This window comes from Phacochoerus africanus, chromosome 5, assembly GCF_016906955.1.
Source record: "Phacochoerus africanus isolate WHEZ1 chromosome 5, ROS_Pafr_v1, whole genome shotgun sequence".
Lineage (NCBI taxonomy): Eukaryota > Metazoa > Chordata > Mammalia > Artiodactyla > Suidae > Phacochoerus > Phacochoerus africanus.
The window spans coordinates 43,505,921-44,068,744 of NC_062548.1; the positions used below are offsets into that span (position 1 = coordinate 43,505,921).

Below are 562,824 nucleotides of genomic sequence, written 5' to 3' on the forward strand. Positions count from 1 at the left end.
GGAGATGGAGAAAGGGGCAGGGAAGCAAGGGGGCTGTGGGGGCCGTGCAGGGGGCACTCAGAGCTCACAGGAGTCCAGTAGCCAGAACTGGGGTCACCAGTGAGAGCAAGGCCTCCACAGGCCAGAGCACAGAGGACTCTCAGGCCCCCAGGGAGGCCGCTTCTCACTGTTCCCAACCTCTAGACACTTGAGTTCTGATCTCTGGTTTCCTGGGTGGGAAGTCTTAAGTGCCAGAAGCAGCAGGAAACATGAAGTCTGACCCGAGGCCTCTTCCCTCTGGAACAGCAGCTTCCGTCCCCTGATGCACACCTGCTGCTTCTCGCTGAACTTCAGACAAGCAGCGAGTCTGTCCACTCCGCAAGTGCTGGTTGATGGGTTTCTAAGCAGTGACACTCAGTCCCTGGAGGAGCCAATTGACAGGTGAGTCCTGAAGGAAGGTACGAGGGCTCAAAGCTGAAGCCCCACACCCTTCCCCTCCTATTTCTGTCTCCCCAAGCAACTCCCTGCCAGCCTCCATGAAGTCAACTGAAGTACATCTGCATCTAGTCATTCTTCCCTACTTCCATTTTCCTTCTCTGCACAGGGGCCGAAATCTGCTCATGACCCGCTCCAGACCAGCTTGGATCCCTGGGCACTTTAAAAAGTCACAGTTCCTGGCTACCAGAGGACACACCATCACACACTTCTGTGGCTGAGGATATATCTCTGAAGGACACAGGCCAAGACAGGACAAAAGGCCCTGGTGGGTGTGGCTGGAACCTAACAGGTTTGCCCCCTGCAGAGCCTGGGCTTCACTTGCCTTGGTGGAGCCTGTCCCTGCTTAACTGAAGCCACCGTCTGTCCCTCTCCTCCCGTTGCCAAATACCACCTCCCCGTCCTGAAATCAAAGGGCTCCCCAAGCTAGATCTATTGCCCTGTAAACCAATATATCATGTCCTACAAATGAGGTGATTTCCTGAGTGAAGCGGTCAACCAACGAAATGTGAGGCTGAGACCCCTCAACTCAGTGACATCCTAGGAACACTCTGCCTGGCACTAGCTCAGCGAGTCTGGAGTGAGGGAGGAAGAAAAGTGGGGGTCAGGTTATGCAGGGCTTGGAGGTTAGGCAAAGCAGAAGGGGTTTGGAAGTGACTATGCAGGGAAACCACTGGAGGACCCTGATTGAGGAGCGTATGTATGATCAGCTGCTGTGTGGAGCATGTGGGGGCCAGACAGGAGGCTGCTGGGGTCTTCCAGGTGAGAGAACTCCTGCCCTTCCATTCCCATCTTCCCACTTCGTGTATGTTCCCCTTCTCAGTTGCTTGAGCCTATAACTTGGGGATCAGCCTTGACAACTTCCACCTGGAAGTGTTCCCTGATACCCCCTCCCCGCGGCCCCAGATACATCCAGGCCCCACCGGGGAACACTCTCCAGGCCTCTGTTCTTTGCAGACCTTGTCAAAAATCTCAACCCGTTTTTCTGCAATTATTTGATCGTGGCAGCGAGTCTTCAATCTCATAATCATCTGGGGAGCCGCCTGAGCCCTACTTAGGGCGGTGCCGGAGAATATGCATTTTACGTGGTCTGCAACTCTATGAGAAAGGAAGCTGATGGTTGGAGTCCCCAACCAAAGTCTTACCTCCAGGAAGGCGAGAGAATTGTAATGAATGAATAAGCCCAGTTTTGCTGGCGGGAGTTGGCGCCAGAGTTTTGGGAGGGACAAGTCAAGCCTGAAACTCTCCCTTTTACTCTTTGTAGCTATTTGGCCTGCCTTGGTTTGGTTGGAAGAGACTGACTTCCAGCAGTCCGGACGGTGGCCCGTGACTTATAAAGACCCCAGGGATGTGAGCTGCTTCTGCCCCATCGCCGTCTTTTCAAACCCTCTACGGTGGAGGCGAACGTCTGCCCCATTTCTGGGATGGACAATCTGAGACTTAAGGGCAGACGAGGGCCGCCCGGCGGCCCCGTGCGCACAGTCGTCGCCCTTGATAACGCGACACAAGGTCACGGAGGTCCCGCCCCCAGGCCCGATGGTCCCGGCGGCGCAGGCAGACCGCGCCCGCTCCAAGGCGAGCCCCGCCCACCCGCCGGCGCAGGCCGCAGACCGGGCAGCCGGGCGCGCGCCGTGACGTCAGGGCGCCGCGCCGGAGCAGGCCCTGCCCTGACCCCGCCCCCGTCGCGCGTGGCTGCGCTGGGCTCTGTGGAAGACCGACATGGCGCGCGAGCTGCGGACGCTGTTGCTGTGGGGCCACCGCCTGCGGGCGCCGGCGCTGGCTGCCGCCCGGGGAGGTGAGAGCGGCTGTGCAGGGCTGGTGGAGAGCGAGCGGGGACGGGGACGCGCAGAGCTCCCAGCGTCCCGAGCCCCTTTTCTCCGTGGGAGGCGCGGTGACGGCACCTCCTCGCGCAGCGGCGGATATTCTGCGGTGTACGCGCTCTAGCGTGGTGAGCGGCTAACGCTGAGCGCCCTGGGATCACCTGGTTGGGTCCAGCGCCGGGCTGCAGGGGTTCCCCGGAGGTCACGAGGTTGAACCCGGGCCCGCGTGACTGCAGCAGCGGGTTCTTCCCAATGGGCTCCTCGGGCCGGGTTGAGGCGGAGGGACCGCGGTCTCCTCGCTTGCGGAGCCGAAGGCGCTTTCAGGGGATTGTGTGCGTTGGGAACGGGCTTCCCCAGGGTGATCACTTAAGTGTCTTAGTTGCGCTCTTATTCCTCCCCTCCACCCAAGTTGATTTATGCACGAGTAACGCATAAGCCCCCTTGGTCAGTCCTTCATTCGACACATCGGAATGCCCAGTGGGCCCAGCGCGGCACGCGGCCGCGAACCCCACAGAACCGGCACCTTGGCACCGTGGACTTGGGGTTGTTGACCGCCGTATCCCCAGGGCCTGGAATTGGTAGGTGCTCAAGTAAATGTTGAAAAGAAAGAACGACCGCTGTCTGTCCTCACTCCCCGCTCGGAAGTAACCACCGGTGAGAACGTCTTGGCGTTCCTTCCAGGCTTTCCACATGCAGTTGCTGATGTACGGAAATAGATATGTCGAACAGTTTTTGCGTAAAAAGGCCTAAACCATATATACACTGTGCTGCGGGTTTGTTTTGTTTTTTTTTTGTTTGTTTTTTTTTTGTCTTTTTGCTATTTCTTGGGCCGCTCCCGCGGCATATGGAGGTTCCCAGGCTAGGGGTCGAATCGGAGCTGTAGCCACAGGCCTACGCCAGAGCCACAGCAACGCGGGATCCGAGCCGCGTCTGCAACCTACACCACAGCTCACGGCAACGCCGGATCGTTAACCCACTGAGCAAGGGCAGGGACCGAACCCGCAACCTCATGGTTCCTAGTCGGATTCGTTAACCACTGCGCCGCGACGGGAACTCCTATTTTGTTTTTTAAAGCTCCAGATTGGCTTAGACATCTTTTCGTGTCAGCACGCACTGGTCTATGCCTTTACAGTGATATTACAGAATTTGAATTTTAGAATTGATGGTGTGGAGCCAGTGTGTGCTTGAAATGGTTGATTTTGCTAAACTGCTGTTCAAGAAGTCAGGCTTTATCAATTCATAGTCTCATTGGCAGGGAATGAGACTACCTATGTCAAGGCATCTTTTCCAACACTGGATGTTAAATCTTTTCCAAACTGATGGTTTGTAAACTACCTTGTTTAACTTACATTTGCATGGATACTAGTAAGAATGTTTTCATTTGTTTAATGGCTGATATTATTCTTTGAATTTCTTCTTCATATCTTTCACACTTTTCTCTGTTGTCTGAGTTTTAAATTTTGGCGTGGTCTTTTTAAACAATGATTCTTTAAAAATAACATGCAGAGTTCCAGCTGCGGCTCAGTGGGTTGAGGATCCGGTGTTGCTGCAGCTGTGGCGTAGATCATAGCTCCGGCTGGGATTCCATCCCTGGCCTGGGAACTTCCATGTGCCGCGGGGGGGGGGGGGGGGGGGGGGGAGCCAAAAAAAATGAATTTTTTTTTTAAGTAAAATAAAAGGACATGCATTAACAAATGTTTGTAGATTATTGTTACTTGTATCCAACATCTTCCTTCCTTTTTGGATTTGTTTTCTGTTTTTACCAGAGTACGCTCTTGTGTTAATTCTGCAGAAGTCAGTGTGTTGAAAATTTTCTAAGCCCCATATATCTAAAAATTTTTTTGTTTTGCCCTCATACTTGTAAAGTAGTTGGGCGGGTTCTGGTATTCCAGGTCAAAGTCATTTTCCTTTACTACAAATAGTGCTGTTGTCTTCTACCATCCTCTGTACAGGTGAGCAGTCATATCAACTTGATTCTTGTGTTTTTGTAGCTGACTTGTTTCCCCCCCCCCCCCAGAGGTTCAGATTCTTCTCTCTCTCTCTCTCTCTCTCTTTTTTTTTTTTTTGGCAGCTCTGGGGCATATGGAGTTCCTGGGCCAGGAATCAGATCCCAGCCGCAGTTGGTACCTACGCCTCTACAACACCAGATGCTTTAACTCACTGTGCAGGGCCAGGGGTCAAACCTGCGTCTAGTGCTGTAGACATGCCGTCAATCTCATTTCGCCACAGCGAGTACTCCAAGATTCTTTTTTTTTTTTTTTTAAGGGTCACAGGTGTGGCATATGGAAATTCCCAGGTTAGAGGTTGAATTGGAGCTACAGCTGCCAGCCTACACCATAGTAATGCCAGGTCCAAAGCCACATCTGTAACCTACACCATAGCTCATGGCAATGCTCATAACCCACTGAGCAAGGCCAGGGATCGAGCCCACATTCTCATGGATACTAGTCGGATTCATTTCCGCTTTGCCCCTGACCATGTATGTTTGTAATTCAATCTTTGTTCCATATAAAGATACCTCAGTTTTCAGCTCAGCCAATTTTTGTTGTTTCTTTATCTCTTTCCCTTAATAATCTGTGTGCTCTACTTCTGCAGCTTCTCTCACAGAGATTCAAGCATTCTTTTGCTTGCACCTGAGATACAGAACCTGTTCTTGAAAACTTTCTAACTGCAGATGGCCTTGTCGTTGCCACTTGTGTGGATAAGTGTAAAATTACAGTTGTTTGGATGGATGGAGTGATGCGTGCATCTAGCCAAGGAACTGTCTCATACAGTGCGGGGAAGAGACTGTGATTATAGGAGAACTCACCTATATAAAAATTCAGAATTCTCCTGTATTTTTTTCCTCGTTTCCTGGGAAGATACTGTCCAGTTTTAGCGTGTGCCTGGCTTCACATTGAGGATTCCGACCTCCTGTTACCACCATTCTAGTACCTCTTGCACTTAGGATGTCTCTGTGAGGTGTGGGATAGAGTGTCTGATTGTGGACTTGTTATTTTGTACTTTTGCTTATTTCTTGCTTTATTCAACCAAGATAATGCCCTCTGGGACTTCAAAGATGATGTGGCCCTGCTGTCGGGGTCATAGGTTAGTGGGAGCTCCTGGCTGCCAGCTGGCCTCCTGGGCCACACTGGAGGCATGTGCGGTGTATCAGAGAAAGCAGAAGTGCGGGGTTGACTGTTGCTGAGGTTTCACAGAAGACAGGATACATGTGCAGGTCTTCAAAATATTAGGTGCAGGGGGAGAAGATGCCTCGAGTGATTTGGTTTGACAGGAAACTAGGAGTAATAGGGGAGTGAGGGTGGATGAGGCTAAAAATTATGTCTTTTCTCTTGTGTTAGATGTGAACTTGTGGGTAGAGCCACCGTGTCTTTCTGTAGTCAGAATGGTCACAGTGCCGGCCCTGGGCCAGGGTTGGGAGAAGCCAGCATCGGTCACTGGAAGGACCACTTGCACCTGACTTTACATGCCCTCGGGACCTGTTGGCACATTACAGATCATACCTCTTTGTGAATCTTTTTTTGTCTTTTTAGGGCCGCAGGTGTGGCATGTGAAAGTTCCCAGGCTAGAGGTTGACTCAGAGCCACATCTGCAACCCACATCACAGCTCACGGCAACAAGGCCTTAACCCACTGAGTAAGGCCAGGGATTGAACCTGCGTCCTTATGGATACTAGTTGGGTTTGTTACAGCTGAGCCATGACAGGAACTCCACACTCAGTTTTGATACAGAACACCTGCCTTTTACTAGGAAGCTCCTGTATGCTTAGTGCACACGTAGACTTCCCCAAAGTTCTGTGGTGTTTGGTAAGGGTGGATTTCAAGATGTGTTTGGTGTGGCTGTTTATTTCTGCTGAGGCCACTAAGAATTAGTGAAAGTTGGAGTTTGAAAAACCAGTGTCTGCTTCCGGGCATTATTTCCACCTGCTTTTTGGTGTCCAAAGATCAGGTGATTTAAATACAGGTGTAGCTCAGTCATGGGTGTTACTAATTTTGAAAGAATGGGCCCGTTATTTAGCAACCATATAATCAAGAACTATGATTAGCTTTGGGCCAGCAATGAGGAAACCTCTCAGGAACTTTGTTGATTCTCAGAGTGCTCAGCAGGTTGAGAACCTGACTAGTATCCGTGAGGATGCTGGTTAATCCCTGGCCTCGTTTAGTGAGTTAAGGATCCAGCATTGCTGCAAGCTGCAGCATAGGTTGCAGATGCCCCTCAGATTTGGCGTTGCTATAGCTGTATGCTGTGGGTTCGGCCCTGACAACAACAACAACAATGACAACAAAAAAGAATTATGATTAGACGAGTTCCTGCTGTGGCATAAGGGGTAAGGTGTGGGCACTGGCTGCAGCTGCGGCTCAGATTGGATCTCTGGCTTGGAAACTTCCATATGCTACTGGTATGGCTGAAAAAGGGGGGGGAATGTGATTAGAATATTAAAAATTGGGGTTCCTGCTGTGGTGCAAAGGATCGGTGGTGTCTTTGCAGTGCCTGGATGCATGTTCAGTCCTCAGCCTGGCACAGTGGGTTAAAGAATCTGCAGCTCAGATCTGATCCCTGGCCCAGGAACTCCATATGGTACAGGTAGCCAGAAAGAGAAAAAAAAGAATATTAAAACTTAATTTTGCATGGAGTTCCCTTCGTGGCTCAGCAGAAACGAATCTGACTAGCATCCATAAGGACGCAGTTTTGATCCCTGGCCTCGCTCAGTGGGTTAAGGATCCTGAGTTGCTGTGAGGTGTGGTATAGGTTGCAGACGCAGCTCAGATCTGCTGTGGCTGTGGCTGTGGCTGTGGCATAGGCTAGCAGCTACAGCTCTGATTTGACCCCTAGCCTAGGAACCTCCATATGCCACAGGTGTGCCCTAAAAAGACCAAAAAAAAAGTAAATAAATAAATTTGTAATTCCCATCATGGCTCAGCAGTAATGAACCAGGCTAGTATCTATGAGGATGTTGTGGGTTTGATCCCTGGCCTTGCTCTGCTCAATGGGTTAGGATCTGGTGTTGCCATGAGCCATGGTGTAGGTGGCAGATTCAGCTCAGATCTCATGTTGCTGTGGTTGTGGTGTAGGCTGGCAGTTACAGCTCTGATTTGACCCCTAGCCTGGGAAATTCCATATGCTCTGGGCACAGCCCTAAAAAAAAAAATTAAATAATTTTGAGGTAGCCAAAATTAATACTATATTTTATTTTACTTTTCTGCCACCCCATGGCATAATGGCATTCCTGGGTCAGGGATCAAATCTGAGCCGTAGTTGTGACCTAAGCCGCTGTTGCAGCAACACTGCAACACTTAAGCCACTCGAACCTGTGTCCCAGTGCTCTTAAGATACTGCTGATCCTGTTGTGCCACAGTAGGAACTCTGAATGCTATATTTTAAAGGAACAGACTATATAGCAGTACTGTTAAGTACAAAATAAAACAGGCTTTCTATTCTGATCTGTTTCTGGTTTTTGCCAGTACCATACTGTTTTGATGATTGTAGCTTTGTAGTATTATCTGAGGTCAGGGAGCCTGATTCCTCCAGCTCCATTTTTCTTTCTCAGGATGGCTTTGGCTCTTCTGAGTCTTTTGTGCTTCCAGACAGACTTTAAAATATTTTCTTCTGGAGTTCCCATCGTGGCATAGCAGAAACAAATCTGACTAGGAACCATGAGGTTGCAGGTTTGATCCCTGGCCTTGCTTGATCTGGTGTTGCCATGAGCTGTGGTGTAGGTCGAAGACGTGGCTCGGCTCTGGCGTTGCTGTGGCTGTGGCATAGGCGGCAGTAACAGCTCCAGTTAGACCCCTAGCCTGGGAACCTCCATATGCGTGTTGGTGCAGCCCTAAAAAGGCAAAAAGACAAATAATAATAATAAAAAAAATATTTTCTTCTTTGGGAGTTCCCATTGTGGCACTGTGGAAACAAATCTGCCTAGGAACGATGAGGTTGCGGGTTCAATCTCTCACCTTGCTCAGTGGGTTAGGATCCAGCATTACCATGAGCTGTGGTATAGGTTGTAAACACAGCTCAGATCCCACGTTGCTGTGGCTGTGGTGTAGGCCGGCAGCTGTAACTCGGATTTGACCCCTAGCCTTGGAACCTCCATATGCCATGGGTGCAGCCCCCAAAAGATAAAAAGCAAAACATTTTTTTCTTCTAGTTCTGTGGAAGATGCCACTGGTAATGTGATGGGGATTGCATTGAATCTGTAGATTGCCTTGGGTAGTGTAGTCATTTTGACAGTATTGATTCTGCCCATCCAGGAACATGGTATTATCTTTCCATCTGTTTGTATCACCTTTGATTTCTTTCATCAGCATCTTATACTTTTCAGAGTACAGGCCTTTTTTCTTTTTAGGTAGGTTTATTCCTAGATATTTTATTCATTTCGATACAGTAGTAAATGGGATTGTTTCCCTAATTTCTCTTTCTGATCTTTCATTGTTAGTATACAGAGATGCAATTGATTTCTGTGTATTAATTTTGTATCCTGCGACTTTGCCAAATTCATTGATGAGCTATAACAGTTTTCTGGTAGAGACATAATTTTCTAGGTATAGTGTCATGACATCTGCAAACTGATAGTTTTACTTCTCCTTTTCCAAAAGGATTCCTTTTATTTTTTTTTTTCCCTGATTGCTTTGGCTAGGACTTCCAAAAGTATGTTCAGTAGTAGTGGTGAGAGTGGACATCCTTATCTTGTTCCCGATCTTAGTGGGAATTCTTTCAGCTTTTTACCATTAGAATGATGTTAGCTGTGGGTTTGTCATATATGGCCTTTATTATGATAGAGTAGGTTCCCTCTATGCCCGCTTTCTGGAGGTTTTTTTTTTTTTTTCAGTGCTGTACCCGGGGTATATGGTGATTCCCAGGCTAGGGGTTGAATCTGAGCTGTAGCTGCCGGCCTACACCACAGCCATGGCAACACGGATTCTGAGCTGCGTCTGTGACCTACGCCACAGCTCATGGCAACACTAGATCCTTAACCCACTGAGCCAGGCCCGGGATTGAACCTGCATCTTCATAGATACTAGTCACAGTTGTTTGGGAACTCCTGTTGGAATTTTTCTAATCACAGTTTCAATTTCAGGACTTGTGATTGATCTGTCCTCTTTTCTATTTCGTCTTAGTTTAGTGTTGGAAGATTGTACTTTTCTAAGAATTTGTCCATTTCTTCTAGTTGTCCATTTTGTTGGCATATAGTTGTTTGTAGTAGTCTCTTAGGTTCCTTTGTACTTCTGTGATGCCCATTGTAAATTCTCCTTTTTCATTTCTAATTTTATTGATTTGAGTCCTCTCTCTTTCTTGATGAGTCTGGTTAAGGGTTTATCAATTTTGTTGATCTTTTCAAAGAACCAGCTTTTAGTTTCATTGATCTTTTCTGTGGTTTCCTTCATTTCTATTTCATTTATTTCTGCTCTGATCTTTATGCTTTCTTTCCTCTGCTCACTTTGGGTTTGGGGTCTGTTCTCTCTCTAGTTGCTTTTGGTGTAAAATTATGTTGTTTATTTGAGATTTTTCGCTTCCTGAGGTAGGCTTGTATTGCTATAAACTTCCTTCTTAGAACTGCTTTTTCTGTGTCCCATAGGTTTTGGATTGAGCCACGACGGGAATTCCTGTTTGCAAGTTCTAAGTGATTTAGAGGGGTTCAGCTGGCCCTGAAAGCCTCCCTCCCTCGCTTCCTCCTCTTTTGGTGAAATACGTCCCTTCTAAAAAGGAGTCTGGGAGTTCCCGTCATGGCGCAGTGGAAACGAATCCGACTAGGAACTGTGAGGTTGCAGGTTCGATCCCTGGCCTGGCACAGTGGGTTAAGGATGTGGTGTTGCCATGAGCTGTGGTGTAGGTCACAGATGCGGCTCAGATCTAGCATGGCTGTGGCTGTGGTGTAGGCCAGCAGCTGTAGCTCTGATTGGACCCCTAGCCTGGGAACCTCCATATGCCATAGGTGCGGCCCTAAAACGACAAAAGGCAAAAAAGAAAAAAAAGTAGTCTGTATAATACATGTGTGCAGTTTCTAAAAGAAGCGTAAAATGAATATCCATTGCTCAGCTTAAGAAATAGAAATCACCTGTCTCTGAAGGCACCGTATGTCTCTTCTGTCTTTCCCAGAGGTAACTGCTAACTTGCATTTCCTGGTTTTTATTCCTGTTTTTATTTCTACATGTGTATAAACATGTATGTACACATGTGCAAATATGTATACACACAGTTTACTGAACTAATGCTCAGTATATTCTGTTGCGACTTTGCCTTCTTGGCTCAACATTATGTTTTCTTAGCTTTATCCTTGGTGATGCTCATTCATTTTCCGTGCTTATCCATTGTATTAAGATACTTTCATTTCTTTGTGCATAATTCCTGACATATCCCTAAGTATATGTATTGTGGGATCATTTGGAATGCTCCAGCTTATTAAGTAAGACAGACTTATTTCCCAGAAAGAGTTGTATTTCTGTGTAGCCCACCAGCAGGACAACGAAAGTCCCTTGCGTTCCATACACAAATCCAGGGCTTGGTGTTCTCAGGTTTTTTCCATCTTTGTGAGTCTGGTGAGTGTTAAATCGTATCTTGCATGTGTTTGAGCCTAAGATATACCTCAGACAGTTCCTAAACTGCATGGACCGTTCACCGAGGCCCTGTCGTCTGTGAGATTGATCGGTATCATTGTTCTGTCATGTTCCATCGTGAGAGTGCACTGCAGCTTATCTCCCCCATCCCAGGCGTGGACATCTGAGTTTATTTCTCTTGCGGGGTTTTGTAGAGGAGGCGCTGGGCACTTGCCTGTGCAGACATCCTGCCTCCCGTTTCTCTGAGATGCACAGCTGGAGTAGAGTTGCTGGGTTTAGGGTGTGTGTTTTTACTACGTAGTTGTGACATTTTTAGAGTGGGTCTGGATTTACATTCCACCAATTCCCAGAATCCCCACTCTGCTGCATCCTCAGCGACACTTGGAATTTTCAGATGTTTTAAATGCTTGTCAATTTGATCTTTCAAAATGGTGTTTCGTTTGTGATTTTAATTGCCTTTGGAATTCTCTTGTGGTGCAGTGCGTTAAGGATCCAGCATTGTCATTGCTGTGGCTCCCACGGGTGTGGGGGGCAGTTTTTTGTTTTGATGAACAGAAGTTCTTCATTTTAATTTCCAATCATATCCTTTATGAATTACCCCATGGTTCTGCCGACTAAGGCCCATGGGTCAAACCAGACTTACTCCCTTTTTTGTACATAAAGTTTTATCGGAACACAGATATGCCCATTCTTTTTTTTTTTTAATTTTATTGGAAATAGTTGATTTTAAAAGTTGGGTTAGTTCGCGTCGTGGCTCAGCAAAAACGAATCTGACTTGTATCCATGAGGATGCAGGTTCGATCCCTGGCTGCACTCAGTGGGTTAAGGATCCTGCCGCTATCGTGAGCTGTGGTGTAGGCTGCAGACATGGCTGGGACCTGGTGTTGCTGTGGCTGTGGTGTAGGCTGGTGGCTATAGCTCCAATTCGACCCCTAGCGTGGGAACTTCCATATGCCGCCGGAGCGGCCCTAGAAAGGGGCGGGGCGGGGGTGGGGGTAGTTCACTTGTGGCTCAGGTCACTGCTGTGGTAGGTTCAGTCCCTGGCCAGGGAACTTTCACATGCTGCAGGCTTGGCCATAGAAACAAACACAACACAAAAATCCTAAAATATTTACTGTTGGGCCCTTTACCTGGGGGTCATAAAGATCATTGACTTTCTATGAAAGTTGTTCCCTGACTTATTTCCACAAATGAGAGTGGGAGCCTCATCTTTGAAACTTTAATGTTTCTCTTTGTTGGTAAACTTTCTCCTGGGCTTCATTTTCCAGATTAGAAAAGAGTTGCAAACTAGCAATCACAGGCTACTTCTGGCTGTAAACAAATTTTCTTTAATCCAAATGTTTTTATTTTATTTTATTTTAAATTTATTTTATTATTTTTTTATTACTCAATGAGTTTATCACATCTGTAGCTGTATAATGATCATCACAATCCAGTTTCACAGGATTTCCATCCCACAACCCAAGCACATCCCTCCACCCCCCAAACTGTCTCCTCCGGAGACCATAAGTTTTTCAATGTCTGTGAGTCAGCATCTGTTCTGCAAAGAAGTTCAGTCTGTCCTTTTTCAGATTCCACATGTCAGTGAAAGTATTTGATGTTGGTGTCTCATTGTATGGCTGACTTCACTTAGCATGGTAATTTCTATGTCCATCCATGTTGCTAAAAATGCTGGTATTTCATTCTTTTTAATGGCTGAGTCATATTCCATTGTGTATATTTACCACATCTTCTTGATCCACTCCTCTGTCGATGGACATTTAGGTTGTTTCCATGTCTTGGCTGGTGCAAATAGTGCTGCAGTGAACATTGGAGTACATGGGTCTTTGTGAGTCGTGATTTTCTCTGGGTAGATGCCCAGGAGTGGGACTGCTGGGTCAAATGGTAGTTCTATCTTTAGTTTTCTGAGGAATCTCCATACTGCTTTCCACAGTGGTTGCACCAATTGACAATCCCACCAACATTGTACTAGGGTTCCTTTTTCTCCACACCCTCTCTAGCACTTACTGTTTGTAGACTTTTGGATGATGGCCATTCTGGCTGGTATAAAGTGGTACCTCATCGTGGTTTTGATTTGCATCTCTCTAATCATGAGTGACGTTGAACATCCTTTCATGTGTTTTTTGGCCATCCGTATGTCTTCTTTGGAGAACTGTCTGTTTAGATCTTCTGCCCATTTTTTGATGTTTGTTTGTTTGTTTTTTATATGGAGCTACAGAAGGTGTTTATAAATTTTGGAGATTAATCCCTTGTCAGTTGATTCATTTGCAAAGATTTTCCCCCATTCTGTGGGTTGTTTTTTCGTTTTGTTTAGGGTTTCCTTTGCTGTGCAGAAACTTTTGAGTTTGATTAGGTCCCATTTGTTTATTTTTGTTTTTACTGTCATTACTCTAGGAGGTAGATCTCAAATGAGAGTGGGAGCCTCATCTTTGAAACTTTAATGTTTCTCTTTGTTGGTAAACTTTCTCCTGGGCTTCATTTTCCAGATTAGAAAAGAGTTGCAAACTAGCAATCACAGGCTACTTCTGGCTATAAACAAATTTTCTTTAATCCAAACATTTTTAAAAAGTAATTGCTCCAAGGGGAAACGTGGGGAGAGGGATAAATTAGGGGTTGAGGTTGACATATACACACTGCTGTGTATCACATAGATAAGTAACGAGCAGCTGCTCTGTAGCATGGGGCAGTCTACTCAGTGGTGTGTAGTAACCTACATGGGAAAAGAATCTGAAAAAGAACAGAGGTATGAATATGTATAACTGACTGACTTTGCTGTACACCTGAAACTAATGCAACTTCACACTAATGCAACTTTTGCAAATCACCTACACTCCAATACAATTTTTTTTACAAAAAGTAATCGTAAACATTTAAAGTCTGATTTGGAGTTCCCTTATGGCACAGTGGGTTAAGCATTCACTGTTGTCGCTGCAGCGGTCTGGGTCGCTTCTGTGGTGAGGGTTCAGTCCCTGGCCCAGAAACTTCCATATGCCATGGGTGCTGCCCAAATAAGTAAAGTCAGATTGGACGTAAATATTTGAGTTTCTTATTTCTTTTAAAAAAGCAGAAGTTCTGAGTCTTGGCCTGCCTTCCGCAGTGGTGACAGCCTCTTAGGGTAAGGAGCGTCTGCCACCTCCTGCCCTTGGGCCGCCCTCCGCAGGTTGCTGTGGGGCTCGTGCTCTCGCTTGTTCCTTCGTTCCAGGGCCGTTAGGACCATTTCTTTGGCTGTTACTATTATTTTTGTATAGTAGAGGCAATTATATTGATTTACTGTTTACAGGCCTACCTCATTTTATAGTGCTTTGCTTTATTGCACTTTGCAGATAATGCATTTTTTACACATTGAAGCTTTGAGGCAAACCTGTGTTGAGCACACCTGTTGGCGCCGTTTTCCCAGCAGCATCTGCTCCTTTCCCATCTCTGTGTCTCCCTGTGTTTCAGACTTTCTCCTTGTTACTCTGTTGCGGTGATCTGTAATCAGTGACCTTTGATGTTGCTCTTGTAATTGTGTGGAGGCACCACAAAGGATGCCCATAAAAGATGGCAGATTTGATCAGTGTCATGTATTCCACCTACCGGCCATTCCCTCATCCCTCTTCCGGTCCTGGGGCTTCCCAGTCCTTGAGAAACAACGGTATTGAAGTTAGAGTGATTAATAACCCCATAGTGACTTTTAAATGTTCAGGTGAAAGGAAGAGTCACATGTCTCTCAATTTGTTTTTTATTGTTGTTTTTTGTCTTTTTAGCCACATCTGCAGCATATGGAGGTTCCCAGGCTGGGGGTCCATTTGGAGCTGTAGCCACTGGTCTATGCCACAGCAATATCAACACCAGATCCAAGCCAAGTCTGGAACCTACACCACAACTCATGGCAACGCTGGATCCTTAACCCACTGAGCGAGGCCAGGAATCGAACCCACAACTTCATGGTTTCTAGTCGGGATTCGTTTCCGCTGCGCCACAACGGGAACTCCCACACGTCTCTCACTTTAAATCAAAAGCTAGAAATGATTAAGCTTAGTGAGGAAGGCATGTCACAAGTCGAGACAGGCCAAAAACTAGGCCTCTTGTGCCAATTGGTCAGGTTGCAACTGCAGAGGAAAAGGTCTTGGAGGAGTTGAAAGTGTTCCTCGGGGGGCCGTCCAAACGAAAAGACAGCAAAACAGCGTTATTGCTGCTGTGGTCTGCATGGGGATCTAACCAGCCACAGCATTCCCATAAGCCAAAGCCTCGTCTGGAGCAAGGCCCTACCTCTCTTGAATTCTTTGAAGACTTCAAAGTGGGGAAGCTGCAGGGGTCAAGAGTGAAACCACAGAGTTGTTCATGAGGTTGGAGGAAGAAGCTGTCTCCATAACAGTGACGTGCCGGGGAAGCAGCACCTGCTCTGTGGAAACTGCAGCAAGTCGTCCGGAAGATCTAGCTGAGGTGGTTCCCTTGGCTACACTAAACACCAGCTTTTCTTTGCCTTTTTTTTTTTGCTTAGGGCCGCACCCGCAGCATATGGAGGTTCCCAGGCTAGGGGTCTAATCGGAGCTGTAGCCGCTGGCCTACACCACAGCCACAGCCACAGCCACACCAGATCCTTAATCCACTGAGCGAGGCCAGGGATCAAACCTTTGTCCTCATGGATACTGCTAGTCAGATTCGTTTCTTCTGAGCCATGGCAGGAACTCCCCAGCAGATTTCCAGTGTAGAGGAGGCAGCCTTCTATTAAAGAAGATGTGTCTGGGATCTTTGATAGCTGAGGAGGAGAAGCTAGTGCCTGGCTTCAGAACCTCAAAGGCCAGAATGATTCTCCTGTTAGTGCTGGTGGAGCTGGTTAAAGTGAAGCCGGTGCTCACTTACCATCTCCCAAATCCTTGGGCCCTGAAGAATTAGGCTAATAGGAGTTCCTGTTGTGGCTCAGTCGGTTGAGAACCCTATTCGTATCCATGAGGTGCGAGTTTGATCCCTGGCCTCACTCAGTGGGTTAAGGATCCAGTGTTGCCATGAGCTGTTGTGTAGGTCGCAGATGCAGCCCAGATCCCACGTGGCTGTAGCTGTGGCATAGACCAGCAGCTGTAGTTCCAGTTCCACCCCTAGCCTGGGAACTTCCAAATGCTGCACCTGTGGCCCCAAAAAGCAAAGTAAATAGATAGATAATTATTTTGAAAAAGGATAATGCTAAATCTACTCTACCTGTGTTCTGTAAACGGAACAACAAAGCCTGGATGACTGCACATCTGTTTAAAACATGGCTTACTGAGTATTTTAAGCCCACTGTCGAGGCCTGTTGGTGGGGGGAAGGATTAAAACTATCACTGTTCATGGATAGCGCACTAGTCGCCCTAGAGCTCTGACGGAGATGAACGTTGAAATTAATGTTTTTGACTTTTCAGGTCTTTTAAAAAGTAACATTCTGTAAGGCTATAGCTGCAAAATAGATAGTTGATTCCTCTGATGGATGTGGGCAAAGTAAATACAAAACCGTCCCACAAAGATTTGCCATTCTAGATGCTGTTAAGAACATTTGTGGTTCATGGGAAGAGATAAAAATAGCAACATTAATAGAAGTTTGGAAGAAGTCGAGTCCACCCCTTCTCAATGACTTTTTTTTAATTGAAGCACAGGTGAAGTAGTGTTCTGATCATTTCTGCTCTAAGCAAAGTGCTTCAGTTATACATAGATACACTTTTCTTTTTTAAGACTATTTTAGGAGTTCCCATCGTGGCTCAGTGGGTCAAGAACTTGACTAGTATCCATGAGGATGTGGGTTTGATCCCTGGCCTCATTCAGTGGGTTAAGGATCCGGCGTTGCTGTGAGCTGTGGCATAGGCTGGCAGCTGCAACTCCAGCCTCTAGCCAGGAACTTCCATGTGCTGCAGGTGTGGCCCGAAAAAAAGAAAAAAAAAAAGGACTGTTTATTTTATTTATTTTTTATTTTTATTTATTTATTTATTTTTGGCTTTTCTAGGGCTGCTCCCGAGGCATATGGTGGTTCCCAGGCTAGGGGTCGAATCGGAGCTGTAGCCACCGGCCTACGCCAGAGCCACAGCAACGAGGGATCCGAGCCGCATCTGCAACCTACACCATAGCTCACGGAAATGCTGGATCCTTAACCCACTGAGCAAGGCCAGGAGTCGAACCCGAACCTCATGGTTCCTAGTTGGATTCGTTAACCACTGCGCCATGATGGGAACTCCATGTTTATTTTTTATTTTTATTTACTTATTTATTTAGTCTTTTTAGGGCCATACCCACAGCATATGGAGATTCCCCGGCTAGGGGTCAAAACAGAGCTATAGCCACCAGCCTACACCACCACTCACAGCAATGCCGGATCCTTAACCCACTGAGCAAGGCCAGGGATCAAACCTGCATCCTCATGGAGTCTAGTAGGGTTCATTAACTGCTGAGCCGCAATGGGAACTCCAAAAAAAAAAGACTGTTTTGTTGGAGTTCCCGTCGTGGCGCAGTGGTTAACGAATCCGACTAGGAACCATGACGTTGCGGGTTCGGTCCCTGCCCTTGCTCAGTGGGTTAACGATCCGGCGTTGCCGTGAGCTGTGGTGTAGGTTGCAGACGTGGCTCGGATCCCGCGTTGCTGTGGCTCTGGCGTAGGCCGGTGGCTACAGCTCCGATTCAACCCCTAGCCTGGGAACCTCCATATGCCGCGGGAGCGGCCCAAGAAATAGCAACAACAACAACAACAAAAAAGACAAAAAGACTAAAAAAAAAAAAAAAAGACTATTTTAAAGTGGTCTTTCCATTATAGTTTCCGTAGGATATTAAGTATACTTCGCTGTGCTGCACAGCAGGACCTTGTTGTGTATTCACTCTGTATAATAGTTTACCTCTGCTGACCTCAGCCTCCCACTCATCTTTCCCCCAACCTCCTCGCCCTTGGCAACCATAAGTTTGTCCTCTACGTCCGTGAATCTCTTAATGTTTCATGAATAGGAACGTTTGTGTTGTATTTTATTTTTATTTATTCATTTATTTATTTTTGCTCTTTAGGGCTGCACCCTTGACATATGGAGGTTCCTCAGCTAGGGGTTGAACTGAAGCTACAGCTTCCGGCCTACAGCACAGCCACAACAATGCCAGATCCGAGCTGCATCTGTGACCTGCACCACAGCTCATTGGCAACGCTGGATCCTTAACCCACTGAGCGAGGCCAGGGATCCAACCCACAACCTCTTGGATACTAGTCAGATTTGTTTCCGCTGAGCCACGACGGGAACTCCTGTGTTGTATTTTAGATGCCACACATAAGTGATGTCATATGGTATTTGTCTTTCTCTTTCTGACTTAACTTCACTTGGTATGAGAATCTCTAGTTTTATCCATGTTGCTGCAAATGGCATTATTTTGTTTTTGTTTTGTTTTGTTTTTGGCCATGCCTATATGGGCATTCGGAAGTTCTTGGGCCAGGGATCAAACAGAGGCCACGGCAGCAACCTGAGCCACAGTAGTGACAACACCGGACCTGCTGTGTATTACAAGGGAACTCCTATTTTGATTTTTTTTATGGCTGAGTAGTGTTCCATTATGTGTATACCACATCTTTTTTTTTTTTTTTTGGTCTTTTTAGGGCCTCACCCGTGAATGTGGAAGTTTCCAGGCTAGGGGTTGACCTGAAGCTGCAACCGCCAGCCTGCGCCACAGCAACTTGGGATCTGAGCTGCGTCTTTGACCTACACCACAGTTCACAGCAACACTGGATCCTTACCTACCCAATGAGCGAGGCCAGTGATCGAACCTGCATCCTCATGGATTCTAGTTGAGTTTGCTACCACTGATCCACAGTGGAAACTCCATCACTGTCTTAAGAAATTGCCAACAGTCACCCCAACTTTCAGCAGCCACCACCCTGATCAGTCATTCAGCCATCAGTGCTGAGGCAGGACCCTCCACCAGCAAAGAGATTCTGACTGGCTAGAAGCTCAAATAATGGGTAGCATTTTTTAGCAGTAAAGTATTTTTGAATTAAGGTAGTACTTTGGTTTTTTTAGACATGATACTGTTGCACACTTAATAGACTACAGTATGGTGTAAACATAGCTTTTTTGTGCACTGGGAAACCAAAACATGGGGGTGACGTCGTTGCAGTACTCACTGTGGTGGGGGTCTGGAATTGAACCTGCACTGTCTCCGGAGGTCTGTCTGTAGTGCTGAACCAGCCTTGCATCGTTGAGATAAATCTACTTGGTCATGATGTAGTATCATTTTTATGTATTAATGGATTTTACTTGATAATACTCGATTGAGGCCCTCCATGTCTCTGTCCATGAGGGATATTGGTGTATTATTTCTCGTGTGTGTGTGTGTGTGTGTGTGTGTGTGATGTCTTTGTCAGGTTTTGCTGTTAGAGTTTTGCTTTCCTCATAAAACTTGAAGGGAAATAATTCCTTTTTCTATTTTCTGAACGTTTGTGTACGATTGGTATTATTTCTTACTCATGTGATTGATAGAATTCAATAGACATTCTGGGCTTGGAGTTCCATTTATAGAAATGTTTTTGCGAACAAATTCAATTTCTTGATTAGATATAAAGCAATTCAGAATTTACTTATTTATTTTTTATGGCTGCACCTGTGGCATGTGGACGTTCTTAGGCCAGGGTTCGAATCAGAGCTGCAGCACCGGATTCAAGCCACGTCTGCCACCTAAGCCACAGCTTGCGGCAGAGTTGGATCCTGGACCCGCTAGGTGAGTGTTTGAACCCACATCCTCACAGAGACAATGTCGGGTCCTTAACTTGCTGTGTACCACATGGGAACTGTGGAACTCCCCTTTTTTTAATTTTTATTTTTTCCTATTTCCCTTTTAATGTCTATAGAACTTGTGACAATAATCCCACCTTCACTCCTGATGTTGGTAATTGGTATTCTCTCTTGTTTTTCTTTTTCTTGTCTGTCTTTCTGTCTTTCTTTCTTTGTCTCTTTCTGTCTTTCTGTCTTTTCTGTCTTTCTTTTTCTTTCTGTCTTTCTTTTTCTTTCTTTCTTTCTTCCATCTGTATTTCTTTCTTTCTGTCTGTCTTTCTGTCTTTCTTTTTTGCTTTCTGTCTTTCTATCTTTCTGTCTGTCTGTCTTTCTGACTTTCCGTCTGTCTTTTTGTCTTTCTGACTTTCTGTCTTTCTTTCTCTTTCGTTCTGTCTTTCTTTCATCTTTCTTTCTGTCTTTATTTCTTTTCTTTCTGTCTGTCTGTCTTTCTGTCTTTCTTCCTTTCTCTTTCGTTCTTTCATCTTTCTTTGTTTCTTTCTGTCTTTCTGTCTGTCTTTAATTCTTTCTGTCTTTCTGTGTTTCCGTCTGTCTTTCTGACTTTCTTTCTCTTTCGTTCTGTCTTTCATCTTTCTGTCTTTCTTTTCTTCCTTTCTTTCTTTATGTCTGTCTTTCTGTCTGTCTTTCTGTCTGCCTTCCATTCTTTCTGTCTGTCTTTCTGTCTTTTCTTTCTGTCTTTCTCTTTCTGTCTTTCTTTCTGTCTTTCTCTTTCTCTCTTTCTTTCTTTCTCTCTCTCTCTTTCTTCTGTTCTGCAGTATTTGGAGTTCACAGGCTAGGGACCAGATTCAAGCCACTGGCAACCTAAACCACAGCTGCAGCAACACCAGATCCTTAACCTATTGTGCCTGGTCGGGAATCAAACCTGTGTCCCAGGGCTCCAAAGATCCCTCTGCATCATAGCAGGAACTCCTCTCTGTGTTCCTGTTGATCAGTCTAGCTAGGGGCTTACCTCACTAGCTTTCCATTGTTTGTCCATTTTCTATTTTATTGATTTCTGCCTTGTCATTTCTTCCCTTCTCCTGTGTTTGAGGTGGTTTTGTACTTCTTTTTTCACCTTCAGCCATTGCTTTAGACTTCTTTTCTTTCGTAAGCATTTAAAGCTGTAAGTTTCCTGCTGCATGCCATGCAGTGTATCTCAAAACTTTTAATACAGTTTTCTTTTTCTCTTTTTTTTCCCCTTTTGTCTTTTTGCACCCAGGGCATATGGAAGTTCCCAGGCTAGGGGTTGAATCTAGCTGTAGCTGCCACCCTACACCATAGCCACAGCAACACCTGATCCTTAACCCACAGAGCAAGGCCACAGATCGAACCCCTGTCCTCATGGATACTAGTTGTGTTCATTACCGCTGAGCCACAGTGGGAACTCGTGTGTACATTGCATTTTCATTATCATTAAGTATGAAGTGTTATCTAATTTCCCTTGTGATTTCTTCTTTGATCCATGGATCTTTAGAATGTGTTGTTAAATTTCCAGATACTTGGGGGTTCCTAGATACTTTGTTATTATTGATTCTGAGTTAATTGTATCTAAGTTGTATTCAGAGCGATTACTCTGTATGTTTTCATTCCTTCTAAATTTATTGAGACTTATGTCCCAGCTTATGGTCTTAGTGAATATACCATGTTTACTTGAAAAGAATAGAAACTGTATTTTGCAGTTGTAAAGTATAGTACTCTATAAGTAACCATTAAGAAAAAGTGTTTCAGGAGTTCCCGTCATGGCTCAGTGGTTAACGAACCCGACTAGGAACCATGAGGTTGCGGGTTCAATCCCTGGCCTTGCTCAGTGGGTTAAGGATCGGGTGTGGCCGTGAGCTATGGTGTAGGTCGCAGATGCGGCTCGGATCCTGCATTGCTGTGGCTCTGGCGTAGGCCGGTGGCTACAGCTCTGATTGGACCCCTAGCCTGGGAACCTCCATATGCCACGGGAGTGGCCCTAGAAATGGCAAAAAGACCAAAAAAAAAAAAAAAGAAAAAGTGTTTCAGGGAGTTCCTATTATGGCTCAGCAGGAACAAATCTGACTAGTATCCACGAGGATGCGGGTTCAATCCCTGGCCTCACTCAATGGGCTGGGGATCCGGCCTTGCTGTGAGTTGTGAGTGCAGGTCACAGACACAGCTCGGATCCAGTATTGCTTTGGCTGTGGTGTAGGCTAGCAGCTGTAGCTCTGATTCGACTCCTAGCCTGGGAACTTCCATATGCTGCACCTCTGGCCCTAAAAAGCAAAAACAAACAAAGAAAAAAAGTCTCCAGCTGTGATTGTGTATTTGTTTTTTCTTCCTTTTAATTCTTTCAGTTTTTTCCCCCAGATTTTTTTTATTACTCAATGAATTTTATCATATTTATAATTGTACAACAATCATCACAACCAAATTATAGCATTTCCATCCCAAACCTCCAGCACATCCCCCCACCCCGCAACCTGTCTTATTTGGAAACCATAAGTTTTTCGAAGTCTGTGAGTCAGCATTTTTCTGCAAAGAACTTCATTGTGTTTTTTTTTTTCAGTTTCCGTATGTCGGTGATAGTGTATGACGTTGGTGTCTCGCTGTCTGACTGACTTCACTTACGTGATAATTTCTAGGTCCATCCGTGTTGCTGCAAATGCCATTCTTTCTTTCCTTTTGATGGCTGAGTAATATTCCATTGTGTATATGTACCACCTCTTCTTGATCCACTCCTCTGTCGATGGGCATTTAGGTTGTTTCCATGTCTTGGCTATTGTAAATAGTGCTGCAATGAACATTGGAGTACATGTGTCTTTGCGAGTCATGGTTTTCTCTGGATAGATGCCCAGGAGTGAGATTGCTGGATCAAATGGTAGTCCTATTTTTAGTTTTCTGAGGAATCTTCATACTGTTTGCCACAGTGGTTGGCATCAATTTACATTCCCACTAACAGTATAATAGGATTCCCTTTTCTCCACACCCTCTCTAGCATTTATTATTTGTAGACTTTTTGATGACGGCCATTCTGGCTGGTATAAGATGGTACCTCATAGTGGTTCTGGTTTGCATTTCTCTAGTAATGAGTGATGTTGAACATCTTTTTCATGTGTTTTTTGGCCGTCTGTATGTCTTCTTTGGAGAAACGTCTGTTGAGATCTTCTACCCATTCTTTGATGGGTCTTTCAGTTTTAACTTCATTTATTTTGAAACCCTGTTATTAGGCAAACACATTTGTGATTAAATTTTCCTGACAAATTGTCTCTTTTATCATTATGGTATATTCTTCTTTTTCTCTAGTATTTTTATTTTGCAGTCTACTTTGATCTCATACGGCCGCACTAGCCTTTTTAGGCTTGCTTTTTGCATGGTGTATCTTTTTCCATTTATTTACTTTCAGTGTATCTATGTTTTTATTTTTTTTTATTTTTATTTTTTTGTCTTTTTGCCTTTTCTAGGGCCGCTTCCGAGGCATGTGGCGATTCCCAGGCTAGGGGTCTAATCGGAGCTGTAGCTGCCAGCCTACGCCAGAGCCACAGCAACGCAGGATCCGAGCCGTGTCTGCAACCTTCACCACAGCTCACGGCAACGCTGGGTCCTTAACGCACTGGGCAAGGTCAGGGACTGAACCCGCAACCTCATGGTTCCTAGTCGGATTCATTAACCACTGCATCACAATGGGATCTCCTGTCTTTATATTTAAAGTGATTGTTTTGTGGGCAGCATATAATTAGGTTTTGCTTTATCAGTTCTGACAATCTTTGCCTTATCATGGCCGTCTTAAATCCATTGACTTAAAATGTAATTATTGATATAATTAGATTTGTCTCTATATTATTTGTCCCGTCTAATTATTCCCCTCTGTTCTGCCTTTCTTCTGTTCTTCTGTTCTTTGGATCAAGTAAATATTTTTTAGAATTCCGTTTTAGTTTTTTTTGTCTTTTTTAGGGCCGTACCTGCAGCATATGGAGCTTCCCAGGCCGGGGGTCGAATTGGAGCTGTAGCTGCCGGCCTACACCACAGCAACACCAGATCCTAGCCTTATCTGCAACCTACACCATAGCTAATGGCAACACTGGATGGTTAACCCTCTGCCCACGGCCAGGGATTGAACCTGCACCCTCACAGATGCGGGTCACATTTGTTTCCACTGAACCATGCTGGGAATTCCCTATTTTAGTTTAAGTTGTGCTTTTTAAGCTATAACTCTTAGCATTATTTTTGAGTTGGTTACTCTGGAGAATGTAATGGTCATCCTTAACTTCCCTAGTCTGTTTGGAATTGGTATTGTGATGCACCACATTAACTGTAAAACCTTGCAACTGACTAGATGCATTTCTTCCATCCGCTGCATCCCTGCGCTGCATCTGTCGTATGCATTGCGTGGACATATGTTATGAACCCCATGAGACAATGTGTTAATTTTTGGCTTCCGCTGTTGTAGAGAAATAGTCTTATGTTTACCTAGAGTACTGTTTCTTTCTTTTCGGCTATCCCTGTAGAAGTTCCTGAGCCAGGGATCAAAGCTGTGCCATAGCAGCAACCCTAGCCGGCTAGCTGCTGCAGTGACGGCGCTGGATCCCTAACCCCTGCGCCACAAGGGAACTTAGGTTATCATTTCTGATGTTCTGCATTTCCTTTTTGAAGATCTAAGTTTCCGTGTGATATCGTTTAAATTCAGCTTGAAGAACTGTAGCATTTCTTTCTGTGCAGGTCTGCTGTTTAATAAGACTTAATAATAAGATGTTGTCCCGTTGTCTTTCAGCCTCCGTTGTTACTGACGAAAAGAGAGAAGTCATTCACGTTACTGTTCCCCCAAGTAACGTGTTGTTCTTCTCTGGTTGCTTCCGAGATTTTCTCTTTTTGTTTGGTTTTTTAGCTGTGTGATTATGATGCACCTCGGTGTTTTCCTTTCTTTTTTTTTCTTTCTTTCTATGGTTGCACTTGTGGCCTATGGACATTCCTAGGCCAGAAACTGAATCCAGGCCACAGCTGTGGCCATGCTGGATCCTTTAACCCACTGCCCTGGCTGCGCAGCAAATCCACGTCTCCACAGCGTCCAGAGCTACTGCAATTGGATTCTTAACTGGGTGGTTTTCTTTGATATTAACTTGCCATTGGATCACTGAACTTTCTGAATCTGTAAATTTATGTAAATATCTGTAAATTTTTGACCAACTTTGAAGGAATTTTTTATTTATTTATTTATTGATTGATTGATTTTTTTCCCTATTCTCTTTATCCTCTCCTTCTGGGACTCCAGTTACATATATGTTAAAATTCTTTTTCTTGTCCCACATATAATATCAGACCCAGTTCATTTGTGGGTTTTTTGTGGATTTGTTTTGTTTTTGTTGTTGCTTTTAATGGCTGCACCTGCAGACTATGTAAGTTCCAGGGCTAGGGATTGAATTGGAGCTGCAGCTGCAGGCCTTCGTTGAGGCCACAGCAACGCTGGATCCGAGGTGCAGCTGCAACCTATACTGCAGGTTATGGCAGCACTGGATCCTTAACCCACTGATCAAGGCTAGGGATCGAACCTCCATCGTCAAGGACACTATATCAGGTTCTTAACCTGCTGAGCCATAATGGGAACTCCCTGAGTAACTTTTTGTTGTATCCTAGACATTGTGGGTGTTGCTTTTTGGCATCTCTGGATTCTGTTCCCCTCTTCTGAATAGTGGTTATTTTAAAGATGGATATTAACCTGGTTGACCCCCTAGCTGCAAACCCTTTCTCTTAGGCAGCAGTTTGTTTTGTCCTTAACTGGGCTGCTTGCAGTTTACCCCATACATGATTCAGGAGGTCAGCCAGAGACTTAGAAGTGTTCCCCAAACTGGGGGCTCCCTTTCTCTGACTGTTTTTTGGGATTTTTCTCCCTTGGTTTTTCAGAATCAGTGGTTTTCCAAATCTCTCCTCTGGTTTTTTCAGGCCAGAAAAGAGCACATCTTGTGTGTTGTCTCTTGGAGCTTTAGGCTCCTTTCATTGAACCTGCCCTCATTCTGTGCTGCTCCCTTCTTCCAGACAGCAAATCTCCAGAATCTGCCTGCTTTTGTTGATTCTCCAGAACCTTCAGTAGTCTTTTTGTTGTTGTTCCTACGTTTTTTTGTTTTTTGGGTTGTTATCCACAGGTTTGGTTGGTAGCCATTGAGGAAGAGGCGCTCTGTGTAGTAATAAATACAAAAAGTGAAATCACTCTTTTCCGTATCACCCTTGAGAAGATGAGAGATGGTCCATTTGGGATATGTAATTTTCAGAGAAACAGTCAGGGTATTTCTTCTTAAAATAGCATGTCCGTCAAGGGCTTAATCTCCAAAATATGCAAACACCTTGTACAACTCAACGAAAAAACAAACAATCCAATTGGAAAATGGGCAGAAGACCTGAACAGACATTTCCCAAGAAAAATAACAAATGGCGAGGCGAGTAGGCACGTGAAAAAAATGCTAAGCATCACTAATTGTTAGAGAAATGCAAATCAAAACTACAATGAGGTGCCACCTCACACCAGTCAGAATGGCCATCATCAGTAAGCCTACAGATAACAAATACTAGAGAAGGTGTGGAGAAAAGGGAACCCTCCTGCACTCTTGGTGGGAATGTAAATTGGTACAACCACTACGGAGAACAGTACAGAGGTACCTCAGAAAACTATTCAACTACCATATGATCCAGCATTTGATCCTACTTGTGAGCGGATATCTGGACAAAACTATAATTCAAAAAGAAGGTGCACCCCTGTGTTCATTGCAGCACTATTCACAGTAGCTAAGACATGGAAACAACCTAAATGTCTGACAGATGAGTAGATGAAGATGTGATACATATACACAATAGAATACTACTCAGCCATGAAAAGAAAGAAAGAGTGCCATTTGCAGCAACGTGGATGCAGCTAGAGATTCTCATACTAAGTGGAGTGAGTCAGAAAGAGACAGATACCACCTGATACCACTTATATGTGGAATCTAAGATACGGCACAAGCGAACCTATCTGTAAAACAGAAGCAGACTCACAGACATGGAGAACAGACTTGTGGTTGCCATGGGGGGCAGTGGAAGGAGGCGGATGGACGGGGAGTTTGGGGTTAGTAGACGCAAACTATTACGTTTTGAGTGGATAAGCAGTCAGGTCCTCGTGTGCAGCACAGGGAACCATATCCAGTCCATTGGGATAGACCACGATGGAAGATGATAGAAGAAAGGGGATGTGTATGTGTGTATGACTAGGCCACTTTGCTGGACAGTAGAAATTGGCACAACGTTGAAAACCAACTATACTTTTTTTTTTGTCTTTTTGCCTTTTCTAGGGCCGCTCCTGTGGCATATGGAGGTTCCCAGGCCAGGGGTCGAATCGGAGCTGTGGCCACTGGCCTACGCCAGAGCCACAGCAATGCAGGATCCGAGCCACGTCTGCAACCTTCACCACAGCTCACAGCAACGACGGATCCTTAACCCAACTGAGCAAGGCCAGGGATTGAACCCGAAACCTCATGGTTCCTAGTCGGATTCGTTAACCACTGCGCCACGACAGGAACTCCAGAAAATCAACTATACTTTAGTGAAAAGATTACTTCAAAGGTTGAAGGAAATGACCAATGTAAAAAGTGTATCAGTGTCTGAAGCACATCATTTAGGTGCTGTTTCGAAGCAAAACCAGAGTAAGAACTGTTGTTACTGATATATGGGAAAGATAGATTTTTTTTTTTTTAAGAAAACAAAACAAAAAAAACCCCATACGCACTGTGTTTTGATTCATGTGCCTTCGTTAGTGGGCCCCTGTTGGCAGCCGCATTTTTAATTTATGCTTACTAGTCAAACTGACCTTGCAGGACCACTAACGCCATCTGTTGGCTGACTGAATGTGCTTCTGCTTGAGCATAATGATGTTTAAAACTGCTGATAAAGTTTCATGATTGTTTACGGGAAAAAAAGAGCTGCTTCTGCATCAGATGTTTTGGCATACGGAGAAATATGGATGTTCTTGCCTTCAGAGAGTTTGATACTAAGAAATGTAAACTTGACCCTACCCAAATTTGGTGAGATATTAATGTATTAAGAAAAAGCTAAGGGGTTCCTGCTGTGGCACAAAGAGTTAAGAATCCAACTGCAGGGAGTTCCTGTCACGGCTCAGCAGTAAGAAACCTGACTAATATCCATGATGACACGGGTTCGATCCCTGGCCTTGCTCAGTGGGTTAGGAATTAGACGTTGCTGTGACTGTGGTGCAGGCCGACAGCTACCGCTCCATTTGAGGCCTAGCCTGGGAACTTCCATATGCCATGGGTGCAGCCCTAAAAAGACAAAACAAGACAAAAACAAACAATCCAACTGCAGAGGCTTGGACCACTGGGGAGGTTCGAGTTTGGTTCCTGTCCAGGCTCAGTGGGTTAAAGGATCTGGCATTGCTGCGCCTGTGGTGTAGGTCACAGCTTCAGCTTGGGTTTGATCCCTGGCCCAGGAATTTCCCTGTGCCACAGGTGTGGCTGTAAAAAAAGAAAGAAAAGGTTAATTGTAAAAATGCCGCAACCTGGCTTATAACTGCTATTTTAAATTAGCAGCTTGGGAAGTAAGTGCTGTGCATTCATAGTAGGGAAAGTTGATTGTGTGCTGCGAGGGAGGAGGCCCAGTGGAGGAGAAGTTGCACGTGTGTGTTGTCAGATTCAAACTTTCATTGTTTCCTGTTTTGTGAGCCGAAACCACCAAACAGTTAATCTTAGTTAACACTAAGACATTGTAGTCTGAGGTTTGTGGTTTTTCCTTTAGGGTCTAGGGGAAACATGAAGACACACTGCGCAGATAGTGTGTTTGTATCTGGCTCAGGCAGATTTGTTGCACTATTGGTTTATTCTTAAAGTCACTTTAGAAAGTTCAGTTAACCTGAAATCAAATCTGCTCTTAATAGTGCTGTTGATTAATCTTGGAATTAAAATGGAAAATCTTAAAGTCCTGGTTAGAAATATAGATTGCTTATTTTTCCCTTTTCTCAGCTATTTCCGTCATAAACAACATATAAAATCCTTTCAAAAGTATTATTCCCCTATAAAGTAGGGGAAAAAAACACAGGAAAAATAAGACTTGGGAAATTGTGTTTAATTTTGGAGTAAGGAAGGCTTTTACAAACAACAGATTAATTTCCTTAACATGTAAAGAGTTGTTACAGATCAATAAGAGAAAATGTAGTAGAAAATGATCAGAGGATATCAACAGTCCATTAACAAAAATAGGAAATAGAAAAAAAACTTTTTTTTGGCCCTGCCTGCAGCATGTGGAAGTTTCTGGGCCAGGGATCAAACCTGTGCCACAGTAGTGACCCATGCCACTGCAGTGACAGCCCAGATCCTTAACCTGTGATGCCACAAGAGAATTCCTTTTTTTTTTTTTTTTTTTTTTTTAATATTTTAGAAGTTCCCGTTGTGGCTCAGCAGAAACAAATCTAACTAGACATCAATGAGGATGGAGGTATGATCCCTGGCCTTGCTCAGTGGGTTAAGGATCTGGCATTGCCATAAGCTGTGGTGTAGGTCGCAGACGCAGCTCGCTTCCAGCATGGCTGTGGCTGTGGCGTAGGCTGACGGCTACAGCTCTGATTCGACCCCCAGTCTGGGAACCTCCATATGCCATGGGTACGGCCCTAAAAAGACCAAAAAAAAAAAGCCAAGAAAGAAAATATTTTAAAATATAGATAGATGCTCCGTCTTGCTCATTGTAAGAGAAATGTAAGTGAAAACTATAGTAAAATTTTACCTGACTGCTAGGCCGAGAGCCAGAGGTTTCACAGCAGTACCACCTTGGCAGCAGTATGTGTATTATACATTCTCCTGATGTCGCTGGTGGGAATGTAATCGCATCGGTCTCTGGAGGGTGACTTGGCAGCCGTGACCACAGTTTAAACTGGGCATGACCTTGGCCCTGATGACTCCACTTCTCACGGTATACTCCAGTGGACACCTGTGCCAGGCTTGTGGCCTATGGCATAACCATGCGTCATTGTCACTGCTATGGCTCTGGTGCGGTCACGGGCCCTGGAGCTTCCATGTGCCGAGGATGCAGCCAACCAGTTAAAAAAAAAAAAGTGTACTTGTAGGTAAATGAAATGACATGTGTACAGGAATAGGTCTTTGTTACTTTGAAATACTTTGTGCTTTCAGAGATGTTACAGAAGGAGCACACAGCCTTCTCCCCCAGTTTCCCTACTCTTAACCTCTCACACGGCCAAGGGATTGAAAACTGAAATTACACTGACGCAGCACTCACTCTTGGGTAACACACCCGTCCTGGCTGACATTAGCCGGATTTCCCACCCATGTCCTTTGCCGGCCCAGGATCCTGCAGCGTGTGCTGGTGTCACCTTGGTCTCCTCAGTCTATGTTTGTCCGTTGGGAACTTGACAACTTTAGAAGAGCACTGGCCCGTTGTTTTAGAGGATTTCCCTATTTGGGGGTTTGTCTGATGTCTTCTTACAGTTAGATGGAGATGCGTTTTTGGCGAGAACACGGCAGGAGACAGGCTGGACTGTCCGCCCCCATAGGAGCTGCAGGATGAGGACACACCTCATTCCTCATGGTGACTCTGGTCACTTGCTTAAGGCTCTGTGCCACTTTCTCCACCGCGAAGTACTGGTTTTCTCTTTGGATCAGAAGGAGCTGGGCATACTTGGAGATTCTGCACATGTTCTATTTCTGGTGAACGTCTGTTCACAGTTTATACCTGTCAGACCTGTCACTGTGCTTGCCTGATGGCAGTTGTCTGTTTCCATCGTTCCTTATACATTTACGAATTGTAATTCTGTAAGAAAGAAGTCCTTTTGCCTCCATTTATTTATGTATTTATTTTTAGGGCCACACCTGCGGCATATGGATGTTCCCAGGCCAGGGGTCCCATTGGAGTGGCAGCGGAGGCCTACACCACAGGCACAGCCACCCAGATCCTTAACCCACTGAGCGAGGCCAGGAATCGGACTTGCATCCTCATGGATACTAGCCGTATTCTTAACCTGCTTAGCCACAGTGGAAACTCCCATCCGTTTATTTATTATTTCTGTAAGTGGAGGCTTATAGACATTTATTGACCAGCTGACAGTTCACGACTGTCGTTATTTTGTTCCTCAGTTTGTCGTAGATTTTTTTTAAAGTTTTTAAAATAATTTTTATTTTCCATTATAGCCGATTCACAGTGTTCTTTCAATTTTCTACTGCACAGCAAGGTTAACCAGTCACACATACATGTATACATTCATTTTTCTCCCATTATCATGCTCCATCACAAGTGACCAGACACAGTTCCCAGTGCTGCACAGTTCCCAGTGCTTATCCACTCCAAAGGCAATAGTTTGCATCTGTTAACCCCAAATTCCCAGTCTCTCTCTCTCCCTCCCCCTCCCTCTTGGCAACCACAAATCTGTTCTCCAAGTCCATGATTTTCTTTTCCGTGGGAAGGTTCATTTGTGCCATATATTAGATTCAAGATGTAAGTGAAATTATGCGGTACGTGCCTTTCTCTTTCTGACGTACTTCACTCAGTATGAAAGTCTCTAGTTCCATCCATGTTGCTGCAAATGGCATTATTTTGTTCTTTTTTATGGCTGGGTAGTATTCCATTGTGTATATATACCACATCTTTTTTTTTTTGTCTTTTTTGCTATTTCTTTGGGCCGCTCTCGTAGCATATGGAGGTTCCCAGGCTAGGAGTCGAATCGGAGCTGTGGCCACCGGCCTACGCCACAATCGCAGCAACGCAGGATCCGAGCCGTGTCTGCAACCTACACCACAGCTCACGGCAACGCCGGATCGTTAACCCACTGAGCAAGGGCAGGGATCAAACCCGCAACCTCATGGTTCCTAGTCGGATTCATTAACCACTGCGCCACGACGGGAACTCCTATACCACATCTTTCTAATCCACTCATCTGTCGATGGACATTTGGGTTGTTTCCATGTCTTGGCTATTGTGAATATGGCTGCAATGAACCTGCGGGTGCATGTGTCTTTTTCAAGGCAAGTTTTGTCTGGATATATGCCCAAGAGTGGGGTTTCTGGGTCATATGGTAGTTCTATGTATAGTTTTCTAAGGTACCACCATACTGTTCTCCATAGTGGCCGTACCAGTTTACATTACCCCCAACAGTGCAGGAGGGTGCCCTTTTCTCCACACCCCCTCCAGCATTTGTTGTTTGTGGGTTTGTCCTAGATTTTGCCACTGAGTGTGCCTTCCACTTGGAGCCTATGTCTCTTGGATGTCCCATCATCTCTGAGTCCTTCACCTTCTGGCACCACAGGTGTTGCAGGCTCATCGGGGTGCTCTCAGGTGGCCTTGATCCCTTTCCTTGGGAAATGCTAGTGACAAACCAAGATCTGTGTACAGGAAGGTGACCACCCACCCCACTTTGCCCAGGATGGAGGGATTTCCCAGCATGGGGGTTTTTGTCCAAGACGCTCACTCTTCCTGGGGCTAGGTGCTCCCTGCTGCTGGGGGTGTCATTGCCGCCAGGGAGTCCCCCACATATACACACCCTGCTCTTTATTTCTATGTCTGATCTGCAGCTAGAGGAAGAAGGACGAGTTCACACTGACGCCTCCATCTGCTGCCCAACAGGGGTCACCCTGGCCCCCTTCCCTCTGGTAACTCCTTTCTCCTGACTCAGGTGCTTGTGGTCTTCCTATACACACAGAGCAGTTCGAGAATTGCTGCCAGTTCTGCTCCAGTAATCGTATGCTGTTCCCTCTGAGCCCAGCTCTGCAGTATCCTGTTGACCCTTGAATAACACAGGTTTGAACTCTGAAGGTCTCCTGATTGGCATCTTTTTTCCCTAAGTGTACCACCCAGTACCACCCAGTCTGCAGTCGGCTGGAACCCACGCCTGTGGCTGTGGCTGTGGCTCCTGGAGGCCAGCTGTAAAGTGATGCTTTCCTTTCAGCTGCGTGGGGCTGGGAGGGAGGGTCTGTGCCCTGATCCCCGCGCTGTTCAGGGGTCACTTGTACAGTCCAAGGACCGCTTTCGGGAGTTACTTGGCTTGGTTCCTCAGGGGAGGTACGTTGTGCGTATTACAGTTTGCACATGCTTTGCTGTTTGTGTTTTATGTTCTCCGTACACCCTGGGTGCTCTTAACTATTTACTCTTTGGGTATATGAAACGCTACTGTCTTTCTGAGAGTCAGAACAAAAGCTGTACTCAGGGAGGTCTCCTGTGGTGCAGAGGGCTAAGGATCCAGTGTTGTCACTGCAGCAGCTCAGGTCACTACTGTGCCACAGGGTCCATCCCTGGCCAGAGAATTCAAGAAAAAAAAAAAAAAGAAAAAGGTATATTGAGAAATGTCACCTTCCCCTCACTCTGCTACCCCATTTCCAGTCTTCCGTCCTTTTCACTCTGTTCCCACACGTCTCCGTCCCCCAAGAGACATTCAAACTCTAGCCCCCAGCACCTGTGAATGTTTTTTGGGGTTTTTTTTGGATATCAGGTCTTTGCGGGCGATGGAGCCAAGATGAGGTCGTAGGGTGGGCCTGCGTCACTTCGAGGTTGCCATCTTCACCTCCTAGAGGGGCCCCTGAGGCTGCGGAAGCCTGGGGGACAGACAGAACACATTCTGCCTCACAGCCTCAGAAGGAACCAGCCCTGCTGACACGCTGGATTTTACACTTCTAGCCTCCAGCACTGGGAGATGGTTGGTTTCTGTTGTTTAAGCTGCCTGGCCTGTGGTGTTTTGCCACAGTGGCTCCAGGAAATGACACACAAGCAGTTTCTGTGGCTTAAATTGTGTGCCCTTGTTACCCCGTTCCTGTGAGGGTCTCTGTAGGTACAAGATAAGATGAGGTCATGTTGGATTTTAACGAGCCCCAAATCTAGTGTATCTGGTGACTTTTAAGAGGGGAGTTTAGGAGTTTCCGTCGTGGCTCAGTGGTTAACGAACCTGACTAGTGTCCATGAGGACATGGGTTCAATCCCTGGCTTTGTCCCGTGGGTTAAGGATCCGGTGTTTCTGTGAGCTGTGGTGTAGATCACAGATGTGGCTTGCATCCCGCGTTGCTGTGGCTGTAGCGTAGGCTGGCAGCTATAGCTCCGATTGGACCCCTAGCCTGGAAACATCCATATGCTGAGAGTGCGGCCCTAAAAAGACCAAAAAAAAAAAGTTTGGACACACTGGGCAAAGGAGGCCAGGTGACAATAGTGGCAGAGGTTGGAGTGAGGCGTCCACGAGCCAAGGGCTGCTGGCAACTCCCAGAGCCAGGAGAGACTGTGGACCGACTCCCTCTGACCCTCCAGACAGAATCGGCCCCGCCCAGAGATTGGGTCTGTCGTTGTCAGCCACCATCTGTGGTACTTTGTTAGAGCAGCCTTAGGAGATGAATGCTTAGATGTCAGTTTCTGGTCTGTCCTTCTGTGTTTCTTCTGCACAGAAAAATGCCAACATGGATATTTTCCTGTATCTTATTTCTTCCATGAAGGATAAGCATGCAGTAAATAACTCTTTTATCACCCTGGAACATAATTTTTAACAGCATAAGACTGGAAACAGTTTAAATATCCATCAGGTGAGCACTAAAGACTTAGCCATTGCAGTGGAATAGCATTTGTTCATTAAAAAGAATAAGCAGATTTTATTATTATTTTTTTGAATTATTTTTATTTTTTATAACTGGCTGTGGGGGAGGGGGCGACCTGTTCTTTTGGGACGGAATGGGCCATGAGCAGAAGGGCGGAAAGGGAGGTAGGGAGGGTTGTCAGGTCGGTGGACTGTGCAGATGAAGCAGGTCAGGAGTACTTTCCGGGGCTCGGCAGGCCTGCTGGGCTGGGGCGGCGTGGGGGGTTGGTTCTGCAGGTTTGGGATGCCACTGGGTGGAGGGCTGGGAATGCCAGCCCGGGGCATTTGCAGTTGGGGTTCAGGAATTAAGTTCTCTGAAACCAGAGTAACCAGATGGAATTAGTGTTGGAAGATTAGCGTGTTGAGATTTTAGGGCCAGATTGCAGGGGAGGTGCTGCTGGCAGGGAGGCCAGCCCGAAGGCCTTTGGACCCAGGTGTGGGGACAAGGCAGGGCGGAGCCGGAAGGCCCACGTGGCGGGTGGGCGGGGCCCAGCATGAGCATTCCTTGCGTCCCTGCTGCAGGAGGACTCCACCGAGCACCCTCTGTCCTTTGCTGAGCAAGAGGTAGGGAGTGGGTACTGGTGAAACGTTTAGGGGAGTGGTAGGTGTGAGAATTCCTGGACGCCCCAGTGTTGTCGGGCTCCTGTGGTTTGGTTTTGGTTTTGGTTTTTGGCTGTGCCTGCAGCATGTGAAAGTTCCTGGGCCAGGGATCAAACCCTGCCACCGTAGTGACACGACCCATAGCAGTGACAATCCCAGGTTCTTAACCCTTTAGACCACCAGGGAACTCCAAAAAGAGAGGTTTTTATACCTTGCAGGAATGTGGAAGTTAATGTTGATCCTTGAACCTTCACATTATTCCTGGACATTGTAAATCACTCCTTCTGACGGGTACACGTGTGCTGTAGGGAACGGGCTGCTGCACTTGCGCCTGGCTTGGAGGTCCACACAGAAGGGCTGCTGTGTCTGAGCCGTATCCTTGAAAACGCTGGGCACTAAGCATCTAGTGTCCAGCCCCCGGCCTGGCCGTCCTGGAGTCGGGCGAGTGTCGAGGGCGGGCTGGTTCCGTCCTGCCGGCCAGAGTGGAGGTGTCTGCACGTGTTCTGTAGCGTCTGCCAGTCGGGCCTGGCTGGGGCGGCGCTGTCCAGTGGCGGGGTTTCCCTTCTCTCCTTGCAGTGGTTCCTCGGTCCGCCGTGCTGAGTAGGAAGGTGCAGAGGAGCTACGCGAGGCATCAGTCCCCTTCCTGGTCATGAGGCAGAGGAGACCATGCGCTGGTGTGCCCCTTTTTTTTTTTTTTTTTGGTCTTTTTGCCATTTCTAGGGCTGCTTCCCACGGCATATGGAGGTTCCCAGGCCAGGGGAACCTACCAGCCTACGCCAGAGCCACAGCAACAGGGGATCTGAGCTGGGTCTGCAACCTACACCACAGCTCACAGCAACGCTGGAACCTTAACCCACTGAGCAAGGCCAGGGATTGAACCTGCAACCTCATGGTTCCTAGTCAGATTCGTTAACCACTGAGCCAGGACAGGAGCTCCTGGTTTGCCCTTTGAATACACCAATTTACAAAACTCTTGGACCTTTTCATACAGTAGAGGAGAAGAATCAATGAAGATTCTTTAGAAGATGAAACTGTTTCAGAACATCTACTTTAAAAAATTTGGATCCCTTTTGGGGTCCAATTTTCCCGGTAAGGGGAGCTGGCCTGTCATTTATTTCAGGCCTTGGGAGGGGCTGTGAGCACTGAGGCCCGTGCGAGTTTGGCGGATTCGTGCCGTCTCACTAGAGGCGCGTACATGGGCAGTGGGATCAGGAGGCTTCTGCCCGCTCCCTTGGCTCAGCCCCTCGTTCTGATCATTCTTGGTATTTGACACGTGTGAGGGTACGTTACCAAAACGACTGGCCAGAGTACCAGGAGCTGCACAGCATTTATCACTTCCGATTTCTCCAGGTGACACGTTAGCATCTGTCAGTCTGGATGTGAACCTATGAGGATATTCTGTTTCCAATGTCTTATTAACTCTCCTTCTTTCTGCATGTCTGTCTTTTCAGGAAACTCCGTTTTGTGTCCTCGGAGGCCCCCAGCCCAGTCCTGGCGTCCCAGGCAATGCCTGGCCTCCAGCTTCCACGCTGGACGGCCGTTCAGCTCGCAGGCTGCCGAGGACCGGAAGGAGGAGCCGTCACACTGCATCATCAGCAGCTCGGAGACCGTGCAGGGTATGGTGCAGCTGCGTGTCCTGGGAAGTCCTTGTTGGCTTGTGGCTGGCTCATCAGGGGACATTTTTGCAGCAGGAGCTATGGGAGAGCCACTGCTGGCTTGCGGAGAACGAGGGCCTGGGCTAGAAGGAGCGTCCCCGAGCAGCAGCGCACCCTGCGTGTCTTCCCACTTGCATGCGGCGAGTCTTGCCCCCTCTGGTGGTCACCTGCGAGTTCGCGGGCCGCCTCCTAAGTGGTGATTCAGGCACATCTGCTAGTAATCATAGAAGTGGGACGTGAGCTCAGGCCTGGCCCTGGCGGCGCAGGCCCACACTCTGGGCTGCCCTTCGTCCTGCGAGGGGTGGGGAGCTGTCTCAGAGCCAGTCCTGAAGTGGGTCCGTTTCTGGCTTTCACACGAGACCTCAACAGAGTCTCTGGTGTCCCGGTTTAGAGGGGGGAGGTTTTCTTGTTCCTTGGCTCTATGACGGGTTCATTCGGAGAGCGCTGTGTTCAGGAGGAGAAGCTGGGTCTGGTCGCGGGAGCCAGCTCCCCTCGAGACAGCCCCCGCGGAGGCGGCCCAGCCCCAGGCCCGCAGGCTCCGGCGAGGGGGTGCCAGGGCCCGCGCGTCCTCTGCCCTCTCCGGGGAGAGGGGACCACTTGGTTCATCTGTTCCTGAGACCTCCTGCCTGAGCCCCACACACTTGGTTTCTTTCTGTTTTGTTCATGGTTTCAAAAACTGTTTAAAGCTTGTTACCTTAAACATTTTCTGGAATGTTACGTAGTGTATTTCTCCATGAAGAAAGACGTTAAACTTCAGTGGTTGTGTCTGTGGTTCATTACTAGGTTCTGTTTCCAAACACGAGTTCCAGGCTGAGACAAAGAAGCTTCTGGACATCGTCGCCCGTTCCTTATACTCAGAAAAAGAGGTGCAGTACCTGTTACCTGCTCCACGCTGCTGGGTTTCCTTTGTTAAAAGTGTGTTTATGCCCTTGGGGGAAACAGCAGCTCGTATGTTGGCCGTGAGCTCGCGTTAAATTTGGGCAGGTCCTGATCTTGGCTACCAGTGAAGGTGTATTTACCAAAGTCGGTTGGGTTTTATGGACAAATACGAGTCTCTGGGCCACATCGAATCTGGGAATTAATGAAATTTTCCTGAAAGCCATCCGTCCGTCAGACGCTGGTGTGGAACCCTGCTGAGACTCACTTCTGTGATTGTTGGTGCCCTGAGGCCCTGGTGGGGCCACCCGCGCTCTGTGGGGGTATCGGAGCTGGAGGAGGAAGACCCCTGCCCTGTGTGGACCAGAGCAGAGAGGAGCTACTAGGGACCTTCTGGAGGAGCTGAAGCTCCTCGGGGTGACAGACGGCGCTGAGCCGGGGCCGTCTCGTCTCCCCAGGCTTGTCGTTAGAGCGCAGGGGGCGAGGCACAGCCACGCACGATGAAGAGGGTCTCCTGCTCTGAAGTTGTGTGGTCATGTGTGCCTGTGACCTCCAGCTTTTGTGCTCCTGGTCGGATCACCCCTGGGCCCCTGCCCTGTGCTCTGACTGTAAGCGGAAGGTCTGTCAGCGGGAAAGGGCTTTCCAGACACTGCCAGTGGCCCTTGGTTTCTCCCGACTGTGGGAGGTCTGGTTCGTGATGATCCGCTAGCTAAGGTGAAGCCAGGCTTGCTTCATGGGGTAGAGGAAGCAGTTTGGGGGTGTTTGATACCCTGGGCGGGAGTTGAGAAGGAGGCTGTCTGCTGGGTCCTGGATGTTGGGAGTGAGCAGACGGACACGCGACTCCAGGCCTGACCTTCAGGAGGCACAGTTGGGGCAGAGTCGTGCTGACCCGCCTGGGACGCTGCTGAGAAGAAAGCCGGCAGACTTTCTGGACAGACGTTCTGTGGTGTCGCTCCCCAGCCTCTGACAGTTGCCGCAGAGGCTGTTCCCAGTGGTCCTGCAGTGGTGGCATCTCATTTCCCTTCCTCCAGGTGTTTGTACGGGAGCTGATCTCCAATGCCAGCGACGCCTTGGAAAAGCTGCGTCACAAGCTGGTGTCTGAAGGCCAAACGCTGCCAGAAATGGAGATTCACTTGCAGACCAACTCCGAGAAGGGCACCATTACAATCCAGGTACCGTTCCCCTGCGACCCGCTCGGAGCTCCCCGTGCTGGCGACCACCAGGGCCTCCCCACACTGGGACGGGGAGACAGGCCTGCCTCTCTGTCCCGTCTCTAGGCTGCTGGTGACGAGCCAGCCATCTTTACTATTCGCTTACTATATGTAAAAACATTCATTCAACATATGAAATCTAGAAAACACAGATAAGCAGTAATAGTAAGATAATTTACTATTAATGTTTTAGTGTATATCTGTTGAGGTTTTTGATCTATGCATTTATCTACATCTCTAAAAAGAAATTTTTTTTTTGGCCACCCCTGAGGCACATGGAAGTTCCCAGGCCAGGGATAGAATCTGGGACCTGAGGTGCTGCAGAGACAATGTCAGACCCTTAACCCACTGCCAAAGCAGGAACTTGTCTAAACAATTTTTTTTTTTGTCTTTTAGGGTCACACCCTTGGTATGTGGAGATTCCCCGGCTAGAGGTAGAATCAGAGCTACAGCCACTGGCCTACACCGCAGCCACAGCCACACCAGATCCAAGCCGTGTCTGCGACCCACACCACACCTCATGGCAACTCCGGATCCTTAACCCACTGAGCGAGGCCAGAGGTCGAACCCGCAACCTCATGGTTCCTAGTCGATTCATTTCTGCTGCGCCACGACGGGAGCTCCCTTTCACTTTTTTTTTTTTTTTTGGTCTTTTTGCTATTTCTTGGGCTGCTCCCGCAGCATATGGAGGTTCCCAGGCTAGGGGTTGAATCGGAGCTGTAGCCTCCGGCCTACGGCAGAGCCACAGCAACGCGGGATCCGAGCCACGTCTGCAACCTACACCACAGCTCACGGCAACGCCGGATCGTTAACCCACTGAGCAAGGGCAGGGACCGAACCCGCAACCTCATGGTTCCTAGTCGGATTCGTTAACCGCTACGCCACAACAGGAACTCCCCTTTCACATTTTTAACTGTACTCTTCCTTTTGCAATGCCCGTTTCCCCAGGTTACTGACTGTCCCGTGGTGCTATTTTTTATTTGCAGCTGGCTGTTGAGACTAACAGTCCTCCTTTAGATGCAGCAGTATTTTTGGTGGCTCTTGCAACCTTTGAACAGTTAAGGTCAGAGGGTTAGAAAGGCAGAAGTGGGGTTCATCAGGCGGTGGGCCCGGGGCCGTCACACCCCCTGGGCGGGGCGGCTGCATCACTGTGGGGTGCTGAGTGGACGATGCCTCCTCCCTGTGAGCCTGGCGCCACTGGTCAGAGTTGCCATGGGCTCTGTCTTGTGCCCTCCCATTGACGCCCCGTGCTCTGCGTGTGTGCGCCTTGCTCGCTTGCTCTCGCTGGTCTGCGAAGCTTTGTGGAGGAGTGATTTCTACACGGGTCACGCGTCCCGAGAGTCCAAGCCGGCGTGTGGCTCTCCTGGACCACTCACACCCCGACGTTACGCCCTCGTTAGCCCTGCGCCGTCCAGCCCATCAGCCACTGACCTGCCTTCTGCCCCGGTGGTTTGTGTTTTCGGGAGTTTCACACAGACACAGCTACATGGGCGGCGGACGTCTTTCCCTCGCGACAGTGCTTCGGGGGGTCCTCCCAGCTGTCGTGTGTGTCCGTTGCCTCTGTGCTGTCGCTGAGAGGCCTTCTGGTGTATGGAGCCGGAGCAGTCTGTGTGTCTGCTCACCGACCAGTTGGTGAGCGCTTGGGGATGTCAGCAGTAAGGCCCCGGTGAACTTCTGGGTTTAAGTCTTTGTGAGGGCAGGTATTTTTGTTTCTCTTGGGTAAACATGTACTAGTGGGATTGTTGGGTCCTTTGAGGACGTGACTGTTAAACGTTTTTTTTTTCTTCCCCCAGGGCTGCACCTGTGGCATATGGAGGGTCCCAGGCTAGGGGTCCAATCGGAGCTACAGCCACAGCCACGCCAGATCTGAGCCATGTCTCTGACCTACCACAGCTCAGGGCAGTGCTGGATCCTTAACCCACTGAGTGAGGCCAGGGATCAAACCTGCAACCTCATGGTTCCTGGTCGGATTCGTTTCCACTGTGCCACGACGGGAACTCCTCTGGTAAACTTTATAGGGGACTGCCAGACCCTGCCGTGGTGGGGTTCCACCCGCATTCCCGCAGCAGCGTGGGTGTGCCAGTCGCTGCCCTTCCTTGCCAGCGTCATTCTTTTTTGGTTTTGTCTACGCCCATCGCATGTGGAAGTTCCCAGGCCAGGGATTGAATTCACAGCTGCAGCAATGCCGGATCCCTAACTCGCTGCAGCCACGAGAGGACTCCTGGTCTCTGTAAGTTTAGTCATTCTCGTGGGCGAGCTGTGTATCTCACTGTGGTCCCGATTTTCATCTCCCTAGTGATTAACGGTGTTGAGCATCTTTTCATGTGTTTGCCATTCATGTATCATCTTTGTGAAATGTCTTTTGAAGTTTTTGTTTTTAATCAGGTTGTCTTTTCATTGTTTGAGTTCTTTGTTATATTCTAGATACAAGTCCTGTGTCAGATAGACTTTTGCAAATACTTTCCCCTAGTCTGTGCCGTGACTTGTTCTTTTCTTTTTTTGCTTTTTAGGGCGCACCAGCAGCATATGGAGGTTCCCAGGCTAGGGGTCTAATCAGAGCTGCAGCCGCCAGCCTACACCACAGCCACAGCCATGCTGGATCCTTAACTCACTGAATAATGGCAGGAATCGAACCCTCAAGGTCACGGTTGCCAGTCAGATTCATTTCCATGGCGCCACGTTGGAAACTCCCAACTTTTTATTTTCTAAGTGATGACTTTTGAAAAGCAAAAGTTTTCATTTTGTTTTGTTTTTGGCCATAGCTATGGCATGTGAAAGTTCCCAAGCCAGGGATTGAACTCGCTTCACAGTTGTGGCCTGTGCCACACTGGTTCCTTAACCAGTTGTACCACAAGAGAACTTGCCAATGGAAGTTTTTATTAAAGGCCAGGGAGTTCCCATTGTGGCTCAGTGGTAACTAACCCAACTAGTGTCCATGAGGACTCAGGTTTGACACCTGACCTCGTTCAGTGGGTTGAGGATCTGGCATTTGCCATGAGCGGTGGTGTAGGTTGCAGCTGCAGCTTGGATCTGGCATTGCTGTGGCTGTGATGTAGGCTGGCAGCTGTAGCTCCTATTTGACCCCTAGCCTGGGAACCTCCATATGTCATAGGTGTGGCCCTAAAAAAGACAAAAAACAAAACAAAACATGAGTGACACTATACAGCTGTTTTTTGGGGGGCGTGGAGGGTGCCCGTGGCGTGCAGATGACAGATTCTTAGCCCACTGAGCCCCAGGGGGCTCCTCTGCAGCTCCTGCTGGACTCTGTTTTGTCTCGTTATTTGGTGTCTGTCCTCTAGAGGGTTTTTCTGCAGCAAGGCCTGGCTTGTGACTGGATTTGCCTTTTCTGACAACCAGGGTAACCGGTGTGCTCGTGCCTCCCGGCCGCTCTGGTACCCGCGCCTCATTGCTCAGCCCGCGTCTCTCCTCAGGACACGGGCGTCGGGATGACACGAGAGGAGCTGGTGTCCAACCTGGGGACCATCGCCAGGTCAGGGTCGAAGGTAAGCCTCCCACTGCCCTTTCCTGGGCTGCAGCCGCTGCGCCCCACTCAGGTTGGAGGGTCCCCTCGAAGGGCCGTTGCAACCAGAGACAGCGGGTCCCAGACCTGCTGGGCGCCTGCTGCAGAGGAACGTCCTTTATCAGAGGGTCTCTTCCTGCCCTTCTGGGGCCTCGGAGGTGGTTTGTGTTACTTGCTGGATGAACAGGCTGCAGTCAATACTGGGCCCTTAGCTAGAAACTGGCCGCCCCGGGGTTCGAAGCCACTGGTCCACATCTGCTGGTGCATCCTGCTTTCTGACACGTTTCTCCACGCCTGCCCTCAGCATTTCCTTGAGCTGCGCAGGCTGGAGGCCGGAGGGGTGCAGCTGACCAGAGGGCGGGGGCCACGCTGTGACAGATGAGCAGCTGTCGGGGTGGTCGGTTGCTGGTGCAGCTTGGAGCTGCTGAGGGGGCTGTTCAAGGTGCCGTTCCCTGGGGCAGCCCCAGGCACAGGCCAGTGCCCTTCGGCTGCCCTCATGCCCAACAAATGTGCTTTGTTTTTTTGTGGGCCCATGTGGTACCCAAGATGGCTCTTTGTGCCAAGGACTTGAAAACGGTCTAATGTTGGTCCATAGGAATTCACAGAAATTTCTACTTTAAAAAGTGGCTTTATCAGTGCTGCGTGCTCCATTACATTTTTAGTTTTAGTTCTAGCAAGGGAATGTGGCTTTTTGAATTTAAATTACTTAGAATTAAATACAGTACATTTTAAAACGTATTCATTCTTTGGTCGCTTCAGCCACACTTCGGGAGCTCGGTAGCCAAGACTGCACAGGGCGTTTCCAGCTGCACAGCGGCCCCCGGGCTGCGTTCATGGCAGCGAGTGTGTCCATTTTACTTAATTTTTAATCAGGAACTTGGATTACATGAGTTATAATTAAGTGCCTTGTGGTATCACACAAAAGGGTGGTTGGTGTGTACCGTTTCCCGCGAACCGCGGGGATGCGTTCAGGAGTCCCCTCCCCGGCACCTCAGGGGCCGCCCTGGCCCAGAGGCCACCACTGCCCCTTCTGCGGCGACGTCATGGGCGGAAAGCAGAATTGTCCCAAGGATTAAACACCGCCCGAGCCCACGGTGGAAGACCGAGCGCAGAGCCGCAGACTGCAGGTCTCGGGAAGGGCCGCCCTCTGACGCGCCTTCCCCCGCAGGCCTTTCTGGACGCGCTGCAGAACCAGGCGGAGGCCAGCAGCAAGATCATTGGCCAGTTCGGCGTGGGTTTCTACTCGGCCTTCATGGTGGCCGACAAGGTCGAGGTCTATTCCCGCTCGGCGGATGCGGGCAGCCCTGGGTTCCAGTGGCTTTCAGACGGGTGAGTCACCGAGAGGGTCTCATATCGCGTGTCGCGTGTCCCCAAGCCCCGGGGCCACTGAGGCAAGTGTCCCCTGCCACGCAGAGTAGGGTATAACTGGAGCTCGGGCTCCTCAGAAAAGCGCCGGGGGCCCTCCTGGGCTGTTGGCAGAGTCGCCTCAGCTCGGCTTCTGCCCGGGAGGTGCCTGACAGGGGGGGTCTCCCCAGGGGCTGCCCACTCAGGGCTGTGTTGGGTGAACATGAGGTCAAGCAGTTTTGCCTCTGAGTGGGGAGCCCTGCACCCTAACCCCAGCGACCACTGGCCCTGATGGAGGCCTGGGGCTCGGCGGGGCTCGGAGGCGGCGGTGGCCCCGGCCCCCTCTCCATACGGGGCCGTGCTGCACGCCACCTGTCAGCCCTGACCCAGGGCCTCGCCCCGCTTGCTCTGTCTCAGCTCTGGCGTCTTTGAAATCGCTGAAGCTGCGGGAGTCAGAACGGGAACCAAAATCATCGTCCACCTCAAGGCGGACAGCAGAGAGTTCGCCCACGAGGCCCGGGTTCGAGGTGAGCGGGAGCCCGGCCCCGGGGCCATGAGCCCGGCAGCGCCATGCCGCCTCCTGCCGTGTTCAAGGCCCTGCGGAGGGTGCGGGCGGTGTTGTCCTTACTGTGCTGGGTGGTGGCCCACGGTCCTGTCATGGAACCACTCGTGTTGGTCGCTGGCCCAGCCGGAGCCCAGGCTTCCCTGAGGACAGGCGCCTCTGTGTGGAGTTCTCTGTTCGTGTCTCATTTGATGCTCCTGAAGGTGCCTGGCGCTTTCCAGGGGGCACGTTAGCCTGTGAGACCATTTATGGTACCCAGATGGCGCCGTGGCTCGCGGTGGCCTGGGCCTCCAGCTGGTTCTGTGTGAGTTCTGTCCCCCCATGCGGGCAGGGCGGGCACAAGGCCTCCCAGCGTGCTGTGACACCCCCCCCCGGCACCTTCCTGAGTTCTCGGCTCCAGAAGCTTCCCGTGTTCCCTGTTTCTCTTTCTTGCAGATGTGGTGACAAAGTACAGCAACTTCATCAGCTTCCCTCTGTACCTGAATGGAAGGCGCCTCAACACCCTGCAGGTGAGGCCCGTGCTGCATGGTGGCGCCAGGGTCTGGGCGGCGCTGTTACAGGCCCAGGGCAGGGTGCTGCTGCTGGCTCCGTGTGTTGTGTCAGGCCAACCCCTGTGTGAGGGGAGCCTGCTCGGCTTGAACCCAGCATTCCTGCTTTACTTGTCTGGAGCCCATTTTTTCTTTTTTTTCTTTTTTGGCTGCCCTTCGGTATGTAGCGTTCCCAGGCCAGGGGTCAGATCTGAGCCACTGTCACCAGTCGGTTCCAGCGTAGTTCATCCCCCAGGAAGGAACCCCAGACCCACTAGCAGGCACTGCCCCTCCCCTGCCCAGCCCCCGGCACCCTCAGTCCCCTTCCTGACTGTTCCCACTGTATAATTCACAGAATCAGAGCCAAAAACACTATGTGTCCTTTTGTGTCCAGCTGATCATGTTTTCAGGTTCCCGCTGGTTGTTGCGGGTATTGGTTCTTTGTTCCTTTTCATGGCTGAGTGATTTTCCGTCACGTGGCCAGACCCTGTTCTTTAGCCACTCACCTGTTGGCTGCAGGCTTGTTGTGATGTCCTGCTGGCTTGTCCCTCCCTCCCAGTTGCCTTTCCTGACTCTGCAAGGACGGGGCACTTGTTCCCAGAGCCTTTTTGTGTGTCCGTCCATGCAGTGCTGGAGTGGGTGGGGCTGGAGGAACAGGGGGCAGGAGGCCCTGTCAGCACCTGCAACGCGAGCTCTGGCGGGTCAGCCAGAGCTCTTGGCTGGGTGGGTGTGCTTGAAACATGACGTCCCTGCTCATCCCCATTTCTAGGCTGTCTGGATGATGGACCCCAAGGACGTGAGCGAGGAGCAGCATGAGGAATTCTACCACTATGTCGCTCAGGCCCCCGACAAGCCCCGCTATACCCTGCACTACAAGACGGACGCGCCTCTCAACATCCGCAGCATCTTCTACGTGCCAGAAATGGTGAGCGGGCACGGGCTGCGGGTGGGCGGCCGGTGCTTTTCCGCTGTCCATCCCTGGTTTTGCGCAGCAGCGGCACTTCCTTCAGCAGTGACAGCTCAGCACAGACATCCCAGGAATTACCTGAGCAGCATCAGAATGAAAGAAAATTCTCTTATGTCCGGACAGGCAAACAGACTTGAAAGTGAAGGAGAGGCCTGGCAGGCCAGGGCTTCGTGACGCGGCACAGGCTCAGGGCGCCGCAGGGAGGGCTCTTGGACAGCCAGGGGTTTCCTGGCTGCAGGCAGCTGCTGTCCGTAGTTCTGCTGGCCCCTAAGACTTTCTGGCTCGTGGCAGCACCACGAATGCCCTGCCAGCTCCTGTGCGAGGGGAATCTGCTCGGGTTGAACCCAGCATGCCTGGCTTTACCTTCCTGGAGACCATTTTTCTTTTCTTTTTTGGCTGCCCCTTGGTATGTGGAGGTCCCAGGCCAGGGGTCATATCTGAGCCACAGTTGCAGCCTACACTCCAGCTGTGACAGTGTTGGATCCTTTAACCCCCTGTGCCGGGCCAGGGGTCAGACCTGCATCCTGGTGCTGCAGATACTCCACCGATCCCATTGCATCATAGCGGGAACTCCTGACTGGAGCCCTCTTAATGCCCTGTGCCTGTTCCTCATTTTGGACAGAGCTGTTGTACCCACAGACCAGCAGCACCAGTGTCCCCTGAGTCCCCCCCAGGATCCCCTCTGTCTCCATCTCAACAAGAGTCCAGCGTGTGTGCAGGCGGGCAGCTTGTGAGGCCCTGGGTTCAGAGTAGGGTCAGCAGATGTTTCTTAGAAGGGCGGTGATGGGAAGTTCCCATTGTGGCGCAGCCAAAACGAATCCAACTAGTATCCATGAAGTTGTGGGTTTAATCCCTGGCCTCACTCAGTGGGTTAAGGATCCAGCGTTGCTGTGAGCTGGGGGAGTAGGTCAAAGATGTGACTCGGATCCTGCGTTACCATGGTTGTGGCTGTGGCCGGCAGCTACAGCTCCAGTTCGACCCCTTGCCTGGAAAACTCCATATGCCATGGGTGGGGCCCTAGAAAAAAAAAAAAGAAGGGCGGTAATGGCCACACGTACCACCACAGACTCTGCAGCAGGGGTGTGGAAGCCACCAGACTACATGGAGACAGGACATGTAGCTGGGTTTCAGGAAACTAGACATGGGAATTTGCATTTCATGTGTTTTTCACATATCATGAAGTGCTCTTTTTTGCATTTTTTTCCAACCATTTAAAAATGGAAAAGCTAGAGTTCTCTTGTGCAGCAGGTTAAGGATCCAGCATTGTCATTGTAGTGGCTTCGGTCACTGCCGTGACACAGGTTCAGTCCCCGGCCCAAGAATTTCCACATGCTATGGGAGCCGCCAAAAAAAAAAAAAAAAAAAAAAAACCTCCCAGAGTGGGGAGCCATTCTAGGTCACACTAACAAGTGATCTGGCCTGTGGGCTCTGGTTTGCTGACCCCTGACCTTGAGCAGGTTTGGCTCCGTTCACTGGGATGTGGAAGTCATCCTTTTTTATGGGAAAGGCAGCAGCTGCCCAGAGAGGCCCATCCCTGCCCCGGGCCATGGTGTGGGGGCCCCCCTGAGCCTCTCTGGGCTTTTGAACAAACAGACCATTTGGTTCCTGGCCTCTCTCCCTGTGTGTCTCTGCGTGTCTGCCCCAAGTCTCCTGGTCCAGGCCGGCCTGCAAGAGGGGCTTCCTCTGCCTCCCCGTGGGGCCCCCCTGACACTGCCCTTTCCACGCCTCCAGAAGCCATCCGTGTTCGACGTGAGTCGGGAGCTGGGCTCCAGCGTCTCGCTGTACAGCCGCAAGGTCCTCATCCAGACCAAGGCCACCAACATCCTGCCCACGTGGCTGCGCTTTGTTCGAGGTTCGGAGCTAGAGCCTGTGCGCGGCCGCGTCATTCTAGGGGCTCATCTTTCCTGAGCATGGGGTCGGGGCCAGTAGCCACGGCTGCGGGCTGGGCGAGCCAGGCATCCTCACAGCGCAGAACCTCCAGGGAGTGCCCGCCTCCCAGCACTAGTCTTGGATGATTTATCCATGATTTTTTTTGAGTTTGAACAGAAAACCCAGGAGGTGTTTTCAGAGGGTCCAGCTGACGCTGAAATTATAGAAACTGTCCTGGCAGAGGCTCGCCAGCCTGGCCTGCTTTTCTTCTGATAGCTTGGTCGGGACCTGGGCCCTGCGTGAAATCTGGGATGTCAGCGGGACCACGAGGGGCTGGGAACATGTTGTCCCCTCTGACTCTTGCCTGGCCTGTGTCCCGCAGGTGTGGTGGACAGCGAGGACATCCCCCTGAACCTCAGCCGGGAGCTCCTGCAGGAGAGCGCGCTCATCCGGTGAGCTGCCGGGGGACCCAGGGGCGCCCGCTGAGCACGAAGCCACTTGCCAGGCTCACCTTTGTCACCGAAGGGCCAGGCAGCTCGAAGTTGCTAAGAGCAGAGGGTGGGGCTGCAAGTGCCCGTGGGAGCCGCATGTGTGAACGTGTGCAACTCACATGAGCCTTGCCCCGTGTTTGACTTCAGCTTTATGAGGCGGGTTTGGAGTTGGTGCCAGGAGCTGTCCTCGCCCCCAGTCCCAAGGCGGCCATGGCAGAACAGGTTCCAGGCAGGCTGGGCTGTCTCTGGGCGGACAAGGCAAAGGACAAGCTCCGAGCAGGACTCGAGGCTGCAGGCACGGGTCAGGGTGGGGCGCCCGGCCACTTGGTCACTGCTTGTGGTTTTCAAGGGCGAGTTCTCAGTCTGAGCACTCATCCTAACTGGCAGAATCAGCCTTAAATTTTTGAAAAAAAGGGAATCATAAACTTGCGGAAGAGGTAGCAACAGGATACAAAGTAACCCTCTCTCTGGAGCCCAGGGCGATTAGGTTGCCCACCCCGTGCCCATCGTCCCCAGGTTGCCCAGGGTGTGCCTCCTCCCAGCGCCAGTGCAATGTCAGGGATTGACGGGCAGCTGCCACGCTGCACACTCGTGCTTGGCACGACCCCTGGACCAAGAGGGTCCTGTCCAGAGTCCCAGGCAATTCTGGCTTCCTGGAGTCCAGGTTCCAGTCTCTCCCTGACTTTCAGGGCCTGAGGCTTCTGCCCACTTCAGGCCAGTCATGTTACATGGCGGCTCTGGGTGTGTGCCACGTGCTGCCCCCTAGAGCGAGGGGCAGCAGTGACACAGAGTGATGTGTGCTGTCAGGGGATGCACGACTTTGAGTTGGTCCCTTACTGGTGATGCTCGCTGACGCTTAACGAAGGGGGCGTTACCAGCCTTCTCACGTGGACTTAGTAGTTTTCCCTTTGTAATTAGTACATCATACGTGGGGTGGTATTTTTGCGGTGTTTTGACATGCTGCTTCATCAAACTTCCACTGGTTTTTTTTTTTTTTTTTGTCTTTCTTTTTACCTTTCCTTGAGCCGCTCCCGCGGCACATGGAGGCTGCCGGGCTAGGGGTTGAATCGGAGCTGTAGCCACTGGCCTACGCCAGAGCCACAGCAACACGGGATCTGAGCCACATCTGCAACCTACACCACAGCTCACGGCAATGCCAGATCCTCAACCCACTGAGCAAGGCTGGGGAATCGAACCCCAAACCTCATGGTTCCTAGTCGGATTCATCAACCACTGTGCCATGACGGGAACTCCCACTGTATTTTTTTTAGGATTTTAATTTTTATTGAAGTGTAGTTAATTTACAAAGTTGTGATAATTTTTACTGTACAACAAAGGCATCCAGTTATACACAGACACACATCTGTTCTTAGATTCTTTCCCCACATAGATTATCACGAACACTGGGCAGAGTTCTCTGTGCCCCACAGCAGGTCCTCGTTGGCCTGTTGATCCATGTAACACAGTGTGCATCTGGCAGTCCCAAACCCGGGATTCACCCCCACCCTCACCCCCACCCCCGTCCCCTTTGGTAGCCGTAAGTTTTTCAAAGTTTGTGGGTCTGTTTCTGTTCTACAAATAAGTTCATTTGTATCCTTTTTTTGTTTGTTTTTAGATTCCACGTATAGGTGACAGCATTTGATGTTTGTCTTTCACTGTCTTGACTAACCTCCCCTAGTATGATAGTTTCTAAGTCCGTCCACGTTGCAGCAAATGGCATTACTTCCTTTTTTACGGCTGAGTAGTATTCTGCTGCATGTATGTAGCAGATCTTCTTTATCCACTCCTCTGTTGATGGACAGCTAGCTTGCGTCCATGTCTTGGCTATTGTGAATAGCGCTGCAGTCAACACTGGGGTGCACATATCTTCCAAAACATGGCTCTCTCTGGATAGAAGCCCAGGAGTGGGATTGCTGGATCGTGTGGTAGTTTTATTCCTTTCTTATGACACGCATTAGCTCTTCTTAACGTCTTCTCAGCCTTATTTGTGTGATTTGATTTCCTGTTTTATTCAGCAGGTTATAATCTGTTAGTCCCTGTTTAGTTTGATGCCCCAGCTGTCCCCGGTTTAGCGGGAGCCTCTGCTCAGGCTGTCTCCTTTGCCCTGTCATGCTTGGAGCACTTCTGTATCTGTGGAGTTCCCCCAGTTCCAGCGGGCACTGCATGTCTTGCTTTCCACGTTCGCTTCCCTTGACAGAGAAATCCCCTTCTCGTCATCCTTAACGCGTTTACCTCTGACTAACAGTCCCCTCCACGTGACCCGTCTGCCATCACCGCTGCCCTCCCCCAGCTCAGGCGCCTCCTTTACTGCCTGGCCTTTGGCGCTCCACTGTAGGTTCCAACAGCGTCTCTGCCAACCCCAGTGTCCTCTTGTGGGGTTTTTGGTCTCTGACACTTCACACTAGGCCTCCGCAGTGGTTGCCCTGCATGGACACGCTCTTTGTCCCATCCTAGCTGCTGTAGCCACTGTGCCACAAGTGCTGTAGCCACTGCCCTGGCTGAAGGACTGAGTTACTTAGGGTGGGAGTGGAAGAGGAAAGCATAAATGAACGTTAAAGGTCCTTGTTCCTGTGCTCAGAGTTACCTAGAAAGTACATGGTAATTTCACCTTTTTAAGGGAAAGGCAGAATATTAAGGAAATAAAAATATTCCCTAGTCACACAAATGAAGTTGCTCATGATTTTATGCCCTTAGGTAATGCTAAGGCAAACACTCTGATTCACAAAATCCTAATTCTGAGAAACTGTAGTGCAATATAGTATAACCAGTGTAAACTGAAGTTAAAGTGGACACAGTTGGCACAGCATTGATCTTAAGTATGGAAAAAAAATATAGCAAGTAGTGTGTGTAGTCGTACTTACCTGTGTGCTACATGTACAGTTTATTTATATTGAGATTTCCCTGGTTTTTCTTTCAACACAGGCACTTTCTCAAGTTGTTAAGGATCATGTTATTAGAAGATGTGATTTTTTTTTTTTTTTTTGGTCTTTTTGCTATTTCTTGGGCCGCTCCCGCGGCATATGGAGATTCCCAGGCTAGGGGTCCAATCGGAGCTGTAGCCGCCGGCCTACACCAGAGCCACAGCAACGCGGGATCCAAGCCGCGTCTGCAACCTACACAGCTCACGGCAACGCCGGATCATTAACCCACTGAGCAAGGGCAGGGACCAAACCCGCAACCTCATGGTTCCTAGTCGGATTCGTGAACCACTGCGCCACGACGGGAACTCCAGAAGATGTGATTTTTTTTTTTTTTTCCCCCCACTGTACAGCAAGGGGGTCAGGTTATCCTTACATGTATACATTACAATTACATTTTTCCCCCAGCCTTTCTTCTGTTGCTGGAAGATGTGATTTTTAATGACTGTATAGTTTTCCATCATTGACCTCAACTTGTTCTGTCTTGTTGGACACTGAGTTGGTTCATAATCGTTTTCTATTTTATGTGCTACAGTGAAAATCCTAGTGCATAAATCTTGAAGAAGGTGTAATCTTAGAAGCCACCCCCAGTGGGCTGTTTGTCACAACCCCCCCAGGTGGCAGGGCGTGGGGGCGGGGGGGTCGGCCTGCATTCCTGCCTCCAGGGGGCGCGTGTCTCCTCACCTGGTGTTGGCCAAGGCTCACCCTTTCTTCCTGCTTCTTATTCTTTTTTTTTTTTGTCTTTTTGTTGTTGTTATTGTTGTTGTTGCTATTTCTTGGGCCACTCCCACGGCATATGGAGGTTCCCAGGCTAGGGGTTGAATCGGAGCTGTAGCCACCGGCCTACGGCAGAGCCACAGCAACGCGGGATCCGAGCCACGTCTGCAACCTACACCACAGCTCACAGCAACGCCGGATCGTTAACCCACTGAGCAAGGGCAGGGACCGAACCCACAACCTCATGGTTCCTAGTCGGATTCGTTAACCATTGCGCCACGATGGGAACTCCTTATTCTTTAGTTTGGTTTCTGGTTATTAGTGGGGCTCAATGTTCTTTCATATTCTTTTGGCTGTTTGTATTTTCTGAAAGTTGCCGGTTTGTAAGAAACGCCTTTCTGTTCTCTAGGAAACTCCAGGGTGTTCTACAGCAGAGGCTGATAAAATTTTTCAGTGACCAGAGTAAAAAAGACGTGGAGAAATACACCAGGTTTTTTGAAGATTACGGCTTGTTCATGAGGGAGGGCATCGTGACCACCGCTGAGCAGGAGGTCAAGGTAGGGTCTGGGCTTCTGGGCTGCCTCAGGCTGTGGAGGAAGTGGCTGGAGACGAGAAACCTGAGCTTCCAGGACGTGATGCTGACACAGCCTCTCCCAGGGGTCAGGAAGCACCGCCTTTGGCCTCTGGCCTCTGAAGGAGGGCCCAGCAGGCCTGGTGTGCACTCACACGCTCAGCTCCACCAGCGCCTTGGCCAGAGGGCAAGGCCTGCACTGTCCCTTCCCACAAGGGTCGGGGGGCCTGGGAGGTGACAGACGTCAGGCAGGCGGGGTGTCTGGTTCCTGGGGTTGGAGGGCAGGTAAGGTGTGTAGTCAGGGCGGTTTGTCATGTGATCTAGAAATCCTTAAATACGGAGCCACTGGAGCCAGAGATCAGTTCATTGTGCAGTTACCTAAACGATATGGGGGGAGTTCCCATCGTGGCTCAGTGGAAACAAATCCGACTAGAAACTATGAGGATGCAGGTTCGATCCCTGGCCTCTCTCAGTGGGTTAAGGATCTGGCATTGCCATGAGCTGTGGTGTAGGTCGAAGACGTGGCTCGGATCTGGTGTGGCTGTGCCTGTGGTGTAGGCCGGTGGCTGTAGCTCCGATTCAACCCATGGCTTGGAAACCTCCATATGCTGCGAGTGCGGCCCTAAAAAGGCAAAAAAAAAAAAAAAAGCAAGTTTTGGAAACACTTTTTGGCCTTTTTTTTTGTCTTTTGTCTTTTGAGGTGGTTCTAGGTCCTGGTTTTTGCTGGTCCACCTGACATGTCCCCACCACGTCACTCCTTTACCTGGACTTGGCCCTCTGGGCACTGTCCCCCAAGTCCCACCCGCCCGTCTGTGCTGGTTTGTCAGAGATGAGTTGGTGGCGAAGACAAGGCAGAGTTCACGTGTCAGGTCACATCCAGCCAATCACCTCTTCTCTGTCCTTAGACATGGCTTCCTCGTGGAGCCCAGATGCCACCAGTGGTCACATGTGTCCACCAACAGGAGGAGACGGACAAGCCCCTCCTCTCATCCAGTTCTCTGCATCTCTCACCCCACTTGTGCTTGTACCCTGGGGCTAGGCCTCCAGGATGAGTGGGACGGAGTGGGGACACTGGGTCCAGGAGCAGGTCTGGCCACTCCTGGTGGGACCATGCACACAGCTCACCCAGAAGGCCTCTCACGGCAGGGCCCTGGGCCACCCAGGGTGGAAGGTGCTCTCCAAGGTGCTCTAGACCAAGGTGGGGCCCAGTGGACAGCACCCAAGCCTCTCAGACACCCCCCCTCCCCGAGCCTGGGCCAGGCTGCCTCAGCTATGGGACACGGTGGGCCCACCGGGAGGGTGAGGCCAGCCAGAGCCTCTCCTCCTCTAGCTGGAGGCTCCCCAAGTCCGTGCCCTGCGGTTGGATGTTCAGAGCCAGGACCTAGAAGGAGCAGTGACCTGGCCTCCATCTGCAGGAGGACATCGCGAAGCTGCTGCGCTACGAATCGTCAGCACTGCCTGCTGGACAGCTGACCAGTCTCCCGGACTACGCCAGCCGCATGCAGGCTGGCACCCGCAGCATCTACTACCTGTGCGCCCCCAACCGGCACCTGGCAGAGCACTCGCCCTACTATGAGGCCATGAAGCGGAAAAACACTGAGGTGAGGAGCCAAGGGGCAGGGCCAGGTCAGAGGGCAAGGAGGTCTGAGCACCGAAGGAGGGTCCCTGTGCTTAGTGGGAAACAGCTAGATGTGCCCAGGCCCCGGCAGAGCTGAGCAGTCAGTGTCCAGGGGTAGAGGCCAGTCCCAGGCCTGCTTTCTAGTGTATGTCTCTTTAGGAGGAGACACGGAGATTTCTCCGTGAATAGTGTCACCGTTTCTACCGCGAAGGCGCAGCCAGAGAACCACTGTAAACCAGGGGGGCTCCATCCACGAGGCCCAGGAGCCCCAGCTCCCCTGGCGTGGCCCTCGGATGCCGGCCGCAGCTCCAGGCCTCGCTCCAGCTCCCTGCCCCGTCACGGGCAGAGGCTTCCCAGGCCTGATGGGAGTGATCTCGGGCCCTCGCAGGTTCTTTTCTGCTACGAGCAGTTTGATGAGCTGACCTTGCTCCATCTGCGTGAGTTTGACAGGAAGAAGCTGATCTCCGTGGAAACGGACATCGTCATTGACCACTACAAGGAGGAGAAGTTTGAGGACAGCTCCCCAGGTTGGCCTGTGTCCCTTATCTCCGGGCACAGGTGTGGGTGGGGGCCTGGGGCACAGGGGAGGCCCAGTGGCCCAGGGAGCTGGTGCTGTCGCCACAGGGCCTTCTCCATCCTGCAGCAGGGGGTTTACGTGGGGTTTGCGTTCCAGCTTGCCTCCCGAGATCAGGCGGGCTTCCTCAGAGAAGCAGAATGTTCACGCCCAAACAAAACGATATGGGCCTCACGCAACCAGTAGTCTTTTCTGGGGTCCAACTTTATCTGCTTTATTTTACTTTATTTTGGGGGGGCTGCACCCACAGCATATGGAGGTTCCCAGGCTGGGGGGTCTAACAGGAGCTACAGCTGCCAGCCTACACCATAGCCACGGCCACATCAGATCCGAGCCACACCTGTGACCTACACCACAGTTCATGACGACACCAGATCCTTAACTCGCTGAGTGAGGCCAGGGATCAAACCCGAAATCTCATGGTTCCTAGTCAGATTCGTTTCCGCCGTGCCACAGTGGGAACTCCGTGTCTGCTTTATTTTAGATGAAAAGCGTTTTGGTAGCTTCCACTTGTGTGCTGGTGGTCAGCGGAGTGGAGGGAGCCTACTGTGGGAGCCCCTGGGGAGGGCATTGTGGTGACGGCCTCTGAGCCCATGCCTCTCTGCTCTCCTATAGCTGGAGACTGCCTATCAGAGGAGGAGACGGAGGACCTGATGGCCTGGATGAGAAACGCACTGGGGTCCCGTGTCACCAATGTGAAGGTGAGGCCTCCCAGAGACTGGCTGCCATGGCCCCCAGCAACCACACACTGCCCAGCCTGCCAACTCTGGGTTGCTGGCCTGGGGGGCGCTCTCGCAGCAGTGGTCAGAGCTGTGATAGCAGGTGGAGACCTGGCCGGCCACTGCTGCTTCTACACGGGGTGTGGGCACGCCCGGGGCTGTTGCTGAGGCGAGATGGGCAAGCTCAGCTGCCTGTTCCCTCCACTAAGCAGAGCAAATGGGAAATAAGGTGGCAGGTGAGCAGCCGAGGCCCTGAATGGAGGCTCAAAGCAGAAAAGAGGGGTCCCTCATTGTCGCTCAGAGCCATCCTGGTCCAGGCCTGGAGGAGCTGCAGTGGCTGAGAACATAGCACTTGCAGTGAGCTAGGAACCCCCTGATCCAACTCAAGCTGCAGAAGCAAGACAGTTCCCAGAGAACAGATGTCACTGGCTGGGGGACATGTACAGAAGTGGCCCCCCAGGGGACAGGCAGGTGAGCAGGGTAGGGATGGCCAGGAGCGGAGGAAGGCAGATTCGGGGACACGGTGTCCCAGCAGGGAGCAAGGTCTGCAGAGGGATTTCTTAATGTAACACGTGTCGTGTCCACACTTGGCAACGGTGACGCCTCTCAGGTAGCCAGGGGGTGGGTAGAATTACTGTCTGTATCCTATGAAGGAAACGGAGCGCGTCCCCAGGTCAGGAAGTTGGGGGGCTGGATCCACGCCAGGCTGGTAAGGGCGGCTGTGGGCCCAGCAGGCCCAGTCGAGTCAGGAGGCCCGAAGGCCGTGGGGCTCGGTGGGAAGAGGTGCATATGATGAAATAAAGGCCAGAGGGAGCCACAGGGCTGGGCGGTGAGACCAGGGTCTGCAGGAGCTGGACAGGATTAAGAGAGGCTGGGTCTTGGGAAGTGGGGTGGCCGGTCCTGGCAGGTCTGGCGTGGTTGCTGTAGGATTTGGCAGTGGTCTCTGTGAGAAGTGCGGGTAACATCAGGCAGGATGGACCTTGGATGGTAACAGGTGTTAGCAGTTGGTGGCTCTGGGGCATAGAAGAGGAGGGGGTTCTCAAACAGGATGCAATTCAGGCCCCTCTTATTGGTGGTAACTGGGAGGGGGGAGGGACACCCCTACCTTCTCCTGCCTTGTCAGCAGGGAAAGTCACACCTGGTCAGGACTCTGCCAGAGCCCCTCACCCCTGGCCTTGCCTGCAGGTGACTCTTCGACTGGACACTCACCCTGCCATGATCACCGTGCTGGAGATGGGGGCCGCCCGGCACTTCCTGCGCATGCAGCAGCTCGCCAAGACCCAGGAGGAGCGCACCCAGCTGCTGCAGCCCACGCTGGAGATCAACCCCAGGTGAGCTGCCGGCCTGGGGCTCTCGATGACCGGGAAGCGGGTGTACTCGTTGCTGACCTCAGGTAATGTTGTAAAATTGTATGCGAGCAGCTGTCCTTTTACCGGTAAGACACAGAATGTGCCTAAACTACGACTGTACTTGGTCCATGTTCACAGCTGAACCACTTCAGGACATGGATCCACCTTAGCAGAATTATTCACTTCATTTAGCTGGACGGTTGTGGGTCGTTTCCATTTGGACGCTGTTGGGGGAACAGGTTGCTCTGAAAGGTCCTTTCCCCCATCTGAGGCTGAGTTTTGCCAGGGTATGTCTGGAGTCTGTATACTTCATCTGTTGCAGTTATCTTTTCTCTGTCTTTTCTCCTGTCTTTTGAGAAATTCTTCATTTTAATATGATCAACTGTATACATGTTTGTGAGATGCTTTTGGGGGAAAGGGGATTTTGTTTAAGAAATCTCTATTCCGGAGTTCCCGTCGTGGCGCAGTGGTTAACGAATCCGACTAGGAACCATGAGGTTGCGGGTTCGGTCCCTGCCCTTGCTCAGTGGGTTAACGATCCGGCGTTGCCGTGAGCTGTGGTGTAGGTTGCAGACGCGGCTCGGATCCCGCGTTGCTGTGGCTCTGGCGTAGGCGGGTGGCTACAGCTCCGATTCAACCCCTAGCCTGGGAACCTCCATATGCCGCGGGAGCGGCCAAGAAATAGCAACAACAACAACAAAAAAGACAAAAGCCAAAAAAAAAAAAGAAATCTCTATTCCACCCGAGTTTCTTCTCCTGTGTTTCCTTCTGTAAGATGTGTGGTTCTGACCTTTCATGTTGGTCTGGCCAGTCTGGGGTGGCAGGTCCAGGTTCATCTCACTCCACGTGAACACCCTGTCGCCTGTACTGCCAACTGCATAAATCTTTCCTCTCCTGCTGGTCTGTGCTGCCTTCTCTCATGTGTATCTCTTGATGACTTAAGTTTTCTTTAGAGTTCTTACACATTTTTTAGTGAGTTGTTCTTTTATGTGTCTTTTTTTTTTTTTTTTCTGTCTATCTTTTTAAGGCCATACCTGCGGCCATATGGAGGTTCCCAGGCTTGGGGTCCAATCAGAGCTGTAGCCGCCAGCCTAAGCCAGGGCCACAGCAACGTGTGATCCAAGCCGCATCTGTGAGCAACGCCAGATCCTTAACCCACTGAATGAGGCCAGGGTTTGAACCTGCGTCCTCACAGATGCCAGTCAGGTTCATTAACCACTGAGCCATGATGGGAACTCCTGATGTGTCTTATTTATTAAAATTTTTAGAATTGCATTTTCTGTTACATAGGGAGAGGTTTTTTTTTTGAAATTTACTTCATATACAGCAATGATTTTTTTAAAAATGAAATTACATAACCAAATTACCAAAACTGTTAGAAAATAGCAAAATGTAAAAGTCCATATGGAATTCCTGTTGTGGCACAGTGGGTTAAAAATCTGACTGCAGTGGCTGCTGCAAAAGCACAGATGCATCCCCAGCCCTGGAACATCCATATACTGCAGATGCAGCCGTTAAAAAAAATGTTTAACCAACCAGAAGTCCCGTCTCAACTCCACCATAGCCTATATAACATAGACCCTATTTGTTAAATTTTCTTTTTAGATTTTTGTCTTGTGTTATTGTGGGTTTTGTTTTGTTTTTTAAAATATTTTTTATTGAAGTATAGTTGACTTAGTTTTCTTTTTCTACCACCCCGCTCTGGCATACGGAATTCTCAGGCCAGGGATCAGAGCCAAGCCACAGTTGCAACCTATACTGCTACTGCAGCACTGCCAGATCCTTGACCCACTGTGCAAGGCCAGGGATCGAACCCACATCCTCATGGATACTAGTTGGATTCTTAACTGGCTGAGCCGCAATGGGAACTCCTCACCTTATTTTTTAGAGTGTGTGCTGCTGAGAACAGGGCTGAGTGGGAAGGAAGGGGTTACTGAGTCTCATAGAGAGTCCCGTTGTCCTCTGGGCCTTTCCCAGCATCTTCTGTTTCATCAAACTTAACAATTTTTGCCATTCGAGTAAGTGAAAAAGTACACCTTTTAATTCTGATGTTTCCTAAGGTATTTATTTTCTCCTACCAGAAGAAAGTTGAGTATTTATGTAGTCAGAGTTTTCACTCTTAGCTTTTCTGACTTCTGGATTTGTATGTTGTTTGAAAAAGCCTTCTACTTCTGAGGTTATCGAACTTTTCCTCTAGTATTATGCTTTCCTGCTTTTAATCTTTGATGCCTCTGGAATTTGTTTTGGTCCAAGGAATCACGTGAGAATCCACCTTAATTCTTGACTACCATCCAGTTACCCTGTCTTCATCAGAAGCTAAGGAAACCCTATATCGATTTGGCCATTTACATATTGTCCACTTCACTGCACTGAGCAGCAGCCTTTTCACTTTCCAGAACTAAACTGATTACTGGAGCTTTAGGATATGTTTGAACTGGGACTTCCTCCGTGTTTCTTTTTTTTCATTTCCATTTTTGCTTTTTAGTGCTGCACTGCGGCATATGGAAGTTTTCAGGCTAGGGGCTGAATCAGCTACAGCTGCTGGCCTACATCACAGCCACAGCCACACTGGATTTTTAACCCACTGAGTAAAGCCAGGGACCAAACCAGAGTCCTCATGAATACTAATCGGGTTTGTTTCCGTTGCACCACAACAGGAACTCCCAATTTTTTCTTTCTTTTTTAATGGCTGTACCTGCCGCATGTGTTATTAGTTTGTAGGCCAGGGTTTGAACGTGAGCAGCAGCTGCACCAATGGCAGATCCTTTGACCCACTGCACTAGGCCCGGGATTGAACCTGGCCTAGTGCAGAGACCTGAGTCGCTGCAGTCAGATTCTTACCCGTTGTGCCACTGCAGGAACTCCTTATGAATTTTATATTAGATTTTTTAGGTATAAAAGAAACCCTTTAAAGGAATCCTATTAAATGTATGGACTGACTTAAGGAAAGTTTCACCTTTATTTATGCTTCATTTATCAAAGAACTAACATAGGTCTTTTCATATATTAAACTCAGCTTTCCCTTAGTAGTAGTATTTAGTTAATTTTGGTACTTACTGCATTTTCAAGTATCAAAATTTTTACCTGATTCTTTTGGGTTTCTGGATATATAATCTAATCATTTAAATCTCCTTTTTCATTTATGTGTGTCCTGTTACACTTCAGTTTCAGAAAAGGCACAGTAACACGAAGTTAGAGGCCCTTGTGCTCAGTGTGTGCCCTCAGCTAACTTCTGGTGGCTTTTGTGTTGCAGGCACATGCTGATCAAGAAGCTCAATCAGCTGAGAGACAGCGAGCCCGACCTGGCCCAGCTGCTGGTGGACCAGGTGAGCCACCAAGAGAGGAGCTGAGGCACTGCTCAGTTTCCACTAAAACCCTCTTTTAAAAACAGCTCCCTTCCTCTCTTCTTTCTCCATTTGAGGCCCCTGGGTTAGAACTAGGACCAGGCCTCCTTCCCTTCCCACTAAGGAGGGACCACCCTGCTTTGCAGATCTACGAGAACGCCATGATCACAGCGGGGCTCAGTGACGACCCCCGCCCCATGGTCAGCCGCCTGAACCGCCTCCTCGTCAAGGCCCTGGAGCGGCAGTGAGTGCGAGGGGCCGGATGGAACCGTGGGACAAGGCAGCCTGGGACCAGCCAGGGGAGGGGGGCCCACCAACAACTGAATGCCATGGATGAGGACACCCCCTTTGGAGCTTTATTTAAATTAAAAGTTGTTTCTTAGTGTTAGACTTTTTGTCCAGACTCAGAAGGCGGGGTGCCCTGGTGACAACCCCCCCCCCCCAGGCTTAGGATGGAAACATGTACAGTGAGGAAGAGCCTCCTTCCCGTCCCCTTCCTCACATCCCAGCTGCTGTGGCTGCTGGGGGACAAGAGGGAGGGGTGGGAGCACTCAGGACTGGCCCTGGGTGCCTCTACTCAGTCCCCAGCACTTGAATGTGATGACACAATCAGCTGCTGTTCTCTGCTGGGTCCCTGGGAGCAGCCAGCCAGAGCCCAGACCACATCCACCTCAGGCTCTCTTCAGTGTCACCTCCACCGGGTAATGGTCACTGATGGCTAGGGCCTGCGGGGTGAGGTGCAGTGAGCAGAGACGCCCACATACTGAACACTCTGCGCACGTGGGCAGTCCCATCGGCCTGGGGAAAAGGGACCAAGAGCCCCCCCCCCCCCGTGGTCACAGACAAGTAGCTCTTTCTAAGTCAGTGAAGAACAGCACTGTGTCCAGATCTCACTAAACTCCTGCATCCCAGGCCCCCGGCAGAGCTACGAGCGTGTGGGACGGATACTTACAGTCTGCTCGCTCAGTCTGAACGCAGCTTGGAAGTCAAAGGGGGCAGCGGAGTCGGGAACCACGGCACATTGGAGCAGAGGCCCTGCGACCACGATCCTACAGCGCCAGACACAGGAGAAGCCCCTCCTGAGCCCACGGTCTGCTCTGTGCACTTAAATCTTACATCCCAACAGGTTCCCCAGCTCATCTCTTGGTCTGGGAAATGTCACAAGCCCATTGTGCCCCAGCTGCTCTAACACACTGAGCCAAGCAACCCTAGAGCACCAGGCCCCCAAACCATGTGCCACTTGACTGACCGACACACCTGCCAGCGTCACGTTTATCCCTAAATGTGTTTGGCCCCAAAACTAAGGAACGCTGCCCCTTTCATCCCACCTTCTGGGTGAACTGACAAGCTCTGTAGGCAAACGTCTCATGTCTCAGGAACCATTTCTGAATCTGCTCACAGAGGTGCCCCCCTGGGCCGAGCCCGCTCACCTGTCGTAGGCACAGTGTGTGGATGAAACCGTGGTGTCGGCGGTGTCAGGAATCAGCCACTGGAAGGGGGGGCTCTCACGCAGGCGGATGGATGACCAGTGGGAGGCGGTCACGTAGCTGCAGCCAGCGTTGAAATCGCCCATCAGCATGATGTCCTACCAGGAGACACTGCTGGTGGGCTTGGGGGGGGGGGGCCCAGAGCCCAGGGGCGGGGGGCTCACCTCCAAGTCCCACTTCTGCCGGACATCCAGGTAGACATCGTAGAGAGAGTCAATCTCAGCCACTGCGTCCGACGGGGCTGCATGCAGGGGAACGATGGCAAACTCCTTGACTTCTGCAGGGAAAGCAGTGGTGTGTCAGGCTGGGGTAGAGGGCACCTGAGTTGGTCCCCGAGGGTGGACACTTCCGCGGTGCGGGGTGAGGGAGGCAGGCAGGGCCTGCAGCAGCACTCACGGGTGAAGGGGGAGGAGAACTTGACCACAGATGGCTCCCGGTTGAAGGTATCGTTCCCGCAGGGCTCGCAGCCGTCGTCGTACAGGTAACTGTCCAGCACGGACACCTGGTCGGGTCTGCAGAAGACCAGGCCAGAGGGTGGTGAGCCTGGGGCTGGGGCGCCACCTCATCTTGCTGTGTCACCTGCTGCTGTGTCCAGGTGGGCAGGCGGCCTGGCCCATGCCTGGGCCCCACCACATCCTCCTGGCTCTGACGGGCTATGGGGCCTGGGGGGCAGGCCCAGCTCAGACCCCTGCTCTGTGGCCCCCGTTTTTGCCCCCAAACCTGGATGGGAGAGGCTCACGGGCCCTCTAGACCACAGCCCAGCCTTCTGCCGGCACCCTCTACAGAGGCGGCCTGCAACGTTACCTGAACACGAAGAGGTAACGCTCCTTGTAGGTGCTGCGTCCCAGCGGCTCACTGACAACATGGTTATAGTTGTTTGGGTCGTCCCTGGATGGGGGAGACCAACACCTGGGTCAGAAGGGGCCCTGGGAACCCTCCTGAAAGGATGGTCACCGCCCCCATGCTTCCTGGGACCATACGCTGTCACTCACCGGTTGAGTTCATTCAGCAGCTTCCCTACAGCCGTCAGGTGGCTGTCTCTGACCTCCTGGATGAGGGCGATGTCGTAGCTACTCAGGATCTGGGGGCAAGACCACAGCAGTGCTGAGCAGAGGCGGGCTGGGGAGAGACTGGGCGTCTGAACCTACCTGCTCGGGGTCACAGGGCCCGGCTGCTGCTCCCCAGATGTCTTCCCGTCGTGTCTTGGCTGTAACCAGAGGCTTTCACCTGGGACTTGACTGTCAGCCCCGGGCAGCACAGCAAACAGGGGCCCTGTGCCCCTGAATGACAGGCGGGCTGAGACCTGAGGCTCTTGATGTGTGTCTTCCTCCCACCTCACCACCCTGCTGACCACCCTCAGGACTGACCACTGGCCCAGAGCCCCCAAGGCCTGTTAGAGCTTCCCACCCTGAGCTCCTTGGGGACAGGCCAGCCTGGATTTACCCGCACAATGTAGTTGGAGAGAGTGGCATTGGACATCTTGGTCTCCCCGAAAGTTCGGATGTTGAAGGCTGCTATCCTCAGGGACAGGGCCAGCTGCAGCAGGCCAGCCAGGGTGAGCAGTGCACCCATCAGCCTGGCCGCCCTCATTCTGGAGCAGGTGGGACAGAGGGATGTGTGCACGTGGGCCTGGGGTAGCAGCCACCGCGCCCCAGCCTCCCCGAGTCTAGCTGGGCAGAGCTGGTGAAGCCCGGGACTGAGGGCGCTCTGTCTTTGTGGGCTGTGCCCAGCGGGCCAGGGTGCACCTGGGCACCCTCTCATCAGTGTCCGGAGAGCCAGACACCAAGTGCCAAGTAACAAGCCTCAGACCTTCTCACCTGCCCCCAGGTGAGCCCCTGTGCTGGTCACCAGCCCAGGAGGCCCCAGGAGCCGCTGGGGCACCAGCTCAGTGCCCTCCCCGCTCCAGAGACCCAGCCAGCCAAGACGCTCCGGGACTCTTCCCAGAGTGGCCGGTCACCAGGAGGGACCCCGCGGGGCTTCTGGGACTGCTGCCTACCTTCCCCGGGCCGTGCGTCACACTCACCTGAAACGTGACTTCCACAAATACAGGAATCCTGCCGAGAATCAAGAATTGATATTCTTCAGTATCAATTTTCTCTTTTTGCTGCTTGAAGAAAAAATCCACAAAGGGAAGCAACTGAGAGCTGCAGCAACTCCAAATCCCCACACAGAATGTTGGCCCCCACCTGGGGTTTTAAAGGTTTCGGCAGCTGTGACCTTCCCAGGGCATCACCTGGAGATCAGAGAACAGTAGCGCCGCCTGTGTGGCTTTCCCAGCAGGTGGGCAGCTGGCATGTGTGTATTCCAGCAGGCACAGGTCCTTGTGGCTCTCAAGAGCACCTGATAACATTTGCACTTGGTTTAAAAAGTCTAATAATACAACCAAAGGCTCTGTGTCCTTTACACGTGTGTCTTTCCCAGGGATGGCGACAGGTGTGCTGGGGGGTGCCGGCTGCTCCTGGCTGTAGGACTTGAGGTGACCTTGGAGCTGGCAGCCAAAGCTAGACATTCCATGTCACGAATGGAGCCTGTGGTGGCTGTTCTGTGTCCCAGGACCCATGTCACCAACTACAAGCCCTGGCCAGGAGCCGGGGCTCTCAACCAGGAGCACATGCTGTGCAGCACTGGGGGCTGTGGGGCTGCAGACGCCACCTTACTTGCCAGCAAGGCACCAGGGAGCCTTCTTTGGAAAGCATATGTTCCAGGAGCAGGTGATACTAGTGGTCGAGTCACAAGGACACGGTCCGGCAGCAAGGAGGGTCCAAGCTGGGCCTCGGGTCCAGTCATTTCTTTTTGGAATCCTTGATTTTCCCATTTGTACTCATTTCTCGTGGCTGCTGTAACAAGTCACCACAAACTTGGTGGCTGAAACTAGAGAGGTTTATCCTCTAACAATTTAGAGGCCAGAGCCCCAAAATCCATTTCATTGAGCTGCAATCTTGGAGTCAGGCCGCACACCCTCCGGGGGCTCCTGGTGGCCGCATCACTCCCCGCACTGCCTCTGTCGTCGTGCCTTCTCCTCGGGGCCCGCTCTCCCCTGCCCCCTTCACACATACAGGGGGATGACTTCAGGTCCTCCCAGATCATCCAGGACCTTTTCTCCATCCTGAGATCCTTTTTCGCCCTGAGAAGTTAATAGTTTCTGAGGATTAGGACGCAGAGATACGTGGGGGGCATTATTCAGCCATCACCCTTCCATGGGGGCTCCGCCCCATTTGAGAGAGGTTTTGCCCCCCGGGCAGCCCTGTGAGTGGGCAGACGGGGTTCCTCTCTGGGATGGCAAGGTCTCACAGTATGAAGAGGATACAGGGCTGCGGGGGACTGGCAGTCAGGGAGGAAGAGAGGCCAGAGAAGGGCAGTCAGCAGGGACCAAGGTCAAAATCAAAGTGCCACAGGTGTAGGCACAGTACATTACACAGCAGGGCACAGGGCATTAAAAACTCAGTAAACCAACCTCAGCAAGACCTGCACCCCTAAAGTAATGAGAACACGCTGATGGACAGCTCTGGCTGTTGGCGGGAATGCCAGTCAGCTCATGTGTCCCTGGGTTCACATGGCATCTGCAAGATTGGGTCTCATGGCCTGGCCCTCAAGCCGCTAGAAGCTCCACTGCAGCCCTGTGCAAAGGCATGACTGCAGATACTCAGCTTAAAATCCCCGAGGCTGGGGCAGCTTCAAGCATGTCAAATCCAGACCCCAACCACCCAGCAAGACCATCTCTGTGTTCACTGCAGGTGCCTGGACCCCTTCCTTCCATGGGTTTCTCTCGACACACCTGCCAGACCTTTTGAGGGGAGCATGGCAGCAAACCATACAGAGGGGACACCGATGACAAGTGGCACAGCTGTGGCTCACATGGAAGGTACACAGAGCCTCCACTTCTCTACATGTGGAACACAGGCACCTGTCTGAAAGCACCCCTGTCCTCAACCAAACACTGCCCCTTCTGTCTGAGGAGCTGCCCTCACTCCCTAACCAGCCAGAACAAAACTCTCACTTGTACCAAGCCCAGCTCTTGCCATGCTGGCTGCCCTGTGCAGGCCCACACTAGAGGCAAGCAGCACAGCCCAGCAAGAGCCTGGCCCAGGAGTCAGACTTAGGGCCCAGACCAGGCTCACCCAGTGCACCTCCAACCATTTTGAACCAGAATATCTTCACCCATGAAATGAGGATGAAAGCGTCACTGCTTTCCTCTTAGATTTGTCTTAAGGATCAACAGATACAATATTGGAGTTCCCATCATGACTCAGTGGTTAACGAATCCGGCTAGGAACCATGAGGTTGCAGGTTCAATTCCCGGCCTTGCTCAGTGGGTTAAGGATCCGGCATTGCCGTGAGCTGTAGTGTAGGTCACAAACATGGCTCAGATGCCACATCACTCTGGCTGTGGTGTAGGCTGGCAGCTACAGCTCCAATTAGACCCCTAGCCTGGGAACCTCCATATGCCGCGGGTGCAGCCCTAGAAAATACAAAAAAAAAAAAAAAAACCCAAAAACCAAAAAACAAAAAAAACCAAAAAACATAGATACAATATTATTCCACAGAGGAATCATTTTGGATCTCCTTAAAAATTCATGTTATCCCTAAGAGCAGTAACCCTCTCAGATGTCCTATTTCCATCACCTTATTTCCTTTCCCTCTTGGATTTACTGTCCATCTGTATCAGTCAGCTGTTGCTGTTTAACAAGCAACCCCAAAGTTCAGCATGTACAGCAATACACATTTTTTTCCCCATGCTCACAAGTTAGCTGGGAGAACTCTGCTCCCTGAGCCTCCCTCTGGGGCTGGGCGGGAGAAGCAGCAGCTCCCCAGGGTTTGCTCCTCTAAGACGGTGGCAGGTGGAAACTTCAGAGGGGTAAAGAGAGACACATGGTGCCTCCAGAGGTCTACGCTCAGAATTTGCACATTGCCACTTCTGCCACATTCTTTTGGTCTTAGCAAGTGACAGGCCAAGCCCAACACCAGTGGCAGAGAGTCAGGGGTACACTCCTCCCAGGCCAGGCTCCTCACTGCAGACAGAAAGGGTGCCAGGGAAGCCAAAGAAGCCCAGTGCTGCCGGCATCTGCCAAAGTCACATCACGCCAGCAGGGAGATGGGCACAGACAGCAGACCGATTCCTCTGATCAGGGTGAGCTATTCTTACATCAACCCTGAGAGTGTGCCACCCTTTTAAGTTAAACTAAACCTGCTCCAGATACAGGAGGGGAAAACAGCACATGACAACGAAGGGAGGAAGTCGGAGTCGGGTCTGAAATCAAAGGATAAAGAAAAAATCCTCTAAGCCCCGAAGCTCAGAGGGAAGAAGACGGCCTCAAAGCCGCAAATGTAGGCTGTCGGGCTGTGTGTGCCACCAAACCCGCTGAGCACAGCCACGGGCCCAGAGGGGAAAGGCAAGGGTGCAGAGCTGCGTCCCCGACGGTGCACGAGCCCCTCACCCGCCCAAGCCCACAGTGACCTCGCAGGCACAGCAGGACACCTTCTATTTTGAGGAAAACAGTGAGCACAGGAAAACACCTTTCAGCACCTAATGGTTTTAACATCGTATCTTGCTGCACCCCTTTCTGTGATTTCATGTCTGCAAAGGTAGGTTTCTGGCAGTTATTGGAAAAGCAATTACTATGTGAGAATCAACATGGAAAAGGCAACAAGGGTGCCAGTGTCCAGTCGGATTCCAAAAGTTAAGAAGAGCCCAACAGGCACGCATTCCACCCGTAAGAAACCAGTTTACTTAAAAATGCCATGAGGGGAGTTCCCGTCGTGGCGCAGTGGTTAACTAATCCGACTAGGAACCATGAGGTTGCGGGTTCGGTCCCTGCCCTTGCTCAGTGGGTTAATGATCCGGCGTTGCCGTGAGCTGTGGTGTAGGTTGCAGATGCGGCTCGGATCCCGCGTTGCTGTGGCTCTGCCGTAGGCCGGTGGCTACAGCTCTGATTCAACCCCTAGCCTGGGAACCTCCATATGCCGCGGAAGCGGCCCAAGAAATAACAAATAGACGACAAAAAAAAAAAAAAAATGCCATGAGGAGTTCCCGCTGTGGCACAGTGAGTTAAGAATCTAACTAACTGCAGTGGCTTGGTTTGCTGTGGAGGTGTGGGTTTGATGCACAGCCCAGTGCAGTGGGTTAGAAGATCTGGCATGCCACAGTCTGACGTGGCTCAGATTCAACCCCTGGCCCGGAAACTTCCACGTGCCACAGATGCAGCCATAAAAAAATTTTAATTAAAAAAATTTTTTAATCCAATGAAAAAATTTTAAGTTTCTATGTATTATTTTCAAAATATCTATTATAGTTGCTAGGATATAAGCACTTAAATTGTTTATTTGGATGTACCTGTTTAAGAAATGTAACTTTCAGGTATTTCTTCTGGCTTAGACTGAACCTTAACTAGTGGTGCTCTGAACTGAGTTTGGGAACCTCTGAATGTGACACACACAACACATGTGCCCCCTCCCGCTATGGCCCTGCCCCCACCCAGATGCACGGTTACCTGTGACTCACAAGGGTCCCTGATTTCCCTCAGCCCCACCCCAGGCACATCCTGAGTCTGGTCTCCCCTCTAGGTCTGCAGCTGCCAGACCCATCCTTCCAGGAACACAGGTAATCTTCCCGTCCCTGCGAGAAACCCCAGAAACTCTGCTCCAAGAAACTCATCCCACCATCCTACTCTCCACACAGCACGTCTTGTGAAGGTGTCATCAGATCACCTTATTCCCCAGCTTAAAGTCTGTCATCAGTTTCTCACTGTCCTTAAGAGGAAAGCCAGCAGCTACCAGGACCTGTGTGCTCCCAGCTCAGGGCCCTGCTCTGCACCCAGAGACAGCTGCCTTGTCATTCTGGGGCCACCTCTTCAGGGAGGTCACCCTCTCTCCACCCAGTCCCTGCCAAGGGCGTGGTCCCAGTGTGATCCCCTTTCTTCTTGACCCTTATGGCTTGTTTTCTTTGTTTTAGTGTGTCGGCTCTTGTCTGCTTACACTCACTGAAGACCAGCCTCTGGACTGGAATAAAAGCTGCACAGGAGCAAGGACCTCGTCTACCTCCTCCATGAAACTGCCCAGGCCTGACACCGCCCACAAGGCAGAAGGCACCGCGTTCCTTCTCCCTCCTCCCGCGTTCTTCCTCAGGGACACCCCCCGTCCAGAAGCACAGGGTAGACCACAGAGCATCCAAGAGGCCTTTAGGCACTCGGCCTGAACTGACCAGAAGCTCCGAGAGCCCATGACCACTGTGGGCCCACAGACACGGCCCCCCAGCCAGACCCGACCCAGCTTCCTGCTCTCCGTGCTTTCCGTGTTTGCTCGGCCCAAGACAGAGAGGTTTCACCCTTTACTCAAGATAAAGGGCTGCTGATGTCTTTGCTGTGACACCGTCTTTTGTTTCTGTTTTGGCTGTGCCTGCGGCATATTAAAGTTCCTGAGCCAGGGATGAAACCTGTGTCAGCAGTGACCAAGCCGCTACAGTGACAATGCTGGGTCCTCAACCACTGCACCACAAGACAACTCCGACGTCGCTTTAATCCACGCCAGTCAGCCCGCACAGGTCAGCACCATCTCTTAGCTCAGCCACTAAGAGGTGGCCTGTGACCCCACCTCAGCCCACCTTCCCTCATGAATTTATTTCTGTTCATTATAAGGAAACCATTAACCCAGGATGGAAAATCTCTCAGAACATGTGTATGAACTGCTACGGTCCACAACAGTTTCACAGGCACGCTCAGCACAGCCCCAGCCCTGCTCCCTGACTCCTGGCTGTGCCAGTGCCCATCACACTGGTGGAACTGGTGGCACCTGGATTCTGTGTCCGTGAGCCTGAGCAGCAGCGTGCACGAAACTTGCAAATCACAAACAAGTCTCTCTTGACTCCTCACTTCCCCAAAAGCATTGTCTAAGGCGTATGTTGGAGAGATTAGCTTACCTTTAGCCAGAGCCCATGAACACAAACAAGCTCACGTTCCTGATGACAGACCAGAGGCCCTTAAATATCTCACCAAAGAGCTCCACTGACTAGACTTCCAATGTTCTGGAATGTTCCCAACAAGACTGCAATGGAAAGTGTTCCCCAATTTCCCAAGCCCCCAAGCACAAAGGGGCGTCTCAGCAGGCCACCCTCCCTGCCCAAAGCTGAGGGTCTGCAGGACTCAGGACAAGGAAGCTCACTGGAGAGTGTGAGCTGGTTGTGGTGTTTGCAGAGATAGTTCCTTCTGCTCTATCTTTCAGCTCACTAATCGTCTCTTCAGCTGTCTCTCATCCACTATTTATTTATTTAGTCTTTTCTAGGGCCGCACCCACGGCATCTGGAGGTTCCCAGGCTAGGGGTCCACCTGGAGCTGCACCTGCCGGCCTACACCAGAGCCACAGCAATGCAGGATCCAAGCTGCAACTGCAACCTACACAACAGCTCACAGCAACACCTGATCTTTAACCCACCAAGCGAGGCCAGGGATTGAACCCACAACCTCATGGTTCCTAGTCAGATTCGTTACCCACTGAGCCACGATGGGAAGTCCTCATCCACTGTTAAAGCTACTGAATTTTAAATTTCAGCCATTGCACTTTTCTCTTTGAATTTTCATTTACTGTTTCTATGAATTCTCATCTCTGCAAAACTTTCCTTCTTACCAATTATTTTTTTATGCACCCACAGCACGTGGAAGGATCTAATCTGCACCACAGCAGTGACAAAGCCATATCCTTAACCCACTGTGCCACGAGGGCAGTCCCTTACCCATTTTAGTATGTTACTCAGTTGCTTTGAAGTCAGTGCCTGCTGACTCCAGTATCTTAATCTCCTGTGTGCCTGTCACCTTTTTTTCCCCTGGAGGATCAAGATGCTATCTCCCTCCTAGGTAGGTTGCCTCAGGCCAGTTGGGGGTTCAGCTATAATGGAGCTCATTCTGCAGTTCTTGCAAAGCCCAATCTCCCTGTGGTCCCCAAAGGTTTTAGGGCCATTCCTTCTTGGCAGGCTCTGAACTCCTCCCTAGCACCATGAAACTGCCAAAAATCCAGGTCTGCTGTTTAGCCACTCGCTGGCCCGCTTCCTCTCAGGGATCTGAGCCCTCAGGTCCTGCTGCCTCAGGAGGCCCAACCCCCCAGCTCAGTCTCCCCAGCCTTGCGAGAGCTCTTCTGGCTTCCCTGCCTCTCAGCAGCTACCCCGGCCTTGCTCCAAAGGGAGGAGCCAGTGCAGGAAGTAGGGCTCACCTCTTCAAGCTCCCCTCTGCGCTGCAGGTGCCAGGGATACTCCAGTGCTTCGAGCAGATGTCTTCTGAATTAACGGCCAGTTCCCTAGGCCTTCAGCAGGTGCCAGGCTGCCATGAGCTTCTCCAGCTAGAAGCAGTCTGTTTCGTTAACTGGAATGAGTCACAGAAGTAGGGCGCTGGAGAGGATGTGGGTTGATAACTAGGCAAGCTGGTCTGACAGGCTGTATGGACATCTTGGAGCTATAAATGTCCTGTGCAGAGGCGTGCCAGCCAATGAGAGAATGAGAGATGGCCAGAAGGGACACAGGCCATTTCCCTCCACCCGACCAAGACTCTCTGGGCCTAGAGATCTCTGTATCTTGTCTGGAATCTACAGTACTTATTCTGCAAAAGTAAAGATGGCACAATGCCAGGACACAGCAACCCTACATTCTATACGCTGGTTCTACAGCTCCTCAGAGAATGGGAACACCCACCTCAGCTCAGGTTTATTACCTTACTCCTGGAAGAGGCGGCTTGGGGCTGCAGACTGCCAGCTCCAGGCCTGTCTCCTTTCTGGGGACTCCCCCCTCAGCTCAACGGGCAATGCTGGTTTCTGACAAGAACTATAAGTGCCTGCCATGCTTCCTGCCCAAGAATGGCCATGGGGCTTACCTATACACACTAGCCTTTGCTTCCCATTGACAGTGTAAACAGGGCCTCTGCACTGTTCCTCTGCTGAGCACTCTGCCTCCAGGTGGCTATGTGGCTTGTCCCGCCCTTGTCTCAACCTCCGCCCAGGTGTCACCGTGCCACAGCATCCTACTTAAGTAGCACGTTTTGTCTCACTACTTTATCTCCTTTATCCTGCTTATTTTTTCTTGCCACCAATCACATCTAGCATATGTTATGGTCAGTCTCATCCCACGGGATGTAACTTCCACAAAAGCTGGGGCTTACAGAGAGGCACCTAAACAAGGCCTGACTCCTAGCAGATGCCCACCCAAGTACCTGCTGAATGAAAAGATGAATGTCAGGCAGGGCCCTTCCTGACAGAACAACGGTTTCAGATGCTCCAATCTCTTCAGCTGCTCTGGTTTCCCCATCACACAAAAGGAACCCGACTTGGTCGTCCCTGACAACCAAGTAAAGGAAAGGCTTCTACCACTGGCTCAGGCTCTTCAGCCTCCACATCCCAAATCCTGGCAGAACAGAGACATATCCAAGAGTGGTAAGGGGGCACCAAAGCTACAGCTCCTAACAGGAGGGAGCGGGGAGGCTTCCTGGGAGGTAAGTGGCCATCAGAGGGGTACTTGGGTGAAGCATAACCAAAGAGCAGAAAGCACAGAATAATTCTGCCCTGTCACCAAAGTCCTAGGCCAAGGCTGAGGACTGTTGGACAGCAGACCCCAGGGGGGAGCTGGTGTGGGCCCATCTCCATGGAGAGGAGAGGGCTGCCCATGTCCAAGCCCAGCAGGATGCTCAGGAAGGTCAATGTCCATGGGATGGTGCAGCCCCACTAAGCAGTGGCCACCACAGCTCTCACCACAGACCCTCAGACCTGAGTCCCAGGTGTGGTGTCATTCCTTCCGAGATGAGCAGCCAGGGAAGGCTGGTGCCACATCCCCACCTCCCCTGGTCACAGTGTCCACTGGTCCTCAGCCTCTGCTCAAATCCCATGTTCGGAGCATCTCTGAACCTCAGGATGTAGGACATAGAGCAACGTTCCCCCCTCCCCTGGGTGCCTCTCCTTGGCCCCCCACTACCACAGGAAGCTGTGCGGCTGTGATGTTCCTATGACTCAACTTCTCTCGGGGGTGGGGGCATGTGCAGTGAGAGCCCGTGGGAGAAAGGCTCCCACTGAACCATTCTGCCCCAGCACATGAGCCTCCCCTACCCAGCCTCCAGGACAGTCACCACAGCGGGCCTGCTGTGAGTCAAGGATGCCGCACTTGTCCTACCAAGGCCCCCAACAGCCATAAGGGCTCCCCAGAGGGCCTGCCTATGCTGCGCCCTCAAATGTGGGCACATATAGGGCCCTGTTCCCATTCTCCACCCAGATGTTCAGACACTTCCCCAGGGAGGAGGCCTGAGGCATGTAGATTCCCAGCTGCTGGAACAGACGGTGCCCCCCAGAGAAGAACAGCCGCAGAGACCTCTGTCTCCCCGGGAATCATGGGGGTCCAAGGAGTGGTACTGGCTCTCATCCCAATTCTACAGCTTAGAAAACTTGTGAAGCTGGCTTTCCAGACTCCTTCCCCAGGGCCTGCATAGAAGCACAGCCAGTGGTCAGCGTCAGTGCCTGTCCCCTGGAGGGAGCTGTAGCAGGACAGGCCTGGTTACAAACGAGCCACCAGCTGCGGCCGTGGACAGGGCCTTAGGCAGGAGCAGAGACTGTCCCAGGACGCCCAGTGCCTTCCTCCTGGCCCTCTGGCCAAGGACAAAGTAGCCTGAGGTGGGTGGCCTTGTGGGTCCGGCTCCCCGTCGTCCAAGCCTGCTGCCGTGGCGGCGGGGCAGAGAGGGAGGCTACGCAAATGCTCTTTGTGCATGTGGGCTTCCGCCAGAGGCGCGGCTCTTCGGCAGGCCCCTCAGTCCACCAATGACACCATGTACAACGCTGATAAATGCCAATTTGCTGGGAAGCCAACACCAGGCTGTGACCATGGCCCTCCCTTACAGCTCGTGCCACCTTCCAGTTCCCATTCACACACGACTGGTTTAAAAAGAAGAAAAAAGGGAGCGTTAACAACGCCAGCTTAGCTGGAGGGCATCACTTTCCTGAAGTTCCCTTTGCTTATTCACTCACTGAAAATGGAGTTAACGGGGGCTCCTAATCAATGAGAAAACTGGACGTGAAATGATGTGATGGTTTTCAGGGGCTAACAGTGCAGGACAGCAATTCCAGAGAGAACAGAAATCAAGACACTGGGTGACAGTGCAGAGAAGGGACGCGCAGAACAAGCTTTCTCCTGAGTCGAGGAGACACTCAGGAGGCCCAGGCGGCCAGGACACGAGGAGGGGGCGGCATGGGAAGCAGAGCTCAGTATCCTCGGTGGGGCCCCTCAGGTCTTCGGCTAAGGACAGCTCTGTACCTGTGGGAGAAACTACGCGAGGAGGCAGGGGCACGAATCCCGGGCAAGGGGCAGAGAGAAGGCTCCTCAGAGCTCACATGGAAACGGGAATAAACTGTTCCCACACGCCCGCATGGAAACACCTCCTCATGCCCAGGGTTCTGCAGAGAATCCTCAGAGGGGCATCCCCCTTAGCACTGGGGCTAAACTAGCTACAGACCAAAGCAGCTGTGAACCACCCAACAAAGATCAGGAGCAATCCTCAGAAGGGTCACTGATGCCAAGGACTGCAACTGCATGACAGACCACGATGAATACTATTTGCAGAAACATGAGCAACCCTGCAACCACTAACATGAATTCACAATGTCCAGTATCCGATAAGGAAACGGCCAGGTCCACTGCTGAATGTCCAGCCAAGGGGACAAAAACCATATGGTATTTTTTTTAATTTTTTTATTTTATTTAATTTTTTTTTTGTCTTTTTGCTATTTCTTGGGCCGCTCCCACGGCATATGGAGGTTCCCAGGCTAGGGGTCTAACCTACACCAGAGGCACAGCAACGCAAGGCACAGCAATGCGGGATCCGAGCCGCGTCTGCGACCTACACCACAGCTCACAGCAATGCTGGATCGTTAACCCACTGAGGAAGAGCAGGGACCGAACCCGCAACCTCATGGTTCCTAGTTGGATTCATTAACCACTGCGCCACGACGGGAACTCCCATATGGTATTTTAAACAAGGGAAGTTTAGTATAAAGAATTATTAACTATCCACAGGGAATGAACTAAAAGGAACCAAAAGAGAACTCTACAGAGCACCCTAGGGTGAAGGGATGGATTCAGACCTGGGAGAACACAGCTCATGGGATGACGAAGCTCACCGGGCTGTCCCAGGACACAGCTGGGGGCTGAGGGCCACCGAGAGGGTGCTAACAAAATTAGCTGGGAAGCTGTCTACAGAGGGAGCTGAGAAGCCACAGGGTGGAGACACTGATGAATTCACTAGCGAGCTGCCAGGAGGCCAGCTGGGGTACCCATGGGATTGTTTGGCAGTGCCTGCCCCTTCCAAGTATATAAAGAGCCTCATTGCTGGCAGCCATGCACATGCTGCTGAATCTGCAGCTAGGACACCACTTGAGAAGAAACTTACTGGGGATGAGCCCATGTCAGGGAACAGGAATAAGCAAAGCACAAACCAGGAAGAGGCCCTTTCTCCTAGAGCACCCTTCACTGATAAAGTCAGTATCAGGCTAGGTGCCAAGGGAGAAATGCCCCACCATCGCAAGCAGATGATGAAGGATGGACTGATAACTGCTCTACCTGGCATGTGAAAAAGGAGAAAATACGGGAATTCTCTTGTGGCATCATGGGCTAAAGATCCAGCATTGTCACTGCAGCAGCTTGAGTCACCATCGTGGTGCAGATTCAATCCCCAGCCTGGGAAGTTCCACATGCTCTGAGTATGGCCCCTCCCCCCAAAAAAAAAGAGAGAGAAAGAGAGAAAAATATGACTTATGACCATAGGAAAAAACAATCAATAGAAACTGACCTAGAAATGAAAGAGATAAAAGAATTATCAGAGGAGGACAATACAACACATATTATAGGAGTTCCCATTGTGGCTCAGCAGTAATGAACCCAACTAGTATTCAAGAGGACGCAGGTTCGATCCCTGACCTTGCTCAGTGGGTTAAAGGATCCGGCGTTGCTGTGAGCTGTGGTATAGGTCGCAGATGCAGCTTAGATCTGGCATTGCTGTGGCTGTGGTGTAGGCCAGCAGCTGCAGCTCCAATTAAACCCCTAGCCTGGGAACTTCCATATGCCATGGGTGTGGGCCTAAAAAGACAAAAACACACACATACACAAAAAAAACAGATATTATAAACATACTTCATATATTCAGGAAAGTAGATGGATACATGAGCATGAGGAGAGAAATGGACGATATAAAAAGACCCAAATGGAACTTCTAAAGATGGTAAAAACATCTGAAATGCAAAAACGCACAGTATGCAATGAACATCAGATCAACAGTGAAAAAGATCAGACAACCCAACAACTTACAACTGGAACTATTTAAATAAAAGCATAAAGAAATAAAGCATCTGGTAGTGCGAAGCTGTCCAATGCTCGTGAACTGAAATCCCACGAGAAGGGCAAAAAGGAGACAGAACCAAGCAGGATTTCCCTAATACAGTCACTCTGCAAATTCACAGACTGGAGAAGCTCAGTAACACCCAGAAAGAAGAAAATTCAGGAAAACACCATAGGGCACACCCTGATCAAGCTGTTGAAAACCAGTGTTAAAGAAAAACATCTTAAAAGCAGCCAGGCTAAAAACAACACACTCTTTATAGATCAATAAAGATAAGAAAGACAAGGAGTTTCCGTTGTGGCGCAGCTGAAATGAATCCAAGAACCATGACATTGCGGGTTCAATCTCTGGCCTTGCTCCGTGGGTTAAGGATCTGGCGCTGCTGTGAGCTGTGGTGAAGGTCACAGACACGGCCCAGATCCAGCGTTGCTGTGGCTCTGGCGCAGGCTGGGAGCTACAGCTCTGATTTGACCCCTAGCCTGGGAACCTCCATATGCTGCAGATGTGGCCCTAGAAGGCAAAAAAAAAAAAAAGGTAAGAATGACAAGAGACTTCTGTTGTATGCCAGAGAACAACGACATGACATTTTTAAAGTACTAATGGGAAAAAAAAACAGGTTTCAACTGGAATTATTTAAACGTACAAAAAAAATTTTTTTTCCAAAAATGAAGTCTGGGAGTTTCCAGCGTGGCTCAGTGGTTAACGAACCTGATTAGCATCCATGAGGACATAGGTTCAATCCCTGGCCTCGCTCATTGGGTTAAGGATCCGGTGTTGCTGTGAGCTGTGGTGTGGGTCACAGATGTGTTTTGGATCCCACGTTGCTGTGGCTGTGGTGTAGGCCGGGGGCTACAGCTCCAATCAGACCCCTAGCCTTGGAACCTCCATATGCCCCAGGTTCAGCCCCAGAAAGGTAAAAAATTAGTAATAAGACTGGCTTGTAAAGAGCTTGGAATCAATCGCTACCGTCCTTACATTAAGACAAAAACTAAACCGAAAAACAACTCTTTTTACATCCAACAGAGAACTGAGGTCACAGGGCAAAACAGTGACCAATTAGAGAAACAGCCAGGTGCCTTCAGAGAATCACAATTTACCAGAGCAGCTGCCTGGGGAAGAAACCGGGGCAGGAAAAATCTAAGTGCAACTGATGACTTGCTGGAGACGCAATGTGGACAAGTTTGAGAGACGATAAAACTTCCAGAGGGCATATTCTCAGGGGGACCTGGACACTTTTGTGAGTTTTATCTCCAGGAACCCACACAGGTTCTCACAGTGCAAGTCAGAGAAAGAACCACTTGTGCTCAGAGCAGGAGGTGGGGGGAGAGGGCCCACTCTGAGATATGCCCAGAGCATCTTGTTGTTAAAAAGAACTGTCCTCAAGAGAAACCGGTTTACCAGAGCCTAACTTAACTCAAGTTTTACTGGAATATAACTGACTTGGGAGAAAGGAAACACCCCACTCCAGCTCCCTCTAGCTACTCTTCCACCCATGGTGGGGACTCAAAACTGAAAAGTCCGTGTGAAGGTCAGAGGCCGGTGGCACAGGTTCACTCAAAGACTGAGACTGAATCTCAGAACTATAATCTTCCTGAGACAACTGTGATGAATATGCTAAGGGCTCTAATAGGAGAAGTGGACAACATACAAGATAAGGTGGGCAACGTAAGCGGAGAAATAGAAAATTTTTTTTTGTCTTTTTAGGGCTGCACCCACAGCACATGGAGGTTCCCAGGCTAGGGGTCAATCAGAGCTGTAGCCAACCAGCCTGCACTACAGCCACGGCAATGCCAGATCTGAGCCACGTCTGCCACCTACACCACAGCTCATGGCAACACCAGATCCTCAACCCACTGAGCAAGGTCAGGGATCGAACCTGCAACCTCATGGTTCCCAGTTGGATTCGTTCCCACTGTGCCATGATGGGAACTCCAGAGAAATGGAAACTTTAAAAAAGAGTCAAAAGGAAACTAGAGCAACCAAAAAACTAACAGAAATGAAGGACATTTTGACTCACCAGTACACTACACACAACTAAAGAAAGAATCAACGAGCTTCAAGAACTATCGATAGGAACTTCCGAAACTGGAATGCAAAAAGAAAAGGGAATGAAAAGATGGAACAGAATATCTAAGAACTGTGGGGCAATTACAAAAGGTTTGTAATACACGCATAATGATAAACATCAGAAAGAGAAGAGAGAGAGAAACAGATGACATTTTAAGCAACAATGACTGAGACTTTTCCAAAATTAATGGTATACACCAAACCACAGATCCAGGAAGCTCATAAAACACAAAGCAGGACGAATATTTTAAAAATCTACACCCTAGGCATATCACATTCAAACTATAGAAAATCAAAGACAAAAGAGAAAATTGGAGTTCCCGTCGTGGCTCAGTGGTTAACGAATCCGACTAGGAACCATAAGGCTTCGGGTTCGATCCCTGGCCTTGCTCAGTGGGTTGAGGATCTGGCGTTGCCGTGAGCTGTGGTGTGGGCTGCAGACGCGGCTCAGATCCTGAGTTGCTGTGGCTCTGGTGTAGGTCGGCGGCTACAGCTCCGATTCAACCGCTGGCCTGGGAACCTCCATATGCCGCGGGAGTGGCCCTAGAAAAGGCAAAAAGACCAAAAAAAAAAAAAAAAAGACAGAGAAAATCATGAAGGAAGCTGGCCATGTGTGTGTGATATTGCCTATAGAAGAGCAAGAATAAGAATTAGAGGAGTTTCCTAGTGGCTGGCCGGGTATGTGCATGAGAGAGAGAGAGAGATGTTGCCTGTAGAAGAGCAAGATTACAAATTACAGTAGAGAAGTTTCCTAGTGGCACAGTGGGTTGAGTATGATCCTGGGACTAAGAACTTCCGCATGCCTCAGGCGTGGCCAAAAAGTAAAAAATAAAAAAAAAAGAATTACATTAGAATTTTCATCAGAAACCCCTCAAATAAAAAGAGAATGGAAGAAATATTTAAAGTGGGGAAAGGGAAGTTCCTTGGTGGCTCAGTGGGTTAAGGATCCAGTATGGTTGCTGCTGTGGCGCAGGTTTGATCCCTGGCCCCAAGACTTCTGCAGGCCATTAGTGCAGCCAAAAAATAAATAAATAAATAAAGTGGGTAAAGTGTGGAAAGAAAAAAATACCAACCAAGAATTCTAAAGCGAAATAAAGGCTTTACCGAACAAAATTAAGGGAATTTGTCACTAGATTTGCTTTACAAAAAAATGTTAAAAGAAGTTCTTCACAAAGAAGGAAAATGACACAGATCAGAACCACAGATCTACATAATAAGAGTGTTGGAGAAGGAATAAATGAAGGTAAAGTATTTTTTCTTTTTTTTTTTTTTTCCTTTCTGGCTGTGCCTGTGAAGCTCCCAGGCCAGGGATCAAACATGAGTCACAGCAGTGACCATGCCAGATCTTTAACCACTAGGATACCAGCAAACTCCTATTTTTTTTCTTTTTTTCCCGCTGTATAGCATGGGGACCAAATTATCCTTACATGTATACATTTTTTTTCCTACCCTTTGTTCTGTTGCAATATAAGTATCTAGACATAGTTCTCGATGCTACTCAGCAGGATCTCCTTGCAAATCCATTCCAGGTTGTATCTGATAAGCCCAAGTTCCCGATCCCTCCCACTCCCTCCCTCTCCTGTTGGGCAGCCGCGAGTCTATTTTCCAAGTCCATGATTTTCTTTTCTGTGGAAATGTTCATTTGTGCTGTATATTAGATTCCAGTTATAACACCAGCAAACTCCTATTTTTTCTTATTCTCTTTTTTCTTTTTTGGTCACCTCCATAGCATACTGAATCCCAGCCGGAGCTGCGACCAATGCCCCAGATACAGCAACAGTGGATCCTTAACCCACCACACTGGGCCAGGCATCTCCACAAAAACAAGCCACATCATTATCCCAATGCGTGGAGAGCAGGAACTCCAAAATTTTTTCTTATTCTTAATTGATAATAGGCAACAATTTGTTTAAAGTAATAGAAAAAATGTATGTGGTGGTTGTAGATTTCGTATAAGTGAAATGAATGACAGTAATGTCATAAGAGACAGGAGAGAGGAATTGGAAACATCCTGTTATAAGGTACTTGTACCAGCCATGAAGTGGTATAGTGTCATCTGAAAATGGACTTGGAAGGTGACTTAAAGTAATTTTTTTTTTCTTTTTTTGCTGCATCACGGCATAGCCCAGGCCAGGGATCAGATCTGAGCTGCAGTTTCAACCCACGCCACAGCTGCGGCAACAATGGATCTTTGAACCCTCTGTGCTGTGCTGGGGATCAAATCTGTGTCCCAGAGCTCCGAGAGACACCACTGATCCCATTTCACAACAGCAGAGACTGCCAAATTTCTTTAAGTAAAACTGATACTGCTGAGAGAATGAGAAAATGCACTCATGTTGAATGTTCAATTAAAGTCAGAGAAAGCAAAAAAGAGTGGAGACAAAAAAAACCAAAAACAAAGAAAAAAGGCAACAGACAGAAAACAGTAATAAACATGGTAGCTATTAATCCAATAAACATTTTAAACATCAATAGTCTATATACACCATTTAAAAGGCAGATACTGGAGTTCCCATCGTGGGGCAGTGGAAACGAATCCGACTAGGAACCATGAGGTTGCGGGTTCCATCCCTGGCCTTGCTCAGTCGGTTAAGGATCCGGCGTTGCCGTGAGCTGTGGTGTAGGTTGCAGACGCGGCTCGGATCCTGTGTTGCTGTGGCTGTGGTGTAGGCCGGCAGCTACAGCTCTGATTCCACCCCTAGCCTGGGAACCTCCATATACTATGGGTGCAGCCCTAAAAAGACAAAAGACAAAAAATAAAATAAAAAATAAAAATAAAAAATAAATAAAAATCAATTAAAAAGGCAGATATTGTAGGGTGGATCAAAAAACAAGACTCAACTTTAAGTTATCTTCAAGAAACTGACTTTAAATACAGAGGCACAGAAAGATTAAAAGAAAAGGAATGGGAGTTCCCTTGCGGTACAGCAGGTTAAGGATCTGGTGTTGTTAATGCAGCAGCTTGGGTTGCTGCTGTGGTGTGGGTTCAATCCCTGGCCTGGGGACTTCTGCATACCACAGATAATGCCAAAAAAAAGAAAAAAAAAAAAAGAAAAAGGAAAGGAAGGGGATGGATAAATACATGTTATGTTAACACTAATCAAAAGAAAGTTGCAGCTACATTAATTTCATACAGACAGACTTCAGGGCAATGAAATTATCAGGGATAAAAGGATAAACTCTTCAAGAAGATATAATAATCCTTAATGTGTATGTATCTAACAAAAGAGCTTCAAAATACATGAGACAGGAGTTCCTGTCGTGGTGCAGTGGAAACGAATCTGACTAGTATCCATGAAGATGCAGGTTCAATCCCTGGCCTCCCTCAGTGGGTTAAGGATCCAGCATTGCCGTGAGCTGTGGTGTAGGTTGCAGACGTGGCTTGGATACCGAATTGCTATGGCTGTGGTGTAGGTCAGCAGCTACAACTCTGATTCAGCTTCTAGCCTGGGAACCTCCATATGCCACAGGTGCATCCCTAAAAAAATAAATAAATAAATAAAGACAAAAAACAAACAAAAACTATTAAAAAAAATACATGAGACAAAACTGACAGAACTGCAAAAAGAGACAGATCAGGAGTTCCCATTGTGGCTTAGCAGAAACAAACCCAGTATCCATGAGGTCTCGGGCTCAATCCCTGGCCTTGCTCAGTGGGTTAAGGATCTGGCGTTGCCATGAGCTGTGGTGTAGGTCACAGACACAGCTCCGATCTGGCATTGCTGTGGCTGTGGTGTAGGCTAGAAGCTGCAGCTCCAATTCAATCCCTAGCCAGGAAACTTCAATATGCTGCCCCTGTGGCCCTAAAAAAAAAAATTTTTTAAAAAGAGATGAATCCACTCTTACGACTTCAGATTTCAATACTCCTTTATTAAAAAAGGACAGATCCCAAAGGCAGTAAATCAGTAAGGACATAGCTGAACTCAACAAAACCATCAATCAACTGGATATGATAGACATCCATAGCCTATTTTCATGCAATGACAGCAGAATAGTCATTCTTCTCAAATTCACATGGAACATTCATCAGACAGACCACATTCTGGGCCATAAAACACACACTAACATATTTAAAAGAAGAGATATTGTATGACGTAGGCTCTCAGTCCATAATAGAATTAAATCAGAAATCAGTAACAGAAGCATTCCTGTTGTGGCTCAGCAGGTTAAGAATCTGGCCAGTATCCATGAGGATGCAGGTTCAACCCTCGGCCTTGCTCAGGGGGTTAAAGGATCTGCTGCTGCCCCAAGCTGTGGTATATAGGTCATAGATCATAGATGCAGCTCAGATCAGGCATGGCTGTGGCTATGTGGTGTAGGCTGGCAGCTGCAGCTCGATTCAACTCCTAGCCTGGGAACTTCCACAGGCTGCAGGTGAGACCCTGAAAAGACAAAAAGACAAAAAAAAAAAAAGGAAAGAAAGACATCAGTAACAGAAAAGTAGCTGGAAAAATTCCAAAACACCTGGGGATTAAATAACTCATTACCAAGTAACACATGGACCAAAGAAGAAATCTCAAGAGAAATTAGGAAGTATTTTAAACTAAATGAAATACAGTTTCTCAAAATATGCACGATGAAGTGAAAATAGTGCTTCGAAGGAAAATTTATAGCACTGAATGCATATATTAGAAAAGAAAAAAAATATCTGAACTCAATAATCTAAGCATCTGCTTCAGGAAAAAAGGAGAACAAATTAGTTCCAAAGTAAGCAGAAGAAAAGAAATAATAAAAATGGAGTTCCCTTGTGGCACATCAGGTTAAGGATCCGTGTTTTCACTGAAGCGGCTCAGGTTTGATCCCTAGCCTGGGAACTTCCATGTGCCATAGGCATGGCTGAAAAAAAGAAAAAGAAAGAAAGAAAGAATAAAAATTAGAGAAGTCAATGAAATTGAAAATAAGAGAAAATCCAAAAACTAAAAGCAGTTCTTTGAAAAGATCATAAATAAACCTCTTGCTGAGCTAAGAAAAAAAAGAGGACAGATATTACTGATATCCAAAATGAAAAAGGCAACCTGACTGCAGATCCCTTGGGCATTAAAAGGACAATAAAGGAATACTATGAAAAATTCTATGCCCACAGATGTAATAACTTAGAGGAAATGGAACAATTCTTGAAAGCCCAATCTGCCAAAACTCACACATACAGAAACAGATAAGCTGAGTAGGCCTAAATCTATTAAAGAAATGAATCAACAATAACCTGCCCAAACAAAGCATCAGGCCCAGACAGTTTCAATGGCAAATTCTACCAAATATTTAAGAAATCATACCAATTTTCTAGAGTCTCTTTCATTTTTTTTTTTCTTTTTGGCTATGCTCAGGGCATGTGGAAGTTCCTAGGCCAGGGATCAAATCCATGCCGCAGCAGTGACAACATCAGATTCTTAACCCACTGAGCCACCAGAGAACTCGCTACTGTCTCTTTCAGAAAACAGAAGCAGAAGGAATATTTCCTAACTCATTCTGTGATGTCAGCATTATCTTATATCAGAACACATTACAAGAAAGAAAAAATAAAGACTACCTTTCATGAACAGAGATTCAAAAATTCTCAACGTAATACAAACAGTTCAAATCCAAACAATGTGTAAGAAGAACTGCGCATCATGACCAAGTGGAGTTTATTCCAGGTATGAAAGGTTCAACACTCAATAACCAATTAAGATAAATCCTCACATCAACAGGCCAAAGAAGAAAAATCCTATGATATATTAATTGATACAGAAACAGTATTTGACAAAATTCAACACGCATTCAATATTTAAAGAAAAAAAACACACAAAAGGAGTTGCCATGTGGCTCAGAGGAAATGAACCTGACTAGTATCCATGAGGATGTGAGTTTGATCCCTGGCCTTGCTTAGTAGGTTAAGGATCTGGCATTGCTGTGAGCTGTGGTGGTATAGGTGTCACCGCAAAAAAATCAGTTAATACCAAAAGAAGGCAGAAATAGAGGAATTAAGGGACAAAAAAAAAAGCTGTAAGACACAGAAAAAAACAGCAACGAGATGCAAACCTAAGTCCTTCCTTATCGACAATTACTTTAAATGTAAATAGATTAATCTCCCCAATCAAAAGGCAAAGACAAACAAAAAGGATTTAAAAACTACGAACACATAGGAGTTCCCATTGTGGTGCAGTGGAAACGAACCCAACCAGTATCCATGAGGATGCAGGTTCAATACCTGGCCTTGCTGGGTCAAGGATCCAGCATTGTTGTGACGCAGGTCGAAGATGCAACTTGGATCTTGTGTTTCTGTGGCTGTGGTGTAGGCTGGCAGCTGCATTAGCTCTGATTCAACCCCTACCTGGAAACATCCATATGTCACAGGTGACCTCCCCCCCCCAAAAAAAAAGGAAAGGAAAAAAAAGCATACACATACATGCCAAGTAAATGCTGAAGATTAGAAACACACTTCAGGAGTTCCTGTTGTGGCATAGTGGAAACGAATCCGACTAGGAACCATGAGGGTGCAGGTTTGATCCCTCCCCTTGCTCAGTGGGTTAAGGATCCAACGTTGCCTTGAGCTGTGGTGTAGGTCGCAGACGCAGCTTGGATCCAGCATCACTGTGGCTTTGGTGTAGGCTGGCAGCAACAGCTCCAATTAGACCCCTAGCCTTGGAGCCTCCATATGCCGCAGGTGAGGCCCTATAAAGACAAAAAGACAAAAAAAAAAAAAAAAACTAAAGATCTAGTAAAGTGACACAAAAAAACATTTATCATGCCATGCAAATACTAACTAAAAGAGAGCAGCTAGGGTGGTTATAATATCCAACAGATGAGACTGTTTTTTGGCCATACCTGAGACTTGCGGAAGTTTCTGGTCAAGGGATCAAACCCAAGCCACAGCTGTGACCTAAGGCACTGCAGTGACAACACCAATCCTTAACCCACTGTGCCACAGGAGAACTCCAATCAGATTAGACTTTAAGTAAACAATTGTTACAAGGATATTATATGATTATAAAAGGGTCATTTCACCAAGAAGTTATAACAATTACAAATATACAGCACCAACCATCAGAGTTCCTAAATATATGAAGCTAACATTGAGAGAATTGAAGGGAAAAATAGCTCTCAAATAGCAGAAGGAGAATTCAACACCTCAGTTTTAATAATAGAAAAACCAGGCAGACGCTCAAAGAGCAGAGTGTTGTACCTTCATATACAGAACACACCGTCCAACAACAGGAGAATACATATTTTTCTCAAGTGAATGAAACATTCCCTAGAACAGATCATATGTCAGAATATGAGAAGTTTTAATAAATATGAAAAGACTGAAATATCTTGTCTTATCACAATGTAATGAAACTAGAAATCAAAGGCAAAAGAAAACTTGAAAATCCACAAATATGTGGAGGTTAAACAACATGCTCTCATACAACTAGTGGGTCAAAGAAGAAATCACAACAAAAATTAGAAAATACATTGAGTCCAATGAAAATACACATACTGGAACTTTGGGATGCAGCAAAGGCTGTGCTAAAAGGGAAATTTCTAACTATAAATGTTTACATCAAAAAAAAAAGAGAAGGATCTCAAAGCAACAGACTCACTTTACACCTTAGGGAAATAGAAGAAAAGCAAACTAAACCCAAATCTAGCATGAGGAAGGAAATACTAGAGTAAAGGGGCAATAAGTAGAGAGTAGAAAAACAACAGAGATTGCCTGCATTTCTATACATTAACAATGAACAATTCTAAAAGGAAATTAAGAAAACAATTCCAGGAGTTCCCATTGCGACTCAGTGGTAACGAACCCGACTAGGAACCATGAAGATGCGGGTTCAATGGCCTGGCTCAGTGGGTTAAGGGTCTGGCGTTGCCGTGAGCTGTGATGTAGGTCACAGATGTGTGTGGCTCGGATCCTGCATTGCTGGGGCTGTGGTGTAGGCCTGCAGCTGCAGCTCTGATTCAACCCCTAGCCTGGGAACCTCCATATGCTGCAGATGTAGCCCTAAAAAGCAAAAAAAAAAAAAAAAAAAAAAAAGAAAACAATTCCATTTTATAAAAGCATCAAAAAGAATAACATGCTTAGGACTAAACTTAACCAAAGAGGTGGAAGACCTATACACTGCAAAGTGAAAATTACTGCTGAGGAATTAAAGAAGATGTAAATACATGGAAAGATATCTCATCTTCATGGATTACAAGATTTAATATTGTTAGAGAGATGTTAGTACTACCCAAAGTGTTCTACCTTTTTATGCAGTACCAGTCAAAATTTCAATGGCCTTTTTTTTACAAAAATAGGAAAATATACCTTAAAATTCATATGGAATCTCCAAATGGGATCCCCAAATATCCAAAGCCACCTTGAAAAAGAAGGACAAAGTGAGAGGTCTCATACTTCCTGATTTCAAAACTTAGTACAAAGCTACAATCATCAAAACAGTGATACTAGCATAAAGACAGACATATAAGCTAACAGAATAAAGACCCCAGAAACAGACCCTTGTATATAAAGTCAAATGATTTTTTTTTCCTAGCCATGCCTACAACATGCAGAAGTTCCCAAGCCAGGGATCGAACATGTGCCACAGCAGTAAACAGAGCCACAGCAGCAACAATGCTGGATCCTAAACCCACTGAGCCACCAGGAAACTCCAAAGTTAAATGACTTCTGACAACAATGCCAAGACCATTCAATAGGGAAAAGGCAGTCTTTCCAACAAATGCTACTGGGAAAACTGGATGTTCACATCCAAAAGAATAAAGTTAGACCCATGCCTCATTCTGTAACAAAAAATAACTCAAAATGGATAAAGACCTAAATATAAGAGCTAAAACTATACAACTCTTAGAAGCAACCATAGGGTAAAAACTGTACAACACTGGATTTGGCAGTGACCTCTTGCATATTACACCAAAATCACGAACAAAAGAAAATATACGGAGTTCCTGTTGTGGCTCAGTGGGTTACGAACCTGACTAATATCCACGAGGATGTGGGTTCAATCCCTGGCCTCAATCAGTGGGTTAAGGAATCCGACGTTGCTGTGAGCCGTGGTGTAGATCGAAGCTAAGGCTCGAATCTGGTGTTGCTGTTGCTATGGCTGTGGTGTAGGCCAGCAGCTGTAGCTCTGATCTGACCCTTAGCCTGGGAATTTCCATATGCCCCAAGTGCGGCCCTAAAAAGCAAAAAAAAAAAAAAAAGAAAACACAGGTAGGAGTTCCCTTGTGACAAAGCAGGTTAAGGATCCTGCATTGTCACTGCTGTGGCTTGAGTCGTTGCTGTGGTACAAGTTTGATCCCTGGCCCAGGAACTACTGAATGCCACATGTGTGGCCAAAAAAAATAAAAAGAAAAGAAAGAAAATATAGGTAAACTGGACTTCATTAGAACTAAAAACCTGGAGTTCCCATTGTGGTGCAGGGGTAATGAACCCAACTAGTATCCATGAGGACATGGGTTTGATCCCTGGCGTTGCTCAGTGGGTTAAGGATCTGGCATTGCCATGAGCTGTGGTGTAGGCCAGCAGCTGCAGCTCTGACTTGACCCCTAGCCTGGGAACTTCCATATGCTGTGGGTACGGCCCTAAGAAGAAAAAAAAAAAAAAGAGAAAATTTAAAATTTCTGTGCATCAAAGAACACTATCAATAGAGTGAAAAGACAACCACAAAATGGGAGAAAATATCTAGCAATCATTTATCTCATTAGGGTCTGGTATTCAAAATATATAGAGAACGTCTACATTGCAACCTAAAACAACACAATTTAAAAATGGGCAAAGCAGAGTTCCCATCATGGCTCAGTAGTTAACGAATCCAACTAGGAACCATGAGGTTGCAGGTTCAATTCCTGGCCTCGCTCGGTGGGTTAAGGATCCAGCGTTGCTGTGAGCTGTAGTGTAGGTCACAGACTCGGCTCAGATCCACGTTGCTGTGGCTCTGACGTAGGCTGGTGGCTAAAGCTCCGATTAGATCCCTAGCCTGGGAACCTTCATATGCTGTGGGTTCAGCCCTAGAAAAGAAAAAAAGACAAAAAAAAAGTGGGCAAAGGACTTAAATAGAGTATAGATATTCAAATGGCCAATAAACACATGAAAAATGCTCATTATCACTAATTAGCAAGGAAATGCAAATAAAAACTATGATGAACTACCACCATCCACCCATTAGAATGGCTATTACTTAAAAAAACTACAAGTTTTAATAAGGATTTGGAGAAATTGGAGCCATTGTGCACTGCTGATAGGGATGCAAAATTGTGCAGCCAGGAGTTCCTGTTGTGGCACAGTGGTTAATGAATCCGACTAGGAACCATGAGGTTGCCAGTTTGGTCCCTGCCCTTGCTCAGTGGGTTAACGATCCAGCGTTGCCAAGAGAGCTGTGGTGTAGGTTGCAGACGAGGCTCAGATCCTGCGTTGCTGTGGCTCTGGCGTAGGCCGGAGACTACAGCTCCGATTCGACCCCTAGCCTGAGAATCTCCATATGCCGCGGGAGCGGCCCACGAAATAGCTAAAAAGACAAAAAAAAAAAAAATGTGCAGCCACAGTGGAAAACAATACTGAGATTCCTCAAAAACAATGAACATAGAATTACCATGAACTAGCAGCTCCAGTGCTAAGTATGTACCTAAAAGAGTTGAAAGCAGGCACTGAGAAAGGTATTTGTACATCGTGTTCACAGCAGCACTATTCATGGGAGCTAAAATGCAAAAGCAATTCTAATTTCTTTTTTTTTTTTTTAATGAGAGTTGCAATGTTTATTTCAGATTCTCTCTTGTTTTTTTTTTTGTATTTTTTTTTTCTTTTTTGCCACACAGGCAGTATGTGGGAATTCCTGGGCCAGGGATTGAACCTACGCTGCACAGCAGCAACCAGAGCCATAGTGGAGAGAATGCAGGAGCCTCAACCCACTAGGCCATCAGAGAACTCCCGCAATTCTAATTTCTATTGACGGACAAATGGATAAGCAAAATGTGGTAAATTATATATATATACACACACACAATGGAATATTATCTGGCCTTAAAAAGAAATGAAATTTTGACACATGCTACCACACAGATGAACCTTGAAGACATTATGCTAAGTGAAATAAGCCTGACACAAAAGGACAAACATTGTACGACTCCATTTATCTAGGTACTAGAACAGTCAAATTCACAGGGACAGAAAGTGGAACAGTGGTTGTCAGGGGTTGGGGGAGAGGAAAATGGGGCGTTATCGTGTCAAGGCTATGATGTTTCAGCTTGGAATGATGAAAAAGTGCCAGAGATGGATAGTGGTGATGGTTGTATAACAATGTATAGCATTGAAAACATTTAATGCTACTGAATTATAGACTTAAAAATGATCAAAATGGTACATTTTATAAATATTTTATCACAATGAAAAACCATACAGCTAACGCATACATCATGATGAGAAATTAGATGCTTTCTTAAGGGTTAAGAAAAAGGTAAGAATGTGGTTTTTTTTTTGTTTTTTTTTTTAACCACACCTGCATCATGTGGAAGTTCCTGGGCCAGGAATCAAACCTGCGCCACAGCAGTGACCCAATCCACTGCAGTGACAGTGCTAGACCCTTAACCTGTTGAGCCACCAGGGAACTTCAAGAACGTCTATTTTTACTACTCCCATGCATCATCATACTGGAAGTCCTAGGTAATATGACAAGAAAAGGAGATAAAACTTATACAAAATGAGAAGAAATAAAATAGTCTTTAGCATAGATGCCATGATTGTCTATGTAGAAAATCCCAAAGAAGCAACCAAAAAACTCCTCCAACTTATAAATGACTATGTTAAGGTTGGACAATACGAGACTAATATACACAAGTCAACTGCTTTCTTACCTACCAGCACAAGCACTCCTGGTTTCCACTTCTGCTATAAGGAGCTTAGAAGTCACCCCTCTCCCTTGACAAGTGGTAAAACCTGAACTTAGTGGAATATCAACAAGTCTTCTTGGATCCACAAAGGAGGAGAACACAGGGCAAACAACTGCCCCCAAGACCGAGAGAAAGACAGATGAATGTGAGAACCTTAAAAGCACATCACTAAGTGAAAGAAGCCAGTGTGAAAGGGCTACGGAACTTATGATTCACATCTGGGAAAAGGTAAAAAAAAACTATAGAGACGGCAAAAAGCGGCTGCCAGGAGTTCCCGTTGTGGCTCAGTGGTTAAGGAAACTGACTGGTACCCATGAGGATTCGGTTCAATCCCTGGCCTGGATCAGTGGGTTAAGGATCTGGCGTTGATGTAAGCTGCGGTGTAGGTCACAGAAGCGACTGGGACGCCAAGTTGTTGTGGCTGCGGCGAAGGCCGGCAGATGCAGCTCTGACTGGACCCCTAGTCTGGGAACCTCCATATGCCACAGGTGCAGCCCTAAAAAAGACAAAGGCAAAAAAAAAAAAAGTGGTTGCCGGAGGCTCAAGGGGGTAGGTGGGGAGGGAAAAGTAGGTGGAGCACAGAAGATCTTTTAGGGCTTTTTTTTTCTTTTTTTTAAGGCTACACCCTGGAAGTTTCCAGGCCAGGGGTTAAATATGAAGCACAGCTGTGACCTACAAGAGAGCTGCAGCAATGCCGGATCCTTTAACCACTGTGCCAGGCTGGGGATTGAACGTGTGCCTCTGCAGTGAGCCGTGCCTCTGCAATGAGCCGAGCCACTGCAGTTGGATTCTTTACCCACTGGGCCATGATGGGAATGCCTAGGGCTCTACTTTTTTGGGACATTAACTATTTTGTATGATACGGTAATGGTGGTCACATGTCATAATACGTTTGTCAAAACCTACAGAATGTATAACAAGAGTGAAGCTTAAAGTATGGGCTTTACTTAATACTAATGTATCAACATTGGTTCATCAACAAATGTAACACACTAACGCACAATTTTAAAAATAGGGAAAACTGTGTAGAAAGAATGAATAAGGTACATGGGGATTCTGTACATATACCTCAATTTCTCCATAAATGTAAATCTGCTCTAGAAAATAAAATCTATTAGTTTTTTTCAAAAATAAAATGAGGAGTTCCCGTCGTGGCGCAGTGGTTAACGAATCCGACTAGGAACCATGAGGTTGCGGGTTCGGTCCCTGCCCTTGCTCAGTGGGTTAACGATCTGGCGTTGCCTTGAGCTATGGTGTAGGTTGCAGACGCGGCTCGGATCCCGCATTGCTGTGGCTCTGGCGTAGGCCAGTGGCTACAGCTCCGATTCGACCCCTAGCCTGGGAATCTCCATATGCCGCGGGAGTGGCCCAAGAAATAGCAAAAAGACAAAAACAAACAAACAAACAAACAAAACCAAAAATAAAATGAAAGCAAGCACAACACTATGAAGGGCTAAGAAGACCTGCTCCCTAGGAAACTGGTGAAAATTATATAAAAGAAGATAATTTTTATATCTTCTTTTATAAGAAGATAAAAGGGTTATTTTTTTTAATAAATAAAAAATATTTATTTAAAGGGTAAACTATCTGGGAGTTCCCGTCATGGCACAGTGGTTAATCCAACTAGGAACCATGAGGTTGATGGTTCAATCCCTGCCCTTGCTCAGTGGGTTAAGGATCCAGCGTTGCCATGAGCTGTGGTGTAGGTTGCAGACGCAGCTTGGATCTGGAGCTGCTGTGGCTGTGGCCTAGGCCGGTGGCTACAGCTCCGATTGGACCCCTAGCCTGGAACCTCCATATGCCACGGGAGTGGCCCTAGAAAAGGCAAAAAAAAAGACAAAAAATAAAGGCTAAACTATCTGGAAATCATCCTAAGGGCAAACAGCTACTAAAGAACATGTATGAAAATTCAGAATTCAATAAGAAAGGCCTGAGTCTGTGGTATTTGAACCAAAACTGCTCCCTTCTCTCCTGACCCAGCTCACCAAGGAGAGACCCCACTCCTACTCCAGACTCATGCCCTCAGGAACAGAGTTCCCTCTGCTCCCAGGACGCAGGCAGAGGGCTTTCCTCCCCAGAGGACCAGGACTTCGGGCGTCTCACCCTGCCCCCGCTGCCTGCCCCTAAGGCTAGTCAGTCAAGGCAGGGCGGGACTCCATTATCCTGCTCAGCCCTAACTCACGGAAGGGAGGCTCTTTCTTGGGCTGAGTGTTCTGAGAGTGTTCTCAGAGGACTGGGGCCCTTATCATCCTCCTCGTGGCTCCTGATATGTTGGATCCATGCCAGGAGACGTGACCTGAGTGGACCCCAGGCTGCGGTTGCCCCTCGCCACAGGGTGCTCGGCTCTCACAGAGGATGTCACTCAGAGTCAGTTCACCACCATTCTACCCATGGCTCCAAGGCCCTGGCTTAGAAGTTTTTGCCTGGGATAGTAACAGGCTGGAAAACACTAGCTCCTAATTTCCTCCTAAGGAACTGACTTCATTTGCAACAGAGGGTGAAGAAGTCCAAGCCCAAGAAAGCAGAGGGTGGGAGTTCCTGTCGTGGCGCAGCGGAAACAACTCTGACTGCGGTGCAGGCTGCAGACACAGCTCAAATTTGGCGAGGCTGTGGTGCAGGCCGGCAGCTGTAGCTCCAATTCAACCCCTAGCCTGGGAACCTCCATATGCTGCGGTGTAGCCCCAAAAAGCAAAAGAAGAAAGAAAAAGAGAAATAAAAGTAGAGGGTGTGGTGAAAGGCAAGTGGAAGAAGGGTCAGATACAGGCTGCTCCACAGGCCTGCTAGTTTACAGAAGAAAATAGCAAACACTGACTTTAGAAATCACCCTTTCAAAGGAGCCAAAATGTGGCAGGATTAGTTTGGAGATCAACGTATGTGTCATAACTGTACTCACACCACTGTACACAAAGGCAACAACACGTCTGTTGGATAAAGAAGACCCACGAGACAGAAATGGGCCTCACGGGAAATATGTGCTAGTCTAAGCATCATGGGATGAGGTTAATTCACTTTTAATGAGGACTGGCATTCAGAGAAAAACAATTTGTTAACTAAAATAAGCTGATTAGAGGGAGTTCTCCTGCAGGAGGAAAGCAAAGGATGGGAGTCAGCTTGGAAAGACAGTGAGAAGGCAGCAAAGTGAGTCCGGTCGACCCAAGAAATAACTGAGGATATTACTAGGATCACCACTGGGAAAGCGCTCATGCCCCAACCCGACAGGGCCTCTTTAACACAGACAGGGGCTGAAGAGGCCATGGAGCAGTGGCCCTCCAAACCCATGGAAGTTCTCTGGGGGTCCCTGTAATTTCCGTCGATGCACTGTGACCATCCTTACCTCAGAAGAGATCAGAATAAGACAGATCCTGTCGCACAGGTAGCAGGGATGACAAGTGTTCTGAACACCACTCATGGCCTCCCCACTGAGGGAGGGTGGCCCTGCGATGTAACAACACGCTGCGGAGATGAGCCTCCACACAAACCCAGAAGCTGAGATGGGGTGACTAGCTTTGTTCCCAATTAACCTGGAAATGAAAAATAATCAAGTCGCAGCCAATGATAATGATGGCTGTCCATAATAATATCTGATCTACAGGCAAGGGGCAATTCTGTTGGGAAGGCAGAGTAAACGTGTCTATAACGCATACTGATTTGTTCTGTGACGAAACTTGGCTGTACCATGGTCGTACTACAATACGGTGTGATACTTTTGTTATCAGCAGGATTCAACCACCCCATGTGAGTAGGCCTTATGGTGAGGCTGATATTAATGGTCACATGTATTGGATGGTTGAGCGCAAGCCTCCTCAGGAGCTACGGAAAATGACTGGCCTGGGGAAGAACTGGTTCCAGCTAACCATTGCTGATTCTATCTTAAATAGTTCTGCACAAGCGTATCATAAAGCACAAATAGCAAAAATTCAACACGAAACCTGCCTTGTTCTTACTTCTCCCATCAGCCGTATTACTCAACCTTGTCACAAACACAGGGATTCAATGAATACAACGCTGATCTGAACAAACAGTGAAAACCACCTTCCTTTCCTTAAATTGTCTGCTACAAAAAATGTTCTCAATGAAAGAACTGAACACAGCCAGCAAATACCCTAAATATTTTGACTATTCAGCTATCTCTACCCTGAACTATGTGCCTAAGGGACAGTTGGAGATTCTCCAAACACAAACAAGAGCCTTGGCCAAACCAAAGCGACAGTTTTGTGAAAGAGCCTTCTTTGATCAAAGAGCACTTAATTAGCCTGGTGACGACTTCTCACCCGGCGTATTTAGTGAAAGGGCATGTTTCCTTATTGTCATTTAATAAAATAAAGGCTTCAAGTTTTCAGTGCCACATCAAGGCTGCTTTCTGGGGTCCAGCTACCACCAAAGGATAGCCAAAGCCATCACTGACTCGACTCCTCAATCACACCTCTCTCTAGGCTCCTTTGTTTCTCTTCTCATCTATTCTCTCCTTTCTTTCTTCTGTGTTAAACTAATGACCCTCCCTGCTTTGCCAAACTAGTGGCACAAAACTAGTTACTCCTACCTGCCGTACAATCTTACAGGAAGACACCTAGTCATACCCGCAATGGCAGATGACTGTATTGTGACCACAGCTATGGATGGCTCTGTGGGCAGAAATGAAGAATCTTGCAGAAGATACCTGTGGTGAAAATTCATTTCAACTCTCCAGGATAGTGGGAGATACTACAATTCTTCTCAGGGAGTCCAATTTCCCAGGGCATTGGGGGAAGGGTGGCAACCAGAGGAGATTCCTGATCTCTGTTACTGGGTATCAGACGGCGTGGAGAACTGACAACACCGGAATTTCTCCAAACTCAAATAAGCTGCATCAAGAGCCCCTGAATTAGCTGCAATTACAGTTGCAGAGATAAGCAGCCCCTCAGCAGAACAGTGCACACACCCACTCCTCCACTTTTGAGGACACATCCCTCACTACCAGGTCCCTTTAAAGAAGCAAAGCACCTCCTGCGTCTTCCAGCTCTGTTCTCTGAGCAAGTGGGCAAAAGCCCATCGAGTGGGTAACAATTCTGCTGTCTCACGTGAGCAAGGAAGCAGGTGTAAAGATGTTCACTGCAGTGGTGCAACAGCAGAAAACACACACACATCTAAGTGTCCCTACACAGACTGAGGGTGGAACTGTGGCCTGGAACTACCTTCAGCCCACACCCCAGCCAGCCCAGGCACACAGCCACTCATCACATTACCAGAGGGCTGGTAGCAGAAGGCTCTGCTTGATGACCTCTGAGTAGGAGGTTGCTGGGTAACAGTTCCCTCCCTCCTATCACTCCATATCATCACCCCAAGGTATTTATGAAACAGGGAACTGCAGATGACACGAGGCTCCACACAAAGCAAGTTCTACTTTCCCACAAGACATATAGTTAAGGAAATAAAAGCATTAAAAACTGAACAGTCATTTCTATAACATAAGGTCAAAGCTAAATTCATTTTGGGGAAAGGCAAAAGCAGGACTTAGCTGAGGTGAATGCAAGGGAAAGCAATGATGAGAATCCTGTGAGAAGCAGATTTCACTCTGGAGGCTGAAGGAACAGTATTAGAGGGTCTGATGTGGAGAGGGGGCCGCTTATTGGCTGTGGAGGTGAATGCTAAACACCTCAATAGGATTTAGAAAGGCTAAAGAGACCAACTGCTATATAGAAAAATGCAAAAAGGTAGTTGAAGATCTACCCTAAATGAGGGGCCAAACTGAGACGGTCTTAATGAGAAAATGCTATGAAACCTTCAAGGAACAGATTATTCTCACATTATCTAAATTGATCCAGAGAATAGAAATGATAGAAAACCACACAAACCATGCTACAAAGTTGTTAACTCTGAAATCAACACTATTAGTAAATAGCACATAATAAAAACCTATACGCCAAACTCAGTGACTACAGATGCAAGACATTCTTTTAAATATTACACGTGCAACTTGAACCAGCAGTGCAATAAAAGATCAGTACATGGGCTGTGAAGATGGCTGGAGGGGCAGCATCCATCCTGCATCTTCCCAAATTCCCACCTAACAGAGAACAACTAGGTTTCAAAAACAAATGCTTGTGAAGTAACATTTACAACAAAACTGGATGAAAAAATACCTGCAAGACCCCAAGAGACGCCCCCAATACAGGTAGATTTATTTTGTATACCTACACTACATGTGTCCAATGTAAACAGATGGACATCCATACCACTTGGGTGTTAGCGCCTACGGTAGAGAAAGCAGAGGCAAATAAAAGGGTCATGACAGATCTGTGATGATGAAAAACAAGTGCTCACCTGCAAGTGCAGTGAGCCATCCTGAAAAGAGATGCTGAAACTGGGAAGCCTGTCGCCTGCTCTGACAGCAGGATGTGCAAGGGGCCAGTGGAAAGGACAGAAGGAGTTTGGCTTCTATACACCCTCAAAACTGATCCGCCAAGGGCTTCTGTTCAAGAAGGGTCCCTGCGCTGAAAAGAAACTGCTGGCAATGGAATAAAAATTTGGCAGAAAGGAAACAATAAAGATGAAGAAAACAGGGGTTCAGATAAAAGTGGGAGAGGGAAAGAACCAAGAAATTTTGGAAAGCAAATCAAAGCAATTTTTTTGTTTTTTGGTTTTTTTGTTTTTGTTCTTTTAAACATTACTAGAACACAACAGAAGAGGAAGCTCTGAAAGGAAAGAAAAGCTATCTAAACCAAGCTTCCTTCTACGAGTTCAAGAAAACAAAATTCACCCAAAAATGAGGACTAGAAAAGTATCATGAGGTGAAATGCCATACGTTACTATAAGAAAAAAGAAAATGAGCAAAATAACATCCCCTGAAACAAAAAAGCGTGCCAGGAAGGCATACTCAAAAAAAAAAAAATAGATCAAATCAATAATGTCCTATTTCAAAATGAGTTTAAAAGCACTAAGAATATTACGCAAGACATCAAAGAACATACTCAGATTTTCAAAAATTCAGAAACGAGGAGACAATTTAAAAATGAGAAAAGAGGAGTTAACTTGCGGTACACCAGGTTAAAGGTCTGGCATTGTCTCTTCAGCAGCCTGGGTTCAATCCCTGGTTTGCCTCTGAACTTCCAAAAGACATGGATGTGGCAAAAAAAAAAAAGTAAAGATTTTGGTGGGGGAAAAAATGTATACATGTAAGAGGAACTTGGTCCCCATGCTGTACAGCAGAAAAAAATTAAAATAATAAAACAAGAAAAAAAATAAATAAAAAATAAAAATGAGAAAAGAGGGAGTGGAAACAAATCCTACTAGGAACCATGAGGTTGCGGGTTCGATCCTTGCCCTTGCTCAGTGGGTTAAGGATCCAGTATTGCCGTGAACTGTGGTGTAGGTCACAGATGCAGCTCAGATCTGGAGTTGCTGTGGCTCTGGCATAGGTCGGTGGCTACAGCTATGATTAGACCCCTAGCCTGGAACCTCCATATGCCACGGGTGCAGCCCTAAATAGACAAAAAAAACAAACAAAAAAAACAAACAAAAAAAAACAGTAAAGTAGAAAGAACATGAGAGCAAATAAACACAATAAATACTAATTCAAGAGAAAGAACTGGTGACAAAGGAAGACTTTAACAGAAAAAAAAATAAAGATAACAATTTGAGAGAAAGCAACAAATGCTGAAGATAGACAAAGAAAATAAAATATACAGATAAGAGAGTATCTGGAGAGGAAAACTAAAGCCAGAACCAGAATAAATGCTAAAAAGGAAAATGTGATTCTAAAAAGAAATTATCTACTTATATTTTAGGAGTTCCCGATTCTAAAAAGAAATTATCTACTTATATTTTAGGAGTTCCCGTCGTGGCGCAGTGGTTAACGAATCCGACTAGGAACCATGAGGTTGCGGGTTCGGTCCCTGCCCTTGCTCAGTGGGTTAATGATCCGGCGTTGCCGTGAGCTGTGGTGTAGGTTGCAGACGCGGCTCGGATCTGGAGCTGCTGTGGCTGTGGCCTAGGCCGGTGGCTACAGCTCTGATTCGACCCCTAGCCTGGGAACCTCCATATGCCGCGGGAGCGGCCCAAGAAATAGCAACAACAACAACAACAACAACAAAAGACAAAAAAAAAAACCAAAGAAATTATCTACTTATATTTTAAATAATTAATTTTCGCCAGAATTTTGGATAGCAATACTGTGTGCCAGAAGAAAATGGAATCATGGACCCCAAGGAAAAAAACTGTGATCCAAAGTTTATCCAGCAAAACTGGCCTTCAGGTATTTAGGGCACCAACTATTACCAATAGGCAAAAACGTATGGAATACTGTTCTCATGAGTCCTAAATAAAGACTGCACCGGAGAATGACCAGAACATATCCCTATAAGGAACTGACGATGAGTTACAGTTACTTGCAGAACTAAGACTAAATGAGGGTTAAAGAGATAATATTATACAATGGCTACAGGATCTGACAATGTAGATAAGAGCACTTTGTAAAAAGAAAAAAGTGAGAGGAGACAGCACATGGAGGTTCCTAGGCTAGGGGTCTAATCAGAGCTATAGCTGCCAAGCCTACGCCGGAGCCGCAGCAACGCGGGATCCGAGCCTCGTCTGCGACCTACACTACAGCTCACGGCAACGCCGGATCCTTAACCCACTGAGCAAAGCCAGGGATCGAACCCGCAACCTCGTGGTTCTTAGTCGGATTCGTTAACCACCGAGCCACGATGGGAACTCCTACGCGGAATTTTTTGAAATGTTTTAAGTAATCATAAGCAGTTGTGGTAGCATTCTATGTATAGAGGCTGTATGTGTATTGTGGGGTCAAACTAATGAGTAATTCTGAACTGTTTTATTTCTACCCTCCCTTGCATCCTTGAAAACAAGGATTCTTGACATGGGGATATATATACCATATAGAAGTTAACTAAAAACCCTGCAGTGCTAAACTTAAATAAAAACAGAATGAACTTATAAAATATTTAATCTTAAATATATATACTTCCTAGCTCAAGAGACTGAAAAGGCATGGAAACAACTGTCAAATGGTAGGTACAATGAGCATTCCTTGTACCAAAATTGTGGTTGTGAAATACTATTTCCCACTAAAAGAAACCAATTCTTAGAGAATTAGTGTATTTCAAGTCTGGGAGTAGAAAATGTACAAGATAAGCCCCAAATATCTCAACATGGCTGTGGGGGAGTTCAAAGCATGCCACTCCCCAAAAAGTCACTTCAGTATATCGGCTATTTTGAGTTAAAAAGACCTGAAAGGAGCAAATACAAGAAAAACACTCAGACTTTCCTTCTTTTCCTTAAAAGCAGGAGATGAATTTCCCGTAAGAGAGGTGTTCTCCCTGTACCAGAAAGACAGTTATACCCTTATCCTCAAAGACAAGATGAGAGAAGTCTATACAAACAGGCCTTGCTAAAAATAATTCCTTTTTTTTTTCTTTTTTCTTTTGTCTATTTTAGGGCCACACCCTTGAGATACGGAAGTTCCCAGGCTAGGGGTCAGGCTACACTGCAGCCACAGCCACATGGGATCCGGATCCCGAGCAGGTTCTGTGACCTATGCTGCTGCTCATGGCAACGTCAGATCCTTAACCCACGGAGCAGGGACTAGTATCCATACTAGTCTGGTTCGTTAACACTGAACCACGTTGGCAACTGCCTAAAAATAATTCTTATCTCCCTTTGGGCTCCCCATACAGTCTAGTCACCTTTCCAAACTGCCTCCTTTTGTTCAACCTAATATAAAAACAACTAAGTTTCATTATTTCTTTGGGTTTTTATTCCTTATGAAGGTGTCCATGTCACACAAAATTATTAGAGTATTAAATAAATGTGTATGCTTTTCTCCTGTTGATCTGTCTTGTGTCAATTTAATTCTCAGGCCCAGCCAAAAAGAAGCCTAAAAGGGTAAAGGTAAAAATTTGCCTCCCCTACAACAGATAACAAGGAAGCTAACAAGGACTACTATAACCGTCTGAAAGAGGCTCACACTAGCCAAAGAAGGAATAATTTCAGCTCAATAAGGACAGTAACTTCAATGAAGTGAATGAAATCCATCAAATAATTTAAATCCATAAATTGATAATAGTATTAAAAAAAATTGGTCGCTTTCTGAGAATGACAAAAGAAGCAATTCATTACTTTGAAAACTGAATAAAGAATCAAAGATTTATCCTGTCTTTCCTTTGTGAACTATACCACAGAAAACTCACATACTAGGAGATATGGGGAAGGCTTTCCTTATAAAATTATTCCAGATAATACATGAAAACAAAATTATAATTAGAATATTGCTATTATACAATCTCAAATGAAGCAAAAGATCTAGGCACCAAGCATCGATGGCTGCTATTATTTTTATTTACTTATTTTTTTGCCCACACCTGCGACGTGTGGAAGTTCCTGGTCCAGGGATCAGACACACACCACAGTAGTGGCCTGAGCCACAGCAGTGATGCCAGATCCTTAACTCACTAAACCACAAGGGAACTCCTGTTATTACCTTTTAAATTACCAAAACCCAAACATATGTCTCCTGATAAATGAATATAATACTATCTATAGTCTTTCCAAGGGATTAAATCCTAGTTTGATAAAGCCTCTGGATCCAGCTATAAAGTTGCAGGAATGATAGAGAACAAGGTACACGTCAAGTGTACTACAAATATATTAATAAGCAAAATCCAAAATGTGAAAATATCCTTCAGCAGATACATTATAAGAAAATTAAAGGGATTGAGGGGAATCATGTAGATTAAGGGACTGAGAAGACATACCAATTATTTTATTAATGAACAAGACTAAGCTCAGGGGGTAGAGGGAGGGTAGTAGTAAGACAGGCACGATGGTCCACAAGCTACACGAGGATGCGGGGAAGACAGAAGGGTCAATGGTCCAGAAGTTCCTATTAAGAACTTCCTATTAAAAAAAAAAAAAAAAAAAGGAGTTCCCGTCGTGGGGCAGTGGTTAACGAATCCAACTAGGAACCATGAGGTTGCGGGTTCGGTCCCTGCCCTTGCTCAGTGGGTTAACGATCCGGCGTTGCTGTGAGCTGTGGTGTAGGTCGCAGACGCGGCTCAGATCCCGCGTTGCTGTGGCTCTGGCGTAGGCCGGTGGCTACAGCTCCAATTCAACCCCTAGCCTGGGAACCTCCATATGCCACAGGAGTGGCCCAAGAAATAGCAAAAAGACAAAAAAAAAAAAAAAAGAAATTCCTATTAAGAGAAAAGATGTAATAGCCAACTCCCAAAATATAAATCCCAGATTCCCTGGGATTTGGGGAAGGAGGATAATTTGGTGAGGCCATCAATTTATATTTGGACAGATCTGAGCTGAGTCCTGGCTCTCCTTTCCTAGCTTTACGACCGTGGGTAAATGATTTACCGTGAGCCAATTTCCTCATTTATAAATGAGTGTAATAATATTTATCTCACAGGGCTTTTCAGAGGATTAAGAGAGATAATGGTTGGAAAGGCCAAGAAGGTGCCTAGGGCATTACATATAAATGTTTTTTTCTTCCTAGAGGTAAACCAATATTTACTGGGGGCCAGTTCATGTTCAAAATTAAAAGGGCCCTTTATTATTTGGAGTTCTGGTATAAATGTTTGTTACCCAGTCACATGAATGAGACCTAATGATGTGATAAATGATGTGACAAAATGAGTATGACATAATGTGATATTTTAAATATGATACGAATTTTCTGAAAGCAAAGTCATACTGATGAACTTTCCTCATATTTATAATCAATCTGCTGACCTGATGAAATACTTAATGGGGTAATAAATGGAAATTAGAATTTTAAAAGACTGAAGGAGTTCCCTTTATGACTCAGCGGTTAACGAACCAGACTAGAATTCATGAGTACACAGGTTCAATCCCTGGCCTCGCTCAGTGGGTAAGGATCCGGCATTGCCATAAGCTGTGGTGTGGGTCAGCAGCTGCAGCTGTTATTGAACCTGTAGCCTGGGAACATCCATATGCCACGGGTGTGGCCCTAAAAATACAAAAAAAAAAATTAAAAAAATTTTTTTCTTTTTAGAGCCACATCTGTGGCATATGCAAGTTCCCGGAGCTAGGGGTCAAATCGGAGCTGCAGGAGTTTCCATCGTGGCACAGTGGTTAACAAATCTGACTAGGAACCATGAGGTTGTGGGTTCGATCCCTGGCCTTGCTCAGTGGGTTGAGGATCCAGGCGTTGCTGTGAGCTGTGGTGTAGGTCGCAGACGTGGCTTGGATCTCATGTTGCTGTGGCTCTGGCATGGGCCAATGGCTACAGCTCCGATTGGACCCCTAGCCTGGGAACTCCATATGCCTCGGAAGCAGCCCTGGAAAAGGCAAAAAGACAAAAAAATAAAAAATAAAAAAAAATCGGGGCTGCAGCTGCAAGCCTACACCACAGCCCAGGCAATGAAGGATCTAAGCTGTATCTCTGATCTATGCTGCAGCTTGTGGCAATGTCAGATCCTTAACCCACTGGGTGAGGCCAGGGATCGAACCTGTGTACTCATGGATTACCTCTGTTTTATGGTATTGCTCTTTCATTTAGGTCTTTGATCCATTTTGAGTTAATTTTTGTACATGATATGAGGTAAGGAGCCAACTTCGCTCTTTTGCATTTAGCTATTCTGCTGTCCTAGCACCATTTGTTCAAGAGATTATTCTTTCCCCAATGGATGGTCTTGGCACTCTTGATAAAAATTACCTGCCCATGCATATATCCAGATAAAACTATAACTGAAAGGATATGTGCACCTCTATGTTCATAGCAGCACTATTTACAATAGCCAAGACATGGAAACAACCTAGATATCCAGAGACAGGTAAATGGATCAAAAAGATGTGCTGTGCATGTAAACACACACACACACACACACACACACACACACACACACACACACACACACACAATGGAATATTACTCGGCCATAAAAAAGAATGAAATAATGCCAGCAACATGGATGGACCAAGATTTTCATACTAAGTGAAGTAAGTCAGAAAGAGAAAGATAAATACCACATGATGTTACTTATATGTGGACACTAACATATGACACAAATGAACATATATATGAAACAAAAACAGACTCACAGACATAAACAGAGTTGTGGTTGCCAAGGGGAAGGGGAAGTGGGGGAGGGAAGGAACGCAAGTTTGGGATTAGCAGATGCAAACTATTACATATAGGATAGATAACAAGAAGACACTACTATACTACAATATAGCACAAGGAACTATATACAGTTTCTGTGATAAACCATAATGGAAAAGAATATGAAAAAGAATATATATACACACACATATATACGTATATATATAACAATGTCTTTGCTGTATAGCAGAAATCAACACAACACTGTAAATCAACTATACTTCAATAATATTCCATTCCACTGTTCTATGCCTATTCTTGTGCCAGGAGCATACAGTATTGATTACTGCAGCTTTGTAGTAAGGTGTTTTGTTGTTGTTGTTGTTTTTGTCTTTTTTTTTTTAAGCTGCACCTGCGGCATGTAAAAGTTCCCAGGCTAGGGGTCCAATCAGAGGTGCAGCCGCCAGCCTACACCACAGCAAGTTGGGGTCCAAGCCACACCTATGACCTACACTGCAGCTCACAGCAATGCTGGATCCTTAACCCACTGAGTGAGGCTAGGGATTGAACCCACATCCTCATGGATACTAGTCAGGTTTGTAACCACTATGCCACAATGGTAACTCCCTTTGTAGTTAGTTTTTATTTTTTCTGCTTTCTAGAGCTGTACATATGGCATGTGGAAGTTCCCAGGCTAGGGGTCAAATAGGAGCTACAACTGCCAGCCCACACCATAGCCACAGCCACATGATTGGAGCCAGCTGCGACCTACACCAGTACATCTACATGGAATTTCCCTTCAAACTCATCAAAAAAACATTAATAGAACACAAAGCGGCAGTGGTAGGCGGAAATGCAGCACAAAAGAATGACTTCTGTATCCTTTGACATATGAAGCAGTCATTTCCCCTCTGGATTTCAACAATTTTGGCAGTGTAGAAGATAGGATTATACGGCAGTAAATAAAAGCTTATACGACCAAAGAACTGAGAATACAAACTCTTCCCTTGTTCCATCTGTCCTCTCCCCAATCCCTGCCAAAATAAATGAGAGGGGGCTGGGCAGGTTTGGGTTTTGTGATTTATAACCAAACCACAGACCTGGGAAGAGGGCCTTTCATTTCTTCCACAGAACTGTTTAAAACATTAACTCAATGAAAGATGCCAAAAGTTTCCCAAAAGGAAATATTACAAGTGGGTAAGGAAGTGAGAATTATAATATTCAACTTTTGCCTGTTTCTCCTGGACCCCAAAATGATCTACTCCAATGGGCTTGGAAAACAGAGCCTCTGCTTGGAATCACTCCTTACATTGTGTCTAAATTTTTCCACACACTTCTGCACCTATTCTTTTTTCTGATAATCCTTGTAAAGTTTATCAAACATAAGGATAACCCCGACCTTTTACTATATTAAATGTTCCTTCATGTCCCTGGCTTTAGTGTTCTGGCAATGAAGTTCTGTCACAAATGCTGGCAGGCAACAAACATGCAGCATTTCCAATGAAATAACATGGACCCAACACCATTGTTTCTGGATATTGTCCCTCATCTTAGTTACAATGGGTGACTCCAGTTTAATTCCAGTGAAAGAGTGTAAACTTCAGAGTTTCTGCTGGAACTAAGTCACAACAGGGTCCAGGTCAAGGGGGTTACCATGGTTCATCTTAGGTCCAAAAGAAAGCTGCCCTACAACTCTGTTCCTTGAAGGGAGGAATCATGCCTAACTCTAAATTCCAATCATCCCTCCCTCACATGGTTTTTGGCATCTCTCTCTCTTTCTTTTTGTGTGTGTGTCTTTTTAGGGCCACACCCATGGCATATGGAGGTTCCCAGGCTAGGGGTCAAATTGGAGATACAGCTCCCAGCCTACACCACAGCCACAGCCACAAGGGATCCGAGCCTCATTTGCAACCTACACCACAGCTCACGGCAATCCCCAACCCACTGAGCAAAGCCAGGGGACCTTGAACTGAGCAGGCCATGAACCCAAATCCTCATGGACACTAGTCAGACTCGTTTCTGCTAGGCCACAATGGGAACTCCTTGGCATCTCTTTTATATTTAGTCTAAAGGATTTGCTCAGTAGGTATTGGTTAAATGAAATGATCACCAGTCTCTAACTTAGTGTGCATCAGAATCACCTGTGAAACTTTCAGAAGACCCAGGTGGGACCCCTCCCCAAGTTTTACTTAGTAGGCCTAAGGATGAAGTCCAAACATTCCAGTTTAAAATATTCCACAGGTAAACTGTGGAACAAACGTCAACAAAATAGACTGCAAACTATCAAAAAAGATATTCTACTCCAGAAGACAGAGAGGAGGCCACCGAAGAGACTGTAAGAGGGGTGATTACATGATATAAACAACCCCATCCCCGTCAGGTGAGCAGTCCACAAACTAGGAAGAAACTATATTGGAGAGGCTCACACAGGAATAAGAGTTCTGAGCCCCAATGTCAGTTACTACACTAGGGATCTGGCATTGGGAAAAGGAGCCCCCAGAGCATTTGGTGTTGAGGGTCAGCAGGGCTTGTGCGCAGGAGCTCCATGGGTCTAGAGGAACAGGAGACTGCACTACTAAAAGGCACATACAGGAGTCCCAGGGCAAAGCAGAGACTCCATTGGAATCTGGGTCAGACCTGTCTGCAGTGCTTGGAGGATCTCCTGGGAAAGCAGGAGGTAAGAGTGGCTTGTTGTGGGGGTGGGGGAGACACTGGAGGCTAAGGTCTTGGGAATAACCATCAGGGTGAACTCCCCTAGAGGTGGTCATTTTGGAAAAATCTGGCCTCACCCATCAGGGCTGAGAATCCCCAGGCCAAATGACAAACCAGGTGGGAACACACCCACACCCATCAGCAAAGAGGCTGCCTAAAGACCCCCCAAACACAGAGCCACCTCTAATCACAGCCAGAGACAAAGCCCCAACCATCAGAGGAATAAGAACCAGCTCCACCTACCAGTGGGCAGGCACCAGTCCCTCCCATCAAGAAGCCTGCAGCAAGCCTCTGTATCAACTTCAGCCACAAGGGGGCAGACACCAGAAATAAGAGAGGCTACAACCCTACTGCCTGCAAAAAGGAGACCACACCAAAAATCTACACAAAATGAAAGGCAGAGAATTTTGACTTGATAAGGGAACAAGAAAAAAACCCCAGATAAATAGCTAAGTGATCTGGAGAGCACCAACCTCCATCAAAAGGACTTTAGACTAATAATAGTAAAGATGATACATGATCTTGGAAATAAACTAGAGGCAAAGATTGAGAAATTACAAGAAACACTGAGCAAAAAAAAATAGAAGATTTAAGGATTAAGCAAGCAGAGATGCAACATACAATAACCAAAATAAAAAATTCACCAGATGCAACCAACAGCTGAATACAGGAGGCAGAACAATGCATAAGCGAGGTGAAAGACAGACTAGTGTAAATTATTGATGCTGAACAGAAAAAAGAAAAAAGATTGAAAAGAAATGAAGACACTCTAAGAGAACTCTGGGACAATGTAAAACGCACCAATATTCATATTATAGGATGCCAGGAGAAGACAGAGAGAAAGCGCCAGAGAAAATATTTGAAAAAATAATAGCCAAAAACTTCCCTAACATGGGAGAGGAATCACTCATTCAAATCCAGGAAGCACACCATATGAAATAAATCCAAGGAGGAACACCTGAGACACATATTAATCAAACTGACCAAAATTAAAAACAAAGAAAAAATACTGAAAGCAGCTAGGGCAAAGATATAAATATCATACACGGGCACCCTGATAAGGTTATCAGCAGATTTTTCAGAAGAAATGCTGTAGGTCAGAAGGGAGTGGCATGATATACTTAGAGTAATGAAAGGAAAAAAATCTCCAACCAAGATTACTCTTATCAGCAAGGCTCTCCTTCAGATTTGAAGGAGAAATCAAAATCCTTACAGACAAGCAAAAGCTAAGAGAATTCAGCACCACTGAACCATTTCTACAACAAATACTAAAGGAACTTCTCTTGGTGGAAAAGAAAAGGCCACAACTAGAAACAAAAATATTATAAATGACAAGGCTCACCAGTAAAAGCATATACATATAATAAAGGCGGGAAATCATCCACACGCAAATATGCCACCAAAACCAGAAATCATGAGAAGAGGAGGGTACAAATGCAGGATACTGGAGATGCACTTGCAATTAAGAGACCAACTACTTAAAGCAATCTTGTATACATATAGACTCATATGTTAAAACTTCATGGTAACTGCAAACCAAAAACCTACAATAGATATACACACAAATAAGAAAAAGCAATCCAAACACAACACTAAAGTTAGTCATCAAACCATAAGAGAAGAGAACCAGAGAAGGGAAGAAAAAAGACCAACAAAAACAAATGCAAAATGATTAATAAAATGGCAATAAGAACATACATATCAATAATTACCTTAAATGTAAATGGACGAAATGCCCCAACCAAAAGACATAGACTTGCTGAGTGGATACAAAAACAAGATCCAAATATATGTGCTGTCTTCAAGAGACACACTTCAGTTCTAGGGACACATACAAATTGAAAGTGAGAGGACAGAAGAAAATATTCCATGCAAATGGAAACTGAAAGAAAGCTGGAGTAGCGATACTTCTGTCAGACAAAATAGATCTTAAAATAAAGAATAAGACACAAAGAAGGACATGACATAATGATGAAAGGATCAATCCAAGAAGAAGATATAAAAAGTGTCAATATACATATGCACTCAACATATAAGGCAACTGCTAAAGATCTTAAGAGAAATTGAAATAACACAATTGATATTGGGGGACTTTAACAACCCACTTACAGCAATGGACAGATCATCCAGACAGAAATCAACAAGGAAACACAGGCCTTAAATGATGCATTAGACCAGATGGACTTAACATATATTTATAGAACATTCCACGCAAAAGCAGCAGAATATACATTCTTCTTAAGTGCACATGGAACATTCTCTAGGACAGATCACATTCTGGTCCACAAATCAAGCCTTGGTAAATTTAAGAAAACTGAAATCATTACCAACCATCTTTTCCTACCACAATGCTATATGACTGGAAATCAACAAGAAAAAAATGCAAAAAAACACAAACATGTGGAGACTAAACAAGATACTACTGAACAACCAATGGATCACTAAAGAAATCTAAGAAGAAATTAAAAAATACCTGGAAGCAAATGACAACAAAGACACAACAATTCAAAACCTATGGGATGCAGCAAAAGCAGTTCTAAGAGGGAAGTTTATAGTAATACAAGCCTACTTCAGGAAACAAGAAAAATTTCAAAGAAACAACCTAACTTTACACCTAAAGTGACTAGAGAGAGAAGAACAGACCCAAAACCCAAAGTCAGCAGAAGGAAAGAAATCATAAAAATCAGAGCAGAAAATAAATGAAATAGAAAGGAAGAAAACCATAGAAAAGATCAATGAAACTAAAAGCTCATTCTTTGAAAAGATCAAAATTGATAAACCTTTAGCCAGAATCTTCAAGAAAAGAGATGTCTCAAATCAATAAAATTAGAAATGAAAAAGGAAAAGTTACAATGGACATCACAGAAATACAGAAGACCATAAAAGACTACTACAAGCCACTACATGCCAATAAAATGGACAAATTCTTAGAAAAGTACAAATTTTCTAAGACTAAACCAAGATGAAATAGAAAAGATGAAAGAACCAATCACAAGTACTAAAATTGAAAGTGTGATTAAAAAAAAACTTCCAACAAACAAAACTCCAAGACCAGATGGCTCCACAGGCAAATTCTATCAAACATTTAGAGAAGAGTTAACACCTATCCTTCGGAAAGTATTTCAAAAAATTCATAGGAAGGAACACTCCCAAACTCATTCTATGAGGCCATCATCACCCTGATACCAAAACCAGACAAAGATACCACAATAAAAGAAAATTATAGGCAATACCACTGATGAACATAGATGTAAAAACCTTCAAAAAAAAATACTAGCAAACCAAATCCAGCAATACATTAAAAGGATTACACACCATAACAAAGTGGGATTTGTTCCAGGGGTGCAAGGATTTTTCAATATATGCCAATTAATCAGTGTGATACACGACATTAACAAATTGAAGAATAAAAACCATATGATCCTCTCAATAGATGCAGAAAAGCTTTTGACAAAATCTAATTTTTAATAAAAAACCCTCCAGAAAGTGGGCACAGAAGGAACCTACCTCAATATAATAAAGGTCATATATGAAAACCCACAGCTAACATCATTCTCAATGGTGAAAAGCTGAAAGAATTCCCACTTAGGTCAGGAACAACCAAGGATGTCCGCTCTCACCGCTACTATTCCACATGCTTTTGGAAGTCCTAGACACGGCAATCTGAGAAGAAAAAGAAATAAAAGGAATCCAAATTGGAAAGGAAGAAGTAAAACTATCACTATTTGCAGATGACATGATACTATATCTAGAAAATCCTAAAGACGCTACCAGAAAACTGTTATAGCTCATCAATGAATTTGGTAAAGTTGCAGGATACAAAATTAACACACAGAAATCGACTGCATTTCTATATACTAACAATGAAAGATCAGAAAGAGAAATTAGGGAAACAATCCCATTTACTATCATATCAAAAAAAATAAAATAAAATACCTAGGAATAAACCTACCTAAAGAGACAAAAGGCCTGTACTCTGAAAACTCTAAGATGCTGATGAAAGAAATCAAAGATGTCACAGATGGAAAGATATACCATGTTGTCAAAATGACCATACTATCCAAGGCAATCAAAAATTCAATGCAACCCCTATCAAATTACCAATGGCATTTTTCACAGAACTAGAAGAAAATATTTTAAAGTTTGTTTGGAAGCACAAAAGACCCAGCATCCAAAGTCATCCTGAGAAAGAAAAATGGAGCTAGAGGAACCAGACTCCCTGACTTCGGACGATACTACAAAGATATGGTCTTCAAACAGTATTGGTACTGGCACAAAAACAGAAATATAGATCAGTGGAACAGGATAGAAGGCCCCGAATTAAACCCATGCACCTACGATCAACTAATCAATGACAAAGGAGGCAAGAATACACGGTGGAGAAAAGACAGTCCCTTCAATAAGTGGTGCTGGAAAAACTGGACAGCTACATGTAAAAGAATGAAAGTAGAACACTTCCTAACACCATACACAAAAATAAATTCAAAATGGATTAAAGACCTAAATATAAAACTCTTAGAGGAAAGCATAGGCAGAACACTGACACAAAACAGCAATATCTTCTCAGATCCACCTCCTAGAGTAATGACAATAAAAACAAAATAAATAGGACCTAATTAAAATGGAAAGTTGTTGCACAACAAAGGAAACCGTAAACAAAACAAAAAGACAAACCACAGAATGGGAGAAAATATTTGCAAATGAAGCAAATGACAAGGGATTAATCTCCAAAATATACGAACACCTCCTGTGGCTCAGTACCAAAAAAAACATACAACCTCATCAAAAAAAGGGCAGAAGATCTAAACAGGCAATACAGATGGCCAAAAAACACATGAAAAGATGTTCAACATCACTAATCATTAGAGAAATGCAAATGAAAACTTTAATGAGGTACCACTTTACATTGGGCAGAATGGCTATCATCAAAAAGTCTACGAACAATACATGCTGGAGAGGGTATGGAGAAAAGGGAACCCTCTTACACTGTTGGTGGGAATGTAAATTGGTACAACCACTATGGAAAACAGTATGGAGATTCCTCAGAAAACTAAAAATAAAATTACCCTTTGATCCAGCAATCCCACTCCTGGGCACCTATCCAGAAAAAGCCCCATGACTCGAAAAGATAGATGTACCCAGGTGTTCACTGCAGCACTATGTACAATAGCCAAGACACGGAAGCAACCTAAATATTTCCCATCAACAGAGGAATGGATAAAGATGTGGTACATACACATGATAGAATATCACTCAGCCATAAAAAGGAATGAAATAATGGCATTTGCAGCAACATGGGTGGACCTGGAAATTATCATGGTAAGTGAAGTCAGAAAGTGAGACAAACATCATATGCTATCACTTATATGTGGAATCTAATGAAAGAATACAATGAACTTCTTTGCAGAACAGAAACTGACTCATAGACTGAAAAACTTTTATTTACCAAAGGAGACAGGTTTGATGGTGGGAGGGATGGGCTGGAATGGAAGTTTTGTAAACTTGGGTTGTGATGACTGTTGTACAACTCTAAATACAATAAAATTTAAAAATAAACTATAAATTTAAAAATAAAATATTTCACAGGTAATTTAGTTGAGAATACAAGGTGTACAGTACACTCCCTTCTATAAAGTACATTTGAATATCTTATTTTGTTTAAAAGAATAATATGGCCAGATTTGGGTGGGGGGAGGCAGGAGAAAGGGTTTTCTTTCCCAGTCTGCTAAGAGATTTAAATCCTAATCTTTAGAAAAACACCCACCACTTTTACAACTGTCTACATCATCCCAGTCATGTTCCCATGCATTAATTTTATTTCCCTGTATCATATGATGTTTTGCTATCTCAAAAATCTTGCCAGTTGGAAGATTTTTCTTCCCAGGACTAGCTAATTCCCAAAGATAGTGATCAATTTACTTGGGAGCAGCCTCTCACACTTAAACTCAACAACTCCTTTAACTCTCACAGACCTAGTCAATATTGCCCTGCCCTTAATCATCCCAGGCCAGACCACCCTTGGATGGGAAATACTGTTTGTTCCTGCCAGCATTTGTGGCAGAACTTTGCTGCCAAAATATTAAAGCCAAGGACATGAAGGAACATTTAATATAGAGACCATCCCTATGGCCTCAAGCCCCCCAGAATTATTCAGACTAGACAGTTCTAAATTGTTTACCCTGCTCTAATAAAGGCCAGGCTCCGACCTAGGCTCTCCCTTCATTCCTCCTTCTGCCTCCTGACAAAATCTTCCCTGTGGGGCATGGCGTGCCCTCTGCTCTCTGGAAGTGTAATCAATTTTTTGGGAGTGGGATGGACTAGGAATTTGGGGTTAACAGATGCAAACTATTGCCTTTGGAATGGATAAGCAATGAGATCCTGCTGTATAGCACTGGAACTGTATCTAGTCACTTATGATGGAGCATGATAATGTGAGAAAAAAGAATGTATATATATTATGTGTGACTGGGTCACATTGCTGCATAGTAGCAAATTAACAGAACACTGTAAACCAGCTGTAATAGAAAAAAAAATCATTAAAACAAAACAAACAAAAAATTTTTTTCTTTCAATAGCACTGGCTTCTCCATAAATTAAAATCCTGCTGGTATAAATGAGTCATTCCACTGCTACCACTCTTGTGCTGTCTACTTAACTGATCTACTTAACAAACCAACTTTGGTTTCCAAAACCACAAAGAAACACCTCCTGACCCCTTCATATGGAAAAAGCTCCATGAAGTCCTATTACCATTTGAAACTCAACATTGATTGTTTGTTTGTTTTTGTCTTTTTGCTATTTCTTGGGCCACTCCCACGGCATATGGAGGTTCCCAGGCTAGGGGTTGAATCGGAGCTGTAGCCACCGGCCTATGCCAGAGCCACAGCAACTCGGGATCCGAGCCGAGTCTGCAACCTACACCACAGCTCACGGCAATGCCAGATCATTAACCCACTGAGCAAGGGCAGGGACCGAACCCGCAACCTCATGGTTCCTAGTCGGATTCGTTCACCACTGCGCCACGACGGGAACTCCCTGAAACTCAACATTGAGAACTAAATACCATATGACCCAGCAATCGCACTCTTACTAGGTATATACCCAAGAGAACTAAAAACACGCTCATACACAGATGTTCACAGCACTTTTTTTTTCTTTTGGCAGCACCTGCTGCATATATAAGTTCACCATCCAGGGACTGAAGCTAAGCCGCAGCTGCAACCTATGTCACAGCTGCGGCAACAATCGATCTTTAACTTACTGTGCCTGCTGGGGATAGAACACGAGTCCCAGAGCTGCAGAGACAGCACAGATCCCATTGCGCCAAAGCAGGAATTCCTGTAAATCATATTTAAGCAAGAAAAAAAAAAAAGCCAAATGCATGGGCCTACTCTGTCTCCTGTGTTCACTACTATCAGAAAGCGGGACCACATTCTACTCAGATGCTCAGGCCAGAAACCCACAAATCCCCATCACTAACTAGGTCACGATAATTCAGTCGCCTTAACAGTTGTCCCTTCCCTCCACTCCAACTCCTAATTCAGGCCACCGCCATGTCTTGCCTACGATACAGGAGCCTTTTCACCGAGGTAGCCTCTCCAGACCAATTTTTACACTGCGACTAGCACATTCTTTAAAAACAAAGTCTTTAACGGCTCCCAGTGCCTCTTAAGGCCCTTAATACACTTCACAGTTTCTCTCAAACTTCAGTCCGAGCTAACCTCTCCGGCTTCGCACCCCTCAAGCCCTGACAGCCAGCCTCGGGGGTGGGCGTGAGGGGGGTGAGCATCGCCTCGGCCTCGGCCTCGGCTTACTCTCGGCCCGTGCTGGGCAACCCGCCCTCCGGGCCTCAACCTGCCCGCAACCATCAGAAGGACGCTCTCCCACTGCGTCTGGCCGCGTCGGGCGCCTCGGTTTACTCGTCAGGCCGGTGCCCTCCAATGAATGGGGCCGCCAATGAAGACCTCCAATTGATGGGGCCGCCAATGAAGCCGCATACGTTTTCTGTGTGAACCGTGGTGCACTCAAACTTCAGCTTAAAACCCAGGCAGGAGCCTAAACTCCCCCTGACTCTTCCTCAACACTTCAGAGAGTGCCTGGCGCCATCTAGGCCCGCGGCCACACGACCCTCGTGCACGGCACTCCGCTTCCTCCCGCCTTGCGCGGTCAGAAACGCTCCGCGGCGCGCCTAAGCCGCGAAGCAGGATGGGAAGCGAGCCCGGGTGTCGCCCTGCGCCTGCGCAAACGCAATTCTCCGCGCGATGCCCAGCGGCGCATGCGCAGGCGCGCGGGTCTCCGTTGAGAAGGTGCTGCGGCGGCGCCGGAGGTAGGAGGAGTCGGGCTTGGGGCCGGGAGTCTACACCCGGGAGAGCAGGTCCCACTGCTTTGGGCCTTTCCTTCTCTCCTGAAGGTGAAGAACCTTTCTCGCCCGCCGTTAAATGCGGTTAGAGGCAGGACCCGCGCTTGGGTGGAGGGGGCCAGGGCATCCTAAACGGAAGAGGGGAGGGGTACCGGATAACTATGGGGTCACGACCCGGGGGTCCGTCTGGCGATCGGGATTCGCTGTCTACCTTTATAGGCGCCAGAGTCCTTGGCAGCCCTTTTCCAGGGGACAGCCCGTGTGTCACTGGGTTGAGGGAAACGGGGGTCCGCCCGCACCTGCCCCATTCATTCTTTCCGCGTCTGTGGCACGCCTGCCGCTCTAGGTACAAAGCTGAGAAGGCACGAGTCCCCAGACGTCTGGAAACCTGCGCTCTCCTTCAGTAGATACTGATTGAGCACGTATAGAAGCACTGTTTTAGACTAGTATTTTCAGAGTCGGAGATTCAAAGCAGTGTGGAGGGCAGAATCTACTCTAGCGCCCACATCCAACCGTTTGCTTAGCCTGACGTTCCAGACGCTCGGACACGATTCTCTGCTTCTCCCTGCAGCCTTCTCTCCTGCCACTCTTTTTCGCTCCTGATTGTACCAAACTCAGCAGTTAGGTAATTCAACAGATAATTGTCTAGCACTTATTCCAAGCCCGGCACCTTGTCAGCCAAAGAGACTATGAAATAAAGATAAGCATGTGCTCCCTGAAGTTTTGAGCTTAGTAGGGGACAGATGACAAGTAAATGAACAAAAAAATATGAGGCGATGCCCTGGAACCACACTGCCTGGATTTGATCCCAGCCCTGCCACTTGAAAAGCTGTGAGAACCTGAGCCCGTTCTTTATTTTTGTGCCTGGTTCCTTGCTGTAAAGACAGGATGACAGGTGTTCCCTGGTGGCTCAGCTGCTTAAGGATCTGGCATTGTCACTGGTGTGGCTCCGGTCGCTGCTGTGGTTCGGGTTCAATCCCTGGCCCACAGACTTCCTCATGCTGCGGGTGGAACTGAAAGGAGGGATGACAATAGATTCTACCCAGCAGGGTTGTTGTATGTATTAGGCTAGACTTGTAAAACACTTGAGACTGCTGCCTGGCCATTCAGTAAGCTTTCAATAAGTCTATTACATATTATTATACCTGGTGATAAATGCCATTGAGAAAGCGATGTGCAATGATAAATAATGATATCCTCTCTGGGAGCAAAGAGGACACAGTTTATCTTTTTCCATTAGATAAAGAATGAGGGCAGGCTTCTCTAAGGAGATGGAAGATGCAAATGAGCTAGCCATGCTGAGTAGATTTTAGGCCTAGCTCTGGAAGACTAGGTGATTGATTAACTGGATTACTTGGACAGTGGAAATTGCATAGTGGCATTTGAAATGAACTTTCTGCCATTGGGTTATTCAGTGTTGATTTGTGAACTCCCCTAAACTGTGCCAGTATAAATAAGCATGCCCATAGGGACCAATCTTTGCATATGGGCAGCATACTAGTTCTGAGCCAGGACAGTTGCTGGGGTGACAGGATGGAGAAAAGCGACCTTTTTCTGATTTGGAAAAACTGGGGGCATCAGTGAAGGATGAGCCTTTTGTATCTTCCTGAGTGTTCAGGTGTCCATTCCCTCGCTCTCATTACATTGCTTGCTGATAGACCCTCTGAGTTGGAGGCCTTGGACCAGCATGGGCCTAAGAGATAGTTTTTTCTGGTTTGGGGGGTCATCTTGTTTGTGTGATGACTGTTCATAGGATTAATTTCCCAGGTTTCAGTAAAAACTATACTCTTCAAAGTTGCACACATTTTTCTGCCTGTGGAAGGAGAAGCTTTGACAGGTTTCTGGATCCCTGTCATGTTGGGGTCCCCTATAGGATGATTAGTCTGTGTTAACCAGGCTAGAGCTGAGTATTTGACAGGGGATTGTTAACCTGAAGACTTTCCCTGTACCCTACATGCTCTTGTACCTTCCTGGAAGAAATACCATAAAATGACAACATCTAATTACACCTTTTTTTTTTTTTTTTTTTCCGGCCTTAACCTGTGGAAGTTCCTGGGCCAGGGATCAAACCCAAGCCACAGCAATAACCACAGCAGTGACACTGCCAGATCCTTATCCCTTTGACCCACCAGGGAACTCCAAATTACACTTAGATGCTTTTGGTTTTCCACAGGTGAAAAATTAAACGAACACATGTGCTTTATCAATACAGAGATCTTGGCGAACCTCCTGAGCACCAAGGTCACATGTATTCTATCTCAGAGGCATCTCCTGGATGAGAGAACCTCTCAGATGTGAACTTTAATAGAGGTAAGCTTTAAACATGCTGTTTAACCCAGGTTCCACTTGAAGACATTTTATTATTTTTTAAAAATTTATTTATTTTTTTGTCTTTTTTTGCCATTTCTTGGGCCTCTCCCACGGCATATGGAGGTTCCCAGGCTAGGGATGGAATCGGAGCTGTAGCTGCCAGCCTACACTAGAGCCACAGCAACACGGGACCCGAGCCACATCTGCAGCCTACACCACAGCTCATGGCAACACCGGATCTGTTAACCCACTGAGCAAGGCCAGGGATTGAACCTGCAGCCTCATGGTTCCTAGGCGGATTCATTAACCACTGCGCCACGACGGGAACTCCTTGAAGACATTTTAAATCATCATGGAGGGTGGACACTACTTTTTGCTCAATTGTGCAAACTCTCCAGGTACCTCAGTGAGAAATATACAGAAACCATAATGAAGCTGCTGGTGTGAACGTGGCCTGGCTAAGCTCATACTCAGGGTCACTTTCTCTTCTGTGTATGCGCCCCCAGATTGACCCTTAGTCCTCTGAGGACCAGCGTGAAAGCCTTAAAACCCGTCAGAGGATGGATGATTCAGACGACGACTTTAAGGAACTCTGTGCCAGCTTCTACCAAAGGGTGAAAAAGAATGGCCCCAAGGAAGTGTCGGGGGAAAGGAGGACCCAAAAAGCCTCAAACAGCAGCCAGATAAGAAGCAAACTGAAAGGGACCAAACCAACTGCTTCCAGGAGCAAAACCCTGCAAGGCCCTGCCGAGAGGAAAACTCAGTCTGGCAGCCGGGTCCCCAGGACTCAAAAGCAAGGGGCACCCAAGCAGCCACAGAGTCAACCAGCTCCCCCTGAGAATGGGGAGGGAGGTGTGTGTGCCTCTGCTGTGCACCGAGACAGCGCGTGGAGCGCCCAGACAGGTAACCCGCCAGAACCACCGCCAGAACGTTTCCAGAGAGGAAACTGGAGGTGATGTGTCCTGTTTTAGACCAGGGGGCAGAAAATGTTCTGAAAAAAGGCCTGCTAGTAAGTTTTGTTTTGGCCTTGCAGACCGTACGGTCTCTCTCACAAACTGCTCAACGTGCTAGATGGTATGTAATGGAAGGGGTCGTGTTCCAGCAAAACTTCACGTACAAAAACAGGCAGTCAGCCCAAGGACCACAGTTTGCTGGCTCTTGTTTTAAACCATAGTCATAGAAAATATAACTCCGTGTGAATTTTCTACGTCATATGTTAGGAGCCCCCGGCTTTTTCAGTTTCCCATTGATGTTACCATCATGCATTTGACATGATTAGGCCAGCGTGAAAAGAATACTGTTTCTTTTTCTTGACTTCATCCCAAAGCGGGTAGGCTGCAGTAGGCTGGCCATTCCAGTTAGGCTGCTGAGGAGGTAGCACAGGGATGCCGTGTAGGTTTGAGTCCCAGGAGAACTTTCTGGTCTGTCTTTTCTCCTCCAAACACTTCTATTCTTTTTTTGGTTTGTCTGTTTAAAGCTGCTTTCTTCTGCTGTCCTCGGTGTATTCATCCATACGCTGAGCATACATTCTTCACGCAGAACTGAAACCTAGCCCTCCACCCACCGTACACACCAGACCTCCTGAGTTCTGTTTCTATATTTTTCTCACCTTCACTTCCTGATCTGAAATAATTTTTTTTCATGTTTTACAGTTTTATTGAAGTATAGTTGATTTACAATGTTGCAAAAATCTCTGCTGTGCCCCAGGGTGATTCATTGTCCCTGTACACACATCCGTTCTCTTTCAGGTTCCTTTCCCGATCACAGAATATCGGGTACAGTTCTCTGCGCTACACAGAAGGTCCCCATTTGCCAGTCATTCCACAGACCCCAGTGTGCATATGCCAATCCCAAACCCCCAGTCCATTCCCCCCACCCCCAAACCTGTCCGCTTTGGTAACCATAAGGTTTTCCAAAGTCTGCGTGTCTGTTTCTGTTCTGCAAATAAGTTCATTTGTATCCTTTTTTAGTTCCACATGTAGTGATTTTTTTTTTCATGTAGAAACATCTATTTGAACAAGCTGATTGGCAACTCTTGGCACATTGGTTTCAGTTTGATTTCTTGCCTGAAATAATATTTTTTACCTCTGGTCAGCATGACCCAGTGCAGTGGAGATAAAGACTCAGCTCGCAGAGAGGCTGCTGGAAGACTTTAGTCATGTTGCTGAAACCTTATAAGTCCTTCATGCCCCCTTTGAGATTCTAGCGAAAGCTAAATATGATGTCCCCCCGAAACCACCCCCAACATACCTGCAAAGCTGACATACAACTTGGGGGGCTTTGTGGATCCCCCCAGAGGTCTTCTGCAGACACCGAGTTAAAGGAGAACTTCTGACCTAGAAAGATAGGTGTTTACCATTAATATTTCTTTAATAAAAGCTTTATAGAGATGCAATTCACACTGTGTAAAACCCAACCTTTCAAGGGTGCGTTCAGTTCAGTGACTTTAGTGTATTCACAGAGTGGTGCAACCATCACCACCACCTAATTTTAGGACATTTTCACCACCTCAGAATTAAGCCCCGTGCTCATAAGCAGTCACTCCCCACTGCCCCTCCTGTCACAGATGTTTGTGACCGGTGTATTTATATCACCAGCCAGGGAGGTTGCCAACAGACAGCACTATTCATACTTGAGAGTGAAAGCTAAACTAGTCAGTAAAGGACCCCTTTGACACCTGAGGGCTAACCTTTGGCGAGGAGTCTTCGGGGTCTGGCTAGAACTGATGTGTGTGCTTGTTCTCCTTGCCAGAGGCTCCTGGCAGCAGCTCGCAGCCCCCTCCTCCCTGTCTGACTGCAATGGTGCCAAGTCCCTCCAAACCCCGGGCCGCAGAGCTGGTGCTACAGCGAATGCAGCAGTTCAAGAGAGCAGACCCCGAGCGTTTGAAACATGCCTCAGCAGGGTGCTCCCTCGAGGCCGCACCTGAGGAAGACGACCCAAAGGGCCCTCGTGAGGCGGTGACGGCGGGGAACGGTATGACCGAGTCTCCCGTCTCCCCAACCGGGACAGGCTCGCACTCTGGAGGAGGGGAGTCGGGAAGGATCCTGCGCACTGCGTGTCTCTGCCGGGGTCGGGCTCTCCGCCCGGCTCCGCCTCCACCGCTTTGCAAAGTCTGTAGAGAACAGAAGGTCCCTTGGGCCATTTCCCACTTACCTTCTTTGATGAGATACCTCTTCCTCTTTTGGGGGGATTTTAATTTTGACCTTTTTGTCTTTTCTAGGGCCTCACCCACAGCATATGGAGGTTCCCAGGCTAGGGGTCTATTTGGAGCTGTAGCCTTGGCCTACACCACAGCTATAGCAACGCAGGATCCTTAACCCACTGAGCAAGGTCAGGGATTGAACCCGCAACTTCATGGTTCCTCGTCGGATTCGTTAATCACTGAGCCATGAACAGGAACTCCTGCCACACTTTTTAAATGTCTCTATAAATAGGTGTTTCTTCTGTACCATTTGGAAGAAAGCTGTAGATATCATGACACGCTCCCCTCAATTCTCCCACATAATCACACCACCACAAACACAGCTGACTCCCTGGCACTGCCTGGTGGCCAGTCCACATGCAGTTTCCCCAGCTGTCCCCAGGAGAGCTTCCGTAGCTGCCTTCTTTCTCTTTCTGAACAAGGATTCATCACACACCGCATCCAGCTGTGGCTCGGGGTTTCTCTGGTCAGACTCCAGAACAATCCCCTTGTCTTGCTCGTTTGTTCACGACATCAACTTCTCAAAAAGTCCAGGATTGGCGTTCCCATTATGGCTCAGCAGAAACAAATCTGACTAGTATCCATGAGGGCAGGTTTGACTCCTGGCCTTGCCTAGTGGGTTAAGGATCCTGTGGTGCAGGTTGCAGATGCGGCTCGGACCCTGCGTTGCTGTGGCTGTGATGTAGGCTGGCAGCTGCAGCTCCGATTTCACCCCTATCCTGGGAACCTCCATATGCCACGGGTGCAGCCCTAAAAAGATGAAAAAGACCAGGATTGACAGAACATTGTAAATCAACTATAATGGAAAAAAAAAACTAAAAAAAAAAAAAAAAAGTCCAGGACAACTGTCCTTTAAAATTCCCACTTCCTGGGCTTACTTGTTTCCTCCTGGTGTCACGTAAGCCCTTCCTGCAGGGTAGTGCCCTGTCCTGCGTGTCCCACTGCCCAGGAGACTCACAGTGTCAGGTGGTGCTACTCTTTATCCCCTAAACAAGAGGAATCCTCCTCCCTGGTGAAAATAGAAGGAAAAGAAAGAGGAAGAAACCATATTGCCAGACCCACAGCTAGTAAATGCTCAGCCTCTTGCTGCTGTGCTTGCAGATTTTACCTCAGGATTACTGAGGATCCTCAGGTGACCCCCAAGGTTCACAGAGGCGACAGCAGTGTGACATCTGCCATGGGGTCAGTCCTCAAGCCACCAAGGGGTACAGAGGCGTCACCCAGCCAGTGCGTGAGCCCAGCACCAGGCTTCCATGCCACCCAGTTGTTCCCATAAACCTTCCCATCACACCCAGTAATACTCAGGAGAGAGAAACCACTTATTTGTGTGGTTTTTGGGGGTGAGGGGTTGTTTCTTTTTTTGATTTTTACGGCTGCACCCACAGCATATGGAGGTTCCCAGGCCAGGGGTCCAATCAGAGCTACAGCTGCTGGCCTACACCACAGCCACAGCCATGCAGGATCCAAGCCACGTCTGTGACCTGCACCACAGCTCATGGCAACGCCAGGACCTTAACCCACTGAGTGAGGCAAGGGATCGAACTCGAGACCTCATGATTCCAAGTCGGATTCATTTCCTCTGCGCCACAACAGCAACTCCCATTTATTTGTTTGTTTGTTTTTTTAATGTACATATATATATACATAGATAGGACCAAAATGCAGTATGCTGCTTTTACAAAGTTCTCAGGGCATATCCCTTGTGAGTGCCAAGGGTCTGCTCCAGCAATATCAGGTGCAACAGAGGGCCACCACAGTGGGCATGGCCACTTGGGAGCCACCTCACGATCAGAATCAGTCCATCCTCTGCTGATGCTGAGAAGAGGCCTCTGCTTTTTAATCAAGGGCGGCACCTCACTCTGAGCTGGTCGAGCTTTGAAGAGAAACCTTAATAGGCTGGTTGGGACTGGAGCCCTGCTGACCGGGAATGCCCGGGTTGCTGACTTGAGCAGAAACAGGAAGTGAAAGGCAAGTTCTTCAGGACCTCGATGCTCAGAGGCTGGTCCTGGACCAGCAGCAGCAGCTCTGCCTTGCAGGTGTCAGAATGCAGACTCTGAGGCTCCACCGAGACCCCCCAAGTGCCAGCCTGCGGACCTGCATTTTGCGAGCTTCCTGGGGGTCCTTATGCTGTTAAAGTCTGAGGACCACCTCCCTGCCCCCCCCACTGCCTAGTGTCAGGAATTCCAGACGGGGCCGCACCTGCGGCTGAGCGGTGCTGGGTCTGCCTTCCTCACGCTCCGCCTGGTGTCTGTGTTCCAAGAGGTCTGAGGAGGAGCGGTCCTCACAGGTCCCTGTGCTTCTCCACAGGGTCTGGGCCTGGGCTCCCTGCCACAGACAGCGACACTGCCGTGCCCCTGATCCTCCAGCAGGAGTTTGGGCAGGAACCGGCACCTACACGTGATGACAGCCTGGAGGACAAGGGGTTGTTCTTTTGCCAGATCTGTCAAAAGAATCTCTCGGCCATGAACGTGACACGGAGAGAGCAGCATGTGAACCGGTAGGAGCAGCCTGGCCATCACCCGTCTGTGGCCATCTCTCCCATGGTTGTGACCAGCCTCAGGCCCCTGGGCTGTGGTGGGAATCTTGAGACACCCTGGTGTGACGGCAGCACCTCAGTGTTGGTGTGAAGCTAAAATTGCTTCTTTGGAGTTCCCATCGTGGCACAGTGGAAATGAATCCGACTTGTAGCCATGAGGACGCGGGTTTGATCCCTGGCCTCACTCAGTGGGTTAAGGACCTGGCATTGCTGTGAGCCGTGGTGTGGGTCGCAGATGAGGCTCGGATATGGTTGCTGTGGCTGTGGTGCAGGCCAGCAGCTACAGCTCCCATTCAACCCCTCCATCAGGGAACTTCCATATGCTGTGAACAGTGCAGCTGTGTTACTTAGTGTATTCACAGAGTTGTGCAGCCATCACCCCCAAAATAGCAGGCCCATTAACAGGCACCCCCATTTCCCTCTTTTTCTCAGCCACTGGCAACCACTAACCTGCTGTCTGTCTCTGTGGATTTGCTTGTTCCGGACATAAGCGGACTCACAACATGTGGCCTTTTGTGTCTGGCTTCCTTCACTCAGCAGAGCGTTTTCAGGGTCCGCCCGTTCGTGCTTTCTTCCTTTGGGGGTCGGATGACACTCCACTGTCTGGAGGGGCTTCGTCTTGCTTATCCATTCACCCACTTGTGGACCTGTGGGTTGTCTCCTCCTGGATCTGCCTGAGGACCTCCTCAGCTGGTGGGGTGTCCACTCCGGAGCAGAGCTGCGGGTCACACGGTGCCTCTGATATACCCTTGCTTTCCTCAGATGCTGCTGCTAACAGAAGCCTAAGTTCAGTGTCTGAGGCGGAGGGCAGGCTGCCTGGAGGGAAGGCGCCTTGGCCCCATGCGGGTGCGATGTGGATCCAGAGCAGGATCCACCCCCGGGGGGGCGGGGCTTCTACCTTTACTGTCTTCCCCCAGGTGCCTGGACGAGGCTGAAAAGGCCCTGAGGCCGTCTGTACCTCAGGTGCCCGAGTGCCCGATCTGCGGCAAGCCGTTCCTCCGCCCGAAGAGCCGGCTCAGCCACCTGAAGCAGTGTGCCGCGAGGATGGAGGTTGGCCCGCAGCTCCTGCTCCAGGCCGTGCGGCTGCAGACAGCTCAGCCCGAGGGGGCCTCCAGCACACCAGCGCCGAGGTGAGTCAGGGGCAAAGAAGAAACGTACTCTGACTGGTTAAAAAAAGCCTGTGGAAGTGCTGGAGGCCAGCAGCTCTCTGCTTCTGAAAATGAAACATCTCAGGAGGAAACCGGGCCTAGGCTTCACAGGAACTGGGGAGGAGAGAGAGTTCCATCCTCGGAGGCTTTGAAAGGGACCCGTTGGATTGGACTGGTTTCCTCAATGTCCTTCCCCACAGGCTGAGCAGCTAGGAATTCGGCAGTTTTCCTCCCTGCGCCCACTGTGGGTGGGGGGCAGCATGGCTTCCAGCTCAGTGTAGTCCGATTTTCATACCATTAATTTAAGACTACTCAGCATAGGAGTTCCCGTCGTGGCTCAGTGGTTAACGAATCCCACTAGGAACCATAAGGTTGCGGGTTCGATCCCTGGCCTTGCTCAGTGGGTTAGGGATCCGGCGTTGCCGTGAGCTGTGGTGTAGGTCGCAGACATGGCTCAGATCCCGAGTTGCTGTGACTGTGGCCTAGGCCGGTGGCTACAGCTCCGACTGGACCCCTAGCCTGGGAACCTCCATATGCCACGGGAGCAACCCAAGAAATGGCAAAAAGACAAAAAAAAAAAAAAGATTACTCAGCACAGTTCAAGTTGGTGAGACAGAAGCTTAAGCCTTTTAAATTTGCATGAAATAAATGCTTAAGTGTTTAAATAGAAGGCCTTGCTGATAACCAGAAACAAGTGCTCTGTGTGCAAACCACGGGCACATGTGGCAGAGGGTGACTTCCCTCCACATTGCCCCTTGCACTGTGGACGCCAGAGTAGGCCCCAGTGGTACAGGGAGCAAAGTAGCACTGGCCCTGGCCTGCTGTAGGTTCGGGACTTCCTTCCTTCGTCAGCTCTCGAGGGCAAAGGTCAGGCCGAGGGCGGTGGCTGTTGGCTCCGGCCATTGCCCTGTAGGCAGGTGATTTGAATGGCGCCAGTGCTGACACTGGGGTGGGCAAGGGGCCGTTCTTAGCTGCGCACCTGTCCGTGTTTTAGCCCATCAGCATTAGCCTTGGAGAATCAGAGCATCAAGGGCTCAGATGTTACCTAAACCATTGCTGCCCTTTTGGCAGGACTAGACTGAAGCTACCTGCTCATAAAAAAAAAAAAATCTGTTTTTTAAATACCTCCAAGAAGTGAGACAAGATGTGTGTGGGTCCTTCCGGAAGGTTGTTGGAGTAGAAAACCGCAGCACGCCACCCTCACTGAGACTTTAAGCCTCGTCTAGCCGGCAGCCAGGCTGGGGTGTTTCAACTCTGGGGTGGTCAGAGCTCCCCCACCAGGGCCCATGTGCTGGTCAGAGCAGCCTGCTCACGCCTGCAGCCCTCAGCCCAGGCCCTGGCCGCCGGACCCTGAGGTGCAGCCTGCAGAGCTGCTAGCAGGGCCACCAGCAGGGCCTGATGGGGTTGGCTCCTTCCTGTCGCACAGGCTGTGGTGGTCATGCAGGGTCCCAGGAGTCTGGAGCTTAGACCCCTGAGGTGACCCCTGCGATTCTGGTGCCACCCCCAGGCCAGGGGAGCCATAGTGCTTCCCAGGAGGCCGGCCCCTCAGTGCAGGGAAGGTGGGCCTGGGTTTGTGCCCTCCCCCGTCTGCCCAGCCTCTTGGGATTCACCGTAGCCAGAAAACCCTTTAAGTAACCTCCTCCAACCCAGATGAGATGCCACACGTTGACCTCTGGGTCGGCTGACCCTGGTGGAGGCCTGGGCCCCTGCAGGACGGAGGGATCCTCGCGTGGCCGGGACTGCCTACGGGGCATCTGAGGTGTGGCTGGGCAGCCGTGGGTGGGATCCAGGGAGCTGACTGGGAGCCAGTGCTGACTCTATCAGAAGGCGGCGGCCACGTCTCGGGTGCGCCCCGGGTGTGCACCCAGGACCCAGCTGGGCAGTGTCACCTGGGAGGACCCAGACCTGCCATGTCTGGACTGCGTTGAACTTTCCGTCCAGGATCACGAGCCTATGTGAGGCGCAGAGAGAGCGCAGTGACTGAGCCCAGAGGCCGCTGATGCTTCTGTCTGCCCAGGCCACACTTATCCCCCCAGGAGAAGGGGTGCAGCTCCTTCTCATCACAGGAAGTGCTCAAACCTCTCGCCTCACTCACCTTTCCGTCTGGCTGTCTCTGAAGCCTCGGCAGTCCCCTCGGAGGTCTGAAGCGGAAGGGAGCCGCCACCAAGAAGGAGCCGCGGAAGAGGCGGAAGGTCGCTGAGCCCGAGGTGCCGTCTGAGGACCTGCTTGTGGCCATGGCTCTGTCTCGGTCCGAGATGGAGCGCGAGGCTGTGCCGGTGGCACTCAGACTGGGAAGCGCTTTTTCTGGGAAGATGAGATCGGGAGCAGGTAGGTACCCGTGTGGCCGAGAGCGGTGCCGGGGGAGCCTGGCCCCCCGGCAGCGGCTGGAGGTGCTGCTGGCGGGCTTGGTGGGGAGGACAGCTCCGTGTCGCCTGGTTATCTCTAGAGAAGAAGAGTCGCAAGAAGAAGGCGCCCGTCTCCCCACCGCAGTTGTTGCTCCAGGACGCAGAGATGGCGGGCAAGCAGCTGGAGGAGCGCGTGGCACGGCTCTTGGCGGAGGAGGAGGAGGCGGCGGCCGAGCGCGCCAGCACGCCGCCGCTTCCCGCCAGCCGGCTCTTACGGGGGCTGGAAGAGGGCAGCGGCCGTCTGCGACCGCCCGGAAGAAAGCAGAACTTTCTGTGGGAGGGCAGCGCCCTGACCGGGGCCTGGGCTCTGGAATCCTTCTACACCGAGAGCCTGGTCCCCTCCCTGGTGCCCCCAAGGCCCGCAGAGGTGCGCTTCCGCCTGGCACTCACTCGCTGGCCATCGGGGGTGGGCTCGCGGGGGAAGGGTGGCGGCTTGGGGATGGAAACCCCAGGTTTCACTGGCGGGGGAAGAAGCGTGGTTGTCGCCTAGTGTGTCGTCTGCAGCTAGACGGCTCCCCTGGTAAGAACAGGGAGGCCCGCTGGCTCCCCATGTATGTGCTCCTGGAGAGTCTGTTTAAAATGCAGAGGCCGGAGTTCCCGTTGTGGCGCAGTGGTTAACGAATCCGACTAGGAACCATGAGGTTGCAGGTTCGGTCCCTGCCCTTGCTCAGAGGGTTAACGATCCAGCGTTGCCGTGAGCTGTGGTGTAGGTCGCAGACGCGGCTCGGATCCCGCGTTGCTGTGGCTCTGGCGTAGGCCGGTGGCTACAGCTCCGATTCAACCCCTAGCCTGGGAACCTCCATATGCCGTGGGAGCGGCCCAAGAAATAGCAACAACAACAACAAAAAGAGACAAAAGACAAAAAATAAATAAATAAATAAAATAAAATGCAGAGGCCCAAGTCCTGCTCCCAGGGCTCGCACAGTCTACCTGCAACGGGGCCTGGGCACCGGGCCGGCCTGACATGGGTGGTCCAGGATCAGTACTCACCTGCTCGAAGCAATTTCGACCACACAGGAGGGACCCTTCTGCAGACGTGGAGGCCACAGACATGTCCTCTGTCATGACAGGGGAGCCTGCTGACGGGTGGTAATGGTAAAAAGCTTCCCCGGCCTGCTCTGGGCTGAGGCTGGCACCATTGGGCACACTCTCACGCTGGCTCTCTGACTTCTTTCAAAAGCTCGCACAGGAACCCACGCTGCCCCCAGTGCTGCCTGATCCACCAGAGCCGGGCCCGCGAACACCACCTGCTGTGCACAGTACCCACCCTGGGGGCCACAGCCCCAGGGACCCAGCACCCTCTGCCAGCCAGAGGGAGCACCAGGCCCTGCAGGACCTCCTGGACCTGGCAGGAGAGGGGCTGAGTGCCAGCCCGCAGCCCTGCAGTGGGGGCCCAGCTGGCACAGGAGGGGAAGCAGGTGAGACACTGGCCCTCTGGGCTCCCCTTCCTGGGATGGAGGCTGTGACAGGCCAGTCCTGGTGCCGTGACAGCCGCTCAGACCCGATGTCCCCGCTCATCCCCTGTGACGGGGAGGATGTAGGGTCTGTAGGTGCTTCCATTTTCCCTCCAAGGTGAAGGTGATTAGGTGAGTCTGCAGAGGTCCTTCAGCTTTGACCCAGGACCGGGCCTTCCACGGAGCGGGTGGGCTTGTGGTGTGTGGGCAGCTCGCCTGCGGTGCCTGTGGCCTTGGGTCAGTGGGCGATGTGATTTCCTGGTGGTTGATGTTGCCAGGAGGTGCTGTTCTTTTAAGCTGTGACTCCTTCTTTCAGGGATGGACTTGTCACCTGGCGGCCTTCCGCTGACTGGGTTTGTCCTGCCAGCCAAGGAGAAGCACGCAGAGAGGGGTGGCCAGGCTTCGGTAAGGGTGTCTGGTCCCCTGCCCCGCGGCCTTGGCTGCGGTGCTTCTCCCGTGTTCAGTGCGGCCAGCTCACTGCTAGCCTCCAGGCCCTCGCATGAGCCCACGGGTCCTCTTGATGGCCCTGGAGCTGAGCCAAGCGTGTGCCCACGGGAGCCTCCTATCCCCGGGGCTCTGCCATGAGGCCTTTGTCCCTTTTGTCATTGAACTCTGGGGGCACATTGGTACCCGGGCCCAGCAGCCTGCCCTGTCCTGGGGCCCAGGGGTACACCCCTGCCCCGAGAGGGCACCTCCTGCAGCCGGTGGCCCCGCACGCTCATCTCTGGATGCTCCGTTCCCTCGTTGAGGCCCCTTGAGGTACCCTCCCGAGGGCGAGTCCTGCACGCCTCTGGCCAACCGCCCTGTTCTGTGTCATGGCGGAGGGGCAGAAGCTAGGTTCTCCCTCGAGTGGATGTCGTCCTGTTAGGCCATCACCATCAGCCACTCTTCTCACCAAGGTCTCCCTGGAGATGTGGCACCTGTCACGGAGGGGACAGGGAGCTTGAGGCCGGCCCCACGGCCGCACGGGCTCAGGTGCCATGCGTTAGCATCAGGCTGGGCCGGTAGTCACCCTGCACACCGCCTGGCACACGAAGCACTCAGCGGCCGCTAGTGCTGTCACCCCGTTCTGGTGAGGTCGCCAGTGCCAGGCCTCTCCGCCAGCTGGGCCTCCCGTTTAGGCCAGGGAACTCGTCGTGATAGAGAATTTGAGAGGGAACAGGGTTGGCCGTTCTGAGGCTGAGCCTCTCAGAGGTGGAGCTGACGCCGGGCCTTGGGAGCAGCTTGAGGGCTTGCCGCCTGCACACCCTCAGTTGGGCACCTGCACAGCTAGGCGGGCGGCACATGGAAGTGGCTCTCCTCTCGTTTCAGCTCTCCCTCAGTTTGCTGGTGGCTGACTTTGGTGCCATGGTAAACAACCCACACCTGAGCGACGTCCAGTTTCAGACGGACAGCGGCGAGGTGCTTTATGCCCACAAGTTCGTGCTCTACGCCCGATGCCCACTTCTCATGCAGCACGTGAGTGCGTGGCCCGGCTGCCCCTCCCTCCCCTCCTCCCCTCTCCCCGCTCCCCCTCTCCCCCTGCCCCCTCTCCCCCTGCCCCTTCTCCACCTGGCCTCTCCCATCCTCCCGCCCCCTCAGCTCCCCTGATCTCATCCTCCCCCGCCCCCCACTGCTTCTTTCTCTGCTGCCATCCAGGCCATGCCTCCCTGGAGACGACACGCAGCTCTATGCGCAGATGGACCTCAGAATTGGGAGACGTCAGATTTCTTGTTCCGCTGAATAAAACTGTTTCCCCCCAGAGTTGTTTCCTTACAACGTTTGCATGATTGTAAAGTTTTTAAATCAGCCTCTCTAAGGCTGAGCTGCTGCGACATTTCTGTGCCATCTTTCATTTGACTTAAACATCACGTTGCAGGAATCCAGAAAACTGCTGTCAGTCTCATCAGAAAGTTCTCATGCCTTTGATGCATCTGTCAAGAGGGGACTCGCTGGGTTCTGGAGCATCTGTCACTGATTTGATTCTGGAGACAGGTTTTGAGGCCTAACCTGCAGAATCTGCATCCTGCAAAATGGAGCAGCACAGGCGAACGCCCGTCCTGGCTCCCAGGTCACGGCTGTCCAGTCGGGACAACTTCTGCGTGTGTTTCTCCCTCAGGTAAACAGTGACGGCTTCTTCGCCTCAGAAGACGGTGACGTGAGGGCCCAGCGTGTCCTGCTGAGTGACGTCAGCACTGAGGCCGCCTGCGTGTTCCTGCATTACCTCTACACCGCGGACGCCGCCCTGCCCCCGCGGCTGGCCCCTGACCTGAGCTCTCTGGCCCACAGGTCTGGACTGTTCTTTCCGTTTATGGCTCTGACATTAACTGACAGGGATCCTCTGGTTGATGGCCCGTGGGAGGGTCAGGGCTGGCTCCTTCCTGTCCCTTCTGACGCCAAGTGTGGGCTTGGTGGTGACCTTGAACAGGGTGTACTCACTGGAAGTCTGGCCAGAGCAGGAGAGGCGAGTCCTGGCTTCAGCTTCCTGGGCATGATGAGCGGGCAGTCCCAGCCTCAGCCTCCAAACGCTCTTGCTCCTGGGTGGTTTCGCCGCCAGAGCTGAATAGCTGCCCCTTCCCAAGTCCCAGAAAGCGGAAGTGAGGAAATGCTTGGTCTGAGTCCCATGAATTTACACCTGCTGGTTTGTCCACACCAGTATCTCAGGATGGGTGGCAGGTGGCTCAGCAGAGAAAAGGTGTTTCGACTCCTCTCGGGGCTTAAGGGCCTCTGGGGTGAAGCCGTGTTCATCCCTCAGGCACCTCCTTGGGCAGGAGGGACTCAGCCTCTGGGGCCTCAGACGTACGATCAGACCCCAGAGCTGTCGAGCGGGTGGCAGGCTGGCCGCCCCGTCTGCTCAGTCACAGTGCTTTGGGGGTCCCGTTCCGCCGCATCTCCTGCCTGTGATCCTCCCCCAGCCACGCGGGGCCTGTGCAGCAGTTAGTCACCCTCCTTAAAGGCTCACGAGTCTGTTCCTAGAACTGAGTGGCCTGGGGCGTTGCTGGGCCTGAACACAGGCACCGTCTCTGTCGGGGAGCGGGCACCAGGCCGGGTGAGTCACGGTTGCCCTCCCCGTGAGGACTCCGGCGCCATCTCTGCACAGGCGGGGTGACGTGTGCGTTTCCTGTTGCAGGTTTGGTGTGAGTGAGCTTGTCCACCTGTGCGAACAGGTGCCTGTGGGGCCGGACTCTGGGGGCGAACAGAGGAAGGAGCAGGAGGACGAGGATTGTGAGAGCAGAGGGGAGACTTTCCGGGAACTCCTGCGGTCCGTGTGGCGGGGCGAGGAGGGAGCAGAGGCTCTGTCGAAATCCGAGGGCCACGAAGAAGACGACAGAGAAGAGGTCAATGAGGAGGAGATGGAAGAAATCTATGAATTCGCAGCTACTCAGCGAATGCGGCTCCAAGCGGGGGGAGCTCCAGAGGTGGAGGAAGAAGCTGAGCAGCTGCAGGAGGATGCCCCTGATTCTGTGGGAATCCTTGGGAGCAATGAGGATAAAGAAGAGTCAGAAAACGCAGAACAAATGGCTTCATCTGGGCAAGGAAGAGATGATGCCCCAGCCCCGCGGAAGAACGTGAGAGAGGCCACACGCCTGCCTCTCGGGGACCTGGCTGCGGGCAGGGAGGAGAGAGTGGAGGCCCCAGAGGAAGGCTTGGGCCATTCCCGCTGCCCCGGCCCTGCCCAGGGCCAGGCGGACATGGGGGACAGCACCCCTCTGTGCTCAGTCGATGCTGCTGCTGCTGCTGAGCAGCCGTCTTCCTCCCCTCACGCCGACGGCCCTGACCCATCCTGGAGGACGAGCGATCGCCAGGAGGGAGACGGCTCCGTCTGGGAACGGGGGGTGGACAGTTCCCATCCCCCTGCCCACCAGCAGGCACCCCCCTTGTGCTCACACTTCGTCCCGTCACAGCCCCCTTGGGGCAGGAGTCCCCGTCGGCCACACCCTCCGCACACCAGTGCCCTGTGCCCACCAGCACCCCAGCTCCCGGGCACACCTCCCAGGGCGCCCTCCTCGAGCTCACCACCCAAGACGAGGGGGGTCAGAAGCCTCCCCCCGCCACCTGAGGACCCAGGCCGGGAAGACGAGGGATGTGAGTCCGCGTTGGAACACAGAGGTAAAGAGGTCCTGCTCTCCCCAGAAAAGTCTCCATGCCCGGACCCAACCCAGGCCAAACCTGGCTGTTCGAGTGCCAAGTCTCACGACTCTCTGTCCAGCATGGACAGGGAAGATGAGATCATCCTTTTACTGGATTCAGATGAAGAGCTGGAACTAGAGCAGACCAGAAGAATGTCAGTTTTGAAAGGACCCCCAGAAGGAAGGAAAGTTCTAGAAGTCAGCACCAAGTCCTCCGAGCTATTTCCCATCATTGATGTTGATGAGGATCAGGAACCTTCCCAAAGCCCCCCCGGGAGAGAGGCCACACTGCAGTGGGAGGTGGAGGGGCTGCTGGGGAACCGGGGCTCAGTGGGGGGCAGAAGGACCCCGCAGCTGTTCGGTGACCCCCAGAGCAGCAGCGACGAGGACAGCACCACGGACTCCTCGTGGCTGGTGCCTGCCACGCCGCTGGCCAGCAAGAGCCGAGACTGTTCCTCACAAACCCGGATCACGGGCCTCAGATCCAGGCCTTCAGCAGACCCAACAGCTCGGCCCAAGCCCAGCGCCCGCGCGGAGAACAGGCGTGACCTAGAAGCCACGCCGAAGTTTTCTGTCATCGTGCCCCAGACGTCGTCCTCACGCCTCGGCCCAGTCGCTCCCGGAAGCCCTGGCAGCAGAAGGCAGGTCTGCAGAAGCCTGTCCAGTCCCCACCCCCGACATCACCAGCCCTTTTCTCCTCTGGCTCCCTGTCCCCTCGCGGGAGGCCTCGCTGATGTCACCGGGCGGTTCCAGAGGAGCCTGCCACCTGTACCCAGCCCGGCGGGTCAGGCCTCAGCCAGTGAAGTGGTGGAGGTTGAGGACAGTGACGATGAGCAGGAGGTGGCCTCCCGGCAGGTGAACAGCAGCCCCCTGCTGGAGCACGACCCCCCAATGCCAGCGGATGACTGGTGTTGGCATGTCGAGCCCCTGTCCCCAATTCCGATTGACCACCTGAACCTCGAGCGGACCGGCCCGCTGAGCACCAGCAGCCCCAGCAGTTGGGCAGGGGGGGCCCCGGACAGCCGTGGCTGCCACTCTCCGGCGGCACCGATGGCCACCCCCCCGCTCCGCACTGGAAGCCACACTGGCCAAAGGAAGTCTCACGAGAAGTCCCCTGGGGCCGGCTCCCCTGGGGGCAGCAGGCTGAGCTTTCTGAATTCAGCTCTGTGGGACGACTGGGACGGAGAAGAACAGAAGTCCCCACAGGGCCTTCCTCTGACCCAGCCGCCGCCCAGCAAATTGTGGGAGTTGCAGACGCCAAGTGAGTAGCAGGAGGGCCTCTGTCTCTGGGAGGGTCGTAAGGGCCGACGATGCAGGAGGGCCTGCTGGCTGCGGCGAGCCCTCCCCCTGCCCACCTGGCCCCTCACCACGGCCGGGAGGTTGCCTGGGATCAGACAGACAGCTCTCGGTCAGTAAGTCAGGGCTCCCCAAGCCCGCCCGCACCCTGCGGCTCGCCCAGCACTGGCTCAGGCTCCCCGAGAACCGACCCAGCCCCGAGCGGCTGTGACAGGCCCCTCTGGTGCATGGGAAGAGCAGGCACACGCGGTTCCTCCAAAAGCCAAACGTGGAATGGCCGTGATTCCCAGGCGGTTCCACTCCTACCCACACACACACTCCAAGGGACTGAGAGCAGGACCCAGGCTGGTTCTGCGCCAGAATGTTCACAGCGCAGTCAGTCAAGAGGCGGAAACAACCCACACGTCCATCGGCTGGTAAGTGAAGCGCGGTCTGTGCACACGGTGGACTCGTTCCGCTTCAGGAGGAGGAAGCAGTGACACAGCTACAGCGTAGGTGAATCGAAAACATGACTCGCAGTGAACAAAGCCAGACGCAAAGGCCCCACACGGCGCCATTCCTTATGTGCAACGTCCAGGTAGACACGTCTATAGAGACACGAAGGAGAGAAGTGACTGCCAAGGGCAAGGCGGGAGGAGGACCGGGAGTGCCTTGGGTGTCACGGAGCTTCCCCTGGGTGTGGAGTTTCCTCTGGGGGATGAAACTACGGAGGTGCTGGGTGCAGAGCACTGAGTGAGCAGCGTTGTGAGTGCTACGGAACTGTTCACTTTCAGGTTGTTAATGTGAATTTCATCTCAATTAAAAAAAAGTTCCCCTTGTGGTTCAGCAGGTTCCTTAACCCAACTAGTATCCTTGAGGACGAGGGTTCAATCCCTGGCCTCGCTCAGTGGGTTAAGGATCCAGCGTTGCTGCAAGCTATGGCGTGGGTCATAGATGCAGCATGGATCCTGCCTGGCTGTGGCCTAGGCCAGCAGCTGCAGCTCCAATTCAACCCCTAGCCTGGGAACTTCCATATGCTGCAGGTGCAGCAGTAAAAGAAAGAAGAAAACAGATGTGGCCAGTGTGGGAGGTCTGCATGCAGCTCATCCTTCCTTACCCGCCCCCGTGGTAGAGAGAAACCGCTCCCGGGTCAGTTCAGCCACAGGGAGAATCAGGACCCCCGGGCCTGGTACCCGCCCCTTGAGATGCTGCTGCCTACGGCCAAGCAGAAGGGGAAGGGTGACACTGAGCAGTGGCTAGTGACAGGGAAGCATTTGCTTGTGATCACGGATCTGCCTATTACCTCTCCTTTCATTTTCTCCCAAAATCTTAGACCAACTGGGCATCACTGACCAGTGCATTCAAAATTAGAATCGCCTGGAGAGCTACTGCTTTTTTTTTTTTCGGTCTTTAGGGCTGCACCTGTGGCATATGGAGGTTCCCAGGCTAGGAGTTGAATCAGAGCCGCAGCTGCTGGTCTACACCACAGCCACAGCGACTAGGGATCCAAGCCGCATTTTCAACCTGCACCACAGTTCACAGCAATGCCAGATCCTTAACCCACTGAGCAAGGTCAGGGATCAAACCAGCGTCCTCATGGATGCTAGTCAGATTCGTTTCCACTGAGCCACGACGGGAACTCCCTGGAGAGCTTCTTAAAACACACATGGCTGGGCTCTACCCCGGTGTAACCAAGAATTTGCATTTCTAACGGATTCCCAGGTGGGGTGTGAGAACCACTGCAGGAGACCTAAGATCAGGGCCTCAGAGTCTGAGGGGAGACTCATGGGGATGACAAACTGAAATTATGGGAAGAATCTTGGGCATTTTTCAGGTGACAGAGCCTGCTGTCTTCATTATTGTCTCAAAGGACGCCAGATTCATAAAAAGGAAAAGAACCAAAGTCTGTATATACCTAACGTGTCGCATTTGTCTTCAAAACACTGATTTTTTAAAACAGTAACAGCACTGAGATGTTACTCACATACCATAACATTCAGCCTTTCAAATGTACAATTCAGCAGGTTCTTAGTACAGTATTCTGCAGCTGTCACCGCTAATTCTGGGATGGTTCCATCACCCCCAGAGAAACCCCATAGCCATCAGCAGTCGCCCCCACTGCCCCTTCACCCCCGCCCCTGGCAGCCGCTAGCCGGCTCTCGAGTGCATCACAGCAGTGTCAGCCTGCAGGAGCCCGAGGCCCTACTGTGTGCCGCGTGATGCGTTCCGACAGGAAGACACGGTTCCAGAGTCAGATGATGAGGGGTGGACATCACTGCCCTCCGGGAGCAAGTGCAGCGTGTGCCTGGTGACAATGTCAGGGTCACAAGAAGCCAAGTCAGGTCCCTTGTGCTGAAATCTGTGTTCCTTTTGTTCTACCCAGAAGGTGCTAATCAGAAGAACTTGCCCCCGAAAGTGCCCATAACCCCACTGCCAAGGTATTCCCTCATGGAGACCCCAGAGCTGAGGAAAGAACTGGATAGGTTGGTATTACCCTGGAAAGTCTGCTCGTAAGTGGACCCTCACCCTGCACACATGTGCCAGGCTTAGCAAGGCCGGCCCAGAAGGATCGCCCCAGGGTGCCACCCTGAGCTCTGGTGGCAGGAGCCAGGGCGCCGTGTGACTGCCAGCCCTCCATATCCTGTTCCCCAAATGACCCAGGACCCAGCCAAGAAAGGACACCCCCAGGTCACCCATCAGGTGACAGGTGTCCTCGTGCCAGGGGACAGGGATGGGACACTTGCCCTAACAGTCTAGTGTGGAGCCCTGATTCTGTAAATGAACATCAAAACTACCACATTCCCCGGACTGCTCTGTCCGCCTCGGGCACTGGGGAAGTCTGGCCACCGGCACCATCGGAAATGGAGAATGGCCCTTCTGGAATATTCCCGAGTCAGCTCAGAGGGCACGTGGGACACTGACCTCTGAAGGCTCCTAAGTCAGGCACTGAAGATCCATTTACACAAAGCCATTTAGTTTAATTGGTTGCTGTTTGCTCTTTGCTCAAGTTCGTCTGTCTTCCCGTTCAGATTTGGGGTCCGCCCTCTGCCCAAACGCCAGATGGTTCTGAAACTGAAGGAGATATTCCAGTACACTCACCAGACGCTGCCGTCAGACTCCGAGGACGAGGGCCAGTCCTCGCGGGTGCCCTTGGAAGCTCCCTGCAGCCAGACTCTCACCACTAGGACCTCCAAGGCTTCTGGGGTAGCTGGCAACACCCCACTGGAGGCCACTTCTGGCCCCATCCCCCAAAGATCCAAGGGACCAGCTAAGACCAAGGGCCTCCAACATCCAAAGCAGCAGCCCGGTGGCAGCGTGCCCGGCCTGAGCATGTCACCAGCCAAGGAGGGGCCTCTAGGCCCTGATAGTGATGCCCAGCTCCCAGCCTCTCAGGAATCCACAGCCAGCTCCGTGGACAGCAGTGACAGCTCCTGCCGCTCACAAAGGTACCCCCATGGAAGGACAGGGCCAGTGGCTTCGTAGGTCCTCCTGCCTGAAAGTTGGCCTAAGTGAGGCCTGAAGTTCCATGTTCAGCAATCCCAGTGGCCTTCTGGGTTTGGACAGGAACCCAGGTGGGGTTAAAGGGCAGCCCCCATGGGCCTCCCTCACCCTCGCCCACGGGGCGCTCTCTCACGTGGGGCCAGCCTGCCATGCTGCCCTCGGCAGGAGATTCCGGCTGAGGGCGCTGTCCTGCTCAGGCTGGTGGCTGGAGTGCGGGGCACACAGCTGCTGGGCTCACAGGGACACGCCCTTCCCCCCCGCAGAGGTGCCTGGTCTCAGGTAGGGGCTGGAGAGAAGGGGGTCACGAGATGTTTCCGTCTGGTTCTTTGCAGTTCTTCCTGTGAGTCTGGGGCAGCTCTGGAGTCTGCAGGAGACGAGGAGAATGAGGAGGGGGTCAGTGCTTCTCAGGCGGCTGACCAGGCAGCGGCCACGGAGGAGGCGGTGAGGCGATGCATCCGCTCCAGGCCGGCCCTCTACCGCAAGGTCCTGCTGTACCAGCCCTTCGAGCTGGCGGAGCTGCAGGCCGAGCTGAAGCAGCAGGGCATTCGCGTAGCCACGGGGAAGCTGCTGGACTTCCTGGACGCCCACTGCATCACTTTCACCACGGCCGCCGCCCGCAAAGAGAAGCTTGGGAGGAAGAGACGGCAGCCTCTGGGCAAGAAGAGGGGGCGCAGAGCCGGCCAGCCCGGGCCCCCCTCCACTCCCCCGGCCGTCAGCAGCCCGCAAGGGTCTGCACCCTCTCAGTGAGCCAGGCCCCTGCGGGGCTCTGGGCCCTAGGACCACACCCGCTGCCACTGGGGGACAGCATGGACCTGGGTGGGCTTCCTCTCAACTCCCTTTCCCAAAGTGGCCTGGGGAGCATGTTGCCCGCTGGATTCAGAGCCCCCGGCCCCTCCCTCCATCAGTGCCCACAGCTCGTCTGCTTTTAACCCGTGGGGCCCCGTGTGTTTCAGGAGGGTGCTGGGCCGCCAGCTGGCCAGGCGGGGCGGGATTCGGCCGCATCTCAGAACTCTGTCCACCAGTCACCTGTGTCTGTGTTCTGAGACGGACATCTGGTCCAGCCTGCCCACCCGTGTTCTTCCCGGCACTTGGGCTGCAAGCCCAGCCTCCACCAGCAGCCCAGGTGTCCATAGACCCCGCACTGCCAGGCCCCAGGTGCTCCGCTGGCCCAGCTGTTCTGCCCGGGTACCTGTCATCGTCACCAGCAGTCTGCAAACTGGACAGTACAGAATGCTCAGCACGGCTCTGAAGCCCCCAAAATAAGTAAGTTCTTCGTTAACTGGTGTGGGTTGCAGGTGCCTGTGCAGCACAGGTAAGGGCCAGAAAGGAAGAAATTTTGGGTCTCTGCGTCCTTGTGAATGTGTTGTGTTTTAAATACAGTGCAGTCCGTTTTATATGATGTGCAATAAAAACCAAAAGCCTTTATAAAAACCTTCTAGATGCTACCCTCTAGAATAACAATGAGGGAAACAAGCCACGGGGAGGGGACCCACAGCTCCCCTCGGCCCCCACAGCTCCCCTCGGCCCCCACACCAAGTCTGCAGAAGTCCTGCTGCTCCTCCTTCCTCTGGTTTGTAGAGGACAGATGTCCATTCATTCCTTCACCCACACGTCCGTCCACCCACACAGCCTCAGTGACGAGCCCTCGCCGGGCGCCGAGCCCCCTCTGCACTCTGGGAGAGGCCCAAGGCCGAGCAGCATTACCTGGGTGTGTTACCTGCAGGCCAGGCCACCCACCCCCACAGAGGCAGAATCTGCATTTTAACAGGACGAGTCTGGGAAGCCTGCGCTGGGCCCTGTGGAGAGAAAGTAGGGACAGGCCAGTGCTTCCTGTTGTCCAGCGGAGCAGACGGCCCAGCCTGGCCTGGCCTGTGCCAGCTGCGAGGGTCAGTGCTCAAGGGGGCCAGAGGGACAGCTTTCCTGGAAGAGCGGGTTTTTGGGGAGTTCCTGTTGTGGCTCAGCAGGTTACAAACCCAACTCGTGTCAGGATGTGGATGTGGATTTGATCCCTGGCCTCGCTCAGAGGGTTAAGGATCCAGCATTGGTGTTGCCGCGAGCTGTGGTGTAGGTCGAAGATGTGGCTTGGATCCCACATTGCTGTGGCTATGGTATAGACCAGCAGCTGCAGCTTCAATTCGACACCTAGCCTGGGAACTTGCATATGCGTGAGTGCAGCCCCACAAAGCGAAAAAGAAAAAAGAGGGGGTTTGTGAGGCCTCGAGTGTGCAGCACCCAGGGAGGTGAAATGGGGCTTCCTGAACTTGTGTGTCCCGGTTCCTGACCTGGAGGGAACCTGGCCCTCCCTGTGTGCTGCCCAGCGGGAGCCAGGACTCGGGTCACACTCTAAGACAGATGCCCCTTCGATCAGACTGAAGATGGTCTGATCTTCGGTCTGGCCTGTTCTAGAAGCTACCATGTGTTTCTTGTACGAAGGGCTTGATGCCCCCTCCCCCTGGTCTGGGCTGTTTCAGGGAAATGAGATGAAGTTAGAAAGGGAGGTCGGAGTTCCCGTCGTGGCTCAGTGGTTAACGAACCCAACTAGTATCCATGAGGACACAGGTTCAATCTCTGGCCTCGCTCACTAGGTTAAGAATCCTGTCTCGCCATGGGCTGTGGCACAAGCTGGCAGTTATAGCTCCAATTCCACCCCTCGCCTGGGAACCTCCATATGCCAAGGATGTGGCTGCTCACCTGGCTTCCCTGGCTTCCCTGGCTTGTGGTGGAGACGGTGCAGCCTTGGGTGCACTCCCTGGGGAGAAGCCTGGGAGCCCTTGCTCCCCTGAAGGCGTCCCAGACTCCCAGAACGGTGATGAGGTGTTGGGCGAGTGGTTAAAGTTGGTCAAAAGCCACCTGCCAGGTAAAGGCAGGGAGGCCAGCAGGGGTCAGCAGTGGGCCTGGCCAGGGCTCTGGCCGCGGCCTGAACCCATGCAAAGCAGGGAACGCGGTTAACCAAGCCACTGCAGGGAAGAAACCCCACGACCAGAGAACTGGCGGCACCTCCAGGCAGCTCAGCCTACCAGGGGAATTCGACTGACTCGGGAACTGAAGCACAAAGTCGAGCTGGCTGGTTGGAAAAGAGCCACTGAGAAAGAGCTGCCCTCCACCAGCACCCACAGGGAGCCCAGAGGAGCCGGTCGGTGAAGGCCCTGCAGTGGCCACCGGTAGGAAGAACGTGTGCTGAGCCCCTGGGGCAGTGGAACCTTCACCCATCAGCAAAAACCACGAGACACCCACACCTCACTGTGACGTGACCTCTCAGGCCTGTCCCACTTCCTGTGGCCTGGCCTCGGCCTGGACATGGTCACTCAAGGCAATCAAAGGACAACCAGAGCCCAGCTGGAGCAGGCCCCAGGCAAGAGGGGCCCAGGGCACTGCACCATCCAGAGAGGCCTGCCCTGCAGGCAGGAAGCCTCAGGCTGTCGCAGAGCTGGAAGACCCTGTCTGGCTGACCACAGAAAGCCCTAGGGTGAGAACAACCATGGGAGACCCCACCCCAAACATAGGAGTGCCCCCAGGAGAGTCAGGAGAAGGCCCCCCAGCTTCTCAGAGGAGCCAGCAAACGGAGCCTGTGGCCCAGCCTTGTCTGCTCCTGGGACATCCCATCCCCAGTGAGGCCAGCTGGGGGCGATGCCGACTCAGGGATGCTCCCGAGATGCCCAGAGAGGACGCTGTTTCCCCTTGTGCTCAGGACCCATGCACCCCGAGCAAGGGAGGGAGGAGCAGAGCAGCACCCCCCACCCCAGCCCCCCCGCCCCCGCCTCTTTCATGTGACAGATGCTCACCAGGCCCCTGTGGTTTCCAACATCCTGTGGGCGGCCTGCTCCCAGACGCCTCGGCTGCACCGCCGCCGGTGAGCAGCCTCCAGTCTGCACTCTGCTTCCTGGGGCCTCGGCAGGCTTCTCGAGGTGGCCACCATGTGTCCCCCAGAACCTGGCACGCACTGATGGGGGGCGTGGGAAGATGTCCTTGTGTGGAGCCCTTCAGAGGGGCTGCCACGGAGCCCTGCCCCCCCCCCCATCCCCCCTGCAGCCCTTGAGGACAGGTCAATCAAGCCACAGCCCTCTCACCTCCCCTCACACACAAATGGCCGCACGGAGCTGAACCTACTACTCTATGGCTCTGTGACCGTCACCGGCTCCCACCTGCTTTCTGAGGAAAACTGATGTCCCCATCACTTTGCTCCCGCCTTGTCACTCGCTTTTCTCAGCAGCCTCACGTTAAGTGGCCTGCTTCCTGTCGCCAGAGGGGATCCTGTATTTTTCCTCTATTGTAACTTTTTTCCTGTTGTCCACTCTGGGCTGTTCCTTCAGTGCAGCCTGTGTGCTGAGGTCCACCTCCAGGGCCCTGCGTGAACTGCCATAGTCTGCTGTTTCAGGTGATGCCGACCTACCTTGGGGGCCTGTGATGCAGGAAGAGACTGTGGGTTACCGCTGAGGCTAAGCTGCCTGCTGGGTGCAGGAGAGAAGGAAAGCGAATGGGTCAGGAAGGGTGAGGAGGGCATACCGGATGGCAGCGGGCTGACCTGGGCTTGGAGGACACTGTATCAGCCCTGGCGAGGCCAGCTCCCTGCTCGGTGGCCTTGGGCAAGTCACTGAACGTGCCAACTGCAGGCCTGGTTTCCCTACCAGCCCCTGAAATGCACAGGTGTGCTGATGGTGAGTCTGCTTTCCTTTGGGCCCTGGCTGGACCCCTTTCCCCTGAGCATCAGGCCTGCACGGGCACTCCATCCTCAAAGCAAGACCCGGACAGCACCCCAGCCTCTAACTTAGGGGGCGGTGTCAGAGCCAGGGAGCTGGCTAGAGCAGCTGCGGCTCATTGATTCGTCTGCGAGGCTGTTGGCTTTTGAAATCAGACAGGAAGGAGGGCTGAGGTGGCGCGCGGCACAGGAAGAGGTGAGGAGCCCCAGCTGCGTGACAGCCAGTGGGCTCGGGGGACTGCAGGAGCTGGCGGGCTGTGGCCCCGCTGCCCTGCCAGGCCAGCACCTCCCCAGCCCTTCAGACAGGGCTGCACTCCTGCCCGGACAGCACCTGGCAGCATGGGACCCAGCTGACCAGCCAGCCACAGAGACTCCCCGGACATCCTGGCACCATCCAGCTGCCTCTGACCACTGGAAGCCCCAGGCTGGAACGCCCCCAGCCCCCATCAGGGCATCCTTGGAGCGACGGGGTGCGGGAGGTAAGCTGAGGCCAGGCTGTCTCCGTGCAGGCGTGCCTCCGGACGGGAGAGGAAGAGGAGACAGCTGGCAGGAAGGATCATGACTTTAAGGCCTGAGACACTCTGGGGAGGGGTGGCTGAGGTGACTCCAGGAAGATGTCCCCAGGGGTGCTGGGCGCTGCTGGGCAGACCAGATCCTGGTGTGAAATAAGCAAACACATGCTCAAGGTCAGCCCACAACAGGCCGAGGGGACAGCGCCCAGATTCCCAGGAACCAAGGATGGGAAAGGAGGGGCAGGAAGTAGCTGGAAAGGCTGCAGGCAGAGGTGACGATGAGCAGCACGCCCCAGGGGTTAAACCTAGAATCAGCAGACCCGGTCCTGCATCCCCCTTCCTACCACATCTGCCCGGGGTCCTGAGGACCAAGCGAGGTGGTGCAGGTGGGGAGGGGGCCAGCCCCCACTGCCTGCGCCATAAATGTGGCCCTTGTGTTGGGTGCGCGGCCCCAGGGACCCCGCCAGCTGCCCCTGGGAGAGATGAGGCTCGCCATCCTGACAGGACCGGGAACCTCAGAGGCTTTCTCAGAAGAGGTGCCGCTGAGCTGGGCCACGGCTGGCTGTTGGTCATGGGGTCCACCCCTGTGGCCAGGCTCTGGGGCCCCAGGGCCCCCCCATCCCCTCAATGGAGGCACAGGCTTTCCCCACCCTGGGGGCTCACCCTTGGCCATTACAGGCCATCCTACCGCTGCGCCCAGGTCAGGGTGCAGGCTGGGCATCCCCTCCTCTGTCCTGGCTCCGAGATCCCCAGGGTTGAGCCTGACCCTGTCCCCACAAGGGCTCTGGGGCAATGCCATCAGGAGGGCCCTGTCTTGTGGTGAAGACACTGCTTCCTCCCTCCTCAGGTGGTCAGCGGTCACGATGCTGGGGCCGCCAAGTTGAGAGGGAGCCGAGAACCCAACTCTCAGGCCCTGAGAGACAGGGTGGGGCAGGAGTCAGGAGAGAGGAGCATCCAAGCAGCAGTGGCCCAAGATAGGGGCAGCCCTGGCGGAGGGGAGCATGGCAGGCCCCGCAGCCCCACAGTGCAGGGCAGAGGGGGCCGGCTGCCCCCCACACACACAGCCTAGAGGACGGGATGAGGCCCTGGGGGAACAAAGGACAGGTTGGACCTCACTGGCAGAGGCCAAGAGGAGGTCAGGACCTGGGTCTTCGCAGGGGTGGAGCAGAAGCCCAATGTGGAGCCTGAGGGCCGGGGTCTTAGCGACACCAGCACCAGGGAGCACAGTCCTTAGCTGTGTCCTGCCCACGAGTGAGGCTCTGGGGACACAGAGGCTGCCTGGCCTCCAAGTTGTGCGTCTGGCCTTGCCCTGTCCACTAGAGCACAGATCTCTAGAGCCTGACCAAACTCTGGCCGTCAGATCCCCGAGGCGATCCAAGGCCACCTGCCCTCCGTCTTCCAACTCAGGTCACAGGCCCCCTGCGGCCCACCAGAGGCTGTCTACACTGGGCAGGATCTACCTGACTTGTGGCGTGTGGCCACCAGATGGCCCGGTGCTCAGAGGCCTCTGATGTGCTCCAAGCTGGGGTGGCATCTGGGACTGCAGGCGTGGCTGTCCACACAGCTGGCCAGGTGGCCACGCCATCGAGGGAAACCCCTCCTCAGCCTCTGCTGTTGGTCCTGGGAGGTCGCGGGAATGTGGGGTTCCTAGTCCAGCTGCTGAGGTCTCTTCTGCTCCTGCTGGAACAAGGCGTCTAACGGGGAAGGCCCGGTTGGAGAGTGGGGGTCTTATCTGAGTAGGGCCTGAGGAGAGATGCCAAATAACAGAGAACATTTTGGTACTTTTGAATCTCAGATAAACAAGGAGGTTCTTTTAAAAGCATAAGTATGTCCCAAGTATGACGTAAGATATACTTACAGAATTTTTCATTGTTTATCTGAAATTCAAATGTCACTTGGTGTCCTATATCTTAATTTGCTAAGTTTGGCAACCCTACACCAGGTCAGAGGTGCCAGAAAAATGGGTGGTTCGATCAGGCGGGAGTGTTGGCCACAATGCTGAGGGGCTGATGGACCACAGAGGCCGGGGGAGCCTGCCCCCCTCTTCCCAGGCACCTGCGGGCCAGCCTCTTCCTCCCTCACTCTTGCCTGCTGTTGTCCCTTCCTTGTCACCTTCCTAGCCCCTCTCTGGCCCAGTGGTTCTCAACTCTGGCTGCCCATTAGAATCACTGGGTAGATTTAAAATGCATCCAGTAGGAGCTGTGCTCAGGCCAGTGAGATCTCCGGGCGCTTGGGCTGAGCAGTGGCTTTTTATAAATAGTGCTCCAGGAGTTCCCACTGTGGCTCCACAGAAACCAATCTGACTAGTATGCATGAGGACGCAGGTTTGATCCCTGGGCTCGCTCAGTGGGTTGGGGATCCAGCGTTGCCATGAGCTGTGGTGCAGGTCACAGATACGGTTTGGATCTGGCGTGGCTGTGGCTGTGGTGTAGGCCGGTGGTTATAGCTCCAATTAGACCCCTAGCCTGGGAACCTCCGTTTGCTGAGGGTACAGCCCTAAAAAGATTTAAAAAAAAAAAAAAATGAAAGACAAAAATAGTGCTCCAGAGAATGAGCACGTAATCCAGCAATTCCACTTCTGCGTATGTCCCCAGAAGGGTTGAAAGCAGGGCCTTCAACCAATGTTTGTTCTCCCACGTTCATAGCAGCATTATTCACAAGGGCCAAAACCTGGAAACCACCTAAGTAGCTACCGACAAATGGATGAATAAACTAAGTGTTGTCCATCCATAAAACAGATGTGATTTAGTCTTAAAAAGGCATGAAATTCTAATACACGTCACAACATGGATAAACCTGGAAAACATTATGCTCAGCGACAGAGGCCAGACACAAAAGGACACACACCGTGTGATCACACGTGTAAGAGGTCCCTAGAATCGTCAGACGCAAAGACAGAGAGTGGAAGGAGGCTGGCGATGGCTGCACAACCTTGTAAACGTATTGTAGTCCACTGAATTGAATGCTTAAAAAATGACTACAGGAGTTCCCGTCGTGGCGCAGTGGTTAACGAATCCGACTAGGAACCATGAGGTTGCGGGTTCGGTCCCTGCCCTTGCTCAGTGGGTTAATGATCCGGCGTTGCCGTGAGCTGTGGTGTAGGTTGCAGATGCGGCTCGGATCCCGCGTTGCTGTGGCTCTGGCGTAGGCCGGTGGCTGCAGCTCCAATTTGACCCCTAGCCTGGGAACCTCCATATGCTGCGGGAGCGGCCCAAGAAATAGCAACAACAACAACAACAACAAAATGACTACAATATTAAATTTGTGTTTGTATATTTTACTGCAATAAAAAATTAAAGAATATAATGCTCCAGACAATGTCCTGCCAGAGCTGAGAGGCAGCGCCTGGCCCTTCTTCCTCATGGTCCCTGCGTGCTCCTGCCACCACTCCATCCACTGAGGCACAGCCTGGAACCTGCTGGGTGCACCTGGACATCCAATGCAGGAGGCTGTGTCCAGTCCTGGGCCACATCCTGGCATCACCCTGTCTGAGAGCAGGACAGAGGGCCTAGCATCCCAGCCTCGTGTGCTAAGAGGCCATGGCAGGAGTTCCCGTCGTGGCTCAGTGGTTAACAAACCAGACTAGGAACCATGAGCGTGTGGGTTCGATCCCTGGCCTCGCTCAGTGGGTTAAGGATCCAGTGTTGCTGTGAGCTGTGGTGTAGGTCAAAGATGCAGCTCGGATCCTGCATGGCTATGGATATGGTGTAGGCTGGCAGCTGTAGCTCTGATTCAACCCCTAGCCTGGGAACCTCTACAGGCTGTGAGTGCAGCCCTGAGAAGAAAAAAAAAAAAAAAAAAAAGGCCATGGCAGTATTGCTTCATTTCGGTGCACGTATATTTGAACTTTTAGATAGCTGCTAGCCTAACTTTTTCTAAACTGAGGTATAACTTAGACAGTAATGTGAGCTCAGTGCATTTTTATGTATGTGTATGCCTGTGTGCACACAATCCAAATTATCAGATACAAGTTCCCAGCTCCCTCGAAGGCTCCCTCATGCCCCTCCAGTCAGAACCTTCTCCAGGGGTCACCAATGCCTTGACGTCTATCTTTCAGATCCATCTGGCCTGACTTTAAACTCCCTGTAATGGGACCACAGAGTGTGTGCCTTTTGAATCAGACTTGACACACAAAGCTTGTGAGAGGCAGACTTATTGCTGAGGGTATCGGTAGCTTGTTCTTTTTCTTTATTATGTAGGAGTTGATTGTATGAACATATACCAAAAAAATCTCATTCTTTTGTTGACGGACATTGGTTGATTCTGTTTTTGAACTTCACACATTCCGATCTGTGTTTTGATGAACCTAAATATTCATTATTGTTGGGTATATACACACAAGGGGAATTGCTGGGTCACAGAAATATGCATATTTAGCCTTATCACTACCAAATTCCCAGACTGAGCTTAACTGGCATTTTTCTGGTGACAAATGATATTCTGTTGTGATAGCCTTCAAATTTTTGGCTCACTTTTCCAGTGGGTGTCTGTTTCTTGCGGATTTTTAATGTGTTAGGGGTATGGTCTCCTGGCCCATGGTTTGCTTCTTCATCCTTTTAGTGCTGCCTTCTAACAAACAGACACTCCTAACTTTAAGGAGTCCTGGCACAGTGTTCTTCTCTTTCATGCTTAGTGCTTTTTATGTTCTGTTTCATCTTTACCTTAACCAACTTCATAAAGATTTCCCCCCTATTTTTTCTAAGGCTTGACTGACTGTGTTAGCATCCACATTTAAATCTATGATCTAGCCTGAGTTAATTTTCTGTGTATGGGGTGAGGGAGGGGTCCGAGTTCATCTTTCCCGTATGAATACCCCACTAGCCAACACGGGTTAATGCAAAGACCATCCTTTCCCCCACCGAATTGCAGTGGAGCCCTGTCATAAATCAGGGGACCACATACCTCTGGGTCTGTTTCTGGACCTTCTATTCTACTGCACTGGTCTATTGATCTGCTTTTGTACCAACAGCTACAGCTAAACTAAGTCTGGATCCTGTACAGTGTAAGTCCTCGGGCTTTCTTCTTCAAGATTATTCTGGCTGTTCCAGGGTCCTTTGCATTTATATTTATGTTTTACAATCAGCTTGCCAATTTCCACCCACTTCTCCAAAAGGCCTATTGGGATTTTGATTGGGATGTCAATCCATAAGATCAATTTGGGAAGAACTGACATCTTAACAATAGTTCAAGATGTTGTTCAATCCACGAACATGGTAAATCCCTGCTTTAGGGCGTCTTTAATTTTTTTAGTACTGTTTTATAGTTTTCAGCATAGAGATCATACAAATTCTTTGCTAGATTTATTCTTCTTAAAAAAAAATTTTATTATAGTTGATTTACAGGGCTGTGCCAATAGATTTATTCTTATATATTTGATTTTTAAATGGTATCTAAAATTTTTACTTTTATTTGACTTTTGCTAGTAAGTAGAAATATAACTGATCTTTTTGTGTACTGATCCTGTGTCTAGAAACCTTGCTAAGTTCATGTATTAGTTCTAATAGTTCTACTATAAATCTTGCTCTGTTTTCAACTGATACGATCACATCAACTGTGAATGGTGACAGTTTTCTTTCCAATTTTGATGTATTTTGTTTCTTTCATTTGCCTACTACTAGCACCTAATTTTCTGAAAGACAAACCATCAACCAGAAGAGATTATCCCTGGGGAGTGGAAGTGAGATATGCACTTCACTTACTTCTATATTATTTAAATGATTTTAATGTTTTGCTTTTATAATTCTGTAAGCTCTCTCTCTAAAGGAGGTGGGAAGCAATGCATATTTGTTAGCAAAATCTAAACAACTGAAATACACAAAATAAGAAACAATTCCTTAATCCCAGTGTCATATATTTAGAGCTATCCTCTAGTCAGACAAAAATGATATGCTATTTTTTAAAGGATGTCCTATCATAATTCTCCTGTGCACATTGACTTTTTCCCACATAAAAATACATGTTAAAATATCCAGGAAGCTCTCCATAAATAAATGGACATATGTATATGATCCACGAAAAAAATAAAATATCCAGGAAGCTCAACAAACTCAAAGTAAGATTAATTCAAAGATACCCACACCAAGACATATTATAATCAAACTTAAAAAAAAAAAGACAAAGAGAATCTTGAAATCAGTAAGTTAGAAGTAAATCCTCATGCACAAGGGATCCTCAATAAGATTATCAGCAGACTTCTTATCAGAAACTTTGGAGGCCAGCAGAGAGTAGGCTGACATATTCAAAGTGGTCAGAGAAAAAAAAACTATCAACACAGGAGTCCTATATCCAGCAAAACTTAACTTCCAAATTAAGGGAGAAATTAAGACATTCTCTGATAAACAAAAGCTGAGAGAGTTCATGACCACAACCTGCCCTGTAAGAAATGCTCAGGGGCATCCTATAAGATGAGATAAAAGGGCAGTAGACAGCAGTAATGCAAAGTCACACGGAGAAATATAGATCTCACAAAAGTAGATACGTGGGCAATTATAAACACTGGTGTTATTGTAAAAATGATTTATAACTGCTCTTTTTATTTTCTACATGATTTAAGATACATTTAAAGGAAAAAACAATTATTAGTGTACAAGCTAGTATCACTGTATCTTTGTTATAACTCCAAACTTATTTTCTACATAATATAAGAGACTAAAGAATTTAAAAGAATTATTAGTGTATGTTCTGGGGCACACAATCTATAAATATGTAATACTGTGTAAATAGGTAATACTGTGACATCAACACCCCAAAAGGAGTGGGAGCACAGTTGCAAAGGGGCAAAGCTTTTGCATGTTATTGAAATTAAGCTGCTATGGGAGTTCCCGTCATGGCTTAGTGGTTAACGAACCCAACTAGCATCCATGAGGACTCGGGTTCGATCCCTGGCCTTGCTCAGTGGGTTAAGGACCTGGCATTGCCATGAGCTGTGGTGTAGGTTGCAGACACGGCTTGGATCCCACGTCAATGTGGCTGTGGTATAGGCTGGGGGCTACAGCTCTGATTCGACCCCTAGCCTAGGAACCTCCATATACCGTGAGCGAAGCCCTAAAAAAAGGAAAAAAAAATGTATATGAAGCAAAACTGACAGAATTGAAGGGAGAAATAAACAGTTCCACAGTAATAGCTGGACACTTCAATACCCCACTCACAGTAATAGAACAGTCAGACAGAAGACAAGGAAACAAGTCTAAACACAGTAAACCAATCAGATCTAACAGACACAGACAGAATACTGTACCCAACAACAGAATATTCTCTTCAAATGTACATGGGACATTTAGCAGGATAACCATGTGCTAGGCCACAAATTAAATCTTAGTAGATTTTAAAAGATAGCTGTCATACAAAGTATCCTCTCTAACCACAATGGGATGAAGTTAGAAAAAACAGAAGGAAAACTGGAAAATTCATAAAACTGCAGAAATTAAACAACACATGTTTAAAGCACTAATGTATTGAAGAAGAACCCACAAGAGAAATTATAAAATACTGAGAGATGACAAAAATGAAAACATATCAAACTTACAGGACACAGTGAACATGGTACCAATGGGGAAACTGATAGCTATAAACACATTAACAGGAAAAATCTCAAATTAACAAAATAACTTTACAACTTAAGAAACTAGAAAAAAAAGCAAACTAAACCCAAACCTAGCCAAACACTGATACAAAATCTTCAAAATAAACCAAATGGAATTTATTCATGGAATGCAAGGATGGTTCAATATAAGAAAACTGACCAGGGGGAAAAATGTAATTGTAATGTATACATGTAAAGATAACCTGACCCCCTTGCTGTACAGTGGGAAAATAAAAAAATAAAAAAATAAAAAAAACCTGACCAATGTAATATGCCACGTGAACAAAATGAAAGAAAAAATCCACGATCACCTCAATTGACACGGAAAAAGCATTTTATAAAACTGAACATCCTTGCATGATAAAGCACTCAGTGACCTAGAAATAAAAGGAATCTCCTCCACATAATAAAGTCCATATATGAAAAACCCAACCAAACATCATCCTCAATGGTGAAAAACTGACAGTGTTTCCTCTAAGATGGGGAACAAGCTAAGGATGACTACTTTCAGCACTACTTTCAGCACTTCCAAGCAGCATAGTGCCAGAAGTTCGAGCCAGGGCAATTAAGTAAGAAAGAGAAATTAAAGTTTAAAAAAATTCTATTCAAAGAGGATTAGTAAAATTACTAAGGCAGGGAGTTCCCATCATGGTGCAGTGGTTAACGAATCTGACTAGGAACCATGAGGTTGCGGGTTCAGTCCCTGCCCTTGCTCAGTGGGTTAAGGATCCGGCGTTGCCATGAGCAGTGGTGTAGGTCGCAGATGCGGCTCAGATCCCGCGTTGCTGTGGCTCTGGCATAGGCTGGCAGCTACAGCTCCGATTAGACCCTGAGCCTGGGAACCTCCATATGCCGCGGGAGCGGCCCAAAGAAATAGCAAAAAAAAAGCCAAAAAAAAAAAATTACTAAGGCTCAGTGACACAGCTGAAAATTATCCACCCAAAAAAGGCATCTGAATTGAAAAGGAACAAGTAAAATCATGTTTGTGGATGATATAATCTTTTAAATAGAAAATCCAAATGATTTCACAAAACTGTTAGATCTAATAAATAATCTCATCAAAGTATCATGATACAAAGTCAATACACAAAATTCAGTTTCATTTCTATGCAAGAATAATGAACAATCTGAAAAGGAAATCATAAAAACTATTCCATTCACAACAGTATCAAAAAAAGAATAGAATGCTTAGAACTGACTTGACCAAAGAGAAAAGACCTGTACAATGAAAACTACAAAACACTGTTGAATTAAAGAGGACGTACATAAATGGAAGCACATCTCATTTTCATGACCTTGAAGGCTTCATATTGTTCAAACATCAATACTACTGAAAGCTGTCTACAGATTCAGGGCAATTCCTCTCAAAATCTCAATCACATTTTTTTTTTTGCAAAAATAGAAAAAAGCCACCTCAAAATTCACAGGGAATTTCAAGGCACCCCAAATAAAACAATCTTGGAAAAAGAACAATGCTAGAGAACCCACACGTCTTAATTTCAAAACTTACCACAGAGTGACAGTAATCCAAACAACGTGGTGTTAGCGTAAAGACAGACACGCAAACCAACGGGAGAGAACAGAGAGCCCAGCCAGAAACCCTCACATGTACATGGTCAAAATACATTTTTGACAAAGGGGCCATGCCCATCAATGAGGAAAGGACCATCTTTTCAACATGGTGCTCTGAAAACTGGACAGCTACACCAGAAGAACAAAGTTGGATCCTTGCCTAATACCATACACAAAAATTAACCCACAATGGACAAAAGACCTAAATGTAAGACCTACACCAACAAAACTCTTAAAAAAGACACGGCAAAACTTCACAACACTGGATCTGGCAATGATTTCCTGTATACGACACCAAAGGCACAGGTAGCAAAAAAGTTAGACAAATTGGACTTTTTGAAAATTAAACAATTCTGTGAGCCAAAAGATATTACTGGAGTTCCCGCCATGGTGCAGTGGGTTAAGAATCTGACTGCAGCAGCTCAGGTCGCTGCAGAGGTACGGGTTTGCTCCCCAGCCCAGCACAGCGGGTTAAAGGATCCAGTGTTGTCGCAGCTGTGGCACAGGTCATGGCTACGGCTTGGATTCAATCCCTGGCCCAGGAACTTCCATATGCCGCACATGTGGCCATAAAATTTTTAAAAATAAAAATAAGAAGATACTATACACAGAGTGTAAAAAGCAATGAACAGGATGGGAGAAAACATCTGTAAATAATGTATCTCATTTGTGGATTTAATATGCAGAATATGCAGAGAACTCCTAAAACTCAAAAACAACCAAAAAACCCCTGAACAACCTGACTCAAAAATGCGCAAAGGATTTGAAGAGATATTTCTCCAAAGAATATATATGAATGACCAATAAGCACATGAAATGATGCTCAACATTATTATTATTATTATTTGTCTTTTTGCCATTTCTAGGGCCACTCCCACAGCATATGGAGGTTCCCAGGCTAGGGGTGGAATCAGAGCTGTAGCCACCAGCCTTCACCACAGCCACAGCAACACAGGATCCGAGCCATGTCTGCGACCTACACCACAGCTCACGGCAATGCCAGATCCTTAACCCACTGAGCAAGGCCAGGGATTGAACCCGCAACCTCATGGTTCCTAGTCAGATTCATTAACCACTGCGCCACGACAGGAACTCAACATTATTTAATCACCAGAGAAACACATATCGAACTACAGTGAGACACCACCTCACAGCCATTAGCAGGGCTGTCAAAAACCCAAAAACAAATACTGGTAAGAATGTGCAGAAATTGGAACCCTTGTGTACTGTTGGTGGGACCATGAAATGCAAAAGCTGCTTTGGAAAACAGTGTGGCAACTCCTCAAAAAATTAAAGTTACTAGGGAGTTCCCTTGTGGCACAGCAAGTTAAGAACCCAGCACTGTCACTGCAGCAGCTAGGGTCCCTGCTGTACTGCAGATTTGATCCCTGGCCTGGGAACTGCCAAATGCCACAGACGCAGCAAAAAAAAAAAAAAAAAAAAAGAGAGAGAGAGGGAGAGTTACTACCCAGAAAATAAATTAGTGGATCACATGGTGACTCTCTTTTTAATTTTTTGAGGATTCTAGCAGTTCCAGTGCTGGGTGTATCCCTTAAAAAACTGCACGCAGGGTCTTGAAGAGTCACCCTGTTCATGGCAGCATTATTCACAAAGACCAACCAGAAAAGCAACCCAAGCCATCACAGACAGGTGAACGGATGAGCAAAATGTGGCACAAACATACACTGGACTGTTCTTCATCCAGAAAAGGGACCAAAATTCTGATACATGCTGCATTATGGATGATCACGGACATGCGGCTCAGTCAAAGAGGCCAGAGGCAAAAGGACAACTATGGTGCAATTCCACTTATATGAGGTCCCCACAGTTGTCAGAATCGTAAAGGCAGACAGCAGAAGGGGGGCGGCCAAGGACTTGGGGGAGGGGCACAGGGAGCCGTTGTCTGATGGGGACAGAGTTTGAGTTTTACAAGGTCGAAAGAGTTACAGGGATGAGGGTGGTGCTGGCTGCACAGCAAAGGGCATGTACTTAATACTGACCTGCACACGTAAAAAGAGTTAAGAGGAGTTCCCACTGTGGTGCAGCAGAAACAAATCCGACTAATATTCATGAGGACACACGTTCAATCCCTGGCCTCGCTCAGTGGGTTAAGGATCCGGCGTTGCTGTGAGCTGTGGTGTGGGTCGCAGACGGGGCTCAGATCCCGCATTGATGTGGTGTAGGCTGGCGGCTACAGCTCCGATTGGACCCCTAGCCCGGGAACCTCCGTATGTCGTGGGTGTGGCTCTAAAAAGAAAAAAATAAAAGGTTAAGATAGTAATTATGTGTATTTTACCCCAATTTTTAAAAAGTGAAAAGAATACATTTGTAGGTCCTATATGATTCAATTTATATGAAATTCTAGAAAAGGCAAAACTAATCTATAGTTAAAAAAAAAGCAGACGATGGCTTAGGGGCAGAAGGGTGCAGCTGGGCTAGGCTAGGCAGCAAAGGGGCATGAATGAGGGAACAACCTTTTTGAAGGAAGAAACGTGCCGTGTCTGACTGCGATCGCTGCTACACAGTTGTAGACATTTGTCAGAACGCTAGCCTTGAAGTGGGTGCATGGGACTGTATATAAATTATACCTCAGGAGTTCCCGTCGTGGCGCAGTGGTTAACGAATCCGACTAGGAACCATGAGGTTGCGGGTTCGGTCCCTGCCCTTGCTCAGTGGGTTAACGATCCGGCGTTGCCGTGAGCTGTGGTGTAGGTTGCAGACGCGGCTCGGATCCTGCGTTGCTGTGGCTCTGGCGTAAGCCGGTGACTACAGCTCTGATTCAACCCTTAGCCTGGGAACCTCCATATGCCGCGGGAGCGGCCCAAGAAATAGCAACAACAACAACAACGACAAAAAAAGACAAAAGACAAAAAAAAAAATTATACCTCAAAAAGGTAACTATAACCTCTATAACATTAAGAAACAAAAACTCACTGTGGGAGTTCCCATCGTGGCGCATCGGTTAACGAATCCGACTAGGAACCATGAGGTTGTGGGTTTGGTCCCTGCCCTTGCTTGGTGGGTTAAGGATCCAGTGTTGCCGTGAGCTGCGGTGTAGGTTGCAGATGCGGCTTGGATCCCGTGTTGCTGTGGCTCTGGCGTAGGCTGGCGGCTACAGCTCCGATTCGACCCCTAGCCTGGAAACCTCCATATGCCGTGGGAGCGGCCCAAGAAATAGCAAAAAGACAAAAAAAAAAAACTCACTGCGGACACATCCAGTATGACATTGTCATATTTTACGGCCACAGAGGTTTCCATGTATGGCTGGGCCATGATAATTTCACCAATCCTCTTTGCTTTTGCTTTTGCTGTTTGGCCAGGCCCGAGGCATGCGGAAGACTCCCGGGCGGAGTACTGAACCTGCACCCCAGCTACAACCAGAGCCACAGCAGTGACAACGCCAGATACTTAACCCACTGCACCACCAGGGAGCTCCTCTTATTGTGCTTTTACGGTTTTGTGTTTGATCCAAACTGAAGTTAAACTTGTGTTTCATGTGACACATAGGTAAAACAACTCTTTCTCCTGGGCTGGCCACTTGCCCCAACACCTTTTCCACAGACTTGAGAAGCTATTTCTGTCCTATCACCAAATGCCTTCGTGCATAAGTAATACAAGTACGTGTTTGCTCCCGGACTCTCCGGTTTGCTCCACGGACGGAGGCGTCTGTTTCCGTGCCATCCCCCTGTTACACACAGCTTCCTGCTCACGGAAGATGACATTCGGGAAGGCAAGTTCGGTTCGATGTTAGAAAATCGAACGTGCAGCTCCAAGATGAGAGGTGTGCAGCTCCAAGATGAGAGGCGAGATCCGACACATGTCAATCATGTCCCTCCCCCCACGCCTGGACACATCCGGGCCCTCAGCACAGTGAGCGGGTCTCCGGCCCCTCCAACCAGGCCCCCCTGCCCTCTGGTGAGCCCACTCGCTCACTCACGGCGCCCCCGCAGCCCCGGCCTTTTCCTGCTCCTGCAGCACGAGGAGCCACTTGCTGCTCCCCCAGCTCCCTGCACCTCGGATTACCTCTTGGTCGCCCTTCGGATCTCTGCTTCTGTGTCAGTTTCCCACAGAGGCCTCCCCTGGCCACTGAGACCAAAGCGCCCCTGTGCCCTAGCCCCTGACCCCTCTCCTTCACTCGCAGCACTGATGCCCGCAGAACCGCCACGCTCACCCCCTTGTTTCCTCTTGGTCGTCACCCTCCGCCACCCCCAACCCAGCCACAAGGTGAGGACTCTGATTGTCCATCTCCACATCCCAGTGCCTGGAACCCACAACAGGCCCTCGGTGACCCTCAGCCAGGTGGAGGAAGGACTGCACGTAAATCGGGTGATTATGTCAGTACTGCTAAAAAATCATTTGCTCATTTAACAGACATGCCTAAAAATGCTTTTAACTGTTGAAACATACCATCCGAGGCAGGTCGATTGTCCAGCGCCAGTGCTGCTGTCAGTGAAGCCTTGGTGTCTACCCCAACTCGACTGCTTCGCAGTTGCGTATCCTGGGGAAAGTCATTTAACCTCTCTGGGCCTGTGTCCTTGTCTATAAAAGGGGAAAAATAATGGTAATGTCTTGTTATGAGACGTAAATGAAATAAGTACAGTGTGTAACACGACTGTGTCTGGAACACAGTAAGCCCTCAACAAGCATCATACAACATTACTTGAATGTCAGTAAGAAATGAGGAGTTGAAGGTATCTTTTCTAAGAGGAGAAGAGAACTAATTAGAGACGAGTCTCAAACCTCAGGTCTAACAGTCGGGGTTGTAACCACTCCTAGGAGAGTCGGACTACGCCGAGGCGGCCCTCTTACAGATGCCATCCTTCAGCATTGCTGGGGGCAGAGGTGGGGCTGGGCCATGCAGAGCAATTGTTCAAACGAGAGTTCTGCTTGTAGAGAGGAGACGAAATTATTTGTGCTGCCGTAATCCAAAAGCCTGAAGAGAGCTAACTGAAAGGTGAGAACTAATGTGGATGCCAGCATGCAGATGGTATGCGAGAGAAAATACACATCGTCTTCTCAGACACCAACAAAATTCGTAACAAGAACTATTTTTTTTAGCTGAGCCTGAGGTATACAGAAATTCCCAGGCCAAATATCAAACCCAAGCCACAGCAGTAACCAGACCCACAGCAGTAATGCTGAGTCCTTAACCACTAGGCCACCAGGGAACTCCACAACAAGAATGTTTTTTTTTTATCTTTTGGGGGCTGCACCCATGGCATATGGAGGTTCCCAGGCTAGGGGCGGAATCAGAGCCATAGCTTCTGGCCGATACCACGGCCACAGCAACACGGGATCCGAGTCGCATCTGCGACCTACACTACAGCTCACAGCGATGCTGGATCATTAACCCACTGAGGGAGGCCAGGAATCAAACCTGCGTCCTCACGGATGTGAGTCAGACTCATTTCTGCTATTTAGATACAAAGAAGAATTTGGCAAGATCTGGACAAGGAAGAATAGTGTCAGTAAAGGATCAAAAGGAAAGCCTCAACACCCCTCCACCAATCTGTACATTAACACGACTGAGACCAACATCCCACCGCTTTTTCCTCCTTGGCTTTGACATTTGGAAAAATAAAAGAGAACAGCCAGGAGTTCCTGCCGTGGCGCAGTGGTTAACGAATCTGACTAGGAACCATGAAGTTGCAGGTTCGATCCCTGGCCTCGCCAAGTGGGTTAAGGATCCAGTGTTGCCATGAGCTGTGGTGTAGGTCGCAGACGTGGTTCGGATCCAGCGTTGCTGTGGCTGTGGTGTAGGCCGGCAGCTGTAGCTCTGATTCGACCCCTAGCCTGGGAACCTCCATATGCCATGGGTGCAGCCCTAGAAAAGACCAAAAAAAAAAAAAAGAGAGAGAGAGAGAGAAAACAGCCAGAAGGGCCCTGAAGAAGTATAAGGAGCATGGCCTCGCCCTGGCCCACTTCTGAAGTTCCCAGATTAGTTCAGCTCAACTGGACACCATCCGCCTCAAATTCGCTGCACCACCTCTTCACCATCGCCATGAACTGAGGGGTGGAAGATGCTATTGCACTTGCTGCCAAGCTTCTTCCAGCCTTTTCCAGGTAGAAAAGCTTGCCCAGAATTAAAATGCCCAGGAAGCCCAATTCAAAGCCAGGTCAGTGAGTGTGTCGGATCCTTGGGGCTTCAGCCAGTGGAACCTCTGACGCGAATCACGTTGGGACCAGCGAGTGGCCAGGCTGGAGGCCGTGGGCCCGCCTGTTTCGATGAGCTGCTACCACCTGAAGCGGCAGGTGTGCCCTGTGCCCAGCCCTGCATCCTCTTTTCTCTCCTAGACCCGTGGACAAAGGATGGCCGACCCCCACTGCCTGAGTTCCCAGGATCCTGCTGGAGGGGCAGCCGTGGGCTGGACATCTTGCCCGCTGCAGGTGAGGAGGGGGCTTCGGGGGACCAGGGGCCCCAAGTGCCCCCCTTAGCCGGGGGAGGGATACACGGGGGCAGCCAGCCTTGGCGGGGGTCTGCTCCGGGCCCCAGAGAAGGGAAGGAATGTGAGCAGATTCCTCTCAGGGCCTCTGCATCCCGCCCCAGCAGAAAACAGTGCTGCCTGCAGGGGGGAGCCTCTGCGCCTCCAGGCGGCCCCGGATCACAGGAAGAAGAGCCCCTGGGTCGTGCTGCTCTGAGAACCAGCGTTCACCTCCCTCAGGATCCTCCTTTCTCTCTTTACTACATCCCAAGTCCACAGACTGCCGCTTTTAGAGAGGTTTTAGTTTCTCAGAGCAATCAAGTGGGAAATAAATCGATTTGTTCTTCTACCCCCGAGCCCATCTACGAACACCCCCCACCCCCCACCAGAGGTGCGCATTCCATCAACAAGCCTAGGTTGGCACGTCACTATCACCGAGAGGCTGCCACACATTCCGTGGGTCCGGGCAAGTGTATGAGGACACGAATCCACCCCCGCAGCATCATAGAGAGTCGTCTCAGGGCCCTAAAAACGCCCCGTGCTCGGCCGCTTCCCCCGCCTCCCGACCCCAAACCCAGCAACCCCTGATCTTCTTACTGTCTCCACAGTTCTGCCTTTTCCAGAAAGTCACAGAGTCGGAATCATACTGCACACGGCCTTTCCAGACGGGCCTCTTTCATCCTTCCCTCCTCGTCAATGGACCCGTTCCTAATCTTGTCACTATTTCCAGGTTACAAATGAGGACACCACGGCACAGAGAGCTCAGGTGGCCTGGCCAGTGTCACAGAGCCAGTAAGTGGCATTGCTTAGATTCGAGCCTGGGGCCCCTGTCCTCCTCCACTGGCCCCCTGCACCTGGGCCATGCTCCTGGCATCAAGAACTATCATCAGCAACCAGCAAGAAACAGCCCTCCCAACCCCATCGTGGAGGCCAGGCTACCCGCAGTCTGGGGAAGGAGAAGGGGTGGGTCCCCATCCTGCCCATCCATTGAGGCTTGCTCACCTGTCCCCAGGCCCCTGGGCAGGGAGACAGCGGGCAGCAGGTCGGGCCGTCTGTCCGCAGCTGCTGGTGGCAATCCTGGACTCGATGAGGAAGCAGGAGGTCCGCAACGGCGGAGAGGCGGGCCAGGGCCACGGGGCCGGCTCCCCGGCCGAGCAGGTGAAAGCCCTCATGGACCTGCTGGCCGGGAAGGGCAGTCAGGGCTCCCAGGCCCCGCAGCCGCCTGACAGGACGCCAGAGTTCCCACTGAGGCCACACAGCAATGGTAGGCAGATGGAAGGGGCTTCCTGGGCCCTCCCCCTCCCCCCTTTCCTCTCCCTCCTCAGCCCTCCCCTCTGGCCTCTGTCCGGCAGACGTGAGGATAAAGAGGCACCGAGAGGCTCTGCTGAACCGGACGGGCGGCGGCGCGGAGCCAGGCAGCCCCTCACCCAGGCTGACCAGCCTCCTGCTGGTGGAGGGCCTGACGGACCTGCAGCTGAGGGAACATGACTTCACGCAGGTGGAGGCCACGCGGGGGCGCTGGTGCTCCACCCGGACCATCGCCCTGGACAGGCTCTTCCTGCCCCTGTCCCGGGTGTCCATCCCGCCCCGCGTCTCCATCACCATCGGGGTGGCCGGTGTGGGCAAGAGCACCCTGGTGAGGAAATTCGTCCACCTGTGGGCGCGGGGGCAGGCGGGCAAGGACTTCTCTCTGGTGCTGCCCTTGACCTTCCGGGATCTCAACACCCACGAGAAGCTGTCTGCGGACAGACTCGTCCGCTCCGTCTTCCCACGTGCTGGGGAGGCCGGCCTGGCGTCGGCAGCCCTGACCAGAGTCCTCCTGGTCCTGGACGGCCTGGACGAGTGTAAGACGCCGCTGGACTTCTCCAACACCGTGGCCTGCACGGACCCCAGGAAGGAGATGCAAGTGGACCACCTGATCACCAACGTCATCCGGGGCAACCTTCTCCCAGAGGCATCCGTCTGGGTCACCTCCCGCCCCGGCGCGGCCGGCCAGATCCCGGGCGGCCTGGTGGATCGGATGACGGAGATCCGGGGCTTGAACGAGGAGGAGATCAAGGAGTGTCTGGAGGAGATGTTCCCCGAGGACCAGATCCTCTCGGGCTGGGTCCTGAGCCAGGTGCAGGCCGACAGGGGCTTGTACCTCATGTGCACCGTCCCCGCCTTCTGCCGGCTCGCGGGGTCGGCGCTGGGCCACCTGCACCGCAACAGGCCAGGTCCCCAGGACGCAGAGCTGTGGCCTCCGAGGACCCTGTGTGAGCTCTACGCGTGGTACTTCAGGACGGCCCTTGGCGGCGAGGGCCTGGAGAAGGGCAAGGCCAGCCCGCGCATCGAGCAGCTGGCCCCAGGGGGCCGCAAGGTGGTGGGGACACTGGGCCGGCTGGCCTTCCACGGGCTGGTCAGGAAGAAGTACGTGTTCTACGAGCCTGACCTGAAGGTGTTCGGCGTGGACCTCGCCCTGCTGCAGACCGCCCTATGCAGCCGCTTCCTGCAGCGGGAGGAGACCCTGGCCGCCTCGGCGGCCTACTGCTTCACCCACCTGTCCCTGCAGGAGTTCGTGGCGGCCGCCTACTACCACAGCGCATCCAAGAGGGCCATCTTCGACCTCTTCACCGAGGGGGGCATGTCCTGGCCCCGTCTGGGCTTCATCACGCATTTCAGGAGCGCGGCGCAGCGGGCCATGCAGGCCGAGGACGGGCGGCTCGACGTCTTCCTGCGCTTCCTCTCGGGCTTCTTGTCCCCGCGGGTCAACGCGCTGCTGGCCAGCTCCCTGCTGACCCAGGGCGAGCACCAGGGCTACCGGGCCCAGGCGGCCGAGCTCCTGCAGGGCTGCCTGCGCCCCGACGTGGCCGTCTGTGCCCGGGCGGTCAACATCCTGCACTGCCTGCGTGAGCTGCAACACACGGAGCTGGCCCGCAACGTGGAGGAGGCCATGGAGAGCGGCGGCCTGGCCAGACTGACCAGCCCCCCGCACCGCGCCGCCCTGGCCTACCTCCTGCAGGTGTCTGACGTCTGTGCCCAGGAGGCCAACCTTCCCCTGTGCCTCAGCCCGGGCATCCTCCAGAGCCTGCTGCCCCAGCTGCTCTACTGCCAGAGCCTGAGGTGGGCACCGGGTGGGGCTGGGCCAGGTGTGTGGGCAGAGCAGAGAGCCGGGGGCCTGGAGGGCTCTTCCTCCACCACGCTCCTCTCTACCCACGTCTGGGGGCCGCAGTAACAAAGGGCCACTTCCTAGGTGGGTTAAAACAACAGAGGCTCATTCTCTCACAGTTCTGGAAGCCAGAGCCCAAAATCAAGGTGTCAGGAGTTCCCTTTGTGGTTCAGCAGGTGAAGAACCCAACACTGTATCCATGAGGATGCGGGTTCCATCCCTGGCCTTGCGCAGTGGGTTAAGGATCCAACGTTGCTGTGAGCTGTGGCATAGCTCACAGATGCAGCTCGGATCCGGTGTGGCTGTGGCCGTAGCGATTCAAGCTAAACACCCTGAAACCATCTGGACGCTGACCCAGGCCGCACTGCTCACCCCTCAGCCCACCATCCTCGGTCCTCAGCCTGGACCTCGGCAGGGAGGGCAGGAGAGGCTGTGGGACCAGGGCCATGCAGGACCTCAGAGCAGCTTCCACATCCTCAGAAGGCATCTGGAGTCCTGCAGATGCCCTCAGCGTGCACGCTGCTGGCAAAACGCCCCCCTGGTCGGAACCCCCCCGAGCCTCCCAGGTCATCCTCACAGAAAAAGTCTGAGCCTCTCAGTGGGATCTCGTTGGGATGGAGGAGGAGGGGGAAGGACCCCGGCCTGGGTGTCAGAGCCCAGCGCCCCCTCTGCTGCCCTGAGGTCAGCCCTTTGCCAGGAGCCTCTTCCCGTCTGTCCTTGGGCGGCGGCGGCAGGACCACTCACTCACGCTGTTCCTCGTCTCCACCAGGCTGGATGCCAACCAGTTCCAGGACCCGGTGATGGAGCTGCTGGGCAGCGTGCTGAGTGGGAACGACTGCCGCATTCAGAGGATCAGGTAACGCTGACCCCGCCCAGGGGCCCACCTATCTCTCGGGTCGGGGCTCCTCACATGGCCAGTGGTGCTTTCTGAGGCGTGTGGCTCTGGACACAGGCTGCTTTTCCCCGCCCATTCCAGAAAGTCAGGTAGCTCCTCTGTAAGGAGAGGGGAGGGACATGGTGAGGGGCAGACAGCCATTTCTCCAAGTGCCACAGGCACTGACACAAGGCAGGCCTGCCTTCCTCTAAACCTCTTGCAAAGCTTGTCCTCAAATGGATTGCACCCTTAAACAAAATCCAAATTTAAATTTTTTTTTTTGTCTTTTTAAGGCTGCACCCTTGGCATATGGAGGTTCCCAGGCTAGGGGTCTAATTGGAGCTACAGGTGCTCGGCCTACACGACAGCTCACGGCAATGCTGGATCCTTAACCCACTGAGTGAGGCCAGGGATCGAACCCACAACCTCATGGTTCCTAGTAGGATTCATTTCCTCTCCACCATGATGGGAACTCCCAAATTTAAAAAAAATTTTAATTGACATTAATTAAAACAACTTTAGGAGTTCCCGCCATGGCTCAGTGGAAACAAATCTGACTAGCATCCATAAGGACACAGGTTCAATCCCCAGCCTCACTCAGTGGGTTAAGGATCCAGCATTGCCGTGAGCTGTGGTGTAGGCCGGTGGCTACAGCTCCAATTCAACCACTAGCCTGGGAAATTCCACATGCCACGGGTGCAGCCCTAAAAAGACAAAAAAATTTTTTTTAATTTAAACACTATCTTTAATGCTGAAATGAGATGAAAGTTTATATGCTGATGGCAGAAGAGACCTACCTGCTTATGAAACTCTCTGCAGTAACATACCTGAGTCTGGGTAACACCCTGATTTGTAGCTGGATCGCTGCGCTGATCCGAGGTGGCTTTAGGAGAACTAGCGAGGCGGGTCTGGAGAAGAGGACCCAGGGAGTAATTTTTCATCCTCGCCCAAGCCTCTGACTGTTGAAATAATCTATCTGGAGAGACAAAAATACGGTGTGCGTCCAGAGCAAAAACAAGTCAACAAATCCAGAGAGCAATTAGAGTGGTTGATCCCTGCAACCCTACAGACACCCTGTGACCAAGGAGAGTAGGTGGCAGGAGTTCAAGGGCCCATCCCAGGTTCAGTGAACTCACAGAACTCAGAACAATTTCTGTTCACTACACTGAAAGGATACAGATTAAAATCTGCAAGTGGGGAGTTCCCTTGTGGTACAGGGAGTTAAAGATCCAGTGCTGTCACTGCAGAGGCTTGGGTCACTGCTGCAGTGCAGGTTCAATTCCTGACCCAGGAACTTCCACATGCCATGGGTGCAGGAAAAAAAAAAAAAAATCTGTAAATGCAAAGGCCCATGGGGCTGGGACCCAGAAGGCAGGCGGCTGGAGTGGTCCCCGCCCAGTGGAGTCGTACGGATAGCACTTCCCGCTCCCAGAGATGATGTGACCACCCACAGAAAACGGTCTAATTGGGGAAGCGCGCCCAAGTCCTGGGGCCCAGAGTTGTTACTGGGGTTGGTCATGACGACACACCTGACCACCGAGTGCCTGCCTTAGTCCCCAGCGCCTCTAGAGGTCCAGCCGACACTGCATGAGATAAACTACCCGTCAAGGCCCAAGGCACCCAGGTAAACAGGCATACTTACCAGGAAGGGCACGCCAAGTGCTTCGAGGTCACCTCTGAGGAGCAGGGGCCAAGGTCGATCCCTCATGGCACACTGTCTCCTAGTGCTGCCCTGAGGCTCCACCAATTAATTCAGAGGACGGATGTGCTCAAGACGGGCCAGGCGCAGAGGAAGCACAGTGTGAGTGCCACCTGTTACCAGCAGGATTCTCGGGTCTTGTTAGCCAGAAACTGTGATGCAGTCTCTTTGGAAACAATGACAACTCCTTATTAATGTATTTTCCTTCATGAGAACCTTCATCAAAATAGGCAACATTCAGAGTTTGGCTGAACGGAATCTGGATAGTGCTCAGAATTTTTTCCTGAACAAATCCAAAAATTTCTACCATGGCCGCATGCTCTAGTTCACCTTTCTACAGCTGGTCCTCAGTGCCATGTCCCTGTTTGGAGTGTCCGAGGCACCCTTCAGAAAACACAAGTGGCTCATGAATCTTTCCTTATAACATATTATAAAAGTCCTGGGCCTGGAGGCGGGGTGGGGACAGAGGCTTTCTAGAATTTAAGAATTTTTGTATAGGTGATCTGGATGAATGATCTTCAAACTTTAAGCAATGGAATGCTTTTTTTGGAGTTGCTGTTGCAGCTCAGTTAAGAACCCGACATACTGTCCATGAGGATGTGTGGTTCGATCACTGGCCTTGCTCAGTGGGTTAGGGAGCCGGAGTTGCCACGTGCTTCAGCGCAGGTCTCAGATGTAGCTTGGATCTGGTGTTGCCGGGCTGTGGTTGTGGCGTAGGCCTGCAGCTGCAGTTCTAACCTGACCCCTAGTCTGGGAAGTTCCATATGTCACAGGTGCAGCTGTAAAAAGAAAAAAAAAAAAAAAAAAGAACACTTTTTTTTTGCAGGGGCGCGGTGTTGCACCCACAGTATGCAGAAGTTCCCAGGTCAGGGATCCAACCCGAGCCACAGCAGTGACCTGAGCCAGAGCAGGGACAATGCAGGATCCTTAATCTGCTGAGCCACCAGGGGACTTCCAGCAATAGAATGCTTCTAAAAGTGACACATGAGGCAGTAAGACAGACAAAAAGGGGGCTGCCGGGATTGCAAGAAGCAGGGACAGGGCCCAGGCACTTGTTTCTGCCTCAGCCTCCTGGTGGCTCTTAAAGCTTTTCTGAGGAAACTTAGGGGCCCTTGAAACAGCTTGAAAAGCACTGGGAACTCTAATTGTACCCTGTATGGCTGCCCCACATTTTAAAATGCCCGAGGAGTTCCTGTCATGGCTCAGTGGAAACGAATCTGACTAGCATCCATGAGCACACAGGTTCAATCCCTGGCCTCGCTCAGTGGGTTAAGGATCCGGCGTTGCCGTGAGCTGTGGTGTAGGTCACATAAGCGGCTCAGATCCCATGTTGCTGTGGCTGTGGTGTAGACCGGCAGCTGCAGCTCCAATTCGACCCCTAGCCTGGGAACCTCCATACGCTGCAGGTGTGGCCCTAAAAAGACCAATAAATAAATAAATAAGTAAAATGCCCAAGAAATGGTAAAGAACCTCAACAGATACCACCTCTGGGAAGCTGGGAATATGAAGCAACATTAAGCTGATCTACGAGCATGTTCCTGGAACGCCCTTTCAAGGCAGACGGAGACGTACATTTTGTTACTTTCAAGTTTTATAATGACGCTGCCATTTTCCTTTCCTGGATTAGAGAAGAAAGTGCTGGGGCCAGGGGTGTGAGAGAACTGTGAGTTCAGCCACTGGTTCATGAGAGCTGATTGTTAAATATTCAAGAATTCTGACAGGCTGAGTGGGCTTAGAATCGGCCATGGTGGGAGCATTTACACTGTGGAAATGAGCCCACGTAATCAGGGCTTTTGTATTTTGTTTATCCTGAGAGCTGGGTTTCCAGCACACCAGTGGCTGGGATTCACGTGGGAGTCTTCGGTAACTGTCCCTCTGCTGTGCTGCTGTGCTGGACTCCAGGCAAACTCTTCCCCAGGACCCTCTGCTAGTGTGAGGGTCCTGTCTGCCCACTCTGGCCCTATAGGTTCTGGCTCAGAGGCTCTCCTCCTGGGACTGGCTCGCCAGATCTCCACCTGTGTCCAGGCCCTGACGATGCTACTGAGGGGTTTGGACCCCAGGCCTGGTGTGGCAGAAGAGGCGGCAAGATTTAACAGCCCACATTAACCACTCTTCTCCCTCCCTCTGGGCAGCTTGGCTGAGAACCAGATCAGTAACAAAGGGGCCAAAGCTCTGGCCAGATCCCTCCTCGTCAACCGAAGTCTGACCACTCTGGAGTAAGTAGGACCCTTCACCACTGGGACAGAGAGAGCCCGTAAGTCCCCAAACCACAGTGTCCCCTGGGTGGGTTGGAAGGACATAGGTGAGTGAGCAAAGTCCTGGCTCCTGCTCAGCTGTTGGGACTCAGCCAGGGAAGCCCCCACATTTCAGCCCTGAACCTGGTGTCATTGTTTCTTCACGGGCCCAGGTGCACTAGTCCGTTGACCCCGCTTTCCTCTCCCCACCACATGGGGTCATCTTGGCAAACTCCTCCCCTGTTCGCCTACGTAAGAATCCCTGCCCCAGTGCCACTGAACGTGAACCCCCAAACCCCGATGCATTCTTTCCGAGGGGCACAGATTTCAAAGGCCACATAACTTCTGCTCCTCCTTCCCTCCCTGGGAACTGGATAAGGGGGATGGTCTTTCTCTCTCTTCCTCCTGCAGCCTCCACGGTAACTCCATTGGACCTCAGGGGGCCAAGGCGCTGGCAGACGCTCTCAAGATTAACCGCACGCTGGCCTTTCTGAGGTACGTGTCACCCGCCTCCTGCCTCGCTGACCCCAGGCGACGGCCCAGAAAACCGTCCCATCAGATGCTAGCCGTGGAGTGGGAGGGCGCACAAAGCGGTGGCCATGAGATCCGGGCTCCTGCCCAGTGGAGACCAGGGGTTGTGTATCCTAAGCACATTTCCAAGGTCAGCTCCTCCCTGTGCCTGGGTTTACGGCCGGAGCAGGGGATGGAGAGGAGAAGTGAAGGTAGGAGGAAGGTGTGCAGAGGTCTGAAGAAGCAAAGCACTTGTCCTCCTCTGAGGGGGAGTCCCCGAGGCCCTGCCTCTCAGGGGTCCCTCGAGGTGCTTTCCAAGACACTGACGAACCATCCTCCACGTGGTTCCGACTGTTTGGGGTGGTGTGCTGTGCTCCTCTGAGGGCCGGTGGGCATATCCATCCTCCGTTGTACTTCCACTCGGTTGTGTTCATTCATTTACATCCACTGAGGTGAAATGCACAGAGAATTCACCACTTTAAAGGGGACCATCTGGTGGCATTTAGTCCATTCGTAGTTGTGCAACCAATACCTCTATCTAGTTTATCTAGAGGGAGACCCTACACCCACGAGCAACCACTGCCCACTCTCCCCCCTCAGCCCCAGGCAACCACCGACCTGCTTTCTGTCTGTATTACCTGTTCCGGAGACTGCATATAAACAGAGTCAAACAATAAGACATTCAGTTTCTGGAGTTCCCATCGTGGCTCAGCAGAAACAAATCTGACTGGCATCCATGAGGACACAGGTTCGATCCCTGGCCTCACTCAGTGGGTAAAGGATCTGGCACTGCCGTGAGCTGTGGTGCGGATCACAGACGCGGTTCAGATATTGCGCTGCTGTAGCTGTGGCGCAGGCCAGGAGCTGCAGCTCCAGGTTGACTCCTAGCCTGGGAACCTCCATATGCCGTGGGTGTGGCCCTAAAAAGCAAAAAACAAAACAGACTTTCAATCTTCTTTCACTTAGTAAAAGTCTTCCAAGTTCATTCACACTGTAGCACATGTCAGTATTTCATTCCATTTTATGGCCAAGTGATATTCCATGATACGGACAGACCACGATTTGTCCACTCATCATTTGAGAGACACTTGCGCTGTTTCCAGCTTTTGGCTCTTGTGTTGTATGCATCTGTGTACACGTATCTGAGCACCTTTTTTCAATCTTTTGTGTAGAGAAGTAGGAGTGGAATTTGCTGACTTACAGGGCAACCCTACGTTCCTTCTGAGCAATGGCCCAGACAGCCTTCCTCAGAGGCCGCACCGGTCGACTCTCCCGCCACAGCGGATGAGGGTCCCAGGTTCTGCACAGCCCTGCCATCTCCGGGTGCCGTGGCTTTTAGCTGTAATTAGGACGAGCAACGCCCCTGTCACTGTTAGCCAGATGCCATGGCCAGCTTGTCCCAGGCAGCAGACAAGTGCTTAGAGACGCAGAGGAAACCCCTCGGCCAGAGCAGCAGTGGGAAGAGTCTTGGGGGGCGGGGGCGGGGGTCTCCTGGGCGCCCCCGGCACCGGCAGTGACGCGCCTCTGCCTCCACAGCCTCCAGAGCAACGTGATCAGGGATTACGGAGCCCGGGCCCTGGCTGAGGCCTTGGCCACCAACCGGACCCTCTCCGTGCTGCAGTGAGTGGGCCGCCTTCTCTCCTCTCTTCTCCCCCAAGGGCCCCTCTGTTTTCTGCAAGGAACGGGGGGACGGACAAGGCCCCAAGGCTTTTGGGTCCATCGGGATGGCCCCGGCAAACCCGATGTCTAAGAACAGGTGCTGGGGCACGTAATTCAAAACAAAGCCTCCTGCCCACCCGGAAAATCCTCAGCACAAAGGCAGAAAGCACTGGCATGAGCATCCAGCTAGACTGCACTGAGCACCGCAGGCGCCCCACCAATGAGACGGCAAAGACAGAAAGGGGGTTCACCGTCTTCTACAGCCCAACAGATACGACGTGTTACGTGTGTTTTCAAGAAAAACCACAGCTTGTCCTCCAATCAGAGGACAGGGCAGCCCCTTTAGTCACAGTTTATCCTAAATTGGCCTGTTATCTGGGAGCAGCTGTCTGTGTTCACGAATTGCCTTTATTCGGAGGAAGAGGGAAACGTCTCACGGTTGAGGAGACGCAGGCACGTACACAGGGGGACGTGCTCTCCCACTTGATGTGCACGGGCCAGAGAGGCTCCAGGCCCTTGCGAAAGGCACTCCTAGGCTATGCACCTGCCAGCTGTTTGCTTAGAGCTTTTAAACAGACTTACCCAGGGACAGGGAAGGCTTTACAGGTCCAGGTTTTCTGGAAGAAGTGCTCTGGGGGGCGGGGGTCTTGTTGCCTTTTGGAACCGGGGAACATGCCGTTCTTGTTTAGATCACATTCACTCTCACACAGGAGGCCCTGCCCTACCTGTCCTGGGACGAGCCGGGGTCTCCTGTAGCCCTCCTGCCTCCAGACCAGTCTGAGAGCAAGGAGCTTTTGGAGAAGAGGCACCCACGCGGGGGGGTCTGCCCAGGGAGGTGTGCAGGGCTTGAAGGGGGCTGCCGGCTGGTCCAGAGGGAGGCACACTGCTGAGTGTGGAGAGGGTTGGTCCCATCAGGGGCTGGTGTGACTTGCACGTGGAGGGCCCCCAGGTGGAGGCTGCCGGATGTTGTTGGTACCCGCTGGTCACTGCTGTCTGGCCCTGAAAGGGGAGGCCCAGCTGCCCCTGCCCCTTTCTCTTCACACATAACATCAGTCCATTGGCAACAGTCTGGCAAAAAGCCACGAGCCTTTCCTGGAGACCCTTCTCCCCACTCGAGCAGTGCCTGACCTCTCCCCTTGAACCAGACTGTCCTTGGCCTGGGAATGGCTGCAGCCAGCTGTGCTGAAGGACGCCTCTCCTACAGCCTGCAGAGCAACGCCGTCGGGCCAGTGGGAACCCAGTGGATAGCAGATGCCCTGAAGCAGAACAGGAGTCTGAAGGAGCTCATGTGAGACATGCAGAAGGGCCGACGCGGTGTCCCTCATGCCCAGCACAATGCCCAGCCCCCCACAAATATTTGTGAGCATGGGGATGGACAGATGGATGAACGGATGGATGAGCCAGTAAAGAGGTGGATGGATGGATGGACAGGTGGATGGATAGATGGATGGGTGGATGGGTGGATGGGTGGGTGGATGGATGGGTGGGTGGACGGGTGGGTGGGTGGGTGGCTGGGTGGGTGGATGGATGGAAGGATGGGTGGGTGGGTGGGTCGAAGGATGGGTGGGTGGAAGGATGGAAGGATAGGTGGGTGGATGGAGAGATGGACAGATGGATGGGTAAGTGAGTGACTGGGCACACAGGTGAGTGGATGGATGAATGAATGTGTGAGCACAAGATAGCTGCTTTTGGACTCCAAAGCCCTGGACCAGGAGAATGGAGATCCAGATTCCTAGGACCGAGTGAGCTCCTGCCTTTGCAGGCTCACATTTCCTGCCTTCCCATCTGGCAGAAGAAACAGCACCCCAGCCACCTTCACATAAAGTATCACAAATACCTCTCACTAAAGGGTTGGCCCCAAGCCCCGGCCCTGCCCCCCGCCCCGTGAGGAAGTGCAAGAAAGACCTTGCTACCTCCATCTCTCACAGAGGCTACCTGACAGCCAGCCTCCGGCAGAAGAAACTGTGCATTGGGCACCCTTGAAACAACAGCAACAGCCATTCCCTGAAGGGCTTCCCAGACTCTGATCCTCCACCTCATCCTGCCAGGATGCTCCACCCATGTCCCATCTCTTGCAGGTTCTCCAGCAATAGCATTGGTGATGGAGGTGCCCAGGCCCTGGCAGAGGCGCTGAAGGTGAACCAGGGCCTGAAGAGCCTGGAGTAAGCCTGTCTAACCACCCTCTGGGGTGGCTGTGGGCAGAGGGGGACGCCCCACCTGGGTTCCTCATCCAACTGGTGGGCGGGTCCCAGAGGAGGGCCGTCAGTCGGGACCCCCCCCACCAGAACCCAGCCAACCACCGACCCTGGGCACACTGTGACCTCAGTGTCTCTCCCTCCAGCCACCCCACCAGCTTCCTTTTCCTGGACAGTCCCGCTGGTGGTGGTTCTGGAGTTTTCAGACTGACAAGCATCAAGGGCCCTTTATAGGCTAGCAGGTGGCTACAGAGGGGGTTGGCTCCAGGGGCCTTAGTGGTGAGGGGGGAGCTCAGCATGGCCCCCACAATGGGGACACTCAGCTGCATCACCTTCTCTGGGGGCTGCAGACACATGTCCCCCTAAAAAGCCGTGCAGAGCCGCCAACATCAAGGCAGAATCTAAGCTTTGCTGCTGGCTGTGCTGGTACCTTCCCTGACTGAGCAGAGGCTGGAATGTGGGGAACAGGAAAGGAATGACAACTGAGAAGGGTGGTAGGGGCACAGCCCCCCCCACCAAATCCCTGCAGTCCCAGGCCGGACTCCCTCCAGGTCCTGAGATGTGTGCCCTGTGCTCTGCCCACAGCCTGCAAAGCAACTCCATCAGTGACACAGGAGTGGCGGCGCTGATGGCAGCCCTCTGCACCAACCAGACCCTCCTCAGCCTCAAGTAAGCCCCTGCCTCCCTCTCCACCCGAGGGCCGCCCTCTGGCCAGGGAGTCTGAAGGGACTCGGGACTGGGAAGGAAAGGCTGCTGCCGAGAGGCCCACATCTCGTGCCCGACCTGTGCGGGGAAGACCTATGGGCGGGCAGCTTGGCTCTGCAGCCTGGCATCCTGCTCACGGGGGAGGCAGGGACGGCTGCAGCCTTCAGCCGGCTGGATCGGCTGCTCCCCTCATACAGCCCCTGCGCCCACGTCTCTGAGGTCCTGTCACCTTCTCCTCTTCCTCCCAGACTGTCTATTCTACTGCTAAAGTCCTGGGGGTGGTGAGGGGGAACCTTGGCTGTGAGCCGTCGGCGTTGAGCTTCCTGCCGCAGGCTCTCCCCACCCCTAAAGACTGGGTGCCCGGGCCTGCCTCTTCGAGGCCTCAGCTGTCAGCTCAGGGTCCTCTCTCCTCAGCCTGCGAGAAAACTCCATCAGCCCGGACGGGGCCCAGAATCTGGCTCGCGCTCTCTGCTCCAACAGCACCCTGAAGAGCCTGGAGTACGTAAGGCGGGCAGGTTGTGCTTCTAAGGTTCCTTTATGCCCCCCCGGGGCCCAGCCCACCCTGAGCTGGGAGCTGATGGACAGACCCTTGGCGCCCCCACCACTGCAGGAGGCTGGAGAAGGACCTGGTTGCGGGGGGCGGAGGGGGGGGTGGTGGCCAGGAGACCCTGTGTCTGATGCAACCTGGAAACAAGGCCCCCTCTCCCATGTCATCAGTGACGTGAAGATGAAGAGAGTAGCCACATCCCTCTAGGGTTCCCCCCATACAAGTGCTTGGGAAGGGCTCCCTCATGCGGGCAGCACAGCACAGGGACCAGAAGTGAGTCCCCGGGCAGCTCTGCCACCTCCTGGCAGGTGACCTGTCACGGAGGCTCACCCAGCAGAGCCTGGCCCCTGCCCCGCCCCCGCCATGGGGCTGTCAGACTCCCGCTCAATAGTGCAGGGGCGTGCAGGCCAGAGTGCCAGCACATTAAATAGCACGAGCCAGGCAACCCCAGGGGTCAGGATGCTGCCCCGGGGTGCAGGTGAGAGGCAGGAGAGTGGTCTGGAGTCCCCAGTGAGCAGGGCCAGGGGGCTGCACTGTCGGATCCCACTCACCACCCCGCCATCCCCTCTTCCCAGCCTGACAGCCAACCTGCTCCACGATCAGGGCGCCCAGGCCATCGCAGTGGCAGTGAGAGAAAACCGCGCCCTCACGTCCCTTCAGTGAGTTTGCAGCGCCCCTGCCCCGTCCCCTTGCAGAGCTGCAGGGTTACCCTCAAACAAGTGCAGGTGGGAGACCAGCTCCCGTGACGGGCCCTGCCCCCAATGCGGTCTCAGGACCTCAGTAGCACCCCTGCTCTGCTTCCTGGGGCCGATTCATGGAGGGGCCAAGGGTGGGAGGTGGGTGCCCACGCTGTGCCTCCATGTGCACGTGCTTCACACAGGGGCTGGTCGCTGTGCCCTCCTTGACCAGAGCGCACGCTGACCCCTTGAACGAGCCTGAGGGGGGCTGCAGGAGTTCTGCCATCTTGGCCAGGACCCCATCCTTAGGGACTCCATTCCCTGCCTCACGCTGCCGAAGAGGCTCCTGCTTTCTGGAGCCCCCAAGACAGGAGGTCTGTGCTCGGCCGTGTGGTCACGGGGCCGCGTGGTCATGTGTCTGTGTCTGCCCAGCCTGCAGTGGAACTTCATCCAGGCTGGTGCCGCCAAGGCCCTGGGACAAGCACTACAGCTCAACACGAGCCTGACGAGCCTCGAGTAAGTGCCCCCCATGTCCAGAGGGGCTGCAGGATGGCGGGGGTGGCGGTGGTGGGGTGCCCACCGCACACAGCCTCCTCCGCTGAGGCCAGCGGCACGTTCCCATCTCATGGGCCCTGGTGAGATAGAATCCAGCCACCTAAGGCATACAAGGCACTGGTTTCCAGTTATCCACAGAGCTGGGTGGACATCACCGCAATCAGTTCCAGAGCCTTTCAATCACGCCAAAAGAAACGCCACACCCACGGGTCCCTCCATAACCCCCGCCCTGTAAACACTCATCTACCACCTCCACGGATCAGCCTGGACATGTGACATAAGGGACGTCACAACATGTGGGCTTTTGCGACCCGTGTCTTTCATTCGGGATGTTTTCAAAGTTCATTCACACTGCAGCCTGTCAGCACTTCCTTCCTTTTCATGAGTAACTAACACCCCGCAGCAGTGGGCAGACACCCTGTCCGTTCACGCATCGCCGGTGGACACGTGGCTTTCTCCCACGTTGTGGTGATTATGAACGCGGCTATTGCTGCTGCTGCTGAGGCTGCTCATGTACAAGTTTCCACATGGATGCACGCTTTTAACTCTCGTGTGTGTACGCCCAGGAGTGGACCTGCTGGGTCAGACAGCAACTCTGCGTAACCTTTGCCCTCTTCTGCTCTGGTGCTGCTTCTCCCCCAGCGTCCAGGACACCCCTGTCTGGCTGAACATGGCATCCCCAGGGCTCTGTTCCTCCTCAGAGTTCCTGTTGTGGCTCAGCAGTTAACGAACCCAACTAGCATCCATGAGGACGTGGGTTCGATCCCTGGCCTTGCTCAGTGGGTTAAGGAAGTGGCATTGCCATGAGCTGTGGTATAGATCAGGATGCGGCTAAGATCTGGCATTGCTGTGGCTCTGGTGTAGGCCGGCAGCTACAGCTCCAATTTGACCCCTAGCCTGGGAACCTCCATATGCCATGGGTGCGGCCCTAAAAAGACAAAAAAGAAAAAAAGAAAAAGTTCCTCTTCATCCAGGGCTCCAACTCCCTTCGAAGTCCCAGTGGCCCCACACCTATGTCCCAGGCCCCTCTCCTGAGCTCCAGACCCACATGTCCACTGCCCACTCCACTCCCCACTGGGCGTGTTACAGCTACTTCAAACTGCCCACACTATCACCCCCACAAGCCTGCTTCCTGGATCCTCACCTCATGATTGGTCCAGCAACCAACTGTGCAAGCTGGAAACATCACCTTCACTCTCATGTCTCACCTGCAACTCACCTCCAAGTCCCAAGTCCTCCTTCTCCCAAGGTCCCACCCATCGCCCTCTGCCCCCATAGCCACTGTCCAGGCCACCAGCCTCACTCACCTGCGTCACTGAAGCAGCCTCCACGTCCAGCCCCCTCTCAGACTGCTGGCCAAAGATCTCTGCCAAATGCCTCTCTCTCCCCATCCTGGATAAGATGTCTCAATGGCTTGGCAATGCCTGCAGAGTTAAGTCCAACCCTTAGCGTGGCTTCCGAGGCCCCTGCAGACCTGCTTCCTTTGCACCTGCTCAGCCTCACCCCACATTCCAGCAACTCCAGTTCTCTGGGTTCCTCCCCCCATCTCTCACTTCTGGGTTTTGGTTTAGACCTCTTTCTGCTGGGCCACCTCTGTGCAAAGCCCCCCACTCCCTGTCGCTCAGTGAGGGCAACTCCACAGGGTCTTCCCCGCTACCTGTGGCTGGTGACTGCTCATCTGCCCCCTAATCTGAGTTCCAAGAGGACGGTACTGGGCTTGCTGGTAGCCAACACCTCAAATGCTTGTTAAAATTATGAATGCTGAGAGTTCCCGTGGCTCGGCGGTAACAAATCTGACTGGTATCCATGCACGAGTTCAACCCCTGGCCTCACTCAGTGGGTTAAGGATCCAGCGTTGCCGTGAGCTGTGGTGCAGGCCGGCAGCTACAGCTCCAACTTGACCACTAGCCTGGGAACTTCCATATGCTGCAAGTGCAGCCCTAAAAAAAAAAAAAAAAAAAAAAAAAAGCCAAAAGAAATTATGGATGTGAGCTGCACCTGTAAACATACCAGTGTCCACTTGAACCAAACTCTTATTAATCGTTTAATGCTTCAGGATCTGCCACTTCCCTCCAATGTGAAAGGAAGGGGAAAAAAAAAAAAAAGATGGCCAACAAGAATGGCCCAGAAATTGAGGGCTTTGATTTTCTGGTTAGCTTTGAAAAGCACGCTTTTTTCCCTCCAAGCTCTTGCTGACAGTGTTGCCACATGTCCCTTTTCTGGTTTGCCTCTGAGGGTCCAGACTCCTGCAGACCGCAGACCTCTCTGCACGGTGACGAGGCTGCCTCAGGCAACTGTGGCTGCACAGGAGGCACAGTCCCCCCCCACCCCCCGGGGTGGCCCTGGGAACGCGCTGACTACCGTGCGTGTGGTCTCAGGCCTAGAAGGCCCAAGCTCGGCACCTCACTCGAGGGCCTGGGCCCTGTGTTCAGTCTGCAGGAGAACGCCATCGGGGATGAAGGCGCCTCTGCCGTGGCCGGTGCCCTGAAGGCAAACACAACCCTCACTGCTCTCTAGTAAGTGCCGGGGGGGCCCGGCAGCCCAGGAAGCCGGCCCCCACCCATCCTTTCACACCACACACTGTAAAACAGACCAGGCAGGTGTGTTTGATGTTCCTAAGATTAGCCATTGGGACATCTAGGAAGTTAGAACCAGGGGTTCAGGGAGTGTCCCTTCAACTCCTGTATCCGCAACACCCACTTCTCTGCCTGGTGTCAGTATGGGCAGGAGATGCTGTGTCCTTCGGATGGACCACACCTGGCAGCCTTCAGCACTGTCTCCCCGCTGCCAGCCTCAAGTCAAGGGGTGGAGGAAGCGAAGGGTGGATGCGGGCAGAGCGTGACCGGGCAGGCATGAGGCTGGAGAGGCCGCCCGTCCGCTGACTGCTCTCTCCTTCCAGTCTCCAGGTGGCCTCCATCGGGGCCCCGGGCGCCCAGGCACTGGGTGAGGCCCTGGCTGTGAACAGAACCTTGGAGATCCTCGAGTAAGTATTTCCTCTCCGGCGACAGCCTCTGGCTCCCAAACCCAGCTGTTGATTCGAAATGAATGACTTTGGAAGGGAGACTCGCCCATCACTGAGGCGTCTGCGGAGACAGCAAGCTGGCCCTGCTGCCCCAGCCCCACCTCCCCCCTTTTCCTGGGAGCCTCGCTTGCTGGTCCGCTTCTCCTCGGCCTTGCCCAGGCTGAACATGTCCCCAAGCCCAGTTTAGGGCCCTGGGGTGGCCAGGATCCCGGCCTGCGAGACGATTCTGCTCCTGGACGGAGGGCTGCCTCTGAGCCTCAGCCCAGCTCTTTCTTTGGAACGAAAATGGAGGACGAGGCCTCCACAAACCACCCAGGTTGGGCCGGCCTCACCCTTGTCGTGTGTCCCGCTCCCAGCGCCCATTTCCGTTCTGTGCCCGGAAGTGAGGTGGGAACAACCCCACCCTCGAGGTTGCTGACTCCATGCTGCCTCCCCGCAGCAGCCCACACGCTCACCTGAAGAGGTACCACGTTCGTTCACCTCTCAGCTGTCACTGTGCCTTAGGGGTCCCGTCTTTCCCGACAGCTTAAGAGGAAACGCCATCGGGGTGGCCGGAGCCAAAGCCCTGGCAAATGCGCTGAAGGTCAACTCAAGCCTCCGAAGACTCAAGTGAGTGGTTACCCAGACCTACCTGCTCCTCAGAGCAGCAGGCTTCTCTTCTGGAACCTTCTGTGGCATAAGACGCTCTGGATCTCCTCTGGAGCGGCTCCCTTCCAAATACAAATAGCTCACACCATTCTGATCACCAGGGTCTGCGTGGTGGATGAGTTTGGTCATCTCTGCATGTTCGGTCTCACGTCCTCCATGGCACCTGGACGTGTCACCTGGCTACCTGGAGACACGGCTCTCGGGGTTAAGTGCCACCTCACTGCTGCTGTAGCACCTGTGAACACATCAGTCCCAGACCTGTCCCTGGGATAGCACAGGGCTGTCCCTCTGCCCTGAGTGGCTCAGTGTGGCATCTCGATCTTTTCTCTGCCTAGCCTTCAAGAGAACTCCTTGGGGATGGACGGGGCAATATGTGTTGCCACCGCGCTGTCTGGAAACCACGGGCTTCAGCACATCAGGTGAGTGGGGTTCAGTCGCACCTGCCGTTCCCGCTCACCCTGAGAACTGCCCCCAGGCTTTCCACCTCAATCTCAGAACCAGCTGACTCCAGGCCTTTGGCAGCTCTGTGAGGGAACTCGGTGTTAAGAGTGAGCCGTCTAGGAGTTCCCCTTGTGGCTCAGTGGTTAACGAACCCGACTAGGAACCATGAGGTTGTGGGTTTGATGCCTGGCCTTGCTCAGTGGGTTAACGATCCAGCGTTGCCGGGAGCTGTGGTGTAGGTCGTAGACGAGGCTCAGATCCCGCGTTGCTGTGGCTCTGATGTAGGCCGGCGGCTACAGCTCCGGTTTGACCCCTAGCTTGGGAACCTCCATATGCTGCGGGAGCGGCCCAAGAAATGGCAAAAAAAGACAAAAAAAAGTGAGCTGTCTAGAGTTCCCTGGAGGAGGCTCAGAGGGCTGAGGATCCCGTATCGTCACTAGCGTGGTATGGGTTCAGTCCCTGACCTGGGAACTTCCACATGCCACGGGCGCAGCCAGAAAGGAGGGAGCGGTTCTGAGCTTGTCTGGAAGAGGGACCCTGGAAGCACAGTTTCACCCGGGGTTCTGCATGGGATGCCGTGTCTGTCTGCTCTTCACTAAGGAGAGCCTTTGGGCCTTCGGGCCTCCAGCCAGTTTTCCAGCTCTGTCCTCATCCTTCTCTCCCAGTCTCCAGGGAAACCACATTGGGGAATCTGGCGCCAGGATGATCTCAGAAGCTATCAAGACAAATGCTCCCTCGTGCACTGTTGAAATGTGAGCAAAACAAGCTTCTGGTGGACCAGGCAGGACAACAGGCAGAACCACAGCTGGACGCTTTCACACAGAAGGACCGTTTCCCGGGGCACCTTCCTGGGGTCTGGGAACGATGCGGACCTGCGGGAGAGCAGGGCTCCTGCAGGGAAGCTGGAAAAGAGCTGCCGAAGGTGGACACGAGCAGGGCCAGTCCAGGCAGCGGAGGGACGGACGCTGCTCCAGCACTGACGGGTGTTCCGCCAAGGGGCGCGGGGGACGCAGGCCTCAAAGCTCAGCAAGTGAGCAGCCAGTCGGAGTGGACTTTACATCCTGAGGGCTTCATGTGCTCCTAATTTTTCTTATGACTGCCCTTTCCCTGACCTGGGTACACTCATGCCCCCCATTCTGAAATGATCTGCCATCTTCAAGCCCAGGAAGAGTATCGATTTGGCATCCGTGACACAGGGGACCTCCCTCTCCTTTCTCAAGAAGAAAAGAAGGTTTTGGGAGTATGAGCCTTAGAGTCATAGGGAAAAATCACGAAAAATTTTTGAAGAGAAATGAAGGCTTTGACGCTAGGATTAGGGAGACGAAAACGTTCACCAAGGTTTTTGCCATCTTTTTACCCAGGACAAGGCCTCTCAAAGACATGGATCACATCTGCCACGTGTTATGCGGCGTCTGTGGTTATCAGCGGCATGTTAAATGTGGATGCCTTCTAGTGTCATTCTCTCTTTGGTTTCCAAAAGCACAACTGTGGCTACGGCCCCCCACTGAAGACAAGAAAGCTGAGCTTCCACCTGGCCTAAGTTCCCTCGATGGCTGTGCTGAAAGGAGAAATACTCCAAATGGACATTGCAGCTCTCATCCGCTAAATAAACAAAGAAAATGCCTGAAAACTGTAAAGTAATTATTACTTCCAAATTCAAACAGGAACTATTGTTCCAAATGTTTCTTTAAAAATGAGTACTTGGGAAGTTCCCTGTGGAACAGCAGGTTAAAGATCCCATATTGTCACTGTGGCGGCTCAATGTGACACAGGTTCAATCCCTGGCCTGGGAGTTTCCACATGCTATGGGTACGGCCAAAAAAAAAAAAAAGAGTATTTGGATAAGAATCATCACTGGATGATAAAACGACACATGAAAGCCTATTAAGGAAGAGGAAATCTGCACATCTGCACAGTCATGAAGTACCACCTGACAGGTATTTACAAAGGTCCGTTAAAAATGGAGACATTATGCAAATGCTTCAGTGAAGTGATAAACTTAACAGCACCGATAAGGGTACAAACGGATGTCATATATTGCACAGTGACGCTCGGAGGACACATCACTGATGTATTATTCCCGACAAAAATGTTTACCTGAATTTGATCACGAAAGAAGAGTCAGACAAAGTCCAAATTGAGGGGCATTCTAGGGAAGAAGAAAAAAGCCTGACCTCTTAAAAAATGTTAATGCGATGAAAAATACAGAAGGCTGGGAACTATTTTTAAAAAAAGGATATTATTAGTCATAACAATTTCAGATCTTTGGATCCTAGACTAAAGGGGGAAAAAAAAATCAGCTAATCAAGAACATGATCGGGGAGTTCCCGTCGTGGCGCAGTGGTTAACGAATCCGACTAGGAACCATGAGGTGGCGGGTTCGGTCCCTGCCCTTGCTCAGCGGGTTAACGATCTGGCGTTGCCGTGAGCTGTGGTGTAGGTTGCAGACGCGGCTCGGATCCCACGTTGCTGTGGCTCTGGCGTAGGCCGGTGGCTACAGCTCCGATTCAACCCCTAGCCTGGGAACCTCCATATGCCGCGGGAGCGGCCCAAGAAATAGCAACAACAACAACAAAAAAAAAGACAAAAGACAAAAAAAAAAAAGAACATGATCGGGAAACTGGGGACAACTGAACACAGGTCTTGTATAGTCTTTCCTGGATTACTGGTTTTGAAAGGTATTTCTGCTGGGTACAAAATCTGAGTGTGACAGTTTTTTCTTTCAGTACTTTCAAGATGTTGCTAGACTGTCCTGTGGTTTACACTGGTTCTGACTGAGCTGAGAATGTGGCAGTCAAGAGCCGCAATGGCCAAATGCTGGGGAGAGCTGTGCCTTGCAGGAATGGAGCACCGGCGAAACCACAGGGGCCAGAGCACTAGAGAAAAAAGAGTGTTCTCCAGGGACCTCGGAAGCAAGCCACACTAGACTTGGAAGCAAAGCCCCTTCCTCCCTCCTTTCAAAGTCTCTCAAGCAACAGACTAACAAGGCTTAGGAATATCTTGCTGGTTCGCTCAGGAGAGATGTTTACAACGAATACCGCCACTGTCAGCAGGCGAAAAGGTCAATCTGGAGCAGACGCAATAAACTGATAATCAACACACTGGGATTTGGGGGGGGGGTCTTTTTTGTTTGTTTGTTTTTCCTTTTGGACAAATGTGACCTGTGTCTTTAGGGTCAGTAATGTTTTTTCCTGCAGTGTTTAATACGCTTTTAATCTCAGCTTGTGTAGTTTTCCCCTTGGTTTTTAAAGTCTCTGGAAGGGCTGCTGGGGACTTTCTCCATGTTGTCTCTCAACACGCTCGTGCTCTCCTCCACCCTCTGAACACATGGAAAACTGCATCCACGTCCTTTTCTACTAATTCTGTCAACTGTCATTTCTGGGTCATCCCTTGGTCTGTTTCTTGACTTTTTTTTTTTCTTTTTTGGTTGCACCCACAGCATGGGGAAGCTCCCGGGCCAGGGATCAAATCTGAGCCTCAGCTCAACCTATGCCACAACTTCGGCAATGTGGGATCCTTAACCCACAGTGCCAGGCCGGGGATCAAACCTGCGCCAACACAGAGACAACCCTGGATCCTTAACCTGCTGCACCGCATGAGAACTCTGTTTGCCTGCGGTAATTTTTTTCTCCTTTTAAGTTTCATTGAAGTAGAGTTGATTTACAATGTTGTAGTAACTCTGGTCATTCTTGATTTGATGCCAGAGAATTTTACCTTATTGGGTAATGACTGTTTTTGTATTGCTTAAAATATTCTTGAGCTTTATTCTAGAAAAGAAACAGCTGGATCCTTTCAAAACTTGCTTTTAATAAGCTTTGTCAGGATCGGCCATGCTTTAGCATGGGGCCCAACTTCTAAGGCAAGGCTTCCATATTCCGGGTCCTCTAGCTGATGCCCAAGTCAAGAAAACTGTTTCGGGCTGTAAATACAATAGATGCTATAGAAATTAGCCGTCTTAACCCCAACGAGTAGCATCAGCCCATCAGCTGGTGTGAATGTTTTCAACACAGACGCAATGTTTAAGCAGAATGGCTCCCACCGCAGACTCTGCTGCATCAATTGCATTCAGCCTCTCGCTGCGCCCCCTTCCCCTCACCCCTTCTCTCCCCCCTCACTCCGGCTCTGCCTCCTCTCCCCCCTTGCGACCATCTGCCTTTCTCAACAGTTATCCGTACTCACTTCAAATCGCCACCTCTCGGGATTCCCCCCGTGGTGCAGTGGGTGAAGGACTGGGTGTTATCACTGCAGAGGTGGGTTCAATCCCAGACCAGGGAACTTCCACATGCCCTGGGCACAGTGAGAAAACAAACAAACAACAACACAACAATAAAAGGTGCTTCCTTCTGTGACAAAAGCAAACAAACAAAAACAAACCCCTGCATCCCGATCTCTCTTCAGCCCCCACTCGCTAGCTCACTTCGTGCTGAGGTTACCAGAGATGTCCTCACTGCCCACTCCAGTGGTCAGTCACTCTCACTCAAGCACATTTACAACAAGGATCTCTCTCGTCCTGGGCAACCGTCCTGTCTCTGGCAACACCCCCTGCCCTGGACCCCTAAACGTTACCACCTTCCAACACCTCTGCCTTCTCATGACCACCTCCTCCTAATCACTAGAGGCAAACACACCCACTTGAGAACATCTGGGAGGCGCCGTCCCAGTCTCTTCTTCCCTCAGACACGGGCACTCCTCGGGCTTCCACCCTCGGCTCTCCTCGCCCATGCTCTTCCCAAGGAATCTCACAGACAAGGAACTCTCAAACCTGAATCTCCAGCCCACACCCCTTTCCTGCCTACGCAAGTGTCTTTCCACCAAAGCGACACACATGATAATACAGTTTACAGAACCAAAGAGCACTAGGCCTATAATGGAAGAGAACCACGTGTGTCTCCCCTCGCCAAGTACCGCAGAGCTAACCGTCCTGTCCTACACGCACTAGTTCATTTTCCACTGACCTTCTATGACGGGAAGTGGCACTTGTATGTGTGTCACCTTATAGCTCCACTTTTGGTTTCACCATCCTTCCAGCAGTGACAGCAGGATTTTTGGTTAAGTCATCAGTTGGTGGTCCTCTTAGGATTTTATTTGTTCTGATGATCACTGCTGACTTAGCTTCTTCCTGTTTAATGTATTGGTCTCCCTAGAAATGAACAGCTAAAGGTTTTTAACTTTCTTTTTTTTTTTTTTAAGGGCCGCACTTGCGGCATACCAAGGCTCCCAGGCTAGGGGCCAAATCAGAGCTGTAGCTGCCAGCCTGCAGCACAGCCACAGCAAGGCCAGATCCAAGTCTCCAACCTATACCACAGCTCATGGCAACGCTGGATCCTTAACCCACTGAGTGAGGCCAGGGATCGAACCTGTGTCCTCATGGATACTAGTCAGATTTGTTTCCACTGACCATGATGGGAACTCCAAAATTTAACTTTCTACATCACTGCTCGTTCTTGTCGGGCCATCCAACAGAGTATCAGATCTGCGTTTCTCACAGACACGCCGGTTACCCTGCAAAACTCTGAGTTCCCCGTTCCTCACAGCATCCCTCCCTGAGCCCTCTGTCGTCCTGCTCCGATCCCGCCTCACAGGAAGGACCTCTGCTCTGGAGAGGGAGGAGGACCCTCCACTTCCCTTCCAATTCCACCGGTCCTGGCTTCCAGCACCAAGAGTGTGACAGGTGTGATATTTCCATGGTATGCTGTGAACCCACCGGGACACGCGACAAAGACCTCACAGCTTAAAATGCTCACGAGTGCACGCACGTGTATTTCTTCTTCCTGCCCCACATCAGAGGGAAGTGTGTCCTCAGAATTCCCCGTGGATGTCCCCGATGGTTACTCCTACCCACAAAAACTGAGCACATAAAAATTCCTTGACGTCTCCTGCCCACGCCCATTTTCAAAACTGTTATGAAAGTACAGCTGATTCACAGTCGGGCTGACTTCGTAAAAGAGCTTCATTTAAGTGGCTTAAGGCAATTAAGCGTTTATATCAATACTCAGAAATAAAAAAAGGAACTGACCAGAGTGAATCATGGGGGTTCACACGATCTGGAAAATATTCAATATTAAGTTGATATATAGTATTGATGTTATCTTCAGCTTCTTGGTTTGATTAATAATAGATTTGTATTTAGAGACTTCCACATTAAGTATAATTCTTTTATTTGACCTAGGTCTATTGAAAATCAAATAAGACCCTGCTTTGGTGGCATAGTGGTGAGCATAGCTGCCTTCCAAATAAGACCTGATTATCCCCATTACAAAGTTTCTCAGCAAAAAAAAAAAAAAAAAAAAAAAGATGTGGAAGTTTTTTATTATAGTTGATTTACAATGTGTTCTGTCAATTTCTGTTATACAGCAAAGTGACCCAGTCATTTGTACGTATGTATGTATATATATACACTTTTTCTCATAGTGTCTTCCGTCTTGTTCTATCGCAAGAGACTGGCTTTAGTTCCCTGTGCTGTACAGCAGGACCTCGTTGCTTATCCATTCTAAACAGTCTGTAAGTGCCAACCTCAAACTCCCAGTCCATCCGCCTCCCTCTCCCTCGGCAACCACAGGTCTGTTCTCTGAGTCTGTCTGTTTTGTAGGCAGGTTCATCAGTGCCGTGTTTTAGATTCCCACATAAGTGATATCATATGGTCTTTGTCCTTCTTCACCTAGCATAATCATCTCTGGCTATATACATGCTGCTACACGCAGCATTATTTTCTTCTTTCTACAGCTGAGTGGTATTCCACTGTGTATGGGCCCCATCTTCTCAGTCCATCCCCCGCCAACGGACATGCAGATTGTTTCCATGTCGCAACTGTTGTGAACAGTGCTGCTATGAACATAGGGTGCATGCATCGTTTCGAACTGCAGGTGTGTCTGGATAGATGCCCAACAGTGGGACTGCCGGATCATAGGGGAGGTCTATATTTAGTTTCCTAAGGAGCTTCCATCCTGTTTTCCATAGTGGTTGTACCAATTTACATTCACACCGGTAGTGTAGGAGGCTTCCCTTTCCTCCACACCCTCTCTAGAATTCGTCATTTGTAGACTTATTAATGATGGCCATTCTGACCAGTGTAAGGAAGTACCTCATTGTAGGTTGATTTGCGTTTCTCTAATAAGTAGTGATGAGCATTTTTTCATGTGCCTGCTGGCCATCCCTATGTCTTCTCTGGAGAAATGTCTATTTAGGTCTTCTGCCACTTTTCAGCTGTTTTTTTTTTGTTGTTGCTGAGTTGTATGAATTGTTTGTATGTTCTGGACATTAAGCCCTGGTCAGTTGGATCATTTGCAATTATCTCCTCTGATTCTAGCGGTTTTCTTTTCTTTCTTTTTCTTTTTTTTTAAGTTTCCTTTTCTGTGCAGAAGCTTCTAAACTTGATTAGACCCCACTGGTTCACTTTTACCTCTATTGCCTTGGGAGACTCACCTAAGAAAGCATTCCTACAGTTGACGTCGGAGTGTTTTGCCCACGTTCTCCTCTGGGAGCTTTAAGGTGTCTTATGTTTAAATCTTTAAGCCACTTTGAGTTTATTTTTGTGCATGGTGTGAGGGTGTGTTCTAGTTTCATTGATTTACATGCAGCTGTTGTTTTCCCAGCACCACTTGCTGAAGAGGCTGTCTTTTCCTCCATTTTATATTCGTCTTCTTTTTTTTTTATTTATTTTTTTGGTCTTTTTTTGTCTTTTAGGGCTGCACCTGCAGCATATGGAGGTTCCCAGGCTAGGGGTCCAACTGGAGCTGTAGCCACCAGCCTACACCACAGCCACAGCAACACAGGATCTGAGCCGCATCTGTGACCTACACCACAGCTCACGGCAACGCTGGATCCTTAACCTACTGAGCGAGGCCAGGGAACAAACCCACATCCTCATGGATGCTAGTTGGTTTCATTAACCACTGCGCCACGATGGGAACTCCCCCAATTTATATTCTTACCTTCTTTGTTGAAGATCGACCGACCATAGGTGTCTGGGTTTATTTCTGGGTGCTCTTTTCTGGTCCATTGATCCATATGTCTGTTTTTCTACCAGTACTATCCTGTTTTGATTACTGTAGCTTTGTACTGTCTGAAGCCTGGGAGAATTAAATCTCCTGCTTGGTTTTTCCCCACTCAGGATTTCTTCGGCAATCCTGGGTCTTTTATAGTTCCACATAATTTTTGGATTATTTGTTCTGTGAAAAATCTCACGGGTAATTTGATAGGGATCACATTAAATCTGTAGATTGCTTTGGGCATTATGGCCATTTTTTCTTTTCTTTTTTCTTTTTTTTTTTTGGTCTTTTTGCCATTTCTAGGGCCACTCCCATGGCATATGGAGGTTCCGAGGCTAGGGGTCGAATCGGAGCTGTAGCCGACAGCCTATGCCAGAGCCACAGCAACGCGGGATCCAAGCCACATCTGCAACCTACACCACAGCTCACAGCAACGCTGGATCCTTAACCCACTGAGTGAGCCCAGGGATCGAACCTGAAACCTCATGGTTCTAGTCAGATTCGCTAACCACTGAGCCAGGATGGGAACTCCAGTATGGCCATTTTAATATTATTTCTTCCAAAAGAGGAGCATGGGCTATCTTTCCGTTTCTTTGATTCCTCTTTAATCCCTTGATTAATGTTCCATAGTTCTCAGCATATAAGTCTTTCATCTCCTTGGTCAGGTTTATTATTCCGAGGCACTTAATTCTGGGGAGGCCAATACACACATTATAAAGCATTTTAAGAGGCCCTTTAAATTACAGAGTAAAACAACCTGTCAGCAATGATCTAAATGCTCGTTTTCCACTGACCTAATTAGTCGTCTTTGGGGCCTCAGTCTGCTCTGCTGCTTGACCCAAACGGAATGACAGCGAGTTATAAGGCACCTGCACACATCCGACTCCGAGATCCGTTCCAGCGACAGAAATACATTAATAACTACAATCCATACCTGAAGCTCCTCCGTTGACAGACTCTGCTCAAGTGAAGACGCAGAAGCCCATGGGAGACTTGGCGCAAAGCCAGTTAAGCGAGGGATGAAGGACAAGGAGCAGGTGAAACAATGGCTGCCCACTCTTCCTGTGGACGTGTGACCTGTGGCTTGGGCTGGGCTCCCATGTCAACGCCCATCAGGAGAGAGCATCACACGAGGGAAACAGAAATACATTCCTTGTTTTTCAAAATCCAAGACAGGTCAGACTCAGGTAAAGCAAAGCTATAACATCCAAGAAGATGCAAGGACTCTTGTGGCTTAAAAGCCATGGCACCTGAGGGCTGATGTGGACCCAAACACCTACTTCCTTGACAAGTAAGGCTTCAAAGATGGCACATCTCAGATAACTGGTGCATCAACTGGATGCTAAGTGTTTTAAAAAGGGGGTCATCTCAGATGTAAGATTTAGGGAAAGACGGAGAAAAAAGCAAAGGTACCTCACTGTCACATAGTGCCCTAAAATTTACATGCACTCTAATAACCTGTAAACTTCTCCTGAATAAGTATTTATGTTACTGGGGCAAATAAATAAAACAATTAACTTTTAAATAAAAATGATATAAAAATACGGTATATTCAATACATTTATTAAGAGATAAAGAACTTCACAAGTCTTTTGACTTTGTAACTGAAAAATAAATGAAAACTCTGTGCTTTCCATATTAACAGAACAACAAAACCCAAGCCCACTCTCTGATGCGTCTCATTTTACAAAAGGGAAATTCTCCTGGTCCTATTCTATCGAATTCAATTCTGGTTCATTTTTTTGAGTCAGAAACACAAATCCATACATACACTTTTTCCTTAATTTGCTCTTTTCTAAGGCAGACTGTCAGCCTCCAAGAGGAAACAGAGTATGCATAACCTGGAGCATCTCTCTGCTGCCCACTTTTCAGGGGAAGTTGGTTTTCATCAAAGCCAGCCAACTTTCAGAAAGTGTTAGTAAAATACATTTAAAAGCTTGGTATTGTGAGCATGCAGAAGGAGAAAGCAAGAGCACGGTGTGAAATAAGGACTAGGAGTAAAAGCTGATATAACGGAAACGTTCTAAACTATGTTCGTGATTAAGAGTCAGACACTCCCTCCAATTCCCAAAACGAGTCCTGTGTCCAGTTCCAGCCACAGGTCGGGGCTCTGAGTCCCGCTGACTCAACAGAAATGAGTGACAGAAACAACAGCCAATACTTACCGAGTGTTGGCTGTTCTTTCTCACGTTTTTGTCCTGTGGATGTGAATCACTAAGAATGCATGCATTTCCCAAGTTTTAGGAGATAAATAAAGCAAAACAATCTTTGGGGTTTGCTCCGGTTCTAGCTTAAGCCCTGGGGAGAAACGCACAGGAGACTAGGGCAGAAGCAGGTTGTGCTTCCTCAACAGGGAGTCCAGCTGGCTTCTCCAACACCGTGCATGTTTCCTGCTGGCCCCTCCGACCGCCCTTTACCTACAAATCTGAGGGTTCTAGTCTGCCTGTGTCTCTTGGCCAGGAGGTCAGAAGTCATTGTCACTCTCATCCAGGGGCTCAGGTTTCTGGCCTCTGCGACTGGGCTTGGCAGGTGAGACAGCAATGCTCTCGTCCTCCAAATCGTCGTCGTCGTCCTCCTCATCCTCCAGGTCAATCTCACTGTCCTCTGAGTCTTCCTACGGGAAAAAGACACCAAGGCCAGCTGAGGGCCCGTCTCGCTACGGACATCATGTCAGCACGGACCCACCTGGCTTTTGCACCAGCCGCTCAATAACCAGCAACACCCACGGGAGGAGGAGATGGCGGAGCCGCGATCAGGCTGTGGGGGCAGGAGGGGACCAGGGTCTACGTACTGCCGGCTGGAATACACTACAAATACATCTCCTAAGCAGGCACCTTCGAACAGAGACGTGCACGCCGAGGCTGGTGCCACAGGGGCCACCCCACTGGCATCTCGGGAGCACCGCTGGGTCTGCACTGAGGCTCCCTGGAGGCCCAGAGACCCACCAGGGGACAGCAGGGAGGGCAGGGACTTAGAGACAGGGAAGCGGGGCTAAGTTTGGCTTCTGGATGGACAGCCGCTCCAGAAACGGGTGAAAGGAGCAAAAGGAACGAAACACGGTCTTTCATTGTCTAGATAAGGGTGACCAACTCTGCCTTTTCAGACAGCAAGTTCTGCCTCCCCAGTAAACCAGGAGGGCTGGTCTCTCTGCAGATCGCTCCCACCAGCACCCATACATGCTACAGCTTCCCTCCTCTTCTAAAAACATATTTGTTTTGGTCTTTTGTCTTTCTAGGGCCGCGCCTGTGGCATGTGGAGGTTTCCAGGCTAGGGGTCTAATCGGAGCTGTAGCCGCCGGCCTACGCCAGAGCCACAGCAACGTGGGATCCAAGCCGCACCTGCGACACTGGATCCTTAACCCACCGAGGTAGCCCAGAGATGGAACCTGTATTCTCATGGATACCAGTCAGATTCGTTTCTGCTGAGCCATGACAGGAACTCCTAAAAACCCAAAATAAAACCCCTCTGCTCCTCTTTGCCCTGCCCTCGCACATGCCCCTCAGACGAGTTCTGAACACCCTGGCGCCGTGGACGCCCTTTCACTGCCTTCGAGGCCCCTCCGGTCAGCTCTCACCTACCAAGGCCCCGACAGCAACACTCAATGGACTCAAGTCCTGCGGGGGCTTCTCCACCCTCCTGTTGGACCTGCAGCTGCTCCTTCTCCCCTGGAGCCCCCGCTTCTGCCCTCCAGGTCCCCTCCTCCTGGGCGCTCACCCCATCCCTCTAGCATCTTCTCAGTCTCCCCCGCCCGACCCTCTTCCTCCTGACCTCCGTCTGAACACGGGACGGCTGGGCCCCTCTCCTCCCTTCTCTTCTCTCCCTCCAAACCACCGCATGGGTCCTCACACTGGCCTTTAGACCCCTTCCATGTAGATGACGCCCAAATTCCACCTCCAGCTCAGATCTGACCCTTGAACTCTAGACTGAACTTCACGTGGCTTCTCAACACCAGCACGTGAACGTCCAGCAGGCAGCTGACACTTAAGAGTGTCCAAAGCCAGACTCCTGACCTGCCCTCCAGCCTCTTCCTCGGGTCCACCGTCTCGGGAAGTGAAGACGCTTTCAGCCATGAAACCACAGACTGTGCAAGCCCTGGTCACATCTTGCAAAGCTGTGCGTGGTCCCTGCTGCCGCCCTTGCTGCTCCAGCCCAGCGCACTGCACCCTAGTCACACAGCCCAGCCCTTTGGCTCTGGAATGCGGGAAGCACGTGCCCCAGCACCACCTCCCTCCTATCATTCAAGGCCTCTGCCCAACATCAGCTCATCAGAGCCCTGACCCGACCAATCCAAAGACGTCGATCTCCTCCCTCCTCCCTGTCACCCCATCCCCTGACCCTGCCTCATTTTTCCTCTCACCACCGTGGGCCCTGATGCGTCCACTCGACGACTGCTGGAAGGAAGCCTCACAAAGGCAGGGCCTTGGCTCTGTTCACTGCGGTACCCCATTCCCAGTCTGTACCTAACAGGCGCGCAACAAGGACCTGCCAAGGGAACGAGCTAACAGGTCAAGGACAAGCCCTTACATCCAGGGGGGTGCGTGGAACAGCCTCCTTGAAACGAATAAGTGACAACAGGCACAGAGGAGATGTTAAGCTGCAAATAAGGGATTCGCTCAGCCAAGGAGAAAGCCACACCGAGGACCGAGGAAATGATCAGGAAAGCCGCACTGTGCTCTCCCGGTGAGTTTCCTCGCCAGACGTGCTCTACTTTCGTCTCCAGGGTTAAGAGGCATTGGTAATAGGAGCTGTTTGGCCACCCACTCCCTACCTTGTTAGAGTATTTTGAGGCGGCCTCTATTTCTCTACAGACTGCCTTCTGTGAATTCAAGGCCGCATCGTCTCTGCGCATCCCGCCCAGACCCCTGAGTGCGTTTCTCCAACAGCACAGCACCGACCATCCTCCTAACCCACCTCTCGACAAGGACAGCGGCCCTGGCTGGGGGAGGCACCAGTGCCATGCAGAGACTCAGGACTCAGCCAGAAAGGCAGGCCCAGGGCGATGGACGTGCAGCCCAGCACCCAGACCCCATGAGGGAAGCTCATCCCCCATCTGCTGGCTTCCAGTCCGTCCTCCACTCAGCAGCACCAAGGAGCAGCAACCTGATGCCCAGCATCCCTGGGCCTGGTCTCAGGAGAGCAGCCTGTGCATGGCCCCTCCCAACGATGGAGCTGAGGCGAGGGCTGCCTCGACCCAGGCCCGCAGCAGCGTCCCTCAGTTCCTAGGTCACAGTTCCAGGGCCGGACGACCTTGCTTGTCTCCCGCTCAGCACTTCCCTAAGCGTTAGCACAGCGTCCTTTATCTGACTTTGCTGTTCGCTGTGGAACCCACGTGAGCGGTTTCTTGCCCAGGAGACAAGGCAGCATTCTTAGCAAAGACCCTCCGCAGGCCCTGAGCGGTGTTCCCTCCCTCCCTCTCGCTCTCACACACCCACACACTCACAAATGGATGAGGGGAAAAAGAAAACCAACCTGCTTCCTGGAGCTGGAAGTCTTGCATTTACCTAAGAGAGCTGGCGCTGCTTCCATCTTTGGAAAGCGAGAATGGAAAGAACAATGAGAAGGAAAAAAAGGTCGGGCAAGCGCGTCCATTTGAAAAGAAAAGAAATGAGCCACCAACAAGCAAAGAAGAGGGCCCAGCTCCTGGGAGGCCAAGCTCCACCATGAATCCGGCAGTGAGCCAGGCGGGAAGCAGCGCCTGGCACTAAGCTGGTCAGAGGCGCTTAGCTTCCCGGCCAACCTCGCCCATGAGGCCGGCCCAGGACCGCCGAGAGCGGAGCGCTCAGGGAGCTGGGGGAACTCACGTCGTCGTCCGAGTCTGCACCTTGCATGGTGCCCACGACGCGCTTACTGGCTCGTCCTGCGGAGAACCAACACGTGAGGTTATGAAAACCATGTGAAATAAGGCAGGAAATGGCATTCCAGATTTGTTTTCCTAGGGGTTCCGGTCATGGTGCAGCAGAAACGAAACCGATTAGCATCCATGAGGTTGCGGGATCAATCCCTGGCCTCGCTCAGTAGGTTAAGGATCCGGTGTTGCCGTGAGCAGTGGTGTAGGTCCCAGATGCGGCTTGGATCCCATGTGGCTGTGGCTGGCAGCTGTAGCTTCAATTAGACCCCTAGGCTGGGAACCTCCATATGCCGCAGGTGGGGCCCTAAAAAGAAAAAAAAAAAAAAACAGACAAAAAAAAATGAAAAGGAGGAAAAGGGCAATAAAGTATAAGCACAACTCATGAATCAGAAAAATAAGTATTTATCCTGTAAATGTTTTTGGGAAAAAAATCACTAAATCTCATTATTAGTACACAGGTAGTGGAACAGATGTGCTCTCTGCTGAAAAAAGAAATACACCCCCCTTTTATAGGCCAGTGTCACTTGTACTCAGATCTCTCTCTGAGCTTCAAAGAGTCAAATCATTTGGAGGTTCCACTGTGGTTCAGTGGCATAAGGAGCCAACGTTGACTCTGTGAGGATGCAGTTTTGGGTTTGATCCCTGTCTGGATCCAGCACTGCCTCTATCTGCAGCCTAGGTCACAGATGCGGCTCAGATCCAGTGTTGCTGTGGCTATGGTGCAGGCGGGCAGGTACAGCTCTGATTCGATCCCTGGCCTGGGAACTTCCCTGTGCCGCAGGTGTGACCCTAAAAAAATACATAAAAGTAAAAAGTAAAATAATTTAGGATCACATTAGTTCATCCTTCAAAACACCAAGGATTCTCTAACTTGTTCTCATAACACCCAGGATTCTCGCTCAGAAATACTAAGCAATTCTCCACATCCCGGGGAGTCAGTGCTGCCTAGAGTGGCCTCTGCAAAAGCTCTGGGGCTACCCTTCCTGGGGGAGGCAGAGAACTGCATGCACACCTGAAGGCTGAGAAAGGGCACCTGTGAAAGGGCCAGGCCTCGGGGCGAGCAGCTCGGGCAGCTCAGAGGAGCTTGCTCAGGCCAGGGAAGACGGCCACCAAGAGCTGCTTCTGGACACTTTCCCCGGGTCAGATAAAATGTAACTCTTGAGCTGTCTGAAGATCTAATTTAGTTTTTTGAAATAAACCCTGTGATTTTACTTCTGCAGGCTGAGTGGCCAGAGGGAGCAGTTAGGGGCACCAGCGCCCTTTGGAGGTCCTACTAAGCCACTCCCACACCTTTCCAGGGCCTAGGCTCCCAGCTGCAGAATGGGAGTCAAAACCTCTAATCTCTATTTATGCCATGAAGCTGCTAAAAGATTAAAAGGAACAAAAAGGAAATCAGAGGAGTTCCCGTTGGTGGCTCAGTGGTTAACGAACCCAACTAGTAACCACAACATTGTGGGTTCGATCCCTGGCCTCGCTCAGTGGGTTAGAGATCTGGTGTGATGTGGCTGTGGCGTAGGCCAGCAGCTGTAGCTCTGATTCGACCCCTTGTCTGGGAACCTCCATATGCTGCAAGTGCGGCCCTAAAAAGACAAGAGACCAAAAAAAAGGAAATCAGAGCATCTAATTAGTCTATGAAAAAATGAAATGTAATAAATAAAAAAGACAGGCTGAGAATGAGAGAAAGCAGTTAACAAGAGAAGTTACAATAAAATGAACCTCATGAATATTTTCTCAGGTCATTCTCCCAAGGCAACAGAAATAAGAGCAAAAATAAACCAATGGGACCTAATCAAACTGACAAGCTTTTGCACAGCAAAGGAAACCAAAAAGAAAACAAAAAGACAACTTACAGAAGGGGAGAAAATAGTTTCAAATGATGCAACGGACAAGAGCTTAATCTCTAGAATATACAAGCAACTTACACAACTCAACACCCAAAAAACCAACCACCCAAATGAAAAATGGGCAAAAGACATGAATAGACCATTCTCCAAGGAAGATATACAGATGGCCAACAAGCACATGAAAAAATGTTCAACATCCCTTATTATTAGAGAAATGCAAATCAAAACTACCATGAGATACCACCTCACACCAGTCAGAATGGCCATCATTAATAAGTTCACAAATAGCAAGTGCTGGAGGGGGTGTGGAGAAAAGGGAACCCCATACACTATTGATACAGCCACTATGGAGAACAGTATGGAGGTACCTTAGAAATCTATACATGGAACTACCATATGACCCAGCAGTCCCACTCTTGGGCATGTATCTGGACAAAACTTTCCTTAAAAAAGACATATGCACCCGCACATTCACTGCAGCACTATTCACAACAGCCAAGACATGGAAACAACCCAAATGTCCACTGACAGATGATTGGATTAGGAAGATGTGGTATATTTACACAATGGAATACTACTCAGCCATCAAAAAGAACAAAATAATGCCATTTGCAGCAACATGGATGGAACTAGAGGCTCTCATACTGAGTGAAATTAGTCAGAAAGAGAAAGACAAATACCAGATGATATCACTTATAATTGGAATCTAATATACAGCACAAATGAACGTTTCCACAGAAAAGAAAATCATAGACTTGGAGAACAGACTTGTGGCTGCCTGAGAGGGAGGGAGGGAGGGAGGGAGGGAGAGAGGGAGGGAGTGGGAGGGATCGGGAGCTTGGGGTTAACGGATGTAAACTATTGCTCTTGGGATATATTTACAATGAGATCCTGCTGTATAGCATTGAGAACTATATCTAGATACTTATATCACAACACCACAATGGGAGAAAAAGTATGTATACATGTATGTGTAACCTGGTCCCCATGCTGTACAGTGGAAAATAAATAAATAAATTTTAAAAATTAAAAAAATAAAATGAAGATGATTTACCACTTAAAAGTATTACGTACATAAAAATGCAACTGTGCTCCAAAATTTAACAGGTAGTAGATAAGAAATGTTTTAAAGGCAAATATAGGGCAATTTAGTAGTATCTATCAAAATAAAAATTTATATAACCTTTGACCCAAGATTTCTACTTTTAATGATGCAAACTCAAGAAACATTTGCAGATACGCAGAAAGATGTACATACCAGGAAAAGAGTAGAAATACTTAAATTGTCTATCAATATGGAATGTCCAGAGAAATTATGGGGAGAGATATGGAATACTATGCAGCTGTCAAAAAGAATGAAGCAGTTGTAGAGTTTACTGACATGGGAAGAGTTCCAAGATATACAATAATCATTTTAAAAAGCAAGTACAGAACCACACACACAGCCTGGTCCCATTTAGGTTAAAAAATATTTCAGGTGGTTTTTGTGTCTGAGTCTGAGTGTGCCTGTGTGTTTGTGTGAGCACATATATATGTGTGGAAAGGCAATTTCACTGGACGGGCCTCAAGCCACTGGCCACTGACCTTTCTACAGTAGGGAGTAGAACACGAGGAAGACTCTAAAGGAGCACCCACATTTATTTCTCATATTCTATTGCTTGACTCTTTTGTGGTGAGAAAATAGCAACTAGAAGAACGTTTTGGTTTTTTAGCTACACCACCCATGGCACATGGCACTTCCTGGGCCAGGGACCGAACCCTGAGCCACAGGGGCAGCAACCCCAGATCCTTAACCCACTGCACTGGACTGAGGATCGAACCCATGCTGCAACAGAGACAATGCCAGATCCTTAGCCACTGTGATACAGCCGGAACTCCTAGACGAACATTTTTAAAGGCAGAGATGCTCAGGGGTTCCCTCATGGCCGAGCGGTTAGGACTCAGCGCTTTCTCCACTGCACCCCAGGCTTCATCCCTAGTCTGGGAACTGAGACACCCCCCCCTTAAGCCGCTGTGCTATGCGGCCTAAGCAAAAACCAAAAAAAGGCAGATATGCTCACGTAATTCCCTCTTTGTGCATTAATTCTCTGACCACCAGGGATGTAACTGAACTGAGAGCAGTCTGGACCCCAAAAGGGCAGAATTCACCTCAGTGGCAGTGGCCTCTGTGACAAGTACCAAGCCATAAATGAGGCCAGCTGCTCAGAGCCCCCAGGTGAGAGGACTAGCAGCAAAGATGTCCACCGGGCAGTTTAAGAGCCAAATCCTGATCAATGCCAGGGCAGTGTGCTTATGGGCCTGGAAACCAAGCAGCCCGGACCCAATCCTGGCCGTCCTTGCCTGTGACAGGTACCTTGCATGAGCACCTCCACGGCCGTCCATGGCTTGGACAGCCGTCTCGCTTCCAGTTCACTGTCGGACTCGTCGTCCTCCTGGATGTCCATGTCCGAGTCGTCGTGACCTGGCAGGAACACAAGCAGGCAAACAAAAGGGCAGCTCCCACCTCACCTCTAAGATGGCTCCTGTCCAACAAGGCTCTCGTGAAGAGCCATCTGTGCGCCTTGGCCTTCCTCTCAAAAACAATTTGTCAGAGCGAGAAAGAAGCCGGTCAGCCATATCAGTCAGAAACACTCTTTCAGTACGGACGTTAAAAAGGGGACAAGCCAGCCCTCCAGGGAGCTGCACGTGCTTGGTGATTTGAGGGGAGCACCCTGCTCTGCACAGTCGGGCTGTGGTACCACAGCTCAAGCTCCTTGAGGATAACGAGGAAAAACTCGGCAGCTGCACCAGAACAAGCCTGGAGATGAGGGGGCGCCAGGCTAGTGAGGGCCTGGGTGGGCTGCCCAGGCGAGACGGCCACCCGACCGGGGCTCTGACCCTCCCCACCGGAGGAAGCCCACCCTAAAGATAAGGAAAGGCCATCCTCAACCAGCGGCCGCTTGCTTTAACGTCTTCAGGACGCCTCTGGAGTCTGCGGCAGGCTGAACACCACTCTCTAGTGGAAGCCCCCAGGCGAGTTCCCACGGCCTGGCCCAACCTCGCTGGGCCCAGAAGGGACAGAGGATTCAGAAGGAGCCTCTACAAGAATCTGCAGCCGCTGCGCTGACGTCTGGAAGGACTGTGACCGTCACCAATGAACACGCTCGGCTGCGCCCAATGAAACGGCAGCTGCATCCAGTGGGGCGCCCCGGGCAGGTCTTCTGGTTCCCCGGCCCGGAGGGGGGACAGCCTGCGCTACAGCCCGAAGGGGCCCACCTGGGAGCTGGAGAAGTGTCCGTGAGAGCGTCTTGCAAGGCCGCCAGGGCAACAGAGCTGACAGAAGCCGTGAGAAAATGTGATCAAACAGTAACACACGTTAATGACCATAAAATGAGATCACTATTCAGGAAAATGATGACATTAAATTCTCACCCCACGCAATAAAAAGCAAATGCTATCATTACTTTTTTGTTTTGTTTTCTGGTTGTTGTTGTTGTTTTCTTTTCTGGCGGCTCCCAGAGCATGCAGGGATGGAACCCGAGCTACAGCAGTGACCCGAGGCCAGGTCCTTAACCCACTAAGCCACATGGGAACTCCTATCATGAGTTAAGACATTACTACAGTAGGCAATTCAGGCTCAGTACCACTTCCTCTTAGAACTCATAGCAACAGGCTGAGGACCAAGCATGTAAACTAAAGCTAAGGGGTGCTGTCATCGAAATCACCGAGTTGTCAGTGATGTGTTATAAATGAGTAGGGCCAACAGGAGTGCCAGTATGATTCTACCGGGAAAGAACAGACTTTCCGAAAACGGTGCTGGGACAAATGGAGAGCCACATGACAAAGAACGCAGCTGCACCCCTACCTCTGCACCATACACGAGAATTAACTCAGAGTGGGTCAGAGGCCTAAATGCAAAGGTTAAAATGTCCAAACTCCTAGAGGAAAACTCCTCGGGGTAAAACTGTGACCCTGAATTCGGCAGTGCCTTAAATAGGGCACCGAAAGCACAAGCAACAACAGCAACAGTAAACACTGATAAGCCAGACTTGATGAATAGCTTGTGCATCAAAGGACAGAATCAACAAAGTGAAATGTCAGCCTGGAGAATGACAGAAAATTTCTGGAGATCACAAATCATATAAAGGTCTAGCACCTAGACTGTGTCACTCAGCAACAAAAAGGTAACTCAACGTAAAGATGTGCCAGGGCCTTGAGCAGAGCTCTCCAAAGAAGATACACAAACAGCTAACGAGCAGATGAAAAGATGCTCCATTTCATTCGCTAGCACAAGAATTCAAATTACACCCACAATGAAATACACTTCATTTCCACCTCAACTACAGGCAGTTTCTGTTTAAGGTTATCTTTTATTATTTATTTGTTTTTGGCTGCACCCATGGCATGAAAAAGTTCCCGAGGAGTTCCCGCCGTGGCTCAGTGATTAACAAATCCAATTAGGAACCATGACATTGCGGGTTCAATCCCTAGCTTCTCTCAGTAGGTCAAGGATCCAGCGTTGCCGTGAGCTGTGTGTAGGTCCCAGACACAGCTCAAATCTGGCGTCACTGCAGCATAGGCCAGTGGCTACAGCTCCAATTAGACCCCTAGCCTGGGAACCTCCATAAGCCATGGCAGCAACCCTAGAAAAGGCAAAAAGATAAAAAAAAAAAAAAGTTCCTGGGCCAGGGATCAAACCCAAGCCACAGGAGAGACAACGCTGAGTCCTTAACCACTAGGCCACCGGGGAACTCCAAGTTTATTTTATTCGTATGTTTTTTGTCTTTTTAGGGCTGCACCTGTGGAACATAGAAGTTCCCAGGCTAGGGGTCAAGTCAGAGCTGTAGCCACCAGCCGACACCACAGCCATAGCAATACCAGATCAGAGCCATGTCTGTGATCTACAGCACAGCTCACAGCAACGCCGGATCCTTAACCCATTGAGCCAAGCCAGGGATGGAACCTGCATCCTCAACGGATGCTAGTCAGATTCCTTTCTGCTGAGCCACAATGGGAACACCCAAGTTTCTCCTTTTAGATCAGCACTGTCTGATAGAAATATGCCAGCCCCAGATGCCATTTAAAATTTCCTAGTAACCACATTCAAGTGAAAGGGAAAAAGGAAATTACCTTCAATAATGTTTTATTTAACCCAACATATCTAAAATGTCACTTCAGAAAGAAAGCAGTACAAAAAAATTATTAATGAGTCGTTTTACTTTTCTCTTAAACGAAGTCTTTACAACCTGGTATATATCCTCCAGAAACAGTGCATATCCACTTGGACTAGCTAGCTTCCAAGAACACTTCAGAACACCAGCTCGGGGCCGGTGCTGACTGCAATTATCAGCCTGGAGCTTGCCGAGCACCTGTTCCATCGCTGCAGCTCTCACGGCTGCCCATCACCTGGCACGTAGAGGCAGGCAGCAAGTGTGTGAGAAACGCATGAACACCTGCTCTCCACTGAACATAACAACAGAATCACAGCAAGGTTGCTCAGCTGCTTTCTAGAAATTCCCAGGTCATCTTCTAAATTCAGAGGATTCTTTTAAGTCCCTAGTGCTACAGCGTTTGACTGCTGTAGAGGATACGGTTATAAATCTACCACCACCAACGAGGTTTAAAAGGATGACAGGAAAATGAAGAGCTGTCCCTGATTTTTACTCAGGGCATCTGCCCAGAGCACTCCGCCTTTCCAGTCACTGGAGTGCCTCGGGCACACTCCCACTTCTACTGACTCAAACTTCCTCTTCCTCAAACCCTTTACTCCAAACCCCAAAGACAAATGTGAAATGACTTCGCCTTCTTCTTTAAGAGAAGACGGTATCTGGCAGTTCTCTTGTGGTGCAGTGGGTTAAGGATCTGGGGCTGTCACTGCTGTGGCTCTGGTCACTGCTGTGGCACGGGTTCAAGCCCTGGCCCAGGAATTTCATATACCTTGGGTGCAGTCAAAAAAAAAAAGAGCGAGATGTTATCCGTCAGATATGAACCCTTGAAGCACATGGCCCACCTTCCAGCTCATCTAATCGGCCTGAACTCGAGCCCTGTGTTCACACACTGCCTCACTCAGGGAAACGCAGCCCCTCCCCTGGGCTCTGGCTCACAGCCTTTCTGGGACTTCCCTCATCTGGAACCTTCTTCTCCCCAAGGGAGAGATTTAGTCTCTGCAAGAGCAACTCCTCATGAGGTGTACCGTGACTCTGGTTTAAAACTAGGATTCTAGGCGTTCCCTGGTGGCCCAGCAGTTAAAAAATCTGGTGTTGTCACTCTTGTGGCTCAGGTCACTGCTGCGGTGTGGGTTCAATCCCTGGCCTGGGAACATATGCTATGGGCGCAGCCAAAAAAAATTTAAAAGTTTAAAAATTTAAAAAATAAAAAAAACTACATTCTATTACACCTTCCCCACGCCCCTGACCTGCTCCACACCCCCTCGCCGACCTCCACGGCCTTTCGCACTAGCCTCAGCAGCCTGCTTGTCGGCTGTCTCCTAGCAGGTTGCCAGCATGTCAAACTGTTAAGACAAGCGTCCCTGTCTGTCATCCCCATCTGTCCTCAGCGCCTGGGACAGACACTCGGTAAGGCTGCACTGGGCTCCATCGGCTGCGGGCACCGCAGCCTGAACGAGATGGCCTCCTCCAGCTCTGAGATCTGTTCATTCCCGCCCCACATCCCTGTGTCTGTACCGCCAGATTCTTCTGCCCAGAGGAGTCTTTCACAGACAGAGGAAAGACCACGGGGTCTTCCTTGACTTCTCTCCTCTTCCGTATCCCACACTCTGGGCACTGTTCCCACACAGGCAGACAAGCAAAAAAAGATGGGACAGCGGAAGCGCAGGATGACCAGACCTGAGAGTTGTTCTTCCTGAGTATTTCCCTAACTTCCCTGCTCATGGTGAACTGACGGAGCGCTATCCTTCATTAAGCTTGTTTAAACCGGAAATCATTTTTCCAAAAACACTAAAGCACACATACGCACGAGACTCTCTGTCCTTTGTGAGATCCCAAACCTACGGATCACAAAGCAGGCCTGAGTTCGGAAGAATAAAGCAAGACCGGTGAGAAAGGCCTTGACAGGCTGGGCTGGGGGCAGCGCGGGGTGCGGCCCACCGCCCGGGCCTCTCGGAAGGGGATAAACAGCAGGCAGGCTTATCCCTCAGGGTGGCGTCGGGCTCTCCTGGCAGACCTGGAACCACAGAGGTGAGCGGCTGCTCCGGCTAGAGAGGCCCTCGGCATTTTCTAAACTTGCCCCGGAGGGTCTCCCAGCAGTCCCTGCTCTCCTCCCAGACTCTCTGGAGACTCAGGGGAGAGGGGCACAGAACAACCGCGACAGGACCGAGACCCACATGGAAAAGTCAGCGAGGACATGCCTGCTGTCCCAGGTACGCTGCCCTCACGCCTGAGAGAGCAGGTCACAACGGACAAGAGAAATGAGCAAGAGAAGCGGCTCTGAGGCCAAGCCATCAGCCCGGCAGGGAGATGACCGCCGCCTCGGTGACGTTCACAGAAGAAGGGCGCTAACCAGCCGCGGGAACCGTCCTTCCCAGCGTCTAGCGCGTGCGTGTAGGAGCCCCCTTTCCCCACGGGTGACAGCCCGGATGAACGACTGTGGGTCACTGGGGCCACGGGGCGGGGGTGTGCACGGCGGGGACGCTGCCGACAAGCACACACACGTCCACTGCACCCCGAAGCCTGCTGCCCTCAGACGGCCGGCACGTGAGGCGCCCGCCAGGCCTCCAAGCGCACATCCGCTCTTGCGCATGATTCAAACCAACTGCATCATCCAAACAGGGGCGATGCGACTTCACTGGCACGAACACCAAAGGTGCTTAAAAATGCCACGTAATCTAAAACAGGCTCTTGAGCTCCTGAGAGAATGAAAACGACACCTGATGTAAGACGTGTGAGAAAACGGCCCTCTGAAAATAAAGATACGTGTGCGTCTGCCCAGGCCAAGACCCACGCGGCCCGGACGAGCAGGCCGTTTAGGAGGAGCAGGCTTACTTCCGCTCTTGAGCAGGCGCTTCTCTTCCTCCTTCAGCTTGTTCTGCATCAGACGCAGGGTGTTCTCAGCTTCCTGCGGGACAGGAAAAGCAAGAGCCAGAGGATGGGACCCTTGGTAGACTGTTTGATGATTCTTACCATTGGAGCGAGGACTGCGAAACGCGGGATACAGAAGCAGCAGAGACCAAACTCCAGGAAGGGGAAGAGCACGAACACCTCGTGCAGAGAGAGGCCCCAGAAGGGGCACCGCTGGCCCCAAATCCATGCTCCCCACCCCCGGCCCCCGACCCCTCCCTGCCTCTATAAACACTGACAACACGGAGACGCCCGCCGCGTGCGCCTGAGAGGCATGTGCACACAGGACAGAACGGGCCGCCCGCTGCGGAGTTAGGTTACAACATGTGCCCTGATGGCTATCAAGAAAGAGAATGAGGAGTTGCTGCCGTGGCGCAACAGAATTGGTGGCATCTCTGCAGTGTAAGGACACAGGTCAATCCCCGTCCCAGCACAATGGGTTAAGGGTCTGACGTTGCCACAGCCGAGGCAGAGTCAGTCCACAACTGCAGTTCAGATCTGACCCCTGGCCAGGGAACTCCATGTGCTGTGGGGCAGCCAAAAAAAAGAAAAAAGAGGAATTCTTGTTGTGGCTCAGCAGGTGAAGAATCCAACTAGTATCCATGAGGATGCAGGTTCAATCCCTAGCATGCTCACTGGGTTAAGGATCTGGCATTGCTGCAAGCTGCAATGTCGTGGATGCAGCTCAGAATGGGCATTGCTGTGGCTGTGGTGTAGACCAGCAGCTGCAGCTCTGACCTGACCCCTAGCCTGGGAACTTCCATATGCCGCTGGTGCTGCCATAAAGAGGAAAAAAAAAAAAGAGAGAGAGAGAGAATGGGAGAGGAAACTGGCTTTTTAAATTTTTTTGTCTTGTCTCTTTAGGGCCGCACCTTTGGCATATGGAGGTTCCCAGGCTATGCGTCAAATCGGAGCTGTAAGGACACAGGTCAATCCCCGGCCCAGCACAACGGGTTAAGGATCTGACGTTGCCAGAGCCAAGGCATAGTCCACAGGTGTAGGTGTGCCAGGTGTGGTGTAGGTGTGCCAGCCTACACCACAGCCACAGCAACGCAGGATCCAAGCCACATCTGTGACCTACAACCTACACAGCTCATGTCCACACTGGATCCCTGACCCACTGAGCAAGGCCAGGGATCCAATCCACATCCTCACAGATACTAGTCGGATTTGTATCTGCTGTACCCCAATGGGAACTCTGATTGTCATCATTTCTGATGTATTATTTTTATTTTTATTTATTTTTTTGGCCATGCCTGTGGCATGTGGACGTTTCCAGGCCAGGGAATGAGCCCAAGCCATAGCAGCAACCCAAGCTACGGCAGTGACAACACCCAGATCCTTAACCAACTGCTCCACAAGAGACCTTCCTGAAGCAAGTTTTTAGATCTGTCCTCAGCCATGTTACATAACTTGTGGGACTCAGTACAAAAAAAAAATGCGCTTAAATATTACTAAGAATTTCAAGGCGTTCCCGTCATGGCTCAGTGGTTAACAAACCCAGTTTATATCCATGAGGACGCAGGTTAGATCCCTGGCCTCGCTCAGTGGGTAAAGGATCCAGCAGTGCTGCTGTGAGCTATGGTGTAGGTCCCAGCTGCGGCCTGAATCCTGCGTGGCTGTGGTTGTGGGGTAGGCCGGCAGCTACAGCTCCGATTCGACCCCTAGCCTGGGAACCTCCATGTGTCATGGGTGCAGCCCTGAAAAGACAAAAAATGAAAAAAAGAATTTACAAACAGGTGAGAGGAACATCATGAAAGCAAGCCCAGACCCTTCTAAGCCTGGAGTTGTGTGTGACTGCACAGGTGACAGGCCAGCCTGTCACCTGTCTTACTGTCCTAACTGACCAAACTCGGATGACAACCTACTCTCAAAGATTTGACAACCATGGAGTCCAGGCCACACAACCAGAAAAGCAAGAGGAATCACATGAGCCATCTTTCGCCTGATCAGGGAGAACAAACAAGCACCTCCTGTCCTTTCCCAGCGACACTTCCACACCGAGGCGTCAGCACGTACAAAAGGACACCGCGGAAGGGGCCGTCTGCATGCAAGGCCGAGCGCTCACCTCAAATCTCTCTTGCTCCATCCTGTGATGATCCTCCAGTTGCTGCTCCAGACAAGCCAGATTGCGGAACTTCTCGAGATAAATGGCATACTGCTTTTGCAGTTCTTCCTCGATCTTTTCATATTCATCCATAAAGGCTGGCCTGGAACAAAACGAAATAAAATGGAAAGGTTAATCAAGAGATAAATAAACAGCAGCTTGAAACTGGTACTCAGGAGCTCCGCTGCAGTGCAGCAAAAACAAATCCGACTACGAACCATGAGGTTGAGGGTTCAATCCCTGGCCTTGCTCAGTGGGTTAAGGATCAGGTGTTGCTGTGAGCTGTGGTGTAGGTTGAAGACGTGGTTTGGATCTGGCGTGGCTGTGGCTGTAGCGTAGGCCAGCGGCTACAGTTCCGATTCGACCCCTAGCCTGGGAACCTCCATATGCCGCCAGCGCAGCCCTATAAAGACAAAGGACAAAAAAAAAAAAAAGGAGAAGAAAAAAAAAAGAAACTGGTATTCAGAGATTCAGATTTCATCCTGGTTTTCTTTGGAAAGCTTTTAATTAGAGAAGATTTTTCACTCTTTTAACTGTTTAAAGATAATTTGCTCTTTTCTCTTTCCTCCCTACAAAATGAAGATGCTTTTTTTTAATCAAATATTAAGGTATGCTCTTTGTAAAAACTAGAAGTAATCCTGAAAGTATGAAGAATAAAATAAAAATCACTCATAATCCTATCACTAGGTATTAGCATTTAATATCTGATATACATCCAGACTCTTCCATGCATAGATATATATACAGAAATGCATTTTTTAACAAAATTTTAAGTCTATTACCTTAAGTGAACTGCTGCAGTCTTTTCTCTCACTCAATATGGCAGATTTCAATAAGTAGTTAAAAAATAATAGTACATTATACACATGACTGAAAATAAAAAAATTAAATATATGCATTATCTTAGTTGGGTGCAATATTCTGTCTGGATTCCAAAAATTAATCATTCTTCTAAAACAGGAATCATATGTCACTACAAATTAAAGGTAAGTTTTTAAATATAAAAATTTTAAAAAATCATAACATAAAAACTTGTTTCAATTGGTTTGCGAATTACTTTTTTCTCTTATTATTGACCTTTTTTTTGTCTTTTTACGGCTGCACCCACAGCATATGGAGGTTCCCAGGACAGGGGTCCAACTGGAGCTGTAGCCACTGGCCTACGCCACAGCAACCCAGGATCTGAGCTGCATCTGTGACCTACACCAAAGCTCATGGCCAACGCCTGGCTTGAGCAAGGCCAGGGATCGAACCTGTGTCCTAGTGAATGCTTCAGATTGGTTTTCACTGAGCCGTGACAGGAAGTCCTCTCATTATTGATCTTAAAGGGAAACCTCTGTCCTTTTAAAAATATAAACAGAAGTTCCCTGGTGGCCTAGTAGGTTAAGGATCTGGCATTATCACTGCTGTGGCTCGGGTCTGCTCCCTGGCCCAGGAACTTCCGTATGTCATGAGGGTGGCAAAAAAAAAAAAATCTTTAAATAAAAACATAAACATATAGAGAATAATTTATAATCTTTTGGACTAGAGGAAAACAGAAGTTTTTCTACTAAAAAGATTTGACGGAATTTTCTGTTGGCCTACCAGGTTAAGGACCCAGTCTTGTCATTGCTGTTGCTCAGACTGCTGTTGTGGCGTGGGTTTGATCCTGGCCCAGAAGTTCCGCATGCCATGGATATAGCCAAAAAAAAAAAAAAGCATTCGAAAGGCAGAATTTTTCATGAGATAAATCTGATGGTTCTGATCCAGAGGCAGAAGGGGTATGGGCTTGCCACTGCTTTGGAAGAAGTCTCTTTATCTGGCTGGCCCATGGCATATGGAGTTCCAGGGCCAGGGATCAGATCTGAGCCACAGTTTTGACCTACGCCACAGCTGCAGCAATGCCAAATCCTTACCCCACTGTGCTGGGCTGCAGATGGAACCTGCATCCCAGCGCTCCAGACACCGCCTAACCTGTTACACCACAGCCGGGAATTCCAGGAAGGAGCCTTCAAGCTCCCTGGGTTATTATCTGTTGTCCCCAGGTGCTGCCTTCCAGCAGATTTCAGTGTGGGGCAGCCACAAGCATTTCAAAAATGCAAGACCCATTCAAAGTGAGTGCAGCAGCTGGACAAAGTAAGGAGCAAAGGGAGAGAAATAAAGGAAGAATGAAAAGGGAGGAAAAACAACAGAGCAAAGCAAGGAGGGCACAAAACCCGGTGGGGGGGCAGTTGGGATGGGGGAGGAGTGGCAGGAGGGGGAGGAGGGGGAGGTGGGGGAGGTGGGGGGAGAGAGCACATGTGAAAGGGAAACCCAGAAGAAAGATGAATTACTGGTGATGAACTTGAAGTCTAAAATCTCCTCAGACCAAGAAATGGGAGTATGTCTGTTTCCACCGCATACACAGCAGACACAGATCGCAGGAGCCAGGCCTTATATAACTCTCGCCATCTGGACTCACTTACTTTGCCTCTCGTTCCAAGGAGCTACAAAGACTTGAAGGGAGGTTCAAGAATTATAAGCAGTTTTCCAGACATGCTGAGAGCAGTAATGCCAACAAGGCAGCAGTGTGCTTGCTGGAACAAGAAACCCCCGCCCCCGCGGCCAACTCCAGAGGAGCCATTGCAGGCGAGGCTCTTCCCACCGCGCAGGTTCAGAGACTGACAGTATCTACCTGACACTCTGCAGGGTCTGGAGTCGCTTCCGATTTCTTTCCAGCTCTAATTTCCTCTTCTCAATTTTGGCTTCTAAGTTAGCTTCGTCAGAGGCCACGTTATTGAGCAGGTCTTTTGTCTTCTGGACCTGCGCCTACATTAAACAGGAAATGCATGAGTCACAGGTGCCCATAAGGACCTCAACCTTCCATATGCCACAGGTGCAGCCCTAAAAAGACGACAAAAAATAAAATAAAATACACAATTTATACGAAATAATTTTTTAAAAATATAGGAGTTCCCATCGTGGCTCAGCAGTAACGAACTTCACTAGCATCCATGAGGACGCAGGTTTAATCCCTGGCCTCACCCAGTAGGTTAAGGATCCAGTGTTGCCATGAGCTGTGCTATAGATTGGCAGCTGCAGCTCTGATTCGACCCCCTAGCCTGGGAACTTCCATATGCCACTGGTGCAGCCCTAAAGACAGACGGACGGACAGACGGAAGGAAGGAGAAAGGAAGAAAGAGAGAGAGAGAGAAAGAACGAACGAAAGAAAGAAAAAATAATAATAATAAAGATCTTGTACTTTCTCATCCCAGCTCTGGAATCAGCCCCTTCTTCCCAAGAGCCCTGGGTCCTCTGTGTTGAGAATGGCATTTAGAAGCCAAGATCTGGGTGCTAGGTATGCTCGGAGCTAAGAAATGCATGAATGACCACTTCATGCTGGTCAGAATGGCCATCATTAAGAAGTCTACAGATGACAGATGCTGGAGAGGGTGTGGAGAAGAGGGAACCCTCCTACACTGTTGGTGGGAATGCCAACTGGTACAACCACTATGGAAAATACTATGGAGGTTTCTCAGAAAACTAAATACAGAACATCCATATGATCCAGCAGTCCCACACCTGGGCACCTATCTGGACAAAACTACAATTCAAATAAATGGAGTTCCTGTCATGGCTCAGTGGTTAACGAATCCGACTAGGAACCATGAGGTTGTGGGTTTGATCCCTGGCCTTGCTCAGGGGGTTAACGATCCGGCGTTGCCGTGAGCTGTGGTGTAGGTAGCAGACACGACTCGGATCCCGCGTTGCTGTAGCTCTGGCGTAGGCCAGCGGCTACAGCTCTGATTAGACCCCTAGCCTGGGAACCTCCATATACCGCGGGAAGCTGCCCTAGAAAAGGAAAAAAGACCCCCCCCCCCAAAAAAAAAAAAACACAAAACAAACAAAATACATGCAAGTTCCCACTGTGGCACAATGAGATCAGGGGTGTCTCTTAAGTGCCAGGTTGCAGGTTGGATTCCTGGCCCAGCACATTGGGTAAAAGGATCCAGCCTTGCCACAACTGCGGCGTGGATCACAACTGTGGCTCAGATCTGATCCCTGGCCCGAGAACTCCATATACCTCTGAGGCAAAATTTAAAAAAAAAAAAAAAAATAGGGAGTTCCCGTCGTGGCGCAGTGGTTAACGAATCCGACTAGGAACCATGAGGTTGCGGGTTCAGTCCCTGCCCTTGCTCAGTGGGTTAACGATCCGGCGTTGCCGTGAGCTGTGGTGTAGGTTGCAGACGCGGCTCGGATCGCGCATTGCTGTGGCTCTGGCATAGGCCGGTGGCTACAGCTCCGATTCAACCCCTAGCCTGGGAACCTCCATATGCCGCGGGAGCGGCCCAAAGAAATAGCAAAAAAAAAAAAAAAAAAGACAAAAAAAAAATACATGCACCTACGTTCACTGCAGCCCTACTCACAACAGCCAAGATATGGAAACAACCTAAATATCCATCGACAGACGAATGGATTGAGATGACATGGCACAAACATGTGCACAATGAATACTACTCAGCCACAGAAAAAGAAGGAAATGACGCCATTTGTAGCAACATGAAAGCAACTGAAGATTATCATACTAAGTGAAGTTAGGAAGAGAAAGACAAATACCATATGATATCACTTATATGTGGAATCTAAAATATGGCACAAATGAACCTATTTACAAAAGAGAAACAAGCTCAGACATAGAAAAGAGACCCGTGGTTGCCAAGGAGGCGGGCGCAGGGAGTGGGAGGGACGGGGAGGTTGGGGTTAGTCGTTGCAAACTAGTACATTCAGAACGGAGAAGCATCACGGGTCCCGGGGTAGAGCACAGCGAACTCCATCCAGCCTCTCGGGATAGAACATGACGGAAAGTAACACAAGACAGGGACTACGCAAATATGTACGACTGGGTCACTTTCCTGTCCTGAAATCGGCACAACATTGTAAATCGTCTGCCATATAAATAAATAAATAAATAAATAAATAAAAATAAAGCCCCCTATCATGGGTCGGAAGAAAGAAAAAAACCTAATAAACTACATTTTGAAAATGTGGAAAAAAATGTAAGAAAGTGTGTATGGATGCGCATGTGTTTGTACACAAACACATCTTACATATGCTCCACACCCACAGACGTATTGCAAAATTTACTCCCACATCTGTCAAAAACCATGTATTTAACCAACACCTCCTGTTTCAGGGTTCTTTCTAATTTTTCCCTTTTCGCGTTTGTAATTCCCTTTTCCAACAGTGAAAACCACGGCTTCTGCGAACTTTAATGTACTTACAGTAAATCAACACTTTTTTTGGCTTGAGGGCCGCACCCGCGGCATATGGAGGTTCCCAGAGGTTGAATTGGAGCTGTAGCTGGTGGCCTATACCACAGCCACAGCAACGCCAGATCCTTAACCCACTGAGTGAGGCCAGGGATCAAACCTGCATCCTCATGGATACTAGATAGATTTGTTTCCACCGAGCATGAGGGGAACTCCAAATCAACTATACTTTAATAAAAAAAAGTCTTTCTTACTTACGCGACCAATTTGCCTCTATACACCCAATCTCCCATCTCGGCTGCCCTGCCTTTCTCACCCTGCTGTGGCTCTGACTCCCTGGGCTGGGCTGCCCAGGGAGTAAGTATGACCGTTGTATGACAAGAGTATCATCAACCTCAGGGTTTTGTTAAACTCACAGCAAATTATTTTATACCTACTCCTCATTTACACAAGGACCCCTGTTGTGTCTGCTGAATAAAATGAATCTCTACTAGTGACTTGATACCTACTAAGTGCCAGAGATGCTATATGACACACAGTCAGACTGAATGCTTACAAGGACCCTGGTGGACACGGCCACTGCCCCCATTTTACAGATGAGAAAGGTGAGGCACAGAGAGGTTAAGTAACTTGCCTCAGATGACACAGAGGGATTCAACCCAAGCAGTCTGAGTCCCTGCCCCAACAACTACGTGATTTGCAAATGAATGCTTTAGATGAGAGGAGCAGGTGATAACTGATCATGGGTGAGGAGTAGAGGCTGCTGATCATTCTATTTACTATAGCGCTGTCTGGAATTGAAAAAACATGGAAATCATTTCAGTGCCCAACAGTGAGAATCTGGTTAAATAAGATGAGAGAGGAGTTCCTGTCGTGGTGCAGTGGTTAACAAATCCGACTAGGAACCATGAGGTTGTGGGTTTGGTGCCTGCCCTTGCTCGGTGGGTTGACAATCCAGCGTTGCTGTGAGCTGTGGTGTAGGTTGCAGACACGACTCGGATCCCACGTCGCTATAGCTCTGGCGTAGGCCGGTGGCTACAGCTCCGATTGGACACCTAGCCTGGGAACCTCCATATGCCGTGGGAACGGCCCAAAGAAAGCAAAAAAAAAGGCAAAAAAAAAAAAGATGAGAGAGTCAGGGCTCCCACTGTGGCTCAGTGGGTTAAGAAGCCAATGTAATCTCTGTGAGGATACGGGTTTGATCCTTGGCCTTGCTCAGTGGGCTGAGGATCTGGTGTTGCCAAAAGCTGCTACGTAGGTCGGCAGCTGCAGCTCCAATTCATCCCCTAGCCTGAGAACTTCCATATTCCACAGGTGTAGCCATAAAAAAAGATGAAGAGTCCATAAAATAGGATCTTTATTAAAATTACTGAAGAATTTAAAAGATTATTAAATGAATAAAACTGATAAGTTTAAGTAACAGGAGAAAATGTTCTTATTTATATTGAATGGAAAAATAACAGCAAGTAACCTAGTTCTAGGTTAAATTCTAAATTTGTAAATTTAAAATTTAGGAGTTTCCGTCGTGGCAGAGCAGAAACGAATCTGACTAGGAACCATGAGGTTTTGGGTTCGATCCCTGGCCTCGCTCAGTGGGCTAAGGATCCCGCATTGCCGTGAGTTGTGGTGTAGGTCGAAGACGTGGCTCAGATCTGGCGTTGCTGTGGCTGTGGCCGGCAGCAATAGCTCCAATTAGACCCCTAGCCTGGGAACCTCCATATGCCGCGGGTACGGTCCTAAAAAGACAAAAAGAAAAAAAAAAATAAAAATTAAAAATAAATAAATTTAGAATTTAAAATTTTTCTCCTTCCCACTAACATATCTCTTATTTGTTACTAGGAGTAGGTTGTTCTGCCTTGTAGAGCCAGGAACAAATATTTTCAAGTCCTAAGCGCAAAACCATTAAATAAATGCAAAATAATCTTACCAAAATATCTTTTATTGCAATTCTCATCACTTTCTCAATCTCATTTATTTCCAGAGGTCTGGCAATTGCTTCTGTTCTCAGTTCCTATGGGAAACAATGAAAAGAGATTGTATATTTTTTCAGAAGAGGAATTCTCAAAACCAATTCCCAGATCTAGATATGGCTTAAGGACTGGTTCTCGAAAGTTCCACTACAGGAGTTCCCGTCATGGCACAGCAGAAATGACTCCGACTAGTAACCATGAGGTTACAGGTTCAATCCCTGGCCTCACTCAGTGGGTTAAGGATCTGGCATTGCCATGAACTGTGGTGTACATTGTAGACATTGCTCAGAGCCGGCATTGCTGTGGCTGAGGTGGAGGCCGGTGGCTACAGCTCCAATTTGACCCCTGGCCTGGGAACCTCCATATGCCTTGGATGCAGCCCTAAAAAGCAAAAAAAAAAAAAAAAAGTTCCATTACAATGTGGATCTCTGACACAAACACACTTCCTCCAAGTGTCTCCTGCAATCCTTCTGCCAACCTGGCCTCTCCAGAGCAGGAGGCCCTCCTTTCCAGCCAGAGGCCTCCTGTCCCCTGACACCATGGGAAACTGAACTTACCATCCAAAATCTAAAATCTTGTCTCCCAAATGTGCCTCTTTACCTGCATTCCATTCAGGGAACCCCCAAACCAAGTGCAGCACAAAACTGTAACCAATGAGAAGCATCACCTGGGCCCTGCCCGTAGCACTAAAAGGAACCACCAAGGGGGCACAGGGCCTACCCATCAGCACTGGGAACTTCTGAGAGAGAAGTTTTCTGCCCTAAAGAGACGGGAAAAAAAAGAAAAAGAAAACCCTCCCAAAGCCCAAGTCACATTTTGTTCTCGTAGTTTGTGAAGATCCCCTGATGATTCCACTGGGCAGCCAGATTTGGGTCCTGCAGGCGCAGAAAAGCATTTTGTTGGGAAGAAAGCTGAGGCTGAGTTCATAGGGGCAAGCAGCATGGGCACAAGGAGGCGGCAAGCACGGATGTGCCATTCCTGAACTAGATGGCAGAGTGTCAGAAACGGACTGCGGCCCGCCAGAAGCAGGACCAGCAGCGAACAGTGTGCGGATTACTTTTCCACATGGGATCTCATTTAGCCACGTACAGTTTAATAAAATCAGAAGCTCAGGGAAAGAGAATTGGAAGAGAAACCTCGGAAATCTGCTTCGCGAAGGAGGTGACCAAGTCCCTGGACACCACTCACCCTCAGCTCCACCTCCTTGCCCAGCAAGTCGTACAGAGATGCTCCTTTGGAAGTGATTTCAGAAGCAAGCTGCCTGGCGGCTTTCAAATCTGCAATCTGAAAGGAAAATGGCAGAGACAGAAACTTCAGAGACAGGTTTTAGGCCCCGAGAGAACCAGCGTGCTCACATCGCCACCACTTCCGACCGGACGCCCGACTCACTTGACTACTGAGCGTTTTCCACCAGATGCACGGCCTGCAGCAGAGAACCCCTGGAGGCTGGGGCGGGGGGGGCTCTGAAAACCCAAAGTCGGGTCAAGGGTCCTCTGCAACCAGGAGGTGGGGGCTGGCGTGCTTCCTGCTTGGACTGGGTCACAGCAGGGGACGCTGGCAGTGGTGCGGTGACCAGGGAGGGGTACAGTGCGACCGCAGACTCCAGACGCCTGTTTGCCGCCCCCATTCTCTGCCCGAGATGGCGCGTCACAGGGCTGCCGTGAGCTTCTGAGGGGCCCCTGCGAAGGGCGCACAGCAGGACCGGCTCCACAGCCAAGGCGATAGTGGTGGCAATTGAGCACCCACCCTCCGCACAGGCTTCTCTCTCAGGGTCTGCACGTCACACCCTCTCCCTCGAACACACGACTTTTCCAAAGAGCCCTGACAAACACACCGCATCCCCGCGCCCTCTCCGCTCTCCCCGAGACGAGTTCCCAGTCCCTTCATCTCCAAACCACCAGCGAGAGCTCCCTCTTCACTCCCGGCTGATGATCCCGCGCCCACAGCTCCGGTGGCCGCCACCTCCTCACCAGGAACAGGCCGCCTCCTGTGCCCCGAGCTCCCGGCTGGGAGCTGAGGCGCAGGCCTCCACTTGGACGGACGCCGCCAAGTGAACGCGTCCCAAACCCAGCACTTCCTCTTTCCTGCCCAGCCCGCTCCTTCCTGGCCCCTCGATCCCGGTCAACAGCCACTTCCCTGGGCCGGTTCCGCAGTCACCTCGCCCATTCTCGGGGTATAACCACTTAAATTCAACCTGAAAGGCAGTTCCTTGAGGGCGCTAGTGCCATGGGATGAGCAGCCACCTCAACGTGTGCCACAGGCGCCGAACTCGCCCCCACAGAAGGCGCCACGAGACCCGGCTGCTTAGGCCCTTCCCCGTGTGGTCTGCTTGCTTTCAAATCACGCGCAGTCCCGCAAGATGGACCTGCAAGACACGGCCCTGCCCTCTGGCCACTTCCTTCCACTGAGCAGCCTGGCTCCTGGGTGGGCTTCTGCGGCCTGACGAGCCAATCCCAGAGGCCTCCCCCGGCAGCCTCAGCAGGACGCTGCCCCCCAAGCCCAGTGCCCTGAGGGCTCTGAAGCCTCAGAGCTGCAGGCAAGGACCCAGGAGCGCCGCCGGTCATGCTCTGGTGGAGCCCCGCTTTCCCAGGTCCCCTCGGCGCCTCTGCTGAGGCCTCCTCATGGAAGGCGAAGAGGAAACTCGGGGACACTCTTCCCACTGCTTCACTGCCCACTACGTTGCACCCTGCAGCCCTCTCCCCCTTAGGGCACAGGTCTAGAAACTCCGGCTTTGCCCCTTGCTTACATCGGGCGCTTTTGGCCTGGGGCTTCATTTTTCTTTTTCCTCTTATGGCAGCACTGGCGGCACATGGAAGTTCCTCGGCCAGGGGTCAAGCCGCAGCTGCAGCTGCAGCCTACAGCACAGCAACACCGGAACCGAGCCACATCTGTGACCTATATGGCAGCCTGCAGTACTGCTGGATCCTTAACCCACTGAGCAAGGCCAGGGATCCAACCTGCATCCTCATGGAGACAACGCGGGTCCTTAAGCCACTGAGCCATAACAGGAACTCCTTAGCTTGCTGCTTTAATGGAGTCCTGGCAGCTCTCTCCTCCTCCAAGCTCAGGTGAGCACCTGACACCCACTCTGCTCAGAGGCACCGTCACCTGCTGTCTTGCAGGTCCCTCTGCTTCCACTTTCGCTGCCCCTTCAGTCTGATCTCAAACCAGCAGCCAGAGTGACCCTCCCAACATGAAAGTTCAAGTCACGTACCTGTTTGCTCAAAACTCAATGATTTTCCCTGTCAAACTGTTGACAGTGGCTTTCCAGGGACGACAGGGTCTGTCACTGTCCCCCCAGCTCTCCTCACACACACACCCGCCTCTCCGCCTGGCATTTCCATAAACACGCACGGCACCCCTTCCATGGAGGGGCTTGCTCCTTCCCTCCCTCAGACCTCTGCTCACAAGAGCGCCCAAGCCCTGAGGCCACCCTCGCTCCCTCTTCAGACGCCTCCCCGGCCCCTGCCTGCCCCTGGCTCCCGCACTCGCCTGACCCGCCACTCGCCCTGCTTTGGGGTTTACAGTCTGGCTCCCCCAACCGAGCCTCGGCAACAGAGGATCCCTGTCCTGATTGTTCAGGCCTGTGTCCCCAGTGGTGGAACAGGGCCTGGAAGACTTGGCTTTCAACAGACAATCGTATTTAATGTCCTTTCTGTTTTTATCCAAAAGCGACGAGCACAAAACGGACAAAGAGCCCTCAGTCAAGGAGTAAGGAAAGGAGGGGTGCCGGCTGGGACGTTCCATTTCGGAGTCTGGGAAATAAACACCCATCCCCCTCAACAAGCCTCACGAGGTCCTCACCTTGGAGCCTAGGTCAAACTTGAATTTGCTGACATCGCCCTGGCCCAGGCTGGAGCCCTCCAGGCCCTTGGTCGTCATGGCGCTGTACAGCACAGAGGCGATCTTCAGGAGCTCTTTCACCGCGTACCCGTCTGCTTGATAGAGCTTCTTAGTGTTGAGTTTTATATGTGCCTTGGTGGCCTATTTTCAGGTCGGGGACAAAATTTAAGACCCTTTTCAGGTAAAATCGAAACCAAATTCCATGCAGGTCATTAGAAAATACCTCTGCCAACAACTGCAACATAACCAAATCATGTGGAATCAAACTTTCAAGTTGGTCATACGTTGCAAGTGGGTATGTAAACCGATACAACCTTCAGAGAGGACAATTTGGTAAATGACAGCAAAATTTAAAATGCACACAGCTTTTGACCCAGCAGGGTTTTTTTTTTTTTTTTTTTTTTTTGCTTTTTAGGGCCACACCCACAGCATATGGAGGTTCCTGGGCTAGGGGTCCAATCGGAGCTACAGCAGTTGGCCCATGCCACAGCCATAGCAATGCAGGATCCGAGCCACATCTGCCACCTACACCAGAGCTCAGGGCAACACTGAATCCCTGACCCACTGAGCGAGGCCAGGGATCGAACCTTCATCCTCACAGATCCTAGTCGGATTCATTTCCGCTGCACCACAATGGGAACTCCTGACCCAGCAATTTCAATCCTAAGAACTTATGCTAGGGAGCTACAGATACTTACAAACAAAATGATATGTATAGCTTTGTTTAGTTTTTTTTTTTTTAACTTTAAAATTTTTTTTTCCTTTTTTTGCTTTTTAGGACTGCACCTGGGGCACATAGAAGTTCCCAGGCTAGGGGTCAAACTGGAGCTACAGACACCAGCCTAAGGCACAGCCACAGCAACTCGGGATCCAAGACTCGTTTGCAACCTACACAACAGCTCACGGCAACAGTGGATCCTTAACCCACTGAGCAAGGCCAGGGATCGAACCCACATCCTCACGGATCCTGGTCAGGATTGTTAAGCACTGGGCTACAAAGGAACTCCTTTGTTTTGTTGGGGGTTTTTTTTAATGATTTTTATTTTTTCCATCATAGTTGGTTTACAGTGTTCTGTCAATTTTCTACTGTACAGCAAGGTGATCCCGTGTGGATGAAGAAAACAGGGCCTTAAGCCTCACGCGTGAGAGCACGTAGCTGGAGTAAGGAAAGAGGGTGGAGTGTAGAGATCGTGGAAAACTAGGACCTCTTCTTGGAATGCCAACAAGGTTGTGCTAGGGAAGAACTGCAGACAGTTAAGGTCTATGAGCCCTGTGAGCGGAAGAGCAGGCCTGCTCTAAGGTTAACGCATGCCTTCCTGAGATAAGATCTGACGCCTGTTAGAACAGACCTTGCCTGGCTCCTGGGTTTAAATCATTGTTTCCTCTAGGCTGGCAAGCCTCATCATTAGCCGCTTCAAGAATTTTGCTCCCCATGCTTCTGCTCGTATCCCTCGTTTACATTCTCAATAAAAGGCAAACCCTGAGTCTGCTCGGGGCTCTTGGTTGCCACAGCACTGGCTGTCGCTGTGTCTTCGTCGAGGTGATCTCCAGGCATAGCCTAGATTCTGATTGTCGCACATGACGACAATCCAGTCACACATACATATGTACATTCTTTTGCTTGTTTTGTTTTTTAAATGGCCACATCCATGGCATCTGGGCCAAGGACCTACCACGTAGCTGTAGCTATGCTGGATCCTTTAACCTACTGTGTGGACTGGGGAATCGAACCCATGCCTCTGCAGCGACCTGAGCCACTGAGGTCAGATACTTAACCTAGTGTACCACAGCAGGAACTCCTATAGATTTTTATTTTTTTATTTTTTTTATTTTTTTGTCTTTTCTTGGGCCACTCCCACGACATATGGAGGTTCCCAGGCTAGGGGTCCAATCGGAGCCATAGCCACCAGCCTACACCAAAACCACAGCAACACAGGATCGGAGCCACGTCTGCAACTTACACCACAGCTCACGGCAAAGCCGGATCGTTAACCCACTGAGCAAGGGCAGGGATCAAACCCTCAACCTCATGGTTCCTAGTCGGATTCGTTAACCACTGCGCCACGACGGGAACTCCAGTTTTTTTATTTTTAATTCACTTTACTGAAATACAGTTGATTTACAATGTTGTATTAATTTCTGCGGTAATTCAGCAAAGGAATTCAGTTATACGTATATATTCTTTTTCATGTTCTTTTCCATTATTACAAGATACTGAATATAGTTCCCTGTGCTATGGAGTAGGACCCTGTCCATCCATCCTATACATACTAGCTGCACCAGCTAACCTGACTCCCAATCCTTCCCTTCCCCATCCTCCTCCCCCTTGGCAAACAAAAGTCTATATACAGGTTATTTGTTATAGGCTTGTTCCTAAGAACAAAAGCTACAGACAACCTAAATGCCTAAATGCCTACCACATACATCAGTTACGGTATAAACATGCGAGCAGTACTACTCAGGTGTAAGAATGAAGAACTTCCATCTGCATTTGAAAACATCTCCAAAATGTACTGTTTCACGAGGAGTCTAAACTCTGATGTACAGCATGCCACCACTTGTGTACGAGGAATGAAAAAGGTATACGCTCTATTTGCTTAAATATGCCTAAAGAACTCTGAAAGGTATTACAAATAGTGATGACTCAGAATGAAACCGGGACAATGGCAGATTTAGAAAGTGATTTATTCTCTATCATTTTAAGTACTCATGAGGATGTGGGTTCTGTCCCTGACCTTGCTCAGTGGCTGAAGGATCCTGTGCTGCTGGGGGTGCAGGCTGGCAGCAGCTTCAATTGGGCCCCTAGCCTGGGAACTTCCATATGCCACATATTAGTCCTGCCCCCTCCAACCCTGAAAAAAATTTTTTTGTTCAATCCCTGGCCTGAGAACTTCCACATGCCGTGGTTGTGGCCAGGAAAAAAAAAAAAAAAAGAAAAGAAAAAAAAATGAGCCATAAAATATATTACCTATTCAAAAATAATAATAATTTTTTTTTTTTGCTTTTTAGGGCCACACCTGTGGCATATGGAGATTCCCAGCCTAGGGGTCCAATCAGAGCTGTAACTGCCAGCCTATGCCACAGCCACTTCAGATTCGAGCCACGTCTGCAACCTACACCACAGCTCACGGCAACACCGGATCCTTAACCTACTGAGCGAGGCCAGGGATTGAACCTGTGTTCTCATGGATGCTAGTCAGATTCGTTCACCACTGAGTCACAAAGGGGAACTCCTAAAATTCTTTTTTTGTTTTGTTTTTGTCTTTGTGTCCTTTTTAGGGCCGCACCCGAGACAGATGGAGGTTCCCAGGCTAGGGGTCTAATTGGAACTGTTGCTGCCAGCCTATACCACAGCCACAGCAAAGCCAGATCCAAGCCACATCTGCGACCTACACCACAGCTCATGGCAATGCCGGATCCTTAACCCACTGAGCGAGGCCAGGGATCGAACCCGAAACCTCATGGTTCCTAGTCAGATTCGTTTCCGCTGTGCCACCACGGGAACTCCCTAAAATTCTTAAATAATGAATTAAAAAAACAAACAAATCAGAGTTTCCGTGTGTCTCAGCAGGCTAAGGATCCTACACTGTCACAGCAGTGGCCTGGTCCACTGCTGCGGTACAGGTTTAAGCCCTTGCCCAAACGCTTCCACATGCCATGCACACAGCCAAAAAAAACCCCCAGAAAACTCGTGGTGAAATGGCTTCACAGAAATCTGATAACAGAGTGTGTTTAGAAACTTGAAAGCAACCCTAACTGGGCCTCATCTCGTCCTAAGCTATTTGATTTTACAATTTCATCAATTAACTGTGAACGAACCATGAACTGGGCAACGGCCTTAATGAAGAAAACACGGTCTTGTTCAGTGTCAACATCAGAAGGGATGTCAGTCTGAGGTTCGTACCTGTTGTAGAGAAAGAGAGGAGATACCAATGAAGGAGAAAATCCACAAGAGAGAAAGCAAGGCAGCTCAGAGAGGGTGGATCTGCAACAGGAAGCTCTGAGGCCCCAGCTAAGGTAGTGAGAGTAAGCGAGCCTTCAAAAGCAACGAAAACACCGAACTTCCAGGCGAACAAATCCTCACCTAAAAAGAGAGGTGACAGATTTCAAAAGCCAAATTTGGAGCTCAGCTTACAAAATTAAATCTATCTCAGATTTCAAAGTTTAATTAAAACAATCAGAACTAAGAGTTCCTGCCGTGGCTCAGTGGAAACAATTCTGACTCGCATCCATGAGGACGCAGGTTCGATCCCTGGCCTCACTCAGTGGGCTAAGGATCTGGTGCTGCCATATGAGCTGTGGTGTAGGTCGCAGACATGGTTCAGATCCCAAGTTGCTGTGGCTGTGGCATAGGCCATCAGCTACAGCTCCGATTCAACCCCTAGCCTGGGAACCTCCATATGCTGCGGGTGGGGCCCTAAAAAGACAAAAAAAATTAGAACTATTAATCTGGCCAACAGCCCCTGTCCGGCAGAGCTGCGGAGTTTCTTGCCTTGAGTTATGGATGACACACCAGGGGTCAGGAGACAGCAGCCCTTGGCCTCTTTCTGTACAGCCTGCAAACTAAGAAGGGTTTTTTACATTTTTTAAGGTTTAAAAAAGTTAAAATGCAAGAAATAATACGACAAAGATCTAATGTAGCCTACGACACCTGAAATATTTACCATCTCCTTAACAAAAAAGCTTGCCAACCCTCAATCATATTAGATTTCTCACACAAGATGAAATCTGTATTATTTCTAACCCATGTATTCATCAAAATGCGCAAGGAGGTCCTGAAGGTGGGGGGATGAAAGGGAGCTCAGACTACCACCCTAGTGTCTGCTTCCTACTGAGGAACAGTCTCCTTTTACCGCTGGCTGGTATAAGCCCCTCTCCCAGAGCCTTCTTTAAACTCGACTGACTGGTAACAGGTTACAACTGTCTGTCCAACTATACAGAATTTTTCCTTTTGCTTCACAAAAGCACCGTTTCTAGGTGGCTAATGACTAACATTTAGTGTTCCTTCCTTTTTTTTTTTTAAATGGCCACACCTCAGCAATGTGGAATTTCCCCAGGCCAGAGACCAAACCAGAGCTGCAGCTGCAAACTACACAGCCGCTGCAGCAACAGCAGATCCTTTAACCCACTGCTCTGGGCCGGGATGGAACTAACGATGCCACGATATCGGCCAGATCATTAACCCCCTGCACCACAGTGCAAACTCTTCTTTAATTTATATATTTTTTGTCTTTTTAGAGTCACACCTGCGGCATATGGAGGTTCCCAGGCTAGGGGTCCAATCGGAGCTGCAGCTACCGGCCTACGCCACAGCCACAGCCACGCCAGATCCAAGCCACGTCTGTGACCTATACCACAGCTCTTGGCAACGCTGGATCCTTAACTCACTGAGCAAGGCCAGGGATTGAACCTGTATCATCATGAATGCTAGTCAGATTCGTTTCTGCTGAGCCATGATGGGAACCCGTCTTTTTTTTTTTTCTCCTTAATTTAATTCCATTGGAGTAGAGTTGACCTACAATGTTGTATTAGTTTCACATCTACAGTAAAATGAATCAGTTATACATATAAATATATTCATTCTTTTTTGCCATGTAGGTTATAAACTACTGAGTAGATTTTCCTGTGCTATACAGTAGGTTCTCTTTAATCACCTATTTCATAGTATTTATTTTTCAAGCTCAATAAAATGCAATTCTAACCTTTTCACAAGCCAGAGAAGCACTTCAGATACAAGTCCAAAATTTGGTGTGCGGAAATTTTCCATAGAAATATGTCGAGGGTATCCCAAGGCTCTCATCATCTCCGTAAAATCTGTCCAAGGTAAAATACAATTCAGTCAGTTTCTTGTCAAATGGCAACTACTTATTAAGACACCTTCTTTGCCTTCTCTTGTTATTCCCAACCTACTGCCGCTTTTATGGACTATTTATCAACTCTCTAAAAGGGAAAGAAAAAAGGAGATAAGAGTTAACACTGACCTAATCTGCTTCCTGAAAAATATTTACGTTCAGTGGGAGAAGTGGAAACTGTAAAGTGAGGTTAGGGATTGGCTATGACTTTAACTTCTCTCTTGGATACCTCACTTATATCTTGGATAGCTTTCTCTTTATCACTCAAAATGAGAAACACCTGGCCTTATAAAATGTAACAAAGAAAAATTAATTTTAAATGTTAACTATGGTTTTCTGGAGGGAGGTGATGGTGGTAGGGTGAAATTCATGTCTGTTATTTCTGAGTTGTCTTTTTTTTTTTTAGTGAACATACAGGACCTTAATAACTCAAAAATCTAAACATTAGTTACATTATATCCACAGAAATCTTAAAGAGAATGATTGAATTACAGAGCAGTATTTAGATGTACTATCCAACAGACTAAAAAACAATACTAATACTTGTTGATACCAGAGATTGCGGTCACTAAGCTTTAAGCAAGGCTTGGAAATAAAAATAAAACATTTTTTTAGTTCTTATGTTGTGCCAAGATCTGCATTCAGTGTGCTTCTCACTAAGTAATGCCCGTCTTCACTCTTCTTGAAGGGGATATTCAAAATGTCCCAATGACATTCACAAACTACCTGGGCACTGGAGGTTAGGGTGGATTTCAGCAGACAACAGAAGAGAAGACACCAGCAGAGCAAAGAGCAGCAGAGGGCCTCTGCCACTGTTTTGGGGAAAAGTTGAAAAAGTGATGGAGAATAAAGCGGCAGCCTTCTTATCACAGTCAGGCATTGCCTCCTTCCTGCTAGGTAGGAGTCAAGTTCTGTTAATTCTGCAGTATTTTTGTCAAAATGGAGACAATTTGAGTAAGATTCTTACCATGAACTGCTTAATTGTACACTGTTTAAGGTCAGAACGTTCAGAAATCTCCTTCTCGTACACTTTTCCAAACACAGCTCTGTTCAGGGTCCCCTAGCAGAATGCTGGCCACCCTCAACTATGAGGGAGGAGAACCGTCTCTACAATGGTCTACCACAGAGCGTCACCAAGAACCTCCCCATCCCCGAGGGCATAAATTCAAACAGTAGTGCTAGCAGGAGGCATCAATAAAACGTCCTGTCTCTTTCTGTATATTTACGTTACAGAAAAAGAACAATTCACAACTGAAAGGACTCATCTTTAATGGGAACATTTCAGGCACCAGCAATTTGGTTACACAATTGGCCTTAAGCCCCTCAGATCACACCAAATTGGCAGTCACCTGCTACAGCCATGCACGTGGAGCCATTTGACTGCTTCAGGGTGAGACAATGACAGCGCGTAAAAGCCAAGAGACTGTGAGTTGCACAATCCTACATCTGGACCCGTTGCTTTCACACAGTTCTAACTGTGTGGCCTAAAACAAGCGACTTTACAGCTCTGCCTCAAAGTATTTCATCCAGGAACTACAGGACCCGCCGCACTGTTAAAATGAGGACTAAAATAAGACACTGAATGTACAATACCTGGTGTGTAACAAGGGACCCCCCCCCCAAAGGAGCAGATGTGAGCCGCAATTAATAGTCACCAGCCCCTCCTGGGCTTCGTTGTTCGTTTCTCGGAGATCTGTGCTAACCCAACTCTAAAACGGCTTAGCGTTTTCCAATTCGACAAAGAACATTTATACTACCTGGCTGTATAAATCAGTTTAAAGTAAACCAAGAATGTATATGTGTATGTGTGACTGGGTCACCTTGCTGTATAGGAGGAAACTGACAGAACATTGTAAACCAGCTATAATGGGGAAAAAATCGTTTAGAATTTAAAAAAAAAATTAAGTAAACCAAATTAAAGTTTGGATTCCTCAGCCACACAAACCACGCGTGGCCAGCGGCAGATACACAACCTGCCCTCATCAGGGAAAGGGCCGCGAGACTGGGCTGGGGCGCCCAGGCCGGGGTTGCGGGAGGCGGGCCAGGGGCGTCCGTAGCCGCGGAGGCCCAAGAGGGGCTCTGGCGCTCGAGCCTCGGCGGGGCTCGGACGGGGGACCCGGCGGGCCGGAGCCCGAGCCTCAGAAGGTCGGCAGGTCAAGGGGGCAAGGCTGCCTTACTGCGGAGGTCGCGGAAAGACATGTCCCTCTGGTCCCGAGAAGCCCGGAGTCTACGCCGCTCGCCCCTCAGCGCTCACGGGTCTCTACAGCAACGCACGGAGGGAGCGTGGACGGCGAGCAGCCAGGGCCAATCCAGACGGGAGGCGACCTGGTCGGGCCATGTGCGCATGCTCCACGCTCGCCGGACACCGGGCGGCCGGCAGGGGGCGTCTCCTGACGCTGAGGGAGCCGGCGTGGGATCTTGGCCCGGATGGCGTCTGGGCCCCTTGACACGTTCTGAGCACCATCCAAGCGCCTGACACTTTGAGAGGCACTCTACATACTACTCGTTTCCTCCTTAACTGCTCTAGACAGAATGTAGGATAGTGTTAGGAGGCAGGTCTCCTGCCTGCGTCCTGTACCCAGCATGCATCTCACTAGCGAGGGTAAAATGAAGCACCTCCTGCATGAAGGGACTGACCGCTGGGCGGCGAGAGTGGGCCGGGCTGCTTCCTGCGCACGCGCAGCGGGCTCAAGCTTCACGACAGGCCGGAAGCCGGCCCGGCTCTTCGCGCGCCGGCGGTTGTCCTGGCAACCGTGTGCTCAGCGGGCTGGAGCCCACTGGTGAGCCAGTTTGAGGGGGCGGCTCCGGGTGAGGAGCATCGCCGACCCTTGGCGGGGTTAGCTGGGGGCTCGCTTGGGACTGCCCTCAGCTGGGCTGCCACGGTTGGAAACAGGTGACAGGAAGGGCTGGGGAAGGTGAAATCAGCTGATCCCAGAAGGGTGGACGCTGAGGAATGACTGCCAAACCCGCAATCGGTTTTGGTGAAGTTGCACACATAAATGCACGGAGTTCCAAAATAGATCCATACATGCTTGGTCATTGTGACGAAGACTTTCAGAGGGGGAAGAAAGAATGAGCTTTCAACAAATGGCTTGGGAACAATTCGGAATGCAAATAAATGAGCATCCATCCTTATTTAAGAGTAAAACCAAGAACTATAGCTTTTCTAGAAGAAAACTTAGAGGTAAAAGGTTCGTGACTGGGTTAAACAAAAACATCATCCTTAAATAAATAAACCTTATCCAGGGAGTTCCCATTGTGGTGCAGCAGAAACGAATCTGACTAGTATCCACAAGGATGCGGGTTCGATCCCTGGCCTTGCTCAGTGGGTTAAAGATCTGATGTTTCCATGAGCTGCGGTGCAGGTGGCAGACGCCCTTGGTATCCCACGTTAATGTGGCTGTGGTGTGTAGGCTGACAACTGCAGCTCCAATTCAACCCCTAGTCTGGGAACTTCCATATGCCATGGGCGCAGCTCTAAAAAGAAAAAAAAAAATGTGAATTTCATTTCATTACAAATAATAAGCAAAGGAAAAGATACTCAAGATTATTAGTCGTTAGAGAAATGTATATTAAACCACAAGATATCACTGGGTAGTTTGAGAACAGCTAAAATAACCAAGTACAATGAAAGCCCCGGCAGTTAACGGTCTGAAAGGATGTGGAGGGACTTGGCCCTTCCTACAGTGTTGGTGGGAACGTGAAACTGTACATCCACTTTGGAAAACAGTTGGTAGTGTAAGGCGAGTGCAGAGAAAGAGAACGAGCCGGGTGTTCAGGCGAAGAGAAGAAAACTTATTAGAGGGGAAAGGGAGAGGGTGACGGACCCTTGAGAAGAGCCAGCCCCCTGCCCTTCTTTTGGGGCCTTCTTATGCCCCTTGGATGGGAAACTGGATTCCCTGAGGCGAGGGGAGGTTAGTTTATCTTTCGCCTGCAGCTGGACTCTGTGGTCACATAGTCGTGACAAAGTTGGAGGTGTCTCACCGTAGGGGGGGTCTTGTAATCCTGAGAAAGCTGGAGGTGTGTGGTGTCCCACGGTAGGGGGGTCTCGTCATCTTGGGAAAGTCGGCACCAGCGGTGAAAACAGGATGTCACTGGAGCAAGACAGTCCGTTTCGTGGGTCAGCAGAAAGAGCCATTGTAACAATGAGCCCCCATGTCGCCCCCGACAGGTTGTTTCTTAATCAAGTTAAATATACATGTAACATACAGCTCCGCAATACCACTCTCAGGTATTTGCCCAAGAGAAATGAGAATTTATGTTCACACAAAAAATCTATACACAAATATTGAGAGCAGCTTTATTTATAATCGCCCCAAACCGGAAGCCACTCAAGTGTCCCTCAGTTTATGAATGGATAAACCCCTGTGGTACACCCACGCAATGGAGGACCACTCGGCAATTTAATAAACGAAGCAAACTGCTGTAACACATAAGGACAGTAATGGATGTCCAATGCCTTATATATACTAAGTCCAGGAAGTCAGACTCAAAAGCTTTCATACTGTAGATTCCATCTATATGACAATCTGAATAAAAGGAAAATAGAAAACAAATCGTGGTTTCCTGGTGGTGCAGCAGGTAAAGAAAATGGAGTTGTCACTGCTGTGGCTTGGGCTGCTGCTGTGGCATGGGTTCCATCCCTGGCCCAGGAACTTCCGCATGCTGTGGGCTTGGCCAAAAAGAGAAAAACAAAATGAACAACAACAACGAAACACGAGTGTCTTAGGCGGCCACCTCGGGGAGTTACTTCCCTGGGCATCTCCAAGATTTACATGAGGTGCACATGCTGATAAACTAAGTTTTTGTGGTTTTTTTTTTTGTTTTTGGCTTTTTAGGGCCCTACCTGCAGCATATGGAGGTTCCCAGGCTAGGAGTCAAATCAGAGCTATAGCTGCCAGCCTACACCACAGCCCCAGCAACACGGGATCCACGCTGTATCTGTGACCTACACCACAGCTCACAGCAACACCGAATCCTTAAGCCCCTGAGCGAGGCCAGGGATGGAACCCATGTCCTCATGGATCCTAGTCGGGTTCGTTACCACTGAGCCATGAGAGGAACTCCTCAACTTCCGTTCTTAAAAAAAAGAAAGAAAACACATCGGTGGTTGCCCCGAGGAGCTGAGCGCAAACCACTGGGGTCGGGGGGGGGGGGAACAGTTCTGTATCTTGACGGTGGTGGAATAACATGAGAGGGCTTTGTCAAAACTCATCGAATTCCTTAAAAAGGGCGAATTTTACCACATCTAAAATTGTCTCAATACGCATGACTTAAAACAGCTTTAAAAGAACAAACCTCCCGGAGTTCCCGTCGTGTAGTAGTCGTTAACGAATCTGACTAAGAACCACGAGGTTGTGGGTTCGATCCCTGTCCTTGCTCAGTGGGTTAAGGATCTGGCATTGCCGTGATCTGTGGTGTAGGTTGCAGACGCGGCTCGGATCCCGCGTTGCTGTGGCTCTGGCGTAGACTGGTGGCTACGGCTCCGATTCGACCCCTAGCCTGGGAACCTCCATATGCTGCGGGAGCGGCTCAAGAAAAGACAAAAAGACAAAAAAAGAAAACAGAAAAAAGAACAAACCTCTACAATGGATTCTCACTGCTGATCAAACAGCCCTCTGAGCTCCCTGGTCCCCAGGCTCCCTTCCCGCCCGGCTTCCCGCCCCTTCCCTCCCCTGCCTCCTGGAGAACACGCCCATCTTCTTCCGGTTTTTGCCCAAGGAGTTTCTTCTGCATGGAGTGTCCCACCCAACTTCTTCAGCTCTTTGGAAAGATGCCTCTCGGACCATCGACACCAAAGCAGACTCTCCCGTCGCATCACCTTGTTTGATTTTCTACATAGTAAGATCTGGAAACATCTCCCTTGCTTCTCTTCTGTGTCTCTGATCTGGACACATAAGCTCCATGGGAACAGACCCCTTCTCGGTCCTACTTGACCCTCACCCCAGATCTGCAATAGTCCTGGAGCTACGGATGCTCTCAGAACATACATGTTTAATACCCGAAGGCATGAATGAGTGAGTGAGAATACACTGCCTCCCTCGAGGGAAGTGAAGGTGTTTGAGAAAAGGTCAGGTCCCCTGCGCTCCCATCCTGCTCCATGCTGGCTGTGATGCCGGTTCCGGCCACTGGAAGTCCACCAGATCTGCTGTACATTAAAACCAACTGGCATGCACAGGCACCCAGCGCTGTCCCCAAAGCAAAGCCTTTGGAACAGGCTCTGTGACCTTTGGAAGTTAACCTCTTGGAGACTCAGATTCCTGTGTTAGAGTGAAGGTCATACTGCCTGCTAGGGTGTCCAATAGGAGCTACAGCTGGGGCCTACAGCAGAGCCATAGCAACATCAGATCCGAGCCACGTCTTCGACCTACACCACAGCTCACAGCAACGCCAGATTCTTAACCCACTGAGCAAGGCCAGGAATCAAACCCACATCCTCATGGATGCTAATCAGATTTGCTAACCGCTGAGCCACAAGGGGAACTCCTGGATTATTTTTCTTTTTGTAAGAGTTATTTATGTGTTCTAGATACTACACTCTAATCAAATATATGATTTTCAAGTATTTTCCCTTATTCTGTAGGCTATATTTTCACTTTTTATTTTTAGGGCCACACATGTGGCATATGTAAGTTCCCAGGCTAGGGGTCGAATCGGAGCTGCAGCTGCCGGCCTACACCACAGCTACAGAAACACAGTATCTGAGGCTGTGACCTATATCACAGCTCACAGCAATCCCAGATCTTACCCACTGAGGGATGCCAGGGATCAAACCCACATCCCCATGAATATTAGTTGGGTTTGTTACTTCTAAGCCACAACAGGAACTCCCATCTTTTCACTTCTTGACAGTGCCTTTCACAGCACAAAACTTTTCAGTTTTCATTAAGTCCATTTTACCTATATTTTCTTTTGTTCCTTGTGTTTTTCTAAGAATCCACTACCAAATCCATGGTGATAAAGATTTACCCCGTGTTTTCTTCCAAGAGTTTTATAGTTTCTGTGCAGTGCTTACATTTAGATCTTTGTTGCATTCTGAGTTAGTTTTTGTATATGGTGTGAGGTAGGGCTCCAACTTCATTCTTCATATCTTTTGAATATCAGGCTGTCCCAGGACCATTTGTTGAAGAGACTATTCTTTTCCCCCACTGAATAGTCTTGGCAATCTTGCTCAGAATCAATTGTTCATAGATCCACAGATTTATTTTGTGCTCTCTACTGTCTTCCATTGGTCTAGATGCTTAGCCATATGGTAATCCCACACTGTTTTGGTTACTGCAGCACTGTATGTAATGAGTTTTGAAATAAGGATATATGAGTCTTCAAGCTTTTAAGACTGTTTTTGGCTTTGGGGCACCCTCGTAATCCCACACGAATTTTAGGATGGAGTTTTCTGTTTCTGTCTACAAGGCCATTGGAATTTTGAAAAGAACTGCATTAAACCAGAGTTCCTGTGGTGGTGCAGTGGAAACGAATCCAACTAGGAAACATAAGGTTGCGGGTTCAACCCCTGGCCTCACTCAGTGGATCAGGGATCTGGCGTTGCTGTGGCTGTGGTGTAGGCCAGCAGCTGCAGCTCTGATTCGACCCCTAGCCTGGAAACCTCCATATGCCACAGGTGCAGCCCTAAAAAGCAAAAAAAAAAAAAAAAAAGAATTGCATTGAAAGTGGAGATCACAGTGTTCCTTGTTGGTAGATCACATGTAGGTCTTCAATCCATGAGTAGAGGTTTTGTTCCGTTGACCCAAGTCTTTTTTTTTTTCCTCCAGCAATGATTTGTAGTTTTCAGTGTTGTCATATCTACATGGTTATTTTTTTTTCTTGTTTTATTCTTGTTGTTCTTTGCTAGTGCACAGAAATAGTTAATTTTGTGCACAAGTTGACGTTGTATCCCAAGACTTTACTGAATTTTGTTATCTCTGTTTTATTAGCTCAAATAGTTTGTGAGTGTGGATTATTTTTTTTCTATATATATGGTCATGTCAGAGTTCCCTGGTGGCTCAGTGAATTAAAGATCTGATGTTGTCACTCCTGTGGCTCAAGTCGCTATTGTAGCATAGGTTCGATCCCTGGCCCGGGATGCGTGCCATGGGCAAAGCCAAAAAAAGAGAGATCATGTCATCTGTCAATAGAGAGAACTGAAAATTTAACTTTTAACTGTTTCCCAAACTGGGCTACCATTGTGCATCCCAGCAGTAGATGAGAGTTCCAGTTCCTCCACATCCTTCCCCAAACTTTTTTTTTTTTTTTGCTTTTTAGGGCCGTACCTGCAGCATTTGGAGGTTCCCAGGCCAGGGGTGGAATCGGAGCTACAGCTGCTGGCCTACAGCCACACCACAGCCACAGCAATGCAGGATCCAAGCAATGCAGGATTCAAGTCTGCAAACTACACCAGAGCTCACGGCAACGCCAGATCCCTGACCCACTGATCAAGGCCAGGGATTGAACCCGCAACCTCATGGATACAAATCGGAAGAATTCCCATCCTTCCCCCACAAGGGGCATGGTCCACACAGTACTCCATCGCCTACTTACAGGAAAATAGACGAAAAAATTACATGACCTGTCCAGTCACCCAGTACCATCTTGTCAGCATGCTGAAATCACTGACTTAGATCTCACCAAGTCTGCACCCCAAACCTTTGTTTCCCACCCACAGATGAGAGCGGTCACCCAAGGGAGTGACTCCCCAGCCTGCAAGAGTCAAGTCTGCTTTGCAAGCCCGTCTCAAGCCAGAGGGGCCAGAGACCTCCCCTAAGATTCCGCCCCCTTCCCTTCCCTACCTCCCACCTTGCCCCTGCTCTGGGCATCATCCCCTGGGAGTCTTCCCTGTGACATCATAGAGCTGGTTGCCAAGGGAGACCTGCAGAGCCACCCCCAGGCAGGGGAGAGGAGAGCCCTGCTACACAAAAGGCCCGGCCGCTCCTCCCCCACCACGCTGGCCCTCCATGGAAGCCTTGGTCTGTGCATTCTCTGAGCTGCGCATAAGAGAAGGTGCCGGGCTGCGGGGAGGAGTGGCAGGAGGAGAGAAGCCCTCCTGTCCTGACCTGGGTCCAAAGCCACCAGGGTGACCTCAGGGACACGCATGCTTGGGAGAGGGGAATGGCCCTGGTCCATGCCATGTGACCCTGGGCACCAGAAGGCTCTTTCTGGGGCAGGGGACAAAAGGAGTGTCGGAAAGAGCCTGAAGTCCTGAAAGAGACCTTGGTGCCAAGACTCAGGCTTCTCAGCCCTGTCTGTTGGTTGGGAGGAGGGTGGGAGGCAGGTGGCTGAGCCCACCTGACAGGTAAGCTGAGGCTCCACACACGAGCACGTGACTGTTTTCCCCTCATGGCCACTGTGTCCCACCAGCCACCACTCTCCTGCTCTTCCCTCCACAGATGCAGTGAGCTGGGCCCGAGGACGCCCGGGTCACCCTGATACACCACCCAACATCTACGAGGGGGGGCTGGGGGCCCAGCAGCAGCCGCAGTGCCCCCGTGCCCAAGGAAGCAAGCCCAAGAACTTCCGGCTGCGCCACCTCCGGGGCCTGGCTCTCTACCTGCCAGGCCATGTGCAGTTTGCTGGCCAGTGTGAGAGCCACTGGCTGGGCCGGCTCATGGCCTGGGGGTGCTTCTCACAGCCAGAGGGCATGGCCTGGCCCCTGGACCTACCACAGGGGAATCTGGGCCCAGGTATCAGCCACTGCTCAGTCCTTCTGGAAGCTCAACTGCCCAGGGGCAGCCTGGGAAATATAGGTGAGCACCTCTCTAGGTGACACAGGACGGGACAGGAGGGAAAGACTGGAGAAGGTGGGGCTGGGGACTCAGATGTACCCAGGGGGCCCCTCTCCTCTCCCAAGCCCCCCAGGTTCCCGGCCCAGCTCTACATCTGGTGAGGGACCCTGGACAGCTCTCCCGCACGGGCTGGGCCTGTTTCCCCATTTGTAAAATGAAGGGTTCAGCCTGGATGAGAGGCCTTCCAGTTAGAGGCAGGTCCCCCTTCCTGCTCCCCTCCTGGTTCTATTTAAGAACTGCCCCCTCCCCTCCTCTTCTAAAGGCTATCGGGTTGGGGGTGGGGGACATGGGAGGAGCTGGCAGCCTCCCATGGCCCTGGAGTGACTCCTCTCTCCCCACTTTCCTCAGCTTCCAGCTCCAGCATGGACTCAGCCAAGGGTGTCCCCTCCCAGCCCAGTCCCCCTGAAGGCTTGGGGCTCAGACCCAAGAGATCCTGGGGGGCCTCAGAGGAGTCCACATGTCCCTTGTGCAAGAGAACTCGCTCTGGGGCTCTTGAGAGGCCATAGGAACCCGAGTGCCAGGGCTGGTTCGCCCCAGCTCGGGACAGGAGAGCAAAGGGTGGCCCAGGAGGAGGGGGGCAGGTCCAGGGAGGAAGGGCTCAGCCTGCACCAGGAGCGCCTCCACACCGGGGTGCCTGGGAGCTGCCCAGCACCAGGGCCTGGGCCAGCCTTGGGAAAACTTAAGGGGGAGGAGGAGGTCCCGAGGGAGGGACAGAAAAATAGGAGCCCAGGGGTGCCCTTGCAGCCTGCTCCAACTCAAGTCAGCCACCTGTACCTGGGAGGCCGGGCGGAGCGGAGAGCTGGGCTCCCGAGGGGCCAGGGAGCCCACAAGTCTGATCGCAATAAAAGCCAAGGCCTGCACCTTCTGTTCCTGGTCGTCTGTCTTCAGACCAAGGCAGCTGGAGAAGCAGCCCCCTGGCACCTGGGGGTCTGAGAGCAAAGTTCCAAGTCAATCCTTGGGGGACTTGAGGAGTCCCTTTAGCTAAGGAGGGAGCTGTCCTCTGTGGGGGCAGGGCCTCAGCCGTGGCCTCCTGGATTTAGGGAGGAGAGGGAGTGCCCCACCTGGCAGAGCCATGCCCCCCTAGGGGCTGGGTTGAGCACAGGCTCCCCTGACCCTGCAGGCAGATCGGCCAGAGCCCTTCATGCAGCTGGGCCAGACCCCGGGCGGGGGCTCCTCTCTGCCTGGAGGTCTTAACCCCGGCCCTGCTGACCTCTGAGCCAGGCATCCTTTGCTGTGGGCCGTCCTGCATCCTTTGCTGTGGGCTGTCCTGCATTCTTTGCTGTGGGCCGTCCTGCATCCTTTGCTGTGGGCCGTCCTGCATCCTTGCTGTGGGCTGTCGCTGCAGGGTGTTCAGCAGCGTCTCTGGTCTCCACTCACTTGGTGCCAGGAGCGCCCTCCTCCCGGTGGGGCAGCCAAAAATGTCTCCAGATGGTCTAATGTCCCTGGGGGTGGGGGGAGGACACAGAACCTCTCTGCTAAGACCCCTGGTCCACCTCACTGGGCCACAGCCCTGTGGAGACACGGCAGGAGGACCCGGGTTGGCCTCTGCGAGTCTCCCCATCTGGCTGACTTCCGGTCCTGGCAGCTGGGTCAGACCAAGACGGACCCCCACCCACTCCCCCAAGGCTGTCAGACACGCGTGAGGGTGTCCAGGGCATCAGGGCAGCTGGGTTCCTTGCAGACGCAGGGGAGATGCAGGGGAACGACTAGTTCTTGGGTTCGCTTCAGGCTGTGATAAACGTGAGCGCGCCCCTGGGTGGCGGGAACTCCATCCAGGCTACCAGCCTCTCACCCACGACGCACACGGGCTTTGGAGGGCACAGACCTGGCTGGGTCTCGGGCCCACCACGCACAGCCACGTGGCTCTTGGGCAACCCCAGCCCCTGAACCAGTTTTCACTTGTCTAGGGGGGTGACAGACCGAACCCCTACCCCCCAGGGTGGCCAGAGGCTCCGAGGAGAGGGTGGGGCAAAGACCCAGTGGCCCTTGCCTCAGGCTTTGGGGTGAGACGCACTGGCCCAGGGTCCCGCCTGAACAGGCGCCAAGTCACCAGCTCTGGAACCTCTTCCCCGGGGCCTCAGGGTCGACTGCGACGACTGCAAAAGCCTGTCGCCCTTTGAGCTAGAAGCTGTGCTCCGGACGTGCCGGGGGACGAGCAGCTCCTGAGCCGCTCTCATCCTCGGGGCGGGTCCATGGGGACAGGGCCCAGAGTGCAGGAGCCTGAAAGACAGGATGTGACCAGTTCAAGTCTATTTATTCTGTGTGTAATGAGACAAAACACTACAACCCGTTCACCACGGGGCTGGACACTCCAGTGATGGCGGGGGCGGGGCAGAGCCTCTGAGCTCGATTATGAATGTCCAAGGCAGAACCTCTGGAAGACTCTTCCCTTACATGAAGGAGTGGAAATAAAAATCACATGATCATTGTTCACAGAGGTCACTGACACCCGGCTCCCTTGAGACGAGCTCAGCATGAAGCCACTGCCACACGGAGGTGGGGCCGCGCCCTTCCTGCCAGGAGCGCCTTCATCCTCAGAAGCCCTTTCCCACGGAGCCGCGGCTGGGAGCTCTGAGCAGGGAGGACGCAGTCACCTGGTCAAGGGCCCCCTGCCCGGGGCGTTCCTGTCCCCTGCACTCGGGCTCTGGGACACTGGGTGCAACGCCATGCCACCTCATCTGCTCCGGAGGGCAGGGCAGGCAGCAGGCTGCTCTAGGGGACAGGGCCTGGGGACGCCAGGAGCACGGGACGGCCACACAATTTCCCGGCATGGACACAGCCTCTCCGGTCGCTGCCCCAGAGGTGGAGGGACAAGGCACATGACTGGCCCCAGCCCCGAAGGCCAGGTCTCGCTTGACCAACGCTGTGTTCTGCTCAGTCCTGTCTGCGTCTGGCCAGGCCTCAGAGCCGCCGGGCACAGGGCCAGGGGACAGGACCCCGGGGGCCCCGGCCTGTCCTCAGCCCGGCTCCCCTGGCAGCTCAGCTGAATGGCGCTTCACAGTCCCACGTTCTTGGGGCAGAATGGAGTCTGCTCGCAGGAGGGGGCCTCAGAGGACTCGGCCTCCCAGCGGGGGGACCGGGGGTCACCATTCTGTTACCGAACAGCCTGGCAGTCAAGGCCCAGGGTCCTGCGTCGGGGGAAGCCTCCCCAGCTGTGCCCCCCAAGCGCCAGCCCCTTGGGCAGAGGCGGAGGCTGCTCCCCGCCCCCCAGGATTCTGCGGGCCAGTTCCGGACGAGGGTCTGGGGTTCCCCTTACTTCGCGCCCTCATTATCCTGAGGCTCCTGTGCCTTTAGGGCCCAGTCTGTGCAGAGCACTTGAGTGTCTCTCTTCCAGAAGTTTACTCCAGCTTTGGAGGAAGGAGCTGGAAGGAACGGGCAGCGGAGGGGAAGAGGCCATGAGAGGCACAGGGAAGGAAGCCCCTTCCTGCGCCCTTGCTCCAGGGCCGGCAGAGTAAACAGACCACAATGAGCTCGGCCACCCCAGGCCCCCGGGGCCGGTGCACGCACATGGGGGGACCAGGGCTCGGCGGAGGTGAAGATTTCCAGGGCAGGAAGGAGGGCTGGAAGAGCCTGCGGGAAAGACAAGAGGGGAGCAGCAGTCAGGCCTCCACGGAAATGCTCGGCCCCACCCTGTGAGTCTGGCCTAGGAGCCCACAGCGCGGCCCAGGCGTTTCTGACCCTTGAGCCCTCTTGCAGGGTCCACGGGCTTCTGCCGGTCCCAGCGCAAACCTCGGCCCCTATGGAGGTGCCAGCCCAGGAGACCGTGGAGCCCTGCTGTGTGGGCTTGGCCTGCATGTTCTGGGCTGTGTCTGGGCACAAGGGGTGGACCCAGAGTCCCCTGAGGTCTGAGGGATCAGCTCCCAACCATGGTCACCGGCCTCAGAAGGGACCACGTCCATGATGGGCCCTCATCCAGCAGGTGCCTGCCACAGGGCAAGGCTGCCTGCAGCTTCAGTGTGAGTGGCCGCTGCTGCTGGTACTAGCGCACACCCAGGACACAGCAGCACTAGATGGATGCTGAGGGTCTCAGGGGTGGGGGTAGAGGGGGCTTGATCTTTCAGCACCTTTTCAATTTTTAAACCACGTGAATGTGTTTTGTTTTTTCTTTTCTTTTTAGGGCCACATCCATGGCACACGGAAGTTCCCAGGCTAGGGGTCAACTTGGAGCCACGGCAGCACGGGATCCAGGCCACATCTGTGACCTACACCACAGCTCAAGGCCATGCCGGAGCCAGGGATTGAACCTGCATCTGAATGGATACAAGTTGGGTTTGTTACCACTGAGCCACAACAGGAACTCCAGGGATGCATTATTTTTTGAAAAATTGTTCAGCAAGTGAAAAGCTGGCCAGGGCTCAAGGACTCTGTCCTCCCTCCTGACTCAGAACCACCCCAGCCCTGCTTTCCAACATCCCTGCGCAGCAGGTGCCCCATTTTTTACTGCTGAAGGCAGCAGGCCCTCCACGTCTTGGTACCACCAACTCGGGTGGTTCTGCTCCCCTCTCCCCACCACCTGCTCTAGCGTACCTGTCGGAGAACCAGGTGCACCCTGCCCGCTCCGCTCCCGGAGCCCGCCTAGCACCGGGCCTGCAGCTGGGGCAGGCCGATGGGCCCGGCAGGTGGCCTCTAGCTCCTTCACAGGGGACAGCAGAAGTCAGAGGGCCAGAACAGCAGTTCCCACAGGGCACCGAGAGGTGGGGCCCGGTGGAGGCTGCCCAGCTGGTGTCACATGGTCCGGCTGTACTCGATGCCGCCCTTGGTGGAGATGCCTGACCATGGCAGGAAGCTGCAGAGCAGGCTGTGGGCCTGGCGGTAGATCCTATGCGGGATGGAGCAGGGGCTCAGGTTTGCTAGTGCAGAGCCCAGGTGCTGGATGTAGTCCGTGGGGCTCCGTTAAGGAAGACAGATGTGCCTGGCTGGCCCATGCCCCTTGCCCTGGGTGGTACAGTCAGCAGGGGCCTGCAAGTCGGTAATGCAAACAGCAGGCCATTCTCAGGGGGTGGGGGTGGCGAGAGTGCAAGGCCTCACTAGACAAAGGGGGCTTCTGCGGAGAGAAATAACACAGGGCAGAACCTGGTACAAGAGCACCTCTGGGTGAGGCCCAGGCACATGGACACCCAGGCTAAGACTGTACAGGCCTGGGGAGTTCTCGTCATGGCTCAGCGGAAATGAATCTGACTAGCATCTGTGAGGACACGGGTTCCATCCCTGGCCTCGCTCAGTGGGTTAAGGATCCGGTGTTGCTGTGAGCCGTGCTATAGGTTGCAGACAGGGCTCGGGTCCAGTGTTGCTGTGGCTCTGGTGTAGGCCGGCAGCTGCAGCCACCTATTGGACCCCTAGCCTGGGAACCTCCATATGCCACTGGTGCAGTCCTAAAAAGTCAAAAAAAAAAAAAAAAAAAAAAAAAGACTGCACAGGACTGGGTGCTGGGGGAGGAGTCCACAGAGCAGGCGTTCCTGGTTCTCCCACGCTCAGTCCTCAGCAGCAGGGGCCTGTCCCGACTCCCTGGACACGCACAGTGAGCAAGGCCTGCAGGTGTCTGGGCCACACCTTTCCCTTTTACCCTCCTGTGAACGGATGAGCCCCGACTCTGTCATTCAACTTCTGTCTCGTAGACAGAGCACCCGGGGGGCCACACCCTCTGAGTCTCCGGGAGTCTCCTGCCTGCACCTGTTGAGGGCCGCAGAGAGTTAAAGAGAAGGGGCAGGGCAGGGCCACACCTTTGGGTCACGCATCCGGTTAAGAGGTTTGAACCCACGTGCTCAAAAGCAGCAACGACCCCTTTCACCGCCCCTGCTCCTCCTCTCCCCTGCCAGCACCCGAGCGGAGGTCTTTGCCTGTCTGTTCACTGTCACTTCCCCCCTGCAGCTGGGACGGGGGCGCTCCGTCAGTCCTGGACAGACAGACGGGTAGACCCTGGGCCCGGAGGTGGACAACCCTGCCCTCAGACCAGGCTCAAGGGCCCGAGGGCGCAGCTTTCCCCACGTCTGCACACAGATGAGCCGGGGCCAGGTCCCCGCACCGCTCCTGCCCCGGCCGCCCCGACCCCGCAAGGAGGCCCCGGCGCCTTGCGCCAAGGAAGCAAGGATATAAGACAGTCCAGGGCGGGTGGCCACCATTGATGTAGAGGACGTAGGTGAAGCCGTCCTTGAGGACGCCGCGGATGGAGTAGTAGTAGGGGAGGTAGTGATGCTGCTTGAAGTCTCGGTTTTCATAGAAGTTTATGGCCGTGTTGTTGGTGGTGAGGACGTGCAGGTAGATGGCTTTGCAGTGGTCCTGGGCCGTGGTCGATATGTGATCCTTTAAACTCTCAAGTAATAGGGAACCTGCGGGGGGACAGAGAGGTGCAGGGCAGCGGAGGGGAGGAGGCGGGGGGCGGACGGGAGACGACAGGTCCCCACAGAGCCCTCGGCCACAGGATCCAAGACCAAGCTCCCCCGTGCGGACCTGCGCGCTCTCTCCCCGGGGCTGCGCCCGCAGCGGAGACTCCGTGACCTTTAGACAACCCGAAGCGTTAACCTGAACCTGGAAAACGTGACAGGACAGGCCCAGGCTGCCAGTGAAAACTGAGCCACCATGTGGCCGCTCTGGCCGTGTGGCCGAGCGGGATGGGCCCCTGCAGGAGGGCAAGCACGGGGGCTCTGCTGAAGGGCGGCTGGGGCCGTTTCTTCAAGGAGGTTTTCTACCCTTCGTCACACATGCCCCGGAGCCAGACAAAAGCTGTGTGTGGCGAGAGGCTTGCTAAGAGGTGCCCGGTCCCTGCTGGGGGCCTTACGGAGCTGGCATGAACGTGATCGGAGCGGGTGTGGGCACGAGGCCGAGGCCGAAAGGCCTGGCGGTGGGTGGGACGGCTGGGTTGAAGGCCGGGGTGGGGGGGAAGGGGCCGGGAGACGTGCTGGGCGGGGAGGAAGGAGGAAGGTCTGACCCTAGACAGAGGGATGCGGGTGGGGGAGGAGACCGAGGCCCGTCTGTCAGGACTCGGGAGGTGGCAGGATGCTGCGGGCGTGGCGTCTGAGCTCTGCCCCCTACCTATGCCGTGCTTTCTGAATTCCTTCACGACGCCCAGGCTTAGGATGTAAGCAACCTGTGTGTCAACAGAGAAGCTGGAGGCTAGAATATCTCCGTCCTAGAGAGGAAGGAAGAAGAGGCAGGTCAGCCGTGGAAACTGCGGTCCCGGAACAGAGCCCAGCTCACGCGCAGACCTCCTGGCCATGACACCTGGGGACACGGGGGTGGGAGGGAACAGAGCAGAGGACAACGGGGACTCATTCTCATGCCCGCCCAACTTTCCTGAAATCTGATGATGGCAAAACAGGTAGGCTGGAGCAGGCGGGTGTCTAAGAGGCACACACGTCCTTCTGGCACTTTTGAAGAAACAGCCTCAAGGCCAACAGGCAGCTTCCAGCTAACGGTGGGCTCCCCCTCCTTGGAGTAAACACCCACGTGGAGGTCGGTGGCTAAGATGACCCAAAGGACCAAGCAGAACCCTGACCCACGTGTGTCAACCACGTGGCACAACACGGCTGCGGCTGTGGCCTCACCTTTTACATTGAGAGCAGGATTTGCTAACCCAGGGCCCAAGGGCCCTCACGGGTTCTCAGGTAGGGCTTGGAGGGGCTATGAAGCTGGGTGAAAAGGAACTTGTATCTTCATTTTCACAGCCTCTAACTGAAGCCTGGCATTCCCCTCAAGGTGCCACAGAAGCATCAGCAGTTTCTATAATGCTGCCACCAGGACAAGGAACAGGTGTCTTCTCAGTCCTGACAACTTCTCTTTGGTTGGTTTTTCTCTTTTTTGGTTGCCCCGTGGCATATGGAGTTCCAAGCCGGGGATCAGATCTGAGCCACGGTTTTGACCTATGTCACAGCTGCAGCAATGCCAGACCCTTAACCCACTGTGCCAGGCTAAGATTGAACCTGCGTCCCAGTGCTCCTGAGACGCCACCGATCCCGCTGCGCCACAGCAAGAGCTGCAGTCCTGACAACGCTGCAGGTTTTCAGTGCGTCACTCAGCACCTCCCTATTTCAAAACTGCCCGTGGTTAAGTCAGTGCACATGTGACCGTCATCACGACACAGACAGAAACCAACTGGGTGAGTCACATGCCATCTGGGCTCCCAAACGAAAGTGCCACGGAGCAGGTGGTATGATCCCATCTTGAGACCCCGCAGGGCCATCTAGAGGTGGCGACTACCGCATCACTGCCACACGCGCCTACCTCCTTGTGTATCTTGGTCCTACTTTTTATCTCAGCTACAATCATCCCCACGATGGCGCCCCTGTAGGTTGCGGCGAGGGAAAAGAACTTCTTGTTGGAGGTGATGTCACGATACCATGAGTCTGGGTACCTGAGGAGGAGACAAATGCAGGTCAACCCGCCCCCGGTCACGTCCAACCCCTGCTATGCCTCACAGGGTGGACCCACGGGGGACCCTAGGCTGCTCTGGCCACCACGCCGCACTGATGTGCGGTCTGCCCATCACTCAAAAGTGCACGATTCACAGAGTGTCATCTTCTTCGAGCAGTTCTCTGTCCAAACGGGACTGGGGATGGTGGGGAAAATGATCTTGCGAGACACAGAGATGAGAGGGGAAGTGGTGGTGGGAGAGCCAAGTTCACTGCAGAGTGGCACCTGAGTGTCGGGGACAGGCCTTCAAGGGCAAGGTGGGTTCAGGGCCCCCAGGGATGCTCACCACGGGCCCTCTGGGGGAACAGAATGATGACACGTGGTGAAAAGGCAGGTGCAGCCACAGCCAAGGAGACTGTCGGGGGGGGGGGGGTGAGGGCCTGTTTCTGAACGGACACAACGGATCAGCCTGAGAGGCCTTTCTCAACACCAAGAGCCAGAGGAAGGGCTCGGACGCCGGCGGCCACAGAGCAGAGAGGCGCTCTGCTCTGTGTCACCACCCAGCCACGGGCAGGTGCCGCAGAACCTAAGCCGCACTCAGGCTCCTCTCCTGGTCCTCAGCACCCTCCCACCTCCTGACCCAGGAGCGATGGGCTGTGTGACAGCCAGGAGCAGGGCATCCACGACATGCCCAACGAACCGCGGTTCTCTCCACTGGCTTTTGGAGCCTCAGGCCTCAGGCGCAGGAGGCTGAAGGAGAGGCAGGCAGGCCAGGCGGGCCAGGCACCCGGGAGGCACAGAGAACCTGCCTGCCCCAGGTCACCCTCGGCAGCATGCAGTTCATAAAGATCTACTGGATCAGTCTGCAGCGGTGGAACTGCTCAGTCGACACTCTTTCTTTCTTTCTTCTCACAGCCACATCTGCGGCATATGGAGGTTCCCGGGCTGGGAGCTGAATCAGAGCTGCAGCTGCTGGCCTGCACCACAGCCACACTGGATCCTTAACCCACCGAGCAAGGCCAGGGACGGAACCTGCATCCTCCCGACACTATGTCAGGTTCTTAACCTGCTGAGCCACAGCGGGAACTCCCAACGTTTACTTTCTAAGCTATGAAAGCCACTGCTGGGTCGTATCCCCAGAGGCTTCGACAAATCACTCCCATCAGGGACATAAAGGGCACCCCTCCTCCCTCCCTTCCTGCGGGCAGTGGGTTAAACAAGTCTCGGCTACGCCTCATGGAAATGGGATGATCAGGAGGATCTGGTTTATTTTTAATTTTTAAAAGTTTATACTGTTTGGAGTTCCCTGGTGGCACAGTGGGTCAAGGATCCACTGTTGTCATGACTGCGGCGCGGGTTTAATTCCTGCCCTGGGAATTTCCATATGCGGCAGGCATGGCCAAAACAAAACAGGGAGCATGCACTGGCGCAGCAGAAACGAATCTGACAAGTACCCATGAAGACGTGGGTTTGATCCCTGGCCTCGCTCAGTAGGTCTGGGATCCGGCGTTGCCAGGAGCTGTGGTGTAGGTTGCAGATGCGCCTGGGACCCAGCATTGCTGTGGTTGTGGCGTAGGCCGGCGGCTGCAGCTTCAATTCAACCCCCAGCCTGGGAACCACCATGTGCCGAGGGTGCAGCCCTAAAAAGCAAAATTTTTCCACATTATAAAAGCTCTGTGTGTGTATTACAGAAAAATGTAGGACAAACAAAACAGATAAAGTTGTAGAAGCTAATCACGTACCTACGCAAACTACCGATAACACGCGGTGAGGATCCCTCTAAGCTTCTCCCTCGAGTCTTGAAACAAAGGCACAGGGCAGTGCATACTGTGCTCTAGTCCGTTTTCCTTGCTATCTCCAAAAAAACCCTCTCCCTATAGACAAACAGACCTCGAGAACAGACTTTTTTCCTGGCTGAATGTCGCAAGACATGTTTCCTTGAAAATTCCATCTTGTCCTTCTTTACTTTATCCCATCTTCTTGTCTTACTTTATCCCATCTTCCTGCTTTGAAAAACAGTCACAGTGCTGGTAAATGACTTAAGCTTAAGAACAAAGACCTAAAGGCATAAGTGACTTAGGCTTAAGAACTGTTATGTGCCTAGAGATCAGAGTAAGAGCTTAACCCTTTACCACCTAAGTGGCTTTTTAAATAGTAAAAGAACTTGTATAATAGTAAACAAACCCTGTATCCTCCACCCATAGCCACTCCTCACTTGATCTCATCTAAAGAGCACAATAAAAGCAGTGTGGTTTCTTGAGGCGGCGCTCTTGGTCCCTGAGACCTTGAGTCCTCTGCTCTTGGTCCCTGAGACCTTGAGTCCCCCGGCTCCCACCTCTACTTAAGATAAATGTCTCTGTGTCTTGTTTTATGTTAACTATTTTTCCTTAAGTTCCACAGCACCTGTTCTTCAGCCCCATCCTGCTGAGCTGGCCCCGGCAGCTGAATAACACAGTTATTTTGCACACACATGCCCCGAGGTGGGTAACCAACCCCTTCTGTTAGGACGTTTACATGGCCCCTCAATTTTCTGAACGTCATGAGCAGCACTGCGTGGAGCATCTCTGCAAATGAAGAGGCTCAGGGAGTTCCCTTGCAGCTCAGCAGGTTAAAGATCTGGTGTTGTTACTGCTATGGCTCAGGCTGCTGCTGCTAGGAGTTTGATCCCTGGCCTGGGAACGAGCACACGCCATGGGCACAGCCCACTCCCCCCCCCAAAAAAAACTTCTCAGCAAAGCCCTTTCAGGGACTCTTCTCTTGAGGCACACGGTGAGGTGCCGAGAGCCAGAGGGGGATCAGTGAGCGGGGCCTGGGGTCCCAACAGGCAAGGTCGCCCTGGGCCACCACCTCTGGGGCCCCCGCCTTCACACATGTCGTCCAGTTGGGCACCCACGGATCTGTGGGCACCCCGGGCCACCCCACCCCCCAATCCTCAGCTGCGGACAGCGGGGCCGCTGGACTCACTCGATGGGGAACCAGTCGCCGCACAGGTGCTTCACGGTGTCTATGTCATCGTGGCAGAGGAGGCGCAGGCTGACCTCGCTGAGGGCGCTCGACGGCACCACCTCTGTCATCCACACCTGCAGGGAGGCAGGGAGGCGTCAGCCCCCCCCCCCGCCCCCCGGCCCCCGGCCAGCCCAGCCGCCATCCCCGCCGCCTCCTAGCCTGTGAGGGCGCGGCAGGCAGGGGGAAGGCTAGCACCGCGCCCACGGACGGAGGTCCCCTCAGTGACCACGCAACAGCCCCTGCGCCAGGCCCCGCACTCGCCCTCCCCCCCGCCCCCGTGGCCTGGCAGGATGGGGACCCAAAGTCCCCTCGCCGCTCTCACCGGATGCCCCGGAGCCCCACAAACAGCAGCCCGCCCCGGGTTGGGTTTGCCCCCTCTGCCCCGAGCGCCCGCCCCAGCCGGCTCCTCCCGGGGGCCTCCCGTCTCCCTCACAGCCGCTGTTTGTCCACCGGGGAAGCAGCCCCGGGCCTCTCGCTGTTCAGGGCAACCTGGGCAGGGGGCCGGTGCACCTGCCAGATTTCCCCATTTCCAGGGGAAATGGCACTTGCTGGGTGGGCCAGTCCCCCTCCCCTGCCCAGCAGATGCAGACCCGTGCACAGAAAAAGAGGCCCTCAAAGTTCAAGTCAGGGTCACAAGTTGCCAGTACTCAGGGAACACCATTCAACCCAGGCTGCGAACAGAGCAACCCCTTCCTTCAGCCGAAGGCGGGCGGGAGACCACGTGCTGGGCTCTGACAAAGTTCCTGCCTCCCCCCCTGGAACTTAGCGGTCACCAAGGAAGAGCCTAACCCTTCAACCTCGAGATCCCACAGTCGCACGGCCCCTGGGGACGGAGGCCAGCCTCCCAGGGCATGCAAAACACACAAAGCCTCGGGATGTGGGCCTAAAATGCTGGGCCTGAAGCCATCGCACCTCCGCGCCCACCTTCACGACTCCAGGTAACACACGGCACATGGTCTAAGTTTCAAGGGCACCATGACATTGGACCAATACAGAATGGGTGGCATTCTGCAAGACAAGCGGCCTGGCCTCTTCGAAAAGTCAATGTCACTTAAAAAAAACAAAAACAAAAACAGACCATAAGAGACAAGGCGACCTACAACCAAATACAACGCGCAAACGCTGACGGGAAGAAATTAAAAGTCAAATACCGCTTTGGAGGAACGTGGAGATGGGCTGGACAATAATGAGGACGTGATTACGAGACGATTAGGAAACCGTGGTGGAGGATGCAGCGCTGATGCAGAGTCTTATGAGACACGCTGCTGAAAGACTTGGGAGTGAAGCATCGTGAGGCCCAAAAGTAAACAGCTCCAAAACTCTTTAACTACTTAGGAAGCCAATGTGACAAAATGCTGTCGGTGTTGGATCTAAGTGGCGGGTTGATATACAATAGGAGCTTAGCATCCACACATTCGATTTCTCCCCATAACGGAAATCTTCCGTCATCAGCATCGGGGTTGGGGGGCGCTGGACTGACCTCAACGGACTCTGGAAACCGCCGGGCTGTGCGTGGATACCGTGAGAGTCTAGGCAATGCCCAAAGGCCAAAGGGAGCCCACGTGCAGTGCCTCCTGCTGCCCTGACCTGCTTCCACCTGGTGCCTGTGAGACACGGCCACCTCCATGGGGGTCCCCAGGAAAGCCATGTGCCGGGGCTGAAATCCACCTCGAGGCTTGACCTCTGGGCCAGCAGAGCAGCTGCTCGGCCTCAGAGCCCTGGACACGACCCCCTCATGCTCTGCCCAGCAAGAAGGCCTCCTTCGAGGGCCAGCAGGTCCACCACTGTCCGGCTTCCCCTTCACGGCACCAGCTGGCCTGAGGAGACCTCGTTGGGGTGGGGACTTCAAAGGCCAGGTCCATGGGGCTGAAAACCTGTGACTCTGGTGACCCTGAAGCTGACGTGGGGTGGACCGGGAGTCAGAGGCGTGGGAGGAGGTTGTGCAGGAACCCTGTGGCTGTGGGGCCACATGGAGCGTCTTTCTGGCTCATGTCAGACCCTGAGGGGTGGGGACCACACCACCCTGATACATCCCTCTGCACAGCAGGGCCTGAGAGCCGAACCGAGGGGGGCCTGCTCCCTCTTCCTCCCCTGTGCTATGAGCCAGTGCCTGTGCACTGGGCACTGCCCGTGTGGTGTCTGCTGGGCAGGGCCCCTCCTGGGACAGGTGCCAGGTCAGGAAGCAGCAGAAGTGTCCACCCTGCATACTGAAAAGAGGGGCATCCTTGGCAGGAGCCCCGCTTGAGAAGACTTGTCGCTCAAAGGAACCTCTGAGCGCTGAGCAGGGCAGAGACGCCGTCCGCAACCCTGTTTTCAGAGGGCGGGACCAGGCACCAGGCCGCAGCTGCTGAGTTCTCAGCTTCAAACAAAAACTGAAGACAAACTACCAACCCAAACCACCAAAAATACTCCCAGGCTTGGCTGATGTGACCTCCCTGTGTTGCCTCTGAACCTTCCATAGCCAAGACGCCACCTGGCTCCACCTCTTTAAACCACAGGGCCACCCCCTCACTCCCCCACCGCCCCCACCCCCTGCCCCAATGGTGCCCAGGGCATTCTGCTGGGTGTGACCTCAGGGACCTCGTGCCGGCCACCTCTTGGGAAATGGACTGGTCGACCAGAAGTGCCAACTCCTGAGTTCTATGAGTCATCTCTGTCCAAAATACATCCCGGCAGCCACTGGCTAGGACGCGGCTGCCCAGTCACTCCAGGTAAAGACGCTGCTCCACAGAAGGTGACTGGGTGGTTCTAAGAGCAGGAGGAGGCGCAGCACGGCGCACCTGTCACTACGAAGACTCACCTTCCTGGCACGTCCCCACATAGGGGAGAGCCCAGGAGTTCCCATCGTGGCACAGCAGAAACGAACCCGACCAGTATCCATGACGATGCGGGTTCCACTCCTGGCCTTGCTCAGTGGGTTAAGGATCTGGCATTGCTGTCAGCTGCAGTGTAGGTTGCAGATGTGGTTCGGATCCTGCATTGCTGTGGCTGTGGTATAGGCAGGCAGCTGCAGCTCTGATTCAACCCCTAGCCTGGGAACCTCTATATGCCGTGGGTGCTGCCCTAAAAGACCAAAAAAAGAAAGAAAGAAAGAAACCTAACATCGAGGTCTACTCAATGTTCTGTAATAACCTAGGCGGGGGAAAAAGCATAGATACATGTGTATGTGTAACCAATTCAAAATGCTGTAAACCTAAAGCTAACACAACGCTATAGACCCACTACACCCCAGCACAGCAACCACAACAACAAAAGGAATGTTAGCCTTAAAAAAAAAAAAAAAGTGACCAAAGAAAGCCATCTCATCACCAAGTGCATCTGCATGGTCTACTGGTTTTCATGGAGGCACTCCCTTCGGCAATTTCGAGAAAGGACAGATCACCCTCAGATTCAACCCATCTGGGAAGTCGGCACAAACCACAAACCACCGGATAAAGCTCAAATCAGCTTTCCACTCCAATGCCTGACCTGTGCCAGGAAACTCTGCATCACCCTCTTTCCTGGAAAACAGGCTCCAGGGGGTTTGTCTGGGGTCTGACCGGCTCCAGCCAGCCTGAGAAACAGGGGGGACAGGACGGCCCACCCTCCACACCCTTGGAGAGTTCCAGGTGTCCCACAGGCTGTGCCTGCTGTCTTCTCAACCAACAGCAGGTGTGCTCTGGGTTGAAGGGTGCTCAGAGCTCCAAGCAGCGACAGGACGGACGGCTGGGGAAGCCTCAGCGACAGGATGGCTTTTTATTTTTATTTTTATTTATTTATTTTTTCGTCTTTTTGCTATGTCTTGGGCCGCTCCTGCAGCATATGGAGGTTCCCAGGCTAGGGGTCGAATCGGAGCTGTAGCCTCTGGCCTACACCAGAGCCACAGCAACGCAGGATCCGAGCCGCGTCTGCGACCTACACCACAGCTCACAGCAACGCCAGATCCTTAACCCACTGAGCAAGGGCAGGGACCGAACCCGCAACCTCATGGTTCCTAGTCGGATTCGTTAACCACTGCGCCACGACGGGAACTCCATTTTTTTGTTTTTTTGGTTTTTTTTTTTAGGATGGCTTTTTAATGAAGATATATTTGAATTACAATGCTGTGGCCATTTCTGCTGCACAGCAAAGTGACTCAGTTATACACACACACACACGCAGACTCTCTTTTTTATATTATCTTCTATCATGGTCTATCCCAGGAGACTAGATACAGTTCCCTGTGCTGCGCAGTAGTATCCGTTCTAAATATAATGGAATAGTTTGCTTCTACTAACCCCAAACTCCCAGTCCATCCCACTCCTGCCCCCTGTGGCTTTTTTTTTGGGGGGGGGGGCTTTTTTTAGGGCCGCACCTGCAGCAAATGGAGGTTCCCAGGCTGGGGTCTCATAGGAGCAATAGCCGCCGGTCTACACCACAGCTCACGGCAACGCCAGATCCTTTACCCACTGAGGGAGGCCAGGGATCAAACCCGCAACCTCACGGAAACTCCCCCATAGTTTTTTAAGCTAGCATTTCTTTTCCCTTTCTTTTTTTTTTTGCTGCGCCCTTGGCATGCAGAAGTTAGATGTTTCTGGGCCAGGGACCTGCACCACAGTAGCAACCAGAGCTACAGCAATGACGCCAGACCCTTAACCTGTTGAGCCACCAGGGAGTACCTATTGTGGGACCTTGGTCAAGCTGGGACGGGGCTGCGCAGAATGTTAACTTCCAGATCAGACGGAGGGACTGGGTCAACCAGTTGGGCGTGAAGATAAAACAAACAGGAGTTCCTGTTGCGGCTCAGTGGATTAAGGGCCTGGTGTCTGGGTGAGGAGGCATGTTCAATCCTTGGCCTTGCTCAGGGGGTTAAGGATCCGGCGTTGGTGTGGCTGTGGTGTAGGCTGACAGCTGCAGCTCCAATTCATCCCTAACCCTGGGAACGTCCCTGTGCCACAGGTGCAGCCGTAAAAAGGAAAAAATAAAAATAAATAAATAAAAGCAAAGAAAACAACAACAAAACCACCTGTAAAGACAAGCCCGGGGAGTGGTCGTGGTGGCTGTGTGTATTTTAACGTAGTAAAATATATGTTTTAAAGGCACATCCTTGACTGATACCCAGCGAGACGAGGATCTTCCGCAGAGAACGTGGAGGCTGCGAGTGCCGTTGGCGAGGCCTGGGGCCGCGGGGGGAAAAGGACAGGACGGGCTGGCTGCGTTTAAAGGGAAAGATACCGAGATGGGGAATCAAGTTTCAGAAACTGCCTCTCTGCTACGCCTTCGGCAAACCAGGCCTCCAGCTCCGCTTTTCCACCTCACTCTGCTAGGTTTTGTTGTGTTATGTTTTTTTAATCTCTGCTTCTCTGGGCTCACAATTAAAATCCTTCAGAATCAAATACATATTAAAAGTGAAAGTGGGTCAAATTGGGTATAAGTTAACGCTTGATCACGAGGCTAATTTTTTATAACAAAAATTATTTTTAAAACATGATTCAACCTCCTGTCAGCCTTTGCCTCTGGAATTAAAGCAGCTGTCTGTGTTCTACACCACTCACTTCTGGACCACTTGAGCTTTTTTAAATTTTATTTTTAAAATTCTTTCCTTTCTTTTTTTTTTTTTTTGCTGTGCTTACAGCATGTGAAAGTTCCCAAGCCAAGGATTAAACCCTCACCACAGGAGTGGAGTGACCCAAGTTGCTGCAGTGACAAAGCCAGATCCTTAACCCACTGTGAGTTCTTAAAACAAAACAAAACAAAACAAAAAACACCAACACAATTGGGCTGTTTTTATTATCAGAAGAAAAAAAAAAAAAAAACGACAGTGGTATGTGAAAATTAAACACTTTTTTTTTTTACATTAAAACATTAAAATAACCTCATTGGCTTGGAGTTCCTGGCACAGCGGAAATGAATCTGACTAGTATCCACGAGGATGTGGGTTCAATCCCTGGCCTCGCTCAGTGAGTTAGGGATCTGGTGTTGCCGTGAGCTATGCTGTAGGTTGCACACATGGCTTGGATCTCGAGTTGGGGTGGCTGTGGTGCAGGCTGGCAGCTGCAGGTCCGATTTGACCCCTGGCCTGGGAACCTCCATACGCCACCGGTTCAGCCCTAAAAGGCAAAACAAAAAACATGCAAAAAAGAATTATTTTCAGTAGCTAAGGGACAATTACTCAAAGATTATTTTATAAAATTAAATTGCTTTCTTCCCAGTTATTTTCAAGGTGGCTTCAGATTTCACGACTTTGCTACCCAGATATTTTGCTGTCCTAGTTCAGGAACGCAAGAAACAAAAAGGAGAAACACAATTTGCTTTTTTTAATAACAGTAACTATCCAACAAAAGACAGAACTGGAAGAATTTCTTGTTTTAATGCGGCCTTTTAAAGATAACAAAAGATGTTTCTCTGTTCTTCCTGCGGAAGCAAAAGGAACAAGCATTTGTTCTGTGTCCCCTTTTACAACCAGCTGCCCTTTGCTTCAGTACAGCTAGGAATGCGTGTTAGAACCCTGACTTCTGGCATCGGGGCCAAATGCGGTGCTCTTCCAGGGGTGTGGGGCTTAATGCTGGCACTAAGAGAGTCTATCCTGGGGCAAAATGTGCTACTATTCTACTTACGACCTGGAGAGACCGTAAAATCTTGTCGCCCGTACTGCCCGGCCTGGGCAGCTGAGGCACCGACGGGGGACGGGACGGGAAGGCAGTGGCCATCACGTGCAGCTACTCCCCCTCTACCTGACCATCCACACTCCGTGCCGCGGGACCTGGGGGGACGGTCCCGTGTCTGCCAGCCTCCGCCAGGGGGCCCTCGAGGGGGCACTGGTTCAACGGTCGAGGAGGACCCCGAACCACTTTCCTGCAGAAAGCCCTGGCTCCCTGTTCAGACTCCTCTCCAACCACAGCACAAGCACTAAGCAAACCCCTTACGGCTCGGAGGTTAACCTGCCACGTGCATGCTCACCGGGCTTGCAAACACGGAGGCCTCTGTCTGACCCGCTGTGTAAGATGTCTGGGCTGCTGATAACCCTGCCCTGGCCTGCCCGCCGGCTCCTGACGGGGCTCAGGCTAAAAACAATGATATTCAGGGAAGGAGGCCTGACCTCCGAGGTATCGAAGACACTTACAAATATCTGAGGAATGAAATTCAACACTTGAACTGAGCCAGAAAGGGACCCAGGAGTTCTGGTATCATTTTGCAAATCAGGGTTTTACTGGAAAGCACAGCACGTGGACAGAAGCAGGACCAGCTTCGGTGCAGGGTCTACACCCCAATATTGCTTTCTGCGAATAAGGAACTGAGATGGAAAAGCCGTGAGGATTCCTTCCAGAAAGAGGCATCAGGGAGAAGATGCTGGAAGATGGAGAGATGGAGGAGCCACCACCGTTTCAGAGAAGACACTGCCTTTCCAGGTGGGAGTTCGGTCACCAACCAACCAGGAGAGACCTCTGGGCTATTTCAGCAAAGATATGCACTGCTCTCAACTCAGAGCCCTGAGGATTCTTCTCTACACTGAATGCCCTGTGGCTGGGGCCAGGTAAGGATGCGGTGTCTGCCTGGTCTAAACACACCTCAGGCTGCCAGAAGACATTAACTGCCGCTAGCAGGTACACTGAGCCTGGGACGTGTGCGGGGCAGAGAACCTGATCAGCAATGACAGGCTCGCCCTTCTTAATCACAGTGTAAGCATCTTCTATTTCTCAAATCTAACATCCAGGAATTTTCTTCTATCCCAGCAGAGGCATGTTGTTGCCAAGCAACTTCAACAAGTCTTATCTGAAGTCTGAGAGTGGGTGTGGTTAAAATAAACCTGGTGACAAAGTCACTGTAAGTTACAACAGGGAGAGGCTAAAGATAGGATACGCACAGATCTTTTAAAGAAAAGCATCTGTGCTTTTTATTCTGGCCGGTTAACACCACACCATGCCTTCACTCTGTCGTCGTTTAACCACCTTCTTGGAAACTCGGCGTGTCTGCTGGCTCAGGGAGATGGAACACCAATAAGCTATGGCGCAACAGAGAAGGAACTCCTGCACACTGCTTTCTCTAAGAGCCAATGTGACAGGTGGAAAATCCTAGAAGCGGGGAGATAAAGACCTGTGTGCGCTGTCATGACCAACTTGGCCACGTGCTAAGGTGACTGGGACTTAAATTTCAGCCACTCTTGCGTTCCCTCCCGTCTTTAACCCCTTCTTCTCTGAGCTGAAAGCAATTCAGAGCTCTTTACTAGAGAGAGTGTTAGTTTTGCTCCAGCCTCTCTCAATTCAATTGTTCGAGACACCCCTTCTCCCCACCTCGCAAGTCAGTACTGCTGGCCAAAGAACTTCTAATACTTAACCTGTCTGTTACATCTAATGCTGATCTTCTAACACTTATCTGTCCATTACAATACTACACAGAACCATGGTATTTCTACAGACGACCCGGAGTCCAGTCACTTCCCGGATTCAGTCAGTTAAGCATTAACCAGAAGTTTTCTGTCTTCGGTGTTCGCATCTGCAAGCAGCAATGCTCTCTGATTAACAACCACTCTAGGTGCCACAGGCAACTATCCTGCGGGGCTGTTATCCTTTTCCTTCAGGACAAATGAGTAACAAAATGGTTTAGCAAGGATCTGGCAAGTAAAAACAGATTAACGAAGTAACCCATGTCCATGTTTACCCAGAATAACTCCTGCCTCAGCTCCAAGCCCTGGGCTCCCGCTGGGCACACAGATATTGGCTAGCAGGGGTTTAGGGAAGGCTCAAGGCCTCTCTGAAAATCTTCCCAGGGGAACAAACCACAGAAGCTACAGACTCTATTCCAGGGCCCGACTGGGCAGAGGAGGTCAGAGTCGGTGTAGGGGTCTGCACTGCCAGCCTGGAAACCACCAAAAACGTAAGGAACTGATTCGTCTTAACCAAAAGGGACAGCTGAAGGGGTAGGACGCGGAGACGACCAAGGAAGAGCCCCAGGCTTTCAGGACTTCGCAGGAGGATAAACAAGTCGGCAAATAACCACAATCCGTGCAACAAGTACAAAGCAGAGGAAGGGCCAAGCGAGGCGGCGGCAAATCGCTGAACCGTGACCAGGAGGGGCCCTGAACCTCCCACAAGACGCGGCGGGCATTAAGGGGCAGGCTGCCCTCCGGTTCCAAACTACCCCATTAATTAGTCCTGGGGCCTGTCATCGAGGGGCCCCAGGCAAAAGAGGAGGAACCGCGCTTTTCCGCCCCCCCGGGGCCACGGCCCCATCCTCACCCCAGGCAGCGCGAGCTCCGCGGCCGCCCTGAAACCTCGCGGATAGGTCGAGGCTCTGGCTGGCGTGGGCCGCGCCCCGGCCTCCCTCGAATGAACTGGCCGTCCTGCACCCCGTCGGGACCGCCTCGGGCCTCCTGCACCCCCGGCAGGCCCCCCAAACTGCGCTCCCGCTCTGGGCCAGAGCTGCTCCCCGGCCCGCCACGACCCCTGTCCCCAGCCGGGCCCGGCGCCCCACCGCAGGTCGAAGGCCAGGGGAACTCACTTCGGGCGGGAGCCGGCGGCAGCGGACGGCGTTGCGCGGTTCAGCGCATCCTCGGTTCACAGGGAGCCAGGAAGTGGGGCCGCACGGACCCCACAACGAGTTATGTAACCGGCAGGGGCCGCAGTCGGGACGGAGGCGGCGGCCCGAGGCACTTCCGCCTCCCGCGCCCGGCCGGCGGCGCAGGCCGGAACCCCATTGGCCACCGGTGCCCACGTGGGGGCGCGCCCCTCGCGACGACGCCGCCGCCATCTTAGGAGAGGGCAGGCCTCGCGGGAACCGGGACACCGGAAAGGCGGGGACCCAGGCATTGGGGCTGGGGACGCGACTTGAGGCTGGTGAGGCTCCGAGAGCCGGCGGAGGGGCAAAGACGGCGGGCCGCACCCTGAACCGCCCCGAGCATGGAGGGCGTGGACGCCGGGGCGCGGCTCGCTTGGTAGCCCGGCCGGCTCGGGTTCTTCTGGCTCAGCTGAGCGTCCCTCGCGCAGACCCAGAGGCTGACAGCCCTCCACTTCCCCAGCACGGCCCGCGTGTGGTTTGGGTCTTGAGCTTTTCCGTCCGCAGCGCCTGGTGGGGTGTCGAGCCGAGGAGCGTCGTCCCGCGGCCGATCCTGAAAGGGTGACCCCCCAGCCCAGCGCCAGACGTCGACCGGCAGCCGGAGTCCTGCCTCCGCAGAAAGGCAGTTTCGGGCAGTTGCTGAGTACAAGGGCGGGGGTCAGTTGCCCTCAAGTTGGCCGGGGCGCGGGGCGGGGGGGGTGGTTTCCACCTCACAAGACCTAACTCACATTTTGTTACTAAGGGATCCATGGTGAGCAAAATCTGATGTTAACTCTAAAGGAGACATTTATTCTTCGCCTTAAATAACTTACAGAGGTAACACAACCAAAGGATGGAATCGGAAGGTTAAAATGATGAACCCGAAAAAGATTTAAATCACATTCAAGAGAATAAACGTTAGCACAGATTAAAACGGCCTAAAATCACACTCTTATGTCAAATGCATGTTCTTTAATATTTCGACAAGGAAAAGGTACCCAAAGAGATGAGAAACGTTAGAGGTATTGATTTAAATAGATCAGGAGTCATATAACAAGAGGATATAAAAAACAAGGATATTCTTTTTTGTCCTTTCTTGGGCCGCTCTTGTGGCATATGGAGGTTCCCAGGCTAGGGGTCTAATTGGAGCTGTAGCTGCGGGCCTACACCAGGGCCACAGCAACGCGGGATCCGAGCCGCGTCTGCAACCTACACCACAGCTCACGGCAACACCGGATCCTTAACCCACTGAGCAAGGGCAGGGAGTGAACCTGCAACCTCATGGTTCCTAGTCAGATTCGTTAACCACTGCACCACGACGGGAACTCCAACAAGGATGTTCTATTGTCTACCTAATGTGATGTTAGTGGCTGGTGGAGTCTTGATTTGTGTAAAGCAATATATTTCCCTTTTGTGACAGTTTCTGTAAGCGCCTATTTTTTTTTTAAAGGCTGAAAAATTATGGGCAAAATGAAAATATAATACCACTTACAACCTGTTATTACAGTTTTAAGTATTACAAACAAGCTATTGAAAGCAAAGATGCTGTGGTAAACGTGTCTGGGTCCATTCAGAGCATTCCATGCACTCTATGCAATGATATTCCGTGTGTCACTGTTAAATTGCAAAAAATATATATAAGGGCTGGAACAATCAAGAGTGAGACAGGGAATTCCCATTGTGCTCAGTGGAAACAAACCCCACTAGTGTCTGTGAGGCTGAGGGTTCCATTCCTGGCCTCACTCAGTGGGTTAAGGATCCGGTGTTGCCATAAGCTGTGGTGTGTGTGGGTGGAAGACATGGTTTGGATCCCATGTGGCTGTGGTTATGGCATAGGGTGGCAGCTCCAGCTCCAACTCGACCCCTAGCCCAGAAATTTCCATAGGCTGACAATGTGGCCATAAAAAGACAAAAAAAAGAAAAGAAAAGAAAAAATAAAAATGGAAGTTCCCAGGCCAGGAATTGAATCCTAGCCACAGCTGTGACCTAAGGAGCCACAGCTCCTTTAACCTACTGCACTGGGCCAGAACCTCTGGCCCACACCTCTGTAGTGACCTGAGCCACTGCAGTCAGATTCTTAACCCACTGCACCATGGTAGGAACTCCAAAATAGGAGATTTTAAAAGAAGAAAAGTGCTTACTTTCCCCATCCTGTCTCTCACCGTCCATTATGTTCCCATACATGGAAGCCCCTTCGAGCCCCTTTGATCACACAGGAAGCCAAAGCCCTTCCCAGGTCCTTGCTACTCAGGGTGGTTTTGTTGTCCAGCAGCATCAGCATCACCTGGGAGCACGTTTAAAATAAAGAACTTCAAAAAATAAAATAAAATAAAGAACCTCACAGAACCCGACAGAGCGTTCATGAGGATGCACATTTGATCCCTGGCCTCCATTACTGGGCTAAGGATCCAGTGTTGCTGAAAGCTGCAGTGTAGGTTTCAGACAACGCTCAGATCTGGTGTTGCTGTGGCTGTGGTCTAGGCCAGCAGCTGCAGCTCCGAATCAACCCCTGGCCTGAGAACTTCCATTGGGCACAAGTGCAGCCCTAAAAAGAAAAAAAGAAAAAGAAAAATCTCAGGCCTAAAGAGAAGGAATTAGAATTTGCCAAGGAGTTCCCGTCGTGGCGCAGCGGTTAACGAACCCCACTAGGAACCATGAGGTTGTGGGTTCGATCCCTGCCTTTGCTCAGTGGGTTAAGAATCCGGCGTTGCCATGAGCTGTGGTGTAGGTCACAGATGCGGCTCAGATCCTGCGTTGCTGTGGCTCTGGAGTAGGCGGGCAGCTACAGCTCAGATTAGACCCCTAGCCTGGGAACCTCCATGTGCCATGAGAAGCGGCCCCAGAGAAGGCAAAAAGACAAAAAAAAAAAAAAAGAATTTGCTGAGGTGATTCTTCAGCACATTAAAGTTTGATGAAAGTGATGGCAGAGCAATGACACTCTGTTGTTTCCAGGGTTCTATGTAGAGCACTAATAAGATGCATTGTCAAAACTGAGGGCATCTATATCCATTCAAACTTTCTAGACACAAATGAGAAAATAACCATATCCCCAGGGCTTCTATGAGCCAGGCACTGTGTGAAGTGTCTTACACGGGATCTCATTTATCCTCAGGAATACAGGATAGGTACTATGGTCAGGTACCCTGTGTTACTACAAGGGATATTCAAGGGAGTTGTCCTTTTAAAAAAAATTCCACCCTATGCCACCATGTGGGTGGTACTGACCCACCCCCCGAATGGTCCCCACTCTGATCTAACCATTTAAGGCCAGCCAGCCCATCCTCTCTTGGCTCAAATAAGCAAGTGGGAAGGGACACCCTCTGACCCCAGGAATTGGCTCAGGAATGGTCTAAGCTGCACTGAGTCAACACTGACCGGCCCTCCGTGTTTGCCTGCCTGGTCTCTTTTTCTCTCTTTTTGGCGTGTTTTGACATAGTTCTTCCATCTGCTCTGCCAGACCACTGGCTTGACCAACGTCTCTACTGAACATGAACTGAAAAGCAGGAGTCCTCTTGTGGCTCAGCGGTTTAAGGATCCAGTTGACACTGTGCCAGGCTCAGGTGGCTGCTGTGGCTTGGGTTTGAGCCCTGGCCCAGGAACTTCCCCGTACAGTGGGTGCGGCCAAACATAAAATAACAGAACAAGCCTTTTGGGTCCAGAAAAGTTTGCTATAACAATCTCCAGCCATTGTATTTGGGTAGAACTCTCATCTGTCTCTTCCATAAGTTCTATTCCATCAACAGTTGCCTCTTTTGAGAGTTCTGCCTGCTCCTCCTCCCTCTATTATTATTAGAGCGTATTATTATTTGTCCCTTGCCTACTCATGACTGTCTTTACCCTCTGGCCATGGCTCAAGCAAAGAGATACCTGGAGGTGTGAACAGTGGGGAGCGCCAGCAGCTGTGTCCTCACCCACATTCCAGGCTGCCAAGAAGAAGCAGTTCTCTGTGGAGCCCTTGGAGGGAAACCCTCAACTCCTGCCTCCTGAGCTGCAGAGCCCTCAGAGGCCTCAGCGACAGGGTGAGAATCGGGCTCTTGGGCCAGGGAGAGCAGCAGGCTGCTATCTACGTGGGCAGGCTCTGCACCTCCAGAGCCCTGGCCTGGCGACTCTGCTCATTATGGAGGTGACACGCGTGCACCGTGACACATAAGAATTAACCTTCTCCGCAGCTCCACTGATTCCAAGGTGAAGATCTCTCCAGAAATTAAGGAGAGATGAAGCATATTAATTTCCACCTCTCTCTCTGGTCCCCGGGCTCTGGCCCTTAGAGAACAAAGTCAGGTACTGCCCTCTTCTGCCACCTAGGGTCCTACTCACTGCTCTGTCATAGATGACTGGGGTTGGGGCAGGGGGATAGCAGGGGCTGGGAGTCAGGTTTTCCCACCCATACCCAGACATTCAGGATGTAAGCAGTATTGTAACGGAAAACCTTATACAGAAACCCACACACGTTTCGGGTGATATTGTTAAGGAAGAATTCTGAGAATGTTGGTTAAGTTCTTTTCAATGGACTACATTTTCAGTTTGAGAACAAACGCCACATTGCCTGCCAGGAAGGTTTTACTAGTTTATTCTCACACCAAGAGTGAGAAGGCTCTTGTCCCAAACATTCTGACCAGCATGGGGTGTTACCGTCCTTTACCTCTCAGCAACCCAAGTGAAAAAAATCTCACTCTCTCAATGGGTATTTCTTCAGGAGTTTGATCACTTTTTTCTTTTTGTTTTTTTAGGGCTGCCCCTGCAGGATGTGGAAGTTTCCAGGCTAGGGGGGTGGAATCAGAGCCGCAGCTGCTGGCCTGCACCACAGCTTCTGGCAATACTGGACCCTTAACCCACTGAGCAAGGCCAGGGATTGAACCAGCACCCTCATGGATATGAGTCAGGTTTGGAACCCGCTGAGCCGCAATGGACTCCCTCAGACGATGATGATTCATGTGTTAATTAAAGGCTGAAATGGGAGTTCCCGTCCTGGCGCAGTGGTTAACAAATCCGACTAGGAACCATGAGGTTGCAGGTTCGGTCCCTGCCCTTGCTCGGTGGGTTAACGATCTGGCATTGCCGTGAGCTGTGGTGTAGGTCGCAGACGTGGCTCGGATCCTGCGTTGCTGTGGCTCTGGCTTAGGCCGGTGGCTGCAGCTCCGATTCGACCCCTAGCCTGGGAACCTCCATATGCCGAGGGAGCGGCCCAAAGAAATAACAAAAAGACAAAAAAAAAAAAAAGGCTGAAATGAAGAAACTTGTCAAGGAGTTCCCGTAGTGGCTCAATGGTTAACGAATCTGACTAGAAACCATGAGGTTGCAGGTTTGATCCCTGGCCTTGCTCAGTGGGTTAAGGATCCAGCATTGCCGTGAGCTGTGGTGTAGGTCGCAGATGCAGCTCGGATCCTGCATTTCATCCTGCATTTCTGTGGCTCTAGCTCCGATTCGACCCCTAGCCTGGGAACCTCCATATGCCACAGGAGCAGCCCAAGAAATGGCAAAAAGACAAAAAAAAAAAAAAAAGAAGAAAGAAAGAAAGGAAACGTCAAAAGGTTGTGGCAGAAGAATTTTTCAGTTTGGGTGATTAAAATCTGTCACTTTGGAGTTCCTATGTGGTACAGTATAAACAAATCCGACTAGGAATCATGAGGTTGTGGGTTCAATCCCTGGCTTCGTTCAGTGGGTTAAGGATCCAGTGCTGCCATGAGCTATGGTGTAGGTCACAGACATGGCTCGGATCTGGCATTGCTGTGGCTGTGGTTAAGCTGGCAGCTGTAGCTCTGGTTTGACCCCTAGCCTGGGAACCTCCATATGCCACGAGTGCAGACCTAAAAAAAAAAGCAAAAAAAAAAATCTGTCACTTGAACATCTAATGAATATACGGTCAACCATCTCTGGTTAAAAAAAAATCAAATTAGGCAGATAATTCAGTCTTAATCTTTCGATCTTGGTCTATCAGATTTTGTATCTCATCTCTTTCCTTTTAGCCAGATCAAGTGTTCAAGCTTCCTTCTTGATCTACTCATTTAGTTTTGGTATTCAGAGGTGTAGGGAAGATTTTGTTTTCTCTCCTGTTTCAGAGATAACTTCCTGGTTATCCATCGAGTTAATACCACAAGTGTAATTTCTGGTCATGGGAAACTGTGTTTATCTACCTGTAATAATGAGAACAGAATTCAAAGGAAGGGACAACAATCAAACTTAAATGAGACATCCCTGATATAAGACTAGCATAAAATTAAGTACAAAGGAAGCCGGGAAGGGTGACTACTTGAGCAGCAATGTGACTGCATGGTGACTTGTATCACGCTGTTAGCGCTTCTTCAACATTTAGCCTTGGTGTTGGTCTAGCCTTCAGGAAAGTTTGTCCTTCCACCTTTACTTTCAGCACCTTTTCGTTCCTTTTTTTTTTTTTTTTTTTGGCTTTTTAGAGCAACATTTGCAGCATATGCAAGTTCCTGAGTTAGGGGCAAATGGGAGCTGCAGCTGTGGGCCTACACCACAGCCACAGCAACACCAGAGCCAAGCCACATCTGCGACCTACGCCCACAATGTGTGGCAATGCTGGATCCTTAACTCACTGAGCAAGGCCAGGGATCAAACCTGCTTATTCATGGACACTAATAGGGTTTTGTTTGGTTTTGTTTTGGTCTTTTTGCCTTTTCTAGGACCGCTCCCTCAGCATATGGAGATTCCCAGGCTAGGGGTCTAATCGGAGCCGTAGACACTGGCCTACGCCACAGCCACAGCAACATGGGATCCAAGCCATGTCTGCAACCTACACCACAGCTCACAGCAACGCCGGATCCTTAATCCACTGAGCAAGGCCAGGGATTGAACCTGCAGCCTCATGGTTCCTAGTCGGATTCGTTAACCACTGCGCCACAATGGGAACTCCAACACTAATTGGGTTTTAACCCACAGAGCCACAAAGGGAACTCCCAGAGCATCTTTTTCTGTCCTTCTGGGACCTCTAGATATCTTTTTTTTTTTTTTTGGTCTTTTTGCCATTTCTTGGGCTGCTCCTGCGGCATATGGAGGTTCCCAGGCTAGGGGCCTAATCGGAGCTGTAGCCACCAGCCTACACCAGAGCCACAGCAATGCGGGATCCGAGCCGCGTCTGCAACCTACACCACAGATCACGGCAATGCCAGATCCTTAACCCACTGAGCAAGGCCAGGGATCGAACCTGCAACCTTATGGTTCCTAGTCAGATTCATTAACCACTGAGCCACAACGGGAACTCCCCAGATATCTCTTTTGTGATCCACTCCCACAAGGCCTAGCTCTAGCTGTCACAATGTCACTTGTGGCAGATACCGTTAATTACCTATCTATTCTACTTCCTTTTCTTTTCCAACAGAGCCCTGATTTTGTGCAGGTAAATAGTCAGGAGAGTGGGGCCCCTGGAGGGAAACCATGATGGACCCAAACCAATTACAGTAGGTAGTGTTTTTTCCTCTTGATAATGATTGCTCTAGGATTGGTACATGACACAATGCTTGTCTGCACGTATTATGGGGATTCCACTGCCGCCTTCCCCAACATGCTAAGGACGGCAGGGGAGAAATACGTAAGTATTGGGACCATGATGGTAACCAAATCATTGAATTAACCAACCTGTAACTGCCCTACCTTTGAACATTTTGTTGGGTTTTCTGTTACTTGCAGCTGAAACTATCCAATCTGATATTCCACCAAATCCCACTACTTATTTTGTCACCTCTGAGGATACTGTTTCAATAACCATTCAACCATTCCTGGAGTAACCTTTTAAGTACAGGAACATGCCTGGCACTAGAATAAGAAATATACTGAGACTTATTCAGAATTTTCTATTAAAGTAACTATCATTTTTGTTTTTTCAAACAAACACCTCTGTAAACTGACAACTTCATTAAAAGTACCCTCTGAAAAGAGGCATTCTGAGCTCTTTGCACCTGAGGAAAGCAAAGCTGTGTACTGGCCATTGACAGCAGGGCTGGGGAAGAAGCTCACTTTTCTTTTTTTATTTTTATTATTATTATTTTTTTTTTATTTTCACAACTCTTTATAATTTGGAAGAATTTTTGCCTAGACCAGCTCAGCAGGATGGTGCTGAAGAATGGGTGCTGTGAAACTTAAGGGAAAAAGTTAACATAAAACAAGACACAGAGACATTTGTCTTAAGTAAAGGTGGGAACCAGGGGACTCAAGGTCTCAGGGACCAAGAGCCAGAAGCTCACTTTTCTAATTCCAAATCCCTACACCAGGGCGGCCAGTGCAATGAAGTTGAAAATATTTGGTAACGGTGCAGGTCGAATGTGAGGTCATTAAGGAGATACACAACGTCCTGAGCTGCACTCCAGTGGCTCTACTACCGCTTGAGGTCCGCTGTGGCTCTGAGCCTCACCTGGCTCCGTTAGGCTGCAGTCGCCCAGCACAAAGCAGCCAAAATACACTGGGTCGGAGACTAACAAAGCGGCCTACGCCGACCTGAACTATTCCCAAGCAGAAGACACCTCTTTACATTCCACGGTCCCGCAGTCCGCCCAACACACAGCCGACCGCTCCAGCCAAGACTAGGTCCCGCGCCCCGGCCGGACCTAAGATTTGGACCCACAGGACACTGCCGGCCGGACCCACATTTCAGTACCCATGCTCGTTCGGGTTCCAGATTCTCCCCGTCCACTTTCTCTCCTTCTTTCCTGAAACATTACGTCCCTCCGGCGTCACCCTAACGCCGCACCTGGTCTGGTCAGCCAACACTGAGCTCATTGGGGAGACCCAGGCAGCGGAACCGGAAATACTTACTTGGAAAAGGTGAGGGAATACTACACCTCCCAGCTAGCTCAGTGAGCCGTGGGCCTTCCATTAAGGCGCTCGATTGGCCAACGCACGAGAAGGCCTGCCCCCTCCGAGGTCAAGCTGGCTAATCACAGGGCAAGGCTTCGTAAAAGGCTTTGGGGCGGGTGGCATCCGGCGGCTTTCCCGGCCGGTCTATCGTAGGGGAGCATGGGAGCGTGGGAGCCTAGCTGGGGTGAAGCTCACCGTCTACAGTCTCGGAGGGGCATAGTTTTCTGTTGCTTCTGCCTGGGTACCGGGACACTTTCTGAGATCGTTAATCTAGTGGGGCCCGGCCGGCCGGGAAGTCAGCCTTTCCGAGTCTCGGTGCAGGAGAGAGAAGCCATCGGCTCAGGCTTTAAAGGGAGTGGAGAAGAGAAGGGGTGCGTTGAGGAGCTTTGCAGCCGACTTGGCCCCTCCAAGGTCTCTTCTCTCCCCTCCCAGGTCTGTCCCGAAGTCCCTGTGGCGACTTGAAGAAGGCATTACTACCCCGCGAGATGGGAGACATCCTTATATCCGGGGCCCAGGTGAGACCAGGGCCCTTCTCTCGGTCCCACTAGCAGTCGCTCCTTTCTGGCCTCCTTCGGAAGAGAGTTAGGCGTGCAGGTCGTGATGTGAGGGCTCTTCATCCCCAGGTACCCCTCTCACCAAACTGACTGTGTTCCTACCCGCGCATAAGAGAAATGGCTTATCAGAGCCTCCGAAGTTATATCCGTTTTTACTCTCTCCTTCCTAAATTCCCTCTCTCGGAACTCATTCATACTTTCTCCCCAGCACTCAGGGACCTTTCCAGCCAAGCTCTTGTCTCCCTTACCTCAGAATTTCTAGCTCTTTTCGCCTTCCTAGACTGACTAAGGGAGTGGCTCTCTAGCTTCTTGACCTGAGATGGGCTCTTATGTTGTTTCAGGGACCAGCGCTGTTTGAGGACCTGGCTGTGTATTTTTCACAGGAGGAGTGTGTGAGTCTCCACCCTGCCTGGAGGTCCCTCAGCAGAGACATGACACAGGATTGTTTCCAGGATATGGTATTGATGGGTAAGACAGTTGTTTTTCCTGCATTTTGGAACTTTGGTCAGTTCTAGGACTAGGATTTCATATCTCATCCACATCTTGGTATGTAAGAGTGGGGCCTTATCCTATGTGGATATGATAAAAAACTTGCTTAGAGTGCAGTTTTCAAAGGATGAGATGATTCTTTTTTTTTTTTTTTTTTCCTTTTTAGGCCACACCTGTGGCATATGGCAGGCAGTTCCCTGGCCCTGGGGTTGAACTGGAGTTGCAGCCACAGCCACAGCCACATCAACACTGGATATGAGCCACATCTGCGACCTACACTGCAGTTTGCAATGCTGGATCCTTAACCCACTGAGCAAGCCAGGGATCAAATCCAAATCCTCACAGAGGCAACACTAGGTCCTTAACCTGGGAGCCACAACATAAACTCAGGAAAGACCTCTTTTGGATTGATTCATTGGCTTTATAAATTAAGTGTATTTGGGGAAATAGTAAAAAGGAGTGCTTTCTGGCAGACCTGAGTTTTGTCAGCCATCCCAGCAGTGTTTGGGCAGTAGGATCTAAAGTTTCCTGGTCCTCTGTGTAAACACCTGAGTTTGTTCTTTCCCCAGTACTGCTTGAATGTGTTTATGTTTTGCTTTGTTTTGCTTTTATCAACAGGAGGAGAAGGCAAGATTGAGATTAATCAGCAGCTAAGCCTAGAATCTGTGGAACTTGAAGAGCTTGCCCTAGAAAAATACTCCATTGCTGTGCCCCACGTCTGTTACCCAGAAAAATCCTCAGAGCACGGAGTTGGAAGCCTTGAAGAGAAAATAGGAGGTGGAACTTCTGCTTGCAAGAAAAGGCTCATAAGCCTTTTAGTTACCATTGAAAATCATACCCCATTGATAGAACTCTCTCAATTTCTAGGAACCAGAGCACTTTCTGAAATTCTTGAATTTCCCAGGGAAGAAGCCAAAAATGCATACGAGTGTCCTCAATGTGACCAAAGTTTCAGTGACAGTTCCTATCTTGTTTCGCATCAGAAAGCACATTCACAGGGAGGGAAAGTATACATGTGGTGACTGTGGGAAGACTTTCCATCACAGAGCCAACCTGAGAACGCACCGGAGAACCCACACGGGCGAGAAGCCTTATAAGTGTGCCGAGTGCAGCAGCAGCTTCCGCCAGCACTCCCACCTGTCTCGGCACATGAATGTTCACGCAAAGAAGCAGCCCTACACCTGCGGCATGTGTGGAAGAGGCTTTCTGTGGCTCCGAGGATTGGCACAGCATCGGAAAACCCACGCCACCCCAAAAAGCCTGTGGTAAATATTTTGGTCAGAAAACAAATCCTGTTTTGCCTGAGAAAAGGCAGGCATTGGCCGCCCAGCGCCCACGCACACAGTGCAGGAAATGCTCTGGGCAGCAGCCCTCACCCTCAGCCCCACCAAGAAGGGCCTCAGGGACCACTCTGAAGACTGCAGCCACGGTGAGGACAATTTGCTTTTGTTCTCAAAATTCACACCCTTAGGGGAGTTCCCGTCGTGGCGCAGTGGTTAACGAATCCGACTAGGAACCATGAGGTTGCGGGTTCGGTCCCTGACCTTGCTCAGTGGGTTAACGATCCGGCGTTGCCGTGAGCTGTGGTGTAGGTTGCAGACGCGGCTCGGATCCCGCGTTGCTGTGGTTCTGGTGTAGGCCGGCGGCTACAGCTCCGATTCGACCCCTAGCCTGGGAACCTCCATATGCCGCGGGTGCGGTCCAAAGAAATAGCAAAAAAAAAAAAGACAAAAAAAAATTCACACCCTTAAAGTGTCCTGCGTGTTCAATGACCTTTCTTTGTATTTCTGAGCTTATTTCCCATCAGAGCATTCACAGAGGGGAAAAGCCCCCACAAATGCAAGACATGTGCGGAAAGTTTTATTTGCAACTCAGAGCCTGCATGCCACCAGAAGAGCCACACAAGGCAGGAACCTTTTCAGTGCACCACATGGGAAAAGTTTCAGGTTGAAAATACATCTCAGTGTTCATCAGCGAAGCCATTCAGAAAATGCCACGTAAATATGGCAAGTTTTCATGAATGCTTGTGCTTTTCAATATCTGTACTGCAAACAGGCACAGTGATCCTTGATGTGCCTGCGAGGCACTGAGCTAAGCACTTTACACACATTTCACGTAATACACCATTTCACTTTCACCACAACCTCGATTTAGGCATCACGACTTCTGTCTTATAATTGAGGAAGCATAGTCAACGTCACAGCTAGTGAATGAAGCCAGAACTCTAACTCAGTAACTCTTGCTATTCACATTCCATTTGTATGAGCCGGGGAGCTGGAGAATGATACAGAACTTTTAAAAAGTTAAAATGAAGGTTATTACTAGAGTTATTTTGTTTACATGGTTTCTAAGTAAGTTTTGGAAGGAAATTTTATTTATTTGCTAGTTCTGCAGATCTGGGATCTACGAAAGTAAATACTTTTATATCTATTTTATACTTTTGTTTTGCTGTAACAGCCTGAATGTAATGTTTGTATGAGCTTATTGTTATTTTACACGTAAATTTCTACAGGGGTCTGGAAGCTTTTATCCCATCCCTCCTACCCCACCCCTCCCCCATGTGAAGCGTTCATTCCCCGATGGTTTGGACTAGTTAGTGTCGAGGTGGCTATTTGTATTTGAGGAGCTCCTGTTCTCAGATCTGATGCCACCGGCCTTGGTGATTTCAAGTGTTTGGCAGGAATTCTGGCAGTCCGGCTGTAGCCTTTTCTGGTGCTTGGATGTGAGCGAGGGAAAGGTACTTGCTTCTTTCTAAGAGGATTTACCTCCAAGTCTCTACCAAAGCACATTGTCTCTGAATTACAGGAACTCCTGTTTAGTGAGCATGCAGGATACTTTAAGTATATCATTTCATCTTTGGAATAACTCTGACCTATCCTCGTCTCATAAATGAGGAAAGTGAAGCCCACTGAGGGCAGAGTCAGTACCTCGCCCAGAACACAAAAGTAGCAGTGTGCTCAGGCTGGCATCTAACCTCAGCCCAGGGGGTGAGGAGGGTCATCACGGAGGCTCCCTTGAGTGCGCACCCTGGAGCCCTTCGCCCCCAGTACTTTATCCCAAGCCTGACTTTCGTGTGTGGGTATAAAGCAACAGAAAGACTCTCCAGGACCTCTGGTTCGTACTCTATCCCGATAGACATTGCAAACTCTACAGAGTATTGTCTTGAGGGTTATAGGTGAATTTGGGTTTAAATTTTTTTTCTTCCTCATTCCCAAAGAAAGACACATAGAGAAAACTGTTAAGAGTTTAAAAGTTTGAAAATAGTTGAAAATACAGACATCTTTAGGTACTGCTGTTACATATAACTGTGGAAGCAAAGTCTTGCTAAATGGAACGGTTACTGATGTTAAAGAACCAGGGGGTCTTACAGATAGACTTTCATAGGAATTGCTCTTTAAAGCAAAAGTGACTGAGGCCCTCAGCAGACCAGTATTTAAAGGGGTGTCAGGTGAGGATGGTCTTATTTAAATAGTAGGAAAGTGCAGCATTTACTAAAATGGGATTATCGCTGGGAAACCTCATCGTCACTGACAGGCCTCTTCAGGACCAGGTGGATGGGAAGTAGTGGTCTTTCTACGGAAGAGCAGATTGAGAACTGAATGTACAGGAAGATGCTGCTATTGCAGTGAGTTCCTAACACCGATTAGAGGCCAGAAGATACTGTTGGTGAGGAAAAGGCCCCAACCCAGCTCACACACTCCTTTCCCCCTTTTCCTTGTTCTTGTTTGCGGAGCCGCATTTGAGGCCCAGTGTTGTAAATGTCAGGGTCACGCTTAGGATACAGGGCGCCAGTCTGCTGGGGCCTAGGAGTCTTTGGCTTTTGTTTTTGTTTGTTTATCTGTTTTAGCATGTGGAAGTTCCCAGGCACCACAGCAGCGATCTGAGCTGCTGCACTGACAATGCTGGCTCCTCAACCCACCTTGCTACAAGAGAACTCAGGGGCCTTAAATCAAAAAGGTATTCTGTAGGTTTTTCTTCAGCAAGTCTCTCTGAGGTGCTTGGAATTGTGTAGAAAGATGGTCTCCAGTTAGGTTTCTTTCTGGCCAGCTCTGGGATGTGATGATCTTTGCTGAATATTAGAAAGTCCAGTCTCCCTGCTCTCCTGCTTCTGCCTTCAGTGGGAGCAGCTGGCATGGTGTCCCACTGGCACATATTAGGGGCTGTTTTATTTCCACTGACTGGAGTGCAGGGTGGGGAATGAAATTGAAAAGAGGCCCCTAGGGGCAGAGCTGCTGCAAAAAGAAGTAGGGAAGAGTGTTTTAGAGGGCCCTTGGACAGAATGGTGCTGACCTGAAAAAATGGAAGCTTTCTTTGCTTAGCTCCCAAGAAATTACAGGGAAGGTGAAAATTTATACCGTAACTGCCATTCTGCACTCATTATGGAGTCTCCTTTCCAGATGAGGCTTCCTTCACAATTAATGTCGGTATTTCCATTTTTCTTATTTTCTAGATTTTGGAAGATTATGCCAAACTTCCATAAGAGATGAGAAAAATATCTCTGATGAAAACAATATACAGATGAGTGTAATTAAAATGCCTTTTTTGGTGTAAGATTGTTAATGATTGCTATGCAGAAAAAAAAACAAAAAACAAACCCTGTCATTTTTTTGTAAAAGAGGCTTATTTTCAGTTGTGGCTTATTGTGCACTTGCACCTAAATGCACTTGCTGGATGTAATTCAGGCTGCTCTGAGCCAAGGACTTGGAGGAAGGGGTCCATGTCTATCAGCAAGACCCATGCTGTGTATATGATAGTGGCTTTTTCACTCTTCTGCTTACAGTGTTAGCTGAGAGACATAGATTCCACAGATGGTCTTTAACTTGAGATATCGTGAGCTTACCAGGGTAGTTTTTGTAAATATTTGGATGAAAGTTAATAGAGGGATGAAAACCTAATGCAGGACTTTGTTGCTGTGAACGGTTGGTTCGTCACATTTTGCAGCACGAATGTTAACATGTTATGCAGAGTGAAAGGTCTGTACTGAAGAAATCAACTCTTAAAGGAATTTCTTGGTTTTTGTTGTTAACGCGGTGATGAAGATGTGTATCAACAAGTCCTTAACGTGACTGCTGGTTCTGTAACCACCATCATCCTTGAAAACAGCATTATTCCAATAGCGTTCAGATGTTGACAATTTACATTTTGTGCTTTAAGAAACTGTGGAATTTAAGTGTTATTCTTGAAGGATTTGGACTCCAAGTACTTTGTTTACAGCTTTGTTGCAAGAGATAGGTAGGAGTCTGTTCACATCTCCCCATTTGACATAGAAAATGACTAACCCAAGTAATTCAGGAAGTTAAGTCTAACACAAGTGATATTTCATAGCAAATGCTATGAGATTCCATATAAGTAAGTAGTGTTGTTCTGATGACTGCAGCATGTCATACAATCTGATACTGCAGATTTTGCCGAAAGTAATCTCATTTACTGCATAGGTATACAAAGCCGGTTATAGTTCATCGGAATAGTCTATTTGAAACTGTTCTTTAAGTTTGTCATCTCTATAGGATTTCAGTTGGAAAGTGCTTCTGTTTAAAAAGTAACTAATGATCTTCATTAGAAGTGTGTATATGCATCTGTTTTAGTTTTGTGGATTGAGCTATGGATCTGACATCGAGATTATTACCCATCTTTTCACGGCACATTTTGTTTTTTGACACCCTTTGGTGTATTAACAATCTGGGGAGAATGGGGATACGATATAAATATACGTTTAAATAAACCTAAGAATATGCTGCAATCTCTAGTTCCTTTGGATACCTTAGAAGTATGTTTGTTGTAGGAACCTCCGCTGTTTAATGTTTTTATTTTACAGTTTTCGGTGGTAAAGAGCATCTTATCTCTTGAGTGCAAACTCTCACTAGACAGCGATTATGTCTATTTGATGTGCAATTTAGCATCTAATAAATGTGTTTTTATAATGATAATAAAGTGAATTTCTAATTTTTTAAAAATACTTAAGTAGTTGTAGATGACAGATGAATTTTGAAGACTGGCGGGATTGTGATTTGGAGAGGGTTAGGTAAAATCATTTGCTCCCCGAATCAGAAGAAAACTGCAGCACTACTCCAGGAGACGGCTTAGAGATCAACTTCCTTTCCAGTCTTTGGATCACGGCGGTACAGGTCCAAGTCCCTCCGGCCGCGCGGCCCAACGACACCCTGCGTGGCCCGCGGTTTAGAGGGGATTGAAAAGCTAGGGTGCCCGAAGGCACTGAGCGGCTTCGAGTTCCGTGTTCAGCTGCGCAAGACGGCGGAAATACCAACGAGACGAGACGCGCTAGGGCGGCCCATAAGGCTGAGAACCGGAAGTCGTGCGCTCACTTCCGGCGCCTTGTCCGGGCGGCGCGGATGCGCGCTCCTGGGGCGTCAGGGGTGTGGCGGCCGCCCCGCGGCTATGGGGCCCCAGCTCCTTGCCTTTACCAACCATCTGCCTAGAGGCGGCCTCTGCCGGAGTCCGGCGGGGGAGTGAGTGTCTGTGTAGGCGCTCCTCTCGTCTCTCCCTCCGCATCAGCGGGAGGATTAGTAGGATTAGGAGGATTATTAGGCCGCAGGACTAAGCATTGACCCCACTGCGGACGGGAAAAAGTGCCTCGTGGTACCTCGCCAGCCCAACCCCACTTTGGCAACACGCAGCTACGGGCTTGCCCTGCCCATATGTATCCGACTTAATCAAAAGAGATGATACGCCTATCACATGCCCAGGGTAGGGTATCTTCTGCAAACTAAAGAATATTGCTGGCCATCCATTTCTACAGGGCTTGAGTCTTAGCCACTGCAGTTGCTAACCTTCGGCATGCCCTGAAAAGAACTCAGGGTAGAGATCAGGAAGGGAGCACTCTGCTCCAGAAAAATTGGCAGAACAGTCTTCCAGATACGTATTTATTTTATTTTATTTGTTGTTGTTGCTATTTCTTGGGCCGCTCCCACGGCATATGGAGGTTCCCAGGCTAGGGGTCTAATCGGAGCTGCAGCCACCGGCCTACGCCAGAGCCACAGCAACGCGGAATCCAAGCCGCGTCGGCAACCTACACCACAGCTCACGGCAACGCCGGATCGTTAACCCACTGAGCAAGGGCAGGGATCGAACCTGCAACCTCATGGTTCCTAGTCGGATTCGTTAACCACTGCGCCACGACGGGAACTCCCCAGATACCTATTTTAAGGAGAAAATTTTATGAACCCCAACTTTTGCATCTTTCCATACCTGGAAAACCACCAAAACCATTAACTAAGGTATCTGTTGCTCATGGATATCAGTAACCTTCTACAGAGGTGTGCATGTACCCCTTTGTCAAAATCACAAATACACTGACGTCCTCCCTAATTTCAGAAGTTTCTCAGAGCTGAAGGCTGTCTGCCCAGCTAAGCATCTCAGTAAGACACTGAATAAACTTGACTCACGATTTTTTTCCCCCCACACATCCAGGGCATGGGGAAGTTCCCCAGGCTAGGGATCAAACCCATGCCTCATCTGTAACTGAAGCCACAGTAGTGACAATGCCAGGTTCTTAACCCATTGAGCCACCAGGGAACTCCCAACTTCCAAATAAGTTGTGCATTTTTTTAAAAAAAAGTTGACACTTTTCTCTAGAACCAGTGCCAGTCTCTTCGCTTGACTTCTATGCGCTCCATACCCAAATTCTAACATGCTTCTGGTTACTTAGAGTGTAACCAGATGAGCTCATTTGAGTACATGGTCCTTCACACTATTGGCAACCCCACAGCCAGCTTAGCTACTGCCATGATTACAAATACCTCACTTTAAGTCTAGCCCCAATTCTTCCTCTCTCCTGCACTCTAGATCCCTATACTCACATGCCAATGAGAGATCTTCCTTGCTTCTCTGAGGCAGCAAAACACATGCCCCAAACAGAGCGCATGCTTTTAGTCCTCCTGTTTGCCTCCAGCATGTGGTGTCACATCCACACAACTGCTCATGCTACCAACACACACTACTTCCTCTGCTCCTCAAACACCACAGCCACAGTAATGCAGGATCCAAGCTGCAACTGCAACCTACACCACAGCTCATGGCAATGCCAGATTCTTAGCCCACTGAGGCCAGGGATTGAACCAGTGTCCTCATGGGTACTAGTTGGGTTTGTTACTGCTGAGTCACAAGGGGAAATCCCTGCTCCTCAAACTTGCAATCATCAAATCCTGTGGATTCTACCTCAAAATAGCTCTCAAATGTGACTTTCTCCCTGTCTTCCCCCTTATCCAGTAGCACTTGCCTGGGTGGACAGGAAGGCAGGGGCAGGGTTTTCACATGACCTGCATTGTGGGGATGACTCTGTAGCCAGAGGCTACAAGCCTGGGGATGACAGACACTCGGGAGGCTGTTGCTAAAAGACAAGTGAGGAATTCCCGTCGTGGCGCAGTGGTTAACGAATCCGACTAGGAACCATGAGGTGGCGGGTTCGGTCCCTGCCCTTGCTCAGTGGGTTAACGATCCGGTGTTGCCGTGAGCTGTGGTGTAGGTTGCAGACGTGGCTTGGATCCCACGTTGCTGTGGCTCTGGAGTAGGCCGGTGGCTATAGCTCCGATGCGACCCCTGGCCTGGGAACCTCCCGCTCCGCGGGAGCGGCCCAAGAAATAGCAAAAAGACAAAAATAAATAAATAAATAAATAAAAAATAAAAGACAAGTGAGAGGTGAGGGCCTGTAGCAGGGGTCATGAGAAGGTGGGAGACAGGGTGGATTCGAGGCAGACTGAGGAAGAAAAATTAACGATTTGGTGGGGTAAGAGAACAGGGAGTCAGGTGACCTGGGCAGCTCTAGTTTGTGTGACTTGATGGTTGGTAGCTTTGTAGAGAGGTCACTTGCCTCTCATGGATTTAGAGTTTTTCTAAACTTTCTAGGCAGATGTGTTCATCATGAGTGAGTGTGACAGTACAGCTGTGTTTAGGGCGGTAGATGAGAGGTACATCACGCTCCTGGAGGCCAGCAGGGTCAGGGAGCCCGCTTCCTTCTGAGGAGTGCTGAGAGCTAAACAGGGACTTGGAGTTCATTGGTTGGAGGCTTCTGGAAGGGGCACAGGGTCCTAATAGAGAGCTCTGTTAACATCAGCTAACATGTCAGCTGACCCCACATATAGCAAGCTTGCCTTGCTCACCTGTACTGGCAGTTTCGGGGGCAAACAGAAACTGGAGAGCCCAGCTGCCCAAACATACTACAGAAGGACAGTATGACAATCCCAGGTACCCAGCTGGTATGAGGCTATCCCCTGAGCCACAAGATGGATGCAAACCTGGGTGCCCTGGAACTCCCCGTCCCCCAGAATTGGAAAGCCTCCTGCTAAAAGATGCCACCTGTGGGTGGAGTCCAACTGCAAGCCCATGATCCTGGTCCTCAAACACTGGTGTCCGTGCCCTAGAGCCCTCTGCCACAGGAAGATGGCTGGGCCACAGGGCTCTTAGCCACCTCTGGAGACTGAGCATCAGTGGCTAAGGCCAGAGTCGACCACTAAGGATAAGATCTTGGAGCTACTGAGAGATGCACCCTGGCTTCAGCATCAACACCAGAAGGTGACAAGAGGCGGGAACCCTGACGGAGGATCTGCAGAGAGAGCCCAGGAGAGCAGGACGGTGGGGAGAAGGTCCACAGCAGACCCCGAGAGTGAACAGAGATGGGTGATAAGTTCCTCTCCTAGGGAAAAAGGAGACAGGGGCACCCTGAGCATGTTACACCTGTGCCTCCTCTTCCCCAGGGATCCCATCTCCAAGGCCTCCAACAAGAGTCCACACCATTGAGTTCTGAGGGTCCCCTTTATTTTGGCCCAAGGAAGAAACAAACCTTCCAGGTGTGATGGGCAGCTCAGAGTAGAACTGAAAAGAAAACTAGAGAGCATTTTGTCTGTCCCCTCATTTTACTGATAAGGAAACTGAGGTGCAGGCCTGGTATTGCTTGGTAACTGGCCAGCTGCCACACTAGAAATGGAACCTGGCTCTTCAGATTGCGAGCCCAGTGCCTTCCCACTGTCCCAAGCTGTCTTCTCACCAAGTGCCTCTTCTTCTTCTTCTTTTTTTTTTTTTTTTGTCTTTTGTTGTTGTTGTTGTTGTTGCTATTTCTTGGGCCGCTCCCGAGGCATATGGAGGTTCCCAGGCTAGGGGTTGAATCGGAGCTATAGCCACCGGCCTATGCCAGAGCCACAGCAATGCGGGATCCGAGCCGCGTCTGCAACCTACACCACAGCTCACGGCAACGCCGGATCGTTAACCCACTGAGCAGGGCAGGGACCGAACCCGCAACCTCGTGGTTCCTAGTCGGATTCGTTAACCACTGCGCCACGACGGGAACTCCTTCTTCTTCTTTTTTTTAATAAGAGCCACACCCGTGGCATATGGAGGTTCCCAGGCTAGAGGTCCAATTGGAGCTGTAGCAGCCGGCCTACACCACAGCCATAGCTGTGCGGGATCTGAGCTGCATCTGCAACCTACACCACAGCTCACAGCAATGCTGGATCCTTACTTAACCCACTGAGCGAGGCCAGGGATTGAACCTGCAACCTCACAGTTCCTCGCTGGATTTGTTTCCATTCTGCCACAATGGGAACTCCTGGTAGAGTTCTCCTGTGGCAAAACGACTGCAGGCCAGCTGTGTGGTCAGCTCGCTCCTTGTGCAAAAGCAACTTTTGTCTCTCTCAGAAAAAAGTGTCTAGTTGTACAACTTTGCAACTATAATAAAAACCACTGAACTGCATATCCCCCCCCCCATTTGGCAGTGACCCCAGCATGTGGAAGAAGTTCCTGAGCCAGGGACTGAACGCATGTCATAGCAGTGACCTGAGCCCCAGCAAAGACAATGCCTGATCCTTAACCCACAAGGAATTCCTGAACTGAAAACTTTAAAAAGGTGCATTCTATAGTATATGAATTGTATCTCAATTAAAAAATAACTTTTGAAGTAAAAAAAGTTAAATACCTACTTTAGAGCTGCAGTAGAATACTTAAATGTAGTAAACAGGAGTTCCCTTGTGGCTCAGTGGCTAACAAATTGACTAGGAACCATGAGGTTGTGGGTTCGATCCCTGGCCTCGCTCAGTGGATTAAGGATCTGGTGTTGCTGTGGCTGTGGCGTAGGCCGGCGGCTACAGCTCTGATTGGACTCCTAGCCTGGGAACCTCCATGTGCCGCAGAAGCGGCCCAAGAAATGGCAAAAAGACAAAAATAATAATAATAATGCTCGAATATAGAAAACAAAATAAAGTATCGGAGACATGAAAATAATTTGTGTTACCAACATGCCTTATTTTTGTGCAGACCTGATAGGAAAGCTGCTTTTGCCTTTCTATGCAGAATATCTTGTAAGATGAGCTATTAGAACCATTAGCATTTGCAATGACTTATCTCTGTGTTAGAGTTTTCTCAATAACTATACAACCAGAATAAATATCGAATAAACTGGATGTTAATAAAAGAATGCAGTTCTTCAAAAAGATTTTTTTAGGGGGTCTTTTTAGGGCTGCACCTGCAGCACACAGAAGTTCCTAGGCTAGGGGTCGAATCAGAACAGTAGCCAGCCTATGCCACAGCCATAGCAAGGCAGGATGCGAGCCACATTTGTGACCCATGGCAACGCTGGATCCTTAACCCACTGAGCAAGGCCAGGGATTGAACCCGTGTCTGCGTGGATCCTAGTCAGGCTCCTTAACCACTGAGCCATGATAGGAACTCCTCCAAAAAGGTTTTTAGAAATTGAAAAGATGTGTGCTTTGGTTTAGGTACTGTTTCCTTCCACAGAACCCACCTGTTGCAAAAGGAAAAGAACATCCCAGGGTTTCCAAGAACTGAGCGTGGGAGAATTTTCACCAGGGAGTGGAGGACGCTCTGGAATGAATGGGAAAGCAAGATGAAAGGAGAGCAGATGCATGTCTCCGCTGGGAGACAGTGCTTCCTGCTCCACATCTCAGCCCACCCAGGGCAAACACTGCTTTGGGATCTAAGTTGGCGCCCCGACTGCCTCCGCCTACCCTTTACTGCTGAGAAGCAAACTCCTCCGTCAGTCCTTTCTCCTGGGCTCCCATCTTTCTGGCCTGAGAGCACATGTCTGACTGCTGGTGTGATCCTGGACCTGTGATTCTCAAAATCCTGGACCACAGAGGCCTCTTCCAATCCTCTTCCAGAACAGAGCCTGTTTCCCAGGAAACTGTCCTGCTCAGGGTGGTTATGTTTCAGAGCTGGACCTACAGGACATGCTCTCTGGGGGTGTCTGGGTCCCCGACATGCTTCACGGCACCTTTGCCCTGAAAAACACACACCTCGCTGGTGGGCTTCTTCCCAGCATTCAGAGGAGTTCCGGCGGACAGATGTTTACGAAGCCTTCGCGTGGGGCCTTCTAGAGGCTGTAACATGCTCCCCCTCATTCTGGGTCCTCTGCACTGGCTCACCCCCTCCTCCCGGTACCCACAGAAGCAACCAGGGCTCCGGGGCAAAAGCCCGCGAGGCTGGAAGTCTCTCTCCTTAGAACATAAAAGCACCAGGATGCCCCCCATGATCGCTGCACCCCGGGAAGTGGCGAGTTCCCTCCTCTGTGAACCTTTCTAACAAGAGCTTGGATGACAGTTCATTGGGGTGCGGAAGGAGGATCTGAGCCACAGGCAGTGTGGCCGAGCTTGGGTTTCCTCCAGCGCTGGGCTGCGATTTTGAGTAGGTGTGTGTGGAGGAGTGTCGGGTGCTTGATCACCTTCCCCTTTCGCTGGGGGTCGGCTCTGCCGGGGGCAGCCTTGCTCACCAGGAGGCACTTCCAGGGGTGGCTGGGCCAGACCCATGAGAGCCACCCCAAAGGAGGACAAGACCTCTTGATGGGCAAGGCATTCATGCCCCGAGGAGCCTTGGCCTGAGTGCTGGGCACTGGCCACGATGCGGGCTTGTAACTCAGATCCTCTCATTTCAACTTTATAGAGCTGAAGAAGCACGTTTGAAAGGGGAACAAGGAGTTCCCGTTGTGGTGCAGCGGAAACGAATCCGACTAGGAACCATTAGGTTGCAGGTTCAATCCCTGGCCTCACTCCGTGGGTTAAGGATCCAGCGTTGCCATGAGCTGTGGTGTAGGTTGCAGACGCAGCTTGGATCTGGCGTTGCTGTGGCTGTGGCGTAGGCCAGGGGCTACAGCTCCGATTCAACCTGTAGGCTGGGAACCTCCATGTGCTGCAGGTATGGCCCTAAAAAAACACAAAAGACAAAAAAAGAAAAGGAAAGAAAAGCAAGGGGTACTAGAGCCGGGATGGACTCTAGGTCTGTCCAAAGCCAAAGTCATGCACACATGGTGCTGGGGTCTGGATGACTGTGCCCAAATTCCTCTGCTGAATCCTCGCCCCCAGCGTGATGGTTGGGGTCAGAAGGGTGGTGTCTTGATGCCAGACCCTGCAGAGCTCCCCCTGCCTTTCCACCAGGTGAGGGCACAGCCCATCTCCGCACCAGAATTCGACCTGACCCCGCCGGTGCCTGACTTCAGACGTCCAGCCGCCAGAACCGTTGCTTGTGAGCCAGCAAGTCTGTGGGATTTTGTTGGAGCGGCCTGGACAGACTAAAACGCTTGGCTACACTGAACTGTGTCCCGACGCTCCTGAAGTTTTCCCAAAAGTCAAACAAATGCCTGGAAATTCTTCTTTGGGATCCTGTCTTCAGCCTGAACACCTGGTCCCACACGAACTATACATCCCTCTGCAGGGTCACATCCTGGGCTGCTGTCTCCTGTGCCAGGCTCAGATGCGACGCAGGCCTTCCCTCAACTGATGAAAACACACTGCTCCTGTCCCCCCGGTGCCGGTGGGGCCCCCCCGCCGCCGCCCCCAGTCTCACGCAGACACCCCCTGGCGGGACCCAGCTGAGCCCTAACTTGTAACCTTTATCTTTGGCCGTTCCACCCTCGAGGCTGCTCCTGCCTGGGACGCCCCCACCTGCCACCTGCGTCTCTCCTTGCCCCTGACCCTCTGCTCCAACTTCCAGGCAGGCCCTTCCCCGGACAGAGCCCCGGTCTCCCACAGGTGCTCTGGGAACAGCAATGATGGTGCCACTTTCCCAAGACCCTGGGGCCTGTGGCACATTTTTTCGTTGGAGTTTCTGAAAATTATGTATTTGCCAAAAGCGAGGAGCACATTGTCACCCGTGGCCCAAGGCAGAGACGACCCCAGGGCTCACTGACAGCTAAATGAATCACACGTGGTCTGTCCATACAGTTCAGCCACAGCAAGGAAGGGAATTTGGACACACGCTATGGCGTGGGCAACCGTGGGAACGCGGTGCCAAGAGAAACAAGCCATCACCAAATGACAAATACTGTGTGATCCCCTTCTGTGCGGTGCTCGGAGGAGGGGACATCACAGCGACAGGAAGCAGGACGGGTGGAGGATGGCGGGGGCTAGAGGAGGCGGGTGCGAGCTGGGGTTTAGGGGGACGGGGCTTCGGTGTGGGGAGGCTGGACAGTGGTGGTGGCTGCACGACGCTGTGCAGGTACGTAGGGCCACGGATGTGTACGCTTCACAACAGTTAAGACGGTAAAATGTTACTTTACCACAGGGAAGACGTTTGAAAGCCAGTTAAGTAAGGAGCGGAATGATGTGCCGGGGGAGAATGGGGGCTGGGGGCCTCAGCTCTGGGGCGCCCTCCCTCCAGGACATCAGCTTTACTCCCAGGCAGCCACGTGGAGAAATCCTTCTCCCTCTGCAGGATGTTCTTGCCGAGACCACAGTGTGAGCCAACGTCGAATCCAGGTAAGCACGACTTCTCCGCCCTCGAATCCCTGTGGCCGCTTTGCTCAATCCAGGCACAAGGATTTGTCTGTGTGTGTGTGTGTGTGTGTGTGTGTGTGTGTGTGTTTTAATGGCTGCACCCATGGCATACACAAGTTCCTGGGCCAGGGATTGAATCTGAGCTTCAGCTTTGTCCTATCCCACAGCTGCAGCAATGCCAGATCCCTTCACCCACTGCCCCAGGCTGGGGAACCAAACCCACGCATCCAGTGACTCGAGCCTCTGCAGCTGGATTCTTAACCCACGGCACCACAGTGGGAACTCCCAGATCTGAGGAGCTGACAGAAGGAGATCTCAAGATGCTGTATTACTTGACACATAATTCACTTTCTTTTTATATGACACTTTCCAGAAAAGAAAATACTTCCATGTATGCATGTTCACTTCACCAATTGTGTGAGGTCAGCAGAGCAGGTCTCCCCCTTCCCAGGGGAGGGGACAGGCTCAGAGAATTTAAATGGCACATCCAGGTCCCAGGGCTGGACAAGGACACGGCTGGGAGCAGTGCCCTCCCTGGGTCTTAGCCTGGCACCGAGTCCTCTCTGGTTTGTTTTTGGAGCTGCCTCAGACCCGACAATGCCCCAGTCACCCTCAGGACCATGGTAGGTTCCTGGCTTCCTCTAGTTGGCTCTGCCCTTATCTGGTCCCAGACGAGTTTCTGGAGCCAAGAATGACATTTTGCCTCCCACTTCTGTCTCACCGGTAATGCAGGGATTGGGACCTCATTAGTCAGTTTTGTATGCTGGAGGGTGACAGACCGTGTTTTAAAGAGATGGTCTGTGGAGTTCCCGTCGTGGCGCAGTAGTTAACGAATCTGACTAGGAACCATGAGGTTGCGGGTTCGGTCCCTGCCCTTGCTCAGTGGGTTAACGATCCGGCGTTGCCGTGAGCTGTGGTGTAGGTTGCAGACGCGGCTCGGATCCCGCATTGCTGTGGCTCTGGCGTAGGCCGGTGGCTGCAGCTCCGATTAGACCCCTAGCCTGGGAACCTCCATATGCCGCGGGAGCGGCCCAAGAAATAGCAACAACAACAACAACAACAAGACAAAAAAAAAAAAAAGGAGATAGTCTGTGACTGTGTGCACGTGCACTGCGACAGAACGGGAGAAACATGTGCACGTCATTTATCTGATAAGGACTTAATTCCAGAATATAGAAAGAACTCTTACAATGCCACCATAAAGAGACAAAAATCCTCATTTTAAAAGGGCAGAGGTTTTGCATGGCCATTTCTCCAAAGAAGATACCCAAATGGCCCAGTAAACACACGAAAGGATGCTCAACATCATTTGCCATCAGGAAAGTACGAATCAAAACCACTGACACCACTTCATTTCCGCTTGCATGGCTACAATCAGAAAGACAGCTAATAACAAGTGTTGACAGGATGTGGAGAAGCTGGGACCCTCCCACATGGCTGGTGGGAATGGAAAACAGTCTGGCGGCTCTGCAAATGGTTAAACGCAGTTACCACATGACCCGGCAATTCCACTCCTAAGTACACAACCAAGAGAAATGAGAACATAGTTCACAGCAAAACTTACAATACAAATGTTGACAGAAGCATTATTCATAATAGCCAACAAGTGGAAACAACCCAAATGTCCATTACTGATGAATGGATGGACAAAACACAGTCTATTATTATTCACGGTGAAATATTATTCAGCTGTTAAAAGCATAAAGTACTGGAGTGCCCTGGTGGCACAATGGGTTAAGGATCTGGCATTGTCACTGCAGCGGCTCAGGTTGCTGCTGCGGCATGGGTTGAGTCCCTGGCCCAGGAACTTCTCCATGCCACAGGCACAGCCAAAAGAAAAGCAAAAAGAAGCATAAAGTACTGACACGCGGTAGGTACCACATGGATGGACCTTGAAGACACTGTGCTGAGTGTCAGGAGGAGGGGGCCAGAGGGCTGCAGGGATGGAGAGTGATGGCTAATGAGGCAGGGTTTCTTTTTAGGCTGTCAAAAATGATCTACAATTAGATTATGGTGATGGTGGTACAACTCGGTGAATTTACTACAACTATTATACTGTATACTTTATTTATGTTATTGTTTTTTAGGACCGCACCCGTGCCATATGGAGGTCCCCAGGCTAGAGGTCCAATGGGAGCTGCACCTGCCAGCCTACACCACAGCTCACAGCAACGCCGGATCCTTAACCCACTGAACGAGGCCAGGGATCGAACCCACATCGTCATGGATACCAGTCGGGTTCGTAACCTGCTGAGTCTCAGTGGGAACTCCCACAGTGTATACTTTAAATAGATACATTTTATATGTGAAATATATCTTAATAAAGCTATAAAAATAGGATTTTTGTCTTAGAAACATCTGGGGGTAATCTCAGCTCTCTGTATTGGGTGGCATTGGGGAGGTGCGTATTTTGTGGGGAGGGATAATGGTTTTGGGGGATGGGTTCTGCAAGGGCTTATCTGCTGTATGGAAGGTGCCCTTCAGAGGAATCTGCACACTCCGGATCCCTGACATGGGCGCTGCATCTTCCCCTCTCCCCGCCTCCTGGGGGGGGACACGGGGGCCAAATAACCAGAGTAGGGATCATGCCCCCACCCATGGGTGAGTGCAGGGCCACCCCAGAATAGAAAGGGACACAGACTGCTCCATGCTAAGGGCTGCACACAGAAGCAGAAAGATGATTTTCCGCTGTGGGGTAGCTGAGTGCACGTCAGCAGGTCTGTGTTTTGTGCTCAGACTCTCTTGGTGGAACCACGCTGGGCGAGGGGGGACAGGGGACCCTGCATCTGAAGAAGGGAGTACAGCCCTGCAGATGTGGCTGAGGGCCTGGGGGCCTCGACCAGGGCTTCAGACCCTCACGGGCACCCCTCACCCGGAGCCGAGCCTGATCTGCCAGCGCAAAGCTGGGCTGGGAGAGGCGAGGCAGAGCACAGGCTGGAACACCCTTAGGGACTGAGTGATGTTCCGAGCGGGGGTTTTGTCACATGAGTTCAAGGTCCACAGGTGAACCCGTGCCTGAAGCCGTGAAGATTCGGCATTATTAATTTCATCAGCAGCAGAGAGAAGACACATGCATACAGGTTCTTCGAAATATACCAAGTCAACAAAGCTCTTCTTTAAGGGAGGGTTCCTGTCCCAATTCTAAGAAAAGTGGACCTCTCTGCTCCTTTGCTTTTAGGAGACACCTTCTTTGACTCACCAGATTGGTTCAACAGACGGGTGTGCTCAGCAAAACCCGAGGAGGCTCTCAGAGCTGGCAACTCTTGCGGGATGGGAGGACGAGGGGGCGGAGGGTGCGAAGACCCGGGGTGAGGCTGCCCCCGGGTGCCCTGTCCCTCCCCCCTCAGGAGGAGGAACCTGAGATTCCCGGACAGGGGCACAGACGGTCACAGCTAGAGCCAAGGTGGCCGGCAGTGGCCCGAGGACACTGAGGCTCTAGGGAGGACACTGCCTGCTCGTTTTCGGCCTGAGGGACGGCACCATCTACCCAGAGTCTTCTCCAAGCAGGGCCAGCAGCTGGCCTGCCTGGGCTGACAGGAACCGCATCCTGATCAGATCATAATTTCCATTTTGAGAGACTCGGGGGGAGGGGGTGTAGAGACCGGCTGATGGCTCAGGCCTAGTTCCAGGAGTTTAACATGTCAGGTAAATGAACTGTCATTTCTGTAAACGTCACTGAGGTGTAACTTATGTACCATCAGATTAATGACTGTTTCGACGATTTTTACTGCAGGTACGGAGAGAATTCACTTCTACAACATCTGCATCACCCTCATCATCAGTATTTTTAACATTTATTTTTATTGTTTTAATTTCAATTTTCGGCCACACCTGTGGCGTGTGGCTGTTCGGGGCCAGGGGTCAAACCCGGGCCGCCGCAACATCCCAAGCCGCTGCAGTGACACCACCAGGTCCTTAACCCACTGCACCACCAAGGAACTCCCATTTTGTTATTCTTAAAGCTATCGTGAGAAAGGAGAGCGGCGAGGATTCCCTGTGCCATCTCCTCGGCAGCCTTGCTTCTTGTAGCTTTTTCCTCTCACTATGGGTGGTGTGGCGGCAGCTGGGATTCTCTTTTCCCAAATCAAAGGTGCTTTGATCGGAAAAGATCCCTCAATGAGAGCGTGTGTGTTGATATATTTGGGTAAAAGCGCTCGTGCTTGGAGACCTCCACACGGAAAGGTGCCCAGACTCCCACTCATGCATCCTTTGCGATCAACAGCCAGGAACTCAAGGGAGAACAGTAGGGCATTTACGATCCAATGAACTTCTGCCTTGAAATTCTTGCGATCACTCGTCTTTATTAAAGGAGTGTATACGTGACAGAGACGGTCTGCTGGGACAGCAAGTGCATTACTCTGTGTGGAATTTACCCGTGAACACACGGAGAGGATAAATGAAGCAGCCAAGGCGGGCGAGACCTGCAGGATCGGCCCCGAGGCTCCCTCAGTCCTGCCTCCCTGGGGCCTCTGACCCAGAGCCCAGACTGCCAGCTCTTCCCCCACTGCTGAACAGGTCAGTGTCCCCGTCAGCCCGTCTCCGGGCTGCTCACCAGCCTGGCATGCCCCATGGCCCCTGGGGGCCTCTGGCTTTCCTTCTGGGTCGGGCTGGAAGTCTCTGTGATGTTCATGCAAGCGAGGGGAGGACAAACGCAAGGACCTTCCTTGTGAGCTGAGAGGGAAGCCCTGCTCTCAGTCGCCGTGGTGGAGCCTGTGATGCTGGTGGAGGTTCGAGCTCTGGCGGAAGCTTTTCCCACACTGGCCGCACTGGTAGGGCTTCTCCCCAGTGTGGATCCTCTGGTGCAGCTTCAGGGTGGACTGCCGCCCGAAGCAGTTGCCGCACTCCCCGCAGGTGTAGGGCCTCTCCCCTGTGTGCACTCGCTTGTGCCTTTTCAGCTCGGAGTTCCATGTGAAGCTTTTCCCACAGTCATCGCATTTGTAAGGTTTCTTGGCTGAGTGGGCCGGCTGGTGACCAAGGCGCTGCAAACGGCTGCTCAGGCTTCTTCGGCTCCCCTTGCTTTTCTTCAGCTCTCGCAGTGGGTGGCTTTTCAGGGGGCTGCTGATGAAGTCCAGCTCCCGACAATGTCTCTGGTAGTGAGCAAACGGCTTTGGAGCATTCGAGGGGCTGACCTGCCTCCGTGACAACCGGAGCTCACTCACAGTCGCCCCTCTGGGTTCAGGACTCTGCAGGCCATTCCCTTTGGGTCTGCCTGCTGACAGGGTGCATGGCTTTGCTCCTTTAGCCCCCTCCTGCTGTGGATTTTCCTTGTTGTCACTTTTCATTCTGGGGGCCTCTATAATTAGAAAGAATTATGTTTCATTTCTGGGCTTCGAAGAAAGAACCTCAGCAAAAGTGCTACGAAATACCCACAGAGTGTGGTTTTCCACTTGGCAGCTTGCATTAGACTCATGTGGGGCACAGGGCAATCGAGCAGGCTGCCTGCTCCCCGAGGGCTGCTGCGTCAGAATCTCTGCGGGGTGGGACCTGGAAGTCTGCAGTTAACAGGGGGAACCTGGGAGAATTCTGATTTATACTAACGTTAGGAACCAAGGTCTCCAACCCTCCGTCCTTCCTACTTTTAGGGAAAGGTTTAGGGGATGACAAATGGGAAAAAGCAAACCCATCAGAACCGAGTATTGTCCAAGGGAATGAAAAGAGGAAGAGAGGTAAAATTTCAGCATGGAAACACACCCTCACTTACATGCATGAGGAATGACCACCCGCGTCTCTTCCAATGATCTAAGTCCAGCACGAGTGGTGTTTTCTCTCATTATGAAGTTGACAGACAGCAGGTGCAACTGGAAACCGGGATATGGGCCAGATAGGTACTCTAGTTATAGCAACTTCAAAATTCTGACCAGCAGAATTAAGGATTAAGATACAAACCAGTGGGAGCGGCGTGTGGACAAGTTGGAGGATCTAGAGCAGCGTGACCCAACAGCACTCCTACCACATGGAAAATCTGCATGTGTGCACACACGTGTGCTATTCAATGTGGCAGCCACCAGCCACATGGGGCTACTAGTACTTGAAATGTGGCTAGTGTGACCAAGAAACTGAATTTTTAGTTTTCTTTGATTTTAATTAATTAATTTAAATTCAGATTTTTTTTTTTCTTTTTAGGGCTGTATCTGAGGCATATGGAAGTTCCTAGGCTAGGGCTCAAATCAGAGCTACAGCTGCTGGCCTACAACACAGCCACACAGGATTTAAGCCACATCTGTGACCTACACCACAGCTCATGGCTGAGTGGGGCCAGGGATTGAACCCATGTCCTCATGGATACTAGATGGGTTTGTAACCTGCTGAGCCACAATGGGAACTCCCTTCAATTCAGATTTTAAAAGAAGCCCCCACAAATATGGTCAATTGTTTTTCAGCAAGGTTGTCAAGATAATTCAATGGGAGGAAGAGTAGTCCTTTCAATAAGTGGTGCTGGGACAACTGGATTTCTACATATCAAAGAATGAAGTTGGGAGTTCTTTTGTGGTTAAGGGCCTGGCATTGTCACTGCAGCAGCTTGGGTTGCTGCAGTGGTACAGGTTCAGTCCCTGGGCTGGGAACTTTCACATTCCACAGGTACAGGTTGAAGTAAAAAAAAAGAATGAACTGAACCCCGCCCTCACATATATACTCAAAGTGGATTGAGGACCTGACTCTAAGAGCTAAACCTACCTCTCTTTGAACAGAATAAAGGTGTAAATCTTTGTGACTTTGGGTTAGGCAAGTGTATTTCTGATATGTCACCAAAAGCACAGGCAAAGAAAAGATAAATTGGACCTCTTCGAAATCCAAAAAACATCTGTGCCTCAAAGGATACTGTCAAGAAAGTGAAAAGACAACCCACAGAATGGGAGAAAATATTTGCAACTTACGTCTAAGGGTCTATTACCCAGATCACACAGAGAACTCACGACAATAAAAAGACTAACCCAATTTAAAAATGAGCAAAGGATCTGAATAGACACTTCTCCAAAGAAGATACACGATTGGCCAACAGGCTCATGAAGAGATGCTCAACACCCTTAGTCGCTAGGGACATAACTCAAAATCTCCACAAGATACCACTTCATGCCTAATAGGGTGGATGGAATCAAAAAGCCCAACAATCACAAGTATCAACAATGAGGCAGAAAAACTGCCGAGAGCGCGGGCTGTACATTGGCGCAGCCATGGCAGAAAAGTCTGACCTCAAAAGGTCCAATGTGGAGACACCCTAAGACCCAACCAGTCTGCTCCGGGGGACATGCCTGGGAGAAATGAACACGAGCAACCACAGGAAAGTCTGTACGCAAATGTCCAGGGCAGCGTATTCGCAACAGCCAGAGCGGGAAATAACCCAGGCGTCCATCCACCGATCGAGGTGTGGACGGTGGAGTACCACAGCCAAGACGGGAATGAGGCACCCACGCAGCTTCCACGTGGAAGGCCCTTGAAAACACGACGACCCGTGGAAGACGCCAGACACGAAAGAGCACCTGCTGTGTGATGCTGGACAATGAACTGTCCAAGAGGCAGATCCAGAGGCAGAAAGCAGACAGGGGTCGGCGGGGGCTGGAAAGTGACTGCTAACGGGTATGCGTTTCTTTCCGAGGTCGAGAACAGGTTCAGAAAGGAGACTGCGGTGATGGCTGCATGCGTGTGTGACTGTATTAAAACCACTGAACAGGACGTTTTAAAGGCGGGAATTGTGCAGCATGTGAAGTGTACCTCGACAAAGCGACTCTAAATCGCCATACGTGGCTAGTGGCAGCTGTAGCGGACGACGCAGCTCTGCGGACAGGCACTTTGAGGAATGAGAAGCACGAGACTCTACCCTCTGGCATCGAAGGGAAGGGGGTCAAGATGGCACACACACCAGCTACCTCTGCCGAGGGCCTGCATGTGGTCCACTTTCATCAGGATCACGAAGGCTGCAGTTTCTGGGGGAGGACCGCCACCAGGTCCAGCGTGATTTCCTGCGGGACGCCCAAGGTCTTCCCCACGCGTGAGTTTTGAGAACAATGAAATCAAAGTGTTTCACTGACGGTAGCAAATCTTAAGGAATCAGGGCTCTAGCCTCGTTGTAACCCTCTTCTCTAACCTGTTGACCACATCCTGTACTCAAATCACCAAGGATGGCCAAAGTGCCACGGTCTCTCAGAGATCACAGGACTGTGTGGAGCAGAGCCAGCAGTTCTACTGGCACTGGACCCGAGTCACTTAAGGAAATAAGCACAAGGGTTTAATTTCTTTCTTTTTTTCTTTTTGTCTTTTTAGGGCCGCACCTGCATAGCATATGGAGGTTCCCAGGCTAGGGGTTGAATCGGAGCTATAGCTGCCAGCCTATACCACAGCCACAGCCACGCCAGATCCCTAACCCACTGAGCGAGGCCAGGGATTGAACCTGTGTCCTCATGGATGGTAGTCAGATTCACTTCCGCTGAGCCACCATGGGAACTCCAACACAAGGGTTTAAGGTACACCATGTGACAGAACGTCAGAGGAGGAGGAGGGAGAAAATATTATGGAGGGGGGCTTTTTTCTAAAGAGCAGAACCTTGTTTAGGCCCCATCGAAACATAAACCCATGAGTGACGACACTCAGCCACAGGTTGAAAGGAGTTCATCAGTGGTCATGCCTGGATTTGTCTTCACTATAAGAAGCTCTGAGTGGAACAGAAAAGCAGGCACTAAGATAATCCTAGTGTGCACTGGATTGTCACAAAGTCAACAAGAGAAAATGATAAAAGCATACTTCTTCTTACAGTATTATCACCATTCCAATTAGTGAAATTTGTTCCAGAATAAAGATCTACTATGACACAAAATTTTTTTTTTTTAAAAAAGCCCAATACCTGGTCTATGGATTTTCAGAACCATGAGATGCTTTGATGGAGATAAAGGGCTGGGAGAGGAAGAGAAGAGGCATAGAGTGTTTACCTATCCCAGCCAGTTTGGGGGCTGGTTCTTGGAGGAGCGGGGATTTTTCCCGAGGATGGGGGCTCCGCTGATCCTGAGACCCTTCCTGGGAAGTCTCCTCCAGAGGGCTCTCCCTGGGATGTCTCCTAGGAGTCTGGGGTTGAAAGTCTGGCAGTTCCTGTTCTCCAAGCTGGGATCCAGTTTTCTCCAAGAGCACCTTCTGGCCCTCCATGCAAACAGCCACCTAGGAACAAGGCCCATGCATTAGCGCACAGCCTGAGGACTGACTGAGGGCAGTTTGACCTCTCGCTGCTCCTGTAGTGACTGCTTTACCCCAGGAATTTCTGACCGTGGCCCAGGGGTCAGCCTCGATAGAGCCTGCTGAAATCCTCGAAGGAAGCACAGGGAAGGACACAGAGAACAATGAAAAGGAGGCTGCTTCAAATGAGCCAATACTTTCTGAGTAGATGCTCCTAAAGCCTGGGCCTTTCTCAAGGCCTGGAGCCAAAGTCATGAGAGAGCAGGCACAAATAGCAAGGTCAGCCATGCCACCCAGCCATCAGAGTCCACGCTATGCCCACCCACCCTCCCGCTTCTGCTGGAAATAGGCCCTCTCGGATGAGGAGGCAGGATGGGGGTGATTAAAAACCACCCTTGTCTAATCCATTGTTCTGCCCACGCTCTCCTGGCAAGGAGATCTAAGCAGCAGTAGGGCTCTAAGGATTGCCCTACCCATTCCCTAACTGCTTCCATTCTCCCAAGCATGTGAGTGTCTGCTTCCTCCCTAAGCGCCTCTGACTTGGAGGTGGGGCTTGGAAAGAACCCTGTCCAATTGAGCTGTAGCTTCCTGATCCAAAGGCCATGTGCAAGACACTTCGCTGGGACAAGGTCTAATAAAGTTCCCCCCAAATCAAATTCCTACCCAACGGGGATGACCCTGTTTGCTAAGAATCTTGATTGTAGGAATCCTTCAAGAGGAAATGGGGGAGGGGGGAATCTGTCCGCAAAGATTTAAGAACCCTACTTGATCCTATACTTTCTCACTGGAGTGCCTGTGGCTGAGGTTTCTGAAAACCTACTGCATCTCCCCGGGAGGCGGTGGGAATGGGGAAGGTCCCAAATGAGACCAGAAGCAACATCTGAAATTCTGGACTCTGTCTAGGGAGGGATCCAAAGATTAAACACCATCCAGATGAAAAAGAAATCCTGGGGCCACTAGAGGCCCTCCTTACCCACTGCTTTGGTCCCTTGGCTGCTCTGTGAAAATCTTCCACCAGGGTCACAATCTCCTTGCTGCTCACTGGACATCGACGCCTGGCTCGAGCCTGGATCTCGGGGGGCAGGATGTTCAAAAACTGCTCCACCACCAGTAGCTCCAAAATCTGCTCCTTGGTGTGCACCTCGGGCTGCAACCACTGACGACAGAGCTGCCGGAGCCGCGAGAGTGCCTCTTGGGGTCCAGACGCCTCTTGATAACAAAACCGTCTAAAACTCTGGCGGGAGAGCTCGGGATCGGGCCAGTCTTTTTGCTGGGCGGGCTCTCGCTTCTCTTCGAGCTTTCCTATTATATGTCTCTCTTGCTTGGAGGAAGCCTGAATGTGGCACTGCGAGTTCAAAGTGATCTCCATCTTAGCCGCCATTGTGGGGCTCAGGAGACAGCTTCTCTCTCCTCGTAAACAGCTCAAGCCTTCGGGATCATGGCCCTGAATGCTAGAAGGATGCTAGAAACGAAGCTTCTCTGAGAATGTTAGGGAGGGAAGCAGGCAGCACCTTCTCATTCGCCAGCCTTGACCCCAGACTGCTGAAGACGACACAGTCCTTGGTAGAGGGAAGAGTTTGTTCTTCTGCCAGTTTCTTCACCTTCCTTACGAAGGAGAAAAGTCACAATATCCTAAAAGGAAACTGGGGAAAACATGCTTTTATTTCAGTGACAAGCACACGAGGTCTCAGAGGAAACGCGCAACCTGAAGTGACAGGCTGGCGGGAATCCCTCGGAAAAGTTCAAGTTGTCATCCAGGTACCCTGCACCAGCTCCCCCACATCCTCCATACGCCGACCTCGAGCATCTCGCCAGGCGCTACAGGGTGAGCCCAGGCTGGCCACGGCGCACACCGGGGGATGGAAGTTAGAGGAAGTCTTCTGCTGGCGAGCAGCGTACACCGAGGCGCGGCAGCTGCTCGTCCCTGAGGCTCCGAGGCCCCGCTGCTCCGGCCTTCGAGGGCGCCCTGCTCCGGCTCCGCGCCCCAGCTGGCCCCGGGCTTGGCGAATCTGCAGCACTTCTGCGCGCGGCTCAGCTACGCGGCCGGGTGCGAGCCTGGGGTGGCGCCTGTGACAGCAACGTCTGAAGAGGCCTCATACCGCACATCCACCTGCTACCGACTCACCTCTCCCGGGACGCGAGACCCCGAGCCAGAGCTGGGGGCGGGGCCGAAGCCGCTCGTCGCAGACTCTCCCACTGGCTGCCGAGGAATTACGCCACGGGAGGGCCCGCCCCCCCCGCAGAGGGATTGGCTCCTTGAGAGCGTTCTCTTTCGCCCACTGGCTGTTGGGTTTGTCGATGCAGGCGAGAACTGCGTCCAGCCGTCGCAGTGCGCTCCGGGAGTTGTAGTCCGCTGGCACCATTTGTGAGCAAGCGCAGTGGGCGGACTGAAGCAGGGGCTGGGTGTGCTGATTTCCGGCCAAGCGACGAGTTTGGGGAGTCGCTAGTGTGTGTGGTGACGGCTCTGCTTCCCGGAGGCTTAGGGTTCGCCGCTCGCTGTCGTCTCAGAGGCAGTTGGGCCAGGGCCAGGCGCCCCTCGCATGCTCGGTAGTCACTTTCTTACGCCTGGGCCCCTCAGACCCCCCCCCCCAGCGAGCCAGAGCTGAAACGACCCCTTTACCCGAGCCCGGACTCCCTCCGGCCTGAGACCCCCGGCTTGTTGCAGCGGGACCCTACGGACTCGCTTTCCTAGTCCACTTGAGCCACAGTACCTAACCTTAGCACCGAAGGCGCTAGGAAGACTCCTGGCCGACTTGCTGAGGGAAAAGTGAATCAGCCCGATTCCCCACCCCATCCTGCTTTCTGCTGAGTTTGGGTTGTCGCCAGAGAAGAGCATCTCTGAGAGAGGAGCATTCTGAAATTAGCTATGATTGGGATATTAGGAGTCTAGAAGCGTGCAGGCTCAGCCTTCTGTATGATTATAGCATTTGTAAAACTATTCTCTATCCAGAGGTGCGGCATGTATGCAAATGTATAAGGCAAGGAGTCCAGGTCCCAGTCCTGGCCTAGCTGCTGAGGAACTGCACTTAAGACTGCTTAACGGTACCACCTTTGCTTTCTCTAACTTTAGACCCTCCCCGCTGCATTGAAATGTTAAGGAGAATATAGGTGAGGGCAGGTTCAAGTTCCTTGGAAGAAAAGCAACCTGAATCCAAGTTTTTAAAAGTAATTTTTTTTTGGCTGTACCAGTGGCCAGGGATCCAACACCTCCCGGCACCACCCCATTCCCCACCCCACCCCGCTGTTGCGACCTGTGCCAAAGCTGCTGCACCACAAGGGAACTTCCTAAAAGTAATTCTTTTACTCCTCTAAACAGGCGCAGGCCTTTGTTGGAGGAGTGGAATGGAGAGTGGGACAAAACTGCTGAAAGCTGCGGTTGCACATTCTCCCAACTTAGCAATTTTTCAGGGAATTTGGGACTTTTCTCACCCTACCTGTATGTAACATCCCAAAGAATTTTGACAGGCCAGGCTAGGTCAGTAACCCCCTCCTGGAGTTAGGGGAAGGGCACTGTAATGAAGAGCCCCACCAGAGACAATGAAGATGCTACTGTCAGTAGTGGGTAAGAAATGCTGGAAAATAAAAAATAATAATAAAATAAAGCAAACCAAACGATCACTCACCATCCACACACTGTCTGTGGATGGTGAGGGCGGGTGTGATGGGGATGAGCAGGTTAATACTTTTCCTTCCTTAAGAAAAGGTGGCAATTGGGAGGGTGAGTCCAGGGTTCTGAGGGCAGGGAAGGCAAGGACAAGACCCAGGTCCATGCGGAACATGAGAAGGAAGAACTGGACTACCCTTTGAGGAGTGGTTTGGGGAATTTGTCCAGAGAAACTGGCTAGAGGGAAAACTATAGTTTTTTGATATTTTTAGTGAATGGAAAGGGTAGAAATAAACTGGAAGAACCAGGGTGAAGGATTGCGGGATGGCTTTACACTCATTCTTTCAGCCTCGCTGCACAGCTGGGCCTCTTTCCACCATGACTCTGTGCACCTGTAACATGCTCATGTATCTGCTTCCAGAAAGACACACTTTTCACTGGCATCTGGGAGAACTGCCTCCCAGTGATAAGAGATGGAATCTAACCTGTGGGATTGAAGTGGCAACCAGTGAACCAGTTCGCTGAGGCAAAGCATGACAGCAATAGGAGTCCCCAGGCACACCCACCCCCAAGCAAGGACTCCACGCAGGGACAGAATCAGCTGCGCACAGCAATGGCCTTGAGTGCAAAGCCTTCCACCAGCGCTTCCGGAATTTTTGCTACCAGGAGGCACCGGTTGCCATGGAGCTCTTAGCGAACTCTGGGAACTCTGGTGTTAGGGGCTGAGGCCAAAGACACACTCAAAAGAGTAAATCCTGGAGCTACTGTTTTTGGAGCAGCTTCTGACCATCTTGCCAGAAAAGATCCAGGGGTGTGCGAGGATGCCGTGGCTCTGGCTGAGGATGTACAGAGAGTACCTGAGCAACAGGCAAGAAAAGGAAGTCAGAACCTCATGGTCTCAGTCATGAAGGTGGTGTGAGGGACACAGGAATCCAGTCACTGGAGAGGCGCTTAGCTGAGAAATGCCAGAAGCCCTCTGCTGCCCAGAAAGCATTATCTATCTTGCTGCAGTCCTGTGCCTTTGGTCTTTAGGAAGACTTTCTTATTTGCTGACATAACCTAGACATTCATATATAGTCAGCGAATGTTTAGAGTCACTAATTAAAATGGTAAAAACTCAGAAATATTCTCCAGAACAAGGCCAGGGAAAGAATGACAGTCCTTCTCTGGGGGGGGGGGGTCAGGAAAATTAGAGATTTTGGTGAATTTAAACTCCTCCTAGAAGTTTCTTTGCAAGAGTGTGTCAGGTGTTGTACACTAAACAAAGTCCAATCAGAGCCATTCGCTGCCTGGATTAAGTGGTCAGTTTGGGAGAATGATGAGTTTCACAAGATACCAGCCTGCGGCAGTAGGGCCTGGGTCTGAGATCTGCCCAGGGCAGTCGTCTTGTCTGTAGTGGGAGACGCGAGGTGTGGAAGGCACAGGAGGAGGATGAGTAATGTGAAGGCTTCGGGTGTAGGAGATTTTGTGGGAAGGTGGCAGCTGGAATCCAGAGGCGTGGAGGGACCGAGCAGCCTGGGTCAGAGCAGTAAGCAGGCAGGCCTCTCTGCAGGGCTGGATTGGGATCCCCCTGTAAGAAGGTGGATGTGTATACCGGATAGGGAGGCAGAATGGGGTACGGGGAAGAAGGTGACACTTACATAGGACTGAGGTTTTGACACAATTTGGAGAGGGGGAGAGCAGCTAGATGGTGCTGCATTAGAAAGGCGGAAGGTAATTTAAAATGCATGGTTTGAGGACGACTCCTAATGACTAGGATGAATGGAGAAAAGCAGCAGGAGCAGGTAGTTTGGGGAGGTGAACTGGGCAGAGCAGGAGTCCCTCCCTGTGTGCTAACAGCCGTCCTGGTCCCTGGTCCCCTTGCCATTCCTCTGCGGACATCCCTCCCCCTCCTCTTCTGCCACCATTTCAAAGTCACGTTTTTGGGCCACGCCCACTTCATGTTCAGAAATTCTCCGACCAGAGATCAAACACTTGCCACAGCAGCGACCTGAGTCCTAACAGTAACAATGTCAGACCTTTAACCTACTGAGCCACCAGAACCACACTCAATGCGAATGATAAAAATACAGGAGTGCACGGGTTAAAACAGCTATGTGAAACCCATCAGGGAGGTGAAGCGAAGAGCAGGGTGCACAGGGAGAAGCAGTAACTGCCTCTCCTGTCGGGTTATACAGATGTGAGTTCCTACAATGTGCCAGGGATGGGGGACTTTACAGCCCCTGCACGCTGGAGCCCACGTTCCGCGGGGAGCAGACATTAAGCAACGGAAAAAAGATACTTTCAGGGACATGCGCTGACGGGAATGAGCCCGGTGACCCGGTAGAGAATGACCGTGGGGGGAGGGGGCAAGGCCTCTGCGAGGGGACAGGCCATGAAAGGATGAAAGCCTAACAGCCCAACCCCCTCAGAACTTAGGAAGCTGATGGGGGCTGGGCCTGGAATTCGAGGGCATTTAGAGCTTCTTATTAACTCCCTGGGTGCCCTCGAGTTCCGGACCCTGTTCCCTATAAGTAAAAGATCATACTTTTTGCTGTTTTAGGGCTTGCTTTCTGTTCTGTACAAAACTATGTGGAAAGGGAAAAACAGGCCCCTGAGTATGTGCCTCTATGCATGAAACTTCTTGAAACTGCTTGAGATAACAGGGAAAAGGGTTCCTAACCGCTTGTTTGGCTTCTGTAAGGCTGCTTGCATAAGATAAAAAGAGGAGAAGTTAATCGTCTAACCGACCCCAGTAAGCTCGGGTGTGCCACAAAATGTTGAAAATCCTGATAAATATATCTTGGTGACAATATGTCTCCCCCACCCAGGGACAGGCATAAACAGGTAACTCCAGGACAACTTAAAATTAATTGGTCCACAAAGCGCGGGCTCTCGAAGTTTTAAATTGACTGGTTTGTGATATTTTAAAGTGATTAGTTTGTAAAAGCGCGGGCTTTGTTGTGAACCCCATAAAAGCTGTCCCAACTCCACACTCAGGGCCGCAGTCCTCTACCCCTGCGTGGCGTACGACTGTGGGCCCCAGCACGCTCGGAATAAAAATCCTCTTGCTGTTTGCATCAAGACCGCTTCTCGTGAGTGATTTGGGGTGTCGCCTCTTCCGAGTCCAGACGAGGGGGATTTTCACTCGACTGGCCTTTCATTTGGTGCGTTGGCCGGGAAATCCGCGACCACCCCTCACACCCGAGAACCGACTTGGAGGTAAAGGGATCCCCTTTGCAACGTGTGTGCGTGTGTGTGTCGGCCGGCGTCTCTGTTCTGAGTATCTGTTTTCGGTGATGCGCGCTTTCGGTTTGCAGCTGTCCTCTCAGACCGTAAGGACTGGAGGACTGTGATCAGCAGACGTGCTAGGAGGATCACAGGCTGCCGCCCTGGGGGACGCCCCGGGAGGTAGGGAGAGCCAGGGACGCCTGGTGGTCTCCTTCTGTCGGTCAGAGGACCGAGTTCTGTTGTTGAAGCAAAAGCTTCCCCCTCCGCGGCCGTCCGACTCTTTTGCCTGCTTGTGGGAGACGCGGACGGGACGCATATGTCTGGATCTGTTGGTTTCTGCTTTGTGTGTTTTTGTCTTGTGCGTCCTTGTCTACAGTTTTAATATGGGACAGACGGTGACGACCCCTCTTAGTTTGACTCTCGACCATTGGACTGAAGTTAAATCCAGGGCTCATAATTTGTCAGTTCAGGTTAAGAAGGGACCTTGGCAGACTTTCTGTGCCTCTGAATGGCCGACATTCGATGTTGGATGGCCATCAGAGGGGACCTTTAATTCTGAGATTATCCTGGCTGTTAAAGCAATTATTTTTCAGACTGGACCCGGCTCTCATCCCGATCAGGAGCCCTATATCCTTACATGGCAAGATTTGGCAGAGGATCCTCCGCCATGGGTTAAACCATGGCTGAATAAACCAAGAAAGCCAGGTCCCCAAATTCTGGCTCTTGGAGAGAAAAATAAACACTTGGCTGAAAAAGTCAAGCCCTCTCCTCATATCTACCCCGAGATTGAGGAGCCGCCGGCTTGGCCGGAACCCCAATCTGTTCCCCCACCCCCTTATCTGGCACAGGGTGCTGTAAGGGGACCCTCTGCCCCTCCTGGAGCTCCAGCGATGGAGGGACCTGCTGCAGGGACTCGGAGCCGGAGGGGCGCCACTCCGGAGCAGACAGATGAAATCGCGACATTACCACTGCGCACGTACGGCCCTCCCATACCGGGGGGACAATTGCAGCCCCTCCAGTATTGGCCCTTTTCTTCTGCTGATCTCTATAATTGGAAAACTAACCATCCCCCCTTTCTCGGAGGATCCCCAACGCCTCACGGGGTTGATGGAATCCCTTATGTTCTCTCACCAGCCTACTTGGGATGATTGTCAACAGCTGCTGCAGACACTCTTCACAACCGAGGAGCGAGAGAGAATTCTATTAGAGGCTAGAAAAAATGTTCCTGGGGCCGACGGGCGACCCACGCAGTTGCAAAATGAGATTGACATGGGATTTCCCTTGACTCGCCCCGGTTGGGACTACAACACGGCTGAAGGTAGGGAGAGCTTAAAAATCTATCGCCAGGCTCTGGTGGCGGGTCTCCGGGGCGCCTCAAGACGGCCCACTAATTTGGCTAAGGTAAGAGAGGTGATGCAGGGACCAAATGAACCTCCCTCAGTATTTCTTGAGAGGCTCATGGAAGCCTTCAGGCGGTTCACCCCTTTTGATCCTACCTCGGAGGCCCAGAAAGCCTCAGTGGCCCTGGCCTTCATAGGGCAGTCGGCCCTGGACATCAGAAAAAAACTTCAGAGACTAGAAGGGTTACAGGAGGCTGAGTTACGTGATCTAGTGAAAGAGGCAGAGAAAGTGTATTACAAAAGGGAGACAGAGGAAGAAAGGGAACAAAGAAGAGAGAGAGAAAAAGAGGAAAGGGAGGAAAGACGTAATAAACAGCAAGAGAAGAATTTAACTAAGATCTTGGCCGCAATAGTTGAAGGGAAAAGCAATAGGGAAAGAGAGAGAGATTTTAGGAAAATTAGGTCAGGCCCTAGACAGTCAGGGAACCTGGGCAATAGGACCCCACTCGATAAGGACCAGTGTGCATATTGTAAAGAAAAAGGACACTGGGCAAGGGACTGCCCCAAGAAGGGAAACAAAGAACTGAAGGTCCTAGCTCTGGAAGAAGATAAAGATTAGGGGAGACGGGGTTCGGACCCCCTCCCCGAGCCCAGGGTAACTTTAAAGGTGGAGGGGCAACCAGTTGAGTTCCTGGTTGATACCAGAGCGGAGCATTCAGTACTGCTACAGCCATTAGGAAAACTAAAAGATAAAAAATCCTGGGTGATGGGTGCCACAGGGCAACAACAGTATCCATGGACTACCCGAAGAACAGTTGACTTGGGAGTGGGACGGGTAACCCACTCGTTTCTGGTCATCCCTGAGTGCCCAGCACCCCTCTTAGGTAGAGACTTACTGACCAAGATGGGAGCACAAATTTCTTTTGAACAAGGAAAACCAGAAGTGTCTGCAAATAACAAACCTATCACTGTGTTGACCCTCCAATTAGATGATGAATATCGACTATATTCTCCCCTAGTAAAGCCTGATCAAAATATACATTTCTGGTTGGAACAGTTTCCCCAAGCCTGGGCAGAAACCTCAGGGATGGGTTTGGCAAAGCAAGTTCCCCCGCAGATTATTCAACTGAAGGCCAGTGCCACACCAGTGTCAGTCAGACAGTACCCCTTGAGTAAAGAAGCTCGAGAAGGAATTCGGCCGCATGTTCAAAGATTAATCCAACAGGGCGTCCTAGTTCCTGTCCAATCTCCCTGGAATACTCCCCTGCTACCGGTTAGAAAGCCTGGGACCAATGACTATCGGCCAGTACAGGACTTGAGAGAGGTCAATAAACGGGTGCAAGATATACACCCAACAGTCCCGAACCCTTATAACCTCTTGTGTGCTCTCCCGCCCCAACGGAGCTGGTATACAGTATTGGACTTAAAGGATGCCTTCTTCTGCCTGAGACTACATCCCACTAGCCAACCACTTTTTGCCTTCGAATGGAGAGATCCAGGTACGGAAAGAACCGGGCAGCTCACCTGGACTCGACTGCCCCAAGGGTTCAAGAACTCCCCGACCATCTTTGACGAAGCCCTACACAGAGACCTGGCCAACTTCAGGATCCAACACCCTCAGGTGACCCTCCTCCAGTACGTGGATGACCTGCTTCTGGCGGGAGCCACCAAACAGGACTGCTTAGAAGGTACGAAGGCACTACTGCTGGAATTGTCTGGCCTAGGCTACAAAGCCTCTGCTAAGAAGGCCCAGATTTGCAGGAGAGAGGTAACATACTTGGGGTACAGTTTGCGGGGCGGGCAGCGATGGCTAACGGAGGCACGGAAGAAAACTGTAGTCCAGATACCGGCCCCAACCACAGCCAAACAAGTGAGAGAGTTTTTGGGGACAGCTGGATTTTGCAGACTGTGGATCCCGGGGTTTGCAACCTTAGCAGCACCACTCTACCCGCTAACCAAAGAAAAAGGGGAATTCTCCTGGGCTCCTGAGCACCAAAAGGCGTTTGATGCCATTAAAAAGGCCCTGCTGAGCGCACCTGCTCTGGCCCTCCCGGATGTAACTAAACCCTTTACCCTTTATGTGGATGAGCGTAAGGGAGTAGCCCGGGGAGTTTTAACCCAATCCCTAGGACCATGGAGGAGACCTGTTGCCTACCTGTCAAAGAAGCTCGATCCTGTAGCCAGTGGTTGGCCTGTATGCCTGAAGGCTATCGCAGCTGTGGCCATACTGGTCAAGGACGCTGACAAATTGACTTTGGGACAGAATATAACTATAATAGCCCCCCATGCGTTGGAGAACATCGTCCGGCAGCCCCCAGACCGATGGATGACCAACGCCCGCATGACCCACTATCAAAGCCTGCTTCTCACAGAAAGGATCACGTTTGCTCCACCAGCCGCTCTCAACCCTGCCACTCTTCTGCCTGAAGAGACTGATGAACCAGTGACTCATGATTGCCATCAACTATTGGTTGAGGAGACTGGGGTCCGCAAGGACCTTACAGACATACCCCTGACTGGAGAAGTGCTGACCTGGTTCACTGATGGGAGCAGCTATATGGTGGAAGGTAAGAGGATGGCTGGGGCGGCGGTGGTGGACGGGACCCGCACGATCTGGGCCAGCAGCCTGCCAGAAGGGACTTCAGCGCAAAAGGCTGAGCTCATGGCCCTCACGCAAGCTTTGCGGCTGGCCGAAGGGAAATCCATAAACATTTATACGGACAGCAGGTATGCCTTTGCGACTGCACACATACACGGGGCCATCTATAAGCAAAGGGGGTTGCTTACCTCAGCAGGGAGGGAAATAAAGAACAAAGAGGAAATTCTGAGCCTATTAGAAGCCTTACAATTGCCAAAAAGGCTAGCTATTATACACTGTCCTGGACATCAGAAAACCAAAGATCTCATATCCAGAGGGAACCAGATGGCTGACCGGGTTGCCAAGCAGGCAGCCCAGGGTGTTAACCTTCTGCCTATAATAGAAACGCCCAAAGCCCCAGAACCTGGACGACAGTACACCCTAGAAGACTGGCAAGAGATAAAAAAGATAGACCAGTTCTCTGAGACTCCGGAGGGGACCTGCTATACCTCAGATGGGAAGGAAATCCTGCCCCACAAAGAAGGGTTAGAATATGTCCAACAGATACATCGTCTAACCCACCTAGGAACTAAACACCTGCAGCAGTTGGTCAGAACATCCCCTTATCATGTTCTGAGGTTACCAGGAGTGGCTGACGCGGTGGTCAAACATTGTGTGCCCTGCCAGCTGGTTAATGCTAATCCTTCCAGAATACCTCCAGGAAAGAGACTAAGGGGAAGCCACCCAGGCGCTCACTGGGAAGTGGACTTCACTGAGGTAAAGCCGGCTAAATACGGAAACAAATATCTATTGGTTTTTGTAGACACCTTTTCAGGATGGGTAGAGGCTTATCCTACTAAGAAAGAGACTTCAACTGTGGTGGCTAAGAAAATACTGGAGATTTTTACGAGATTCGGAATACCTAAGGTAATAGGGTCAGACAATGGTCCAGCTTTCGTTGCCCAGGTAAGTCAGGGACTGGCCAAGATATTGGGGATTGATTGGAAACCGCATTGTGCATATAGACCCCAAAGCTCAGGACAGGTAGAGAGGATGAATAGAACCATTAAGGAGACCCTTACCAAATTGACCACAGAGACTGGCATTAATGATTGGATAGCTCTCCTGCCCTTTGTGCTTTTTAGGGTTAGGAACACCCCTGGACAGTTTGGGCTAACCCCCTATGAATTACTTTACGGGGGACCCCCCCCGTTGGCAGAAATTGCCTCTGCACACAGTGCTGATGTGCTGCTTTCCCAGCCTTTGTTCTCTAGGCTCAAGGCGCTTGAGTGGGTGAGGCAACAAGCGTGGAAACAGCTCCGGGAGGCCTACTCAGGAGGAGACTTGCAAGTTCCACATCGCTTCCAAGTTGGAGATTCAGTCTATGTTAGACGCCACCGTGCAGGAAACCTCGAGACTAGGTGGAAGGGCCCTTATCTCGTGCTTTTGACCACACCGACGGCTGTAAAAGTTGAAGGAATCTCCACCTGGATCCATGCATCCCACGTTAAGCCGGCGCCACCCCCCAACTCGGAATGGAAAGCCGAAAAGACTGAAAATCCCCTTAAGCTTCGCCTCCATCGCTTGGTTCCTTATTCTGTCAATAACTCCCCAAGTTAATGGTAAACGCCTTGTGGACAGCCCAAACTCCCAAAAACCCTTATCTCTCACCTGGTTACTTACTAGCTCCAGTACAGGTATTAGTATTAACAGCACTCAAGGGGAAGCTCCCTTAGGGACCTGGTGGCCTGAGTTATATGTCTGCCTTCGATCGGTAATCCCTGGTCTCAATGACCAGGCCACACCCCCTGATGTACTCCGTGCTTACGGGTTTTATGTTTGCCCAGGACCCCCAAATAATGAAGAATATTGTGGAAATCCTCAGGATTTCTTTTGCAAGCAATGGAGCTGCGTAACCTCTAATGATGGGAATTGGAAATGGCCAGTCTCTCAGCAAGACAGAGTAAGTCACTCTTTTGTTAACAATCTTACCAGTTATAATCAATTCAGTTATGGCCATGGGAGATGGAAAGATTGGCAACAGCGGGTACAAAAAGATGTACGAAACAAGCAAATAAGCTGTAATTCGTTAGACCTAGATTACTTAAAAATAAGTTTCACTGAAAAAGGTAAACAAGAAAATATTCAAAAGTGGATGAATGGTATGTCTTGGGGAATAATGTACTATGGAGGCTCTGGGAGAAGGAAAGGATCTGTTCTAACTATTCGCCTCAGAATAGAAACTCAGATGGAACCTCCGGTTGCTATAGGACCTCCAATCCAAGAACAGAGGCCATCTCCTAACCCCCCTAATTACAATACAACCTCTGGATCAGTCCCCACTGAGCCTAACATCACTATTAAAACAGGGGCGAAACTTTTTAGCCTCATCCAGGGAGCTTTTCAAGCTCTTAACTCCACGACTCCAGAGGCTACCTCTTCTTGTTGGCTTTGCTTAGCTTCGGGCCCACCTTACTACGAGGGAATGGCTAGAGGAGGGAAATTCAAAATGACAAAGGAACATAGAGACCAATGTACATGGGGATCCCAAAATAAACTTACCCTTACTGAGGTTTCTGGAAAAGGCACCTGCATAGGGAGGGTCCCCCCATCCCACCGACACCTTTGTAACCACACTGAAGCCTTTAATCGAACCTCTGAGAGTCAGTATCTGGTACCTGGTTATGACAGGTGGTGGGCATGTAATACTGGATTAACCCCTTGTGTTTCCACCCTGGTTTTCAACCAAACTAAAGACTTTTGCGTTATGGTCCAAATTGTCCCCCGGGTGTACTACTATCCCGAAACAGCAGTCCTTGATGAATATGAATATAGATATAATCGGCCAAAAAGAGAACCCATATCCCTGACACTAGCTGTAATGCTCGGAATGGGAGTAGCTGCAGGCGTGGGAACAGGAACAGCTGCCCTAATCTCAGGACCACAACAGCTGGAGAAAGGACTTAGTGACCTACATCGAATTGTAACGGAAGATCTCCAGGCCCTAGAAAAATCTGTCAGTAACCTAGAGGAATCCATAACCTCCTTATCTGAAGTGGTTCTACAGAACAGAAGGGGGTTAGATCTGTTATTTCTAAAAGAAGGTGGGTTATGTGTAGCCTTAAAAGAGGAATGCTGCTTTTATGTGGATCATTCAGGAGCTATCAGGGACTCCATGAGCAAGCTCAGGGAAAGATTAGAAAAACGTCATAAAGAAAGAGAGGCTAACCAAGGATGGTTTGAGGGATGGTTCAACAAGTCCCCATGGGCGACCACCCTGCTTTCTGCTCTAACAGGACCCCTAGTAATACTGCTCCTGTTGCTTACAGTTGGGCCTTGCTTAATTAATCGGGTTGTTGCCTTTGTTAGAGAACAAGTGAGTGCAGTTCGGATCATGGTACTTAGACAACAGTACCAGGGCCTCCCAAGCCAGGGAGAAACCAACTTTCAGTCTTCCTAGTTCTAAGATTAGAACTATTAACAAGAGAAGAAGTGGGAAATGAAAGGATGAAAGCCTAACAGCCCAACCCCCTCAGAACTTAGGAAGCTGATGGGGGCTGGGCCTGGAATTCGAGGGCATTTAGAGCTTCTTATTAACTCCCTGGGTGCCCTCGAGTTCCGGACCCTGTTCCCTATAAGTAAAAGATCATACTTTTTGCTGTTTTAGGGCTTGCTTTCTGTTCTGTACAAAACTATGTGGAAAGGGAAAAACAGGCCCCTGAGTATGTGCCTCTATGCATGAAACTTCTTGAAACTGCTTGAGATAACAGGGAAAAGGGTTCCTAACCGCTTGTTTGGCTTCTGTAAGGCTGCTTGCATAAGATAAAAAGAGGAGAAGTTAATCGTCTAACCGACCCCAGTAAGCTCGGGTGTGCCACAAAATGTTGAAAATCCTGATAAATATATCTTGGTGACAATATGTCTCCCCCACCCAGGGACAGGCATAAACAGGTAACTCCAGGACAACTTAAAATTAATTGGTCCACAAAGCGCGGGCTCTCGAAGTTTTAAATTGACTGGTTTGTGATATTTTAAAGTGATTAGTTTGTAAAAGCGCGGGCTTTGTTGTGAACCCCATAAAAGCTGTCCCAACTCCACACTCAGGGCCGCAGTCCTCTACCCCTGCGTGGCGTACGACTGTGGGCCCCAGCACGCTCGGAATAAAAATCCTCTTGCTGTTTGCATCAAGACCGCTTCTCGTGAGTGATTTGGGGTGTCGCCTCTTCCGAGTCCAGACGAGGGGGATTTTCACTCGACTGGCCTTTCAGCCAGGAAGCCGCTGGCTGTGCCAAGCGCTGGGAGGGGAGCGCTCTGACACAGAGCAGAGCTCACACCACGAGCCTGTGGCAGGAGAGGCCTTGGCACGTTTGAGAAAGAAGGGACGGCTTGTGGCTGGAGCTTCAGGATGAGAAGAGTGGCATGAGGGGCGAGAGGAGGGCAGGAGCCAGGCCACGCTGGGCCTTCTAGGCTGTGAAGAGGAGTTTGGCTTTTTTGACCTACACCATAGCCGCAGCAATGCGCCCACGCCTCTGCAGGGACCCAAACTGCTGCCGTTGGATTCTTAACCCATTGTGTCACAGTGAGAACTTCTCCTGGGGTATTTTTAAGAGCACCGTGATGGGAGTTCCCCGGTGGCTTAATGGGTTAAGGATCCGGCATTGTCACTAATATGGCACAGGTTTGATCCCTGGCCTAGGAACTTCACAAGCTGTAGGTGTGGGGAAACCAAACCAAACCAAACCACTATGGTGATCCTGGCTGGTTGGGCAATGAGACATTCCCCCCTCCTGCTCCCAGTATGCTATTAAAAATTATTTTTTAGGAGTTCCCGTTGTGGCGCAGTGGTTAACAAATCCGACTAGGAACCATGAGGTTGCGGGTTTGGTCCCTGACCTTGCTCAGTGGGTTAACGATCCGGCGTTGCCGTGAGCTGTGGTGTAGGTTGCAGACGCGGCTCGGATCCCGCGTTGCTGTGGCTCTGACATAGGCCGGCGGCTACAGCTCCGATTCGACCCCTGGCCTGGGAACCTCCATATGCCGCGGGTGCGGCCCAAGAAACAGCAACAACAACAACAACAACAACAACAACAAAAGGCAAAAATAAAATAAAATAAAAAAAAAATTTTAAAAAATTATTTTTTAATGTAACATGCACATATTTCATTAGAATGGAAAAAACTTAAAAAAACCCAAAACCCTATTATATCAGGGACGCTCTGTAAAAGGAACTTAACGCATAGGTGGACCAATGGCCATGGCAATGGTCCTGAAACTTGACTTTGCATCAGACTCATCTGAGGACGTGTCCAAACAGATTCCCAGGCCTCACCCCAGAGCCTTACAGGGCCCAGGATGTGCATCTCTGATGAGCTCCTCGGTGCTGCTGATGCTGCCGGCCAGGGCGCCCCACTCCCCACCTCTGCTGTTTTGGAGACTGCCCGCCAGCAGTGGCTTTTTACTCCCCTCGCCTGGCTTATTCCGCGGGCTCCCAAGAACCTCCCTCAGAAGACAGGTCTTGGAGTTTCCTTCATGGCACAGCGGTTAATGAACCTGACTAGGATACATGTTCGATCCCTGGCCTTGTTCAGTGGGTTAAGGATCCAGCATCGCCGTGAGCTGTGGTGTAGTCTGAAGACTCAGCTTGGATCTGATGCTGCTGTGGCTGTGGTGTAGGCCAACAGCTACAGCTCCGATTGGACCCCTAGCCCAGGAGCCTCCGTAAGGTGCAGGTGCGGCCCTAAAAAACAAAAAACAAGAGAGGTCTTAGACCAGGACACAAGTGCTGTGCCCTGCACAGCTGGGGCCCAGGTGAGTTGTGGTTGACACCTTTTGTCTCTAAGTTCAGATTTCACCTTCCACTCACTCTCAGCCTAAAACCCCTTCTTTTGGGAGTTCCCGTAGTGGCGGGTTTGATCCCTGGCCTTGCTCAGTGGGCTAACGATCTGGCATTGCCATGAGCTGTGGTGTAGGTTGCAGATGTGGCTCGGATCCTGCGTCGCTGTGGCTGTGGTGTAGGCTGGTGGCTACAGCTCCGATTCGACCCCTAGCCTGGGAACCTCCATATGCCACAAGAGCGGCCCAAGAAAATGGCAAAGAGACAAACAAACAAAAAACAAAACAAAACAAAACAAAAAACCTTTTCTGGAGACACTGGAAAAAATTTGATGTGGACTCTTTGAGTTTCTCTTGGGTTGTTTTCTTGTTCCATCTGCTGAATCCACCCTCCCACCCCCGCCCCCGGTCCTTCTCTTGGAGGCCTGACCTCCCTGGCTTTGTTTTGCCCCTGATCTCAGAACTGTGGTCCTGCCTCTGCCTCACCCCAAGCTAGAACAGTGCTATCTTATCGGTAGCAGGAGACCCCGCTGTGATTACAGGGACCAGCCACGTGTGAGGACAGATGCCCCTCGGCCCTGCACAGAGGGCCCTCTACGGCGACATCACCAGAGGATGACAGAAACACCTGGCCGGGTAAGGACCCACATTCCATTTGGGTCCAGAGGGGGTGTGTTCTCTTGTTTGGAAATAGGGAGATGGACAGAAGCTGAGAGGTAAGGAGACGGGCAGCAGGGAGCCTGTTCAGTAGAAGAAAGAAGGAAATAAACAGCCACATACTGAGAAGAGGCAAGAGACAGACAGAAAGCAAGTCCCGGAGGACCAGTCATGGAAGGAAGGGAAAACACAGGCCTGACAGGGACGGACAGCACGCACGACAGCGAGCAAGATCTGGAGGGGGCGGTGGCGACAAAGGGGGCTGAGGAAGAGGGAGAGCATGGCAGCAAGAGCAACACGGAACAGCAGACAGTCAGCAGCCAGCGAGGCACAGGCGAGAGATAATGAACTTGAGCTCACAGGCACCGCTGTGTGTGTCCCGGGGAGCAGAGGAAGCTGGAAGACAAAGCAGTCCGACTGACCGGGACCTTCTCCTTCTGGGCCCTGGGGGGACAGAGGGTGGGGCAGCCCTCCCAGAGAGGATGACACTCGGGCAAAGACTGGAAGGAGACGGGAAGAGCTGGGTGGCTCTCTGGGGACCTGCCAGGGCAAAGGCTCCAAGCTAGAGCCAGGCTGGGCAAGGAGGCAGTGTGCCCCATGCACTGAGAGGGTGAGGGCACTGAGCAGCTCAGAGAGCCAGGCCAGAGGGAGACGGGAAATGAAACTGACGACAAGCGGTGAGAAACGTTTATAGTAACTTGAGCCTGCTGTGCCGGGGAACTGCTTATTCACGCGTCCCGAAAGTCAAAAATCCTGGCTCTTGACAGGTACTCTGAGAAGCACTCATCTAGGGCCTCGAGCCCTACAGAAAGGACGTTGACTCTTTCTGAGTGAAACGGGGTAGCCTTGTAGGGTTCTGAGCAAAGGAGGAGTAGTTTTAAAAGGATCGCTTTGAGTGGTTCACTTTATTTAGCACTTAACTCCGTTTAAACACCGCCTGAGGAGCGCGGTCTCTGGGAAGGCAGGATCCATGTCACCTCTGCATTTCTCAGAAACCGCGTGCTGGGCCTCCCGACCTTAGCTGAACTGGATGGAAGAGGAGGGCCCCGCTGCCCCTGGGCTGGGACACTGCAGAAGGTCCACGGTAGAGTCAAGACGAGGGAGGTGGCGGCTGCAGTGACCCAGGCATGAGACGGTGGCCGTTCAGAGCAGAGGGGACTAGAGGGGCAATGAGAAGAGGCTGCATGTCCTCAGAGCACCAGGACCAGCTGACGAGCATGTCCCTGCTAAGACAACTTGAGACACACGAATCCTCGCCTGAGGCCCGGGCAGGTAGCCCCTAAGGGGTTGTGTTGAGTGCTGAGTAACCAGTCTGTCTAAACTGGCTTCTCAGACACTACGACTCAGTCTCACCTTTGGACACTACCTGCGGAAACTCAGTTTCCTGCCCACCCAGGGCTTACAAGAGATACACACAGATAGAGATGGGCTGGATCAGGAGGGACTCTGGCGTCAAAGGTGGGACCTAGCAGGAGTCTCCTGTCACCAGCTCTTCTCTCCTGTGAATCTCTGCTTCCCCCCAAGGCTCACCTGTGCAGCAGGTCCTCTTACACAGCCACTCACCCTTGGAGATGCCCACACCCTGGAGAGACAAGCACAACCCTTACTGTGAAGGAAGCACCGCTCGGGGAAATGAGTGGAATTCAGGTTGAAAAGACATGAAAGGGAAGCTCTGGTAAATGCTCTACAGCCTCTTCTTTGCTGGACAGAATGTCATCTACTGGACTGACAGTCCCGTGTGAGGAAGAAGCCCAGGTGGGATCTCCCCAGGAAGCCAGCAGCCCGGGTGTGGCACAGCTGGAGGCTAGGGTGTGACTCGGTGAGCTGCTGAAACCGCCCCCTGCGGTACCGCCCTGCTGCTTTGATCCCTGTGCTGACTCCTGGCAGCACATGTGCACAGAAGCTGTGAGGACACTGACATTCCTGGCCATTCTCAGTAGTTCTCAGTTTTAAGAAAAACGTCAAATCCGAAGGCAGAAGAGCCAGATCAACGGGCTAAGTGGAATGACTCCTGGAGCAGGACTCCGTGTGGACAGCAGAGCAGTGTCACACCAGGTTCAAATGCCACATGCCTAATCCTTGCATCTTTCACGAGGACATGGATGCCCTTCTGGACCCTGGGCCTCTGCACCTACTGTTCCTGACTAAGAGGGAAGAGATGTCAGGCTGGGGAGCTGAGTCAGCAGAACAGGGAGCCCACAGAGGCTGGAGAAGGTGCCAGGGCGGACGGTGCAGACAGGGAGGAAATGGGCTTCAGGGAAGGTACAGTGGTTGGCCTGCCAGACCTGTTCCCAAACAGATTCTTGGCTCTGGGGATGGGAGGGCCACCTTACCCGAGCTCCAAGGGGGAGCAGCCTGTACTCCTGGCCTTGTCATCATCTTGATGTAGGAAGAGGAGGCCAGGGAGTCTTGCTTTTCCTTTGAGGATTATTTCCCTCCCACTTTTTTATTTTTATTTTTGTCTATTTGCCATTTCTTGGGCCACTCCCGCGGCATATGGAGGTTCCCACGCTAGGGGGTCGAATTGGAGCTATAGCCGCCGGCCTACACCAGAGCTACAGCAACACAGGATCCGAGCTGCGTCTGCAACCTTCACCACAGCTCACAGCAACGCCGATCTTTAACCCACTGAGCAAGGCCAGGGATCGAACCTGCCACCTCATGGTTCCTAGGCGGATTCGTTTCCACTGCGCCACGACGGTAACTACTCTTTCCCTTGCACTTTTAGAGCCCGGCTGTGCTTTGCCACCTCTGTCAGAGTCCGCGTCATTTTCTCCCAGAGGCCAACTTACATCGCCTCCTTGGACCACCAGCCAGGCCTCCGGCCCAGACGCTCCTTCTCCAGCAATGACCTTCCTTTCAAATCTAAGCCTGGGCTTCCCAGCAATTTGCTTTCTTCATGTTCCAATTGGACAAACCAGGGTAGCCTTGGGTTCCTCCTCCAGTAGCCAGGCCATTCGAGAACTGAGCCAGATGACAGAAAGACTGAGTCCCTGCATCAGTTCTGTTACTGTGTCAAACACCCAAAAAAAGATATAAGGAGAAAAGTGGGGTGGGTGGGATCTCAGGTATATGTACTTGGGATCACACAAATTGAGGCTTAAAAATATCACAGTTGGAAAATAAAAGTAGGGTTTGAATTAGCAGAAGTCTGAATTATATGAGAATTCCAATTAGCATTTGTTTCCTTTTTTTTTTTTTTGTCTTTTTAGGACCGCATCAGCGGCATATGGAGGTTCCCAGGCTAGGGGTTGAACTGGAGCCTACACCACACCTCACAGCAACGCCAGATCCTTAACCCACTGATGGAGGCCAGAAATCGAACCTGCATCCTCACGGAAACTAGTCAGAGTTGTTTCTGCTGAGCCACAATGGGAACTCCGCATTTCTTCTTAAAGGTACTTTCATAGTAATTTTTTCCTCGTTCCATTTTTTTTCCTTCTCCAGAGCCAATGGAGTTCTATTCCTTTAGGCTTTGAGATCAAGTATGGGATTAAAAACCAGCATCTGAGATAGGATGATCCAGAGGAAGCAGAAAGGAACAAGCTTCTGGGGAGCAAGTCCAGCGAAGTCTTGGAAGCCCTGACCGAGGAAGAGGCTGGGCGGGTCAAGTTCTCCAGGGGAGCGAGGCCAGAGCCCCCGCCCCGGGAGGACGAGTCATGGAGGCTTCTTCCGGGGAGAAGGCCCGCACCCTGCGCCCTGCCCTGCCGTGGGGGAACCGCGCCCAGAGCTCTCCCGCTCACCACCAGCCAGGCCCCGACCCGGAAAAGCTTCCACATGTCGCGAACGCGCGGAGCCTTCAGCCGAGGTTCGCATCTGGTCTGAGGCCTGAGCGGTCACGCAGGAGAGACGCCTCGCAAGGGCTGTGAGTGTTGGAAAGGCTTCCGCGAGCGCGGCTGCCTCACGGCCCCCTCAGGACCCACGCAGGGCAGAGACCCCGCCAGGGTGGGAACGTGGGAGAAGCTTCCGCCCGCGCTCCAGCCTCGCCGTCCACCAGAGCAACCACTCGGGGGAGAAGCCTCATCAGTGCACCACGGTGGGAAGCAATCCCACGGCTCCCCGTGCAGGGCTTGCCGGCTGGCCCGGCCCCCTCGAGTGTGGGCAGCGTGGGAAAAGCTTCAACAACGCTCCACTCGAGTGCCCACCAGAACCACACACCCCCCGGGAGAGGCCTTGCCAGTGGTCTCAGTGTGGGAGAAGCTTCCTTAAGATCTCTGCCCCCATCTGCATCCACCGGTGCACAGACAGGTGCTCATCCCACAGGAAAGAGGGGACGTGCTCTGCGTGTGGAGGGCACCTGGCAGAGGGAGCCTTCAATCAATGTGTGTGTGGTGGGCGCTTCCTTCTGCTTGAGGAGGGTTCTCCTGGGCAATCCCCGCTGAGCCGCAGATTTCATCAAGGCTGGATCTTAAGAACCACGTCCAGGAATTGGAATTAGCATAAGAATGCCCAGCTCTTGTCAGCTCTGCCAGGGACGCCTGAGTCCTGTCTCAGTGGGGACTTCAATTCTGCTTTGAAGCAGACAAGGCTGTAGGATCCGTATATTCTGCAGGGAATCTGCGGGACCCTTGTTCCCAAGAGAATGGGGTGGAGCTGGTGGCCTGAGCAGTGTTTGGGCCATGTCCAAGAGGAAAGTCTCCCTGCTGTGGGAAGCATGTCTGGAAGCTAATGGCCTGGATCTCTTCTAACCCGCTAACTGACCTCTAGGGATCTAGGGTTGGGGACCACGGCTAACTTCAGAGCAGATCCCTACCCTGTAAATCAGCCGCCCCGGAGAAGGAACAGAGGAAAGGAAGGATAGGGCAAGCTGCTGGACAATACGCAATCTGCTTCCCTCAGCAACTTAGTCTCAGAGCAAGCATAACATCTAGTAATCTTTTTTTTTTTTCCTTTTTTTCCAGCCAAACCTGTGGCATATGTAAGTTCCCAGGCTAGGGACTGAATGTGAACCACACCTGCAACAACACCAGATCCCCACCCACTGCATCAGACCAGGGATCAAACCCACACCACCACGGACGTAACACCAGATCCTCAGCCTGCTGCTACAGTAGGAACTCCAAGATCCAGTTAATCTTTTGAGATTTCTCATCTCATCATCAACCCCACCCCAGTTCCTGGTTTCTTGTCTCAAATAGTAAACAGTTTCTAGAGGTTTACAAGCATTACTGTTTCAGGTGACAACAAAGATGTTTCTCTCTCCATTTTCTTGGCCTTTAGCTGTATGTTCTCCACCAACAACGTGCAGGAGACTTCAGGGTCCTTAAGAGGATCTAAGGGGGGAGTTCCCGTCATGACACAGCGGAAACGAATCCGACTAGGAAACATGAGGGTGCAGGTTCGATCCCTGGCCTTGCTCAGTGGGTTAAGGATCCGGTGCTGCCGTGAGCTGAGGTGTAGGTCGCAGATATGGCTCAGATCCCGCGTGGCTGTGGCTGTGTCGTAGGCCGGTGGCTACAGCTCTGATTAAACCCCTAGCCTGGGAACCTCCATAGGCCGCGAGTGCGGCCCTGGAAAAAGACAGAAAAAAAGACAAAAAAAAAAGCTTACCGATCCAGAACAAGGCACTGGTATTTACGCTTTGGGGAAACCTCTAGGACAAAGAGTAAAAGATCGGTAAGTTGTCCACATTCCTTGGCATGTGTGCACGTCACATGTCAGTAACTTGTACGAGGTTGTGAAACCAAGGAATCGCACATGAGCAAAGGAAAATGTATACCCTACGGCCAAAAAAATTCTTCTTTCTGTTTTTTGGGAGTGGGGGAAGCAAAGGCAGGACAGAAGAGTATCCTTCAGTGTTTCCTCAGCTTGAGCCTTGCCTGGGCCACCCCCACACTTCCCTGCACACACACGGTCCTTGAGCATGGCCCTCAGGACAGGCTATGCAGGCCAGTTCCCAGAGCCACACACTTGCTTCTGCTCTACACGCAGGGGAAAAATGCTATCCTGGAAAGGCCTGGGCAAAGGCAAAGAGGTGGGTTTAATGTGTCCTGCTTGGGACAGTGTGACTCTGTTGGAGGTTCGTGGTGGGCAAGAGGGAGAGCCCAGAGGTGGATCCACTACGGATGAGCTTTGTACACCGGCTCAACGAAGCTGGCTTTGACAAGTGGGGAGCGCCCGTGAACATCAGTGGAAGCGCTAAGGAAGTGGAGGCCTCGCCAGCAGGCTTCTCCCACTCCTGGGTCTGCTGCTGCCAGGGACACCGGGATGCAATGTACTCCTTGCATTCTTAGGTGGCCTCTACTCTCCCAGCTGCTTTATCCTCTGGTCTGCTGGGCAGGAAAGGGAACAGCGGGTCCTAGAGCTCCCTACCTTTGCCTATCAGCCTCTCAGGATGGCCTGGGGTAGCCAGGTAAGAAGTGGAACATACATCCAGTTATTCCTTCGTTTGGGAAATACTCGATTGCCTGTAAAGCACCAGGTATTAGCTAGGAGCCAAAACCAGAGCAATGCACGAAGCAGACACTGTATCTTCCAGAACCAGCCTCACTGGACCCCTCAAAAAATACAGCACCAGTCAGGCTGCACCACTCAGCCCCCAAGCTCCAAGAGCTGAGTCCCAGCTCTGCAGGGCCACTCTTTCAAGCTTCTGAGTTCGGATTAACCCAACCTTTCTCCTGTGGTCCCCCTACTCCCTGTGTGGTCGCTGCTTCCTACACTTACTCCTCTGTCACCTTAGTGTTTACCTCCCCGACAGATCAGCCTGATCACTGCACTGAGCACTTGCGAATACACGTGACGCAGGATGTGCAAAAGGGCACACACACAAGTCTATTGATTTCCTCTGAGGTGTAATTAGACCTCTGGTTTATTGCAGTCCTTCAGGCATCCATTAAAAGGCAGTCTTCCCCTGTACATTTAACCTTGGGGCTGTCCATGGGTGTATAAACCTCCCTTCATCACTGAAACATTATAGCTAATTGATACAATTTTTCAATGGACCTATTTTCCCCCCAAGGATTCCTAACCACCTCCATAGAATGGATCAAACACTTACATACACAACCCAGAGCAACTGGTCAAGGCCTAGAGACCGTCACCCTTTTCACACACCTGTTGTGGTTCCTCAGCCCGAGGTGGTGGATGGGTGGTCACAGCCAAAACCAGAGCTGGGCCCTGCAGGCCTCCTGCTGCACGTGCTTTCCTCTTTTACCTCATTTCTGCCCTTTCTCTCAGGGGCTGCCTTACCAGTCAGCTTAGGAACGGCCCAGCGCCTCTGGGGTCCTGGGCTAGACCCTGCTCAGCTCATCACCGACTTCATTTTGGACGAATCCCCGCTTTCACCACCATCTGCTCCATCCTTCTCACCGTCCTGCTGCTCATCTCGTCTTGGCTTCTGGGTGGAGACACAGAGAAGCCCTGAGCGGTCCCCACATGTGCAGATCACGACTCAGGCAAACCACCCAGCTACTCCCTGCAGCACGGCAGTTAGCCTGAAGGATTTTTTTGCTGGGGATGGGGGCTGGGGGGTGGGGTGGGAGATGCCTAGGATAACAAAGGCGATCAGTTTTATCACTTCTTTTTGGCCATGCCCAAGGTATATGGAAGTTCCCAGGCCAGAAAATGAACTGAACCCACAGCAGTGACCCAAGCTGCTGCAGTGACAACCCAGATCCTGAACCTGCTGTACCACAGAAGAACTCCCATGTTAGTCACAGCACCTTGACTAATGTCTGGTACTAAATAAATATTTGGCAAATGAATGCATCTCCCATCCGTCCACCTGTCTTCCTACAGTGCAGGTCTGTACTTCCTGACTTTCTACAAATCTATTCCAACTGTATCAACTACTCTGCTCAAAAGCCTTCAAGACTTCCTGATGCCACTGAAATAAGCCAAGATCTCCTGGCTTGCAAGGCTCTCCCTGGCATTCAAGGACCAACCTACACCTCTAGCCTCATTTCCACTCTCCTATTAAGATCCAGCACAGGTGAACTGCTCCCACCTCCTGAATAGGCCCTTTACAGCCTTAGTGCTGCTGCCCACAAAACTTCTAAAGACCCGATCCTTCCTTTCCATATAAAATGAATACCAGGGGCTGCCAGCCTCCATTCCTTCCAATCAGGAGAGGAAGGGCATCTGAGCCTAGTTACTAGAAATAAGGGGAAACTTTATATTCTCAAGAAGTGAAGCCCATCAAAGAAGCCAAGAAACCCACCGGATGAGAACTGGTAACACTACGATCGACACCTTCTGAAACTTACTAATGCTCTGAACCTCTCGGCACTGTCCCCAAGTCTCCGTCAGGGCGCCTTCTCTTACTCCATCTGAAAGGATGAAAATGCAACCTAACCCTCCCAGAACCCAGGAAGTTAATAAAAAGCCCTAAATGCCCTCGAATTCCAGACCCTGTTCCCTATAGGTAAAAGATCATACTTCTTGCTGTTTTAGGGCTTGCTCTCTGTTCTGTACAAAACTATGTGGGAGGGAAAAACAGGCCCCTGAGTACGTGCCTCTAGGCATGAAACTTCTTGAAACTACTTGAGATAACAAGGGTTCCTAACTGCTTGTTTGGCTTCTGTAAAGCTGCTTGCATAAGATAAAAGGAGGAGAAGTTAATCGCTGAACCGACCCCAGTAAGATCGGTTGCGCCATAAAATGTTGAAAATCCTGATAAATATATCTTGGCGACAATATGTCTCCCCCGCCCAGGAACAGGAACAAACATGTAACTCCAGAACAACTTAAAATTAATTGGTCCACGAAGCGCGGGCTCTCGATGTTTTAAAATGACTGGTTTGTGATATTTTGAAATGATTGGTTTGTGAAGCGCGGGCTTTGCTGTGAAGCCCATAAAAGCTGTCCCGACTCCGCACTCGGGGCCGCAGTCCTCTACCCCTGCGTGGCGTATGACTGTGGGCCCCAGCGCGCTTGGAATAAAAATCCTCTTGCTGTTTCCATCAAGACCGCTTCTCGTGAGTGATTTGGGGTGTCACCTCTTCCGAGTCCGGACGAGGGGGATTTTCTTTCTACTGGCCTTTCACATCTAGTACCAGAACTTGATTCTGCGGGTTCACCTAGTGCACCGTTTGAGGGCTCTCTGACGGCAAGACACGTGTCTGAATTGTCTTGTGTCTCAACTGGCGCCAAGGGCGCAGAAGGACGCGATACGGCCTGAGCGAACCAATGTTTTCTTCGCGGAAACCACAAGGGCCGGAGTCTCGGGCCCTTCCAAAGCCATCTTCACCGGAAAGTCCGTGGACCACAGCCCTGAAGGCGACAAGGCCAGCACACCGGGCTGCCTCGTCCCCGCGCCTCCCCACATAGAATGACGAAGTATCGGCTCACGACCACCGCGAGCGTTCCCCGACCCGGGACCGAGGAGCCTACCAGAGCCTCCCAGGAGAGGGCGGAGCCGTGAAGCGCGGGTCCGGCCCGGCGGGTAAACCCTGAGTCGACCGTGGGACGCACTGCTCAAACCATCTTTCCCAGCGCACCAGGCCTGAAACCGCCGCGGGGAGGGGGCGCTTCCGGAAGCTGGACGCATGCGCATTAGCTAAGCCGGAAGCAGTGCACTAAATAGACAGCGCCCCCACATGGCTCCGCCCTCCTATAATCCACAGCAGTTTTCCCCTGTAGAGAGACGGCATCCTCATCCCGTCACATCCTGGGATAGCTGTGCTTCCTTTAGGAAGTCCTTGTTTGTTAGAGACATACCAATGGATATTTGGGGGAGACAGCGTGTTGTTTTGTCTGCTTCCTCTCAGACGATCTAGCAGATCAAAGTCCTTTATATCACGCTTCCAGCTTTTCTGTAAGTCTGTGATTATTTCAAAAAGAAAAAAAAAATATTTTGGAACAAGTAAAAGCTTTAGAGTCAAGAGTATTTGGGCTTTGATTCCCAGCCCTCCCATCGTGTGCTGTGAGCAAGTTTCCTCTCCACCTCCAATATACTCAGCTTACAATGGGGAAGGCATGGGTCGTTGTGAGGATTAAATGAGTTGATGCATGTAAAGAGTTCAGGTCATTACGGAGGTCATGGTGAATACTCAATAAAGTTGATGTGGTCCAGTCACCAATATGGTAAAATCAACTAGATCTTTTCACTCAGTCATTAATGGAGCTTCTAAATTAGTTTGTAATTTAGTGCCCACATACTAGAGCATAACCTCATCAAGCCTAGGTAACTTCTGAAGTTCCCACCGTGGTGCAGCGGAAACGAATCCGACTGGGAACCATGAGGTTGTGGGTTCGATCCCTGGCCTCACTCAGTGGGTTAAGGATCTGGCATTGCCGTAAGTTGCGGTGTAGGTCGCAGACATGGCTCGGATCTGGTGTTGCTGTGGCTGTGGTGTAGGCGGGGAGCTGTAGCTCCGATTAGACCCCTAGCCTGGGAAACTCCATATGCCTCGGGTGTAGCCCTAAAAAGCAAAAACAAAACACCCTCCACACACACAAAAACAAGCCAAAGTAACTTTTCAATTCTTATTTCTCACCATCTCCTTTATTACAACATCTCACCAGTCATGGAATTGAGTCTGAAGTCTGTGAGAAAAGAAAAAGGATTGACTCCCTTCAGTGGCAGGTTCAAAACTGGGTCATTTGACTCAGGTATGCATGCACACCTTGCCAGGTTACAAGGCGGGGTAGGATCTATGAAGACTCTGAAAGGCTCTATGAGATAGGCTCTTAAACTCACTGAAATCCAGACTAGAATACTCAAATACTGAACATTTTGGTTTAACTAAGGTTGGTGAACCTTCTATATGTCTTGCTTTTTTTTTTTTTTTTTTTGAATTTCAAACTGAATAAGGCAAACAGATTTTTTCTTCTGGAACCCTAGAAATGGAACTTCAAAGTCCTTAATAACAAGGAGCTTCCCTCACATTTAATTGTTTTCCCAATTTTTGAATTTGCTTTAGGCATGCCATTGAGAATGGGATAAGAAAATGTGTACACTTTGTTAATGTTTTTATGTGATCCCCATGAAGCCTTCCATGTCCATACTTTTCATCCTCCAAGTCTGCATCTTACCACTCCCCTAAATGAAAATTAGTTGTAGAATGTTCTGTACTTTCCATCGGGAGAGGCTGCAGAATTCCAAAGGTTTTTGTTTGTTTGCTTTTGCTTTTTAGGGCAGCATCTGCAGCATATGGAGGGTCCCAGGCTAGGGGCTGAATCAGAGCTAGAGTTGCTCTCCTACACCACAGTCACAGACACTCGGGATCCGAGCCACACCCAAGACCTACACCACAGCTCACAGAGATGCCAGATCTTTAACCCACCGAGCGAGGCCAGGGATCGAACCCACAACCTCATGGTTCCTAGTCAGATTTGTTTCCGATGAGCCATAACGGGAACTCCCCAAAGTGTTATGAAGAATGCCTATTTCCTCCCAAGTTATTTTCCAATTTAATGAGTTAGCTAGAGGATATTTCCCTGGTAAATACATTAACTGGCATTCTGATTTGTACATCAGCTTTAGGAGCTTTGTCATTGTGCCTCTACCTTCTAAAAACCACCTAGGAGTTCCTGTTGTGGCATAGTGGAAATGAATCCAACTAGCATCCACGAGGAAGTGGGTTTGATCCCTGACCTTGCTCAGTGGGTTGGAGATCCGGCATCACGTTGAGCTGTAATGTAGGTCACAGATGCAGTTTGGATCCCACATTGCTGTGGCTGTGGCATAGCCTGACAGCTGAAGCTCTGATTCTACCCCTAGCCTGGGAACTTCATGTGCCAAGGGTGTGGCCCTAAAAAAAAAAAAAAAAAGAAAAGAAAAGAAAGAAAGAAAGAAAAGAAAAATTAAAACTTCGCCTAATTTGAGTGTGCTGATAAGTAAAAATTTTAAGGGCGTTCCTGCTGTGGCATAGCGGGTTAAGGATCCAGTGTTGTTCACAGTGGCATAGGTTTGATCCCCAGCCTAGTTCAGTGGGATCAGGATCCATCATTGCCACAGCTGTGGCTTGGATTCCCTGCCCTGGGGACTTACAATGCTATGGGTATGGTCACAAAAAACATAAGATAAATAAAATTTTTGAGACTGCAAGATTCTGGACTTTGAGGAATTCACCACGATAATGTTGGCAAGTCCTGAAGACATACTTTAGTATTACTGTGTAAAGAACTGAGAAAATAGGTCATGGCTCTGATCTGCAACTGGAAAAACAAATTCAGATTGGGACAATATAACTAGATGTATTTGGGGGGCATTACAGAAATGTGGAAAGGGGGGAAATTTGCCATGGTTTGTTCAGCATTGTTCAGGCTACCGGATGACTCCAAAGGGGCGAACGTGAAAATGGTTCATTTGAAGTATTTAGTTCCTAGTGTAAAAAAGGGGACTCATGAGGCTTGTTAATTAGGTCAACTCACTAAGCATTTATTGAGCATCTACTGTGTAAGAGGCATGTGTTTCGGTGCTCTGGGAGGCATAAGACTCTTTAGAAGGTAGCCCTAAAACCTACTGATGTCCTTTTCTCTGGTAATGTAGTTGCCAAGCAACTTCCTCAGATCAACCCAGCTTCTCTCCCTGGGGAAAGAGTATAAGAACCGTGGTGGCAGGTTTGGACGCTGGCAGCTGTGATAATGCATAGAATCACATCCTGGCATTTTAATTCCAATGCCCGAGTTCCTCAAGGGTAGGTATGGTGTGCTGGACTGATAGCTGAGTTCCAGAAACGTTAGGGGTAAAACACTAGCTCTTGAGGCAGAGGAGATGCTTTATGAGGGATAATCTTTCCTGGGCTCTTAAACTTGTTTAAGGAATCTCAGATCTTCCACAATATACTGACCATATTAGCCAAATGCTGTCAACAAACCTGATGGCTGGGACTTTAGTAGGGAAATGATTTAAAAAAAACTAACTGAAAGAAAATGGGCTTTTCCTACCACTTATCATTCAATATTGATTGAGGCAAAAGAGGAAATGGGATGTAGACCTTAAGGAGAGGGTAAACATGATGACAGAGGGATATATGGGTGGGAAGTTGGGTACACAGACTTGAAATATCACGGAAGAGGTGGACAAAGATGATGGTAAGTTACAAAGATGAATTTCTTGGGATTTCAATTGGAATGAGTAATACTTGGCTTGATTTTATGGAATGGTATAAGATACTGCAAATAGATATGTTTTCTTTGAAGAAGTATAGAATCCTCTAGAAATACAATGATATTTATTACATGTAATAAAATGTGGACAACAGTGACAGTGAGCTAAGTTTGTACTAAGTCAACAACATCTGAACCATCAGTGACATGAGTCGGCCCTGCTCCCTGTGGTCCACAGCAGGGTATTTGGTAAATAAATACAGAACACTGGAAATAACACTAACCATGTACCAACAGCTTCGTGCTGTCAAGAACAGATTGTGCTGGTGTTGGCACTCCTCATGCTCACCTGGCCAGAGAGAAAGTAAGAAAAAGCATGTAGAAAGGAAGAGGTGGTACATGATGGAGCTTTCCTGGCCTTTAGCTGACTTCTCTTCCCTTCCCCAGCAGCCTCCTCAGCGCCCCCTTCACCTCCTTGTTCCTCAGAGTGTAGATGAGAGGGTTCGCCATGGGTGTGACCACGGAGTAGAAGAGAGAAATGAATTTGCCCTGGTCCTGGCTGCTGGTCTTCGCTGGCAGCAGATACCCATAGATGGCCGAGCCGTAGAAGAGGAGCACCACCAGCAGATGGGAGAGGCACATGTTAAAGGCCTTTCTCCGTCCCTCCGCTGAGCGGATCTCCAGCACTGCCCGCGCGATGCAGCAGTAGGAGACCAGGATGATGCTTAGTGGGACAGCAGTGAAGAAGGTGCACACACCACTGAGCACAGCCTCATTGAGACTCGTGTCTCCACAGGCCATTTTGATCATGGCGGGCACTTCACACAGGAAGCTGTCCAGCCTCCGGTTCCCACACAGAGGAAGCTGCACAGTGAATGTGGACTGGACCCCAGAGTTGCCCAAGCCCCCCAACCAGGCAATGGCAGCCAGCAGCCAGCAGAGCCGAGGGTTCATGACGGCGGTGTAGTGCAGGGGCCGGCACACGGTGAAAGAGCGGTCAAACGCCATCACCACCAGCAGGATGCACTCAGTAGCGCCGAGCCACAGGAAGACATAGAGTTGGGTCACACAGCCACCATAGCTGATGGTCTTGTCTGACCCCCACAGGTTGACGAGCATTTGGGGGACGGAGCTAGTGGTAAAGGCAAGGTCCAGGGAGGAGAGGTTGCTGAGGAAGAAATACATGGGTGTGTGGAGCCGAGCATCCAGGCTGGAAAGGAGGATGATGGTTCCGTTCCCAACTAGGGTCAACGAGTATGAGAAGAGGATGACTACAAAAAAGACCCTCTCCAGCTGGGGATGGTCCGAGACGCCCATCAGAATGAAGCCCTCCAAGGAGGTGGCGTTGGCCCTTTCCATCCCTGCCGGCCTTCAGTCACCTGAGGGCTCTGTCCAGGGAAACCCAGGAGTAAAGCAGGTGAAGAGGAAATGAATGGAGAAGGCTGGTTAGCATCAGCACAGGTCGGACGAGCCCCAGGTGTCATAGTTAAGTACTATCTTCAATTTCATGCCTGCTAAACTTTCACTGCAATCCCCAAACGTGGTCAATCCCACAATGACTGGCAACGGTATCCCAGCTGAGTATCAAATGTGAGCTATTGCAGCAATGAAGGAAGTGCCTTATGAGGAAAAATAAAGTCTAATGCTCTTCAGTTCAACACAGTGATTGTTAACAGGCTAGAGCGAGCTGACCATTAGAATTGTATGAGGGGAGTTCCCGTCGTGGCGCAGTGGTTAACGAACCCGACTAGGAACCATGAGGTTGCGGGTTCGATCCCTGCCCTTGCTCAGTGGGTTAACGATCCGGTGTTGCCGTGAGCTGTGGTGTAGGTTGCAGATGCGGCTCGGATCCTGCATTGCTGTGGCTCTGGCGTAGGCCGGTGGCTGCAGCTCCCATTCAATCCCTAGCCTGGGAACCTCCATATGCCACTGGAGAGGCCCAAGAGATAGCAAAAAAAAAAAAGAATTGTATGAGGACATTCTCAAAACACACATCTCCCCAGCCAGGGTTTTGGTATACTCAGGAAAGGGGTGAGCAGAGCCACTGTGTTTGCAAAAGCCTCCCAGACATTTCTGATAAATTGCTTTCCTGCTCTTCTATATCCCTCCCCTCCCAAGAAAACTGGTCTAGAAAGATGAAATTTGAGAGAGAACATGATGAATCTACAAAGTCGTGAAATGAATGGAAAGCAAGAATATAGACTCATTCACCAAATAAAGATACAAGTTAAAAAGAGGCAAATGTTAAATAAACAAAACTCCACTTGAGGCCAAGTAAATATGTGGAACAGGCTAAAGATATAAAGAGAATTTACCCCAAAAGGCGTTAACTCAGGTATAAGGTACCGATGATTAGTAGAGGAAACAGAAGATTTCAGAGATCTCCAAAATTCTGAAGTCTATGACCACTATACCTGTGTCTAAACGACACAGTAACTCTCTTTTTTTTTTTTTTTTTTTGGCCACACCTGTGGCATATGGAAGCTCCCCGGCCAGGGATTGAATCCAATCTGTGGCTTTGACCTAAGCCATAGCTGCATCAATATGGGACACTTAACCCACTGCTCCAGGCTGGGGATCGAACCCATGCCTCCATAGAGACTATGCCAGATCCTTACCTGCTGTACCACAGCACAGTGGAAACTCCTAACATGGTGATGCTTCAGGAAGGTACATTTTTTGGTTTGTTTTTGTTTTTGTCTTTTTAGGGCCATGCCCAAGGCATATGGAAGTTCCCAGGCTAGGGATCAAATCAGAGCTGCAGCTGCCAGCCTACACCACAGCCACAATGACGCCAGATCTGAGCTGCATCTGTGACCTACACTGCAGCTCACGGCAATGCCAGATCCTTAACCCACTGAGTGAGGCCAGGGATCGAACCTGTGAACTCATGGATACCGCTGAGCCACGACGGGAACTGCAGGAAGGTATATGTTAATTCTCTGAATTCAGTCCCAATCACAAGCTGGCTCTGCCTCTTCCTCTGGACCATGACGTGTCCCGTGGGAACCCTGGCTGCTGCACACAAAGAGCAGGCTTGATGGGTACCGCTACTCAAGGGAGGTGTGCGGATGTGTGTATCCAGTTCTGGTGCTCCAGTCAGGGACCACTTGGCTACACCTCTTGGCTGAAGACCACCTGAGACCCCGAGACCCGACCTTTACACCAATAAGCAGCAAAAACACTGGAGATCCTGATGCTAGAAACCACTCCGAATCTGGCAGGAACTCTCTTCCACCTGTCCGTTTCTTTAGGTCAGCAATCCAGTCCTCCTGAGTCCGGGATGATTAGGACTTCAAAGCACTTTTCAATCCTCCTTCAAAATTCTCCCTAATAGCTAAGAAGAGGTGACTGCCCATTCCTTTCATTTAGGACTTAAGGGAGCTGAGGAACAGAGGTACTGATCTGACAGCCCATCTTTCTGCTCAGAAGGTCTTCCTGATACCCACCGCACGACCTCTCCTAGTGGAAGTGCTTGCCCTCTTGTATCCCTGCAGGGGAAAGAAACGCAGACATGGCCCATCTTTTTCCATGAGGTGTCCAGTCTCTGGGTGGCTGATGCTTTGCGGCTGCTCAGTGACACCAACATTTTTTCAGTCCCCACTCTGTGCATACCAGCAGTTTCAGCCCAGGAAGAAACCAGCCAACATGGAAAAAGGAAAGGGGATGCCTAGAGCGGGAAGGTGTTGCCCCCAGCTACTCAGAATATCCAGGAGGAAATACCACACCAGCTAGATTTTTGGCCTGATGTTGACAAACTCCCCAAGAGAAGATGATTCTAACCTCGGGTTTCAATTCAGTAACTGAACTGGTCCTCAGGGTGTTTTCCTCCTAGAGGACCTCTCCACGGGTTCCTAGTTCCCTTGTAATCTGGAATGTTAAATTGATCCGGCACTATCTGCATTTTTTTAATGCTTTTTTTTTTTTTTTTTTTTTAGGGACGCAGGGGCGGCATGTGCCGGTTCCCAGGCTAGGGGTCGAATTGGAGCTATAGCTGCTGGCCTCCACCACAGCCACAGCAACGTGGGATCCAAGCTGCATCTGCAACCTACACCATAGCTCACGGCAATGCAGGATCCTTAACCCACGGAGCGGGACCATGGATACTAGTCGGATTCGTTTTTGCTGTGCCACAACGGGAACTCCCACTATTTGCATTTTAAGAAGAGCCTGGATAGGACAATATTGAATTTAGAGGATGTGCCAGTTATGGTGCAATTTGGGAGCTGGAGTTTGTTTGGAAAGAGACAGATTTTTAGGAATCTCTCATAGTTCCCATCTTGGCTTCCCTATAAATTTTTGTTTTTAAGGCTGCACATGTGGTATATGGAAGTCCCCAGCCAGGGGTCAAACTGGACCTGCAGCTGCAGGCTACAGCCACAGCCACAGCCACAGCCATGCCAAATCCGAGTCACCACAGTGTGCAGCAACACCAGATCCTTAATCCACTGGGGAGGCCAGGGATGGAACCCACATCTTCACAGACCCTGTGTCAGGTTCTTAACCCACTGAGCCACAACAGGAACTACCCTGCTTGTAAATGTAGTTTGAACTTTCAGGATATTGAGAAAAGCAGCCAAGAGCTGCTTCTTAATGATGATCCCATAAGCTGCCACTGCCTGTGTCATCCCAGTTTTCTGCCCATTGCTCCCCTAAATTTTACCATTCTTAACTGGCCACTTGAGAATTAGCCAGAGCAAATTCGTAATTTGGAGTTGGCCTTCTCCCATCACAGAAATTGCTCCTGAGCTGTTGGCGCTCCCCACATGTGGCTGCAAGTTCAGAGTTCAAGCCCTGCCTTAATATTAACCTAAGAAATAAAAGGAACGGGAATCATATCCTAATTCCTGGTCCTGGCAGAGAAGTTTTTACATGTTTTATCTTTTGTCTTTTGTTGTTGTTGTTGTTGCTATTTCTTGGGCCGCTCCCGTGGCATATGGGGGTTCCCAGGCTAGGGGTTGAATCGGAGCTGTAGCCACCGGCCTACGCCAGAGCCACAGCAACTCGGGATCCGAGCCTCGTCTGCGACCTACACCACAGCTCACGGCAACGCCGGATCGTTAACCCACTGAGCAAGGGCAGGGACTGAACCCGCAACCTCATGGTTCCTAGTCGGATTCGTTAACCACTGCGCCACGACGAGAACCCCCTTGCTTGACATTTTAAAAGGGAGATGGAGGATGTACAGCTTTTCAGAGAACAGGAAGCAAGAGGAAACAGGTTCTATCTATGGAGAATGGCCAAGATGTTAGCTTGTTTAAGAAGTGATTAAAGAGAGGATTTTTTTTCCCTCTAGTCAATGTCTTTGCTGTATGACGGGATTTTAAAGATGCCTGTTTGCAGAGCAAGTGTTCTCTTTATCTCCGAAAAGCAAAAATGGCTTAAATTAAAAGCAAGGGAAATTGTGAGGGGACATTTTGAAGTTTCAGAATGATAAAACAGTGGTAAATTCTTTGGCAAGAGAAAAAGGGATTAAAGATTTGTGTTTAGAGATTTGCTTTGACCCTTTTCTGCTGGAGGATTCTATTTCTAGGACATGGAGGTGCACAGAAAAAGGTCTTTTTTTTTTTTTTTTTGGTCAAGTTAAGACTTTTCCAGCTTCTTTCCTGGACCATTCTAGAACTGCCTTCATTCAATCAAAATTCTTTCTTTCTTTTTTTGGTCTTTTTGTCTTTTGAGGGCCACACCCGCGGCATATGGAGGTTCCCAGGCTAGGGGTCCAATCAGAGCTGTAGCTGCCGGCCTACACCACAGCTGCAGCAACGCCAGATCCAAGCCGCGTGTGCAACCTACACCACAACTCATGGCAATACTGGATCCTTAACCCACTGAGTGAGGCCAGGGATTGAACCCGCAACCTCATGGTTCCTAGTCGGATTCACTTCTGCTGTGCCACAACGGGAACTCCATTTTTTTTCTTTTTTTTAGGGTTGCACCTGAGGCACATGGAAGTTCCAAGGCTAGGGGTTGAATCAGAGCTGCAGCTGCCGGCCTCCGCCATAGCCACAGCCACGTCAGATCTAAGCCGAGTTTGCGACCCACACCACAGCTCACAGAAACACCAGATCCTTAACCTACTGAGTGAGGCCAGGGATCGAACCCACATCCTCATGGATAGTAGTTGGGTTCTTAACCTGTTGAGCCACCATGGGAACTCATAAAAGTTCTAATTTGTAGTTTTACAATTCCCTTATACAGTTTAACTACTCTTCCTCCCTCTCTCTTCTCTTATTGAGAGAGGTCACAAATGTGTTTGGGACCCTAATACCATGTCAGGTCCAAACTTGCCCCAGCAGGAAGAATCCAACCCCCAGGCCCCGAAATGCCAGTTCACACTCTCCCCCTAGTCTCGCCAATCCCCTCGACTGCTCTTTGCTTGTCCAGCTTTTTTCCTCTTTCCTGGATCCTCTGGATTCTCCATTCATCAAAGAATACAGACTGTCCATGGAAATATACCTGTAGCTTCAAGATTCCACCTGAATCCGTCACTGTCACTGGTGTTTGATGGATCAAGTAGGTGAGAGCGTGGAATCAGGAAGGAGTCTGTGCTGTGCTGCTGCTGCCCGGCCCATGAGCTGGGAGCGCAGGTTTTTAACCCTGAGGCTGGCCCTGGCCCTCTGAGGAGGGGCGGCTCTGCCACCTGGAAGCCTGGCCCGCTGAGCCCGGGGGAGGCAGGGGAAGGATACCCTACAGGCAATTAGCACAAAGCACCCACATGGCCAGAACAAAGGAAACAAGGCTGTCCCTGAAGAGCTGGTTCTTTCACCTAAACGGCACCACCACAGATTAGTAACTGAAATAGCAATAGAATAACTACATTCCTTAAACAACTGCTAACCATATAAATTTATCCTTTCCAAGGTACTGTCACATGACCTAGCTTAGTCTTCAAATGTGTTTTCTGGCAGATGGAGGAGGTGATTTTTTTTTTTTTTTTTTTTTTTGCTTTTCAGGGCCACACCCACAGCATATGGAGGTTCCCAGGCTAGGGGTCCAATTAGAGCTACAGCTGCTGGCCACAGCCAGAGCCATAGCCACAGCCATGCCAGATCTGAGTCATGTCTGTGACCTACGCCACAGGTCATGGCAATGCCAGATCCTTAACCCACTGAGCGAGGCCAGGGATCGAACCCGCAACCTCATGGTTCCTAGTCAGATTCGTTTCTGGGGCACCACGAGGGGAACTGAGGAAGATCTTATTCCCGCTTGATAGATGAGCAAACCAAGTGTAAAGGAAGAAGAAAGTGACTTGTATATTATTAAACAGTGTTCAGTTTCTCACGTGGCATAAACAGACCATTATATTCCGGAGAATTTAGTTTTTTTGAGATACAGCTGATGTACATTATTATGTAAGTTTCAGGTGTACAACACAGTGATTCAGTATTTTTATAGATTATACTCCATTTGAAGTTATTATAAAATAATGGCTACATTTCCCGGTGCTGTGTAATAGATGCTTGCTGCTTATTTATATTACACGTTTTAGGATTATTTGTTCTAGCTTTGTGAACAATGTCATGGGTATTTTGACAGGGATGGCATCGAACATGCAGACTGCTTTGGGCATGGACGGCAATGCCATTTCTTCCCGTCCAAGAACACGGGAGGGCTTTCCATTTCAATGGCCCTCATCCGCATTTCAGTGTCAGAGTACAGGTCTCTCGCCTCCTTGCTTGAGTTTATTCCTAGGTCTTTGACTCCTTTTGATGAAGAAGTTAGTATTTTCGAAGTTGTTCTTGAGTCTTTTTGGTGGGGGACAGAGAAAAGGGGATTCCTACTGTCTGTGGCCTTCATACAAGACAATCGGAGGCTTGAATCTCAGACGTGCACACCCCTCTGTATGAAGAGGCATCACCCACAAACGATGCTGAAGAAACATGTAAAAGGTGACTGGCAACCTGACTAGGCCCTTAGATGTCAGGAAAGAGAAATCCCCCCCGAAACGGCTGACTTGGAAAGCACGTCATTCAAGGAATGGTCACTAGGGTAGACGGTCTGTCAGGTATTGTTGGGGTACAGGCGTGAGCAAAATGGATCTGGCCTCTGCCCAGGGGGGCTCCCTGCCCCGCGGCCCTGTCTCCAAGTCTCTTGTAACATAAGCACTGTGGGCTGGCTTGTGCCATGTCCCAGACGCTCTGCTTGGCAGGTTACATTACCACGACAACCACACCACTCTGTTAACAAGGGAGGAGCTAAGGCTCAGAGACAGTAGGTAACTGCGCTGGGCACACAGACTAGTTAGTAAATGGCAGAGCCCCTTAAACTATGTCTATCTGACCACTAGGTCCACAGTCCTGAAAAACTGGAGAATCTCAATGGCCATCAGCAGGGAATTCAGTAAATTATCCCCCTCTATGGAAAACTGTAGGAGTTCCCGTCGTGGCACAGTGGTTAACAAATCTGACTAGGAACCATGAGGTTGCGGGTTCGGTCCCTGCCCTTGCTCAGTGGGTTAACGATCCGGCGTTGCCGTGAGCTGTGGTGTAGGTCGCAGACGAGGCTCGGATCCCGCGTTGCTGTGGCTCTGGGGTAGGCCAGTGGCTACAGCTCCTACTTGACCCCTAGCCTGGGAACCTCCATATGCCGTGGGAACAGCCCAAAGAAATAGCAAAAAGACAAAAAAAAAAAAAAGAAAACTGTAAAAACGTGACTACAGCTCTCTGCAAGACTTCTCTTTTGGTAATTTCATTTCATTTTCCATGTTATTGCCAATCCCACTCTCATTCCACTCCACTCTTTCACAGGCACCTACTCTGTCTCATGTGTTTGACATGTATTCTGGTATATATTGATTCCTCATAAAATGTGATGTTTTGTGTGTAATCTTTGAAATTTGTTCAATGTCATTCTGCTTCTTACCTTTTAACTCCTTTTTCCCACATTATTACTTATGTTTTAAAAGATATATCCATGTTGTTATGTGCGCGTTTAGTTTAGTGTTTTAATGCTGAATATGCATGTATCATTTTTTATTTGTCCATTCCATTAGGCATGAAGATATAGCTTGCCTTAATTTCCCACAACCACGGACAATGCTACCATGAGCATTTGTGGACAGATCCCTTTCTGGACCTGCATGGGCCTCCATCACAGACAGACAGATAGACAGGCATCTCTGGACTGAGAGTGCTGGGGGATAGGTGTATAGATCCCACGAGCACTACCAGACTCTTCCAAAAGGCTGCCCAGTATACAACTCCCACCAGCTATAAATGAAGGGTCCAGATTCACCCAACCCCATCCTAGCCAACACTTACGACAATCATATTTCCTAATTTATTGATCTGATGAGCATAAAATGGTATCTCAGTTTGTGTTTCTCTGAATACTAGTGAGATTGAACTTTTTTTTTAATCGGCTTCACCCACAGCATATAGAAGTTCCCAGGCTAGAGGTCGAATCGGAGCTATAGCTGCTGGCCTACACACACCACAGCCACAGCCACGCCAGATCCGAGCCTCGTCTGCGACCCACACCACAGCTCACTGCAACACCAGATCCTTAACCCACTGAGCAAGGCTAGGGATCGAACCCTCAACCTCATGGTTCCTAGTCGGATTCGTTAACCACTGCGCCACGACGGGAACTCCTGTTATACTTTTTAAAAAACATTATAGTGATTCTAGCGGGTGAGATGCAGTATTTCACTGTGGTTTTGATTTATGTTTCCCCAGCGACTAACGGTGTTGAGCAACATTTCGTGTGCAATTGAACTGCTTTTTCACATTTCCTTTTTTTTTTTTTTTAGAGCCACAGTCTTGGCATATGGAAGTTCCCAGGCTAAGGGTCGAAACAGAGCTGCAGCTGCCGGCCTTCACCACAGCCACAGCTACGTGGGCTCTGAACCGCATCTGCGATCTACACCATGGCTCAAGGCAACGCTGGACCCTTAACCCACTGAGTGAGGCCAGGGATTGAATCCACATCCTCATGGTTCCTAGTCGGTTTGTTTCCGCTGCGCCACAGTGGGAACTCCTCTTTGTAGTAATATTTGGGAAATGTAAGTCCTCCAACTTTGTTCTTCTTTTTTTCAAGACTATTTGGGCTATTCCGGGTCCTTTGCAATTCCACATTAATTTTAGAATCAGCTTTTTCATTTCTGTAAAGGATCCATTTGGAATTACGGCAGGCATCCCACTGACTCTCCCTTTGGAGAGTACAGCCATCTTAACGATATCAAGTCTTCCAATCCATGCACGTGTGGTCTATTTATTCTGCTCTCCTTTGAATTCTATGAGCAATGCTCTATAGCTGTTTGTGTACAAATATTGCATCTTCCTGGCTAAATTCACTCTGAAATATTTCATTCTTTTTGGTAATATTGTAAATGAAATTGCTTTCTTAATTTCCTTTTCAGGTTATGCCTGGTTAACATAGCTGATTTTTGCATCATGGTCTTGCATCCTGAAACTTGACCAAATCTATCTACTTTAATACTTGAGTTTTTGTTGATTCTTTAGAATTTTCTATATATGAGCACCTCATCTGTGAATAGAGATATTTTTGCATCTTTCTTTCCACTTCATCTGTCTATTCCTATTTATTGCCTAACTGCTCTAGCTAGAATTTCCAGTAAAACGCTGACCTGAAGTGATCGAAGTAGGCATCCTCTCACCCTGTTCTTGATCTTAGGGGGAATGCTTTTAAAAATGCCCCTTATTGGAGTTCCCGTCGTGGCTCAGTGGTTAACGAATCCAACTAGGAACCATGAGGTTGTGGGTTCGATCCCTGGCCTCGCTCAGTGGGTTGAGGATCAAGTGTTGCCATGAGCTGTGGTGTAGGTTGCAGACGCGGCTTGGATCCCGCGTTGCTGTGGCTCTGGTGTTGGCCGGTGGCTACAGCTCCGATTAGACCCCTAGCCTAGGAACCTCTATATGACGTGGGAGTGGCCCTAGAAATGGCAAAAAAAAAAAAGAAAAAAAAGAAAAAATTAAAAAAATTAAAAAATAAAAATGCCCCTTATTATGTTGAGGAAGTTTCTTTCTACTCCAACTTGATGAATGATTTTAATGGAAAGGACGTCAGATTTTGTCAGAGGTTTTTCTGCATCAGTTGAGATGATCATACGGTTTGGGTCCTTCATTCTACTAATGTGCTATATATTACACCGATTTTCATATACTGAACCACTACCTTATTCCTGGGATAAAATCCGTGTGGTCATGAGGTATAATCATTAAAAAAAATTTTTTTTTTCTTTTTGGCCACATCCCCAGTATGTGGAAGTTCCCCGGCCAGGGACTGAACCCACAGAACAGGAGTGGCTGAAGCTGCTGCAGTGACAATGTGGATCCTTAACCCACTGAGCTACAGGAGAACTCTGTTTTAGTAAGGGGCTGAACTCAGTTCTCTGGTAATTTGTTGAGAATTTTTACATCTACATTCACAAGGGACACTGATCTAGAGTTGTCTTCTTTTGTCATGTCTTTGCTGGGCTTTGTTATCGGAGTAATCCTGACCTCATAGATTTTGAGTTCAGAAACATTTCTTCCTCTTCTATTTTTTTTTTTTTTTGTCTTTTAGCTATTTCTTGGGCCGCCCCCCGCTGCATATGGAGGTTCCCAGGCTAGGGGTCTAATCAGAACTGTAGCCACCGGCCTACCCCAGAGCCACAGCAACGCGGGATCTGAGCCACGTCTGCAACCTACACCACAGCTCACGGCAACGCCGGATTGTTGAACCCACTGAGCAAGGGCAGGGACCGAACCCGCAACCTCATGGTTCCTAGTCGGATTTGATAACCGCTGCGCCACGACGGGAACTCCCCTCTTCTATTTTTGGAAGAGTTTGAGAAGGTTTGGTATTATTTTTTCTTTAAATGTTTGGCAGAATTTACCAGTGAAGCCATTGGGTCCTGGTCTTTTGTTTCCTAGGAACTTTTTTATTGACCTTTTCACATATTTTAAGTCTATTCAGATATTTATTTCCGCTTGAGTAAGTTTTTGTAGTTTTGTGTTTCTAAGAGTTTTTCCATTTGATCTAGGTTACTAATTTGTTGGTGTACAGCTGTTCATGGTATTCTCTTATACATTCTCATTTCTATAAAATCACTAGGAATATCCTATCATTTCTTTTTTTCTTCTTAAAATTATTAACCTTTTTTTTCCTGCCCCACAGCATATGGAGTTCCCAGGCCAGGGATCAGAGCTGAGCTGCAGTTGTGACCTATGCTGCAGCTGTGGCAACACTGGATCCTTTAACCCACTGTCCTGAGCAGGAACTCGAGCCTGTGTTCTGGCGCTGCAGAGATGCTGCCCGGTCCTCGGTGCCACCACAGGAACTCCGTCACTTTCATGCCTTTCTTTTTTTTTTTTCTTTCATTTTTTAAAGTTTTATTGAAGTATAGGTGATTTACAAGGCTGTGATAATTTCTGCTACACAACAAAGTGATTCATTTATATATGTACACACATTCATTCTCTTTCAGATTATCCTCCCACGCAGGTGATCACACAATACTGGGAAGAGTTCCCTGTGTTATACAGCAAGTCCCTGCTAGACAATCATTCCATACACCTCCCTGTGCCCTCACTTTCATTTCTGATTTAAATCATTTGTGACTTCTCTAAATCCAGCCAAAATTTCTGAATTTTTTTGTGCATATTTTTTTTTTTTTAGGGCACATCTGGGGCTCATGGAGGTTCCCAGGCTAGGGGTCCAATCAGAACTGTTGCTGCCAGCCTACACCACAGCCACAACAACACCAGATCCAAGCTCTGCCTGCGACTTACACCACAGCTCACAGCAATGCTGGATCCCCAACCCACTGAGCAAGGCCAGGGATCGAACCTGCAACCCCATGGCTCCCAGTCAGATACGTTTCCGCTGCGACACGGACAGGAACTCCCTGAATGTTTTTTATCTTTTCAAAGAAGCAGCTTTGTTGTCAGTGGCTCTTTTTTCCCTATTATCTATTTCATTTAACTTCATTCTAACCTTAATTATTTCCATTTCTCAGCTGTCACTGGATTTAGTCTGCTCTTTCCTTAAAATGGAAAGTTAAGCTACCGCTTTGAGATTGTTCTTCTTTTAACATATAGGCATCTACAAGCTAAAATTTCCCTTTAAGTACTGCTTTGCTATATTCCTTAATTTTGTTTTTTTGGTTTTGTTTTTTTTAAAATAATGATTTTTATTTTTTCCATCATAGCTGGTTTACAGTGTTGTGTCAATTTTCTCCTGCACAGCAAGGTGACCCAGTCACACGTACACATATACATTCTTTTTCTCACATGATCAGGCTCCATCATAAGTGACTAGACATAGTTCCCAGTGCTACCCAGCAGGACATTCCTTAATTTTGGTGTGTTGTGTTTTTTCCTTCATCTCAAAGTATTTTGCAATTGCCCTTACAATGTCTTTGTCAACCTACTGCTCATTTAAAAGTGTGTTTGTGAATTTTCCAGTTTTCTTTTTGTTATTTATTTCTAGTTTCATTCCATGTGGTCAGAGAAGATACCTTGTATGACCTGAATCTTTTAAAATTTATGGATTTCCCGTTGTGGCACAGTGGAAACAAATCTGACTAGTAACCCTGAGGATGCACTTTCAATCCCTGGCCTCACTAAGTGGGTCGGGGATCTGGCTTTGCTGTTAGCTGCAGTGTAAGTCACAGATGGGGCTTGGATCCCACGTTACTGTTGTTATAGCTGCGGCAACACCAGGTCCTTAACCCAACTGTGCAAGGCCAGGGATCGAACCCGCTCTGTCACAGGGACAATGCCAGATTCTTAACACGCTGCAGCGCAGCAGGAACTCCCAATTTTTTTTTTTTTTTTTGCTTTTTAGGGCCACACCCGTGACATATGCAAGTTCCCAGGCTAGGGGTCGACTTAGAGCTACAGCCACGGCAACACGGGATCGGCGCCTCTTCTGGGATCTACAGCAATGCCCACTGAGTGAGGAAAGGGATGGAAGCTGCATCCTCATGAATCGTAGTTGGGTCCGTTAACTGCTGAGGACAAACAGAAGTCCTTTTCCTTATTTTTCAAAACTGTTAAGGCTCTTGTAGTCTTTTATCCTTCCAGGTTGAATTACATTGATCGATCAACTGGAGGAAAACCTCTGTCTTCACCATGTTGAGTCTTCCAATTTATGAACATGGTACGTCTTCCCATGTAGGACTTCTTTGACTTAAGTCATCTATAGTTTATTGCTCTTAGCATACATACCCTGTAAATGTTTTTTTAGATGTATAACTAAATATTTTTTGAAGATACTGTAAATTACATTGTTTCTATACAGTGTATAGAAATAGAATTTGTTTGTTGACTTTGTACCCTGTGATCTTATTAAATTTACTTATTCTGGAAATTTTGATAGGGTCTTAGGATTCTCTACATTGACAACCGGGTCATCTGTGAATAGTGACGGCTTTGCTTTTCCTTTCCAGTTGGAATGTTTCCTATTTCCTTTTCTTTCACTATTGCACTGGCTGAGCCCTCCAGTACAATGCTAAACATGGAGAGCAGGGATTGGTGTTCTTGCTTCATTCCTCATCTCAGAGGGAAGCTCAATTAACTATGATGTTACCTACAGGCATTTGGTTGGTTCGTTTTTGTTTTTAGGGCCATACCTGTGTCATGTGGACGATCTCAGGCCACAGCAAAACACAGGATCCAAGCTGAATCTGTGACCTGGGCCACAGCGTGCAGCAATGCTGGATACTTAACCCACTAAGCAAGGCCAGGCATTGAACCTCTGTCCTGGCAGACACTACACTGGAGTCTTAACCCAGAGCTACAAGGCAAACTCCTATCTATAGGTTTTAATAGATGCTCTTTTCTAGGTTGAAGAAGTTCCATTCTATCCCTAGTTTCCTGAGAGTTTCGGCTATAAATAAAGGATGTATTCTGTTTCCATCTGCACTATGCTGCTCACTTCCAGGTTTCTAGTTGTGCTGAGCCAAGAGAGAATATCAGAGAACATAAATTGTTTGACTCACCATTAGTCCCATGGTACTTTGAGTTCTGGTGCTCTCCTCCAGATCCCTGCTGTCATAGATCTACTCCATCCAGGTTTTAGAGTTGTTATCTACATGAGAGAAAAGGGGAAGCAGGCTTACTCCATCTTAACCAGAGCTGGAACGCCAATACTAAGTTTTTCTTGTACCTTTCTCATCTCTATACATTTTATTTCTTTTCCTCTATTACTGCTTCTCTACAATGATACCTAATCCCTGCCTCCACTGAAGTCTTCCTAAATTCCATTACCTCTTTCCAAAGACTTGACTTCATCTTTCTTCTACACCACACTCTTTTTCCCTGTCCCACCTGCTACTATTAGTTACCTGGAAGACTACTTGTCACTCTCTGCTTTTGCTGCTTCTTAGTTGATTTTTTTTTTTTTTGGTCTTTTTGCCTTTTCTAGAGCCACTCCCATGGCACATGTAGATTCCCAGGCTAGGGGCCTAATCGGAGCTGTAGCCACTAGCCTATGCCAGAGCCACAGCAACGCGGGATCCGAGCCGCGTCTGCAACCTACACCACAGCTCACAGCAACACCAGATCCTTAACCCACTGAGCAAGGCCAGGGATCGATCCCGCAACCTCATGGTTCCTAGTCGGATTTGTTAACCACTGCGCCACGATGGGAACTCCAAGCTGCATCTTAGTCGATTTTTAAACTGAGATATAAGATGCATATCATAAAATTCACCATTTTGAAGTGTTTAATTCAGTGGTTTTATTAGTATATTTACATTTCATCATCACCATTTCAGAACATTTTTCCTCTTCTGTGACTGTGGCATAAGTCAGCAGCTCTGACCCAACCCCTAGCCTGGGAACTTCCATATGCCACAGGCTATAAAGTAGGTCACAGATGGGGCTCAGATCCAACACTGCTGTGGCTGTGGTGTAAGGCCTCAGTTGCAGCTCCATTCAACCCTGAGCCTGGGAACTTCCATATGGCATAGGGGTGGCCATAAATAAAAAAGAGAGAGAGAGAGAGAGATAAATAAATATTGACACTCTTGTACTAATCTTTGAATGAATTCCAACTCAAGAAAGGCCTTCTCTCCCACGAGTCAAGGTTAATGGAAAGCGTGGGAGCTGCCTTTCCCTTCCCCGGAGGGCAGCCAGAACACGACAGTGGCTTCTCAAGGTGGCTCTGTAAGAGGACCCTCTTGGGCTTCTCCATGGCTGTTCATGTATGAGAACAACAGGCAACCCAAATGCCTCTTTAATCAGGGTGACCCAGCAGGGATATGAGATGCCTGTAGTGATCACCCGAGCAACTTATTAAAAAGTTGAAACTACACGATCGAGGGCTAACTTTTAACAAGCCCCAGAGTGATTCCCTCATTAAGAGTTCAGTGGTGACAGGTAATTGTTGGTTTCCTGGAAGCCACTAGACATTTTTCATTATCCCCTAAAGAAACCCTGAATTCATTAGCAGACTACCTCTACGCCCTGCAGCTTCCTGCCCTTGGAAAACACTCAGCACTTTCTACCTCTAGAGATTTTTCTATTCTGGATATTTCATACAGAATGTGTCTTAACTCCTCTCATGTAGCATGTTTTTAACATTCATCTATGTTATAGCATATATCAGATTTTTTTTTTCTTTTGTGGCTGCACCCATGGCATATGGAAGTTCCTAGGCCAGGGATGGAATCCGAGCCACAACCGTGACCTAAACAGCAGCAGCGGCAACGACAGATACTTAATACACTGCGCCAGGCTAGGGATCAAACCTGTGCCACCACAGAGACAATGCTGGACCATTAACCCACTTCAGCACAGTGAGAACTCCAGAATTTCATTTTTTAAAAACAAACTTTTAAAATGATAGTTAATTTATAACATTCTGTCGATTTCTGCTGTACAGCAAAGAGATCCAGTTATACATATTTATACACATTGTTTTTCTCTTATTATCTTCTACTGTGTTCTATCACCAATCATTGGGAGAATTTCATTTCATTTCATTGCAACTACTATTCTCTTTTTTTGGCTACACCTGTAGCATGCAGAAGTTCCTGGGCCAGGGACTGAACCTGCACAACAACAGTGACAATGCCAGATCCTTAACCAGCTGAGCCACCAGAGAACCCTACTAATCCTATTCCACTCTGTGGATATACCACTTCACTCATTTTCCAGCTGCTGGACATTTGGGTTATTGCTACTTTGAGGATATTACAAATAGTACTGCTGTATATAAGATTTTGTGGACACAAGTTTTCATTTCCCTTGAGTTTATATTTAGCAGTGGAACTGTTGGGTCAAACAGCTTTTTTTTTTTTTTTTTTTTTTTTTGCTTTTTAGGGCCACACTCATGGCATATGGAGATTCACAGGCTAGGGGTCCAGTCGGAGCTTCAGCTGCTGGCCTACACCACAGCTACAGCAACTCAGGATACGAGTGGTGTCTGTGACCTATACCACAACTCATGGCAACACCGGATCCTTAACCCACTGAGCGAGGCCAGGGATTGAACCTGCAACCTCATGGTTCCTAGTTGGATTTGGTTCCACTGCGCCACAACGGCAACTCCTCAAATAGCAATTCTATGTGTAAGTTTTGAAATTACTGACAAGGTGCCTCCTACAGTGGCTGAATAACTTAAATTGCCACCAACAGTGTATGAGGCTTCTAATTTCTCAACATCATCATCATTATTGTAATTCTGCTATTTTAGGGTCGTACCCTCGGCATATGGAGGTTCCCAGGTTCGACACAGGGGGTGAATCGGAGCTATACCTCCAGCCTACACCACAGGCACAGGAACAAGGGATCTGAGCCAGGTCTGTGACCTACAGCTCATGGCAGTGCCGGATCCTTAACCCACTGAGCGAGGCCAGGGATTGAACCTGTGTCCACATGGATCCTAGTCGGGTTAGTTAAGCACTTGGCCACAGAGGGAACCCCTCCTCTCCACATTCTTGATAACATGTCTTATTGTCTGTCTTTTCGATGACAGCCACACTAGGGGATATAAGTGAGATCTCAGTTGGTTTGGGTTTGCATTGCCCTGATGGCTGATGATGTTGCATGCCTTTTTATGTGCTGATTGGACATTTGTATATCTTATTGTGAGAAATGGCTCTTCAAATCCATTGCCCTTTTCAACATTAAATTCTCTACCTTTGAGTTTCATGCATGTAGTGTTAAGTAATGTTAGTTGCAATGAAGTTTTGGGAAACAGGCTAGGTGCAGTGCCTGCACCTAGACAAATATGTCTTCAAGCAATAAAATACAAAGCATCTATATAGAACTAAAAATAACTGTGGAAATGGACAATTTGGGCAAATTATGGACAGGAAGATACAATAAAACTAAAAAACCAACTGCCACACCTGAAGAGCCAAGAAAAAAAAATGGGGTCCTATGCATGCCCCCTGTACACAACACTACCAAGTTGAATCAAGGTTGTTAGGAAGGAGGAAAGGAAAGATGATGCTAAGAAGCAGTCAAGAAATGTCTGCTAATGGGCTCCTGGTGTGGCACAGTGGGTTAAGGACCTGGTATTGTCTCTGTGGCAGTACAGGTTTGACCCCTGGCCAGGCTCAGTAGCTTAAGGATCTGGAGTTGCCACAGCTGTGGCAAAGGTCACAGCTGTGGCTCAGATTTAATCCCTGGACCAAGAACTTCCATGTGCCAAGGTGGTGGCAGGAAAAAAAATGTCTGCTACACTCCCCACCTGTAAAACTCCCAAGAGAAGAGAAGAAAGGGCACTGAATGATATCTTCTAAAGCTGCAATATAGACGACTGTGAAGTTATGGTCTGGGATCAGGATAGTTTGCAGGGGTGACAGATTATCTTAATAAAAGGACAGGCAGTGTCTGGGGTGGACAGGAAGAGAGATGCGGAATTCTATGGGGCAACTATTACCCCAACACCAACAACCAAAACACGAGAAAACTACAGGCTACTACCTCTCATGAAATAGATTCAAAAATTCAAAAAATCAACAAAATATTCACAAATCAAATCCAACAAAATATAATAAGAATTATACAGTAGGATTTATTCCAAGAAAGCAAAGCTGGTCCAATATTTAGAAATAAATTAATGTAAACTATCACATCAATGGACTAAAAGAATAAAAATCACATGATCACATTAACAGATGCAAAAAATTATTTGACACAATTCAACAACCCTTCATGATAAAAACCTCAGAAAACCAGGAAGAGAGGATTTCCTTAAATTGAGTTTTTAAAAACCTATACAAATCTTACAACTAATATCATATTTGTTTTTTTTTTTTGTTTGTTTGTTTTAGGGCTGCACCCTTGGCATATGAAAGTTCCCAGACTAGGGGTCAAATCGAAGCTGCAGCTGCTGGCCTACGCCACAGCCACTTGTGACTGAAGCCTCATCTGTAACCTACACCACAGCTCACAGCAATACCAGATCCCTGACCCACTGAGCCAAGGACTGAACCCACATCCTCATGGATACTAGTCAGATTTGTTTCCACTGTGCCACAACAGGAACTTCCAATATCATATTTAATTGTGTTATTAATATGGGAGATTTCTCATTCAGATAAAGAATAAAATAATAATGTCCGTTCTCACTACTTATCTTCACTATCAAACTGGAAGCCCTAAGACAATGCAATAAGAAAAAAAAAAGGAAATAAAACATACAGATTGAGAAAAAAGAAATGAAAATGTATTTGTTTACAAATGATATGGCCATCTGTATATACAATCTCAAAGAACCAACAAGCAGCTCCTGAATGAAACTAAGAAGGCACATGTATCAAAGCTGAATGTTACAAAGTTACAATACAAGAGTCAATGAACAACTATGTATCAACAATGAACAACTATGTACCAACAATGAACAACTGGAATATGAAATTAAAAACATTATACCACTTAAATTAGGACCTCCAAAAATGAAACAACAAGCCTAAGTATAAACTTAACAATATATGTACAATATCTATAGAAAAACAACTCAAAAAAATCTAAAAGAAGTAAATATAAAAAAATAATATAGATATATTCCATGTTCATGAATAAAGTCTCAATACTATGTATCAAAATGGCAATTCTTCCCAGCTTGATCTGTACATTCAATAGAATCCCAGTAAAAATCCCAACAAGTTATTTTGTGGAAAATTTAAAATATACATGGACAGGCACAAGACCCAGAATAGCCAACACAACATTGAAGGAGAAGAAAAAAGCTGGCAGACTGACATTACCCAACAGTGACTTACTCTAAAGCTAAAATAATCAAGACGGTGCTATTGGGAAGGAATAGAAAAACAGATCAATGGGACAGAATAGAGAGCCCAGAAAGAGACCGACAGGAATATGGGCAAATGACTGTTGACGAAGGTACCGAAGCAATAAAATGGAAGAAAGATAGTCTTTTCAACAAACGGTGCAACAATTTGGACATTCACATGCAAAAAAAAAAAAAAAAAAAATCCAGAGGCAGATTTCACACCTTTCACAAAAATAACTCAAAATAGATTCTGGACCTAAATGTGAACCAAAATGATAACACTCCTAGATGATAAAACACAGGAGAAAACCTAGATGACCTTGGGTTTGGCGATGATACAACGCGAAAGGCACACGCTGCACAAAAGAAATGACTGATAAGCTGGACTTCGTTAATTTTGAAAACTTTTGTTCTGCAAGACCATGTCAGAAGGATGAGAAGACAAGCCACAGACCGGGAGAAAAAAACCTGCCAAACACATCATCTGACAAATATAGAACTTACTGCAAAGAACTCTTAAAATTCAGCAATAAGAAAGTGAACCCCAGGATTAAATAAGGGACAGAATATATGTGAACGAACCTTCCACCAAACAATGTACACAGATGGTAAAAATATATATGTGAAAAGATGCTCCACACATCACGTCAGCAGGGAATTGTGAATGAAAGCAATGAGATACCCTCTACAACCATCCGAATGGGGAAAAATCCACCAACACTGACAACAAACCCTGACAAGGACACGGAGCAATAGGAGCCCTCGCTCACTGCTGATGAAAATGCAAAAGGGCAGAGCACTCCCTCTTACTCTCCTGCAAACTCAGACTGCTTCCTGCCGGAGGATGATTAGAGGACAGACTGTTGCCAGGTCTCTGACCGCACAGGAAAGAAACGGTTTTGGAGGGCACTGCACCCCACTTCCCTATGAGGAAATGGGGTTCTCTCTGAGAACAAGACACCATCCCTAAGAAGGGAGTCCTGGCAACTGCAGAGACAGGGGAGGCTCATGGTTTAGTCGAGGGCGGTGGCCCTTCCAATGTCAGCGTCCCTTTTCCTCTTCTCAAACAGTGGGGGCTGTTAGGCGTGGTGGGGACAGTGGCGGCTGGAGCCCTGACAGCCCGTCTCAGAAAGCACAAGGGGAAGAATGGGAGGTGAGGAGTCACTTAGAAACCAACCCCTGAATCCCGCTCTGTAACTCGCAGGGACAAGAACTTCCTTTCTTCCTACAGCTCTTGCTGCATCTGAACTGGGACCCGGGAAACCTCCATCCTCTCCCTGCACCTTCCCCATCACATCTGAAGACAATTACTTCCTGTCATTCGCCTCACACACCTGCTTTCTTGGGTGGACTGGCGGTTCCTGTTCTTGACCCCGGGGTGCACGTGAGCTCTGAAGGTGGGCGATGTTTCCTGGGGTGTCAGCTTTGTACAAGTGAAGGGCCGTTTCCTCAACTCTCGGGCGAGGTAGTGTTCGCCGTGGCAGATGTTGGCAGCAAGTGAGAATGGTGTTGCCAAAACACTGGGATCTTCTCCTGGATACAGAAGATGCCAAACACAACTGCTTGTACTGCTGGAGAAACACATTCTTTGGCTTAGAGCTCGCAAGAGAGAGGTCGCCATGTCCTCTTCCTAGAAAGAGCATGCGGAGTACGGGTTCTCCTGTGATCACAGGGTCTAGGCATGGGGACTGAAGCTCCAACTTCCTCATGTTTAATGGCGATGCCTATCCCACCACCCAAGAGGCTGTGTGGTGTGGAGGAAATAGTAATTGTCTGTAAGGTGGTGTGGGATGTACTTTTGTTCCACTAATTCAGATGTTGTGTCAGGTTCCCATAATGGTGAAGGTGGAAATTAGACTCGTGTTTCCCAAAGCAGTGCTCCACAAAACTGTCCGAGAGATGCTGGGTGTGAAGGTCACACAAACCACCCCCAGCACCACGATCAAGCAAGGCTGGCAGCACTGAATGCTTATCCTCCTCTTTTACCTAGAGTTTTTACTGTACATTTAAACATAAACACTAAGAAATCCTTCTACAACAAAATGCTGATTTTAACCACTGTCTCTGCATTTACTTGGGTGCAGAATACTTTCTGCATATCTCACAGTGTTCTCTGCCTACCAGTTTGGGACCCACTGGCAAAACTGATTTCTAAGGCCTCTTCCAGATCCTTTTACAGGCCTCAGTGCTGAGACAGTCTGTGGGAAGAGATATGGGCATTCAGGCCTTTACTGCTGGCAAGGGATGGAGAGCAGACGTCGTGGCGGTGGGTGCTGGGAAGAGAGGCGACCTGAGTGGAGGTGCTTTTCCTGGGGTGCCCATGGGATCCAGTCTTCCCATTCCAGGGTGAAGCTCCCAGAGCTCCAGGCTAGAACATTCATGCAGACAGAACGATAGCCTTAGACACCCCAATGAATGTATCTGCGCTCCTTCAGGTGACAGGCATGCGCTCTCCTTCCACCTCTGCTAGTAAACGAAGAACAGCACCAGGCCTCAAGGCCATCATGCACCTGAGTAACCAAGGCCAGTGTCCAGATGGCTGTGGCAGGTTCTCCTGCTTAAGTTGACCTCGGAACAACAACACGGGTTTGAACTGTGTGGCTCAACACACACGTGAACTATTTTGCAATAGTTATTATGGTACCACATGATTTATGGTGGTTGAAGCTGTAGATGCAGCACCACAAACACAGAGGGCCAACTGTAAAGTCGTACGTGGATTTTTGACTGTGCAAAAGTTGGCGCCCATAACCTACCCTGTGCGTTGTTCCAGGGTCAACTGTATTTTCATCCTTGTATTCTTTATACATTATGTCAGTCTTGTGCTCAACACTGAAGATTCAAGGCTACAAAAGCCAGACATAGCCCCTGCCCTCCTGATGCTTATGTTCTAAAAGTTTAAGAAAAAAAAAACATGTAAACAAACCCACTAACTCTATCTTGTGAAACGTGCTATGAGGGAACAAAACAGTGTCCTAAGTCGTAAGAGCAGACATGACTCACTGGTTCATGAGCAAAGGTCAAGGGAGGACAGAGCCCTTGTGAAAGCTTGGATTTCAAAATGCGGGAACTTTGGAGAGATCCAAGAGGAGAGCAGTGTAGAAGCATCTCTCCACTCAAAGAGTAACACTGGGAGTATGCGCTGCTCCTTTAAGGAGGATAAACAGCTTTGATGCTGAGTAATGTTTACTCACCATAGTTTAAGTTGACCCCTGAACAACATGGCTTTGAAATGTTATAGTAGGAAGAAAACAATAAAAAAACCCTTTTTCCCTAATTCCTCTGTGTAAGAAACTATTGTTCCTTAAGCTGTTAACTTTTTTTTTTCCCTTTTGTCTTTTCTGGGGCCACACCCATGGCATACAGACGTTACCAGGCTAGGGATCCAATCAGAGCTGTAGCTGCCGGCCTACACCACAGCCACAGCAATGAGGGATCCGAGCTGCGTCTGTGACCCACACCACAGCTCAGAGCAACTCTGGATCCTTAACCCACTGAGTGAAGCCAGGGATTGAACCCACAACCTCATGGTTCCTGGTCGGATTCGTTACCTACTGAGCCACAACGGCAACTCCAAGCTATTAACATTTTTAAAAGACTCATCTAAAATTAAAATCACCTTACTCTTCTCTTTGTCAACATGAAAGATCCTTCACTTTTGTTTTTTCAAATGCTTTGAAACTGTTCAGTGTTTGCACAAGTCATGGACAACTGCTTGGTGTGAAAAGTATGATGGTGGAGGAATTCCCCTGGTGGCCCACAGGGTTAAGACTATGGCGTTATCATTGCTGTGGCTCAGGTCGCATCTGTGGTGCAGGTTCTCCCCCTGGGCCGAGAACTTCTGCAGGCCTTGGATAGGGGTGCGGGGGAGAGAGGGAGGAGAGGAGGGAAGAAGGAAGAACGGATTATGGAATCAACGATCATGATAGAAATTTGACATTCACTGGCCTAAAAAATTTAACAGAAAGGTTTCTTTCTTTTTCCTTGAAGGTGCAGTGAATTCAAATACCATAATCCTTAAATTTTTGTGTGAGTGCTTTGATCTGCGTGATGTGAGATTCATCATCCTACTGTGGTAGAAATGAGAAGCAGCTCGGAGAGTTTTCCTCAGTCTGAAACTGAGTGAAAGACAAGAGCTTGCTTGCATAATCCAAAGGAGAGCTGGATGGGAAATGCACTTTAAGTGAAGCACAGGCTTTATCAAATATCCACGAATCATACTGGAAGAAAGCTCCATAGACAGCTTGGCAGCAGAATGAACATCAGTGTAGCCTAGTATCCTTGCCCACCGGAGAGTTTACACACAATGGAAACCCTACTCATACATGAGTTTGGCAGATGCTTCAGGGCTCCGGCCTTGCTCCCCACTGAACCCACACAAGGAAGAAACTGTGAAAGCATAAGTATGGAAGAGATTCAGCAATGATATGCTTTTGTACTTGTTTAGAACAATCCCAAGAAACAGTGCGGGCGAAGCCTCGTCTCTTAACTGAGGGCACTTCAGAGACTGTACAGTAGGGAACCCACAGAAAGAGAGGGAAAACTTCAGCAAATAACCCACTCTGAGTACCAGACGGAAAGCTCCTGAGAGAAAAGTAAAAAGCAGGCTCGATCCATTACTCACGAGTGGGAACCAACCAGGAGATGCAGAAGGTGCTCGGTAAACACGTGTCAGGGCAGGGACAGCATAAATGTTCGGAAAATACTTCATGGCGTGCAAATCTTCAGAGTTCTCCCAACTGCCCAGATGGACAGAAAGGGCTGCTTTTCATTCTTCCTCTCAAGCTCTCCAGGAGAATTAAACACCTCTCAGTTTCGACAGCTGACGGAAACTCCAGCAGTTTTGTTTATCCAAGCTCTCCTCCTGTTCTTCCTCTCCAATTAAAAGCTACCCTTGCCTGCTCGCTTGCATGTCTCACAAGCGTCCTATCCTAACAAATCTATTTCTTGCCTATCAAAAAAAAAAAAAAAAAAAAAAGCTAGCTGAGGTTCTCAAGAACAGTCCCAGGGAACAGTCAGCTTAAGGATAGAGGATGGTTCTAATACTGTGGCAACTGGGACGAGGGCAAAGAAAGGGCCAAGGATTTAGGGACTAGATTAGGTCTGTGATCCAATTCTCAGAACCAGCCCTGGAGCCACTATAAAACTGTTAACTGAACACACAAGAACAAAGCACCCTCAGGTTTGTCCTAGAAGGCATCTGGTTATGGAGGTCACATTTGAGAACGTTACTGTTTGAGGGTGAACCTAGGACTGTGTCTCATTTTTATAATTTTTTCGATTGATTGATTGTCTTTTCAGGGCCACACCTTCAGCATATGGAAGGCCCCAGGCTACAGGTCGAATCAGAGCTGCAGTTGCAGCCTACACCACAGCCACAGCCGATCCGAGCCAAATCTGCAAACTATACCACAGCTCTCGGCAACAACAGATCCATTGATTGAGGCCACATCCGAGTCTTCATGGATACTAGTCAGATTCTTAACCCACTAAGCCACAATGGGAACTCCAGGTTTTAAACCAAACCTCAGACGATACTGGTTTTAGCTTGTTGTTTTACTAATCTGCTCTTATTCCTGTGATGAGCTATAGAAATGCCTTCTTGCAGCTTTGGACACATCCAGCCCAAATTCCAAATATAGGAGTGGGAAGTCAATGTGCTGCTGATGGGTGGCTGAGCTAGGACTTTCCCAGCAAAGGATTCTCACTCCCCAACTGGAGCATCCTGTTCCTGCTTTCCTGCCCAAGCCTCCTCCCAACTGTAACCTTTTACCCCAGGAAGAGAAGCCACCTTCCCTCTACACAAATCTGGGAAAATCTGACAACCTAACTCCTGAATTTTTTTTTTTTTTTTTTTTTGAGCAGAACTCACAGAAGGTACAACAGAGGTGTTTACCAAACCATTCCTTGAAGTCTACTGCAATCACATGGGGATGGAAAGAAACCCCTAACTTCCCCCAGCACTGTGACCAAAAGAAACGCTTCTGGTGCATGTGGGGCTGTGCAACAGGGGAACTCAGGGCGACAGACACAAGGAAGACGTGTAAGCCCAGAAAAAGGGAGAAAGAGATGGCTGCCTCATCCACTTCAGCCACTGACCGACCCAGGATCTGTCCCAGGTAAGCAATCAGTCTTTCCTTCCTATCACCAAGTTTTTTTGTTTGTTTGTTTGATTTGGCTTTGGCTGCAACATGGCATATGGAAATTCCCAAGCCAGGGATCAAATCCGAGTGGCAGCTACAACTTACGCAACAGGAATGACAATGCCAGTTCTTTAACCCATAGCCCCGGGTCAAGGACTGAACACGCACTGCTGCAGAAACTATGTCAGATCTTTAACCCAATGCACCACAGCCCAGCAACACCTCACCAACAGTTTTGTAAGCTCCGAAGTGTCCCCATCAGTGTTAGGCCAGGTGGAATGTCAAGCTCTAGAATAGCCAGTCCTATTAAAACAGGCCAGATTATGCTGCAGAAACACACGGCACCAACATCCCAGTGAGTAGACACAACAAAACTTTATTGATCTTTCCCAGAAAATCCATTAGGTCTGGGGGGAGCCCTCTCCAGAACAGAAGACCCACCCCAAATATGGGGGCTCAGCCAGCCCTGCAGCCTGTTCTGACCTGGTGACTCCTCTCTCCGTAAGTGCTTACGTGACTGCGGCAAGAAAAGACAGCACCAGAGAGTCTGCAACAACAGAGAAATGCCTGAGCCAAGACCAGAGATTTCTGCTCACAACCCACTGCTCGAAACTATCTCATGACCCTGTCAAACGGCGAGGACCAAAAAGCATGGCCGCTCCCTTCTTACTGGCCATTAGGACACAAGGTCCGTGAGGACATGGTTCTTTTTTTTTTTTTTTTTTGTCTTTTTTGTCATTTCTTAGGCTGCTCCCGCGGCATATGGAGATTCCCAGGCTCGGGGTCGAATCGGAGCTGTAGCCACCAGCCTACACCAGAGCCACAGCAACGCGGGATCCGAGCCACGTCTGCAACCTACACCACAGCTCACGGCAACGCCGGATCCTTAACCCACTGAGCAAGGCCAGGGATGGAACCGGGTTCATTAACCCCTGCGCCACGACGGGAACTCCGAGGACGTGGTTCTGACGCCTTGTCCACGACTACACCCTTCGTTTAGAAGGGGACCTGGGCACATAACAGACACTCATTCAATTCAATGAATGAAAGCAGTGCCAGCGAGAAACCCACACGTCCACCTTGGGAGGAGAGCGAGCCCCAGGGCTGTAAGGCTGAGGGTGCTGGGCAAGAGCTCTGCAGACCAGAGCCTCAGAGCTGGCTGTGCTTAAGAAAGGACACGTGCTCTGGGTCCTCTCAGGGAAGACGACGACATCCGGCTGGAACACCAGACCAACAGCCCAGCTGGCTTACACCATAAACCTCCGAAGCCAAGGACCAAATCAACCAAGGGAATCACCGCCACCACTGCCCGGCTCCTGGAAGGAGCTGCAACAGCCACAGGAGCATCTGCTTCTTCACGGCAGTCAGGCCCCCAGCGTATCCCGGGGACCCGGGGAAAGGGAAGGAAATGCACACAGACTGAGGCTCTGCTGTTGGCCCGGCTGGCAGGTGCTTTTTCCTTCATCAGTCCCTCTCCTCCCCACAAAGACCCTGAGTTGAGGGTTACCTCCAGGGCATAGAGAGAACGGAGACTTAAGAGTGGTTCAGGAACCAACCCAGAAACACGGATGCTTTACAAGCTAGAAAGAGATACAACACAACGTCATCTGGCCTGGCTGTGCAGAGATCACACACAGGTCAGGCCTGCCTGACAAGCTAAGTGACAGCCACAGCCCCGCTGGCAACGGGGTCTTCACAAGCCTCCGTTATCTCTTCAAGCCTCAATGTCCCTATCTGTAAAGGGAAGACAGCATTTGACCCCATTCCCGATTATACCTGAAGCTCTCACAGGGACACATCTGAGTCACTGTCGCAGAGAAGAGGGTGTTACAAGACAACCCACAGCCTCCAGGGGTTTTCGGCAGTCTATCGAATGGGTCAGCCAGGGCTGCTGGTACATGCTACGCTGGAGAACACACGGACAGGACGACCTTGCCTGCTTCATGGTGTAGAGTGTACGTCAACCAAGGCGGATGTGGCTTCGCCCGTCCTTGCCCGCTACTCAGCATCACTTCCCCAACCTCTCCTTTTGGGAACCTGGATTCCCACGGCACCACCCCCAGGGACCCACAGGATCCTGGTGCAGCAAACACTACAGGTCTCAGAACTCTGCCCATGGTCGTAATAACAAACAAAAGCCAAGTTAAAATGCAAACAGGAGTTCCCATCGTGGCACAGTGGTTAACGAATCCGACTAGGAACCATGGGGTTGTGGGTTTGATCCGTGGCCTTGCTCAGTGGGTTAAGGATCCGGCGTTGCCGTTAGCTGTGATGTAGGTCACAGACGCGGCTCGGATCCTGCGTTGCTGTGGCACTGGCATAGGCTAGTGCCTACAGGTCCGATTAGACCCCTAGTCTGGGAATATCCATATGCCGCAGGAGTGGCCCAAGAAATGGCAAAGAGACCAAAATAAATAAATAAATGAAGTAAAATAAAATGCAAACAGACAAAAACCTGTGAAGCTGATTTTGAATTCCCATTAATTTCCACTGAGGTCTCAGAAAAGTGCTCACTTTTATGGCTAAATTGTCATATTGGCATTTTGAAGTAAGTAGTCTAGTTTGTTTGACTGTAAAAATTCTTCTTCACATGTAATATATACCCCAAGTCTAAAAATTCTAACCCATGTGCACATTACAGGCCACTCCTTCTTTGAAACACCACCACTGAGGCATAAGATAGTGCATTGTAAGTGCACCTGGCAGTCTCCACCGTGAAGTAAACAGGATTTCATCACAGTAAAATTTGTGCTAATAGGATTCAAGAAGTAGTCACTAAAATATTCAAAAAGCTCAAATGACGTCAAATTTGGGACTACTGTCCAAGGACAAAACAGAATTAGAAATTGCAATTTGCTTTTGAAAAACTTTATATTATAGAATTCATTTCTGCCCCATGAGACCAGTAAAAGTGGTAAGCTGGCTACCTGGTATTAATTAAAGATACATTATTACTGCTTTTTTGCTGTGCAAGACCATGCTGCAAATGTTCCCATCACATGCAGTTAAGAGAGGCTGGGGAGATCAATGCAAATCAAGTGTTTACCTTTGTGACCAAGGAAGACATAAGGATTTATGACTGCATCCACCAAAAAAAAAAAAAAATAGTAGTTCCTGTTGTGGCTCAGTGGTTAGCGAATCTGACTAGGAACCATGAGGTTGCAGGTTTGATCCCTGGCCTTGCTCAGTGGGTTGAGGATCCGGCATTGCCGTGAGCTGTGGTGTAGGTCGCAGATGTGGTTTGGATCTGGCATTGCTGGGGCTGTGGCATCGGACGGCAGCTACAGCTCCGATTAGACCCTGGCCTGGGAACCTCCATATGCCACGGGTATGCCCTAGAAAAGCCAAAAAGCCAAAAAGCCAAAAAAAAAAAAAAAAAAAGACTGCATCCACCCAAAGCAGATTTTGCTACATTGCCAGGTATGATCTTCAAACAGCTTTTTCCCTACTCAGAATGTTCTTAGAATACTTTTTTTTTTTTTTTAACTAAAAGGAATTCCCTGAAAGCTTTAAGTAGAAACATGAAGTAGTATAACTACTAACCTTTCCCCTCCACAGTCAACCCTGATTCTTTTCTGTGAAACATGCTTCTATCACCAAATTTCCCAGTGGTGTAAATTCTTCATGCTTTGTAACTTTGTGTTTTTCATAACTTTAGTGTCAAGCTCTGTTTCATTATCTCTTCAGTCTCAGGCCACTGGTCATGCATCCTTCACTGCTGTCAAAGTTTCTGCCATCGAAAAAGTCCTGAGAACACAATGAAGCTCCTCCTGCAGGGCTACAGGTGGGTCCTCCGGTGTTTAATAAGGTGCGAATTCTGACTAAATTTCTTCCCACATTCGTGACATGTAAAGGGCTTCTCTCCAGTGTGAGTTCTCTGGTGTGTGTGGAGATGTGAATTTTGACTGAAGCTTTTCCCACACCACGAACATCTATATGGTTTTATTCCTTGGTGTGTTGTTAGGTGCTTATTAAGATCTGACCTCCACCTAAATCTCTTATCACACTGCTGACATTTATACGGTTTCTCTTCGGTGTGAATTCTCTGGTGTTTAATAAGGTCAGAGCTAACTCTGAAGCTTTTCCCACATTCCTGGCATTTAAAAGCCTTCTCCCCTGCACGTTCCTTCTTGTGAAGCTCCATAAGTTTCAGCAGCTCTTCTTCCCACCAGTTTGAGAGATTCTTTCCTTCCTTCACTGGAAAATCTTGGTGCCATTTCCCCAACCTATGTACATCACCATGAGTTTCTCTGCCCGTTGTTTTCTGGGGAACATCTGCTCTAGCTTTTTTTGATACTGCATTTCCTGGTGCTTGTATTTCTAAGTCAGAAAGATACATAGCTTGATGATCATCAGGGTCATTTTTCAGCATTATCTCTGTTGGGATAAACATAAGAAACAGCTAAATGTACGTCAAAGAAACAAAACCACACATGCAGGGGGAAAAAAAAGAGCAATATTCACTGATTTAAAAAACAATAGGGGAGCACTGCCTTGAGCTATGGTGTAGGTTGCAGACATGGCTCAGATCCCACATTGCTGTGGCGGTGGTGTAGGCCGGCAGCTATAGCTCCAATTTGACCCCTAGCCTGGGAACTGCCATATGCTCTACAAAGCAAAAAAAAAAAAAAAAAAAAAAACCAATAGGGGAGTTTCTGTCATGGCTCAGCGGAAACAAATCTGACCAGAAACCATGAGGTTGTGTGTTCGATCCCTGGCCTCACTCAGTGGGTTAAGGATCCAGGGTTGCCATGAGCTGTGGTGTAGGTCACAGATGTGGCTCAGATCTGGCCTTGCTGTGGCTGTGGCTGTGGCCAGCAGCAACAGCTCTGATTAGACCCTTAACCTGGGAACCTGGGAACCTCCATATGCCACGGGTGCAGCCCTATAAAGACAAAAGACTAAAAACAACAACAACAATAGGGAAAGAGAATCTTAAAATGTTAGCCTTTTGGAAAGTTTCGTACCAAGGAAAATTTCTCCTCTTTCGGCACTCCTCTTACAGTATACTTACCTGGAAGCACATCTCTACTATCGTCCTTGAACTGTGGGGATCCTTGAATCCACGGCACTTCCTCATGTTCTAAGCAGGAGATCACTTTAGGTTTGGGGAACACAAACAATGCTGTGAAATAAAAAACTGAGGTCAAGGATTGGAACTAAACAGAGTTAATTAACTCCAGACTACTTCAGGAAGAGCAAAGGACACTTTAACAGTTTGCTACTGTGAATGATTAAATGGACACTTTCATACCCACTATTAAGTTTCTATTACACTGCATTTGTGAGCAGACATGCAACGTGGAGACTGAGAAATACACCTAAGCTGGACAAATGAAAAGGATAGAGTATGGGAATCCAGTGCAACTTCCCCATCTCCTGCTACCAAGAATCCCCTCTATGCTACTAAGTGCAACCAAATCCCAGAGGCAGCAGAAAGTACACGCTGCTCCTACTAAGTCTCTAGGAGGACTCGTACTGGCCAAGACCAGATCTAGGGGGGCCAATGTGAAGGTGAGTGGGTTGGGCCTCACATGCGCAAGTGCATCCTGTTCTATTACAGCAATTTTGAGTTTGGCTTTCAGTGGAGCTCTCAGGCACCAGACACTGGACTAGGAGGGATTTCTACCACTCCCATAGCTCACTGGTTCACATTCGGGTGGAAGACACAGACCAGAATTGCTCTGTGGACTTTCTCTAAGTCATATTGCCAAGGATGGAAATAGTCACCACTCGGTCATTCAATAAATCTGTACTGAGAGGCTACTGGGTGCCCGGCTCTCTCGATGTGCTAGGGATACAGTGGTGAACAAGCCAAGTCCCCTGATCTCATGGAGCTTATCTTCTGGTGCAGAGTGAGAGAACCAAACATCAATCAACAACAAATAAAATGTCAGGAAGTGATCGATGGTTTGAAGACAACTAAAGCAGGGCCAGAGAGCATTTAAGATTCTCTTTGTGTGAGGCTATTTTAGATAAGGCTGTGTGAAAAGCCTCTTTGAGAAGTGATATTTGAGCGGGACCCTAATGTGAGGACTTGGCCATGTGGCAGAAATGTGTGAGGCATGGGGAGGGGGAAAGAAGACATGTGTGCATCGAGTTTATGAAACAGCAAGATGACCAGTGTGAATAAAGAGGACAGAGCAAGGGCACGAGGGGCAGGAGACACCTGCAGGGAGATGAGGGGCCAGATCTCTGAGGGTCCTGGGAGCCTTGGGAAGGAATTTGGTTTTTATGTTGAACGTGATGAGAAGTCATTGTAAGGTTTGGGGGTTTTTTTGTTTTTGTTTGTCTTTTTGTCTTTTTAGGGCAGCACCTGCGGCATATGGAGGTTCCCAGGCTAGGGGTCTAATCAAAACTGCACCTGCCTGCCTACGCCACGCCACAACAACTCGGGATCCAAGCTGCATCTTAGACCTACACTGCAGCTCATGGCAACGCCGGATCCTTAACCCACTGAGCGAGGCCACAGATCAAACCTGGGTCTTCATGGATGCTAGTCAGGTTTGCTAACAGCTGAGCCACAACGGGAACTCCTCATAAGATTTTGAAGCAGAAAAATGTCGTGATCTGATCAGGTTTTTGTTTTGGTGTTTTTTCTGCCCACACCCAAGGCATGTGGAAGTTCCTGGGCCAGGAACTGAACTCATGCCACAACAGTAAACTGCGTCACTTCAGTGACAACACAGGATCTTTAACCACTGCGCCAGAAGAGAACTCCTGATCGAGTTTTTAAAACAGTCTGGCTGCTGTGTGAAAAGCAGACTGCAGGAGGGCAGCAGTGTTAACAACGGTGCCAGGTAGAAAATACCAAGGTGGACCTTGATAGAGGCAGAGCTGCTTTGCAGCATGATGCTAAAGTACAGGAAGCTGAGATGTGGTAGGCCTCAGGCTACAGTGAAGGTGCAACCAAGAGGACTAGTGCTGGGTTAGAAGTGGGGAGTACAGGAGTTCCCGTCGTGGCGCAGTGGTTAACGAATCCGACTAGGAACCATGAAGTTGCGGGTTGGATCCCTGGCCTTGGTCAGTGGGTGAAGGATCCGGCATTGCCGTGAGCTGTGGTGTAGGTCGCAGATGAGGCTCAGATCCCATGTTGCTGTGGCTCTGGTGTAGGCCAGCGGCTACAGCTCCAATTCGACCCCTAGCTGGGAACCTCCATATGCTGCGGGAGTGGCCCTAGAAAAGGCAAAAAGACAAAAAAAAAAAAAAGAAGTGGGGAGTACAGTAAACGATGATCCAGATTTTCTGGCCTGAAACAGTATGTGAACAGTGGTGCTCTTTCAGAAAATTGGGAAGAGGAGAGCAAAGCAGATTAGAGGAAGGGAAAAAAAACCTTGAGATTAAGGAAGGAGCATGTACACTTCGTAAAAAGTCCCAGGTAAACTGGATACATCTTTTCCATGCTAAACCAACTATTTCAGAACTAATGAGCTACTGGAACAGACTCTCTCACACAGATAAGACTAAGCCAGGAACATGACACATCACTCGACTCCCATGCAAAGGGAAGGGGAGAATCTTTACCTAGAGAGATGACAGTCTCATAGTTTTCGTGCATTACATCATTGTAGAGGGCCTTCTGAGTGGGATCCAGTAGCTCCCATTCCTCCTGGGAAAAATATATGGCTACTTCTTCAAATGTCAACAAGCTCTAAAGAAGAGAACAGGCATTAGCTCAGTACTTGTCACTTCAAAGGCAGCCCGACCATCTGGCCCATAAATTATGTGTTAGACCAGTACTGAAGCATATTGTTTTTCGAAAGTGAGGAGGCAGATAAGAACAAGGCAATGGAACAGCAACAGCCTGGGAGGTGCCCCGTTTCCCAAGAAGATCATGTGGGTTTTAACATAGCTCTGGGCACCTACTGGGCAGTGTGGGTCACCGGCAGCATGGAAACACAGTCCTAAGCTGGAAGCGCAGCTCACCTGGGCCTCAGGCAAGATGAGCTCAGGTGTCACTGTCCAGTCTTTGGTGTTTGACTCTACAGGAAAGGCTAGATTCTGGTGAGCAGGCACAGCTGTGGGTGAGAGAGCCAGACACAATGTCTCACCTCTGCCTCTGAACTTACAAGACACTTTTTTTTTTTTTTTTTTGCTTCTTAGGCCCGCACCGGCAGCATAAAGAGGTTTCCAGGCTAGGGGTCTAATCAGAGCTACAGCTGCCGGCCACAGCCACAGCCACAGCCACGCTGTGGCTTAACCCACTGAGCACAGCCAGGATCGAACACGCAACCTCATGATCCCTAGTCAGATTCGCTTCCAGTGAGCCACAACAGGAAATCCGCTGAGACTCATTTCTAAAGTATAGAAGATCCTGGAATTCCCACTGTGGTACAGTGGAAACAAATCTGATTAGGAGCCATTAGGTTTCAGGTCCTATCCCTGGCCTCACTCAGTGGGTTAAGGATCTGGCGTTGCCGTGAACTGTGGTGTACATCACAGACATGTCTTGGATCCTGCGTTGCTATAGCTGCGGTGTAGGCCGGCAGCTGTAGCTCTGATTAGACCCCTGGGAACCTCCATATGCCTCAAGGATGGCCCTAAAAAGCAAAAAAATAAAAATATATAACAAATTAAAATAGAAGATCCCGATTCCTTCAATATCAGTGGGACACCTTTAGAGTCTGGTGCCTAACTAAGGCCCTCTCATTGTAAATAAAAATCAAGTACCCAACAGCCTCTAAAACGGGTCCCCTAGTTTTCATGAGCAAAACTGCTAAAAGGAAAAACACTTTATTTTCCTCTCATGATATAAACTGAAAATAAAATATTCATGGATTCCCGTATACAGTAAGAGAGGTAGTGTTTTGTTTTGTTTTTTTTAGCATTCTTAATTTTTTACCTGGTACACAGTTCTATTTCATTCTGCCACTGACAAGCCATTTCTGATTGCAATTCCTACTATGTTTTACTATGAGCATGAAGTAGGCATGACCCTCTCTAAATTCTATGAAAAACTGAGTTCCTGAGGTTATCTAGCGATGCAGCAGGTTAAGGATCCATCGCTGTCACCAGAATGGCTTGGGTCGCCGCTGTGGTGCATTCCCTGGCCTGGGAACTTCTGTAACCTATCAGCATGTCCCCCCAAAAAAAGAAAAAACCTGAGTTCTTGCTGTTCTCATGAGGTTTTTCGGCTTGGAGATTTTTGTACCTTCAGTCAACCCCCACACCTTGTCTATTCTACCACCACGTGGGAGGCATCCTAATGGCTACTGGGGCTACATTTGTAGATCCACATGGCAGGCCAAAAACTGCTCATGACATCCTGCTTTAACAAATTCCTGCCACAGACCCAGGAGAAGGAAAAGGACAGGACGCTGCTTACCGCTCTCACACACGGGCTCCGTCTCTGTGGGCCTGCTCCCGCTCAGCGGTTCCTGTAGGCCCTGCTGTACACCCCCAAATTCTTCCTCCGGGGACATTCCCACTGGCTGGGACTCTGCTGACTTCGGCCTGAAGCCCGAGGCCTCTGCTGTTTCTCCCAAGAGCACGGCCGCCTTTGCCAGCTCATGGACTGCAACCTAGAAATAAGCCCCACTCTCATCAGCCCCGGAACATACCCTGGGCGTGGGGGACGGGGGCGAGAGGGAGGAAAAAGCACACAGTCCAGACCGTGGGAAGCGGAAGACACTCAAGGGAGTAACAAAAAGACACAGAGATCCCGGGCCGCCCGTTTCCCACAAAGACCTACCCGCAGCATCCGGCAAACTGGGCTAAGAGGAACCAAGCTGGGCCCACGCCAGCGCCCCCAGGCAGCACCCCCACCCCCTGCACACAGCCCACCTCAGACCACAGGCTGCCTTCACACACTTTCTCTCTCAACTCAGATCCTGGCCTTGTTTCCTGTTTTCTCAAAGGATGACACACATGCATTTGCGCCTTGTCCTGTCAACCAGCTTCTCCACGTGGCCAGGGAAGGGGCTCCCACAAAGTGGGGAGGAAGCGGAGGACAAGGGGGGATCAAACCTCCCCCACATGATGCTGACACAAAACCCGTCCCCCGCCCCGCACGGACATTCGCATTTGCAGCAGGCCTGAGGCCAGTGGGCGTGCTGCCACCTGCCCAAGGGCATGCCCTGCAACCCTCAGAGCAGAGCCTGGGAGCCACCACGGACGCAGGGCACAGGGGACGCCATCCCTCGGGGCCTTTCTCCTCTCAGCTGCTCTGCTGGGCTCCAGATCTTCCCATTTCCGAGTCTGTCTGCATTCCGCTTTCTCGCTTCCTCACCGGCTGGGTCTGGCCCTGGCCCTGGTGGTCGGTTTCTCCTTCTCTTTACCGTCCTCACTCTCCTTTGGTCTCTAAGGGGCCCTGCTTTCTCGGCTCTGCCCTCTTCTCGCCCCTCCTTGGTGCCTTTTGTCTGTTTCTGAGAACCCGAGGCCCACCTCCTCCTTGACCAAGTCAGGCCAGGGGCGTTACCCTCCACACACCCTCGCTGCCAAGAGAACAAAAGGCCACTTCTTCCCTAAGGCCTGGGGAGTCTCTGCCAGGATCTCTGAAACCTGGGGACTGACGGTGGCTGCGGGGCTGTGCTTTCAGCTCCTGCTGTAGCTGCTTTACCTGAAGGAACAACACAAAGGCCACCTAGCTCATCTTCCTTCTCAATTAACGGCCCCAGGCCCCACATACCCTCCTTCACCCCATCTCATGGTACACATCAGGAACCTTTCTTCTCACCCCATTCTGCCTTTGACTAGAGTCCCCCTGCAAGCGTTCCACCAGGACCACAGCCTCCTCGATGCTCTGTAGATGGTGCTTCTTTATCCAGGTGCCTCAGCTACAGAGGGCATAATTCCTGAAGCTGGTCCAGTTGCTTCATCACAAAAGAAGCTCCCGAGGTGCTGGTAAGACTTCTCAGGACAGGGACTGGTTGTCTGTGGGGCCTATTTCTTATGCTAACTGGAGTTCGCTGTCACAGGTCCCCTGTTCTCCCACAGAGCCCTGATCTAAGATCCCAGTACTTACCCAGTTTCAGATCTACAGTCATCATTCTTTTCTAGGAATGACTGTGCTCCTGAGTTGGAGGCCGCAACAGCACAACTCTTGACAATGGAGAGCCAGTTGGGTCTGGAACAAAATTAATTAAAGGGTCTTCTTTCTAAAGTCATTAAGGTTAGAAAAAAGTACATGTCAATAGAAAAATCACATGAAGAGTTCCTGCTGTGGCTCACCAAGTTAAGAATCCAACACGGCCTCCATGAGGATGCAGGTTTGATGCCTGACCTTACTCAGTGGCTTAAGGAGCCAGTGTTACCACAGTCTAATGCATAGGTCACAGGTGCGGCTCAGGTCAGGTGTTGCTGGGGTGCAGTCTGGCAGCTGCAGTTCCAATTTCTTTTATTCTTTTTTTGTTTCTTCGTCTTTTCTAGGGTTGCACTTGCGGCATATGGAGGTTCCAAGGCTAGCGGTCTAATCGGAACTGTAGCAGCCAGCCTACACCTCAGCCACAGCAGCGCCGATCCCTAACCGAGTGAGGCCAGGGATCAAACCTGCAACCTCATGGTTCCTGGTCGGATTCATTAACCACTGCGCCACGATGGGAACTTCATGTAGCTCCAATTTCACCCCTAGCCTGGGAACTTCCATATGCCAGAGGTGCAGCCGTAAAAAATAAAAAGAGAAAAAAGAAAAAGTCTCATGAACTTTACTATTTATCATGAGAGAAAAGTGAACTTTAAAAATCAACTTCCAGGAGTTCCTGTCTTGGCTCAGCAGTAGTAACAAACCTGACTAGTATCCATGAGGACTTGGGTTTGATCCCTGGCCTTGCTCTGTGAGTTAAGGATCAGGGTGTTGTCGTGACAAAGGCTGCAGACAAGGCTGGGACCCTGCGTTCCTGTGGTGTAGGCCAGTAGCTGCAGCTTTGATTTGACCCCTAGCTTCAGAGCTTCCATATGCCACAGGAACAGCCCTTAAACAAAACAAAACAAAAAAAACAACAACTTCCAGTCCCTTGTTTCTCTCCTTTTCCTTCCATTATTCAACTAAATTCAGCATAACCAATAAATACTTCGCCTTTCAAAAAAATATTCAGAAAAGGTTTGTGGGTGAGAAAATTAGTACCCAGTGGCTCCAAGGAGTGTGGGGTATTATCCAAAGTTTTAACTGATGCACTTCCTATCTGATCCTCTCCAAGTCAAGGAAAGGTTAGGAAATTCATCTGAGTTTCTTATAAATTACAACATGTTGCCCTAGTCCTCTGCGTTTAACGGAGGCCCGGGGTACAATGTCCATGACCATTCACCCTCTTGAGAAGATGGAAGCCTTCATTTCCTGGAACATTTCAGGTGCTCCTGTCTATCATAGAGTGAAATCAGAGTAGAAGGACAGTAATTAGGACTCATTGGTCCTTTTTCTTCTCAAAAAGCATCTCCCAATTAAGTAACTAGATGGTCAACACTCATCTTGGCCCCTCCTTACAAAACACATTAAGAGCTGAGCAGAAAATTTATATTTGTATTCTAAATTTCTTTTTAATTGACCGAGAATAAATTACAGCTGATAACTCTTCACAAAATGTTTATCCAAATATCAAGTGGCAACAAGAGGAGCGAGTATGAATCGGTCGTGATTACATTCCTTCAAAGGGCATTGAGACCGCGGAGCGAGACGGATTCACAAACGTCTGGCTCCTCGCTGCCCACCCGGCTCGGGAGGCGCGGGGACAATTCCCACGCTCCCGCACCAGCAGAAGCCCATCTCTCCGAGGCTGGACTGCCCAGTCCTCCCGCGGTACCGTCAGGCAGCAGAACAAACGCCGGCAGAGGCGGCAACGTGGTCCCTACCGCCCGGGCCGGGACCGCCACGGCGCGCCCGGGAGCACGGCGCCCGCGGGCGTGTCTGTGCGGGGTCCCACCGCGCGCGGCCCTGGGCGCCAAACGCGCCAAGGGAGGAAAGAGCCGCCTCCGGAGCCTGACGGCGGACTTCGCCCGACACGGCCCGGCCGCCCGCAAGCGCCCCCGGCGTCTGTCGCGGCCCCGGCGCCGAAGGGGAAGCCGCTTCTCGGTTACCTCGGACGGCCCGGCTTCGCGGAGGCCGCTCTCTCTTCTTCGGGCTCCGCCGCAAAACGCCGCCCTTCCGGCCACTGTCGTAAGGACAGCTCTCCGCCCGGCGCCCCTCAGAGGCCGCCCAGCTTAGTCCAAGGGCTCGGGGGGGAGGCAGGCCCGGCACCACTAGGCAGCCTAGGCCGGACCCGCCAGCTCCAAGCTGCTCAGGGACCGCGGCGGCAGCCCTTTCGCCACACATCTGAACCGGAAGGAGAACTTACGCACTTCCGGGGAGGAGCACCGCACAGCCTTCCGCCTCCTAGAGGCCGCGAACAAGGCGCCCGAAAAGGTAAATGCTGCAGCGTCTCCAGACCTGCGGAGCCACCGGGCTGTGAGCTGGATCCACCCTCCGGGTCCTTGGTTCCCGCGTCTTTGCGGGTGGACGGTGCGTGGGAACCGGGAGCCGCGTCTGGTGAGCGGCCCCTCCCCCAACTGTCCTCGCGCGAGTTCTCCCAGCTTCCTTCCATACCGGGTGTTGACCTAAAACAGTAAAACAGCCAGTTATTTTATAGCAAAGTGAGTTTTTTCGGGAATAAAGCGTTGCAATTTGGAGTATGCAAACTTTAGCAACCATAAGCAAGCATGAAGAACAAAGAAGAAAAACGGACCTGGACAGTTGTAAGGGCCTATTAGAGGAAAACAATTTCAGAGTGTAGTTGCGTTTATTGTCTGAGTATTCAGTCTCTCATTGGCTGGGTTGTTACTAGGCCAGGAGAAATTATTCCACCTGTTGGACAGTAAAGGAGTAACTTTCTGCCCTGTAGGCACTGCCAAATTATCTTCCTATTGCTAATGCAATTTATGTCTACTGGTCGGTCTTGAGGTCACCCCCTTTGAGCCCCAGATACCATTTTATTTTACTTTTTACTTTTTTTTTTTTGAATTTTTGCCTTTTCTAGGGCCGCTTCCACGGCATATGGAGGTTCCCAGGCTAGGGGCTGGATCGGAGCTGTAGCCACCATGCTACACCAGGGCCACAGCAACGCGGGATCCGAGCCGCGTCTGCGACCTACACCACGGCTCACGGCAACGCCGGATCCTTAACCCGCTGAGCAAGGCCAGGGATCGAACCCGCAACCTCATGGTTCCTAGTCGGATTCATTAACCACTGCGCCACGATGGGAACTCCTACTTTTTAAATTTTTTAGGCCAGGCCTGTATCATGCTGAAGTCCTTGTGCCAAAGATTGAACCCTGACCACAGCAGCGACAAAAGCAGATCCTTAACTTGCTGTACCATGAGGGAACTCCTGGTTCCACTTTAATGGGATTACAGTTTATAATTTTCACAAAGGCTGTGCTGTCCTAGGCAAAATCAACAGGCCCTGAGGGGTTTGTACCTATTTCCTGGCCATGTATGCTCACAATGATTCTGTGGGGTTTTTTTGTTTTTGTTTTTAGGGCCCCACCCATGGCACATGGAGGGTCCCAAGCTAGGGGTGGAATTGGAGCTGTAGACACTAGCCTATGCCACAGCCACAGCAATGCCAGATCCTTAACCCACTGAGTGAGGCCAGGGATTGAACCTACGTCCTCATGGATACTAGTCAGATTTGTTTCTGCTGAGCTACTATGAGAACTCCTGTTTTTCCTTTTAATCAAGGTTTTAACCTGTGAAATAAGTCCCATTTACAATTCTCCTCCACAGAGTAATCGAGTCACATAATTCACTACTGGCAGGTCCTCCAGTGGAATTTTGGTCCCCTTTATCCTATCTTCTGCTGTTCCACCACAGCATGCTTCCTAGAAGATGGGATCTTTCTTTTCATCTTGTAAGGCCTACAACGTCTGGCTGAATCGCCTGGGTAAGACAGGCATTCCTTAAATATTTACTAAATCAGAGTTAGAAGAATCTGAGTGTTTGGGGTTGTTGGTGTTCTCCCAGTTGTCACTGTTTTAACAGTGTCAGCCTGAATTAGTCAAGGGATTAAGTCTACTATGTGTAGCCGGCACTGCATACTTCATAGGACAATAGCTTTGATTCAAGGAATCTGGCAAGGAGTTCCTATTGTGACTCAGCGGGTTAAGGATCTGACAAGTGGAGTTCCCATCGTGCCGAAGAGGAAACAAATCCGGCTAGGAACCATGAGGTTTCAGGTTTGATCCCTGGCCTCGCTCAGTGGGTTAAGGCTCCAGCGTTGCTGTGAGCAGTGATGTAGGTCGAACACTCGGCTTGGATCTGGTGTTGCTGTGGCTCTGGCGTAGGCCAGCATCTCTAGCTCCGATTAGACCCCTAGCCTGGGAACCTCCATATGCCGCAGCTGCAGCTCTGAAAAGACAAAAAAAAAAAAATCTGACGAGGATCCATGATGATGTGCGTTGGATCCCTGGCCTCACTTGGTGGGTTAAAGCATCCAGCGTTGCCCAAGCTGCAGCTCTAATTAGGCTTCTGGCCTGGGAAGTTCCATATGCCATGGGTGCAGCCAAAAAAACCCCAAAAAGGCGGGGGCCAGGGGTACTGGCAAAAGGATTAAGGCAATTTCACAGCATGACAAAGTAGAAAAGCGTGAGCCATAAGCTGAATGCCATGAGTATTCCAAGGAGATGAAGTTTGGAAAAAATTAAAACACCATGATGGGAGTTCCCATGGTGGCTCAGTGGCTGGCAAATCTGACTGGGAACCATAAGGTTTCGGGTTCGATCCCTGGCCTCACTCAGTGGGTAAGGTTTCTTCGTTGCCGTGAGCTGTGGTGTAGGTCGAAGATGTGACTTGGATCCCATGTTGCTGTGGCTGTAGCTTGGCCCAGCAGCTACAGCTCCGATTAGACCCCTAGCCTGGGAACCTCCACATGCCACGGGTGCGGCCCTAGAAAAGGCAAAAAGACGAAAAAAAAAAAAGAAAAGAAAGACAAAAAACACCATGATGGACTTGCCCATGAAATCCATACTATAGATTTTACTAAAAGTAATTGATATTATGTATTACCATCAGGTAGTTGATATTACTGATAATAAAGGAAATAAAATTATAAAGCAGCCAAAAAAACAAAAAACAAAAAAAACAAACCAGCATCTGAGATAGGATGATCCAGAGGAAGCAGAAAGGAACAAGCTTCTGGGGAGCAAGTCCAGCGAAGTCTTGGAAGCCCTGACCGAGGAAGAGGCTGGGCGGGTCAAGTTCTCCAGGGGAGCGAGGCCAGAGCCCCCGCCCCGGGAGGACGAGTCATGGAGGCTTCTTCCGGGGAGAAGGCCCGCACCCTGCGCCCTGCCCTGCCGTGGGGGAACCGCGCCCAGAGCTCTCCCGCTCACCACCAGCCAGGCCCCGACCCGGAAAAGCTTCCACATGTCGCGAACGCACGGAGCTTTCAGCCGAGGTTCGCATCTGGTCTGAGGCCTGAGCGGTCACGCAGGAGACGCCTCGCAAGGGCCGTGAGTGTTGGAAAGGCTTCCGCGAGCGCGGCTGCCTCACGGCCCCCTCAGGACCCACGCAGGGCAGAGACCCCGCCAGGGTGGGAACGTGGGAGAAGCTTCCGCCCGCGCTCCAGCCTCGCCGTCCACCAGAGCAACCACTCGGGGGAGAAGCCTCATCAGTGCACCACGGTGGGAAGCAATCCCACGGCTCCCCGTGCAGGGCTTGCCGGCTGGCCCGGCCCCCTCGAGTGTGGGCAGCGTGGGAAAAGCTTCAACAACGCTCCACTCGAGTGCCCACCAGAACCCCCCACCCCCTGGTAGAGACCTTGCCAGTGGTCTCAGTGTGGGAGAAGCTTCCTTAAGATCTCTGCCCTGGAGTTCCCGTCGTGGCCATGAGGTTTTGGTTCGATCCCTGCCCTTGCTCAGTGGGTTAAGGATCCGGCGTTGCCGTGAGCTGTGGTGTAGGTCGCAGATGCGGCTCGGATCCCGCGTTGCTGTGGCGGGACCAAGGCTCATGGCCATCATGCACCTGTTTAAGCACTGGCGTAGGCTGGCGGCTACAGCTCCGATTAGACCCCTAGCCTGGGAACCCCATGTGCCTCGGGAGTGGCCCAAGAAATGGCAGAGACAAAAAAAAAAAAAGGAGCACGGGGGAGTACGGGTTCTCCTCTGATCACGGTATCTAGGCATGGGAACTGAGGCTCCAACTTCCTCATCTTTAATGGGGATGCCTATCCCACCACCCAAGAGGCTGTATGGTATGAGGGAAAGGTACTTAACTTGTTCTACTAAGTCAGCTATTTTCTAAGGTTCCTGTAATTGTAAAATGTTTAAGTAGCGCAGTGTTTCACAAAACAGTATCCCACATAGACTAAGAGATGCTGGGCACGACCATGCCATGCACCATCCGAGTCCTCCATGATTAAGTAAAGCTGACAATCACTGAAGGCCTGGACAGCGAATCCCTGAACAATGCAGGGACTAGGGGTTCCCATCCTTCATGCCTTAGGAAATCCATGCATAATTGTAGAGCCACTTAACCTACAGTATAGTTCCTTCTCATCCAGTGGTTCCTCCGTATTCACAGTTCCACACCTACAGATTCAACCAACTATGGAGAGTGTAGTACTACAGGAGTCGCCACTGGAAAAAAAACACAGGTTTAAGTGGACCAGGATTCACTTTGTAATTTTAAATATAAACACTCTAAGACCCTCTTTACTTATTTACTTATTTTGCTTTTTAGGGCCACACCCACGGCATATGGAGAGTCACAGGCCAGGGGTCCAATGGGAGCCACAGCTGCCAGCCTACACCACAGCCACAGAAATGACAGATCCAAGCCGTGCCTGCAGCCTACACCATAGCTCACGGCAATGCCAATCCCCAACCCACTGAGCGAGGCCAGGGATCGAACCCGAAACCTCATGGTTCCTAGTCGGATTCGTTAACCACTGAGCCACGACGGGAACTCCCTCTAAGTCCCTCTTTAATAAGACACTGACTTACCTAAAACACTATCCTCAGTTTTTGGGTATAGAGTAACTTTTTCATGAAATAGATCTAGGTGTCTAAAACATTTAGAGGTAAGTGTCCTGTTAATACCAATTTGCTACCAATCATGGACCAGATTTTTAAGGTTCCTTCCACATCCTTTTACAGGCCTCAGTGTTGACAGAGTCCATGGGAAGAGAGGCATTCAGGCTCGCGCTGCTGGCAAGGGATTGAGAGCAGACGTGGTGGCAGTGAGTGCTGGGAAGAGAGGCGACCTGAGTGGAGCTGCTTTTCCTGGGGTACCCATGGGGTTCAGTCTTCCCATTCCAGGGTGAAGTTATGAGTTCCAGGCTAGAACATTCATGTAGATAAAACGATAGCCTTAGCCATTCCAACAGATGACATAAGCATTCTCTGTGCTTTCCTTCTGCTCTCCTAGTAAAGAACGAGACCAAGGCTCATGGCCATCATGCACCTGTTTAAGCACTCAACACCCGAAGAAGGGACAACGCTGGGCCTGGGGGCTCTGAGTGACCAAAGCTAGTGTCCAGGTGGCTATGGCAAGTTTTGCTGTTTAACATATTAATTCTTTTATTTATTTTGTAACATGTCAGACTTGCATTCAACACTGATTATTCAAGTCTGTAGAAGATGGACAGAGCCTTTGCCCCTAATGCCTACATTCTAATGAGGGAGAAAAAACTTGAGTAAATAAGCCAAATAACTCTATCTTGTGACATGTGCTGTGAAGGGAGTAAGTAGAGTGTTCAAAGTGGTAAGAGCAGACATGACTGACTGGTACATGAGGGAAGGTTAACAGAAGACAGCACGATTGTGCAAGCTTGGATTTCAAAATGTGGGAGCTCTGGAGACATCCAAGAGGAGAACATTTAGAAGCATCTCTTAACTCAAAGGATAACAATGGAAATACGGGCTGCTTCTGCTTCTTTTTTTTTTCCTGTCTTTTTGTCCTTTTTAGGGCTGCACATGCTGCATATGGAGGTTCCCAGGCTAGGGGTCCAATCAGAGCTGTAGCCACCAGCCTACAGTGGAGCTACAGCAATGCCAGATCCGAGCTGCATCTGCGACCTACACCACAGTCACAGCCACACTGGATCTTTAACCCACTGATTGAGGCCAGGGATGGAACCTGCAACCTCATGGTTCCTAGTCGGATTCGTTTCTGCTGTGCCACAATGGGAACTACTGAGCTGCTCCTTTAAGGAGGATAAATAGCTTTGATGCAGGGTAATGCTTGCCATGTTTATGAGATGAAGGAAATTTTTTTTTTTTAAACCACCTTTAGCTAAGGAACTATGTTACTATGTTAGCTAAGGAACGAAGCTACTACCTTCTAAAAAATATTTTTCTGAAGTATAAAATATTTGCCTTTTCTTGTAAATCAACTCTACTTGAACAGTGGAGTTCCCTCACATTTTATTTTCTTGCAAATGCTTTGCAATTTGTTTGTAGAGGTCAGCGACAAAAGTTGTACCAAATCATTACTTGAAGTCTACTGCAATCACATTAAGAATGGAAAACAAATCCTACCTTCTACCTAGCCCACTGAACAAGAGGCATGTGTTTTGTGCATGTGGGTGAGTGGATCAGAGGGTGAAAAAGATAAAGAAAATGGAATAAGGCCAGATAGAGCGAAAGATGGTTGCCTTGTTCACTGCAAGAACTGACCTCTCCAGGATTTTTCCTGAGTATACAATCACTCTTTATTTCTGATACCTACAGCCACGTAAGCTCCTAAGTGCTTCCATCACTGTTACATCAGCTCAGTGGAGCATCTATAAGAAGTAGATCTCTTCTAAGAACAAAGGCCTGGTGGAATTACAAAAAAAAAAAAAAAATTCTGAGCTCTAGAATAGCCAGCCCTATTAAGACAGGCCAGGGAGTTCCTGTCATACCTCAATGGAAATGAATCTGACTAGCATCCGTGAGGAGAGAGGATTGGTCCCTGGCCTCACACAGGGGCTTAAGAATCCGGTGTTGCTGTGAGCTGCGGTGTAGGCGGGCAGCTGCAGCTCCAATTCCACCCCTACCCTGGGAACCACCATATGCTGCAGGTGGTCCTAAGAGGAAAAAACAAAAAACAAAAAAAACAGGCCTCTCCAGAACAGAAGACCCACCCCAAATATGGGGGCTCAGCCAGCCCTGCAGCCTGTTCTGACCTGGTGACTCCTCTCTCCGTAAGTGCTTACGTGACTGCGGCAAGAAAAGACAGCACCAGAGAGTCTGCACCAACAGAGAAATGCCTGAGCCAAGACCAGAGATTTCTGCTCACAACCCACTGCTCGAAACTATCTCATGACCCTGTCAAACGGCGAGGACCAAAAAGCATGGCCGCTCCCTTCTTACTGGCCATTAGGACACAAGGTCCGTGAGGACATGGTTCTTTTTTTTTTTTTTTTGTCTTTTTTGTCATTTCTTAGGCTGCTCCCGCGGCATATGGAGATTCCCAGGCTCGGGGTCGAATCGGAGCTGTAGCCACCAGCCTACACCAGAGCCACAGCAACGCGGGATCCGAGCCACGTCTGCAACCTACACCACAGCTCACGGCAACGCCGGATCCTTAACCCACTGAGCAAGGCCAGGGATGGAACCGGGTTCATTAACCCCTGCGCCACGACGGGAACTCCGAGGACGTGGTTCTGACGCCTTGTCCACGACTACACCCTTCGTTTAGAAGGGGACCTGGGCACATAACAGACACTCATTCAATTCAATGAATGAAAGCAGTGCCAGCGAGAAACCCACACGTCCACCTTGGGAGGAGAGCGAGCCCCAGGGCTGTAAGGCTGAGGGTGCTGGGCAAGAGCTCTGCAGACCAGAGCCTCAGAGCTGGCTGTGCTTAAGAAAGGACACGTGCTCTGGGTCCTCTCAGGGAAGACGACGACATCCGGCTGGAACACCAGACCAACAGCCCAGCTGGCTTACACCATAAACCTCCGAAGCCAAGGACCAAATCAACCAAGGGAATCACCGCCACCACTGCCCGGCTCCTGGAAGGAGCTGCAACAGCCACAGGAGCATCTGCTTCTTCACGGCAGTCAGGCCCCCAGCGTATCCCGGGGACCCGGGGAAAGGGAAGGAAATGCACACAGACTGAGGCTCTGCTGTTGGCCCGGCTGGCAGGTGCTTTTTCCTTCATCAGTCCCTCTCCTCCCCACAAAGACCCTGAGTTGAGGGTTACCTCCAGGGCATAGAGAGAACGGAGACTTAAGAGTGGTTCAGGAACCAACCCAGAAACACGGATGCTTTACAAGCTAGAAAGAGATACAACACAACGTCATCTGGCCTGGCTGTGCAGAGATCACACACAGGTCAGGCCTGCCTGACAAGCTAAGTGACAGCCACAGCCCCGCTGGCAACGGGGTCTTCACAAGCCTCCGTTATCTCTTCAAGCCTCAATGTCCCTATCTGTAAAGGGAAGACAGCATTTGACCCCATTCCCGATTATACCTGAAGCTCTCACAGGGACACATCTGAGTCACTGTCGCAGAGAAGAGGGTGTTACAAGACAACCCACAGCCTCCAGGGGTTTTCGGCAGTCTATCGAATGGGTCAGCCAGGGCTGCTGGTACATGCTACGCTGGAGAACACACGGACAGGACGACCTTGCCTGCTTCATGGTGTAGAGTGTACGTCAACCAAGGCGGATGTGGCTTCGCCCGTCCTTGCCCGCTACTCAGCATCACTTCCCCAACCTCTCCTTTTGGGAACCTGGATTCCCACGGCACCACCCCCAGGGACCCACAGGATCCTGGTGCAGCAAACACTACAGGTCTCAGAACTCTGCCCATGGCCGTAATAACAAACAAAAGCCAAGTTAAAAATGCAAACAGACAAAAACCTGAGAAGCTGATTTTGAATTCCCATTAATTTCCATTGAGGTCTCAGAAAAGTGCTCACTTTTATCCTATTGACACTGATACATAAGCAGTCTAGTCTTTCACTGCAGAAAATTCTTCCTTTACGTGGCTAATGATTCCAACCTGCGTCCATAAGAATCTCCTTCTTAGAGGTGTTCTTTTTCCACCCACCACCAGAGGCAGAAAAGAGTGAATGTTTCAACTGGCAGACTCCCTGTAGAAGTAAATATGATTTCGTCACAGTAGAAAGTGTTAGCATTCAAGAGCTGAATTTGCTAAAAAGGTGAAGAACTCAAATCAGGTCCAAATTTGTGAACCGCGTCCAATGATGAAAGTAAGAAAACCCAACTTGGTTCTTTGAAAATTTTTCATTAGAATTCATTTCTGTGTCGTGAGATTAACGAAATTATTTAACTTGGAAGACAATACTATGCAATTACGCATGTACATTATTGCTTTTTGTTTGGGAAGACCACGATACAAATGCTTCTATCATACATGTTTGAGCGAGGCTGGGGAGACCAATACAAACCAACAATCTTTAACCTCTGTGACCAGAGAAGACCAATTCATGGCCACATCTACCTCTGGAAGCTGAATTTGTGACTCGGTCAAATATAATTCCTAAACAGCCTTTTCGTTTACTCAGAATGTTCTTAGAACACTTCCCTTGCTACAGAATTCCCTGGAAGTTTTCAGTAAAAACACCAAGTAGTGCAACTACTAACGCATCTCTTGCAGCGCCAACCTGGATCCCTTCTGTGAAACTTGTTTGTATCACCAAAGTTTCCTGATGAAAAACTACAATGTTGAAAAATTCTTCACACTTTATAATTTTGTATTTTTCATAACTTTAGGGTCAAGCTCCACTTGGTGAATTTCTTCAGACTGAGGATCCTGAAAAAGCTTTCCTTTACTGGTGGAGTTTCTGATGTCTAAGAAGGCTTGAGCGCCTGCTGAAGTTTCTCCTGCACGTGCTACAGCTATGAGGCTGCTCACCTGTGTGGGTTCTCCAGTGTTTAACAAGGTGCGAATTCTGATTGAATTTCTTCCCACATTCATGACATGTAAAGGGCTTCTCTCCAGTGTGAGTTCTCTGGTGTGTGTGGAGATGTGAATTTTGACTGAAGCATTTCCCACACCACGAACATCTATATGGTTTTATTCCTTGGTGTGTTCTTAGGTGCTTATTAAGATCTGACCTCCATCTAAACCTCTTATCACACTGCAGACATTTGTACGGTTTCTCTTCGGTGTGAATTCTCTGGTGTTTAATAAGGTCAGAGCTAACTCTGAAGCTTTTCCCACATTCCTGGCATTTAAAAGCCTTCTCCCCTGCACGTTCCTTTTTGTGACGATCCATAAGTTTCAGCAGCTCTTGTTTCCAGGTTGAAAGTTTCTTTTTCTTCTTCACTGGAAAATCTCGGTTCCATTTCCCCATCCTGTGCATATCACCATGATTTTCTTTGCTCACTGTTTTCTGGGGAACTTTCAACTTGGCCTTTCTGGATGCTATCTCTACTGATGCTTGTATTTCTAAGTCAGAAAGACATATAGGCTGATGATTTTCAGTGTCCTTTTTGAGCTTTAGCCCTGCTGGAATAAACATAAGACACAGCTAACTATATAGCAGAGCAAGAAAGCCATGATGATGAAGAAAAAACTGGTAGAACACAAATTTATAAGAAAACAGATAAACAGAATGATAAACTTTAAGCCCTTGGAAAGGTTCCTGTCAAGATGCGTTTCCCTTCTTCCCCTTGGTGTACTTACCAGCAGGTAGCTCTTCAGAACTGTCCTTGAACTCCAGGGATCTTTGAACCCATGGCTCTTCACCTTGCTCTAGACAGGAGATCACTTTAGGTTTGGGGAACACAAACAATGCTGTGAAATAAAAAACTGAGGTCAAGGACTGGTAATTTAACAATGATCCACTAATTCCAGACTATTTCAGGAAGAGCAAAGGACACTTTAACAGGCTGGAATGCAAAACGCTTAAATGGATAGACTCTTATCTGGTATCAGGCTTATACTACTATGTTTTTGTGGGGACATGCAAAGAGACTGAGAAATACACCTAAGCTGGACAAATGAAAAGGATAGAGTATGGGAATCCAGTGCAACTTCCCCATCTCCTGCTACCAAGAATCCCCTCTATGCTACTAAGTGCAACCAAATCCCAGAGGCAGCAGAAAGTACACGCTGCTCCTACTAAGTCTCTAGGAGGACTCGTACTGGCCAAGACCAGATCTAGGGGGGCCAATGTGAAGGTGAGTGGGTTGGGCCTCACATGCGCAAGTGCATCCTGTTCTATTACAGCAATTTTGAGTTTGGCTTTCAGTGGAGCTCTCAGGCACCAGACACTGGACTAGGAGGGATTTCTACCACTCCCATAGCTCACTGGTTCACATTCGGGTGGAAGACACAGACCAGAATTGCTCTGTGGACTTTCTCTAAGTCATATTGCCAAGGATGGAAATAGTCACCACTCGGTCATTCAATAAATCTGTACTGAGAGGCTACTGGGTGCCCGGCTCTCTCGATGTGCTAGGGATACAGTGGTGAACAAGCCAAGTCCCCTGATCTCATGGAGCTTATCTTCTGGTGCAGAGTGAGAGAACCAAACATCAATCAACAACAAATAAAATGTCAGGAAGTGATCGATGGTTTGAAGACAACTAAAGCAGGGCCAGAGAGCATTTAAGATTCTCTTTGTGTGAGGCTATTTTAGATAAGGCTGTGTGAAAAGCCTCTTTGAGAAGTGATATTTGAGCGGGACCCTAATGTGAGGACTTGGCCATGTGGCAGAAATGTGTGAGGCATGGGGAGGGGGAAAGAAGACATGTGTGCATCGAGTTTATGAAACAGCAAGATGACCAGTGTGAATAAAGAGGACAGAGCAAGGGCACGAGGGGCAGGAGACACCTGCAGGGAGATGAGGAGGGGCCAGATCTCTGAGGGTCCTGGGAGCCTTGGGAAGGAATTTGGATTTTTACCTTGAACGTGATGAGAAGTCATCACAAGGTTTTAAAACAGGAAAATGTGATCTGATCAGACCTTTAAAAGACTCTGGCTGCCTTACAGAAAAAACGCTGTGGGAGGGCAAGAGTCATGGCAGCAAGTGCCACTTAGACAGTACTAAGGTGAACCTCAACAGAAATAACACTGGCTGAGAACAGGATGCTCTAAGGCCAAGACGCTGAGACATGTTCCGATTCAGGCTACTCAGTGAAGGTGGAGCCAGGAGTAATGTGTTAAACATAGTGGGGCTTTATGGCAAGATCAAGGCAAAGACTGACTCTCTGTTTCTTGCTCTGGGCAACAGGGTGAATGGAGATGCCTTTTACAGAGATGAGAAAGACGTAAGGGCAAATCGGGGGGAAAGAAGAGATCACGAATTCTATATAGGCTAAAGAACGTGCACATGGAAAAAGCTCCCTGGTGACCTGGATACACTTTTTCCTTGCCCACACCATCTGGCTGAGAACCAATCAGCTACTAGAACAGAGCCTGTCTCGCAGGGGTGTGTTCCCAGCATGTCAACAACATGACACATCACTTGACTCCCATGCAGAGGGAAGGGGAGGATCTTTACCTACAGAGATGACAGTCTCATAGTTTTCATGCATTACATCATTGTAGAGGGCCTTCTGAGTGGGATCCAGTAGTTCCCACTCCTCCTGGGAAAAACACATGGCCACTTCTTCAAATGTCAACAAGCTCTAAAGAAGAGAACGGGCTTCAGCTCAATACTTGCCACTTCAAAAGCAGCCCAACCTTCTGAGCCATGAACTGCATGGTAAGCCAGTCACTAAAGAACTAATAGCATATGAGGTTTTTTTTTTTTAAAGTGAGAAGGCAGAAAGGAAGTAAGCAATGGTTCAGCAACTAGATGCCCAAAGTCCTGGACTTATGCCTCTGAGCGCCTGCTGGAACGTGTGGGTCATGGGGCAGCAGGGAAAGGCAGCCCCAAAGAGCTGCAAAGCACAGCTCACCTGGGCCTCGGGCAAGACGAGCTCAGGTGCCACTGTCCAGTCTCTGCTGTTTGTCTGTTCAGGAAAGGCTAGGATCTGGTGAGCAGGCACTGCTGTGGGTGTAAGAGCCAAAGGAAATATCTCTCCCTTCTGTCTGTGAACATACTAGGCTCACTGCCAAAACAGAGAAGATCCTGATTGTTTCAGTAGAGATGGAATACCTCTACAAGTTTTACACGGTACCTAGAAATGGCTTTATCATTTTAAACAAGAATCAACCATCTACCAGCTTGTGAGGTTCCTTAGTTGATTCTCTTCAGTTTGTTTGTTTTTTGCTTTTTAGGGCCATAGGTGCAGCCTATAAATTCCCAGGCTTGGGGCTGAATCAAAGCTGCCGGCCCACACCACCGCCACAGTAATGTGGGATCCGAGCTGCATCTGCAGCCTACACCACAGCTCACAGCAACAGTGGATCCTTAACCCACTGAACGAGGCTAGGTATCAAACCTGCATCCTCATGGATACTAGTCGGGTTTGTCACCTCTGAGCCACAATGGGAACTACGACTCTCTTCAGTTTTAATGAATAAAGTCAATAAAAGGAAATATTTTTCTTTTCCTTTCATGATGTGAATCCTTCTGAATAGGAAAAAAAACTAGAGGTGTTAAAAAATGCAGTACTCAGAGTGCAGCGTGCCAGGCAGAGGAAATGCAAAGTCTGAAATGAGTTTGGTGAGTTCAGAAAATAGCAAGAGGATAAGTGTGGCTAAAGAGGACTGTGACAGGCAGAGGTGGCAGGAGATGGAGGCAGGGAGGTGAGGAGGGGCCAGAACTTGGAGGGTACTGGGTGCCTCAGTAAGGAGCCTGGATTTCTTTTAAATGTGTGAAAAGACACAGAAAGGTTTTGATGCAAAGAAATGTCCTGCTATCATCAGGTTTTTAAGAAAGTGGCTCTTGTATATGAAACGCACTGTAGAAGGGCAGGAGTGGTGACAGGGGGTGTCAGGCAGAAAGTACTGAGGTGGACCTTGTTAGAGATGCCACTGACGTACCACAATGCTGGCACAGGAAGCTGAGACTCAGTTAGACTCGGGCTACATGGTGAGGGTGGAGCCAAGAGGACCAGGGATGCATTAGTACTAGTGGGGTATGACGAGAAGGGTGTAGAGGGTGACCACAAGCACTCTGCCTAAAAGACTGCATGACTGGTGGATTCCACTGCGGAGATGCGACAGAGAAGGGAAGAGTAATGTGGAGGCCAAGAGGGAAGGAAGGACTGCGATTCAGGATAAGGAATGAGCATGTGCACTTGGAAAAGCTCCCTGGTGACCTGGATACACCTGTCTTTTTTTCTCTTAGGGCTGAACCTGTGGCATATGGCGGAGCTACAGTTGCAGGCCTGCGCCACAGCCACAGCAACACGGGCTCGAAACAGAGTCCGCAACCTATACCACTGCTCACGGCAATGCCCGATCCTTAACCCACTGAGCGAGGCCAGGGATCAAATCCAAATCTTCATGGATACTGGTCAGGTTCGTTACCACTGAGCCACAAAGGGAACTTCCATGGATGCACTTTTTCCTGCCCACACCTTTGGGCTGAGAACCAATCAGCTACTAGAACAGAGTCTGTCTCGCAGGGGTGTGTTCTCAGCATGTCAACAACATGACACATCACTCGACTCCCATGCAAAGGGAAGGGGAGGATCTTTACCTACAGAGATGACAGTCTCATAGTTTTCATGCATTACATCATTGTAGAGGGCCTTCTGAGTGGGATCCAGTAGCTCCCATTCCTCCTGGGAAAAATATATGGCTACTTCTTCAAATGTCAACAAGCTCTAAAGAAGAGAATGGGCTTCAGCTCAATATTTGCCACTACAGAGATAGCCCACCCCTCTGACTCAGGAGCTGAATGGTAGGCCAGGTACTGAAGAACTAAAAGCAGTTTCTTTTTCTTTTTGTTTAAAGTGAGAGGGCAGAAAGGAAGGAGGCAGGAGATTAGCAAACAGGTGCCCCAAGTCCTGGGGAACATCTAGGCCTCCACCTCTAAGGACCTGCTGGACGTGTAGGTCGGGGCAGCAGGGAAAGGCAGCCCCAAAGAGCTGCAAAGCACAGCTCACCTGGGCCTCGGGCAAGACGAGCTCAGGTGCCACTGTCCAGTCTCTGCTGTTTGTCTGTTCAGGAAAGGCTAGGATCTGGTGAGCAGGCACTGCTGTAGGTGAAAAAAGCCACAGAAAGTTTCTCTCACTTGTTTCTGAACACCCTAGGCTCATTTCTAAACTGCCGAAGAGCCTCTGATTCTCTTCAGTATTGATGAGACACCTTTACTAGTGTATGGTGTCCACAAACGGCCTTTTTCTAGTTAAAATGAACGAAGTACCTACCACCTTCTAAAACAGATTCCCTCGTTTTCATGAAAGAAATTAACAAAAGGAAAAACCCTTTTTATATCTTCCTCTCCGGACACAAATTGCTCACAGATAGGCAAAGCAAAAACATACTTGAAAATGGAGTTCCCGCTGTGGCCAATAGGATTGGTGGTATCTTGGGAACACTGGGACATAGGTTTGATCCCCGGCTTGGGACAGTGGGTTAAGGATCTGGTGTTGTCAAAGCTGTGGTTTGTCTCGACTGCAGCAAAGGTCTGATTGCTGGCCTGGAACTCCATGTGCCTTGGGCTGGCCAAAAAAAAAAAAGAACAACAAAAACTTGACAATTAAGTGCTCATGGACACCAGGGTACAGTAAGAAATGCAGTTGGGTTTTTTTTTTTTTAATTATTTTTTATTATTTTCCTGGTACATAACTGTTTGCACATTCTGCCACTCACAAGCCATTTCTTTTTCTTTTTTTTTTTTTTTTTTTTGGCTATTTCTTTGGGCCGCTTCTGTGGCATATGGAGGTTCCCAGGCTATGGGTCCAATCGGAGCTGTAGCCGCCGGCCTACGCCAGAGCCACAGCAACGTGGGATCCGAGCCGCGTCTGCAACCTACACCACAGCTCACGGCAACGCCGGATCGTTAACCCACTGAGCAAGGGCAGGGACTGAACCCGCAACCTCATGGTTCCTAGTCGGATTCGTTAACCACTGCGCCACGACGGGAACTCCCACAAGCCTTTTCTGATCTCAATTCTTTCCGTATTTTATGAGGATGAGGTGGGCTCGACCCTCTATTTTTCTGAAAAACTGACTCCTGGTGTCACTACCAGGTACTGTGGTTTGGAGATTTCTGTGCCTTAGGCCAACCCGCAGCTTCACCCACACCTGGACTCGTCTACTGCCACCTGGGAGGCAACCTAATAGCTAATGGGGCTGCGTTTGATTCCATATTAGCAGATCCATAAGGTAGGCCAAAAAATGCTCACAACAGGAGTTCCCACCGTGGCACAGTGGGTTAAGAATCCAACAACAGTGGCTCAGGTTGCTGCAGAGGTGCGGGTTCAATTCCCAGCCCAGAACAGTGGGTTAAAGGATCTGGTATAGCCGCAGCTATGGCTCAGGTTGCAGGTGCAGCTCAGATTCAATCCCTGGCCTGAACATCCATGTGCCACTGTTGCGGCCATAAAAAGGCAAACAAAAACTGCTCATGACATCCTGCTTTAACAAATTCCTGCCACAGACCCAGGAGAAGGAAAAGGACAGGACGCTGCTTACCGCTCTCACACACGGGCTCCGTCTCTGTGGGCCTGCTCCCGCTCAGCGGTTCCTGTAGGCCCTGCTGTACACCCCCAAATTCTTCCTCCGGGGACATTCCCACTGGCTGGGACTCTGCTGACTTCGGCCTGAAGCCCGAGGCCTCTGCTGTTTCTCCCAAGAGCACGGCCGCCTTTGCCAGCTCATGGACTGCAACCTAGAAATAAGCCCCACTCTCATCAGCCCCGGGCGTGGGGGACGGGGGCGAGAGGGAGGAAAAAGCACACAGTCCAGACCGTGGGAAGCGGAAGACACTCAAGGGAGTAACAAAAAGACACAGAGATCCCGGGCCGCCCGTTTCCCACAAAGACCTACCCGCAGCATCCGGCAAACTGGGCTAAGAGGAACCAAGCTGGGCCCACGCCAGCGCCCCCAGGCAGCACCCCCACCCCCTGCACACAGCCCACCTCAGACCACAGGCTGCCTTCACACACTTTCTCTCTCAACTCAGATCCTGGCCTTGTTTCCTGTTTTCTCAAAGGATGACACACATGCATTTGCGCCTTGTCCTGTCAACCAGCTTCTCCACGTGGCCAGGGAAGGGGCTCCCACAAAGTGGGGAGGAAGCGGAGGACAAGGGGGGATCAAACCTCCCCCACATGATGCTGACACAAAACCCGTCCCCCGCCCCGCACGGACATTCGCATTCGCAGCAGGCCTGAGGCCAGTGGGCGTGCTGCCACCTGCCCAAGGGCATGCCCTGCAACCCTCAGAGCAGAGCCTGGGAGCCACCACGGACGCAGGGCACAGGGGACGCCATCCCTCGGGGCCTTTCTCCTCTCAGCTGCTCTGCTGGGCTCCAGATCTTCCCATTTCCGAGTCTGTCTGCATTCCGCTTTCTCGCTTCCTCACCGGCTGGGTCTGGCCCTGGCCCTGGTGGTCGGTTTCTCCTTCTCTTTACCGTCCTCACTCTCCTTTGGTCTCTAAGGGGCCCTGCTTTCTCGGCTCTGCCCCCTTCTCGCCCCTCCTTGGTGCCTTTTGTCTGTTTCTGAGAACCCGAGGCCCACCTCCTCCTTGACCAAGTCAGGCCAGGGGCGTTACCCTCCACACACCCTCGCTGCCAAGAGAACAAAAGGCCACTTCTTCCCTAAGGCCTGGGGAGTCTCTGCCAGGATCTCTGAAACCTGGGGACTGACGGTGGCTGCGGGGCTGTGCTTTCAGCTCCTGCTGTAGCTGCTTTACCTGAAGGAACAACACAAAGGCCACCTAGCTCATCTTCCTTCTCAATTAACGGCCCCAGGCCCCACATACCCTCCTTCACCCCATCTCATGGTACACATCAGGAACCTTTCTTCTCACCCCATTCTGCCTTTGACTAGAGTCCCCCTGCAAGCGTTCCACCAGGACCACAGCCTCCTCGATGCTCTGTAGATGGTGCTTCTTTATCTGGGTCTGGGTGTCCCTGGGCAGAATGGTCAGAAACTGCTCTAGCACCAGCAGCTCCAAGATCTGCTCTTTTGAATGAATCTCTGGCCTCAGCCATTGGCGGCATAATTCCTGAAGCTGGACAACAGCCTCACGGGGTCCAGCTGCCTCATGATAGAGGAAACTCCGGAAGTGCTGGTGAGACTTCTCAGGACTAAGACTGGCTGGCTGTGGGGCATAGTTCTTACGCTGACTGGCGCTCGCTGTCACAGGTTCCTTGCCCTCCCACAGAGGCCTGGTTTGAGGGCTCAAGTGCTCCGCCACCTTCAGGTCTACAGTCATCATGCTTTTCTAGGAATGACTGTGCTCCTGAGTTGGATGCCGCAACAGCAGCACTACTGACAACGGAGAGCCGGTCGAGTCTGGGACAAAATCAGTTAAAGGGTCTTCTTCCTAAGTTATTAAGGGGAGAAAAAAGCACAGGTCAATAGGAAAGTCACATGAACTTTACTACTTGCTACTTATCTGAGAGAAAATTGAACTTTACAAATCAACTGCCAGGCCCTTGTTGCTCACCTTTTCTTTCCATTATCAACTGAATACAGAGCAGCTAACTGAAGACAAATGACAATAAATGACTTTGCTTAAAAAAAAAAAAAAAAATCAGAAGTGGTGGGTGGGTGAGAAAATTAGAAGCTACTGGCTTCAAGGAGCTTGGGGAATTAGCCAAAGATTTAATTAATCCAATTCGTGTTTGATCCTCTCCAACTCAAGGAAAGATCAGGAGAATAATCTGAGTTTCTCATAAATTTCAACATGTTGCCCTAGCCTTTTTGTGTTTAATATGAGGGAACAGCATCTATGACTCCTCAACCTCTTGAAAAGATGGAAGCCTTCACTTCCTGGAACATTTGAGGCACTCCTTTCCATTGCATGAATACCGGCAGGAGAGCTGAAACACTGCGAGCAGAGTAGAAGGAAAGTAATTGGGACAAATGGAAACTTACTCTTCTCAAAAGACATCTTCCAATTTGTTTGTTTGTTTGTTTGTTTTTGCCATATGCTCCCGCAGCATATGGAGGGTCCCAGGCTAGGAGTCTAATCAGAGCTATAGCCGCCGGCCTGTGCCAGAGCCACAGCACAGCTCACAGAAACGCCGGATCCTTAACCCACTGGGCGGGGCCAGAGATTGAACCCGCGACCTCATGGTTCCTAGTCAGACTCGTTAACCACTGTGCCACGATGGGAACTCCAACACCTCCCAATTAGGTAACTAGTTGCTTAGCTCCTCTTGGCCTTTCCTTACAAAACACATCAAGAGCACGGAACAGAAGGAGTTCCCTTTGTGGCTCAGAAGAAACAAACCTGACTAGTATACATCAAGACGCAGGTTCAACACCTGGCCTCGCTGAGTGCGTTAAGGATCGCATTGCAGTGAGCTGTGCTGTAGGTCACAGAGGAGGCTCAGATCCAGCATTGCTATGACAAAGGCCGGCAGCTGCAGCTCCTATTCCACCGCTAGCCTGGGAACTTCCATAAGTCAAAAGCAAAAAGCACTGGGCATAAAATTTATTTGTGTTTTACTTTTTCCAGGTTTTGTGATTTTATTATTTTTTTTGGGGGGGGGGGGGCCACACGCACACGTGCAGAAGTTCCCAGGCCAGGGATCCACCCCAGTGCCACAGCAGCCAACTAAGTAGCTGCAGTGACGATGCCAGATTCTTCGTATTCTTTTTTGGTGGTGATGGGGGTGGCCCGCGCCCACTGCCTGTGGAGGTTCCCCGGCCAGGGGTGGAACCCAGTTGGGACCTGCGCCACAAAACACCTTCCAGAGTAGGACAGATTCTCAACCTGCTAGGTCACCAGGGAACTCCTAATACCTGTATTTTAAATTTCTCTTTAACTGACCGAGGAAAAACTACGGCTGACCTTTGTTCACAAAATGTTCATCCAAACGTCATGGGGCAACAAGAAGAGAGCATATGAGTTGGTCGTGATTACCTTCCTTCTAAAGGTCCCTGAGACCTCTAAGCGAGGCGGAGAAGCCTCGTGAGCCGCACTTTTCCCGAGCTGTTCCGGCACAAACTGCACCGAAATTCTGTGCAGGATGCACGGTATTCACAAACGTCTGGCTCCTCGCTGCCCACCCGGCTCGGGAGGCGCGGGGACAATTCCCACGCTCCCGCACCAGCAGAAGCCCATCTCTCCGAGGCTGGACTGCCCAGTCCTCCCGCGGTACCGTCAGGCAGCAGAACAAACGCCGGCAGAGGCGGCAACGTGGTCCCTACCGCCCGGGCCGGGACCGCCACGGCGCGCCCGGGAGCACGGCGCCCGCGGGCGTGTCTGTGCGGGGTCCCACCGCGCGCGGCCCTGGGCGCCAAACGCGCCAAGGGAGGAAAGAGCCGCCTCCGGAGCCTGACGGCGGACTTCGCCCGACACGGCCCGGCCGCCCGCAAGCGCCCCCGGCGTCTGTCGCGGCCCCGGCGCCGAAGGGGAAGCCGCTTCTCGGTTACCTCGGACGGCCCGGCTTCGCGGAGGCCGCTCTCTCTTCTTCGGGCTCCGCCGCAAAACGCCGCCCTTCCGGCCACTGTCGTAAGGACAGCTCTCCGCCCGGCGCCCCTCAGAGGCCGCCCAGCTTAGTCCGAGGGCTCGGGGGCGCAGGTCCGGACACCACTCCGGCTCACCCGGCCCCTCCAACCAACCTGAGGTTGCTTCCCGCGTCGCGGTCTAAGACCCGCGCTTCGACCGGAAGCAGAAGCAGCGCACTTCCGGGGAGGGGCCGCCGCAGCCCGGCCGGGTCGGGGAGCGCCGCGGCTCGGGGCCCCGCGGGACCGTCAGTCTCCCGCCCAGGCTCAGCCCAGGCGGCGTGGACCAGTTATTGCCACCGAGTCTGCGGACCCGCCCAGCCTGGAGGGCGCTGCGCGCGGCTCCGCGCGTGTGTGGCGCCGTCTCGCCTCCCAGCTCTGTCAGGCTCTTGCATCCCGGTCGTCCTAGTGTCGCATCCGGGCTGCGGGCGGAGCCTGGTAACCGGGACCTCGGCCTTGAGAGTCGCCATCCCCTTCTTTGCGCAGGGCCCTGTCCTTTCTGGGGCTCAACCGGCCGTGCCGGAGCGGTAGACCCGGCGCTCGTCGCAGCCTCCTGGATTAAGAGGCCGTTTTGTCCGGGCCAGCATCGACGGCCCCTGAGGGTTTGTACCCATGGCTGGGACATGCATGCTCACAACGATTTTTTTTTTTTTTTTAATTGAGGTTTTAACCTGTGGAATAAGTCCCATTTACAGTTCTCCTTCACAGAGAAATCGAGAGCTCAGAGTCATATAATTCACCACTGGTAGGTCTTCCAGTGGAATTTAGGTCCTATTTATCCTATCTTCTGCTTTTCCACCGCAGCATGCTTCCTAGAAGATGGGATCTTTCTTTTCATCCTGTTCCTGCAACGTCTGGCAGAGTCGCCTGGGTAAGACAGGCATTCCTGAAATATTTACTAAATCAGAGTTAGAAGAGTCTGAGTGTTTCAGGTTGTTTGTGTTCTTCCAGCTGTCACTCTTTTCATAGTGTCAGCCTGTACTAGTCAAGGAATTACTTACTAAATCTATGTGTAGCCATTGTTACAGGGTTCATACGACAAAAGACATCTGGCAACAGGATAGAGCCAATTTCACAGTGAGACAAGGTAGAAAAGGGTGAGCCCGAAGCTGAATGCTGTGGGAATTCCAAGGAAATGAACATTAGGGAAAATTATAAAGAACCTTGAGGGTTTTGCCTACAGCAGCGGGTGGGGGCACATCCAGGCAAAGGGAAAGGGAAGAGCACAGCCTTGAGAGCTGCAGAGATGTGGATGTGCGAAAATTCATAGTACTTTTTTACTAAATGTAACTGAGCTACATGTAGAGAGTTACAAGATAAGATCATCTGGTCATATTATGGAGTGCTTTGAATGGGGATGAAGAGATTGCATTTAATAAAGTAAATGAAATAAAAAGCATCGTTTGAAGGTTTGGGGGGGGAGCTTCTTTCCAAAGCAGTTTATCTGGAGCTAAGTTTAAGGCAGGAATAAAATAGGAGACCACTACCAGGTTATTATTCTATTTTAGCTTTTGGATAGACTCATGTTATACTCCTCTGAGGCAGAGATCTTGATCCTTTTTGAATGAAAGAAAAGGATCAAACAGAGGCGATAATAAGGCGTTCCCCCTGTGACTCGGCAGTTAAGAAACCCACATAGTAACCATGAGGATGAGGGTTCAATTCCTGGCCTCTCTCAGTGGGTTAAGGACCTGGCATTGCCATGAGCTGCGGTGTAGGTCACAGACGTGGCTTGGATCCCACATTGCTATGGCTGTGGTGTAGGCCGGCAGCTGCAGCTCCAATTCAGACCCTCGTCTGGGAACTTCCATATGCTGCAGGTATGGCCAAAAAAACAACACAAAACAAAACCAAAAAAACAGAGTCGATAATAATAAGCATCTGCCTGTGTCCCTTGAATATGTTTCAGAGTAGGTTCATTTCCTTAGCATCTCACTGTGGGGACTTAGTTTCTTCAAAAGTAACTATTGTTTCCAGTCTCTCAGGACCAGGGGACAGTCATGTTCTTAGCATTGAGATCTTCATCTGGCCTAAGTGGGAGCATATAGTTGGAACTTGTTAAAGCGAATAAATGAAGTTCTACCAGTTGTGTCCCAGGTGTCACTGGCAGGCCTGATTTATAATGTAGCCAAGGAGCTGCTTGGAAAAAAGGGGAGAAAAAAACTGGGAAAAGAGACTCCTTGAAACCAAGAAGAGGAGGCAAGGCACAAAATAGTGAACTGTGGAGTTCCCGTCGTGGCGCAGTGGTTAACGAATCCGACTAGGAACCATGAGGTTGCGGGTTCGGTCCCTGACCTTGCTCAGCGGGTTAACGATCTGGCGTTGCCATGAGCTGTGGTGTAGGTTGCAGACGCGGCTCGGATCCCGAGTTGCTGTGGCTCTGGCGTGGGCCGGTGGCTACAGCTCCGATTCAACCCCTAGCCTGGGAACCTCCATATGCCGCGGGAGCGGCCCAAGAAATAGCAACAACAACAACAACAAAGACAAAAAAAAAAAATAGTGAACTGTGAGTGAGAGCCACTGATGAGTGGCGTTGTTCAAAGTTTGCTGCCAGGAAGTGCCCATTGTGGCTCAGGGGTAAGGAACCTGACTAGGACCCATCAGAACACAGGTTCGATCCCTGGCCTTGCTCAATGGGTTAAGGATCCGGCATTGCCCTGAGCTGTGGGGTAGGTCACAGATTCGGCTCTGGCCTGGGGTTGCTCTGGCTGTGGTGTAGGCCGGCAGCTGTAGCTCTGATTTGACCCCTAGCCTGGAAACTTCCATTGCCCTGGGTTCGGCCTTAAAAAAGCCAAAAAAAAAAAAAAAAGAAAAAAAAGCTGCCAGAGTTGCTTACCTTTACTGTGGAGTCCACAAAAGTCCCTGGGGACTGGGGACTGGGACTGAATCCAAACTGCAGCTGCAGCAACGCTAGATCCTTTATCCCCCTGTGCTGTGCCAGGGATTAAAAGCCTTCCCTCCGCAGCAACCCAAACCACTGCAGTTGGATTCTCAACCCACTGCACCACAGCTGGAACTCTTGTAGTCTTTCATTTTGATTTCACTTTCCCCTGCTGGGGCAGTTTGAGAGATGGTGATTGTATAGCTGGGAAGCAGTGAAAGCAAACACATGCAAAAGGAGACCGGCGCGGGGGGCGGGGGGGGGGGGGGGGGGGGCAGGCGGGGAATGGGCTGAGGGTTTGGAATGGAAATGCTATAAAACTGGGTTGTGATGATCCCTGTACAACTATAAATGGAATAAAATTCATTAAGTTAAAAAAAAAAAGCAAAAACACGCAGTTTATTCTGAGACACCACGCAACTGAGTGGGCGGAATGATTTTGCTGGGTGATTGGCTCAATGTAATGGTGCTGCTGTTGCCTAACAAACTTCCTTTCCTCTTCCTTTTCCATTTACAATAGTAATTGCCTTGGTCAGAGCTGCCTCTTTTAGGAGGCTGCTTGACCTTACTCAGGCTGTCATTGGCTCCACACCCTAGTAACCATCATACTCCTTCAGGATCCTCTTAGTACTGTATAAACCAGCACACATGCCTCGCAACAAATGTCAGAGGAAAGCTGATGGTCTGGACTCTTCTGGGTTTCTGGAGGGGAGGCTTTTGAGAATTCTGAAATGAATGAAAGTCAGTCAGGCTCTGCCCTAAAAGAGGAAAAATAACTGAAATAACAATCATTTTTCTCATTTCTCTGACATACTTTTCTTTCTTCCTAGCACCTGGAATGGATAAAAGTGGCAGTTTTGTTACTTCCCATGAGGGTGTGTATCTGGAGTGAGAACCATGAAATTCATCTAGAGTAGAACATTTTTAAAGACACGGAATGGCACCGGGCAGCACCAGGAGGTCTACGAGAAGCATCTGAAGGTGCAGAGCTACAGAAGAGTGTGCGAACAGAAGGGTTTCTGGGAAACACACGATCGGAAACACCAGCAGAGAAACCCCTTCAGCTTCTTCAAGCAGTGGGAAAATTGTCTTCATCAAATTAAGTACAATCTATACTGAAGAGAAATCATATAAAGTCTCGAATATAAAAAGTACGTTACTGGAGTTCCAGTTGTGGCTCAGCGGCTTAGGAACCCGACCTAGTGTCTGTGAGGATGCAGGTTCCATCCCTGGCCTGGCTCAGTGGGTTAAGGATCCAGTGGTGCCACAAGTTGCAGTGTGGGCTGAAGATGCAGCTTGGATCTGGCGTGGTCATGGCTGTAGCATAGGCCGGAGGCTGCGGCTCTGATGAGACCCTTGGCCTGAAAACTTCCATATGCTGCAAATCTGCCCCCCACCCAAGAAAAAAGTACATTACTTAACAGTAAATGTAAATTTAGGAAAACAATCGCAAAGACAGATCTTTTTAATAATTTTTTAACTACTGTAACACTTTCATAAAACTTCTGGACTCATTTCTAAGAAGTGCCGTGATTCTGAAACAGTAATATCCTGAATATGAAAAAGTTTCAGTGAAAAACAACCTTTGAGAAAACGCCAGGAAGAAGATCTGAGAGTGAAAAGGGCCAGTAAGAAAGACATTATTTACTTATTTACAGGTTTACCTCGGTCAACATAAGAAACCCGATACAGCTTTGCCTTTGAGAACGCTGTATTAAGTGCAGTAAAAGCTGGATTTCATTCGTACGGACCCCAGAACCAGCTACCTTTCTTCTTCACCTAGAGAGACGACACACCCTGAGCTCCGGCTCTCCCGACCGTGACCACTCTGTGCAGAGCAACCTGAGCACCATTTTCTTTTCTGGCAGTGCGGTAAAGCCGGGTGGTTTTGCAAGAGGAAAAACCACACCGCATCTCTGTTACACAGTCCTATTCTGGCCTGGCCTTCGAGGCTTTCACACTCCCTTCTGAAGCACCAGTTGTTGTTATTGAGATTTATCTTACCTGAGTCTGTTCTTCTTGTGGACACATCTCACTTTTGTGTCTGTCTTCCTCTTGTGTCTTTCCTGTATTCAGTTACGGAGAGTGTGCAAGCGTGTCTGTTATTCCTGACTGGCGCTGCTGTATCTGCCAAGGGAGAGAAGACCTGTTCAGAAGGGGGTTCTGAAGACTGATCATCCACATCTTGCAGGAGAAGCTGCTGGACAGGACTTTGGCAGTGGCTACTTTCTGAGTTCCTAAGACATTTACCTCCGGACTAGCACTTCTGTCATGAGCCCTTATCCCTTTCAGCCCATTCCTCTAAAATGCCTGTGCCTTTTGGGGCTCTGTGCTAGTTTCAGGCGCAGGAGTTTGCTTTGCTCTTAACTTTTTTTTCCAATTCTGTAAGGCTTTTCCCTTTTTATCCGTGTTGATTGTTTGAGACCAAATTCAGTATGAACAAGAGAGGGAAATATACAACTTTGAACTTGGAGGAGAAAATGAAGGTTCTAAGTAGGATCGAAGCTGGGGGATCTCTTAAAAGTGTCATGGATGAATTTGGAATCAGTAAATCAACGTTTTATGACATTAAAAAGAACAAGAAGTTGATTTTGGACTTTGTGCTGAAGCAGGACATGCCATTAGTAGGGGCTGAGAAGAGAAAGAGGACCACCGGAGCCAAATACGGCGACGTGGATGATGCCGTCTACATGTGGTACCAACAGAAACGCTCGGCTGGTGTCCCTGTCAGAGGCGTGGAACTTCAGGCTGCTGCAGAGAGATTCGCGCAGTGTTTTGGGAGAACAGACTTCAAAGCCAGCACTGGTTGGCTTTTTAGATTTCGAAACAGGCATGCAATTGGGAACCGAAAAGCATGTGGGGAACAAGTCCTAAATTCAGCTTCAGAAAATGTTGAGCCATTTCGACAAAATCTGTCCATGCTTATCAAAGAGGAGAAACTGTGCCTTGCTCAGCTGTACAGTGGGGATGAGACTGACCTCTTTTGGAAGTCAGTGCCAGAAAATACTCAGGCAAGCAGAAAAGATATCTGCCTGCCCGGGAGGAAAATAAACAAAGAACGGTTGTCTGCGCTTTTATGTGCAAATGCAGATGGAACTCATAAGTTAAAGTCAGTTATTATTGGAAAATCAAAGCTGCCTAAAAGTGTAAAAGAGGACACATGTTCATTACCTGTGATATACAAACCTAGTAAAGATGTTTGGTTCACCAGAGAATTATTTTCAGAATGGTTTTTTCAAAACTTTGTTCCTGAGGTCAAGCACTTTCAACTTAATGTTCTAAGATTCCATGAGGAGGACGTCAGGGCGCTGTTACTTCTGGACAGTTCCCCAGTTCACCCTTCCGCTGAATCACTAACCAGTGAGGATGGTCGAATAAAATGCATGTTCTTTCCCAATAACACTTCAAGCTTGATTCAACCAATGAATCAGGGTGTGATCTTGAGCTGCAAACGACTCTACAGGTGGAAGCAACTTGAGGAGAGTCTTGTAATTTTTGAAGACAGTGATGATGAGCAAGAGAAGGGAGAAAAGGGAGTTTCCAAGATTAAAATCTACAACATCAAGAGTGCAGTTTTCAACTGGGGGAAGAGTTGGGATGAAGTAAAACAAATAACCATAGCAAGTGCATGGGAAAACCTTCTTTATAAAAAGGAACCTGAATATGAGCTTCAAGGATTAGAAGATGGAGATTATAGAGAGATTCTTGAGAAATGTGAGGAGTTGGAACCCAAGCTGCATGAGAACAGGGTGTGGTTAACTGGGGATGAAGAAGAAGAGGGTAGTGCCCCCAAAACAAAAGGAGGAAGTACAAAGGAAGTTGTTCAGAAAGGTGGCACTGAGGAGCAGACTGCGGAACTTAAGTTATCTGCTGTGAGAAAGAGTGTGGACGACCTTCTGGACTTTGTTGATGCCACACCTGAGTTTCAGAGGTTCCATTTTACACTGAAAGAGATGCAACAAGAAATAATCAAGAAACAGTTCCAGAGTAGAATCCATTCTAGAATTGGTTGCTTTTTGAAACCTAGACCTCATAATATTAAGGATTCCTTCAATATGCCTTCAACTTCTGGTTCTAGCACCTAGCTTTTGTGTTTAAAGGTCTCTGAAGTTATGTGATGATATATGAATTAGACCCTGTTGTGAATTGTCATTGTTTTTATCAGCTGACCTCACTTTGCATATCAATGCCAATTTATATTGTTTATAAAATATACAACTTGAAAGTAATAAATTTATGGTTTTTTAAATGTATAAATATATTCGTTATTCCATATTTTTTCTATTACAGACAAGGATTCGAATAATGAGGAACTATTGTCCCAGATTATGTAAGGCGGAATGGATATGGGAAAAGTATTAAAATCTAAATGAATTCACAGCATATAACAAAGAAGCCTGACTAATTATTAAGAAAATAAAGACAGGGAATTCCCGTCATGGCTTAGCAGTTAATGAACCCAAATAGCATCCATGAAGACGTGGGTTTGATCCCTGGGATCCCTCAATGGGTTAAAGATCTGGTGTTTCTGGGAGCTGTGGTTTAGGTGGCATACACGGCTTGGATCTCGCGTTGCTGTGGCTGTGGCATAGGCCAGTGGCTACAGCTCTGATTGGACCCCTAGCCTGGTAACATCCATGTACCACGGATGCAGCCCAAAAAAGAAAAGGACAAATTTGGTTTTCAATGGTTACCATCTGATTTGTTTGTTTTCCTCCTTGATATGGAAATAACATATACTGTTTATAACAGATTTATAAAAAAAGATTAAAAGCACCCCAAATCTATCAACCAATGATAATCTCTCTCAGTATATTTCATGTATTTTTTAAATAGGTAAATTGTAAATTCAATTTTATATCTTATTAACATTTTTGTTACTCATAAGTAAGCATTTGTTGAGACACCTGTCAAGCTTAGAGTAGGATGGACTGTGGAAGCAGTTGAGGGGTTGTCGGATAAGCACTCTGAACAGCCCCCTAGTTCACTGCTTTAAATGTCTGTTCTTCCCCCAGGGGTCGTTAAGTTCCCAGAATAAACGACCAGCGGTCACTTTTTTCAAAAGTATTCACTGATTCTGCACGTTTCAGGTTGCTAGGCATAGTGTGGTGCTGGGCATCTAGACCTGAATCACAAAGAACAGGAGGAATAGGAACGAACTACCAGGGGATGCGTAAGAGCTAAGCTGAGAGTGCTTGCTCGGATGGTAGGGGAAGTATCTGAGAGGGGGAAACGTGACTTCTGAGCTGAGGGGGGGGGGGTCTTACATTTGGTGAAGGAAGGAGAAAGGCAGTGGAGACGAAGGGGAGCCTGAAAGTGCATCTCCCTGGGAAGGTGCACAGCCCCTGGATGGCTGCTCTAAGGACAGCTGGCAGAGAAGAGGCGGGAAGACAAATCAGGGCCAGATTATCAACGCCCTTGGAGGTCGTCCAAGATGTTAGACTTTGGGCTGGACCCACGTAAAGTTCTGTCGGCTCTCCCTGGGGCACACCTCATCTCCAGGTCTCCTTCCCCACTGCTCTTTCCTGGACCAGGCTGCTGACACTCTCTGGACAACTGCGCCTGTCCCTCTAGCTTCCCTGCCCTCCCCTTCGGTCCTCTCCCCATCCATTCTCCAACCTGCAGCCAGAGAGCTAACCAAATCGAAACTGAGCAGGCGCCTTCCCCACTTCAGGCCTCTCGTGGGCTTCTAGGCCGGCCCTCTCCCACCCCCACGACGGCCTTGCCCCATGCCCACTCCCTCCCAGCTCTGCCTCGGCAGTCGGCCCCGCCTGCGCACCTGAGGGACCGGGAAGTTTCGGGGTGCCATAGCGCCGCCGGAGACCGCCCGGGAGGAAGCAGAGGGAAAGCAAGCGCGGGGCGGCCGGGAGCCTGGGGCTGGTCACTGAGCGCCCGCCTGCGGGCGGGAGGAGGATAGGGCGGGGCGGGGGGCGGGGCCTCGGAGAGGGCGGGGCCCCAGGGTGCGAAGAGCCCGCAGGGGAGACTCCAAGGTGCTCGCGCCGGGGCTGGCGGCCCGACACCCTGGGCGGACGTGGTAAGGTTTGTTGGGACGCTCCTCCCGGGTTGGCTAGAGAGCCGGCGTCGTCGTTGGGGCCAAGCGGGACGGGCGCTTGACACCGCATGCTGGAAGGCTACTGCAGACTCGGCCTGAGAGAGTACTGGTTTGGGGTTCTCATTCCTGAAGACTACTAGAGATTCCCAGACTTAAGCTGGGCCCTCTCCCAAGAGAGGGAGAAATCCTCTAGGGAGCAGTGTCACCCTCTGAGGTGCAGCTCCTCCTCTGGGGAATCACACCCAGTTTTCGGGTTTGGTTTTTGGTTGTTTTGTTTTGTTTTTGTTTTTTGTCTTTTTAGGGCCCCACAGGTGGCATATGGAAGTTCCCAGGCTAAGGGGTCAAATTGGAGCTGCAGCTCCTGGCACAGCAACGCTGGATCGGAGCCGCATTTTCGACCTGCATCACTGCGCAGGGCGACGACAGAGCCTTAACCCCCTGAGCCAGGCCAGGGGTCAAAACCACATCCTCGTTAACCGCTGAGCCTCGAAGGGAACTCCGAAAGTCAGGTTTTCATAAGTGCTAGCAAGCCAGATGGAAGGTGAAAACATTTCTAATAAATGCGCTCTTGCTTTAATTCATCTTGCTCTTCTTCAACTCCGACATCTAAAGTAGTGCTAATAAATTTGAAAGCTGGTTTCCTGTAACACACATTAAGAACTTTTTTCTAAGTTTTTAAAATGATAGTTGATTTACCGAGTTCCCGTTGTGGCTTAGCTGTTAGTAAACCCGTCTAGCAACCATGAGGACGCAGGTTCGATTCCTGGCCTTGCTCAGTGGGTAAAGGATCTGGTGTTGCCTTCAGCTGTGGTGTAGTTTGCAGACTCAGCTCAGATCCTGCGTTGATGTGGCTCTCGCAAAGGCCAGTAGCAAAGGTTCCAACTGGACCCCTAGCAGGGGAACCTCCATATGCCGCATGAGTGACCCTAAGACAAAAGACCCCCCCCCCAAAAGAAATTATAGTTGATTTACAATGTTTTGTCAATTTCTGCTGTAAGACGTTTTTACAGTTGTTTCAAACACGGGTGAAACACAAAAATTACATCTTAAAGCGGTGGTGGTGACTGCACTTCCCAAAACTGTATCAATTGGTGATGTAAATAACAAACAGTAAACTCTCCTTAAGATGGTTTGGATCTAAAACTTCAAATTTCCTATTATGTTAAAGCTCTGTAAGTCCTTTCATTACTACAGTAAAAATTCTATGGTTCAGTGATTTCTGATGGCTTTTTCTGGGAAAAAAAATGAACAGTTTAGTGCTGTTTTAACACTTCTTCTGGTCTCTGGTGGTATCGGGCTTTGTCCCCATGGATGGCGGGTCGGCTGCTTTTGGTCTGCCTCTGCCAGGCTTTCTCATATTGCTTGAAGGTGGTACTGATTCTCCACCCCGGAGCCTTTCTGCTGGTCTCATGTACTAACTCAGCTACAGGGGTGTGTGGCTATTGCTCAGGGTCAGTCCACATCTCCGAGGTCTCCTTTATACCTGTCTGGATTGAGGGGGCAGGGGTCTTTACTGCCCCCAGCATTAGTCTCCCTTTGACATAAAAGCCAGTTAGAATATGCTCTGGTTTCTTTCTTTCTTTCTTTTTTAAAGGGCTGCACCTGCAGCATATGGAAGCTCCCAGGTTAGGGATCAGGCTGTGGATGCCACAGCCACAGAGACATGGGATGGAGCTGAGTCTGCGACCTATACCACAGCTCATGGCAATGCCAGATACTGAACCCACTGACCGAGGCCGGGGATCAAACCCACATCCTCATGGATGCTAGTCAGGTTCGTTACTGCCGAGCCACAATGGGAACACCTGCACTGGTTTCTTCTTATTTTTTAACGGCCACACCTGGGCTGGCGATGGAATCTGAGCTGCAGCTGCAGCCTACGCCATTGCTGCAGCAATGCCAGATCCTTAACTCTCTGTGCCACAGTAGGAACTCCTGCTCTGGTCTCAAGAGTGTGAGGGTGGGGGGTGGATGTATTAATGTGAAAGTATATATACTTGGCCATCCTTGCAGTGACTTTATAAGAGTCTGCAGTAACAGCCCCTGATCTACTTTTTGAAACATGATTACAAGGAAGAAGTCATCCATCCTGCCTGCCAATCAACAGCAGACTGCTCCCCCAAGTTCCTGCCAGCATGGTCTTACATTGACCTCAGTAACAGGTGCTTAGAAGAAGGGCAATTTGCCAGTATTATCTACCCACAGATGGCACAAATAGAGAAGCACTTTCTATGTGCCAGGCTCTGTGCTAAGTGTTTGAAATGCCATCTTTTGTGACATCACCTCATTAAAAACAAGGCTGAGAACAGATCTGTGTGCTGAGTCTGCCAGAAGAGCAGCGAGACTGGGGACTGGGTGAAGTCTCCCATTGGAAAGCCTTTTTAGTGCCGAGAGTGTCTACCTTGGGGTCCTCATTGCTCTGGCCTCAAGCTGCAGTACTCCAAGTGGGAGCAATGCCAGTTTGCCCACATCATAAGATCTGTAAGAGGGGTCTTATGGGGGATGAGGGGTGAGAGGGGTGGATCAAAGGAGAGGGGTGCTTCCCATTCTCATGAGGTTTACAATCCATGTAAGCTGTCACCTTAACCAGAGTGCTTGCTCAAAGGTCCACTTTACACCCCACCCACTTCCTGGCATCCGCAGCCACACCAGCCTTGTCCTGCTCCTACTCCTGCCCATCCTACATTAATTTCTTGCAAATCCTCCCTCCCCTGATCCCCAACCCTCGCACTATCCCTGCTCTCTCTCTCTTTTTTTTTTTTTTGGTCTTTTTACCATTTCTTGGGCCGCTCTCGCAGCATATGGAGGTTCCCAGACTAGGGGTCAAATTGAAGTCATAGCCGCTGGCCTACGCCAGAGCCACAGCAACGTGGGATCCGAGCCGCATCTTCGACCTACACCACAACTCACGGCAATGCCAGATCCTTAACCCACTGAGCAAGGCCAAGGATCAAACCCGCAACCTCATGGTTCCTAGTCGGATTCGTTAACCACTGAGCCACGACGGGAACTCCTATCCCTGCTCTCTTATGGCTAAGAGAAAAGGATAAAAAATGTGAAACAGATTTTTAAAATTGGCTTAGAAAACAGGAAAAATTCATACTAAACTGAGGCAGGGTAGAGACAGGACTGATAAGCAAGGCTGAGGGGCAATGAACGGTTATTTCCTCACTTAAAATCACTACTCTTGGGGTTCTCACTAGGGTACAGTGGATTAAGAATCCGACTACATGGCTCGGATTGCTGCAGAGGCACGAGTTTGATCCCTGGGCTGGTGCAGTGGTGAAGGGATCTGGCGCTGCCACAGCTGTGGCATAGATCACAGCTGCAGCCAATTCAGTCTCTAGCCCAGGAACTTCCATATGCAGTGGATGCAGCCAGGGGGGAAAAATGCTATACTTGATAGCTTGTTGCCAACAGGATGCTTCATCTTTTTCTCCCCAAGAACAGCTAGTCAGCTGTCTTCCTGCAGACCCAAATCCTGAGGCCATCTTCCTGGCATCGGATGTCCTACTCCTAGAATCCGTCCTGGTGTTCTACCTCTTTCCCATACACAAATGCTCCTAGAATTCCTATTCCTGATTCTCCATTCTAAAATGGAATGCTTTCCTCTAATAATTCTGCCCTCTCCTGTACCTCTCTCCATTCACGGGCAATAACACAAGTTATCTCAGGACCATCTTTTCCTGGGAACCATCTGCAAGACCAAAATAACTTGTCTCTGAAGAGGGAGATCTTCTATTAGCTATTTTGCAAGAAAGTAAACATTCCGAACAAAGAATCAGACATGTTCACTGCTGGACACCACAGAAGGGGGAACACCTGTTACCACACAGCAGCCCTAGCCTGGCACCTGCCAGGGCCACATCCTCCCTCACCCTGTCTGTTGCCGTCTTTGTCAGAACCTTCCTCAGCAAACTAGGAAGACCACAACGAGAAAGGAGGTGCTCTGATAGAAGACGACGGAAGACAGATCAGCACTGGAGGCCAAGACGAAGACCCTCGATGAGGCGTCGCACCCGTTCATGTTTCCCAAACAGATTTATTACCATCCAGCTGTGTTTTCCACAGGGAACGGCACGATTCCCAACACCCCCAGGATCCCGGGGACCCCATCATTCACAGAACCCTCTGAAGACGCCATCTCTGCAAAGGGTAAACCAATCCAGACACGGGTTCCTCTGCCAGGTCCTGGGCTGACCTCCAAATTCCATCACGCTCTTTCCTTTAGGTCTCTGGTTCCTTTTTGTTTGAGAGTCCCCCTGTCAGGCCAGTGGGGACACTGTGGGGGGCCCCCGGACTTCCCACGGCTTCCCAGCCAGCCTTCAGGAGAGCTGCAACTCACTGGCCGTCTTCTGGTGCCCCTGGCTGGATTCCCAGGAGCCCTGGCCCCTCTCCTTTGGTCTCAGGGCCTCAAGAACCCAAATGCTCCTGCCGAATGTCCCAAGGGAGGACGCAGTAACAGTAAGTCTGCAGATCCCAAAGCTGTTGGGACAGACACTGGACAGGGTAAGGCACCCAAGTCACTGGCCGGCTAAACACGCTGAGGGAGCGGGTGAAGTCCGCCCTCCTCACTCGCTCAGACAGAAACCCTTCGCAGAGCCTCGCTCATCCTGTGCTGCCCGTGCCCCCCCCCTCACGACCACCCTCCCGGCTTCCTCTTCACAGCAGTGACCCTCGAGATGCCTGAAGATGCAGATGGGCGGGTTGGCGGGGTCCGTAAGACCAGCCCCTTCTCACGGGACCTTGGGAACATGCCACTTTATCTGGGCCCCAAAGAAACCCGTCCTTCTACCCCGTGTGAGTCCTCTGATGACTCAGGAGGCGAGAACTCCGCGAAAAGCTTTCTCCGCATTGAGAACATTTATAGGGTCTCTCTCCCGTGTGGGTTCTCAGGTGACGGATCCGGTTGGAGCTGTGAGAGAAACTGTCTCCGCACTCCTGACAGGTGTAGGGCTTCTCTCCCGTGTGGATTCTCTGGTGCCTGATTAAGTTGGATCTGTGGGAGAAGTTTTCCCCACAGAGGGTGCACTGGTATGGCTTCTCTCCGGTGTGCGTCCTCTGGTGCCGGGTGAGGTGCATGCCCTGCCGGAAGCTTTTCCCACACGTCAGACACTCAAAGAGCTTCTTCTCTGCCTTGTGGGTCCCGTGATTTGTAAGAAAGAGGCTGCTGTCGCTCACTGCCTGCCCGCCCTCAGAAAAGGGGCACAGCCGCTCCTTCTCATGCGTTCTCTCGTGTATTACGAGGTGTGAGCTTCGGGAGAAACTCTTCCCGCACTCAGCACACTTGTAAGGCCTCTCTCCGGTGTGGATTCTCTGGTGCCGAAGGAGGTTGGAACTGTGAGCGAAGATCTCCCCGCACTCGGGGCACTTGTAGGGCTTCTCCCCCGTGTGTGTCCTCTGGTGCCTGTGGAGGTTGGAGTTGCAAGAGAAGCTTTTTCCACACACGTTACACTGATAGGGCTTCTCACCCGTGTGGGTTCGCTGATGGCGAATCAGGTGTGTGTTCTGACTGAAGCTTTTCCCGCACTCCAGGCACTTGTGGGCCTCCTCTCCCAGATTTGCTCTGTGTAGGGATAAAAAGTGTGGATTCCCACCAAAGATTTGAGTGCACTCCACGCCCAAACACAGTCTTTCTGCTGCATGTATTCGCTGGTGCCTCATTAGGTTCGAGTTGTTAGAGAAATTTTTGCCACACAAGGGACATAAATGGAGCTTTTTCGGCTGCAGTTCCTTTGGTCGCCCCAGTTCTCTGCAACTTGCGGCCCCCACGAAGGACTGCTCCATCCGATCCTCCGGGGGAAGCCCTCGATGCTCTTCTGCCCTGTCCTGAGGCCTTCTCTGCTCCGGACTCCAGGGCACCTCCCCTCTGGCCTGGCCGGGCAGCAGTGCCTGAGTGTGGACGTTCTCAAGGGAAACGGACTGAGCACTTTCTTCCAGGTTCTCAAATTTCTCCTCTCCTGGAAGAGGGAGAGAAACCAAACTCCGATGTTATTTCCATACCAAAGAAAAGGAAATCCCACCTGTGCTACTACCTGCAGGTCAGAGGTGGAGGAAGCCTGGCTCCGCCTCGGCTTCTCATCTTCCCCATGGAGGTAAAGCCCTCCAGACAGGCGTCCATATAAGGGACGCCACTCAAGAATCAGAGCTCAAACCAGCCCTGAATTCCCAGGAAAGAGCCTCTACCTCCCTTTCCAACTGAGCCTCTGGCTTCTGCCCTGGGGAGTGGATGGAATGGAGCAGGACTGGGACGAGAGAGTGGGCAAGTGAGCCCAGGAATGAATGCCTCCTTATGTTTTGACCTTGGGTACCCTGCCTGCCATCAGTAGGATGGAAGTGGGCTGTGGGGACACAGGAAGCAATGTACCTCCCGGGCAGTGGTGACAGGTTAGCTGTACACCAAAACCTTCAAATGCCTCATTCCCAACAGAGGAAGCCTAGCTGGGCAGGCTGCTCAACTTCATAATTCCTTACCTGGAGCTGGGCTTCTGGGGCTCAGGCCCTCCTTGCAAATCTGGACATTGGGATCCCATGGTTTTCTTCCTTGTTCCACCTGGGTGCTCAGGGCCTCCTGACTGGGAACCTGAGACTCTGTTCACAATGAAAGGAAAGGATTTCTATGCCACCATGTTCCTCGACCAGGCACGGGAAACAGGCTTGTTCTGCGCCCTCAGGGGATGGACACAAAAGGTGCAATAAATCTGATAGCAATTACTTCGAACATAAACTATACTCTTCCCACTGGTTACCTCTACAGGAAGAAGTCAGAGGGAGACTATGGCTTTTTTTCTTTTTACGCTTTTGCAGCACCTGGAATTTTTTGTAACGTCAATGAAAAACTTTTGTAATTAAAACAACAAACGAACATGGTCGGGGGGTGGTCAGTTGAGGAATCACTTGAATACTGTACAAGAGCCCTGACTCTTAGGGGATACAAATAAAATAGAACTGGGATGGAATGGACAGAAGGGCAAAGTAGAATACGAAAGACCATCAGAAAAGGACCTGGGTCTCTGAAAGGACCCTGGGTTTAAAACCCCAAAGTGCCATTCCTGTGCTATGCTCACTCCAGCTCCAGCAAACATGCATGAACTTTAGAACTTCTCTTGCGATACATCGCTCAGTGAAAGAGCACTAAGCCATGGCACCACAACAGAGGACCCGGAGAAGGCCCCTGTGAAGGCAACCGAATCTAGCAGCGACCCCCTTGCAAAATTAGTGCAGACGACGTGATGGCCATGCTTCTCTTTACGAAAACCTCGAGTATGGAAACAAAGTGCAGCGTGACTCTTTTCTACCACAGGTGCATCAACACAGCTACGACGGTAACGTACAGTCCTGTTTTAGGCTGTTTTTAAAAACATCCCCGACATGCAGAAAACATGAAGCAATACACAATCCCCATACGCTCTCCACCTAGGTCAACTATCAGGTTTTTTGTCATATTTCACAAACCTCATTTTTAATCTCTGCCTAAGAGTTAAACACATAAATGCATCTTTTTTTTTTTTTTGGTCTTTTTAGGGCCACACCTGTGGCATATGGAGGGTCCCAGGCTAGGGGTCTAATCGGAGCTGTTGCTGCTGGCCTACACTACAGCCACAGCAACACGGGATCCGAGCCTCATCTGGGATCCAAGCCACAACTCATATCCTTCACCCACTGAGGGAGGCCAGGGATCGAACCCACAACCTCATGGTTCCTAGTCAGATTCGTTTCCACTGTACCACGACGGGAATTCCTAAATGCATCTTTACGTCTTAAAAAAAAATTATTTTTAATTTACTTAGACCCTGTTTTGGACATGTGCCATTTTCAAATTTCCACAAAGCACTCCTCCTTCCTGACTCTTTAAGGCTTGGGACAACCACTAAGCTGGAATGGTGATGTCAGTGCCCCTGAAATTTGTGTCTTTGGGGAAGAGCCCAGAAAACCAGCTGAGGGCAGAAGAATAAGCATTTTGAAACTGTAGGACATTAAGAACTTAGAGCCCCACAGCCTCCTGTGACACTGTGTGTGATGCGTGGGAAGGGGAAGGGGTGGGCATCACTGGATTTGAGTTGTTCTGCCCTGGGAAGTCCATTATGGCTCAGATTCCCTGACCTTGGCTCTGGCAGCTGCATCTCTTAAGTGCACCACTGTGGCCTTTGGCAAATATTTAACTAATCCTAGTCAAGGGGACTTTAGACAAAGGCATGTCTTCTGGCAAAACTCAGAACTTATATCCAGGAGGTGAGCGGCTCAACAACAGACAGGACCCTGGTCAGAAATGGCTGAGTCTTCATCCCTAGAAAAAAAGTCCTTACCCAGTGGGTCCACATTCTCATAACTCTCCTGCACCGTGTCCCTGGAGAGGGCCCTCTTACTAGGATCCTGATGCCCCCACTCCTCCTGGGAGATGTACATAGCCACGTCCTCTAAGCTCTCAGGCAACTGAAACAGCACAAGGTCTCCTTTAGGCCCTGAGGCACCAGGAACAATTCAAGCAGAGTCATGGATTAAAGGGACAAAACCCAGGGAAGCCAAGGACCCATGTCACGGGGAAGAAGGGTGTCGGGTCTACAAGCGAGGTGTGGAGGAAACAAATAAAGAAGGTGGGGGGGATGCATGTAGAGGGATAGAAAGGACTCTCTCCAAGTGGCCAGAGGACCCCACCCCCTCAAGAGCAACTGGGGGGGGACAATGGGAACTTCCACATCACCTGGGGCCCAGTCAGCTCCTTGTCTTCCATGTTTCCTCCGGGAGGAAAGAGAGAAAGCCAGGGAGCAGATAATGCTGAAGGCGACAGAAATTATGATGAGAACGGCATTCCTAATTCTCAGCAACCCACGGATTATTAAAACCCAGTATCCAATCCTCAACACCCAGTCTGTGCTCTGAGGATCCAACACTGAACGAAAGAGGGCAACCAAGGCGTAATAAGGCGATACCCAGGATGACAGAGTACCAGCAGCCTTCCCAGCTGGCCCAAGCATTAAAGCCCCCCCCCCCATCATTCATCAAGCTCTAAATGTTTTTCTGCACCCAAAAGGGCTTACTAAGCAATCCCCCACCCTTCTCCCACACCCAGTGGAACTCACACCACTTCTAGCTCTCACACGCCACACCTGAGACCCCTCCGGGCGGCAACCCCAAAGCCCCTTCTCCCTCCCACCTGCCCCGATAACTGTTCCTCACCCCTCTCCTTTACAGTCTGGGGGTCCCTTTGGGGGCTGGGGCCTAGCAGCTCCTGCAGCCTGGGGCCAGGGCTTCGCTCAGTCTCCATTGGCTCCAGCTTGAAGCTCGGTGACTCTGCTGCTGTTTCCAGAGGCAAAGGCTCCTCCAAAAGCACTTCTGTTCCCCGCCCATGGTTTGTGACCTGGGAACCAACCCACATCACTCATCATCACGACAGGACCCAAAAGGAAGGGAGATTAGCACAGAATTCTCAGGGCAAGTCTTCAGCAGAGAATTACTGGCAGTCTCTCTGGACCCAGGAAGAGAGAAGAATGGTTTACACCAAAGGCTTTTCTGATCCCACGCACACTTGAGAAAATGCGTGTGAGGGGTGGGGGTGCACTCCCAGCACACACCTGCCCCACACAGCTCTTCTGATACACCTCACCCCCTCCTGCTTTCCCCCTGCCTCTTCTATTCCTCACTAGTACATAAATTAAATTTGGGTGGCCCTGGGGGCAAGTGCCCGTAGAGCCTGAAGGTCCAACTGTTTTTCTTTTTCTTTTCTTTTAGGGCCACACCCACAGAATATAGAGGTTCCCAGACTAGGGGTCCAATTGGAGCTACAGCTGTCAGCTACATCACAGTCACAGCAACAACTTCATGGTTCCTAGTGGATTCGTTTCCACTGTGCCACAACGGGAACTTCCCAAACTGTTTTTCTAAGTCCACTCTTAATTGCCACCCAGTTTGGCAGAAATTTAGACTGCTGACACTAACATAACAAAAGCTAACAACTATTACGCACTAACGGTAAGCCAGGAGTGTGATCAAAACTACATGCTGGTCCCCCAAATCCTTATTTTCATTTTACCAGTGGCAAATCTGAGGCCCAAGAATGTTAGGTAACTTGCCCCAAATCCCAAACCTAGTAAGAAGCAGAGTGAGGATCTGAACCCAACGAGCTAACTCTTGGGCTTACACTATGCAAAGACACTGCCTCCACATGGAAACAGAGCACTCTTCACTGCTAATTCTGTCCACCCGGGGAAAATCTGGAGAATGAAGGTTCCTCGACACACTACAAAAAGGCCTCTTGCCCATGTAAGGCCTTCTCAGGGAAACCAAGTCAATTCGTATGGGGCAACCACCGCAAATAAAACAATCCTCGGGGCCAGACAAACCGCAAATAAAACAGCTTCTTTCTCTCACCTTTTTCCTCAGCCTCCCAAGCTCTTTCTGCATATCTTCCACAAGAGTCACCGCTTCCTCGCCGCTCTCTGGATGCAGCTCCTGCACCCTGCTCTGGATCTCCTGGGGCAGGATGGTCAGGAACTGCTCCAGCACCAGCAGCTCCAGGATCTGCTCCTTGGTACGCATTTCAGGCCGCAGCCACCCATGGCAAAGCTCCTGGAGCCGGCTGAGGGCTTCCCGGGGCCCAGAGGCCTCTTGGAAGCGAAATCTTCTGAAGCGCAGGTGGGAGGCCTCCGGACTGGGCCCTGGGTCTGGCGGGGGCAGCTCCTGGCTCCAGGCGCAGTCCTCCTCCAGTTTCACTATCAGGAGCCCTTCTCGGTCCTGGAAGGCCGGACCCGACGCCATCTTCAGGTCCCCGGACAGCCTTGGCCCCGAAATCAGCTGCGCCCGCCTAGGAAGGTGCCCCGGGCACGGATGGCCGGCGTCTGCAAGAACCAGGGGAGGAGAGGAGGCCCGAGGCTCCAAATCCGGGCTCCAGCCCGGCGCTTCGGGCTCCAGTGCCTAGTTCTCAGCTGCTCCCGGGAGCCGCCGCGCCAACCCCTGGCCCGCCCCCCCAACACCGCCCCAGGGCTGAACCTCAGCACTGCACTTTTCCCTTCACGGCAGACTCACACCGGACTGCGCGCTCTGCTCCCACGCCGGAAGTCTCAGCGCGCGTCAGGCGTCAACAGCCAATGGCGCCTGCTCAGGATCAACTTCCCGGTCACGTTCGAGAACTCTAGCGCCCATTGGGTCAGATCTCGCCACACATTCACCGTTGACCAATCAGAAGAAAGGATTCGCCTGCAGGGGCGGGACAAGAGGGGCCAATTGAAGAAGGGAGGCGGAGCCAGCAGAGGAGTCCACGAGATCCCCAGAAGCCCCTGGAGCGGGGTCGCTAGATCGGTTAGAGAAGATTAAGCCCAAGCCGAATGTGCCTGACGGGCTACCAGGGTCAAAATCACTCAAAGCTTACTGAAGTGCAGACCTCCGAGTCGCGCGAGATCGTGCGTGGCTCAGTAGGCGGGGCCCTAGAATCTATGTTATTCAGCTCCTCCAAGAAATTGTTCCGCCAAAGACAAGGTTGAGAATCACCGTCCCAACCAAAGCGGATTTCAAGGCCGTCCCCACCACACCAGTCAGAATTGCAGGAGAGGGCCCCACCGCCCAGGCAGCCTCGGAGACAGAGCCACTAGAGCCACGGTCTCCTGGGCAGCCTGCTCCGCGCCGGGAGAAGAGCGGACGGTCCATGTCCATGTCCAAGTCCGTGTCTCCGCAGGGCCTGCCGGAAGATGCAGTTGGTGGCGCGCTCGCGCCTGCGCCCTGGAGGTGCTGGCTGGGTGGGGAGGCGGGTCCCAGGGCCGCTCCGGACCCAGCCTGCACCACCGGCTTCCAATTTTAAACTTGCCCGAGGCGTGCCTTTTATTGTCCCGCCTTGCAAGGGCAAGACCGTTATTTGTTTAAGTTAGCCGAGAACCTTCTTTGGAGGAGCGAATGGAAGGAAGCCCTGTCTGGCACAGTAGAGGCTTTGTGCTGGTGAGGGCAGGGCTACCCAGCTGTGAGGCAGGTGACCCACGGTCCAGGTGGGCCCAGCTCCTGCATACCCTCCAACGACAGTCAGCCTCGTGGGCTCAGAAGGAAGAAGGGTCTTGGGATTGAATCGTGACAAACCGAAACCTCGCTACGCAAAAGTGTAGAAATTAGATGCTATTATCACTCCCTTGTTTTTTGTTTTTTGTCTTTTGAGGGCCACACGCGCGGCATATGGAGGTTCGCAGGCTAGGGGTTGAATTGGAGCTGTAGCTGCCAGCGTACACCACAGCCACAGCCACAGCCACGCCAGATTGGAGCCGCATCTGCAACCTCCACCGCAGCTCAGGGCAACTCCTTAACCCACTGAGCGAGGCCTAGGATCAAACCCACACCCTCATGGTTCTTCGTCGGATGCGTTTCTGCTGTGCTACAAGGGGAACTCCTATAACCCCCTTGTTACAGAGTGTCAGTTAAGTCACTGGCCCAGGATCACAGTTTAGTCTGTTGCAGAAGTTCAGGCTACTGTGATGACGAAAAGCGATGTTGGGACGAAGAAGGTGGAGTTTGAATGAGAGAGTGGAAGGAGCTTTGAGTATTTTGCTTTTTCTTGTTCCACTCCAGAGAAGAGGACCACAAGCTGTTGTGGCAAGTGCAGACCCAGAAGCTTCCTAGCACACAGGCTGGTATTGGTCCATTTCAGAAAACCTTGTTGAGACATGTGACCTCAGAGGCCTCTAAGACAATTTTTTCCATGTTCTAGACATATTTCAGGAGACAAGAGATTCTAATAACCGCTATTATTCTAATAACCATTATTATTAATAATTCTAATAACCCAATAACCACGTTTCTGGCATTTACTACGTCATCTCAGACAAATTATTTAATCTAAGTCCCAAACCTCAGTTCCCTCATCTATTTCGAGGGGATAATACTACATCCACCTTATAACCATGAGAGACAGCTAAATGGGCTAACATTTGTAGGATGCTTAAAATCATACCAGGTGCTTAATATGAATTCAGTATTAGCTGTTACTAATGCACAATAAGTTCCTGAAGGCTTAGCATTGAAAAAGCCACTTGGATTATTACGTAGGATGTGGGGTATGGGAATGTTTGCAAAACTGCACATACCTTGAGGTGGTAACAATGAAGGATGAACCATGTGTTGAGTTCCCTCTGATTCTAGGTTATTAACAGGTACTGAAAGCTAGGTAGACTTTCAGAGTTATCCAGAATTACTGATAGTATTCCTCCATTTCTTTGAGGCCTATTTGTATTCAGATAGAGCAAGTAGCTTTTATAGATGGTCTTTTATAGCTAAATACCAATTTGATTAGGGGTAGAGTTCATTTTGGGCAGGAGTTCTTAACCTAGAGTCCATGAAATTCTAGAGCAGCACTGTACAACAGAACTTACTGGGATGGTGGCTACTGAACACCTCAGATTCAGCAGTGTTGGGAGTTCCCTGGTAGTCTAGTGGTTAGGCTTTCACCACTGTGGCCCAGGTTCAAGCCCTGGTCTGGGAAATGAGAGTCCCAAAAAAATTTTTAAAAATTTTAGCTAGTGTTGTAAACTATCGTATATAGAATAAGCAACAAGCACAGGGAACTATATTCAATATCCTCTGATAAACCATAATGGAAAAGAATACGAAAAAGTTTATGCATGACCGAATCACTTTGCTATGTAACAGAAACCAACACATCATTGTGAATCAACTAGACTTAAATAAAAATTAAAAAATTCAGCTAGTGTTGCCAAGAGCATCAACACAGTTCTAGAGGATCACATGGATGGATTGGGAGAGTCTGTAAACCACATGTGTATATGTATTTTCCAGGAAGTGAATCCATGGCTTTCATCAATTTCTCTAAACCATGGCAAAGATTAAAAACCACTCATCTTACTGAAAAGTAACTTAAGGAAGTAAGTTTGCCCTCTTTAAACCACTGTTGATTTTACTTTTTTCTTTTCTGCTTTTTAGGGCTGCACCCTTGGCATATGGAGGTTCCCAGGCTAGGGGTCCAATGGGAGCTACAGCTGCCGGCCTACACAGCCACAGCAACACAGGACCCGAGGCACGTCTGCAACCTCCACCACAGCTCACGGCAAAGCCAGATCCTTGACCCACTGAGCAAAGCCAGGGATTGAACCCACAATCTCATGGTTCCTAGTCAGATTTGTTTCCACTGTGCCACGACGGGAACTCCTGATCTTACTTTCAAGTTGGTCATTCAACAATGCTGTGAGCATTTGGGGTGCAGAGGAAAATTCATGTATAACTTTACAGCTGGCCTTCCATACCTGTGGTTCTGCATCCATGGATTCAACCAACCAGAGGTTGTGTAGTACTGTAATATGTATTTACTGAAAAATTTCCATATAAAAGTGGACTAACACAGTTCGAATGTTCTGTTCAAGAGTCAACTGTGGGAGTTCCCTGGTGGCCTAGCAGTTAATGACTTTGTATCATCACTGCTGTGACTCAGGTTTGATCCTTGGCTTGGAACTTCCACATGCTGTGGGCACAGCAAAAAAAAAAAAAAAAAAAAAGCCAACCATATTTTCTTGTCCTCAGCTATTGATGGCTCCCTATTATGTGGAAGAAAAAAACCGATTTTGAATTTAAGATTTAAAAAAACCTACTACTCCTGCTCTTAGTTCTCATGTTACCAAATTGTCTCTAGAGCTCCTTTCAGTCCTGCCCTGGGTCTTACAGAGTCCCTTGCACTCAAGGGGGAAGTGTTTTCTATGCCTGTTTTTCAGACTGACATTTGATAAAATCTACAGTGTTAAGACTTTGATGGGTGTTCCTACTGTGGTGCAGCAGGTTAAGGATCCATTGTTGCTGCAGCTGCTGCTCAGATTTGATCCCTGGCCTTGGAATTCCATATGCTGCAGGTAGCCAAAAAAGAAAAGAAAAAAAAAAGAAATCTAATCATAAACAAAATAGTGACTTTGAATGGCATTTCATTTGAAATACATTTTATTTTTATTTATTATTATTATTTTTTTTTTTTGTCTTTTTGCTATTTCTTGGGCCGCTCCCTCGGCATATGGAGGTTCCCAGGTTAGGGGTCAAATCGGAGCTGTAGCCACCGGCCTATGCCAGAGCCACAGCAACGTGGGATCCGAGCCGCGTCTGCAGCCTACACCACAGCTCATGGCAACGCCGGATCGTTAACCCGCTGAGCAAGGGCAGGGACCGAACCCACAACCTCATGGTTCCTAGTCGGATTCGTTAACCACTGCGCCACGACGGGAACTCCCCATTTTAATTAATCTGAAATATGCTACCTGTTCTCCATGAAAATATAAAGTAAGGCATTTTGATAAAAAGTTCTGGAATTCAGGAGTTTCCTTTGTGTCTCAGGCAGAAACAAATCTGGCTAGTATCCATGAAGTTGCGGGTTTGATCCCCGGCCTCGCTCAGTGGGTCAGAGATCCAGCGTTGCCGTGAGCTGTGGTGTGGGTTGCAGACATGGCTCGGATCTGGCGTGGCTGTGGCTGTGGCTGTGGTGTAGGCCGGCAGCTGTGGCTCCAATTCGACCCCTAGCCAGGGAATTTCCATATGCCTCGGGTGCAGCCCTAAAAGGAAAAAAAAAAGTTGTGTAATTTAAATTTTCCTTTGGATTAACATTAACCAAGTTAAGTTACTAATACTGTGGTTATGTTAATAATTAAGCTTTTTCCTGTATTTGGATTTTTTTGTGTGTGTCTTTTTTTGAGCACAATGGGATCGGTGGTGACTCTGCAGGTTTGATCCCCAGCCCAGCACAATGGGTTGAAGGAACTGGCATTGCTGCAGCTGTGGCACAGGTTGCAATTGTGGCTCAAGAACTCCATACACCAAAAAAGAAAATAAATGTCAAATAAATGAAACAATCATTGGATACAGGCAAGAAAGAAAAATTCTGCCTTCACTGGAGTAAAAAGCTCTGGGATCTACTTAGGAGGGTCTGTCAAACCACTACTGGTTGGAAACAACTCTCCCCCCAGCACCTTCACCTCCTCTTTTTCCCTGGAACAGGACAACATGTTCAATTTCTTTTCTTTCTTTCTTTCCTTTTTTTTTTTTTTTTTTTGCCACAACTGAGTCAACATGTTCGATTTCTATTTCTTCTCAGATTTTGAGATCAGGAGAGAAAATGAAGAAGCTTCTTTAAAACAGACAAAACCCCAGGATACTGCATCCATTCATTGTTCCTTTAGAGGGGCCATTCTACATGGTTCTGTTTTATTAAAAAAATCTCAAACTAGGTGAAGTACGTCTGAAAGAGAAAGACAAATATCATATGCTATCACTTATATCTGGAATCTAATATGTGGCACAAATGAGCCTTTTCACAGAAAAGAAACTCATGAACATGGAGAACAGACTTATGGTCGCCAAGGGGGAGGAGGAGGGAGTGGGACGGACTGGGAATTTGGGATTAATAGATGCAAACTATTGCCTTTGGAATGGATAAGCAATGAGATCCTGCTGAGTAACACTGGGAACTATATCTAGTCACTTATGATGGAGCCTGATCATGTGAGAAAAAGAATGTATATATGTACATGTGACTGGGTCATCTTGCTGTACAGTAGAAAATTGACAGAACACTGTAAACCAGCTATAATGGAAAAAATAAAAATCATTAGAAAAAATAAAAATAGGAGTTCCCTTTGTGGCTCAGCAGAAACGAATCTGACTGGGAACCATGAGGTTGCGTATTTGACCCCTGGCCTCGCTCAGTGGGTTAAGGATCCCATGTTGCCGTGAGCTGTGGTGTAGGTCACAGACGTGGCTCAGATCCCACATTGCTATGGCTGTGGTGTAGGCTGGCATTGGTAAGTCCAATTGGACCCCTGGCCTGGGAATCTCCATATGCTGCAGGTGCGGCCCTAACAAGCAAAAAAATTAAAACATTGAAAATAAAATAAAAATCGTGTTTGTTAAAAAAATTAAAAAATGAAAAACTTAAAAAAAGACTAAAATTATTTAGAAAGTCAGTGTGGAAATCCAGACTTAGCAAAGTTTACAGATCCTCACAACTGCTCTAGAGAGAGAGAACCCTGAGAATTCCAACCTGGGAGGGTCCCTCTATGAGAGACTGACTGAGCCCCAGAGGGTAATTCAGGAGAAGAGCCTCACAAGTACCCTGGCTGTGAGAGAAGCTTCCTTTGTCCAGATCATTATACACCTGACATCATTACACAGGAGAGACCCCATGAGTGGACCAGACTTTCTGGAAAGCAATTTGGCAGTGTGTTTTAAGAAGCTTGAAACATTTCTCCTCTTTTTTGGTTTGTTTCTGTGCTGGGAGCCACAAAGTGGCTAAGAAGAATAATCCTGTGTGAGGCCTAACTGTAAGCAAAGCTACAGCAGAGGCTGAAGAAACTGAAGCTGCAAAGCAGTTTTGAAGAATCCCCCAGCTGATCCTGTTTAGTAAAAATTTCTGAAATATGATTTCCTCTTCTATTCTTGCGCTTCTTTTCTGTCTGACGCTTATGTGTGTTGTGAGTCATTCTTGGCTCATAATATGGGAACTTTCTCAAATTCCTGAGCTTCCACCCAAGTATGGGCCATTATTTACTTATAAACCTAAGCCCTTGTTAAATAGGTTGAAAACAATTGAACCATGCATAAAGAACTTTCCTAAGAATGGGAAGTTTCCCTTCAGAGGAGTAATAGTAAATATTACGCAGAACTGCCATGTAAGCCTGGAGATTTTTGTTGGACTTTGATCCGTCCCCATGGAGATAGATTAGGGGGTGGTTTGGGTGTTGCCCATGGCCCAACAATTGTGGATACTATACGACAAGATATATTTTTTTCTACAGTAAACGCTACCTGTTGGGACCCAGCAGGTGGAAATTATTATTCTAATTGGCAAGATTTTTTTGATATATAGATTTTATAATTAATAAAGATTTTTATAATAGATAAGGTTTATTTAAGACAGTTTATGTTCGCACAACCTGCTAATGGTCTGAGGTCAGCTTGACCTTGAAAGCAAGCCACATGTGAATACCCCACTCCCCATCAATGGCTGTTCCTGCCTGCTAGAGGAGCACAATAGGTAGCTTGAGGCAAGAATATCTATAACCTTATGCCAAATCATTGTTAAAGTAAAAATTAGATACCTATTATTCTGCTTGCTATTTACTTATTTTCTAAGAATAAAAGTACAGTTTGTACGTAATCTTTATTTAAAATCTAAAACTAAAAGAATAGTTTGGAATAATAAATTAATATATATTGTTGTTTGTATAATCACGCATAAGAGTAAAATGTATAAAAGCTGATGCTCTCCCTTCAATAAACGGGTCATCTGCAGCACTTGCTGAGGGAGTTGGCTCCAATTCTTTCTGTGCCTGTTTGTAGCCCCTCCTCCTGTTCGTCGTCTCCTGGCTGCTGGGGCTGGACCCCGGCATTTCTGGTCACACCCGTGGCATATGGAAGAAGTTCCCAGGCTGGGGATTGAACCCAAGAGACAACGCCAGGTCTTTAAACCACTGTGCCACAGTGGAAACTCCCACAATATTTCTCCTCTTAGCAGCAGTTCCACATCTGAGAACTATTCTGAGTGGGAAAAACAACATGGCAACAATAGAGTCTTTACACAAACATCCATCCAGAAACTCAGAACCTCCACGGGTTCCCCACGGCCCTGATAATAAAGTGGATTCCTCCACAAGGCTGTAAAGATTCTCGTGATGCAGGCAGGCCCTGAATTGCAGCAACAAGCACTGCACTGGACTCCCGCCCCTTCCCAAGTCAGAATTACTTTCTTGGGCTCCCTTGGTGCTTTGTTTAGGGATAATTTTTAGCACTTAACACAGGTCTCCTTAGCTGGGAGGGTTAACTGCAATTGTACTATGATGCGATTGTATATACTGGGAGGCAGGGGAGGGCGCAGGTCACGCACATGACTGGAGCTTTACAAGATAGGGAACAGCTATAATTCATCTCTTTATCCCACAAAGTGCCCTGTACAGACTAAACATTAATAAATGTTTGTAGCTTTAAATCAAGAGAGATGGCGTTCCCACTGTGGCTCAGCTGTAATGAACCCGACAAGTATCCATGAGGACAAAAGTTCGATCCCTGGCCTTGCTCTGTGGGTTAAGGATCCAGTGTTGCCGGGAGCTATGGTGTAGATCGCAGACAGGGCTCCAATCCTGGGTTGCTGTGGCTGTGGTGTAGGCCGGCAGCTACAGCTCCAATTGGACCCCCAGCCTGGGAACTTCCATATGCTGTGGGTATGGCCCTAAAAACACACACACACACACACAAAAAAAAAAAAAAAAAAAAAAGAGAGAGAGAGATGTAAAATAGCTCTTGGAAACTAAGCAGGCAGAACATTGCATGGATATGCCGTTATGCTTCTGAGCATTTTGAAAAGATAAGGGCAAAAAATAGTGCCCACCTCATAAATACTATAAAGATTAATGAAATATATTCAAATGAAGGCTCCATACAAAATAAACTTCCAATAAATATCAGTGTATTTGTGTATTTTATTTCTAGTCTTTATTGTTTAACAATAAAAGTATTTAAAACTACGAGTTTTCCTTTAAGTGCAGATTTGGTTATATCTCATAATTTTTACATAGTATCCTTATTTGATGATTTCAAAATAGTTTGTCATGGCAGTTGTTATTATTTCCTCTTTGAGCCAAGAGTTGCTCAACTGGTCAAGCTGGTCAAGAAAATTTTGCTCCTATAAAAAATTTTTTTTACTGCATTGCTTAGAAAATGAGAGTCATTCTGTTTCTGCTTTAAAAAGTTCATTTAAGTTTTCTTGTGGGCTTATACTTAATTATTCCCTCAGTCCTAGAAAACAAGGCTTCTGTCTGTAGGAAATGAATCTACAATAGTCTTGGACCTCTTGAATATTTTTATATCTTTGGAAGCATCCTTGGTGCTGTGTGAAAGGGACGTGAGATAGAGGAGTTTAAGTTGCTTCCCATTTCTGCCTCCTGGGTCTTTTTTTTTAAACTTCCTCTTCCCTTGCTGAGAGGTTTTAAAAACAACAAATAAAAAATTATTTTTATGATTGTAGAGCAACTACAATAAGAATATTAAAAAAATAAAATTTATCTTATGGATTTTATATAGCAATAATAGTTGCCTCGCTATTAAAGCTGGCAATGAAAGTAGGAGCCTAAAGAACCCAGGAGAGGCTCATCCTTTCCTCTAGTTGAGACAGTCCCCTCTAAGAGGCCGTCTTATTTTCTGACAGCAGAGAGACCCTGCAGGGGCCACTCTTAAGATTTTTTCAATTGTGACTTTACAGAATCTTCAGTAATTTTTTCAGCGTGTTGAGGATACTGTCTAGGCTTAAATCAGGGAACTCAAGGAATAGACTTGTGAAATCCACCTCCCAGGGGCTCACAATATGGTGGGGAGAGAGATACCGACCACTTTGCCCTGCTGCACCTGCAGTCACTCTCACATTGCCGAAACCATCCTAAGGGCCCTTCTGGAACTGTCACGACCTTTAATTCTTTTATCTTTGGCTTTTTAGGGCTGCCATGGCAGCATATGGAAGTTCCCAGGCTAGGGGTTGAATCGGAACTGCAGCTGCCAGCCTACACCCCAGCTCACGGCAACGCCGGATCTTTAACCCACTGAGAGAGGCCAGGGATTGAACCCAAATCCTCATGGATACTAGTCGGGTTCGATAGCACTGAGTCACGATAGGAACTCCAATGATCTTTAATTCTGAAATGAGTACCCATTCTGAAATTCTGTCATTTCTAGCCTAGTGATCTGGGCAGACTAATCTCAGAAACACCCAAAGCTCAGACTTGAGCCTCCAGGCCTGGTTTCCCTGCGTCTTCTCAAGCCCCCATAAAGATGTGGAAGGGGGCAGGAAGAACTCAGCTATTGGCCTCGCCTTAGCATTTATAATCCGTTTCTTCAGCCCCTAAATCTGGATGTTTTAATACCTGGAATTGCAGGGGGCGGGGGGGTTACAGTTAGCTTCCATCCTGTCTTTTCCAGTTTGCGTTGTCGGACAGGACAGCTGAGCGGTCTAGCAAGGCCTATCTCCACATGCCATTGGTAAGGGTCTTAGAAAATGAAAATATTATCAAACCTGTGGTATATTTTACCTATTTGCATTTGTCATCCTTAACACTCAACACAAGCACACAACGGAGGGAGCTCCCGTCGCGGCTCAGCAGAAACGAATCTGGCTGGCATCCATGATGATGAGGGCTGGATCCCTGGCCTCACTCAGTGGGTTAAGGATCTGGCATTGCTGTGAGCTGTGGTGTAGGTCGCAGGTGTGGCTTGGCTCCTACATGGCTGTGGCTGTGGCTGTGGCTGGCGGCTACAGCTCTGATTTGAACCTGAGTTTGGAAACCTCCATATGCCATGGGTATGGCCCTAAAAAGACCAAAAAAAAAAAAAAGTGACTGGGTGTTTTACTGACGATAACTTCAAAATCTAAAACCTAAGGCCTTTCACAAAGCTGAAATGATATCAAACGGCTCTAGGAGAGTCTATCCATCCTTACTTTGCTTTCTATAGTACCTCTTTAGTCATCTCCCCCAAACTGGGACCCTTCCTAAGGAGGAGCAAGAGTGGAGGCAGCAGCAAGGAACTAGTGGCTCCTCACCTTGGTCTGGGGTGGGGCGTACTTCAACTGCCTTAACTTCCTAGAAATACAGTTCACCCGGACCAGATGGAGCCTCTCCTCTAAGAGGTTCCTTTGAGGGTCTTCCCAGTGCTAGAGTCCCCAACAATGACCAAGGTGAGGTCATAAAAGGCCTTTTCCATCTTGTTGGCTAGGAGAACTTGCTCTCGAAGACCACATAAGACAGCTGGCCACCCTGAGAGTGACACAAGATAGTCCAGAGGTTCATCGTTTCTTATAAAAGATACATAACAAAATCAAGCAAACAGACACCATAACATTTATTAATGTTGAGTGTGGTCACCCAGGTATTTATGTTCTGCGTATTTGAACTAGTTCGTTACAAATAGATCCATCTCCAAGGAAAGCGGCAGAATGGCATAATTAGTAAGGGTATCCCAGGAAATCTCATGGTTGGTTTGAAGCAGCACTTGCACTACAGCCTGGGAAAAAAGTCTTCCAGAAAGAGGAAGAAAGCTGTAGGTTCTGCTATGGGGAAGGTGATGGGGAAACATGGGGGCGGGATCTTCGGCCTTGGCCCTGGCAGGGCTTCCTGTCAGTCCTGCTGCTCTGAGATGCTGGAAGTATCCCTCAAAATTGTGCCATTTTCCCCCCAAGAACTTGCTGGCAGAAAATGAACCACTAACATGTGTCTTCTTCCCAAAGGTTCCACTTCCCAAAGGCCCTCTTCCCAAGGCTTCTCCCAGAAACCAAGGGTGTGGCAAGACCCCTCAGGGTCTATCAGGCAACTCCAATGGGGTAGAGCTTCCCCTGGGAAGTAAACAGGCAGCTTTTAGGATTCATGTTATTCCCCCAAAGTGTTGTTTTCTGTCCCAAGAGCCAGTTTGCTCAACAAGGTCCATGAGCAAAGGACTTGCAGGGTAGAAATCAGACCAGCACAGACAGAGCTGCTCACGAGCTGTTTCATCCTGCAGCTGGCTGTAGCAGGAGGGTGAAAGATGCCACCCGCTTAATTGTGAAGTTCGAAAGGGGCTCCATGGGGAACAGGAGTCCTCCTGGGAAAGGACGGACCTAGCCTTTTACCATCAGTGATGGCTTCTTGCAAGTCCACGACCAGGTTCTCACACAGCCGATCCACTGCTTTGCCAACAATGATTAATGGCTGGCATGTGCTAAGGCCCTACACTACAGGTCCTGGAACAGCCACTCACAATCTAGACCAGTGGTTCCCAGCCACGTGGACACTGGAGTCACCTGAGGAACTTTGAAAAACTGAGACCTGGTGTCTTCGTCCAGCAGAACTTCCAAAATGAAACACCACAACCTGGGTAGCTTAGACTCAACAGAAATTTCTCACAGTTCTGGAGGCTGCAAGTCCAGGGTCAGGGTGCCAGCATGGTCAGGTGAGTCCTCTCTTGCAGGTTGCAGACTGCCCACTTCTGGGTCCTCACATGATGGAAGGGGAGCTCTGTGGGGGTCTCTTTTATAAGAGGATTTATCCCATTAATGCAGGCTCCACCCTCATGGCCTAAGCAACTCCCAAAGGCCCCACCTCCTAATACCATCACACCAGGCCTCAGGATTTCAACATATGGATTCCGAGGAGACACCAACATTCAGACTATAGCATTTGGGTACCACCCTCTAGCGATTCTGATGTATTTGGTCTGAGGATCAGGATTCTTTAAAGCTCTCCAGATGATTTCATGTGCAGCCAAAGCTGAGAGCCACTGATCTAGACATTAATTTGAAGAACTGGCATACCTAGTTCTCAGGGACGTTTTCCTCATCTCAAACTGAAACTCTAAGCATTAATAATTCCTCATTACACTCTGCTCCCAGCCTCTGGCAGTCACGGTTTTCTTTTCTGACTCTGTGAATCTGACTCTTCTAGATACCTCATATAGGTGAATACAGTATTTGCCCTTTTGTTGTTGGCTTATTTCATGTAGCACGTTTTCAAGATTGATCCATGTTGTAGGATATAACACAATGTCCTTCCTTTTCAAGGATGAATGAGTAGGTAGGTGTATTCTTCATCCAGTGTCACACAACCTGTTCATTTCAGGGTCAGCATTTTCACTCCAGAAGACTGACCCCAGGGACTGTGCTATGAAGGCGTATAAAGCACTCACACGATGCTTGGTACATAGAAAGTGCCCAATATATGTTGTCACCCATCACAGTTCCAAAGCCATGACTTTTAGAACTTTGATAGATACCTTCACCTGTCTCCACTAACGTTTCAGACTTGGAAAATATTTTCTGAGCTCTTTGATGTCCAGTTTTAGCTTTGACTCATATAGTCATTTTCTCCTACTTCGTGCAGTTTTAAGAACTGTTTCTGGAGTTCCCGTCGTGGCGCAGTGGTTAACGAATCCGACTAGGAACCATGAGGTTGCGGGTTCGGTCCCTGCCGTTGCTCAGTGGGTTAACGATCCGGCGTTGCCATGAGCTGTGGTGTAGGTTGCAGACGCAGCTCGGATCGCGCGTTGCTGTGGCTCTGGCCTGGGCCAGTGGCTACAGCTCCGATTCAACCCCTAGCCTGGGAACCTCCATATGCCGAGGGAGCGGCCCAAGAAATAGCAAAAAGACAAAAAAAAGAAAGAAAGAAAGAACTGTTTCCACATTGTAAATCAACTCTATTTGAATAAAAAATATGTATATCTGAAAAGAACTGTTTCCAGCTTCCTGTTTCTGTGGAGATGGGAGTGGGAGGGGTGGGGGGCTCGGGGGTGGGGTGGGGGGGTGTCCACTGTGCTTCCAGCGGCAGCTCCAGAGACCACGTGCTCCCTCTCCAGGACTTCAGATGAAAGGCCACCTACATTTTGGTACTGATCCGCTGCTGAAGAAGTGCTAAGGCGTTCCTGGACAAATGGCCTAAAATCATATTTTTAAAAATTTTAGCTTCTGCTCTATATCTTCAGGGGAGTTAAAGCATGAGACCTTATGCTCTCATTAGAGAATTTGTCTACATTAATGTGCAGTGTGTGTAGGTATGTGTGTGTTTACTTTGGAGTTAGGTCTGTACTGTTTCCTTCATTATTGGAAAACCTCAAATATGACTTGAAAACTTCACATATTTGTTTCTCTATGGGCACAGTCTGCTTTTTTAAAATGCTTTTCCTAATCTTTCGCATTCCAGTGAAAAAATATTCCAGGCAATGAGTTTTTTTTTTTTTTTTTTTTAATGGTCACACCCTCAGTCAATGGAAGTTCCCAGGCCAGGGGTCGAATAAGAGCTGCAGCTGCCGGCCTATGCCACAGCCACAGCAACACTAGATCCGAGCCGAACCTGCAATCTTCACTGCAGCTCATGGCAACATGAGCTTAATCCAGTGAGTGAGGCCAGGGATTGAACCCACATCCTCATGGATACCAATTGGGTTGTTACCATTGAGCCACAGGGGGAATTCCCAGTTAATGAGATTTTTTTACTGTAAAAAATAATGAGCAAAATATGACAGTCTTTCTCTAAGATTAAGCTTGCCATATTTTGTTTTGCCTTATTTTACACTGAAAATATATTCACAGACTATGTTCCATATGCCATAAAATGTTTAAATAGTCACTGAAAACCACAAGAATGTATGGAGGACACAGAGTAAAAGCATAACCTCCAACCCCAGTTCCACTCTCTAGAGGTTGCCGTGTTATATCTTTTTTTTTTTTTTTTGTCTTTTGTTGTTGTTGTTGTTGTTGTTGCTATTTCTTGGGCCACTCCCGCGGCATATGGAGGTTCCCAGGCTAGGGGTTGAATTGGAGCTGTAGCCACCGGCCTACTCCAGAGCCACAGCAACGCGCGATCCGAGCCGCGTCTGCAACCTACACCACAGCTCACGGCAACGCCAGATCGTTAACCCACTAAGCAAGGGCAGGGACCGAACCCGCAACCTCATGGTTCCTAGTCGGATTCGTTAACCACTGCGCCACGACGGGAACTCCCGTGTTATATCTTAAGTCTCTCTTCATATATTTAAATTTAAAAAATACAACTCCGATTCGACTCCTAGCCTGGGAACCTATGCCGAAGGCAATGCGGAACTTTTTCATCTTTTTAGGGCCGCACCCTTGGTATATGGAAGGTCCCGGGCCAGGGGTCCAATCGGAACTGCAGCTGCTGGCATTTGCCACAGCAACGCAGGATCCCAATAGCCTCGGCGACCTACACCACAGCTCAAGGCAATGCAGGCAGGATCCTTAACCCACTGAGCAAGGCCAGGGATCGAAACCCAAGCGAAACCTCATGGATGCTGGTCGGTTCCTTAACGGCTGAGCCACGACGGGAACGCCTTCCTGGGTATTTCTTTTCTTTGGATTCCTGCAGTACATTTGGATCAAAGGAAATCTTTCTTGAAGGTGAAACGTAAAGATGTAAACCAGTTAAAAATTAGGGGCTGCTCTAGAGACCAGGGGTGGGGGTGGGGGTGGGGTGGGGTCTAGGCGTAGAGCCCCATCCCCTCCCCGCTAGATTTCTCCAGGTGGACCTCAGAAAGCCCACAAACGGATTTCTTATCCAGGCGCAGTGGTTAACGAATCCGACTAGAAACCATGAGGTTGCAGGTTCGATTACTGGCCTTGCTCAGGGGGTTAAGGATCCCGCGTTGCCGTGAGCTGTGGTGTAGGTCGCAGACGGGGCTCGGATTCTGTGTTGCTGTGGCTCTGGCGGAGGCCGGCGGCTATAGCTCTGATTAGACCCCTAGCCTGGAACCTCCATGTGCCGCGGGAGCGGCCCTAGAAAAGGCAAAAAGACAAAAAAACAAAACAAAACAAACAACCCCCCCCCACAAACCCCCCCTCAAAATGATGTAGGAAAAAAGCATGCGCTTTTTTATGAAAACAAAAAAACCTACCACTACCCCTATGGCCCATAGCGTTTCACTAGATTTTTCAAAGAGAACCGTGATGCGGAGAAGTTTAAGAATCTATACTCTAGCGCTCCTGTTGACAGCATGAAAACCGAGAAGACCGCTGTGCGGTGCTGGTGTTTGGTTGAATGATCCATTTCCTTCACAGCTCTACACAGGCTGGAAGTTATCGTTTACCCACCGCTCTCCTTCCCAGGTGAGAAGCTCCCTGGGGCAATGACCAACCTCGCCCCGACCCATTAAGTGGTACATAGTGGACCCTCGGAACATACCTGGCCGTAAATACGAGTGAACGGCATCTGCAGGATCATGAAGGGCGAAAGGCTCTGGGGATCCAGCTCCCCAGTGCACTCCCAGCGCCTCAGCCCGCGAGCCCCGGGCCGCCGCCAGCCGCACTGACTCCACATCCCCGCGCGGGCCGTGTACACCAGCGGCCACCGCCGCTCTCCCAGCGCAGGGGGCCAGCAGCTGCCCCGGCGAGAAGCAGCTATAGGCCGCGGGGGCCGTCAATCCAGGCACCCTTCGGGAGACGTAGGCGCCAGAGTGCCCGCCCACCCCTCCTCAGATTGGCTCCGAGGACTCCCGCGGCCCTCTGGGAGATGTAGTTCAGCTAGACGTCCGCACAATTGCGGAGGCGGCAGGTGCAGACCCCGGTGGTGGGGCGGCGGCGAGTCCCGCGTCTCAGGGCTCGCTGGTCCTCCTGCAGGTTCGCGTAGTCCCGGAAAGATAGCGCGCGGGACCGGACTCGACCCCAGCGCCTGCTTCCCTGTGGGTGTCCTGAGCTGACCTTCCCCTTTACCCTCGGGCTGTCCTTCCCGCAGATACACCGTTCCTGCCCTAAGTGCGGGGCTTGGGCAGAAGGAGTCCTGGAGGTGATGGCCATGCTGGGGCAGGGATCTCCCGTCCACCTCCACGGTTCCCGCTCACGACGTGCCAGGCGGTGGAACACCAAAGAATGAAGCAGGCACTTCTGTAACGGTGCTGGAAAAGTTTGCAAACATTATCTCATTGAATTCCCTAAACGACCCCTTTGACAGACAGGAAAACAAGTTCAGATAAGTCGAGTGACTTCCCCAGGTCGCACAGGTCCTAGATTTTGGAATCCCATATGTCCCCACCACTCCGTGCAGTTTCCAAACTCAAAAACAGTTTCGGGGCGAGGCTGAATAGGAATACTGCAGGACCGGGCTCACCTCTGCCTGAGGTGAGAAGGAAGGGGCTCTGAGAGTTGGGGAAGGGTCAAGTAAATCGAACTTCAAAGGGCAAGGGGAAGGGAGAGCAGTTGCCTTTGGTGGTCAGGGACTGCATGCTCAAGGCCAGCCTCCTAGTAGGGTCCCCATAAATATCGCTAGAACAATTTTTCCCCCAATTTTTAAAATTAGAAAATGTTTAAATACATGCAAAATTAAACAGTAAAATGAAACCCACTTACCCTCCAACTAGATTTAACAATCAAGGTAAATAGTGTATATAGTACTTTGTAACATATAAAGTCTCTTGCTTAAGGTTACCATATTGCAAATGAAGCTCTCATTTGCTGAGCTGATTGGAGACCTATTCTGACCCCATCACTGTGCCACCTCTGACAGGTCAAAGCCACCCACCACCCCCAATTCTGGGAAGCTGGCTTCCTCTCCCTCCTTTCCTATCCTGCTCAGGAGGCTGTGTAGGTTGTCCCAGAACTTGGTTCGTCCTCAGAAAGCACAGTTACAGTATGTTTCTCAGTGGGAAGTTTATTGCCTGGAAATTCACCTTGAACTTGAATGGTTAAGCCTCTCGAAGTCTCAGATTTCTCCCTTAATATTCAATATACTGGTGGGTGAGGGAGAGTGTGGGTCGCAGTGGGATCTTTTATTTTCAATTGCAGATTAACGCAGGAATGCTTTCATGATCTTCCCACCAGGTCTTTCTGATTCTCTTAATAACAGATTATGTATTATATTCAAATATGACAAAGCTCCTTTATCATAATGGCTGGGAGGACAGGACTGATATTTGCTTAGAAGCTAGGCTAATTACAAAATGCTTTTTACAAAATATCTTCTCTTATTGTAAAAGTAATACATATTGGTTTTCTTTCTTTCTTTTTTAATAGGTTCCCAGGCCAGGGACTGAATTTGAGCCTCAGAACCCACTGTGCTGGAGATCAAACCTGCACCTCCGTGGCAACCCAAGCCACTAGTCTAATTCTTTTTTTTTTGTCTTTTGTCTTTTTTTGTTGTTGTTGTTGCTATTTCTTGGGCCGCTCCCGCGGCATATGGAGGTTTCCAGGCTAGGGGCTGAATTGGAGCTGTAGCCACCGGCCTATGCCAGAGCCACAGCAACTCGGGATCCGAGCCACGTCTGTGACCTACACCACAGCTCACGGCAACGCCGGATCGTTAACCCACTGAGCAAGGGCAGGTACCGAACCCGCAACCTCATGGTTCCTAGTCGGATTCGTTAACCACTGCGCCACGACGGGAACTCCAACTGGTCTAATTCTTAACCCACTGCACCATGGTGGGAACTCCAGATTTTGTTTATATATTGATTTTAAAACCCAAAAATGATGCAAAAATGCATCATTGATTTTAAAACCCCAAATGACGCAAAAATGATGTGGTATAAGGTGCAACCCTGATGATCAGGAATGGAATGAAGGTCGGTCTCTGAGCTATGCATCACTTAGGAAGGCAAAGGTTGGACCCTTTGCAGCAGTTGTACCGGGTTTAAGAGTTATCATGTCCCCAAATAAGGGCACACATGTAGTCACAGGGGTACAAGAAAGAAGAGTTCATCAACACCACAATTTCCTTGTTAAATCAAACATTTAAAATGCATTCCAGGAGATCCCATTGTGGCTCAGTGGTAACAAACCTGACTAGCATCCATGAGGACGCAGGTTCAATCCCTGGCCTCACTCAGTCAGTTAACGCTCCAGCACTGCCCTGAGCTGTAGTGTAGGTTGCAGATGCAGCTCGGATCCCGCATTGCTGTGGCTGTGGTGCAGTATGGCAGCTACAGCTCCGATTGGACCCCTAGCCTGGGAACTTCCATGTGTCGCGGGTGCAGCCCTAAAAAATAGACAGGTAGATATACAGAGACACAGACAGATAAATAAATAAAATGCATCCCAAGGATAATAATTCTATTTTCCCATTTATTTGTTTTTTATTTATCTATTTAATTATATTTTTTTGGGGGGGGGTCTTTTTTTTTTTGCCTTTTCTAGGGTCGCTCCCTCAGTATATGGAGATTCCCAGGCTAGAGGTCTAATCGGAGCTGTAGCCAACGGCCTACACCACAGCCACAGCAACACGGGATCCTTAACCCACCGAGCAAGGCCAGGGATCAAACCCGCAACCTCATGGTTCCTAGTCAGAGCTATGATGGGAACTCCGTCCCATTTCTTTGTTTTAAAAAATCACTGGAACCTCAAAAAAATGTAAGCTTTGGGAGCCTCTCTTGACCTAAGAAGGACCTCAGTGGCATTAAAACTGCCTTTCAAGAAGTCCGTGTCTCAGAATAGCCCCTGTTGCAAGAAGTGTCACTGAAATTGCCAAACATCCTGCTGTGAACTGGAAAGCCCCGCTTCCTGCCCGATTCTGTCAGAGGAGCCTTAGTCTTAGCTCAGAGGAGTTTCCTGGCCAGTCTGGACAGCGTCAGAGATCCCAGGAACACAAAGGCGTGTGCAAGGCATTGTGCAATTTCATCATTTCTGCCTCAGCAGAGGGAGGCTGACTTCCTGAATCCTGTACAGGTCCTGGTCCCAGAGAAACCCCAGGTAACACCCTTCTGGCCCAACCTGAGAAATTCCCACATCTGATGTTTCCACCGTAAAGGTGCATTTGGGTGCATCCATTTTTTAGGGAAGATGTCGGCTTTGGCTGTTATTTTCTTAGCAGAAAACTGGATGTTGTCAGCTGTTAAACGCCAAACACTGAATCCTCTGTAAAGCATGTGGATCAATCGGACATTAAACTAAATTCAACCAACCAGAAGTCATGGAAGGCTTGATCCTAGGTTGGCCATACACAGGGCTGTTTGTTCAGTCAGGTATCAGAATGTTGTAGCTGACCTGTGGAAGTGGTCAGCATGACCCATTTTGAGCCTTGTTGGTCATCTGAAAAGGTGACCTCCATGGTTAGTGATGAGTAAAATTCAGTTTCATCACGCAGGGAGGCAGTATTACAAGGTGGTTAATAGAGGGTATTTGAACCCTGGCCCCGGGCAAGTCTCTAAGCCACTAAGCCAGGGATGATGGATGCTGCACTGAAGGGGGGCTGCAGAGATTTCAGGGAATAATAGATAGAAAGCAAGCTGAGCTGTGCCTGGCACAGAGGAAGCACTTTTGAAGGCTGAGTGTACCACTGGCAAAACATCTGTCAGCCAAACATTTCCTGAAAAAGAAAGTTTAAACCAGGATGTGCACATGATGCCAACTAAATGACAGAAGTTCCACCATTTTGCAACCACCACTGTAGCAACTGATTTGGGAAGGGATCATCCAGGAATTCTAATAGCAGCGGGTGAAAGACCGTAGAGGCTGAGACATTTCCACATGGCCAGGTTAGTTATTAATTACAAAGACAAAAGGGACCTTTTACAATGGAGAGATCTTAAGGATGCAGGGATGTGCCCTCAGTCTAATAAGGAAGGAAGAACCACACAAATGTGCACTGAAGGACATTTAGCAGACTTTTCAAAACCATTAACGTCTTGAAAGAATTTTAAAAGAACGAAAAAATTTTTAAAAATTCAGGAGTTCCCATCATGGCTCACCAGAAATGAATCTGACTAGTATCCATGAGGACACAGGTTCGATTCCTGGCCTCGCTCAGTGGGTGAAGGATCAGATGTTGCCATGAGCTGTGGTGTAGGTGGCAGACATGGCTCAGATCCCACGTGGCTGTGGCTGTGGCTGCGGCATAGGCCAGTGGCTACAGCTCTGATGCGACCCCTAGTCTGGAAACCTCCATATGCCACAGGTGCGGCCCTAGGAAGACAAAAAAAAAATTTTTTAACTAAAAAAATTTTTAAAAATTCTTTAGGTGCGACCCTAAAAAATTAAGTAATTAATTTTAAAGGCCAGGGGGATGTGAAAGTGTTTTAGATAAAAGGAGACTTACAGAGACATGACAACTAAAAGCAATGTGTGCCATCTGATTGGATCCTGGTTTGGAAAAAAAAGCCATCAGAGACATTATCAGAACAATTGAGCAATTCGATTATGGACAGGTTGTAGTATTACAAAAACATTAAAGTTCCTCAGTGTATTAATAGTGTTGTGATTATTTAAAATAATATCTGGGAGTTCCCTGGTGCTTCAGCAGGTTAAGGATCCAGTGTCACTGCTGTGGCTCCGGTCGCTGCTGTGGCATGGTTATGATCCCTGGCTTGAGTACTTCTGTGCAGCACAGATGCAGCCCCCCAAAATAAAAGAAAATTTAAAAATTGATATCCAGGCATACTTATTCTTAGTATTTAGGGTATCTAGGGTATTTGGAGTGATATCTTTTTTTTTTTCCTTCTGCTCTTTAGGCATATGGAGGTTCCCAAGCTAGGGGTCCAATTGGAGCCATAGCTGCTGGCCTACAGCACAGCCACAGCAACGCCAGATCCAAGCCGCATCTGCAACCTACACCACAGCTCACAACAACATCGGGTCCTTAGCCCACTGAGCAAGGCCAGGGATTGAAACCACAACCTCATGGTTCCTAGTCGGACTCATTTCCACTGCGCCATAATGGGAACTCCTGGAGTGATATCTGATATGTTTTAAATTTATTACCAAATGCCTCAGAAAAAAAAGAGAAGTGAAAGCATGTGTGCGTGTGTGTGTGTGTGTGTGTGTGTGTGTGTGTGTGTGTGAGAGAGAGAGAGAGAGAGAGAGAGAGAGAGAATCACCAAACATTATAAAATGTAAACAGCTGGTGATCATAGGATAAAGGGTATATAAGGGTTCACTGTACTATGCTTTCAACTTTTCTGTGGATTTGAAATTTTTTTTTCTTGTCCTTTTAGGGCTGCACCCTTGGCCTATGGAGATTCCCAGGCTAGGGGTTGAATCGGAGCTGCAGCCGCCAGTCTATGCCACAGCCACAGCAACACAGAATCCGAGCCACATCCGCAACCTACACCACAGCTCATGGCAACACTGGATCCTTAACTCACTGAGTGAGGCCAGGGATCAAACCTTCATCCTCATGGATACTATTCGGGTTCATTTCTGCCGAGCCACAACTGGGAAATCCTGACATTTTTGGAAACAAAATGTCGGGGTAAAAATCAGTGCAGAAAGATGGAGCAGTCAACCAAGGAAGAAGTCAGCCCCCACCCCACACACAACACTTAGCTTCAGAGCCACCACTGGGGCCCCACACTGGGCTGCGAGCTCTGCAGGATGCCTGTGCGGTTTTTCAGCCCTGTTTCTCTGGCATCCTGGCCCAGGGTCCCAGACACATGCTCAGTAGATGTGCAGGGACAAGAGCGCCCCCTCCAAGGCCTGGGGCTAGGAAGCTGCGGCAGAGGTAGCGCTGGGACAAACAAATCAGGATGGTGGGCCCAGGCGTGTGGCATTTTGAGTCATTCGTGTTACTGGAAGAACCAGACAACCAGAACAACATTCAAGGGGGAGATAACAGGGCTGGTTTCCGGGGGGTGCCCTTCTGGCCTCACCTGCCTCCTTGGGTTGTACCTGCGGCTCCCCATTCCCCGCTCCACAAAGTCCCAAGAGTCTGCAGGGGAACAGCTGGCTGGAGGAGCTGACTTTCATCATGCTCCTCTCCAGCATGGGACCAGGGGCTCTGTTCCCCCCACTGTACCCCTGTATCCTGGGAGAAGCCAGGGAAGCATCACCATACTTCTCCCAAGATCAAGAACCTGGAATCCAGGAGTTCCTGTGGTGGCCCAGCTGGTTAAGAACCCAAAAGAGTGGCCCTGAGGATGTGGATTCGATCCCTGGCTTCACTCAGTGGGTTCAGGATCTGGCATTGCGGCAAGCTGCAGTGTAGGTCACAGATGTGGCCTGGAACCAGGGTTACTGCGACTGAGGTGCAGGCCCACAGCTGCAGCTCTGACTCAACCCTTAGCCCAGGAAATTCCATATGCCAAGGGTCTAGGCATAAAAAGAAAAGAAAAAACAAAAACAAAAACAAAAACCTGAACTCCAATTCCAGACCCTCCAAGACTTACCCACCACTCTGCAATCCATCTCAGCCAGTGAGAGCTCAGGTGCCGGCCACCTGTCTGATGGGGCGTGGAGCTCTCCCAGCTGGAAAAGCCTCTGCATCTGTAAGAGAACCCAAGCCAGCCATGACATGCTCATAGCCTTAGTCTCAGTTCCCACCAAAACGGAGAGCATTTCCTGTGCCTTTTCCGTTATTTCACAAGCTACCTCTTCTCACTCACCCTCGGGGCTCCAGGGCAGAGAGCTCAGAAGACAGACAGCTGCCTCCAGGCTCTCCTGGGCCACGCTATGGCCAAGACCCCCAGTGACCATCTGCTCTATTCCCTGGAAGAGTTGGTGCCCTATGACTTTGAGAAGTTCAAGTTCAAGCTACAGAACACCAGCCTGGAGAAGGAGCACTCCCGGATCCCCCGGGGCCAACTCCAAACAGCCCAGCCAGTGAAGCTGGCCGTGCTGCTGGTCACCCACTATGGGGAGGACTATGCTGTGCAACTGACCCTACAGGTCCTGAGGGCCATCAACCAGCATCTCCTGGCAGAGGAGCTCCACAGGGCAATCAGCCCAGGTAAGTGGCCCCATGCCCCCGCAACTTGCTGGCTGCTGGCAGGGTGGGGTGGAAGGCGCAAGAGGGAACTCATGTTTGGACCAGGGCGTCTTGAGTCCAAGGTCTGCCACAACCCTGGTGACTTGAGCCAAGGAAGTGCTTACCCCTCTCTGGTTTTTGGAGGAAAGGTAAGGCTCCCAATGGCTTAACAAACAAAATAAAACAAAACCAAACCCAGAAGGCTGAGGTTCTGACTCTGGAGTGGGACCAGGAGAGGCAAGAGTGGCTGCCCGTTGGTAGAGGCGCCTCGCTTCATTTGTGATTAGCACTCACCCGGAGAGGAACAGCTTTGTTTGGATGATCACAGGGTTGATGGATGAACAGCAGGGTTGATGGGTAATCTCAGTGGTACCCCCTGAATTTCTGCTCTCAGTTCTTCTTTAACGCATGTTACAAAGGTATTTTAAAATTCTCAAAAGGACTCTCTTCTTTCTTTTTCCTTACTTCCTTTCCTCTTTTGCCTCTTTCCTTCCCTCTCTCTTCCTTTCTTCCTTCATTTCCTGCATCTTTTCTTTCTTTCCTTTTTTCCATCCTTATCTTCCTTCTGCTACTGTTTTGCTGCAACTTTCTGATTTTATGACATTGTAATCAAAGAATGTGGCCAAGTGGTTCCTGTTTTTAAAGACTTTTTTTTTTGGAGATGGGGGCGCTAAGACGTGATTAGTTTAAAAAACTATTCTTTCATATTTGAATTTTTCTTACATTTCTAGACTTTTAAGAATACATCAGGAATACTTTATATGTGCTTCTATGAGGCAGAAGACTTTACATAACATAGAAATTCTCTGCTCTTTGAAAGAGTGATAAAACTAAAGCGTAACCTGAGTCTGGTGTAACCTGATGAGTAGAATTTTTAAGTTAATTTTTTGTATTTTAAAATCTGGTTATTAGCATTTTCATGGTTTCTTACCAGTTCTGGATCCCGTTTGGGTAACATGTTTTCCTAGAAACCCAACAGCAAAATGTTTAAGCAACTTTAAATTCTAAGTATTTTTCAAACCAAAAATTAAGGTGCTAATTACAGGTTATTTTCATTTCCTTATTAAAGTAGTTTGAAAACTGTATCCTGGGAAGATATTTCACAGGTTCTTTAGACTGTTACCAAATACTTAATTCAGATGTTGTTGTTTTAACTTATGAAACAAATTCATATTAAAATGTATATTAACCAAATTTTAAATACTGGAGGCCATCAGTGTGAAAGTTCGTGCTATACTTGAACTTTTTATGGAGACCCTGGAATTCAGCCTTTCTCGTTGTGTCTGTTTAATTAAACAGTATTCTGAAATTTCTATGCAAGCTGTAGTTAACAAAAATTACCATGACGCTTGTCCGAGTTAAGTTTTTCTTTGCCTCATGATACCAAAGGGGAAAAAAACCCAGAAACAAATTAGCTTCTGAAGTTTTACCTGTCCTTCATAACTCCTGATTTCAAATTTGTGTGCCAATCTTTACTGATGGATTTTATAAGTGGGTTTTGTATGTCGATAAACCACACACAAATGCATACCAATAAACAAATGTTTTCACTTACGCGTTAAGAATTCTCAGCAAGACCTAGGTTTCCTGCCTACAAAAGTTTGAAAAGGTAGTTCCCGTCGTGGCGCAGTGGTTAACGAATCCGACTAGGAATCATGAGGTTGTGGGTTCGATCCCTGCCCTTGCTCAGTGGGTTAAGGATCTGGCGTTGCTGTGAGCTGTGGTGTAGGTTGCAGACGCGGCTCAGATCCCGCATTGCTGTGGCTCTGGCTTAGGCCAGTGGCTACAGCTCCGATTGGACCCCTAGCCTGGGAACCTCCATATGCCGCGGGAGCGGCCCAAGAAATAGCAAAAAGACAGAAGAAAAAAAAAAGTTTGAAAAGCACTATTTCAGAAGACAGCAAATAATTAGTATGTTTTTATGTAATAGTAACTGACTGCCGATGTCTAGAATGTCCTGAACGTCCCTCGTTTCAGGGGGAATTGTCTCTTCTCTCCCCTTCCCCACACCTTGACCCCGAGACTCTTCATGCCTTTTTATCTGTCTTTTCAGAATATCAGATACAAGAAAATGACACAGACAGTTCAGCAACATCATATTCCTCTAGGGAGATTAAGCCCAAAAGCCTGAAGATACTGGATGGCCTGGAAGGTGACAAGCAGCGACAGAGCAGTGACGGGGCTGGCTGCCCACCATCCATGCAGCCTGAGGCTGGCAAGGGGCCCCAGAAGAAGCCACAGGTCAAACGGAGAGATCAGAAAGGCCCTGAGGGCCCGGATGCGCAGAGCAAGCCAGGGGCCCGGAACATGACCACGTCTTCCAAGAGAAGCCCACTCCCTAGCAAGCACCAGGGGGAGAGGGGGAGCAAGCCCGGTGTCAGCCTCCGCAGGAATGCCAGCTCTGCTGGAAGGCTCCAGGGCCTGGCCGGGGGCTCGCTGGCTGGGTCCCTGGGAAGGAGAGAATTTAAGATCTCTGAAGCCTATTTACCCACAGGAAAGAAGCGACCCAAAAGTCTTGAACTGACCATTTCTCCCGGAGAGATAGAATCCCTTCATCCAGAAACGCTTCTGCTTCAAGAGAAAATGGGAAGTGAGAATCCAGGCTCAGCAGCCACCCCCAGTGAGATGGCCACTCTGAATGTGTGTGCTCCTGTGGCTCCAGAGAAAGGCTCCAGGAATCTGGAACATTCCATGACCCTGCAGGGGGGCGCACTCAGGAATACACTGTCCAACGTATCGTTGGCTGCAAAGAAGAAGACGTGGGAGCACCCAGAATCCACGGCACCTCCAGAGAAGAAAGGAACTGAGGCTCCAGAGAGCTCCAGGACTGTGGAGGAGGTGGCAGGCGGTGTGCTCCATGTACCTTCAAATCCGAAAGGCCCTCTGTCTTCAGGTAAGAAAGGACCTCAGAATCCAGGAGACTCAGCATCCTTGGGCATAATGACCTGTGTGGGTTTCCCCTATAAACCTCTGTTTATCCCCATTGTGTTTATTCCACTGGACCCCTGGGTGCCCCTTGAGGTCCTCAGCCCTTTGAGAATTTGATGTAGGCTCTGAATCCTGAAAAAAAAAATGTGCACATGCACATCTTCAGGAGATGCTGCCTCCATTTCGGTTAGTTCTCTGTTTTGGGCTGTGCCTGCAGCAAGCAGATGTTCCTGGGCCAGGCATCAAACCCACACCACAGCAGGGACACCACCAGATCCTTTCCGTTAGTTAGTTCTTAGATACACTGACGTCCTTCTTAAGACTTCCCAAGGGCTTCGTGAACTCCAGGTTGAGCATCTGGAAAAGACTGGGTGGAAAGATCACCCTCTCACAATACCCCACGGCAGTATGTTGTGGGGCTGAGATCCTGCCATTGGCCTCTCCGGGCAAAGAGGGAGCTGTTGGCTAAACTCCTTGGGTCTCTTTTACTCAAGAGGCAGAAATTAGGGTTATGATGGGTTGACAGACGTGCCAAAATAATGTAAGTGAAACAAGTCTGAAGTTTGTCCCCCCTCCATGTAAATGACACATAGGTGGTCCAGGATAAATGTGGTACCCTGTGGCCAGGAACCCAAGCTCCTGCCCTTTTTCTGCTCCACAGAGTTTGCTCTCAAGCTCATGGTCTCCAAGAGCAGTGTCCGCATTCTGGGCAGCGGGATGGAGGCACAAGGGAGAAGACAATCACTCAGGGAAGGTTTTCTCCAGTTTGCAGACGCTGCTCATGGTGCTTCTACTTATTCATATCCTCTTGGCTAGAATGAACAGGCACACCTCGGAAATACCGTGGTTTGGCTCCAGGCCACTGCAATAAGGCAGATATTGCAATAAAGCAAGTCACATGGATTTTCTGGCTTCCCAGGGTATATTGTTTACACTATACTGTAGCCTATGTGAAGTGTCCAGTAGTCTTACATCTGAAAAACAATGTACATATCTTATTTTTTATTTATTTATTTTTTTGTCTTTTTGTCTTTTCTAGGGCCGCTCCTGAAGCATATGGAGGTTCCCAGGCTAGGGATCTAATCGGAGCTGTAGCCACCAGCCTACGCCAGAGCCACAGCAATGCCAGATCCTTAACCCACTGAGCAAGGCCAGGGATCGAACCTGCAACCTCATGGTTCCTAGTCGGATTTGTTAACCACTGAGCCACGACGGGAACTCCATTAATTTTAAAACACTTTGTTGCTCAACACTCCCCATCTTCTGAGACAGCCCACATTCTGTCTCTGAAGTATCTTTGTGTATAAATCTCTTTCGCTCTAAAAATAAATAAATAGGAGTTCCCTAGTAGCTCAGTGGGTTAAGGATCTGGCATTGTCACTGCAGCAGTTCAGGTCACTGATGTGGACCAGGTTTGATCCCTGGCCCAGGAACTTCCACATGTCCCAGGTGCGGCCAAAAAATATAAATAAATTGATAGATAAATAAAAATAATTACTACTAAAAAACATTCACCATCGTTGACTACACAGGGTTACCACAAATCTTCATTCTGTAAAAATGAAGCCTCTGTGAAGGGCAACGAGGTGAAATGCAATGAAGTGAGGTGGGCCTGTATTCAAGCGACCACACCTAACTGCAAGGGAGGCCGAGAAAAGGAGGGTTTTTTTTTCGAGGGGGGGTTTGTTGGGGAAGTAGCCACAGGGACAGCGATAAATTCTATTTAAAGAGAGGAGGGGAAATGGTAATTGGGGACCTCAAGAGGTCACTTAAAGATGTGATATGAGGAGTTCTTGCTGTGGTGCAATGAGATCAGTGCTGTCTCTGCAGGACCAGGGCACAGGTTCAATCCCCAGCCAGCACAGTGGGTTAAAGAATCCAGTGCTGGGAGGGGGAGGGAGGGGGAGGGAGTGGGAGGGCCTGGGAGTCTGGGGTTAATAGATGCAAACTATTGCATTTGGACAGATAAGCAATGAGATCCTGCTGTACAGCACAAGGAAATGTATCTAGTCGCTCGTGATGGAACATGGTGGAGGATGATGTGAGAAAAAGAATGCATACATGTGCGATTGGGCCACTGTGCTGTACAGTAGAAAACTGACATGACACCGTAAACCAACGGTGTTTGGGAGAAAAAAAAGAGAATCCAGTGTTGCCAAAGCTGCAGGGCGGGAACTCCATATGAGGCAGAGTGGCAAAAAAAAGGGGCCAGTCCATAGACCAGAGGTCAAGATGTGATATGAATTCCCGGGACCCTGCGAGAGGAGGAGGTGGGAGCAACTCATGGGTTGAGTGCGTTTCTATTTCCTCTCCTCCAATTTACGAAGCTGTGCTGTGGTCTTAGGCAGAGCTGGTCATAGCTGAATGTCACCATGGCTCTACCCTTGGTGGGCTCTACCCTTCAGCTTGCAAAGTTCCCTTCATTATTTTCACCCTGTGCTTCCTGAACCTGGCTGTGGGCAGTGGCCCATTTGCTCCTTCGTTCCGCACACGCTTCCCAAATGCTCACCTCGAGGCAGGGATTCTACGAGGGGTTAGGGGTCTGGCTGTGAACGTATCACCATCCCCTGGGTGCACTCAGTGTGAGCAGTCTGGGTGGTTGTAAGTGGCACAGCAAACAGCAGAGTGTCCTGCTGTCTTTATATCACCTGCTAGATCAGTGCACGTGCAGGAGGAAGACAAAGGATTTACAGCACAAGGCCTTTCGATAGGGTAAACGTCCAAGAAGTCCAGTCTCGGGACTGGCGTGAGATCCAGCCATGAGCCCTCAGTCCCATGGCTCCTCTGCCGCCTCGGTGGGGGGAAGCGGGGCGACAACTGAGGGAGAGGCCTCGGTCTGACGGAGTACGAGGCCCAGGCCCAGGCTCTCTAAGCTGCGTTTGCAGCACTCCTTGGTAACATCCCAGGTTTGTCACTCAGGAGATTCTTCCGCTGCTATGTCCTCAGGGAGGCTGCAGAACGAGGCTGTGTGTCCCCTTTGCTGCACCCAGCAAGCAGATCCAGTCGGTGGCAGCTGTGCACACAATTCCTGCAGCTTCTCCGTTGCTCCTGAGGCCTCCCGCGGCCGCTCACCCAGCTGCCTTGGGTACCAGGACATGTTCCCGGGGAAGAGCTGTGGCAGCCACGAGCAGCAGGTGGGCCTGCAGATGGGAAGCCTGAGCCCCAAGTCCCTGCCACAGTGTGAGCGTCACAAGCAGCAAGTCCAGCTGCTCTTCTGTGAGGACCATGGGGAACCCATCTGCCTCATGTGCGGGCTAAGTCAGGAGCACCGAGGCCACCGGGTGCGCCCCATTGAGGAGGCCGCCCTGGAATACAAGGTAGGGCTTCCTGCACTGGGGTCCTTTGCTGCTGGGCACTTGCGTAGACCAGGGCTTGCTTCATGTTCCCAACAACCCTGGGAGGTCGGTGCATTAGCCAGCCTTCTTGGGCTGTAAATGGCAAACAGTACAAACTAAAGACAGATTTACTGGTTCATGTAGCTCAGAGGTCTTCAGGTATGGCTGAATCCAGATGTGCCTAACAGGTCATTAGAAATCTTTCTCACCACTTCCTGGCTCTGCTTCCCTTGGTGTAACTGATTCATTCTTCCTCTCTCCTGGTGCTCTTAGCTGCAGCACTCTCCGCTTTATTCCCCTCTAGAGTTGGCACCAACCAAAGATGGCAGGAGCCAACTTTAAGCTTCAACAAGTGCTCTTTTTCTCCAGGAGGAAATTCAGAAGCAACTAGAGCATCTGAAGGAGTTGAGAAAATCTGGGGAGGAGGAGAGGTCTCAGGGGCATAAGAAGACAGCGAACTTCCTGGTAAGGCTAGGGGTGTTTTTGGCCAGTCCTCTCCTGGATTCACCCCTGAGGAAGGAGGGAGGGAACCAAGAATGAGCAGGGGTCCTTGAGGTTCTGTACTGGTTCACAGTGAGGCAGAGCTGAACCACCTGTTCTTGGGGGACAAGGGATAACAGGTGTTCAAGGATGAGCTTGACTCTCGAGAGGGAAGCCACTCTGAGCGGGAAAGGACCCTGTCGTGCTTTCTGATACTCACACAAAATGGTTTCGCGAAACTAATACTAGTAGTTGCTGATGAATGGGATTGAAGAAAGGAGAAGAGACATTTCAACCTTAAATCCTCCTCTGTATTGTTTTTACAACTGTTGCTGCTACCCACTGCATTTTTTAATTTAATTTTGTTTTGTTTTTTCCTTTTCTTATGGCTGCACCTGCAGCATATGGACATTCCCAGGCCAGGGCTCAAACTGGAGCTGCCAGCTGCTGACCTACACCACAGCCACAGCACACTGGATCCAAGCCACATCTGCCACCTATGCCACAGCTGAAGGCAATGCCAGATCCTTAACCCGCTGAGCAAGGCCAGGGATTGAACCCACATCCTCATAGACACTATGTTGGGTTCTTAACCTGCTGAGCCACAACAGGAACTCCCATTGTATTTTTTACAAAAACTATATTGATTTTTAAAATTCAAGTATTCAATGTAGACATTTTCTTTAAAATTGTGGTTTTGCACCACCATAGATTTCAGTAAGTACAATTGAGTGGTCTTCCTGTTAGGCTTTTGCTCAGACTCTTAGATGCACTGTGTTGCTTCTAGTTCCCAGCCTCAGAAGGATCCTACCCCACAGAGTCTTGATTTGTCTGTGCATTTTTTTTTTTTAGGACCACCCTCAGAACATATGAAAGTTCCCAGGCTAGGGGTCCAATCAGGGCTACAGCTGCCAGCCTACACCACAGCCACAGCAATGGCAGATCTGAGCCACATCTGTCACCTCCACTGCACACAGCTCACAGCTATGCCAGATCCTTAATGCACTGAATGGGGCCAGGGATGGAACCCACCTCCTCACGGGTACTAGCTGGGTTCATTAACTGCTGAGCCACAAGAGAAAATCCCCATCCAGTGCATTTCTGCTAGTTGGATCTTGTCTCCCTCTCTGAGTCTCAAACTTCTGTGGGGACCCAGCACAGCGCAACAGGAAACAGGCAAAGAAAACAAACAGCAGAATGGGACACAGGTGGCATTGGTCCGGGCATCTATTGGGAAACTCCTGAATTAGAGTAAAATGAAAACCCTTTCCTCTAATCCCAGGTGGCTTGGAACTTGAGGATGGAGCAGAGGTCAGGGCTGCCCCCAAGGAAGGTGAGGCAGGGGTCTAGGCTGCAGGGAAACCCACGGAGATAAGGAGGGCCAGCCTCCCCTTAAGATGAAGTAACATGGGCCCTCCTGGAAGCAAGACGCTCTCTTCAGGTCTTCCCCTTCTCCTGTTTTCAATAATCAAAAAAAAATTTAATCTTTGGCGAGGGGGAAGGAAGACCTCTTCTATACAGCAAATGCCAGCTAAAACAGGCAGAGAAGAATAATAGAAATAGGAGTTCCCATCGTGGCTCAGTGGAAACAAATCTGACTAGCATCCATGAGGACACAGGTTCGATCCCTGGCCTCCCTCCGTGGGTTAAGGATCCAGTGTTGCCATGAGCTGTGGTGTAGGTTCCAGTTGCAGCTGGGGTCCTGCGTGGCTGTGGCTGTGGTGTAGGTCAGCAGCTACAGCTCCAATTCGACCCCTAGCCTGGGAACCTCCATATGCGTGGATGTGGCCCTAAAAAAGACAAAAAAGAAAAAAGAATAATTTAAATAGAAAATTTCCACTATACAGCTAACACCAATAAGGCTCATCAACAGGTGGCTGAAATTTTTAGAGAAAATCTTGGAGAACAGGATATTTACATGCTCTCAAAGTACCAGTCCCCAAATTACTCAGTAACGATAAAGGAAATAATATATATTTACAGTAGTGATATCTGGTAGACTCCTCCTTCAGCAAATGACCCTAGTGTCACAATGATGGTGACAGCAAACTGGATGGGGTTTGCCTCCCGACGGGATATGCTAGAAAGACCATGGCATTAGGTCAATGCTGTTCTCACCCCAAATGTTTATCCTGAATTTAATCATGAACTAATTATCAAGCAATTTAACCTGTAGGCCACTGAACAAGACAACTGACTTGTCCTCTTAAAAGAAGTCAGTGTTACTGCCATCATAGACAAAGGATGAAGGGACATTTTTGGTGCAAAATAAAGACTTAGTGCTGTCCTTTGGAGCCCCAAATGAGAAGATTTCTAATGTCCAGTCTTAGCAGATCTCAAGGGCCGCTCCCTCCGTGGAGGGAGGAAAAGTGCCCTAAAACCACATCACGGGTCTGCAGAAGCTTCTTCGGGACACGAGAAGAGGGCGCTAGAAGAGGTCAGGGTTGGCCAGTGTGCAGGAGCAGAGGGTGTCAAGTTCACCTGCATCCAAACAATGGACTGACTGCCCCCGTTCAGGGCCCTCTTGAGACTCTGTGGGGCAAGGGAGAGAACTCTCCTCCCTGCAGACTTTGTGGTCATGACCTTGCCCATTTCTGACCCCAGATACATGCCATCCTCATGCTGGCTTTCAAGGAAGGAAGAAGGTGACACCACGTGTCTTAGGGGCTTCCCAAACAAAGTCCCATAAACCATAGAAATGCACCCCCCCCCCCAGTTCTGGAGGCAAGCTGGTTCCTTCTGGGGGCCAGGATGGAAGGCTCCCCCAAGGCCTCTGTCCTCAGCTGGTAGACGCCGGCTGCTCCCCTGGGCCTCGTCACACGCATTCTCCCTGTGTGTGTACCTGTGTCCAGATGTCTCCACTGGACTATGACCTCAGCTTAACTAGCTGCATCCATAACAACCCTATTTCCAAATAAGATCATACTCTCAGGTACCAGGGTTAGGACTTCAACATATAAATTCTGGAAGGGACACAATTCTACCCACAACACCAACTTTTAGGACATTTTCCAAGAGCCCACCTGTCCCAGAAGGTCCCAGCGCATTTTGCCTCCTGCTCTGGAATCCAGGCCTCCACCTGCAGGAGGCGGGCTTTAGGGGGGGCTTCCCTGGACACACACGTCCACTTCACTGCAGAGGCCCCTACACCTGCCTCCCTGACTTCTGTTCCCCAGAAACAAGCTGAAACCCAGAAGCAGAGAGTCCAATACCAGTTGGAGCAGTTGTGCCAGTTTTTAGAGCAGCAAGAGCAGCTCTTTGTGACCTGGCTGGACGAGGTGGGCCAGACCATTAACCACGTCAGGAAGACCTATGGCACCCAAGTGACCAGGGACGTCGCCGTTCTTGATGAGCTGATCGGGGAGCTGGAGGCCAAGCAGTGCCAGCCAGAATGGGAGCTTATGAAAGTGAGTGCGGCTGAGCCCGGCCTTCCCCTGTGTGCTGTGCCCAGTCAGATGACACGGGATCCCAACTGCCATTGCCGCCAGCTCTGCCCAAGCCAGTGGGGGAGGCCCTGAGGCCTGGGGGTGGGTCTTGGTCTTGGTGACACACAATGCCTCGTGTGCCCAGACCCTTCAAAGAGCTCTCAGGAGCCCAGGGTGGCCCAGTATCTAGGGGATCCCCTGGCCTTTTCCAGAAAAGATCGGCAGCGTCTGGGTCCTGTTCTGTTGCAGGCCCCAGCTGGGCTGACACTGTGGGAGACTGGAATTAGGAGTGGGGAGAGGTGCCCCATTTTTGCTGACATGCTGGGGCTGGGAGCCCCGGGGGAGAGGCCAGGAGTCATCACAGCCCTTAGGAGCCTAGTAATGGAGAACTCCCCTCTTTTCTCTTCTAGGACATCAGAGTCACCCTGCACAGGTACCAGGAGGTCCCTGGATGTTCCCCTGAGGTTCCTGCAGGAAGCACTTGGGGAGGCAGACCTGGGAGGGAGATGTTCCCAACCCTGGGTCTCTGATGCAGGGAGAAGGGGAGGGAGAGTGTGGGGCAGGAGACTGGCCCGCGTCACCACAGCCTGCGTGGGAGCTGGCTTCCTAAGATGCTTCCCTGGCAGACTGTGTCCTAGGCGATTCGCCTCATGGAAACTGTCCCTGCAGCAGCACTTGTGGCCACAGGGAGGAAAGCGCGTTCCAGGAGTGGAGCTGCGGAGCCCAGCAGGTCCGGGGAGGGGACAAGGAGCAAGGAGGCTGGAAATTACAATCACCCTGGGAGCTTTACAGATGCCTGACATCCAGTCCCAGGCAGACAAATCCAATCTAAATCTTTAGGAGTACAATCCAGGCATCAATTTTTTAAGGTTTATTTTTCCCCATGCCTGTGGCAGGGGAAAGTTCCCTGACAGGGTTCAACCCACACCACGGCAGTGACAATGCCAAATCCTTAACTGCTAGACCACCAGGGAACTCCCAATACTTCTGATTTTTGATTTTTTTTTAAATGGTAGCCATCCAAATGGCTGTACAGTGGTATATTGATGTGTTTTTGTGGGGTTTTTTTTTTTTGGTCTTTTTTTTTAGGGCCACACCTATGACATATGGAGGTTCCCGGGCTAGGGGTCAAATCAGAGCTACAGCTGCCAGCCTACACCAGAGCCACAGCAATGCCAGATCTGAGCTGCATCTGCAACCTACACAACAGCTCGTGGCAACACTGGATCTTTAACCCACTGAGCAAAGCCAGGGATCAAACCCGTAACCTTGTGGTGCCTAGCCAGATTTGTTTCCTCTGTGCCCTGATGGGAACTCCCTCGCTGTGGTTTTGAAAGCAGTAGATTCTAAAACTCCAAGTGATGCTAATCCACAGCCCGAGCTGAGGACCAGAGTTTAGAACGTGAAGCCCAGGGAGGACTTTCTTTGTGAGGCCGGTGATGGGGTGGGTGTGCCTGGGGAGGCTCCCTCTCCCTCGGAGTGCCTGGGCCGCCCCCATGCTCCAGCCCTCTTTGGCCAACAAATAGTCTTTCGTCTCTAGGGCCAAGATGGTGACCGACCCCGAGCTGTGGACTGCCCCCCTGGAGGTGAAAGAAAAGATCCACCTGCTGTACCAGAGATCAGAGTTTGTGGAGAGGAGCATGAAGCACTTCTTGGGTAGGTGGGCTCAAGGGAAGCGGGGGTGGGGGGGTGCCTGCTTACTTCCTCCCTGGGATCCCTGCAGCCCACAGCCCCCTGATGTCCCTGCTCCACCTCCCATGGCCTTTCTGGCTCTGCCATCAGACCCTCCCAGATCTGTCCCCACCCGGGGAACCTAACACAGACTCCCTTTTCCCTTTCAGAAACCCTGCGTTCAGGAATGGACACGTTCAATGGTGAGTGTCGAGGGGGTAGCATGGGCTGGCCAGAGGTTATTGCCACTATGCTGCTGATTTCCAGGCAGTATTTAGAAAGGAGAAAAATGCCTGTAACAAAGGCAAGAGAAAAGTCATGACGGGTCCTCACAGGCTCTGTGGCAGAGTCATTGGCCAAGTCAGCTCGCCAGACCACAGAGTATCTGAGGCAGGCTGGGGTGCCAGGAGGAATGGGGTTGCAGCCAAGCAGAGGAAGCAGGGTCCTGCCCAGGGAAGGGGGTCCTCGTTTTTCCTTGTGATGGGGACCAGGAGAGGCTCAGCCCCTCCGAATGGGGATGCTCAGGATGTTTTCCCATCTCCTTTTTCTCTGTAGTTCCGGAACTGATTGGTGGTCAGGCACCCTGAGGCAACTGGCCCGCTGGGTGCCTGTGCTGTCTCCAGTGCACTCCAGAAGAATGACCCTGACCATATTTCCTGAATGTGGGGAGAACCCTGTGGGGATGCGGTCCATGGACCTCCAGCTAGGAATTCTAATTCTCTCCACAGTTGATGTGATTCTGGAAGCAGGAACTGCCCATCCCAACCTCATCTTTCATCTGCTCTGACGATGTGAAGAGTGTGAGACGTGCAAAAAAGCAGGACAGGTGGCCTGCGAATCCAGAAAGAATCCAGAGATGAATCATGGCCCTGGGCTCTCTGAGCTTCCTCTCCAGGCACCATTACTGGGAAGTGAAGGTGGGAGACAAGACAGGGTGGGTCCTGGGTGTCTGCAGGGCATCCGGGAGCAGGAAGGAGAATATGACTCCATCACCAGAGAATGACTTTTGAGGAGAGAGGAGGAGGAGGATGCAAAATGAGTACCAGGTGTCCACTGTTCCCTGGACCCAGATGAGGGGCCCCAGGTGTGTGGGCATCTTCCTGGACTGCAAGATGAGGACATTTCCTTTGACGATGTGACAGCCTAATCTCACATCTACACATTCACTGGCTTTTTTTCCCTCTGGGCTCCTTCAACCTATCTTCAGCCTCAAGACACAATGGCGCGAAGAACATGGATCGTCTGAACATCTTTCCAGTGGGTGGCAAGGGCCTCACTGAATGCCCAGCACCTTGCCTCTCTCATCAGCCTCCTGGCCCTGTGTCTTGAATTCATACATGCAGCAGTCATAATTGAACACCTACGGGGTTCCAGCTGCTGGGGGGGGGGGGATAAAATGAATAAGAGACTATTCCTTGTGCCCAGGGACCTTATGGAATTAAAGGAGACGTAAGCTGGGTACACAAATATTGGTGAACTAAGGATAAAGGAAATGCATGTACTGAGAACATGCCATGAATTTCAGAGGAGGAGGTACAGGGCCATTACTTAATAAAATCCTTGTATGAATTAGCATCCTAACATTTTCCACAGGCAGAGATCCCACCCTTGTTTTCCCTCGGGACCCCAGGGCGAGGATGTGTTTCCTCATTCTATCCTCCCCTGTCTTGAGGACTTGGGAAGCCTAAGGAAAAAATCAGCAGACTGGATTGTTATAATTTTGGTGCCTGGACTAATGAACTGTGGCTGTTAAGGGTATCGGCTGGGTCTCCTAAATAAATCCATTAGAAAATGTAGTCATAACTGCGTTTGCTGCCACTCAATCAATTACTGCGAGATCCCACTTCCCTACAGAAGACCAGGAAGAGATGGGGCTGCGGTAGAGCAGAAACATTTGACACATATCCCAAATGTCAGATTATTCCGCCCTGACCTGTGTCTGCGAATGTGTGGGCCTGTGGAACCTCAGGCATTCATCCCTCCAGCACCCTTCATTTAAGGGGGTATAAAGAGAGGGATGTAAGGAAAAAAGAGACTCAAAATGAAGATTCAACTGCAGACACTTCCTACCCCAACTTCTCTGCCTGTCTTCACACTAGAGGCTAGTTTGGAGTTAGATTCTCCATGGTGGGGACCAGAGCACAAAGTACCTAACTTTGCTTTCTTCCTGGAGCTTTTGTTCTGCGTGCATAATCCATCCGCTGGCACAGTTCACGGACCCTGTTTGTTTAGCGGGTCGCTAGGGTTGGTCATTTGTTATTCCCAATTCTCCCTCGCTAGCTTTCCATGAACAGCTTGGCGTATATTTTTCTTCCACCTCCCTATATACCTATTTTTTTTCCTGTTATTCCAAATGCTTCCAGAATGTGAACTATTTGATAACACTTGCAGTATTTGGCCATACGATCCTTTGGGAAACTTGTTCAATGTTCCATACCCAAAGCAATGTTTGTCATTTAAAAATGGTGATTATATAAAAGCGAGGTAATGGGGCTTTACCTGTATTTTAATTTATTTCATAACCTGCTGAGGCTATGAATTTTTCCATGTGAATGTCTACGTTTTTGCTTCATCCTGTCAACACATATAACCAATAAGCAATCTATAATAGGAATAGAAAAGAGTTTTATTCAAGCCAAACTGAGCATCATAGACCAGGAGACACAGAATTAAGAAGCACCTGAACTGTGTTCCACCAGACTACAAAATGGGGGAGACCCATATAGGCAGAACCCACAAAGCTCCACAAGTAGTCTGTCAAGAATTATAACTGAAGCTGGCAAGAAGTAAGAGTCTTGCTAATAAGTAAGGGCTGGTTGGGGTCCAAAATGGCTGCCTAGATATAAGGGGAGACCTTGGACCATTAAGTTGCAGCTGTCAGCTACTAGCAGATATTGTTGAGAGAATATCTTGAAATTGATACAGTTCAGCAAATTCAGTCTCTCAATGATGCAGGCACATGTCTGAAACTACATCGCAATGGCCACCCGGCTCTATGTTGGATGCCTAGACTACAGTTTTATATCTTGTCAGAACAAAGAATATCAAACATGGCAGGAAGTATATCCTTCAAGGTTTCACAAGAGACAGATCAGCATGCACACAGCTAGCTGGCAGGACCCTGGTGGCTGGGAAGGGAATCTCATCGACAAAGGAGTGCCAGCATTGGTGCTGTAGGGGTGGTGTGGAGGACGGGAGGTGTCACGTGGATATTCTAACAATCTGGTAACTGTATTCTTCCTTTTTCAGTGGGTAAAGCAGATGTATGTTTGACAGGCTGTTCTCATTAGCATCAAGTTCAAGCCATTATGTATAAGCCAGAATGACTTTCCCTTACTTCAATAGGTGATTCCTTCTGTAAGTATATAAAAATGGTACAGCTCCTTTAACTACTTGCTATGTGGAATCTAGATACTGCTTAGTTGTTTGTAGCACTTCTTCAGAAATATTTTACATACTAAATATTTGTATCTGCTAGGTGAAATTTTCCCTGATGGTTTTTTAAATTGAGATATAATTCACGAACCATAAAAATTACCCTTTTAAATATACAAGTAAGTGGGTTTTAGTATATCTACAATGCGTACAAACAACACCATTAATTCCAGAATATTCTCATGACCCTCAAAACAAGCCCTGTGCCCATTAGCAGTCACTTGCCATTCCCCTGTGCCCTCAGCCCTGGAGACCACTAACTTACTTTACATCACTATGGATTTGCCTGGTCTGGACATTTCATATAAGAATCACACATTATGTGCTCCTGTGTAACTGGCTTCTTTAGCTTAGCACAATGTTTCGAAGTTCATCCATGTTGCAGCATCTATCAATGCTTCTTTCCTTTCTTATTGCTAAATAATAATCCACCATATGGATATACCACATCTCCTTAATCTGTTCATCATTTGATAGACATATGGCTTGTTTTTACTTTTCACCCATTATGAATAATGTTGCTATTCACGTATGAGTTTTCATTTCTCTTAGGTTTATACCTAGGAATGGAAGTGCTGGGTCACATACTAACTCTATGTTAACATTTTGAAAGACTGCCAAACTGTTTCCAAAGTAGCTTAGCATCTTTTCAGATATTTACAATCATTTAGTTTTCTTTCTCCTGAAATGACCTTGTGGCCTTTGCCTTCATCTTTGGTCAGTTAGCAGGAGCTCTCTGTATGATGAGAAAGTCTAATTTCTTCATCTGGCTTATCTTTTAAAATCACATGCCATTCTGTTACTTATCTTTGTTAATATTGTTTTTAAGTTTTTTTAGGGAAAAATAAAAAGTTTATATTATACTTTACAGCACCTCAGTTTCCTGTTCTGCCTCAACATTAAACTTAATGGTTCTCCTAACTGTTCTTTCATTGGTTATTAAACTCCTTTTTTTTTTTGTATGTAAAGACAGGAACCTTACTTCTTTCCTAGAAGAACAGACAATTTTTGCTAGGATCAAGCTGAAATGCTACCTTTTCTTACAAGGTCCACATATATTCAGATCAATTTACTCGTATTTCAAACTACACTGCTGTGGTTAAACGAGGGTTTTGCTTGTTTTGTTTTTTGGATTTTTTTTTTTTTTAGTAACTCTGGTATCTGGAAAGGGAGATATTCTTGACTTTTTAAAAAGTAAACTGTGTGGCAACAAAATTTTTGTGGCAAAACTGTGGGAAAATTTTTTGTTGCCACACAGTTTTGACACTAGTCTCTTTATAACATATTTTAAACCATGGTCCAGTGAGTCATCTATAGCTAGCCTTAAGAAATGGGATGCATTCATATTTTCACCTTCATCATCCTCCCTGAGGCAGGTGTTAACTGGAGGTACCTGAAATGAGGCAGGAATGAGGCAATCCCTGCCCTTGCATTGTCCCAATCCTGATCTATGCCTTACCAAGGAATGAACCGAGTATAACAATACAGAAAGAAAGGACGCTGTTAGGCGCCGGCTAGACACTGAAACTGAGGTCCGACACGGAGATGGACGACTAGGATTCCTTAGAAAACAACATGACCAGGAGTTCCCGTCGTGGCTTAGTGGTTAACGAATCCGACTAGGAGCCATGAGGTTGCGGGTTCGATTCCTGGCCTTGCTCAGTGGGTTAACGATCCAGTGTTGCCGTGAGCTGTGGTGTAGGTCGCAGACGCGGCTCGGATCCCGGGTTGCTGTGGCTCTGGCGTAGGCTGGCAGCTACAGCTCTGATGGACCCCTAGCCTGGGAACCTCCATATGCCGCGGGAGCGGCCCAAGAAATGGCAAAAAAAAAACAAAAAACATGACCAGTGCAAACCGCAGAGTAGAAGTTGGGAAACAGGTGAGGGGAACGTCGCTCAGCTTTGACCTACGGGCCACTCTTGCCCGAAGGGACGGCTGTAAAAACACCCCAGGCCCAGCAGAGGTCTTGACCCATTACACACTCCGCAGTATTTTGATACACCCGAGATGCTGCGGCTGAAACTGCAGCAGCCCCTCCCCCCGCCCCCGCAAACCTTCCGGTCCATGAGACAGTCCACTTCCGGTCGAGATCCGACCCTACTCCGCCCCAACCGCTGCGACTGGCAATCTCCCGTTGGCTGTTTGGAGTCGAACTACACTTCCCAGCAGCCCCTGGAGTTTACATCGTCCTACCTGGATTGGTGCCAGCCTGTCACGGAGACCTGGAGCCAGCTTTCTGTTTTCTGAAGCCCCCGTACAGTAGCAGATAGAGCGGCTGCTGCCAACCCGGCCTCCCTGCGGTCCTGAGAGCTCCGCCGCCGGCCTCGAGCCTCGCCTTCTCAGGCGCAGAACGCCCGCTCCAAGCGAGGAGACCAGGCTTCCACGCCGGAAACGAGGCACCGGGCGTGACGTCACGGCTGCCGAGGCGCCCGGCCTCCCAGAAGGCATCGCGTCCCCGCCGTCCTCCCCAACTGACGGCGGCGAGCACCAATAGTTGCCGGCCGGTTGGGAGGACACTCCGAAGGGCGAGGGGTGGGTTTGGCCTCTCGCGCCTAGTTTCCCAGTTTCTTGAGTCTGGGTCTCTGGGCTGTCCCGAGCGATCGCCCACGGGCGGCAGAACCTCAGAGGTGAGGGACTCCGGGAGAGCGGGAAGTAGGCGGAGGCGGCCGCTGAGGCGGCGGCTGAGGCGCGGAGCGTGGTCCATTGCAAGGGGGGGGAGTCTGACGGGAATAGGTAGCCGGGAGCGCACCCCAGGCAATGCCGCCAACTGGGCTTTGCGGTAAAGCTGTCCTGGGCCAGTGGAAGAGGCTGTAGAGTGGGTCCGGCCCAGTGGGCCCCGCTGGATTGTCCCTTGCCGCTCTTACAGGGCTTCGAGGGCGGAAGGGCGTTAACAGGCTACTTGTAGACACCTCACTCGGCCTTGCGTTTGCCCCTTGAGCCGTTAGCTACCCCCGAAAGGGCGTCTGAGGGACCTACGATCCCAGGGGCTCAGTGAGGCCAAATTTAATGGCCAAGCTGACTTCTAAGCAGATGCCCTCGGTTTTGAACCCCAGATTTCCTGTCTTCTAGTTCCTTGCTCTTTCTACAGCATGAATTAACCCGTTCTTCCCAGTGGAGTTTGCACTTCATATTCTCTGGAGGATGGCCCTTGGTCATCTGCCTGATGCCATTGCTCCCTTCTGTTTGAATCTTGAGGTTGAGACATCTTATGCTTTCATTCTCAGTATATTCGTTTGGGGCCTTGCTAAGAGTATCAGGTTGAGGGATCTTCCTTTCAGCTGTGAGTTCCCTACCCCAGCTTATCTTTCCTTTAGATCTCTCGTGGCCTCACTACCCAAGACACATACTGGGATGCAGGCACGCCCAGCCTGACCCGTGATTTTTCTCATCTCTCCTATGTGGCCATCTGATAGGTTACCTCCAATAAGAAGTGGCTTTCAAAGCTCTGCAGAAACAACTGTGGCATGTGATTTCAAGGCACGATGGCTGCAAAAGTGGTTCCTATGCACCCAAAGCCAAAGCGGTCCTTTGTTCTGAGAGTTCCTCCCAACTCCAAGCTGGGCCAAGACCTACTTCGAGATGCTACTAGTGGGTCCAAGACCATCCATCAGCTGGTTCTGGAGCACTTTCTCACCTTCTTGCCCAAGCCAAGCCTAGTTCAGCCCAGTCAGAAAGTCAAGGAGACCTTGGTTATTATGAAGGACGTGAGCTCCAACCTTCAGAACACAGGTAAGAAGCATATACTGTTTCACCAGAAGAGAAGAGCATGGTACTGGGGGCTAAGCTAGGCTTCCATGTTAGTAATGAATTCAAGTTAGGGTGATGGGTGTCAGAAAAAAGGAATTGATTTTAATAAATCAACATGCTAGAGTTTTCTCATGGAGCAGAGTGTTAAGGATCTGGCATTGTCACTGCAGTGTCTTGGGTCAAGAACTTCCAAAAGCCATGGGTGCAGCCAAAAAGAAAGTCAATGTACCAGGGAGAGGGAGTATTTTTATTTCAAGCTGGACTTGAGTGGTTTGCTGAGTGTGCGTAAAGCCATAGGATAAACAGTGTACATCTTTTCTGTAGGGGTAGTTTTACCCAGACATTCTGAGAGCAATGGGGAGTGTCTTTTGGGGATAAAGAAATGTAGATGAAGTATTGAATTGACTTCAGCTTATGTGGAATTTTGAAAACTTGTTTGCTGTGGGTGTCTTCAGACTTTGCCTTTCCCCAACTTTTAGTAGTAAATTTTAAAATGCACGTAGGGGAATCATCCTCTATCATCATATTGAGGAGACCCCATGTAGGTTCAAGACCCTGTGGCTTGCGGCTTGATCTCTGACTGGGCTATTGGGAGCAGAAAAAGCTACGCGTTACCTATCAAAGGAATGAGGACAGCCTGGTTTCAAGGTTGGTAGTCTCCTCATTAGAGTCACTATTCTATTAACTATTGTTTCCCTTTTCCCTAGTGCAACCTCGTCCTTTAGTGAAGCTTCTACCCAGAGAAGGAATCCAGCAGAAACAGGAGACAGGGTCTCCGTGTTTGAAAGCTCAGCCCGAGGTAGGTTGAGTTCTCTTGTTCACTGTTGGTATGTGTTGCTTTCTCTGCCCTTGCAGCCCTCCCATGTCTAAAAACACACTCTTGGGAGTCAGCAGGAAGATTAGGCTCATCCTTCACTGCCTCCTTGGACATTGGTCTTCGGGTTTTCCTCCGACTCCTTTCTGAGCCTTGCTTTCCTGTCTGCCTGGAATTTATAGATCCCTCTCATCAGCCCTTCCCTGATCTTTGGGTCTCAGCCTTTCTGAACAGCAGGGTTGTCAAGAAACCTGTGTTACTAACAGGAAGGGGGCTTGCTGCTTTTTCAGGAGCTGGTGGTCTTTGAGGATTTGAATGTATTTCACTCCCAAGAAGAATGCATCAGCCTGGATCCTGCTCAGCAGCGCACCTCAGAGATGGAAGAAGACAATATTGGGGAGATGATATTACTAGGTAAGAAATCAAGGTCCTTGTGTGTTCAGATTAAAGCCTGTGGGGAAAGCATGTTCTATTTCATCTCAGGCTTTTTTGAGGCTTCCCCCCCACACACATTTGATTTTTGTTTTATCCTATGTGGGAGAGCCTCCAGCTGTGAGTGGCCATTTTCCTTCTATCTTGGAGGCAGCAAGGGTAGAGGGGACTTCTCTTGGTGAGCGAGACCTGAGCCTGATGTATTACCATCAGACATTCAAAGAGCTAGGTAGAAAGTTCAGATATACTGTTTCTGAATCTATTTTCTGCATCCAGTGCTATCCTCCCGACAGATATATTTTACATTAGTGTTTTCATTAGACGCGTGAATTCTAATTCTTTTAAGTCTTTTTTTTTTTTTTTGATGTTCAATAGCTGTAAAGCCTGCTAGTATAAGGGAAAATATATCCCACTTAGCACTTACTAAGCACTTGTGTGCCAGTATGTACTAGATACTATTCTAAGTACTTGGCGTATGTTTATTATCTCATGTAATTCTCACAGTAGTCCTCTGGGCCATAGGAATTAGTACTTACAGATGAAGGAACTGAAGCAGAGAAAAGTTAAAAAATTGGCTAAAGGTCACATGGCAGTAGGTGATGGAGCAGGGATTTGGATTCAGGGACTCTAACATCAAAGCTTACAGTCTTGGCCTACAGCTGTCTGCCTCCTTGCTGCATTTCTTATAATTTTGTCAGTGAATTTCCTACATGGTTGGTGAGTGGGGCCTTTGAATTTACTCATTTCCCAGTAATGGTTACCAAGTGTCCTCAGTGCTGTGTACAGACTCATCTGGTAGCAGCTTCTCTGTGAGCTACTTAGAGATGTTTCAACTTTTCCCTAGAAATATACTGCTACCCTAGAGCCAGGAGCCCTCAGAAATAATTTTGCTGGGTGCCTAATACTTTTTACCTTGCCTTCAGGACTGTTTGGTTCTGAGGCTGAAATGGAGCAAAGAGTAAGTTTTATGAGTTGCTTGAGATGAAAGAAATCTATAATGATGATTGAACTCTTGTCATACACTGTGTGGTCAGGGTAGCGGGATATAATGGGTCTGGTTCACTTCCCATGATTATTCTAAGGAATATTTTCTTTGTTTTAAGAAAAAGTATGAACAGATCAGATTAATTATACCAAGTTTTTTTCTGGGTTTTAGGCAAAGCTAGCATTTATTTTGAGTGCCTGATTGGTGGGTATGTTGCCAACTGCAGGAACACTCTGGCCATGCGTGTTGAGCCCCGAGACCCAGGCGTCACCCTCTCCTTTCCTTTCCCTTGCCCACACCCTGAAGCTGATGACTTAAGATGAGTTTTTCACCAACATTTTAAAAATGCTCTTTGTTTTTCCTTTAGGCAGGGTTTGGTTTTGGAGTTGATATTCAGGAGGTTAAAAAATATATAATGTTCCATTCCCACTCTCTAAGAGCTTCTAAGTTGTAGCTATAAGGAACTGTGATAAGGTCAGGGCAGGATTTGGACCCAGGAGCAGAGTTTGGAAGAAAACAGGTTTGATTTTAGAGGAGATTCGGTCCATGGCAGGAAATAAAAAGAGGTTGTCCTCTGAGCGCTTGGACATTGAGGACTGGAATGGAGGTCCGATGTGAGGATGCAGAGGTTGGGGAATCACCAGCATATAGTTGATAACCTATATGGTTACCTTTGGTCAGTTTGCAAAGGCGAAAGTGTAAGGGAATGAACTTTGTGGGGACAGAAATCCAAAGGAGAGCCCTGGACAGGAGAAGACAGAATTTGTGTTTCTGTCCAAGTGAACCACATGCAAACAATCAAAAAGGCAGAACACTTAAATTCTCAATGAGGTAGGGAGTTCCTGTCGTGGCTCAGCAGTAAATGAACCTGACTGGCATCCATGAGGATGAAGGTTTGATCCCTGGCCTCGCTCAGTGGGTTAAGGACCTGGCGTTGCTGTGAGCTGTGGTGTAGTTTGCAGATGTGGTTTGGATCTGCTGTTGCCATGGCCATGGCATAGGCTGGAGGCTACAGCTCCGATTGGACCCCTACCCTGGGAACTTCCATATGCCATGGGTGCGGCCGTAAAAAGACAGAAAGACAAAAAAATAAAACTAAATAAAAAATTCTCAGTGAGGTAGTTCTTATGGTTATATCTGCCATCTACTTTGGCAAGAGAATATACCTTTTCAAGATTGACACAGGGAGTTCCTGTTGTGGCTCAGTGGTTAATGAACCCAACTAGTATCCTTGAGGACCTGGGTTCAATCTCTGGCCTTGGCCAGTGGGTTAAGGATCCGCTTTTGCTGTGAGCTGTGGTGTAGGTCACAGATGTGGCTCGGATCCTGTGTTGCTGTGGCTGTGGTGTAGGCCGGTGGCTACTTCTCTGATTCGACCCTAGCCTGGGAACCTCCATATGCCCCGGGTGCAGCCCTAAAAAGACAAAAGACAAAAAAAAATTTTTTTAAATGGATACAATTGATACAGATTGACTACATACTATGCAACAAAGAAAGGCTCAATAGAGTCCAAAAGTAGAAATAATATACAGGATCTATTACAATATAGTACAACTAGATACTAAAAATGAAATCAGAACAAAAAAGTTCCTTCTACCTGGAAAATTTTAAACTATTAAGTAACCTTGGGTCAAAGGATAAATACAAATAAAAAATGCATAATTTTTCTGGAAAAACGCTACCAGAATCTATGGTATTATCTAATGTGGTACTCAGAAGAATATTCAGGGCTGTAAAACATGTATATTGATTTACAGAAATTAAAATAATTAAGCCTCTGACTCATGGTTAGGAAAACAAGATAATTGAAGGGAAAATGGGAACAAAATATCAACAAATACATGGAAGTTCCCTTGTGGCACAGCGGATTAAGGATCTAGGGTTGCTGCTACATCTATGGCACAAGCCGCAACTATGGTGCAACCAAAAACATGTATATTAACAAATACAGACTTAGAAATCAATGAGTTAGAAAAAATAGAAGAACTAGTAAGTATAAAGATTTATACACAAACAGATTAAACCAGTTTCCATAAAGGAAATTTAAAATTGTCAGAAAAACTAGTCCCATACCCAAGAGAAAGGATTAACCTTAGTTTCACAGAAAATTCTTGTAAATCTTTAACAGTCAGACAATTCAAATGCTATGAGAACTTTCAGAGTATAGAAAAAGACGACGACCTCCAGATTCTTTTTATGAAGTTAGTGTAACAGAAATATCACAACCTGATCAAAATTGCCATGACCAAGATTCATTCCAGGAATGCAAAAAATGATTTAGTCACAGAAAGTCTATTTGTTACACATCTGTGCATCTTATAATGAAAAGGAGAAAAATCCTATGATCGTTTTCATAGTTACTGAGACAATATTTGACAAAACTCCTTCCTAAGAACACTTAACAAAATTGTAACTAATGGATACTTCCTTAATGGGCTACTTATCTTTTAAGCCAGCATCATTTTTAATGGGAAACACCAAGGAGCATTCTCATTAGAATTAGGAATACAACAATATTGCAGACGTGGCTCGGATCTGGCAAGGCTGTGGCTCTGGTGTAGGCTGGCAGCAACAGCTCCATTAGACCCCTAGCCTGGGAACCTCCATATGCTGCAGGTGCGGCCCTAAAACAAACAAATGAAAAAGGAATACAACAATAAGCCCACTGTCATTACTATTATTTAATATTGTGTTTCAGGCATTAGCCAGTATATTTTAATGAGAAAAAAATTAGATGTATAAGAATTTAAGAGAAAGATGAAAACTGCAACTATTTATATATTATTTCTTTTTTAAAAATTTTTTATTATTGTAGTTGATTTACAATGTTCTGTCAATTTCTGCTGTACAGCAAAGCGACCCAGTTATACATACATATATATATACATTCTTTTTCTAATATTATCCTCCATCATGTTCCATCATAAGTGATTAGATATAGTTCACAGTGCTATACAGCAAGACCTCACTGCTTATCCACTCCAAATGCAATAGTTTGCATCTACTAACCCCAAACTCGTCATCCATCCCACTCTCTCCCCCTCCCCCTTGGCAGCCACAGGTCTGTTCTCCATGTCCATGAGTTTCTCTTCTGCAGATAGCTTCATTTGTGCCATATATTAGATTCCACATAGAAATGATATCATATGGTGTTTGTTTCTCTCTGACTTACTTCACTTAGTAGGAGAGTCTCTAGTTCCATCCGTGTTGTTGTAAATGGCATTATTTTGTTGGATTTAAAAAAAAATTTTTTTTTGGCCTTTTAGGGCCACACCTGTAGCATATCAAAGTTCCCAGGCTAGGAGTCGAATGGGAGTTACAGCTGCTGGTGTACACCATAGTGCATAGCAATGCCAGATCCCCTATCCACTGAGCGAGGCCAGGGATTGAACTCACATCCTCATGGATTCTAGTCATGTTCAGTAACTCCTGAGCCATGAGTGGAACTCCTATTTTGTTCTTTTTTATGGCTAAGTAGTATTCCACTATGTATATGTACCTCATCTTCTTAATCCATTCATCTGTCCATGGGCAGTTAGGTTGTTTCCATGTCTTGGCAATTGTGAATAGTTCTGCTGTCAATATAGGGTGCATGTATCTTTTTCAATGGAAGTTTGGTCTGGATATATGCCTAGGAGTGGGATTGCTGAGTCATGTGGCAGTTCTATATTTAGTTTTCTGCGGTACCTCCAAACTGTTTTCTATGGTGGATGTACCAATTTACATTCCCACTAACAGTGCAGGAGGGTTCCCTTTTCTCCATGCTCTCTCCAGCATTTGTTATTTGTAGACTAATGATGGCAATTCTGACTTGTGTGAAGTGGTACCTCATTGTAGTTTTGATTTGCATTTCTCTAATAATTAGTGATGTTGAGCATTTTTTCATGTGCTTGTTGGCCATTGGTATTACAAACGATTTAAATGTGTAGCTGGGAAATCCTAGATAATGTCTGAAAACTTACTATAGATAATAAGAGCACTTAAGGCAATGGGGTGTTAAACTATTACACAGAAATCCTTAGCTTTCATATATGCAGTCATTTAGAAGATGTACAAAAGTCATAAAAAAGGTTAAACACCTAGGGAAAAAGTTAAGAAGTGTGCAGAAATTTGGAGGAAAACTTGAAAATACTTCCAAAGGACATAGAAGTAGATTTGAATGAATGGAAAGAAATACCCTGTTCTTGGTTTGGAAGCTTTAACATTAAAAAAAAAAAGGTCAGTTCTCCCCAAATTCATTTATGAATTCAATGTAATCGCTTTAACAAGACCCAATAGGCTTCTTCCCCCCAGAACTAGGCAATCTGATCTCGAATTCAAATGGAAAAATAGCTACAAGTAACTAGGAAAAGTGTAAAGAAGAGCACTGGGCTAGGAGGGGCCGAGCCCTATCAGGTGTCAAAGGAGCCACTGAAGCCTGTCATGAAAGCAGCATATGGTATTGGCCTGTGAGTGGATAGAACAGTACGACAGAATAAAACGTCCAGAAATTGGAGTTTGCTGGTGGCGCAGTGGGTTAAGGATCCAGAATTGTCACTGCTGTGGCATGGGTTCAATTCCCGACCCAGGGACTTGTGTATGCCCTGGGCACGGCCAAAAAAAAAAGTCCAGAAATAGCTTCCCATATATATGAGGGTTCACTTTGTGATAAAGTTGGCGTCTCCAATCTGCAAGGTAGAGTAGGAGTTGGTGTTTTTTTTGGTGGGTTTTGTTTTGTTGGTTGGTTGGTTTGTTTTTGGCTGCACCTATGGCATGTTGAAGTTCTCAGGCCAGGGATTTAACCCGCACCACAGCAGTGACAACACCAGGTCCTTAAATGCCTGAGCCACAGAGGAACTTCATGAGGGACGTTTTAATAAAAGGTGTTGGGACAACTTGGTGTATCACACCATACTTTGCACACCGAGAAAAACTAAATGTCAAAGATGTTAAATGTTTTCTTAAAAAAAAGACAAAATTAGGAGTTCCCATCGTGGCGCAGTTGTTAACGAATCTGACTAGGAACCATGAGGTTGAGGGTTCGATCCCTGCCCTTGCTCAGTGGGTTAACGATCCGGCGTTGCCGTGAACTGTGGTGTAGGTTGCAGACGCGGCTCGGATCCCGCGTTGCTGTGGCATAGGCCGGTGGCTACAGCTCCGATTTGACCCTAGCCTGGGAACCTCCATATGCCGTGGGAGCGGCCCCAAAGAAATAGCAAAAAAAAAAAAAAAAAAAAAAAAAGACAAAATTAGACCATGTGTGTGAATTTGTTTATAACTATGGGATAGGAAAGCTTTTCTAATTAAGACTCACAGATCCAGACGTCTTGAAAGAAAAGATCAAAAAAGTAAATACGTAAAAATATAAAAACTCCGGTATTACAAAATAAAAAACAAATATACGACGAAATAAAATGCAGTATAATGGAGGGAAATATTTGCAACTCAGATTAGACAAAAGCCTAATTTTCCTAGTTTATTAGGAATTTCTAGGAGTTCCTGGAGTGCCCATCGTGGTACAGGGGAAATGAATCCGACTAGGAAACATGAGGTTTTGGGTCCGATCCCTGGCCTCACTCAGTGGGTTAAGGATCTGGTGTTGCTGTGAGCTATGGTGTAGGTCGCAGACGCAGCTCAGATCGTGCATTGCTGTGACTGGGACATAGGTCAGCAGCTACAACCCTGATTAGACCTCTAGCCTAGGAACCTCCATATGCTGCAGGTATGGCCCTAAAAAGACTAAAAAGAAAAAAAAGAATTCCTAGGAGTTCCTGCTGTGGCACACTGGGTTAAGAATCTGACTACCGGAATTCCTGTTAGGGCTCAGCATGTTATGATCCTGACTAGTATCCATGAGGATTCGAGTTTGATCCCTGGCCTCGCTTACTAGGTTAAGGATCTGGTGTTGCCTTGAGCTGTGGTATAGGTCACAGATGCAGCTTGAATCCCACATTGCTGTGGGAACTCCCATATACTTACTGCGAATTTGGCTGTAAAAAGCAAAAAAAAAAAAAAAAAAGCTGGGGATTGAGTCGCTGTGGAGGCATGAGTTCTTTTCCCCACCAAGCAGAGTGGGTTAAAGGATGCATTGTTGTCACAGCTGTGGCATAATTTGGATTCAGTCCCTGGTCAGGAACTTCTGTATGCTGCAGGCATGGAAAAAAAAAATAAGAATTTCTAAGCATTCCCTGGTGGCCTATAAGTTAAGGACTGGGTGTTGTCCCTGCTATGGTTTGGGTTCAATTCCTGGCTGTCAACTTCCACACGCTCTTGGCATAGCCAAAAAAAAAAAAAAAAGAATTTCTAGAAATTGGAAAGAGAAAGACCAACAGATTCTCTTAAAAATACAAATTACGCTAAAATACATGAGAAGGAGTTCCCATCGTGGTTCAGTGGTTAACAAATCTGACTAGGAACCATGAGGTTGCAGGTTCGATCTCTGTCTCGCTCAGTGGGTTAAGGATCTGGCATTCCCATGAATTGTGGTGTGGTTCACAGACGTGGCTCGGATCCCATGTTGCTGTGGCTGTGGTGTAGGCTTGTGGCTACAGCTCTAATTCAACCCTTAGCCTGGGAACCTCCATATGCTGCGGGAGAGGCCCAAGAAATGGCAAAAGGACAAAAAAATAAAAATAAATAAAAATAAAACACATGAGAAGATGTGCAGCCCTATTTGTAATTAGAAATGCAAATTAAAAAAACCTTTATTGTGTTACTTTTTAACAAAAAATCTATCAGACTTGGAGTTCCCGTCATGGCTCAGTGGTTAACGAATCCATCTGGGAACCATGAGGTTGTGGGTTCCATCCCTGGCCTTGCTCAGTGGGTTAAGGATCTGGTGTTGCCGTGAGCTGTGCTGTAGGTTGCAGACTCAGCTTGGATCCTGCCTTGCTGTGGCTCTGGCTTAGGCCGGCAGCTATAGCTCCAATTCGACCCCTAGCCTGGGAACCTTCATATGCTGCAGGAGCGGCCTAAGAAATGGCAAAAAAAAAAAAAAAAAAAAAAAGACAAAAAAAAATCTATCAGACTTATAGAAATCAGAAACTTAACAGCACATTGGTGGTGAGGTTGTTGGGAGACAGGTATATTGCTGGGGGGCATAGAGAATGGTACAGTCTTTCTGTATGGAAATCTATAATTACCCATATTGCAGGTGCATTTACCTTTTTTTAACCTTTTATTATTTTTTTCCAACTGTACAGCATGGTGACCCAGTTACATACATGTATGCATTCTTTTTTCTCACATTACATGTTCCATCATAAGTGACTAGACAGTTCCCATTGCTACACAGTGGGATCCCATTGCTAATCCATCCCGAAGGCAAGTCTGCATCTATTAACCCCAAGCTCCCAATCCATCCCACTCCCTCCCCTTCCCCCTTGGTGACCACAAGTCTATTCTCCAAGTCCATGATTTTCTTTTCTGTGGAAAGATTCCTTTGTGCCATATATTATATTCCAGATATAAATGATATCATATGGTATTTGTCTTTTTCTTTTGACTTACTTCACTCAGTAGGAGAGTCTCTAGTTCCATTCGTGTTGCTACAAATGGCTTATTTTGTTCTTTTTTATGGCTGAGTAGTATTCCATTGCATTTACTTTTTTATCTAGAAGACTCATGTCAAAGAATCTGAGTTATAGGTAATAGCAACAGCACACATTCAAAATTATGTAGAGAAAAAAACCACAAAATAATGTAGAGATAAGGTTATCCATGTGGTATTGTTTGTTAAAAAAAAAAGGGGGGGTTGAAAACAGTCTAAGTGTTTCTGCAGGGGACTGGGTGAATATGGTGTTTTCACATATCATTCCATATATATACTGGACTATAGCAACTGCAATAAGGCAAGTAGTGGAAATATAGGGTACTAACTTTAATGTAAGAAAGTGAGAGAAAAAGAAAATGTATTGCCTAAAGAAAGAATGGAAGAACAAAAAGAAATGAATTCATCCAGGGGATGAATAGAATGGACAGGGACAGGAATTGGAGTAAGGCTTCTGAGTGCATACCTTTCCATGTTTTGATTTTTGAGCCATATAAATATATTCGCTACTAAATTCTTTTACTTTTGATATTAGTACATTAAAGGAATGTAAAATCCAATTGACCTTGAACAACACAGGGGTAAGGGGTGCTCACCATCCCAGTAGTCAAAAATTTAAATATAATTGAGCATCAGCTCTCCAAACCTGCTGTTCCTCTGTAGCCATGGTTCTACACCCACAGGTTTAACCAACCTTGATTGTGTAGTAATGTAGAACTTACTACTGAAAAAAATCTGGGGAGTTCCCTTTATGGCTCAATATTGTCCTGTCTAGGCTCTTCTTAAAAGGCAAATATTGGCACAGCAGAAACGAATCCAACTAGTAGCTATGAGGTTGTGGGTTCAATCCCTGGCCTCGGTCATTTGGTTAAGGATCTGGCATTGCCTTGAGCTGTGGTGTAGGTCACAGACACGGTTCGGATCTGGCATTACTGTGGCTGTGGCATAGGCTGGCAGCTGTAGCTCCAATTAGACCCCTAGCCTGGGAACTTCCATGTACCTGGGGGCCGCCCTAAAAAAGCAACAACAAAAGAGGCAAGAAATCTGAATATAAGTGGACCTGCACAGTTCAAACCTGTGTTGTTCAAGGGTCAAATATATCTTCATTGACCCTTTCAGAAAAATAAGAAAAATTGTGATTTCAGTTAATTCTTATCAAAACAGATATTTAGCCCTTTAATATAACCTGAAGTTTATAATCATTCATAAAACACTGATGGTAATTCTATAAAAGTGAAAATAAAACTTATCACTATAAACATCATTAATTTTCTAAATCAAGGAGATAAGAAAAAGGAGTTCAGAAGAATGAATCCTTAAGAGAGGGAATCAAATATGATTTATATTTAGAAAACCTAAAAGTTTCAATTAAAACACTATTATATTTAATAGTTTTGGGTTTTTTGTTTTGTTTTTTGTCTTTTGTCTTTTTAGGGCCACACCGTGGCATATATATGGAGGTTCCCAGGCTAGGGGTTGAATTGGAGCTGTAGCTGCTGGCCTACACCACAGCCACAGCCACAGCAACATCGGATCTGAGCTGCATCTGCGACCTACACCACAGTTCAGGGCAACGCCAGATCCTTAACCCACTAAGCGAGGCCAGGGATCGAACCCGTGTCCTCATGGATGCTAGTCAGGTTCGTTAACCACTAAGCCACGATGGGAACTTCCGCATTGAATAATTTTTAAATAGATCAGTAGGAACAAATATATTTAATAGTCAGTAGCATCCAGGAGATCTCGTCCTGGCTCGGCGCTAACAAATCTGACTAGTATCTATGAGGACATGGATTCAATCCCTAACCTTACTCAGTGCGTTAAGGATCTAGTGTTACCATGGGCTGTGGTGTAGGTCACAGACTCGGCTTGGATCTGGCATGACGGTGGCTGTGGTGTAGGCCAGCAGCTATAGCTCTAATTGCACCCCTAGCCTGGGAACTTCCATATGCCGCAGGTGCAGCCCTAAAAAGACAAAAAGAAGCAATCATTGGCAACCTTAAATAAACACAGTAATGAAAGCTCCTATTCAGAAAGACTATAAAATAGGAGTAAACTACAGATTTTTTTATTGGTTAATAGAACATTCTTTTTCTTACATAATTTTTTTTTTTTTTTGTCATTTTAGGGGCACACCTGCAGCATATGGAGGTTCCCAGGCTAGGAGTCAAATCAGAGCTGTAGCTGCCGGCCTGCACCACAGCCACAGCCACGCCAGATCCCAGCTGCGTCTGCGACCTACATCACAGACCTACATCACAGCTCACAGCAACGCCGGATCCTTAACCCACTGAGTGAGGCCGGGGATTGAACCTGCAACCTTTTGGTTCCTAGTCGGATTCATTTCTGCTGAGCCACGATGGGAACTCCAGAAACAAGTATTGGAAAGAAATGGCTTTAAATGGGAAGACCAAAATCATGTACAGATATCAGTGCCCTCCAAATTAATTTTTTTAGTTTTTATTAAAGTCGAGTTGAATTACAATATTGTAACAATTTCTGCTGTACAGCAGTGATTCAGTTATATATATATATATATATATATATATATATATATATATACACACACATTCTTTTTATATATGTATGTGTATGTGTATATATATATATACACATTCTTTTTATATATATGTGTGTGTGTGTATATATATATATACATTCTTTTTAATATTCTTTTCCACCAGGGAAAATTGGATGTCTACCCCAGAAGATTAGATGTAGTTTCCCTGTGCTATACAGTTGAACCTTGTTGTTTATCCTTTCTAAATACAATATTTTGCATCTATTAACCCCAAATTCCCAGCCCGTCCCTCTCCCTGCCCCTCCCCTTGGTAGTCACAAGTCTCTTCTCTAGGTCCGTGAGTCTGTTTCTGTTTTGTAGAGAGGTTCATTTGTGCTATATTTAATTAATTAATTAACTTATTTATTTTAGGGCCACACTTGCAGCATATGGAAGTTCCCAGGTTAGGGGTTGAATGGGAGCTAAATCCACCTGCCTACACTGCAGCCACAGCAACTCAGGATCAGAGCCAAGTCTGCAGCCTACAACCACAGCTCATGGCAACAATGGATCCTTAACCCACTGAGTAAGGCCAGGGATTGAACTTGAATCCTCATGGATACTAGTCAGGTTCATAACACACTGAGCCACAGTGGGAACTCCCTTGTGTCATACTTTAGATTCCACATGTAAGTGATAATCTTATGGTATTTGTCTTTCTCTTTCTTAACTTCTCTTAGTATGATAATCTTTAGTTGTATCCATGTTGCTGCAAATGGCATTTGGTTTTTTTATGGCTGAGTAGTATTCCATTGTATATATGTATCATATCATCTTAATCCATTCATTTGTCGATCAGCATTTAGATTGTTTCCTGGCCTATTGAAGCTTTGTCTGGATGTGACCAGTAGTGGGATTACTAGATCATATGGTAATTCGTTTTAGTTTTCTGAGGAATCTCCATACTGTTTTCAGATAATATGCACCAACTTACATTCCCACCAAAAGGGTAGGAGGGTTCCCTTTTCTCCACACCCTCTCCAGAATTTGTTATTTGTAGCTTTTTTAATGATGGCCATTCTGACTGATGTGAGGTGGTGCCTCATTGTAGCTTTGATTTGCATCTAATAATGATGTGAGCATCTTTTCACGTCCCTACTGCACATGTCTATGTCTTCTTTGGAGAAACATCTATTTAGGTCTTCTGCCCATTTTTCGATTGGGTTGTTTTTTGTGGTTGCATTATGTGAGTTGTTTGTATATTTTGGGGATTAAGCCCTTGTTGGTTGCACCGTTTGCATCTATTTGCTCCCATTCCATAGGTTATTTTCTTTCGTTTCTTTACAGTTTCCTTTATTTTGCAAAAGCTTTTAAGTTTGATTAGGTCGCATTGGTTTATTTTTGTTTTTATTTCTTTTGCCTTGGGAGACTGACCCAAGAAAACATTTGTACGGTTTATGTCAGAGAATGTTTTGCCTATATTCTCTTCTAGGAGTTTTATGGTGTCAGGAGTTTAAAGACTTAAGTTTAAGTCTTTAAGACATTTTGAGGCATTCCTGTTGTAGCTCAGTGGTTAACGAACCCAACTAGTAACGATGAGGTTGTGGGTTTGATTCCTGGTGTCACTCAGTGGGTTAAGGATCTGGTGTTGCTTTGAGCTGTGGTGTAGGTCGCAGACATGGCTTGGATCCTGTGTTGCTGTGGTTGTGGTGTAGGCCAGCAGCTGTAGCTCCAATTTGACGCCTAGCCTGGGAACCTCCATATGCCAAGGGTGAGGCCCTAAAAAGACAAAAGACCAAAAAAACCAAAAAAGACATTTTGAGTTTATTTTTGTGCATGGTTTAAAGGTATGTTATAATTTCATTGATTTACATGCAGCTGGCAACTTCATAGCATCACTTGTTGAAGAAACTTGTCTTTTTTTCCCATGTTATATTTTTGCCTCCTTTGTTGAAGACTGACTGTAGGTGTGTAGGTTTATTTTCTGGGCTCTTCTGTTCCACTGATCCATATATCTGTTTTTGTTCCATTGCCACATGTTTTGATTACTGTGGCTTTATAGTATTTTCTGAAATCTGGGAGAATTATGTCTCTTGTTCCGTCTTCCAAAATTATTTATACTGTCTATACACTAAGTCAAATTTATGAAAAGGTATAAGTGGATGTTCTGAATGGTTTTACCAATATTAGGTACGTTTCAAACAACAAACAGTAAGATACTGAGTTTCAAATGATTTAGAATTAATAAAATAAAAATAAGTCATACATGGGAGGAGTTCCTGTCATGGCTCAGTGGTTAATGAACCAGATCAGTATCCATGAAGATGCAGGTTCAATCCCTGGCCTCGCTTGGTGGGTTAAGGATCCAGTGTTGCTGTGAGTGGTGGTGTAGGTAGCAGACATGGCTCAGATCCCATGTTGTTTGTGACTGTGGCATAGGCAGCAGCTGTAGTTCCAAATCGACCCCTCGCCTGGGTACCTCCATATGCCACAGTTGCAGCCCTAAAAAGACAAAAAGACCAAAAAAAAAGTCATACATGTATGTCCAGGAAACAATACAAATTTATGAAAATTTGAAAGACTGATCTTTTTTTCTGGATTTCAGTTGTTGAGTTTTCATGGAGGAAGCCTTAAATTAAAAAAATATCTATCAGTAGTGGAGTTCCCTTGTGATGCAGCAGGTTAAGATAGGGTGTTGTCAGTGCAGTGGCTCGGGTCACTGCTGTGGCACAGGTTTGATCCCTGGCCCTGAACTTCCACATGCCATGGACACAGCCAAAGAAAGAAAGAAATCTGTTGGTGTGAAACTGCTGAATCCAACAGAAAGTCATATTCCAGCGTCCGGATCAGTAACATGTCTAAGTGGTTTATTTAATCTTGTAGTCTCAGTATGTTACCCAGAGTCAAACCCGTCTCTCATTATGCCATCTGTTCACAGCATACCTTTTCCCCCACTCTGTTGCCTAGGTTTTATATTTATAATCTTACTTCACACAGAATGTTTTTAGGAAATGTAAATACAGGAAGTCTACAAAGTGTACAGCTCAGATGTTCACAATATATACATATTGTCTAACCACACCCCAAACTGACTGTTCCTAACATCCCAGAAATCCTTCCTCTGTCCCCTGCCCAGTCACTACTTTCCTTCCTCCCTGCAAAAGACAGCTATTGACTTCTACCGTAGTTTTATCAGTTGCAGTAATCCTTTAATGTCCAAGTAATAATCCATTGTGTGAATATGCTATGCCTCCTTTATTTTTGGTCATTTGCGTTGTTTCCAGGTTTTCCCTCTATAGGATGGTATAATATTACCTAGTACTATAATCTCACAGTATTTAATGTAGTGAAAACCTGGAAATAACTCAACTTACATTCACTTACTGTCCTCCTAAAGATTACAAGTAGTACCCTGTAGTATTATTATGTCCTTCAACCCCTGGAGGATGAGATCAACATGAACTTGTTGTGTAATTGGTACCTTCCAGCAAACAAACATGAAATCTTTCAGTGAAGTCCCACTTATTTCATTTTTTAAAGAAAATTAAAAAGAGGCTGTGTGCTTGCATTACGGGGTGTGGAAAGATTATCAGTCGTGTAGCCCACCCTCAATAAGAGTTGACATGTTTTGGTGGCAGTTATCTCTCAGATTTCTGACCTTCAAGGTTACTGTTTCACAAGAAATCTTTTTTCCCACATGTCACATCCCTCAATCGTTACTAAATTCTCTCTGTTTCAGCAGTCAGTGACGGTAATGCCGAAGGTGAGGATCTTCAGAAGGAGCCTGTAGAGAATGAAGATCACAGAGCAAAGTCTTCAGATTGTGATGAAACTGATTGTTCCATGGTCTCTGAGCAACCTCCAGATTGCCAAAAAGAAGGAAGACTAAATATGCCCTCTCCAAAGGAAAGGAAACTGAAAAACCTTTTAGTTACCATTGAAAACGATTCTCCACTGGAGGAACTCTCAAAGTATGTGGACATCAACGTTATTGCACTTACCAGAAATCGGAGAACAAGAAGATGGTATACGTGTCCACTGTGTGGGAAACAGTTCAACGAGAGTTCCTACCTTATTTCCCATCAGAGGACTCACACTGGAGAAAAGCCCTATGACTGTAGTCACTGTGGGAAAAGCTTCAACCATAAAACAAACCTGAACAAACATGAGCGAATCCATACAGGAGAGAAACCTTATTCGTGTTCTCAGTGTGGGAAAAACTTCCGTCAGAATTCTCATCGCAGTCGCCATGAAGGAATCCATATAAGGGAGAAGATATTTAAGTGTCCAGAATGTGGGAAAACCTTCCCAGAAAACAAAGAATTTGTGATTCATCTGCAGAGTCATGAGGCTGAGAGGCCATATGGTTGTAAAAAATGTGGGAGAAGATTTGGTCGGCTGTCGAACTGTACCCGGCATGAAAAAACCCACTCAGCATGTAAGACCCAGAAACAGAAGTGGGATCGGGATGGCCCTGCCTCAACTTGAAATAAATATTCCATACGGAATTCTGAATTCCCAGGCTGTCTGAAAAGATACAGATGTGAAAAACCTCATTATAGCCAAAATGGGATAAATATCCATCTTGGCTGCAACCTCAAGTTTTTAGAAAACTCACAGGGAAAAAACATCCTCAAGGGCTATACCTCAGTTAGCATCCAGGCTTTTTGGACTAAGGAGCTTTCTTTTGTGAACTTAGACAACAGTGTACACGTCACAGATCCCTTTCCTAGAAAGTCTTTAAAATACTGGTCTGGGGGCTACTTACCTTCCAAGTGAAGAGTGACGAGTGACGAGTGTACTGAAAGTATATCCATTTGGGCCCCTCGTAGGAATTCACACTTGAGAAATAAGGCAGAGGTCCTTATCTGGAACTGTGTTCCCCTGAAAGAACCAAACTACTGATTTGTTAAGTCAGCAGCTTCTATTAGCAATTCATATAACCCTCTAAGGATACCCTTAAAGCTTGAAAGTTGAAAGGGATTGTTTACTTTGGAAAATAGGAAAAATATAGCAATTGAATGTCAAAGACTTCCTCTGTCATTTGTGATCTAAACTAATTAATGATCAATTTCAGTAACATTTGAAATTTGTGGTGAAAAGGGACTGTTTTACAGAAATTCTTTTCACAGCATAACATAAGTGTCTGCTGTTCTCGCTGTATTTTGTTCTGCTATTAATTGCGCTAACAGCTCTCTCATGCCTTTTCCTTGCCAGAAAGTTTGGGTCACTCAGGCCCAGCCACCCAGCCCCACTCCTGGAAAAGCTCTTCAGAGTATTGCCCCTCTGTCAGTCAAAAAGAAAACCTGCTTAGGAAGGAAACCCCAAGAGCCCGAGGAAGCGGAGGAAGAAATCGGCTTGGATCAGTGGCTGGTCAGTAGCCTTGCCATACGCTTAGTTCCCATCTATGTGCAGGCATCAGACCTTTGGCAATGGGTGGTCACTACCTCACATGCGCAAAGTGTTTTAGTTTTAGAAATTAGGGCTCCAGTGGCTAGCTCATATTCCATCTCAAGAGACAGGATTCCAGTGTCCTCATGGTAGTGGATATTTGTTCTCTTTGGCTGCCTGATTTCCAGACTTCCCTGACCTGTCTGCCAGAGGTAAGGCCAGTGGTGCCTTCACAGGACTGATCTTGTGGTATGTGATTTTAAGGATTCTTGATCAGTTTTGCTCTTCTTAGGTTTCCTAAGGGTTACATGGCTCTATTTTGATTGAAACAGGTTAAATCCTATAAACTGTTGGGGAAAAATTACCTTTACAAATTTTGTTTCTCATCCAGAAACATAGCTTTCCATTGATTAAAGTATTATATTCTTCAGTTTTTGTTACTGTAAATCATTTTTTTTATTGTATTTTTCTAGTTGGTTGTTGCTTTTACATATGGAAGTTATTTTTAATTATATATTTGCAGAACTAGCCTCTTCTCTGAATGTTAATTTTCAGTACTTTCTCAGTTCTGTTAAAATTTGTGGTTTAAAAATTATACTATCTACAAATAGTAGTTTTGTTTTTTCCTTTCTGCCTATTTCTCTCCTTTTTTGTTACTTTTAAAATATGTGATTCTAAGCTTTGTTTTGGTACAAAGCATACTAAAATAAGGACATTTTATGATACAATTCAATTCTCAGTCCTAATTAGAGAGAAAAAAATAAACCCCAACACTTACAGGCTACATTAAAATAGTCCTTTAGGAGTTCTTGTTGTGGCACAGTGGAAATTAATCTGACTAGCATCCATGAGGAAGTGGGTTTAATCCCTGGCCTTGCTCACTGGGTTAAGGATTCGGTGTTGCCGTGAGCTGTGGTGTAGGTCGCAGACACAGCTCAGATCTGGCATTGCTGTGGCCTTGGCAGCTGCACCTCCTATTTGACCCTGGGAACTTTGATGTGCCTTGGGTACAACCCAAAAAAGCAAAAAAAAAAAAAAAGTCTTTTAGAGTGCCCTTAGCAGGTTAAGGATCTAGCATTGTCACTGCTATGGTATGGGTTTAATCCCCAGCCCAGGACCTTCTACATGCCATGGGCATGGCCAAAAAAAAAAAAAAAAAAAAAAGTCCTTTATCAATGTTGTATTTCAGAGCTACTGTACCTTATTAAATAAGGGACACAACTGACTGCCAACGTTATTCTCTTATTCCTTTGGAAGTCTAGCTGAGAGGAATCCCATTTATCATGCAGAGGACGTGCCTGTGTACCTAGGAAACTTGAAAGGCTAAATGGCTGTTGGGCAGTGATAGGAGAGGGTGAGGTCCTGGTGGCAAGGTGGTGCCGATCCCTGCCCAGGGGTTAGGCCACCAGGTTCCCAAGGCATTTAGGTGGATGATACTGCGATGACCCAAACACCCTCCAAAGACTCAGCAAGTGCCTTCCATGCCCTGCCTGTGGCTGCAGGAGTGCACAGGGTCAAGGTCCCCCAGAGGGTGGGCCTACCTTCCCAGCACACATCTCATACTGAAAAGATACTAAGCAAAAGAGAAGTGCTTAATGAGGATCCTGACGACAGTTAACGAAAAAAAGTAGACACAACAGAGGGTTTTTCCAGTCGAGCAGCAAAGGCCAGTTGGAAAATTTCAAAGGCCAAATATCCAATTCCAGTGAGCAACTACAATCTAAAGCGAGCATCTCCAAAGACCAGGTCCAGGCCCCAGGTTATAAAGGAGAGTAAACACCTGTGGCGTTTCGTGGGGCATGGGGAAATTCAGTAAATTCCAGAGACATATATGCAGCTACACACTGAGAAGTGTGAGGAAGGCAAGGATTCTAGGAGTGATACCAGTGGGTTTTCTAGGGAGGGCTCTAGGGAAGTGGCATTGAAAAGACCAGAAGGACCAGATGGGGGAGAAAGGAAGCACTAGGGGAGGTTCCAATAAGAGGAAGACAGGAACAGATAATTTTTAAAGAAACAAAAATGGCCAAAAGAAATAGATGAAAGAATGTTCAGCTTCAATTGTAATCTAAGAACTATATATTGAAAGAACAAGATAGCGTTTTAGGTGTTTTAAATGAGCAGGTTGTGTGTAAATGTTCACCTTGGCAAAAGAGGGATGAAAGCAGCATCCGTCTACTGTGATGAGAATGTTAAAACTGTTAACCCCTGACTGAGCAATTTATCTTGTATGTGCAAGGGAAAAAATATCCTACAATTATAATGCTGGAAAATTAGAAATGTCTAACCTAAATTATTAAATAAATATGGCAGAATATTATAATGCTAATAAAATCAATGCTTTTCATTATTTTAGTTGGCAGGATGAGTCCCATCCTCTCCATTCTCTTGAACCCAGTCCAGTTTCACCTTCAGTTCTAACACTTCAGTAAACATTTATAGAATATTTTACCCAACAATAGTATAATACACATTTTTTTTTTGTCTTTTTGCCATTTCTTGGGTCGCTCCCGCGGCATATGGGAGGTTCCCAGGCTAGGGATCTAATCAGAGCTGTAGCCGCCAGCCTATGCCAGAGCCACAGCAACGAGGGATCCGAGCCGCGTCTGCAACCTACACCACAGCTCACAGCAACGCCGGATCGTTAACCCACTGAGCAAGGGCAGGGATCGAACCCACAACCTCATGGTTCCTAGTCGGATTCGTTAACCACTGCGCCACGACGGGAACTCCCCACATTTTTTAATACACATTCTTCTCAAACACACGTGAAATATGACCAAGATGACCACATGCGGACCATGAAACACACCTTAGCAAATTTAAAAGAATGAAAATCATACAAATATGCTCTCAGATCATGAGATTAAACTAAATTAGAAATGAATAACAAGGTTAGTTGAAGAATCCCAGTATCATTGGATACACAGAGAAGAAGGGAGATCTAAAAATCAGTCATTAAGTTTCCACCTTAGAACCTACAAAAAGAGAGTAAATTAATTCCAAACAGAAGAAAAGACATAAGGAGAATTAGAACTCAATGGAATTAAAACAGGAAATCAATAGAGAAAATCAAAAGCTGGTTTTTTGAAAAGCTCAATACAGTTGATAAACCCCTAGTCAGACTAACCAACAAAAGAAATGAAAATAAGGACCATCACTATGAATCCTGTGGACAATAAAATGATAACAAAGGAATAAGTCCACACCCAGAAATTCTTTTCACTTAAGGAAATATTTGAATAGGGCCACACTGAAGAAACTGTATGAATAATTAATAACCCAAAACAGCACTGGGCACAGGTGGTTTCACTGTGAACTCCACGAAATGCTTAAAGAAGAAATTATGCCAATATTCTACCAGAAAACACAAGCAGAAGTAACACTTACTAACTCACTCTATGAGGCCAGCATTACCCAAATACTGAAACCAGAAAAAGCCATTACAAGAAAGTAAAACTACAGACTAATATCCTTCATGGACATGAATGCTAAAATCCTCAACACGTATCAACTTGAATCCAAAAGTGTATAAAAAGAATTATACGGAGTTCCCGTCGTGGCACAGTGGTTAATGAATCCGACTAGGAACCATGAGGTTGCGGGTTCGATCCCTGGCCTTGCTCAGTGGGTTAAGGATCCAGCGTTGCCGTGAGCTGTGGTGTAGGTCGCAGATGCGGCTTGGATCCCGCGTTGCTGTGGCTCTGGTGTAGGCCGGCAGCTACAGCTCCTATTTGACCCCTAGCCTGGGAAACTCCATATGCCGACCCAAGAAATGGCAAAAGACAAAAAAAAAAGAAAAAGAAAAAGAATTATACCTCATCATCAAATGAAATTTATTCCAGGTATGCCAGGCTGGTTCAACACTGAAAATCAATGACTGTAATCCATGACATTACAGTTAAAGTTAAAGAAGATAAATCATATAATCACATCAGATGCAGAAAAAGCATTTGAAAAAATCCAACACCCCTTCATGATAAAATCTCAGCAAACTAAAAATAAAGGCAAACTTCAACCTGATTTTTTTTTTCTTTTTTGCTTTTTAGGGCTGCACCCTCAGCATATGGAGGTTCCCAGGCTAGGGGTTGAATCAGAGCTGTAGCCACTGGCCTACACCAGAGCCCCAGCAACTCTGGATCAGAGCTGAGTCTGCAACCTACACCACAGCTCTTGGCAACAATGGATCCTTGACCCACTGAGCCAGGCCAGGGATTGAACTTGCAACCTCATGGTTCCTAGTTGAATTCGTTTCTGCTGCACCACAATGGGAACTCCTCAACCTGATTTTTAAAAGTGTATAGAAACATAGCCATGAGTTCCCGGTGTGGTGCAACAGGATTGGTGGCGTCTTGGGAGCGCTGGGACACAGGTTTGATTCCCAAGCCTGGCATGGTGGGTTAAGGATCCAGTGTTGCCACAGCTGTGGCTTAAGTTGCAACTGCAGCTCGGATCTGATTCCTGGCCTGGGAAATCCATGTGCCACAGGGAGGCCAAAAGGGAAAACAAAACAAAACAAAAAAAAACAACAACAACAACAAGAAGCCTTACTGACAGCCAACATCCTAGTTAATGATCAGAAACTAGATGTTTTCCCCCTGAGATTATGAATAAGAAACAAAGAGCAGGAACAAGGCTGTCCCTTCTCACCACTCCTACTCAACACACAGCGGAAGTTCTAGGTAATGCAACAGGACAAGGAAGTGAAAGGTATACGAATTGGGGGAAGAAATAAAACTTGTTTGCAGATGATACGACTGTGTATGTAGAAACTTCAGAAAGAGGTGAGTGAAAACTGGAACTCACGAGCAGTTACTGCAAGGTGGCATGATACAGGCCTCATCTGCCAAAGTCACCTGCTTTCTTTTTTTCTTTTGTCTTTTTGTCATTTCTTGGGCTGCTCCCGCGGCATATGGAGGTTCCCAGGCTGGGGGTCCAATCGGAGCTGTAGCCACCAGCCTACGCCAGAGCCACAGCAATGCGGGATCTGAGCCGTGTCTGCAACCTACACCACAGCTCACGGCAACGCCGGATCCTTAACCCACTGAGCAAGGCCAGGGACCGAACCCGCAACCTCATGGTTCCTAGTCGGATTCGTTAACCGCTGTGCCACGACGGGAACTCCCTCAACTGCTTTCTTATATGCCAGCAATGAGAACTGGAGCTTGAAATGAAAAATACAATATTATTTCCATTAGTACCCCCAAAATAATTTTTAGGCATAAATCAAACAAAATATGTACACAGTCTATATGAGGGAAAAACACAACAGGAACTCTAAGAATTACTATTTTTTAAACGGCCATACTGAAGTTCCCACTATGGCACAGTAGGTTAAGAATCTGACTGCAGCAGCTTGGGCCACCGCAGAGGCCAGGTTCAATCCTCACCCTGACATAATGGGTTAAAGGATCTGACATTGCTGCAGCTGTGGTGTAGGTTGCAGATGCAGCTCAGATTCAATCCCTGGCCCAGAAACTTCCATATGCTGTGGGTGCAGCCATTAAAGAAAATTAAAAATAAAAAATGGCCACACTACGCAATCTACTTTTTAAAAAAATTTTTAGGGCAGCACCTGTGGCATATGGAGGTTCCCAGGCTAGGGGTCGAATCAGAGCTATGGTTGCCAGCCTACACCACAGCCACAGCAATGTGGGATCTGAGCTGTGTCTGCGACCTATACCATAGCTCACAGCAATGCCAGATCCTTAACCCACAGAGAAAGGCCAGGGATCAAACCTGCATCCTCATGGGTAGTAGTCAGATTCATTTCCACTGTGCCACAATGGGAACACCCCACAAAGCAATCTAAAGATTTGATGCAGCCCCTATCAGAATACCTGTGACATATTCCACAGAACTAGAATGATCCTGAAATTTACATGGAACCACAAAAAACTCAGAATTGGCAAAGCAATCCTAAGGAAAAAAAAAAAAAAACAAAGCTATAGGCATAAACCTCCCAGACTCGAGACAATACTACAAAGCCACAGTAATCAAAACAGTGTTGTATTGGCATAAAAACAAATGGATCAATGGAACAGAATGGAGAACCCAGATAAACTAACACACTTAGAGTGAATCTTTGACAAAACAGACAAGAATATACAATGGAGAAAATAATCTCTTTGGCTAGTGTTGTGGGGAATGCTGGAAAACTGCATGTAAATCCACGAAGTGGGAAAAACACCTTCATGCCATACACAAAAATAAGCTCAAAATGGCTTAAAGATTTAAACATAAGACATGAGGCCAGGCAGGCTTTTTTCAATCACCCCAAAATACTGGAATTTGTCTAGAAACCACTCAGCTGAGGCCATCTCTTTTCCCTGGCCCTGCCAGCAGTAAGAGTAACCCAATCATGGACACCCTGTCAAGCCTGAAAATGAAACCAGCATTGCAGAAGGACAAGCCAAGAGATGGGGGGAAAACCGTCTTGATGGCATTGCCTTAGCTCTTCGGCTAAGAGGTGGGCATCCCTGGCTCTACCACATCTGCTGCATAGCCCTCCAGGACGTTAAGCTGAAGAGCAACAGCAACAGCCAGCATTCACTGAGCGTGAACTCTATTCCAGGCTCTAGGCTAGCTTCTTACATCGTTTGATCATCCACAACCAGATGAGGGTGGCGGAGCGGCTGAAGATAACTCCCAGGTTTTACACCTTGGGTTTTTTAGCTACAGTAAGAGTGCCGCCCCCGACATTCTCCCTCCAAGTTCAAAACACTAAGAAGAGCTGTATGCAGTCCAGTCAGCCTCTGGACCAGTTGCCGACAGGATCTTGTAAGGAAATCTGACAGAGGGTTGGATCTTCTAAAAAGAACTTGTTCCAAGAGTTTAGTGCAGGTGTATTTGAAGAAATATACTGTGAAGGAAGCAAGGATTGCATGGTGGCAGGTATGCAGAAAAAAACCAAAATGATGTGCAGATGGGAAACATGCATTTTGCAGCATTTATAAGTAATCTCACACATCTTAACCTAGCTGGAATTTACTGGCTGACAATGGCAGAAAAAATCTTACAGCAGTTAGATATTCTGGATGAGCAAGCAAAGACACTGCTGGCCAAAAGAGCAAAGGCAAGGGCTGTAGCTGCTGACCTACACCACAGCCACAGGAACGCCAGATCCGAGCTGTGTCTGCGACCTACACCACTGCTCAGAGCAATGCCGTGATCAAACCTGTGTGCTCTAGGACACTAGTCAGATTCGTTTCTGCTGAGCCACGATGGGAACTCCTGAATCACTGGATTTTTTACCATACATGAGCAGTTTAATTTGGTTATACAAAGACTTATAAAAAATATAACAATGTGGATAAATGAGACATGTATCAGGAGCAATGGAGTTTGAGAAAACGAGGAAGATACCACGGAGGAGAACTTCAAAGTGACTGAACATATGTATGAACCTGAAAATGAAAATGCCGATGTTTGAATAATATCCTTTCATTCAGAATGTAGAGGCATATTGAAAAATGGAATACACTAATTCTGTTATAGCTATCAAAATTTTGAAAGAGCAAACCAAGGGTAACTTAACTAATGTAAAGCCATTAGACTTTGGCACCCCAAAGTTTATTGCTTTTTAATTTTTTGTTTAAAATGAATGGTACTTTTGAAAATATAATCAGCTATGAATTTATTAAATTTGTCATGAAATCCCCTTTTTTATAACATTTTGAATTATAACTAATAATAATGACTCTTAATTTTCCTAGGAACTTTCTTTGTGCAAAGCATTTCCATGTATTTTCTCATTTTGTGTTACTACACATAATCCATGTGTTATTGGTACAGCATTCTCTGGAGATTCTTTTAAAAGTATATGTAGCCATTTTAAAAACCTTTTCTTAAAAGTTATAAAATTAAAACATACTTTTGGGAACAAGTTAAGCAACATATAGAGATATATATAAAGAAAATTATACATAAGAAGAATTACAAAAAGAAGTATTAATAGTCTTTGTCCTCTTTCCTCTAATCCTTTCCTCCGAGGCAAATAAACTTTAGCATTTGAGGTTTATCCATCCACATCTTTTGTACTCTTACGAAGATATGCAACTGTCCATAATATAGATAATACATAAAAATATATATATATAAATACATAAATATAAATACATGTGTTACAGTAGAAAACTGACAGAACACTGTAAACCAGTTATAATGGAAAAAAATCATTATTAAAAAAGATAAATAAATATATGTGATTGCTTAAGAAAAAAAAAAAAGACATGAGGCCATAAAACTCCTAGAAAAGACATAGGCAAAGCATTCTATGCCCTAAACTGTAACAATATTTTTTTCCTTAGGACACTCCCCCAAGGCAATAAAGGCAAAAATATACAAATGGGACTTAATCAAAGTTATAAGCTTTTGCACAGCAAAGAAAACCATAAAAAAAAATGAAAAGGGGAGTTCCCATTGTGGCTCAGCAAGTTAAGAACACGACTAGTACCCATGAGGATGTGGGTTTAATCCCAGGCCTCTCTCAGTGGGTTAAGAGATCTGGCGTTTCCATGAGCTGTGGTGTACGTTGCAAACATGGCTCGGATCCCAAGTTGTTGTCTGCGGCATAGGCTGGCAGCTGCAGCTCCAAATTCGACCCCCAGCCTGGGAACTTCCATATGCCACAAGGTGCAGCCCAAAAACAAACAAAGTCCAGGACCAGATGGCTTCACAGACGAATTCTATCAAACATTTAGAGAAGTGTTAACACCCATACTTCCGAAACCATCCCCCAAAATTCCAAAGGAACACTCTCAAACTTATTCTCTGAGGCTACTATCACATTGATACCAAAACCAAAGATATCTCAAAAAACATTACAGTCCAATGAACATTAGAGTCCACTATCACAGATGAACATAGATTCAAAAATCCTCAACTAGCAAACTGATTCCAACAATACACTAAAAGGATTATACACCATGATCAAGTGGGATTTATCCCAGGAATGAAAGGATTTTTCAGTATCTATAAATCAGTGTGATACACCACATTCACTAACTGAAGAATAAAAACCAGATGATCATCTCAATAGATTTGGAAAAGCTTTTGAATAAATTCAAAACTTATGATAAAAGCCCTCCAGAAAGTGGGCCCAGAAGGAACCTACCTCAAAATAATAAAGGCCATATACGACAAACCCACAGGTAACATCATATTCAATGGTGAAAAGCTGAAAGCATTTCCTCTAAAATCAAGAATAAAATAAGGGTGTCCATGCTTGCCACTTTTATTCAAAATAGTTTTGGAAGTCCTAGCTACAATAATTAGAGAAGAAAAAGAAATAAAAGCAATCCCAATTAGGAAAGTAAAACTGTGACTGTTTGCAGATAAAACTAAAAATCCTAAAGATATAGGTTCCCGTCATGGCTCAGCAGAAACAAATCTGACTAGTATCCATGAGGATGCAGGCTTGATCACTGGCATTGCTCAGTGGGTTAAGGATCTGGCATTGCCAAGAGCTGTGGTATAGGGCAGTGGCTACAGCTCTGATTTGACCCCTAGCCTTGGAACCTCCGTATGCCACAGGCACGGCTCTAAATAGATAAGTAAATAAATAAATACATAAATATCCTAAAGATGCTATCAGAAAACTACTAGAGCTGGAGTTCCCGTCATGGTGCAGTGGAAACGAATCCAACTAGGTCCGTGGGGTTGTGGGTTCAGTCCCTAGCCTCGCTCAGTGGGTTGGGGATCCGGCGTTGCCGTGAGCTACTTGCAGACACGGCTCAGATCTGGCATTGCTGTGGCTCTGGCATAGGCCGGCAGCTACAGCTCTGATTCGACCCCTATCCTGGGAATCTCCATACGCTGTGGGTGTGGCCAAAAAAAAAAAAAGAATGAAAGAAAACTACTAGAGCTCATCAATGTGTTTGGCAAAGTTGCAAAATACAAAAGTAATTCAAAGAAAAAGTAATAGAAACAAATCTCTTGTACTTCTATACAAGAAAGACAAGAAAGAGAAATTAAGGAAATGATCCCATCACATCAGAAAGAATAAAATCCTGAGGAATAAACCTACCTAAAAAGGCAAAAGACTGGAGTTTCCGTCGTGGCGCAGTGGTTAACGAATCCGACTAGGAACCATGAGGTTGCAGGTTCCGTCCCTGCCCTTGCTCAGTGGGTTAAGGATCCGGCGTTGCCGTGAGCCGTGGTGTAGGTTGCAGACGCAGCTCAGATCCCGCGTTGCTGTGGCTCTGGCGTAGGCCGGTGGCTACAGCTCCCATTGGACCCCTAGCCTGGGAACCTCCATATGCTGCGGGAATGGCCCAAAGAAATAGCAAAAAGACAAAAAAAAAAAAAGCAAAAGACCTATACTCTGAAAACTTTAAGACACTCGTTATAGAAATTAAAGATGACACAGATCGAAATATATACCATGTTCTTGGATTGGAAGAACCAATATTATCAAAATGACCACACTACCTATGGCAAACTACAGATTTGATGCAATCCCTAGCAAATTACCAATGGCATTTTTTGTAGAATTAGAATAAAATGTTTTTAATTTGTATGGAAACACAAAAGGCCCCAAATAGCCAAAGCGCCCCTGAGAGGAAGAAGAGAGATGGAAGAATCAAGTTCAAACTATACTATACACAAAGCTACAGTAGTCAAACTATACTTCGAAGCTATAGTAATCAAAACAGTATGGTGATGGCACAAAAACAGACATAGAGATCAATGGAATAGGAGAGAAAGCCCAGAAATAAACCCACATACCTATGGGAAATTAATTTACAACAAAGGAGGCAAGGATATACAATGAAGAAAATATAGTCTCTTCAATAAGTGGTGCTGGAAAAACTGGACAGCTACATGTAAAAAAAATGAAGGATCAAGATGGCAGAGGAGTAAGACATGGCACTCACCTTCTCTCACAAACACATAAAAAAAATCTACATGTAAAATAATTTGCACAGAACAGCTACTAAACTCTGGAAGAAGACCTTAAACCTCCAAAAAGAGCAAGAAACCCTCCAGATGACTGGGTAGAACAAAAGGAAAAAGAGAGAAAGAGAGGAAGGAATCAGGGCAGGACCAGCATTCCTGAGGGAGCTGAGAAAGAGGAAAGGAACCCACACCCAGGGAAGCCACATGACTGACAGGGAGATCAGCTGATACAAAAAGGCCTCAAAGCCACAGAGAAAAGCACAGCAGCTGGATTGAGGAGGGCAAAGTACAGAGCTGCACAGATTATCAGTACCACCATCCTTGGACACCACAGTCTGAGACACATGGGCAGGGGCTGGGCACTGAGACTCAGGCTCTGGAGGACAGTTCCGGGTAGAGGACTAGTGTTGGCAGTGCAGAGACAGCCAGAGAGAGCTAAGGGGCAGTGCATGCAGGGCTGGGGAGTGAATGCCACAGCTGAGGGAACTCGAGAGGAGGTCTGGGTCTGCAGGAGAAGCAAGGTGCCATTGTTGGGGAGGGGAAGAGGTGAAGGGGTGGATTACCATAGGAATTTCTTTCTCTGAGCATGTGCAGACTCTTAGAGGGTAGAGCTACAGGTGGCAAGGCTCATCTTAGGCCTACAACTAACCCTCTTATAACATATCCAAGTGGTAGAACCTCCTGCAGGGGCTAAGTGGGAAGGGCTGCTTCTTGCATGGTCTACAGGTGGTGGGCAAACCACCACAGTTATTTCTGACTCCAGAAGTGGGCACAGCCCGCCACCACTAGAGTCCATGTGCAGGCACCACTTTCAGCCCCAATCACCTCAGAGGGCACCACAGAGGAGGGCACTGCAACCGAGTACAACCTGTTGTTGCTCTTAATCCCCTGGGAACGCACACTCCCTGCCACTGCCACTGCCACTGCCATTGCCAAATGCTCTGGACACTGCCTAAATCTGCCCGAGGCTCATTACTACTTCCCAAGGCCCTGCAGCTAGGAGGAGCCACTTTCCCATGGGTCCTTGCTACTGTCAAGAACCCAGCAACCAGGTACTGACTACTAGCCATGCCCATTGCCTCCTTCTCCAAGGAAACACACGCAACACCCTATCAAGGGAATAAGAGCCTGTTCACACAGAAGAAAGAGACGTCAAATATTGAAACTCCCACACCAAAAATAAGTAGTAAGCCCCCACAAAATACAAGGGGAGCTCTTGCATATAAATAGCCCTCTGGGACTACAGTAGTTGGCTTCCCTAAACTCACAAATAGGAAAAATATAAGCAAAATGAAGCAGCTCAGGAGTCATTCCTAGTTAAAAGAACAGGAGAATTCACCTAAAGCAGTAAACAATGAAAAAGACCTCTGCAGTCTAGTAGACTGAGTTCAAAAAGAGATACTGAAAATACTGAAGGAATTAAGGGTTAATATGAAGGAATTAAGAGTGGATATAAACAGCAATGCAGATTAATTTAGAAAGGAAATAGGAAATATAAGGAGGAGCCAAGAAAAAATAGAACTTTCATTTGCAGAGATGCAAGCTGAGTTAAAGCCACTGAAGAGAAAAATGAGAAATGTAGAGGAACAAATTAGTGACTTGGAAAATAGAATAATGGAAATCACCCAATCAGAACAGCAGATAGAACTAAGCAAAAAAACATGAAAGCAATATAAGAGCAATATAATATAAAGCGGGCCAATTTACACATAATAGGGATTCCAGAAGGAGAAGAAGAAAAGGGGATTGAAAATATATCGGAAGTGGACTGCCCATTGTGGCTCAGCAGAAATGAATTTGACTAGTATCCATGAGGACACATGTTCAACCCCTGGCTTTGCTCAGTGGGTTAAAGATCCAGCATTGCCATGGGCTGTAGCCCTGTAGGTTGCAGACATGGCTTGGATCCTGCATTGATGTGGCTGCTGCATAGGCTGGCAGCTGTAGCTTTGACTGGAACCCTAGCCTGGGAAACTCCATATGCCACAAGTGTGGCCCTAAAAAGCAAATAAAATAAAATAAAATAAAAAGTTATAAAAGGGAAAATTTTGCAGCCCAGAATACTCTACCCAGCAAGGATACTATTTAAAATAGAAGGAGAAATAGAGAATTTCTCCAACAAACAAAAACTGAAAGAGTACAGCAATACTAAACCCATTCTAAAAGAAATACTGAAAGGGCCCCTCTAAATAAAAAAGATGTAAGAAGAAATAGGATGGAGGAAAACACAATTGGAAAGCAATCACTTAAATAAGCCAGTATACAGAACTAAAAGGAAAAAAAAAAAACTTTTTGTAAAAGCAATGATAAACGCAAGGAACAACAAAAGGATAAACATGAAGATGTTTAAAAATGACATCAAAATAAAATGTGGGGAAGAAAAGTAAGAAAATCTAGACTCTTTTTTCCTAAGATGTGTTTGAGCCTATATGACTCAGGCTGAAGCAAGCAGATATAGGAAGGGGTTAACATACTTGAAAAACAGCAACCACAAATCAAAACCAAACAATACACTCACAAAAACTAAAAAGAAGAGGACATGAGCATAAAATAAAAGAAAACCATCCAACCAAAAAAAAAAAAAAAAAGGGGATAAAGGAGAAACATAGAATGAACTGGAAAACAAGGTTTAAAATGGAAATAAATATGTATTTATCAATAATTACCTTAAATGTCAATGGACTGAATGCTTCAATCAAAAGACATAGAGCGGCAGACTGAATTAAAAAAAAGAGCCTACAATATGTTGCCTACCGGAGACTCACCTTAGGGCAAAGGACACATATAAACTGAAAATGAGGGGACAGAAAAAGGTGTTTCATGTGAATGGAAAAGACAGGAAAGGAGGAGTTGTAATACTCATACCAGACAAAAGAGACTTTAAAACGAAGGCATAAAGAAAGACAAGGACAGTATTTAATGATAAAAGGATCCATTCAAGAAGAGGATATTATACTCATCAATATATATGCCCCTAATATAGAAGCGCCCAGATACATACAACAAATACTAAGAGATGTAAAAGGAGAAATTGATGAAAATACAATAATAGTAAGAGACTTCAACACCCCACTCACATCAATGGTCAGATCTTCAGACAGATAATCAATAAAGAAACAATAAAGATCCTAAATGACACAATAGAAAAGTTAGACTTAATTGACATTTTTGGGACATTACATCCCAAAAAGTCAGAATATACATTCTTTTCAAGAGTACACCAAAAGATTCTCAAGGATTGACCACATACTGGGGGGGCACAGAACAAACCTCAATAAATTTAAGAGTATAGAAATTATTTCAAGTATCTTTGACTACAATGGCACGAAACTAGAAATCAACCACAGGAAAAGAAATGAGAAAAAAATGACAACATGGAGACTAACCAACATGCTAGTAAGAAAACCAATGGGTCAGTGAGGAAATCAAAAAATACCTTGAGACATATGATAGTGAAAACACAACCATTCAAAATCTATGGGGTGCCACAAAAGCAGTGCTTAGAGGGAAGTTCAGAGCAATACAGGACATACTCAAAAAAGAAGAAAAATCTCAAATTGACAACTTAGCCCACCACCTAAAAGAATTAGAAAAAGAACAAACAAAATGTAAAGTCAGCAGAAGGAAGGAAATCATAAGGATCAGAGAGGAAATCAATAAAATAGAGATCCAAAAGAAAAAAGAAAAAAATCAATAAAATCAAGAGCTTGTTCTTTGAAAGGGTAAACAAAATTAACAAACCTCTGGCCAGACTCACCAAGAAGTGGAGAGACAGAACTCAAATAAACAAAATAAGAAATGAAAAAGGAGAAATCTCAAAATGGATACTGCAGAAATACAAAAATCCATAAGAGAATGCTATGAATAATTACATGCCAACAAATTTGACAACCTAGAAGAAATGGACAACTTTCTAGAGGCATACAATCCACCAAAACTGAATCAAGAAGAAATAGATCAATTGGAACAGACCAATCAGTAGAAATGAAATTGAATGTCATAAAAACACTCCCTACAAACAAAAGTCTAGGACCAGATGGCTTCACAGGCAAATTCTACCAAACATACAAAGAAGAACTTACACCCATCCTTCTTCAAGTTTTCCAAAAGGATGAAAAAGAAGGAACACTCCCAAAGACATTCTATGACGCCACCATCATCCTAATACCAAAATCAGACAGATACTACCAAAAAAGAAAATTATAGGCCAATATCTTTGATGAATATAGACACAAATATTGTCAACAAAATTTTAGCCAACCAAATCCAGCAACATATAAAAAAAATTATACACCATGCCCAAGTGGGATTCATCCCAAGTTCATAAGCATGGTTCAACATAACTCAAATTAATCAATGTCATGCACCACTTTAACAGAAGAAAAGTAAAAAAAACACATGATCATCTCAATATATGAAGAAAAAGCATTTGACAAAATCCAACATCGGAGTTCCTGTCATGGCTCAGCAGAAACAAACCTGACTAGTATCCATGAGGATTCGGATTCAATCCCTGGCCTAGCTCAGTGGGCCAGGGATCCAGCATTGCCCTGAGCTGTGGTGTAGGTCACAGACACAACTTAGATCTGGCCTTGCTGTGGCTGTAGTGCAGGCCCGCAGCTACAGCTCTGATTCAACCCCTAGCCTGGGAACCTCCATATGCCATGGGTGTGGCCCTAAAAAGCACCAAAAACAAAACAAAACAAAAAATCCAACATCAATTCATGATAAAAACTCTTGCCAAAGTGGGTATAATCAAAGCCATTTATGATAAACTCACAGCAAATATACTCAATCAGAGAACCTGAAAGCCTTCCCACTAAAATCTGGAACAAGACAAGGATGACCACTCAAACCACTTTTTTTTTTTTTTTTTTTAGGGCTGTACCCATGGCATATAGAAGTTCCCAGGCTAGGGGTCTAATCAGAGCTACATTTGCCAGCCTACACCACAGCTCACAGCAATGCCAGATCCTTAACCCACTGAGCAAGGCCAGGGATCAAACCTGCAACCTCATGGTTACTAGTTGGATTTGTTTCCACTGAGCCACAACAGGAACTCCACCACTTTTATTCAACATAGTATTGGAAGTCCTAGCCACAGCAATCAGACAAAAAAAATAATAGTAAAATAAAAGGTATCCAAATTGGAAAAGAGGCAAAATTGTCACTCTATGCAGATGACATGATACTATATATAGAAAACCCTAAGGATTGCACACAAAAACTTCTTGAATTGATCAATGGATTCAGCAAAGTAGCAGGATACAAGATTAACATCCAGAAATCAGTTGCATTTCTATATACTGACAATTAAATATTAGAAAGGGAATATAAAAATAAAATACTTTTAAAAATCACACCCCCCAAAATTAAACACCTAGGAATAAACCTAACCAAGGAGGTGAAAGACTTATATGCTGAGGACTATAAAACATTAATCAAGGAAATTAAAAGAGGATTCAAAGCAATGGAAATATATTCCATGCCCCTGGACTGGAAGAAATAATATTGTTAAAACAGCAACACTACCCAGAGTTCCTGTCTCAGTGGTTAATGAACCGAACTAGCATCCATGAGGACACAGGTTCAATCCATGGCTTTGCTCAGTGGGTTAAGGATCTGGTGTTGCCATGAGATGTGGTGTAGGTCGCAGACAGGGCTTGGATCCTGTGTTCCTGTGGCTCTGGCATAGGCCAGCAGCTATAGCTCCGGATGGACCTCTAGCCTGGGAACCTCCATATACTGTGGGTGCAGTCTTAAAGAGAAAAAGAGACCAAAAAATAAAATAAAATAACATGGCCATACTATCCAAAGGAATCTACAGATTCAATGCAATCCATATCAAATTAACCATGACATTTTTCACAGAACTAGAACAATCCAAAAATTTATATGGAACCATAAAAGACCCACAGCAATCCTGAGGAACAAAATCCAAGCAGGAGGCATAATTCTCCCAGACTTCGGACAGTATTACAAAGCTACAGTAATCAAAATGATGTGGTACTGGTACAAAAACAGACATACAGACCAATATAACAGAATAAGAGTTCCCATGGTGGCTCAGCAGTAATGAATCTGACTAGTATCCATGAAGACACAGGCTCAATCCCTGGCCTCACTCAGTAGATTGGGGATCCAGCATTGCCATGGGCTGTGGTGTAGGTCATAGATGCAGCTTGGATCCCACATTGCTATAGCTGTGGTGTAGGCTGGCAGCTGTAGCTCCAATTCGACCCTAGCCTGGGAACCTCCATGTGCCACAGATGGGGCCCTAAAAAGACAAAAAAAAATTTTTTTTAATGGAATAGAATAGAGAACCCAGAAATAAACACAGACACCTATGGTCCATTAACCTTCAACAAAGGAGGCAAGAATATAAAATGGGAAAAACAGTCTCTTCAGCAAGTGGTGTTGGGAAAACAGGACAGCTGCATATCAATCAATGAAACTAGAACACACCCTCACACCATGCACAAAAATAAACTCAAAATGGCTTAAAGACTTAAACATAAGACAAGACACCATCAAACTCCTAGAAAAGAACATAGACAAAACATTCTCTGACATCAACCATAAAACATTTTCTTAAGTCAGTCTCCCAAAGCAACAGAAATAAAAACAAACAAAAAAACCCAATGTGACCTAATCAAACTTACAAGCTTTTGCACAGCAATGGAAACCACAAAAAAAAGCAAAAAGACAACCTACAGAAAATAGGTGCAAATGATGCCACTTATGAGGGCTTAATCTCCAAAATATACAAACAACTCATACAACTCAACAGTAAAAAAACAAACAACTCAATTGAAAAATGGGCAGAAGACCTAAAGAGATATTTCTCCAAAGAAGATATACAGATGGTCAACAGGCAGATGAAAAAAAATGCTCAACATCACTAATTATTAGAGAAATGCAAATTGAAACTACAATGTGGTATCACCTCACACCAGTCAGAATGGCCATCATTAGTAAGTCTACAAATAACAAATGCTGCAGAAGGTGTAGAGAAAAGGGTACCCACCTATACTGTTGGTGGGAATGTAAATTGGTACAACCACTATGGAAAACAGTATGAAGGTATCTCAGAAAACTAAATATAGGATCACCATATGACTGAGCAATCCCACTCCTAGGCATATATCCAGACAAACCATTCATTAAATAAAAAGATACATGCACACCTACATTCATTGTGACACTATTCACAATAGCCAAGACATGGAAACAACCCAAATGTCCATCTACAGATGATTGGATTAGGAAGATGTGGCATATATACACAATGGAATACTATTCAGCCATAAAAAAGAACAAACAAACTAAATTGCAGCAACATGGATGGAACTAGAGACTCTCATACTGAGTGAAATAAGTCAGAAAGAGAAAGACAAATACCATATGATATCACTTATAACTGGAATCTAATATACAGCATAAATGAACCTCTCCACAGAAAAGAAAATCATGGACTTGGAGAACAGACTTATGGCTGCCAAGGGGGAAAGCGGAGGGAGAAGAATGGGCTGGGGTCTAGGGTCAGTAGATGCAAACTATTACATTTAGAATGGATAAACAGCAAGATCCTACTGTGTAGCACAAGGAACTACATCCAAACTCCTGGGTAGACCACAATGGAAAAGAATATTAAAAATAATGTATATATAGGTATAATTGGGTCATATGGCTGAACAGCAGAGATTGGCACAATGTTGTACATCGATTATACTTTGATTTTTTTAATTTTAAGAGACAAAGACAAATACCATATGATATCACTTTTATGTGGAACCTAAAAAAATGATACAAATGAACTTACAAGACAGAAACAGACTCACATAGAAAAGAAATGTATGGTTACCAAGGAGAAAGTGGGTGAAGGATAAATTAGGAGCTTGGATAAATAGATACTCAGTATAAAATATAGAATGGATAAACAATAAAGTCCTACTGTATAGCACAGGGAACAGTATACAATATCTTATAATAATCTACAATGGAAAAGAATCTGAAAAAAATATATATATATAACCATATATATTTTAAAAATCATCTATGTTCTGAATCACTTTCCTGTACACCAGAAACTAATATAACATTGTACATCAACTAGACTTCAATTTTTTTTAATAATTAGGTAAGTCTATATGCATTCACATGAAAAGGTGGAACTGATTAAGAGTTTTGGGGTAAGTTTATGCCAATATAATCCTTTATTTTACAATACACAAAAGTGATTATTCTATAAAACACAACTTGAATTATAGCTTGGGAATTCTTTTCACATCAGAACTTACAAATATGCTACTTTCTTTAGTGGCTGTAATGGATTCAATTATAAGGATGGAACATAATTTATGGCATTGCTCCCCTTTAGGTGGACACTTTCCAAGTATTAAGTCTATGCATGTTTACAATAATAAGCATTCTTATACGCATCTCAGCATAATTTTATAATTGCAAAATATTAAAAATGTCCTTTAAAAAGTCTCAAACTAAAATAGCAACATATCAGTACAATAATAAAAGCTTATATCATGTATCACAATAAACAATCTAAAATATATATATGTACATATACATATATATACCCATAGTTCTATGCATATATCTATACATGTTTGTATGAATTTACAGAGTTATTCAGAGGATGTCCTTGGTTACCTAGCTGGATATGTCAGAAACCCAGTCCCACCATGTCCTAACCAGGGGACCTTGAGACAATCACTTTCTCTAAAGCCAGGGATAGGATAACTTTGAGCAGGAATGATAATGATACTTATCTTGTGGCTGAGATATTAAAATAGATACAAAGAAAAAAGTCTTGGCCAACTGGTTAGCACATAATAAGTTCTCAATGCATATCAGACATAAATATCAGCATTTTACAAATGATAAAAAGTGGTAGCATTTTACAAATGATACAAACAGTAAAATAAGGAAGGGTTATTAAAAAGTAGTTGAAAGAGTTCCCTGGTGGCCTATTGATTAAGGATCTGACACTGTTGCTGCTATGGCTCAGGTCACTGCTGTGATGTGGGTTCAGTCCCTGGCCTAGGAACTTCCACATGCAGTGGGCAGAGCCAAAAAAAGGTAACTGGGGGCAATTTTATAAATATATGAAGAAATAAAATCAAAGCTATATACATAAAATATTGATTTAAACTATAAAAATTAAAGACAATTGGGAGAAAACGCAGCTGAAGATTTAAGTAATAAAGGAATGGGGAAGAAAATATAAAGCATAAGAGAAGTAAAAGAAAATACAAAATATATACCTACTAGTTATAAGAATATAAAATTTAAATATATGTTATGTTCCCCCCAAAAAGTAAGAAAACCGAGAGGTAAAGTATAAATTGAGGAAAGATAGTTGGAATATTTGTAAAACGGTGTCTCGCATGCTCAAAATATAATGTTTAACAATTTACTATGGAGTCAACATTTAAAGGTCTCTCACAAATAATAATAAAAAAATGTATGAGGAAAATGCCCAGGAAAGAAAATGTAAATCCAGAATCCTATACCCACCAAAGCTTTCAAAATGAAGCAGACTTACTTTACAAAAAAAATACTAAAGGAATTCGTTCAGGCCTAAAGTAAGTGACCCCAGAAAGCAATTAAAATCCACACAAAGAGCACTGACAACTGTAAGTCATTATCAAAGAAAAGTACTTTTCCTCTCTTTTCCTCTCTTAAGTGACTTTTAAAGCGAGAGGCTAAAATAATATGTATGTAATGTACCAGTGGGCCTACAGTACATAGAAATGTAGCATATTTCCAAATAAGAGCACAAAGGAGGTGGATGAGAGTAAAGCTGTAATGGACTAAGGAATGATCACAGACGGTAAAGTAATAATTATAAGAATGTACTGTGGCATTTGTAACATTGATATAATATGTAAACCAATAATACACAAATAAAACTCAAAAGGGAGAAAAAATAGAGCTATATAGGAGAAGCATTTATATCATGGGAATTATATAAATTTATATATATAAATTTATATATATATAAATGTATATATAAATGGGAATTAAGCCAGTATAAATGTGAAGCTGACCTTGCTAAAGTAAAATATATATGGTATGAGTTCCCGTATGGCTCAGAGGGTTAAGTACCAGCATTGTCACTGCAGTGGCTTGGGTTTGATCCCTGGCCTGGGAGCTTCTGCATGTCACAGGTGTGGCCAAAATAATGTATGTGGTAAAACATAGAGCAACCACTACAAAAATCCAAAAGATACGATGAAAAAAAAAGTATTACTGAGATTAAAATGCTACATTAGAAAATATATGCTTAATGCAAAAGAGAACAGTAAAGACAAAAAAAAAGACAAGATATACAGAAAACAGAAAATAAAACAGCAAACATAAATACTGAAAGTGAACATAATAAACATTCCAGCCAAAAAGTCAGAGATCATCACACTGGGTTAAAAAACAAACAAACAAAAAAAAAAACATGATCAAAGATATGTTGCCGAGATGGAATTAAGATGGCAGAACAGAAGGACTGGAACGCAACATCTCTCCTAAAAACAACAAAATTCACAACTAAAGGCTGAGCAATCTTCAACCAAATGGACCAGAAACCTTAAAAAAAGATATCTTACTCCAGAAGACAAAGAGGAGGCCACATCAAGAGGTAGGAGGGGTGATTATGTGATATAAACAAACCCATACCTCCCAGCTGAGGAGCCCCACAGACTGGAAACTAACCGGTTCACAGAGACTCACCTACAGGAGTGAGAGTTCTGAGCCCCACATCAAACTCCCATGTGTGGGGATCTGGCACTGGGAGAAAAATCCCCTGGAGCACATGACATTGTGGGGTTTGTGCACACTAGCTCCATGGGACTGGGGCAAACGGAGACCCCATTCTTAAAAGGTGCACACAGACTTTCACGAGCACTGGGTCCCAGGGCAAAGCAAAGTCTCCATGGGAATCTGGGTCAAACCTGACCAAAGTTCTTGGAGGACATCCTGGGAAAACAGGGGTGGGTGTGGCTTGTTGTGAGGGAAGGTCATTGGAAGCAAAGCTCTCGGGAGTATTCAGCAGCTAAGGGCCTTTCTCTGGAGGTGGACATTTTGGGAAAAGCTGGCCACAGAGTCTGGTGCTGGGAAGCCCCAGGGAAAACAACAATCCAGGTGGGATCACAGCCCTACCCCTCAGTAAACACGCTGCCTAAAGACCCCTCAGGCACACAGCTGCCTCTAATCCTGTCCACAGACTAAGCCCCACCCACCAGAGGGATTAGAATCAGCTCCACCCACCAGTGGGCACGCATCAGTCCCTCCCATCAGGAAGCCTACAGCAAGCCCCCCATACTAACGTCAGTCACAGGGGGGCAGACATCAGAAGTAAGAGAAGCTACAACTCTATTATCTGTAAAAAGGTCACAACAACAAAAACCTGTAAAAATGAAAAGACAGAACTACAGCTCAGACGAGGGAGAAAGAAGAAACTCCAGAAAATCAGCTAAGCGATGAGGAGATTCTCAGCCTCCAGGAAAAAGACTTTAGACTGTTGATGCTGAAGATGATGCAAGACATTGGAAATAAACTGGAGGCAAAGATGGATAACTTACAGGAAACACTGAGCAAAGAGATACAGGATATAAAACATAATCAAGAAGAGATGCAAAATACAATAACTGAAATAAAACATTCACTTGAAGCAGCTAACAGCAGAATACGAGAGGCAAAACAACAAATAAGCGAGGTGGAGGACAGATTAGTGCAAATTAAGCATGCGGAACAGAAAGGAGAAAAAAGACTGAAAACAAATGAAGAGAGTCTCAGAGAACTGTGGCACGACGTTAAAATGCAACAACATCCGTATTATAGGGGGGCCAGAAGGAGAAGAGAGAGGGAAGGAGACAGAAAAATATTCTAATAGCCGAAAACGTCCCGAACATTGGAAAGGAATCACTCACTCAAATCCAGGAAGCACAACGAGTACCATGTAAAGTAAACCCAAGGAGGAATACACCAAGACACATATTAATCAAACTGACCAAAATTAAAGACAGAGAGAAATTCTGGAAAGCAGCTAGGGAAAAGAAACTAATAACATACAAGGGAACCCCACTAAGGTTATCAGCAGATTCCTCAGCCAGAAACTCTGCAGGCCACAAGGGAGTGGCATGAAATACTTAATGTGATGAAAGGAAAAAACCTCCAACCAAGATTACTCTACCCAGCAAGGCTCTCATTCAGATTTGAAGGAGAAATCAAAACCTTCACAGATAAGCAAAAGCTGAGAGAATTCAGCAACACTAAACTGGCCTTACGACAAATACTAAAGGAACTTCTATAGGCAGGAAAGAACAAGAGAAGAAGGAAAGAAAAAAGAACAACAAAACCAAATCCAAAGCAATTAATAACATGGCAATAAGAGCATACATATCAATAATTACCTTAAATGTTAATGGACTAAACCCCCCAACCAAAAGACAGAGACTGGCTGAATGGATACAAAAACAAGACCCATACATATGCTGTCTTCAAGAGACCCATTTCACTTCTAGGGACACATACAAATTGAAAGCGAGAGCATGGAAGAAAATATTCCATGCAAATGGGGATCAAAAGAAAGCTGGAGTAGCAATACTCATATCGGACAAAATAGACTTTAAAGTGAAGAATATTTTAAGGGACAGAGAAGGACATTACCTAATGATCAAAGGATCAATCCAAGAAGAAGATATAACAATTTTAAATACCTATGCACCCAACATAGGTTCACCACAATATATAAGGCGACTGCTAACAACCTTAAAAGGACACATCAACAATAACACAATCATAGTCGGGGACTTTAACACCCCACTTACAGCAACGGAAAGATCAACCAGACAGAAAATCCATAAGGAAACACAGGCCCTGAATGAAGCATTAAACCAGATGGACTTAATAGATATTTATAGGACATTCCATCCAAAAGCAACAGAATACACATTCTTCTCAAGTGCACACGGAACATTCTCTAAGATTGATCACATCCTGGGCTACAAGTCCAACCTCGGTAACTTTAAGAACACTGAAATCATATCAAGCATCTTTCCCAACCACAATGCTATACGACCAGAAATCAACAACAAGAAAAAAACTGCAAAAAACACAAACACACGGAGGCTAAACAACATGCTACTAAACAACCAATGGATCGCTGAATAAATCAAAGAGGAAATTTAAAAATACCTAGAAGCAAATGACAACAAAGATACGACCCTCCAAAACCCATTCGATGCAGCAAAAGCCGTTCTAGGAGGAAAGTTATAGCAATACAAGTCCACCTCAGGAAACAAGGAAAAGCGCAAATAAACAAGCTAACTTTACATCTAAAGCAACCCGAGAGAGAACAGACAAGACCTAAAGTTAGCAGAAAGAAAGAAATCATAAAGATCAGAGCAGAAATCAATGAAATAGAAACAAAGAAAACCATAGAAAAGATCAATGAAACGAAAAACTGGTTCTTTGAAAAGATCAACAAAATTGATAAACCCCTAGCCAGACTTATGAAGAAGAAAAGACAGAGGACTCAAATCAATAAAATTAGAAATGAAAAGGGAGAAGTAACAACGGACATCACAGAAATACAAAGGATCACAAGAGACTACTATATGCAACTACACGCAAATAAAACGGAAAACCTAGAAGAAATGGACAAATGCTTAGAAAAGTACAATCTTCCACGACTAAACCGAGACGAAACAGAAAAGGTGAATGGACCAATCACAAGAACTGAAATTGAAACTGTGATTAAAAAACTTCCAACAAACAAAAGTCCAGGACCAGATGGCTTCACAGGCGAATTCAAACATTTAGAGAAGAGGTAACACCTCTCCTTCTGAAACTATTTCAAAAATTTGCAGAGGAAGGGATACTCTCAAACTCATTCTGAGGCCACCATCACCCTGATACCAAAACCAGACAAAGACACCACAAAAAAAAGAAAACTACAGGCCAATTTCACTGAACAACATCGATGCTAAAATCCTCAACAAAATACTAGCAAACCACATCCAACAATTCATTAAAAGGACTGTACATCATGATCAAGTGGGATTTATCCCAGGGATGCAAGGGTTCTTCAATATCCACAAATCCATCAGTGTGATACACCACATTAGCACACTGAAGAATAAAAACCATACGATCCTCTCAATAGATGCAGAAAATGCCTTTGACAAACTCCAACACCCACTTCTGATTAAAAAAAAAACCTTCAGAAAGTGGGCATAGAGGGAACCTACCTCAACATCATAAAGGCCATATATCACAAACCCATAGCGAACATCATTCTCAATGGTGAAAAGCTGAAAGAATTCCTGCTGAGATCAGCAAGAAGACAAGGATGTCCACTCTTGCCCCTACCATTCAACATACTTTTGGAAGTCCTAGCCACAGCACTCAGAAAAGTAAAAGCAATAAAAGGAATCCAAATTGGAAAGGAAGAAGTAAAACTATCACTGTTTGCAGATGACAGGATCCTCTACCTAGAGAACCCTGAAGACTCTACCAGAAAACTGTTAGAGCTCATCCACGAATTTGGCAAAGTCACAGGATACAAAATTAATACACAGACATCGACGGCATCTCTATACACTAACAATGGAAGATCAGAAAGAGAAATTAGGGAAGCAATTCCATTTACAATCGCATCCAAAAGAATAAAGTATCTAGGAGTAAACCTACCTAAAGAGACAAAAAACCCGTACTCTGAAAATTATAAGACACTGATGAAAGAAATCAAAGATGACACAAATAGATGGAAAGACATACCAAGCTCGTGGATTGGAAGAGTTAATATTATCAAAATAACTATACTACCTAAGGCAATCTACAGATTCAATGCAATCCCTATCAAAGCACCAGGGACATTTTTCACAGAACTCGAACAAAATATTTTAAACTTTGTTTCGAAGCACCAAAGACCCAGAACAGCCAAAGACATCCTGAAAAAGGAAAATGGAAGTGGAGGAATCAGGCTCCTGGACTTCAGACTATACTACAAAGCAACAATCATCAAAACCATATGGTAGCTGGCATCAAGACAGAAACATAGATCAGTGGAACAGGATAGAAAGCCCAGAATTCAACCCACACACCTACAGCCAACTAATTGATGACAAAGGAGGCAAGGATATACAATGGAGAAAAGACGTCTTGTTCAATAAGTGGTGCTGGGAAAACTGGACAGCCACATGGAAAGGAATGAAATTAGAACACTCCCTACACAAAAATAAACTCCAAATGGATTAAAGACCTAGATAGAAGACCAGACACTATAAAACTCTTAGAGGAAAACACAGGCCAAACACTCTCTGACATAAACGACAGCAACATCTTCTCAGATCCACCTCTTACAGTAATGACAGTAAAAACAAAAATAAACAAATGGGACCTAATCAAACTCAAAAGTTTCTCCACAGCAAAGGAAACCCTAAACAACACAAAAAGACAACCCACAGAATGGGAGAAAATCTGTGTAAGTGAATCAACTGACAAGGGATTCATCTCCAAAATTTATAAACACCTCTGCAGCTCCATACCAAAACAACAAACTGCCCCATCAAAAAATGGGCAGAAGATCTAAACACACAGTTCTCCAAAGAAGACATACAGATAGCCAAAAAACACATGAAAAGATGTTCAACATCACTCATTGTTAGAGAGATGCAAATCAAAACCACGAGGAGGTACCACCTTACACAAGCCAGAATGGCCATCACCAAAAAGTCTACAAACACTAAGTGCTGGAGAGGGTGTGGAGGAAAAGGAACCCTAGTACACTGTTGGTGGGATTGTCAATTGGTACAACCACTGTGGAAAGCAGTATGGAGATGCCTCAGAAAACTAAACATAGAACTACCATTTGATCCAGCAATCCCACTCCTGGGCATCTATCCAGAGAAAACCACAACTCCCAAAGACACATGTACTCTGATGTTCATTGCAGCACTATTTACCATAGCTAAAACATGAAAACAACCTAAGTGTCCATCGACAGAGGAGTGGATCCAGAAGATGTGGTCCATATACACAATGGAATATCACTCAGCCATTAAAATGAACGCAATACCGGCATTTTTGGCAACATGGATGGATGTAGAAATTATCATGCTAAGTGAAGTCAGCCATACAATGAGACATCAACATCAAATGCTTTCACTGACATGTGGAATCTGAAAAAATGATAAATGGAACTTCTTTGCAGAACAGAGGCTGACTCACAGACACTGAAAAACTTATGGTCTCTGGAGGAGACAGTTTGGGGGGGTGGGGGGATGCTTGGATTGTGGGATGGAAATCCTGTGACATTGGATTGTGATGATCATTATACAACTACAGATGTGATAAATTCATTGAGTAATAAATAAATAAAAAAAACTTCTAGAAATCACCTACCTAAATAAAATAAAATAGATAAACAACAAAGACCTACTGTATAGCACAGAGAACTGTACTCAATATTTTGTAATTATCTATATGGGAGAAGAATCTGAGAAAGAATGGATATATGTGTATGTATGTACATAGCTCAGATGGTCAGTGTTGAAAAATGAGACACATGAACACTGGGAGATCTCGACAAGGCTCTTTATTTCTGCAGAAGGGCATGGGTGCTTAAAAAGCACGTGCAAAGAAAAGCCCCTCCCTATTTATCCCCACCACAGGTGATGTACCTGTCGCCTTCCCCTGGGTCAGGTCAAGGTGCACATGCTTCTTGGTTGGCTAATTTGAAACAAATTGTTACTGGGAGCAGAGGGAAAGAGGAGGGGTGTCGCAGGAAGGTGAAACCAGAACAAAATGGAGTAACCAAGAATTCCTTTGATAGAAAAGACATTATGCTACTTTCCACATGTATAACTGAATCACTTGGCTGTACAACTGAACCTAACCCATCACTGTAAATCAACCTCACACCAATAAAATTTCTCAAAAAAAAAAAAGTATATGTTGCCTATAGGGTACACACTTGAGATTCAAGGACACGTGAGACTGAAAGTAAAAGGACAGAAAAATATGTGTCATATATTTTCCAAAAAGAAACCACAGGAGAGCTGGAGTGGATATACTAATATCAAACAAAAGAGACTTTAAAACAAAAAATGTACATAGATAAAGAGGGATATTTTATATGATAAAAGGATAAAACAAGATTATATGAAAATTATAAATATACAGGCATCTGTAACAGAGCACAAAATACATGAAACAAAGGCTAGAGATTTCTTTCAAACTTTCAAGGAACAGGTACTGTCATTCTTATTATAAAGAATTCTTGGATATATGGACTAAAATGGAAAATGCTACCATTCCTTCCATTAGGCAAATATATCGATACAAAATTATGATAAATATAAAAAAGAAACTCATTTGACAAACCCATAAATGGCCTTTGATCCTTAATTCTGTTTTCATAAAAGATATCATCTACCTCTCTCTCTCAAATTAAGGGAAATTGTACTGTTTACCTTTTTTTCCCTCAATGCCCAGAGCATCCTCCTTGGTGACTGATGTTTAACCAGTTTCATGTAATCGTCAATAATTTATTTTCATTTCCAAAATGAAATTTTAAAAAATTTTATTAGAGTATCATTGATTTATAATGTTGTGCCAATTTCTACTGTACAGCCAAGTGACCTAGTCATACATTTGAAAATAAAATTAAAAGTCATAATTTCAAATAGCAAAATTCCATTATGCTTCAATTCAGGAACAAGATTACTAGTGAGTACATTTTGCTAGAACAACTTGATGTAAAAACATAAGGGCAAGAAAATAGAACTGTAGCAACAATGCAGCAATTTAGAAAGGTATTATTATGAAATAAAAGAGGAAAATCACTATATAAATGAGAAGCTCTGTAAAAAATCACAGTGCAGTGACATAAATGGAACAGAAGATGAAGAAAAAGATGCAGTTGATTAATGTGACTGGACACTGAGGATTTGGGATGATATTGTTTCTTGTTTAACACACCCATGTTCCCATTATAACATTATACAATACCGTACATTCAGACAGGAAGATAAAAAATGAGTAGCTTGAACACGTGGCAGGATTCGGGCTCCCTAGAGCCCTAAAGGAACCCTCTCCATCCTGCCCCACAACAGTCTGACCCTCCCACCAGAGGTGCCTGCATCTCTCCGTCTCTGTTGTCAGAACAGGCAGTCAGCCCTGATGACCAGGACCCGTCTCGCCCTCACAGCGAGGACGAACACAGAGAGTTGCACAGAATGTTAACGTCACACGAGGCCACTCTGTGACTGTTCATGGAGCAGGACAAAACAAGACCACTCCGTAATCACGTGCACCTGAAACCTGAACGCTGTCCAAGCCACCAGAACGAGCAAACGCCCCCTAGGCTGGCTGATGTGAGGGACGGACACTTCTCTGCAATCATGGCTTTGACCTCCGTCTAGGCTTCCTCCCTCTTAGATAAAAGATATCACCATCTCCAGACACACTTATCCCCACTTTGCTACAGCTCTTCAGGCACAGCAAAGACTCAATCCCTTGCATCCCCTCCAAAACCGCCTGACGCAAGCCCAAGTCTTTCACTTGTTTCTTTACATCAAGAGAGCTTTATTAAGACATCTGAGGGGTCAGGCTGAGCTCAAGATGCTGCCAGCCTTTACTGTGAAGAGGTGCTAGGCTTACAAAGGATCGGTGGTGGGAATCTGTGGCTGGAGTTCTTGGCGGGAACTTGTGGCAGGAACAATGACGAAAGAGGAGGGAAGCTCAAGGGAAGCACTGGGGTTGAGTCCCATGACAGAGGGCAGTTAGTTCTTGAAGGCGGTTCATCTAAGGAGGCAGTTCTTTTCTGCAGGCCACCATTTCTTGCCGCCCAACTTGAGCATCCCCATTCCAGGAGAGGGTGTCCACTGCAGTTCTCCAAGGTCGACAGCCACATTTCGGGGGTGGGGTGGGGGTCGGTCTCTGTCCTCCTGAGAGCCTATCATTCCAGCCTTTACGTATATGGGACATGGAGGGTGGTCCCCTCTTCCGGAGATACTTCCTGCTGGCTAGGGGTGATGAGAACTGGGTGGCTGGTCACGGCATGATCTATGTTAGATGTTATCCCTCCCAAGGTAGTCTCCCAACCAGCTGTTAGTGCCCGAGAAATCATCGACAGGAGGTGTCCCCCACAGTGTCCATGACACATAGGAGTTGGTCTGGATGCAAGCTGGGAGTAAAGCGTCAGCGCCTGCAAAGGCCTGTGTCTGGACTCACTGAGGTTCAGGTTCTTCATGTCTCCACACAGAAGGAATTCAGTGACAGACAAAGTGCGAGGCAAGAAATAGGTTTATTAGGACAGGACGCCTGTGAGAAACACAAGCGGGCAGGAAAGAAAGCTCTGCTAGGCCCAAGTCTTTCAGTAAGTTCCTTCTAGCATGTTCCTACTAAGGTGTCTCACTTCTCCCCCATGCTAAGTGTTCTCCCTTGGGACAAGGAGTGATAAACTCAACTTACTGAACAAGATTTGGTCCCGAGTGGGGTTTAGCTGGAGGGCATTGCCAGGTGGAAGCGTCAACTTATTTGGTACAAGGATATCTCTTTCTGAAATCTTTAACCTGAAGAAGCTGACAAATCAAGGTTTCTTCTCCCAAGATAGACAACAGATGATTCTCTTACAAAAAGACAAATGCTAATTAACCTTTCACATAATCAGAAAAACAAACATGGTTTTCTTAGAAATCAATTCCCTCCGTGATTTGGTTGGCCCAACGGATTACAGAGGAGAGGAAAATGTCATAGCAACCACTTTTCGAAGAGCCCCTTTTATGTCCTGGTTCCTCAGGCTGTAGATGAAGGGGTTGAGCATGGGGGTCACCACTGTGAACATCACAGCAGCGGCTATGTCTGTCTCAGCTGAGTGGGAAGAAAAAGGGCTGAAATACACAGCAATGATGGTGCCACAGAAGAGGGAAACCACAGCCAGGTGGGAGCCACAGGTGGAGAAGACTTTCCATCTGCCCCTGGCCGAGGAGACGCTCAGCACAGCGCGGGTGATGAGGATGTACGACACCAGGATGCAGACAAAGGGGGTGATCGTGACCAGGGCCCCCTCCGTCTGAATCATCACCTCATTGAGGTATGTGTCCGAGCAGGACAGTTTCAGGAGGGGGCTCACATCACAGAAGAAGTGGCGGATGGCATTGTCCCCACAGAACGAGAGCCGAGCCATCAGCAGGGTATGCAACAAAACATTCGAGTTGGCAATGACCCATGACCCCGTGACCAGCAGGACACAGAGCGGGTGGGTCATCTTGGCGGAGTAGTGCAGGGGGCGACACACAGCCACAAAGCGGTCATAGGCCATCACAGCCAGGAGGAAAGTGTCCATGTCCACGAACGTGAAGAGAAAATACATCTGGGTGAGACACCCGGAGAAGGAGATGGTGTGACGTCCGAGGACGTGGTTGGCCAGCATCTTGGGGACCGTGGTGGAGGAGAAGCACATGTCCACGAAGGACAGGTTGCTGAGGAAGAAGTACATGGGGCGGTGCAGGCGGGCGTTCAGGCTGATGGCCAGGAGGATGAGCAGGTTTCCCAGGACCGTGGCCAGGTACATGCCCAGGAAGAGCAGGAAGAGGAGCTGCTGCTGCTGCCAGGGCTGCTGGGAGAGCCCCAGGAGGAGGAACTCGCACACACTCGACTGGTTTGCCCCTCTCATGGGCCTGGACTCAAGAGGCAGAAATGACAAGCGGAGATCAAAACCAAGGGCGTGGGGGCCAAGAGTCCATGCTCCAGCCACAGTCAGGTCAAAACAACCCACACAGGAGTTGCTCACTCAGGATCTGCCCCTACTCCCCACACCCTCAACTTCCAACGCCAATTCCTAGAGGATGCTGATCCTACTGGACTCACTCTGTAAACCATATCAACACATACCATGGAAACAGCACACGGGCACACACACAGCCCTTCTCTGCCCTTGGGTCTCTGCCATTCCCAGCCTTGCTCCCCCTTCTTAGCAGCTCGCGGACAGAAGAGAAACGGCTGATCGTTGCTGGGTTGGTCTCAAGCTCCAGCTCATGGATTCAGGACCCTCACCACTACTCCCTGGATCTGCAAGGTTTAACACGGGAGGGTCTGCAAAGAACTTCACCCACCAGCCAAGAAACACTGGCATCTCCACGGCTACCACCTTACCTGGGAGGAGCGGGTACTGTGGGCTCCACCTTTGAGGAAGGGGCCAGGATTCCTCTTTACTAGAAGACGTGGAAGGGATTGGAACTATACGCAGGGTCCTGAGCAAGTGAGGAGCAGAGGTTCATGGCCTTAGCCCTCTGCATAGGAAGGATGGTGGCGGGTATGAGAGAAAGGTGTTTACAGGCACCTCCATGGCCCCTGGGGCCAGATTCCCCAAGAGCCTTGTTAGAGACAAGCAGAAGTCATGGTCCCACCGCCTTCCTGGTCCCCAGGGATCCGACAATGATGACAACGTATATGATCTAACGCCTGGGTCCAAACGGGGAGATAAAGCAATCCAGATGGAGACAAGTCCCAGGGAAAATCCCCTGAGACCTCAAATTGCATACCTTGGTGATCGAGGCTTATGATTCTGTATGTGAAAATTCCCTTATTGAAAGGGTTTTCTTCTTATCTTCTTATCTCTGAACTGCCATCACGAAGTGTTATATGAGTGATCCCCTTTTTTCTCCAATATCAGGTCATTTAGTGTGTGGAGTCAGGGATGCGATTGCAGAGAGGGATACTGGGATGCTGATAAGGTCAGAGGAGGGGGGCATTAAAGGATCGTGCTTTAAAGCATTTGATGTACAGCAATACGTGGCAGCGGAGACATACCAGAGAGAGCATTGTATACCATGACTGAGAAACTCCAGGCTCCTGGAGTCCACTTCTTGGGGCGGGTCCTGCCAGCTCCAATAGGTCACCCTTTCCTCAGGATGGTCTCCAGTCCTCAGAGTCACAGTAGTGTGGGTAGTTCTAGCTGCCCAATGTATCATCCAGGATTCATGATTGGACTTGGGAACCTGGAACTGAGGCTGAGGACCCATGGTCATTCTCTCCAAGACTTGGTCTGGAGGCTTACAAATATTTCCTGACTGGCTCATACATGGAGAAGCAAAAGTCTATGCAGAAAGGCAAAACACAAAATACACACACACAGAGAGAAATGGGGATGAGCTGGAGAGAGTCCTAACAGCTTTCCAGTTCAGGGTTCAAGTCCTTTTCTGACACTTGGTTACACTGTGGGGTCACAGCTCTTGCTTGAAAAATAATAAACATGTGGTCTTATGGATTGAGCCCAAAAGGATTTCTGGAACATCATCATTTCATCTTTCAAAGACACTGAACAACTGCACAGGGAGACCCAGGAGGTTACACAGCACATGTAATGGCCCAAAGCATGCCACAGAACAGGAGTGATTAGCAAGCCAATATTGCTGCTACTTCTGGCCACAAAGTTTAAGAGTTCATGGCTCTAAAACAGCTCTCAGGGCACATGGCGTCCCACCGGGAGCACCAGGGAATCCGTCTTGCTGCCACGGCTGACACTGCTAGGAAAACATCCTTCTCATCTCCCTTCCTTTGTGTCAAAGACCGAGTCAGGATCGCTAATGGGTAGTCACATGCTGCACACATCTTAGCTGGGAGATACGTTACTCAGGGTTTCCTGTTATATAGGACAGAGTAGGATTTTCGCATCCAGAACTATGGGCTAAGCTAGTCTCTAAGATTTGGAAGGGGTTAAAAAACTTGGGAAGCACAAAAACAAGACAAATGCCCCCAAGAACCATCCCCCCGCCCCAGTGGCACAACACTGATGCACAGCCCTCTTACCAGCTTCCCTTCAGTGGAAGAGAAAGTACCTGGCTTAACAGAACCCTCCTTCTCACAACAGGGGACCAACTCAAAACCCCATCTGTTACTGTCTCGAGGTCCAACACCAGGACCATCCCTACTTCAACCATGATCTCATCATGACCTTTTATACCTTCCGAATCAAACATGAAAACTAAGCCATAACGACACATCCTACACATATGTCAAACAGAAGGAGAAAGACACAGAAAAGAAGAAAGCTAGGAGTTCCCATCATGGCTCAGCACAAAACGGTCTGACTAGCATCCATGAGAACGCAGGTTTGATCCCTAGCCTTGCTCAGTGGGTTAAGGGGTTGGTGTTGCCCTCAGCTGTGGTATAGGTCAAAGACTCAGCTCAGACCTGGCATTGCTTTTTCTGTAGTGTAGGCCAGTCGCTACAGCTCCAATTCGACCCCTAGCCTGGGAACCTCCATACACCATGGTGTGGCCTTAAAAAGACAAGAAAGAAAGAAGAAGAAGAAAGCTATTTGGCTAAAATACACAAATACACAAATATACACATATCAACGGAAGGAGGAAAACTGGAAAAACTGATGTAATCTTCATGTCCACAGGCAGCCATGAATGACTGTTAATTGATACTAACAGACTTCCTGATCCACAGTCTAATTCATGTTCCCCTTTATGTGTAGCCAGCATCTCAGCTGCTGAGATTTTTAAAAATCTGAATAGCCTAAAGTTTGAAGTCTGGGAGATTTGACGTCCTTATGATCTTTGCTCACATAAGACTGTCCTAATCTTTCACTGACTGCCCTCGCTGGACATGGTAATTCCAGAATTCTCTTAAGGAGCTACTTCCTCGCATAATCCTCTGTGCTACCACTATGTAGCACAAAAGCTATTTTCTATTGAGAGTCAAAAGTCACAACAATATCAGAATCTCCTTTTGGTCAGTTTATACGGTTGCAAATGGAGCCCAAATGGACCAGCAAGAAGTCTTTTGAGTTTTACTGGGATAAAAAGAAAAATTTTGCACGTAGATCACTGGGTATGACAAAGAGAGGTACCCACTTCTACCTCTTGTTTCCTTGCCCCATACATTCCTGGGTGGGAGAGAGTTCAGCACATATTGTTCACTGGTATGAAACTTAAAACGCATCCTGCAAAACAGCCCCCTATCCTTACAGAGTAACCACAACTGGTGCCAAAACAGAGCCTTCAGAAGACCATCTCTCTGCCGTAAGGTCAGCTGCTTCTGCTGACTGTGTAAAAGTACCAAAGCATCACACAGATACCAGCCTTGTCCCTTCTCCTTGGCAGCTAACACATTTTACCAAAGCTTAGCACCTTAAAACAGTAAACATTCATCTCACACAGTTCCTCCGGGCAAGGAATCTGGTAACAGTTTAGCTGAATGGTTCTGGATCAGGGCTTCTCATCAGGTTGCAGCTAAGTTGCCTGCAGGGACTCCATCACCCAAAAGCTTGACCGTGCCTGGAGGACGAGCATCCAAGATGGCTCATGCGCATTGATACTGGCAGGAAGCCTCAGTTCCTCACAAGGACTTCTCCATAGAGCTAACTTGATACCCTTGCAACAGGGTAGCTGGTTTCCCCTGGGCAAGCGATTCAAGAGCGCAAGATGGAAGCCACAACATCTTTTTTTTTTTTTTTTGTATTTTGTCTTTTTAGGGCTGCACTCATGGCATATGGAGGTTCCCATGCTAGGGGCCTAATCAGAGCTGCACCTGCTGGCCACAGCTACAGCCACAGCCACAGCCACACAGGATCCAAACCGAATCTGGGACCTACACCACAGCTCATGGCAATGCCAGATCCTTAACCCACTGAGCAAGGCCAGGGATCGAACCTTCTTCCTCATGGGTAATAGTCAGATTCATTTCCGCTGAGCCACCACGGGAACTCCTACATGAGTTTTCTTTCCTGACCGCTTCTGCACATGCCCAGATATCCATGTTCACCACGGGTTTTTCTATCGATATAGCTACCCCACATCATCACTTTAGTTATGTCATCTTTATTAAGCAGCGACACCTGGGACATCATAACGATCCCAAGTCTGAATCACAAGGCTCGAAGCTGAACAACTCCTTTAGGTCTGCAGTGTAGCCTGTCGTCTGCAGAACCAATGACATATATCAACATTGCCTTCCACACTATAAATCTCAGGAAGCTTAAAGCAGCAATGCTCTCTTTTTTTTTTCTTTTTACAGCTGCACCTGTGGCATATGGAAGTTCTCGGGCTAGGGGTCAAATCAGAGCTGCAGCTGCTGGCCTACGCCACAACCGCAGCAACGGGGGATCCCAAGCCGCATCTGCGACCTACTCTGCAGCTTTCTGCAATGACAACCCCCCCCCCCAACACACACCCCGCCATGAGGGAGACGAGGCCAGGGATCCAGCTGGCATTCGCAGGGAAACTATGTCAGGTTCTTAATCTGCTAAACCACCACAGGAACTCCAAAGCAGCAATGCTCAAAATGTCACCTGCACAAAAATCACCTGTGAAGATTCTGATTCAGGCTGAGATTAGGCGTTTCTAACAATCAACCAGGCAACAATGCCTGGTTCTCGGATCACAGTGAGTCGTAGCAAGGGCTCAGCACTGGAGTAAAAAGAGTCCTTGCTCTGAGAAGGCTCCAGGTCACCTACACCAGTCCTTGCACTGCTGGTTTCCCACAACCTCGCCTTTTGAAAGGATACCCAGATTGGAAGTCAGACCTTGACTTCCACCGGTCCCAGCCTGGGGAATCAAGAGACAGGAATTCTGAAACCAGGTGACCCATTCTAATCAGGAAGGGCAGAGACCTCAAGGACTGGGACCAGGTGAAGTTTGAAAAGCTCATGGTATCTGCTAGTTGCCAGGTTTGGGGGGCAGCGACCCCAGAGTGTCTCTGTATACCATTTCTGGGTAAAGAAGCAGACCCACCTACAGCAATGAAGAACAACCGCTCCAAAGTGGAACTCCCGGTCGGCCGTCCTTCGGGCAAGAGACGCGCGGTCGCACTTCCCCAGGAGACTGCGCAGGGCTGAGGCCCCACCCCCTCCCTTCTAATTGGACGGGAGCACGTGGGATGCTAGGAGGGGAGCTGGTCCGCTCTTATTGGATAATTAAAGAAAATCTGCAAGGGGCGGAGCAAGGAGAGACAAACAACGCAGCCTCTGATTGGTCTAGTCAAGGGCTTGCGCAGCGCTTCCTCGGAAGGAGGTTCGCCGAGTCTGTGCATCTCTTGCTGCACCTGCGCCCGATCGGCTCACGGAGGGAGCCTGGATCCCGAGAAGGGCGTTGGAAGTGCAGAAGTTACAGGAGGCCTCATAAGCTTAAAAATCAAAATAAGTCGGGTTTTTGTTTTGTTTTGTTTAGGGCCGCATGTGCGACATTTGGAAGTTTCCAGCCTAGGGGTTGAATCAGAGCCTATGCCACAGTCACAGCAACTCCAGACCCAATCCGCATCTGCGACCTACACAGCAGCTCACGGCAAGGCAGGATCCTTAACCCACTGAGAGGGGGCGGGGGTCCATTCCATGTCCTCCTCACGGATATTAGTCAGGTTCGTTTCCACTGCACCATGACAGGAATTCCCAAGATAAATCATAATTCAATGCAATGTTTTTCAAAAGCAAGATTAGTGCAAAAAATCTAATGAAATACCAAAATTTGAAGAACAAGTTTAGTAGACTAAGTTAATGGAATTTAAGGAGTTCCCGTTGTGGCTCCTCTGAAATGAACCTGACTAGTATCCATGAGGATATGGGCTGGATCCCTCCTCAGTGGGTTAGGAGTCCCGCGTTGCGGTGAGCTGTGGTGTAGGCTGGCAGCTGCAGCTCCATTGGGCACCTAGCCTGGGAACTTCCATATGCCATATGTGCCACCCTAAAAAAGAAAAAGAAAAAAAAGACCCTCTATTGAAATTGAAATAACTAAAGAAGTAGGTTTTAAAAATATTGATGTTTCATTCCACTACCACTAGTATCAAATGTACACACCAGTCACACATTAGTTAAAGCAATGAAACCAATTTTATTCAGTAAGTACAGTGATTCCCCCCCCACACCTTGGACCTTAGGGGATGCAGTCCAAGACCCCCAGTGGACACCTGAATCTACAGATCTACTGAACTCGATATGTTTTTCTCCTATACATACATACCTATGATAAAGTTTAATTTATAAATTGGGCCCAATAAGACATTAACAATAGGAGTTCCTGTTGTGGCACAGGGGAAAGGAAACTGACTAGTATCCATGAGGACTCAGATTTGATCCCTGGCTTTGCTCAGTGGGTTAAAGGATCTGGCATTGGTGAGCTGTGGTGTAGGTCAAAGGTGTGGCTTGGATCCCACGTTGCTGCGGATGTGGTGTAGGCTGGCAGCTGCAGCCTGGGAACTTCCATAAGCTGCAGGTGCAGCCCTAAAAGAAAAAAGAGAGATTAACAATAATAACAATAAAATAGAACAATTACAATGATATACTGTAACAGCAGTTCTGTGAAAGTTTCTGTCTTGAAAAAAAAAATTTTTTTGCTGCACCTGCAGCATGTAGAAATTCCGGGCCAGGGATCAAAGCCACACCATGGCAGCAACACTTGGTACCACTGGGAGCTGCTGCAGTGACAAGGCTAGATCCTTACCGTGCTTTGACACAGGGGAACTCCTCAAAATATCTCATCATACAAATGTAATGCCGTTCTGTCTTAACAGAGCACTCATTACACACTGTGGCTGTTACTTTTGCAGTATGGGGTACAACAGCAAAACTAGCACAAGCAACATGGATGGGCCTAGAAATTTTCATACTAAGCAAAGTAAGTCAGAGAAAGACATATATATATGAGGTCGCTTATATGTGGAATCTAATTTTTAAAATGACACAAAAGAACTTACAAAACAAAAATAGACTCAAATATATCAAAACCAAACTTATGGTCAAAAAGAGCAAGTTCTGGGGGTTCCCGTCGTGGCTCAGCACTTAACGAACCCAACTAGCATCCATGAGGACTCAGGTTCAATCCCTGCCCTTGCTCAGTGGGTTGAGGATCCAGCGTTGCCGTGAGCTGTGGTGTAGGTCGAAGACGCAGCTCGGATCCCACGTTCCTGAGGGTCTGGCGTAGGCCAGTGGCTACAGCTCTGATTGGACCCTCTACCCTGGGAACCTCCATATGCCTCAGGTGCAGCCCTAAAGAGACAAAACAAAACAAAACAAAAAAAGGAAGTTCCTTTGTGGCACAGTAGGTGAAGGATCCGGTGTTGTCACAGGTAGGGCGTTAGGCTGCAGCTCTGGCTTGGTGTTGATGTTCAGTCCCTGGCTCAGAAGCTTCCACATGCTGTGGGTGCAGCCAAAACAAGCAAACAAACAAACTTATGGTTACCAAAGGGGAGATGTGGGGAGACATGTGGTGGGGGAGAGATAAGTTAGGGGGTTGGGATTGTTATGTGGGGACTGCTATCCATAAAACAGGTCGGTAACAAGGACCTACTGTGTAGCACAGAGAAATCTCAATACTGTGTAATAAGCTATGCCGGAGAAGAAACTGAAGAGGAAGGATCTCTGTATAACTAATTTACCCGGCTGTGCACTTGAAACTAACTCAACTTTCTTAGGTCAACTGTAGTCCATTAAAATTTTTCAAAAACTAGCACAAATTTCTTTTTTCCTTTCCAATATCACATGACTCATTGTTGCCATAGATCTTCGCCACCTCTGCCAACAATTTTTTATTCTATCCTTATTAAGTTGAAAATGTTTCACCTTTTCTCTTAAAAGAAGCACTTCTTTAGAGAATCTGAATTGCCAGCATCCCACAGGTGTGATGCTGGCAAGTCATGTTCAGTGATGCTGAATTGCCAGCACTCTCTCCGCGTGGGGACCATTAGTAAGTAAAATAAGGGCTCCTTGAACACAAGTCCTCTGATGCCACAGCTGATCTGAAAACACAGGGAGATGCTAATGACTAATGATGGGGACACGCTGGACAAAGAGATGACTCACATCCTGGCCCAGACGGAGCAGGCTGGCATGAGATTTCATCACAGTACCCAGAATGGCTTACAGTTTGTTTTTTTCTTTTTAGGGCCACACCGCAGCATATAGAAGTTCCCAGGCTAGGGGTTGAATCAGAGTGACAGCACCCAGCCTCCACCACAGCCACAGCCACTCAGGATCCAAGCCACGTCTGCGACCTACACCACCCACCGCTCACGGCAACACAAGATCCCAAACCCACTGAGTGAGGCCAGGGATCGAACCTTCATCCTCACGGATACTAGTCAGATGCGTTTCCACAGCACCACAAAGGGAACTCCAAAATGGTGTGAAATTTAAAACTAGTGAGTTAGTGGTTTGTTACTGGAATTTCTCATTTACTATTTTCTGACCACCGTTGACCAGGGGCAACTATAACCGCAGAAAGTGAGACTGTGGGTAAGAGGACTACTACACTGACAGCAGGGAAAGGAGCTGAGCACCATTCCAATTCCCACAGAGGTGAATGGACGTTTTATTTTATTTATTTATTCATTTTTAGGGCCTCACCCGTGGCATATGGAGGTTCCCGGGCTAGGGGTCAAACTGGAGCTACAGTGCCGGCCCACACCACAGCCACAACAACGTGGGATCCGAGCCGCGTCTGAGACCTACACCACAGCTCAGAGCAATGCCAGATCCTTAACCCACTGATCGAGGCCAGGGATCAAACCACAGCCTCATGGTTCCTAGTCCGATTGGTTTCCGCAGTGACACAATGGGGACCCCTGATTGGGCGTTTTAAAGGGAGAATGAGGAGTTCCCTGGTGGTCTAGTGGTTAAGACGCAGAGCTTTCACTGCTATACCCTGGGTTCAATCCCTGGTCTAGGAACTGAGATTCCCATCAATCTGCTGCATGCCTTGGCCAAAAATAAAAACCAAACAAACAATAAAGGGAGAAGGAGAGAATTAGGAGGCAGAATGGCAGGGGCGTAGGCAGAGTCAGGGAAGTGAAAAATTACAAAAAGCAGCACAAGAGGCTTGGTCCCTGTGAAAATGTTTGAGAAAAAAATAACCATTAAAAAAAAACATGAGGGGGAGTTCCCGTTGTGGCGCAGTGGTTAACGAATCTGACCAGGCACCATGAGGTTGTGGCTCCAATCCCTGGCCTCGCTCAGTGGGTCAAGGATCCGGCGTTGCCATCAGCTGTGGTGTAGCCCGGCAGCTACAGCGCTGATTCGACCACTAGCCTGGGAACTTCCATGTGCTATGGGTGTAGCCTTAAAAAAAGACCAAAAAGGAGTTCCCGTCGTGGCGCAGTGGTTATCGAATCCGACTAAGAACCATGAGGTTGCGGGTTCGGTCCCTGACCTTGCTCAGTGGGTTAACGATCCGGCGTTGCCGTGAGCTGTGGTGTAGGCTGCAGACGCGGCTCGGATCCCGCGTTGCTATGGCTCTGGCGTAGGCCGGTGGCTACAGCTCCGATTCAACCCCTAGCCTGGGAACCTCCATATGCCTCGGGAGCAGCCCAAGAAATAGCAACAACAACAACAACAAAGACAAAAGACAAAAAAAAAAGACCAAAAAAAAAATACATGAAAACATATGCTTAGGCTTCAGTTTAGCTTAGCAGGTGGCAGAAAGCTCAGCAAACTCATCAACTCCTTCAAGAAACCTTCTCATCTTCGTCTCCAGTGACTTCCCCATATTGATTCAGTCATAGAACCATGTATTCAGGTAAATCATAATTATCGAAGAACTGCTATATCCAAAGCACCACTGAAAAAACTGGGTTCCTGGACTCATGGAAACAAGTTGGGGTAGGAGGTGTGAAGAGAAAAAAAAAAAAAAAACCCTCAGGGTGTGGATTTCTGTTACATATGCATTCTTTTTTTTTTTTTTTTGCTTTTGCTTTTTAGGGCCACACCCGTGGCATATGGAGGTTCCCAGGCTGGGGGTGAAATCGGAGCTACGCTACAGCCACAGCAATGCAGGATCCAAGCCAGGTCTGCGACCTACACCACAGCTCATGGCAGCGCCGCATGCCGGATCCCTAACCCACTGAGGGAGGCCAGGGATCGAACCTGCATTCTCCTGGATCCTAGTTGTGGTTGTTGACCATGGAGCCATGAAGGGAACTCCTATTTACTTCTTCTTGTCATGAAACATGGACTTCACGTGAACCAGACCCAGGGCCCAAGGCTGGGTGTACAGAGGAAATAATGACCCCCTCCTCATCGGGGCTTTACAGGCTCGGGGTGGAAGACCCCAAATAAATGCAAACAGTTGTGAGGGAAGGTTGTCCAGGAAAAGGAAGGGAATTCTATTGGGATGGCGTATGTTTCCTAGAGCAGCCGTAACAGAGGCCCATGAACTAGATGGCTTTAAACAGCAGAAATGTATTATCGCACAGATCTGAGAGTTAGAAATCCAGTGTCAAGGTGATGGCAGCGCTGATTCCTTCTGGAGCTTCTGAGGGAGAATCGATTCTACCCTCTGGGGCTGCCAGCAACCCTTGGGATCACTAGGGTAGCTGTGTGCCAGCAGCCCTTAGTGATGCGTGCAGACGCCCCTCTGCCATCTCGGCAGCGGACTGCCAACCCAGAAGGTGCAGGGACCCTGCAGGGAACCTTCAGGGGAAAAATACCAATGCCCAAGACCCACCACAGAGATTCTGATTTAATGGGTCAAGATTTAGTCCAGCATCAGTGTACATACTTTCAAAGCACCCCAGGTGATCATATCATGTATCCAAGACTGAAAATCACGGGTGTAGATTCTGAAAGCATTTCTCAGAGGGAAATGCAAACACATCTGTTACATGTAACTTTTCAAAGGGATCGCGTTGGAAAGAAAAACTTGATCTCTATGCAAAGTCTTTTAAAATACAGTAACTGGAAACGAACATAATTACCCTTTTCAAGGAGCAGGTTGGCCTTCAGTTAGACTTCATTGATAACTATCTATAGACAGAATGCCTTTATTCTTAGTTCTTTGCAGACACTGACGGATTTCTGCCTGACAGAGAGTTGGCAACGATTTATGTGCCTGTGAGCGGTAGATCCCCGGGCCTTTCATCAGTAAGAGCGTGGCTTCTGGCCAATCACTGTTTGCAAGGCCCTTTGCAAGTCCCTGTTCCTCAGGCTGTAGATGAAAGGGTTCAGCGCGGATGTCACCACTGTGTACAGCACAGTAGCTGCGGTGTCCTGCTCAGACGAGTGGGAGGAAAAAAGGGCTGAAATACACAGCAATGATGGTGCCACAGAAGAGGGAAACCACAGCCAGGTGGGAGCCACAGGTGGAGAAGGCTTTCCATCTGCCCTTGGCCGAGGGGACGCTCAGCACAGCGCGGGTGATGAGGATGTACGACACCAGGATGCAGACAAAGGGGGTGATCGTGACCAGGGCCCCCTCCGTCTGAATCATCACCTCATTGAGGTGTGTGTCCGAGCAGGACAGTTTCAGGAGGGGGCTCACATCACAGAAGAAGTGGCGGATGGCATTGTCCCCACAGAACGAGAGCCGAGCCATCAGCAGGGTATGCAACAAAACATTCGAGTTGGCAATGACCCATGACCCCGTGACCAGCAGGACACAGAGCGGGTGGGTCATCTTGGTGGAGTAGTGCAGGGGGCGACACACAGCCACAAAGCGGTCATAGGCCATCACAGCCAGGAGGAAAGTGTCCATGTCCACGAACGTGAAGAGAAAATACATCTGGGTGAGACACCCGGAGAAGGAGATGGTGTGACGTCCGAGGACGTGGTTGGCCAGCATCTTGGGGACCGTGGTGGAGGAGAAGCACATGTCCACGAAGGACAGGTTGCTGAGGAAGAAGTACATGGGGCGGTGCAGGCGGGCGTTCAGGCTGATGGCCAGGAGGATGAGCAGGTTTCCCAGGACCGTGGCCAGGTACATGCCCAGGAAGAGCAGGAAGAGGAGCTGCTGCTGCTGCCAGGGCTGCTGGGAGAGCCCCAGGAGGAGGAACTCGCACACACTCGACTGGTTTGCCCCTCTCATGGGGCTGGGATCCTGGCCCAGAGGCAGACAAAGAAGGAATAATTCAAAAGCCTGGAAAACGATGGTTAGGATGGAGAGTGAAGCAGACTGCAAGGAGAAAGGCCGGGTGACCCAGGCGAGGCACTCGAGCGTTGCTCCCCGTGGGCCAGCGATGGCCCTTTTGTGCCCCTTTCCTGTACCAGTAAAATGAGGGCACTCCGTTTATGCGTGTGCTGTACCTCCAGAAGGACACAGTGAGAGATGTGACAGCGGTTTCGTCCATAAATCCTTTGTATGCTTAAACTTTCTACCATAACCATGTTTTTTTAAAAAATTAGGCATCAGGGAGTTCTTGGTATCCCAGTGGGTTAAGGATCTGGCATTGTCCCGGCAGTGGCACAGGGTCGATCCCTGCCCTGGGAATTTCTACATGCCATGCAGGCATGGCCCCCCAAAAACCCAAACCACTACACACACAGGAGTATTGACAGAGACTTTAATATTTATAGCGAGTCCTAGAGAACGCGTGCGTCAACAGTTGTCATACAGATCGACATGCAGTAAGTGAGCCTGTACCTATAGGCTTGGTGTGATTAGTGAACATTTGTCAGTTCTCATCTCTAATCGGGATTCTGACACTTTCCTAACACATCTGCTCTGAGGATATCAGAGAGTCATCAAAAACTGCTCCCAGGGTGGTCAGGAACATCCTGCCGCTGCTGCTTCCTTGGCTCATGTTTTTGGAGTAAGCCAGCACCTCTGGGCTATGTCTGTGGAGCTCCCTAAGAGTACCCCATAAAAGTAAAATATAAACGACCCAGAGGTATGGACAGGTACTCGGTCAATTGGTTTTCCCTAAAGTTCAGGGTCTCATCAACAGATAACACATACAAGGAACTGCTGGTGATCTCAGAACTGTTACTCTGGCGCCACTGAAAAGGAAGATGGGAGTTCCCGTCGGGGCACAGCGGTTAACTGAACCCGACCATGAGGACGTGGGTTCCATCCCTGTGTGCGTGCGCGCAAGCGCACACACACACACACACACACACACACACACACACACACACCCCTCAGCGGGTTAAGGGTCCGGCATTGCCCTGACCTGTGGTGTAGGTTGCAGACGCACCTTGGATCCCGCATTCCTGCGCACTTAAGCCTGCGGCTACAGCTCCAATTCTTTTTTTTTTTTTTTTGTCTTTTTGCCAGTTCTTGGGTCGCTCCCGTGGCATATGGAGGTTTCCAGGCGAGGGGTCGAATTAGAGCTGTAGCCAGCAGCCTACCCCAGAGCCACAGCAACGCGGGACCCGAGCCGCCTCTGCAACTTACAACCACAGCTCATGGCAATGCTGGATCCTTAACCCACTGAGCAAGGGCAGGGACTGAACCCGCAACCTCATGGTTCCTAGTCGGATTCGCTAACCACTGAGCCATGACGGGAATTCCTACAGCTCCAATTCTTAAAAAAAAAAAAAAAAAAAAAAAAAAAAAAAAAAAGGAAGATGGAGTGAGAATGCCTCTTAAGCCTTTACACCCTAGCAAGCACTTAGGGATGCAGTCCCAATGATCCGACTCTTACCTGGGAAGAATGGCTGTCTTCACCTTCACCGGAACTCCCAGGCTTGCTCACATTTCCAAACCCGGCCAGAGAGGGAGAAGGAGCCGTCACTGGGGTTTTCAGGTTCTGTACCAACAAGGGGCTGGAGGCCTGGACTCAGCATTCAATACAGGAAAGATGGGGCCTCAGTGGCCACTAGGGCCATGTTCCCTGAGAGCCTCATTAGAGACAAGCAGAGAGTAATTGTCGCTTCTCCTCTGTGGCTTTTTTGGATCCAACACTGATAGCATAATAAAGACCTGTCAACAGAGCTATGTAATTGCTGTTGCGGGACTTGGCAAGGTTGGGAATGATGCAATTTCAGGGGCACTCATTAGCAGCAATGCCCTCTATAACTCACCCCGCATCGCTGGGAAGCACACAGGATGCTGGAGAGGGATTCAACTTTTGCTTTGTTTTTTGCTTTCTAGGGCTGCACCCTCAGCACATGGAATTTACCAGGCTAGGGGTCAAATCGGAGCCTCAGGCTGCAGGATCCTGAACACATCCGCAACCAACACCACAGTTCAGGGAAATGCCAGATCCTCAACCCGGGATCGAACCCACGTCCTCATGTATACTAGTCAGGTTCATTACTACTGTGCCACGGTGGGAACTCCTAAACTTTGGATTCACACAGATCATTACTGACTTCCCAGACCCACATCATCAGTCAGGCATCATAAGTAAGCTGCCAAGGTTCACAAAATTGCACAATTTCACCCTCTGTAGAGAAGAGAAATAAGAATCACCTCACAGCATTGTGCAGACGAAATGGGGTGAATTATGTTAATGACCTCGTGACCCCTAACTTCATCAGGGCCTGAGGGATCATGTCCACTCGGTGGAGGCTCAAGGTATCACATGAAATTTCCCTCCTTTTGCTCTCTCCTCAACCATCTGTGTTCTACATAAATGTTATTTAGAAATAGGGTCACGTGTTTATCTTCATATGTCATAAGACATTTTTAATCATTTTTTAAGGCCACACCCATGGCATATGGAGGTTCCCAGGCCAGGGGTCGAATTGGAGCGACAGCTGCCAGCCTACACCACAGCCACAGCAACGCCAGATCCAAGCTGTGTCTGCGACCTACACCACAGCTCACGGTGACACTGGATACTTAACCCAATGAGCGGGGCCAGGGATCAAACCCACGAATACTACTCAGGTTCATTACGGCTGAGCCACGATGGGGTGCTTCACAATTCATTTTTTTTTTTTAATTTATGGCCGCAGCATAAATTTACAGCATGTGGAAGTTCCCTGGCCAGAGACAGTATCCGAGCTGCAGCAGGAGCAATGCTGGATCCTTTAACCCACTGCACCAGGCTGGGGATCAAACCCTCACCTCTGAAGAGATCCAAGCCACTGCAGTCAGATTCTCAATCCACTGCACCACGGCAGGAGCTCCTCATCATATGTTCTAAATTGGGGGTAAATGAGGTAGAAATGGGAAACTTTGCTGAGTTCAGTTATAAATGGTAGGACGCGGATGCCAATGAGGAACAGAAAATTCCCATGTCAAGTATGCATCACACTCGTTGCTCTGAAGGCAAAATCTGGCTTTAAGGTGCCATAGAGGCTTTGATCTTTTGCACTGTGAAGTTTGATTTCCCGAGTTGATAATGTTAAAAAGTCACTCATAAAAGCCATACGCCTGGCTCAGAAATGGCCGTTGAATTCCTAAAAAAATCTCCTCTGGAAATCGAAGTGGTCTTCCCATTAATCTTCCATTTGGGGTTATTTACAAATAATATATTTCTTACGCTGCCCAGGGAATCTTAATAAATATCATTAACCTGCTCTCAATAACTCAAAATAAAAAGTCCAGGGCTGTAACGAGCCTGTGCGTCTCCATCAGACACGTGTTGTGACACCAAGCACTCTTCATTCCATTTCCAAAAATACGACAACCTCCCCAACCCCAGAAAATTAATTTTCGAAGATCTGGGGGAGGAGACGAAGAACAGCGACTGCCTCAGGAAAGCCATGGTTTGCAAGTGTCAGAAAACGAACTCACATCAGCCTAATCAGAGACAGAATCTATGGCTTGATAGAACCGAAAAGGCCAAAATGCCTCCTACCAAAGGCTGCGTGTTCCAGGGACCCAGACAATGACGTCAGAACCAGGATTCCTCTGTCTCTCGATTCCCTGTGTTTCTGCGGTACTTTACTCCACACGCCGTCTCTCTCCATCCGGCAGGCGAGGCGGCCAGCGGCAGCTCCATGCTCGCCTTGTCCCAGAAAGACGGTCACATGCCTCATGGAACTGCTCTCTCCCCAGGTTTCCTGGCACTGTTATAAGGCAAGACGGTGATGGCCTCTTCCTGGATGATGTGCCCGAATCAGAAGCAAACCACTCCCGACGGGAAAGTGGGAGAGTCTGCTCATCCAGCTGGGAAAGGGAGTTTGGGTTTAATAGAAGCAAACTCTGACATTTAGAATGGGTACGCAATGAAGCCCTACTGGGTAGCACAGGCAACCTCTCTAATCTCTTGGGATACACCGTGATGGAAGGTAATATAAGAAAAGGAATGTCTATTTATATATATATAAAGCTGGGTCACTTTACCGTACAGCAGAAGTTGGTACAGCACTGTAAATCAACTATACTTTAATTTTAAAAATGTAAAAAAAAAAAATACCCTAGAATCAAAAATCAGTGTATAAGAAAAATAAAGAGAAAAAGACTAATCATTTTGAAAAAAAGACAGTGAGGAAATGTTCAAAGTCCAATGTGGACAATACACAAACAGCAAATGACCTTCAAACGGATCCATAGACAGTGTTTAACATACTATTCCTGGAACTTTTCTTCAGGCTGGAAAATTTTCACAGTAAAGATTTGTGAATAAGCTTGATCCAGCCATCCCACTCCTGGGCATCTATCCAGAGAAAACCACGACTTGCAAAGACACATGTACTCCAGTGTTCATTGCAGCACAATTTACAATAGCCAAAACATGGAAACAACCTCAATGCCCATCGACGGAGGAGTGGATCCAAAAGATGTGGTCCATATACACAATGGAATATTACTCAGCCATTAAAATGAATGAAATGCCAGCATTTTTAGCAACATGGATGGACCTAGAAATTACCATGCTAAGTGAAGTCAGCCATACAATGAGACACCAACATCCAATGCTTTCACTGACATGTGGAATCTGAAAAAAGGACAGACAGAACTTTGCAGAACAGATGCTGACTCACAGACATTGAAAAACTGTTTGGAGGAGGAGACAGTTTGGGGGGTGGGGGGATGTGCTTGGGCTGTGGGATGGAAATCCTGTGAAATCAGATTGTTATGATCATTATACAACTACAGATGTGATAAATTCATTTGAGTAATTAAAAAAAAAGATTTATAAATAAACAGAGATCTTTTAAAAAGAGCAAAGAGGAGTTCCCCGATGGCCCAGTGGTTAAGGATCCAGCATTGTCACTGCTGTGGCTCTGGTTACAGCTGCAGCATGAGCATGGGTTCGATTCCTGGCCTGGGAGCTTTTACAAGCCACAAAAATCTGAAGTCTAACCCATGTTTGTGGGGAAAAGTTCTTTACAGAATAAGGCCAGTTATGGATACAGAAGGAGGAGCTCTTGACGTGGAGCAGCAGAAAAGAATGCAACTGTGAGGGTTAGGGTTCAATTCTCCGCCTCACCCAGTGGGTGGGGATCCGGCATTGCTGTGAGCTGTGGCGCAGGTTGCAGACGTGGCTGAGATCTGGTGTGGCTGTGACTGAGGTATAGGCCAACAGCCACAGCTAAGATTCGACTCCTAGCCTGGGAACCTCCATATTCCACAGGTGTGGCCCTTAAAAAAAAAATCAAAAGTTCTAAGGTTAAGAATATGATACCTCTCATTGATAATTTCATGGGACATTATAATAAACTGATTAAAATAAATACATTATTATACTGGAGTTTCCTTTGTGGCTCAGTGGTTAACAAACCCGCCTAGAAACCATGAGGTTGTGGGTTCAATCCCTGGCCTTGCTCCCTGGTTAAGGATCCAGCATTGCCGTGAGCTGTGGTGTAGGTTGCAGACGTGGATCCTGCATTGCTGTGGCTCTGGCGTAGGCCGGCAGCTATAGCTCCGATTCGACCCCTGGCCTGGGAACCTCCATGCCATGGGAGTGGCCCTAGAAAAGGCAAAAAAGATGAATATATATATATTTTTTAAATTAATTCCATTTTTAAAAATGTAATGGGGGAGTTCCCTCCCAGCTCAGAGGGTTAAGGATCCAGCGTTGTTGCTGCTGTGGCTCTGCTTACAGCTCTGGTGCGTGTTCTACCCCTGACCTGGGAAATTTTGAATGGCACAGGTGTACCCAAAAAATGTATTTATTTATTGTGCCCTTTTAGGGCCGCACCTGCAGCATACGGAGGTTCCCAGGATGGGGGTTGAATTGGAGCTTCAGCCACCGGCCTACACCACAGCCACAGCCACAAAGGATCCAAGCTGTGTTTGGGACCTACAGCACAGCTCACCACAAGGCCAGCTCCTTAAACCACTACGCCAGATCCTCAAGCCACTGAGCGGGGCCATGAATCGGAACCGGCATCCTCACGGCCACCAGTTGGGTTCGTTACTGCTGAGCCACGATGACAAATCCCCGACCCCACCCCCAAAATGTAACGGGGATACCAGAAAATGTTTAATTGTAAATGTGACATTTGTTGCCTCTAAGATCCCCTCAGGAGGCACATTATTTCTGGTTGTCCTTTGTCGTTGTTGCTTTTATTGTTGTTTTCTTGGTTGTCCATTGTTTTAAAAATATAGTACTATAGATACCATTTTTCTGAGTCTTGCTAAACTTAAAAACTTTCATTCAAAGACACTTACTAGGCATGTATTTGAAGGCAGTCCTGGCTTTTTCACCCTTCCCTGTAGCCGCTGGTGCAGAACAAAATGCATACACCCAACGTGGGGCTCGAACCCACGACCCTGAGATTAAGAGTCTCATGCTCTACCGACTGAGCTAGCTGGGCGCAGGACAACAGTAAATGTCATCAGCAGAGGACTGTGCACACAAATTACTTCGCTTGCCCACATGAGATCTGACCCAGGCTTCCTGATCAGCCAGGGACTGTGCCTCTTTCCCATAAGGTCTAGGCTCCACCGGCGCCCCAACATAGCCCTTCATTCACTCAAGTTGTCTGTTGAGCGCCTAACACATGCCAGGCACTGGGGATGCAGAAGTTGGCAAGGTGGATTCTTAAGACAGAGGAAGAAAGGGGGTCGGATTCTGGACCAGAGGATGTTGCTGGTTTTCATTTTTGTTTCCTTCCTCACCAGGCTCGACGTTTGCAGTTTAACCGAGCAGACGAACACTTAACACACACACCAACTGCGGTGCTGAGTCTTTTTAGGGGCAATTCTCTCCCCAGGTCAGATACTTGCCCGTCCTGCCCTCTTTAGTTTTGAAAAGGAGGGAGGGAGGGAGGGAGAGAAGGAAGGAGGCGGCTGGTCTGAGCTTTGGTCCCGAATCCCCGCTCACTGTTAAGAGCCCTACTTATCCCCCCCCCCACTTTCTTATCCTGAAGGAACTATAAGAAGTCACACAATTAACTATAGTGAAATAACAGAAATCCAGGCAGAAAATCACCCACAATTGTAACCCAGATCAAATCAGCGTCATCACTGGCTCTGCTTACTCTCTATTCTCCCAGAAGTGTTCATTCAATTCTCACACATTCAGAGATCGAAGGTGCAACTTGTCGGCTCTCAAAGTTTTGCCTGTAGCCTTTTGACCTGCAAATTTTTGTATGTTGCTAACGTCTCTTTTTTCTCTCCCCTTTCCTCCTGGCTCTGAGTGTTGAAAACCTTCCACGATAGAGTCTTTCTCAAGCAGTCATGCACGGACGGCTACGGTTTGGGAATAATTAGTGTTTGCTTTTTAAGAAGTGGATCATACACCACTTTCTAGGTGGACCGCTTTCCTAGAGGGATCTTCCATGTCAACCGGGATAGAATGAACGTTCTTTTCTGAGGTCGAACACTATTAACGCGGGCGAAAAAAAGGTACTCCATTTCTCTTCCCTCCACCTCGTGTTATTTACCAAAAACTGCTGCAGTAGAACCACTCCTGTGCATGCATCAGAGGACAGTGAGACTGTCCCACAGTCACAGAGGTGTTCTCGTGTTGGGATATAAGTAAGCATTTATTTATTCAAGTCGCACTGAGGATGGTGAAGAAGCACCTTTAACTTTGTTTTGTACAGTCTAAAATGTCACTCGTCAACTGAGAAGGGCGGGACTCAAAGCCACCATCCTTGTCTACCCCAGGTGGGACTCGAACCCACAATCCCTGGCTTAGGAGGCCAGTGCCTTATCCATTAGGCCACTGGGGCAGCTGTTTAAAGCGTTCCTGTGAATATGGGAAGAAGGGAGGAGTAACTCCTCACCCGCGGTTAGAAAGTGACCCAGTATTTACTCGAAACGTGGCTGTCGTGGGACTCACGGACTCGTACCCTGGCCCAGCCTCTATTCAAGTTTCCGGGAACAAAGTCGTGAGCAAAACAAACTGCCCCTCCCGAGAAGGCTGCAGTGCAGACCGCGCCCTCGCCGCCGACCGCGGTCTCGCCTCCCTGCGTCCCGGTGGCTCCTCCAGCGGAGCTCGGCCGCGTCTGGTTCGTTGGCTTCCTCCAGTGGGAGCCCCAAGCTCCGGGAGGCCCTGGATTCCCCTTTGGGTGACGGATTCCGCGAACCGTGAGGGACTCTGGCTGGATCAGGCGGCGGTGCGTCTGCCTCCCTCCCTCCCGGATCCCCGCTGTGTGTGTGTGTGTGTGTGTGTGATAATTGTTTGGTCCTTCCGGGACCCGGCTTGACCGAAGGCGGGGCAGGGCTGGGGCTGGAGGAAGGTGGTGCCTCCGCACTAACAGCGCGGAAGAGGGGAAAGCACCCCTCCGCATCCTCCGCGCCCCACCCCCAGGCACACGTCAGCGCCGGCTCCGCAGCCTCCTGCGTAGCGCCGGTAACTCGGGGGTTGGACAAGGTCAAGGAGACAGACAGAGGCGCCCAGAAAGTTCTACCCCGGACCTCGCTTCTCCAGGAGGAGCGCCAAACCAAACCCGTCCCCTTGGAGCTTCCCAAAGCCGAAGCCCTGGTATCTGGACACGGCCCCTGCAATTTTCCTCGCGCCCCACCCTTCTTTAGTCCCTGAGGCTTGTCATTTACGCAAAGGTAAAAATTCAGCAGATCCGGAGCCTCTCAAGACTCCCCATCCCCCGAGGAGACCCCCAGGAGCTCGGAGATTCCCCCTCGCCACCTCCCCACTCCCAATCTATTCTTCGTCCTTCCGGCAACAACATTATCTAACGCACAATCCGTATTCGAATTTCCTCCAATAACGTTCCGTATGGTTTAAAGAAAAAAAAAAAAAAACAATCCAGGGCAGCCTCGGATTCCGTGGCCCGATCTTCTAATCTCCTTTAGCCCGCTTGTCCTGGCAATCTGGCCACAGGCCCGGACGAAGCGGAGGGCGAGGGGCTGGGCTGCCCTCCCTGAGGCGGCAGAGGAACCGCCCCGGAGGAACGCGGCGTCACTGCGAGGAACTGGGACGCTCTAGACGCCGGCCCCTCGCTCCTAGGGTGGCTTTGGCCTTCGGGTGCGCGAGGTCTTGGCACATGCGCTCCCCATTCTTAAGTCGATTGCACTTTAGCGGAAGGCGGGAGAAAGAGGAGACCCCTCCAGGCAATACGCTTTCCAGAAGCAGCTGGCCGCCGGGCGAGATGGGTGTGTTTCTGCACACACTCAGATTTGGGGATCACGGATTCAAGGAGGAATCCAGGCGCAGGTTCCCAGAGCCGGAGACGGTAACGTTTGCCCGGATTGACAAGGCCCCTTGGTGCGACCGCAGCTTTGAAGAGCCGGCACCGCTATGGTTTTTCGCATCCATTTAAATTAGGCCCCGGGGGAGTTCCCGTCGTGGCGCAGTGGTTAACGAATCCGACTAGAAACCATGAGGTTGCGGGTTCGATCCCTGGCCTTGCTCAGTGGGTTAATGATCCGGCGTTGCCGTGAGCTCTGGTGTAGGTTGCAGACCCGGCTCGGATCCCGCGTTGCTGTGGCCCTGGTGCTGTGGCCCTGGTGTAGGCTGGTGGCTACAGCTCCGATTAGACCCCCTAGCCTGGGAACCTCCATATGCCATGGGAGCGGCCCAAGAAATAACAAAATAAATAAATAAATAAATAAAAATAAATTGGGCCCGGGATTTCTTTACACCCCTGAAAGCAAACTCTTCACTGCTTTGAAGTCTGTTTGTTTTAATCGCCAACATTTTCAGTTGTTTTTAGCAAAAGTTAGTCCCCCAAACCCCACTCATTCGTATTACTGCAAACCCCGAGTCTCTGCTGGGGTGTTTTCTTTGTAACTTCCTTAAAGAAGTTTCAAAAAAGAGTTTTTTTAAGGGACGCACCTGCGGGGTCAAATCGGAGCTGCAGCTGCCGGCCACAGACACAGCCAAATCCGAGCTGCGCCTGCGACCTACACCACAGCTCCAGGCAACGTCAGATCCTTAATCCCCTGGGGAAGGTCAGAGATCGAACTGGTAACCTCATGGATACTAGTTGGGTTCGTTACCGGCTGAGCCACAACAGGAACTCCAAAACAAAAACAAAAACAAACAAACAAAAAGGAAAACAAAAAAAAAAACCCTTTTTAATCAATAAATTAAAGTTAAAAAAAAAAAAAAAAACTTTAGGCGAGAGATCCCCCGCGGGAAGTTTAATTCGACAGTCAGGTTTCGGGTTCTGGGATGGACTCTGGAAGAAAGAGGAGATTCTGCCTGAGGAGCGACCCTGGTCCATGGTTGCCTGGAAATAGGCAAACCTTCACCCTTTAGGAAAGCAGCCCTCCAGGAATGGAACTCCTTAAGGTTCAAAGTCAAATCCACCAGCTGCCAAAAAATGAGCCCATCACAGCCTGGCGTTCAGAGCTGGGCACAGGACCCTGTCTGGACAGCGTGGACTCCAGGACTCCACGTTCCCCAGCCCAGGCTCCGGAAAACAATTTCCCGATCCGGGGCAGCGGGAGGCAGGCAGACCTGGGGGCGCCCAGGTGACGGGTGACAAGGAAATGGAAGGAAAAGAAGGAGGAAGAAAGGGGAATAAAGAAAAGGGGGCCTCGGGCACCATCTCTATGCGCCTCCCCCATCCTGGCTCCGTAGCCACAGCGGATACGATACTGGACACCTGGCAGGGAGTGTGCAGTCTCACTGCTGAGTCTCATTACTCACACCCCTAGACCCCCAAGTCTCCTACTAAAAATTTATGTCTTATTTTTTTAGGGCCGCATTCGGAGCATATGGAGGTTCTCAGGCTAGGGGTTAATTCGGAGCTGTAGCCTCTGGCCTACACCACAGCTACAGCAACGCCAGATCCGAGTTGCATCTGCGACCTACACCACAGCTCACCGCAACACCAGATACACAACGCACTGAGCGAGGTCAGGAGCCGAACCTGAAACCTCATGATTCCTAGTCAGAATCGTTTCCGCTGAGCCACAAGGGGAACTCCTACTAAAAATTAAAAAAAAAACAGGAACCAGCTTGAGCGTTTTAAATAGTTTCCCTAATCCCCACCGGCAGTGCAGCCGCGTCAGATTTCCACGCCCAAGGTCTGGGTCCCTGGGGACATTTCCAAATATTCCTTACCCCCAAAAGGGCTCGTCTCGGATTTGAACCCGGGACCTATCGCACCCGAAGCGAGAATCATACCCCTAGACCAACGAGCCATGCCAACTAGGTCCTTTGGCTCCCTTCTAAGACTTTGTGGCGACCCGGATGTGGGATGAGTGAGGTCAGGAGAAGCAGCAACTCCAGTTTGAGAACCGCTGGCAAGGGCTGAGCTCAAGGACCAGTGGGTGAGGGAAGGACCACGGAGCCCCCGGTGCCCACGAAGTAGGAGCAACCCTGCACCCGAATCCTCTCCCCCTCCATTTTGGTGGCCCCAGCGCTGAGACAAAAACAAGCCCACCATGAGGAAGGGCTGGTGATCCGTGTGTCCCTGCTGGGCTGGGAGGTCACTCTGCACACTCCTGGCAGCCCAGAGCGTGCTTGCGGACGTGCATGGAATAAAAGCCACAAAAGCGCTCTGAGACCGGTGGGGCAGCGTCGAATGCCTTTTGAGGGTAGACCCCTGGAACGCCTTGCCTAGAAAAGCCGCTCCCCCGAACGGGGGCTGGGGGTGGGTGCAGTGTATCACTGTAGCCACAAGATACTCACTGATGGCTGCCTGGAGGGTCTCTCGGGACCCTAGAAGTTCCAAATCCAAGAGACTCACTGATGGCTGCCTGGAGGGTCTCTCGGGACCCTAGAAGTTCCAAATCCAAAAGAAGCAACCTCGCCCAGCGTGGGGCTCGAACCCACGACCCTGAGATTAAGAGTCTCATGCTCTACCGACTGAGCTAGCCGGGCGACTGAACCGCGATTCTGTGGCTCACGTGTTGGAGGCGGAGGCGAAGGTGAGCCGACCTAAGTTAGGTGACAACACAGACCTGGGCCACAGGGGTAGGTCCGCAGCCAAAGCTTCCTGGGCTTCACGGGGACTCCCCCGCTGCAGGCTCCCTCTCCACAGACGCGCCCCAACAAGGGTGCTCCTAGCCAGGAACTTCCCTCCCCCCTCTAGCCGGGAAACTCCGCCCGACCCTGTGCCCGCCTGCCCCACTTGGACATCGGGCGTCCAGAGGAGCCGCCCCGGCAGCCGCAGCCGAGTAATGCGGGAAGGAGAGAGCAGAGAGGGATGTACCAGTTAGTTTAAGGAGTCACCGACCTCTTAAGGGACATCCGGATGATTTCCAGGTTTTAGACTGTTACAAATATAATAGCTATAAACATTCGTGTGCTGCTTTGTGGGTGAAGATGAGCCTTCATTTTTTCTGAGATAAATGTCCAAAGTTCCAATTGCTGGGTCATATGGTATTTACAGGTTTCGTTTTTAAAGAAAACGCCACAGAGTTTTCCAGAGTGACTGTACCACCGTACGTTGCCACCAGCGATGTGGGGGCGACCCACAGTCTCTGATGAAAATGTTCCGAAGAAATAATTCAATGGAAATAGTGTCGACCTTCTTGCATTTCTAACCTCGAAGGGAGCGTTTTCTTTCCTTTTTTGGGGGGCGGGAGGTGCCGCAACTTCGGCTCATGGAAGTTTCCAGCCTAGGGGTGGGAATTGGAGCCGCAAATGCTGGCCCCAGCCACAGCCACAGCATCTCGGAATCCAAGCCGGATCTGCGACCTACACCTCAGCTCGCCGCAACGCGTCTGGCGTTAAACCACTGACCTCTGAGCCTTAACCCACTGAGCGAGGCCAGGGATCAAATCCGCATTCTCAGGGATACCGGTCGGATTCAGTTCCGCTGCGCCACAAGGGGAACTCCCTCAAAGGGAACGTTTTCAAATTTTCACCATGAGGTACAAAATTCGCCGTAGTATTTTACAGATAATTTTGGCATTACTTTCTTTTGTTAGTTTACTAAGAATTTTAAAAATCATGCATGGAAGTTGGATTGTACTAGGCACTGGCCCCTAAATTCATTGACTACATCTGCCGACTTTCTTTTTGCTTTTTTTAGGGCCGCACCCACGGCATATGGAAGTTCCCAGACTAGGGTTTGAATCTGAATCTGAGCTGCAGCTGCTGGCCTTCGCCACAGGCACAGCAACGCAGAATGCCAGCGGTGTATGCGACCTACACCCCAGCTCACCGCAATGCTGGATCCTCAACCCACTGAGCAAGGCCAGGGGTCTATCCTGAAACCTCATGGATTCTAGTCGGGCTCATGACCCGCTGAGGCACAACGGGAACTCCCCATGTACCGATTTTTCTAAGGTCAAATCAATCTTGCATTCCCTAGTATAAACTCAACTTGGCCATGGCATATTATTCTTTTCATGTCATGCGATTTGGTTGGCTAATATTTCAAGATTTTTCCACCTATTTTCATGAGCAAGGTGGTTTTTAAATTTCTTTTTCATGCTGTCTGTGGTTAGTTTTGCTATCAGAGCTGTGCTAGCCTCAGAAAATGTGTTGGGAAGTTCCTTCTTCTACGCAAGATTTTGTGTAAGGTTAAAACTTTATTTCTTGAATGTTTGGTGGAGTGCTCCAATGATGCCATCTGGCTCAAGAATTGTCTGTGGAAGATAATATTTGATTATGGATCAACTTTATTAGTCTTAAGATTATTTACATTTTTATTCTGCTTCGATTCCATGAAGGCATGATTTACAGTTCAAAAATTTTTTTCTAAATTTTCACAAAGTTGTTTCCAATATGCTTTTAGCATCTTCTTAAGGTATGCGATAATTTTAAAGTCATTCCCTGCTGTGTGTTATGTCGGTCCTCTGTCATTATTTCTTAACCAATTTTTTGGGCAATAACATTAGCTTTTTCCAAGGCCTAGCTTCAGGATTTGTCATTAATCTCAACAGTATGCTTGTTTTCAACCTCATTGCTTTTTTTCGTCATTTTTCCCTTGTTCTAACTTACTTGGGTTGATTTTTGCTGTGCTTTTTCTAACTTCTTGCCATTAGTTTTCAACCCATCTTCTCTATTATACACATCTAAGACTATCAATTTCCCTCAAACTACTGTGTTGGCCACATCCTACAGGTTTTGGTATGTAGTATTTTCATCATCGTTTATTTCAAAGTATTTTCTAAATCTCATTGTAATTTCTTCCTTCCATGGAATTTTTAGAAGTGTGTTAATATGTAGTCAGATTGAAATGTTTTATTTTTTAATTTTTGTATTATTTTGACCTGTTTTTAGTTTACTATTTCTCTCTTCATCTTTTTTCTTCTACTTTGAGGCCATTGTTTGTTTGTTTTCTCCAGCTGGTCCTCAAGTGCCCACTGGATTATTCCCCATCCTTGGTTCATGGCACATAAACTCACCATCCAAACAAAAAAGAAGACCCTCCACCACCCATTTTTCTACTTCCTCCTCTCCAGTGTAACCATCCTGCAGATCCTGTGGGAGGCAGATGCTCTTGGCACCCTGTGATGCTCTTCTTTCCAGCACATGCTGAATACCTGGCAGACAAGCACTTGGGAACCCACATGGGGACTTCCCCTGGGCCCCTGTGCCAGAGAGTAGGAAGGGCTGGGGCAGTTAATCCCCCTCCCGTTTTCCTCTCACTCCAGGGAACTGGGTGGAAGGTCCCTTCCCACTGAGGGGCTGTTTGGTAGGACTTTGGCAATCAGAGCCATCCCCAGCTCAGGGTTCTGCCCTATAGATGTCCACCCTTGCAGAGTTCTTGAACACGGTTTGTTAGGCTTAGTCACGGGTCCAAGCTATTCTCTGATAGTCATAAGCTGTACGCTGGGGGGGGGGGCAAGGAATGGGTGTAACCACGTGGGACAATAGCCTCAGACCATGACACATTTATTACCGCTCTTCAAATAATTGGATTTTGAACTTTCTGGTGATAGCAGGCCTCTGTGCTCAGTGTCTGGGCTTCCAGTGTCCACTTCTCAGGCTTTGAGGGTGGCCCTCTAAGCCACAGAATAGGGCAGAGGAGGGGAACGTATCCTGGCCGGCGCTGGGGCCCAGGACCTCCGTCCTCGGCCCTCGGCTGGGTGGAGCTCCTGGGATTCCTGCCGACCTCAGGCAAGGAAGGAGGCAAGGGCCACAGACCACGCCAGATAGAGTGACTGGACCTGGGGCGGGGAGGGCAGGCGGCTCAGGACACCGGCTGCAAATCCCAGCAGCCCATCACCTCTCCCCAGGCGGAGGCTTGTCCTGGGGATGTGTGGCCCACGACAGAGGCATCCAAGCGGCAAGGACAGACTCTGAAGGCACAGAAGGAAAGCCTTCTCCCTTCTTAGGTGCCTCAAACTTGAACCGGCAAAGTAAATTGTTGTGAGATATCTAGAGACTCAGCGACTGGAACCCAATGAAAATTTTTAAATGACACCGGTGGCACTGAGATCATCATTTGGGGTGAAAAAGATGGGGCTCGCCCAGGATTTGAACCCAGGACCTCTCGCACCCTAAGCGAGAATCATACCCCTAGACCAACGAGCCACAGAGAAGGGGCCTTTCGCTCTCACTATGGCTTCGTGGCGTCCAGGAAGTTGGGACAGGCGAGGTCAATGAGGTGGCACAGGGAGGAGACTCCAATTTCAGACCCGCCAGGAAGTATCGAGTTCAGGGACCTGTGGACGCTGAGAAAAACCACGAGAACAAAGTAGACAGCAGCCCCTGCGTTCCCCCCAGTCCGGTGGCTACCGCCGAACCGGAAAAGACTGCAAGGAGCTCCCCGCCTCATGGGGTAGACGGACCTCTCAAGAGACGGCGGGGGCGCGCGGAAGGTTCTAGAGCCGCGATCTCTGGGACATTCGCTTTGCAAAACGTCGAACTCCCAAGCGGCGGCATCCAGCGGTTGCTCACCAAAGGCCTGCGGAGCGCACGGGGAAAACAGCCGCCACTGCCTCTGCCTCTCCTGGCTGCTCCCACTTCTCCCGGTTCCGCTTCCTTCTCCCGCCCCGGCGAGATCAAAACCAATAAATCGAGCTTCGGACATGGGACCTCCAACCTGAGAAGCCGACTTTGAGAGTCACTTTGTTCTACTGTCTGAACCAGCCGGCCAGCAATAGTCCTGGCCTTAGATGCCCGGGGATGGCCTGGTGTCGGGGGTAGGGGGTGGAGGGAGGTGTGTCAGCGTACAAACCAGACCCCGCAGCAGGGCAGGGCAACGACCCCCTCCCAGCCCACTGGGGGGAGGAGGCCGGTCCTCCGGTCCCCAGGTTGGGGAAGACGAAGACGCCGCTCTCAGAACAACGAGAGCTGCTTCTGCTTCCCGGAGGGGAGCGCGCGGGGGCGGGGGTGGCAGGTCGGGTTCCGGAGCAGTCTCTGCAGTCGGTCTGCCTTCCCAGACGTTCGACCATTCCCCAACCCCTCCGGATCCTCGGCGGGACTGATTTCTTTGCTCGCCCACCTGGAAAAGGCCAGGGGTCCGACCCGCAGGCATCATGCACGGAAGGGAAGAAACGTCCCTCTCCCCGCCACAAAACACAACTTTAAGTAAGAGTTCAGCTCACCTGGGGCTTGAGCAGTGATTATCTCGAACCGCAAGATTATCTGGCTCCCTGGGGCAACCAACTGTGCACTTTGACTGCGCCGTCTCCTTTGCCGCAGGATCCGCTCTCAGAGGAAGCTGCCCCAGGTCCCCAACTGAAGCCTTCGCCTAGTCGCAGAGAACGCGGACGGAAAAAAACGCACACGGGCTCGTCCGGGATTTGAACCCGGGAACCTCTCGCACCCAAAGCGAGAATCATACCCCTAGACCAACGAGCCACGCGGCTGTAGCACCTGCGACCTCTGCAGGTGACATAGACGAAAGCTCGTCCTGATAGCTCAGTTGTCAGCGTGTGTACCTGTGAATTCGTTTCTACGGGCTCACGGGTTCGTAGCCCCCGTCGGATTTCAGCCTGAGGCTCCAAGTAGGGCGGCGCAGCGCAACTAAACTCTCGCGAGGCCCCTTGAAACCACGCCTTCCCAAGTCCACGGCTTCCCACCCACCCTGGCTCTAGAGGAGGCGGGAGAAACGCGGCGGTATCCCGCGTGAACAGTTCGCCCGCGACTTGGGGGGGCGCCTAGGGAGGGAAGCAGAATAGGCACAGGAATTACTGAACAATCCAATTCCCAGAGGAGCCCAGATTCTTCCCACTGTCTTGTATATTTAATTACGGACAGTGGAAAGGGAGAAACCTTTGTTGGTCTTAAAGGTCTTTGGCTCCTGCCTTGTCCGAGACACAGGAAGGAGAGTCCAGAAGCCACCATTCGATACAAGGAGCAGACAACTCCAAGGGTCAGGCCCAGCATGTTTTCCCATGATGAGCAGGAACTTGTACCAATTCACTGTGCCCCACAATAGAGCGCTTTTTAGACGGGAGTGGAGAGCTAGGAACAGAAAACCAATCCATGTGGGACCAGAATCCGCAAGAACAGTAGGTGGTAAAAAGGACCCGCCCAACGTGGGGCTCAAACCCACGACGCTGAGATTAAGAGTCTCATGCTCTACCGACTGAGCTAGCCAGGCGACTACAGTTGTACTACAGTGACTGTCTTTCGGAACGTGACCGGCTGTGGTTAACCAGAAACAATTGGATGGGGCAAAGTACGTGGGGAAGCCTGTACTTAGGAAGGGAGGGCAGAAGGCCCCAAAACTTAGCCCCTTAAAAAAGAAAAGGAAAAAAGAAAAGAAAAAAGAAAGAAAAAAGAAATTGACCCATGATGCTAGGATCAGGTTTACTTTTAAACACGTCTCTTCCTGTTCCCTATACTAGCCTCTCTGTCGCCTGGGCTCCCAGGCTCCTCTGTCCATCCCTGCAGGGCCAGGGTGTTGCAAAGGGCTCTAAGGGGGGCTTAGCTCTCTCCTGTGGGTCCGAAGAGAACGTGTCTGGAAAAGGCCAGAAGGCCATACCCTGGAGTGTCCTCTAGGTTATTTTGTGAATTCCAGGTTAGTCTGAGCCCCACAGCAAGATGGTAAGAGTTGCTCACTTAGCCCAAAATGTCTGGGTGGAGGCCTCAGATAAACCCACAAGTCTCCAGCCAATAAAAGGCAGGTCTGCAGTGAAATGTCCCTGAGATAAAAGCCTCAGCTCGGCAACCTCCCCTGCATCCACATGGCAGCAGCCTTAGTAGGGAAAGGGGGAGTCTCAATAGCTAACAGAGCATGGCACCCTGGAAGCCGGTTGACCAAGGAGGGTCCTCAGCTCCCTCCACCTGATTCCCACGCTTTGGGGGCTTCTGGGGTCCAGGCTTCAGGCTCTGGCAGATAATCGCTTAGGGACCAAGGCAGTCGAGTGGAGCAGATGGGTGGAGCTACTTCTGCAGGGGCTCTGGAGTCAGAGGCTGCCCTGAGGCTCCTTGCTTGCAGAAAAGGAGGCAGAAGTGGAGGAGGCTGAGGGAGGTTTGAAAGCCAAGCCTGTTCCTCTGCTAGGAGCAGCCATGTGACCAGAGATCCTCAGCCAAAGGGCAGTGGGATGTTAGCACACTCCCCTGGGGTGGCTGTCCCCTTCTTGCCCAGCCCCCTCCTCTAGAAACATCCTCTCTCCTTCCCGATCCCCAGGTTTGGGCGTTTTCCACTCCAGCACCCCCATTTGGGCCTTCCCCTCGGTCTGACAACCCTGCCACCGGCCCATAGAGAGGGGTAGGCTTAGTGAAAGAGTGTTAGGGGGCCCTACCCAGCCTCCAAAGCCACCTCAAAGGTAGAGTGAGACGGAGACCCCACAGTAGGGGATAGGACCCAGTCCATGCCCATAGGGTCAGGACCCTCCAGGGCCTGCTCTACCTTTCCATGTTTAAGCCATGTCCCCCAAGCCCTCAGTGCTTCCTCCCAGAGAAAAATCACACCCCAAAAATGGGGTTCCCCCTTCTTCATGAGTGAGGAGCTGTGCAGTTTGTTTTCGTTTTCCCAGGAAGATCGCTCCAAACAGGATTGCTGAAAAGTCTTGGAAGGCGACAAGGGATCTCAAAAGAGGAAAGCCGCCCAACGTGGGGCTCGAACCCACGACCCTGAGATTAAGAGTCTCATGCTCTACCGACTGAGCTAGCCGGGCCACACGAGAGAGTAGACGGGGCCCACGGGACCAGCAGCTCATACCTCGCCTTTTCCTCCCTTTCTTTAAGCCCCGCGGCGGGTACACGCCCCGAAACCTGGAGATGAGTCTCCCATTCCGGCCCAAGCTCCAGTGCCGCAGAGAAATGTCCTGGCCCCAGTCCCTGACAGTGGCCCCCTCACCGGAGCCTCCACAGCAGACGAACCGCGCCCTTTGCCGCGTGCTCCGGCGGGCGGTTTGGGGGTCTCCGGCGTTGAGTCCACAGCCCGAACGCCCAGAATCCGAGGAGCTGCGACCTCCCTGCTCTTCCTTAGCCTGGGCCCGGGGCCCGGGGCGTGGGTCCAAGCCCTAAGGGCACTGTTGTGGGTCAGGGTGCCGAGCGGGTCCGAGGACGAGCGCAGAGGTTCCAGGTCCGCAGGTCCCGCTGTGCCCCCCACGCCTCCAGGAGGGACGAGCAGGAAAATTCCTCAGCGACCGCCTCCGCTATGCTGGGCACTAAAGAAGGGAGACACGCTGGAACTCCTCCTCCTGGAGGGGGCCTCTGACCCCCGGCTTGACCCCCTTGAAACCGACAGGGTCTGAAAGCCTGGGGATGCCCAAGACGCGGGCAAAGGACCTGCGGCCCCCAAAGTTAGCACCATACCCCTAAAGCAAAGAGCCAGAACGGAGATGATGGATCCTGGTCCTTGGTGACTGTCACTCCCCCATCTGGGGCAGAGGCGGGATTCCCCGCCCCGGAGGAGGGGACGTTTCGGTTTTGATACCCCGAAAAAGAGGTTGAGGATAGGCTCGGTGTTCTGGAGTTCGGGGTCCAGTCCCGAAGATGCACACGCAGGGCGGCTTCCACCAGCCGCCTGGCTCCCTCCTCGGTCCCCACCAGGCGCTGTGAGGACTTTGGCTGACTCGGAGCTGGGGCGGCCCCGGGACCCGACTGGGGTAGATATGGGGGTGCCTGTGTTCTACGCCTGCACTGGGCCCTAAGCAAAGGAACTAGCCCCCGCAAAACGCTGGAATAGACATCGCGCGCCGGAAGTGTGGAAGGGGGCGGGTCCTGCACGGGAAGCCGGAGCCCAGGTACCGCGCCCCGGTGGCCTAATGGAGAAGGCACTGGCCTCCTAAGCCAGGGATTGTGGGTTCGAGTCCCACCCGGGGTAATTAGCTTTTTGGCATCCATTAAAGTCAACTATATTCCAGTAAAATTCGGGGGAAAAAAAAAAAAGACTTTGTTGCCCACCTAAAACGAATAAAACATTGTTAAGTCCACCGTACTCCAATGCAAATCTTAAGAAGTGTTGGCGTTCCTATACTGGAATAGATTCTGTCGCCAAAGATTATTATCAGCCACGTTTGAGAGCTGCACCTCCTAGGACCCTCGAGGTGGGAGGATGAGTGTTTCTTTAACCCTGTAAAAGTGAAGAAAGAAGGGAATTGGGGCCACGTGGCGCTGAACCTACTGAGGCGAACAGACAATAAAGGACGTCTCACAGAGCAGCAGCATCTTTCAAGATCGGATAAATGGTTTCAAACTATCAATCTAGAGTGTTTACATTTTAAAATCCATGTAGATTTTATAGACTAAAAAGAGAGGGACCACATGATCATCTCAATACATACAGTAAGGCCTTTTTTTTTTTTTTGGTCTTTTTTAGGGCCATGCCCGCGGCATATGGAGGTTCCCAGGATAGGGGTCTAATCGGAGCTACAGCTGCCGGCCTACGCCAGAGCCACAGCAACACCAGATCCGAGCCGCGTCTGCAATCAAACCCGCAACCTCATGGTTCCTAGTCAGATTCGTTTCCACTGCGCCACGACCTCCGCACTTCTTCCTTTTTTTTTTTTTTTTCTTTTAATTCCTGGCCTAGGGATTGAATCTCAGCCGCAGCTGTGACCTACACCTCAGCTTTGGCAACACCGGATCCTCCAGGGATCAAACCTGGATGAACTGCTGCAGTCGGATTCTAAACCCACACGGCCACAGCGGGAATTCCAGTACCGGCGTTTTTTTAAAAATAAGTCCAATCTCGACTTCTGATAAAAACTTAGCAAACTGGTATTGAGGGCTAGGAGGGAGAGATAACAAAGAGCCAGGGGAAAACTTCTGAGGATGAGAACTATGTTCACTGTCTTGACTGTGGTGATGGTTTGGATGCAAGCACGTGTCAAAACCTATCACACTGTGCACTCAGTGTGCAATCTATTGTATATCGAAGTTTTTCAAAACTGAGGTGTAATCGACGTATGATACCATGTAGTAGGTGGTGAAATGAAGGCCTACAGGGCTACCTCTCTTGTGCAGAGCCCAGAGCTTGCGTTGGCAGGAGTGCGGACTCTGCTGTGAGCTCTAAGCTGGAAGGGGGGAGCTCCCTTGCGGAGCAGCGGGTTAAGGATCCGGTATTGTCACTGCCGCGGCTTGGATCACTGCTGTGGCCTGGGTGCAGCAAAACACACAGTACCAATAACAATAATAATAACTGGAAGGGAAAGTTTTTACAATTAAAGACTGAGTCAGCATTTGGACCCAGAACTGTCTCCCCCAGTGATAGTCATGGCTCCAGCCTAGGGCAGTCCGCTTTCACCAGCCACAAAAAAATGAGCCACATCAGCCATTTAAATGCATCTATTTTTAAAATAACTAAAAAGGGGGGGTGGGAGGGATGGACTTGGGGGGGTTGGGATTGACATATGCACACTGAGGTGTATGGAGTAATTGGTCAACGGGGACCTGCTGTGCAGCACAGAGAAACCACCCCATATTCTGTGATAATCTATGTGGGAAAAGAATCCGAGAGAATATGGATATGCATATATGTATGACTGGGTCATTTTGTTGTACAGCAGAAATTGTCACGATCTTGTAAATTAACTATACGTCAATAAAACTTCAAAATAAAAAATAAGTAAAAAGAAACAGGTAAAATTAAGTGTAAACTAAGTGCAATATGTTCTAATTAATGCAATATATAGAAAATATCATTTCAACACGTACCAATAGGCCTTGCTTTTTTGTGCCAAGTCCTCAAACCCCGACGTGTATTTATACCAGCACATCTCCCAACAGAAAAGGGCTACCGGGGTTGCAGAGCCAAGCGGAGGTGGACACTGCTGGGGTACCCAGGCCGGGTAACCCCAACGCAGACTGCTTCTCCTGTGCTACCTACCCCAGGGCGTGTCAGCGGCCGGTTTCTAAAACATCGGGAAACACGGAAAGCCTGGGCTCGTCCGGGATTTGAACCCGGGACCTCTCGCACCCGAAGCGAGAATCATACCCCTAGACCAACGAGCCTCTGTGACAAGAAGAGGTCTCAACTACTTACTTCACAACTGTTCCTATCCCCGTGCAACTCAGGTTTATTCCACAGCAGGCAGGGCACTGGAGTCACAGCCGGGAGACCCAAGGAACCCAGGCCAATAGGGACAGAAAAAGGGGTCCACTAAACACGGACCAGGGGGATGGATTCCTGCCCCAGAGGAGTGAAGAGCAGAAATGCGGGGAAGGAGAGAGGGAAGATGAGGGGCTCCGATGAGCCAGAGGGCACCTTACAGGAAGAGCACCTGTTCTCCAGGGGAACCTGAGTCTCAGGGTGTGACAGCCATGGGGCGTGGATAGTGAGTGCGGAGCAGGCAGGAGGGAGAGACATCAAGCAGGCCCTGGTCCCCTAAGGCGGGGCCTGTGCCCTGGATTCTCTAGAGGAGGAGAAGGGGGAGAAGGAGGTGACGGTTCCACTTTATGCACATGGCCCCAAGGTGGCCAGCCTGGGTGCCAGAGAAAGAAGCTCCAGTAGAGGAGTCCAGGGCTCCCTGTTGACTCCAAAAGCGCCGCAGGGAGGGCTGTGCCTGCAGTTCCAAGCAAGCTGTTTCCATGGAAGAGTAAGGCAGGATGGGTAAACAGCATAGGACTGGCCAGTTGGAATGATCCAGTGGGTGTTAGGGCCTAGGTGCTGTCCCTGTGATCTAGGATCTGGTCCTGGGTGGATTGGGGCAGGGAAAATAGTGGCCTGGTGTGTGCAAATTAGATAAGGAGACAGGTGAGGGTGTTGATTGGGAATTGGCTGGTTTGCAAATTGTTTACTCGCTCTAGGAATTAGCTGGCCCTTGGAATTGGCCGTCTCCCCCTGGAGCCAGCAGGGCCCTTCAAGAGGTAAAACCATCATTGAGAGTTCCCTGGTGGCTCATCAGGTTCAGGATCTGGCATTGTCACTGCTGTGGCTCTGGTTACAGCTGTGGCACGGCTTTGGGTTCCACCCCTGGTCTGGGAAGTTTTGCATGCCTTGGGCACCGCCCAAAAAAAAAATTATAAAATACAGAAAATAAAAACCATGACTAATACAGGTGTAAACTGCTTCAAGTGTTTTTCCAAACATTTGTGAAGATCATATGACTTTTCATTTTTATTCCACTAATAGGATGAATTACTTTTAAGAAAATAGAAACAGAAGTTTGGTTTGGTTTGGTTTGGTTTGGTCTTTTCTAGAGCCACTCCCATGGCATATGGAGGTTCTCAGGCTAGGGGTGGAATCGGAGCTGTAGTCTCCGGCCTACACCAGAGCCACAGCCACGTGGGATCCGAGCCACGTCTGTGACCTACACCACAGCTCACGGCAACTCTAGAAACAGAAATGATTTGAGAAAATAGATTTTCTTAAATGTAAAACCAACCTTGCATTCCTGGAATAAATCCAGCTCAGCCCTTATTTTGCACCTCCAATTTTTTTTTTTTTTTTTGGTCTTTTCTAAGGCCCGTGGCATATGGAGTTTCCCAGGCTGGGGTCTAATCGGAGCTACAGCTGCTGGCCTATGCCACAGCCACGCAGGATCCAAGCCATTCAACGCAGGATCACAGCAATGCCGGGTCCCCAACCCACTGAACAAGGCCAGGGATTGAACCCACAACCTCATGGTTCCTAGTCAGATTCACTAACCATGTGCCATGACGGGAACACCCTTTATTTTGCTTGTTTATTTTGTTTGTTTCTTTATTTTGTTTTTAGGGCCCCAGGTGTGGCATATGGAAGTTCCCAGACCAGGAGTGGAATTGGAGCTGCAGCTGCTGGCCTACACCACAGCCACAGCAACTCAGGATCCTTGACCCACTGAGCAAGGCCAGGGATCGAACCGGCATCCTCATGGGTGCTGGTCAGATTCATTTCTACTGTACCACAATGGGAAACGGGTCCCAGGCTGCGGAGAGCCCAGCTGTTTCCATGTCCATGAGTGCATTTATTTATTTATTTATTATTTATTTATTTATTTATTTATTTTTGGCTGCACCCACATGCAGCATGTGGAAGTTCCTGAGCCAGGGATCCAACCCGTGCCACAGCAACAACCTGAGCTGCTGCAGTGACAATGGGTCCTTAACCTGCTAAGCCACAAGGGAACTCCTCCAAAGACACTCACACAAAGGCCGTGATGGCCCTTTTTCTCTTTGAGAAATGGCCAGGCTGACTAATTAAAGACAGAAGACACCAGTCCCCAGCTCAGCTCTGGCTCTGAAACCCTCAGGAGGACAGGAACACAAATGACCCTCAGTTCCGTACTTCATGTACTCCTATGACACAAGGTCGTGATTGAAAGGAGCCACCATCGTCCAGGTGGAGGATACATCCTGACCAGAGCCTTTTCATGAGGACGTGGACCTGGTGCAGGACCTGTAGTCAACAGTTCCAGCCTCTGATCTCAGCACCAGCAGCTTTGCCAGTCCTGGAAGTGTACCCAAGCCACCCTAAAGCCCTGAGAGGTAGCTTTGAATCTTGCTCCAAGGACATACCTTGGCTGGTTATGGCTCCATCAGGCATCTTGGAGGGACAAGGGGTGCCATCTGGGTGGCTGCACTCATGGACATGGAAACAGCTGGGCTCTCCGCAGCCGGGGACCCGCGGCAAGGGCCAGACTCAGTCCATGAGGAGGTAATCTCTGAGCCCTGCTTTGGCTTTAGAGCCCCGATCTTTCTTTCAAGGGCAGAGCGTCAAGGACTTAGGGCTCTGTCCTCCGAATGAGCCGGTGACAGGGGGGCAGGTCGGAGCTCTTCTCTCCACATTGATGCACAGGCTCAGCTGAACTAGCCCTTCTCCCTTCTCTGAAGTTTCCCAGCCACCTTGAACACCTGTCACCCTGGGACTGGGTGTCCTGGGGCTGCGCATTAAGTTCTGCAACTTGTGCCAGAGGAAAGGGGTCAGGCTCCTTCTCTCAGTCCAGGGATGAGCAGATAGAGCCTCTTGGGTTCAAAAATTCCTGGTCCCTGTCCCCGTGGACGCCGAGCAGGAGGGCGCGTGAACCTGCCACGCCCTCTTAGCCTTTGCTCCTCCCCACCCCGCTACCACCTTCCTGCCACCTGGTGGCTTGGGAAAAACCAGAGACTTGTCCTGGGTCCCAGTGGGGAAGGACTGTGCTGAGAGGAAGGTCCTGCTGGCAGGCTCTCCTCAGTCTAAGACGGTCAATCAAGGTAATCGTCATGGGATCAAATTCCCTGCTCCTGTGAGGGGATTGGGGGAAGGGCGGCACGGAAGCCCTTGGGTCTCAAATGACCTCAGAAGCCCAAGATAAGGAGGCAGGGGAGGTCACTATTGCATTCACCTCTGCACGCCCCCGGTGAGGGCCCAAGGAATTGCATTCAAGGACCATTTTCACCCTGGGGGGCCCCAAACTGGGCAGCCCTCGTTTCCTCAAGAAGTTAAACACTCGTGATGGGAGTGGAGAGGGCATCTCAGGGCGCTGTGACATTACTCAGTGGCAGGATTCCCCAGAGCTCCACTCTTCCGGCCCGGGCCTCCTTGGACAGTAGGAAACTCCCAAAATCCCAAAATGCAAGTGGCAATTGAGGCCCAGGCCCAGGACTGCGTCTTTGCACCCTCACCCTCTTCAACGCGTCTGCGGAGCTCCCAGGGTGTCCCTAACCCTGGACCTGGGAGGGGTGGAATTTGGGCCCTGGGGCCGTGTCCTGTATTTGGTCTGATTTAACACTTTTGGGCAAAAAGCTCTGCTTCGCCCAACGTGGGGCTCGAACCCACGACCCTGGGATTAAGAGTCCCATGCTCTACCGACTGAGCTAGCCGGGCGATAATTGCGTAGCTCCTCTTTTTTGAGGGAACAACCTCTAAAACAGGAGGACCTTGGCGACCAACTCTGTTCACGGTAAAATTGTCCTGGAGCCTCAAGTTCGAAAGCTACGAGGGGGACGGGGCGGCCTTGCTCAAAGTTTCGGGACCTGGGCAGGTGGCGGGGCTGACGATGACTCAGACCAACAGAACCCCGGGAGCCCTACTCGGTCAGCGCCCGGGGGGGCGCCGAGTCCCCGAAGCCCACGCACGGCTCCCAGAATCTCGCACACCCTGCGGGAGGCGGCAGCGCCAAACCACCTTCTTGGCGCTCGGCTCTGGGATCAGACCCGAAGCTTCCCCAAAGCATCCCTCCCTCCGTGGACGGGAAGTTTGGGAGCCTCTTGCCAATGAGAGGACAAGGTCTCGGGGCTCAAAGTCACTAAAGAGAGGTGGCACAAGGCGTCCTTTTCTGCAGGCGTCCTTTTCTGAATGAGTCCCCAGGGCCTACGAGAGCTCCTGGATCCAAATCCTGGTTCCCTCTGCCGCCCGGCCCGCCTTAAACACTCTCTACTCCACCTTACTCCAGCCCACACCCTGCTTTAGGGCGGGCAGCGTGGCCCCGAATGGAGAAGACCCAGGGGACCCGCTGCACGGCTGGAGGGGGAAGCCGGTACCCAGCGGGTGTGATGCAGTGTAGAACCAGGGCCACCTCTTTCCTTCCCAGCCGGTTTCTGGAACAAGGAAGGGAACTGCCAGAGACCCAAAGCCACACAAGGGCTTTGGGAGCCGAGCCCAGGAGCCCCTGGGTCTGCCTCGGACCCCAGTCCCCCTTCCTGTAGGATGAGACTTGACTTTGACCCAAGCTCAGTGGCGGGGCTGGCTGGCTGGGAGCGCAGGAACGCCTTGGTTTCGGGTTTGAGACCCACAGGAAACCCCACCGCGGTTCAGGAGCTTCACCAGCCACCTTCGCCCGGGCCAGAGGGAGGTCCTGGCGGCAGAGGTGCTGCGGGGAAGCGACCCCGGGGACTCTGAGACCCACAATGTCGAACCCCATTCCTCTCTGGTGGGTGAGCCAAATCCTTTGGCCAGAAATCCCCCTTCCTTGGGGGCATCTGGGACACCACCCCAGCTGAGCATGGAAGAGGGGACAAAGTGGACAGACACCAGCAGTAGGTTGGCTCGTTGGTCTAAGGAAATGAGTCTCCGTCTTGGATGCTAGAGGTTCCAGGTTCAAGTCCCAGAAGAGCCTACTGCACAGGGATTGAATGGTCCTCTAACATGACCAGGAGCTGGCATTTCAGAAACCCGTCCGTGTTTTAGGCCTGTCTTCTCCCCGCAGGGAAGGGCGAGCAATCCTGAGCCACAATAGGGACAACACCAAGTTTCTAATCGCTAGGCCACCAGGAAACTCATGAGCTCTTTTTTCATTTACCCGAAGAAGAGCAGGAAAAATGACTAAGGGTGCCTCCAAGGGAGAAATGTGGACCAAGTACCAGCCACAGTCCTGAGACCCGGAGTTCCAAGGGTCCAGGGACGGCCACTCCAAAAGAAACCTCGGTTCCCACCAACAAGGCAGAAAATCTGGTCCTCCCCCTCCCCTAAATTGGGAGGGGGAGCACCTCGGGTCCGTTTCCCTTCTCCCCCACCCCCAAATAAGAGGCCATTGCCTTCTGGGGGAGGCAGAATTCTGACACGTCCTTGCTCGAGCACGAGCACGAGCACGGGAAGAAGCCCGGCCTCAGCGTCGCCGACCGGGACCAGTCTACCCTCACCTCAACACGCACGGTGGCGGCAGCGGGTGCAAATATCCGAACGGCTTCACTCCAAGCGGAGATCGAAGTCCCCAGAAACGGCTTGAGACGACAGCAGGCAGCATCTAAGACCTCTAAAAGTCTCTCGGATGGGTTGATTTTACCGTTCAAAACTGCACACCCAACGTGGAGGCTCGAACCCACAACCCTGAGATTAAGAGTTTCATGCTCTACCAACTGAGATAGCCAAGCAGATGTAGCCAACTCTCACAGTGATGTTTGATACCCTGCTGTTCAGAGCCTAAAAGGCAGGCACTGGGAAGGAAGGAAGGAAGGAGGAGGAAGGAAAGAAAGCAAGAAGAGGAAGAGGAGGAGGAAGAGGAAGAAGAAGGGCCAAGGTGTGGTCAACCTCTGGAGAGACAGAGCAGGCATGGCCGCCCCTGAGCCGGTCCTCTGGGCATCCAGGCCTCCAGGCTCGGTCCCTGCCCGGGACTCTGGGCCTCCAAAGCCAGCACCATCCCCCCCATTCTCAGTCAGCTGTCAGCAGACAGGAAATCTTTAATCTGGCTGTTAACGTTGAATTTTTGGTGTGGGGCTACTAACTACAGCCACGGGTCAGGGTTTCTCAGGGTGGTCCCTGGGGGCTGGGGATGGAGGCCAAACAGCCTCTCTCCAGGGTCCAAGTATGGCTCAGAAGAGTCTACCCTCCCTCTGCTTGTATAAACCCAAATCCTGACTTATTTCTGATCCCTGCCTGTTGATGGCTCCTTATTTAAAATGACCCAGAGAATCAGCCTGCTACCACTGCTGAAAAGCCAGAAGGGCTACACTGAATGGAAAGCCTGGGACAGGCCAGGGACACCCTGCCAGTCCCCCCACAATATCAAGGATGACAGCCCAAGCCTTAGCAAAGTAACCAGAACCCCCCACCCACGCCCCGGCCTTGGAACTCTGTAGGAGGACCTAAGACCTGCTGATGCCCAAAGCTGAAGTTCCATGTGCCCCAGCCCTGCCAATGGAAACTTCCAAGACCCAAAACACAATCCTTGCTCCAGGCCAGGGCCCATAATTCCTGACTTAAAAGGCCAGCGAGCCCTCATTAGGTCACCAGGCCTTCCCCACCAAGGCTGTGCGTTTCCCCTCCTTCCACAGGCGGCCCCTCTGGCCACCCCTCCACCTCTGTGAACACCAGTCCTCCCTCTCCCTCATCTCCTCATCTTTGCTCTGCCCCATGAAGGACCTGAACAACCCGCCCCACCAGTGAGCCCTGCCTTCCAGGTCTGTGCCTCTCCAGGGTCAGAGCCCACCACCTCTCCCGGTGAGGCTGGTCCCCACGGATCTGGCCCCTGAAGAGTTCTCAGCACAGGGCCTGGCTAAGTACCCAGGGCAGAGAGTTTGTGGGCTGAATGGGGAGTGGAGCCAGAGTCTACGGAGGTGAGGAAGGTCACCGAGGTAGCAGGGGCAAGAGAGACATGAGAGGGTGTTATCTCAGGCGTGAGAAGACCCAGTGGAATTTAGACAAGAATTCTTCGGAACACTTTAAGGGATGGGCTGAGATGTAAAGAGCTCCGGAGAGATCAGAGCCCTCCAGGCTGGAAGAGGTGGGGGCTGGGGACAAGGACACCAGCTCAGGTATAGAGGCTCCCGAGGGAGGGCCCCGGGAAGGGCCCAGGCCACATGAGTCGGCCCTCTGGGGTGATCGGGGCACCAGGACCCTAAGCCTCACGAGACCCACATTTCTCTGGATCCAGATTCGCTTCCAGGCGGAACAGAGTGACAGCTGCATCGCGTGTGGGCTCGTGGAGATGGAGGAATCCAGAAACCGCGGCCCCAGCTCTGCCCGAGCCTTGGGCAATAGAGACGGGAAAGGGCCCGCCGTGTTCTGGGTCGTGGAGACGCCAGTCGAGCCTAGGACTGCAGGAGGCAGAACGGGGTGCGAGGTCCGCAGAGCATCAGCTTCCGGAACCTGGTGCCCACCGGGGCGGCGACGCTGAGCTCTCCTCTTCTCCAGGGCTGAGAGCAGAACATACCCGAGCGCCTTGCTGGGCCGCCCAAAATGGGGAACCTTTGGCAGGACAGGGAAACGGTGTGAAGAGAACCAGCCATGGGTAGATCCAGAACTTGCACGGGGTTGGCTCGTTGGTCTAGGGGTATGATTCTCGCTTAGGGTGCGAGAGGTCCCGGGTTCAAATCCCGGACGAGCCCTGTCCACTTTATTTTGCTCCCGAGAGCCTAGTGTCAGGACACCTCGCCTTCCATCCACGCCTCTGCGGCTCTACTCTCCCAGGACAGTTTCCCCTCCCGGCCGCTAGGGGTCGTGCGGGAAGACACCCCCCCCCCCCACAACTGTGCTGTAGCGATGCTACTTCTTTCATTAACGACCAGCGCGGGATCTGGGAGCCTCCCAGGACCGCCCTTCCCACGGGGCAGACGGAGAGGTGGTAGGGCGGCTGGGTAGGACCGCCCTGAGCGTGCACTGCCCGAAAGGGACCTCGACTTCAGCCGCAGTGTCTCCTCAGCTTCCCCTTCCCTTCCTGAGATGTGAACAGCATGTCAGAACCTCCTCGGTGGGTGGCCCAGCACCTGGCAGCAGCCTCCCAACGCTCCGCGTTACTCCCTCCAGCCTCTAAGGATGGACATCGAGTTACCCCAGCCTTCTCTTTGTCCACGTGGGGGGCAGTAAGAGTCGCCTCTTCTCCCCCGAGCCAGGGGGTATCAGCGGAGCCTAGAGGAGAGCATGAACTCCCACTCCAGCCCAGCAGTGAGGGGGTCCCACCCTGTGTGAACTACCCACCAGAGAGCCACAGGGCGGCCCCCTCTTTCTCCACCAGAAGGGCGCCTTGTCAGAGAGGCTGCTAAATTATATTTCAATGAGATCCAGAGTCTCATCATACCAAACATGCCCAAGACGCGATGGAAAATCATTGGTTAAACTAAGAACCAGGAAAATTTCAACCTGAAGGAGAAATGGCAATGCCAACTCAGGTGTTGCAACTACCTGCCAAGGAGGGTAAATGCGGTGACGCAGCCGTTGTCAAAATGCTTCGAGGAGCAACCGATTGTAACGAATTTAAAAACTGAAAGTCTAAGGGGACTCTTCTTCCCCCTCTCAGCCTGTCCGGAAAGCTCTTTTTTTTCCTGTAATAAAGACTTTGCGGAGTTCCCGTCGTGCGTAGTGGTTAACGAATCCAACTAGGAACCATGAGGTTGCGGGTTCGGTCCCTGCCCTTGCTCAGTGGGTTAAGGATCCGGCGTTGCCGTGAGCTGTGGTGTGGGTTGCAGACGCGGCTCGGATCCCGCTTTGCTGTGGCTCTGGCTTAGGCCGGTGGCTACAGCTCCGATTCAACCCCTAGCCTGGGAACCTCCATATGCCGCAGGAGCGGCCCAAGAAATAGCAACAACAACAACGACAAAAAAAAGACAAAAAAAAAAAAGACTTTGCTTTCTTGCTGCGTTTGCGTTCTCGAAGTTCATTCTTGGGCTCATTGAAGAACCTGGGTTCTGGTAACATCTTTCTGGCATCATCTTTTGGGGGCTCGACCGGGATCCGATCCAATACACCAGCGCTCACAAGAGTGTGTCCGATTCCCTGCGAGACCTCTGGCAGCAGATTCGTAAGATTCCGATCCAGCTCCAGCTTTTGGCGCTGCCCTCGGGAGCTGGCTGCCCTCTTCTTCCTGGAGGAAATTTGCTCACCATAGTCAGCATGGTGATCTTGATTCCTTTATTGAGACCCTGTATAAGTAATTGTATTTCTCGCTTCATTGCACCCCCAGTAAAAAGCCAGCAACCTTCAGAAAAATTGGAAGTCTCAAACAAAGAGAAGATAGAATAGCCAAATGGAAAACTTAGAACCGAAAAATGCAATAACTGGAATAAAATTCTTAATTGATGGGCAACAGCAGAGTGAACAAGACAGAAGAAAGAATCATTGAGCTTGAAAATAAAACAAGTTACCCGATCTGAAAAACACAGAAAATAGACTAAAAACAAATAAAATAAAATAAAGCCTCAGGGATGTGTGGAACTTTAACAAAATATACAATATTGGACTCACTGAAGACCCAAGAGAGGAGAAAGATGGGGCTAAATAGTATTAGAAGAAATAGTCGCTGAAAATTTCTGGCGTATTTTTAAAAAAATAAACTTTAGGAGAGGGTGTACTTGCGCTTCTCCATTCTTTGATCAAAGAATAAAGGTTTTACCCCCCAAAACCCCTTGTTTTTAGCCTTTTTTATTAAAAAAAGAAAATTGAGCATAAATACATACCCCCCTGCCCCCACACACCATAGCCTTCTCCATCCCCGTGTATTTGGAAACCTAGCTCCCCACTACCTTTTTTTCTGATATATTTTAAAGCCTATATAGCATCACTTCACCCATAAAAGCTTTTCGCCTTTTTCTTTTTTGCAAACATCTCTACAAATAAAGTCCTTTGTTTTAAAACAACGCCATGCGCACACCCAACAACATTAAGGATGATTCCGTCTTCTTAAGCCCACTGTGTACAGGTTCCTGCTGCCTCCTAACCTCCCCTCTGCACTTGGTTGGCTGGATTTGGGATGAAGGACAGGTCTGCACGTCACAGTTGGTGGAGGCGGAAGTCTCAGCGGATCCTGAGCAGATTCTCCAAGGCTCCCTGTCTTCAGACTTTGGGGTCGGGAAGGAGTGGACAACCCCGAGGTGACCCCCTCCCAGTCAGTTGTGTATCTGGAGTCTCTTTCTGCTCTGGAGAGCTCGGCTGGAAGGACGTTGTGGCCGGGGCCTCAACCTGCTGGAGTCTCTCTCCTGGGTGCAAGATCAGCCTGCTCCTTCCAGGGATGTCTTTGATCTGGACCCTGAGTCCCAGGAGAATGGATCCCGAAGCAGAGGCATGAGGCAGGTGTTGAGGTGGGTGCCACGAGGTCTGTACCCTCCTCCAGCAATCGACTCCTAGGGCGCTGGTTCCAGCAGCTCAACATCATCCAAAGAAAGCTTGGAGTTAGTGGGTGTAAACTATGACATTTAGAATGGATAAGCAATAAAGCCCTGCTGTATAGCGCAGGGAACCATATCCAGTTAGCTCTGATAGAACACGATGGAAGATAATATGAGAAAAAGAATGTGTGTGTGTGTGTATATATATATATATATATAAATGTATATATATGAATACATATATGATATATATATATATATATGTAAACTGGGTCAATTTGCTATACAGCAGAAATTGACATTGTATACTTTAATTTTTTTAATTAAAAAAAGATAGATCGTCCAAGGGGCAGATCAAGAAGGGTTGGCCCAAATAAATTTGTATTTGTATTTGTATTATTTTGGCTGAACCCGTGGCATGTGGAAGTTCCTGACCAGGGGAAGAATCCAGCCACACTTGCAACCTGAGCCACGGTTGTGGCAACTCGGGATCCTTATCCTGCTGCGCCGCACGGGAACGTCCAAAAACAAATTTTTAAAGAAAAATACATCTATTTTTGATGATTCAAAGAAGGCACAGGTGCAGTTATGCACACAAGTGGAGACCAGTAAGTGTAACAATTATTTTAAGTTCATAGGTTTGTTTGCTCGCAGGCAGGGGTGGGCTTCTTGTCGTCACCCCATTTCGGGCTGTGTGTCTGCGCGTCGCGGGGTCAGCTGGGGGTTGGGTCTGCCCTGAGTTCTGTTAATGCCACCGCCTGGCTCCCTGTGGCCGCTGAGCCACACTTTGTCACTCTGTCCGTCAGTGTAGCGTCTCGCCTGTCTCCCCCCCACCCTCCCCCCGCACCCAGCCCGGTCCCGCAGTACCCCACGCAGCGCCTGGCCCGAGGAGTGGATGCTTTGAGGGGACTCCACAACCCTAATGCCCCAGGACCTGCCCATCCGGGTCATTTGCGATTATCCACAGCCGGTCAGGTTTCCAAACTTGACGACAAGAGACTATTCACTGTCACCCGGCTAGCTCAGTTGGTAGAGCATGAGACTCTTAATCGCAGGGTCGTGGGTTCGAGTCCCACACTGGGTGTCCTTTTAAACTTGGAAACCGCAAAGATCCCTGAGCATTTCCATGCCCTTGGTTTTGGTCCAATCCCTGAAAAGCATCAAAGGCCTTGTCCTACAGACGGGTCCAGCCACCGTCACTTCGCATGTGGACACTCTCCTGACAGGGGGTCGCGAGCTCATTCTTACTTCATCTTCTTTTAATGAAAGCAACCTTAGAAAGGGGTCCATCAGAGATTCGAACCTGGAAAAAGTACGCAGTTTTTCCTTTGGGTTATTAGTCTATGGAGCGAGCAGCTACTCATCTCCGCAGCCGCAAGACAGCATTCAGTAAAAATTCAACTTTCACAGTGGCAAGTCCCTTTGGGAGTGACGACCAGTCCCAAGCAGGGGTGGCCCCGCAGGTCAGAGGGGCCTAGACCACTGGAAGGGAAAGGGTGACAACCCGACTGGGCATGTGATGAATGCAACGGCTGTGTGTCCCCTGCCCTATCCCAGCCAGCCTCTCTTTAAAAGTTGGGCTCGTCCGGGATTTGAACCCGGGACCTCTCGCACCCTAAGCGAGAATCATACCCCTAGACCAACGAGCCACCTCCTGCTTGATGGCGGGAGGGGGGTGTCCTTTGCTGTCCAGTGGCGTTTAAGCTGGCTCTGTCCTCTTTGGACTGTCCCGGTTTTCTTGTCCATGAATTTTTGTTCGCTTTCCCCGTGAGCGTTGGGAACGGATTTGATTCCTCGGGCAGGAGCGGCACGGGAAAGGTTCCGCGTTTTCAGACGCCGAGAGTCCAAGTTGCCAAGTCCTGATCCGTCGCCCTGCTCTCTGCCGGGGGGGAAAACTGAGGCATCAGCTCAGCAGAGCGTCCTCGGGTCCCCTCGGGTCTGATGACTAAGGGCTGGGCTGCAGAGTGAAGCTGGGAGCAGGGTTTGGACTCCGACGGCGGCGACTAAGGCTCGCGGATGCCTCCTGGGACCACCAGGAGGAAAGACGCAAGGCGCGGTCCCGGGTCTCACACCCCGTCCAGCCCAGGAAGCAGCTTTCCTGAGTCCCAGGCTAGCGTCAAGCACAGACTGCAGCCGAGAAGGGGCCCTGGCGGCGGCGGGAGTTTAAGCAGGAAGCAAAAGGACGAGAGAGGACGTTGAGGAAACTCTCGGGGAGACTCCTCTCTTGCCACTGCCCAAGACCTGGGTCACAGGGGCCTCCCTGTCCACTGAGCACACCTAGACCCGATCCCATTTGTGTCCAGATCGGATCTGGGTCCACCTACCCCTGGGCCGGCCTCATGGCCCAGATGCCACACCAGCTCTGCCAAGGATGCCCACCCTGCCCGAAAAAGATCAAGAAAAGCAAATGGGGCTCCTCTGGGTTTTGAAGCCAAAATGAGGTTAAGACCTCCCTTCCTCTGCAGTTCCCACTTCACTGTCCTGACCACCCATTCACTGGGCAAATGAGAGCAGGGCCCTAGCTTGGTATAGAGGGGGCAGACCCCCAGTGCCAGAGTAGGGAGTGGGTTAAAGCAGGCCTGACGAAGGCATACCACCGACGCAGAAGAGGAGTTTGCAGAGGAACCAGCCTGCTGGTGGAGGCTCAGGAGTCTTAAAAGGTTCTGGCTGTAGAAGAAAGTGTTGGCCAGAGAGCCTGGTTCTGCTGGCTGACTTCTAGCAGGGCTTGAGGCTGGAGAGGCCTCCCTGGGTATCCCAGTGGGCTCCCGGGTTCTGGGCAGGGAATCTCCTTGATCTGGGACTTGAGATCAGAAGGCATGAAAGGGGCACCCAGCAGGCACCATCCTGGGCTTAACGGAAGAAACCTGGGCATTTAGGTCAGAGAAGAGGCCCACCAGCCCCATGTTCCCTCTGCATGTGCTGAAGCTCTGGCCCTGTGGCAGCTGGCCTGGCAGAACCTCTCTGCCACAAGCCCCTGCTCCAGTCACTCCTCTGCGATGGGGGGTCAGGCAGCTCTTTGCACATTGGGGCCCCCGGAATTTCAACCAAAGCCTGGGTCTCTGCCTCTATCAAGCATGCCTTTTATTTTCTGTATTCTGAAGCTTTGATGTCCAGAGCTTTAGTGATTCTGGAGGGAATGCCCCCTGGGCCCCCAGGGCTGGCCGGTTCTTAGAAATACTAAGCAATTCCTCTGCCAGCAGGCACTTCCAGTGCAAACCAACCAGTCCCCAGCCCCCATCCCAGAGCCCACAGCCACCTGTCTTTTCAGGCTCTCACACTCTGGGCCACAGTCCACCTGCCAGAATCACCCCAAGGCTAGGAAACCGACAACTGGGGGTAGCATCTATGCCTCAGAACCTGCTGAAATTATTCGAACTAGCCCATTTCAACCTGCTTCCCCCGCCTCACCTGTTTTACCTTCTGTGAAACCACAGCAAAGTCAGTTGCCCTGTGTTCTGCTCACTCTCCTGCCTTCAGCTTCCTGGGGCGTCCCCTCAGCCCTTTCGTCTTGGAAACTGAGTAACAAGCGATCTTTCAATGGCCACATCTGACGGCCTCCGAGAATAATAATAAAGCCTTTGAAAACCCTGTCCTCCCACCCGTGTGGGGAGCACAGGCCTCTGGATGCCTGTGGAAACCCCATGCCCTCTGCCCCAAGGCTCAGTCTCAGCTGCGGTTGGTTGTGGAAGCCCTTCAAAAGCAGGAAAAAAGATGTTGAAACCTGGGCTATTCGGGATTTGAATTTATGAGCAAAAACACAGGCGTCGCATTGTGGCTCCAGACCCAGGGACTGGTCCATAGACCTGTTCCGCCGCCGGGCTCACCCTCCTTCCGGGTTCCTTCCCCCTGAGTCAGGCCTCCCGACCGCCGCTCCAGCTCCCGACCCAGGGTGAGTGATCCTATTGCGCAATAGGAGCTCTGACGCCCTCAACCCGGAAATACGGGGGTGTCTGAAAAAGCTGGGCTCGTCCGCGATTTGAACCCGGGACCTCTCGCACCCAAAGCGAGAATCATACCCCGAGACCAACGGGAAAAAAAAGGTGCTGATGTTGGCCTTTGAAGGCCTTGAGACTGCAACTGGCCCTCCCGTCCCGGCAGAGTCCGAGCTGCCTGTCCCGCCGGGAGGTGCGCGGGGTGGCGGGGAAGGTGTCGGTTTCCACTGCAGAAGGAGACGCGCAGGTGCAGCGCCGCCGCCCCCTCCGGAAGAGGGGGCTCCGGCGCACCCGGTCCGCAGGGTCGTAGAGCCAGACTCCCCCAGACCAGTAGGGCCACCCAGCCCCAAGCAGCTAGAGAAAGGGACAGGTGACGAGGAGGAGGAGGGAGTCCATGTGGCCCAGGTGAGCGTGGAGGTCTCTTACGCTGGACCTCAAGCTAGAAATTTCACCCAACGTGAGACGCAAGTCCAGGACCTTGAGAATGAGGCCCCGCCTCGTCCCAACTGGCCCCCTAGGTGAGCCTCGAATATCTCGGGGTCCCTCTTGGCCTGAGCTCGGCCTCAGAAGATCCTCACACTTCTGGAACCCTGTTGCAGGGGTCCAGACTGGGGTTGGCGCTCACATCTTGCCAAATGGCAGCTGCTCCAAACTTTTCTTCTCTCTTGCGCTTGCAAAAGATCAGGCATCCACCTGGTGAGGACCGTCTCCCTGTCTTGTCTCCGCGGCCGGCCACGGAGTCTTCCTAATTTGCTTTAGACCATTCGCCCTCCGAAGGGCTGAGAGCGTATTGATAATGAGAAATGGCCTGTGATTGGACAACTCCCACTCCCGAAGCGAGGATCACACCGCGTTCCTCAATTACTCTCTAGTGACACCGCCGCTGTGCCCTGGCCCCCAACTTTCCAGCTCCCTCGAACTGGGGGGCCACACAGACCCACCGCCAGACAGGGGCCTGGAGCAACCCTCTTCCCAGTCAAAAGGACCCGTGGATTCAGCTCCAGTGCACGCGATGCAGTGCGCTCAGGATCCAGAGAGAACGCCTACTAGCTTAAGGACAGTCAAGTTCTGAAGACCTCCAACTAATTTGTACGGAAGTACACTTCCTAACCGCCCGGCTAGCTCAGTCGGTAGAGCATGAGACTCTTAATCTCAGGGTCGTGGGTTCGATCCCCACGTTGGGCGTTAACTTTTATCTAACAAAAGTTGTGGCTTCACGACTCTGCAGAAGTGATCCTCCAAAGACCGTGTTGGTTCGTATAAACTATTCCTGGTACTAGGAGAACAACATGCAGGCTCACCCTCATCAGAGCGACTCGCTTTTGTCTCATTACCATTTTGGAACTTAAAAGTGAGGAGTTGGCCGTTCCCGCTGCGGAGCAGTGGGTTAAGAACCCGAGTGCAGCGGCACTGGTCACTGCGGAGGCTCGGGTTCCTCCCCGTCCGGGTCAGGGAGCAAAGGATCCAGTATTGCCACAGCTGTGATGTAGGTCTCAGCTGTAGCTCGGATTCATGAGCTTGCGGCAAGTGTGGCCAAACTTGAAATTTACACGAAAGTTTCAAGTTCAGCACACAGAGCGGTTGTAAGCCCCACTGAGAGATTGCTTTTCAGGGACTTTGGCGAAATTTCTTGAATTTCCGGGGATCGGGGCGAGTGCTCATCAGGCCAAGTATTATCACCCAAAGTAGGACTCGAACCCACGTCTTAGGAGATTGCGTCTCAATTCCACAGGCTAAAGGAGAGCAACTGAAGACTTGGCAATGGATTTCCAGCTACTCTGGCCCTGGGGGAACCAATGCGGAGTGCCATCTGGAGTGGGGGCTCTCCCACCCAGAATCTTTGCCTCCTCCAACTTTGTGTCCCTTTATGCATCCTCTGTAGTCTTCCTCCGTCCTGGGTCAGAGACGCTTCAGGGAAGGGAGCCCCTCCTCTGGCCGTCCACTCCCATCCCAAACCCTCTCCCCCTTCTAAGGCAGAAAGAACGCTAGACATCGTGGGAGGGTCCAAGGAGAGCTCAGGTGTTCTGCAGTGAAGGGAATATGGGTTCCTTTGGGGGTGGCGGAGCAGAGCCACCAGAAGGGTTAGTGAGGCTGGCGCTGAGGCTCCATGTTGGGTCATCTGGGTATCCGAGTCTGGGGGGGAACGAGGGAGAAGCAGGACAGGGCTTGGGAGCCGGGAGGTGCCTGGATGGGGGCACATGGCTCATCCAAAATAGAGAGGGTATTCACCAGGGTCCTGCTATATTCTGTGTCTCCGGAGAACTCAGAGAGAGGGAGGGGAAAGTGAGGGAGAGATTTGGAGTGATTTTAGGAACCGGCTCACACAACTGTGGGGATCCCAGAGTGAAATATGCAGGGCAGGTCAGCAGGCTGGGAATTCCAGCAAGAACCCGAGTTTCATCATGGACGGGAGTCAGAAGGCAGTCAAAGGCAGAATTCTTTCTCTTGGGGGTAACCTTCATCTTTTCTCTTAAGACTTTCAACTGATTAGATGCAGCCCACCCGCCTTATTGCAAGATAATTTGCTTTACTCAACTCTGCTGACTTAAACATCACATCCAGAAAATAACTTCCCAGCAACACCTACTGGTTTTTTCCAAACATCTGGGCACCAGAGCCTGGCCAAACTGACTCATAAAATTTACCTTCACAGGGTCCTATCAAGTGCTGGGCTTCCTTCCAGACTTGCCAAGAGGAAGAGGAGGTGGGGGAGGGATGGATTGGGAGTTTGAGGTGTGCAGGTACAAACTATTACTTACAGATACATAAACAACAAGGTCTTACTGTAGAGCACAGGGAACTCTATTCAATATCCTGTGATAAACTACGATGGGAAATAATCTTTAAAAGGATGTATATATAGGAGTTTCCCCTGCGGCCCAGTGAGTTAAGAATCAGACTATAGCGGCTTGGGTCACTGCGGAGGCACAGGTGTGATCCCTGCTCCGGCACTGCTGCAGCTGTAGCTCAGATTCAGACCCTGGCCAGAGGGCTTCCATGTTCCACAGGTAGCCATACAAAGAAAAAAAAAAATGTATAACCGAATCACTTTGCTGTACAGCAGAAATTAACACAGCATTGTAAATCAACTACAGTTCAATTTTTTTTTAAAAAAAGTCCTTCCTTCTTTTTTTTTCTATTAGCCGCACCTGCAGCATGTTCCCATGTTCCCAGGCCACTTGGCCACCAGGGAACTCCCCTAGGCTACCTTTTTAACACGACGCAAAGTACAAGAGCTTACCTTCTCCTTTGGGTATGTCCCAGGATGCACCAGACCAGAAAACAGTCACTCCGAAGCTTCTCGAAGATGCTGCTGTGTCCCCTCAACTGTGCATGTCTTATTGCCTCAGTGAATGGCAATTTCCTCCAGGCGCCCCAAGATCCTCGGTCAGCTGGTGGGGGGGTTTTTGGGTTTTGTTAGGTTCATACCTGTGGCATCTGGAAGTTCCCAGATCAGGGATCGAACCTGTGTACTCATGGATACGAGTCGGGTTCGTTACCACTGAGCCACCACAGGAAGTACAGCTGGCTCTGTGAGATCATGGAGCCACACAGGCACGCCATTCTGTGCCCTTCTGATTCCTTCCTTCACAGCGTGCCATGGCATTTCATGCACCTCTGCTTCGTCTACTGTAGCCCATTGCTTTTTCCATCCTTCCATAGCTGTGCCAGCCATGTGTTATAACCAGATTGAGGGACCATGGCAGGGTGTGAGGTCCTGTGTCACGGAAGAGTGTCCCATACTGATAATCTCTCCCTTTTCCAGTTTTTTCCTCTCCTCATGCAGACGCAGGGCCATCAGGATCCACTCCAGGTGGACTCTGTGGACGAATGTTATCCAGACCCCACAGCTCCTTTGCTTAGGAATTCCTTTCTTCCCTGAAGCAGTCCGGGTACTTTCCTAGTTGAGCCCTGCTGAGATGTGACCCCAGTATTTGGTAGGGTGGCCCGAGGGGAAGCAGGAGCAGGTTCCGTGGGGACGAGACGTTGTCTTGTAAGGCAGCTCACCTGGGGTTCCTCTTCCTCTCCAGGCAGAGGGTGGAGGCCTGGGCCCCCTCGGCAGGCACAGAGGGTTCCAGGTGCTCAATGCATCGACCCAGATATCCCCATTCCAAGTTTCGGGGCCCCCCTTCTTCCCTATCAGCACCCTGACACTGGCATAGGAAATGTGCGGAGACTGAGAATTCACCTCAGCCTCAGGTCCTGCGACTTTCACCGGTTTCGCACGGAGCCCAGACTCCAGCTTCCCTGGCCCTTCAGCTATAGGAAACTCACCGCCCAGCAGCCTCTGATGTTGACACTGCTTTGAATTGGTGATTAGTCCTCCCGAGCCGGTCACTCTTTGGTTTCAATGCATTAAAGACATTGAAACACTTTTGTGTCCAAGCATCAACCGCAGCCATGTAATTTCACAACCCTTAGAACAATCACCACCCCTGTAGCTCAGAAATGCCAGGCACAACTCACTTCCCTCGTCCGGCCATCCCAGCTCAACGTGGGCAAAAATCTTATTAACTGCACGGCTCCCACATCCCCAGGTGTCTCAAAACTCTACCTCCCACCAGTGACGTAGTCCTCGGTGCCAGGCAGCCCTTGGAATCTTGTAACCAAGCAAGAGCTCAAGGGGCTTTTCCAGGGTCAAGTCCCCTCATGTCCTCCACCTGCCCTGCCTCTTCTCTGCAGAATAAATTTAATCAGAGAAAGGAGAAAATACAGAAAGAAAGGAAAATAGTCAAGCAAGACAAAATAGCTTAGCCATTAAACAAAGGCAAGGACCTTTGGTTCCTCCTCCAGGGCTGCAGAGAACATTTTGAGCCAGGACCTTGGGGTTGTTTTGCAGATACCTGAAGCCCCCCCCTCCAGGTGGAAGAAGTTAACTGTAGGCTTCCGGCAGCATGAAGCCCCCAGACGCCAGGAACCAGGTGGATGATATTGACTCCAGATTACTCATCACCAACAAATCAGAAGAATGTGCACAAGCAAAACAGCACCCCCAGCTACCCCAACCCCGTCTCTAAAAACCTTTCCCTGAAAGCCATCAGAGAGTTGGGGTCTTGCTTGGCACCTGCAATGAACACTGCACTTTCTTGCATACAACCCAGCGCCAGTAAACTGGTTTTACTGCAGGTGGTGGGGAGGGAGGGGGCAAGAAAACGGACCCAAGTTTTTTTTTTTGTTTTTATTTTTTTCTTTTTAGGGCCTCATATGGAGGTTCCCAGGCTGGCGGTGGAATCAGAGCTGTAGGTGCCTGTCACAGCCACAGCCACAGCCACCCAAGATCCAAGCTGCGTGTGCGACCTACACCACAGCTCACGGCAGTGCTGGATCCTTAACCCGTTGAGCCAGGTCAGGGATCGAACCCACCTCCTCATGGATGCTAGTGGGTTCATTCGTTAATCACCGAGCCACAACAAGAATTCCTGGATGCTTTTTTTTTTTTTGCCCTGCTGTGTGGGCCATGGATTGATAATGACTTTGAGCTTGAACGCGGTCCCGAGCTCCTTGCCAATCAGAAGTGGGATCCTGGTAATTCACAGCCCGCAGCAGCATCGTGATCAAGCCACTCACTGCCTGGTGATCACGATGAGGTGCTGACTGAAGCAAGTGTCCTGAGGACCACGTGGCTCTTGCACCTGACTGTCACGGCAGTAAAGGTGACGGCAAGGACGGCGGCGTGGGAAGATTTCTGCTTGGGTGCACCTGGTTAGTTAAAGAAAGAAAATGACAAAATCAAGATCACACCTTTAAACTTTCAGCCTATGTCATGCTCAGAGATCCAGGGACATTTTATGGCAGCCATAAAATCATCTTATAGCTGCAGGGCTGACATTGCTGAACACTCAAATGCATAACTGAATTATGCATCTTGCTGAGTGACCATGGAGGTTGCGTTCACAGCCTAGGCAAATCTTTCAGGTGGAAAGAGTGGCATTGACCAGGAAAGAATGGAGACAAAGCCTGGAGATGTCTCAGCTTGGAGGAAACTGAGAATCTTGAACCTGCTGCTGGCCACGTACGGTGGTGAGAGAGGCTGCAATGAGATTAGGTCCTTGATTTGAGAAGGGATGATGGAACCCCAGGTGCTTAGGAAATACAGGAAGTAAGGCCAGAGCTGGAGAAACACAAAAGTCCCATTTTATGGTCTTTAAAAGAAAAAGTGAACTATGTGTTTATATGTCTGTATGACAAAGCTGCAGCGTGTGGCGGAGAAGGCTTGTGATAGAACTCTCCACCGTGAGCATGAAGACGTGGATTGCATGGATTAAAAAACTGGAGTTCCTTGTGGGTCAGCAGGTTAAGGATACAGCACTGTCCCTGCTGTGGTTTTGGGGGGCTGCTGTGTTGCAGGTTCAGCCGGGCAATTTGCACAGGCCTCAGCAGGGCTGAGAGGGAGAGAGAGAAAAACCTTCATTATGGACTATGTAAAAACATGCACTAAAGCAGAGAAAATAGCATAATGTGTCCAACGAAGCCATTATTGGCTCGTGGGAAAGCTTGTTTTGTCTATACCGCCATCTGGCCCCTGAGCTTTTCCCCCAGCTTTATTGAGGTATAATTGCCAAATAAAAATGGTATATATTGAAGGTGCACGACATGATGATTTGATATGTATTTCCACTCTAAAATATTTGCCACAGTCCAGTGAATTGACACATCCATCAGCTCACTCAGGTACCTTTTGTGTGTGTGGCAAGAATGCTCTAAAGGCCTACTCTCTTAGCAAATTCCAAACACAATACGGTATTATCAACTGTCCTCATGACCCAGCCCGTTATTGTAAAGCACACCAGCTGTCATATAATTCAATCTCTAAATAATTGGGTGTGCTTATAAAAATGCCTTTAAAAATATAAGTTGCCATGTTACAATGGACACAAAAAATGTGCAATTTTTTATATCAAGTAGAACGGATGGTTATTAATAGAACGGATGGTTATTAAGAAAACAAAGGATGCGAGGACTCTTGAAAATTGAAAACGGACCTATCTTCCTCAGAAAACTATGCCACTTCGGTTTTACTTGCGGGCGGCAGCAGAACTGCTAAGGACCTTCAGAAGCCCTTTCAGTGGCGTCAAGTCGATGTTTGAATTCATCCCTACGGTTTTGCTCCCTCCACTCAAGTTGGTTTAATCGGGTTTAGTCCTCGCCCACGTTTCCCCCCTAGGTTTTAAAATGCAACTCTCTTCTACCCCGGGTGGGACTCGAACCCACAATCCCTGGCTTAGGAGGCCAATGCCTTATCCATTAGGCCACCGGGGCTGCCATAAACAACCTTGCAGCAGTCTTAGACCAATCTCTCTGTCACCTCCCCGCGGTTTCCACAGGCTACGCAAGCAGCTTCTATCCCCGGCCTGGCCTGTCTTTGGGCCCCTTGACGTCCGCATCCGGTCGGCGCTTCCGCTCGAATCTCGCCGCCTCCGCAGCATCCGCCCACCCGGGAGGGACGGCGCACGCGCGAATGGAGCTCAAAGACCTGGGCTCGCAATTATTAGCTTGGCTGTCTGGGGGGCGGGATATGATCTTTGCTTAGGGCGTAGAGGGTCTGGGGATCCGGACGAAAGCTTTCCCTTTTAGGAGAATTCGGGTCCTAGGATAATTAGCATCAACGAGGCGTTCGCTACGCAAAAAGTGGGGGCGGAGGGGAGAGAGGGAACAGGCGCTTGAGAAGAGTCCATTCCTATCCTCATCCTCCTCCCTACGCGGCCCCTTAGCAAGTGTCTCCTGGCTCCAAGCTCAAGTGATTTTTAAGCAGAGGCCAGTGGCCTCCGTTCTTTGTCCTAAGGGCCCTCGGCGATGGCTCCGTATCCGGTGGGCTAGCTCAGCTGGTAGAGCATGAAACCGTATAACAGAGAACCCAGCGTTGACTTGCCTCCAAGAAGATGGGTATTCTCTCCCATCTTTGAAAGATTTGTCTTATTGTGGCTACCAGAGGTGCGGGAGGGGAGGCGCGAGGGACTTAGACGAAGGAAGTCAAAAAGTACAAGCTTTCGGTTAAAAGTAAGTAACAGATGTAATGTACAACATGATACAGATAATTAACGCTGATGGACATTCTAAGAGTGAATCCTGCGAGTTAAGAGAGTAAATCCTAGGAATTCTCATCACCAGGATGATGCATGGTCACTAACCTGTCATGGCAATCACTTCATCGCGTGTGTACGTCGAATCCTTATGCGGTAAACTTTAAACCTATACAGTGCTGTATGTCGATTATATCTCAAGCAAAGTGGGGACAATAATAGAAATGTTTATCTTAATGACGTTTCTTTATATGTATGAGCCCTCAGTAAACCACTGAAACATCTCAAAAACGATAAAGGAGAAAATAACACTCCGTAGGACACCAAGGCCACCTGCGCCCACAGTAGGGGTACGCGCTCAGCGGCCATCCCCCCAGCCTTTACCCTGGTGCGAGGAGGTCCCATCACCTTGGTCATTCGGCTTAGCCAGAATCCCTCGCAGATAACTCGGTTCCGAAGGTAGAGTCATTCTTTTTTCGAGGTAAAACGGTAACTCAATCCTGGGCACATTCTTAGACTTTAAATTTTAGGCGCGGGTTCGATCCCTGCTCCGGGAACTTCCGCATGGCTCCGGAGCTGCTAAAAATAAAAAATTAAAATTAAAAAAAGAGAAAAATTTAAATATACATTCACACTAATCATTTAAGGGTATACTCTCATTGCCAAAATCAAAATAATCTGAAATAATCTGTTAGCTTTTTATCTTTTAGATTTTAAAAAACATTTTTATTTTGATAAAATATATATAACGTCGAATTTGCCATTTTAGCTATTTTTACGTGTGCAATTTAGTGACATCAGTTACATTTACAATTTTGTGCAATCATCACCACCTATCTGCAAAACTTTTTCATCACAATAATTTATTACATTTTAAAATGCACCTGTCCACTGACACTTTGGGGGCAACCCAACCCCGCAAAAGTCCAAAAAAGTCGTTTGTCACAGTTCCCGTCGGAAGTGTATTCATGCAGCCAGTCCCCTCTGGGCTCCGGGGACTCAGTCCGCAATCGGACCGGATATGCCCAACCTTGGTCCCCACAGTGACCTCGGGGTCTCCCCAGGGTCCCGAGCTCCGCGGCTGCAGCTGCAGGGCTGCGTCCTAGGGGCTGGAGGGTGGGTGGCTGACAGCCGGAGTGTCCTAGGCCCGCATAGGAGGGAGAAGTTTGGAGAGAGAGAAATCCATAAATGAAAAAAGGAGAAGGAAAAAAAAAAAACGAAGCGCAGCGACCACGAAGGGACTCGAACCCTCAATCTTCTGATCCGGAATCAGACGCCTTATCCATTAGGCCACGCGGCCCTGCGGCAAACAGCGTTACAGCCTTTCTCATAAAGCTTTTTCAGGCGCCTGCTCAGTGTACCCCAATGCGCATGCTCGGCGGCCAGGCGCCCCGCCCCTCAGGCTCCGTGTGGACGGGGCTCCAAGCTGGGCCACTGAACCCTGCGGAGTACCCGCACCCTGTAGAGCGCAGCCCACGTGGGCCTGTGGGTGAGAGTTCGAGCCTGCGTGAGGCTGCCCAAGCCCTTCCTGTTCCAAGAGATTCCTGATCTCTTCCCCACGCGTCCCCACAGCGCTGGGCCAGGAGTTGCCCACGGCTCCCCCTGCCCCCTTGCCTCCCCCATCACAGCACCGCTAATCCTGCCTTGCTCTGTTCCAGTCTTGTGGCCCCAGATTGGGCTCTGACTGCGGTGTGGGCCGAGGTCCTGTCCACGGCCCCAGCGTGCGCTGGGAGGACGCCGTGGACCGCAGGCTGCCCCTTCCCGGGACGTGGCTGCCCCCGCGCCTGCCCTCCACTGTCCGCCGGCGAGCCCAGGCTCTGAAGCGCCAGGCGCTCTGCATATGTTATCTCACTGATTGTCGCAGCTCCCTGAGAGCAGGCACTATTCACACGTACAGACATCCTCAGGTTTCTTTCATGCCCGCTGAGCCACCCGTGCTATGGCGCCTTTTATTGAGATGAGGAAACCAAGGAGTGGACGGGGTCAGTGGTGGCGCTGGGTTGGTGCCTGGCCGCCCAGGCAGCACTTCCGGGGGGGCCACGGACACAGTCAGGCCTGGAGGCAGAGCCGGCGCCTCAGGGAGCTGCGGATCTCCAGGCAGGCCTTGCGGCGCTCCTCGCAGTCTGGACCCAGCACGTCCAGCTCACACACCTGTCGGTTGACCTGTGAGGACCACACAGCCAGTGCCCAGGGCTGCCTGGTCTTCCCGTTCCCAGCCTGGCACCCGGTGTATTGTAAGACCGAAAATTTCAAGTGCTGCCCTGACATCTTGGGGTCTCACAGGCCCCTGTGGCTTCCAGGGGATATGCGACCACCCTGCAAGGGGGGACCCCCATCCCGCTAGTTCCCTCGCTGGCCATCCTCAGCCTGAGGGGCTTCAGTTCCCTGCCAGTCTGTGAGATTCCGCAAACAAGCCCATCACAGCCTCCTGAGGGAAGGAGGGGCACTCCAGCCCTTGTTACTACAAAGCCTGCATCTATAGCCCCTGCTGTTCCCGCTGGCCCCAGGGCAACCCCGCGTGGCCTGCCCAGCCTGAGGGGTCCTTCTCCCCCAGCCGTGACCATACGTGAGATCTCACCCGGCCAGTGCCGGGTGTGGTGTGTTCAACCAGGTCAGACTGTTGAGGGCGGGGCATCCCTCCCCCAGAAATGGGGTCCATAGGAGGTGATCAGAACCCCAGGGCTGGGAAGAAGGATGAATCCAGCTCCCCTCCCCAGGCCACCACCCCCAACCCCCAAGTCACCTCAGTCATCAGCTCCAGGAGGTCCCTCCCGGGGTCAGCTCGGAGAACCTCCACCAGTGTCTGGATAAAGTCGGAGCCTCTCTCGTCCCGATAGGCGACACAGCCTAGGCCAGAGGACCAGGGCCAGAGGGTCAGACTCGGGCCCTCCCAGCTGCCTTCCAATGCCCCGGGGGGGCCTACTGTTGGTGGAAGTGGGGGCACACACACAGGACCCCAGGAATCAGGCATTCTTGCTTCTAGAATGAAATGTTGCTCAATATTTGCGGAGTGAATATAGGATGGATTCAATATCAAAGAAACGCTGAATGTGAACCTACTACGTGCCAGATGCTGGACAGGGCCCTGAGGCAAACAGACCTGTCCTGCCCTCAGGAGCTCACAGCCTGGAGGAAAGGATGCGGGTACAGGGCTCAGCAGCGTGAGTCAGCCCCCAACATGTGCTGTATTATCATCAGCGACAGACACGGAGGGAAGACGGCTTCACCGCAACTAGGCTGGTGGCTTTGCGTACCAACAGTCAAGCTCCAGGTGCCCTTAAAGCCACTTCAGATCTGTGGCCGGGAGGCCAGGCCCTGTGTCGTGGGGCTTCTTGATGACCCGCCGCCTTACCTTCAGCAGCTGCATAGACGGTCAGGAGGTCTGCTGGGTTAGAGCGCCCTGAAGTGGGGTCCCTGGACAGGCTGCCTGCAAGAGGGGCAGACTCCACTTACCCAGCCTCCTGGGACCCCACGAGCCCCAAGGGTCTCCTCAAGTCTGGCTCAAGGGCACACAGGGCAGCAGAACCCGTACAGGGCAGGAAAGACAGGTCAAGTTTCACATCTCACCTGCTATGTGACCTCAGAAAAGCTATTTCACCTTCCTGTCTCCAGGGCTGTCCTGGGCTTGGGGAGGGGAAAAGACCCTCAATTTTCAATTTTCTTTTTTTTTTCTTTTGCTTTTTAGGGCTGCACCTGTGGCATATGGAGGTTCCCAGGCTAGGGGTCCAACTGGAGCTGCAGCTGCCGGCCTACACCACAGCCACAGCTACGCAGGATCCCAGCTGCGTCCTCGATCTACACCACAGCTCATGGCAACACTGGATCCTTAACCCACTGAGCAAGGCCAGGGATTGAACCTGCAACCTCATGGTTCGTAGTCAGGTTCGTTTCCACTGCGCCATGACGGGAACTCCAACGCCCTCAATTTTCAGAAGCTTTGCTATTTAAGATTTTCCTTCCCATCTTCTTGGCGAAGAGTGGAAGGAGGTGGCAGCAGAACTCCAGCTCAGAGCCCTGGAAATGCTCTCTAAACACCGCCCCGCTGACAGCCCTGTTCAAGTTCAGGCTCCAGGAGGGGGGCAGACCCACCTTGCACATCGGCATAGATCTGGAGGACATCGGCATGGGAGTGGATGGCCAGTGGTGCTTGCAGCCAGAGCCAGAACCAGGGGAGAGCTGTGGGCCCCACACCAGCATCCCTGCGCCCTGCGGAAGGAGGGGGCCGTCATCTTTTCACTCGGAGACATTCGGGGGTGTTTCCAAGGCTCTGGCCCCCAGCCCCTGGAGCTCCTGGGCAGGCCAGCCAGGCTGGAAACATTCAGAGCACAGAAGGGCAAGTGCTGAGGGTGACATGTTCATGGACTTGACCTCCAGGAGAGCCTGGGAGAGGGGGCGGGGAAAGAGCGGTGCTCGGGCTTCCTGGAGGAGGAGGTGAGCGAGTCCTAGGAGGCTGAGGGCTGGGTGAGGACAGCGAGGGCAGCAGGAGGCAGGCTGGAGCTCGGGATGCAACCAGGCCCCCAGGGTGGGCCCCAGACCCTGCTCACCCCCACGGCAAGCCTGAACCAGGAAGATCTTGGGGCGGCCCCCCAGGGCCCCACAGCAGCTCAGCTCCTGCACCAGTTTCTCTGGCCGCACCTCTTGCCCATCAGCCCCCAGCAGCTGCCCCTTAGGCCCCCCGTGGGCCATAAGGGCCACAAGGGCACAGCTCACTGGGCCTCTGCGGGTGTCCAGCTGCTCCCGGAACCTGGCCACCTCCTCCTGGAAAACCTAGGGTGGGGATGAAATCGATGACTGTGCCAGAGTCACTGCGTCGCAAGAACCAGGTGGCCCTCTGTCCGGGTAGTTTCTCTAGCCTCCTGCCACCTCCTGCCGGCCTCAGGCCCAGGAGCAAGTCCCTTTCGAAACCTCCCTGCATGGCCTTACTGAAGGCAAAGCGGGTCCAGCCTCCTGTAGCTGGTTCTCCAGCCCCAGGGGAGAAGCCGCACCAAAAAGCTAAGAGGTGGGAGGGGAGGGCAGTGAGCTGACAGGTGTCTCGGATGGAACCTGAGACCCTTCCAGGGAAAGCCAGAGGGTCCAGCTAGGACCTTGAGCAGCGAGCAGAGACATGGCCAGCGTGGGCCATGGAGCCTGAGCTTCCGGAGGCAGGGGAGTGGGTTCCCAATGCAGCTAGACGTGGGGTGCACTTCCTGCCCACGACTGGTAAGAGAGGCCCAGGCGAGAGTCCCCAGGGTTCTGGCAGGGGTGCCCTTCCTGCAGAGCACAGCTAGAGGTTCTGGGCTTCCTCTCACCTGGGCTGTGGGGTCCATCTTCAGGGTGGTCTCGAAGCCCAAGGCCTGGCACAGGTCCCCCAGGGCCTCCACATCACGCAGGGCCCCAGGCCGGTCCTGGATCACAGCCAGGAGAAGAGCAGCCCTGGCCCCAGACAGGTCATACTGTGCACGGGGGCTGGCTTCTGGCTACAGATGGGGGTGGTCACAGCGGTCTGAGGACCTCCCAACTGCTGGCCTCCCCGCCCCCTCCCCCGTCAGGTCTCTGAGCCTCCGTCCCACTGGAACCTGCTGCCACATGGGAGGCCCCCTGCCCTGTCGCCCCTCACCTCGGGCCCCCAGGGCTCCTCGTCCCCTAGGCACAGTGGCCCCCGCAAGGAGCTCCGAAGGACCGGGCAGTAGGTGGCCCCTGGGGACTCTTCAGCTGTCCTGCGGAAGACCTGGGGAAGGTGGGGCCGGAGGGCTCCTCAGGCTGCTGCTGGGGGGGGGGGGGCGGGGCGGGGCAGGGCTCCAGCCCCAGGGAACAGCTCGGCCAGGCTCAGGGCTATGCCACATTCTCTTTGGGGTCCCCTGCCAGGAGGGAGGGAGGGAGGAGGGATGAAGGAAACAGAGGCCTGAGGGGGGCCCTGGGATTCCCGGGACATGAATGGCCTCAAGCAAAAGGCGGTCGCGCCATGAGCCACACAGCTCCCTGGTCCAGGGGTCAGGGTGCGTGGAGGTGGGTCAGGGCCCGTCTGGGAATGGTCACCCCAGGGCGGGCACTGCCCAGGGAGGGGACCATGTCCCACCTCCGGTGTCACCCAGGGGCCACCCAACGGCCCAGAGAGAACTTTGGGCTTTGGGACAAGCATGAATCATCCCCAACCCTGGCCCCCAGGGACCCACAGTTGGACGGACTGTCCCTGCTGGGTGAGCATGACGGGGTGGACAGGAAGACAAGCCCCAACTCAGGGAGGCGAGGGAGGGCATGGCCGACCGCCCGGAAGGGAGGCCTAGCAGGGCAGCCTGGGCCAAGGCGGGAGTTACGATGGCACTGGAATATCTGGGGGCCCCTGGGGGGTTGTGGGCAGGGCACGGGTGGGGGTGGGAGGAGAGGCTTAGAAGCTGACACCGAGTGTAGACAACAAAGGTTTCTATTGTGTAATGAATGGGTGGGGACAATGGGTTCAGGGGAAGACAGCAGAGCGGGGGGAGCGACTGGCACAGCCTCCTCCCCGGGCCCCCCTCCCGGGCCCTCACCTCTGTCAGCAGCTGCAGCAGAGGCCGGCGAGGACAGCGGCCACAGAGCTCGCCCAGTTCAGTGAGGAAGGTACCAGGCTCAGGGGCAGCTGGGTGGAGAAGCAGCACGGAGACCTGGACCGGCTGGTCTCAGCCCTCTTGCTGGCGCCCACCGCCCACTTTGCAGGGGGCCCCCCCCCCAGGGGTCCCTGCCTGGCCCACTCACCCGCAGGAGCCCCCGAGAGCAGCAGGAAGACTTTGGGGTGGCCCCACAGCGCCTCACAGCGGCTCAGCTCCCAGACCAGCTGCTGTGCCTGTCTCAGCTGCTCCCTGGGGGCCACCAGGGCCACGAGAACACAGCCCACAGGGCCCCCGTGGGCATCCAGCTCCTCCCGGAACCTGGCCAGCTCCCCACGGAAGCCCTAGGGCCAGAGTTAATGCTGGGCCTGAGGCAGGGAGGCCCCGGTGGGGCTGGGGGCTCAGGGGGCAGGCAGGGGCTCACCTGGGCTGAGGCCTCCCTCCTCTGGCAGCTGGTGAAGCCCAGGGTCCGGAACACACCCTCCAGGGTGGCGACTGTAGAGGCTGACACCTCAGGGCTGCTGAGGGTCAGGGCCACCCTCGGACCCTGCACGCAGTACTTGCCCTGGGGAGGCAACATGAGAGTCGGGCTGGGCTGGGACTCAGCTGGGAGCCAGGGAGGGGCAGGTCAGGCGGGGCTCCGACCACCTTTCTGTCCAGGCTCTCCCGAGCATCTGCCATCTGCGAGGCCGCCCGCAGGGTCCCAGCAACAAGGAAGGCCATGGGGGTGAGGTGGGGGCTTCCTCCGAGCGCAGAGTTCACCCAGTGCCAATGCTCTGGGTCCCAACCCTTGCCCTCTCCCCAAGTCCTGCCCTATCAGCTCTGTTTATGAGCCAAGCTGGACTCTGCCCCCTGCCTCAGAACCCTGGGTCCTGGGTAGTCCCCCAGGCCCTGCTCTGTCTCCTGGCTGGTGTTGACACACCCCCACCCATGCCAGGAACCTGTGCCCAGTCCTATTCTTAGATCCTGGCCCACCTGCTATCTGACCTCATTACACCTGAGGGTCTCCTGGGCCAGCGACCAGCTCTAGAAAAGCCCACGTGCTGCTCCCGCCATCCCTGGCCCTCCTCACTCACTCAGGAGCTGTGAAGGGTGCCACCCCAGAGGGGAGAGCCCTGGCCGGACTCGGCTGGCCAGTGAGAGCCTGGCTGCTTCATCTGGGAAATGGGGCCCATCCAGAGAACTCAGGATAAAGCCAGCGTTAAATGGGAGGGGTGATCAGAGAAGCGGGCACACAGACTGAGGGACAAAAACGCCTCATCTCTGCCGGCCTCCCCCGCCTCTCAGGTGGTCCTCTGAGGCCACCAGCTGGTGAACTGACAGGGACTGGTGCCCACCAGTTCCACAGGGGCTCAGCAGGGGCCCAGTAGGGGCCCAGCAGGGGAGGGACAAGGGCTGGATGGGGACAGTGCTTGGCCCGTTTAGACACTCTCCCTAAGGGATGTGACATAGGGTCCTGCCTGGAGTTCTGACCCCCTAGACAGCAAGAACGTACCACTGCCCTGACCAGTCACTGTCCCCAAGCCTGTTTCCTCATGTCGCCAAAGAGGGGGGGAGGGAGTGAAGATGCCAAGTCCCAATCAGCTCCCCTACTGTCCTGCTGGTGCGGAGAGGGGTACCACCAGCTGTCCCCCGTGAGCTGTCCTCGGACCAGACAGCCACTGGCTGACAGGACAAAGGTCATGGCCACACTCAGGGCCCAGGCGACCTGAAGCCAAGAATGTGGCTCCACCTGACGGCCATCCAGCATCCAGTGCCACCAGGATCACAGGGCCAGGGGGCCCAGGGGTATGAACTCCAAGTGTCCCACCCCGTCCCCAGAGCAGCCACCTAAAGAACAAGAACAGCCTGGGGGAAGTTCTCATGTTTATTAAACCCTTTTTGCTGCCCTTTTGAGGCCAGCTGGGCCACCTCCTTTGGAGGGCCTGGGGTCTGTCCCTTTGAATGCCTATTGGCATGGAATGTGGCGTCTCAGGAATCGTGACACAGTGCTAGCGTTAAATACCATGACCCCCATGCCTCCTGCAGAGGGGGGAGCAGCGGGGTGGGGGGGCCCCCTGCGGCCTTGTTCTTGGTCTGCACCGTTGGCCTTCTATTCCTGGAGCGCCCCCCCAACCCTCCCCAGCCTGGCAGGGTGATGCTCAGGAACTCCCAGGGGACCAGCTGGCTGAGAGCGGAGGCAGATGGCACCCAGCGGCCAGCGCCTGGAAATGGGAAGCGGTGGGGACCCGGTGGCCCCTGTGGTGGGGCCCAGGACCCAGATCCTCGCAGAGCCCAGCAGCACCCTGAGGCTTAGCCTCCACCACCGAGGGAAGGCACAGCATGGCAGGATGGAAAGCCCGACCCCACAGGGTCCAGCAAGGCTGAGCTCTCGTGTGCCCCAGCCACCTACCGTCTGCTCTAAGAGCACCAGCCAAATGGACCAGGGCTCCAGGAAACCAGAGGGAGGCAAGAAAGACCTGGAGCAGGGGGCATGGCCAGGAGGTCACAGGGGATTCCATGCCTGGAGGCGTCGGCTGGGCCCCCGGGGAGGTGGGTTCCGGGCAGTGGGGGGCTCTGCAGTCCTGTCTGCGCGGCCAGGATGGAGGACTCTGCCCGGTGCGGCCCCAGCTCGGCCGCCCCTCCGGCCTCACCCCACCGGCTGGGCCATCTTGGCGTGCAGGCTCTGGTGGGCGATGAGGTGGGCGCGCTGCTTGAAGCTCTTGTCACACTCGCCGCAGCCGAAGGGCCGCTCGCCCGTGTGCACCCGCCGGTGGTCCAGCAGGTAGGAGCGCAGCGAGAAGCTCTTGCCGCAGTCACTGCAGCCGAAGGGCTTCTCGCCCGTGTGGATGCGCTGGTGGTCGGCCAGGTAGGCGCTGCGGCTGAAGCTCTTGCCGCACTCGGAGCAGGAGAAGGGCTTCTGGCCCGTGTGCACGCCCTGGTGGCGCACCAGGTCCGAGGAGCTGCGGAAGCTCTTGTCGCACTCCTGGCACTTGTGCGGCTTCTCGCCCGTGTGCGTGCGCTGGTGGCGCGCCAGGTCGGAGCCCCAGCGGAAGCGCTTGCCGCACTGGCCGCAGCTGTGCGGCTTCTCCGCCACCAGGTCCCGAAACTGCCGCCGGCGCGTGGGCGGCCGCCCCCGCCGCGCCCCCGCCGCCCGCCCCCGGGGCGCCCCTGGCCAGGCCTCCCGCTCCCAGGCTTCCGCCGCCTCCGGCCTCCAGGACACAGCCAGGTCGCGAACGGCCTGGCCCGGGATCGCGGTCACCACCTCCTCCAGCTGGGGTCTCTCGCTGGGGCTCTTGAACCCCAAACCTACAAACGGAGAGAAGGCAGCCTCCTGAGCCCCACTCGGTCCTGGGGCCAGAGCTCTGGGCAGGCGCCTGGGCACTCCGGTTCAGACGACCCTGGGCTCCAAGAGACTCCAGCCCCGGCCTCCTCCACCAGCAAATGGGGACATGACTGCAGGGACAGCGCTCAGAGCCAGCGGCCAGGGGTGTGCTTGCCGTCCACAGGCCTAACCAACCCACGCCTCTGCCAGGCCAGGCTCCAGGGTCCACTGCCAACCCTGGCTATTCCCTCTCCCAAAGGCAAGGGATTCAGGCAGTCTGTAAGCGACCCAAACGGCCACCATTCATGATCAGAAACAGGAGACACACGGGCTCCACCACCAGGCCTCCTCTCGCCACACAAGCCCTCCCTCGGCCTCAACTCAAAAACAGATGTGGCCGCGCCCGATCCTCGGCCGGCGCTGCGCTGTGGGGATTAAATGAGAGGATCCCCAAACCTGCTTAGGAAGGTCCTGGCCTGGACAAGGACCCAGGAGCGTGGCCTCTAGTGAGCAGGGCCCCAGCCCTGGCACACGGCAGGTAGGAGTCAGCGCCCCTTTGCCAGGCAGGCTCAAGGGGCCTCACAAGCACCTTTTGCACAAAGTCTCAGCTCTGTCCCTTTGGTGTCATTTGAGCTCTGTGAGTGCAGGCCCCTCATCTATACACGTGCACACCCTTGCACGCGCAGGGTGTGAGCATCACAGGAGAAGATGCTCCCTCTGTGCTCAGCACAGTGGCATGCGGCTCCCCCGCCTCCATGATAAGACAAGGTCACAGGCAGGGAGCAAGGGACACCAGCAGGAAGGGACTCTCCAGGGGCCACGGGGAAAGCTCTCTTGGGAGCCAGCCAAGGAAGGAGCAGGAAGGAAGACCCACACCAGCAGGAAGAGCAGGGCTGTGGCCTGCCCAGACCCACCCTCGGCTGCTGGGACTCCAAAGAGGCGACAGCCTCCAGCTCAGAGGAGCCGAGGTGCCCGAGGAGCCCAGCTGGGCCCGCTGCTTACCCGGGGCAACGTTCCGGGAGTTCTCCCTCTTTATGTCCCAGAAGAGATCCCTCTGAGAAGGGTCGAGGGACCCCCACTCCTCCCGGGAGAAATAGAAGGGAATGTCTCCAAAAGTCACCGGTCCCTGGAATGAGGTGAGAAAACCCGGCTCAGGGCTGCCGGGCGCAGGGCTCCCGGGCAGTCGGGGGCAGAGACCGGAAGCGGGCAGCAGTGGGAACGGGCTGGGTCGGGCAGGAAAAGGATGGGACTCACCCCAGAGGAAAAGTGGGTGTCCGTCGTCTCTCTGGGCCTCGCCTCTTTAAGAGCAGGTTGCTGGGCTGAAGGAGAAGAATGGAGCCTCAAAGAGGCCAGCCCAGTCCAGGAGTGAGATCTCACGCGCCCTCCTTCACGCACACACGCGCGCACACACACACGCATGCGCGCGCAGTCACACCTCGCCTTCACAGAGGTACCTGACCTGCTACCCTTAGGTCAACACGTGGGAAGGAGCCACGCCCCTACCCAGCAACTCTGCCACCTACAAGCTTACTCACCACCGCGGCCGTGCAGCTCCCAGGGCAAAGGTGGCCGGCTCTGTGCCCCTGCCTTCTGGGAAGGCGCCTTGGCCCGGGATCCCTGGACTGCAGCCTCGTGTTCTGCCTCCTCTGAGGGCACATCCTGCGCAGGAACCACAACATGCTCGTCAGCACGGAGCCCAGATGGGGCAGACAGAGTCTAGTCCCTGGGAAGGAGACACAGGACACGCCTCAGGATGCTGGGGTGTGGGGAGGAAGGTCAAGACGGGGCCCCAGGAAAGACCAGATGAGAATGTGAGAATGCAGCACCAGGCAGTGCTGTGTGCCCAGGGAGACCCTCCAACAAAGTGTGAGCCGAGAACCAGCCCGCGAGGGCCAGAATCAAAGAGCCGCTTAGCAAGAGGCAGTGTTGCGGGGGGGGGGGGGGGGGGGGCTTACTGTCAAAGGCAGAACCCCCGCCTTCCCACACATGCGCATCTCCCCAGATGCTAAAGGCCCCAAGACACCGCTCCCTTCTCACACTCCCTCTGGTGCTCCCACTATGTGCAGGGAGCCCGGCCTAGAGAAGAACACAAACAGACATTTGCAGAACCTGTGGGGAGCTGCTTTCCCGGAACACATCTGCTTTGGTTCTGTTGCTGCCCTCCAAGCCCACCCCCAGAGAAACCACAGTCACCAGGACGATGTCCTTCAGAAGGGCCACATGAGTTGTGCTATGCCGCTGTGGATGCTCCTCTGGCTCTGCCTATGCCCCCGCTCCCCAACCCCTGGAGGACTCAGCGCTCTGGAAACGGCCACTTCTCCTCAGTCCAGGTGCCATCCCGGTGCCCCGGATGCAGAAGGGGGGCCCCTCACCTGTGGCCAGGCTTTCACGGGCTGCTTCTGCAGGTCCTCCACCAAGGCAACGGCTTCCTCACCACTCCCCGGGTGCTGTTCGCATACCCAATCCTGGATGCCCACAGGCAGCACACTCAGGAACTGCTCCAGCACCAGCAGCTCCAGGATCTGCTCCTTAGTACGTAGCTCGGGCCGCAGCCAGCGGCAGCAGAGCTCCCAGAGCTGGCTGAAGGCCTCGTGGGGCCCACCGGCATCCCCATAGCAGAACTGCCGGAAGCGCTGGCGGCAGGCCTCCAAATCCCTGCTGTCCTCTTGCTGGCCAGAGTCCTGCTCCCAGGAGGAATCTTCCACCTTCACAATCAGAAGCCCTTCTCCCTCCCCAGGGGCCTGGTCTTGAGGCTCTGGGGGGGTTGCCATTCTACTGGCCGCCTCAACCTGGGGCGCCTGCCCTTCAGTCTCCCAGAGGGATCCCCAGAGGCAGCTGGGGTGGCATCTGGACACGCATTCCTGGGGAAAGAGCAAAACAGAAGACGGGGGGTGGTACCTGAGCAAACCTGAGCCTAGAGGACATCTAAGAACTCCAGGTCCATCCCTCCTGGCCCTGACCCCTTTTCCATGCTCTCTTGGAATGCCCTCTCTGCTCACGTGACTCTCTCTCCTACCAACATAGGGCCAGGGCGCCCTGTCCTCAGCTCCAAAATCCAAAATGCCCAGGTTTTCACCACCTGGCCTGCTGACAAGAGATGAGCATATAATATTCATTTGTCTCACTTAATGTAAATGTTTGTGTTTTACAGCAAGAATACTAATGTATTGGTTCAGTTAGAAACAATTCCTCATGTCGAACTTCCAATGTATATTTCTGTGGGCATTATTCTTCAATTAAAAAAAAATTAATGTGTTTGGTTATGGAGGGTTGTCCCAGATTCTGCTGGTGGCGTTATACAATATACACACTGTATTATCTTTCTCAGATCTCAAAACCTCTTAATTCCAAAAGATATCTGGCCCCTAAGGTGTTAGTAAAGGGCCCACAGACACTATCCGGAGTCATTTATCAGGTACACATGAACGTTACAGCTAAAAGGTATGTATTTTGGATTTTTTTTTCTTTAGTTTTGGTTGCACCGCGGCATGCAGAAGTTCCCAGGCCAGGGATCTAATCCGTGCCACAGCAGTGACCCAAGACATTGCAGTGACAACACCAGATCTTTAACCTGCTGCATCACAACAGAACTTTCCCTCGAGTTTTTCTAAACTTTTTTTGTTTCAAAAAAATCATTCTAATAAAAAAAGGGGAGTAGACTTAAACAATACAGACATACATTAAAAAAAACAAACAAAAAACCTCTCCCTTCCACACTGCAGCTGTATCCCCATTAACTTCCAACATCCCAAACTTTCCTCTGTGGATTTACTGGAAATGTATCCATAGAAACGGGGGCGTGGGGGGGGAGTGCTCTGTGCTTGTTTTTACATAAATGAGGTCTTACTGAAATACTATTTTGTAATTTGCTTTTCAATCTAACAATGCTTCTTCATGAGCCGCTCTGAGAGACTGCGCGGTACTTGTTTCTTAATACCCGAGTGAGGCATGCGGGTTGTTTCCAATTCTTTCCTACTACACTAAGCACTTCACTTTATTGTCCTTCTCTTCACAACACCTCTGAAAGGTACGCTCTTCATTCTCATCCTTCCGTGACCGAGGAGGAGACTCCGCTCGGAGAGAGCCAGGGACTCACCAGGGTCGCTCGGCCGGACGCAGCAAGCGGGAGCGCGGACCCGGCCGGACCCCCGCGCTCAGTCCAGGCAGCCCTGCCAGTGCGGAGATGAGAAGCGGCGGGGCAGGCAGCGAGCGCGGCGCCCCAGGTTCCGCCACCCCACTTCCCAATGGTGCACGCCCCCTTCGCCTCGGCCTCCGGACGCTGGCCCCAGCTACCCAGAGTCGCTGTAGACCTCGGCGCCCCGCGGCCCGCGTCTCGGGTCCCGCCCCCAGGACACACACCGCCCACACCCGCCCAGGCGTTCCCGGTTCCGCCGCTAGCTTTCGGCGCCGGAAGTTCGCGCGTGGCTCGCCGGGAAACGACAAGGCGCTTGCATTGAGGCAAGCAATACGAACTACAGTCTCCAGAAGGCTGTTCGCCAATTATACCGGCCTTCTGTCTGACAGGTGACCAATGAATGCGGAGAATCCCCGGGGTGACCAATCAGAAGGCAGCGACTCCGTGCGCAACGACCACGTTCCCAGGCTGGGGTTTGCATCTAGACTCGCTCTGTCTTCTGCCCTCTGGGCTTTTCGCGTTTCGGTGTTTCTTTTGCCCGTGAAGGGCGAAAAGGGGAAGCCGAGGCTGGCCTGGTGGGCAAAGACGTCCCATGGCCCAGCTACGATTGGAGCGCCCGCTCCGCCGGAAGGGATGCTTTGGCGCGGACTCTTCCTTCCGCCTCCGGCTCCTTCCTCTCCAGAGTGGGTCGAAGGCTGAGGCGGCCGTGCTCTTCCACAGTGGGAGACTTATTTATAGCCTTTGCAGTCCGCCACCCCCACCTCCCCGCCCCAGTCTTTGCTCAAGCCTAAAGGGGAGTGGGGCTCTCTGGGAAGTGCAGTCCCGTGAGGGGCGCGGTGTTCTCGGTCTCCGAGGTCGGCCAGGGTTTCAGAGCGGACGCAGCAGTCCAGGACGGTGACCTCGAGGAGCCCCAAGCTCTCCTACCAGCAGCTTTGACTGAAGGACGGCGCGGGCCTCCGGGCTGGGGAGAACCTAAAGCAGGAGGGGCCACGTCGGGGAAGCTCTGGGTTCTCCTTCAAATACATTTGGATCTACTACCAACGTTTTCTTACTCCTCTTGGAGGTTTGCGGCTCCAGATCTGTTTCTGAAATACAAAACCCTTTCTTGTGGTGGCGGTTTGATGATGCAAGTATTGCATTCTCAGTGGAGGGAAGAAAATTAAGAAAGCATGGAAGATTATAGTTAGCCATATCCATAAGGCTGACTCTGCTCACATGGCACTCAAAGTGGTTTTTCCTTAACCCTATGTAAACAGTGCACACACACACACACACACACACACCGGCGCGCGCCGCCATGCCTCTCCCCTACGTTATTTTTCTTCCTTTTATCACTACCCGACATATTTGTATAGTATTTGCCTCCCACTACTCAAGTATAATTTCCATGAGATCAGACTGTTTTCAAGTATAATTTCCATGAGATCAGACTGTTTTCAAGTATAATTTCCATGAGATCAGACTGTTTTCAAGTATAATTTCCATGAGATCAGACTGTTTTCACTGCCCTACTTCCAGTACCTAAAATTTTATGCCTCCCAAAACAAGACATATATATCAACAGAATAAGACAGAAGGCCCAGAAATAAACCCACGCCACCTATGGTCAATCTCTGAGGAAGGAGGAAAGGATACACAATGAAGAAAAGACAGTCTCTTCAACAAGGGGTGTTGGGAAAATTGGACAGCTATTTGTTAATGAAATTAGGACATTCTTTAACACCATGCACAAAAATAAACTCAAAAAAGAAGTTCCAACCCAAATGTCCATCGACAGATGATTGGATTCGGAAGATGTGGTATATATACACAATGGAATACTACTCAGCCATAAAAAAGAATGACATAATGCCCTTTGCAGCAACATGGATGGAACTAGAGACTCTCATACTGAGTGAAATGAGCCAGAAAGACAAAGACAAATACCATATGATATCACTTATAACTGGAATCTAATATCCAGCACAAATGAACATCTCCTTAGAAAAGAAAATCATGGACTTGGAGAAGAGACTTATGGCTGCCTGATGGGAGGGGGAGGGAGTGGGAGGGATCGGAGCTTGGGCTTATCAGATACAACTTAGAATAGATTTACAAGGAGATCCTGCTGAGTGGCATTGAGAACTTTGTCTAGATACTCATGTTGCAACAGAAGAAAGGCTGGGGGAAAATGTAATTGTAATGTATACATGTAAGGATAACCTGACCCCCTTGCTGTACAGTGGGAAAATAAAATTAATTAATTAATTAAAAAAAAAAAAAGGAGTTCCCTGGTGGCCTCGCATTGTCACTGCTGTGGGTTGGGTCACTGCTGTGGTACAGATTTGATCCCTGGCCTGGAAACCTCTGCAAAAATTTCTGCAAAAAACTTGCCTGGCTTGGAAACTTCTGCAAAAAGTGGCCAAATAAATAAATAAATAAACAAACCAACAACAACTCAAAATGGATTAAAGACCTAAATGTAAGGAGTTTCTTTGTGGCTCAGTGGGCTAAGGATCTGGCATTTTAACTGCAGTGGCTCAGGTTGCTGCTGTGGTGTGAATTTGATCCTTAACCCAGGAACTTCCACATGCCTTGGGCACCCCCCCCCCAAAAAAAAGACCGAAATGTAAGACCAGATACTATAAAACTTCTAGAGGAAAACATAGGCAGAACACTCTGACATAAATCACAGCAATGTCTTTCTGGATCTGTCTCTTAGCGTAATGGAAATAAAAATTAACAAATGGAACCTAGTTAAACATAAAAGCTTTTGTACAGAAAAAAAAAAAAAAAGCCCATTAAACAAAAAGACAATCTACAGAATGGGAGAAAATATTTGCAAAGGAATTAGTTTCCAAAATATACAAACAGGAGTTCCCATCATGGCGCAGTGGTTAATTAATGCGACTGGGAAACGAGGTTGCAGGTTCAATCCCTGGCCCTGCTCAGTGGGTTAAGGATCCGGCGTTGCTGTGAGCTGTGGCGTAAGTCGCAGACGCGGCTCGGATCCTGTGTTGCTGTGGCTCTGGCGTAGGCCTGGCTCCTAGCCTGGGAACCTCCATATGCCGTGGGAGCGGCCCTAGAAAAGGCAAAAAGACAAAAAAAAAAAGTTAAAAAGAAATATATGTATGAACAACTCATACAGCTCAATATAAAAAAAAAAAACCTGAGAAACCCAACCAAAAAACGGGCAGAATAACTAAATAGACATTTCTCCAAAGAAAACATACAGATGGCCAAAAGGCACATGAAAAAATGTGAATTATTTTCCATTGCTAATTATGAGAGAAATGCAAATCAAAACTACCAATGAAGTATCACCTTAGACCGGTCAGAACGGCCATCAGCAAAAAGTCTAGAAAAATAAATGCTCAAGAGGGTGTGAAGAAAAAGGAATCCTTCTACACTGTTGGTGGGAATGTAAATCGGCTAACCAGTAGGGAGGTTCCTTAAAAAATAAAAATAGAACTACCATGTGAACCTGCAATCCCACTCCTGGGAACATACCTGGAGAAAACCATAATTTGAAAAGATACATGCCACCCTATGTTCATTGAAGCACTTCTTACAACAGCCAAGATATTACTTAGTGGAATCTTAAAAAAATCCAAATGAATTTATTTACAACACAGACATAGACTCACAGACAAGAACACAAACTTATGGTTACCAAAGGGGAAAGGTGGGAGAGGGATAAATTAGGAGACTGGAATTAATATATACACACTACTCTATATAAAATAGATTACTAGAGAGTTCCAGTTGTGGCTCAGCAGAAACGAATCCAACTAGTATCCATGAGGATGGGGGTTTGATCCCTGGCCTTGCTCTGTGGGTTAAGGATCTGGCATTGCCGTGGGGTAGGTTGCAGACATGGCTTGGATTCTGAGTTGCTGTGGCTGTGGTGTAGGCTGGCGGCTACAGCTCCAGTTCGACCCCTAGCCTGGGAACTTCCACATGCCACGGGTGTGGCCCTAAAAAGCAAACAAGAAAAAATTAGATCATTAATAAGGACCTACTGTAAGAATAGGAATTGATACTCAATAATTTGTAATAACCTATAAGGGAAAAGGATCAGTTTTATATAATATAACTGAATTAACTGTGCTGTACACCTAAAAGTAACACAACATTGGAACTCAACTATACCTCAAAAAAAATGTGGGTTTTTTTTTTGTCCTTTTAGGGCCTCGCCAGCGGCATATGGAGGTTCCCAGGCTAGGGGTCGAACTGGAGCTGTAGCCGCCGGCCTATGCCAGAGACACAGCAACTCGGGATCCGAGCCGCATCTGTGGCCTACGCCACAACTCATGGCAACATCGGATCCTTAACCCACTGAGCGAGGCCAGGGATGGAACACAATCTCAAGGTTCCTAGTCGGATTTGTTAACCACTGAGCCACAACGGGAACTCCTAAAAATGTATTATTTTAAGTTGGTAAATATATGTATACACACATATATTGCCTGTCACAATATTCATTGAATAACCGAAAGGTTAAAATATCCCTTCTAAGTCCATTCCTTCAGAAATAAGCACTGTTAACATTTTTGTCTGTTCTTACAGTTCTACATATATGAATATTTCAAAGAGAAATCTGGAATCATTCTACATAAGCGATGTGTTGTTGGTTCAAAAGTCTATCGAATGTAGGTTTCCAAATCATCATTTATAAACGAAATCCATTGTTTTACACGCTTCATAGTAGTCCACAGCATAGACGTTTAAAGTCCCTTCCTCTTGAACATTTTTTTTTTCCTTGTCTTTTTGCTATTTCTTGGGCCGCTCCCACGGCATATGGAGGTTCCCAGGCTAGGGGTCGAATCGGAGCTGTAGCCACCGGCCTACACCAGAGCCACAGCAACGCGGGATCCGAGCCGCGTCTGCAACCTACACCACAGCTCACGGCAACGCCGGATCATTAACCCACTGAGCAAGGGCAGGGACCGAACCCGCAACCTCATGGTTCCTAGTCGGATTCCTTAACCACTGCGCCACGACGGGAACTCCCTCTTGGGCATTTAGATGTTTGCAGATCTGTTCTTTTTCGTCTTTCTTTCTTTTTTTCCTTCCTGCTGCATAGGGAAGTTCCTGGGCCAGGGGCTGAATCTAAGCCACAGCTGAGCTATTACGGGATCCTTAACCCACTGGGCCAGGCTGGAGATTGAACTCACACCTCCGCAGCGACCTGAATTACTACAGTCGGATTCTTACCCCTTGGCACCACAGGAGGAGCTCCCGTGTGCAAACCTTGAATATATACCTTCCTGCATTTGCTTGAACAACTTGCTGGAAGGGATGAGCTCAGACTGTTCTATCAAGACAGCGGAAGTAAATGCTTCTGGGCTCCCTCTCCTCCCCCTACTGGCTCCAGCAGAAAACTGCACAAGGAAGAAGGAACTTGAACCTTCTTATTTACCAGTGTAGCCTTCCAGCGCCCTCTACTGACAGAGACTAACATCTGCAAAGGAGAAAAGTCTGGGGTCCGGCTCCATCATCCCAAAGCAGAACCAAAAGGATGTACTGGGGGCTGAGAGAGAATAAATTATTAACTGGCACATCAACCATATATTGTATTGGGCATATATATTTCCCAACCTCTCCTGCATTTAAGTATGGCCAGGTAATTCAATTGAAGGCGAGATGGGAGCAGACATGCTGTACACATCTTACTGGAAGCGATGGGTCATGCCTTCCTATTCTGTTTTCCCCAACTGCCAGCAGCAATTTGGACATAGCGGCCTGGGCCATGCAGATGACAGAAACACCTGGCTGTCACGGACCCAGAGGTGTCAAAGCAACAAAATGGAAGGTGGCTGGATTCCTGATGATTGTGGAGCCACCAAACTAGTCCTCTTACGGTGACGTAAGAGAGCAATAGATACCCTGTTTAAGCTGCTGTTGGTTTGGGACTCTTTTTCAACCAGAATATATACTTTAACTAGCACCACTGCCTACTAAGTTTATTCATTAAAAATAAAAGTAGAGGAGTTCCCATCGTGGCGCAGTGGTTAACGAATCCGACTAGGAACCATGAGGTTGCGGGTTCGGTCCCTGCCCTTGCTCAGTGGGTTAATGATCCGGCGTTGCCGTGAGCTGTGGTGTAGGTTGCAGACGCGGCTCGGATCCTGCGTTGCTGTGGCTCTGGCGTAGGCCGGCAGCTACAGCTCCGATTAGACTCCTAGCCTGGGAACCTCCATATGCCGCGGGAGCGGCCCAAGAAATAGCAACAGCAACAACAACAACTACAACTACAACAACAAAAGACAAAAATAAATAAATAAATAAATAAATAAATAAAAGTAGAGAAAAGCTTTTGCACAGCAAAGGAAACCAAAAAGAAAACAAAAAGACAGCTTTCAGAAGGGGAGAAAATAGTTTCAAATGATGCAACCGACAAGGGCTTAATCTCTAGAATATATAAACAACTTATACAACCCAACAGCAAAAAAGCCAATCAATCAATGGAAAAATGGGCAAAAGACCTGAATAGACATTTCTCCAAAGAAGATATACAGATGGCCAGCAAACACATGAAAAAATGCTCAACATCATTGATTATAAGAGAAATGCAAATCAAAACTACCATGAGATACCACCTCACACCAGTCAGAATGGCCATCATTAATAAATCCACAAATAACAAGTGCTGGAGGGGCTGTGGAGAAAAGGGAAGCCTCATGCACTGTTGGTGGGAATGTAAACTGGTACAGCCACTATGGAGAACAGTTTGGAGATACCTTAGAAATCTATACATAGAACTTCCATATGACCCTGCAATCCCACTCTTGGGCCTATATCCGGACAAAACTCTCCTTGAACAAGACACATGCACTCGCATGTTCACTGCAGCACTATTCACAATAGACAGGACATGGAAACAACCCAAATGTCCATCGACAGATGATTGGATTCGGAAGATGTGGTATATATACACAATGGAATACTACTCAGCCATAAAAAAGAATGACATAATGCCCTTTGCAGCAACATGGATGGAACTAGAGACTCTCATACTGAGTGAAATGAGCCAGAAAGACAAAGACAAATACCATATGATATCACTTATAACTGGAATCTAATATCCAGCACAAATGAACATCTCCTTAGAAAAGAAAATCATGGACTTGGAGAAGAGACTTATGGCTGCCTGATGGGAGGGGGAGGGAGTGGGAGGGATCGGAGCTTGGGCTTATCAGATACAACTTAGAATAGATTTACAAGGAGATCCTGCTGAGTGGCATTGAGAACTTTGTCTAGATACTCATGTTGCAACAGAACAAAGGGTGGGGGGAAAAATGTAATTGTAATGTATACATGTAAGGATAACTTGATCCCCTTGCTGTACAGTGGGAAAATAAAAAAAGTAAAATAAAATAAATACTGAAAAAAATAAATAAATAAAATAAAAGTAGAGGAGGTTCCCATTGTGGTATAGCAGAAAGGAATCTGACTAGGAACCATGAGGTTGCAAGTTCGATCCCTGGCCTCGCTCAGTGGGTTAAGGATCTGGCATTGCCATGAGCTGTGGTGTAGGTTGCAGACGCCGTGGTGTCGGATCTGGCATTACCATGAGCTGTGGTGTAAGGATCTGGTGCTGCTGTGGCTCTGGCGTAGGCCGGCAGCTGTAGCTCTGATTGGACCCCTAGCCTGGGAACCTCCATATGATGCTGGTGCGGCTCTAAAAAGACAAAAGACAAAAAAAAGAGAAAAAAATACAAAATTATTTTTATAATTTTTCCTATGGGATATTGGACATTCAGAATTGCTATGTCTCCTTGACTAAATTTGGAAAGGTTTTATTTTTCTAGGAAATCATCCCTTTCATCAATAATTTCAGATTAACATAAATTTGTACATAATATCCCATTTGATGAAAATCTGAAAAATCAGCACAAAGGGGATTTCTCTTGTGGTGTAGCAGGTTAAGGGTCCAGCGTTGTCACTGCAGCAGCATGGGTTGCTGCTGTGGTGCAGGCTGCACCCCTGGCCTGGGAAATTCCATATGCTGAGGGCACAACCAAAACAAACAACCAACCACAACAAAATCAGCACAAATGGTTAAATCCTACTCTTTGTTTTGAGGTGGTGAGATGGCACTTTAATGGCAGTGGAACCACAGGCTAGGAGGCTGGTTTCCTGATGAATTTGTGGATTAGGACTGCCATACTAGTCCTGCCACAGGCTACCTCCAGCCCACCTCCAGATGTTATTTGGAGAAATACACTGCTGTCTTAAGATCTTGATATCTTGGGTCTCTGTTATTTGTAGCTGAACTGATTCCATTCATAGATTCATACCTCATAGGGTTGTTATAATGATTAAATAAATGAGAGAATGAAAGTAGATCACTTAGCCCAGTATCAACTCTTTTTTTTTTTTCCTTGCTTTTTAGGGCTGCACCTGAGGCATATGGAGGTTCCCAGGCTGCCGGCCTGCACCACAGCCACAGCATCAGATCCGAGC

General features: G+C 49.3%; 20 protein-coding genes, 3 long non-coding RNA genes, 15 other non-coding genes and 1 pseudogene across 94 annotated transcripts in view; 15 read left to right on the forward strand and 24 right to left on the reverse strand.

Moving 5' to 3' along the window:
• Window positions 1–2,147: 2,147 nt before the first annotated feature.
• Window positions 2,148–59,952, forward strand: TRAP1 (TNF receptor associated protein 1). Of its 2 annotated transcripts, none has more exons than XM_047780677.1 (18): window positions 2,148–2,269; window positions 36,184–36,348; window positions 37,171–37,253; window positions 38,295–38,435; window positions 41,906–41,977; window positions 43,163–43,323; window positions 43,756–43,865; window positions 44,336–44,409; window positions 45,197–45,352; window positions 47,126–47,246; window positions 47,646–47,715; window positions 51,799–51,946; window positions 53,376–53,561; window positions 53,967–54,105; window positions 54,768–54,853; window positions 56,057–56,202; window positions 59,474–59,546; window positions 59,711–59,952. In XM_047780677.1, exons 1-18 carry the CDS (start codon window positions 2,194–2,196, stop codon window positions 59,810–59,812), a joined length of 2,109 nt encoding a protein of 702 aa, XP_047636633.1. In that variant the 5' UTR covers window positions 2,148–2,193; the 3' UTR covers window positions 59,813–59,952. The 2 variants fall into 2 exon arrangements, with proteins under 2 accessions (XP_047636633.1, XP_047636634.1); XM_047780678.1 differs by lacking the exon at window positions 2,148–2,269 and adding an exon at window positions 35,307–35,406.
• On the reverse strand, window positions 56,197–113,255 carry DNASE1 (deoxyribonuclease 1). 7 transcript variants are annotated; one of them, XM_047780684.1, is made up of 11 exons: window positions 112,338–113,255; window positions 70,247–71,426; window positions 63,075–64,175; window positions 62,495–62,642; window positions 62,044–62,132; window positions 61,856–61,939; window positions 61,448–61,563; window positions 61,216–61,328; window positions 60,995–61,149; window positions 60,517–60,613; window positions 59,899–60,289 (listed from the first exon to the last, which is right to left on the reverse strand). In XM_047780684.1, exons 4-11 carry the CDS (start codon window positions 62,639–62,641, stop codon window positions 60,236–60,238), a joined length of 855 nt encoding a protein of 284 aa, XP_047636640.1. In that variant the 5' UTR covers window position 62,642; window positions 63,075–64,175; window positions 70,247–71,426; window positions 112,338–113,255; the 3' UTR covers window positions 59,899–60,235. The 7 variants fall into 7 exon arrangements, with proteins under 7 accessions (XP_047636637.1, XP_047636640.1, XP_047636642.1 ...); XM_047780686.1 differs by lacking the exon at window positions 112,338–113,255 and having other exon boundaries at window positions 70,247–70,395; window positions 71,236–73,719; XM_047780683.1 differs by lacking the exon at window positions 112,338–113,255 and having other exon boundaries at window positions 70,247–70,496; window positions 71,236–73,719.
• Window positions 113,256–113,339: 84 nt separating this feature from the next.
• Window positions 113,340–136,122, forward strand: SLX4 (SLX4 structure-specific endonuclease subunit). Of its 5 annotated transcripts, XM_047780687.1 has the most exons (16): window positions 113,363–113,402; window positions 115,648–115,745; window positions 116,252–116,648; window positions 118,497–118,718; window positions 121,255–121,444; window positions 122,401–122,613; window positions 124,751–124,959; window positions 125,078–125,403; window positions 126,217–126,454; window positions 126,807–126,895; window positions 127,802–127,948; window positions 128,589–128,758; window positions 129,600–131,860; window positions 134,258–134,357; window positions 134,904–135,320; window positions 135,708–136,122. In XM_047780687.1, exons 3-16 carry the CDS (start codon window positions 116,306–116,308, stop codon window positions 136,120–136,122), a joined length of 5,340 nt encoding a protein of 1,779 aa, XP_047636643.1. In that variant the 5' UTR covers window positions 113,363–113,402; window positions 115,648–115,745; window positions 116,252–116,305. The 5 variants fall into 5 exon arrangements, with proteins under 5 accessions (XP_047636644.1, XP_047636643.1, XP_047636647.1 ...); XM_047780688.1 differs by lacking the exon at window positions 115,648–115,745 and having other exon boundaries at window positions 113,340–113,402; XM_047780691.1 differs by lacking the exons at window positions 134,258–134,357; window positions 135,708–136,122 and having other exon boundaries at window positions 134,904–135,085.
• Window positions 135,121–157,286, reverse strand: LOC125127536 (uncharacterized). 4 transcript variants are annotated; one of them, XR_007134960.1, is made up of 6 exons: window positions 157,162–157,286; window positions 154,478–154,620; window positions 154,145–154,276; window positions 139,158–142,326; window positions 135,509–137,171; window positions 135,121–135,367 (listed from the first exon to the last, which is right to left on the reverse strand). It is a non-coding gene; the product is annotated as an uncharacterized LOC125127536 (long non-coding RNA). The 4 variants fall into 4 exon arrangements; XR_007134957.1 differs by lacking the exon at window positions 135,121–135,367 and having other exon boundaries at window positions 136,800–137,171; window positions 139,158–141,496; window positions 142,044–142,326; XR_007134959.1 differs by lacking the exon at window positions 135,121–135,367 and having other exon boundaries at window positions 136,800–137,171; window positions 139,158–140,726; window positions 141,272–142,326.
• NLRC3 (NLR family CARD domain containing 3) lies at window positions 140,420–178,293 on the forward strand. Of its 6 annotated transcripts, none has more exons than XR_007134956.1 (20): window positions 140,420–140,550; window positions 156,032–156,124; window positions 156,890–156,951; window positions 157,172–157,423; window positions 157,512–159,261; window positions 160,077–160,163; window positions 164,013–164,096; window positions 164,526–164,609; window positions 166,161–166,244; window positions 167,488–167,571; window positions 168,362–168,445; window positions 169,064–169,147; window positions 169,598–169,681; window positions 170,306–170,389; window positions 170,840–170,923; window positions 173,395–173,478; window positions 173,862–173,945; window positions 174,510–174,593; window positions 174,734–175,051; window positions 175,739–175,796. XR_007134956.1 is itself a non-coding variant. In XM_047780692.1 (20 exons), exons 3-20 carry the CDS (start codon window positions 156,897–156,899, stop codon window positions 175,827–175,829), a joined length of 3,327 nt encoding a protein of 1,108 aa, XP_047636648.1. In that variant the 5' UTR covers window positions 140,420–140,550; window positions 156,032–156,124; window positions 156,890–156,896; the 3' UTR covers window positions 175,830–176,703. The 6 variants fall into 6 exon arrangements, 5 of the variants coding, with proteins under 5 accessions (XP_047636648.1, XP_047636651.1, XP_047636653.1 ...); XM_047780692.1 differs by having other exon boundaries at window positions 174,968–175,051; window positions 175,739–176,703; XM_047780695.1 differs by having other exon boundaries at window positions 157,222–157,423; window positions 174,968–175,051; window positions 175,739–176,703.
• LOC125127537 (uncharacterized) lies at window positions 159,572–180,282 on the reverse strand. Its single transcript, XR_007134961.1, has 6 exons — window positions 179,253–180,282; window positions 174,616–174,867; window positions 172,270–172,386; window positions 161,824–162,046; window positions 161,009–161,157; window positions 159,572–160,300 (listed from the first exon to the last, which is right to left on the reverse strand). It is a non-coding gene; the product is annotated as an uncharacterized LOC125127537 (long non-coding RNA).
• Window positions 180,283–184,603: 4,321 nt separating this feature from the next.
• CLUAP1 (clusterin associated protein 1) lies at window positions 184,604–220,326 on the reverse strand. Of its 4 annotated transcripts, XM_047780698.1 has the most exons (13): window positions 219,985–220,311; window positions 217,658–217,769; window positions 215,775–215,859; window positions 211,917–212,096; window positions 209,301–209,396; window positions 208,070–208,153; window positions 203,568–203,701; window positions 200,876–201,017; window positions 198,733–198,805; window positions 193,107–193,214; window positions 188,863–188,918; window positions 188,531–188,587; window positions 184,604–185,675 (listed from the first exon to the last, which is right to left on the reverse strand). In XM_047780698.1, exons 1-13 carry the CDS (start codon window positions 220,004–220,006, stop codon window positions 185,526–185,528), a joined length of 1,299 nt encoding a protein of 432 aa, XP_047636654.1. In that variant the 5' UTR covers window positions 220,007–220,311; the 3' UTR covers window positions 184,604–185,525. The 4 variants fall into 4 exon arrangements, with proteins under 4 accessions (XP_047636654.1, XP_047636655.1, XP_047636657.1 ...); XM_047780699.1 differs by lacking the exon at window positions 188,531–188,587 and having other exon boundaries at window positions 219,985–220,259; XM_047780701.1 differs by lacking the exons at window positions 215,775–215,859; window positions 217,658–217,769 and having other exon boundaries at window positions 219,985–220,326.
• Window positions 220,327–220,430: 104 nt separating this feature from the next.
• Window positions 220,431–228,089, forward strand: C5H16orf90 (chromosome 5 C16orf90 homolog). The gene is made up of 3 exons (XM_047782772.1): window positions 220,431–220,587; window positions 227,188–227,544; window positions 227,932–228,089. Exons 1-3 carry the CDS (start codon window positions 220,431–220,433, stop codon window positions 228,087–228,089), a joined length of 672 nt encoding a protein of 223 aa, XP_047638728.1.
• Window positions 221,355–248,583, reverse strand: NAA60 (N-alpha-acetyltransferase 60, NatF catalytic subunit). 3 transcript variants are annotated; one of them, XM_047780703.1, is made up of 10 exons: window positions 248,392–248,583; window positions 238,894–239,009; window positions 235,801–235,930; window positions 234,613–234,709; window positions 233,675–233,909; window positions 232,111–232,465; window positions 230,840–231,153; window positions 228,794–229,803; window positions 228,358–228,512; window positions 221,355–221,901 (listed from the first exon to the last, which is right to left on the reverse strand). In XM_047780703.1, exons 2-6 carry the CDS (start codon window positions 239,001–239,003, stop codon window positions 232,309–232,311), a joined length of 729 nt encoding a protein of 242 aa, XP_047636659.1. In that variant the 5' UTR covers window positions 239,004–239,009; window positions 248,392–248,583; the 3' UTR covers window positions 221,355–221,901; window positions 228,358–228,512; window positions 228,794–229,803; window positions 230,840–231,153; window positions 232,111–232,308. The 3 variants fall into 3 exon arrangements, with proteins under 3 accessions (XP_047636659.1, XP_047636661.1, XP_047636658.1); XM_047780705.1 differs by lacking the exons at window positions 221,355–221,901; window positions 228,358–228,512; window positions 228,794–229,803 and adding an exon at window positions 239,860–239,985 and having other exon boundaries at window positions 229,819–231,153; window positions 248,392–248,436; XM_047780702.1 differs by lacking the exons at window positions 221,355–221,901; window positions 228,358–228,512; window positions 228,794–229,803 and having other exon boundaries at window positions 229,819–231,153.
• An 8,726-nt stretch (window positions 248,584–257,309) lies between these two features.
• Window positions 257,310–264,199, forward strand: ZNF597 (zinc finger protein 597). Its single transcript, XM_053743503.1, is given in 9 exon segments — window positions 257,310–257,753; window positions 258,134–258,260; window positions 258,900–259,276; window positions 259,278–259,540; window positions 259,542–259,665; window positions 259,668–259,752; window positions 260,033–260,109; window positions 260,111–260,211; window positions 260,213–264,199. Coding segments are annotated over 9 exon segments (1,254 nt in total). The 5' UTR covers window positions 257,310–257,723; the 3' UTR covers window positions 260,283–264,199.
• Window positions 264,200–277,288: 13,089 nt separating this feature from the next.
• ZNF174 (zinc finger protein 174) lies at window positions 277,289–284,371 on the reverse strand. Of its 2 annotated transcripts, XM_047780740.1 has the most exons (4): window positions 283,146–284,371; window positions 281,935–282,157; window positions 278,715–278,811; window positions 278,178–278,306 (listed from the first exon to the last, which is right to left on the reverse strand). In XM_047780740.1, exons 1-3 carry the CDS (start codon window positions 283,551–283,553, stop codon window positions 278,753–278,755), a joined length of 690 nt encoding a protein of 229 aa, XP_047636696.1. In that variant the 5' UTR covers window positions 283,554–284,371; the 3' UTR covers window positions 278,178–278,306; window positions 278,715–278,752. The 2 variants fall into 2 exon arrangements, with proteins under 2 accessions (XP_047636695.1, XP_047636696.1); XM_047780739.1 differs by lacking the exon at window positions 278,715–278,811 and having other exon boundaries at window positions 277,289–278,306; window positions 283,146–284,366.
• A 5,505-nt stretch (window positions 284,372–289,876) lies between these two features.
• Window positions 289,877–294,193, forward strand: LOC125128417 (uncharacterized). The gene is given in 3 exon segments (XM_047782773.1): window positions 289,877–289,962; window positions 289,997–293,870; window positions 294,179–294,193. Coding segments are annotated over 3 exon segments (3,975 nt in total).
• An 11,974-nt stretch (window positions 294,194–306,167) lies between these two features.
• ZNF75A (zinc finger protein 75a) lies at window positions 306,168–372,293 on the reverse strand. Of its 22 annotated transcripts, XR_007134965.1 has the most exons (14): window positions 372,041–372,293; window positions 369,462–369,980; window positions 368,124–368,319; window positions 366,590–366,681; window positions 366,181–366,307; window positions 364,490–364,581; window positions 346,250–346,376; window positions 343,740–343,850; window positions 342,269–343,102; window positions 333,917–334,115; window positions 327,334–327,422; window positions 309,051–309,153; window positions 307,598–307,660; window positions 306,168–306,729 (listed from the first exon to the last, which is right to left on the reverse strand). XR_007134965.1 is itself a non-coding variant. In XM_047780715.1 (9 exons), exons 2-9 carry the CDS (start codon window positions 369,870–369,872, stop codon window positions 342,504–342,506), a joined length of 1,755 nt encoding a protein of 584 aa, XP_047636671.1. In that variant the 5' UTR covers window positions 369,873–369,980; window positions 372,041–372,293; the 3' UTR covers window positions 342,213–342,503. The 22 variants fall into 22 exon arrangements, 5 of the variants coding, with proteins under 5 accessions (XP_047636671.1, XP_047636670.1, XP_047636672.1 ...); XR_007134962.1 differs by lacking the exon at window positions 307,598–307,660; XR_007134966.1 differs by lacking the exons at window positions 307,598–307,660; window positions 364,490–364,581; window positions 366,181–366,307; window positions 366,590–366,681; window positions 368,124–368,319 and adding exons at window positions 346,652–346,743; window positions 348,051–348,246; window positions 349,401–349,448 and having other exon boundaries at window positions 369,510–369,980.
• Window positions 312,539–314,102, reverse strand: LOC125127554 (olfactory receptor 2C1). Its single transcript, XM_047780747.1, has one exon. It carries the CDS (start codon window positions 313,743–313,745, stop codon window positions 312,807–312,809), a length of 939 nt encoding a protein of 312 aa, XP_047636703.1. The 5' UTR covers window positions 313,746–314,102; the 3' UTR covers window positions 312,539–312,806.
• A 16-nt stretch (window positions 372,294–372,309) lies between the features above and the next one.
• Window positions 372,310–376,226, forward strand: LOC125127556 (uncharacterized). The gene is made up of 3 exons (XR_007134980.1): window positions 372,310–372,714; window positions 372,917–372,983; window positions 375,824–376,226. It is a non-coding gene; the product is annotated as an uncharacterized LOC125127556 (long non-coding RNA).
• A 101-nt stretch (window positions 376,227–376,327) lies between these two features.
• TIGD7 (tigger transposable element derived 7) lies at window positions 376,328–379,203 on the forward strand. Its single transcript, XM_047780737.1, has one exon. The coding sequence runs from the start codon at window positions 377,429–377,431 to the stop codon at window positions 379,076–379,078; it is 1,650 nt and encodes a 549-aa protein (XP_047636693.1). The 5' UTR covers window positions 376,328–377,428; the 3' UTR covers window positions 379,079–379,203.
• Window positions 379,204–385,067: 5,864 nt separating this feature from the next.
• Window positions 385,068–432,853, reverse strand: ZNF263 (zinc finger protein 263). 6 transcript variants are annotated; one of them, XM_047780706.1, is made up of 8 exons: window positions 432,655–432,853; window positions 407,706–408,414; window positions 391,414–392,238; window positions 390,223–390,403; window positions 389,747–389,820; window positions 389,352–389,478; window positions 387,520–387,636; window positions 385,068–387,005 (listed from the first exon to the last, which is right to left on the reverse strand). In XM_047780706.1, the coding sequence occupies exons 3-8, from the start codon at window positions 391,798–391,800 to the stop codon at window positions 385,837–385,839; spliced, it is 2,055 nt and encodes a 684-aa protein (XP_047636662.1). In that variant the 5' UTR covers window positions 391,801–392,238; window positions 407,706–408,414; window positions 432,655–432,853; the 3' UTR covers window positions 385,068–385,836. The 6 variants fall into 6 exon arrangements, with proteins under 6 accessions (XP_047636662.1, XP_047636664.1, XP_047636665.1 ...); XM_047780708.1 differs by lacking the exon at window positions 432,655–432,853 and having other exon boundaries at window positions 391,414–391,880; window positions 392,070–392,238; window positions 407,706–408,789; XM_047780709.1 differs by lacking the exon at window positions 432,655–432,853 and having other exon boundaries at window positions 391,414–391,880; window positions 392,032–392,238; window positions 407,706–408,789.
• Window positions 414,795–428,822, forward strand: MEFV (MEFV innate immunity regulator, pyrin). The gene is made up of 9 exons (XM_047780712.1): window positions 414,795–415,169; window positions 417,241–418,080; window positions 421,062–421,432; window positions 421,820–421,915; window positions 425,107–425,337; window positions 425,766–425,788; window positions 426,896–427,011; window positions 427,197–427,229; window positions 427,582–428,822. Exons 1-9 carry the CDS (start codon window positions 414,893–414,895, stop codon window positions 427,611–427,613), a joined length of 2,019 nt encoding a protein of 672 aa, XP_047636668.1. The 5' UTR covers window positions 414,795–414,892; the 3' UTR covers window positions 427,614–428,822.
• On the forward strand, window positions 427,619–428,822 carry LOC125127555 (pyrin-like; annotated as a pseudogene).
• Window positions 432,854–432,955: 102 nt separating the features above from the next.
• ZNF200 (zinc finger protein 200) lies at window positions 432,956–452,707 on the forward strand. Of its 3 annotated transcripts, XM_047780744.1 has the most exons (6): window positions 432,956–433,088; window positions 433,875–434,190; window positions 434,916–435,007; window positions 435,313–435,436; window positions 450,207–450,905; window positions 451,685–452,707. In XM_047780744.1, coding segments are annotated over exons 2-6 (1,164 nt in total). In that variant the 5' UTR covers window positions 432,956–433,088; window positions 433,875–433,943; the 3' UTR covers window positions 451,687–452,707. The 3 variants fall into 3 exon arrangements, with proteins under 3 accessions (XP_047636700.1, XP_047636697.1, XP_047636699.1); XM_047780741.1 differs by lacking the exon at window positions 451,685–452,707 and having other exon boundaries at window positions 450,207–451,496; XM_047780743.1 differs by lacking the exon at window positions 451,685–452,707 and having other exon boundaries at window positions 450,210–451,496.
• A 27,934-nt stretch (window positions 452,708–480,641) lies between these two features.
• On the reverse strand, window positions 480,642–488,590 carry LOC125127553 (olfactory receptor 1361-like). Of its 2 annotated transcripts, none has more exons than XM_047780745.1 (2): window positions 488,522–488,590; window positions 480,642–483,453 (listed from the first exon to the last, which is right to left on the reverse strand). In XM_047780745.1, the coding sequence occupies exon 2, from the start codon at window positions 483,447–483,449 to the stop codon at window positions 482,505–482,507; it is 945 nt and encodes a 314-aa protein (XP_047636701.1). In that variant the 5' UTR covers window positions 483,450–483,453; window positions 488,522–488,590; the 3' UTR covers window positions 480,642–482,504. The 2 variants fall into 2 exon arrangements, with proteins under 2 accessions (XP_047636701.1, XP_047636702.1); XM_047780746.1 differs by having other exon boundaries at window positions 488,518–488,590.
• A 6,037-nt stretch (window positions 488,591–494,627) lies between these two features.
• LOC125128418 (olfactory receptor 1F1-like) lies at window positions 494,628–499,415 on the reverse strand. The gene is given in 3 exon segments (XM_047782774.1): window positions 494,628–494,786; window positions 494,788–495,743; window positions 499,235–499,415. Coding segments are annotated over 3 exon segments (1,296 nt in total).
• A 2,654-nt stretch (window positions 499,416–502,069) lies between these two features.
• TRNAK-CUU (transfer RNA lysine (anticodon CUU)) lies at window positions 502,070–502,142 on the reverse strand. The gene has a single exon. It is a non-coding gene; the product is annotated as a tRNA-Lys (tRNA).
• A 1,289-nt stretch (window positions 502,143–503,431) lies between these two features.
• Window positions 503,432–503,504, reverse strand: TRNAR-CCU (transfer RNA arginine (anticodon CCU)). The gene has a single exon. It is a non-coding gene; the product is annotated as a tRNA-Arg (tRNA).
• Window positions 503,505–507,495: 3,991 nt separating this feature from the next.
• On the reverse strand, window positions 507,496–507,568 carry TRNAK-CUU (transfer RNA lysine (anticodon CUU)). The gene has a single exon. It is a non-coding gene; the product is annotated as a tRNA-Lys (tRNA).
• Window positions 507,569–512,376: 4,808 nt separating this feature from the next.
• On the reverse strand, window positions 512,377–512,449 carry TRNAP-UGG (transfer RNA proline (anticodon UGG)). The gene has a single exon. It is a non-coding gene; the product is annotated as a tRNA-Pro (tRNA).
• A 672-nt stretch (window positions 512,450–513,121) lies between these two features.
• TRNAK-CUU (transfer RNA lysine (anticodon CUU)) lies at window positions 513,122–513,194 on the reverse strand. The gene has a single exon. It is a non-coding gene; the product is annotated as a tRNA-Lys (tRNA).
• Window positions 513,195–514,643: 1,449 nt separating this feature from the next.
• Window positions 514,644–514,716, reverse strand: TRNAK-CUU (transfer RNA lysine (anticodon CUU)). The gene has a single exon. It is a non-coding gene; the product is annotated as a tRNA-Lys (tRNA).
• Window positions 514,717–515,797: 1,081 nt separating this feature from the next.
• TRNAR-CCU (transfer RNA arginine (anticodon CCU)) lies at window positions 515,798–515,870 on the forward strand. Its single transcript has one exon. It is a non-coding gene; the product is annotated as a tRNA-Arg (tRNA).
• A 2,057-nt stretch (window positions 515,871–517,927) lies between these two features.
• On the reverse strand, window positions 517,928–517,999 carry TRNAP-CGG (transfer RNA proline (anticodon CGG)). The gene has a single exon. It is a non-coding gene; the product is annotated as a tRNA-Pro (tRNA).
• Window positions 518,000–521,698: 3,699 nt separating this feature from the next.
• TRNAK-CUU (transfer RNA lysine (anticodon CUU)) lies at window positions 521,699–521,771 on the reverse strand. Its single transcript has one exon. It is a non-coding gene; the product is annotated as a tRNA-Lys (tRNA).
• A 3,866-nt stretch (window positions 521,772–525,637) lies between these two features.
• Window positions 525,638–525,709, forward strand: TRNAP-AGG (transfer RNA proline (anticodon AGG)). Its single transcript has one exon. It is a non-coding gene; the product is annotated as a tRNA-Pro (tRNA).
• Window positions 525,710–529,432: 3,723 nt separating this feature from the next.
• TRNAK-CUU (transfer RNA lysine (anticodon CUU)) lies at window positions 529,433–529,505 on the forward strand. The gene has a single exon. It is a non-coding gene; the product is annotated as a tRNA-Lys (tRNA).
• A 493-nt stretch (window positions 529,506–529,998) lies between these two features.
• TRNAP-AGG (transfer RNA proline (anticodon AGG)) lies at window positions 529,999–530,070 on the reverse strand. The gene has a single exon. It is a non-coding gene; the product is annotated as a tRNA-Pro (tRNA).
• Window positions 530,071–533,465: 3,395 nt separating this feature from the next.
• TRNAK-CUU (transfer RNA lysine (anticodon CUU)) lies at window positions 533,466–533,538 on the forward strand. The gene has a single exon. It is a non-coding gene; the product is annotated as a tRNA-Lys (tRNA).
• Window positions 533,539–539,540: 6,002 nt separating this feature from the next.
• Window positions 539,541–539,613, reverse strand: TRNAR-CCU (transfer RNA arginine (anticodon CCU)). The gene has a single exon. It is a non-coding gene; the product is annotated as a tRNA-Arg (tRNA).
• Window positions 539,614–541,601: 1,988 nt separating this feature from the next.
• TRNAR-CCG (transfer RNA arginine (anticodon CCG)) lies at window positions 541,602–541,674 on the reverse strand. Its single transcript has one exon. It is a non-coding gene; the product is annotated as a tRNA-Arg (tRNA).
• Window positions 541,675–542,008: 334 nt separating this feature from the next.
• Window positions 542,009–548,725, reverse strand: LOC125127549 (caspase-14-like). The gene is made up of 10 exons (XM_047780738.1): window positions 547,362–548,725; window positions 547,086–547,281; window positions 546,881–546,969; window positions 545,971–546,081; window positions 545,663–545,830; window positions 544,919–545,141; window positions 544,464–544,580; window positions 543,727–543,801; window positions 543,118–543,221; window positions 542,009–542,537 (listed from the first exon to the last, which is right to left on the reverse strand). The coding sequence occupies exons 1-10, from the start codon at window positions 547,515–547,517 to the stop codon at window positions 542,424–542,426; spliced, it is 1,353 nt and encodes a 450-aa protein (XP_047636694.1). The 5' UTR covers window positions 547,518–548,725; the 3' UTR covers window positions 542,009–542,423.
• A 66-nt stretch (window positions 548,726–548,791) lies between these two features.
• Window positions 548,792–562,824, reverse strand: part of ZNF213 (zinc finger protein 213) — a 15,849-nt gene continuing 1,816 nt past the window's right edge. Inside the window, exons 1-6 of one of the 3 annotated variants that reach the window (XM_047780735.1) lie at window positions 554,338–556,004; window positions 552,614–553,102; window positions 551,777–551,900; window positions 551,496–551,560; window positions 551,244–551,367; window positions 548,792–550,225 (exon numbers count right to left, since the gene is read on the reverse strand). In XM_047780735.1, the coding sequence (XP_047636691.1) occupies window positions 549,567–550,225; window positions 551,244–551,367; window positions 551,496–551,560; window positions 551,777–551,900; window positions 552,614–553,012 (1,371 nt within the window). In that variant the 5' untranslated portion in view covers window positions 553,013–553,102; window positions 554,338–556,004 and the 3' untranslated portion in view covers window positions 548,792–549,566. Of the gene's footprint in view, window positions 550,226–551,243; window positions 551,368–551,495; window positions 551,561–551,776; window positions 551,901–552,613; window positions 553,738–554,337; window positions 556,005–562,824 lie in introns of those variants that run through there. The other 2 variants (XM_047780736.1, XM_047780734.1) reach the window with 2 other exon arrangements.

Bases quoted from the DNA above. Each gene is read 5' to 3' on its own strand.
- ZNF174 (XM_047780739.1), bottom strand. From the start codon at position 283,553: ATGGCGGCTAAGATGGAGATCACTTTGAACTCGCAGTGCCACATTCAG. The intron at 282,158-283,145 runs GTAAGGAGGGCC...CCTTGTTCCTAG, and splicing joins CCAAGGGACCAAAGCAGTGG to GTGGCTGTTTGCATGGAGGG. The intron at 278,307-281,934 runs GTAAACACTCTA...TTCTAATTATAG, and splicing joins CCCCAAACTGGCTGGGATAG to AGGCCCCCAGAATGAAAAGT.
- DNASE1 (XM_047780684.1), bottom strand. From the start codon at position 62,641: ATGAGGGCGGCCAGGCTGATGGGTGCACTGCTCACCCTGGCTGGCCTG. The intron at 61,940-62,043 runs GTGAGTGACAGC...TCCCCCATCCAG, and splicing joins CTGCTGAATGAACTCAACCG to GGACGACCCAAACAACTATA. The intron at 61,329-61,447 runs GTGAGTGCTGCT...CTTTCCCTGCAG, and splicing joins GTTCTCCTCCCCCTTCACCC to AAGTCAAGGAGTTTGCCATC.
- LOC125127549 (XM_047780738.1), bottom strand. From the start codon at position 547,517: ATGTTGCCTCCCCAGGGCAAGTACTGCGTGCAGGGTCCGAGGGTGGCC. The intron at 546,082-546,880 runs GTGAGGGCCCGG...CACCTTCCCCAG, and splicing joins TGCTGCAGCTGCTGACAGAG to GTCTTCCGCAGGACAGCTGA. The intron at 543,802-544,463 runs GTGGGTCTGCCC...CCCCTCTTGCAG, and splicing joins GATCTATGCCGATGTGCAAG to GCAGCCTGTCCAGGGACCCC.
- ZNF75A (XM_047780714.1), bottom strand. From the start codon at position 369,872: ATGATGACTGTAGACCTGAAGGTGGCGGAGCACTTGAGCCCTCAAACC. The intron at 366,682-368,123 runs GTAAGCAGCGTC...TTTCACCTACAG, and splicing joins GGAGCCCGTGTGTGAGAGCG to CAGTGCCTGCTCACCAGATC. The intron at 366,308-366,589 runs GTGAGCTGTGCT...TCTCTTCTTTAG, and splicing joins TCGTCTTGCCCGAGGCCCAG to AGCTTGTTGACATTTGAAGA.
- LOC125127554 (XM_047780747.1), bottom strand. From the start codon at position 313,745: ATGGAAAGGGCCAACGCCACCTCCTTGGAGGGCTTCATTCTGATGGGC.
- SLX4 (XM_047780688.1), top strand. From the start codon at position 116,306: ATGGATGATTCAGACGACGACTTTAAGGAACTCTGTGCCAGCTTCTAC. The intron at 121,445-122,400 runs GTAGGAGCAGCC...GTCTTCCCCCAG, and splicing joins AGAGAGCAGCATGTGAACCG to GTGCCTGGACGAGGCTGAAA. The intron at 128,759-129,599 runs GTCTGGACTGTT...TTCCTGTTGCAG, and splicing joins CTGAGCTCTCTGGCCCACAG to GTTTGGTGTGAGTGAGCTTG.
- MEFV (XM_047780712.1), top strand. From the start codon at position 414,893: ATGGCCAAGACCCCCAGTGACCATCTGCTCTATTCCCTGGAAGAGTTG. The intron at 415,170-417,240 runs GTAAGTGGCCCC...CTGTCTTTTCAG, and splicing joins CCACAGGGCAATCAGCCCAG to AATATCAGATACAAGAAAAT. The intron at 425,789-426,895 runs GTACCAGGAGGT...TTTCGTCTCTAG, and splicing joins ATCAGAGTCACCCTGCACAG to GGCCAAGATGGTGACCGACC.
- CLUAP1 (XM_047780698.1), bottom strand. From the start codon at position 220,006: ATGTCTTTCCGCGACCTCCGCA. The intron at 212,097-215,774 runs GTTCGTTCACAG...ACCTGAAAATAG, and splicing joins AGGCCGTTGCCCAGTTCATG to GCCACCAAGGCACATATAAA. The intron at 203,702-208,069 runs GTAAGATTATTT...TGTTTAATGTAG, and splicing joins TTGCAATAAAAGATATTTTG to GCGCAGGTCCAGAAGACAAA.
- ZNF200 (XM_047780741.1), top strand. From the start codon at position 433,944: ATGGCTGCAAAAGTGGTTCCTATGCACCCAAAGCCAAAGCGGTCCTTT. The intron at 434,191-434,915 runs GTAAGAAGCATA...CCTTTTCCCTAG, and splicing joins CTCCAACCTTCAGAACACAG to TGCAACCTCGTCCTTTAGTG. The intron at 435,437-450,206 runs GTAAGAAATCAA...TCTCTGTTTCAG, and splicing joins TGGGGAGATGATATTACTAG to CAGTCAGTGACGGTAATGCC.
- NAA60 (XM_047780705.1), bottom strand. From the start codon at position 239,889: ATGTGCCGTGTGTTACCTGGAGTCGTGAAG. The intron at 239,010-239,859 runs GTGGGCGCGGAG...GCCTCCCTGCAG, and splicing joins TGTTACCTGGAGTCGTGAAG to GTGTGGATGACAGAGGTGGT. The intron at 234,710-235,800 runs GTAGGCGCGTGT...CTTCCTCTCTAG, and splicing joins GGACCAAGATACACAAGGAG to GACGGAGATATTCTAGCCTC.
- NLRC3 (XM_047780692.1), top strand. From the start codon at position 156,897: ATGAGGACACCACGGCACAGAGAGCTCAGGTGGCCTGGCCAGTGTCAC. The intron at 164,097-164,525 runs GTAAGTAGGACC...TTCCTCCTGCAG, and splicing joins CGAAGTCTGACCACTCTGGA to CCTCCACGGTAACTCCATTG. The intron at 175,052-175,738 runs GTGAGTGGGGTT...CTTCTCTCCCAG, and splicing joins CACGGGCTTCAGCACATCAG to TCTCCAGGGAAACCACATTG.
- ZNF263 (XM_047780706.1), bottom strand. From the start codon at position 391,800: ATGGCGTCGGGTCCGGCCTTCCAGGACCGAGAAGGGCTCCTGATAGTG. The intron at 390,404-391,413 runs GTGAGAGAAAGA...GTTGGTTCCCAG, and splicing joins TTGGGAGGCTGAGGAAAAAG to GTCACAAACCATGGGCGGGG. The intron at 389,479-389,746 runs GTGATGTGGAAG...GTGCTGTTTCAG, and splicing joins AGGAGCTGACTGGGCCCCAG to TTGCCTGAGAGCTTAGAGGA.
- LOC125127553 (XM_047780745.1), bottom strand. From the start codon at position 483,449: ATGAGAGGGGCAAACCAGTCGAGTGTGTGCGAGTTCCTCCTCCTGGGG.
- TIGD7 (XM_047780737.1), top strand. From the start codon at position 377,429: ATGAACAAGAGAGGGAAATATACAACTTTGAACTTGGAGGAGAAAATG.
- TRAP1 (XM_047780677.1), top strand. From the start codon at position 2,194: ATGGCGCGCGAGCTGCGGACGCTGTTGCTGTGGGGCCACCGCCTGCGG. The intron at 43,324-43,755 runs GTGAGTCACCGA...GCTCTGTCTCAG, and splicing joins TTCCAGTGGCTTTCAGACGG to CTCTGGCGTCTTTGAAATCG. The intron at 47,247-47,645 runs GTTCGGAGCTAG...TGTGTCCCGCAG, and splicing joins GTGGCTGCGCTTTGTTCGAG to GTGTGGTGGACAGCGAGGAC.
- C5H16orf90 (XM_047782772.1), top strand. From the start codon at position 220,431: ATGAAGGGACTGACCGCTGGGCGGCGAGAGTGGGCCGGGCTGCTTCCT. The intron at 220,588-227,187 runs GTGAGCCAGTTT...TTCCCTCCACAG, and splicing joins CAGCGGGCTGGAGCCCACTG to ATGCAGTGAGCTGGGCCCGA. The intron at 227,545-227,931 runs GTGAGCACCTCT...CACTTTCCTCAG, and splicing joins GGGCAGCCTGGGAAATATAG to CTTCCAGCTCCAGCATGGAC.